Source organism: Falco punctatus, assembly GCF_963210335.1.
Source record: "Falco punctatus genome assembly, chromosome: 5".
NCBI classification, from domain to species: Eukaryota; Metazoa; Chordata; class Aves; order Falconiformes; family Falconidae; genus Falco; species Falco punctatus.
This window is the reverse complement of record NC_137584.1, coordinates 56,920,134-57,402,333: the sequence shown is the minus strand read 5'-3', so window position 1 is coordinate 57,402,333 and position 482,200 is coordinate 56,920,134. Positions and strand designations below refer to the sequence as shown.

Genomic DNA, 482,200 nt, shown 5'->3' with positions numbered 1-482,200 from the left:
AATGGAAGATTAACACACCATCATCATGGACTACTGGTAATAAGGGACCATTTGCGGGGATTATTCTATTGGAGATTAAATCCTCAGGAGGATCTTGACTTGGAAAAATTCCCTTTGCTTCCTCCAAGTTTCAGTATTGAAGATGAAGACAAGCTGCTGAAAAATGCATGTATACTGTACTAAAAGGATGCGGTATCTGAGCTTGTTCTTCCCATACAGAGACCACAAACCTCTCCTTACCACACCTCCATTTCTGAGTTACTGTGTTATTCACAGAGAGCTTACCGGGACCTCCACATTACCTATGCCCTGCAGGAGTCTGCAGGCAGCATTTGGTTTGGCCACCGCACCTCCTACCACCACCAACGGGCTGAAGGTGAAGCCAGGCAGGGAAACCTGCAAAAGCCAAAGCGGCCATAAGCCCTCATGCAGCCATGGTGCCAGCAGCTCCAGCTGCTCTGAAAGACGTGCACAAACAGGGACTCACATCTCCCCACGTGGAAAAGCCTCTGCTCATTCCCCCACGGGGGTGGCCAGGGAGCAGCTGTAGGGGAATGTGCCTGAAAAGTGACATCAGCTAATTCAGAAGAATGGATGAATGGCAAAACAGAGAATTCTGAAAACTATTTCTAAGAATATTTTTCTACCATGCTGATGAATACTCACTTGTTTTACTCACTGGTTTTCAGGAAGCCAATAAAGTGTTTCAAGTTTCCAAATAAGCCTGTGAAGGTTTGTTGGTTTTTTTTTAAGCTCAGACCATTCTCCAGATAAATGCAGCCATTAGTTGCGCTGGTTGAAGGGACTTTTTAAAACGATCTTGTAAATATGAAACCAAGCATTATGTCTACAGGAAGACACGCCCCATTTATTGAGCTTATATACACAAGGGAAATATATTTGATGCTTGAGCTGGCAGAACTGTAATTCCAGAGAGGAAGATGCTTTAGGGAAACTGGGAACAATGAAGCCCTGGAAGGCGGGTGTGAGAGAGGTTTATATTGAATGGTTATGCTGTCTTTGAATCAAACTCAAGGTACTGCAGGAAGTTCAATTCACTTACATATTTTTTCCAGTGTAAGGTGGGAACTCCACCTGTCATTAAAAATAAAGTCAGGCTAAACTGTAGGGAATCCTCCCTGACACAGGTGCATTGAGCTGTGAAATAATCTCCCAAGGGAACAAGTGGACACTTGGGATGTTTAGGCTCTGAATAAATATAGGACTATAGGACATATCAAGAACAATTATGATAAAGAAAGGGAGATAGGTCATCTATTCCTATAGGTGATGGGCTGTAGTGTCACCCTTCATTATAGGAATCTACTGGCTCAATAACTAAGTCAGGTGAACAGTGTTATACTGAAACTGCTCCAGAGGTGAACCCTAGCATGAAAAGAAGCTGTGAAGACTTCAGGAGCTGGGATCTTCCTCTCCTAGTCAGCACCAGTTCTAGTAGCGCAGGGGTCCTCAAACTACGGCCCACGGGCCGGATACGGCCCCCCAGGGTCCTCAGTCTGGCCCCTGGTATTTACAGACCCCCCCGCCGGGGGTTGGGGGGGGAAACCAAGCAGCCGCAGATGGCTGCCTGCCACTGCATCCGCACGCCGGCCCCTGGTTAAACAGTTTGAGGACCCCTGTAGTAGCGTCACTCAGGTTTTGGACAACTCACTCACTCAAGAAGCACCTCACCCTCTGCTGACAACCATGCATTTTCATTGGCCTTTGGGATGTAAACTGATGGTCTCAGCAGCTTGAACAAGTTGTCCCATCATGAGCAAAAAAATCCAACCCCTACAATAGTACCCCTGGATTTATCTCCACAGAGACAGGGTTTCAATTGGCCAAAGACCTAAATGAAACAAAACATGAGTTACAATGTGATGGGTAGATCTTTGTGTAAAAGCTTGTTTTACTGCTATAGGTGGATGGGATCAATTGCCCAGTAAAGCCAAAATGATCACCTCTTAAACATTGAAATCATTCCTTCCAAAGGAACCTAGCTTTGTTAGCCTAATATTTGCATAACTTATGCTCCAGCACCTGCAACAATTTCTTCTAATGTCACCTGAAAATAGAAAGCACTAATTGCACAGCATATTTCAATAACCCTCTAAAGATGGGGTTTTTTTAGCATTCTGGCTTCCATGGGCAGCCTCTGCTCAAACTCCCCCTAGTATGAGTCAGTGTGGTTAGACGACTTTTTAATCCTGCAGACAAAAGCATAGCAAGATTCTGCTGAAATTTAAAATAAGGAGCTGTGTTAAAAAGTAAGGATGATTACCCACAGATATTTATACTATTTCACCATCCGCTGAAGCCCATAGATAAAGATAAAATCTGCCCTTCTAAAGATATTATCTTGCTCAGCTCCAAGTTTTTGGACCTGGTACAAAAATGATTGGGTTGAAAATCCTAACACCCTCACAAAGCAGGCGCTCACCCCAGTGAATTGTGATAGCTCCTGGCTTTAAAATCTTGGAACATTTTAATGCCCTGTGATTGTACTGTGAACTTTCCTTTACATTTCCAGGAACTACGTTTTGGGTTCTTTGACATTTCCTTACAGCTCGGCAGAGAGATCTTAGACGTGCTCTTCATATGAAATTTAAATGGCTTAGCAGGTGTGAACAAAAGGCTGTTAGTAAAAAGCTCCTGAGCCCAGAGGGTTGTTTGCCAGTGTTTGACTCGAGTGAATGGTCTATTGAAGAACCAGGATCCCCTAGTGCTTTTAAAAGAACCGAAGCATACGTACACACATCAGATTTTGAAAAACAGTAAGTTTTTGGCTGACTTTTTATGGACTAAACAACAATAACCTGTGGGGATTTTCTACATTTTATTGAGCAGTTCTGTACCTGTTGGAGTCAGAAAGGTCCCTCCATTGATTTTAACAGGGGTTGGAGTAGGCTTTTAATAAGGAAGAGTTATGGCTTTCGGTTGGTTGTGGCTTCCCATATAAACACCGTGCTGATAATGGCATTTTAAGTTACAGTCTTGCAAAGAATATTGACATGCATCTTTCCCAAACTTCTTCAAGAAAGAGTAATAGGTTTACATACAGCAGTAAACTATAGGAAATGTATTTCCAGAACTCTCTCTCCAGCTGCTGGTAAAGTGGGATTAACACCATGGCCTTAATAAATACATTTAAAGTTTTGGTACTGTGTATGAATTGGACACTCAAAGCCCTGAAAGGTTCAAGTGCTGCATAGGCAGGCAGCTCTACTGTTTTGTTCAACCACAGAGAAAAGGACATGTTCTGAGATTTCTAAGTTCTGCACTAGTATAGACTCAAAAGCTCAAGCTAAAAATTCCTCCATCTGTTGACAGGTATTAATTAATGGCACCTATCTTTATAAATATATTAAGATGATTGATCCTTAAATGTTTATAAAATATTTTGAAAGTAGTAAAGCCAGTTGCAAATGTTTAATACAGTAGGAGCTCTGGGCCTTTCCAATACAAAGAGGAACCCGTCAAAATGGGTGCTTATACAAAATGAGCCATCCTGGTGATCCTCAGCTGGTGTTAAGGCTTTTCATTTAACAGCACGGAACATGAATTCAGTATTCCCATGAGAATATTAATATCTCTGTACGTGGCGTCACACTGTAAAGTCAATCCAGGCAGTTGACCAACCTGGAGCATTCCAATAGCTAAGCGAATACTAAGCAGTTTCGGTCTCTATCTTCCATCATTTTGCCAAAGCAGACTGAAAGCAGAGAATTTACAATTTATCCAGGGCTGCATGGATTATCTATGGCAAAGCCCTGGCTTGGGTCCAAATCTCCAAAGCCCAACTTGACTACTCCTAGCATAGAACTATCTACTCTCTCTGAAAAAAAAAAAGTAAAAGAAAAAAGTCAAACCTAACCATCTCTGCAGATTTCATTAAATACCTAGTTTCTGTGGGTTGTTGGTTTCTTTGAGGAGGTAAAAGAAAGGAAGGCAGGGACCCAAAAAAAAAAAAAAAAAAGAAATCCCACAGTTTTAGGGAGAAGTACAGGTCCATTAAAGATTTACTTTGGGAGTCAAAATTACTTGAGGTATCTTCAAATTACAAAAAGTGTTTTGAAATATGGTTGGCATATCTTCAGTGCATTTTTGACAGTTGAAGACATGTTGCAGATTTTTTTTGAATTAATTTTAAATATCACTTTCTCCCTTTGTGATTTCTTGAGTGGGGTGTGCTGTAATTTATTTTTAAAGAGGCAATGTAGGTTTCTAGATGCTGTTAAAGGAATCCAAAATAATTTTTTTTGCTCCATGCCACTGTTCAAAGAAAAGGACACTGAATTAATTTAAATATATTTTGGAAAGATTGATTCCCCCAATGGAATTTACACATCTACTTTCACTAATTATTCCTGAAGTTTCACCTATCAACTCACAATTTTCTACATAAGAGAAGCAAAACAGTTTGACTTTCCCTGACAGCAAAGAGCTTTAACAGAACTAGAATTAAAACTGGCATCTTGCACTCCTTAACTCTCTAATGTCTACGTTACCAGAAGAACGAGCACTAATAATCGCTTTTTATGTGAGCATTAGAACCCAGAGTTTAGTCTAAGCAGCTGGGAAAAGAAATCAACAAAACATTTATTTTAATAATGGTTACCTTGAATTTTTTTGTCATCCTTAATATTTATTTTAAATGACAGATATGTTGTCTGACTTTCAAATTAATGATAAAGCAGTGGCACTGAATATGTTTTCCTATTCTTATTGCAACTGAAATATCAGCTGTCATTTTAAAATACATACAGAACCAAGCATTCCTCTCTTTTTTTTTTTTTTGTTGCTTTTTTTAAAACCGTTAATAGGAGCCTTTCTAAAAAGGTACACAGAAAGATAGTCTGCCAAGCACACAATCCAATTGGCCTGATTTTCAGAAACAGCTTCAGAAAGTTTGAGAACAAACTTAATTGCAGTTACTTCTACTCAGTGTATGAAGTTGAATCTAAATGCAAACTGTTTCTGCAGGAAAATTGAGTTTCTTCAAAGAATAAAGACTCCATATGAAATGCAGTTAACACTTGCCAACATATCAGTTAAATTGATTCTAATTTCCTACCTTTTTCAAGGCATTGATATTACCTTGCTGCAAGGCATTTTGGTTATCATTATTATTTTCCTATATGAAAGCTTAGATGCATTTGCTGCTTAAGGGATCTGCGTTTATGGGCTTGTTCCAGGCGTCCCTTGCTTTTTCTTAAGGAGAAGCAGTATAAAGATTTCAGTAATTGGACCTCTTTCTTGGAGGGTTGTGGGTATTTTTTGGAAATACACAGGAGAATTGAACTTAGATGAAGGGATTTGAAAAAGTCTGAGCAAGCTGTGGGAAAGCTAAGATCTGAAATAAAGGGTCATTTTATTTGCAGAGGCAGCCAGACTCCTGGGCTGGCACCCGCCAGAGTTTCAGCCCATGGGAGAAGACGGTGCCCAGGGAGTTCCCAGCCTTCCCTCATGATCCCTCATCCCTAGGGATGGTGGGGTTGGAGGCCAGTACACATCTGCATTTCATCACAGGCAAAGATACAACTAGTGCACTATTTATGTTGTTGGTTTTTTTTTTTATTTGTTTGTTTGTTTTTACTTACTAGCCATAAAGTTATTTGGTTCCAGGAAAGGGTCCCAGTGCAATTTAAATAGAGATTGGTTTTGTTGATTAATGCAGAATCTGGTACACTTGGCCATAAAAAATTCTGTGAGCAGCATAAGCAATGTACATTTGCTTCATATGAAGCAAAGATAAGCATCCCACTCTTTTCCTCTTCCAGTCCTATTTCTCCTTTTCCAAGAGCAGAGTGTTGCCTTTTGCACCATGCCTGGTATCGTGAACATAAACAGGGTGGTCACCAAAATCCCTCTAATGCCCTTGAGGGCAGCACACGTCCCATCCTCTACCTCACACAAGAGACAAATGCAGTACTTTCAGTAGCTGCTGGCCAACATCTATTTTGAGTCCTCCACACCCTTCACCATCTTTGTGGTAGACTGCAACAAACAGTGAGATCACTAAGAGCATGCAGCACACTTCCCACTCTGACAAGCTATGCCTTTAGAGACTTGCTTTGGAAAAGTGCTGGAAAACAACTGTTTTTCTTTATCAAATTGGTCAATAGGCCTGTCTTCCCAGCTGTGGAGGAGGAAAGAGCACAGGAGCTCTTCTCCAGAACAACCTGTAAAAACACTGCAAAAGAAGAACCCATAGGTAGCATTTATTTTATTTTTTCTAGTGTGTATTTTAGCACTTTCCTGTTAAAATGCTCAATCCAGAAGCTTCACCATGTGTTTTCTTACCTATTTTGTCTGCTTTTTCAAAGCTAAATAAATCTCCTTACTTCTCATGTAGAGTGGTAACACTGAGCATCCTTTTCTTCTTGTAGGCAGCCTGGCAGTATGGAACATGTGCTATGATCCAGCCAAGGCTCTTTAAACTTGTCCTTCTCTGCAAACTTAATTTAAATTATCTAAGATATCAGAGTCTGTAAGAAACATCCTTGGGTTCTCACTTCGGAGTTTAAGTCCTTCTGCCAGCCTTTCATCTTTTTTTCAGTTTGTTGCATCTACATTTATTTGACATACAAGAGCATTTGTGTCCCTTGGGCATCTCCTTCAATGTGTTCCTAGCACATGTTCTCCTGGGTGAAGCATACAGTGCCGCAGTTAGACCCTTCTCCTTCCTTCTCCTCGCCATACTGCGAGAGACCCCAAGCCAGAGGGTGTTGAGAGCCTGTGGGGGCACTACAGCATCCTGGACCTTCTGGTGCTGAGCACATTGTGAGATCTAACAATCAGCCAGCATGAATAGACAGATACATTTTGAAAAATGAAAGTTTACAGCTCCCTTCACATCTATCTGAGGAATGTATTTATAAGTGTTCTTGCAGAATTATGTCAACAAATTAATTCAAACAGACTTGCCATGGCTAGAGGATGAAATCTGCAGTCTGCAAAGCCATCACTTGCACCAAAGTCAATTTCACAAACATATTTTGCTTATTTCTTCTTCTGCATTCTGCTCTCTGCTCACCTACAAAACCCAGGAACACAGTATGCTTGCCAAAGAAGATTTAATACAACATATAAGAGAAAGGACTTTAAAAAGGGGGAAAAAACCACATCCAATCCAAATACTCAAAGTCTTCATAGAAAAGAGAACAAAATCAAATCAAAGCAAGTAGAGAAGCAGCAAAAAACAGCACAAAGATTGAACAAAGATGCTGGAGAAAATTTGCTGATTCTTGTTTTAACATGCAGCTGAGGATGCTGTACAGCATCCTAAAACTAGCAGATAACGAGAGCCCCTTGCTCATCCAAGCCTGCCCTAGGACAGGCATTCATCAAGATGCTGCTTCCTGGACTTGTTCTTTCTTCTTGCTTGGGCAGTAGCAAAAATAAGAACTGGCTCAAGAGATGCTTGTAACTTGGGGTGCTTAACCTCAATTTGCTTGGTTCTGGTCTTCCCAGAACATTGTATTTCTGAATACTGTCCCTGGGCCATGTGTTTTAACCCAGCTTCATGCCAAAGAGTCAAGAGCATGCCTCCCCACTTCCATGTGGACATCAGCTATGGTAATGTTATTGGAAGTTGGGTGTGGGAAAACTGATTTTTGCCATTCTTCCTTTACTAGTGCATGTTTAAGTCTCATTTCAAATTCACATCATGGTAGCACATTTCAGGACCTGCCACGACAGAAAGTCACGGGTGTACATACTATACACCCAGATATTCCTGTTTCCCTTCCCTTAACACCTAGGACCTTCTACTAAGTTAACCAACCCCTCCCATACATTGTTGTGTTAATCTTTCACAAATCAAACACGCCTAAACACATCACTAACCAAATCTCTTCCTGTGCTGTTTCACATTGCTTTTAAGGCCCACAGACCTTGAAAGAATTGGAAGGGAGCAGGTTTTTCACCTCCCCCCCCCCCCCCCCCCCCCCCCCCGAGAAGCACTGGAAGGAACAAAAGAGCAGTTGCAGTTGTTTCACTTTGTAACTAAGTCACTGTCATCCTGCTTAACGCACTCAGCAGACTTTGAGTGACAAACAGCAACAAGCTTGCTTTCAGAGATGCCAGCTGATCCTGGCTCAGGCGAGATCAGAGGGCGGGATGTGCTGGTCCAGCCATTTAGTGTAAATTTGAAACTACTCCTTGAGGTCCGTTCTGCTGAAAAGTTGAAATGTGTTATGGAAATAATACCACATCCCATCCCTGCCTGCTTAGCTTCAGCCTGTGCTAAGATGTAGAAGATGAAAGAGTAGAGGGAAAAAATGTGGGTGAAAACAAGAATTAAAAAATCCCAATGAAAACAACAAAACTGCACAATCTGTACTGTGTTTTGGAAAGGGAAAGACCACTGGAAGAAGAGGAAAAATAATCAGGTAAGAGTAGAGCGTCTAATCTGAACAACACAGTCCTGAAAAAAGATGAGTATCTGTCTTCCTTAAATGTTTGTGTGGCCTGTGCCAAGTCCAGAATAGACACCTCACCAGCAAACTCTAAGTAATGAGCAAGATCAGGACATCACGATACCGTGATGAGACTTTTCATGACCAAGTAAGTGTGTTACTTAAAGTCTTACAAGTGAAGATGTGGAAAATGCAGGCTTGAATGTGTGTATTGTCAAAGTAATTGTCATGTTTTGTTCTCTGATTTTCCCAAGCCCATCTGCTAATTCAATTTTTGTTTTGCCATGCTGGATTGTAAACACAGATAAAAGCTTGCAGGGCATGTGCTTTTCTCCCACCCAATTTTTGCAGTTTTCCCCAAACACTAAATGGTGTAGGACTCTGAAGCTATTTCATTTGTCAAGTTGACTTACATTTTCAAGACACTCAGAAATCTTTTCAGTCTTCAAAATCTTCCTTTACAGTGGCTCCCCTTGGCCATAGCCAGGCAGCTGCCTCTCACACTGTCCCATAATGCTTCTCATTTCACCCCCACAATGTCTAACGTTGCTTTTCTCAGTATAAATTTTCTTCTTCTAAGAAAGGAAAACCAAAACCAAACCATAATTTCAAAAACCAAGCATCAGAAAAAAATCTGCAAAGGAGCATTTGGCTCTCGATTAACAGTGGAGTGGGGGCTGAGATGCCTGTGAAATCACACCTGTCACTTACTGTCACATTTACTTTACTTCTCATTTGTTGCTTGTCCTCAAAACTAAGATAAGGACTATCTGAACAATCATGTTCAGCACTGCAGCAGTGTTGTTCTCATTTTCTTGATCAGCAATGATAAATATGGTACCACCAAAGTTGCACTTCTTGGGCTTTGAGGCAGCTAACTGCTGGAGTCCAAAAATCAAGTGGAGTTTAGAGGTCATAAAATGAGGTAAGTGAGCTGATCCTAAGTCTCTTGCCTGTACTAAGCCTGGTTTTGAGGGATTTTATAATTTTTTAAATCTTTCATGAGACCTACTCATACTTTTATCTCTCCTTTATTGAAGGAGCTGCTCACATAAACTGCCCAGTTCTTTGACACTGGCCCTTGCTCAGTTTCTTTCATCCTCAGTGGCCTAAACCATCTATTCAACAACCTTGCTTGACCACAGGCACGACATATACTTAATATTTGAAACTGTTTCACTGACTGGGGCTTTTAGGATTTTTATTTCCTTCCATATATTTCATAACTGCATGCTTTTTTGGGAAGTTCCCATCTTGCCTAGATTTTTTGTACTGTCCATCCTGCCTATTCTTACATCCAAAGCCTGTTCTTTCTATGTTGTTGCCCAAATAACCAGCAAACAAGATTCCTATCTTCATGCTGGTCCCAGTCAGTTCACTGAGTGTTTCATTCTCTTTCTTTTGCACAAAGTTTATAAATCCCCCTGTGCAAAAGCAAGAGGCGTATTCCTCAGGCCTCTGCCCTTTGCAGTTCCCCTACCTTAATGCACTATAGCATCCATCGTACCTGTACCTGCTACCTTTAACCCACATACCAACAGTTTACTTGTATTTAAGGCCAGAGAGTGCTGCAGGCTGTGACTGACTGCTGGAAGGACTATCACCTTAGAAAGGGTCTGTGTTAAGCAGGGCTATTATTTGAAGTAAACAAGTGCCTGAAAGGAAGACACACTGAAGCAGAAACAAAGCCCGCACTTCTTCCCAGTTTTTTTAAAAGGCATTTTTAAAAGCCTTTGCCACAGACAGAACCACACTGCTATTTTCCCACAGCTGTAATTACAGCTCATTGTCACACTAGCTGAACCAGCTTGTCATGCTGGAGAGGAAATATTAGAAAAACCTATACTGTGCCTAGTGCTTTTATGCTCCATTTTTATCCCCATCCCTGAAGCTGTCTGACCTGTGAGAACTACTGCTCAAACACTGTTGTATTTCTTAATACAAGGTAAGCTGGAAACCTTGATCGTTTCAGAAGATGAAACTAGGCAGCAACCTATTTGTACAGGTTAAACTGCATCAACTGAAGCTTCAATGATACGATTTTGTGCAACAGAAAAGGTTGCAGCAGTGCCACAGCTTCCTAAGTCTATGATTTCTACCTCACACAAAATGAAGGCACACGCTCCTTCAGCAGGTGGTTTCAACCATTTTCAGTAAATAGAGGCAATTTTGTGTTGCTAATCTGTATCATCAGCAAGTTTCATAACTTCATCCTGAAGCTGGAGGAAAAGACTACAGCAGCGGGTTCTGTGCTGAAGGGAGTTTGGACTGTGAGTCCAAATGGGCTATTTGTGCCCACTCATGGACACAGCAAGTGGATCAGAAAGAATAACAACACACGAGCAGCGAGACTTATTGTCCTTGGCTGCAAATGGACTGGGATTTCACCTGCTGGGACTTCAGCAAAAGAAATATCTTTCAAGCCTTTTCTGAAACTTACCAGTTTGGCTTTATGGCCACTACAGAAAACAACTCGCTCTGTTTACTTTGAGAGAGAAACTCTATGGACACTAAAATCTTTGGTTTCGTGTTTGCTATAGGAGTGCAAAAAGACAGCAACTTTCTTCAAAGTGTTGGGACTTGGAAAAATACCGTGCCCTTTCAGTTATCAGTCTACAAAAGATTAGATACACAAAAGAGAGACAAAAGTTTTCCACCATGAAATGGAAAGAGCTCGCACTGGTTTGCACCTGGCAGGAAAATATTATCACATAGCATCACAATCTGGAGATACCGTGTTTTGCCAGATGCCATTTTTGTGCTCATTACCAAAAAGCTCCAGGGTATTCCAAAGCTTGCAGAAAGATCATGTTTTGGTTCCAAGTCCAGGAAAGAGGTGGTTTTTTTTTTTTGTTTGTTTGTTTCTTTTTTTTTAACATAGACTTAATTTTTTTCTGCTTGCTTAGTGGACATCTGAAAAATCTCTGAGCATATGGGGATTTCACATTTATCTTGATGTAATTTGTGAAGTCAGGACTATTTTCTGATCCAGATGGAAGCTAGATGGGGTTACAAAAGACTGTTGAAATCAAGCTTTTGTATCTCAACAAGGCACAAAAACATCTGTTCGTTGTTGGCCAAGGCACAGTTAATAAACATTATTATTAGGTAAGCATCCTATTGTGCCTGTCATCATACATGTCAATCTCTGCATAAATTAGGACTCTAAACCCAACAGCAGGGAAAGCATTAATTTCTGAGAAGCGTGGGCCAAAACAATGCTTATGCCTGTCAACCACCACCACATCTCACAGCATTCTTTTACTCAGTCTTAAAGAAAAAGCATCCAGCAAGCTTAAAATAATTTAGAAACACTTCTATATTATCAGCATCTCAAATTTTGCTCAAACACAGCCTCTAGTTAAAAAATAAACAAAGACAAGGTTTTGCTGCCTAAAGTTGAGGGGACATTTATGGGACTAAACCTCTGCATATTCTGAAAGTCTCATCCTCAGTATACACAATCTGTTCCTAGTAGGTTATTCAACCCCAGAAGGGAAAGACATAAGTGAAAATTCACAGATATCCTTGACTATCCTGGATCTGCAGAGGTTACAAGACCTTTGACTGTTTAACAAAGCAAGAGCACTAGCAATAAACCACCACAAAGGTTCCTTTGTGAGATTAGGATCACTTAACTCAATTCAGACTTCTAGGTGACACAGGAAAGTGCAGCAGAAAATGAGTTACTTTTCTTTTCAGTACAGAAGCAGGGCACTATAAAAGCAGCTTTTACATTTATTTCAAGATCTCAGGGTTTCATCTGACACAGCAGCAGAATGAAGCTTAAAAGAGGCCCTTTATGCAGTCATTTGTCAGTCCAGGTGGCCTGGCCACGCAATGATTCTGCAACATTTTTTCTCGGGCTGCTCCTTCCTTGTCCTTTAACATTTCAATTTGCATCGGAGTCTCAAACACATAGCACTTGCCTACCATTGCTTCCCCACTTTGCTTTTTTAGACCTTTGATTTTGGAAATTGTTAACTCCTTTGCAAGAGCACGCTCCTGCAGTAGCTTTTGCTTTCACTAAGGAATGTTGTGTTTCTTAATGTAGTACATTGTGCAAGGCTAGGATATACCATAAACTACATAATTCTATTATCTGAGCAACTTCTTGAGTGAAATAAATACCAGTAACTGCTTGCATATACTGAGGATACTAAGCTTCGAGCTTCACTCATGTCTGTGACTTACCCAGGAAGGCAAAGCCTCTTTCAAAGCTGTTGTTTCCTGACAGCAGAATTAGCCCAAGAAGCAGGAAACATAAATTCTAGAATCTCATCGACCAGCTAGGGTCTGATCTCTCAGGACCCAGATAAAAGTTCAAAAACTGGGTCTCTTCACACCTCCATCTGCTGGAGCTGGATCACTATGAACAGGGAAGGCAGATTCAAGGACTAAATAAATAAAAAAAAAAAAAAAAAAAGAGCATGCAACCTCTCTCCATACAGGGTGCTGAGGTTTAGTAGCTCTTGTTTTAGCAAACTTCAGTCTCCATGATATTGCTTTAGACACTTCCAAAGATTTAAGGTGATTCCAAGGATATCAGGGTCTGATACAGTCATTCAGTGTTGGATCCTAAGCTCTGGTTATTTAGAGAAAATTTAGATAGTTCGAACACATCTGTAAGGTACCTCTTTGATTACTGTTCTATAGAAAATGAACTAAAGCCATCAAAGCGACACTTGGAACTCCTTCCACTAGTGGCTATGGAGACTAGGACACGAGTCATCACTTCTCAGTTTTAGAGCACAGAGCTCTAAAAAACTTTTGGAAATTTTTACACTCCTTTAGTTCCTTTCATTATGTGACATTAGACCAGTTTCAACTTAATTCATTCCAAATTTGAATCATCTCACACTCCTCCGTGGATGAACTCTTTCACACTTCTTTGTATTCTGACTTGATGCCCATTTGCTCTCTCTGTATTTACTGCTTCTGTTGGTCCAGTTTATGTTTATGCTGCTGAGGAAGGCAGAACCTGTGTACCTTGCAGGCTGTAGCCACTTGACTGAGTCTGTGCTAATATTTCAGCACGGGTGGTAGCCAGCAGAAAGATTTTAAGGAGTCTGGAAACAACTATGGACTGCTCCAGGGCTGGAGCTGGAGCTGACACATTGCAATACTGGTGCCGGTGGTTTTTCGCTTCCTCAGGGAGTAAAATATTTCCCTCTTTGAGTGACCAAGGTTGGGAATACTTCTCTCCCTCCACTGCACACTCTCTTTATGAGAAATACCTCTGGGGCAGGTTTTCATAGTCCCTCCACTTCTCTTTCTTTGTGCACAAGTGTAAGGAAAGGACACTAGGGCAGCATCTATTAAGGGGAACAGAGCTAGTGCTCCCAGAAAACAAAGCTGGCATTTGCTGCCACGGGGTGACATAAGGGAGGGGAAAGAGCTGCCACAATGAAAGCCAACTGTATCTTCCTGACTTTATACTAAAAAGCTGGTTCTGTTATTGTCTTTTGCCTAAGAGATCCCCAAGGTATACCATTACTGGAGAATGATATTTCTGATCTGCTTCTTACACATCACATTCCCTCTGCATACTTTTCCCTGGCCTTGCAAGAACTTCCCACAAGCTTTTTCAGTCATGAGCTATTGCAAAAACTCATTAGGTCAGCACAGTCAGCCACTTGAACAACAGGCAGAGTAGTTCCCATTTGCAGAATAACCACTGGCAGCTACAATACCTTCTAGCTGCAGGGGATGCTCAGGCACAGTGTGCTGCAATGCCAGGATTCATACCGGCATTTGCACCAGTCATACTTACTGCATAGGGGAAACAGGACATAAAGATCTTACCAAGGATTATGAAATACTGATGGGGATGAACCCCACTGCCACCAGCACAGCAGCCCTCCCTGAAAATAACTATTAATTCAGCCTAATGGTAATGATACATTTTTGATCAGGAAAAAGCCCCCACAAACCCCACATTAAAATCACTCTGGTCAGAATGGAATGTGGCTTTCAAATTCTACAACTCTAAGAGCTACTCATCTGTCAAAAATTGTATCTAGATTTCTAGAGTAATCTTCCAAACACCCCTTATGGACAACAGAGTAAGGCTCTTCCAGAGTCCAATCCATTTCGTCCCAGACACAGGTCTAACAGGCAGGACGCATCAGTCTGTGGAGATGGTGCGTTGTTTCCATAAAACATGGTGACCAGATAGTGAGCTGTAGATGATGCACGCCAAAGGTAGCTGAATGCCATGACCTCACAGAGAAATCTGGGAATGTTGCAGTGCTGTTGCATGCAGCTTACAATCCCTTTTCCAACGTGGCAAAAGGAAAAAAGAGCAATTTTGAGTATTAAGAATCCAGACCCAGTGAACATTTTTAAACTTGATTTGTTTACCTTGCTGCTCATAGGTAGAAACTAACAATGGGTGACAAAAGAAAAACACTTTTTTAAAATCTGGAAGAGGTGGAGCTATGCAATATGGATGGAGGCACTCAAAAAAGTCTGAGAAGCAGAATTTCTTTAAATGTTTCTGTCATTTATAGTGATGGATGGGTAATTCCATGTGTCTGACGGAAGAAACCAGAGCATGCAGATGACATGGAACCTTCACAAACAATATCCTTTTGAGATTTTCCTTACCCAAATATATCAGTCTTCCAGACAAGAATGACTCCCTAACAAGGACAGTAAGTGAGAGGGTATCAAAATAGGAAATAATATAAAATAATCTTTAAATAAAAGTTTAATTCACTCTTACTTTACAGAATGTTTAAAAGCACCTTATCATTTTACTGTCAGTTCTAAAAAAGACCAAGTGACCAGAATATGATTTTAGCTGGTAAAATCTAGGAAACCTTCTGAACAAATGGATACAAGCTAAGTGAAAGCACAGTAGTATTTTGTAGACCACAACTATAGTCAGAATCTGGCATTGGTTTATTCAAATTTTGCTTTCTTGGAAGCAAAGCTTACATGTCCGTAAACATAAAAGTAAACATTGCTTAATTGTACAATTTGCTAAACAAATACTTTTTTACCCTGAAGGGCATACGCAGAGCCATCTATATGTCTTACAGTTCTCCTGTTGACCTGTGCTTCAATATTTTTGAAAACAATTGGTTCCTTTACCTTTTTAATGGTGCTTAAGAATTTCTTCCAATATTGTGCAAGTCATAGGCAAGGCCATTTTGATGTGTGCCCTTCCTTACATATTTTTTTGATCAGTACATAACTAATGCAACTGTGAAAAACTATACATTTTCAGGAAAATGTTTTGATTTTGGTCTTGTAGTTAAAGACCTTCTATAACCGAGTTGTTTACATGGATTTGAATCACAAGCATGTACACAACAAAACCACTATACCAATGTTTCTTGGTCTATGCATAAAAAGTATGTCTTCTACTTACACTAAAACATACAAAAAATAAACTACAAAAATTGTTTACACTTGATTTCAGCAAAAAAAGCTTTCTTCAAGAAAAATGATTCTTCTTTTTTCAGCCATCAAAAAAGGAATGCAAGTAAACAATAAATACATGTGCTTTCTCCATATAGACATATTTACACTTGAGTCTTTGGCTTATGTTTAAGTTTCTTTATAAAGATCTTTATGTGATCCAGCCATCATTGCACATTAAAACAAAATAAGCCAGTTTGTTTTACTATATATAGTATATATATGCAACACTTGAAACGTATAAAGAATGAACCTTACTATCAATTTGCACTGTTATTGTACTTCAACAATGTATCAAAAGAAAAAAAAAGAAAAATTAATACCATATAGGAAATATTGATACATGCAACAGATGGTCGCTTTACTGTAATTGAGAGACGGCTGCATATACAAACACTGAAAAGTCCTAATTTGCGCAAATCTCTTCTGACTCTGGTTTTCATTAAATAGTATTTCTGTGGCACTAAATGTTGATACTGTATACAAGCATAGAAACAGATTGAGTTATTTTATTAAGATACACAACTTCATAAGAAAAATACTTTGCATTTAAAATTTAAAATCCCTCCCACCCCCCTTTTCCCCTAAAATCTTTCTTCACAGGATCAAGAACTGTTGTCAAAACAGCTTATTGAGATTCATGTATTTGGTGAACTTTGTCACATCCATTCCGACTAAGAGGATTCCAGGTACTCCAGTGCAACATCATAGCAGAAGCGATATTGCTCCTGTAAAGGCAAAAGGGGGTTGGGGGCAGGAAGAGAAGTTAAACTACGATTCTAAAGTCTTAGCAGCAATATTTACAAACAAGAATAGTAGTTGCTAACTACTACGCAATTTTAACCTCAAGCCTGACATGCTTTGGGTTTTGTTTCTGGGTTTTTTTTTTTTTCCTACTACACAAGTAAAATATATTACCAGCTCTGATTTAAAAACTCATCCTAACCAATGAACTGGAAAAAAACTCTGACCATGAAATGCAATGATTTGATTCTCTGATTTTTTTCAGCTTCTGAACAAACTGGTTTATCAAACATGAAAAGTTCTGTCAGTCAGAGCATTCTTGCAGTGAAAGCACCTTGACTCTGATATAACATTTATATTTAAGTTAGCCGATACTGAGCAGTTAACTCGTGCCTGCTGCTTGGACAGCCAGCGAATGCCTCAGGAATACCGAGCTGTGACACAAAGCTGCTCTGGGCTCACAGCCCATTTGTACAGTCATGTCGATGCAATGTCCAAGAGATCAGATGCACATTTAAAAGAGACGTTAAAGCTCAAACTTCATCGTGGTTAGTATTTCTCCGTAACAAGGCTGCTGTTCAGAGCTGATACTGGGGGAGAAGGAGGAGGAAGGAGGAGAGGGCAAGAAGAGGAAACAACAAAACTAATTCAATCTCTATTGTCCTTGTGACCTAACAAAACAAATTTGCTTTTGTGATTTATTTTTGTTCACAAAGGAAGCCAGCGTGATCCATTAGCAGGAAGTGGTGGGGATATCTTAAAGGCTTTATTGCGCTGCTCATTTTTGTTATCTGATCATGTTGCTGAATGTAGGGCACATGACAGTGTTATATATTGGTTTTCCTGGTTTGTGCTCTAACTAACGACTCAACAGCTGCTGCTGTTCAAGAGTTCTGAATAAAAACCCACACAACAGAAACACAGAACTATGGAAATTCAGTAACTGCAGATTAAAGCTACAATGGAATTCAGGGGCATTTTGAAATGAAATGTAAGTTTACAGCCCATTTATCAGAAACACACACAATCTACCTTGGCCTCCCTTTACAGTGACACAAGTAATTTTCCATGTGATCTGACCTGTTTTCTTCACAGCAGTGAACTGAAATCCAGGCAGCAATTCAATATGCTGTGTCTCAGACGTCTATGGCACAGCAGACTGCAAAGTACTTGCGGCAAAACCAGCAATACATAGCCCTATGTCACTGCTGCTACAGGATGCTCTATCTATTAATATTTTAACCATCTTCCTAATTTATGTGGTCGCAAGGGATGGAAGCGAGGCACAATAATTAGGCAAATCATGCCACAGAAGCTCCTTGATCCTAAGCAAACACTGACACCTGGAAAAAAGGGCAATATGGGAAGAGGCAGCTACAGCCATTTTGCTCAATATGCAAGTTCACAAGGTCGGAAGCAATTTTCACTGTGCATACACTGCAAAACGTTTTTAATTTCAATTGGCATCCCTGATTTTTATGCTGTAGGCAGCCATCTGGCTGAAAAGTGACACTGGCTGCTGGCAGTGTGAGAGTCAAGTGGCAGAAACTCCCTAACAGTGTCTAACCTGCTTTCACATTCACCTACAGAAAGGAAAAAAAAATCCACTTGGGAGAATTTTTTTAAGGACTTCCCACAATATTCAGCTTTCATGACAGATCACTCAAATGGATATGCGCTCATACTGTACACATAAAGACTGACCAGAAGAGTGAAGGTTATTTTAAGTTCTGGCAATGTACATGCAAATATTTGGTCTTGTAGTTTTGCTAACTCAGGCTCATATAGTTCATATTAGTTTATTTTTTATATTGCTTTATTATTTAGGTTAACTGTTGGACTCAATGATCTTAATGTTTTTTTCCAACCCAAATGGTTCTATGATACTATGTGTTAATTTGCAACATACTAGATCCAAGTCTTTGATTTTTAAAGTTCTGAGGTATCATTTTGATTACTACAATTCTGAATAACAAACATTATCATTATTCAGTACAGCTTCCAAAGCAGCAGTTGTTATTAAGAAGCAAAATGTTCACATCTCCAGCTACTAATCTGGACTTCATAGCTTATTCCTACCAAGATCTGCCTTGCTCTGTAAAATTTCAGGATGGTTTGTGTGAACACAACCTGCTGCAACTTCTCTTCAAATAGATCAGGTTATTTTTGGAGTTTAAAGTGCATTCTGTTCACTCAGAACGTTTTCTGTGAAAAGCCACAGTACTACTACAAGAAAAGTAGCATAAAATGCTTAGCCTGGCCTCTCACAATGCTGATGTGTGTGACTCAAAAGTGTCCCTTTCCTCTTGTGGCACAACATCAGTTTGCTCTGTTTTGTGGGCTCAGGACTGAGAATGCAACTCACACAAGAGAGCCTCTGGCTCCCTGGTTGTTTGCAGTAGCCCCAAAGGGCTCATGCTTACCGGAGTTTCTACCATGTTGGGTTTACTGTTCCGCAAAGTCTTGACGGCGTGGAAAACATCCACCACGTTCTGCCTTTTCACCATCTCAACCACAATGCCGATGGCACAGAACATCCCGCTACGGCCACCGCCATTTCTGTGTGCAAGAAAAAGAGCTGGTTAAATGTCACTATGGTGTATGAGAGCATCCAAAATGTGTTTCTGTTCTTTCACTCTGTGAGCACGACTGATTCCCGAGTCCCACAGAGAGACCAGGCTTTAGCAATCTCCTTGCAGCTCCAGTGGGTTTGGTCTGAGATGTTTGCTGTTCCTGACCTTCCTCTCAATTACTTCTTTTGAATTCTGCCCTTACAGCCCACCACGCCACCCAGCTATGCTATAGCTTAATTTACATAGGCATTAGAAATAAAACCCTAAGTTCAATGGCAATTACAACATTAGAAATAAAAAAATAAGTTGAAATGCAAGTAAAACAATTTCCACTTAGTTCTGGAAAGAGACTGGAGTTATTCTACAGTATGAGGATTATCTAAGCCAGAGTAATGCCAAGGCATCACTGATTTGATATCTTGTTGACCTTTGGGGACACTTCTGAAGTATTTTAATCTTCATTTCAAAGAAATTAAGGCAGGCATTTCTTCTTATTAAGTGTAAATTAGGCAGAAGGTTCCATGGATAATGAGGAGGGGTGGGCAGAAAGGGGCCAAAAGTTAATCCTGAACATTTAAACAGAAGCTTTTTTAAAAAGTAAGGAGAAATTATAATTAAATATCTAAGTTTTAAATTTTATATTTAAATAAGGTAGGATAGAGGTTGGTCATTCTCTGCTTACGGAGACAAAGATGCTGCCTTTGCAAAACTCACAAACCAGCTCCAATTTAAATATCAGGCTCAGATAAGCAGCCAGCGGTCATTTATCAACAAGTTTTAGGATCATGTACTGTATCACAGAACTTTTATCTGATTTCCTATATCCATAGTTTTCAATCTAAAACATTCAAAATATAGTAGACCTTCTGGAAAAAAATGCAACACATGACATGCAAGAGATACATAGGAAATAATTATTTGGCAGCCAGCATAAAAGACTTCCTTACTGAAACCATACAGAAGAAATTGATCTGTACATATTTTCTACCTGAAAAACATGCTATTATGTACAGAGGGAGACAATACGCTGTATCACTGTAGTATCATGCCCAAAATGCTCGTTCCCATGGTACCTTGACGCAACAGAGACAAATCAGAAAGTTGACCAAAAGCCAACCCACAGTAGAAGTGGTACATTTTGTTTGTTTGGTTTTTATAAAAGAAGCAAGGACATGTGCAAAAGAATGTAGCTGTAAGAATGCTGCTTCAACTTAGAACAAGAGTTTATAAGCATTTATTTGAAATAACAACAATTTGACTTTCTCCCAGTTACTCACAGGCAATGGATGATGGTCCGGCCCTCCCCCTCTTCACATTCCTCTTGCCATTTTTCAACTTGGAGAATCAACTTCAAAAATGATCTCTTGGAAGCTGGCACATCTCTGTGAGAAGCCCAACCCAAATACTGGAACTGCTGCACCATCAGATAGCCCTCTTGTGGCTGAGGGAAACCAAAGAGCTTTAGGTAAATATGGCATCTTTACATCTTGGTTCAGAAAACCAAAATATAAAACTGACACAAACCCTAAGTGTTTATGTTATGGACAGATTCCAACATGTATATACATTCCACTGTAGGCTCACCATTAATTTGTATCACTTGAGCTCAAGGAAGGTGTCAAAAAAGGAAAAAAAGGGAGCTACATTGAAGACAACATCAGTTTATCAATCACTAAGGTAACCTATCCTGACTTCTAAATGGACAGATCCCCCAGATTCTATGTGTCAAGGGTTTTTATTCTTAACATCAACCATCAATTAAAAATATCACTGTTAAATTCTTAGACCTACAGAATGGAAGAGACATAGCTTTGGCTCCCATGCATAAACTGACCCCGTTATAAATAAACAAGTAATATTGGTGGACAAATATGACTATTTTCCTTGAAGTCTTCCCTTTTTGCCAGACTGATAATCATGAGAGCCTTGCTGCCAGTCTCTGAGTCTTCCATGTGCTAGATGCTACACAGGGAGAGCTTTGAATAGAATTAGACTGTCACAAGAAAGGCCTCAATATTTGGAAGAATGCTTCAGTTTCTTGGAATTGAAGTATTCAAAAAGGAGTAGGAATGTGGATTTTAGAAAAGGAAGAACAGAGCAGAGAGATATTCAGAAGCAAGACATAAAGGTGAAAAGGCATGGGAGGCAAAGAGAAGTAGAGAAGTAGAAAACCAAAACATTGTAAGAAAGGAGAAATGGAAAAAGTGAAAATAAGAAATTAGACACAACACTCCCCACACAACCCCCCCAAAAAAAGAGAGGAAGTCTTAAAATACAACAAAAAAAGCACACTATGGTTCAGTGTGCCTACATCTTAGCTTCCTGTAGTTACCAAACAAGGTATGAAGAGTTGAAAATGTTTTTCTTATCTCTGAATATAAGCAAAATAAGTTTGGATAAAATATTCGTCGTATGCAAACTGATCTTTCCACTTTGAAAAATGAAAATGTGACGACCAAAGGAAAAGAAAAAAAAAATAAATCTTCGTATGCTCAGTAATCCATTTTCCCCACAACTGTTCTTCAGCATTAATGAAAGTTAAACATACACTCCAAGTAGTACTTGGTGGCATGGAAGTACAGTATTGGATGAAAGATACAAAGTTGTAAGTAAAACAGGGGCTGCTGCTTAACTGTACATACAATGGTGGCACAAACATCTGTAACTCTTTAGACGCAGGCAACATAAATGATTTATAGGGGTGAGCTAAAGGAGGAAACACTGCATGGCAAACAGGGTTTGAGAAGATGCTGTGACCGTGTAAGACACTACAGAACAGCAAAATGACAAGATGGTGTAAAGTGTGAAAGAGCAGACAAGAGCTCAAGACTGCCACTGCTACTGAAGTTGAGAAAAAGATGATAAATGTAGGTTGAGGCACAGTGGTGCAGAGCCCTTCAGAGGCAGAGGAGCTTTTGGAGTTTTTTTTCATACCCCGCTTTGCAGGGTGCCATAATCCTCCTTTTACGTTGCGGTTCTTGCACCTTAAGCTAAGAAGGTGCTGGCTGCATAACCAGCCCCAGTGCTCCTGTTCCTGATTCACCACAGAAAATGTCTTACAGAAGCTATGAATTAAATACCTGTCACTATATGTTCCTTACAAGGATATTTCTTTCACTGTACACAGAGCAAACAGTGTACTTGTCATACATTTTCTACTCATCCGAGAGAACACCACAGAACAACAGCCATTCACCTTACTGCTCTCTGCTTAGTGTGTAGCTATAGAAAAGTACTAGAAATTAGTATTAGATACTGATGCCCGACTGCTTCTTTTCTAGGTAATATCTTAAGAACATTAGTTATTTTACCATTATTCCAAATTAAAACCCACAAGAGCCTAGAGAGCATTAGAAATGACATATTCTTCCATTATATATTGTTATGATAATGCTCACTCTTGTTAGATTGCATATCCTGAAAATTCGGTTTATGACATCGCAGTCCATTGAACACGACATGCATTCCACTTGGATGGGACCGTACCGCAGTATCCCTTCCTCAGGCCAGTATTGCGGGCAGCCCTGCACCAAAGCAAAACAGGTATAATTAAATGGTATGTTACAACTGGAGCCTTATTCCACTGCAGATCTCTCACCTAAACTTTACTGAGCAACTAGTGTTAATTAGTTGCTGTAAAGCAGAGAATAACTGTAAAGTCACGGCACTGCTCTACATTTTGATCATGTAGTGGATCCAGAGTGATTAAAGCATGCGATGGTATGTGGAAAACTCCAGCCCCAAACTAACCTGTGCCAAGTCGACTTCATTTAACATCACAAGAGAAGTACAGCCGTAGTCGTATACTAATCTCCAGAAATCTTTCACAGTGTTTGGTAAAGGATGTTGTGTGACAATAAAAGCTGCTGGCTGCCTGTAGCTCTGTAAACACAAACGATTTTATTAGCACTGGTAGAGGAAGTACTTAATAACTTGCACTCAAACACTGCAACAGAAAAAACCTTATAAATAAAACAAAGCTGTGACATCAATTGCACAAGATTTCACCAACGCTGTTGAAGTTAAAAATACATTATCATCTCCGGTAAGAACAAAGAGGTTACTCTGCTCACATCTACCTTCTGCTTTGTCACAGGCCAAGCCCTGTTTCAGTTCAGACATGCACGGGGCACTGAAGATGCTCTTCAGGACTCCATTGACCTGAGGCTCAAGCAACTCCGCTCCAGGCACAATGTCCCGGAGACCGAGCAGGAAGCCTTCTCCCTATGTTGCAGAGAGGGGAGCAGAGGTCTCAGGTCACCCCATCCACAGCAGGTTACACGTGAGCTCTGTAACTGAAGCTGGGACTATGTTCAATCCCAAATTCTTTTTCAGTGCCACGGCCACAAGGTCACCCATGGAACTGACCTTCAGGATTACTGGGGCCCATTTCTAGCTGAAAGGAGAAGTTAAACAGGAAAATAGTATTTCCTGTCATGGCAGGAGATTCCATTTTCTGTGTGCTGTGTTAGACACAACTGCACATAGGGATTTCCAGCCTTTAGGTTAGCTGAGATGCAACTAATAGCAGCGGGGCTAATTCCCTGCAGCACATATGTTATGAGCACCAAGCAGAAAAGAAGATATCAGAAGGTTGTTTTCAGCCAATTTGCAACTATGCACCGAAGAGTTCTGCGGTGAAGGAATACAGGTATGAACAGGCAAGGAAGCACCAACGGGTTCATCTGAGAAACATAGTAAGATGGTGAATATCCCTGTAGGTGGATGGGACTGTAAGTCACCAGTTTGAAGATGAAGTGCTAGGACTGCTGTATGCAATGCAGAGATCCCTGTGTTTAGCACCCATGCTGGTACCAAAAGCACTTTGGCTGTTTTTTATTGAATTAAGTAAATTATCCTAGGAGAAAGACCTGGTAGCACAGCTAAACCACTTTTGGTATGGAAACTTGCTTGTTTGAAGATTGATATGAGGGATCTTCATGTGCGATATATTGACATACCCTTGAAGAGCATAGTGCGAGGCCCAGGAGGAAAAAATACAATTCTTTTCACCCTTCTACTTGCTGTAAATTGTGAAGATAAAAAAAATGAATGTCTTGAGCATCAGTACTTGTTTGACAACAGATTAAGGTGGCTGACGAATTTTTAACCTATGTTTGCTATCCTTTTTTAATGTGGGAAGCAGCATATTGGGGTAGTAGTGGCTTGTGTCCTGCTTCCTAGATCTGCCCAGGAAGCGAAGAGTAACAACCAATATCGGTTCTTCCCTTGTATTTTTAAGAAATAAATCATGTACTAGTTTTGTACATGTTTCCTGACCCTCTTCCCCATGATTTCTGGTCTTTTCTGAGATGAGAGAATGTACTGAGTCTGAGATGATGAGGTTTTCAAAAAGAAGAGGCAGGAGACCCACTGTCACACTGGGAAGCAGACACCTTGTGGGAACACAGGGACAAGTACATTGTGGAAAGGGGAAAGTTTCCATTTCTGTTTTGTTATTGAAAGTCCCTTTCCTTGCCCAGCAGTGGGGTCCCCCTCTCTGAATAAATCGGTCTTAAAAATAAAACCAAAAAAAAAAACCCAGAAGAGAAAGGACAAGAAAAAGCTTTTATCCTCCAGTTTTAACGCTGTACTATCAGCCTTGGTACATGACTTCATTGTAGTATATTACTCTTTTTCTGCTGCTTTTTTCCTTTTATTACTACCGTTTCTGCCTTTCCTTACTTGCCTCTGACTGCTCATCCATTAATACATTGCTTGGTTCCTGTCGCTGCCTGCCACACGCTGCTACGCACTCAGAGCCCTCCTGCCACCCAGCCGTTCAGCCTGCGTCGTCTTCCTTCCTCCCCAAACCACGCTCCTCTGTGCAGCTGTGTTGGTTGGTCCACAGCACATCAAATTTATCCAGGTGCTTAATGTGATTTTAACTGCAATTCTAAACAATTTTAGTTGCTACCAAAATTCTGCTCACTGCTCTAATTTATCCATTCAGCCCCAGTGACTCCATAATAGATTGGTCTCACACAATGCTAGCCCTCTATTTTTCTGGCACAATAGCTAATTGTGAGATTAGGGACCGCATTTTGCTAGCAGTTCAAATGTTTCCTGCACTAGCTCAGGCAGAGCTCTGGGATGAATACATCATTCAGTCCTGATGATTTGTGCTGCTATTTGCCATTTTATTCCAGCATCTCTTCTTGACACTGCAGTTTCTGACAGTGCTTCATTTTTGAGGAAAGGAGATGGTCCTGAAAATCAGGCTATTTATTTAATTTAATTTAAATATTTACTGTAAAGGTGGCTTTAGGGGCCTAACTTTGGAAATGCTAATGGCAGGCACAGGCAGGTATATGACAGCACATATGATTAACTGCTTTATCAATCAGACACCTATAAGCAGGTTCACCTGTATTTTTCCCATTAATTCACCTTTTCCCCTGACAGTTTATCCGTCACTCAAACTTCAACTTTAAAGAGCTGCAACTCAAAATATGAACAAAAAAACCCCCAACTCTACCCCCAAATATGCCAAAGAAACATTTTTTTCCTTCATTCTTCCCCTGTCTCTCCTGCTTTGATATATGTAGGCTTTTTCATAAAATAGCAATAGTAACCTCATGCTCAAGTATGTAACATTCACTTCTCAGCAACGAGCAGACTTTTGAGATTCTGCTGAGATTTGGAGGACTGGAGACTAGAGCTTTACATAATGCTGTTGAAAAGGGGAGATTTCCAGTGGGTCCCACAAGGATGCAGAAGACTAAAGATAACAAACCTTCTGAACAAGCAACACAAGCTGGTGGGGTTTCTTACCCATTCGCTCCACCCTTCCTTGTTAGGACGGTTTTACTGGGCACTACACTAAGAAGGAATTACCCTTTCCTAAATCAGCAAGGGCTCTCTCTCATGTTACACAGTTTTTCATAGCACACTATGCAGACAAAGAAGATAGTCTCTTACGTCCATAAGAGCAGCATTGATGTAGTTGCTGCTCTCCCCATCAATAGTAATTAGGAAAGGCAGACATCTGTCAGGTGGCAGCATATCCATGAAGCGGTTCTTGTCATGGTTCCTTGGCAAGCAGGCTATGCTGCAGTCCTCTGCTTGCAGGCGAGGGGTCACAGAATTCAGGGTCTAAGGGAGAGAGGATGCTTGCTTTAGCACACTGAACTAACAAACAATGGACTCTAGATTCCCCACGTTTTCATTTAAAATATCGCAATATGGAAAAACATGAGACATTAGCGAGAAGACATTAGCAAATAAGAGCTCCTATCTATTTGATGGATGTGCTGAGTCTTTTCAAGGCGGGTTAAGCTGCAGGTGTAAAAGGAGCTCCATGTACCACTGAACAGATTCCACATGACACTATCCTCTCCAAAAGGAATAAAACAAAGAGGATACTTTGGACCTCTAAAGAGCTGTGCAAATGAAAACAAAACTCTCTGCAGTTCCCAGTTAGTGCTCTTTATTCCAAATATTTACTGCTATTTTATTCAAAGGATGATACTCCATACTTAAAACAACTTTGCAAAGGATGTAAACATGGATGCTTTATTTTGTGGACTAAAAGGGACCAAATGTTATAAATATGATATGAAAACCCTTTCTCTTCAATTAAATTAAATGTATCTAGAGGCAAAAACACTGTTGTCACATGAAGAGTTAGTAGGAACTGTGAATACCTGAAACTCATCTTTGAGATGTGAAGAGTTTGTCTGAGAGTCTATTCTAATCATATCAAAATAAGCAGCTTTGAATTCGCAGACAGGAATGGCAGTTTCTCCACACAGGCAAGCTTCTAGAATGGCATCATGAATAAAGATGTACTGCTCCTACCAAATTAGGCAAAGAAACAGAAATTATAGCCATTTAAAACCAGTTGATTTTTCCTTCTTTTAGGATAAACAGATCTCCTGCACACTGTAAGAGTCATTCAAGGTAGTGTCCATCAACCCATTAAGTAACACTTTAGTACAAACACAATCTTGTCCTAATTGGTATGCAGTTAACAAGGATGTTTAGTTCAGAACTAATTTAAATTCAGTAAAACTTAACAGAACAGGCATAGCAATTTATTTAATGGGAGGTTTTCAGTTGTGGTGCTCGAAGGTTTCTGTGTGTATGCCAGTGACTTGTTGGCTTTACTCATTTTGTTCTTTTAAAAATAGCTTTCAGTCTTACAATACTAGCAGAAAGTGTAAATTGCTTCAAGCACTATTAGTGTGATTAGCAATTATTTGGCACACTGCGTTTTCCTTACGCGTGTGCAAGCTAGTACACCAATTGTCTGATAGCTGGCTCCAGGCCAGTAATAAATTCAAGTGCGTCCCAACAGGAACAACATTTTTTCCTATTTTTTTTTTCCTTTGACTTGCCTTGAGATATCGTGAGCCCTAGACAATTGCATTACTATTTCAGTCAGGCCTCCTGTCAATTTTTACACAACGCCTATTATATTTACTCCAAGAGTAATAGATGTAAATTGTGTCTACACAGCAACTTGTGAGAACTGTGCCAGCCTCACCTAGCTATTGTGGATACCAATGAGGTTATTAACAGCACAAAATTTAACATGTGCCTGTAACAAGAGCACATGCCCAGGGACCATGGTCATATTCTGGCTTTACAGCCTGTGCCGCCTTACCCTCATAGCTATGGAGCTATTGCCACAGCTATGGAGCTATCGCCATCACTGTTGTCTAGATAAGCATCACAAGAACTTGCTGCAATTACAGCTTTATTTAGCTGCGTGAGTATGAACTCCTGAGAGATGATGAGAGGTAAGAGGCAAAAGTGCGACAAAGAGAAAGGAACTGCAGCAGGGGTGTTAATTCACATGCAAGAGCAAATTAAACTGGGATGGTTGAAGCAGTTGCACTGAAACGCTCTACCACAGGCACTTCCCAAAGGCCCCGTAGTTGATCAGGAACATTTATTTGTTCAATGGCCACAGGCTGCAGCATGGAATAAAACCTGCACCAAATTGCATTGATATGCCTGGCTGCCAGCTGCAGAGATTTCCACATGGTCACAGGTGAAATAACTTCTCAGGCAGATGTCCACATGGAGGACAGGAGAGAGGTCTGGCAAACCACTTCAGGTAACCTGTCTTAATATATATCAATAAACTATGTTTCTGTGGAAGCTCAATGACTCTCAGGTGGCAGAATGGGAGCTGTTCTAGCTTCATCACTAAGACAATAGTTTTACTGTGGAGTTGCTGAAGGCATGACAAAAGACAAAAAGGATAGAAAAAGGAAAAGGCTTGGTGATGAGGTTAATAAAGCAAATAAAAGCAGAGTTGAAAAGGGAGAGTGAAATGGACATAAAGTTCCACAGGTAAGTCAAATTATGGACAAAGTGATTTGAGACAATCTAAAACTAGTGGCAACTTGTTGAAATTCCAACTTCGGGTCCTTGGAATTGCTGATACCAGAGCTGGAGAGAGACATGCCAGACAGGCCTACTGTAAAAGTATTTTTTTTGCTCCTACCTAAAAAGGAGCACTTTTTAGGTGCTCCCTAAAAAATCACCTTCGCTTTCCTTTTGGTACAAAATTAGGTGAGCACTTGTTTGTGTGAAGAATGAAAGAGCTGGCAGGTTTGTTGCACCATCCTGGTTCTGGGCACTGTCTGCATTGAGCTATGCTCCCCAGTGGACATAACCCCTCAACAGGGCTTTTCGGAGTAACAGTGAAATTCTGACCTCGCACGTTTCAGAAAGCATCAGGTGCTTTGAAGGTAAACTTCCATACCTCTGTCTGTACCATGTTGATGCGACGGGACCGTAAGGCTTTGACACAGTTGTAGATATCCACAACACCTTCTCTTTCTGCCATATCTAACATGATATCAATCACAATATAACAACCTGTCCGTCCAGCACCAGCACTACAAAAAATTAGTGAATACTGTTAGGAATAGACTCAGACTTTCAAAACTCATTACTGACAGCATTTTTATAAAGTCACTCAGTTCTTTCATCACAACCATCATCTAATTTTTATCTTCTTTCCTCTTCGTAATGTCCTTTAAACCTTTCAATGTGCCCCAAACAACTTTTCCCCATCAGATCTGACCTACTAACAGCAAAAAACCCCAATAAATTTCTTTTCTCCTTTTATCACCCAGATCAATACTTCAAGTAAAACAGAAAAACTGAAATCTGGAGGAAGATTAAGCTTACGCACTTCAAAATAAGACAGATCTTGGGGTTTGTTTTTTTTTTTAATAAGATTAAAGATGTTTTTTAAGTGATATATTACAGTAAGAAACTGAAGCGTATGTTACCAGCCAAGCTTTAAGCTGGTTCAGGCAGCACATTCAACAGTATCCAGAAGAATCTTTCTTGATTTATTTAATTTTTAAATAAAGCTAGGGACAGGTTTTGCACAGTGAATTCTTAAAATCTGTAAAGGCCGAATATCTACAGAATACAATTAAACATTTGATGATGCTGAAAGGAAATTTTATTTTTTAAGGGACTGTGTCCCAACAACGCAAACCTTGCAAAACTTGCAGAGGAAAACCAACATTCTGTATTTACTTGCTTACTTTGATTTAAATTAATAATCTGAACAGATTTTCATAATTAATAATCTGAACAGACATTATATGCAACACCAAGCTGTCAAAGCAGCTGTAACTACACTTATTCTCGAATGCTGTCACAAAATTGTTGTAGGCTACCTAAAATGATAACTTGAAGTATCATATGATTTAGCTGGTGCTGCTCTTGCACGGAAAAGAAAATCTCTGCCTATTCTATTTAGGAAAAGTGCACTAGAATCTGGTTATTTCCAAACACTGCTGTAGACAGGCAAATTCTACCGCAGTGTGAATTAGGCAATTCAAAAAGGGAACAACAAAACCAAAACACTTCAAAGTGATGGATGTTTCACAAGAGACTACTGTAAATAATCACCTACATAGTTGTGGAAAAAAACAATCTACCTCTTTTGTACACACCTGCAATGGACAACAATAGGCCCTGCACTAGGAGGGTTGGATAATTTGACTCTCCGTATAAAGGAAAGCAGGCCTGTGGCATTGTAAGGAACTCCATGATCTGGCCAGCCAGTGAAATGAAACTGTTTAACTTCACGGATTTCGTTGTAGCCCCTCTGTAAAAGGAAAAAATAAATAACTTATGAAATTCAAAGTATTTCATAGACTAGATATTCTCTGAGTCAAATCATTATCACACTGATAGGATCTACATGCTGGTTTCATCATTTCACCAATTATTTAAAGCAATGAATGTACGAAGCTTAAAGATGTCATTCTGTTTTTTTTTCCCTTTTGAATTTTGTAAGTTTTACTTTTATCATTAAGTATGCTAGTTTTGCCTCTAATTTTTTTTCATAGTCTGAGATGCAATTTGCATCAACTTTCAGAAGTTTTGCCAATTAAGGCAATGGCCTGCTACATTTACAGGCAAGTATAATGATTTACTAGAAGACCACAACTGTATCGCATATATTGCATTCACAGACTTTATTCTTTAAGTGAGATTGACTCAGCGGCATTCAGGACGGAGTGAACAGAGATGAATGCCAGCCATGATTCATAATCCAGTGCTTGAGTCAGCTCAGAAGTGTGGCTACAGAGAAGAGGTGACCGAGAGGGGAGGGTAGCAGTCAATAACATTTCTGGGGAAATTCGAAATCCCACAGTGAGACACATGCTTGGGTAGTGCTGATGCAATGCATCACTCCCATGGTGAGGTAAGGCTGCCTACACACTGTGGACCTGCTAACCAGAAAGAGGCATTTGGTATTGTACAGCAACACGTGCAAGCACAGCCTCCTCCATACCCCTTGGTACCAGGGAATAGTGTTTTGCTGAGCCCTTTCAAAATGTACTCACCCTTCCGAGAGTGAAGGTCCTGACGACATACTCTGCAAGGGGTTCCATCTCTACACAAGTCACTTTGAAGTCCCCATAAACTTCTGTGTCATCGGGCCAGTACTTGTAACACTTGACCTAAATACAAAACGGAAATGCATTTTACACCAAAGGAAAATAAAAGCTTGAGGATACACTATTGCACGTACTGCATTACACCACATTTATTTCCAGAATGACCAGGCACTCGTGTGCCTTGTCATGGCTAATGGCTGTGCTGTCAAGTTAAGCGCTAGCTAAAAGGAGTTTTCACTGCTTTACACAGCTGTACTTAGAAGTCAAATTCATTTCTAAATGAGCATTTATATTTTTTTTAGTGCTGAGCTAGGAATACATTTCCACTTATGTTAAACTGGGATGCATTTCATATCAGCAATCAAACTGTTGCAAGTAATCCCAGACACTTTATATTTCTCCCTGAGGGATGTGTTACTGCTAAACTGTAAATAATTTGCTGATTTCTAGCCACCGATATAGAAGCATATTTGCTCACTAGTCCACTTACTCTGCTCATTTGAGTGACAATATAAAAATCTATTTTGCTGAAATATGAATTTTGGATTCAGACAATGTGTCACTACTCATGAAAGCGACACAGCACCAGTCTATTTCAGAAGTTAGCTTTGGTTTTATACAATACTGCGACTGCAACAATGTCTAGACTGTCCCCCTTCCCCTGCTCTCAGGATGCAGGGTTGTCCTTCAGCAAGACTCTTCTACATTCTGCTGATAGTGTGTCTTGGCAACAGGTTTTTTAGGTTTGTAGCTTTAAAATAAAATCAAACCAAAAACTTACTCTCCCAACTTCCACTAAATTTGTGACCATGACAACACAAGCTGATTGCTCCTGCCATATCATTCTCCAAAAGTCATACACAGTTTCATGAACTGGACCTGTAAGAAAAGATTCCAGGTAATGCTCTGCAAAAGAATAACAGTCAAAGCAAACACAAAAAATAAAATCCAGTGCTTTACAGAGCTGATACACACTTGCTTAAAGATGAAAGCTTCATGAAACCACATCATCATTCCATTATGCAAGTTTCCAGACTATTGTTATTGCTAACCAATGCCGAATCTTCTTAGTTTAACGGAATTGCCACTTGAAATAAATTAATAGCACGTGTTTCATGTAGCGAAATGCCAGATTGCTTGAAAACTACAAGGACACAGCAATGTGTGACTACATCTGTAGTCACATTTCTAGGTTTGTTTTACATTTGTTAAATATAATGCGTTGAGCTTGAGTTTCTTCAGATGTTCACCGAGGAGATGCCCACACTGGGGTGAAGCATCAGTCAGGAGGGCCGGTGGTACAGATCTGGCACACTTACCATCTAGCTCCCATCAAATTGCACAAGCATGAATAGGTGCTGAGCCATAAACTTCCCACTGAAGGACATTTAAACTAAACTACTTTTCTGTGAAGCAGACAAGAAGCACTTGTTTAAGCTTTGCCTCCTGCTCTTCTGCAGAGATAAGACACATTCCATTGAGTAACAGAGGCTTTTACCCTGTTACATTCATCTCAGAAACAGCTCCCTGACCATGGTCCAGCAGCAGCATAAATATTACTGTATATAACACACATCTGAAGACTCAACCATATTCCTTATGCTTGATCGAAGGCTGCATACAAAAGCAGCAATACATTTTTGTGTCCTTTACGCACTATTATGTGCAATGATTTACATAGTAAAACAGAAATAAAATACAAATGTGGACTTAACTGCCACAGAGAGACCTGTTTAGACAGCTCTTACACAAAAATAAAAAAAATGTGGACAGAAATTCGAGCATCCTGCTTTAAAACAAGCCTTTAGTTTGTCTTTCCTGTGTGCAGCTACAATCAACCAAGGGCACAAATAACTGGATGTTTCCAGCCAGCTGTCTGATTATACTCACAGATCAAATAATGACACATCTAAATCTAGTTATTTTTACTTTAATTCATGGCCTTTGATATTTCAGTGCAATCTTAGACTAATCTATTTGTTTTTCCTCAGTGAGGAGTTTTATCAGAAATACACAATGAATAATTTCCATAGAAATTCAATTTTTTCCTCTAACTCCCCTTTTTATTAGCAAGATGTTAGATGATAAAGATTTTCCTCACTTCTTCCTACAAAGAGGCTTTGTCCTTCTCTGGCCTTACTTTACCCAGATTTTCTCAGATAGCATTTAATTTATCATTACTATCTTCACTGTCTGCATCCCGGACTAAACCCTAACAATACTCTAACATATTGTAATATGGAAAGAAAAATGCCTCAAGGCAGCTTGAAACTGTTCTCTTCTCTGTCCACACGCCACTTTTCTCTATTCATCTTCATAACTGGAAATCATGGTAGTAGCTTCTGTCTTTTTCAGCTGAATTTATCACTGAAAGAATTGCTCAATAGCTAATCAACATGACAAATTAGTGCTATTTTTGAATTTATTCACATTCCACCTGAACATGCTATGTTAATTTACCATAACACAAGATGACAACTCACAATATTGGATATGCTTTATTTTCATCTACTTCCATTTTACCAAAACACTGCTGGACACTACCGAGAATACTTCACGCTGGCAGATTCTTACCTTGGGTTGCGATGTAGTGACTTGGTCTCTGATATCCCTAAAACAGCAATGTAAGTTGGTTTGAGTACCATATTACTAACAGAAAGGGGAAAATACAAGCATAACGGTACTACAGAATTCTTATCTCTAGACAAAATGTTTAGAACAAACCAATATTTAAGAGCAGCATGAAGCTCAAAACCTAAAAAACCAGTTAATACTGAAAAGGTTTGAATGATAACAGATAAAATGGAAATAAGAACATCTGACTTGAACAGACATTGCAGTGTACCGGGAAGGAGTATTCTAGAGGGGTCCCTTGGGCCTAAAAATTAGTTCTCTATTGATATTCTCTCCCCAGCCAAATACATTATTTGAGATTTTGTAAAACTTGTCTTTGCCACCAAATTATCTCAATAGTTCATCTGTGTTCCCAGCTTATTTGATATGGAAAAGTACACACCTTTTGTTTTCTTCTAAACAGAGCAATTGCAAGGCACAAAGAGGTATGTACTCGAGCCATAACTAACGGGAACAGAGCTGGACACTGCGGTGTGCGTACAGAATCGAGGTCCTACCGCAGTGGATTCTTCTGAAAATATTTTGCGCTACTGCACAAAGTGCACATCAGTTATACTGGACATGATGCACAGAAGTATATACACATACATATATAGATAGATTACTCTACACAACTAAACCTTTCCAGTTAGTTGGGTCTCTAGTAGTGCTACCGGTACTGTACAGCATTAATCGTCTGCATGCAAACTACAAGACACAAAGCTGCTGCCCTTGAGGAAATAATTCAGAATATATTTTGACCAGTGCCAGCAACATTAGCTACAAAGAGGAAGGAAACTTGAGTATTGCTGGTGGGAAGACAATACAGAATTCAACAATGTGCAAATAGTAAAGAAATAACTCCAATTATTTTCTAGGTTACAGTTTTATTAGGCCACTTGATTCAAGTATCATATTACAGGGGAGCACAAGTCCTTGGATTCCTGGTATTCACAGGGTGCTATTAAAGTGAAGGATTTCGATGTACCCAAGGAGTTTACATCCTTTTCCACAGCCTGCTTCATTATCCTGTCTAGAGTGAGAGCACCTTCCTCTGGGGCTTATGAAAAAAACTTCTGAGTATCTCACTCTTGGCTTTACAAGAGACCAAAATTGTATCAGATGGCTCAAAAATTTCTCCTGGAGTCCTTAATATCAAGTCCCAGCTTCAAATTATGAAAGTGGAACCTGTGCTACACTGTTTTAAACTCAGTAATGCTTTCCAGAAGAAGGTAAAAGTGTCACTTTAAAATTGCAAAGTGCCAGTTTTAACTTGTAGCTTTCCTGTCTGGTTATAATGAGATTAAATTCACTCCTAAGTAAGAGAAACAACATCCTCAAGGAACTGGAATTATTACAAATCTGGGAGAGTTTTCTTTTTTAAGCCCCCAGGCAAAGTATCACAGGCCTAACACTTCACAGAGATGGCCATGTTAAAATATCAAAATAAAAAGACAGCAATATACCTGGAGCTAAATCCTTATATCCTGGAAAGTTGAGAGGGTCTTAAATAATTTAACAACTAACAGTGGACAGGAAAAATTAGTAAGGTGTAATTATAAGGAAAGGTAACCAAAGCCATGTATTTTAGAAATGCTTGTACTGGCTATTCCAGTATCTTTTCGAATTACTTTGAATACAACAATTTATTTATTTCTACGGTGTTAATTAGGTAAAAGTTGTATTTTGTTAATCAAAACACCTGGCAGAATTTGATATAAACAGGAAATCTGAACAAGTTTTTTTAAGTTTATAATTTAATTTCTATTTTAATCAAAGTCTGGAGTTTCAAACTTTAGAGGCTTTCTGCAGTAATGAGGAAATTTCTACTAAATTAAAATATTTTTATCTATCTATATACGTGTATATACTTTGTAATACCTAAATTAGCACCTGAAGAGAAACGTCAGCTGAATATTGTTTGTCTAAATCATTGTTAAAAACAAACACCACCCCCCTGGCCAAAGGCCATCATCCTTCCCTTTTTGCCAAACATATATTAAGACTACTTCACAGGTACATTTTCAGACAACTACAGTACAGCACACTATCCAGCTTCTCACATATAAATGAGAAGGGGAAAAGAAAAGCTAGTGGCCAAAATCATCATAAAAAAAAAAAGCAACCAGCAAATTCTCTTTAACAGACAAGTTCACCTGAGGTATGTAACAATACCTAATAATATTCAGAGCTATGTTAAAAGGCTAAATTATTTTTTCAAAACAGATACAAAAATATTCACACAAAAGGAAATTTTTAAAGGAACAGATGAGATAAATTAGATGAGGCATGCATAGTTATCAACTGATAAAAATAGAAGAGGAAATTAATTAATTACAATATCTATATTACATATTTACAATAGGATGCTGTTATTCACATATAGTGGTACTTACATCCCTGTACAGCCAAATCTACAGCCCAAACCAAAGTCAGATGTGAAAGAAAGCACAACAATGTCAGTGAGTACTAGGACGTAGAACAAGGAAAGTGTACATTTTGTTCTTAATAAAAGAAAGCTTTCAATAACTTTGTAGGCATAACATGCAATAGTTTCACATAGAGAAGCTGGTAAATTGAGAGGGAGAAAGCTGTGCAATCCACTCACATCTATGTAGTTGGCATTAATGTAATCTGAAGATGGGTCATCTTCAACAGGTTGCAAAATCACCCTGGAGTGGTCATCTGTAAAAACCAAGTGGTTACGGTGCCTTTTTGAAGTGTGATTTTAAGTAAGATTTTATGGTAAGTCATCTAGAAAAGCAAAATCAGCTGGCACAAGCACCTCACCATTTACAACCCTTAAATAGTAAGCGTTTACACAGAATTACAAAGAACCAGTTTGTCTGAGGTCTCCAATTACTTCAAAAACATTCACTAAACTTAAGTTACCTGAAAGGTATCACACTGTTACACATGGTTAAAAAGACACAAAGAAACCAGGTTACTTGCTCAAAGTCCCTTTTAACATCAGCTCCACTGATGGTAATCTAGAAAAACAAAAATCCTGATTACTGTTTCCTTATTTCTGACCCAGCCTGCATAAGTTCATACTGAGACAATAAGAAAACCAAGGAAGTCACAACACAGGGGTTAACAATGCACTTGGGATTTGATGAAGAGGTAACTCTACACGCTCAGGGACTTCTCCGGTAGCTTCATTCCTGCGTGTTCAATTGCATTTGTAAAACAGTAACAAATTGCGAATTACAGAATTAACATCCAAATGAGTGCTAGCTTGTCGCTGTTAACATGCTTACCACAGCTTGCACAACAGAGATGCAAATGTGAAATTCAGTCTGAGTTATAAAAGGAAGAAAGTTGAACTGTGAAGGACAAAAACATGCTGGAAAAGGCACTGTCCTCCTCGTCCGCTTGGGGTATTAAGCAGCTACGCCACTGGAGACTTGTAAAGAAAGAGAGAACACGGCACAAGTAACACATGACTACAGCTATATCGCTCAAACCAAGCACACCGATACTCACATGCTATAATGTTTCCATAGCGGTTCTTTGTTCTGTTTTGATCCTTCTTAGCGACATCCCAAGAAGCTGACTGCCCCTCAAAGAAACTCTATAAATAAAAATGTTCCGAAAGAAAACATTCTGACCATTAATTTATCTCCAAAAATAACAGTTTAAAAGAACTGCCCTACCATAAAGTCAGCTCAGCTTTGCTCGTCCACTCTGGTCACCCAGGCGGGACCATGGTGCAGAAACGTATCTAGAGAAGAAGGGAGGCCCTCTCCCTCTGACTGCTACAGGTCAAATGGGCATGTCACTGAGGGACTCCAGAGGGATTTCAAATCCTGGAAACGCTGGAAGGCTAAACTTGCTTAGACATACTTGCTATGGAGGAACAACAGTAAGCTGTGAAAGCACAGGGAGACCGACCACCTTTCTTACAAGGCACCATAATATACAGCCTGCTTACTACAGCATTACATTGCTTTCCTCATATTGCTTAGTAAAATGGCTTTTCTTCCTACAGAACCCTCAGGAAGCCTACTCTGCCAATGTTTATTGTTAATGTTAGTTTTCCTCATATCCCTCCCTCTGGCCACTAGCAAAATTATTCTACGTTTTTAAACCCTTCTTAAGAGTTTGAAGTCTCAGAAGTGATAGAAGCAGCTTTTATTCCTCCTCGGCTTTTTCTTCATTGCCCGTAGATACTGTACAGCTGTTGCATGTCTATGCTATTCTTTCCTTCCAGATGCTCTCTTATCCTGATCTGGGTAAGTTACCTCCAGAAAGTACACAGTAGCCATGGAAACAAAACTTTAACGTACATTCAGAAGCCCAAGCCCGGGCAAAGATGTCGTATATGGTAATAGAAGCAGCAGCAAGCAGGAAAGCACCTGATGTGGCACCAGGGACCACCCTCCCCCCAGCACTGGTTGACACTTGGGCTCAGCCCTGAAGTTAGGCAGAGCATAACAAAGCGTATTTAAGTAAAAGAGAGGAAAAGAGAATATTCTTTTAAAAACCACACATTTATTTATTCCAGTGATTATGTTACAGTAGAGACAGCTGCAGAAAGGAGAGAAGGTTGAAAACTGAGTCAGAAGAAATTACTTACTCAGAGAAAACTCATTTTAAACCTAGCTGTATTGCAAGTGACCTTGCCATTACCATTCCCATCTTTACTGTGTGTCCTGCCTGATACTCTAATCCCAAAGAATCACAACAGATTCAGAGATCAGAAGCAAAATGAATCTGTACTCATCTTCTACATCCCGTGCAGGGAATTTTTTGCTTCATTTTAACATTAAAGTTGTAAGTAGACATGCTCAGGCAGGTCTAATTAGAACTTCCAAGATGTTACTGCCCTCAGCATGTTTTCACTACTTCTTAGCTGGAGTTTAGTCCCAGTATTGTCCTACTGGGATGCTATAATAAATCATGAGAGTGCTTCCAGTCAGTGCTTTGCGCAAAACCAGCCAGGTTAAATCTTTAACCTAATCCAGGATATCTGCACTGAAGGTGGCTCAGAAAGCTCACATAACTAATTACAGCATTTCAACTAAAAAGCAGCAATAAAAGGGTGGCAACTTCTTACAATATGTTGAAAAAATTCAGCAGGGCACATGTTCTTATACCCTTGGGAACATACGTAGTTCTTTCTCCAGGCATTTGTAAAGGCTCAGACCATTAGACTACTTCACTATTTCACTTTTGGGTTACATGCATAGGAATCTTATGCCTGCTTATTTTTCTCTGTTTTTCACTTAAACCCATGACATTTAGTTGCATTCTTTTGCAATGCAATGCAAACAAAAGGATGCCCCTTTCAAAGGGATTTTTCCTAGCAAAAATCCACCACTGAAGATCTCACCTCATACTCCTCTTTAAATCCATAGCTGTCAGAGGTCTTCATTAGGTTAATATGCTGCAGGAGATCAGCCACCCTGATGGCAGGGTGCAGCTGCCCAGTCTGGTATGGGGATTCTGTGCCTTCGCAGAGGTAACGAGGGACATCCAGGAGCCGGCTGGACTCTGCTGTTGCACTGTGGTTTTCATCTGCATTCACAAGAAATCAATGCGTTAGGTACCTGCAGAGCAATAACACCTGCTGCTACACATATCACCATCTATTTTCAATGTCTTCCTTCAAAAACATGTCTAATTTCTGAGAATACAGAGCACTTACTCTCAAGCACATAAATACTGTGAAGTACATAAAGGAATTTAACTGCAAACACATACAAAAGTTTGCAATCCTTCATCCCGCAATAAAGATGTCTGAAGGGCATTTTATTTGAAGCTACAAAACTTTATGACGTTAATGTACATGGGAACTCCAGCCTCTATCACCTAAAGTAACTCTTTTAATAGCTAATATGTATCAACAGCAATACTACACCTTAAACAATAAATTAGAATAACTCTGTAGTGGTATCAGCACATCATTTGTCTGAAGCCAACAAACAGTAAATTGAGATCCCAGTAAAAAAGAGAAGCAATTGCGTTACTGCTTCAGAACACCACCTCCATTTAGGAAGACGAATCAGCACTTCAGAGTGGTCATTTTAACCCAGGTATTTTAGTAGAGAAATGAAAATGTTGAGTGTGCTGATTTCAGCTGCAGTTTTTGCTCTGTATAAACAAAGAAGTATCTACTAATGCCCTATGCTACACCAATCCTGTTATCAAAACCAAATGTCAAAACTGCATGAAGTGATTACATTTTGTCAATCCTTTCTGTGAAACAGTGTTTGTTTGTGTTGGGTTTTTGTTTTTTTTTTTTTTTTTTTTTTTTTTTTTTTTTTTTTTTGGTGGGGGTGTTGTTTGTTTGTTTAAATTAGCAATCAGCAGTTCAAATGAATTTAAAGAGATAAAAAAAAATTCTAATTGAAGCCTTTTTGGAAAGTACCTACTGAAATTAGAATTGGATAGCTGACCCCTCCTACGCTTCTTTGAAATCAGCCTACCATCTTCCTTGCAAAGGATTCAGATTAGGAAGTAAAACACTCTAGGAAAAAAATGAACACCTCAAGGTTGTGTTTTCTACAGTTCGCCAAATGCAAACCCCATTAATGCTTTCTGAAATGAGATCTCCTAGTAAAGACTAGGAGTAAAGACTCTTTAAGCTGTCACACAAGTTGCTAATTTCAGTACATGCATGCCTCACTAAACTGCTTAATAATGTGAGTGGCATGCAGCAGTCACTTTTTATTGTAGTGTAACCCATATTAAAACATACACATTCTAAACTACTTCAGGATTTGCAGTTCTCCCCATTCCTCGCAGAATACTTACCAGTAATAGGCACTTTAACCCATTGAAGCAGCAAAAAACAATGAGTGAACAGAACATAAGAAATTTATTTCAGGACTATATTAGAAAATGACTAAAAGAAAATGTCATTAAAAATTGTTAAAGCTTCACAATAGGTAACAATGAAAACCATTTTAAAAATATAAGGGCCACATTATTATGCCATCACTGAAATGACAGGGAGTTGAGAAAAACAAAATTGTCATACTAACTTAGTGCTAATGTACACAGAATGGAAAGTAGCATTAATAACCTATACAGGAAGAAAAAGGAACCTGGTACAGCTACAAATAAGAGCTTCATATAAATAACATGTTCTACAATGTAGTGCCCATAAAATTTTGTTCATCTCTAAATAAAACAGAGGAAAACTGTTTGGTGATGCTGGGCCAAGTGAGAGCTATGTGGAGATAGAGTAGGCTGAATGGTCTAGTTCCAATGGAACAAGATTGCAGGTGGGTACCCAACCCCTTCTCTGTGGTGTGTCCAAAAGCTCATCTACTTCTCTCCACTATTTCAGTCCATGCCATGAAAAATATTACTTCTTCCAACTAGCATTGTTTTGCTTATTCCAGGAGACTGTCATGCCCAAAACACCATTACCAGTAGATGGAAATGCAGACAGGAACTATTAAAATGTTCTTCAATTAATTCCTTGCCCTTGCTGTGCACAGCTGCCTGTATCTGCGTCTGCCACAATGTAGTGGCAACACACTGACCTTTGGAATATGCTTATAGCCTGAACGAGCTATTAGGAACAGCTTGACAAGTATCACCAGATAGTATCTCTGTAGCTTGTAAGTGCCTGAAATGAAGCTAAAAGAGACAAGATCTTAGAAGAACTTCAGGAAAAGATCCATTTTTTATAAATCCATTGATTTACTTTCAGTAAGTATTCAGAATTACTGAGTCTAACCCTTTGCTCTTTCAGAGTCATCTATTCCACCACCCCTCAAACTTCTTAAACCACCTGGTTAGGCTTCCTTGGACCCAAAGTGGAAGGCTCCAGCATTTAACTGCTCTGAGGGTTATAAACTTTCTAAGACACTACTGTAGTCAAGAGAATGGCATTTGCAACATTATCAAAAGGAAATGGGCAGAAAATGACTTGATAAATCTCTTACATGCTGAGTATACCCAGCCTGACAAAGACCAAAGACTACTCACAAATAGCAATTTGCTGTCGGTCTCAGAGGACGCTTTACATGAAGATCTGCAAAGACTCCTCCTGGGTATATTTTTATCAATATTTTTACCCACAGCTCGCACAGTGGGATAGAAAATGCCCTGACAGTACAGGCAGAGGGCACTGAGTGGTAAAGCCCCACACACACTTCACAAGTACAGGATCAGATTTCAGGGAGACAATGCAAAACTCAACAAGGTGAATTAAACAGTGAATGCAACATACTGTATGTAGGAAAGGGAAGTCAAATACATAACTACAAAATGGAGTAATGGACTGAGTAATGATAACTGGGATTTTAGCGGGTAACTCAATACAAATCAGCAATATGAGCGCAATAAAAAGGACAAAATACAGTTCAGGTAGCAGGAACGCTACAAGTAGGGCATGGAGGTACCTATTCCATTCATCTCAGCATTGAAACGACTTCTAAGAACTGTATGTGATTTGGGGCACCACTATTTAAAAATTCAACCTATGAGTTGGGAAGTGTTTAGAGGTAAGAATGATAAGTTTAGAAAATGTCAGCTACAAGACGCGAGTGAAAGAACTCAAACTCAACTAGAAGAGAGACAACTGAGGACACATAAGTCTTTCGAAGGTTAAAAGACTGTTTTAAAAGGACAAGAGTGACTCAGTTCTCCATATTTTCTATGAGTGTCTCAAAAGCAAATGTCTCAATCCATAGCAAAGAAGATTTAGTCTAGATTAGTCTAGTTAGGAAAAACTAGGAGTGAGCAGTGCTAATACTCAGTCGTAACACCCACTTAGTAGTAATTACTATTCAGAAAAGTGAGCTTTGGGTCCCCATTAACACTAATATGGATCTGAATTTTATTTTTACTTAGGAGAAGTAAGGCACTGGAACATACCACTGCAAGAACAGAATTCTCTTCACTACAAATTTTTAAAACACAATAGACAATCAACTGCCAGAAGAGTCCGCATTATACATATAATGTCTCATCTCAAAAAAAGAGGAGGGATTAAATTGCCTCAGGTCCCTTTAAGCTTTGCTTCTAGGAATCTAATTTTCAGCTTTAGTTTATATTTATGTCCACTTCTTGATACTTGTCTTTTATCCTAAACCAACCTCAGCAACTGACTGAAACTCAGTACTGCACATTGCGTTTCTCAAACCAAGAACTCGGGCACAAATGATACTTTTATCTTTGTATTTATTTTTTTTTTTAAAAAAACACCCAATACATGCATTTAGTGTCAGGTGCAACAGAAATAAGCAGCTTGGCCACTCCCAACATCGGTTCTTTTTAAAGTAGGCACAAGCTGAGAAACTTACTAGTTAAGGTCAATTGAAATATGTTATTAATATAGGTATATGGGAATATTTGTACAGAATTTACAAAGTTGTTTCTTCTTGGATATTATGGAATTTTTTCACTTTTCTATTTTTCTTTTAATTCTTGTTACTTCATTAGAAAATTGAGCTTTCTGTGTCAAATAATGCTAATATGGATCTGAATTTTATTTTTACCTATCTCTTAACAGAGGTCTAGTTTCACATGTCAGTTCATTGGAACTCAGTTTGAACGCTCTAGGGAGAAAAGTTTTAGTATTTTCCATTTACCTATTTCCTTATTTACTCTTCAGTTAGCATTGACTAGGAAAAACTTCCTAATGAGAACATAAAATAATTTTTATTCTAAAAGCAGTGTCAGTTTAATTCTGAATTGATAAACTGAGTGTAGAGTTATTTCCTGACAACAGCATAGCTATCTCTTACATAAAAAAAAAAAGCTGTTTCAACGTTCAACCATGCAAGGAGATGAAACTCATGCAGGAATGGATAATGAAGGACTAGGGTCCTCACCTAACACAGCTGTCGGCACAAGTGGATCATTGGGCACTGTAGGAAAACAAAGCTCATGAAGAAATACATTACCCTCAATTTGTGTATTTTTATGAATAAAACCAATATACTTCACAGTATAACCAAATGATAACTAAAACCCATTAATTTTGTTACAACAGAAAACAGAATGAATACACAGTTCCAGAAAGCATCCTGAATAAAAGAGGAATGAAAGGCAATGATTTTGGACTTCAGAAATGTAATGATAAAGGCAAAGAGATTCTTACTGAAATGAAATAAAGAAGCCATTACATGCAATTTAGTTTATGAAAGGGCTCCTCTTTCACTATAGTTCGGTTGCTTCACAGTAAAGATTCACTTTCATAGAACCAACTCTTTATTTTTAAACCCATTCTCTCATGTACTTGAATAGCTCATCTCAAAAGAGAATGGTATTTCTTTAAAGTCTTCAGGTAATTAAAAAAATATACATATTTACAGTTAATAGCTTTTTTTATGTGCAGTGCCAAAGATATTACTCTTAATGAGTAGAGCAAAATTACAGATATACAGATGCAAATGTTCAAATGAAATTAATAGAATTTTATAATTCGTTATCACTAGAACTGTGCAGAGACAAATGTAGTTTTGGGCAGGAAATGGCAGAATCCAAAATTTGTTTTTGTTCCAACCTGGAACATAAATTTAAAATATCAACAGCTCTGTGACAAAACTGAGCTCCCGTTCTCAAGCAATCTGTCTAGAAGTTTGTTGCATAGCAGGAAACTCCGTAAGCTTGGAAGGTTCTTTGCTTCAGCACAGATGATGGTCAGGACTGAATCCTCCAACCCAAAAAATCAGATACTGGAAAACAGTGATGCCATACTTCTTTGCCAACCAACTAGGACAGCTGTGGTGGCTGGGGCTCATGGGCTCTTGCCATCATGTCAGGCTACTTGGAAAACTGTCCAAGTGCCTGGCAGCCAGGGCTCACTAATAGCCCTGTAGGTTCCTGATGGGTACTTTCCCTGGGATTCACCATAACTTAGTCCAAAACAAGCTGTCTTTGCAAACCTGCCTCCACAAATTTCAACACCAATAAGACATCAGACTTCGGAGAACTTTCAAATGACTCCAGCCAAAACTGTGGAGAAAAACTCACCGGCTGATATTAAACTCCTACTTATAATTGGTTACGAGACACTTAAAATGTTAGCACACCACAGTTTGGTAAGCTTCAATAAACTGAGCAATAAATCCTCCTCCAAAATCCATTTCCCTTATAACAATCAGGAAAGAACTTAAGAGCCTTAAGGGGTTTATTTTGCTCAAGCATGGTAAGCAGTATTGGGAGGCAAGAGAAGGGAGATGTAGTGCCATTCCCAAAAGATGGCAATTCAGAAGCGGCTCAAGCTGCCCAGATCTGTTCGAAGCCAAGCCACAAGGCCATGTGGCTCTGAGAAGGTCAGGTTCCCGCCAGCTCCATGGCAGAACTGTGTCCCTTTGTTAAATCAAAACACACTAGTTTTGAGATATTTAGAGTCTGCCAGTGGAGTATCTTGTCTTTGTGCAAGGCACAGTGCAGATGCTAGCAGGCAAGCATACTGGACAGTGCTAGTTATAATTCAGACACTTAACAGTCAGCAATCCAAACTGCCAAACTTTGTAAAAACCAGACAGTTGGAAAATCTACAAAAAAGGGATACAAATATAGAGCAAATTTGCAGATACATTAACAAGCTTGTTCCTAAACTTCACAAACAGCAATGAAAATTGTCAATGTTTCCTTCTGTTATAACATTCTTACTGCCAAAAGAAAGAAATTAATTTGGGCTTCATATTATTATTCATTGCAGACATGGTGTTATGTTGTAATATTTCACATGTTGGTATTAAAAATCCTCATGATGGAAAACTCAATTTCAGATTTTAATTGAGATACTCTAGAGGTGTAATATTTTCCCTAGAACATGTATCAATGCATACTGAAGTACATGTAAACATTTAAATAATTGGCCACATACCAATAAGGATAACATAAGAACATCTCTACTCAACCTGTGGGTTTACCGGTGTTTCTAGAAAACCTGGAGCTTACAATAATTTTCCTTAAAGAGTATAATTGTTTTCCATGTTTCCAAATTCACCTACACTCCAGAAAATCGCCACTGTCATACTTACATCTGGGGCTGAAGTTATGAGAGTCCATAAATGTGATTGAAAGGGGATCCTCTGCATGCAGGGTGCTCTGGTCAGCGTAACTCCGATCCATTGCATTCACCATGTGTGTCATCTCCTGGCGGGTGGTCCCCATGGCATCCTTGCGCTTCTTTGCAAGTTTGCTGCCCAGCCAAAAAAAACCAAACACCCAAACCACCTTAATATTTGATGAACATTGATGTCTACAGTAATCATTATCTACAATCCTGAGTGACTGAAAAATTTGGCTGATTTTCCTGTGTACAACTTTTCCAGAGTGAAATTGATAAAACTCCGCACCTGCTATGAAAAAGTCACAATTGTGTGTTTTCTGTACACACACAAATGCTGTAATAGAAGTGCTAGCTTCTGTACCCTGGTGATATTTTTTTTCCTGCAGTGTAATTACACTAATATAAACAAATTACAGAATATAATTACATTTTAACTGAAATGATAAATAACAAGCATCTGCGCATGCAGTTTTATCAACCATCTCCATTTAAATCGTGTTTTGATTTCATAAATGGATAATTCATTCCCCTTGCTTGCCTTGTTAGGAAGAAATTATTTAACCTTCTGAATTACTTTGTTAGGCAAAACCTCTATGAAATAACAAAAGAAACATAATTATTTAATATGGATTCATATTACCTTTTATGTTAAAAGTTGTTCTTCCCATTCAGTACACAAGACACAACATGATACCATACTTTGTTCCCGACACTAAACTTTGGTTCTTTAAAAAATGAACACACACCTCCTCACTACTCCATCCTTGCATGCAGTTGGGAACATCTTAAATTTTGACATTAACAGTCTTGCACTCTGAATGTATCGCAGTTAAACAGCAACCTAATCTGTATGACTAAATCCCCCAAATTAACAGCCAATGCCCTTAAAGTGCACGCTTCAGAAATATATCTTTATGCTTTCCTTTTGACAAAGAACTTGAAGTGATTTTCACTGTCTCCAAAAGTCAGACGGAAGCAGATAATATATTTTAATTATCAGTTAAAGTCTACTCCTCTTAAAGCATATATGTCAAGTAATAAGAAGTATGCAGAGCAGCATGAAGTGCACCTTGGTTCTGCAGGAACCTCTGACATATATTAGACTGTTCTGAAATCTCCTTGTTTTCATCTAAGTTGTGACTGCAATATAGTAGGTAGCCAACCTGCTTTTTTGGATAAATCTGACACCAAGTGGGAGAGGCACAATCATCACTGAAAATACTGGGTTCTTGAAAATGTATGTTTAAACCATAGCTTAGCTTCACAAGCTTTTTTCTGCATAAAATATCATCAAATGCCCTGTTAACTCTTTAGACAGTTTTTATCTTACATTTTTCTGACTAAACAGACTGCTTGTTCTTCCTCTGTTCTCCGATCAACTTTTGATATTCTGTACTGCATTCTTCTAATAGTATATAAGAGGAGTATTAGTGTAAATTACCCATCCATTTACTTGTTAAGTCTTGGGAACATCTACCAGAAAAGACCTACACCACTCTGTAGGGCAGGAACACTTCATGTTTTTTCATATTTAAGAAAATGTTAGAGGACTGTTTCTTAAGTTAATAGTCTTGGCTCACAGTAAGGGACCACAAAGTTGGATATAGAGGGACAAAGCACTTTTGAGAATAACGAGGTTCTTTCACCAGACTCATCTCCTTATGTTGTTGTCCTGTCTACTGTCCACTCCACCCCCCACTTCCCCCCCCTCCCCATTTACAAATTGATTAGTTGGAAAATTACTACTCAATAACGCCCTCACTACAAAAATCCCAAAGGTGGTCTCTATAACTATCATTTTTTTTTTTATCAAACCCTTGTGGTATGCATGAGGGTTCTGTGTGTATCAGCTGTTCAGTAAGAACTGAAAAAAACCCAACAGTGACAGTGGGATACCCTCACTAAAATGCTTTATTTTATAAACTTACTCCAAAGATTACTTAAGAAAAGCTGGTTTAAACGATACTCTGGTCAAACAAATGAAGACCATCAGAACTTCCAGAAGTGAAACTGCTTGAGCTTTATAACTCGTTCCCAATACTATCAAAGCTTTCACAAAACCGGCATTGCTAGTTCAAACTGGTTTTTTAAGTTTCAAAGCCTTTCAGTCACTATATTTCAAAGTATTTCAGTCTCTATACACTAAAGATCACCTTTTTCTAGCCACCTCAGAAATGGAACAAAAGACTATTACATCTCATCTCTTGACTATATTAAGCCTTACTTTGAAGCATCAATTTGTAATCGAATTTGCTAGCTATGCTAAATAGATCAACAGCTATTAAGACTTTCAAGTGATTAGCTTATTACAGTAGCTAGTTTCTTATGCTCTGCTTCAACTCCTAAAAGGGCCCATTGTGCTGTAGCACCGCAACCCAAAGCTGCTGCGAAATGGGAGGACAGCTTTATTGTTCAACAGCGCCAGGCTCCCTCGGGGTTTGACTTCTTTTTCCTTTCCTCACTCAGCCAAAGGCACATACAATCTATGCTTCATGATAGTTAAGCAAATGGTTAGGTTAAAGTACTCGAGGCTGACAGAAAGCTTAAATGATTCTCATTATCTGCTAAAGGATCCAGTTGGGTGAACCTGTGCAGGTGGGTGTTTCAGTGGGAGCTGGAGGGGAAAAGTGCTCCATCATAGGATGAAACCGTGCGGTTAATTATCTTGAGCTGAAGCAACTGTTATTTAACAAGGAAATTATAATTTATCACAATAAGCTGGAGAATGGCAGATAGCTAAGCCAGCTTAGCTTTTTTTTAAAATATTTTATTTTAAGTTTGTTTAAAGAAGTCAACTAATCTGCTTAAAAATGTGGAAAAGCATCATCAGACACCACCAGTTCATCAAGGCACTTGAGTACACTCTTATATCCCCTCTGAAGTCAAGGGCTTTATGCATTTATTTAAAATTAGAACGTGTGTAACTCCTTTGCTCAAGCACAGCCAAAACTGCTGCAGACCTCACAAAAACTCACTTGGTCAAGATGTATAAAAAAAAGTCAGTTTTGCTCGTGCAAACCAATGTCATAAAGTAAGATCCACACTTTAAAATGTATATGCAAAGCACCTCACAAACAACAAATGCAGACCACTTCACAAAAAATATTTCTCTGAATAAAAAAAAAAGGTTGGTAGTGCAGAGGCAGATGGGTTGCTCTGTCACTTGTAGGGCACAGACCTATTTTTTAAAGGTTTGGCATCTGTCTACGATCCGCGTAGGAGAAGTAGTGCATAGGATCACTCCTGAGCTGATATGTTAGGAAAGAACAATTTGTGATTTACGAGCACAGTTCCCTAGCCAGGAAATGGGAAAAGAGTTTTTTTCTGTAGTGTGATGTGTCACTGTGAACCATAACGCAAATAAATTATGATTACAATAAAGTAAAATGATAGTTATGGGAAGAACTGTAGCAAAAAGCAAAAGTCTCAATATACAGTTAGAAATACAATATCCCTTTAAAAAAAAACCAGGGTAAGAATAACATGAACAACGATACAAGCAATTTTTCAAGCCTGAGGATAAAGAAAAGTATCAATAAAAGTTCAGGAAAATTACAGAGACTGTTTTTTCTTTTTTAAAAAGGGATACTGCATCTTTAAAACATGTAAAATAGTAAGTCACCCATATTCTACTTACAGATAGTAGGAGTAAGAATAGTAGCTCCTCCTGGCAAGCAAATCACAGACAGTGGAAAAAGAGAAGCAATGGTGAATGAAAAGCGTGACTCTGTCACATTCAATAAAGCAGATAAATGTGCATTTAAAAAAAAAAAAAATTGAAAAAATTATGTTTCTTTGGTTAGCATTTCAACTTGCTCATGCACAAACTAGCCTTACTTTGCCATGCAATTAAAAAAAAATACACTAGCATATAAAAATGATTTGTTTTTTAGAAAGATCACTTGAGAAAATTACATGCTGAGATTTCATTTATTGCAAAAAATTTTGAAAATTAAATGGATTGTGTATTTTCAACATGCACTTCAGCATAATATAGTGATTACCACCTAGATGTCATGACAAATGAACAGCTGTGTACAAATCTTGTGCAGTAAATAGCCTTTTTACTTTTCAGTTACAAAAACTAAAGATTCCATTAATAAATACGTTTAATCAGGAAACAAATTTTAGGTCATTCATTTTAACATCTTTATCGGTACACAGGTGTATACATATATGTTTGTATGTGTACTATGTGTAGCTATATGAGTACACACATTTTAAAGAATGCACATTTACAACAGATATGTGTGTACTGACATATATGCCACACATTTCCTGAATGCAAACATATGCTTTCTATTTTAAAATCTTACAATTGGAAATGCTGATGTAGTCATGCTAAGCATTAAAAACATGGAACGTAAACAAATGGAAGGAAATGAAGGACATTTGGCAATAGTCCAACAATGACTTTGAAAATAAAAATGGCATTGCTTGTTAAAGATGCAGTATCCCTTTTCTTAGCTGGTTTGATTACTCCAGTAAAACTCTGTAAGAGCTGTTAAGAGCTTCATTTGGGAAAACTTCAAACCAATTTGTACAAAATGATCAGGCAAAGCCTAAAACATCTCAAGCTCATGAACAAAACTGCTTAGCACTCCATTTTTCAATAAAATCTAATGTTGCATTTAATCAGTTTGAGATAGTGATGGCTGTGCATACGTTTTAATAAACCAATGAAAATGCGGAAACCATTGTTTTATCGACTTTTCCATGTAATAAGCTGTGGTCAATTCAGATACCAAAAGGGATACTACATAATGGATCACTAAATATGTACACTACAGAAGATGATTCAAACGGATCGGTTTTCAGTCCCACCACAACTAAGTGAAGTGTGCTTATGTATGTGTGAATGTGTCAGGGTTTTTACAGCTGTTCCTGGCTTTGTGACATGAATTGCCCTGATTCACTAGATGGACTGAATTAACTCGGGTATACAAAGGTTTTCTACGCTTTTTGTAAGAGACCTTGACTAAACCTGATATTAAAAAAACCAAACCTGCCCACTTCCCCTAAGTGGGGGGAGGTGAGGAAGGGAGAATGGCACACCTATAACATACGCAATAGACAACCAATTAAACTATCATGATGAAAAATTGCCAAACATTAAAGATTCATTAAACAGGTTAATTTCTGACCTATTTTGAATATAAAATAGTACAGGAGTTTAGAAATGTTATCTGCTTTAGAATGGCGATCAAGTATCATTCCTAAGAGGGTACTGCCTTCACAGGTTCAGGAGGGAAGGGGGAAAAAGAGGAAATTTTAAAATATCATTTCATGGATGTCATTAACTTACTTACATCAAACAATTCAATAGTGAAAGTACGAGTCTAAAAGGACTCTGAATGCAAGAGGTAAAAAGGATAGGAAAAATGAACACATTGAATTTAAAGCTTTTTTTGTTGTTGTTGCCTGCAAAACTAGTCAATCCCATCTGGAAGTGACCGACATTATGTAGTGGTAGACAGTCTCTCTCTCACACACACATACGTGCACACACACAGAGTCTTCTATTAAAAATAAGGGGACCGCTGCAACACGCACTGAGAAGATGGTACTTCCCAGCACATATCTTGCAATAAAGCTATAAAATAGAGATTTCTTCCTAAAAGCTGAAAACCATTTTTTTTGTTGTTTTTTCAAAAATTGTGTAAATAAAGAAAATTGTCTGACTGTATGTCTTTTTTGCATATGATGAGTTGGACCTTTTGCATATGTGTTAATTCTCAATCACAGAGGTAAACAACAGAGAAAAGTAAAAGCACTTTTGGGAAAAATCACATATGTAGCTAACTAACACAGAACACTATAAGCATACCTAATGTTTCTAATGCAGACGTTTCTCCTCCAAGTTATATATCTCCAGGAATAATTGTAAAGAGGCAATAAATTAAAAAAATCTAATGCAAACCAGTAATTATAACATATAGAATGATCTTAGGCACAATTCTAATTTTTTTTTTTATTCTTTAAAAATACTAGCGAGCTGCGTTTCAGAGGAACATTTGCAACATTTACAAATACACTTTTCATTAAGACTTCTGCAAAAGGCAAGGGAACGCAATGCACACACCACTGGAAGACAAAGATCTCATTCTACCCAAAAGAAAGCAGCTTGTGCTCTGTGAAGGGGACCCGTCAGGGAGGGGAGGGCACAGAAAGAGAGGAATTGGTTTCAGTGCTATAACTACGGATTTATGGAGCCATATGATGAACTTTCATGCCAGGTTAAAAGAGTTGCAATCACTGAGAAGTCGAGACTTAAAAACTGAGCAATAGGGTAGCACAATTTACTATAGGTAGGAGCATTGGCATGCGGAGTTAGCATTGTACAACGCCAGAAGATGGCGATATTGCTTACTGTCTAAGAAAGCACTGAAAAAATTAAAATTCATTCAAATTAATACACTTCCAAACAATTTCATGCACTAAGGACTCGCTAGATAATTTTACAGTGATGTGGTATGACTTTTAAGGAAAAACTCCAGGTTTACAAGAGCATAAATAGAGGTATAAAATTACATTATTTTGCAAGTTGGATAACATACAGATACAAATGACTTATTAGAGCTGCATATAGAAAATCAAATTCATTAAATTGATTACAACATGAAAAGTGCCATAAGTTATTATTTCTTGCTTTGCTTTAAAAAAAAAAAAAAACAACAAAAAAACAACTCCATGAATTTCAACTCCACCCACTTTAATATTCTGTATATTCTTCCAACTACAACTTAAAACTACTTGGAAATAAGTCAGTATGAGAAAATGTATCGCTACTGCAGCCCAAACACAAAGAAATCCTCTCTTTAAATCCATCATAAGAATCACAGCAAAACCAACATGAAACACTCATACAAAAACTGATGTAAGCTACCGGATCTGAAACTTTTATTTTTAAAGACCTGTAAAAAAATACCCATTTAGTTATTGTTTGATATGGAGGGGAAAAAAAAAAAAAGAGGGATCAGCACAGATCATTTTCTTACCTTTTTTTGACGATCAATACAACAACAAGGAGAAGTAGGATGAATACCAGAATTCCAGCACTTATTCCTGCTATTTTCACCACTCGATCCGTTTGTTTAGCTGGATCTGGAATCACCTCAGGTTCTTCTGTTGCTGCTGCTAAATGAATCAAAAAAGAAATTGCTTAAATGTGTAAGCACTAGAGACAAGAATATCATAATTGGTGATAATTTCCAGATAATTTCCAAACACATGGGTGTTTTAATACAGTAGCCAGGATACAGATACATATATCATGTGTTTATACATGTACACATATGTATATAGACACACTATAAATTTCAATCTGTGCCATACATTTTGAACACCAAGTATATGACTACATATGTGTGTATACAGGTGCATATACATATATATAAAACTTCATGAACGCAGGTGTATATGCACCTGCATTTCCAAACAAGTTACTGTATTACAAAGCAGAAGACAAAGCAGATACTATCAACTAAATCACCATTACTTCCTTTAATGTTATTTTTTCACATACTAAATACCGAGTATTTAACACTGACTAGTGAAATTAACTCACAAACAGTAAATTAAACTCTCTTTTCCAAGCCACAGCCGGCACTCTAAACTTTAGTCCTTCTCTCCTTCACTCAGTTTCGGTCCACCCTTGTATATTAATTCACCTCACAGCATCTGGCCTGAGATTTGCATTCTACTGGGAATTTTGATTCTCCAAATAAGGTTATCCACAACGCCAAGCCTAAAGTCAGCAGTAGTTTTATTTCTGTTTATAGGCCCTGAAAAAAAAAATAATTAAAAATTGCTGTTCTACACAGAGATGGAACCACTCCGCAACACAGCTGAGTGGGCTGAGGCCACAGGTTACAGCAGAGAGGAAAACAGAATATTTATGGAATATTTATGGAAACGCACAGCCGTTCAGTCTGCACCTCTCTGCATCACAGCCTGGTGTACAAAGGATCAGGAACATGGGGGTTTCCAGGCCTGGCAAAAACATCAGAAAATATAAATAGGTTTCAGCCGGGGGTAAAATCACATGAGTTGTTTACTTGTAAGACAGGAAACGGCTCTTCAGTTCTCTAGTTCTTACTTTCTAAGGCTGTGGCTTAGCATTTTGCCTTTCCCCTGCTCACAAGCATGGATGGGTACATGTGCTTGCTTTCCCTCTGACCCTTCTCCCCTCACTTTCCACCAGCATGCAGCACATGCCACTTAACCTCTCCCCCCTCACAGCGGCTGCATGTGGAGTAGCTACAAGATGTTGGTATCATCCTGCCTATGTCGTTACACAGAAAATGTCCTTTACTCCGAAACTAGGATGCTTCTGAACAGACCACCAAAAAAATGCAGAACAAAAACTGAGGTGAAGCCACACCATAGAAACACACTACTGATCCCCTGAAAACCTGTTCCATAGGCCTTTCAGAAAGCCAGTGTAGTCAGTACCAGCGGTAACTGGTATCTAATACATTCTGGTTTTAACTGTGTTACTCAGACTGTGTCTATTCAGGTTCCATGTGCAGGAACCCATATCATCTTTTGAGGAAAGGATCATGCTACTGTTTAAAAATCACTCTTTATTACTTGTTTCTGTATCTCCCATCTCAGCAGTGTCTGAACCACTTACTAACAATTTACCCACAGAACAACCTTCTGAGTCAGGAACGTGCTCTCTTCCAGACACCCATGCAAGAGCTAGGCAGACAGTGAGAGATCTGGCAGTGCTTTAATCATAAAACTTAATCATCATCATAAGACTTCATCATCATAATCATCCCTCTCCACTAAGGCTTGAACTATCTGCTGAGAAATAGTAAATGCTTCCTCCTTTGTGTAAATATGTGCCTGCACACACACTTGCATACATAACATGCATGGATTCAATACTATATATATTATTATTATTTTTAATTATTATTATGTGTGTTGTTAAAGTGTCTAGGGGTAAGCGTCAGGATCAGGTAAGTGGTGTGTGCATGTGTAGCTGCATACACACCACACATTCACACATAAGCCACAATTAATGTAAAGATACACATATGACACTAACAAAGGAAACGAGGGGGATGACTTTTGAGATGGAACTGGAAGAAGAAGGTGTTTGAGATTCTCAATGCTTAAAAAATGAATCAACTCCCAGTCTACTATTAGCTGGGCTGGATGTGACAAATACGAATGAACATTTGATGAGCAGTAAAGCCAAAAGGCCAATCAGTCAAGTCAAAAGACCAGTCAAAGCTAAAATATAAATGGCTTTATATGCCAATGGGAAAAAAACCTCACGTTTGCTACATGGGGTACTGAGAAACAGCAAGGACAAGGAAGGGTGGAGAGGGGAACATGCAGGAGTGGGATAGTCACTGTGTGGAATCACCATGAGTACAACGTGAGCACAGTTGGGTAGCTCTGACCTAGCAAAGGTAAGAACTGCTCAAGCTGCAAAATAACTAAGGCTCAAGCAAGAGATTTAGTTGAGTGGATGGAGATTTAAGGCCAGGTCTTTGAGAGACTTCAAAATACAAATCACAAGGATTGGATGTGACCTGAAGATGCGCTTCAAAAGTTGAAAACTCAAAAATACATCCAAAAGTACAGCCTTTGAGCCTTGATCAGGATGGTGGTATTTTCACAGGAGCATTAGTGAGAGATGGGAGCAGAAAGGAAAGAATGAGAGACCTGTCTCTCACTTCCCGGGAGAAAAATAGGACCCTACTACTTGATAGAGCAAGCTGCAATACAAGTGCTTCTCAGAGTCGTGTTTAAAATTATTGCTTGGCTACTCACAATCTTATCTCATTCAGAAAAGTTACTTTAGAGAAACAACTATACACTTCTCAGATAATCCGAAGGAAAGGTTACTGAGGGAGTTATTCACCTAACTTAGGCACTGGTGCTTTATTATGTATTCTGTGAGAAATTATTGAGTTTGCATTACCAGTAACTGTTCCAAATGCAGCGCTCTGACCAAGTTTTTAGAACAACAGTGAAAAGACAGGAGGATATAACCTGCTTGTCCATTTTTGCTCGGTTCCTTACAAGAGACAGTAACTCATTCTATGAACTTTAATGTTGCTTATGAGATAAAGCTGGTGCCCACTAGAAACATACCATAGAGTCCTAAATTAGTGGAGAAAAATTATATTGAGTAGTCATAGACTAAGCAAGTGTATAACCAGTAGTTGAGCCTCCTATATCTGAAATGCTAAACTCTATGGGCAAAACACTACCACTCTCCCTACTAGCAACAGAAAAATTGTTGTTGACTTAAATGAAGCCAGGATTATTGTATGTATGTTTCCAGCAACCAATAATATATGCATTCTCTAGACTAAATGTTACATATGGGGACTATACAACAGCAATTACAGGTATAAATCACACTGTAATCTATTATTTATGTATATGTGCACCGTATGCAATAAAGTATATTATCTTGAGGAAGCCATTGAATGTAGCACAGAACCATTTAACAAAACTTATGAATTTGAAAGTATCTGATATTACTTGTGTTTTAATTTTGATAGTTCAAAGTGTATTGTAGTATGCAGGTGTGAGCTTACACATACACGATGAAAGAACAAAAACACAGAAACCTTGAACCTATGGGTTAAACTTACGTGCGTAAACCAGCGTCTCCTGGTTGCTGATTGCACAAGGACTGCAGTAGCAAGCAAAATTCTGCTTACTCTGAGAATATGCTTTTTCTATCCTCTAGACTACAAGATTGTCAGGATATTTCTTTCTCTGAATTGGTTCTTCTATAGGCTGAACTGCTGGTTTTGCCAAAGCAAGCAACTCAACTAACCAAGGCTTCAGCAATGGCAAACCTTTCCGAACCAGCCTAGTGGCCTTCTATGATGGAGTGACTACATCAGTGGACAAAGGAAGAGCTTCTGATGTAATCTGCCTTGACTCCTCTAAGTGTTTGACATGGTCCCCCTCAAGATCCTTTTCTCTAAATTGGAGAGCTACAGTAATTAAAAAAGTAAAAGGTAATTTACTGATTTGAAGAACCACCTTGTGTGGTAACAGAATGATGATCCTATGAAAATGGACTCTGTTGGCTGTTCATTCCTCTGGCCAGTTCTTACTCTAATAGATGTTCAATTAAGTGTTAATTTTTACAATATCCATGCATATTACTATGTTTTTCACAATTTGTTCCTGTAGTCTAAGAGATAATTCTACAGTTTTCAACCAGTGCAAACCAATTTTGCATAAGATTTGCAAGAAGAGTTTCTCATCTGAAACTGAGAGTTAACTACATTTTTTACCCCCATAAAAATAGCTGCATACACAGAAGATTTATGAGCTAGATTTGTAGGAGAACACTGGATTTAGCAACTTATCCACTCCCCTTTCTTCTGAACTAATGAGCAGTAACAGCAATCATATTCCACAGTCCCATTCACAAAGTTCATAAAACAACTCAATCCAGTGATTCTGGCTCTGCACATTGCCAGTAACAGGTACCATATATAAACTTGTTTTCCTTGTTTTCATAGAAACTAAAGGACAATATTCAACCAGTTGACTTCCATGATCAATAGCATGAAGTTCAGCTGTGAACAGCTCTAAATTAGACTAGGATTGCTAACACTCTCAGGGACAGTAAAAATCTAAACAGCTAGTGAGGTAGATTCCATCTTACTCTCACAGTTTCCTGATGTACTTAATTCCTCTTTTTTATTATTGTTTTTAATCAAATACACCTAAAAATCCAACACCCACTTCTAATTTGAGTGTATGCATAGTATTCATACTTAATTCTTAACATAGACTGTGGCATAAGGAATCCAGCAGTGGCACATACTGCTTTCCTGTCTTCTTCCTTCTGTGGTTCAGAATTTACACACAGCCTTGCAAAATTGTCAGAGAATTTATGAGATTCAGCACAAAATTTATTCACCTATACTTTCCTAAGGAGATGGTGTTGGAATCAAGATAATCACATTCTACTTGCTCATCCAAACAAAATTCTTCAAGCAGAAGATTCTGATAGGATTTCACAGGGCTGCTTGTATGGTACCACTTAGAGAACAGCCAGCCTTCTAAAACACAGCTTTTAGATCAGAAGTCCTGAACACGGTATTATACGTAACCTTCTCACCACACCATTTGACTCTCTTAACATTCACAGCATTTTATGCTGGGTTTCCTTTGTGTGAGCAAGGGAAGAAGCTGTTTTATGCATGATTAAAGCTGCTATTTTATTATACTGCATTTTCTTTGAACGTTAATTTCTGTTTATGGCAAATCTTTGAATTCTCACAAACTGATGTTATTGCTGCATAGCTTGATATTCAAAATAGCTCTGCTCAAGATAATCTGTTCTGCACCTTTGTTATGTGGCATTCAAAAACTTTTAATTAAAACCTGGAATGATGTCTGAATGAGCTAAGCAAAGTAACATCAGGATAACATCAAATGAAACTGGAGTTCCAGGCAGCTCTGGAGATATGGCAGTCTACCACCTGAGAAAAGGGCTCTTTGAGAAACTAAGCAAGATTCTCTGATGAATATTTTCTTTTAGACTGGTCTGCCCTGTGTTTTAATCATCTACCCAGAAAGACCATTCCATCTCCATCAGTTTTGTTACTGCTTTGCTAGAATGATAATCATTGTGCAATTAAGGAAATTTTTAGAATTCTGAAAGTTAATTAATAAATTCTAGTTCAGAGAGAGAAGATCCGTAACCCCTTTTAGCTTAATTATGTTAAAAACCCCCAAATTCTCTGCTGATTCTATTTGATGAAAACACTTGAATGTGCTTTTGCAGGGATGGGGGAGAGGAGATGTGCAACTTGTTCCAGCAAGCAATGCACATGATTCATGAGGTCTTAGAGATGTCCGCATGTGAGTCACGTTGGTATGCTGCTGGCCTCTCTAAGATTTTCTTTTTGAGCTTGAAAGCTGGAGATACATTTACAGGGAAAGGAATCCCCACAATTCTCCCTTCTCTACATCTTCCAGAAGAGCTTCTTCTCTCTTGGAGTACAGCTTCTGGGAGATGAAGGCATGCCAGAAATTCACTAGAGTTTGGGTAATCTAAGCTGTTGCTTCCAAGACTCTAAATTACAGCTTTTTAGGGTAGCATTATTAAAAAGAAAACTTCTATTTGATTATGAACCGAAAACGTGATAGCCTGAGCTGTGCTTTGAAGTGTCAGGTGCATCCCTGTCGCCATGGTAACCAGGGTCCGCAGCTGCCCCAAGGAACAGCATTTAACAGGCTCTGCTGGTGAAAAGCAGACTGCCCAGCACTGCCAGCCTCTTCTGCACACCCGTCCTAAAAGAGGAGGGTAGCGAGATGATGCGTAGGTAAAATCTGCTGCCTCACTTTGTGTTGCAACATACTGCACCCATCTTTGTCCTCATGTGTGTCCCTTGCTGGGGGAAATGGGGAGGCATCACAGATACTACCAGCTATGCCTAACGGGGGGGGGGTGGGGTGGGTGGGGTGGGTGGGGTCCTCCATGCCCCAGAGCTTTGTGTTATTACAAGTTAAGCCCTTGTACGAAAAAAATTAGTTCTCTACATAAAAGGTCGTTGCCACAGAAATGGATAGAGACCTGTTTCATGGGCCCCTACAGCTCCTTCTGAAAGAGCATCCCTCTCAAAGGATGGCTTATGTACCAAAATGAAATAAATATAGCTTCAGGCTAACCTCTAGTCAGATTTGGGATGGTATGAGATGCTATGGAAGTTAGGCACAGGAAGTCCCACAGGTGGCTCTGCATACAGATATGGTACCAGGTAAACAGCTTATACTGTGAACACCTGCTCACAGATCCTGCTTCCAGATAGCGCAGAAAAATATCCTGAGCTTATGCTACTGGATGTTTTTTAAATTATGAAAATGCAGCTTATAAATATTCATATGCATTTTAATTAATTAAGCCAACTAGCACAGCATATCTTGCCATATAATAATGAGAATGCTACCTGGAAATTCCAGTATATTATATACATTTATATAAAATCATCAGTTCCTGAGTGGTATTGTTAAGCCTTCAGAAGTGTACCTAAATCATATATAATAAAAAAAATCAACCCCATCTTTACTACTCTCCGGAACTTTCAGATCAGTCCATTGAGTGGTACTACTTTGGTAGGAAACTACAAGGAAAACAGAATCAGGTGAACCAAGTGTCTGCTGCTACTAGGGACCGAAACTGAAATTAATGAGGACTTTTGCAATGTTCCACTGAGAAGCAATTTAAATTCACAACGACTACTCTGCAAGCAGTAACATCCATGAATTTATAACCAATTATAAAAGAGTTGACCTTAAAAGATTCAGAAGTATCAAGTGAAGAAATTGCTGAATCCGTTTACCTCACTAGCTGTGAGACCTTGGACATGTGCAGATGAAGAAAGCCAAAGCAGGAACAATGCTGAGGAGACAATGTTCCAGCAGCACTCTGCCCTGCTGTCCACAGGTCACACTGAAAGAGCAGACTAGGGCCTTCAGTGCATTTCTCCTGCCACTAAGATGTTCTACTTGTGTGTGTACTTTGTAGGCACTTCACTGTCTTTCAAAGTATGGCAAGGATAGGATTCAGCTATAGGGAATGTGCATCTTATAATCTACAGCTGTTGTACGGCTTTTGATTTGCAAGTTACCATCATCATGCAAGAAAGAGCTGTTTAGGTAGAGATAACTAAGCTAGCTTTAAGTGTGCTAGCTCAGTGATGCAACTGTGCCCCCAGGACACAAAAAGCTCTGGGTGAATGTGGATGGCAACAGTGACGAAGTATTTTACACAGGGGTGTAAGCTGAAGTTAAAACTGTCAGCTTCCAGTTTAGCTGTTTTAACCAGAACAGGACACAAGCTAAAAATGTGGGCTAAGGCTTCTGAAAAGGCACCTCTCCAAGCAAAGAGCAAACTGCAAGGCCAGAGGAACAAGTCCCTTCCCCATGTTGCAGCAGCACTGCCCAAGGGAGAGGAGACTCCTCCTGGCTGTGGCCCATGACAAGGTCCAGGTAGCAGAGCTGTGCTTGCCTCGGGAACCATCAACTCCAAAAAGCACAGAACAAATGATGTTGTTTGGTTTATGCACTGGAAATATATTCCACAGATAATTAGTGTCTATACATTAGTCTGTCTGAGACTTGAAAATCCATGACAACTTTTCTTCTCCCCTCTCCCTCTGGCCTCCCTTATCTTCAAAACAAATGAGAAATATTTGACAGGAATTGGAATACTGTATTTCAAGGGTTTGGCACTGTGTTTTTAAAATCTTACAAGTTCCTTCTCAGGTCACCATTTCAAAATTGTCACCAACAGTGCAAAGGTTAGAGACTTACCCTGAAAAAATCCTAATCTGTGTGAGAACTCAGGTTTTAGAAAGCTACAGGATCTCTCAAAATATAAATAGTGGACAACACTATATACTTGTTTCAAAACACCACATCTCATCCCATAACAGGTGAACATTTGAAATGTTGGAAAAATTGAGAGAAATACCTAATGCAATCTACTTTTATTTTGAAATCTGGTTAATTTTCTATGTCTTGGAAAAAAAATCAGTTTTCACAGTAAGACTTTCTTGGAACCACTTGATGCACTTCTTTCAGTAGCCAATATGGAAGAAAAGATCTAAAGACTCAAACCAATTTTTTTCATTGCATGTGCACTAACAGACCCTGAAAGGGTATGTAAAAAAAAAAAAAAAAAAAAAAAGTTGCAGAAATACATAACATGCATGCTGTAAAGTATGAACTGAAACAACAATATCTAAGCCACTTTCTCCCTGATCTTCTGGAAACGGCTATTGGTTGAGAATGGTCCCCTAACCCTCTGAGCCACCTGATCACAACCATTTAGCAACGACCTGTTGGATGGACTGTTACCATTTCTCAAAGTCACTGAGATTACTTCCTAAGTACAATGGGTCTGTTGTCAGACCCGTTGTAGTATATTTTCCTGAGAACATATAAAGCCAGCCAGCCTTTTGGTAATGAGATCATTGATGAAGTTTTTTTAGGGAGAGGAAAAAAAGTGTTACTTTTTGGCCACATTACAAATTAATCAAATTTCAAGTTTTAGTCTGAACAAACAGCCTGCTTTTGAAAACATGCATTTTAAAAAATAAATTCTCACTTCATGTTAGTTATAAAATTTCAGCTATGCAAAACACTGCATTAAGAAATTCTCTGGTTTTGACAATGACTCCTATATGGCTTGTTAGCTCAGAATTAAACCTGAAAAGAAAATTACTATCAAAGCAGTGTTTGGTAAGAAATATACAAAATACTTCATCTTTATGTGCCTTTCCACCAGGTAACAGTTAAGAAGTTTAGCAGACAAAGTACATTATAATGAGCGTTCTCATATATATATAAACAACATGGTTTATGGGCAAAAATATTACTCTCAAATGTCTGAAGTTCCATTTTGCTATATTTATTGAAAATAATATTCTGTGAATAACTTCTGCTAATTTAAGCAACTATAAAATCATAAGTGAGAATTTACTGGTAGCGTAGGAGTTGCAGAGTTATTGCAGACCTGTGCAATTACACTGAAGGAAGCAACTCTCCTCCACCACAAAACTGCAAACGCAACCCAAACTACACTCACACTAGCTCAAAACACAGAAACTCCCAAGATGAAAAATTATCTTAGATGAAATGCAGTGCTAATAACACTGAGGATGGAATCAAAAGACAAAGGCAATGAGGAGGAACTGAAATAGTTTTTCCTTCGTCCTTACACAGTGCTAAAACTAGTCTTTAATAGCACCCATCACTTATTATTTGCCCTTCAGAATGGCAAAAGTTGAGAAAATACACAGAATCCCCTACAAGAAAACAAATGGTTAATTCTTCCTTTGGAGTTAGGTCCCAGTTTTTCCAAACCCATGTAGATAATGCAAAACCTAGTCTTTAACAGCACCCATCAGCTGTTATTAGTACCCCAGATTCTTACTGTCATGACTGCCAGTCTTCAATATTTTGTTTACTGTAAAATTTGGTCCTTTTTCAAATAAAGTGAAAGAGTAAATATATATATATATATATATATATATCTCCCAAAAGAAGAAAGATGCTTTCTCATGAATTCTACTCTTCCATCTAGAGAATTTTTTTGCAACTTCTTCAGGTATATCATACTTTCCTGACATGATTCTGTGCCTCCAGGAGTCCGCTGGACTAGCTGGGCACCAACACAGAATACACTAGTGTGCAACACCCATGGCAGAAAACTTTCCTTCTCTTTAAAATCTTCCCATCTGAAGAGCATCCACTCTCAGAAAGCTACATAGGTCAACACTCTCAAGGTTCTCCTGAACTCCTTAGCTCTAATAGGTATCCAAACAACTGGAGATCTGGGAGCATGAAGGAAAGGCAAATATCCTCTTCCAAACCAGCTGGGTATCACCCAGCCACACACCGCAGTGGGCTGCAAGTACTGTCTCAGTCATTACCCTAATTTTGCAGTCGCTCCTAAATCTACTTATCCAAATACATCTGAAAGGTCTTATGGCAGCGCTTTAAGCTAGGCCACCCGATTTTGCACTGAAACATCAAAGCGGCGGTGCTTATCCATGCTAGTCTACCAGCTGCGAGATGAAGGCAACAGCCTTTAGCTGACTGAAAGCTTTGACATCTTCTGCTACACCAACCATTTGCAACACAAATACATTACCTAAGCCTTAAACCCTGTGTAAGTCACGAGCCTGTTTATAGGCTTGTTTACCACATCTGACATCTAGAAACACAGCTGTAATGGCACTGTAACAACATGCAGCTAATGCAATGACAATGGTAGGAAAAAAACACATTGATGTTCGCAGCTCTGGGTTGATTGCCATTGACTACCGAGTTCAAATCAGGACATGTAATGACATTAAAAGCCTTTCATATTGTGTCATTGCCTCTCTTTCTACATATTCCTATATTACTAGTATTTCAAAGAAACTTTAAGGCAGGAGGCAGAGGTGGCAGCCCTGCAGACTACAGGACGAAACATGCCTGCAAGAAAGACTGTTAATGTGTATTGCCACTTTCTGAACATTTGTCTTCGCTTTTTCACATTTTTCTCTTTTCATACAGAAGTCTTGTTGCTTTCAAACCTTAAACTCTAATCAGTTTCTCTCTTCTCAAAGAAATAAAGGACTTGCTGTTATTTCCATTATTCAAGTAAATACACAAAACTGTGATGGGGGAACGAGATGTAATAAAAATCCTCCATGATTAAAGTTAGATGAACTTTTTATATCTGTTATTACAGTGGTTCATAAAAAGTAAAGATGAATCTGTTTTTACTTGCAAAAAGCTTTACTCTGACAGAAGGAAGCCAGGCTGTAGGAAAAGTAGTATGCAGAACTAAAAAGTATCAGTTTAAAAGTGGATTTGTGGCCCCCCTTGGCTGCATGTTTTGTGGGTAGTGAAGCATCTACTTGGTTTTATCCAGAGGATGAAATCAGTTGCTCTGTATTGGATATGCCTTGGGCTGTTGCTTTCCCAGCTAGCTTCTCCAGGAAAATACAACTGTACCAAAGGAAAAAAAGAATACAGCTAACAAAGGTTCAAATTCACATGGAAGTCAAAATAAATGAAGCCAACTATAACATGCAAATGTTGTATTATGATTTATGTAATGGGTTGCTGGCAAAGAAGATTACTGTACTGGTATTTATGCTTTAAATCTGGTTTTAAGGTTTTGAGTCAGTTGTGATCTGATTAAAATGTGACTGATTTGGAAGAGAAAATCACCTTAAACTGAAGGAGTGCCAAGAACTCTTGCAGATGAGGTGGCAAAAATATCTACACAAGCTTTGCCTAACAACAAGCAAAAACAAATTTGCATTTTAAAATAAGAAAAAAATTGAACTAAACATGGACTGACATGAAAACAAAGTGCTCTAGTGTTCAGAGACACAGGCTAAGACACATCTGTATGTTATCTCATTTAAATTGCCCCTTTGGCAAAATGTGAATTGCAATTTGAAACACACAGGCTACTCCACAGCGCAAGCTCCCATTTATAAGCAGGTATTCCTGACTGTCCACAGTGAAAATGGCCTTTCTTCTCTTCAAATAAAGCCATTTTTCACCTCCTTGGTGACTAACTTGATATGACTTTAATGAATGACTCACTTCAGCTTCGTATTCCTTAAAACTCAGGCAGTTTTATCCATCAGCTTTCTTAGAGACAGCTAGCCAAAATTTTCAAACTTGGGTAGATGAAGTCACCCTGACATATTCAGGCAGCACCAATACGGATGAATTTCAGATGGCATGAGCACCTCTCATAAATCAAAAGTACTGTTACAGTGCTTGAAAAGAAACATTAGCCCATCAATGCAATGACAATATCTCCAGATAAGATGTCCTCTTGCCTGATTCTGTGTAATAACAAGGCTAGAAATTATTGCGTGAAAACATAAAGCAATCCTGTATCGTCATGTCTACTACTTACAGAAAATCCCCAAAGTAAAGTTAAATACAAAACTATTTGCATACCCCCAGCATTTAAGAAACAAAGTGGAGAATAATAAAGTATTTCTGAACCAAAATTAAAAAACCTTGGTATTACATTAAACTTCATAAGAAAACTAGAAAGGTGTTTTTTGATCACTAAAACACTTCAGAAGGTAAATATTTTTCACTTTTTTAGCAGGTAAAAATGCTGAAAAGGAAAAGCAAGAAACAGAATGTAATTTGATCTAAAATCACACATAACACTAACTTGTTTTACCATGCAATAAACATAAATATTAGAAAATCTGAAGTATTAAGGGTCAACTGTCTCTGTTATCTCAACGATCACTTAGGGGTAAATACACCTACCACTACCGCACTGAGAAAGGAGAGGGGACCTAGTCGTCTTGCAATTTTGTAGACCATAGGGTGTTTACTGGTAAAAATAAATGTTTGATTCTGTGCTCTCAATCTTGCACCGGGGCTGATATAATTCCACTCAGCTACATATGACATTCTCTGGAAAATAACTCTACCTTCTTTCACCTACAAAGACAAGTGCAACACCCTGTACTTGGCATGGTAATACCATAACACAGTACAGCCTGGGTGCAGAAAGCAGCTTTGCAGAAAACAAGGAAGGAGAGAATTGATGTTGTTGCCATCTTCAGCTGCCTCATGGATGGATGGATGTAGAGAAGGCACAGCCAGACTCTGCTTGGAAAGATACACAGGAATAGGACTAGGGGCAACAGACACAACTTGCAACGAGGGAAATCACAAAGCAGATAGCATAGGGGTGCAAAAGAAAAAAAATAAAATCACAATGAAAAATCACAATGAGGGTGGTCAAATGCCGGGACAGGTGCCCAAAGAGGAATCTCTGTCCTTGGAGACATTAAAAACTCTGCTTCACAAGGCCCTGAACAACCTAATTTAACTTGCAATTTAGATCCAACTAAGCTGCACCTGCTCTGAGTAAGAGTGTGACCAGGTAATCTCCAGAGGTCCCTTTCAACCTGAATTATTCCAAGATGCCTACTTCATACATGAAGACACCAACTAAGACTCTGTTGATCTCATCACTCTAAGTAGTTATTATTGCCTTGTTCTCATAAGTAAATAAATTCATGAAGCAGTATTTTCTGAAATGCAAGGAATGCAGTTTTAACTCTGTATTTCTTCCAGTTTCAGTATTTCACTGAGATTCACGTTTGAGGCTTTTTTTCTAAGGCTATTGCAATTTCAAAAACGCCCCCCTGAGATTCAACTGGAGCTGGCTCCCAAGCACTTTTTAAAGTTGATTTAGCTTTAAGCACGTGGCCCTGAGTATTTAAGAAAAAAGCTCATGCTCTGCTTCGCTGAAAGAATCTCAGCGACCACTGATTGCCTATAAAAACGAAGACTGCTTTTCAGGTCCTGCCTCTCAACCCAGTGGAGAAGAGACATTAGATGAGCCAGTCCTTGCTTACCAGAAAGCATCTCGATCAGCTGACGTTTCATTAACTGAGAGAAGGGATAAAGAGCACCCTTTCAAGCTGCTATTAATATGGCTAAATACTGGGTAAACAAACGTACTGCCTATAGCATGTGATTGCTTTCTTCCCTGAAACACTCCCCTCATTTGCTTGTGGCCTTCTCCCCAGCCCCCCACCAGGGCTGGAGAAACCCTGCTGTAAGAAAGAGTGCGGAGATAAAAGAGGGATGATTCAGGGTTTAGCAGCAGAAAGACAGCTTGTCGTTAAAAGAGCTGCCCTAGGTCTGACAGGAGAATCAAAATACAGAGACGTGGCAAGGAAAATGAGAAATGAAAAGCAAAAGGGTCTGGAAAACAGACATGCAGAGAACAGGAAAAACACAATGAAAAAAAGACTTGGAGTATTAGGAAAACAGAAATTGAAAAAAACAACCAGCAAAAAAGAAAATAGAAAAAAGGGAGCATAAAATACATAAAAAAAAGAAGAAATCATTATGGTTGATATAGAAAGTGTTTAAAATTATCACTGAAAATAAATGACTTTTTATGAAATCAATAATTTTTGCTTGTAAATGTCAATTTACATTGGACTTGAATTCTGCTCCCTTGCTGCATGAATCTGAGTGATACATGCCAACAAAAAGTGGAGCAAACCCAAATGTGGATCTTTGTGAGCAAAAGAGATGGCTTCATTCCTTCCTTCTTTCCAAAGGCAGAATCCCAGACCTCTTACAAACATTACTTTGCGCACTCTAGAAAGGCCATTCCCTGTGCTGGTCAGCAATGGAACTCCTACATGTGCTGCCACCACACAAAAGTACCACATAACTCTGCATAAACTGCCTGCCTTTTTGTGAGATGGGCAGAACGAGAACGTAAATAGCATTACAAATCATGACTGAAATGCACTGTCAAATCTGCACGGAGTGATTTACAGATCAACCTCCTTGTGATATATATTATCTTGGGTCAGTGATACTAAGTCTTCAACTCCAGTTGTAGCAAATACGTTCCTTTCGATTTCTTACTGTGCAGGTAAAAACAAACCAACCAACGTCACTGAAGTGAGGGAAGTGGTGTCACCTACTTGACAGAAAAATACCAGTGCAGACCTCATCATTCAACTGCCTTCCCCCCCTCCAAATCAATCAATTCCTGTTTCAAACTATTGTGCTGTTTCTATACTCTTAATGCTTCTTATAAGATTTTTAAGCCTGAAATTTTTCCTAAGCATAAAGAATTACTACTTAAAGTAATCTTCACTGACCATATAAATGACTTGAAATCAGATTAAGCCTAAATATAAGCAAAGCAAGGACCAAATTTCAGAGTCCATTTCTTCCTTTTAATTTTTTTTGTTATTAGTACTGTTAACACAGGTGTTTTTTAGAAAGCGTGAACAGATTTTTAAACTAAAAATGTTTTCGTTTGCTTCAAATCTTCTGTACCTTCAGCTACTGTTGAGACCTGCAAAATCAAAGAACTCCATATGCGTCTGAGAGCGGACCTGCAGGTGAAATCAGCAGGGCTAGCCCGGATGGACAAACGGAGTAGTAGTTCAACCACTCTTAATACAAACTACTGAAAGAAAAACCTTATTTCAAGTCTCTTTGTCTTCTGCTTCATGAACTGTAGTGAATAAAGATGACAATTTAAGGACTTTCAGTTTACATAAAAGCAATACCTACTGGAAATTTTTCCAACAATTTGTTAGATGTATTGGCTCTAAGCTCCCAGCAGAACGATACACACACATAAAAAAACTTATTTTCATTCATTTACAGCAAAATGTATTTATGCCTACTAACAAAACCCCACTTTATTAAATATTCATAGATATTGCAGGTATTTATTAAATCAGTTCCATCACCAAAAGATTTTTTTATATAATATCAATTTTCTATCTGTTTATTGAGTGCTTATAAAGCCCTTTTCAGGAAACAGCAGGATACATGAAATTTTTTACTGCATAGCAATACACTAACTAAATTTCATTCTTACTCAGCTCATTGACTTAATGTTTACTTAGTGACTGTAAATTCAAAAGAAGTTTCATTGCATTGAACCATCTTACACCGATCTTGACTTTTTGGTAAAAAGTGCCATTAATGTTTAGGAAACTTTAATTACAATTGCTGATTGAAAACCCAGTGACAGCAACAGCCCAATTAAAACTATTTTTTTAAGCCGCCACATATTCCTCATCCTGTAGCCCTAGAAGAATTAGCTTTTTATCTGATTCTCTTCCCTGTTTTGCTGGTGGGCAGTGAGTGAGTGGCTGGGTGGGTGCTTGGTTGCTGGCCAGGGTCAATGTCCCCACCCTCCAAAAAGTATACAGAAAGGGGAAAAAAAAAGCAACAATGAGAACTACCTGAAATCTTAAAAAACAAAACAAAAGAAAAAACAACTTACGCCATTGGCCATTTTTATTCAGGTTGGTCAACTAAAACCAAGTAAGTTATTTCTTCTTCTCCAATTAAGAAAACATATTTATGCTGCTCTATTCAGTTAATTACTACACTGTAATTTGCATGCCATCTCTCCTTCTAGCTAAGCCTTTACAAGTCTTTTCAGGTACTAACTTGAAACAGAACACTCCTATCTTACAGCTGAAAAAAGCTGAAACAGAAAATAAACAAGCCTAAGGGTAACAAGGACCTCACAGTTGAGCTATAAATGTTTGCAGATAAAGGCAATGTTTGGCATAACTTACTTTCTGCAGTGTCTTCTTCCCCCTCCTCACTCTGCTGGTTTTACAGTAAAGTAAGATAAGGTCATACCAGGTCTAGAAATCTTAAAACCTACACTTACTGGCACTTCCCCCACACATTTCTTTTCCCTGTACCTGTCCTTCCTCCCTACTTCTCCCTGCCTTGATTTTTTTACACAGTATTTCAGGCAGCTTAAGATTAAATGATTTGAATGACAGAGTTGAAAGGTAAAGCACTCCAGTTTACCACTACTTTTTTTTCTCTATAGCAACAAAGGATGAATGAAAAGGGAATAAATGACACAGTAGTCCTTTCATACCCCCTTCTTCTTCCAAGAGCATTCTTTTTTATTCCCCTCACTTTCAATTCAATCCATTCACAAAGGATTAGCATAACACATCTTTTTATGCTTGTAAGGGTTACAGCTGTAATCGCTTCACCTCATCACTTCACTTAGAAATCCTGTCTCCAGAGGAGTAATTTGATTACTCACGATAATCCAACTTTTGCCTAACCAAATAGAAATTCATTATAATGCTGTGCTGGTGCATCAGTTTACTATGAGTGGATGGGAAAACAAAACCCAGCAACATGAATAGTTGCTGTGAAAGGAGGAAAGCAATTGTCACTTAACAAAAGGCTACCAACAAAAGATAGGCCGACTAGCAGAATTTCTTGGTCCCACGGGCAGGGTAGCCTCCAAACTAGTAATGACCCCTAGCTTTTAAAAGTCTTGGGTTTCAAATGGGCATGGAAAGTCTATACATTGATGAGAGCCTCCGATTGCTTCTGCCTGATTAATCTTTGGCAGGTATGGGGCAAGTGTGTGTAAAACCCTGAGACAGAGCTTTTGCACAGGCTGAGGAATCAACTCTCTATTCTGTTGGTGGAAGATACCTGTATATGCACACACGCTCGTCCTTAGAATGGCTTTGTCTTGCTCTCTGCTTCTGAAATTCAAAACCACACATGAAGCAATCGGAGTGCATACTGCTTTGGAGTAAAACTAGCAGCATCCTTAGCAATTCACAGTGGATAAGGGTAAAAGAAAAAAAAAAAGAGGACAACTGACATCTCCAAATGACTTCCAGTTGTCCATATGCCCACAAGCATAAATCTAAGAACAGCTCATGCTGATTGTGGCACAGAAGGACAGCACTTGGGGCAGAAGCACAGATGCCAGATCATGCCTTCTATTTAGAAGTAGAGCATTTTGTTTTATTTTATATTTTTTCTGTGGAGTGATTTAAGATGCCCAGATATAATGGGATAAGTTCTCAAACGCAACATTTGTTATGCTAAAGGTTTAGGAGCATTAGGATCCAGCTGACAAATCTTTAGCTGTTAGACTGGCTTAGGTCTGTTTTCAGCTTTCAGAGTCCATAACTATCTTCTTGATTTTTATTTTTACAGATTCCTAAGGATTTCAGCACAACATATGGGCAGCATTAAAGGCATTAAGGATTTATAAATTTGTATCATCGTTATAAAAACACACAAAGTCTGAAATATATTTGGGGTTAAAAGCAAAAAATACACTGTTTGTGGTCAAATTAAATATTGATGCATTCATGTCTGCATTAAGAAGAAAAAAAGAAAACATCCTGTTTACAGTAGCCGTATAAGAAAACATTCCAGACTTACTCATAAAGAAAGTAGTTCACTGCATTTACTTTAATCTGATTTCTTTTTAATCTGGAATTTCTTTTTACTTAAAGTCTCTGCTCTTTTACATTCTTCTAGGCACTTAACCTTTATTGTGATGTGTGTGTACTTTACAGTGACTGGAAATCAATAATAATTCTGATACCTAGTCCTTTTTGTCTTGAAAAACTTAGAATATCCCTAAGACAGCATCTTCCTTCAACACTACTCATGGGAATTTACTAATAATCACATTTTTAGAGGATAGTAGAGAAATTGAGTATGTGGAATAAAAGTCAGTCTTTAAAATGAGAAAAAGTCCTCAGAACATAGAAAAAAACATTTGGTTATTCTTTCTTTGTAAGTTACTGCTTAACAAACATATACACAACTGCAATAACTATGCTCACTCTATACAGATGAAATATCTGCATTTCTTCCCTTTACTCCATAGTTAAAAACCAGAGGAGAGCAATCCTCCAACCAAAATCTCACACTGATCCCAATTGAGATGCCTGGTTCCTAGACAGAAATCTATAGCTACACAGAGAAATAGGGCAAGATTTGTGAATTGAACACTTGTTCATTTGCCATTGTTTGCTTGCTGAAAGTTAAAATACTAATTTTTGTATGACTGTGCTGCTAAAGAAATGAGCTATGCTGTTTGCAGAAAAGCAGCTCTGATACACTATGCAGACAGCACAGGCACAACTAGCAAAGGCAATGCTGTACATCACAGAGGAACCAAGACCTTTCTCTTTAATAAAGAGCTCCCACCAGAAAAGTTGAAATTCCTCATATTAAACTGGACAGTAATAATAACAAAATGGAAGAGACAGTGGAAAGGCCTCAGCACGAACATGAAAGCACGCGTTCATATTTCATATGCCCTACCCCAAACTGGAAACAAGTTCTCAAAGTTTTTTTAACCAAGGTAAAAATTGCGAGACTGTAAATTTCACAAGCTAGCCATTATGCTTACAGATGAAGAACTTTCCAGTGTTCACGATGATGGTATCTTTTTTTCACTTTGCTGTAAAACCTCTAGTTAGACATTCAATCAGGAGACAAAGATCACATAGTTCTCAAAATTAATGTTATACAAACACCAGCAGGATAGGAAAATGACTGACAGTATTTGTTCTCATAAAAAATAAGAAGCTTCTGGTTTAGGGATGTTTCGTATATGTTTCTGTCTCATACACTTATACCATCGTACAAATTGGTTCCAACTACCTTAACCATGTTCAAACAGGGAGTAGCTATGTTTTGAGAAGGGAGAGAAAAAGATAAAAGACTTACAGTCAGCTTATCCTCCATGAATATATTTCCCCTTTAGCCTAACAAGTGTTAAGATGATTTGTTGCAAATCTTGCATTTCTTCTTATATCATGGCCACGTATGGCAATGACAAAATTTAGCCTGATTAAACACTTCTGTGTTGGGTAGGGCTGAAGGAGCCTCCATACACCACTGAATGGAGTATGCCATACAGCTGATGTGTTTTGCTTTGAAGAGAGGTTGAGCAAAGACCTCAAATGTGGAAGGAGTAATATTTTAAGAAATTTTATCACTTGATAAAAAGCAGCTGTCACTTGGTTTTATAGTTTTGACATACTAGCGAAGTGTCTTGATCAGCATATGGACACATTCTAATTTCCCCAGATCTCAGAACGAGCAATTGTAGCAATCAGGGCTCTATTGCTCTGGCAGCATGACCCCACCTCAGCAGTGACGGGGCCATATCCTGCGGTCGGGTCCCTGACAGGGGCCCAACTACCTACAACGTGCTGCATATCTGCCCAGTCTGTCCCCTCTACGGGCTGGCTGGCAGCAGGCGAGGCAGCACACACTTGCTGTAGGCTCAGGCAGCAACAGTACCCAGGTGGCTGCTCCTCTTCTCCTCCAAGTTCTAGGCATTAGTTCATATGAAAGTCCATCAGGTTCTTGTCCAACAGCTGGATCGGCAGTCAGCCGTTATATCCAGAAGTCCCACATCCTCAGACTGCACTCGAAACACAATGCAGCTGTGCTGTCTCCGAAGAACAAAGGTTCTGCTGAGCTTTTCTGATCACAAACAGAAGATGACTCAGGAGGCCTGCCATGAACAACTAAACAGGCTTTCTTTCAGCTGAGCTTCTGAAAGTCAACCCACTGTCCTCCAAGCACTGCAGCACTCCATACCTCCCATCTATTACGCCACACTATGATCTACCCAAGCACTGCAGATCTCCTCCTCCAGCAAACCAAATTGTTTCACCTAATTGTTTGCATTCATCCAAAACGATTCCTTGAATGAGTTACTAAAAATAAAGTATAAAAGATGTCTGCTTCCTAAAATGATCTGGAAAAGTACTTTCAGCTGGTTCTGTTCCAAGGGTATAAAATGAGTAAATTTCACCACCACTGCTCAGAAAGGGACGCCCAGGAAGTTATGGCTTCTGTTGCTCAATTCTCATGCACAAATCTATTTCACTTTCCGAGTCTGAGAAAACTCTTCAGTTCAGTATGAATTCAATCTATATGAGTAAAGCTACTTGATTTGGCTAAGTAGCATCATGCTTCAGAGCTTACGCCGAGTAAGCAATATCCTTTTAGACAAAGGCAACCAGATTACCAGCTTTCATGTTTGGACAAGCATATAATGAGATTCAGTTTGCCATCTCTCAGTCCCTAAACTGCCAGCTACTTACAGACAATGAGGGCTTCTAAATTCTGTTCAAAAGCAAAAATAAGAACTTGGTAGATTTACAAATAGGTAGTGACTGCTGCAAATAGCCACCAGCCTTTCCCATCTTAGTGCATGATCTAGGCTGAATCACGCAAGCGGTTGGTAACAGCAATGGCATGCTCCGCAGTACAAGTTACCGATCACAAATCCATTCTAACCCTGATGGTTAATATCTGATGGCTATTTGTGGGGACTTGTGACATATATTCCTCAATAAACACAGTAATCAGAAAAAAAATCAACCCTCCTATCTGATATCTATAGCAACATTTTCTGTAAATGTGTGAGTAGAAAATTAAATGCATTATTACATACAGCAATCATCATCTTTGATCACATCTGAGATACAGAGGACAGAAGCTTCTTCTAGAGGTTTCACAGAGCAGACGAAGCACCCAGTGACCAAATTTCACAGTCCAGTATCTTTAAAAACCTTTACAACCAGAGCAAGGAATGGTAACCCTTTTCCATTAGGTGTACAAAAGGAAGTACTACAAAAGATGAACACATGGATGTAAATTCCTGTATAAACATTATGGCTCAGTGATTTCAAACAGAATGGGAACTAGCTGACAACCTTTCTAAATTTTGGAATAATATCAGATACTAAGCCCTTCAGGATTACATCTTTATGAACTAGCAGAAGTGAAAAACACTAAAGAACTATGAAAAAGTCTGTTTACATCTGCAGAAAATAATGTCAGCATGTTGAATTACCAGTCCTTATAAAATCTGTTACAAAATTCTAGGGAATGCAGCCCTGTCATTTCAAAACAGGAACGACAGTCTCAATTCAGCAAAATCTGAGAAATTAGAAACAGATCAGGGATTAATTTGAGATTTGCTTCACTACATATTTTCTATTGTAATGGGTCAACAAAACAAGCAGGCAATTCAGACAATCTGGATGGTGTTAGTACACATAAAAATTAAGGTTCACATTAAAAAACGCCTCTACTTGTGCAAATCAACTGCCTTCCATATGTTGAGGCAATTTGAATGCCAATTACAGTAATTGTAGAATCCTACCCTCTCTCTCATACGGAAAAAGACTCATCCTTTCACTGTTGTTAAAAACACGGATATAATAGCAAAAACTCCTGCAACAGTTCCAGCAAATAGTCAACAATTTGTTTCTCCTGTCACTATCTAATGGTCCCAACAATAAGATGTAAAAAAGATGTACAAAAAAATGTATCTTCATATCATTAAATAGTTTGGGTTGGAAGGGACCTTTAAAGGTCAGCTAGTCCAACCCCCCTGCAATGAGCACGGACACCTTCAATGAGATCAGGTTGCTCAAAGCCTTGTCCAACACATTCTAATTTCCCCAGATCTCAGAACGAGCAATTGTAACAATCAAGGCTCTATTGCTCTGGCAGCATGACCCCACCTCAGCAGTGACAGGGGCCATATCCTGCGGTCCTTGAATAAACCTTGAATGTTCCCAGGGATGGGGCATCTACCACCTCTCTGGGCAACCTGTGCCAGTGTTTACAAAATATATAATTTACATCTTCCATAAGTAGCCCTTTAAAATGGCAAAGTCAGAAATAAAATTGCACCAAGGATGGAAAGAGAGTGATTATGACAGCTGTTTTCCACTAGTATATCAGGACTTGGTTTTACTGTCCCAGAAAGATGCCCATTTTCACGATACTGTGAGGCACGCTTATAATCTGTTTTGCTACCATATTCACTTATACCAGGGGTCCTCAAACTGTTTAACCAGGGGCCGGCACGCGGATGCAGTGGCAGGCAGCCATCTGCGGCTGCTTGGACTCCCCCCCAACCCCCGGCGGGAGAGGGGCAGGGGGTCTGTAAATACCAGGGGGAGGATTGAGGACCCTCGGGGGCCGTATCCGGCCCACAGGCTGTAGTTTGAGGACCCCTCACTTAAACCATATAGCACCATTCTGATTTTATATGCATGTTATGATGGCATAAGCACCTATTCTTTGCCGGAGCAGAAAATCTTATATAACTGAGGATTTGCCTTAAACTCGCCCATTAACCACCTCATTATGCTACCTCCGAGCTTTTCTCTGCATTTCAACTGCCCATAGAAAACCTGCTTTTGGCAGTTTGTCGTCCAACATAAGAACTAGGTCTGGCATAACTGGGCATCCTGTAATCCTGCTTCATTGCTGACAATGTGACAGCAATGTAGGATTGCAGCATTCAAGGTAACATCCTGTAGTTTTATGGCAGCAAGGGCATGAATGTAGTGTGTTGGAAATGGTTTGGATGCTTGATATGGAGACCATAAACAGTCCAAGTTTTGTAGCCTTACAAAGAGTGGCAACAACTAATGCACAATAGATGTTTACTTTTATTTGAATCCAGATGTCTCTTATTTCAGACATGCTGCTTTAATGTCCTAAATACTATATTGGCTTTTGCTGTTCCCTGCATGACTTCGCTATTAACTGTGGCATTTTGGAAAAAGTATGTTGCTGAAGTAGCATTGCTGTTCTCACAAATTTCAGTAGTGTATTGTCAGTGCAGACTACTGCCTCAGGGTATTTTCCACCACTGCAAGGTTAGGGCAGGACCTCTTTTTCCTCTATGCTAATGGTCTGGCCAAACCACTTGGCAGAGGGGCTGAAACAGTCAATAATATGTAGTCTGCTTACATATATATGAATAACCAATACTCAGTCATCAGCAAAGAGCAAGTAACACAAGTCAGCAGATATGGGACCTCTGATTTAATGTTCAGGTTAAACATTCTGGCATCTATATGGTATTGAATGTGGTTACCTTTCCTGTTGACTCAACAAAGTAAATGTTAATCAGAAGCGGCAAAGGATGCAATCTGTTCCATGACCTCTTTGACAGCAAAGCGTTCTCGGAGTCCATCCTGATCGAGAACCTTCACCATGTGAAGCACGGAGAATATTCCCAGTCCTTTTCAGACTGCTGAATTTGCACTAAAGCCTCCACACACTTCCAAAGGCAATAGCGTTGAAAACTACACACAGGGTTGTAATTCTGTCCCCTATGCTTTGAATTTACCTGGCTACAAAAATCTCTTTAACAGTGCCTGTAACTACCTCCTGCTCTGACAGACAGATGTGTGATAACCACATGATTTTTAGAAAAGTCATCCCTCCTGCAATGTCTGTCTGCATACCCTTCTGGCCAGGATCTTTCCAGAAATAGAGTGGTTCACACTAACCTTCCCATCAGAGCAGAAAGCAGTTCATGCTCCTAAACTTCAGAGCCCTCGTCTCCTTACACAGCTGACAAAGCATCAATCTCTGTATTCGAGTGATTTGGCAGCAGTGCCAATCAACCATACTGACTTGCTCTGCAACACATTTGACAGTGTTTGGAAAGTGCTACTATGCTTGGCAATGCTGCTCCTTGTTTCTAGATGACTAGCTGTAGAACTTCACTTAGCACGCTGTCAGAGATGACAAGCAAATGGTTTAATAAACCCTTGTAATGTTCAAGACAATGAGGTGGAACTTCTTTTCATTTAGTTAAAAGCATTTGATTACATACAGAGAAACACAGTGATGCTGATTTTAGGGCCATAAATGGTTTTCATAAAAATCAATAAGCACATTCCTGATTTAGATGTTGCTGAAGTCCTTCTGTGTTCCTTGGGCATCATTCTTTTCTGAGATAAAGTCCTGCTTGTCCTTCCTGTCCAGGTAAACCGTAAGCAGCTTTATTGCTCAAAAGCATGCCAAGATGCTGAACCTTCACTTAGAGCAGGTAACTTACCAACGTTCATTCTCTAATATTTAACTGGAATCCTCTACCTAAATTCTTACTTTTAAAATTCTTATTCTGTAGGAAATCTTCAAGGTTCTTAAGATTTCAATCTGTTTATAGCATCTGCACAAAATAATTTGTTAATTATCTAGGCCAAAAGACATATCGAACCATTTCAAAATCAAGAAAAGCTAATATTTATTATATCTTTGCCCTCAAAATTTCGTCATTCCAATGGTTGATTTTTTTAAAAATACTGAAACATACCTATCATTACCATTTCCTCTTTAAAACTTATAAATTTTAAAATAGCTAACTTTCAGAACCAAACTGAATTTAATAAGAATATTTGCATGTAATAAACTTATTCATTAAGCCATGTATTTAAAAATAAAGTTCTTTAGTAAAGCAATTAGATTTACTCATTTTGTTTACTAGATTTACTCATCCATGAAACTTTTCTTTTCAAAAGCAGTCAACTACTCTTTCAAAACATAGTAATAAACCTGAATTCCTGAAGACTTAGGAAAGGGGCTAGAAACTGGAAAATACTTCTGATCAAAATTATCTTCAGATACAGTTAAAAAAAATGATTCAGCTCAGGCCATGTCTTAAACATAAAAAATACTAGGTAATTCAGAGTTTTTTACTGTTACTCTGAGATACCCATTATTTCTTAGACATGCCAAGCAACAAGGAGAAAAGGGTACTTCTCTTTGGTGCCTTATAATACAGAATGGGAAACACGTCCTCTGAAAATTGTTGTCCCATGCATATCAATCAGGTAGCTTCACCTAATAAATTATGTTGTTACCTTGAATTCCTTTTTACTCAAATCAAATTTCTGTAATTGAATTCCATGACTTTGTTACTCTCTGCACATATACAGAAATACCCACATTACAGGTTTTGTGTCTGGAAATATGGAGGTGTTCCTCAGCAAACTGCTTTTTTTACAACCATCATCAAATATTCCATCAAAAGATCATTCAATTTTTTACTTACAACCAAAGGTATCACTTATCAGAACTAGCAGATGTGGTTCCTCAGTGAGCTACTGCAATTTCACATACAAAAGAGGAAAATATGTGCCATGCTAATATCCTGTTGCCATCTTTGGAAAGCTCAGCAAGTCAGTTAACATCTCCTCTCTGTGAGATAAAAGACGTTATGCAAAAGACCACTGAAGTTTAAACATATTAATAGCTTTTTCCTGTGAATGAGTGAAAAGATAGATGTGACTTAGGCAACTTTTGCATTCTTTTCTGAATTTATATTGCCACTTAGGCCTCCAGTGCCTATTATGATGGTATGGCTAAAAGACCTTGTAGGAGCATTGATCCAAACATAAAAACAACATAAGAGAAAGTTTGTTTCATATACATTTAACATCTGACATCTTCCCTTCATCTGTGCATTAATCAGTAACAGACATATTTGAGCATCCTGCTACAGGAGGTGATTTGACTTTCACAAATTTCCCTAAAGCAGAAACATCATCAGGAACAATTTCAAGGAAATAATTATGGTCTAGACAGATTTAAGACTTCTAAAGACCTAATCCAAAGCACATTAATGTCAGTGGAAGGACTTCCATTGACATCAAAGGCCTTTGGATCAATCCCCAACTGCTGTGGGAATGAATTCAGAGCAATAATGATGGTGGACTAAATGCACACTTGCAGTTGAAATGTTACCACCCAGACCTTTTTATTCCTCAAATCAGATTAAAAAGTCATTTTCTGCTATTTCACAATTACTTCCAGATGCGCATCATCTCAAATGGCATTTTCATCCATCTGTATGAACCAAACGTGCACAGAGACACAGAGGTTCTACACTGCCTGAACTAATCATACAAATGAAAACCACAAGGGAAAATAATTTTGGAGGTGATGAAGTTCATGTTTTAAACGCAGAATGAGAAACCTTGGACTTCATTTATTCCTTCCAACTACTCTGGGACAGAGCTGCCAGGCCCACCACTTCTTTATTTACTGCCACAGTAGATTACTTCTAATTAAATTTTCAGTATTTTTCTCTGGTCTCCTAAACAAAACAAAAGAATACATGTAAATCAGCGTTAGCCCCAAACTTGGCAGCCTAAAAACTGTCAGAAATGTCAGCTTCATATACTCTCTGCTTAATAACAGCTCTGCTGTCCCTTCTGTCCTCTTAAATGTCTATTTACATGCTAAATAATTTGAAGCATCACTCTTCTCTGACCATGTTAATCTAGTTTCATTCCCTCAGCAGTTGATAACATTTTAGACTGTAAAATGAAATGCCAATGTTGTGTGCAAGTAGAAAGCCATTCAGAATTTTACACAGTCAAAGTTGACTCCAAGATGTGACTGATCAGTCACCAACATCTTGTGTTACTCTGAAGTACAAGCTATAGGAACTGTGCATCTTTTACACACTCCTGTGTCAATACTTTTCTTGGGCAGGTTACGTTATCATGTATTCACCGTTACATGAGAATGTTATGGATTGGTTGAACTTTGCCTTCCCAAATCACTTTTCAGGAAGTTTGAGAACTTTCTTTAGGAAATTATATGTAACACGGTTTTGTCAAAAAACCCACGTTTTCTAGCATAATGCCTTCTTCCCATTCCTAATGGATATCTGACCTATTACCTCAGCCCCTGTACTCTTCTCTGCACTTCAGAAAATGACTTTTTTCTCCTTCTTCAGTTACTATGTGTGGGAAGCCAGATTATTATTGACTGGGCAAAGCTACTACCTAGACTCGAAAAATAATGAGGTAGAGAAAGTTAACTGTTTGTTGTTGGTTGTTTTGTTTTGTTTTTTTTTTTTTTTTTTAAATTGATACTGATCACTGGTTACTAAGAGGATCTGAATGGGAAGGGAATTCAGGTTGACAGAGGAATGCAATATTTATTGGTTAAAAGTATCCAAGGAATAACTGTGACAAGCAGTTATTTTTAACCTGTTTTCCTCAAGAATCAAAGCTTATGTGAACAGACTGTGTATATGTGTGCAACTTTCATACCCTCTCGCCACATTAAATAACTTGGGATGCTCTTGGCCAATTCAGTCCAATCTGCAGAAGGGCAAAAGTCACAATGCCGTTAAACTATTACAAGCTTTGTGCAACTAGGTGTCCAGATAAAGAAGGAATCCTATTATTACACTAAAGCAGGGCCATCAAAGAATCACTGACATTCATCCTTCAGCTGCAAGTATGCAGGAACTGTTCAGGAGACTACTTTTTAATATGGTGCTGTTCCAATATTCGCTTCCATGAAGAATTTACTCTGTGTATTTTAATATACTAGACATTAGTAAGCATCTCAGCTTACTCTAAAAACATTTTTTCAAAACACACCAAAAGCAGCAACATACTTTAGTCATGATTTGGCACGATCTCTTAGATGAGTTCACACTTCAGTGCATTTTGTTACCAAAAGTGCATGAGAAGATTGCACCTGGAATACACAGACTGGAAAGTATGAGTGCTTCAATTTAAATTTGCTGACTTTCATTACCTTGACACCAATAAACAAACTATTCCATCAGTTCTCAAAAGTAGAAGGCAACCCATGGGAATGATATGTTCAAAACCCCTTAAGCATTAAAATACATTTAAATTATGTTAATAGGGAACTGTCCAAGCAAACAAAAAATTAGTCAGGGAAATAATGCATCTAAGAAAGTTAAGTTATCAAGGTTATGCTTTCAAGGACATGAACTTCTCAAGCACCAAACCATGACATTATTACCATATCTTTTTCCATCTTTACATCTTAGCGGTGTGAATATACGTAGTAGATAACACCAGACCCTTGAATAAGACAAAAATGAGAGAATACCTTTGCTGGTAATACTGAACTTCACTACCAGGGAAATTTCTTCTTGCTTTTACATGCACCTTTAATGTTGTTCCCTCACCCCCTTCCCTGCCAGGTCTTTATGGTTTTTAATGCCTTTTCAACGTGTTCATGACAAGATTCAGTTTGGCCAGCTGTAGGCTTCTTCAGGTCACAGAAGATGACACAGAACTACACACTACTTTTATAACTGAATACATAGTTTAGACAATTTGCTGGATTTTAAAAGGTTATGTTGGCTTTACTGGGATGCATTAGGTAAGGTAAGACAGTCCTCTCTTCCCTTATGAATATATTACAAATGTAACCAGATGTCTCCTAGGTCAAAGCAAACGTACACGCTATGAAAAAACGCCAGCATAACCAGATGAACACATACATAAACCAATATATGCAGTATACTTTTCTTCAAGCACAACAAATTGTGGTATTATTTTTACAATGAAAACATGGGAGAAAATTTCAGTATCAGGTTTTAAAAAATTATTCAGAATACCAGTATAACTCGTTTAAGAGACATGAATGTATCTCTATGACTTTGAAGCGATGATGTCCTATTAAATGCATTCCTTCAGAGCAACAGAAAGCATTTGCTCCTAATGTTGCCTCCCTCCACATTTCCCACCTATCAATTAAAATAAAGTTAGAGAAAATATTTCAGGTTTTAGTTCCAAATTCAAGGAGTATAGCACTGATACATCAGGCAATGCAGTTACTTCAGGAAAGCCCATCTTTAGCCAGAGTGTTAAAGGCAAGATTTATGGCACGGTGGTAAGAAACCGGCTACTCATTTCCCCCTTCCTTCAGACTACAGCCACTGGAGTGAACTTGACCGTTATAGCAGAGGAAGGCATACAAACAATCACCCACGGGACTATTGCTCTTGTGAACATTACTTCGAGATCAATGGACTGAGTATAGTTAAGTAAAAAATTATTTCCTCATAAGCCAGGTGAATTCCTTCCCTGTTTGGTTATTACTATGCAGAAAATTTATGATGAGAGACCACTGCTTTCCACTTCCTCATTCCTGTAATATTTTAAGTAATTTCTGAGCCTTTCAAGACTCTCCCTTGACTCAAATCCTAGCAATACAGGCTTGTGGTACATAAATATTTGTTTATGCAAATATATTTTAATTCAAACATTTAATCTTGCCAGGTAAACATCAGGAAGATAATGCTGATGTACTTTTCACAGAAGACTTAGCTCACGGTTTTAAGTTCCCTTTTTTTATTAGCTTACCTCACTTGACGAAAATGTTAACACATCTTGAGAAGTACATTTTATTTTCTGGTTTCTCAAGAAAACGTTTGGTTGCTACTACCTCATTAGAGGCATCAGCTTTTAATTGGAACAAGTTTTAAATTGAAAGAAGCAATTAAAAAAATGGTGCTGATGTGCCACTGCAGTCTTTAAATGCCTGCTTGCTCATATCTAAAGTTGTTTTTACACTGAATATCAACATGCAATTAGAAAGAGACAATGTAAGTAGTGCTGGGCCTCTGCAGAGTACCCTTTCAGCGTTTGTAAGCTCCCTTCTTGTTTATGCTGCCAGAGACTATCAAACAACTCTCGTGTTGACACAATCAAGCAACCAAAATGAATGGCTACAACTACAGTCAAAGCAAGAGATAACAACAAGCAGAACAACTAAGTCCTAATTTCAAGATGAAACAGCATATTTGAGTGAGTGGTATGTGATTAACCTGCTGTATGTAGGGTCAATATGATTTATTCTCACAGCTATGCAGTCAGCCTTAGCCCTGGGCCTTGCTTGCTATCAAAGACACGCGCCTTCCTCAAATCATCCCTCCCCTATGTCTAGCTAACATTCAGAGCTCTGAGGAAAATTAACTGTCATGTCCTTCATTTAAATTATTTCCACTTCTGCTTGGAAATAATTGTTAGGATAACAGACGGTTTAACCAAGTGTGCTTTCTAGTCTCGAGTCCATCTATCCGCCACCTGCAACGCTCCAGCAGCCTAAAAACAGAGCTTGAAAATGACAGGGGAACAAAAAAAGCTTTACTTATTTTGTCCAAATTCTAAGTATTGCTAGAACAGTACTCTCTTAGCCAAATATCAAAGAATAAAAGGCAGTAGCCCATTACATTGTAAGACAATCAAATGGTTCAAAATAGAGGGATTGTACTGGCTTTGGTTCAGAAATAGAAATGCCACATTTCATCAGAAAAGCTACTTTGCATGAAGGGATGAACCTCTTACCTTTTGTAGCTATTCGGACACACTGAGTTTTGGTTTCCTGTTGAGAGCAAAGTAAAGAAACCAGTCAGACCAGATTGCTTTTTCTTGTCCTCCCCGCTCCATAAATTCATCTAGATCTGCTGATCAGCTGGGGCAACCCAACAAGGTGGCTCGGGGCTCTGGGTTTAGCAGGGGTGGAGGCTGTGTGATTTTGCCTTTAAAAAAGCTGGATGAAACCTAGATATTGGTCTGCACTACCCAGGATAACAATGAGGAGAAAAAGTGCAGGACAGCCCAAATGCAGAAAAATTTCAGATTATTCAAATCAAATGGGAAGCATGCCATTAGAATGCAGACAGAGGGTGTACTGGAAGAAAAGGGGAGGACTGCTGCTCCTATTTATGTCATGGCACAGAAATCCTGAGCTAGTTGAGTTCCAACAGCGCTGTGCAGCAAAGAAGGTACATTTGCTCAGCGCTGTCTCCAAACTTATGTCTTGCTGCATCCTGACAGTCTTGAACAGTCACCTGAAGCACATCAGCAATGCGCTCCCTCATGCTTCTGAGCGTGGAATGAGCACCAAAGCAGCTCAGGTATCCCTTCACACGCGACACACACAGATAAACCTACATAATCTGCCCAGGAAAGACAGTGATTTGACAGTGATGTGCTTCAGAAGGAGTCGCACAAGCAAAGCCAATTTACATGTATTTTACTCCCCCCATCCCCCAAGCTCCTTCAGAAGTTCGGTCAGCAATTGAAAGAAATGAACAGAAAAATGACTTGGTTAGGCACAGTTTGGACATCTTGAACAGACGAGGGTCAGTCATAAATAGTTTTTCTGACCTTTTTGTACAATGTGCAGTCATTTTAAAGGCAAGCATATTGAAACAGCATAAGGTTGCATGAGAGGATGCAGCTGCTGTTGTATTAATTAGATCACTCTAAACAATATTAGAATGTAATTAGAAAATATAATAACGACAGTTTCATTTTTAAAATATGCTCCCTCTAGTCCTGCACCCACCAGCACACCATCCCCAAATACATCCCCTGGGATCTCTCTCCTCCTGAAGATTCCCGAGCAACCTGTAAAATATGTCGATGCTATTTTGTAAACACAGCTTGTAAAGAATGAGCAAAGCTGTGAGTTGAGGCTTCCCATAAGTGTTCCATGAGGACAATTTTTCAAATTAAATGAAAGCTTCACAAAGTTTATCGATATAATCTTACCTAATTAGCATTCCCCCCAGTTACCGGTTTTACTTCTCCACTTTCATATTCAAAATGTCTGTGAGGATCACAAAGTAACCCTCAACCCAACCCTACAGTGTATTTCAGAGCATACTTAACTTTCCCTTGACTATTTTGGTGATCCCACTAGTTTATAGTAAAACACCTGTTTAAATATTCTGCAGCTCAGAGGTTCTCTTACAACCACGAGATCTCTGTTCCAGCAGAATGCAGTGTAGTCCTCCCAAAACTTCCCCCAAAATCCCTCTAGGAACAGAAATTTGATCCAAAGTTTTAAATCATACCAGAAAAAAACACTGTAGGATTAAACTCTCTCACAAACTGAAATCAAGGTAAAGTAAAAAATAATGTGTTCTACCCTCAACTACTTATCTGTCAAAATGTAAAAGCTAAATTAAAGATGTATTTTTCTATTTAATATTTTTATTTTACTTTTCCCTCCCACTTATTTCTTTGGGTATGAAACAAATTTCCTTACAATTTAGTCTGCTGGAAGCCAACAAAAGCAAAAGGAATTATTTGTAGCAGGTGACGGAAATATGAATGAGTGCCTAGCAGTTACATTTATTTTGCTTTGTTTGCTTCATAGCAGTCTTTAGATAAGAACTAAAAAGAGGGAATGGGCCCTTCATCAGAAAAAGCATCCAGTTCTCAAGCAGCTCCAATGCAGTTTCATTAGCTCCTGCTTTGTCCCCATTCAGACTTGATGCATATGCAATTTTCAAAACCATAGGTAGAAGGTGAGATTTTCTTCAAAAGGCTCTAAGGCAAGGCTACCTGTTAGCTAGGATTTGTTTAGTCACTGCAGAGACCCAAATGTAAGGAAGGGTAAACAGCTTCTGCTCCTTTCTGATGGCTCTGGTTCATCTCAGCATCTATCAGACTGTCCTTTCTGGTTCCTTTCTGACCTGACTGAACATTTTGTATGGACACTCCTACAGACATAATCCTGCAATTTCCTTCCATTTTTTAAACTAGAAATCAAAATTTTAGATGTTTAAACATCTGAACCGTCTGTGTCTACCACGTTTTCCCTCCTCACTGAACATTACCCCATCCCTCATTTTTCATTTGGAAGAGGAAGATCCACTCAAGAGCAACAGCACAGGACTTGCAGAGCCACAGTTCTTCCCACCTGGAACCTTCCTCCCTGGTGCTTTTCCCTCTTCCATATGCATACAGAGCCAGCAGCAGTAGTCAGTGATGGAGTTAAAAATGAAACACCAAGGAGGTAATAAAGGTGACCGAGACCCATACTTCTACTACTGCACAGCAGTGGAGCAAGCCTGAGGTCCACCTTTACACAAGGGCTCTGGTAAACACAGCATGGGCCTGGGGTTACTTTTGCTCAAGCAAACTTTTGTTTTTTATTCAACGTTCAGTGTGAGAGTCTCAAAAAGTTTGTGATGTTTTATTAGCCTGCTGAGCAGCCCGCATTCTGTTTATCCTACGGTAATTTAATATTCTGAAGTGTACAAGTACTGAGAACTGGGGAAAGGACTGTGGATGTTATTTAGTGAGGAGGCAGAGTCACAGCACTGAAATTACTTTGCTCAGACAATTACTACGAGATGTATTGAACTCTCATCTAGTAGCAGTTACTATGATACAAGGGCGGTGTGAAATGTGAATGGCATACTGCCATGCTGTCACAGCATGGAAGGCATTACAGCCGTGCCATTGCCAACATCCACTACGTCCAACCCCGACAGTCCTAATTGTCACCATGGCCACGTCTTTGACTCCTTCCAGGAAAAAGGTGTGGTTGGCACCTACCTTCTCGACGCTGCTCATGGCCTGGAAATAGATGTTGTAGCCTTTCCGAGGAGCCAGTGGCGGGTTCCAGAAACCCTGGTATGTCCTGTTGTCACCCACAGTAAAGGGGGCTGGCTCCGGCAGGTTTCCTGGGGGCAGCTCAGCAGCAAAGTAATACGGCGACCCTCCGCTAAGAGCGGTCTGATAGGTGACAGGGATTTGGTAGCACTCCATGGCACCTGTTTCTCGCTTTGTTCGGTGTGGATGCAGCTCCTCAACAACAATCTGGTAAGCACTAGAGACAAATGAAAACCAGCATAACTTTGAAGTCACCTGCTAGGGTCAAATCTCTAGTCTCATAAAAATATGAACCCAATTGCAATTCTTAACAAGAAGACAAAGAAAAGAAAAAAAGGAAAACACAGCAAATGCATCGATGCAGTGAAGAAACAAAGGCTTGAAATACAGCAAAGCTATCTAATTCAGCCATTGGAAAGAAGCAGCACCCATTTTTTTCAGGAAAAACAAACAATACAAACCTATACACAATCTACCTATTATTATTTTTCCCCCCAGGCTTTTTTCTTTTGACAAAACACAGGAATGGATCTGACTTTAAACTACAATAAATTAAACTCTTGGCTAATCGGAAGCATCTGAAGTTAGCATTTTCCTTGAAATGGTATTAGAGAAAGCTGAGCTTCAAGGCCCAACGTAATGACTGCCTCCAGGCTGTGCTTGAAGCACCAATTTGCAGTTGTCATATCATTAGAGACAGAATGTGCTGACAGGCTTCTCCACCTCTTGACCTTGCTGTGGCTTCTATCTTGGCTCAGAGCTATGCAGATCTAAAGTACAAGTGACATGCTGTAATACAAGCACAGATGGACAGAAATCTGTCCATTCCACTAAAATAGACTGCCTCATTCCTCTACAGTTGTCAATGACAGAACATTACAAATTGCTGAAGCAGATGGCATTCGGCCTATTAAAACCCCATCCCAACCTCCCAATACCTCTCTTGAAATGGTCCATGGCTTGGTCACTTTTCAAAATCACCTGCTCAAAATAGAACAGGTAATTATAATTCTTCTTTCTCCTTTAGGGGAACTACCTAACTGCAGGATGTTACCAACTCATTATCAGCTTCCTCTGCTCTGCAGAAGTACAGAACTTACACACTGAGAGCAGGAGGCAACTCTTTGGTTTATAAGAAAAAGAGAGTTTTTTAAGTTTTAAGAACTGTATGTATGCATATGCATGTATACACACACATGTTTACATGTACACGATTTTTCATTTATATGCAGATACGTTTCATGACCTTATGAAAGGTTAGCAAAAAAATATGCCCATGCATATAAGCAAGACCTGAAGTTATTCAACTAGACTGGCAGAATTGCCTGTCTTGATTCCCTTTTAAAGCTTTCTGAACAGAAAAAGTAAAATTGAATGGAGCTCTTGAAAATCCATTGCATTGCTGCAGGGACTCCAAAAGGCAAAGACAAAGACAATCCTCCTTCTTTCAGAACTTATGGGGCAGCTTTAAAACATTTTCTCTGCAACTACTACCCAGAAAACACAGTAACTGTATTGGCAGAGATGAAGTATGATACTGGGGAAAAGAAGAAAGGAGAGATGAAAAGATACAAAATTGGTTTCACGTTTTTCTTGAGCTGAACAAAAAAGTTAGCATCCCCTTTTCCTAGCACCTAAATACTTGAGGAAAGCCTCTTCCCTTTCAAAGTGTCCAAGAGGAATATACAAAGTCACCTCATTTTTGAAACTCCAGGTAAAAAGAAGAATGTAAACAACAAAAATGATGAGTTAGTTCCAGGGATCTCTGTTTCTCGTAAACCATCTGTGAACTGAGCTAGGTTATAAATCACCTTCTGTGGCAAACTCTGTTTATTAATCATGTCCAGTTAACGTGACCTGCACCAACAAATCACTTCCACAAGACCCCTGTGCACCCAGAATTTTTCTTTATGCTTCACAATTAATGTACTAGCAAAAAACCCTAAAAGCATCGATATTTTACAAACTTGAAAGGATATAAAAATATTTAAAATAATTTTTGTTTATACTGTCCCAAGGGATGAAATTACTATGGGCACTCATTCCCCACCCGCGGCGTGGCCCTGGCCCCAGGCAGGGTTAATGCCACCACTCCTGAGCTGGGCAGCCAACCACAGAGACTGGGTCTCTGCTCCCTCCATCCTGCAGTCTTCTCTCACGAGCTGCCAAAGGACTGTGACCGACACAAGTTCTGCTCTCCAAAGTGCCAGGAAAGCAGGAAGCTTGTCATCCATGACACCCTGCCATCTAAGGAGAAGAAAGCCAGCAGGGAGAGCAGAAGGATAACGCAACGCCTGCAACCATCCTCTAGAACAGCCCGATTTGTCACCCAGCTCACAAGCTGAGTCCACCACAGTTATCAGATTAACTCCCCTGCACCCCATGTTATAGAAGAAGAGGTAAATGAGGTATCTATTTTTTAAGGCACGTATCTTTTTTAAGGGTCAAGTCTCTCTGAAGACAAAATCAACCAAAAATCAAAGGTGAATAGCATGAGAGTTAAATATTAGGAAAGTCTCTTCTCATAGTATTCTTTAAAAACACAGTAATTTTTGAATGTAATATAAAAGGTAAGGCAAAATTTTAAGCATATCACAATAAAATGTGACAGTTCTGAAAAATTTTCAAATACACTAATTTGCATAAAATGTGCTTTCAAAATTAATGCTTTTTGGGCCCCTACATCTGAAAAGCTACAAAATGTGGCAATAAGAAACAGATACACACATTGTAGCCATCTGCATTTATACAATTATTTTTAGCTAAAGAAAAAATAACAAATAACAGAAAATCTTTAGTCTCCAACGAGGTTCTATTTCTTATAGATATATATTTATTTATATATAATTTTTCACAGAGTATTTTTTAAAATAAAAGATGTGCCTCCTACCCACTTTGGAAAGGGGATCTGGCAGTATTTTTTGTGCAACGTTATAGGCTAACAAGACACGGAGGAATACAGTCATTTACCTCTGGGCCCTTTGTGATACCATCTGTTTAAACCCATTTACTGAATAACATAGAGGCTCCACAGCAGCACTGTTACTCTGTGTACACATAATAGCATTCGGAAAGGACACCCAGCTGTAAGATGTGAACAAAGCAGCAAAAGTTAAATTTGCAACTTGTTAAGCAGGATGTTCACTGGCTGCAAATGTGGTTTGGTATCAGGCCACAAGTGACAAATTAAAGACTATGTACTCTGCTTATCCTGCATTTTTACGTATTACCAATCCTAGTTTCAATTATCTTATGTTTTCTGCATGTTTTTTATGTAATGGTGGGAATTCAATTACTGAGAGAGCCTTCTTGTAACCAGAGCTGACGGAATTCCTGCAATAGCAATTTTTTTCCAGTCTTCGCATACAACAAAGTAGTAATAAAAGAGAGAAATAAATAGAGAGGAGTGAAAAACCTAGATGACAATATCCCTTCTCCCTGACAACTAAAATAAATTCTAAGCTATTCTGAAGTGTAATACAAATTTCAGAACCTGCTACGTAAGTCATCAGGATCATAAAGGCCAAACAGTTGTCTAAGACAGCCAGGTAAGCAGACAAAGTGTTGAAGATATAGCAGGTGAAGAGCTCCTCAGCTAATATTTTGCATGAAGAAATTACTTTTCAGGTCTGAAAATATTTTTTATGTTTTGTTTTGTTTTTTGTTTGGTTGGTTTTTACCTAAGAAACCATCACAGTACCTCCCTATTGACCAAGACAATCACAAACAGCCAAAGGAGGCACGTGCCAACAGATCTGCCTTTTCACCTCTCCCTAAAAATTCAGGCTCCCAGAGAGGTATGGCAGTCATGAACATGTTCATACTTCAGTGCTATTCTGACTAGGCTGCAATACCAGCTAGAGATTTCCTTCTATACATCTCGTGGAGACACAGAGTCCTCTGACAGGTGCCAGCCAGACTGACAGCCCAAGTCACAAACCCAGCTCTTGGAATTCTGACTGACAACGAAGTTTTAGCTGCTCCCTGCCATGTTTCACTTAATTATCCTTGTTGCAAACCAAAACCAACCTGATTTTGCATATGGCAGTATAAGAAAAACAATTTAGCAGTCAAATAAAATAAATTTTATCATTAAAAAGTTGTCTATGCTAATTCTGACATATGCTCTCTCTAATCCTCATCTGCAGTAGGATTTCGAAAACAAAAGATTGTTTTGCTGGTGCTCAGTTAGGATCCTTCAGAAAAACTACAGTAACAAATCACATCTCCCAGTGAATCACTAAAGCACCATTGATTCTACTGACTGGGATCTCAGCCATGAGGTTGATGGTGACACGGTATGCGCTTCACAGTGAGCCCGAGCCATCCAGCCCTGTCTTCCTCTGCATTTCTAGTTTGCAATTTGGTTTAAAACTCCAGGAGGCCATAAAGAATGCTAGAGATTACACAATAACACTTGACAGGGAAGATATGATTAGAATCATGTTTAAATTGTGATGACTATGGCATCCAGTGTCTTAAAGAAATGATTGACAGCCACATGTAGATTATACTTGAGTTAAGGAACATCTGTTTCCTGGGGGTGTGTGCTGATGGAGAGGCTGATCATAGTAAAATTCTGTTTGTAAAAGCAAAAGAGTATCAGACTAAGTTGTCTTCTTTGTTTGTGTTTTGTTTGTTTTTAAATCATGGCTCTACTGCTATTAATTAAAATTATTTTTTTGACCATCGACAGCTCCAGGTATTAGAGAACTGGGTGCAAACAAACTTTTTCAAAAAGACAATTGTATTCTTCAGTGTCAGGCTAAGGGACAGCATTTGAACATCTGTTCTACTCAATCACAGCTGCAGGCATGGTGATGCATTTTTTCCCACCTACATTGTAACATTCATTACGGCAGCAAGCCAGCTTGCAGCGGAAACACAACTGCAGCGTGGAAGGAGTGAAGCTTCACTAAAACACATCATAATGTTTAGCAGAATGCATTCAGTCAATTCAGAATTTCAGTGCGCTACATTTATCTCTCCTATTAAGAAGCTGCTGAAAAATACCTGACTGCAATACACATAACTTTGGGAAAGGGAACAGGACCCTGTCTTCTGCATTCCCCTGGAGAATGCTCCTCATTCCCATTAAAGAATAAAACACCTGGTTTGTTTTAAGAATAAAACCCAGCTTTCCGGTTATGGTGAAGGACTTATTTCCTTGGCCTCTAGATGTTAGAAATTTAATGAAATCTCTTAGGTTTTAGAAATCAATTAAAGTGGAGAGGGAAGGTGGGAGACAGGAAGACAGACATACACTTTTTTGAGAACATACTGAAACAATAGTTACTAATACTCTATCAAACTGTCCCTATCAAACTGTCTGTTAACATTTAGTACATACATCCTTTTTGCCACCTTCATAGGCCACAGTGGCAAGCTCACACCATAGAACTGAGGATTCTGTAAGGAAAACTGAGAGAATAAACGTGAGGGGTGCGGTGCAGATCTACTCCACAGCAAGTTACTCACTTGCCAGTAAAGTGTAGAGGAACAAGAGCTCCCTGAGCTAGCTACCAGTAATCCTCTAGCCACATCCCATCACACTACCAGTTCACGGAAGAGAACCCCAAGGAGAGAACCCCAGCATGTGAGACTGACCCCCGTCAGGGTCAGTGGCAGGACCCTGCTGCTGTCTACATGGATGTAGCTGCCCTGTGACAGCTGCTGTAAAGCAGATGTGCACCACTGTCAGCAGATCCCAGTGGTGTCTGGCAGGCGTGCTCTGGGCCAGCCTACGCGTCAGCCCCCTTGGGGGACCGAGCACAAACTGAAAGGATTTGGCATGGATTAGATGAGAGATGGGTATCACATTTCTACAACATGGAGCTTTGAGCATGGCCAGCAGCAGGATGCCTGGAAGGCTTTAAAAGCACCTGCAAAGGTGTATAGTGAGGTTAAGCACCTGAATAACTTGGGAGCATTTTCAGATCACAGGTCTGGCTTCTACTGTATTAATTCAACAACCCCCCTATTTTAGGAATCCATGTCTTGTATACTAAATGTAGTCCTGCACATTTTACCACTCTTCACACCCCCAAAAATCCAAAATTTTCTCCAGGGCCATCATTCAGAAACTAATGATATATGGGGGTACAATTTTATTTGTGAATATAAACCATTAATATCTCCTATAAAGGGGACGAATCTGGATTCTATGATGGAAGATAAATAAATAATTAGATCATATCAATCATAAGGGTAACTATGTGATAAGCATGTATAAATGCTTATAGGTACGTGACTCATCCCCACAACATCCATGTCAAACATACATTCCTCTTAATGGAAACAGACTTAAATAATAGTTATTTTTTCCTCTACTTTTTGGGCTCAGGTATATTACTTGACATCAGCTGAGCCACTGTAACTGACCTAATGTAGCACAGAATGAAATGCATTAGCCCGTATTTCTCTAAAATATCACAAGGCTAAGTGCATGAAAAGGTTCTGATGCTCAGCTGCTAATTAACCACCAACTAGTCAACCCTGTCCCTGAATATTGCTGATGCAGCCACATCATTAAAACACAAATGGAAGGAAATAATATCACAGAATTTTTGCACTAACAAGTGAAGAGCAGGATGTGGACTAATCTTTGCAAACAGAATTAAATTATCTCTCGATGGAGAGCAAAAAGGGAAAGACCCCTTGAAGTTAACATAAATGAAACATTTTAATATGATTATGGGACATGCCAAATAAAATTTAATAGCTTGCTACATGATTTCTAGGAAGAAGCACTCTGAGAGGAAAAAGGTCAAATAGTTTGTATTCATCACTATTATTCTCCCATTTCCTCTGAGCTTCCAATTTTCCAATCATACATATATGCTATAGAATAGCTGATCTGAAGCACTGGAGAGGAAGAGTTATTTTCAAATCCACTTTCTGACAAACACCTCTCAAACTCTTATTTCAAAGACACTATGAGAAAGTAAAATGAAATCATAACGGACAGGAGGTGGTCCTTGGGACCCTAAATCAAACAGGACAGACAGCTGGATGATTCAGGTCATGACTACCATTAAAAAACCACAAAACAAAACCACAATAAAATAAACCAAAGATTATTTTCCTTTTAATTACAGCTAAGAGAAACAGTAGCAATGTCAAATGAATATCGCTTGCAAATTAACAGCTCTATGAGCTGCGAGATGGCATATAATCAACTCTAAAACATCTTCTTGATTTTTTGTTAATTTTGGTTTTCGGGTTTTTGTTGTTTTGTTTTTTACCTGATAGGTGCACCTTTGGCCTGTGCCGGTCTCAAGAGTACAGTTATTGTAGTAGCAGTTTCATTGAGAGATGCATCAACTCCTTCGTAGTCCGGTAAAGTGGGAGCTGATTAATGTTTAGTGGGAAGGAAAAGAATGAGAAACAAATCAGTGAAAACATTCTGAATATTCATGAGATTGTGGCTGCTTGCAGTATAGTACAAACCCACAATCTTCATCAGCTACATGAGTCTGTCTTAATGATTTTCCAGTCAGGCACAATCTTTTACCAGAGCATCAATGGAACTTCAATAGAAATTGGTAACTCCACCCCTAACTGCTCCCCCTCAAATCATGATACCTATCAAGTTAAACAGGTTTATTCAAGAAGGACAGAAATAGAGGGAGGAGGTGACTGCCAAGAAACCCTAAGACTACAAAAACCCATTTTGGCTTTGCTTTTTTGACCTTACAACTATATTCACCATCTTGAAGACCCAACCTCCACTACCTCTATTCTTCCTCCTCTAACAATTTAAGAACCTTCCACATTTCCTTTTAAACATAATGAGAGACCTCGCCAATACTAATGAGAGTGCAGGAAAATTGGGTTTGGATAGACATACATCTGTGGGCTAGAACTGGATGGGAGAGTCTATTCCCATGTCCATTCCTCCTTCCATTTCTAAAAATGGATGGCCAAGCTGCTCATTAATCAGTTTCTGCATAACAGTAGTTTTCAGCCCAGGGTATTAAGAAAATACAAAATCTAAGTCAAAACTATATGAAGTTCAGGAACTGATTCACTACTGGACTGGCTGTCAGGCCTTCATGGCAGCAATGTTTGTTGTGGGTTGGATGCCTGGTGGTGGCGATTGCTTCAACCACTCCACTTCACTCTGCTGCCACAAACCTGTCACAGTCCTCACTGGCAATACTGTTGCTGACTTCAACTCTAGTGCAAGGAAAGAAAAAGGATTTTCTGTGATTCAGAAAATAATAATTCCTGTTAATTACTAATCTTTAAGCTTGAAAACTATCTGTGTGGGATTTTTTTATATGTGGCTGTACCTTTATAAAATCATTAATGACGCCTGTATATTTCAAAATGAACTTTCACAATAAAGATGCTTCCTAGCAGGATGTCAATCATTTAAGTGGCAATAATTTTACAAGAATATATCAATAGAAGGACACTGTGTAAGATTCATCCCAGATCCTAGATGAATGCAAAAATTGCTCTTATTTCTGGAAATATTATTTTATAGAAATAATGTTAATTTATAAATTACTGTTTACACCATATTCCACAGGATTACAGCAACCACTTGTAAGCTTGGTTAAAAGGAATAATTTCACTCCATTAAAATAAAGCTAGCATTTCCTGAAACATAGGCATTGCTTCGTAAAAAGTATCAGTTATGCTGAGCAAAACTAGACAACAAGTCAGCATAAAGCAAGATGAAAAAAACCCACAAAACACCAGGTGGAATTTCAGACACAAGAGGTGTCACAGCCTGCCTTTAAGCTGTCCTAGTATTAACTGTGTTTTGCCAACTAAGAAACCCATACTGTGTATAGAAAGTGTGGTAGACTGGATTCTGGGTGAAATTCCCAAAATTTCTGGGTGGAAAAAGAGGACATAGCTAAAGAAGCTTGAACACACTGTAGTCCTAAATAATCCAGACACGCTGAGGTACTTATTTCTCAAAATATTGAAATGTCCGGGGGGTAGACATACTAGCAAGATATGACATAGTTACACCTTTTTTTTCCTCCTGCAAAGAAGTTAGAAGACAAGAATGCAAGTACTACATCACCTTTATCCCTGAAAATTTATGAACTGGAATTTCTGGTGAAAGGACCTTAAATCAACCTGAGTAAAATATTAGACTTAAAAACAACCTCATATTTAGGCAAACAGAATGGGACATGTCGGTTGGGGGTTTTTGGTGGTTTGGTTGGTTTTTTTTGAAGGGGCTGGGGCATGAGCAGTGCTAGTGCTTATGTGCTGGAATGGAATTCAACCAATTGTTCCAGTTAACTATGACTACAGCGTTTCATTTGCTACATAATTCAAGGAGTTTTGCCTTGAATTCATGCATATTTTGATTTATGTGCACATTTTTGAGAATGGGGTGAGGAGAATGTGTGAGTAGGTCTCCATAGAAATGGTAGGTGCATTCCAAATATACTTTTAACTTCCCTTTACAGGACAATTTAAGTTTCATTATGGCAGATAATAAGGAAAATAGCTTGCTTTGTGCTTTTTAAATTTCTAAATGACTGATTTCTTTGATCTCCGCCAAGCTCTGAAGTCGCCATGTCATAAAATCAGCAGCCTCTCTAGATATAGCATCAACTTATCTTCTGCTATCAACTGTATAAGCTACTATCTTATCTTTCAACAATAATACTGAAATTTAAGAAAATAAAAATACTAAAGCATTCCATTTGATGTTACTTTCTTCTAGAGTTTGCAGTGCATTTTTAAGACAAATACTGTCAATCTTGGTGCATTGCAGTAAGTGAAGAAAGGCACAAGAAAGCAGACCTATATGAATCTGGCAAAAGAAATTCACACTTGCTTTCAACCACTCCAATTCTGTTATAGCTGTGTGCTGCTAAGTGATGTCACCTTGAGTAAGTCAGTTAATTTTCTGCATCTGCCTTTACTAATCTGCAAAACAAATACAGTATTTAGTGACCTATAGAGTGCTGTAAGGCTTAATTAGTTAAGGTTTATACAGCACTTCAAAACCTTTTGATGAAAGTACAAGATTACACAAAACCAAACAGTTAACAACTACAGGTATGCAATTTCCACGTCATGCAAGGATTTACCCCTGAGTTTATGCTACTGTTTGGCAAATACACTCAAAAGCATTTTCAGTAATAGTTTCACAACATGATAGGATTTTTTTTTTTTTTTGGGGGGGTGGGGGGTGTTGTCTTTCCCATTTCATGATTTTTCAAGTTTTAAAAAAAAAAAATTGAAAAAACATTCCTGCCCTTTTAATGTTTTGCAGTTTTTGTTTTGTTGGCTTTACCTGAGATGTTGGTTGTTACATTGATTGTGGTTGCTGGTCCAAACCCTTTAACAGTGCTTGCACGTATAAAGAACTGGTAAGTAGTACCAGGATGCAAGTGTGAGAAGACGTGGTGCGTGCTGTTCCACAGCTTCGACACGGTTTGTGGAGGTCCTGCGACTGGAACTGCAGGATCAAACGACCGTATACTGCTATAGCTGACCTGTGAAAACAATTATTTTTGTAACAATTGTTACAGGTTTTGGCACTAGGGTTTTAGATTAGCTTGACTGGAAAGGAAACAAAAGACACATGCTCATCTAGCTACCCAGTTATCTTGGTGATACCATAAGGACTTGATGTGTATTATGGTATATATATATTATTATATATAATATATATATTATTAAAAGGCTATTCAGGTGCTCTTCACCTCTCTTTCTTTGTGATTTTTAGTTCACATATGGAAAACGTCACTATTCAATTTAAAGGTAGGGCTCCCCCACCATCCTCCCCATCTCCACCAAAACAATTTATTTTTAATTTTCTGTAATACATTACCCTCTCCTCTTCTAAAGATCATATTCAAATGCTGTCCAAACTGAATTAATATATTTAAAGCCAGCAACGATAACTTAATGTACTGAGTTTGACTGGGATGGAGTTAATTTTCTTCATAGCAGCTTGTATAGTGCTGTGTTTTATTAGATTTGTGATTAAAACACAAAAGCTCACACATTTGCCCTTTCGATTCTCCCCCCATCCCACTGCAGGGGAGTGAGCAAGTCGCTGGGTGGGGCTCAGCTGCCCACCAGGGTTAACCCACACTATTTAAAGAACTTTTTTAGTGTTAACTAGATAAAAAATACTGGTTTCAGGGGTTTGCTTAGTTGGTTTGTCTTTGTCCTATAATTCACTATAGCACACAAAATTATACCCTCTGTTCCTTTAAAAAAGGAGTGCTGGAGAGGATGGCATTTGTTCCTAAATCAGCCTTTGTTTCCTGCCAACCTCCTGGGGAGGTCCCCAGAAAGCTCTTATATTAAATACATTTTAAACAGAATATGTATGGAGGTTTCCTTGAAGGGTGATATTTAAAGATCTGACAAAGCTAAAAAACACTGCTCCAAATTTAAATAACCGCCTTACTTTTCATGTAACCTCTACTTCCAACAAGGAAGATTTCATAGATCATGGCTGTCATGGCCTTGGAAGGGTGTATAGTAATGATGCAAGATTTTTAAAACTAGCACCTCCCATGTGGACTGCAGTGTTGTTATGCTCCTGCGGTATTGTTATACTCGCATGCCAAAGCCACTTGACAGGGCCAACCAGCCAACAACATACACATCACAATTATGATTTTTGATATCTAATCAATACACAAAACCTCGTGTGCTGTAAATGAAAGCAGCATATAATTGAATAGCTGCCTACAGAGGCTAAATATTCACCATCAACCACACCGCTTGCCATACTTCCCTTGCCCTACCCTATGCTTGTTACCTGCTTAATAATTACCTCATACTGAGTGATGATGCCATTTGGATCCACAGGTTCCTTCCAGTTGAGGAAGATCTTATCTTCAAAAGGAGTGCCTTTCACTGACTTGGCAGGTATAGGGCCTGGCACTACAAACAAAATAAAACTTTTAAAAATATGAAATTCAAGAGACAGAAAAATTAAAGAAATGACAGAACAACCCATTAAAACCAAAAGGGAGCACCGGTCTACTTTTATTAATATTCATTTCCATGCAAAAGGCAGTGGTACAGAGTATGAAAAAGCACTTCAAAGTGTATTTTGTCATTCACAGTGCAAAGAGAGCATGAAGTTGAAACGTTACCCTCACATACGGTTTTCAAAACTTCATGCGAAGTCAAATTGTCTCATAATATAGCCAGGGGAAACAGTTCAAGCTAGACTCTGACTTCAGGGAACATCTCTGAACTCTGTAATAAGCCTATCTTAGGACAAGGACTACATGGTTTTAAAATCCTTTTAAAACGAAAAATCAAAGGCAAGGAAGAGCCTCTGTTATACAGCATCTTCCAAACGAGATACATGCTTACAAAATAGTTTTCAGTCACCCCTTCTCGTGATTTGTTGTTTCAAAATAAATCCTCATTTAAAAAGGGGGCTGGGCACAGAGCGAACACACCAGCTCAGCTGCCACTTCTTTCCGCCACTGACGTCTTGTTGCTGCAGAGGGATCAAAACTGCTCACTTCAAATCTTTCCAATAAGAGACATTTTCAGACTTTGAACTGAACCACACTGAGATGAACCTACTTTCTTATTTGAAATGGAACCAATATCCCTGGTGTAATAACAAGTCTGAAGCGCCACCTCAGGCCTCTTTACCTGAACGATTCACAGTACCTGGTAATCCCATCAACAGCAGGCAGGAGCGCTTAGTTATCTCCCATTTCAGCTTACAAGATATTTTTGCCTACATATACAGTTCCTTTTTAATCACAGCAGTTCACCTAGATGTGAACACGTACATGCTGAAAGAAGAGGATGAGGATAAGAGAGTGCCTGAAGAAACCCTAAACCCAAAGAAATACCCTCCTCCTTCAAAAAGCCAAAGTTGCCTAAATCTGCAGTCTCTCAAGCTGAAATGTTACTTCTACTTAATGTATTGACATTTATTTCTCTCCCTTCTTAATCAGCCCGTTTTCTTCAATGCAACTTTCTGTGAATCTCATGCATGACATTTCTTGGGTATTCATTACCAAAGCAGACTAAAGTTTTACAAAAAGTAAAAACAAATTAAAATCTGCTGGATCAAAGGAAGTGCCAGGCACTGTGCTAGCAGCACCAAGAAGTGAGTGGTTTGTCCCAACAGTGGGATATATTTCCATCTACATGGAAGCTATAAATGACGGTCTGACCCTTGGTACAAACAACATAATTTGGCACAATAAATTCATGGAGTCAAAAAAGCAAGTAAACAGACAGAGTTTCACAGAAACTGCTCATCCACCCTCAGGGGTCAGTATGGGAACTGGTGCTGTTTAACATCTTTGTCGGTGACACAGACAGTGCGATTGAGTGCACCCTCAGCAAGTTTGCCAACAACACCAAGCTGCGTGGTGTGGTCAACACTGGAGGGAAGGGATGCCACCAAGAGGGACCTTGACAGGCTTGAGAGGTGGGCCCACGTGAATCTCCTGAAGTTCAACAAAGCCAAGTGTAACGTCCTGCATGCGGGTCAGGGCAATCCCAAGCACAAATACAGGATGGGCAGAGAATGTACTGAGAGCAGCCTGAGGAGAAGGACTTGGGGGTGTTGGTGGACGAGAAGCTCAACATGACCCAGCAACGTGTGCTTGCAAGCCCATAAAGCCAACTGTACCCTGGGCTGCATCACAAGAAGCGTGACCAGCAGGCTGAGGGAGGTGATTTTTGCCCTGTACTCCACTCTCATGAGATCCCACCCGGAGTACTATATCCAGGTATGGGGGGCTCAACACAAGAATGACATGGACCTGTTGGAGTGAGTCTAGAGGAGGACCATAAAGATGACCATTGGGCTGGAGCACCTTTCCTATGAAGAGAGAGTTGGCGTTGTTCAGCCTGGAGAAGAGAAGGCTCCAGGGAGACCTTATAGCAGCCTTCTAGTACCTAAAGGGGACATAAAGAAGCAGCAGAGGAACTTTTTACAAGGGCATGTAGTGATAGGACAAGGGGGAATGGTTTTAAACTGAAAGAGGGTAGATTTAGATTAGATATTAGGAAGAAATTCTTTCCTGTGAGGGCAGTGAGGCACTGGCATAGGCTGCCCAGAGCATCTGTGGATGCCCCATCCCTGGCAGTGTTCCAGGCCAGGCTGGATGGGGCTTTGAGCAACCTGCTCTAGTGGAAGGTGTCCCTGCCCGTGGCAGGTGGGTTGGAACTAAATGATCTTTAAGGTCCCTTCCAATGCCAACCATTCTATGATCTGTCAAACATAGACTTAGGAGAAGTTAACTAAAATCACAGACTGTTGCTTTGCTAAAGTGTCCCAGAGTGGGCAACGGATTAAGGCTGACAAATCATGACAGCCCGTGTGATGTTCAAGGCACTGAGAGACTTGCCGTAGGTAACACTTTGTTTTTCATGGGAATGCTCTGCTGTTTTTCTTCTTTGCATCTCAAATGAGGTATGAATATACCCCTATGCATACATTTTCCCTGTAAAACACATACATCTTTGTGTGTATGCAAGTGAATGTACATGTGTTTGCAGAGAACAGAGGAATGCACCAAGGCAGGTACACAGAATATGACACCTGACATTAAAGCATATTAAAACATGCAAGGTAAGAAGAAAACAGACACAATTACTCAAAAACCTGTGAAATACTTTTTATGTGGTGCTTTTAAAAAACGTGTTTCATATTCAATTGCAGCTGGGTGCAGGGCTCTACTTTTGAGGGTTGCATAAAACCTCCTACATTTTCTGTTAAAATACCCAAGTGGGAGAAGCCTCTAGGCTCATCACATTGCATGACTGTGTTTTCTTCTGCAATATAAAATTTGTTGCTTGTGGCAGCAGCAGCTGTGTTAAACTGACTAAACTACATGATCCCAGTTAGTTTCATGCTTCTCTTCCCACTGGCATGGGAAGGGCACAAGAGCAGAAGCTCGCAAAGCTATGAGGGGCTTGCTGGGAATCCCAGTAAAAATAAGGTCAGAAAGTAAAGGAGAGCATCTATAAAAAGACAACAGTAATTCCCACAAATCTCACCCACTCCCAGAAATTCACCAAAAATGAAGCCTGGGCTCAGCTTAAAGTATTTGAGAGCTGAACTGGAATAACAACAAAGAAACAAATAAAAGTTCAAATGCCTAGAAAAAGGAAAATAAATTAATTGTAGTTTGAAGGATATGTTTTGAAATTATTTTTTCCCATTTGACAGTTCAACCGCAGTAAAAATGTCTTCTAATTCCATAGTTTTAGCAACAGGGCAAAGGGAAACAAGGAAAGAGAAAAGCAGGAGCAAAGGAATTAAAGAACAGATTATCTGTGAGCAGGCCCACGGATTCATCAGTCAAGTTATTCAAAATAATGCCTAAACATCCTCATTTCTGTTTTTATGTCTTTTTTCCAGGTCACTATTAGTTACAAACAGAAACTTTAAAAGAGATGAAATTAGTAAAAAAAAAAAAAAACCAAACAAAACCCCAACGACAAAAGAACAAACAGCAAACTAAACTGTTGATAACACTACTTTGAAGACTCAAACTGCATCTCTCCATGTAGACAGCCGTTGCTGTCTATTCCCTACAACTCCCAGCAGGACTCTAAGGACTTAAGAAATACCTTAAATGTCCTCTTTCCAAAGCAGTGTTCAGAGTCTTCCCTTTTACACAATATTTAGCAAGGACACAGGTGGAAAACAGCCAGGTAAGCATCATCCTTGTGTTCAATAATGGCTTTTGGAAACCTCATGAACAGCCCCAAAGGCTTTCTTCAGGGTTATGTGCACATCTCCAGAAGCTTCATTGCTCACCACAGTGACTCTCTGCTGTCTTCTCAACTCCCATTGTTCCTATGTGAGCTCTCAGTCTCCCCACTGGATTGATGGACAGTCTACACTCAATCAAAACACTCAAGACTATTACAAGCGTATATCAAGGTAAAATATGTTATTTAAGATTCTCTATCAATGGCCAAGTATTTGAATAATTCAAAAAGCGTAAGTAGCTGCTAGAGGGGTTGGACTCAGACCTTTTGGCCTCTGCATCCTCTCCTTAGAAAGATTCTGGTCCCACTGATTTTCCTTCCATCTGCTGGCCTTGTGAAGTGTGACCCCACCATCCCTCAGTGATGATAACAGTAAACAGTCTTTCTTACACATGCACTATTCTACGCTAAAGTTCCAACAAGTCAAGATTTACACTTATCTGCAGAAGTGAAATCATTTAGGTGGGTTTTACTGTATGGGTTTCAGAAGAGATTTTGAACTTCAAGGGGGAAAAAAAAGAAATTTTCCTATAAAAAAGTATACAAACATAAACCACACAAGTATTTAAAAGTAACATAAAACAAATTTGAAGGGAATTTCAGCAAGGTTTTAGTGTGGAAACATCACAAACTCTTCTTTCATGATTTACACGCATCTTCAGAGCCCTTTTAATGAAGCTATATATTCATATAGTGAATAGCTGATAACCTTTTCTTCCACATACGTGTGGAATAGTGGACTTCTATAAATGCTGTGCCTAACAAAAGTACAAACCGTCAATCTGACATCAGACCAATTCATTTTAGAGCAATATTTGCATTAAATTATACCACAGTCACAAATAAATTGTTATTCACAAATAGTGTCACTTAAACCTTGTTCTGCGCTAACTTAATGGGAATTTTATATTACAATACATTACTACTGGAAGAACAATGTATTAACTGACACCAACCACTATAAAAATGAATTTATATTGCTTCAGTTTTCCTGCTACAAAATAATGAAAGTGCATGTAAACAGAGTATTTTTTTTTTATTATGTGAAAGCCGTGCACAGTATCCTTATCCTATATAGGTAAAGGCTATGTGCAGATATAGGCAGTTCTACTGGGAAGAATTCCTTTGTGGTACTCAAAAAGTAAAATGTATCAGCAGCAAACTTACAGCCTTTGTCCAAAGGCAGATGCTCATTTTCAGGAGATGGTGACAGTCAATCTCTTCTACTGTTTAAACGTTACAATCAATTAAAATGGCCCACCTTGCCATTGGCTTTTCCTGAGGGATCTACCTTTTTCACTTTATGCTTTGTTACAACCCAAGACTAAGGCTTAAATAGAAGGAAATTTCATATAATAAAAAGGAAAGAAAATATCAGAAGTGCTATTACTAGTCTTTACCGTAAAGGGTATTTATACCAAAGGTGGTGACAAAACCAATTTCTTTGGCAATTGCTCAAGTTGGACCATTTGCAGCCAGGAACAAAATGTTATTGAGTGGTACTGTGAAGAAAACCGATTGCATGCTAACAGTCTCTTTTGACACAGGTGTTCCCCAGGGTGGGTGCTGCGGGAGGTGGCAGGGCTGCTGCCAGGCTGGGTCCTGCGCCCCAGGCAAAAGCCCTGCACAGGTCTGCGTGTCCCCCTGGCCACTGCTGCACTGCACAGGCGCTGACCTGCTCGTGCCTGTGAAGGTCCCCGTACCTTCCAGCCTGTATAAAATTACTAACATAACAAACAAATGCGTACAATCAAGCTATTAAGCAAGCTGACAGAGGCTAATAAGTCTCAGCAGCGGCAGCAATCACTGTAGATATTGGTGCAAATATAAAGTGGGGTTAAATCCACGAGTTCTGGATTTGCTGAATTTGGGGGCTCAGGTGTCTAACACTGGTATTTTGTTTAAAGCCTTTTTTACACCAAATGCTGACTTTAGTACTCCTCATTTGTGGGATTTCAAAATGTTTCTCCATGTCAGGATGAAATAACCTCACGTACTCACATACATTTACACCGTTCTAAAAATATGCAAATCAATATTCTAAGAGTTTTCCGTTACTGCATGTCTTGGGAATAGTGGAAACTCATGGGGGCCCACATGTAAAACCTCATTCCACGGCAAACTGCTGAAATAGCCACTAATTCTGGGCTATTTGCAGGGATCATTATGTCCAAACACACCGTTTCAACAAAGAATGTCATATGCAATATCACTTTTCAGCTCTAAAGCTTCTAATATAGAGACTGAAAGGGAATCAAAGTAGGAAGTTGTTTCAGCCAGGGTGAATAATTCTGCATTTCAGGGTCAATTTTTCCTGCTTATCTTGCTGCATGAACTTTTCTCCCTATTAACATAAAATCTATCTTGTATTTCTAATCTCTGCAATACCTTAAAACATCTTACTTCATTTGCCATTTGTTCAGTGTAAGCTTAAAATAAATCTCTGCTAATAATTTCAATTTTTTTCTTACTTTCTCACAAACTAACTTTTCTGATGTCTTTAACAAAAAGTGCTCACATGCCTTTCTGCAACCACTTTTTCTCTCACTCAATGATATGCTGATAGCAAATCTTACCTAGCATCTAAAAAAAAGAATTGGGATTATTTTCACAAGCTGAATGACAAATAGGTTTTCCAAGGCTCCTTTTATCAATGACAGTAGGTCAGCTATAATAATTTTCAGTTCACTGCCACTAAAGACATAAAAATTCCTCCCTTATTTGACTATATTAACACTAAATTTTGCTGCTGCTCATGACACATAGGTCACTAGTCTCACATTCTAGAGTAAGGACTGAGGTCAACCTCTTTAGCAGCAGCATTTATGGGCAACTTCACATTGAAACTTTTATCTTAATCATGGGTTTCTCTTTATTAACTGTAACCATTTTCCTGACAGGATTAGTACACCTGGTTCACTTGACATCTACGCATGTGTCACTCAGCTACAGCAGTTACATATTTTTTGAGACAGTTTGACATTTCAGGCAATCTTTGCAGCCCTCCTTTGCTGCATTGGACATAGTGCCTGCTCATCTTGCTGCATGCTCCCAGGTGGGCTATTTTTGTTACTTTAAAAATGCTACTAGAAGAGTTTTATGTGTATGATTTTCAGAGCTCCTTGAAGCATTGTTTGTTTCCTTTGATGAAGCATATTTTCTACCTTTTCTTCCACCTCCCAGTACTCTCCTAGAGTGCCAGAACAACTTGAAAAAGCACAAAGGAAAAAATGGTTCTCATTGCAAATAACAAGGGAGGGGTGTGTATGTGTAAAGGCAACTAACAGAACATACTACTATCCATCACAGAAAAACACTAAATGTCAATTATTTCCATAAAATCCTCTCTTGTGAAGTTGGTGGAAGATATTTCCTCTTCACACATTTAGTCAGTACACAAAGTATTTAACTTTTGATTTTTTATATTTTTTTTTTTGGTGCTCTAATAACTTTTCCCCTTCCTCGGCTGTTCTGCAGAGTGGTAAGCCTAAGCCTGCTGAAGTTTTCCCAGGAGCATAAGTAATGATGGTTGGACAGTTGGTGCCTCAACCCTGTCTTGTAGCTCTAGATATCTCTACACGGAGCTGAATGAGCCACTCTCTGAAGATCAAGGGATCTCATTTGTGTCCAGTGAGCATGTCCTTTGGCTCAGACCAAAGCTTTGGTATACTTTTAGCCCCAAAATGGGTACTTATCCTATTCCAAGTAATCTCTTTAATTATTTGTTTGCCTGCAGTTAGCTGACACACTCACTTACTAGTTACAAAACCACTGAACACTTTGAGCTTCGTGATTTGCTTTCTCTGGGCACTCAGAAGAGCTTTCTTCCAAACCTTAATAACAGTGTGGTCTCTCCCCAAAGTGCATAATGGAGTTTCATCTATAAAACACAAAGTCCCTTGTTTTCATCTTCTTTTTGCTCACCTTGTTTAAGAGTATATTGCTCAAGGGCTTTATTTTTATGTGGAATACAGCTTTATCCAAATTATTAATTCCATCTACCCAAGTTAAATAGAAATACTTAAACCACCAAGTATTCAGATCTAGCTCTGGTCAAAAAAGAGGCTATTTTCCGACTGTTTAATATTCCTGGGCTTTGCTTTCTTGCAGGTACTGAATTACAAGCTATTAAAACCTTCATTTGTTAGTTATGGCTCCAAAGGACTGAAGCATAGCTTCTTGAATCTTACCCCGTTCCTCTACTAATTGTTTCTTCAGTTAATTCTGCTCCTGGTACCATACATGGCTCAGTTAGCTCTTTGGCAGGTCTGGCCATTTCTGGAAGACCCCAATCCATTTGCGCAGCCTTACGTAAGTGTGAGCCTTTGTGAAAGGCAACCAGAAGTCCTCACCGTCTCAAACTAGAGCCTCACAGAAGTCTGAGTTCCTCTGCATTTAGGGAAACCCAGAAGTTCAAAAATGTGTAAAGCTCCTGGCAGAAGGTTGGAGGTCAGACTATAGAAGTAGAGCGGTGAAGAGAAAGATTAAAACAAAACAGCAACAAAAGGGAAGAAAGGGACAGAGTGCTGGAAGCATGGGGAAGATGGATAAAGTGAGGAAGATGAGGGCACAATTGCAGAGAGGAAGAGAAACAAAAAAATGTGGGGTAGACACCTCTAACTCCAACAGTCTATGAAGTTTTTACTTGATTAGCGGATCCTTGTAAGAAAGGATGGTATTGGAAAGAATACTGCACTACAGAAAAGCTATCAAAAAGTCAGTATCTGCTGTCATCTGGAGTTTTCAAAGTTTCTACTTATGAAAAGTGCAGTTTCCGTTAACCATGTGAATAGTGGCTATTTCTAATTAATGTTGTTTTCAAAAATGTAGGAAAATACTGCAATCTGTCTATTTTCCATCTCCTAAATGAATCACTGATAACACTCCCACAACACAATATGCTTATTCCACAAAACCTGCAAAAATCATGAAGATAATGAGGCTACATCTGACCACACGTGCAATGCGGAGCACAGGATCACGTATCTTAGTGCAGCTCTCATCCTGAGTTCCTGCTTTAGGTTGCGAACCATGTACACTAAAACAGTTTCATCAGATACTTGGTCACTCGGACATGAGACTAAACTAGCATCATACACATAAGCAGTCAACTACAGAATGCAGTTTACTACTGCTATGACAGCTCAAGGAAAGCCATAGGTGTGAATGCACCTTGGTCCTCCAAGATGGCTGAAAGCCCTCAGTATTGCACATTGCCTGCATGCCCTGTATTTTGGAATACATGACAAAACGGACCTAAGCTTTAAAGTAAATCAGTAGCGTATAATTAAAAACCCATCAGTATCACTGAATGGATCTCACAAGAGGCTATTTTCAGGGCACAAGCACTGCTACCAGTAATGTGTCTAAATATAGGTACTTTTAAAAAAGTATTAATGCCTCCTTAAAAACAACATCTGCTTGAAATAGTTTGCTTAGCAACTCTTGTTCACTGGATGAGGCTTCTTCTACACTATTGTACCTCTGACACTAAAGCTGAGTCTAAACAAGTTCACTGAGAGTACACTGGTGTGCCAGCCTGAGACCAAAACCTATGTTGTGTGCATCATTTTCCAAGAATAATCCTCAACAAAACCAGAAGACAAAATTTATCCACTTGACTTGGCTCCTGACAAGCACTGCTATAGTGACCAGACACCATCCCTGCATCCCCACATCTAACTAGATAACAGCTATCAGAAACCATAACATTTCTTGAAAACTCAGTTAAAAAGGAAAAGAAATGCATTCTCCACGTACATAACAATATTACTAATATTTTTTTAACCTCAGGGAAAAAAAAGCAATCACAAATATTTCTAATATAAACACAGATACAGAAATAATTAATCATGGATTATATTAATATTTTTTTTAAAAAGTAATGCTAAAATTTGAAGTGCATGAAATATTGTAATTCTGTATTTGTTAATAAATCTTCACACGATGCATCTATGTTTCTATAGTTTCCTACAGCTCCTTGTATTCTAACTATTTAATAAACTGTTCTCCTTTATTGCAACAGTAAGCATATTCCTTTTCTACTTCTTGTACAATTGAAAATACATGAAAAAAAAAACCTGCCACTAGATTCTGATCTTCACTGCTATCCATTGATAAAGCTATACTCCCCATTCCTTTATTTCACAGGTAAACAAACCATTTTACCTTTTTCTGTATCTACAGTCTTACATTAATCCAAGTAGTATTCTTTTTATTTTTGGTTACCTATGGCTGTATCTATTTTCACTTTGTTGTTGTCAATATTTTCATGAAATCTAAATATAAGGAAAGGAGACTAAAATGTCTCTTTACTACCACATTTTAAATACTATTAGGGAAAAATACCTATTTTAATCTCTTTCATACCAAGATTCATAACCTAACCACTGAATGTCACCTTAACACATCTACATCTATTATTTATTTCTTCCCAAGTTAAGTTCAACTGTCTTGTCAATGAAACTTCATCAAAAGCATTTTAAAGAAGGATCATAGAATATCGTGAGTTGGAAAGGACCCATAAGGATGATCAAGTCCAATGCCCAACTTGTCAAAATAATTCTTCAGTCTGACGGGTGGCTTTCACATAATTAACAGATACTATCTACTATAACTTGCAACATAAGTTATTGGGCAAATGTACTTGCCAAAGAGGTTTTAAACCTTGAATAGAGTCTTTAAACACTGAACTTGGTATTTACATATAATTAACAGTACTGAATTAATTTTCAAATACTACACCTGATACTGTGAAGAAGCCTTCACCTAACATCACCATGTATTTCTCATCACCTGCATTAGCACATTTTTGGGATGACTGAGAAGCCACCCTCCTTTTTCTGGCAAGGGAGAGATTCAGTTTGATTTGTGCTACACGGACAGTTTTGGCTGTATGTGCAGGGTGACAGCTATAATGCTACTATAGCTACCATTTTGGGGTAATTAATACATGAATAGAAAAGAACTTCCATCCTTTGGGACATACACATATTGTACCACACAAAGTCACTTCCTTCCACCTGTCTACACTGCACTTGGATGTAATTTCCGTAACAGCATTTATGCATACCGTCTTCATCTGTCTGGATAATGGTCTCCTCACTCTCCTTCCTCCCTTCTGGGTTGGTTAGGATCATTTTGAGGCTGACATTTGTGTAGGGAGGCAAGTGATCCACGACATGCTGGGGTGCCTTGGGATCCATGTCCAAGCAGTCCGCCTTGCTCTCATTGTGTCCGCAGAAGTAGTGGTAGCATATAGTGACATTGAAAGTATGGCAACGAGTGATGTTGTAACCCAGAGACTCCCAATCCACAGCAATGTGTCTGGCCTGGATCTCAGCAATCTTCAGTGTTTTCGGTGTTCTCATAGGTTCTAGAAAACAGAGTATAATAAAGAAAAACATCATTAACATTCTTCATTTTTGCACTGAACCATAGGTGGTAGAGAATACCTCCAGGAACGTGAAAATAAAGGAGGCACCCAACAAAGACAGACTTATTACTAGAAGTATCATCATTTGTGTAGGTACCCTACAGAGAAAAAAACCATCAGTCTCTGGTTTTTTATTTCATTCTTCTCTCTGGTTTCTCTCTTTGCAGGTTTCAATCAGTGATTAAGACTTCGCAACAGTGAGAAAAAGAATTGTTAATTAACAGTTCAGTGATTCAAAGCAATTGAGAATACAGCCAGCAGATGCAAGAAGAGTGACCAAAAGGCCACCCAGCTGTCACCGCTGGCTTCCCTTCTTAATTCCCTCCCCCCCCCTTTTCTTTTACCTGCATAAATTAGATAATACATCATAGTGGTAAAGAGTCAACATTCACTACACTATGATTTATCATGCCACCAAGCAATGCTGTAAACTAATTACCTTACAAAGCTAGCATTTACAAAAATGATGCAGATATTAATGTTTATTATTTTAGTAATGAAGCTATTCATTCAAGCAAACCCCCTTTGAAATAGTACAAAAAGAGCTTTTGGATATTCCCATTGTATCCTGCTTCTTTTGGATCCCCAAAACTTTGCCTGGACATTGCTCTGCGTGGGTAATCTGTGACCTGCTACCCAAGCTCAGCTGCTCTCCACATATGCATATCCACCAGCACAGTACGTGATGCTCCCCAAGCTGTCATCAATCTTTCATTGTCTCTCTAGTGCATTCATTCCTCATGCAAGACTAACTTTTATTGTTGAACTTAATTAAAATGATTACACAATGAAAATCATGACCATGACTATATATACTAGAGTTTCACTGGAAATATACCAAGGGGATCTTTATACCCTGCTAATACATCCTTCTTCACCAGAGAAAATAAAGTCTGCTGTAGGTACAGCTTCAGCTTTGTGTCCTTGCGGATGTAAGTTCAAAGCAATTGAGATTATGCAAGGAAGTGAAATATAGGATTTCTCTTTCTGAGCATAACAGTTCTTTGTAACTTGCATTTATGAAATGATGAGTCCCAACCAGGCTAACACTCAGCCAAAAGCACAGATGGTATATTGAAATAAGGAAATGTGAATCAGTGTAATCTATTCAGCACGCAGTTTGCCAGACAAACTGCAAACAGTTTCAAACATCAAAACAACCAAATTCTAAATATAACATAAAGGTATTCCTAGTAACATGATGAGTGTTAAGGATTAAACATTGTGCCTATTTGTTGCCATGACCTATACTTCCCTTTCTGGATTTTGAACAACCACGTTCCCTTTGCCCTAAAGTACTGATTTATCATATATAGGGCAAAAAATAAAAATGAATAAGTAGACTTCCTGGGCAGTAGCTTTCTGAACATATTGTATACTGTGACAATAGAGATCTGAAGCTGAAACGTAGCATTGAAAAGGTTCTTGAGACTTAAGAGACTTGAAGAGAAGGAGGAAAAAAAGGGGTTTTATAGCGTAAACAATGGCTGGTGCTTTAGCAAGTACAGACAGGTGTGAGGCAGTCAAAAAAAAAAAAAGTAGCAACACAGCAGATTTACTGAAGGAGCTGGTAAGAGTCTTCAAAGAATCAGTATTTCCTTGGCGCTGTGTGTGTGTGTGTGTCGCAAAGGAAGAGGCCTGCTAAAAGAGAAAAAAATATATATAATATCAGCCTTTTTCTCACATGGGTGACAGTGAAAACACGTACTCTGATTTAGAGTTTGAGGCCTAAAAGAGTAAACATATCTTTCACCAAGGAAGTTTTGTATTATAGGCTTAATTTTAGTTCTAAAATGGAACGCTGCTTCTCATTTTAATAATTTTGTCTTTATTCTACTAATCCAGGTTGTGCCTTCAACCACCCACATCAGAGATGGAACTCAAACCTGAATTTAAATTTTATTGGAGTCTCTAAAACAAACACAACATAAAAACATAAACACAGACACGTTGTCTGGCCATGGAGGTTGAAACAATTAATGTCTGAAGCTGACTAATCAGTAACAGAAAATGCACTGCATTTTCATCTTGCTTCTTTCATGACAAGACTTAAACTGCATTCACACTATGCTGTATGGCACTTTCAAAAGAGAAGAAAAAAAAAGTGTTGTTAATCTTAAAGAAAAATGATTTTACAATTCTATGCAAATTTTACAAATGTGTCACAGTATCAGAGGAGATACTGAAAAGCATCCTTTATTCACCTGTCAAAAAGAAAAGAATGAAAGACAGAGTGTGATCTCGCTTTCTCACAACTATTCCCTTCTTTGGCAGAAATTAAACAACTTCTGCAATATTGAGATGGTAATTAAAGTCTGCAGAGTCTCTCAACAGCTTTGGCAAATGCTGCCAACTGTCCCCACTGCTCCTAAAATGATGCTTTAAAAACACAATTTTACTCTCGCTTCTGGGCGACATTCATCTCAGCGATCTCTAGAGGTAAAGACCAATTGTTTTAAACTACCACACCACAAAGCCTCCATCTGTAACACCTCAGTAGAAAACAATCTTCAAATAATTATTTTTCTCAGATACAACACTATTGAATTTTTGATTAGGCTTCCCAAAATTCTCATCATCTTATTAAGAATAACTTCGTTCTCAATGGGGGCAAAAAGAAGTGTTCATCTGCCATTTTTCCCTTTCCCCATCACACTTCAGGGTTTGCATTTCATTAAAACATTTCCTTAATCCTACTGGGATTTAAATTCAGTTTATGCATTCTCTTCTGATCTTTGGATACTTTTTCAGTACTGCTAACCCCAGTTCATCGATTCGCATGTTGTCTTCCCACCTTTTCTCTTTCAGTTACAGCTAGAACTTTTATCCAAAATACATGGACATTAAAGCCCATGACTTCTCAACTCTTAGTTGAATTACTCATGCCAAATTGACATCCTATGTCAGAGGGAAGAAATAAGGCACTTTCAAAATATCTACTCATTCCTTAACACATGAGCTGGAGTTTCAATAATAATTGCAGAAAGCACTTAATATTTTCCAAATATTAATCTACCAATTACCAATGTGAGACAGGTAAGTGGTGTTAAACTACTTCTGTGAGGAGAAAAAGACACAAAAAGTTTAACAGCTTGTTCAGAGCTACAGGGTGATTTACTGCCAGGGCCACAAGAACACCAAGTGGTAAGCAGCGACCAGGTCACTGGTGCTCTGGCCACCAGACAGCATCAGCTAGCAGCAGCAGTTCAGAGAGTTCTTTTATACTATTTGCCAACGCCTCCACCAAAATGCTAACTCTACTTTTCAGCTTCAGTTCTTTTTTGAAAGACTTTTTTGCAGATTTTCTTAGAAAATGTTTGAAAAAAGCATAACAGTGCCCAGACGCTAAGTGAATATCTGAGCATAAGGACAAGTTGTTTGAAAAACAATAGTGTGGCTTATTCATTTAAAAAGATTTCTTGGTTGAGAGCTTCAAGTTTGAGTGAAACAGTGTGATTTTTGCATTAAATCTTGTATTTAAAGCTAAAATTTTGGGGAGGAGGTATTCATAATTTATTTTTTCAAGCCTTTTTCTTGAGTGGAAAATATATTTAAGACTGCAGGAGTTTCCTTCTGGTGATAGCAGAAAGTACCCAGGGCTTCTGCTGTTGCACAAAATTCAATATCCTGTGACAGTATCAAGCTCTTAAATGTGAACATCCTGACTGGCAGAGTCACATCATTCAACAGAAATACCAGTCATATGGAGGATTTGGGGGTGGTGGCAGCAAGGTTGACCTTTAGCTACTCCTGAGCCCGTCTGCTGATGGTAGGCTCCCTTCTCCCAGACCCTTTCTGCCCATGGGCTGTTGCTACAACATCCACTCCATTCCCACTTCTGCTTATGGCCACCGGCTTTTCTCTCTGCCTTTTGCTCTCAATGCTTGGCAATACCAAGCTCTGTTATCTTCCTTCTCCTCACCCTCCCTTTATCTCTTGGCAAACGAATAATTCCAAGCACTTGCTGACACAAATCCATCATCTGATCTGACTGCTTTTTACTCTTCACTGAACCAATTAAAACCAGAGGCACAGGGAGAATAACAAAAGAACAGAAAAAATCAGAATAATGAGAGGTGTCTACACTTACGCAGATTATGAAGGCCTCATTCTTTATCTAGAAACTGCATTAAGTAAAAGAATTACATGCACATTCACTCGCAACAGTTTATGGATCAAGAAGATTTAACCTAACTTTATGGGATAAAATAAAGAACAGCTTTAGTAATTCTCCAAAGGTTAATAATCCAGGGATAGATGGCAAAAGAGACAGAACCTGTTGACCCCATACCACCTCCCAACTGCAGGATGATTTAATAAGACACTCCAGATAACAGATAAAATGAAGCTCAATTTCTTTATTGCTTGATAAGCAACATGTGATATGACAGCTGAATATAGAGCCTCTTTGTAGAGATTATCTTCACTTACACAGAGATGGCAGTGAAAACAAGTCTTCCCATTTGCAGAAGCAGCAAGGTGAGAGAATGCATTTCCTCAGAACCTATTCTTAATGATAATAACTATGTCAGAAACAAACAGCTGTCCTGAAACTGTGACAAAATATCCCATAGGAGGCAGCTAGTAAGGCATAACAAGTCCTTTGCTTTTGCTGCCTGTATTGGGTCTGGCTGAGCCCCACTGCTGCCCTCACAGTGCTGCACTTGCATTGGCATCTGGAAAGGTGGTAATAACACCCCGGGGGGTTGGCTCCTGCTGAGCAGAGCTCACAGCATCACAGCAGTCTGTAAAACCTTCCTCCTCACCAGCAGCCTGGGGGTGGCAAGGTCTTGGGAAGGGACAGAGCCAGGACAGCTGACCCAAAGCAACCAAAGGGATATTCGATACCATGATGCCTGCTCAGATATTAAACCTAAGAGAAGGGAGGAGGAAGTGGGGCATTAATTATTTATGACAATTGTTTTCTAGAGCAACCGCTATGCATACTGAAGCCCGGCCTCCTGGGAAGCAGCTGAACATCGCCTGCTGATGAGGAGTAGAGAACATCTTTTATTTTCCTTCTACTTCTGCATGCATGGCTTTTACTATCACTTCATTAAACTGCCTTTACCTTGACCCACAAGTTTGGGGTTTTTACATTTTATTTTCTGCGCCCTAATGCCCCCCACCCCTTCTGCTGAGGAGCGGAGCAATACAGAGGCTTGGTGGGGACCTGGCATCCAGCCAAGGTCAACCCATCACACTGCTTTTCCTTAGATATCCTAAATGTTGATTGCAGGACAGAGTTTCATTTCCATTTTCATTTCCAGGTAAAACCTGATAGGGGAGGGAGAATTGCATCTTCTGATCAGCAGACAGAACACACATTGATTCGCACAAAATGGAAAACAATCAGAGAAACTTTAAAGCACAAACATTACCGATAAAGGGAGTGCTTCTTGAACACCACCATATACTGTCTACTGTTTCTATATACAATTCTTTAATTGGAGTAGACTTTTGGACCCTTCCCCACCACACCCTTGAACTCTTAGTATGGCATTACACTGAAGAGATTACTTCAGATTTCTGCTTTAACCACGCTGACTGAAATTCATATCAAGTTTAAGAGTGACCCAGGTTGCTTCCATTGGTGACAGAAGGTGAAAACTAACTGGACTTGGAGGGTGAGATAAGGCATAAATTTGCATAAGGTTTTGGGAACTGCAGAGAGATGCTGGGTTTATATTACATAAACCCTCTGACATACAAAAGCAAATGTATATTGAAGAAGTAGAGTAAATTTGGTTTAAGATAGTAATGCTGTAATTTAAAGCAGTGTTTCTCTCAGAGGCTCCTTTAATTATCTTACCCTAAAACAAAAGACAGAGGACGGGGGGGGGGGGCGGAAAAAAGTCCTCATTTTTCTGCTAATATTCTCAGTCTGAACAGCCACTGGAATTCCCCAGACTTTACTTCTATGAGAACATGAACCTCTCTGTCATGTGGCTTTTCCTGACCTTTCCAGAATAGGTCTCTCTTTGGCGTGTGGGAAATAAGAGGATTATTCTAAGATGTCAGTGTGGCTCCTGCTGTTTCCTCAGTTCATACAAGGTCCTACAAAAACAAAGTGTTCCCAAAACTTTAAAAAAAAAAAAAAAAGTTACAGTCCTGCTGCTGTAAAGAACTCTTCTAAAAAGACCCCTCATAAGCACATGGAAGAATGGAAATAGTGAAGAACACCAAAGAAAGTACAACCAAAATCAGAATAACTGTCAATGTGCAGTAAGAAAAAAATAAACAAAGGTTCCTCACTTGCTCGTTTCAGTTGCATTACTCCCAATTATTACTTCCTTTATTAGTGAATGATGAATCACATAGAAAGGTTTTATATAGATACCAAGTTCCCTCACCATAAACTTGGCTAAGATTGCTGTATATATAAGTGTATCTCTCACTGAAAAGGACTGGGCTAGAGTTACACATTTCAAAAGAAAACCCAAGTCTGAGCAAGAACTATGCACATTATGATCACTTCTGCACTTCTGCAGATGCTTTGTTGCCTGTCAAAGGAACACCCTATAATTAAGTTATGTTATGAACAAAGGTAACAACGATCCCTAGATGAGGCAAGCTGTCCTAGAATATCCATGATGAAACTCCTGTGTGTCAAGGCTTATTAGTCTACAAATCCAAAATAATTTAGTTCACACTTTCTCCCAGTAAGTCCATTATTTAACAAGATGATGATAATACAGGACTACCCAATTTATTCAGACATCCCAAGAACGATGTGCATTTCAGTCCAATTTCTTTGAACCAATCTGCCTTTATGACAGAACAATTCTTGTAAATCCTACTCAAGTTTCCTGTCTGTAACTATTTAGAAATGGTCAAAAATCTGCCAGAGTTAAAGGCCAGCTTAGAGTTAAAGGCAAAAATCAGTTAACAGCACTGGCCTCAATCCTTTAACGACTACTTAATGACAATTCATAACTATTTATCTTCAGTCAGAGACTCTTTCCTCCTACTTATGCACATTGCAAGACAAATCTACACAACATCATATTACCAACTGGATCTGGATCAATAGACACTTTCTGTATGTCACTGGAATAAGTTATTACTCCAGATATTCCAGCGTTGAAGTATCTGCATTCCCTCATACTCAGAACATACAAAAACCAGGACACCTGTCATGTATGTAAAAAGGGGTTGGAAAGTCTGAGGTACTCTTTTTTGGGGGGGTTGGTTTTTTGTTTGTTTTTCCAAATCTTGTTCCATGTCAGCAGTTTAGAGGCCTGACTTCAGGCAGCCAAATTTGAAACCTCAGGCTTCAATCTTTTTAAACATAGAAGCATTAAAAATTAGTGAATATCAAAGAAAGAGAAATCAAATTAAATTGACAGAAGTCGCAAAATTTGAAGTCATATCAGCAGTCTGACAGAAAATGAAAAATTACCAGGTACGTATTCCCATAATAAAAATTGAAGGGATTACTGGGAATCTCCTTTTCCAGATGCAACACATACAGAATACAAAACAAATTTGAATACAAAACAAATTTGGATCCAAACACAAAAAGAACCCAGATTGTGTATGTCCATCTATTTGCAATGTGAAATATGAACCCAGAATAAATGAAACAATGGCATTTATACTGTACTAGCACTACAGATTCATTTTGTTGCAAATGAAGGTTGTAATGCAATTGCATGAAAATCTATGAGCCTTTTCTCTTTTCATTTCATCTAGCAACTGACTTAAGCCAGCTTACAAATTTCTTACTGACCACATACCTCAGGGAGCTGAAGAAAACATCTGAATTATGACATAGATAATCAGCTGTACTCTACTAGTTTCAGTAGCAATGTACTTTAGAACATATCTTTTTGGATGCAAAATATAGCTGTCCCTGCTTCAGAGATATAATGAGGAGATGAATATACCTGCACTACTCACAATTATTTGCCCATTCCCTCTTGATAGTATGTTTATTCTTTTGCCTCCATGCATGATTAACAGTTTGTGTATCCTTAGCATGTAATCAATAGCTGTGAAGTCTTGTATTAGCTTTAGAGATTAGACATCTCTTGATAATAAATTCTACTGATTTCTCCATCTTAGGTTAGCTGCAGAAATACATTCCCCACCCCCCCACCCCCCCAGTTTAAATTAAAAGGAGATATATTGTCTAGAAGGAGAGAGGAAAAGCTGGCATGACCTCTTCACCCTCATTCCTCTACATGAACAAAACCTATCTGGTGGTGTAAAACATGAATCAGCATGCCAACAAGCATCACACTGCGCGAGTAAACACAGGGAAAGCCTGACATTACAAAATTCCTAGGAAATCTGTCCAGGACTGCAATGGTGAGGTTTAATTGTGTAGTCAATTACAAAATTAATAGCGATGGGGGGGGGGGGGGGGGGAATGAAGCTTTGATTAAAGTATTAGTGGCATGGATCTCTTAAGAACGGAAGATCCATAATCAAAACCAGTAACAATTCTATTATAAAGAATATATTAAAAGAGAAACTATAATATGAATTTATACATACATATACACTTTTTATCCACCTTAACAGGGAACCTAACCATTCAATACTACGAAGAGAGCATTTATGAACATTTATTTGAATATAAGTCATCGGTTTGTTGAGATGATACATTTTTCATTTCTCTCCAATGCACATTCACAAACATCTTTTTATGGTGTTGTTTACAAACAGTATATTTGGGAGCTTAGGATATTATGAGTATTATGCAGAATGCCTAAGTTGGAGTAGAGTGAATAAGCAAAACAAGGATTTTCTATGGATATTGTTAAAGCTTCAGTTTCTTTTTCCTGTATATAAAAATGTTAGTCCTCCAAGTCAGAAAGTATAAATACCACCATATGACATAAAGTGACCAAATGTGGAACACCGTCTATAATAAATAAATAGTAAGCACAGAAGACAGACTCAAACTGTGAATAAAGTTAGGGCCACATTCATCTCTGATGACCAGGAAATGAAAATTGCAAGCAGTAATTATGATACTCACTAAAAACTTTTACATATTCATATGTCCGTGTTTAGGTACACACACATACACACAGATACTTGTGCCCATACAGGCATTTCCCCACATGGAGATAAAATACACATCAAAACGCATCCTCTCTCTTTGCGCAGCTACTGAAATGTTCTCGATGATCTGACTTCCCTCTGTTCCTATTTCAGCCCATCTGGTTTCTGTATCCCCTGGGGCCCTGGCTGAAACCACCTATCCTCCAGTCCTCTCCCCGCAACCAGCAAAGCCTTGCATTTCAACTGGGGTCACACCCCACAGACTTGCCCTTCCAGTGCTGTGTTTGTGTGGTAAAGCCAAGTAATAACTGCATGTTACACTGGCTCTGGCTCTGCCCCTTCCACAAACTCAATATATACCACTATATATCATACAATGTATATATTGTATAGTGATATATAATGTATATGATAAACCTTGGCTGAAACACAAATTCATTAAGTGGCTTAAAACCAGAAATGACACTGGATCATACAATGCATCTGTTGTATGCCTCTTGTCTTGTCAGTGAAAAAATCCTGGTGTTTTATCCCTTTTGTTTTCTTTTTTACTCCAAATGAACAAATCCGTAGCTTCTATTGTACAGAAAAGTCTTCCTTAAGCACTTGGATATTTAATTAGTAAATTGGCTTAATTTTCTTTATTGGTTAATAAAAAGTTAAGAACACAAGCTGAAAATATAAACAAGCTTGTTTTCATCAAAAATACAGACAAAAATAACACAGGTGGGCAAAGAAGAATTCGTCTGACATTAAAATCTTGAAGAAAATCGGAAATCATTTTCAAAGCTACTTAACACTCTGAAAATGCTGGTACAGTACCAACAGGCAAATAATTTTTAATTTGGATATCGGTTTACCATAAATTTTTACCACCTTTGAATTTTGATGAAATTCTGTTACTTGTGTCACTCAGCCACCTGCGAAAACCTGACTAAATATGACTAAAAAAACTTCTCAATCTATAGGTCAATGACCAATGCCACGTAACTATCAAAATGCACTACGTGTCCCAGTATAAAGAATCCTTTGTCCTTATGCTTCTAGCACATCTTAAGCTGGCATTTCTTTACAGATATTTTAACAAAACAAAAAACTTTCTGCGCATTTTTAAGCAGTCCAATTTCCATCCAACTGTCCCTTGACCTAACTATGAGTAAAAAAAAGTATTCTTGGGTAAAGAGGCAAAGCACTGTTTATGATTTACTAATGGAACAGTTGTGAAATTGTCATTAGAAACTACAGTCCAAGGTTAACTCCCAGAGACAAGTTTTTTGCTCAGAAGTTCTTTAAAATGCTTGCTTTCAGAAAGGAAAGGCATGATAAGGAATATTTGCTCTTTAGGTCAACTCGCCCAGTCTGGGTTGAAAGCACATGCTAGCAATTCTCTTCCCACCACCATCTGACTATGAAGGTTTGCAAGGCCATTTTGGGAATGGGGACCTCATCCTGCAAACCTTTTGTTCCTGGACTTGCCTTTGCTCAAAAGGAGCAATGCTGTGCAGAAGTGAGCTCACGAGCACCTTTCCTCTACCATGAAGCAGAGTCCTTGCGACAAAAAAGGCCTTGCTTGCAAATGGAGGCACTAGGAAGCTGGGAAAGTGCTTTCTAAAATAGACCATGAAATCTAAAGAATACATTTCCATTTAACATTTAGCTACATAACATACTCTAAAGAAATTGCCCTGCTGCTTCACTTTGAGCCAGCTAGTATTTTGCAAAGCTATTGTTTCCTGTCTAAGCAGAAACTTGGAAAACATAAAATAACTCACCCTACAGTAAAAGAAGGTAATTTATTCTAGAAGCAATTTTCTCTTTGCAAACTTCCTCTGAACGTTTCTGGTTTATTCCATGATTCCAAGACACAAAAATGTGCCTGAAAAATGATCCCATAGTATTTTCAGTCAACAGCAAAGCTGGATGAGTGATAACAGAAAAAGGTGGCAAACCCAGCAGCTTACTGGGAGCAGCAAAAGAAAAAAATAAATTTAGATGTTGTTGATAATAACTTATACTTGTTTTAAAATAAGGTGGGTTTATAAGAAGTGATTAATAATGAGCAATTGATCTTGCCTTACACAGAACAGATGGTGGTGTTAAATGCAAACCCAACAAACCTGCTTTTCACTCATGCAAATGTAAAGGATTAGCTCTTCACTTGCAGGAGTCACCACTCTTTACTATGTGTTCTCTTATAGAGATTGATCTAGTTCAAGCTGCCAATCATATTCAATAATTTTACCACATTCTGACTTACAAAAAGATATTGTTCTAGCACAGTTCGCTTGGCTTCACTGTTACTGCAAAGCAACTGCCAACGTGCCTCTACAACCAGCACTACCGTAACAGTTGCCCAAGAGTGTCAATCACGCTCGCTGAGTAAGTGGAGCATTAAATTATTTTTTTTATGCCTATGTTGTACATGCTGAATCACTGTCATCATACAATCACAACAGAATACAAAAAGGAAAGGCAGCCAATTAGTCAAGTCAAGGCCACACTGGCAAACACAGTTTTAATTTGCAAGTGCAGGCTAATTGCTGGATACCAGCATTAAGTCACTTAAACCAGATTTACTGCCGAGTGTAATAAATGCTTAAAAATACAAAGAACAAACAACCCTTCCTCCTAACTTACTACCAAAGGACTGGTAAAAGTCTATTTTTTTGTTTCCATCCCCCATCTAACTGTTAACCTTTTGGAGAGTGGCATAATGAGCACACATGTAATCTATTACCATCCCTTCTTGTCATCACAACCAACCCACTAGCTCATAACCTTTACTGACAACCATGATAACATGATAATTTGCAGGATTATGAATCTGCTGTACAATGCCTAGAAATATAAAATTCCTCAGAGTTGGTTTGAAGACTTTTATGACTGGTAATGAAGCTATTTTTTACTTAAATTCCAAATATACCTGATTCTTGACAGCTTTTGCATTTCCTTTTGTGGTCATTCCATTCATATTCATTCACAGCAGCTAGTGATGCCAGCCTTAATCTCCCACTGGCCATGTTCTCGATAACCATCTTTTCCCTTTCTCCTTGATTCGAACCTTTAAATTGTAGCAGCTCTTGCCTTCCCAAGTTCCCCTGCTACTTTAATATTTAGGCAAAATTCTAGTAATTTTATCCATTTGAGCTGTAACAAGGACATGTGCTAACAGGCAAAACCCAAGCAAAACAACCAAGTACATGTTTGCCTTTCCCAGCAGCCCTTCACTTGCTGTTTTTGACTTGGGTATCTGGAAGGCAGGTTGAATCACAGCATCACAGAACAATTCAGCTTGGAAGAAACCTCCGGAGCTCATATAACCCAACCTCTTGCTCAAAGCTATTATATTAGGTTGCTCAGGAACTTGTCCAGCCTATTTCTGGGTATCTCCAAAGAAGGGAATTCTACATCCTCTCAGGACCGCGGGCATGGAAGATATATAGGAGATATACATGCAACTTCAAGGCTTGAGCTGATATCTAGTTATTTGGTGTTTGCAACAAGAAGGAAAATCAGAGAATGCCACAACTCCCTAAAAAAATTTTTTTGAATTTTGCTTCACAGCATCTGGCACTGACCTCTGTTAGCTGCAAGCACTTCACCTAAATTTCATCTTGCTTCACTTTGTTTGACATACAGCTTTGCAGTTTGCAGAGTATCAGAAGCATTGCTTCCTATAAAAATATATTATTATTAACTGCAGTATTTAAGTTAAATCTGCAAAAAAAATAATGTTGAAAAGAGGAATTCAGCTCTCCTCTTTGCAAATCACCTGATGCTAGAGAACAGAACCAACCAATCTACTGTAGTCTATTCTGCTTATTTCCCACCATCATTTAGAGACAGTTGGCAAGGGGCAGCTGTCTAAACAAAATGGGTTGGGGTTTTCCTGTTTAATGACCCTTAAGTTACTATACATATCTACTAGAAATTTGTCACTGTTTTGTTTTGTTTAGAGGGACTGGGTTGGATTTTACTTCTACTGGACATTAAATAGAATCCAAGAACAGAACTGAATCATCGCAAGTGTGCAGTGATGGATCTACGTTCATTGCCTTTGCTTCTTAATGAAATTGAAAGAAAGATGGGAAAGGCCAACAGTTTAAATTTGAACGTACATTGCACAGAAGCCAATGTTTTGACATCTAGACAAAATCATGCATATCCAGGTCTTGTAAGAAACTGGCTAACATCCTTACACTTCTGTCATCTGTACTGCCATTGTAATCACCTGTACGATTAATGAAATTAATGCTTTCGGTCTCTGTTCTAACTGCTATAGTACCATGGTAGTGCAGTGCTATTTTCAGCATTACAACAAAATGAGTATCTGTATTAACTAGCTTTGAGCAAAGGCTTTATGCAGTGATTGAAAAGGCTGATAGAATATATGATTTTCACAGCTAAGCATTTAAATCAAGCCAGTTACTGAGAGGGTGAATTGGTTTATTTAATAATGAGGTCTATCATCAGATATTTCTGCCAGGGCTGCAGGACTAGCTTATCTAAGTGACACACAGTCTGCAGAAAAGGGGGAACATAATCTGAAAAGAAAGAGCACAGGCTGTTTTTCAAGCATAAAACTCCTGAGTGGTTTCAGAGAACGAGTTACCACAGCTATAGAAATTTCTAAGCAAACAATGTAATCCATGCTCTACTTGCAGTTTGGCTTCCGAGGAATGTGTCCCTCAAGAAACCCGCCCAGTAGGCATTCATCCCAAAGGGACAACAGACTGCTTGTCTTCTTTTGGACACAAATGCTACTGCCTAATTAAAACAGGCCGTACAAAATGAAGTTCCCTTCAGTTGCTAAGGAGTTTGGTGCATTTTTTTTAAGCTTCTCGCGATTTATATTCAGATTTTTTTTTCTAGACACAAAAATCCTCAAGGAAGTTTATTCGATATGTCTGGTTGGTTTCTTTGTTGTTGCTGGCTCTGAATCCTCATTCTTGCCTAGCTATCTTGATCAGGTCATGACTGAGTAGCATGCTAGGAAAATTGCTATCTTAGAAAGGATCCAAAATATGCTGAGTTAGTTTTAATTATTTTTATCATTATAACAGATCCTACATAAATGCAAATTTACCTAAATATAAACTATCAGAAGAAGAAGTTGTCCATAGACTTGTAAGAAATTAAATCAAATAGCCCACAAATGAAACTATTTTGTCTTTAACAGAACTGGTTGGAAACAGAGTTCTGCGCAGCTTGCTGTTTATACAGTGGATTAAGAGCTCGATTATAACAATCAGCATTTGGCATTTGAGAATGACATGTAATAAAGCCAAAAGAAACCAGATTATATTGACAACAAAATGATACTGACTCCTTGCAAAGATAGTAAAGTTGTAAAATTTGTGTTACCCTCATCTTCATTAGAGTATGAAAATCCAACACCTTTCATTTCCTTAATTTTCCTTGAAAAAAGACAAGAGGGTGAGAAATCATGTTAATGATACTGTTATGAAGTAAAAACAAATGATAGAGCTGCAGCTACGATTACAATTATGACTATGCTTTGGTACTGCACAGCTGATAATATCCTAGCGTTACGTGGCTTGTGCTGCTGCTTGAGTTCGATTTCCCTCAGATAAGGTATTTGGATTCCATAATATGCCTCTTTGGTGAAACCAATAACTGAATCCAGTGGTAATTCCTCAGGGAGTTATAATTTATGGCAACTGTCTGTTCCCACCACTTTTCTCAGTAATTTGTTCCAGTGATTAATAGCTTCACTCCTAAAGATAAATAATTGTGCCTTCCTTCTAATTTAAATGAGCCTGACCTCAGCATGCAGCCGTTTGAGGTTCTTACGTTTTTCTTCCTGTAGAGGGAAGAGGCCTTTTGTACCGGGTTTTATTTTTCCCCTACATACGTACTGTATATTCACCTCCCACCTTCCCTCTGATAGACTTAAATGACTGAGATCTTTAAGTCATCTTTTGTAAGACTGCATCTTAAGCCACGACTCTTTCTGTGGCATTTTTTCTCCAGTTCTCCCAAATCTTCATCAGTGTATTGAAAGCACGGACACCAGATGTGCGTACAGTATATCATATTGGTCATACTCACAAAATCACGTCTTTCCTCCTAGCTATGACCCTGGTTTTTGTCATAGGGCTACACACAAAGAACTATTGCTGATTGCTGGCCTTTGTTCCCTGAAATTTTTTTGTGCTTCTGTACTACTTCTTCCAAATACATGCATTTATTTACATTTGTGTGTAGACAATAAGCCATATTATCCATATGATCTCTAAACTATCAGAGCAAAAATCAAACCCCAAGTTTAAATCTCAAAGCACGTACAAAACTCTAACAACTGTAACATCATAAACTTACATATAAGCTCTCGCCTTTACAGATTCTCACTTCATAGCTCAAAATACAATTTTGATTGCATTTTACAATCAAAAGATGCAAAATATTAAAGGTAAACACAACAGGCTGAAGTGAAGGGCAGTAAACCTCATCTGCAAACATCTTTACTAACTGACTTTGCTCGTTGCCCTAAATGAAGACTATGTACACATGTGTTTGTCTGAATTAAAGTGACAATTATGTCATATTATCAACTGCAGAAATAAAACAAAACCAGAAAAGAATGCCAATGCAGCGGGAAAGGGGGTTACACTATCTCCCTATATAAACCATACACACATGTTTTGCTTGACTACAAACAATAATCATACAATTTTTTCTTAAAGACTAGTGTCTTACTGAAAGTCACTGAATCTTCCCCAAGGACAACTCGAATTGGAGTCAGAGGCCAAACATAAAGACACCTCTCTGAAACTTAAACCTCTTGCCCATTTGAAATGCTCCTGCAGCTTCTGCTCAGGAAAACACACCACTGGGATTGCACAGGCAGTTTTGCTTGGTTTTCTTGAGTGTTTTCAAAACCAACTCACTCAAGTATCTGAACAGGTACCAATACACTTAAATCAAAAACAGCTTTTGCCACTCTAGATCAGATTTTTTCCCTTCCAAAATACTATCTTGTGGCACCATCAACATAACAGTATTTAAAAGACAAAAATGCATTGGAAATTTAAGTGTTACTTCTGTGGGTTTATACAAAAGTGGATTCCTAGTTGCTTGCTTTTCCACCATCCTTCTGAGATACTCCTGCCAGGCATGGATTTAGGTATTAAGAATGACCCCCATGTCTTTTCAGACTTAGGCTGAGTCTGAAAGCGTAACACATTTGCTGACACTAGTACCCTATAAGACCCAGCCAAATTTGTTCATAGATTAGTTCTACGGAAAAATTGAAGCAGTAAATAATTAGAGCAAGGAAAGCATTTATACATCATCTGGAAAAAAACAAGAAAGACTTAATTCAGAAAACCATTTTACCAGAGTCTTTGCCCGTCACAGAAGAAGGAACTGTTCAGGGTCTTTCTGGACACATCTAATAGCTCACTGGGGTCTCCAGCAGACTCCATGTACCTGGTCTCTCTTCACTTTCTCCTTAAACACTCTTCTTTCCCCTGCTCCACCTGGCTCCCTTTATCCCTACACTCCCAAAATGCTCCATCAAAGTCTCGGGTGTGTTGAATTCTCCTACCACAGCTGAAAAAATATTTTCCTGCTCTTGTTTTGCTCCAAATACAGATACAGCAATTCCAGATACTTGCATCCCCCACCAAGGCAAAAATCTAAGGTATCTTGCATTTTATTACTTGCAAACAAGAGATACAGAACTGAGGCATTCATTGGGAACACAAAAATGTCACAAAATGTGCTTATAGACTTCACAACAATAAAAAAAAAAAACCAAACCATTTTAAAAATCAGGATTAATATACTTCAGACTCTCTACCTGCTCTCCACCACTGCTAGGACCTCTCCTACCTTCTCTGTGCTGCCCAGGCTTCGACCTGAATGGGGCATCACTAAAGAGCTCATGTCTTGTACAGACAAAAACAGATGGGGTGCAGCACCACCCAAAATTCCAACTAGGATGCCAGCCTCCCATTCCCTTCTGCCAACCTCCCTTCCACATCAAAATGAGACATGCTAACCGAGAGGAAACATCTTGGGTCCAGCCAGCCTTAGGTCCATGCTGTGTGATGGAGTGGACTGCCTCCTCATCCATTTTCCTTCAGTCTTGCAATTGAATACTATAAATCAATAGACAAGCTGTGATTTTTTTTTTGTTTTGGTCAAGACATTAGGTGTTGAATTAACTAAGCCTTCAATAAAACAGAAATCCAGCAGCGGAAATTTCACAGTCTGAATTGAATTAACACAGTGAAAAGGTTCCCCAAATTTTCACTCTCTTTTACTTTACACTAGAAGCTGAAGTCCAGGTACATCAAGACAAAATCCATAATAATGGCACACTATAAACTTTCCAAATACCTGAAGGAAAATTCTGTGAGTTGTGGTTATGGCTAATACATAACACAGTATACAAGTACTTTAAATTATTCGTTGTACTTTATTTCCCCCCTACCTTTGAACTTCATTTGTTGATATACTGATAACAGCTAACCTTTAAAAGTAAGCTTTTACAATTCCTCTGTAGATAATCAGTGTATTGAACACTCATTATCAAATTTATCAATTAACACATTTCAGAATCAACTTCTTGCCATATGAAGGTGAGGTATATATTTCCATCTGTATCGTTCAGCTGTTAACAGATGTATCTCAAGTCACAGTTATCAAATGTCCTGGAAAGCCTTCTCCAACACACTTTTGCATTTGTCACTGCAATATCAGCCCCCAGTTCTGTACACAAATATTGTACAGTTAGCTTCCTTCTCAGGTGTGATGTACACTAAATAAGGAAAACATGAGAATTACGTCTTTCCACCACCTGCCCCCCGACAAACACACAGAACAAAACAATACTTTGCAAAAAGAATGTTTTGGTAAGAAAATGGTAAAGATATTTTCAGAAATGCAAGCAGGTTCTAAATTTCCTAATAGCAATAACGCACAACATAGCAACCCATATTACATAACAGTTATAGAAAATTCATTAATTCCCTGGGATATTGTCAGAATTAATAAATCACTGTTAAAGCTCTGGTATTGTTTTTCTAAAACCGGTTATGTTTTGCTAGCCAATTCTGTCTCTGAAAACCAGCCCAATAAACTCAGAAGTGAAAGGCTGAATGTTATTTTCTATTGCAAGAGACCTCCACCTAAACTAATTTTAAAACAAAATAATTACTGGAATTATGAAAGAGGTAAAAGTACAATCCATATAAGGCAAAATCTGCAGTTCAGGATATACAGTACTGAAAAGCAGTAAAGTGCTTCCTGACCCTGCAAGTGGGTTCAACAGATGGACTCAATGCTAAAACAGTAGGAAACAATTAGCACACAGCAAGCCAAGTTGCTTAAACCAAGCTTTAACTGGTTAATTCTGTCTACCCACTGCATAATGAACCAGCTGCCATCAACAGTTTATCATCACTTATGATAGTAAATGAATAAATTAAAAAAGCAATCCAAATATTTAATTTCATACTTTCTTAATAGAAAACAGGAAAAAAGAGGAAAATGTTTTATACATTTCTTATTTTTACTAAACTTTGGGACGCACATGGCGTATTTTATTTTAAATTATTTTTTTCACATTTTCCTTTTATTTCATGTCCTGTATTTTTAGGATTCTTTCCCTTCCCTCAGCCATATAGGATCAAGTCCACAGCATTATTTTATTCTTGCATATATGACACTTCAGTAAAAAAACAGCAAACTATCAACAACCCTGTTTGCCTCCTATGCACAACTAGTAAGTCAAGCAGCATTTGTCAAAACTGTTCCAAGAAGATCTAATTCTGTATGCTCAGGACAGCCTTTCATTTTTGAAGTATGTCATGTTATAAAACCACTTCAGTATAGAAAGTCTTTTTGCTGAAATGGTGTATTTCCACACTCTAAATTGAAAAAGAAAAAATTGTTTGAAGGTTATAAAAGAAAGAAATTAAGATATAATCAGTGCTCACGTTCAGAGATTTCAAAACTGTCAAAAATACATAATCAGAGATGGGGAGGATGAAAACTCTCCTGCAGCAAGAGGGACTCAAAATGATTGAGCGAGCAAGAGAAACAAAACCACAAAGTGCAAAAAATAAACCTCTTACATCCCTTTCGCATAGCATTTGTTATTTGATATTTACTTCCCAGCAACTCCATGTGAATTATTATTAAACAAAAGCCTTCACATTTGATACACCATGAAGCTGCTACAATTACTCTCTGATAATTTTGACAGCTACTGTTGACCTTTTGCCATTTGCTGGAATTTTGCATAACAAGAATAATTCATGTGACATTTTTACTACAGGAAAACTTAACGAAAGAGATAAACATTTTATTGATTAGGAAGGTTTCTTTACGCTCCAGGTCTTGAGATTCGAGCACCCGTTGAGAAGGACATGACTGTGGCCATGCAACACATACCATGCCCAGCATAGGCAGCAGAGCCCATATCTTGAGCGCTGCACACCACCCAGGCCCTCCCAATTCTTGTAAGCATCACAGCAGGCTTTATATACTGCACAAATGTATGCAACCTGTGCTACAGAATTCAGCTGGGAGTGCCTACAGACATTAAAGTTTCCCACTTTATTTCAGTTTATATCAGAGAAAAGTTCCCAGACTTGTTTCCTTCCCCCCTTCAACACTATTTCTGCTCCTTCTCCCCTAACATGCATCTTCTGGCACCTTGAAGAGAACAACTGGTGTCCCTGACAAATGCAGTGGGTATCCATGACCAGCATCAATACAAGAAGAAAAGCTTTGTATATATGACTTTCAACATGGACATATCAAGCATGATCTTGTAAGCTCATGTTTAAGCTACATTGTTTAACGAAGCACAATCTTTGATGCCAAACAAAAATAAATTAGGCTGCAAACCTAACTGCCCTAATCAAAATAATGCAATGCTGAACTAATAATATTGAAATAAATCTTAGGTTATGATAGTTCTAGGTAGGTGAAAATTAGGGCTTAGCCTTTGCTCTTGATTTCATACCTTAACCCCTTCATCTGTGAAAATGTTAAAATTCTATTAACTTCCTATTTATCTGCCAATGAACAGTATTTCATTTTCCATGGATTCTTTTAGTTCTTTTTTTTTAATGCAAATGTTGGATGTAAGGCATAAAACAAAGAACCTTCAAAAAAATACAATTTATTGTTTCTGTAATTCTGTATATGCAACTTAACGTCTTTGGCAGCACTTGTTATGTAAAGCTTACAGTGAATTAACACTTTTTGGTTCTATTAAAAAAAAAATCAGTTACAAAATGAGCATAAACTTACAACCTGCTTATTCCTTTTTGCTCTTCTGGCCACAAGTCATCACAATCTGTACCGGAACCCAATCCAAATTACATGCAATATACTCTTCTACATATGGGGGAGGAGGGGGGGGAAGAAGTAATTTTGAAAAAAATCAAAGGAGTTCTTCCTACCAGCTGTCTCTTTCTCCCTGAACGCCTGCCTATCTGGACTTTGGTTCTCTCAAACGTCAAAGTGAATTTTAAACCCATTGTAATGTTTGGTGGCTTTTTCCAGAAATCAGATTATATAACACCTGCTCATATCTTTCCCTCGACTTTCTTAGGCTTGGTATCAGATCAAGGAGCTCAGTTTAGCTTTCCTACATCGCATGGTAAAGGTGAGCCATTAACCTCCTTGTAGGTTCATAACCACAAGTCACTTTGCAGAGTACCTCTAGTGTTTAGAGACACCTCGTTTCACGATAAAGGGCAGTTAACACCTGTAAAGTAATTATATCCACCAAATGTTGTTGGCCTGAAATATGAATATATAATTGTTCCTGCCATCTGTTAATTATACTAGTTGAATCACTTATTTAATCATATACATTTACTTGACATCTACAAACTTTTAAATAGCTTATACAAAAGCTATCCTGGCGCTCAGGCAGAACTAAGTCACTGTTTGTGTGTCCCACAAGGAAATAACACAGTTATACACGAGGCCAGATTTTGCAGCAGCTCGATGAGATGAGCAGGCAGTTAGTGCCAGGCATCTCCCCAGCCTGCCCGTGCCGGCGAACAGCTGCAGGGACCAGCGGGGGGTTACCAGTGGAAGCGGGGGCATCGTTTGTCAGCAACAAGAATGGCTGGAGTGAAGACCCAGGTGAGAAGGGAAGAAGCTGCCAGGTTGGGATGTGGAGGGAGTGACAGTACAACCTGGCTTACTAAGAAAGCTGCCCAAGTGTTCTTTAGGTTAATGATTGCTGCTTCTGAACACCGAGAGATAAGGCACCCATGCAAAATGTTAAGTGGCATGTCCATAATGTATGAACCACATCATCGCTTTGGCACTGAGCGCTCTCTGTCCTCTCTAGTCCTTCTAAAGCACCTACCAGTGTTGTCCAGGTGAGGCTGCTTTAAAACATCACAGAACTGCAGACAAAACTGAATTTTTGCTGTTCTCCAAGGATAAGAGGAGGTACAACTTGCATCGCCCTTGCTGTAGCGGTGGAGGGAGCCTTTGGAGGCGATCTCCGATGAGAACACCTCCCTCGGACCTCAGAGCAAGTTCCTTCAGACTTCCTACAGCTTACTGACTTGACACAAGCATCTTCCTGCCCAAATAAGCTCCATTCTGCTTCCCCCTGGCTCCCAGTGGTACTAAAAGCATGAGCAAGGTAGGAGGAAGGAAAAGCAGAGCCTGACCCGTCTCCCTGTGCTCTGAGTAAGGGAGGGAGAAAGGACACATAAGCCAAGGTTCCCCCCATTAACACAACTCGTGCTCTCAGCCTTGGATAGTAACTGAAGCAAAGGAGGGAATGAAGGTAGTAATTCCACAACCGCACCAGGTTTCCAAGATGTTTTAGACAGCTTCCTACCCTGCCTGCATCTGCAGCCGTCTTGTCACTAGCAAACTGTCCGGCTACATGAATCTAGCAAAAAAGAAAACAAAACAACTTGCTGGAACATGTAGCATGATTTTCCTAGAAATTACTTTAATATCAGGGACAGAAAAAAAATGGTGCTGTGCACGCATATTTTGGAGATCAGCAGCCTACATTACTCTGAAACTTTTGATGCAAATTTTAATGTCTCCAAGATTACCTCTTAAGAGTTTCTGCTGCAAATACAGAGCCATTACAATGCAAACCAAAGCACTGCTGCTTACACAGCAGTGCAAGAAAAGGTGTCCCCAAGTAAAAAACAAACAAACAAACAAAACTTAAGGCAGGCTTTTATCATTTAGACATTTTAAAAACTATTTTAACAGGTAGTATTTTCATGCATATGCACATATCCTCACTTCTTTCCATCTTGGAGAAAACCCCCTGATCTTTAATTAAGGAAAATACAACTTTTTTAAAAAAACACCTTTGTATCAGTATATCATTAAAACTAAAAGCAGGTAAGAAACATGCATAAAAATTCATGCAAGCGTGAGGATAGCTGTCATCTCACCAAAATCAATTTATAACCTGGTAAAACAAAGTGAGCCTCATCTTATCTCTTCGTCTTCACAGCTGGTTATATTCCACACTGCTCAAAACTGCTGACCTTTCCTAAAGCTGCCTAAAAATTTCCTCTGCTGCTTGAACATTAATCCAGAACTCACAGCTGGACACTGCTGGTGATCAGGTTCAAATAACTGGGACAATGTTTCCATCCTGGTGTGGTGGTGGTGGTGGTGGGATAGCAGCTGCACAGACTCAGGGAATATAACCTGGTTGGCCTCAGAAACCCGGGAAACACTGGGAGAGGTACAACTCATGGCGATCGCTACCCTACAAGAGAGCAGCTCTGCCTAACTGGGAAATCGTGGTATCTTTGGTGTGACAAATGCAAATACAGCTTGCAGAAAATCAGCAGCACCCTTAGGCTGGACACAAGTTGAGATGTTCTTGTAACGTAAAAGTAGTTTTCTTCTAACAATTCAATTCATAACTACAAGAAACAAGTTCAGAGAAATCTCCTTACTCTAATTTGTGGCTACTTTGCATATCTCCTGATTGATTAATAATATCTGTTGAATCCTCTAGACAGAAAATGCAGCGAGTTATTTTATTGTTCATAATACCCAGAAATGGGCTACAAAAAACAGAATCTTGCTTAGATGAGGACCACAAGTGCATTTTTTGCTTGGAAAGACAAAAGGCATGTGGTATCTACTTCATTTCTAGTGAGGACCCTGTATTGCTCAAGCTTCCTCACTTCCTCTGGGAAGTAGCAGCAATACGCCATCGCACTTCCCAGGCAGAACAGCAACGCATGGGGCTGGAGCCAAGGGTCAGTTGAAACACACATCCATCCTCCTTCTTCCAGGAGGAGGAAAGGGACTAGAAAAGGCAGGATAGGGGATGTTGTCTTTGAAAAAAGTCAACGAAAAGCTACCAGTGGTCACATCAGGGTGTTAGGGGGTCTGAGGGCTCAGAGTGGTGGGGAACTCCTGGGGAGGACTGGGCGAGGCCTCACAGCTTAGGCCCCCAAGCACACAAGACGCCATCTTTCTGTGCACACCGTAGAGACCTCAGATACCTTCGAAAACTTCTTTAGAGAGGCAAATGATGTCTCTATAGAAATTAGAAGAAAAATAAGTACATTTTATTTGAATCAGTTATGATTAACTCAAATGTTGCAATTACTAAAGAGGTCAGCAAGTAACTTAAAAAAATGCGTTGAAGGGATGCCTGGGTGTAAAACAAACCCTAGACCATAATTGTCTCTCCCCATTGCTTGGAGGTTCCCTATGTAAAGGCAACCTGCTAAAACATCAGCTTTCTCTAGAGAACTGAGAAATAAATCGAAGTCACACACTGTGACTTTTTCAGCAAGGATTAAAAAAAATTAAGAGGATTTCATCAGGAGGCATAGATATATCATCAAGAGCTACGGGCTCAAGATCTAACATTCTAGCTATGCCTGTATTGATCTTAGCATTTATTTTTATACTATTTTTCCCTTTTTCTCAAGCAAGTGTCACTTTAAAAGCATGCAAACGGTATTTAGAAAGGACAAGCACTGCCAGGCACTCTGCCAAGGGCTATGAATGCTCAGAGGCAGCTGAGAAAGAGAAAAAGGCAATGGTCTGAACACCGATTCAGAAGGAGAAAAAAGAAAACTGGCTCAAAACTGGAGATTCAGGGAAGGCAGGCAAAAATTAGTGTGGCACGGATAGAACCACAGGATCCATTTAAATACACTTACAGTACACACAAGTAGCTCAAGTGAAAGTAGACAAGTTTTCATAACGAATCACCATAAGTATTTTTCATATTGTTAAAGACAATAAAACTGTAAATGAATTCAAGAAAAGTTATTGAGCTTAGAATTGAACTACTTTCTCTGCTTAGACATCTTGGTAATTAATAACTGAATTTGATGCTAAACTGCTTATTGCCTATTATTTCCTTCCATATGCCAAAGCAGATAACTATGCATTACTCTCACATTTGCAAGTCATGCAGGCACATAACTAACCATATCAATAGTGTATTAAACACACTAGCAATATTACTAATTTTCCACTCAAGAACTCCTTTTTTCCCAGCATACGCCTCCCTCACAGCTTGTGTGGGCTGAGCCATGACTTTTGCCTGGCCTGGCGAGCCGCACGTGGTCCAAGGGCTGTTCTGCAGACAAAGCTGCTCATTTTCAGCACGGGCCTCCATGCCCTAAAGTTTGCTTGCTTTTTTTTCAGGTGCACCACTGACTCTAATAAATTATATCAGTTTCCCCCATAAAGCTACCTCCCTTATATCATTTGCCATCACTAATACAGCAGTGCTACTATTCCTAAATATTTTGCAGAGTAAAGTTCCCATTGACTCCAGTCGTAGCTGAGAAAAACAAGCAGTCTGTAGGCTGCTCCCCAGGACCGCAGTGCAGGGGCCCAGATTAAATTCTATCAATGGCCACTTGTGAAATATCTGGTTTAATAGGACGTACCTAGAAACACTCAGAAATTTCCAGAGAATCAAGGTTTTTGAGAGCAGAGCTCAATTTCTTTCATCAAAAAGGGAGTCTTTCTCTTCTTGAAGTTTTTTGCCTTGTTTACCAGTGAGTCTCAACTTTCTGCAAATCCAGTAAGGGTTTTTTTGCCAAGAGACCCCTTATTAAATAACTGATTCTTTATGAGACACCCCAGAGCACAACCATCCTCTTCACTGAATGAGCTAAAGATTACTGCTAATGAGACAATTGCACATTATCTCAGTGCATACCTTGAAGAGGAACCAATCAGAGATTGCACTGGCAATCAACACCTGGCATTTCCTAACTAACAAAGGCTTGACTCTGACATCTGTGTGCAACTTCTTTTCCTTCACAGAACAATTTGTGCTATTATGCAGATATCCACCAGAATTATCAATAGCTTTTGAGCTTTCCAGTCCCCAGCAGAGACAACTGTAGCATTGAGGCAATGGGGTAACAGGGAAGGATTGACAACCTAGAGCAGATACATGGAACATCACTTTGAAGGGATGAAATATTTTGTTGTCAGTTTTGCAGTTTTATGCTGGCATTTTAAAAAGTAATGACATGCAGTGATCCTGGACTACACTTCAGGCTCAATTCTCAGCTTTCTCTAAATCTGATCCTTTCTTATCTACCCTCTAGGCTGTCCATGACCCACATCTAATTTTCCCCTGACTTCACTCCTCTTACCAGTATTACTTCTCCCACATAGGTTCCTTTGTTTTGATTCCAGGCTTCTCCTCACAGTACTTACTTCCCAGTCTGCCCAACTCACGAAATCACAGGATGGCTGAGGTCAGAAGGCACCTCTGGAGATCATCTAGTCCAACCTCTCTGGCTGAAGTGGGGTCAGCTGGAGCAGGTTGTTCAGGGCTCTGTCCAGTCACGTGTGCAATATCTGCATGTTCAATCACTCTCACAGTAAAGCTTCTTCTTATGTATTTCCTTTATTGTAGTTTGTGCCTACTGTCTCTTGCACTTTCAATGCACACCACTGAAAAGAGCCTGGCTCCATCATCTTTATTCCCCCCATCAGTATTGGTGGTAGACATGGGTAAGATCCCCCTGAACCTTCACTTCTCCAGACTAAATACTGCCTGCTCTCTCAGATACTCCAGTCTTTGTGGCACTAGCCATCCCATGACCTTCCTCTTTTTACTCTCATCTTTGCTGTCTGCCCCAATTCTATAACCGTTTTTTCTTTCCTAGCAGATCCCACTCCCCTTGGCTCTTGTCCAGCTGTTTCCAGCCCCTACCCCTGGCTGCTTTCCAGATCCTATTCAACCTACACTGTTGAACTGACCTTCAGTCTCTGTTCTCTCCCTCATACACTTTCTGCCAAGTTTTTTTCCCATTTTGCAGGTTCATCTCTTTTTCCTTTTTTCACTCCCTTCCCATGATGCCAGGAAATTACCAGACTATGAAGAGCACAGAGGGGCACACGTGTCCTGCTCTGCTCTGGTGTCTACATGGAAACTGCTTTTAACAGTCCAGAACGACAGCAATAAAGATCTGCTCAGCCTCTTACAGTACTGGTCAGCAATGTGCTAAAGTAGACAGAATCTACAGGGAATTAGACTTTGAGCTCTTAACAAGTCTTTGCTGAGATGTGATATTTCAAAGGCTTACAACTCCTACAGGATTCTCACAGGAATAGAAAAAAGCCAATCCCTTGACACAAATTCCTCGTGAAGAGTCAAGTCCTTGCTTGAAAGCTTAGGGACATCACACTGTTTCTGTATTTTTAATGCAGACAAAATATATAACCCTTAGCTGTTGCTTTCAGAAATTTCTGAGATTTTTGTGTTGAGTTTTTTCCCATGCTAAGGACACTTAAAACTCTAATGCCGGGTACTGAAAATTTCAAGTGAATGTTACATGCATCTGAGAACAGGGCAAGCAATACACATTTCTGTAACTAATAGGAAACGGCAGCAAGCTTGGTAAACACAGCCAACCCCACAGTCTGCACAATTCTACTCTCAGTCTTGTTAAATAAATGGTTTCCATTTATAAAATTGAGTTTTATCAAGTTCAGTCAAGACCTGTAACTTCTCACGCACAGATACTACCACACAGAATTCTAAATCAAGTTTCATGATCTATAGTAAAAACCAGGAATTCTAGGAAGTCTGTATATTTTTTCAAGATCTGTTACACCTCTTTTGCCCACACCTATCTTCCCTTTTGTCTTGATGTTTTCTGATGTTAGACGAGTTAGTTGAGTACTTTAATCATGTTCACACTGAAAGAAGAAAAAAACCCCACCATCAAAGACAACCAGTGAAACATTTCTTCATATCTTTTTATGTGTAAGGGTTTACTGAGTGTCATCAGATAATGCCACATCCAGACAATTGTCTTGCCAATCCTGAATATAGAGCTTGACACCAGCTGCCCTGAAAGAGGTTGGAACAATTCAGTAGTACTTTCTCAATGCAGTTTAGTTTTTAACTTAAATTTACGTACCAAGTTTCTTGAGTATATTTAAGAGAATAGGAACTTTTTCATCCACCTGCTTTTTATCACCACTGAGGATCCATTTCTAACTAACTGACATCACAGCCTAAACGCTGCTTTTTGTGAGTATGATTTGATCAGTGGAAAAATACTTTCCAATATCACCATTAAAAAAAAGCTGCAGAATGGATTATTCCACAAGTTACTGTCTTAATTTATCATCAGAATAAACTGCAAGAAGCAAGGGAAAGGAAGAAATTTAGAGGTGTGAGAATATACACCTAAGAATTAACAAAGTGTTTATTAATATTTGCCCTCATATAATCTTACAGATTCATAAATCAGTGTTATTCATGGGACTGCAGGTGGAAGTGCTATTTTAGAAGAGCTGTTGCACTAACTTTCACTTTTCAGCTTCCTTCAAGCTTGCATAAATAAATCCATTTATACTTTTCACTAAAATGGACCTTAGCAGAATCCTACTCACCCAAGCTACATTTTGGGGAAGCAGTCCTAAAATTAATGAAGCAGCAGGGGTAATGCATCATAAAATATACTGTTCTCACTGAACAAATACAGCATAGCTTTAAGTTCCAAAGAAAGTTTGTAGAGTATTTTGGAAGAGCCAGAAAATCTTGCAATAATAGGAACTTTCATGTCAGTCATTCACCATTAAATCTTTGCTCAGAGGTAAGGACATTTGCTGCTCCGCACGGATAAATTAGGAAATACAGTGAAGAGTAAAACCTCCTCCTCTGGAGAAACTCCATGCTACTTTAAAGTAGAAATCTACAATGGATATGCTATGCAAAAGAACAAGCAATCATAGCACCCTTTGTATAATTAAAAGCAGATCTAATTCTGGCATTCTTTCAAGCACTGGAAGACGAGCAAGTGTCTGTAATTATGGCAGTTTTCCAAATTCGAGCTGTGCCTGACAGGAATAACTCCTTGGCTTGGTAACTAAACTAAACATGGACTAGTAATGGTGGGGTTTTGAAAGGAAACCTGACCTAATGGAGATCAATAGGAAACTTTGGTAGATTAGGTATGCGTTGTGCTCTGTCCTTGTCAGGATGGACAGTCATTTAGATACACGTAATCAATTAGGCAGCACTGTTGAAATACACTGGTTTTCTCCTGAAAACTTCTTTCAACTCTGACCTCTGTAATAGATAACAGCATTCCTATCTCATTGAAGATACAGTTGAAGAGCTTCCAGTTACTAAGGGATAAAAAAAAAAATAAAAAAAAAGAAAAGAAAAAAGGAACTTGACAGGAAGGTGCCACAGCACAATTTTGTGATAAAAATGCCTATATAGTGTATACATAAGCAATATGCATGTAACTGAATTCTGTACAAAGACGACAATTTCCTTCCTCTTCTCTTACAAACAAAGTCTAGTTAACCATTTAAACACAAAGAATTTATCTCTACCACTTCCTCATTACGTCAAATTAGTGGTAACTAATGCTGTGATTCAGAAGTTGTAAGTGCTGTTATTAGCTACTTTTTTTTTTATTCTGATCTTTTCCCCAAAGTAGATAATTACGCTGTGTAGTTCATACACAAAACATTTAAATAAATCACTCATTTATGCATATGCATCCTTTCTCTAAGGATAAAATTAGGGCTTTTATTCATTCAAAAATGATAAAGCACTTATGTTGTTATAATTTACTATGGTAATTTAAGACAATGCAAAAAACCCCAATAGAATCCCACAACAGAATTTGTGCACAGTTAAAGGACAATGTTACAGATGTTTAAAATCCTTAAAGTGTATTTTTTGAAGGTATATTTCCCCACAGAACTTGAAAAACTAAGGAAAAATAAACCATGACTACATGATTTTGGATAGGGGTAAGGAAGGACAGAGAGGGATGCTGGCTAATACTTAAGTTCACCCACTGGTTAAACTCTATACATGTGGTTTTCCTGAAAGTTAATGTTTGGCACCAGACTGCTTGAAGTTTTAAACATGGATTTATTTTCAGTGTTATTGCATGACTAATGAAGAAGAAACAGGTCTATAACCAGATGCAGAGTCAACATGACAAGAGTGCAGAGAGAAATAACTGAAAAACCCTTTGCTGACATTTACAGTGCACCTATAATGAGTCTGGGCTTGATAGATATGTACAAGTAATATTTGTAATTATTCTGACCAGAGCAGACTTTTTACTTCATTACCTCAACATTCTTGAGTAAAAAGGTAGATTTACTTAGAACGGCAATTTCATTTTTACCTTGGAGTCCCACCAATCAGCCAAAAACCTGCCTTATTGCCAAAATAACAAAGACGTAGGAAACAGTGATATTAAACAAAGGTCCGTAAGAAAGATGTTAAGTTTTGATCCCCTCCCTTGGCCTGCTGTTTAAGAGGCAAGTGTAGCATGTGACATTTGAAGTGCCTGCGGAGCTTTCCCTGTTGACAGAAAACATCAACAAAATTATAGAGCTCTACTACATTTTGAGTAAGCAAAATGCTCCCTTCAAAGATCTTGTTACAAAATGATACAAATACAGTTCTTTTTAATGGAAATGTGACCTACAGAAAAAGGGAACAGCATTTCCTTTATTAACTTTCTTCTCACTTTCTACTCACCAGGGAGGAAGAACTCTTCCAATATAGAACTGACTCACCATAAGGCCAACTATAACATCTAGACAGCTGCTAGGCTTCCAAAAAAGCTAACGCCATATAGTCCAAACAGATTTCCATAGCTGTTCATATCAGCACGTCCACCACAGCAACCCCTAGTAGCTACCAAGGGATACTACAATGAGTCCCTTTTGTTCAAATATCCACCATATCAGGATTTTTGCTTTCCTTGGGAAAAGTATGTCTCACCTCTTCAGGGGATAAACATGAGTGCACTGGGGAAAAGCAGAAATCAGACTCATCCTTCTCTTAATTTTCAAAGAATATGCACCATGTTGTACGCATGCTTGTATGGCAGGTAGCAGGGTAGACAACCTGTGATCAGGATTCTTGAATGCTGTGGCTGTGCAAATAATACATAACTGCTTGCAACTGCCGTCTAGCATTGGCTAATGCAACTTAGTTTTAAATTTAAGTTCACTCTCTCAAAAGCTCTTTGTATTCCCCAAACAGGTGCTTGTGATTTTACTTGAAGGCCACCATTATTTTAGATTCCCTTTCGGTCTAGAAGGAAAATTCTGAGGCATCTTATGTGCAGCCTGCGTCACACCCAATTTATTTTGCCAACAGCTGTGTAATTTGTTCTTCAAATTCTACAGATCTAATATCAGAAGGTACAAGCCACAGTGCTCAGAAAATAAGGGCATAAAAAGAGAGTGACACCAGAAATGTCCAAGAACTAACGCATCATCTTCCTATTTATGTATGGCATGGAAAGCAACTGGTAGCCAGCAGTCAAAAGGAAAGTAGGAGTGGGGAAAAAAAAAGTAATAAAAAAATCAATGAAAGCACACTACGACTGTGGACAGCTGGAAAGGTCAATGTTGGCCACTTGATTTATTTAAACTTTGGAGAATGTTTTGTTTTAAAAACTTGTGCCATTGCAGGGTGCATAGCTATAATCATATCCTATAACCTCTCCGCTTATCTTTCAGCATGCTATGGTTCTGTCTAATCAGGATAAACAATTCACTCTAATGAAACTTAAATGTATTAGTGACAGCTGAACATGTTTTGCATTATATAGCTAGGAAAATTACATATCTCTCTCATATAGAAATTAACTTCAGTAACCCCATGAACAATAATTATAATCAACTAACATGAAAACACAACATGACAAAATGTACCCTGCAATTTATCTCCTCAACAAAATTATGCTGTACAGAAGGGAAGGTATTCCATCACGTAACTCAGCACCGGTGCACCAAGTTAAAGAAGTTCCTTCAGTTACTGCAGATTCCTTCAATCATTAGCCACTTAAAATGAAACAGACGCCATACACATAGCCTCTTTTAGGCATTAACATGAATGTAAACCGATTGATCTCTATCCTATGATTTTGTATCTTTCTATGTTCTGTAATGTAAAAGAGAAACAAGATAGCTATTATTTGTAGCTCAAATAAAATGGTATAGGTTTCAAATGTGAAGAAAAAAATATCCAACTGCACCTTCAAATACATTAATGGGATTAGGATTAAAACAATAAGAAATATACACAAACTTCCAAGAGGCAAAAGTTTAAAAGGGCACCATAAAATGAGTCTACATTTCTTTAACATTTCTTGCTTTCATCTTGACATGACAAAAAAAGAAGAATATCACTAGTTAACATATGCAAGTGTATTGATGAGTGTAAACCAAGTTAAACATTGAAAGAAACATTGTCTGAGCACCAAGATGAAAAAGAAGGGAAAGATTTAATTTAAGTGAAAACCTCAAAACCATGTCCATAGTAGATAAAAACTGGAGTCAAGAAACAGAAGTAGCGTGGCTCTGTAAGAAATAATTGATAATAATTGTCAAGAAATGTCATCTTCCACCTTTCCCACAACTACAGGTAAGGAAACAGTTGTATTAATTTCATTAATTCCAACAAAAACATAATTGTTACCCTTCATCATAAGTAGCTTCGGTTATAGTCAGGTCTGTATTTAATAGAGCTTTAGATGTTTTAAGAAACAAATTTAGACAATATAAAACTAAAAATGTATTTCAAAATAATGGATATGTTACTTGAGAAAACTGGAAACAAGGCCATGAATTTTACAGTGTCCAAACATATTGGACAGAATATTTGATGATAAAAATAATTTCTAGTTAAACAAAAAAGCACTTATCTCTACTTCTGTATTTCTTCAAGATATTAAAATTTGCTATGAAAAGAACTGGATGCTTACTATGTATCTTTCATTCTCATGGTCTATCTTCTCCCTGTTTCTCTCTGCCCATTGTTTTATAGTGTCTCCTAAGAGTTGATAGAAGTATCTTTTTTTAAGAATCAAAATAAGGGACTACAGATAAAATTTTATACTTGAACACCACCCTCCTTTAAGTAACTTAAAATTTCTGTAGGAAGAGAGTCATCGTCTAACCCATAGGAGGAGCAATAGTTTGCAAATGCTTCTTTCAATATTGAAAGGGTGGTGAGACACTGGCACAGGTTGCCCAGAGTTGTGGTTACCCCATCCGTGGCTGTGTTCAAGGCCAGGCTGGAAGGGGCTTTGAGAAACCTGACGTAGTGAAAGATGTCCCTGCCCTGGGCAGGGGGGTTGGAATAGATGATCTTTTTAGGTCTCTTTCAACCCAAATCATTCTGTGACTCTATATTCACAGAATAGGATGACCCAAACAGACAGTGCTATTTGACTGACATTCACTCAATAAGGATCACTCTATATAGCAAACCATACACTAAAAATAATGCTTGCAGCTCAGTTATTAGATTGTAGATGTTGAAGAAGAGCAAAAAAACCGTTTTGTAGCAGACTTATCTCTCCCTTGCTTAGTGCACATTGACTGGAGTGGGAAACCCATTCATGAGCACTAGGAAGCCCATCAGAACAGAAAAGGAAGTACCAGTATTCCAGTTCCTCAAGGACACAAACCCAAGTTCTGGACAACTAGCTAAAAAAGTTAGACACCACTGGAAAACAAACAAAAAGTCTACCGAAAAATCAATCCCCCAAAACCACCATCAAGAACAAGCATTTGCCTTCTATAATTGTCCTTGTAGCTTTAAATTTATGAAGTGAAAGATCAGGATAAATTAGTCGCATTTTCTTAGAAAATATATATTAAAAAAAACAACCTGACTCCTTAGTAAAGACAGTGTAACACAGATATTGTCAGGGCAAAGAACAAATATTTTATGAGTCCAATTAAGCCGTATACTTTATATGCAATAAGGTTAGGCAGAAAAAGTCATTTTTATAAAGAATTGTATGTACTGGTTTGATCAGTTATTCCTTTCTTGAAACACCTGATTTACCAGGAAAGATACTTGTCCACCATATGCTGTAGAATGCTAGAATATATACAACCTCTAGGATGTTTTAATGAAGATTAGCTTGAGTGGATCATGGTACACTGACAAGTTTAAAAAAAAAAAAAAAAAAAAAAAAAGATGCATTCATAGATGGAATTTGACTTGATTTTAAAATCTGGTGTTATCATGACTTTAGATGTGCCTTGTAAAGAAGGTGCATAAACTTAGGCTACCAGTAAGAAATTCCAACAATGTTCAGCAACTTCTTAAACACCTACCTGACTTGGAAGCCAAGTGTGAGTTCACATTTGTCTTACAGGATAATGAAATATTTACATGGACATTATTTGTACACTTGGGTCTGGACTTCAATTCTGTCTAAAATGAAAAGTACCAATTGCTCTTGTTCTTTCTGATGTCTTTATTCCAGCTGGCTAATCTCAGACTTTCTCATCAGGGGAAAGACGTGGGGGAGTGCAGAAAAAATAAAAGTAGAAGTAGCTGCTGATGAGAATGAAATCACAAACCCTTCAGCCAAAATCAACAACAGCCTGCAAGCTTGATATCCTCCAGTTAACACACCAATAGGAGGGCGCAAGAGTAGCTCTGTGCAGAAGCTCAAGAAGCAGCACAAATTCATTCATTTTTAGTTTTAAAATTCAAATTGAACTGCCTGCAGAGAAGCTGATAAGCTCTCTAGTAGAGTATAAAGTGTACACAGACCTTAAGATCTAGCACAGGTGGATTATGTGTAATGAAGTAAAAGGAATAAATATCATCTAGGGTGAACGAATCCATCACAACTCTTACCCATGCAAGCAAAACAAAGCACAAAATGCAGCCAGAGTTATGAATATAAATATCTCAAAGAGTATACAAACATTACATTTACAAGAATTTGCCTTAGAGTTCTGAATAAAATGGAGTTCTACGGTACACATATTTTTAGGAGAACATAAAGCAGAAGGTAAGGAGTCTTCTTCAACTGTTGGGTTAACAAAGAGTGACAAGCAGCAGTAAGGAAATTTTTTAAAAGAGGTAAGTTGAGGAGCATAAAATGTCACAGTTGTCAGCATTTTTTTAAGGAAAAAAACCCAAAAACCCAAACATGAGAAAGAGGTGGTCACTCTGTCTTTTTCTACAAGCAGTCTGTTAGCCAATCAGCCATAACAGTCAGTACTCATATAACTTCTGCACAGCATTTATCTTTAGACCAAGATAAATCACTCTTAATTTATTTCAAAACACTGGATTTCTTCAGAATCAGTGCTTACATTCCCACTTTATAGATGAATTAGTTGAAAAATGAATTAAAAATGTGTTTGATTTTGGGGTTTTGTTTGATGTAGGGTTTGGGGTTTTTGTTGTTTGTTTAGTTTTTGTTTGTTTCTTTTTAATTACAGCTAATAGGCTAAGCTACAGCAATCAACCAAGAAGAAACATTAATATTCATTCTATACAGTTGCCAAGTTGTACACATGACAATCTGACAATGTCCTAAACTTCTTTGCTCCATGAAAATATGAATGTTGAACCAGAGCTTAGATCTGAAAAAGACCCAGTATCCCAGGCACGTGTATCATACTGTATATGTATATAAACGAAATTTTTAAAAACTGGAAGAACAACTGTTTCAGTATTTGTATTTCCATGTTTGGTTGGGTTTGGGGTTTTTTTCCAGTAACAGATTACAGTTTGACAATAGGAAAATATGTAATGTCCATGGTAAATCCTGCAAAAGTTCTGGGGGAATTCTGATTTATCAAGTAATGTGAAGAACGTATTAGTCAAACTCAAGAGTGTCTCACATGATATTTTTCAAGATCAAAATAGTTTTAATAATGGATTTCTTACTTTAAATCAACAAATGTCATAATAAACACCATTTTTTTTAATTTGCTGTAGCATGGCAAGACGACTAAATGTTAACAAATCCAGGTTTTTCTAATATTAAAACAGTGCTATATTTTGCATATTTTTTGCTATTGTATTTCATCTGATCAACACTGGAGTGAAATGCACTACAGCAAATTGCTAACACACCAAAGTGCAATGGAATCAAGGAATGAATAGTCACATTCATCACTTCTTCCACAAAACCGGAGAGAATTTCTAAAAAGCGCCCTGCAATTACGCCATGTAGAGGTGCTGCTTTGTCTGCTGAACACCAATTATACTGTGAGAGCTTTGGGAACTGGCAATAAAACCAGAGTAATTATAACTCTAAGAAAGTGGTCCAGTCTAATGCGTCAGAAGGATTGGATTGGTGTTTTAATGAAGGTGTACTTCCCTTTGCATCTCTCCTCCTCTTCTCATCCTGCCCCTCTACCAATGGCAGCTTGTCCTCTCCAGTCCTTTAACCAGCACCAGTCCATCCTCACTGCACACACTTGAAGCTGCCCCCTCTAACCCAGCATCAGTGCACTTACCAAGGCCCAGGAGTTATAAAACAGGAGAGGAAGAGGCAGGCGAGGCTTATCCCAAACAGTGAAGCTGCTGTTGCTGCTGTTGAGGGTGGAGGGGAACCAGGAAGGCTCCTGGGACTAGAGAAGCCTGCCCTGATGATCCCAGTTTGGTTGCAGACGCCCCATCTTGTTGCTTGTTGGTCTGCACCTCACTCTTAGGACAACTCCTCCAAACTAACAAAAAACTCCATCCCACTCTGGCCTGCTTGAATAAATGCTTATTTATTGCAACTTGTATACATTCAAGATTGTCATGCACTTTCATGTAACACCTCTGTCTCTGGCAGGACCACAGCCATGATGGAGGTGACAGTGTTATTCAAATTTTGGGTGCTTTCTCCTGTTGGCTTTGGTCCAGTTCCTCCTGAAGAAATTTACATCTCTTTAATCCTTATCTAAAAACCTTTCCTGACCACAATGACTAAATAATAATAATAATTAATAATAATAATAAATCAACCATTAAGATAAGGTGGCTAATCCAACAATGGCCCATGTTTCCTTGTATTTTGACCTCCATTTCTGTCAGTCCCTTGTTTTAATCTCAGCTTCTAAATTATTTACAGCAAAGATTGCCTTTCCCCCTTCCCACCCCTTACACTGAGTACAGCAGAGATGAGCCCTATGCTATTTCAGAGGAAAAGTGGTGATTTTCTGCAACATGGATGAGACTATTTTTAAATATCTTAACACTGGAAGCAAATGAGTTAAAAAAGAAGAAAAAATATGTATAATTAGTTGGAATAAACATTAGTGAATGTTGTTCACTGTGATAATTCACAGCATATTAGCAAATACTCTAAAGTATTTTGATACTCTTAAGCCATTTCAAAAATAGGAATACATTTCAGGAAAAAATTATATGGTAAGTGAGTCTGAGTCTAAATTAGCATCGGCTGTAATTCTGTTGCATTAAATTTGTTATTTTGGGCTCACTACATATGGGCAAATTCTCAGAAAACTAGTGCTTCTTTACTGCTGCATTTGCAAATGTGTACTGGAGCAATGACAAGTTGTAAAATTAATACTTTAATATTCTTTCTTCAGCAGTGAAACTAGTTTCATATCTTATTTACAAAATCTACCTGCAGTGGTGCAATTGCAAATGCAAATGAACATTTTTCAGTACAAATGAACAGTTTAAGAAACATCTACCAGAGGGGCAAAATGGAAACATTCTCCCTGTTTTGTTATAATTAGCAAATCACTTACTTTAGCTCAGTACCACTGTTACCTTTTGAGATACAGTTTTTGTGTTCCTTCAATCTAAGCTGAAATTTAACTGTTGCATACAAATGAGCAAATACTCCAGAAGTTCACCAAAAGAACAGATTTGGGTTTCAGATTCTCAGCTCTGAATCAATTCTGTTTCAGCATATATTCACAATTTTCATTCGCCTCATAAACTGCCCTTTTCCCTCCCAAATTCGACATAATTAAGTGGAAAGGTATTGGCAATGGAAAGGTATTGGCACTACTTAAAAACACCTGTTCTAAGAATGGCCCAATAGTGAATAGATTTTAAAAAAAAAGTAATAAACACCAAGATAATTCTTGCATCAGAAAGATGTTGGTGAGTGTGACAGAAAAGACTTTCATGATTAGAAGTTGTGGATTGAAGATTTAGATGGAAGGTTAAGATCATGAATGTTTTGGGGGGCCTCAAGTTATCTTATTAGTTTCCATATAAAACATTAATAACAGCTCATCTTTATTTGAAAACTCAGATAATATCCATGCCACAATAAAACACGTGATGCTGCTTGGCTACATCCTATTTTTATGCCAGCAGCACAAGTATTTATGTAGGGCCAGAGGTGAGGCAGCACTGAGCTCAGAGCAGGCAGGGACCCTCCGAGCTTGCTCAGATACCCAGGCAGGTTTTCCAGCTTTTGCAGAGCGCTCTGCTCCTTTAGCAATACTCATACCAGTATGTAAGGCGGCTAGTTCAAAACCTGCACAGATTTACACAAGTTTCAACATTACGTATGTCTGCCAGGCAGATATATCCTGAATAAGAACCTGGAGAGAAAGCCCTGAAAGGATGGCAACCACACTTAAGTATGTATATCGCTTAATCACATTTAAGTAAAATATTCATTTTGGTGTGTTATAGTTTCCTTTAATATGAAGGTTAAGAATTTCTCTCTACTTAACAGTCAATACTTCTAAGCATTGCCAAACCTTCAGGCTTTCTTAAGTTACCCTGAAATATGATGTGGTCTGTAGGGGCACATACTATGTTTATGCCTCGTAACCAGCCTTAACCTTTCTCTTCTCTCCCAGTGAGTTCAGTGTGCTAATACACTTTTTTTTTTTGCACAGGATTTTGGCTTAACTAACAGCTCTAGTCATGGTAAATACAGCTCTGTAGCTCAATCAGCAAGTGCATCCATCCCCTTTGGCGAAGCAAATTACTTGCAGCTGCCTGTATTCTGCAGAGGGGTTGTGCCGACAACCTGGCAGCATTCCTCCCTGATTTCTGAGAATAGAGATCCAGCATGTCCTTTCCTTGCAGGACAACTCTGGACTCCTGCCTCCACATTTTACATGAGGCCATGATTTCCGAAATACTACTCAGACATAAGCTCTGCTTGGCACCAGTTGCCTGCGTATGTGCTATCATTACAAGAAAGTTGTTCTCCCTGAAGTGACCTCAGTCTTTGTTTCTGCTTTCCCTTAAGAGTCTAGGTCAAAAGATACTGATAAAATAACTTGAAACGTAAACCTGAGAACTAGGTGGCACAAAAACATGGGAGTCACCAGCTCCGGTTTTGATGGTGAGACAACACATAGGTATTTCAGAGACTAATGAAATCAGAGATCTGTGTTGGGCAACAGCAAAAGGCCATGGGAGGTTTGGCCAAAGTTGGTCTGCATGACTGTCTGACCTGCCATGCACATCTAGCTGAGGTTAGTTATGTGCAGCCATATAGAAAACTGTTACTTACAATGTAAGAAGGAAAAAAGAAAGAATGCTAGACAACATAAAGCAATTTAGTGGCTCCCCATATGTTATAAACTCAACAGAAGGACAAAGGTTGCAGTGGAAAGGGTGTATTTTGCAAGGAATAATGAAGGAAAAAAATGGAGAGACTATCCTGTCTCAGATCTTTTTGTAGTTCTAGTAATCATTACGAAAACAAACCATCAACAATTCTGTACCAAGACCCTTCCTCCCTGTGGACTTGTTTGCAACTATACAGTCCAAAGCATGACCGTAAACCATATTCCAAAATAACAAAAAGTGCAGGAGAGAAGATGGACGCAAGTTACAGATCTCCGATTAAGACAGAGAAAATTCTCAGCAGTCAGCCAACAAAATAGGTTAAAGAGCCTAAATATTCATTAAATTCCACACTTCTTACCCTATTTTCATTCTTTTCGCTCTTTAAGCAGACAAATTGGGACACTCAGTGCAAAACATAATGTTAAAATCCTTTGTATAATGTCTTTTTTTGTGCCCAGTGGTTTCTGAATTTACCCAAATGTCACACTCAGTAACAACTGTATATATTAAAAAAGGTTGTTTAGGCTTTATGTACAGAAAACTATAATTCTATCCTTTATGGATCATCCAACCTCTGTAACACAGAATTTCATACTGCTTTCAAACTCGACTGGACCAAAAATTACCAAGCCTGCTGAACCTTAAGCCTGATCTACAGGACTGTTAAACTAAAACGTGTAATCCAAGCCAGGCATGACTCCAGCGCAGGAAGCTTAGCCTTCCCTTGGGTCTTATTTCCTCCCCTCTTGCCACAACAGAAGCAGCTTGCTCATTCTCCCGACTCTCACTTCACAGACTCATTAGCCCATTAACCAGCTGGATCTGATAAGCCGGCTCCAAAACCACAAAAAAGCCAAGGGCACTCTGAAGCAGGGAGGTATGTTTCACCACGTCCCTGGCAGTAGCCCTGCAGCACAGCTTTTTCCAGTATCCAGCGGAAAGGAGAAGGGGCCCTGTGTAATGGAGGCTGGGCAGGCAGGGCAGACCAAAGTGGGGTTTCCCTCCCAGCTCCACACTATGTACAGTCCCCCAAAAGTCTGATGTTGATGCTTGAAGTTAATCTGGGCTACTTAAACCAAATTAGGAATAGCAGACACAGAAAACATTTTAAAGCAACGATGAGCCGTGCAATTTGGGGCAGAGGTGAAAGAAGCAGCAAGCATGGTCTAGATGTTCCCTTCTGAAAAGCCTGGCATAATATCATTTTTTCCCCTCGTCTTTTGTACTTTCACAACTGTATTTTATGCCTTTGAGGTCTGAAAGAAAGTAGTGAAATACCATGAAAATAAAATGAAACTAATACCATGAAAATATTGGCAAACCCAGAGAAGACCACCCACCTCCTCCTTTTCCCATGAAAACCCCTGTACAGATGTTCTGTTCTCTGGTAGTAACAGCACAGGAGGAAGTGCAAGAGAAAAATCTCATGGGCTTCTCCTGACCCCCTGGGGCAGGCTGTGTGTGCTCTCTCCTATCTCTCAAATACTGCGCACTGTCTTCACTTCAAGAAGTAACATTTGTTAGAACATTTTCAGAAAGTAACGTTACAAAATATAGATCTCATGAAAAATGCTACTGTTTAGTCACCATTTAGGTAACTTAGTCACCATTTCATGTGCAAAGTAAAACCATGATAAAACTTGCCAGTTTGGCATTTAAGGATGGCCAAGGACCAGAACAAAAGGTCTGCAGCATGAAAAAGAGATTAGGAAACTGATACATACTATTAGTATCTACCTTTTCTTCTTTCATTTTAAGTGTGTCCATGATTTCTTATTTATGCAGATTGTCATTCAGACAACCCTGATAGGATCCTAAATGAAGGTTTACCCTTTCATAATCCATTTCTTGGTCCATAAAATAAACCCTTCAACATGGCTAGCAATATCTTTAGTCTCTTTGGCCTTAACCTTGCACGCAAACACGGTTCAGCTGAATTGCTGTAATTCCGTTGGGAATACTGAAATGAATAGTTACGGACATTTTTATTTGCAGGGCTGGGATGTAACGATAATGCCACCTGAATTTTTAGAATAATCAGAGCTAACACTAAAGAAAGTCTGACAAACGTGAAAAAATATTTCAAAAGCAGTTCAGACACTTGGGGCTTTGGTGTCACGAAGGTGCTTTTTCAGCTACCCTACAGCTTTTGTATTAAATTCTATACTTTTGTTTTATATGACAGAGACCACATCAAAGTTGCCTGCACCGTGAAAAACAGGATCAGTTAGTGAAGGCTGAGAAATTCAATAACAAACAACACAAAAGAGAAGTCGTATCCCTGTAGTCTGTACCACATTCAGACAGGGACTTTGGAATGACTTTTTTGCAATATTCTTCTGAAGGTTGTGAAAAACACAGCCCACTCAAGCTAACCATTCATAATTAAGAAACATGAAGGGAAGTAGCCCGCAGAACATAACAGCTAGCCTAGTTTCCGTAACATAGCAAATACTCAGACCGCACTGTTGGTAGCCTTAGAAGTAGCCTGTAAGAGTCAAAGATATTACTAAGAAGCTATAAAATCCTATTCAAAATACTGCTAAAAGCATTACAACACTCAACAGTCGAGTAAAAGGTCTTCGGAGTTTCAGAGAGTTTTTGTTTGAGTTTTGGGTGGTTTTTTTGTTTGGATTTTTCATGTGGGTTTTTTGGGGGTGGCGTTTTTTGATTTTTTTTGTTTTTAGACAGAAACTGTTTATGTATTCCACCTTAATGTCACAGTTTTTCAAAATCTCCTCAAAAGATTCAGCAGAGAAGGGGTTACACATTTTTGCACCTCTAAGATTCTGACTCAGCCAGAGGGGGAGCAAGAAGCAAGGAATTACAGGGTAATGTCCCTTAATAAAGTTACAGATGGAAAGATAACAGAAGCATGTTGGAAATGAACAATCACAGAAACATTTGTAATTAAATTTGTTCAGGGATTTTAAGGGTTTGGAATAGCTGACAGCCCAATAAGGGAAGATCTACCATTAGAACCAGACTACAAAAAAATGTTTTAATTTTTACAAGGGCAAATGGAATAGAGTGAAAGCAGGCCATACTCACATTCCAATAAAATCCAAAGATTTAATAAGGATGAGGAACATGGTATAATTTTGAAAGACCATTTCTTTCCAGGATCAGGTTGTGTGTATTGTAAATCACCCAACAGGATATAATTAAGCAATAACACATGCCAGGCATTGGTTTCTGAACAGTCAGAAAACAGTGTAGCTTTCGGTAGAAAAAACAAACCAAAACAAAAACCCCCATGGATTTACTTGTTATTTATTGCAGTTGTACAGCTCTCCTACAACTACTCTCAGCATGCACAATATACATTCACTCTGCTGCACGAAGCTATGTCCAGTCATATCCTTTAAGTCCTTAACTATTTCTTGTGCATAAATCAAGGCCAGTTCACCAGTTCTGAAGATGATCCAAAAGGCAGAACCTTCTCTGTTGAGATCCCTGAAATCCTTTTGTTAAGTTAAGCATTATGGGTGATGTAAGTAAACTTTAGCATTCACTAAACACAGACTGACAAATTTTTAAGGTTGAAAAGTCCTCTGTCCCATCCTGTAACCATTTTGTGACTCTCCTAACAGCAGATGGCCAGCCGACCACACCGCGCACAGGAAAAAACACCAGAGTGTTTTCTCCGTGGGTCCAGCTGAAAGAATGAAAACAACAGTAAGGCATTTTCTTCTTCAAATACGCTCAGTGCTACACTTTGTAGTTTCATTTGTTACAAGTGAGCAGCAATTGTTCATTATAACTCAACCAATTTAAATTCTACTGCAAAGTTATTACTCTGTATGTTGCAATTTAGGTTTAAGCTTCTGTAGCTCTGGCACATTTCTGAAGAAAAGTAACTTCTAAGCAGATCAAGATCAAGCGGCAGCAATATTGCAATAGCAACAGTTGAACAAAATAAGATTTTACTTGTCTCAGAATAAGGGACCTCTGAACAAAACAAAACAACAACAAAAAATAGGTTTGCATACTGCCGAGTACAGTTTCACTGGGCATTTTGGTGAATAATCACTTTCCAGGAACGTACTAACGGTTCATTGTTCAGCTCAACTCAGAAGTTTTCACCCACCTGAAAAAGGCACCACGAGATATCCACCTATGTAATAAGCACTGCTGTTGGAATACCAGTTTTTTAAAAAATTACTTGTGCTGTGTATAACTAGTTGTAAAAACTAGTTGTGAAAACTGCAGGTAAACACCCATAACCATTTTCTCAGTCTCCTTCCTTCAGCTCCTCCCTCCCCAACAACTCCCTCTGCCCACCCGCAAGGCTGTTTTCCTTCCAGGAAGGGTTTTGTAGCAATAACTGAGATTCTGTAACTCAGGTTGTTCCTAAAACAGAAAACTAATTGGGAATATTGAACATCTCCCACTTTTCTTTCCCATGGGAGTTTGTAAATGTCTGCTCTTGTTCTGTCCCTCCACACTCAGGGTGAAATGCTACATGGACCTTCAGCCTGATACAAGTCTACAGGGATCTTGCCTGCACACATGGCCACCCACCACAGTTCCTGCATTTCAGAAATAACTCCCCACTCTGCGAGGTGCTGATATAACTGTGTTTATGTTGTGCTGCAAACCCAGTCAAGGAACTCGTCTGACTTTTAAAAATCAGTAATCAAAGACCTGTACTCTGTACCTTAAAGAGTATTGACACCAAACACTTTGCTATGAAACTCCACCACCAGGCCACCTTCTGCATATTTGTCCTTCAATTCCCTTTTGCTCAGACGTGTGTGATTACTGAACAAAAGGATAATTTTGAAGCCAGCTTATGCACAGGACATTCAAATCCCTCAACAATCCAGCACAGTATCTATAGCACCTGGGAGATGTTCACTTTTATGTATCTCTCTCTCCAAAAGCAGCAACCTGCATAAGGTTGCGTTTCATTACAGTTCAGACAAGAGCATCAAAGTATTCTTTGCTCTATTGCTCCTGGAGCAGGTCATGGCCTCCTTAAAACAGACCAGCCACCACAACCAGAACAACCACCTGCAGCTGAAGAACCGATTATTTGCTCCCTGGAAAGAACTTTCTAATGACTTACAGCTCCTCACGGACTTTACCTATTCTATAGTAGAAATACAGGGCTTTATTTTGGTCTCAGAGCCAAGCATACAGCTATGACAATGGAGAAAGGACTTCAGTTCTCTTGGGCAGGTATTTGCACAAATATCAAAAGCGTCTGAGGGCAACGCTAGTTTCACCTTCTGCATGGCTGTCCCATTCCTACTGCTCCAGCCTTCACCCCCGTAGCACCCCCACCCTGACAGAAATTACCTACACTTGTAGACTGACTTCAAGGCTTAAAAAATGTTTCAGAACCATGATCTAATGGTAATAATGGCTTGCAATTATAAAAGATTTCTCAAAAAAATTGCATACTAGCATGCCTCACGGACTAGATATACAAGAATTACTGTGACACTCAATTATGTTACAGCCAGCATAACTGATATTACACAACACAGGTGAAAAATCTCAAGAAATAAACAATATTTTTAGAATGTTGCCAGCCAAGAAGGTATTTAAATCACTGGCTGGCCCCTAAAGCCTGTTCCTGAGAAATGTTTCCTCCTGTAAAACACTATGTGATCAAAATTTTGCAGACTCATCAATAAATGCTTGGAACACTGTGTCAGAGAACAATCATTTAAGATACACCTGCAATGTATGGTAAAGGAGGTCACTTTCTTCTGCTGATTCCTTGGGCAGTTTGCACCAGTATACAGTGTGTATCAATTGGTTTGAAGTCCGACCTCCTTTGGCAGGGGCAAAATCCCAATATAGTGATGAATGCTGAAAAATAGGCTGTGTTGACAACTTTAAATATTAATTCCACGGCCATGCTATAATTGGCTCCAGTACCTGCTCCTAACACAATGCAGTTTCACCAAACTTCATTTGTATGCCAAGAAACCCACTAAACAGGCAGCTTCCCCCTGTCCCCCAGATGGAGGATGAGACGAGCCCTGGCAGACCTCAAGGCAGTTCAGCTTGGATGAGCATGCGCGGTCCTGAGCAACTGACCTGCCTTTGATCCTGGCTTACGCACAGACCAAGCTGCTCTCTTCCTCCTCCCTGCTGAAAGTCAGAGATTTCTGGAGTTACTTACCAGGGAAGAGGACATCTAACAGACCATTCAGATAATATCTCCATCTAAGGAATCTGTTGGAAACAGATAAACTAAAAACTTCAGAACAATCAGTTCAGGGAATAGCATAAGCATATTTAGAAATTACAGAGCCACTTTAAAAAAATCGTGGCTGGGAGCCAGGAACTCACCACAAGTTTTTCTTTGCTCAGCTCAACATCGACAGCCTTCCAAATAGTAAGATACATACTCAGTATACTGTGCTACTTACTAATAAACCTCTCAATTCCACAAGCGAACCTCAGAACCAAAATCACAAAGCTAAAGCACCCCCCCCCCCCCCCCCGCCACCTCCCCAATGTGGGTTTATAGTAACTGCTGCTTTGCAAACAATATAGGTGCCTGCTAGCCATAAAGCAGTTTTAATATTGGCATTCTGGTTTTAACTGAGGTAAAAATGGCAGCTTGCTGCTCCTGCTACATCAAATACATTGTTCATACGTATATAAAGCATGCAGTGTGCCTGATTGCTCATGGCAGGATTAGGAAAAGAAAGCGGATTTAATGTCTGGCTGATGTGTGTTTTGCAGCAAGTGAAATTAATTTCCTTCCTTTTTTCTTCAAATGCAAGTAGTGTAGCCACTAACCTTTGAGTACCTTTTTTTTCCCTCTCAAAAAAAAGTGAAAGTTTTTACACATGTATCCTTTGGTCAAAAGCAATCAAACCGATGAGGGCTTTTTTAAAAAAGAGGAAAGAGAGGAGAACTCTGAATCCTCTGTCCGGCCAGACACGGCTGCAATCCCCAAAGTACATATTGTAGATTGTGATCTCTGGATGAAAGATAACATCCACTTGCCAACTTCTATTATAAATCTGTGTTTTTATGTTTGAAGCTTGCTCTAAGCTCAATTTCTGCTAATTTTAGCCTTTATGTATCTCCCCTGAATAAGGAAAGAGGCAGAAGAGGCAGGAAATATATACTTAAGATTCTGAAACGAAACCAGCAGCTTTCTACACTGTACTGTCTCTGACCTTGCAAGTTCCCCATGTATTTCTTATTCCTCAGTGTAAGCATGTAACGTGGGGCTCTGAAACACAACACATTCAATTTTGAAAAGAAGAAGCACCAGCATAATCAAAACAGCACTTTGCCAGGGCTTAATAACAACAGTTTACAAAAGGTTTATGTTCCAGTCTTCCAGTCCTCCTCACTTTAGAACTAAACAAGAAGAAAGAAAAAAAAAAAAAAAAAAGAAAAATTCTGAGGGAGCCTCAGTATTCTGTATGGCATCCCTGTCTTCCTACACAAGGAAAAGAAGATTAGTCACTGTCACAAAATTCTCTTTCAAATACTGGTTGTGTTTCCACCTGTGAGTCATTCACATTAACTTTTCAGGACAGAAGGTAGTTTTCCATTATCTCTCTTTATTTACACAGAGCATCTCTTGTGGGCAGAGCAAATTAGGTTCTCTTCTCTTATGACCCTTTATTCACAGCAATTCCCTGGCTGGATAGCAAAAGAGATACACAAAGACAAAAAGAACAGGGAGGGAGAAAGACTTCACAAATAGAGCAAGTCAGGCATTGCCTAGGAATGAGGCTGCTTACTGAACAAATCATAGAATCATAGAACCATTTAGGTTGGAAAAGAGCTTTAAGACCATCAAGTCCAACCGTTAAGCCAGGACTGCCAAGTCCACCACTGAACCACATCCTTAAACACCACATCTATGCATTTTTTAGACATGTCCAGGGATGGTGACTCCAACACCTCCCTGGGCAGCCTGTTGCAATGTTTGCCCACCCTTTCAGTGGACAAATTTTTCCCAATATCCAATCTAAACCTCCCCTGGTGTACTTAAAGCATTCACTCTTGTCCTGTCACTTCTTATCCGAGAGAAGGGACCCACCCTCACCTGTCTGTACCTTCCTTTCAGGTCATTGTAGAGAGCAATAAGGTCTCCCCCGAGCTAAACAACTCTGGTTCCCTCAGCTGTTCCTCTTAACACTTGTGCTCCAGACCTTCCAACAGCTTCGTTGCCCTTCTCTGGGACACACTCCAGCACCTCAATGTCTGTCTTGCAGTGAGGGACCCAAAACTGAACACAGTATCTGAGGAGCAGCTTCACCAGTGCTGGGTACAGGAGGACGATCCCTTCCCTAGGCCTGCTGGCCACACTGGTTCTGACACAGTCCAGGATGCTGCATGTTGGCCTTCTTAGCCACCTGGGCACACTGCTGGCTTATATTCAGCCAGATGTCGACCAGCACTCCCAGGTCCATTTTCCACTCAGCAGCTTTCCAGCCACCCTTCCCCACGCCTGTAGCGCTGCGTGGGGTTGTTGTGACCCAAGTGCAGGGCCTGGCACTTCTCCTTGTTGAACCTCATACAACTGGCCTCAATCCATCGATCCAGCCTGTCCAGATCCCTCTGCAGAGCCTTCCTGCCCTCAAGCAGATCAGCATCCCCACCCAACTTGGTGTCATCTGCAAACTTACTGAGGGTGCACTTGATTCCCTCATCCAGGCCATTAATAAAGATATTGAACAGAACTGGCCCCAGTACTGAGCGCTGGGGAACACCACTTGTGACCAGCCACCAGCTGGATGTAACTCCATTCACCACCACTCTTTGGGCTCAGCTGACCAGCCAGCTTTTTACCCAGTGAAGAGTACACCTGTCTAAACCATAAGCAGTAAGTTTCTCCAGGAGAATGCTGTGGGAGACAGTGTCAAAGGCTTTACTAAGGTCCAGGTAGACAAAATCCACAGCTTTTCCTTTATCCACTAGTCTGTTCAGGAATAGGTGCTGCCAAACAATTATCACACCGATCTCTTCCACACACCACTGTTATCCCCATGAACATAGCTGTGCAGTATTTATCCATCTCTTTAGAACTTAGTTCCAACATGCATCCTGTGAGGCCATCAGCCTGAGAGCAGCATCGTACAACGCACAGGCTACCCCACAAAACCCTGACTGTGGACACAGCATGAAGAAATGATCAGCAGCTACTTGAGAGAAATCACAACTGTAGCTACCTCTTCCCAAATTTATCTTTGTGTCATTTAGTGCCAGATTTTACTGTCCTGAATTTTTATCAAATGCTTGAGGCTAAGAGGAAAGGTTTTTGAATTAGATTATCCAAAAATTCCCTGGACTCTTGCAGGGAGGAGACTGGGGACAGGGAAAACTCTACAGACTGCTTTGCACATGGTACTGTGCTAGGACTCCTGCTCACTCCGATATGCAAAGCAGGCTAAACTTCAGGTATTGTTTGCTTTTTTCTACTTTCGGATTTTGATTGCTAGCCCAGTGTAGGAGGAAGCACCTGTGTATATATAATCCTGTTTCCCTCTTTTTGACTTTGCTGTTTATGTCTGGAGTGCACTTTGCAGTATCCCACAGTGCTCCAAAGGTAGATGGAAGAAATGTTTTCGCATGTCTTCGCAACCACAGTTCTGGTCTACCACTACACTTACAGGTAATACCTATTGCACACAACTGTCCTTGCTGTTTCTGGGAACTGGACTTAAGAGCCTGCCTGCCTTTCTTTCTCAAGAACCACCAAAACTTGGGGTTTTCTCTAGCACTGTCCACAAGTTTTGGTTTGCTCACAGTGTCATATTTTATTTGACACATTTGCTACTTTATCTGGGGTTAACTGCAAATTGCCTAATAGTTTACCAGTGTAAGCTGGCCGTGGTCTGTGGTTTCTAGTCAAAGCCTATTTCCCTCTGGTGATATTCTTCTCCACTATGTAAAAAGAAAAAAAGTAGGCAGCTAAGTACAGCCAAATTCTCTACGCTTTGCCTTCCTCCTGTGCTCTCTTTCGGAGCTGCAGCGTATCTTGTATGAGTGCTGGGTACTCCATGTTCCTGAAATACACTTTTTCTCCGTAATTCCCCATCTCCATGACTGTTTCCTACTGCAACCCTTGACTGCAGTTATAAAGCAAAATGCTTGAAACCTGCTAGCTGTCTCCATTTCCATTAGCCTTTGTCTGGGCTGGACTTGTAAGATCTGAATTTTTCTATTATTTATGCTGACTGAGTTCACTCATGATTTCCCATTCTATGCAGAAATTGCTTGGAATCAAGAAATTTGGGAGAAATAGGCATCACTTAATGCTGAAGTTTAACTGAAGCCCTGCTTAACATAAGAAGTTGTATAACGTGACTAATTCTAGCTAGTTACCTTAGAAGTCAGACATGATTACAAATCTTTAATATTTCTGCTGACTCAAATGCTGACTAGCACTCAAATGCACGAGTGAAGTAGTTAATCACGTATTAAAAGTCACGAATGAATGCACAATTAATGCTGAAATTCCACTATCAGCTCATGTTAAAATATAATTTAAAAGTTAGAATCGGTACTACACATAGCTCTAAAAACCACATGTGAATTTAAATGCAGTGTTTTTAAAAATGCAAAATAATCACCTTAATACCACACTTCCAACAATCTTTCTCCCCCTTCTTTATCAAAGATATGGGTTTTTTCACCTTTTCTCCCTTCTGAATCAGTCAACAAAGGCAGAAAGCTAGAATTTCTGAAATACCCTTCATTACCATAGCAATAGATTGAGAGATCAAACACAAGACTTTCCATTGCCAGTTAAATTTATACAGTAGAAGAGACCAGGGTAAATAAAAAAACCCCCAAACCTAACCACCCCCATAATTATGATAATAAATAATAAATACATAAAATACTATTACTACTACTACTACACATATAATCCAGAAGCCCCCTTATTCGGATCCAGCATTTTAGAATAACAGAATAAAAACCAAAGACTGAGACGATCTAATCAACTTGTGATTATCCTTTTCTGCATGTGTGAGCAGTAGGTCTTATGATAAAAGCCTGGTTTTGAAGGCTGACAATTGATATGATAGATTTTGGAAATCCCCAGTTTGTACACAAATGCAAGCAAAAAATATTTTTCCCATTTTTCACTCACCCTACTTCTCCATGTATGCCTACTAGATAATTATGCTTTCTGATTACAGTCAGAAGCAATTTAAAACACTACTATATTTTATCTTTTGTTTTAAACGGTACAGTGTCCTCATTGCTTACTGGGGTTTGTTATAATCATTTAGCCTAGTACCAGCCATTAAGAAAGTGAATCCATTACCGAATTACGAGACACATGGTTTGTTTGTTAATTATTGTTTCTTTTTCTAACTTCTTCCCTTTATGTTTGTTTTTGTGTTCACTGTAATGTTGTTCTTAAGCACTAAAGTGTTTGGCTAAGCATGAAGCAATACAGGCTCATAAGCCTGGCATTAAAATTTGCATTAATTCATGTCTTCCCATATAATGAGCAGATTTTCCCAAATTTTCATAACATAACAAATAATTTTAAAAGTAATATACTAGAAAAAACTTTTAAAAGGGCCTTTAGAACCTCTCAAGAAGTAGTCAATACAGTGTTAATTACATACTGTTTAAAAATACTGATTTCTTTTCAATATGATACAGTGAAACATTTTGAAGAAATTGTTGACTAGACAAAAGCACATTTGAGATTTATGACGCAAATTTCCCTCCTGATGACAGTCACTTTGAAAATGGGCCTTGACTATTCTTGGTTCACATGACGTTTTTTAGCAACTGTTAAAATACTGGCCGTTAAAATATGATTTTTTTTCTAGCAAGCAGCAGTCCTTCACAACAATTTGAAGTTCAAAGGCTTCAAATAAAATGATTCAACCAAAAGGGCTATAAAATCGTAGTCATTGTCCAGATGGTCTTAAGATCTCTGCAGAGAAAAGCTGCAAATGTTAAGACCAAAATTCCTTCTGGTCAGAGTCCCTTATCTCACTTGGCAAGCTATCCATGCTGGAGTAATAAAACATCCTCAGATACATGTCAGATGAAGCTATCAATTAATTATCAGCCAGAAAGTGATACTAGATCTACACGGTAGCACCAAATTTTTACTACCAGTTAAACATTGGTTTCATGGTCAGAGACCACTAATGGAACATGACCACTGAATTAGCCTGCGTACAACCTCTGCAATTGTAATAAGGTTTATAAACACAGAGCTATGAGGAAAATTCGCTACTTAGCTAATATTTTCAAGGCCTAGGCTGAATGCTCCAGTCAGCATGCACTCTTCCCCCTGGTACATGACCTCTGATGCTGAAAACCCTTTTAGGCTTCAGAATCCCCCAAAATCTCCCCTCCTGCTGCTCCAGGGTCTTCCTTTTACTACCACAAGCCTGGAAATCCAGGTTCACATAGGTACAAGTGGTCCCCTGAAGCACATGGCAACATCAGAAGCAAACACAGTGTGATTCTGCAGGCAAGCTCAAGAGTTCAATACCAAATTTCAACTTCTCAGCCACAAAACAGTGGTGTTGGAAAGGGACAAACTAACTGGGAGAGCTGTTCTGCACCAGCACAGCTCCCCTGGGAGAACAAATCTCGCAAGGCTCATGGCCAAATTACCCAGGCACAAGTGAAATGTCAAATTTGGCAGGGAAGTCAGCAGACTTGTAAAGCATTTCTCAGTATTTTTGTGAAACACGATGGGTGATTTCCTTCTTTTCTTTCAAAAGAAAAGTAGTTCTTCACGTAAATATCTTCTTTGGATATAGATAGGGCTTTTGATAGCAAGTGGCAGGTAAAATCTTAAATCAGAAACAGAGACACACTTGGTCCTCAATCAGAGGAGAAGGCTTCCCCTGGGAGAAACGCACTCATTCTCCTCCGCTGTGTTTTCAGGTCTCCTGAAAATTACCAGTGGCAGTGAACTATTCCCTAGCTGTGAAATGCAGTGGAAGGAAACAAGGTACTGTGATGTCAAATGAAACTATTCTCTGTGCAACCCTAAGGAATGCTCACATACAGAGCTGTGAGGTACTTTCAGTTCCAAAGCCAAAAAAAATTAGAAAAAGAAAGAAAAAGGGGGGGGAGGAAAAACTTCTTTCAGTAAACGTGTAGTATAACTTTTTCTCTGTATGTCTCATAATATAATTCTTGCCAGGTAGTTTTTATCCTTTTAAAAATTTAGCTTAGCTCAATTTCAAAACTAAACATCGTGTCAAAATCACAGAAGTGAAGCCATTTCATTTTGAAACCACTGAAATGAAATATTTAGGCTCCCAATATTCCTCCTCAGCTGAAACTACTGCATGAGTTGCATCAAAACAAGAAAATAGCTTTGATCAATACAGCACCATGTCTTTTGGTTAATACACTATTTGCATAAACAATTTCAGCAAGCATTACTATGAGTGCAATCGAGACCACAGAAATAAGCCAGTTGCCTATTGGGTAATTTGCTGTGGGATGCAAACTATGCCATTGCTTAAATGCAGGGACCAGAGATGGAGCAGTCGAAGAGACAATGACATTCGAACTGGTCCCCACCCCTCACCTTCCCCCCATCCGCTTTGATGCAGCACTGTCATCAGTGTCTGCTTTAACTGGCTGAAACAACAGGATGGAGAGTTTTTATGTGGAAAATATTTGGGATGTATCTGCTTTTTCTTCCCAAAGAAGGACAGAGCCAGAACCATCATATACTGTTGGAAAATCCCTACTACTGAAGACTTCCCAGAGCAGCCATGAAGATCAAGGCTAGGACAGGATTGTCAGCTAAAAGGGTTGTGAAGGCACAAAGTCACGAAGGCTGCAGTTCCCTGGAAGCAGAACCCAACCTAAAACTGCACTGCCACATTCCCGCCCTGCAGCCAGTTTCACATTCCTTCCCTTGGGTCAAGCATTAATCCCAAGCGACCAGGTGAATCCAGCTGAAGCCCCGGGAGGGGAGGCTGCAGCTGCATGGCTAGCCTTTAGCTGTGTTGCCTGGGATGAGTTTCTGCAGCCCGCCAGTTAACACCTTAATGGAAACAAATGCCAGGATGGAATGATGTCACCATTTGCCAGGAGGAGCAGTTGCCCGATTTTGGGTGGAGGGCAACCTTGCTCAGAAGCAACCAAATGAGCTCTCGCTCCCTGCAGATAAATAAGCCAAGCCTGCGCACCTGCCCTGGCACCGGCAAGTAAGCAGCACGCTGCTCAGGTGCCCAAGTCCTGGAAACAAAGCAAAGATATTTTGAAGCAATTGGTTTCTGGCATGAAATTTCTGCAGAATAACAAATGACAATTGGCTTCATAATTAACAGTTTCAGGGGCCTTCTATAATACGAATCAGAAGGAAACAAAATCTGAATAATGCATTAGTGAGAGTTCATGTTCTAGTAGCCCTATGTGGATTGTCACCGTGCATTCCAGTAGCTCGTTATGATTTATCTTCATCAGCCACGGGCTGAAATTACCAGACTCCAATTACTTTGCTTCCCATGTTCAAGAGAAAAAAAAATATGTCAGGCTTACCACAGGAGATGGTTTAAAGTGCCCGAGGTAAAGAAAGTAATCTACTGTTCTCTGACATTCGCTGCCTGAAAGTCATTCACATTAACAACCATTCAAACTTGTTTAGTGCAAACCAATTGCTTCTATTTTCCTCTTGTCAGTAACATTAGCTTCAATTCAAATTTAACTCTTCAAAATTTTCAAAATGTAAAATGAAATTCAGTGAGGCTTGAGGGGGACATGTAAGGGTCTTGACAGAACAAACTGCTACTGAATTTATCTTCTTTAATCTGTTAATTTTGAAATTTCTGTTCACAAGGGGAAAAACCTGACGATACGCACTTCTTTCACTATCTCTGGGAAGGTAAGAGATTTATGCTGATGTTTACCAGAATTGCATTTTAATACTACTCCTAAAACAACAAGGACTACAGAAGCAGAAAAATAGATGCGCTCAATTTAAACTAACAAATTAAGCGATTATTTACGAGCACGACTTGAGGTTTAGTTACACAGCAAAATACATTTAATAACTTAATATCCCATCACCATGAATGCTTAGACTTGTATAACAGGCCATTAACTTCTAAATACTCCAGGCTGATAAGGTTAATGCCTACAGTGAGAAGGGGAAGCAGGTTAGATAGTTAAACAACAGTCTGCTGTCACAGACTGCTGGGGTGGATACCGAGGGGGCTGGCTTTCAGAAATACTCTTTCTTCATATGCCACCCATTAGAAAAATGCTTTTATAGTTTCTCTTATAGCTAAATAAAATAAACAACCCCCATACACACCAGACACCCACGCAGCCTTTTTGTTATGTATTTAAGAATAAAACACAGAGTAAGTTGTATTACTAATGTGAATTTAGAACATGCTCCAAAAGACAACTTTTCATACAGGTTGGAGAGGGAGAAACTGCAAAAACAGAAGGGGGAAATTAATTCTTATTTGCTTTTGTGTTTGTGAAATCAGACAGGAAAGAAAACATACAAGCTTGTGCTGGCTGTGATAAATTCAACTACATTTCAAGCAAATTAGTACTATTATAGGCCTTTATGGCACAGCATAATTCAACCCAAGAAAAAAAACAAATCATCTCCTACATGCTACAGAAATGAAAGTAGTAAAGTTCAGCATTACGCAGCTAATTGTTTCTAAGCACTGTGCATTTATTATTTTTAAACTAGCGGTGAAAAAATTACAGACAATCATTAACTTTGAACAGTTTCAGGGGCAGTGGCTGGTTTACAGACTAAATCAGATGGTTTGATATGAGCTGGATGTCTACAGCTTAGACATCAGATCCTGTTTCACAAATATGTCATTTCTTTACCCAGCCAAATAATTTTCTGGTTTTTGCAGTGCATGTCAAGACACCAGCTCTCTTGGGAAGACTCTGCAGTTACCTTAAGGCAGGAGGCTTAGCATCACTGCAAACACATCAAAAACCCAACACAGTAGTTAATGGTTATGAAAGAATCTGACCTTATGCCTTATATTAACATTAATATAACTTACTTCTGCTGGTGGATTCAGCATGAAGCTGGGAACAAGAAGCCTGACCTGTAATTCCAGTTTTAGTGTTTGTTTAGTGTTTACAGGCAAGTTGGCCTGTACTGCTCTCTCACAGGTAATTTTAAAATAGTTACATTTCACAATACAGACAGAATATACTTCTGCAGATATATGTCCAAGGTAAGGACAGACAGATAATCAAAAACTTGGTATTGCCTTGAAAGTATTAGCACTCCAGCAGTTAGTTAATTAATGCCTGTCAGCCAGCAATTCTCTCCCCAAAAACCTCCGCCAGTACAATGAGGAGATCTCATTTTCTTCAGTGAAAAAGTCAAGCAGCTCCAATTAAATTGCCTACAAGGGGGATTCCAGTTAATATGCATGACTGGCTTTGCATGGCAGTAGGCAAAGAGGCCTCGTGTGATCTTTTCCACTTTCCCTGTCAAAGGGAAGACTGGCAAAGCCAAGGTGGTACCATACCATCCATGAGAGATGCAATGGTAAGAAGATGAGGGACAATGATGCCTCAGGCCATCCAGATATAAGGCAAAACTTGCAATCAACATACAGCAACAAAATAAGGTAAAATTATTAGAAGCAAGTTAAGTCATGTAAAATGTTGTCTGGTTTTAAGGAACAAACTCACCAGTACTCAGAAAAATATTCTGAGATAAAACAGTGTACAGGAACACAATGGGATTTTCAGAAGTCTTTAAAACACATAATTCTAATTATGTCCATCCAATTGATGTACCTCCACACTTCTAAAAAAATCACACTCTGGAGGCCCCTGGACTGACTTAGGCTGCCTCAAGCACTCATGTGGCAAATCCCACATTACTTCTTTCATTACAGAACTCAGGGACCATTTTATGTGGTGTACATCATACTGCTGTCATAAGGCTTTGCAAGCACTCTAGCTCTTTGGGATTGGAAAGGAGAAAAAATGAAAATATTTTTAATTAAAAAGCTCAAAATATTTGAGTATTTAAATTCTCAAACATCAGGTACATTGGTACAATAATATCATACAGTACTTTATTATGCATTTTCCACTTTTTCTAGGCATCAAATATTATTAGTACTTGTTGTTAGGTCCTGGTAATAACTTGGAAGTTGATTTTTCAGCTATTTTGTTTTTATGACACTTGAGAATACTATTTTTTTTCATTTTTGACAAAAGGAAATGTGACTCAAAGGTGTTATTTAACTTTTGCTATTTTCACTTTTCAGTAGAATAAGCAAACTTTGTCTTTCAAAAGGTAGGCTTCTTATGCAGGAAATGACTGCACTCATTTATTACCTATATCACATTTACAGTAATTCAATCTGTTCTCTTTCAATTATCTGCATTATTAGTTTCTTGAGATAACTGAACTTTGGTGTTGTTCTATGCCCTTGTTTCAGCACTTATCTTCTGTGGAAATAGCACTGCAGCAATGGGAACTTTAGGAAAAACAAACTAGTTATCTTTAAGATTTTCTTTCAACAGCCTGAACTGAGTTATTTAGAAAGGCAAAAAATGGCTTTTTGGAACTTAACAACTTAACACAAAGATTTTCAAATTATAAATAGCAGAGCCAATGGTTTTTCAGAAGCATACTAAGGTAAAATTTCTTCATTATGTATATATGGAGACAACACAGAAGTAAAATTCATACCATTACAGAGTATCTTCTTCCTAACAGGAAACATAGGATAGTACATCTCGAGTAATCCTGGTGGTTCAGTCTACATTTTGAGAATATATGCAATTTTCTGACCCAAGGTTTGCATGCTGAAAGCTGAACTGCTGAACAGTCTTAAATATTAATAATAAACCTAAATCATCAGCTGAACCTTCTACCCAAGGAATGCAATATTCTCCACATACTAAGTTTTCTACCTAGTCCAAATATAATGAGATTGTGTTTCTAAATAAAATTTGAAAACTAACAGGTAATACCTGATGGCACTGTTATGCACTGAGGTCATCCCAATTTGCCAGAGCTTTGGTTACACCAAGAATTCTGTGGCCACTGCAGGGCATAAAGTGTCCAATACGTTTATGTCAGATTTTAAACCAAGCATGTGTTTTTATCCTATTGATGCTTAAAGCAAGTAATAAAAATAAGAAAAGAATCATGTTACAAAAAGCTCAGGAAGTTGTGCCTTGGGAAGCTGCTTCTTTTTATTTTCAACAAGTGCCGAACACATCCATTAAAAATCAGGCACAACTTAAGATACTCCGACTGAATAATAAAATGAACAGTAAATCCCCGTTCAGTATTTCATGTTGAATATGGTTATTTCTTTGTTTCTTTTTCATTGGAAGTTTATTAACGAGAAATGCTAGGGTTGGCCTCCCATCTTCTTCCAATAAATTGGTTTTTTCTGCCTTGTCAGCAGAGGACAAAAGACATACATGCACAAGAAAAACACAACCATAAAATTATATGTAATGCCAAGGTTTGGGACAGGTGTTACAGAGAAGAGTGGGTACGAGAGGAATAAACGCAGACACTGATGCTGGTAGTACAGAACTACAGCCTTCCTTTGATTCACAGTAGTCCACATCCATAGACGTATTTCAATTTCCAGGTTCTTAACTGGAAATTGAAATTCTGATACAAGAAAAAGGTGGAAAGTGAATACCCGAAGCTCAGCCAGCTGATGAGAAATACATGTGAAGTGGTAAAGCACGTCCAATTCATTGCCATCAGCACTAGGAAAAAATGGCTGAAAGAAAGAAAAGTCCAAAAGCCTTCCATCCTCTGCCTTGTTTTGTATTTTCAAATGAAAAACAAAATAACAAAAGCACAGCCTCCCCAGAGTAACCACCAACACACTCATCGCAAAACGCCTCAACTTTTATCTTCCAGGCAAAAGGGACAAAGGACTGGGTGTTTGGGATAAGACCTTCCCAAAGACTTCCATAACTCACTTCTGGGAGATAAATTTATGAAGTTAATAAATCTACTCTTTAAAAGAAATAGGGAAGTATATGAAAACAAGCAACACTGAGTAAGAGGAAAAGGCTGTGTGGTAACACAAATGCTTGAGAGGAATACAGGGTGAAACAAAGTGCAGATGACTTTATCTTACATCCCTTCAGTTTGGACGAGATAAAGTTGAGTAATATCCCAAGTGTGGGATATTTGCAATACTGTAATTAAAATTACAGCAACAAGGAAACAAAATCTATACAGAATTATTTCTACTTAATAATAAAATATATAAAGATAAATTACTTTAGTGCCAATTATATTAGCATACTTGGTAACAAACATTTTTAAATGAAATGTGCTTTTCGACATAAACACTAACTGCAAGAGTGCAAAAAAATACGGCCTTATGGGCTGTCGTAAGAAATAGCTTGAAGTTAGCACTTTACTTAATTATACAAAAGTGTAATATGAAATCGATTTCTTGTGTGCTGTATTAGTGCCTTGCTTATTACAAAATACTTTTGTATTGCCTTTGTCAACATAAATTAGACTTGCACAATTTTTTCTAAGAACACTGTTAAATTAAATTTACAGTAATGCAAAATTGGTATTGTGTTTATGTGCTTTGAAAGTATAATAGTAAACTGATAAAGTAAGCTTCTAAAGGCCATTAAACCATTGCATTTCCTTTTTATTTTATAATGATAGTTTAAAAAGCAAAACACTTCTTAAAAGAGGTCTTCAATAATCTGCACCAAGAGCAACCAAGCTATCAATTTGAAATAAAAAAAAATAAAAAAAGAGCAAATTTGCATCCTGTCTATAAAAACTTTAAAAAGTGCAGCAACTCTTTATTCATTAAAAATCAAACAGCAGAGAGAATGCTACCAGCAATTAATTTTCAGCACAGCTTGCATTATCATTTCAAGGTCAGGTTTTCACCGGCCATGCCTCAGTGGGAGCTTGGTTTTGAGATCACTAAACACCACTCACAAGGGAAACATCATTAAACATGTACTTGGAAAACTGAAATTACTCGCAATAGCAACAACTGAAAAACTCTGCTAGCCCGCCTTGACCCATTTACCCTCCAGACAGAAGCAGGTGCCTTTCAGTAAGCATTCAGGAGCTACCAGCTATACCACCGATGGAATACTTGAGTCTACCCTTAATAGCAGTTTGACCTTCTGACCATAGATCCAAAGACTGGTTCAGTCCCAACGATGCCAGATGGGAACAGAAAACCAGTGACAGATACTACTGGGAAAGATTAAAAGCAGAACACCTAAAAAGCAAATTATGCACGAAGGGGGCTGAGGGGAGGAGAAAGGGCAGACACGCTTGGCCCCAGCAGAGATGAGCAGCAATCTTGACACACGGGATTACTACAACACACCTATAATGCAAGGAAAGCCAGTCTCTTTGGTATCTGACTGGGATATCCAAACAGTCAGGCCACAAGCATAATCTTCTATCTTGAGCAATTCTTGTAAGTTTTCTCCAAAATCCTTTCCATAAACTTTAAAAAGATCTTAAAAAAAAAAAAAAAAAGGTAGGTTCCTTCCATCCCCATCTTTAATTGGAAAAACAAATTTTGAATTCTGTTTCTTGGATGCTTATATGAATTTTTTATAACTACTAGACATTTATTTATAATCTATATGACCTTTTTTTGTTGCTGTTCTTTTCTTTTTACTCCTAATGTAATTCTCTGACACAACTGCTAAGAATAAGTAGCTGTTTCTCTCACCTATCCTTACAATGCAGGGGTTTCGAAATAGCAAGGTGAATTCAGGTTGCTGCAAACATCGAGGTAGCTGGTGTAATTTATGTACCCCTCTCCCATGAGTGACTGAGACCAAGACATGACTATGATGCAGAGACGACGATTTGGAAAAACGCACTGAAAATAAGTGGCTGCTTCTTTGCAAATAATACCTGGCAGGGACATACAGTTTTGTCTATTTTTTTCAAATTCATAAAATACTGCAGGTATGGATTTTCCCCCTCATATCTATTGTAACACACTGAAGAAAATAATTCTAACCATCTGAGTAGTTAATATTATAAAAATGTTTCAGTAAGCTGAAACCAAGTGGTTGGGCTTTTTTACAAAGCTATCAGAATTTTTTCTTGAAATTGGTATATATTTCAACACATCTATGTGTTTGTGTACATATAGTTTTAAATCTCAAAGCAGAAGTTTATTTCTTTCAAATCTTTTTGCAGAGAACATTGCTAGCAACATCTATGAACGGTGATGGACGTTGCTGTAAGCAACCGGGGATCACAAGATTTCAATTCAACACCAAAGTCCAAACAAAGCTAGATCTTTTCCTGTCCTTGAACACAGCACAGAATATTGTTTTGGGGGTTTGGTTTTATTTCGTTTGTTTGGTTTGGTTTTTTTGTGGTTTTTTTAAAGCAGCTGAGAAAGAATGACTGATTTTGAAATATGTATTTCACCATGACTCCTTCAGGAACTGTTCACGTTGGTTCTTCTCTCTGCACCTTGGACAATTTCCATGCAAAAAGCAGATGAGAAAACATACCATCCCTCATTGCCACGTGCTGTTTCCTGACACGAACCTACCAGCAGGATGAGCTGCCCCTCACCTGCTCCTGTCACTCACTCACGGCAGTGCATGCCAGACTTTCAACAGCAAAAGAGCAGCAAGGATTTGCAAGGGACAGGTTTGTTCTCGTGTCCTGCAGTGCCTTGATCTCTTTCTCCCGCTTTCCAATACAGTAGATCTTAGCTGCTAAATCTGGGTCTTGCCTTCTTCACCTCCTCTGATCCCTTCAGCCTATATGAGTCTGTACCTTATGTATCTTCCCATGAAGAACCTGGAAAGCCAGAACTGCCTCTTCATGTTAGTGGCCTCGTGGAGGAAGAAACGGAGTTCACCTTGCCAGGCAACCTGAGCTGAACTACCTGGTCTAGAAGCAGCTGGGAAAGGAGAGTTTCAGTAGCTATTTGATGGTAAAGTCTATCAACTAGTTCATTCCTAAGAAAATCTAACAGAGCAGTGAGCATTTCAAGACCTCTCTCTCCCTCCTCTCCGCCCCCCCCCCCCCCCCCCCCCTTTTTATTATTTTTATTTTTAAATACGAAAAGCTGTCCTCTTGTATAAGGACTTCAGTTGATGCTGACATAGTAGAGGATGGGGAGGAAGGGTTTTTGGTAAGCAAACGCTGGCCTCACCACTTCTGAGATTTGCTCTGTCAGTGTGTAACTGTCAAGGGAGCAGAAGGATCCTTCAGACAAAGCAAAAGGCCTGTGGGCCAGCAGCTACAGAGGATGCAGTCTGTTAACTCTTAGCACACACACAGCAATACCACAAACACAAACCCAGAGGTTACTGACTGCTACAAAGAAAGTGATTTACAGCTGCTCCAAGAACAGCACAAAACAGCAACAAAAGAACTAGGGATTAATGAGGTGGGCCCTGATGATTCAAGTTCAAAAGGTAAGAGGACACAGGGAAACAGACTTGGTTGTGTCTGGCTTTACAATCAAGATCTAAATAAGATAGGGAAAGACATGCTGATGACAAAAAAATTTCTGTTGCCTTCTCAGAATTGGAAAGCTATTGCTTATAATGCAATTTAGCTTATGAAACAATGGTGAAGCTTGCTACACAGAAACCTGCCACACATGCTTTAACCTAGCTACTAAACATCAGCCAGAGTAAATGCTCTAAAATGTGAAACCTCAAGCAACCTAAGTGCCTGCATGTTTTATGTATTTTAAGGCAAATAATTCTCTTTTAAATGTCAAAATGTATTTTTTATTAATTTTCTTTTTCTCTAACTGCCAGCAGAAACTTTTCAGGTGAAAGAATTTGAAGGATGTTCTTTTCTGCTGTTTATAGCAAATTATATGCACAAAAGGTATATTACAGTAAGAGAGCAAAACAAAATATTCAAAAGTTAAAAATGCCCCCTTTGAGGTATCAGTAGCAAGCTTAATTCAATTTCCTCATGCATATGCATTATGATTATTATGTTTAAACACATGATTTTCCTTAAGGCAACATGAGAAAATCTATGCATAAAATGTAATATCAATTAATGCAGGTGGCACAGGCTGAAAAAAAGCAATAAATACAGCTATGTATGTAGTTTTCCTGTATTCCTTATACACAGCTTTTAAATAATCAAACTAGATCACAAAAGGCATATCAGAGAACACGCACTGCTGATAACTGTAGGAAAAATTAAGTGCAGCAGCATCAGCATCTTACCGCATGAGCCCTCACACACATTTTGTACATAGGCGCACATAGTCCACTACGCATTTATCAGAGAATATCCTGAAAGGTTTGCCTGGTCTGCGAGCTACTGATGTTTGTCATAACATTAGCTTCACAACCCACCATTTGATACAGCCCATGCTAGGGTAGTTTATCCATATCCTGTACTGATGCAGTCACACCACAGAAAAAGTGTCCTCAGTTTGTTCTGTAAATCTAAAAAAAAATCCAGTTATCCTAACAAATTGAGGTTGTAATTGCAGCTAAGAAAAGCTTACACTACTGCTTTAAAATGAAAAGAACAGAGACACAGGCATACTAGATATTAGGTTATTAGAAAACTTAATCTGGTTATGCATAAGATACTGATTTATTTAAGTTTCCTTTTATCTGAATCAGATCAAGTATTTTAAATTTTTAAATTCTTCAAAAATTGAAGTAGTGGGTTGTTCCACCACACCACAGGTTAAGAAAAAGCAGCAAGTTCCAGGATGGCGATGACTATTACTGAAGGATGTTTTTTATTTTCCTCTTTTATATAGAGGATAATTTTTTCTGACATATACAGAAATGTAGCAATTGCAACAGTAGTATCTATTAGTTCATGATTAAGGCAAGTTTACTATAAAATGTATTTCATCAATATGCAGAATATCATAATGACAGCGAATATTGCCATTGAAGGACAGGACTTGACCAATACAAAACATGCAGAGCCTCTCTACCAGCTACTGCAAACATAGGTTCATATTAAGAAGCAAAGAAAAAAAAAAAAAAAAAAAAAGGCATGAAATTCTGCCATAAACGCCAGCGCACGCACACACACACAGGCTTTCACTCTCTCTTTCCCCCACCCCTCCCCTCCTGGGAAGACAGTGGAAAAAGAATGACTGCCTCTCTCCAAGCTATGATGGGAATTAGCACACAGCTAACAGGCTACTCAGTTCAGACTGGACAACAGACTCCAAAAGAAGAAGCCAGTTTGAAGAAGGGCTTGAGGTTTCACAGTTTTCTAACCGACAGTAACTTACACACTACCGGGAACAAAGCCTCTCTCTTCTCGCATATTCTAGGCACCTCTGCAGCCAGCTTCAAAGGAAACTGGATAACTATCTCCCCATTTCAGTCAGTATACAGAGCTCATTCACTATATATCAGCTGAGCTCCACCAGAGAAACAACTTGACAAGTCAGAAGCTGAAGCAATATGTGTCAAAGAGATTGAATTCCACTTTCATATTAGTACAGAAGAAGACAGTGCATGATTATTGCTTGGAGCATGTGGTTGTTTAGGGGATAATGCTAGCACCTTAACACTGAGAAGTAATGGAAATTGTCTGTCTTGTTCTCATTCTTTCCGAGACAGTCACTTGTGATATGTCTTGTTACCCTGCCAGGTCATCTCTCTCTTCAGGCTCCTTAAATATCACCTGTCCAAGTTGACAATACATCTCTCCAATGATGACATTATGCTTTGTCCCTTGCTAAATAGCTAGACACTCACTTTACCAAGGATGAAAAGTTACACTTTACTTGCAGAAATTAAAACATTACAGGCTGGCCACTGTGTTAGAGCTCTGCTTCCCAACACTGCCCATCTGCAAGGAAGCTGAGCGCCCCAGCATCAAGGCATCTTACTCTGTAGCAACCCAGGCTTGTGCCTTCCTTTGTGTTCTTGTTCCTCATTAAGAGGACTAACCCCTAACATGGCTAAATTCAAAGAGATGGATTCAATTATTAAAATTTCAAACTAACTGAAAAATGATACACAACTTCCACGTTATTTTAAATGCCATCACATCCACTGAGAAAAACTTCTACTACAGAAGTTGCACGGCTTCGAGTACCCCATTTTCTCTCACTATCAATTATCTTATGCATAAAACGAATCAACAAACCCCGTTCCAAAAAATAGACTTTCAGCACCAGAGACAAAATAGTTTCATCACAAGCTGGCAGTGCTATGCAGTACTTAACCTCCCCTACAAGCCCACAGCAGCTGGAGTAAGGCACAGGATGAAATGCAGAAAGAAGGGTGGTGAGAGTAATAGTAGGATATTTAAAACCAGATTTTTTTGCAACCCAGGGTTGAAAAACCATATTGTAAAGGCCACAAGTTTTTTGTAGTTGTTGTTCTTTACTACAATTGCTGTGTATTTGCTTCCGAGCCTGAATTACCATATAGACAGGTGGAAGGAAGTATTCCCACCACACCTGAGAGCCTTACATGGAACTACTGGTGTGGGATGGCTGCTCTTCAGAGGCTGGAAAAAAACACACATAGGCACATATGTGCCCACTGAGAAAATACGTAAAACATCTAAGAGATTAGTTTTAGGAGAACAAAGTGTACAACAGAAGCACCTGACACTTACTAATTTAAGTCTGTCCACAAGGCAGACTTCCAGAGTGTGCTGAAAGAGCACGGCTTCCACAGAACCTGCTCCCCGTGGGGTGCAGCAGCCCAGCTGAAGCCTCACCCCTTGGAACGCACAGCACAGCCGTTTCCTAGAGATCTTTAAATCACCTAGAGTCATCGCAGAAATCACTGTACAGACTCAGAATTCCCACCTTAAACTTGCAAATCCTTTCTTAAACACAGAGACAGTAAGCTGATTTGTGAAGGCAATACTGAGGAGTGGTAGCACTTTTGTTTCCACCACGGGAGCCAGATCAAATTAACACAGGGGAAAAAAGCCTAAGTTAGTGAACTGACTTTATTTAAAGCATATGGCAACTAGTAAATTCAGGACTAAATAATTCACAGTAAGACATAAAGATCATGGTTATATATGTTTACGGATTTCTATACAATATTACTGTTGTATTTTTTTTCTCATTGTATAAACTACGGGCATATGCTCTGAATACGACCATCAGTAAACTGACAATGAAAAACGTCTACCATCTTAATCTGTCTTTCAAATATGCATTCACCACCTTTTCCAATTATCACTAGTCAAGATAAGTCATATCTATGAACCTTTTTACTTCTTTTCTGTATAGGTTCTTATACTGTATTCATCACTGTATAATCTATGAACCTTCTACAAACACATTACTCAACGTGAGTAATTTCTACAACCTATTATTCATTCCTTCACCGAATGTTTAGACAGAACATTTCAGACATGTATTTCTGCTTCTAACAATTGCATTTCATGGCTGAAGGAAAGGACTAGCTGGGGTTGTGGGTATGGTTGTATTTCAGAAAAAGAAAAAGCTAAGCAACAGGAAAAGAAAACTTGGTAATGGCAACCTAAGAAGTCTTAGAGGTGAAGTGGTGCACACACACAGCATATGCTCAGATAGCATATTCCTTAATTATGGCTGTTCAGAGGCTAAGATACAAGTGCTAAGACAACCAAAAGAAAATGAAGTTCAAGAATAAATTGATCTCCACTGACTTCTATACAGAATGATGGCTGCATTCTTCCCTCTCCCCATCCCACCCCCTACTGTATCAAGTGAACACCAAGAGTAGGCTCTGCGTGGACAGACGCAAGGCAATGTTGGTCACCCTTAAGACCTGAATGTAGAGCCCTTGTACTTGTTTATTTTCACGGGGGGTAGGAGTGGGGGGAGTGTATCTGTCCACAAGACCACAAAATCATATCAGTAACAAAATTTGTCACTGAACAAATAAAAATTTCTTCTCTAACATATGATCTTTATTATACTAAACACTGATTACAAACTATATATCTGTGGAAAGCATTTAGACAGATAAAACCAAGATCTCATTGCAGCCAGCACAGTAAGAGAAGCGTTTGCTCTGAAAAAAAACCCAAACCAACTCACAAAACACCCAACAAAAGAAAAAACATGTGGTAAATGAACATGAGAGAAATTGCTGGGGAAACATGCATATTAACCCTGCTTTTCCAATGGCACTGAGACACTAAGTGAACTGATTTGCCAAAGGTGACAAACCAGCCACAAACAAAAAGCAGGTTTCTTGAATTGCAGTTCAGCACTGTCTCCGAAGGTCATTACTTCAAGGAAATACGGTGTCACTGAACTAGTTTACTTATTTGTAATCATCTAAGCTGCTACAAGTTGTAAACTGTGAATGCAGCACATTGCATTCCCAGTGGGAGCCCATGCTCTGACATTTCAGCCTAATTGGTAGAGTTCATTTTGCAGACAAAAGAAGGTACTCGTACATTGCCAAATATATTTTCACCAGTCTCTCACATTGAGCATAATTCTCTAAAATAAAGGTAATAAACTGAAAAATGTGTGCTGTTAGTATCTGAAATGTTTAATTATCTGAATGATAATTAAACATGTTGCCATTTCCAAGAGTAATGAAATAGCTTTCAGCAATTAATGACCTGGAAAAAAATGTATAAAATAAAATAAATTTAAAAGGTAATATGAAATGGAAAATACTAGTATACAAATGAAATGATAGGCTGTTTATGCAGTGTGGTTGGAGATGTGAAACAAGGAAAATAAGTTTCAATCACATGAGAAACCATCGCCTAAATCACATCCGCATCTCTAGAACTGGTATTAATTCTGATCATGTCACACCTTAACAACATTATTTTGTTTCCAGATTTTAAGTTTTTGCCAGAACTCTTTTATTTTGGTTTCCTAATCCTCTTGAGAACAACCTCTTGTACAACATTATACCTTTAATTCTATAGAACAGGATGCTACACAGATTTGGGGAGGAGTTGGAGAGATGGGGATAAAGGGCTTGAGTCAGGAGGAAATTGATTTGGTAAGCAACTTCAAATATGCACCTTCAAAACCTTTAAAACATTCTCCAAAACTAAGGAAAGGGTAAGAAATTTTGCTCTGGTTTACACAGCCAGGGACTACGGGAGCTCTTTTTAGTTCCAGTGCCCTAAAAAAAACAAACCAACAGACAGCCCCAACAGTCAGTGATGCCTACGTTGTGTCAGCCCATGCCTAGGGCCTGAGCCCCTCCTTATCCCACTGTACAAAAGCTACTTTGTTTTTATTATACTGCAGCTGGCCTACCTGACACATAAATTAGTATTGCTCAATTCAAACCACTGTAACAGAGCAACCCAATTCTTTTTTGGAGTGTTTTTTCCCCTACCACTTTCATAATCTTTTGCAATTTGCCAGCTTTATCACAGTTACATTTTCCTTATAAATCACATGGAACTGTTCCTGATAGGACCCAACTACAATGTTTATTCAATTAATTCATAAAAACAGTTTTAAATGTATCAGCCAGTTCTTCTCCATTTGAGTTGATTTTATTCTGGTTTCTTAATCAAAATGCTTTGTGTCAAATTAAATGCATTAAAGAAGAACAATATCGCCTTTATTAACCAAATCTGTAATCTAATTTAAAAAAAAATCAAGTTATTCTGACAAGATCAGTAGTCTATAAACCTGTTGACTGTCTCTAATTATATTACTTTCTTAATTCTTCATTAATCAACCCCTGTATTGGCTGTTCCATTATTCTGTTTAGAATTAAAGTCAAGATGACAAGCTTTTAATTAATAGGCTGATCCTGATCCTTCATGTCAGTATTTTCAATATTTGTTTTCAAGTAATCCAGAACTTTCTGAGACGCTCCAGATTTTTATTTTTTTTTTTTAAACAGCAAACAAAACCAGGTAACTTTAAGAGTCTTGACAAGCCATTTTAGGATTCTGGACCTACTAATCACCTGAGGTATAACTTGACATTAGCTGCTGCTTAATATGCTCTGCAGCCTATTGTTATAACAGAAGCTATTTCATTATCATACCATACAAAAACATCACATGGTCCATTTTCCCCTCTCAGCACCAGCAGGAGGATTTACTGAGAAATAAAATGAAGAAAATTAAATTCACTCAGTTCTGCCTCACACAGTCTAAGTTCAAAGTAGGAGGAAAAAATTATGCTGCTCACTTTTAAAATTAAACAAAGTTGAAAAAAAAATAAAAAAGCAAACAATCAGTTTGCCAAGAAGAACCAGGACTTTTGGGAAGTGTGTCCTAACCTTGGGAGGATGTTCATCTGAACTTTATCCAGATCTCACACTAGTATGAATGACATGCTGTTTCTCTGTTATGGTTTTGGAGGGGAAAGCCATATGGGGGAGAGAGAAAGAATAACGAATGGATTTGGGAAATCTCATCAACATCCCTGCCTGCAGCACAGGCTGCTGGTACTGCTTTCCACTTCCACCCTTTCAGATTACCAGTCCTGCTACTCGCAGCCTTTCCTACCTACTCCGCACTATTCTGCCAATAGTGAAAAATTGGTGTGCTTCCAAAAGCATACACTTAAGTGCTGCAATGACCAGAGCAACTTTCAAAACCTTACTAAAAATTTCCGTTGAATTTTTAATAGAATGACAAAGGAAAGTACAATAAAAGACAGCCCTATAAAACTTTGTTTTATTTAGGTACTTGCCAATTCTCAAACACTATAAAAGTAGCATTGCACTTCTAAACAGTTGAGAGACCTTAATTATGAAAGCAAACTCAATTAAAGTATCAAGCACACTAATGAATCGTATTAGAAAATATGTATTTCAGTTGAAATTAAAAATAGAAGTTGCAGTTCAAAAAAGAGCTCCAGTCTTCTGAAAGAGTAAGATCATCTCAACCTGCAGTCACATTCTTTGGAAGCAAACAGACCAAAAATCTGTGAACATCAGCCTGCAGACTCTGCAGAAGCTATAACCAGGCTCTGAATTATCTGGCCTGGGTGCACCCATAGCATTTTCAAGTGCTGCAATATGAATTATTGCCCATGTCCATTCTTTTACAGCTGGAATGGGTGCCGTGGATTAATGTACTGCAATACGTTTTCTTGCCACAGACAGTGCTTCTCTCGCAAGTGTGATCTATTGACTAGTTACATGCACTTTGGATAAATCATGACGGTCTCAGTGCTGTGGCATGCTCTGCTGTGGGAAAAACTGCCGAACAAGCCGAGGTGAGACAGATGGAAGAATCACTTGCAAGACAGAAGCCCTGGCTGGGGCTGGCAACTGCTCCTTTTCCTCCCCCAGCCTCCATCACACAGCCAAAGTGGTATCCTCACCTAATCTCCTCCACTAGAAAGAGAGCTACTAACTTCAACTGAAGGACCTCACTCAACTCAGTGGACTTTGCACTGAAGCCCTGATCCACCAGCATGTTAGGAGTCAATGACCATAACCATATCTTGCTGTAGGTAACTTGTCCTGCCCTGCCTGTTGGTAGAGACTTCAGAAAGCAAGCAAAGGAAGAGGTCACTGCACACAGCAGAGGCTTTGAAAAGTGGGTGGACACATTAGAGGAACCCACTGACCCAGGTCTGCTGCCCTAACTCTAAGTGAAGAGCATCGGTGTGATTTACTGCCGCATACAACACCACACAATAAAGAACTAGCCATAAACAAAGCTTATCCCAAAAATAAAGCATGAAAGAATTCAGAAAACCCGTGTCTCATTGTACAACATGGCACTCACAACGTTGCAGGAAGAAAGTTTCCAGTTAGTGCAGAGGGAGCTTGCAGCTGCAAATACCAAAAAAATGATACTAAGCAAGGCTGAATATAGCAAACAAAAAAAGTTGAAAACTAATTTAGAGGAGGTCAATGTCTGAACTTGCAGTTACTGCCAATTCAACTGACTCATCAGCATTGTGCTCCTTTGAAAAAGAGGATACCACGCTTAATTTTACACAATCTGACAAGAACTTGGCTAGGCAGTCTGCCTGGTCTCCTGCTAGGTAAGTCAGCTGCGCTACAGTTCTTTCTTATGGATATAAGCATCATTAGGATTCTATATGTGGTATGAGTATCTGAATAGTGCAAAGCAGCACAATAAACAGAGCATGGTCACATGTGCCAACCAATGGCCCAAATCAGACCGCTCTTCTACAGGATGCTCTCTCAATAACAATTCCGCTATTCAGTCCTAAAGGGAGCACAATGAAGTTCCTTAGTCCAGACTTTCTCCATTGTTTAAATAAGTTTGTTTGGCATTATATCCCCATACCATAGTCAACTAGTAAACCTATATGGAACAAGAGACTGGTGCATTTGGTGTCTGCTTAAAGTTTTCAATCACTACCTGGCCAAAAGCTCAGAAACGATCATGAGTGCCAAACGCACCTGTAAAAACAGCAGCAACTTATAAGTATTGGTGTAATGTGGATTCTTCTGCAATGGCAAATGTAAAAGAATTTAAATTTTAAAAGTATCACATTAATTTAGTTTGAATTGTTCGGGTTCGTTTTTTTTTCTAAAAAAAAGCAGTTGACTTGTAAACAAAAAATATGAGTAACAAAACCATGTAATTTAAGTACTCAAAAAGTATTTAAGCTATATGTATTGTAAGTCTCTAATGATATCTATTTTGAGAGAAAAATGTGAAGATTCTGTTTGAAACATTAAGGTAACTGCTTTCTTGTCAAGTAAATATAAATAAAGGTATATATTTTTTCTCTGTCCACTTTAAAAAAAAAAATAATGAAAGTTACACATGTAGCTGTACTTTTATTAGCTTTCAAAGATTTAAATAATAATTTCAGATGCACTACTGCAAGAGACACAAAGACCACAGCTCATCCATTCAGTGCCATATTTTCCAGAACCCTCTTGCGATGTTCACTGTACCAAATTTTATAAGCCCATTTCCACACATACCAACATCCTAAATTCTCACATACAGCATACAGCAAAGCCTATAAATCCAGCTCCCCACTTTGACCCTCCACCTCCACTCTGCAAGTGTAAAAGGCAAAGAACACCGAGTGAAGAAGTATCACTGTACGCATTCCACATCAGCACACGCAAATTCTATACTGTACCGTTCCTTTCATTCCACTCATTTAAAAAATTAATTACAGTTTTTATGTAACCAGAGCAACATTTTAATTCTCCCGATGGCCATGCAAGGTCACTTTCTCAATGGCTATATCACTGGGGTCTCTCTCTTTAAAATCCCAAGAAAATTAACAAAAACCTTAACCTTGTTTTTGTTTTCAATGTTTCCCCATGTTTTGCTTTCCCCCCGCCCCCCCAGAGGTGAATTCAGCAGTATCCTGTATTCTGTGTATATTGTTTCTAAATGTCATAAACGGGCAAACTGAAACAAACATTCTGCATTTGTAAAAGGCAGGCAAAAAGCAGGCCAGCTCCCAAGTCTTCAACTGCAGGCAATCAACACCAGTGCTGCACCGCTGAACCAGCATCTCCAATATCATGGCTTGAGCCTGTTACTAATAGCTAGGTCTCTGTGACAGATAATGATTTTGAACAATGAAATATAGTAACAGTAACAATAATAACAATATCATAATCACCAATGTATATTGTTCCATCCTCAACTCTGATAAAGCTGTAAAGCTTCCCCTCCCCCTTACTTATTTTATTATCAAAATCAAATAATACAGGCAACAGTTTCCTAAAATTCAGTCCTTTGAAAAAAAACTGAAACCACACAGGACTTCTCCTCCAACTGCTCTACAATTCTTCATGTTTTACTGAAAATCACATCCTTGCACTTAACTTCAGTAAAGTAGGAACAAGCAATTCCACTGTGTACATATATTAAACTCTGGACAGGCTGAACTATTGACCTCCTTTCCCACTAAAATATCAGTTAATCATAAAACTGAGCTGTGAGCTGTTACTCAGAAACGGCAGCCTATGTAAGAGAGTAACTTCTAACTTACAGTTGATAAAGCAGGCTAAGTGGACAATTTTAGATTGCCACATATTTTATACACCCCCTCAAAGGAAAGACAATCACAACACAGAGGATATGCTCAGAAGAACAACATACCCCTAAGACACAGAAAACCTCCTTAAGGATTACTTCTGATTAAGGTGTTACCCTCTGCCTTTTGTTTTGGTTTTACAAATGCCTGAGATGTGAATAATTTGAGCAATGACACCAGACAAGAGGCATAGTCGTACTGAAATAAAGCCCAGGTGCCTCGTGAGAACTGATGGGGAGGAAGATGCCTTCAGCATCAGCAGCTTGAAATTATTTCTGCCTAACCACATGCAGCCAGGAACACAATGCTGCAGTTGGCACTGACTTCAGCTGTGCTTAGGAATGGAAACACAAAGCAAACGCCTGGATATTAAGGAGGATAACGTCAGAAAATAATGTTTTGCTTCACATCTTTTAGCCTTACTTCAGTTGTTTAAAAACACTCAGTGATTTCACATATCTGACTGCTCAGCACTATCGTTAATTGCAGACTGATAAAACAACATGCAAGTTTTCTAGCAAAATGCCATCACCAGCTTCAGCACAGGACAGGCTACCTATGAAATGCCAGGTAGACAATCAGTCCTGTCAGAGGACTTTTAATTAGTGGAAGAATTATTTCCTCATTAGAAAAAAAATTTTGTTTAGAATTAGCAGAAACATTTATTAAATGAGTCACCAGGCACTGGTTTTGCTATGAGAAAGTCAGAAAATGATTTAAATACCTAATAATAAAAGTGCATGTCTTATACTGAGGATAAGTACAATCATCACAAAAATTGTTTAGAAGTAGGATACATCTCCAGCAAAGGACAGGTCAACTGATCAATAACATGTTATTAAGAAATGTCATGAAATTATAAATACTGAAGGAATTATGGAAAAAAAAATTTTCAATCTTCCTTTGAAAACAACGCTAGTACTTGCTTAGATATCAAACAAACAGAAAGCAGAACAGTAACCTATTCTTATTGATGTGTCACCGAGTTTGCTATTGCTGCTACTTGGAACATAAACATTAAAAACTCATCAGATCGACGTTTGCTAATGTGTGCTTTTTAATCCATACAGAGAGCAGTCAAACTTCATGCTGAAAATTCATTTGTTTCCCGCCACTCCATTTGATGCTGAGCAGATAATCAATTATAACTTGTTTCAGAATTTGAACTAATACATTCAAAACTTATGGAAAGACAAAATTGACAAAGAACATTGACAGAAAAGAGAGTATCTGTCTGGAAAATAAGTGATCTTGTCAGAAACAAGAATTAGGAATAATTTAAGAATCTCCAGAAGGAAGATACTGTCGCAGAGATGTCTTCTAATATAGCACTGTAAATCACCTGCCAGTCACTCGTATAATGCCAGCAGCAGCGGAGAGTGCAGGGTGAGCTATTCCATTACTACCTTTACCTTATCAATCTTCTCTTCGGAGGAGACTAATTTTTATGTTTACAGTTTGCCTTTTACAAGCAAAATATTTGAAAAAAATAATATTCATATTGACTTGGGCTTGCAGTTAGCTTACAGAAACCTTGGGAGAACACTGTGGAAAAGAAAGGTCTGTCCCCATCTTCCAGACAGGTGAGGTGGCAGCAGAGTGACCCGCTGCTCAACCTGGTACTGTCCCTGAGCCCAGCATCAGGGATGAGTAAATCCTTTAGTCTCTAAAAACCCTTGCTGATTCACGTTTTTCTAATTGAAACTGTTTAATAGCAACATTTATTTGCCTTCACTTCCATGAAATAAAAAGAACCAGTGTTATTACAAGGCAAACAGCTTGGAACTTTATTATTATTATTAAAGTAATATTGTCATGGAAGTTCAGAATTTTCTTTTCAAGTATTTTTATGATCTGGTTTATTTCATAGTGGATTAAATTGAGTGGAAAATTTGTCTCAAGCCAGACTAGATTTTGAAGCCTTATATGTGAGTGTTAAGTTAAAAACAAATTAAAAATAAAATCACACCCACAATAACATTTCCCTTAACTGGTTTCTAAAAATAAGTCACATAAACATGACTTCCTTTCTTTTCCTTTCCCATTAAAAAGCTTTAGTCTGTCACAACTGGGTAAATGAAAGCATGTTTTTTCAAGAGCTGGGAAAAAGAACCTGAACATTTGGGATTTGTTAGTCTCCGCTCAGTCTCTTCAAAAGAGAAGCTGTTTTCAAATTCCTACTTTTTCAGAACAATGTCTAAACCAATTCACTACAATGAATCAATGTTTTAACCTTACTTAGATCTCAACAACTGTCATCTTAACCGAGACGGACACACAGATCTTTTTATTTCACAGGAAAGACAGACTAAATTATAAATAAGATCACAAATTCAAATTAGTCCTGCTCCAGCTGTGTGCCTCAGCTTCTGACAGTACTATGGCCCAGTTTCAGAAAAGACTATCTAATTTTCTGGGATTCATACCTATTGACCTAATCCGCCTGAAGTTCTGACTTCTGATCCAGACCCTGGCCCTCTTCCTTAACCAAACAAAATGAGTGGTCATCCCTGCTTAGATGAGCACTTGAATAGCTGTCCCACTGAGGTCTGTCACCAATTTGTGAAAAAAAAATTAATTTATATATGCACACATATACATGACACATGGAAATCTGCAACTGCAGTTCTTTCTTTTTATTTTTATTCAGTTTTGAATAGATGGTTATCAGCACTCTGTGCTAAATCTAATATAGTACAAACTTTAAAATACTGTCAGGCTCTAAAAGTCCTGAGATTAGGGGAAAAAAACCACACAATTTAATTTCCGCTTATTTGCCTCCCAGTCTGATGTTCAAATCTATAATTTTTCTCCTCTGCAACTATGAGACATAGGTATTGTCTTTCTTCTTATGAAAGCTGAGATTAAAATAACTTTAAATAGTTTTAGAAGGAACAGCATATAACACAAGTTGGCAATGCTTAAATCTTCTTGGTGCTGGCCAGGCAAGGGAACTCTGAAAAACCAGAAGCAGACTGCAGGATTCAGCAGCACATGATTTTGGTGTTGGTAATTGAAAAATGGAAAAAACCCACTCTATATTAATATTTGCAATTGTATGTTAGGAGTTAGAGATTTAAGTAGTTTTATTTTACTTCTTGGAGATTCTGGCAGGCCATGCATGTCTACTTGGAAAAAGAAATATTTTGCAGAAGTACACCACAATTTTGTAAAATTCTATTTCTTAAACAGATTTTTTTTTCCTCCTCATGCAAGCTTCTTTATGTGCAAGTTTGTTTAAAAATCTAAGTGAAAAAACAGGTGGTTTGTTCTTTCCACAAATAATGAGATCTCCTTCCTTGTGTGAGGAGAAGTAAAATGTTAGCTTTCCGACTTCCCATCTCCTAACATACCCTCCCAGGGTTAGTAAAGAGCCACCTAGACAGTGACCAGGCAAAGAAGTGGACACAGCAAATCCTTATTGGCTCAGAAATGTAGGGATCCTGTGGCTGCCAAGGGAAACCTTCAGTTCTGCTAAATTTAATTACAGCCAACAAGCCCGCCAACCAACTAAATAATTAAATAGTTTTGTTTCTTCATTTTTCCAAAGTAGCACTTACCAGCACATTTGGTCCTGGTGATGAGTGGTGGTCCTGGCTGTCCAGTTCCACCTTCACCTGGTCTGGTGAGCAGGACCCGAATCTCATATTCGGTGTCGGGGTCCAAGTGCCAGAGCTTGTAAGTCGGTGCATTCACAGCATGTGTTTCGGTCCAGGTCCCAGATGTCATTCGGTACTCCACTTCTTTCAGGATGATGGGTCCGTCCCCAATGATTGAGTTGGCATTCAGCTGGATGAGCAAGTACGTGGGCCCGACACCCAGCAGCTGTGGGGGTGCTATTGGCCGAGGTGGCTCTGTAAGGAAGACACACACACAAAAAAGCCAGTGATAAAACAAAAGCTGCAAAACCCATTAAGTAGAGGGCTCTTTCTATAGAAAGTTGTCTGGTTTTGGTCAGCAAAGATTTCAAAACTCAAAAGCAAAATCAAACTGGCATCAGTGAAGAAGAACTGAGGAGAATTTCAGCTGATGGAAGCAAGTGGTGCACCACTGGCATCTGCCCAATGCTATTTTTTCAATTTAAAAATCTCAGCGAGGGATCACAAAATCCTACCTCATTTATACATTGCTACTTCTTAACTTTTTTTCTGAAAAAAAATCTGGGTTCATGCTCATTTATATCATTTACTCTGGCAATAACTTGAGATTTTCATAAACATAACTGATTTTCTTTTATTGACAGTTGCAATAATTGATACACTTGTCCTCCACAGAAGATTTTTAGAAATGGGTATCACTGCAGTGAATTTGAAACCTACCCGAAGCAATTAGGGTAAAAGATACAAGTGCTTATTATGGGCATTCAGAATACTCAGAACTGAGCAAAATTGCCAGGAGAATGACCAAATAAAGATGTATAGCACCGACATACAACATTTTATTCTTCAGTAACTTAATACTGATTTAGAAACTCAAACAATAGGATGTAAGTTGCCTTCTGTCTTTCTCTTCTGGCTGCCTAAATATTTCAACACAGCTGCAAAGTGAAAAGGTAACGATGGACCAAATAGGAAGGTGAGGTCCCCCTTACCCTGAGAAATGTTTATGTAGAGAAGCAGCACATTGCATTGGCGTGATTTATTTTAAGAAACAAATCACAAGCAACATGTACTTTTCCAGTAAAATGAACCCACTGATAAACACGGAAGGTTCATTTTCATTCCAGATGGCTCATATTTCAACTAATTTGTTTCAGTTAATTAGGCAACAATGCTAAATTCAATGCACACAGGGGTTTCACACAGCAACGATGCAGAACTAACAACGCAGCAACTCTTGAGCAGGTAGAGGGGATCTCATGGCCAGTACATTAAAAATAGCATTTAACCACAGACCGTAAGATTTCCAGGGGGTGGTGGCGGTGGTGTCTTCTTATCATGGCTCCCCTCACACCTCCACACAAGGGAAGTTAAGACACAGAAGCACTGCATATATTCTGCCTCCTGGGAATGACCCCACCAGTGTCACAGACAGTGCCTGTGAAGGGGGAGTCGTGATGGAGGGGCTCGCAGGGGCCTCCAGACCACCTTTGACATCTCACCTTCCCTGCATGGTGGTTTGGCTAACGACTCCCTGGTTCTCTACATCCAGTAGTAAAGTTCAGCCTCCAGATACCAGAGCTGGCTCCCAACAGTATAATTATCAGCTCTGTAACCAACCAATTTTCCCACATTTTGGTGCAACAGGATTTCTTGCAGATTTTTTTCTGAATTAGCTGCATCTCAAGCCACTCAGTTTGGAGACCAGGGGATCTGTAAACGTGCTATAGTGGCTGCAAGCAGAGGCGATTTTCTCCTCCCAGAGTGAAAAGGTGAACACTCTGAGGTGTTCCCGTTTCTGCTTGGGGATATACAAAACTCTAGAAAGTATCTCAATTAATTATTAACATGTTTTACCTCGTTTTGGCAAGAAAAGTGCATATGAACTAATTTAGATCCCTACCTGCATCAAAGCTCAGAAATGCAGCTGGTTTTAACGAGGGCAGTTTATTTGCTGTGGAATTAACACATTAAATGTCAAACTAATGAATTCTAAGGCCAGTGTATATCACGGCAGAAAACATAAATGTTGATGAGCATGATTCACTACCAACTCCGAGTTATAAACCTCTAAAGCATAAGGCTATGTTTAGAAGTCTACACTTTGATTAAGAGCACGATTATCACAAATAAAACCTCACATTAATGAGACTAATATACCATTGCATATTAAATTTTTATGTTAAGAGGTAAAGCATATTCTTATATTAGCATATGCATTTTGTTTTTAAGCTCTTGAGGACAAGGAGACTTATTTATAAAGTCTCTTCCAGTTACAATAAATTATGCATGAATTTTAATCAGTCAGCAAATGAACAAGTAATTGTTCTGCAGCATTATTAATATTCTTCATAATACAATATACTATCAGAACCAGAGGTGAGGTGCAACCAGAAATCCCAAAAGTACACTAAGTATCAACTGAAGCATGCAATCCCAATACACCAGGATAAACTTTTCTGATGTTACCCAATTAACTTTCTATTAATTATTCTCATTTGTTATTCTATAACCGCATACATCAAATATTCCCCAATTATAATTTGAAATCACATCATTTCCTTTTATATATACAGCAACCTGAAACTTCTACTGTTTAAAAATTGCCATTGATAAGTAGAAGACAAAATAAAGTCATTGTTAACGTTTTGGGTGCCATTCCTGTAGCAAATATAACACGTACCGACAGTAGCCCTCTTTCAGTGAGTTTTTAAATACCATTTAAATCCATCAAGGAAGTGATATTGCCAGCTTTTCACTCTAGCAACCTGGGTCCACCTTGTGGTAAATAATACGTTTTCAGAGTGTCCCGAGAAGACAGTCTACCAAAAATGAAAGACCTCTTATATGGGGAGTAGGGGTGTGGGTGTGGGGGGAAGGAAGATGAAAAAAGGAGATGCATGAAAGGGAACCCCAAAGAAAATGACTCCTACTTCAGTGTGGTTTAGAAACAATATAAAAACTCAGCTTCAGCCAAGCCGAGTGACAGCTCCGGAGCCAGGGGCTCAGGGTTCCCCAGCCCGGCAGCCCCCTCCTGCCTGGCCCTGCCACCCCACTGCCTGTGGGCGGCTGCCACTCAAAAGGCATTTTGTGGCTTTCAGTCAGCCAGACCGCCAACCAGGTGAGGCAGCACGGTGACGTCCCTCCATCCCTCACTGTCCTCCTCACTGCAACTGAGCTGGGGAACTGCACCTTCCATTTCTGCCAAAAAACTACCTACCCCTCTCAACTGTTACAAGCAGATGTGGCTAAGGCACACAGTATTCCCAGCAAGCAATTTTCATTGAGCACGGTTCTCCTGGCCATGAACCCCTCTATGAATAGCCAGCCATAAAGGTTCTAAACAACATTTTATGAAAAAATATTTCAACCCATGGATGGTTTATTAGCTCATTAGTAGAATCACTATTTCAATAAGTATTTAAAACACACTAAACAGTTTGAATGAAGGCCTTGCATGGTGAGTTTCATTTCTTCCTTTGCTAAGCACAAAATTTAGAATTCCTTTTCCAGTGTAACTAGTTTAATTACTGACTCATGTTCTGACTATATATTTTAGCCACTGCTTAAAGGTGTTAAATCTGATGAAGTCCCTTCCAGTATGCATGGTCACTAGGATATCTGAAAGACTATATAAAAAGACCACTTGTACATCTGCAAGACATTAAAGAAATGAAACTATTTTCATGCATAGCATTTTGCAGTATTTGGTCATTTCTGGTTTTGACATAAAATGCCCACAGCTAAGTCAATAAAAAATTAAGACTGACATTTCATCAGTACAAAGTTCCCATTCTGCTGAGCTACTAGTAGTACATTACTCACATCAGTATGTATATGACATTATATATTAAATGTACTGTGATATTTAGGCACCAATGACTAGAATAAGCATGCAGCATCAATCCCAGCTGTAAGTCTTCCTACAGTTAAGTAGTTGTGTCATATTCTTAATATTAACTTTGTATGCAAATACTTACATATTCATAGACAGAAAAAAACAACCAGAAAAGGCCACTAGTATTATTACTACAATAACTATTAGCATAAAACTTCTTATATCCCCAAGTAACATATGCATACTATGTTGCTTAATACTATTTACCAAGCCTGAGTGACAATATGCCTGTTATGCTGCCCTCCAAGACTAAACACCTTGCTAAGTCTAAAATAAAGGAGGGGAGTTTCATTAGTACCTTAGTGGCTATCATACACTGTTAAAGATCAGTTCAAAACAGGGAAGGGAAAAAAAGTAATGAAAAAAATCGAAAGAAACCAGAATCCTACAAGTTGTTCCAGTCTGGAGGAAAAGCTGACACTGGATGCATGTTTGATAAAATCTTATTTATTTACATGAAGTCATGTTTTACTGAGCATAACATGCACCAGTCACAGGAGACTGCTGCCTTGCTCACAGCAGAAGGAGCTGGGGAGACAGGGAGGAGAGGACTGGTCACCTGAGCCCAAACATGGAAGACAGGTGCAAACCCTCATTCTTGCTACTCTCCATCCCACCCCTGCCTCGTACGGAGCCTCCACACGTTAACACTCTGCACTAATAGCCTGTAAGCTCAATGTGCTTCCCTCTGCTGAGGGCATGTTCAACCTTCTCTGTCAAATACCTTACACAAAGCTATACAGTTGGTATCAACAGTCTAACCCAATACATACAACAGGGGTAATCATAAAAAACTTAATTTTTACAAGTATAACAAAGCATTCATTCAGTAAAAGCCCAACATCAGTCTCACACCTCCAGAAATTAACACCAGTATGTCTTAACTACTCCATACACTGTCATGAAAGCAGGTAAATCAAAAGAATACACATTTCCTTTAAAGTTTTTCGCAATGCAGAGAAACAAACAAATAAATGCACATAAATAGAGTTAATACTGGATGTTGCAGGGAGCACAGCGGAGAAGCCTCCACAAATGACTCAAGACTGACTCAGCTCCTACCTAGATCAAACTCATTTTCTCTTCTGGGGAAATTTCTTGGAAAGCTGTTTAAGTATGTCTGCAGATTTCCTCAAGTACTCTGGGTTTCCAGTTGAGGTTCAGTGCCTGAGTTACACCGGCTATGCATTGTTAGAGTGCAGCCCTGGCCAAACAAAGCCCCCTGGGAGCAGGGGCTCTAGGGAGTACAGCCTGAGACACCCAAGGCATATAGGCCAAGCGGAGAACCCTGCTTGCCAGGAGCTGGACCTGTGCAGAAGCGTGCTGCTGCCTCTACGCTGGGCTCCGGAATGTACACGGAGATGTGGCAAAGCTGCAGCAGAAGACCCACAGCACGGAGCCAGAAAAGTGTGGGCAAAAGCAGGCTGCCCAGCCCATGCAACAGCTATACTGCTTCAGTACTCTTCCTGTACTGGAAGATTACATATGACTTTAGGGATTCACACATTTTAAAAAATATTGAAAAAATAAAGAACCAGGAACATCTGTTTAAAAGTTGGGAAAAATGTATGAGATTTAGCAGAAGGAATTATGGCAGTCAAGTACTAGCAGAGAAACAAAATTCTTGGTCTTAAAAGCTGGTTAATCCAGTGGAAAAAAAAAAAGAATTCACAGGAAACAGAGCCTGAAAGCTTAAATTCAAATATGGTATTAAGCCACAAATTTAACAGTGAGAATAGCAACTGAAGAACAATAACTGGTAATGCTGTAAGAAATTCTGCAATCTCTGAGTGTTTTCAGTCAAGGCTGGATGTCGTCTTATAAATTATATGTTAGGGGGGAAAAATAGAAGATGATAACAATACATAAGGCTCTGAAGAGGTACAACTGAAAGCAATTATGCAGTCATGAAGGTGGTCACAAAATGAGCTATGAAAAGTTTGAGGATAAAAACAAACCATGGAGACTTTCAGCACAAATACTGGGTTTCTTTTATTTCTGGAAATATCATTCTACATGTGGCATATCCTTAATGGGAACTAGAAATATTTTCATTCAGCTCTCCAAAACAGTTAGGAAGTACTGCTCTGCTAGGGGGAAAAAAAATACATCAGAATTTAAGATAAAAAGGTTTATTTTGGACTTGTGCCTGCCTGAAAGGACACCTGGCTGTCTTCTGTGCTGACAGCAGCCTGACAAGACCTGTCGCCCTCAGCGCCAACAGAAGCTGTATTAACATAAACAGGGGGCTTTGCCAACTAAGGGGAGAAGCATTACCGACAGCAGTACTTGCCTGATGAGAAATTCTACTCAGTTAAAAAAGCAGGTTAATGCAGAGGATTGAATGATCCCAAGCTGAAAGCACAGGTATCATGAATCTCAGAGTCACAGAAACCCTCTGCAGTTTATTTTTAAATTTCCAACAAGATCTCAAGTTTTCACTTCCTCTGTATGACAGACTACACTCACAGCTCAGTCTGTCACCCTATACATGGCATCTCTAGCGAGTAGTTAGGTCCTTAATGGTTTTGTTGTATAACACACAGAAGACAAATAAAAAATTCCAACAGCCTATTCATCAACATGACTGCCCAGCACACTGAGGACAGTTCATTAATGGGACTTGAGTACTCTACTGGGCTTCTGAAAAGGAAGAAGAACAAAGAAAAGAGAGAAAAAAAATAGAAAAAAACCAGTCACTCATTTTTCTGCATTACTAAAAACACATCTCTAGATGTACATTGTTCTGAGACCTTCTAACCTCTAGCCAAAATTTCATGCGGGAAGTTCAATAAACAAAAGTGACATCAGGACAACCTTAACTAACCAATTCAAAGATGCAGACACACACATAAGCTTAAATAGAGAAATGCTGCTGTTAGGGGCTTAGTGCATGGGATTCTTGCTTGCTCACTGTATAGTGCTACTTGATTTTCTTAGCTGAACAGCCCAGCTTATTCTTGTGGAAAAGGAGGAGAGTAAATGTAAGCCTGTTCTTGACCAGACATACTATGCATCAGCTACAGAGATTACTCCTGCCCAAAACACATGATGCATCTGAAAATCACAATAAAGGAACAGATGCATAAGCAAGTCTCCAATTGCTGTAGGGTTGCCCATGGAAAAGAAGGGTTGGAGTGACAGGCAGCTGCCACAACAACCTTTTCTGTTCCCAGCCAGCTCCTAACCTCTTTTTTCCCCCCAAGGATTACACTTTGATCTACCACCTTCTTACACCCAGTTGGGAAGATTGTACTGGTTACATACCACCAGCTGGGCACAAACCACCACAACCCACACGCTTGGTCCTGTGTCTCACCTTAAAAGATACCCAGGCACAGTGGCAGTCGGAAACTGGCTTCAGCAGTATGAGCTCGATTGTAAGCAGCACGTATTGTGAAGGCTGCATGCTTAAACCAGCTGTAACACTCAAAAGAACACACAGAAACCTCAGAGGAGTTTTAGAATCACCACCTCTACTCCAAGACCAGGTACTGGTTGTAGATTCATACGATAAAAACCCCACCAGCTGCAAGCCCTTTGAAGTTGCCACAAGCCTTGACCATTCTTCAAATTTAATAAATATTTCCCCAAGTCATTGCTTGGCTTCTCTATTTGTTCATAAACTCATTTACCATTTTTGCAAGAAATGATTTTGTTTTCCCCAATGGTCAAAAACTTCTTTCTGTTCATTAAGTTTCAACCCATTTGAACAGCTGCTTTATTTTTCTACGTTGTTAGGGTGCTGTGTTTTTTTCTAAATAGAAAAGTTTCTATTGCTTCCACCACCCTTGTCTTCTGCAGATAACCTGGAGGAAGCATTTATTGTGGGTTCCTGCTGCTCATGTAAGTTATCATCTCCCCCCTAAACGTATACTGAGAAGGCAGCAAAAACCTTGTCAGCGAATAACTGGCCTTTATATATTACACCATGTAATGACTTCATGTAGGAAATCATGCAGAAATTGGTAGGTTTTTATAGTTAAGCGTTCCAAATAGCCATAAGCCTCCCTTTATATTTTTTTAAAAAAAAACAATCAAAAGCTAATTCAGACTTATCTCTGCTGCTGTCCTGTGACTGTAAGCGATGGTGGCAGCATGGAGAAACTTGAACAGCTTTGTGAACTAGTATTCTAACACAAAGCTTTTTCTCCACCTCTTTATCTTTTTAATGATGCTTACGCAGACTTAATACCTGTGACTCCAGAAACATTCTCTCTGTAACATTAAAATACAATTTATCACAAATGTTTGGTATCTGGCACTAGTTGCTAGTCCCAAGGTTGAGATACAATACCTACAAAATGTTACATTTTAATTAAGAGAGTTAGTTGTCTGGAACAAAAGAACTCATTCCAAGCAATAGCTTAGTGACCGGGTCATATCAAGTGATTTATCCAACTCACTTTGGAGAGTCTGCAAGACTATTTTCATTGTCTTTTATTACTTGGAATTGAAGAACTGAAAGAATCTATTTTAAACAAACATTCAAAATAAATAACTGTAACACAGTCAGTGAGATTCAGGTTATTACCTAGAGAATCAGTTACGGGAGAAAAAAACCAGCAACAAACAGAAATGGCAAATTGAACAGCGAGCTCATGACACTGGCTTAGGTAGGATACCGACATATTTCACTGTAATATCATCTCTAATTTTGGGTCTGCAAACAGGCATGCTCTGTCGCAAGCTCACCTTAAACTACTGATTTATCTCTAAGCATCTGCCTAATATATCAAATTTGTGTGGTTTGTACAACAAAATCTGCAAGCTCATGCAGCTAAAATGTATTTAATTTAAGTGACGTGGCAGTTACTGACCATCTGAAGTGCTGAAATAAGAATTATTTCAACAGTGAAAACTGCTAACTTCTGCATAGTGATTTTATATCCTATGCATCACTGTGGCATTTTATTCACCTTGATTTGAAACACCACTGCATTCACTTTATTAACTTCCTTTAAATTAAAGGACCAGTGTGCAGCTTTAGCATTGTCAGCACAAACTGTAAACAAGGTTAAGCTCATGCCCAGCTTACATGTAAAGAAAAAAAAAAGGTCTTTCTAAAAATTGGAGCATGTCATCACGCTACACAATTCATAAACAGAACACATGCCTAATTATTGAATGATGGTAGGCCATGCTGCTTTGGGAATCAATTAGACAAGTATGACATATTTTCTCAAAAAGATTGCATTGTGCTACAGACATTTCTGCAGTACACTCCTACAGGAAAAATGAATTCATGTAAGAAAAAGAGGTGCCTGTAATCAGAAAACATTCAAATCTTAAAAAAAAAAAAAAAACAAAAAAAACAAAACCAAAAACCACACACAAAAAACCAACAAAACACACACAGAGAAAAACCCTGCTCAATATAAATGAGTCAGGTATAGAAATGTCTCAGGCAAGGACCTGATAAAAATGATTTCATTATCTACATGTTTCAGTAATTCCCTTGAGATCTCAATGCTGAGATTATTGTTGGAAAGAAATTATTTTATCTGCTTCATTGTCAGGAACCAGCAGGTTAAGAACAAAATTGAGAAGTAATTTTTGAAGAAGGCATTCAGAAAGAACTACTCTCAAAGCAATGGGATGTTTGACAATACTGCATTCCACATGCACATCCACATGCTGTCAATGATGAAAAGGAATAAAACTAGAGATTAGAGAAAGAGTGCCTGAAAAATGACAAAATAATATTTAGGAGCTCCAGGTTTTTCTTTTACATGGTTATGTAATGAGAATGTAATTTTGGTTTTCTTTCTGCTTCTTAAGTACTTGGATTTATTTTGGTGGGTTTGTTGTTTTTGTGGTTTTTTGGTTTTGTTTTGTTGGGTTTTTTTTTTTATTATTCAGGTTTAAATGGGCCAAATAAACTAATATTGCAAAGATCTTTGCATTGTTGTTATATCTGTTGATGCTATAGTCACGCTCACGTTCAGTTTACCGCCTAAACAAAGCACAGCAACTTTGTTAGACAAATGTTACAGTGACATATTTATAATCAAACTCAAATACTTCAAACATCCTGCAATAAAACTAGAATAATTCAGTAGAATTCAGTGACAAAAAGGAGGGGGGGAACAATCAAAAAAAAAACCCCACAGATTTACACCTTACTAGCTCTACATCTCTATAAAACTTGAAAGCTAAAAACACTTCACCTAGAAGGCACTCCTGGAGTTCAGTGAAAGCCATCTACCCTACCTGCACAAGGCTACACACAGCCCATCTCTCTCTCAGGGTAAGGTGGTGGAGCTTTTGTCAAGTGGTGACATGACTGTGCCACCTGCAAGATCTGCACTGTCCTGTACTGACTGACCCTCCTGCCGGGGTGTTTGTCTGTCGGGGAAGACTCCTTCACTTTGGAAGTCACATTATATCCAGCTGGCGCTAATTTGAATTTTTATCATCGGCTTTCCTGCATGCCTTTTAAATGACAGAGAAATACGTTTCATGTGCTGTTGGAAGAGTATCATGGCCAGGCAAAATTCAAAACTGTATCACGGTCTTTAAGTGTAATGAGCTGTACACATTGCTGTAATCGTGAGGGTACTGAAATACCAAGTAACTGCAGCTAAGAGGAATAGCTGGCACGGCCTTGGTTTCCAAGCATTTAGTTTTATTTATTGGTAATTACAGAAATTTCAAGCTTGTAAGAGGCGAGTCATGGACATAGCTTCCCAGCCTTCCCCATCCTCTGTAACACACCTGCTCACCTGGCACTGGAGATACCATTATCATTCCCAGAACTGCTCACTGCCACGTAGTACTCGTGCAGGTTTTTCAGTATGACAGCCAAGCTGCTGCAGGCTGATGCACACCTACAGAGCCACATGCCAAATCACCTGCTTAAGGCTGCTCCTACCCCATCACCTTGCACCATTCTCCCTCAACTGCCCAGCAGTACCCTGGGACCCATCTAGACAGCCCCAATTCTTCCTCCTGTGTCTCTGCTTCTATTTCTGATCATTTCATCCATCAATTGAAGGAAGTTACAGACTTTTAAGGACTGATTTTACTGTAAGCGTTAACCCAAAACATGGACTTGATGCACGGAGGCGGCAGAAGGAAAGAAAGCAAGCAGCTCACACACCAAATTATTGTAGCAAGACCTTTACAAATGCACAGAGGACAGAGATGAACTTAAAAACTTCCCGTTCAGATCAGCAGGTCATCCAGGAATGCCTGTAGAACAAGATAAATAATGTCTCCCTTCTTCAAAGTTCTTCCTCAGGTATTCCATTTCATTGAAGTTGAAAGCTTTCTGTCAGCACTTCAATCGTATCATCAAAGGAAAAACGGATACAATTTAGTATATGGGTTACACATTAATGATTATCTAGAGATTTTGTGTGCATTCAGACTATTCAAGTCTACGGGGAAAATGACAGAATCCATCACTTCTGAGCAAACTTACTTTTGAGCAACTGTCTCCTTGCTCAAATCCCTGTATTTAAATCCCTGTATTTCTATTCATAACCTTTTCCAAGACACATTTACATGTTCCCATCGGCAATGTCTTCACATTTTTTTATTACAGCACGCCCAAATATTTCTTGCCAAAAATGCCAGAAGGCAGCCCACTGGAATGACAGAGAAGGGGGCTAATTTTAGGAGGCAATGAGACACTTCCCTCAATCTATGCAATGAACCAACAGAAACCAAAATGGAAACCCACTGTCAATTTTTACACCAGTTTTACATCACAGATGTGAATTACACATCATCTAACGCCCACCTGAAAGGGCAAGCCTGCTCCTCCACTTCTCACTGTCAGTGTTGCTTGCAGGGCCAGTCATCTATCACACCTGCAAGGCTGTTTAGGTTTAAGACTGATCTTGGGGGTGCATGCATAGAGGTTTCCTGCTTTCCTGGGTGCCTGAAGCAGCTCTCAGTGGCTTCACGCACGAACTGGTGTCAGCCCAGAAGCAGGAGCACAAGTCCAGGTGCTTGAGGGAGAGGTAAAGGGAAAACAAGGACTGAGACTGCCTTTTCAGTAGGCGCTGGCCACTAAACTCACTTAGCTTTTTACCACAAAAGCCACTTTCAGAAAGGGGCAGGGAGGACAGAAGCAGCCAAAAGTAACCAACATCCTTGCCACAGCATCTAGAGAGATGGTAAGAAGTATCTAAGAAATGAAGTGAATAGGTAACAAAGCATCTTGCTTCCAAATGGATTTTTGACTGTGATGAAAAGCCTGGAAGATCTTTCCAGAAAAACAAACCAGAACAAAAATCCTCAGCACTTCTTCTGCATGCTAATAAGAATTATGGTATTGTTACTATATGTTGTCATGATATACATTTCTTTAAAGGAATGAACATAATATAATGATTTAGTTAGAGTTTTGATAATGCAGTGTTGTGAAGTAGAAAAGGAAGAGTGAAGATGGTGATGAAATTCTTATGTAGTCCACAGAGAGGACTACATATTTATTTATATCATGAATGAATCAAGCTTCCCTTCTGAGAGGCCAGGGTTAAGGACCTTTTTCTCAGCTGGTACAACAAAAAAGGGGAATGAGAATATTGGCCTTTGAAAGAAAAAGCAGCACACTAGATCAATGAAAAATAGGGTAGCTTTTTGACCTAAAAAGTATTTGGACTGGTTTCACTAGCATGTTTTTATAATGTACTTTTCAGTGGAGATGTTCTGTTAAAGAGTTTGAAAATATGTATAATGTAAAGTATGATAGTATTGCTATGAAGAGGTGTCCTTATAATTGACACCCAGTGCACTGAATCCCAAGTTCGCTACAGGACATAAAAGCATAGACAGCTTAAAAATGAGCATGTGCATTAGGTGATTTGGATTATAAAACTATGTTTTGAAGAACAGTTCATAGATGCTTTTTATGAGTTGATAACATCCTGTTATCTTCACTTTGTTACCACAAAGATTGGAAGTACCAATATGACAAAACTCCACCATTTACTCTGGAATAGTAGCTCCCTGAGTACAGTAACAGAGTACAAGTGTTGCAGCTTATTTCTACTGACACAAACATTTGCTTTTCTGTAGTAACATTTAGGTGATTAGCATGACTGCTTACACTGGGAAAAATCTGAATCGGAAGTCACTGATTGTCTTTCTCATTTCACAAGAAATAGACCCATTCAATCATAACTTAAGAGGAAAATCAATAAAAGCCAGCTTAAGCGTCTGTAGATCTACACAGCACAACTAATCCACAGTGCTTGATGTTCACTAATTAGCAATTAAAAGTTAACTGTACCTTAAGATACGGGTTGCATACCATAGCTATACCACTCAAGTGAGAGGCAGAAGCTCTTGCACTTGAGTTTATAGAAGTGTTCCCTCAGAACCAATGGACAACATGATGGCAGACAACTGGGGAAGCTTGGCTTTGAAATCCAGTCTGCACGTCCACCGGGTGGGAGGATGTGGCAACACTGTTGTTAAACACTGTGCTCATCAGCTAAAGAGTACCCTCCTGAACACCCTCCCGATCTGCCTGTTAATGTCGAGGCATCTGCCTATTTATGGCTGGGTTTCAGTAAAAGGCAACACTGGTGGCTGAAAACATGGAACACCCCTGATACGAGAAACAACTGAGCAGGGTAGGGATCTTCATGTTGGAAAAGAGATGATCTAGGGGTAATATTGTGACAGAGCTCTACAAAAATGACACACCAGAGACACGTTAGGATTCAATTAATCTTTGCCTTTTCCAATAGAGCAAATACACATCATTAAGTGAAGCTAGCAGAAGGCAGACTAAAAATTAAAGGAGGAAGGAAGCACTCTTCATGCTGAAAAAAGTAGCAGACTCATTACTAAATTGTGCTGTGGGCAAATGAAGGTTACTCCTTACTAATCAGACACCCACCAGGCTCAGCACCATTGCTGAGAGGAATCAGATACTGAGAAGGTATCAGGGGAGGTCATGTATGCTTATTAAGCTTTTTCTCCTCCTGAGAAGTCCTCCTCTGGCCACTGCTTAAGAATCCTGATTTAGTCAAATCCTTGGTTTGAACAGTTGTCACTGTCCCTTGTTGTGCTCCTGTATTCTGTTATTCTCTATTTAAATTCAGGAATTTTGATAGTTAATGGCTAAACCAAAGACAGGGATATCAAATATGGGGCAAGATAAATGATAATTTTTATACACTGCCCTAATTCAGGCAACTGAGCTGATTCCCATCTCATCAAAGTTTTAATACCTGAAATAAAATATGCTTCTATAATAGTAAAATTAAAATAATAATTCCATTATTCTTTGCTACCTTACTTTAATCACTAAGTTCTCTTATTATTTTTTTGATGAACAAACCTGAGAACATACAGCTTCCTATTCTACTACTGCATGTTTTAATTCTTGATTATGACGCTAATCAACATCTCTTCATGCTGAGCTAGGACATTGAAAGTTCAGTAACTAGGCTTGTGTATTCACATAGGAAAGGCAAACAAAATCAACAACACTACAGAAAAAATGAGAGAAAAAAATTACTAGAGCAGAAATTGGACAGTACAGCTTTCCTCTCCCAATACAAGATTGCTGCTAATAATAAAGTTTATAATAATATACACCATTATGGAGATTGCTACCTTCAAAGATTACACAAGTAAACTATATTCATTATTAAATTCAGATTGCCTGTGTATATGGGCATTTTGTCTGAGACCGTTTGCTGGATCTGCAAGTTGAACCAAGCTGCTAAGAACACATTACAATAGTATTTGGAGACAAAAATAAATCAGATGTCACTATATTACCAATTAAACAAAGGGGATCGCTACCTTAAAGAAGCCTTTACATTTAACATAAGTATTGGTAACAAAAACATGTAACCATGGAGAACAAATGTTGCATAATTTTATCAGCAAACTCTGTTGGCCGCAGTACACAAAGCTAGTAGCACTTTTTCAGGAACTTTAAATGCTGCTTTTCATGAATGTCATGACAAGGAATGTCATGACTCTTCCTGCCAGATCCCAAAGTCCTGCCTTAAACTTTTGATGTGAGTATTCTTTGAAAGTTTTTTTTTTTTGTTTGTTTGGTTGGTTTTAAATAACTGCAAACACCAGGAAACCTCTCTCCTGGGACTCGCTACTCTTCTGATAAATGTGGTTTCAAGAAAAGAAAGCAGTTCTGCCAATTCAGTCAGAGGACTGGTGAAGTTGCCCCAGTGAACTGTATTTAAGCTTCTACCTCTGGATCCAAATAATTATCTTGCCTGCTTTCAAGAAAGTCTCTGCCTGGTATTCACCCTCCCCACCCTGTAACGGGAAAGGCAAGCTGGGTTTACAGAAACATTCAGAATAGGTGTACACAACTTTTTTCCAAACATAACAAGCCACAACACAGCATTTTGACATTTAAAAAGTCCCCTAAACCTTCCCCTTTTTATTTAAAATAGTTTTTCCTTCCAAAATCCACATGAGTTTTACTTTGGCCACCGAACTGAGAACTGTCAGCGATCCGCTAGATGTGTAGCTCTAAGCTCTCACCACTGACATGCTGGCACAGGCTGTTTTCCTGACTTCTGAGGCATGTTCCCAGGGTGCAAATCCTTCTTTTTAGTACCCACATCCAGCTGGTGAAAATTCAGAGGCTACACAACTCTGAGCACAAAGCCAATTCCAGCTTTTTCTCCAGCCCTCAAATAATCCCTTTCTCAGGGCCACACAAGTGCAGGAAACCTATTTTATAGTTAACTTTGGTTACAGTCAAGAATATAGGGTACCACAAACCAATCTCTCACACACACATATTTCATACCTTCCTAAGTGTGGAGGCTTAGGAACTGAAAACAGAATAACTCCACATAAAAAAATAAAATAAATCTTCCTTCTCTCTAGGAATGAAATGGCTATATAGGCTGAGGTTGGTTGTTTTCTGGGAGTGGGAAAGCAAAGCACTCATTAAAAGTTGAGAGGGTTAAGATAAAAAAAAAATAATAATTAATCCAAATTCAACAAATAGCTGCAATAAAAAACATTTATGATAGCATTGCCAAAATGACATGTTTTGAGTTTTCAGCCTAGCTGCATGGGGGCACTAGATAATAACACGGGGCATTCCGAGTGTAGTTCAGGATCATGTCTATAGAGAAGTGGCTTGTTCAGTCTCTCAGCAGAAGGGCATTCCATACCCATTCCTCTTGTCTGACTGAACTGGAACAAAGATTTGAGCAAAGACTTCCCATTTCCCAGGACAGCACCTTAACCTACAGGTTCAGGGATTCTCAGGAGAGTCTCCACATCCCTCCTATTGAAGCTGAACCTTTTCCTGCAACACATTCATTAAGTCATGTGTCCACCTAGAAGGTCGGGAAGAAAGCGTAGGGTTTAGTCATGGCTCCAATTAGCACAGCTATGTTTTTATCTGCAGTGGTAGTATTTTGTGAATAGATGCATCCAGCTTATCTCGTTTCCCTTAAGATACTAAAGATTTAAGAAATAAAATGGCAAATAGTCGAAGCTGATAAACACAAAGCAGTGCATGTGAGGGGGGTAAATCCCTTATGGACTCTAAATCAGTACAATCAGACAGGAATAATATCTCTGTGGGGAATTTCATAACCATATCACCTCAATTCAGACAAAAACCCAGACAGATAAGGTATCAGTGGTTATTAGGAAAAGAACACAAAAGAAAACACAGTATCTTGTGCTACTGTGGATGTTCTCTCATCTAAACTAGAAGACATAAATCTGCTCTTTCTATCTCCTGCGGGATGGGCTAGAAGACAAGACACAGAAAAGGCCAAAGGGAAGTTATTAAAGACCTAGGACAACTTCCATTTGTGGAGTTACTAAATAACTTTGGATTACTTAACATGAAATAATAATGATTGAAGGAATACACGCTAGATGTTTATGAAATGACAAGTGGCATAAAAAAGATTAATATAGAACTACTTTTGCTATATCTTCCACTGGAAAAAAGATGGTGAATAATAATTTAAAAAAAAAAAAAAAAAAAAAGTGGCCTGTAGCTTCAGAGGGAAGTACTTTAACTTGAGTTAAGCACGGGAATTCATAGCTGCAGGATGATGGGCAAAAACACAAGTTCAAAAATCGTTTGACAAATTCATACCAGGTTCATCAAGGATATTACACACAAATACGTTGGTATAGTCTTTGGCTTGATAAATCTTGAGCTGCAGATTGCTAGATGCTATGATGATGTATAAAGGTTGTGTATCACTGTGCGCCTCTCCCATTCTTACATCCTCCCCTAAGCTTACATACTAAAGTAAGTAGATTTTTGGCCCAGTAGCAGTGTTTTCTGAGGTTATTATCGTGTTCTCCAGAAGGAAAAAATAACAACCAAAAACAAACCAGCAGTGGTCAAGTTACCGATTGAATGTTGGACAAAGAGACAAACACTGGCTTCAATTAATGCTAGGTGAGTGCCCTCTGCATAAAACTATAAATGCTCCAACTCACCTCTTATTTCAGGGTGTGAATGGTGCATGGTTTTACAGCCACATTTCCCTTCCATTTCATTACAGATGATCAAGTTTCTTTTTTTGCAATGCTTGAATGGAAAGCTACTTCACCAAATTAAAGCAGTATAAGCTAACCAATTGAAAAAAAGATACTAATTTTCTGTTGATATACACTCCTGAAAGTTAACATAATACAGATGTAATAAGAAGGGTATAATTATATTGTACCTGCACTAAGTCATCCCATGTACATAGTATAAAAATCTTTCTCCCATCCTATCACCCCTTTAATGTGTGTGGAAAAATAAACAGGGAAAATAAACAAAGTCAGCAAGTAAAATAGCTTGTTTGAACTCTTTAACTCTTCCTCTCACTGCAGACCAATCCATGAGTATTACTGGGGCTTACAATTCTTAAACATCTTAAAAGAAGATAAAATTACCACTTGCCTACACAGCCTCTCCTGCCAAGCCAAAATGTTTTGCCCTGCTGTCTCCCTTTGTTTCACAGTCAGTATAAACAGTACCCCCACTGGTAAAGTATTCTAACCCTGTGGTGTTTATACTTTCCTTGGTCTGAATTACTTATCATTTCTTTCTCAACAACACATAAAAGAAAAAAATGGGTAATGGAAGGGGGCCAGTAACATTGCTGCAGCTCAAGGTACTCTTTGAAAACACTAAAGTAACCTAGATATTATCCCTTGATATGTTGTCTAATTTACTCAATTTATTTAATAAAGTGTTTCTGCTCATGTCCTATGCCATTTACACCATATATTAACTGAATATTAAAAAAACCCAAACACCACCACCTGTAATTCCACCTATGAGTCTTTAGTGGCACTTTTGTCATCCAGGTTCATAATCCTTTGCTTTTCAGTATACTACTTTTGCTCTCTGGTTGCCTCCCTCCTTTTAAAAGTCTTTTGAGCAACTTTAATTACTTCTAATGTCGCAAGTCACTTTTTCTTCAGCAGAAGAAAATTTTTAATTTAGACTCAACAGATCATTTAACAAGACTGCATTTCATCCCCACTTTTTTTTTTTTTTTCTTTTTAAGGGTTTATTGTGGGTGAATATTTCAAATACACTTCATAGCAAAAGCTATGCACATCACTGCACTATCTTATTATTCATTGGTTACTACTGGCACAACAACTACACATGTTTGCTTTTCTACACTTTAATTATACCCACACAAATCAAACTAGCTTACTTCATTAGTATACTGTGGAAAAGTCACTCCAAGTGTATTGTATTTATGTATTCAAATGTCCTGATTAGCATTCTGAACTGGAATTGAATCAGACATTCAGTTTGAAAGAGATATTTTACTTACCTAACTTTTTTTTTTTTTTTTTTTAATTTACTTTTAGGGGTTTGGTAGATTGTCTCCTCTTCCATACCAAGTCCAACTGTTCTTCTTAACAATCTGAAGATGAGGTTTACTGCAGGTTTTTCTGTTCAGGGCTATAACATTAACCAGATACCAGAATGATGTGCCTTATCTCCTCTACTATGACAAGATAATGTGGGCTTGAGGGAACATACTAGTATCTCCTGTCAACCCCCTTCTGTCATATCAACTCCTCTAAGGGCATGTTCATACAAGGAAGCTGCTACAGAAAAAAAAAACCCAAAAAAACCAAACCCACAACCAAAACCACCAAGACAGCGGTGTTTATCTCAGGAACCATTCCACACCACAGTTCCCTGTAGGCACGAAGATTTTTGCAGTGTAGTGTAATACACTTGCAAAGCAGATTGAGGATGCAGTTTCACATTATAGCTAAGCCAACCTAACACGACCATGCCACCGCTGGGAGCAAACTATCACCTCTTCCCTGGTCTTTCCATCTTTTCCAGACCAGTGGTTCCACTGTTAGAAAACCACCCAGACATGAAATACCCAGTTCTTCCTACCATGTCTGGGGGGTTTTGTTAGTTTAGGGCCTCGGTCAGCTCACTGCAGAGAAAGACAAATACAGTTGTGCTGGCAAAGAAGCAGGAATAGTGTCACTGGGAGTGGGAGAGGGAAAAGAGAAGTAGGACCGTGCCTTTTGGTGTATCTGCATCAAACAACAATGCACGCATAGAGCCGTTGTCCATGCCTACATAAATATTTCATGAAAGGTCCAACAAATAAACAATCAGTGTATGAATCTGTTCACGAGGCACAGAATCAGGCAAAAACAGAATAGGCAAAAAAATCCTTCACAGATTAGAAAACTTCATTAATTACAGCAGTATGGAGATGCACCTTTCAGAATTCACGTTGAAACCAGACCAAAGAGTGACTGATATGCTTCAGCTCTTTAATGAGCACAAGTGCCTCTGGAAGGCCTCCTCCGTACCCCAACGCTGTGAGTCAAAACAGGATTCTTGCTATCAAAGGATCACTTCAATGTTTCCTCCTCAATTGCTTAAAATTCCAGAATCCTGACAAGTTTTTAATCCCCCACAGGAATCCCATGAGCTTTGCTAAGGAGGTGATAAATCCCAGCAAATTTCAGTAAGGAAACCTCAGGTACCAAACGCCTGAAAGTCAGCAGAGCTGGAAGTGCAAGGACACCGAACCGACATCCGCAGGAAACAGACTGTAGGTACCTGGTCCATTAATTTTTGTTAATTGCCTGAGAGCTCAACTTAGTTTCATTTGCTTCCACTTGGCATCTGCTTAGTCAGTTGGCCAGAAGGTTGTCTTTTTGCTGAAATATAGTTCGTTTTAATTATCAGAAGTCCTAATGGTGCAAATGTCTTAGGGGACAGTCTCCTTAATAAAGGTGACAGTTTGCACATACCATGTACTGTTTGGAACACAATTCCCAGCCCCCCTGCATCTCACCTTTTTGATGTAAGCACTAGCAGCTGTACAAACATTCAGCTTCAAAGCAAGAGCATTCTCCTCCTTTCATTACATATTTTTAACAAACTCTTTGTTCCAGCCTGGAAGCACTGACATACCATTAAATTACTCTTTTGGGGTTCATTTTGTTTATACATAAAGGGCAACAAAATGTGGTCAAAACAAAACATGAATTAAACCCTTCTTATCTGTCTGCAACTCCAAAAAGTTGCTTGATAAACTTTTGAAAGCCATTTGGCTTGGCCTGAATAAAAAAAACAGCCTGCGCTCTCTCAATCAATTCTTTAACCTTTTATATTATTCAAAGAACAGGCTAAAGCTGCTCCTGGAACAACTAGAAGTAAAACAGGAGGATCACTTTGTTTCTAATCGTGAAAATGTCACTGATAACAAGGGTAATTTAGGGGGAAGAGAAGTGTCACTGGGGCACAATTCTTTCTGTTGCAAAGTCCACATACTTGGAGGTCAAGTATTGGAGGTGTTCCCAGGAAAAATAAAACTCATGAAATATTTCTTTAAGCAGCCATGTTGAATGAAAAATGCAAGAGGAAGGTCAAACAGATTCCTAAAACGGCATTAAGAAATAGCTGAAATTAAAGAACTTAAGCAGTGAAAAGAAAAAATGAGAAGGTGGAGGCAGGTTCTCACATAAATCAAAGACAAATCTCAGGGAAGAAGAGCAGTCTCTAACCCTGAACTCAAAATATATTGTGAACATGTCTACAGCCAGCCAGAAAGTTGGCACAGTTCTATCTTTTTCTTGAAGTGCCCAATTATATGGCTTTTACAAAACCTTTTAGGAAACAAGTTACTCTTTCTAGTAAAATAGACTTTTTAACCATCTTTCAATTACCTCATTGTCATTTATTGGCGCATTCAACCTTACAGCTTTTTTGCTGCTCCACTGATGAAAGTGACAACCTGCAGGTAGCGCACAAAAGATGGCAGTTAAATCACATTGCAGAAAGTCTAACAGAGGGTCTACTGGTACAAAATTAAAAAATCAGAGAGAGAAGGCAATGTCAAGAGAGATGATTGCAGCATGCCATACCCATGAGAACTAGCAGAGAAGGGTATTAATGGCAACCTGTGAATGTGTGTCACATCACTTCGTTAACTTGCTGAAGGACAGCCAACACAAGAGTCAAGAGGCATGAGAAAACTGGTGAGACAAGTTGCTCCCCTGCAGAACCAGACAGAGGAGAGGCACATAGTCTGGACGATGCATTAACATGATGCCAACTAAAAAATTTGTAGCAAAGCTGATTTGGTTTCTTGGATGGGAGCATAGGCCAAATGCCTTGGTTTGAGAGGATGACAAGTGGGACTTTGCAGGCAGCAGGCAGTGAGCTAGCAGAGTCATCACAGGAGTAAGGTTTGAGTCCCTTGCTTCAAATAACAGTCTAAAGCTGCTCCTGGAACAACGGGAAGAAAAGTATCTCTGCAGAAATACCAATAGTGAGTTTGCAGCAATTTTTTTTCCCCACAGTTGTCTACTTTACCAGCTTCTTGGAACATATGCCATGTTTCACCTAAGTAAAAGCAAAATGGAGAAAAACATCACAGGCAACGACTCTGGCTTGTCCACTATAAAAATGTCGAGCTCCATTGATTTCACCCAAACTCCTTTAACTTGTTAAAGAACTGAGCAGTTGTTGCTTCAGTCACCACTATACTTGGAAAAACTGTACTGGCTTTGTTCACTCTTTTGTCTTCAGACACCACAGAAATCAGAAGTTGGTTTGAGAGCATGGGAGGGTGACCTGCAGAAATGCTGCTTTTCTTCTTATATTCTGAATTCACACCTTTCCCCTTGCCTTGGGACAGGGGTGGACTAGACTAGAAAGGGGCAAAAAGACACAGAAATGCTACAGGATGTTCCTGTCTGGCTTGCAAGGGGAAAACCTCTATACTGTAAGATGACCCAAGCCTTCAGCTACAGAAATACAAGAGATCTCTTCCTCAGTCCACTAAGGTGACCAAGTGCTACGCTGCATATGTCCAAAGGAAGAACTGTGCCACAACCCCACATATTAAAATAAATCCACCCTCCAAATGAACCTTGGAAGTATATGTTTGCCATCATGAAGCAGTGCTTTGTATACTCCCAGACAGCTGCTCCTTTCTATTCCCAATAAAGAGAAGGGGAAAATACTCCCATGGCTGGTGATGCAACCCACAGATCACAAGCTTGATCATACTGAGTGTATCTTGTTTTCTCTAGGACATACAAGTCACCCAGTCCAAGAGAAGTGGAAATTCAAAGAATATATCATTAGTCAAGATAATTCTAACTACTGTCACCACATTTCAAAGTTAGAGCGAAGTTCAAAGCAAGCACAAACAATCATGAGACTACAATCTCAACTTTTAAGCCAAAGCAAAGTATCTGGTTTACTCATATCTCCCTTCAAAAGCAGTAGCCTTTACATCTCTAGTTGTTTGAAGAAACCTCAAAACCAAAAAAAACCCTAACAATCAACTTATGTTACCACAAGGTTGTCAATGTAAGAATAAACCTGAGATTTCCACAAAAACTGTGAACTACAACTTCAGGGTAAAAAAAAAGTGTGTATATATATATACACACACATATATATGTGTGTGTATATATATGTGTGTATATATATGTATGTGTGTATATATATATATATATAAAAATTAGATAGTGAAATAGATCTGGAAATCAATACAATACACTAATCTTGATTTCCCCAGGAAATGAGTAAGCTGGTCTACAGACAGCTTTACCAAAAACATGTATGGCATTGACACTTTGTAGTATTCTTCCGTGTCCACAAACAGGTACAGTTCCATATGGCTTATGGAATCTACTACAAAATAGACACAAGGAGCAAAAAGTTAATATAAATACTGAAAAAACTGAATAAAACATTGCACTAGGCTACAGAAACTAACTTATAAGATGCTTGGCAATTACAAAAAAAAGCTTAAATTCAATGATGGTATAATTAATTTATTTGGGGAAAATAGCTAAACAAAACCTCTAAATTGAGCAAAGTATTTTTACTGTTATTTCTTTATTCAAATTCAGTAATTTACACAAAGTTAGGACTATAATTCTTAATAATACAAGAAGTCCTCATTGGATGTCAACCCTATTTTAAAAGCCTTGACCCAACAACATGCAAGATCTGAGCCTTTCAGATCACATTGTTTAAGAACATATTTTGTACTTAAATCCTCCTTTCCTGAAGGATAAAGGTAATGCATGTAAAGTGAGTGTTGAAAGATTTTCCCTACTATCCCTACTAATCTTTTTTATTAGGCGGTAAGGTTTCTAATATAGGCAAATTCTATGCAGTTTTTGATTCCTAAGAAGGTACTCTCACTTTTTGCTAACACGGTTCACTGAGGTTTGCATCTGTTTGGTCCACAAGCTCATGAGTGGAAATTTTCTCTTTCATTTACTAATAAACAATCTGGAAAGTGAAAAACTGCACTTATTACCACATACAGATATCGACTGGGATGGTAAACTCAAAATGTTTGGCAATACAATATACACTACAAGTTATAGAAGTTAAATGGCTAAGAAAAAGGGACAGAGAATAACTACATGAAAAGTTACAGAAGAGGTGCTGGGCACAAAGCAGTTTAAAAAACCCAAACTAACCAACCAACCAAAAATAACACACACACTTCAAAATCACACTACATTTAGGGAAGAGCTGAAAACTCAAATTTCAGTCCCCGCACAACAGTGTCATCCTTCCTCTCCAAGAAGGCAGGGCACAAACTCTTGCCACTAGCAGCATTCCCATACCTGGGGAACAGGGGAAACACATTCATTTTCCTTATAACACTCCTTAAATCTTCTCCAAGACGTGCCTGTTCGCAGTTCTATCAGTCTCAATGACAAGCTCTCTAGCAAACCAGCACATTCAAATTCAACACTGCATCTCAGCAGGAAGAAAACTTCCTTTCTCTACGTAACTAAGCTTCCCTCTTCTTCAGGAGGGGCAGATAAGGTTCTCACCATTTTCTGTAAAATTCTGCAAATAGACTATCTTCTAGCAGTTAACACTGCAGGATAATCCTGTGATATGATTTATTAAACAGACAAATATTTAAAACTCTTTAGGAAAGAAAAAACACTTCTATCCAAACTATTCTGAGTAAACTTTTTGTAATCTCTTTAAAATTATCCTCAAATAATTCCCCAACCAAGATGATTGAAGGTCACTAGTATATCGCAAAGCATATTTTTATGAGATAAATTCCAATAATTGCAACAACTATTCCAGCTACAATTTAGACATAGAATCTAATTATCCATTTCATTTTCCTTTACACCTCATGGGCTAGATCATTTATCATGTTTCATGATAATGATCAGAAGGCACATGGAAAGTGATTTCTGGAGGTAACAAATTACCTACCATATTAGCATAGCTTACAAGATCCTGTCAACAAGTACTATGCATAAATATGAGGTAATTAAATTTACAATGTGCAGGAGCATTTGATATGCTACTTGCTTTTCTAGCAGCTGCCAAAAAATCTGGGTTACTAAATTCAACATACCAGTTTAGTTGCTTAAGTACAGTAATTTAGCTCTTCATAACGCATCAGGAATCATTATGCCACTAGAACACCAACAGGTAGACAGCACGCAGTGGGCTCAAGATCTGGAGATGAATCTCTCATCACCTGGTATTATTGCTTCTTGCCACCGAACCATCCATCATGTCTCTGAGACAGCTTGGAATGATAGTGCCGGACCCTCACATTACTGCTCCTTGAACTCTGCCTCATCCATCTTTTGCATCATTCCCCATTTGCAGCTAAGCATCATCTCTCTGCTGGAAAACTGAGTGCGAACCTGTAATGCCTTTAACCTGCGGTGCCACTCTAATAGTAATTGATCTCTTTTTATTGCAGAGACAGTGCTCAGTAAGACTATGTACAGCTGCTGAAGCCGGCAGATGGTCAGGACAGTACTACAGTGCAGGCATCTTATGCTTTTAGGAATATGATCCATTTCCAAGGAAATATTGCTATTTTTCCATAGCTAGGTATTTCACAACTCATAATTATTAAAATATAAAATTGGTACAGGAATATATATGCAGTTTGTGTTTCTGCAGTTCATCTACAATTTAATAGCAAGATTCACTCAAATGCAGCTGAAAATTAATGTCAGTGGTGGCTTCACTTTGTATTTTTGTTAAGTGATTCAGTATCAGAACACTATTAGATTTTTAAATACATACTAAAGCACACAGGTGCACCTGCATTCAAAAAGGAACTTAGATTAACTCTCCATTGATCATGGCAAGACTTCACTAGCATGATGACTTGTGTACCATAAACCACCCAAGACTAAGCGTTTTAATTCAGCTTCATCTGAATGCTGCTATAAAAGTTTAATAAATCAAAATGATCAAAATGCCCCCAGTGGCAGGCTGGGATTCAGTTTCCAATTCAAATTCCCTTTAATATATGGCTTCGCTGACATCCTGCATTTTCTGCCATCTATGTTGAATTCCAAATGCACTCCTTTTCATCATTACCATGCATCTACTCATCGGCACACTTTTTAAAAACCCTGCACAATACACAGAGATGTCAAACCTAGAGGGGTTTTCCCCTCCCCCAAACTGGAAAATGATGGCAGGTAAGGGAACTTTGTCTACCCTTAAGTAAATATTTGCTTAACCTCCCTGCTAACGTCAATGGCATTTAAACTGAGACAGACCATCCTGAGCTGCAGTATTCAAATGAAACATTTGATTTAAATAAATGTAGAGACAGACCAGATAATGGAAGGGAAATTATCCAAGTGAAATACAGCACTGATGTGGTGGGGCAGTCTGGAGACACCTCTAATTAAGGTGAGAAAAATCACGTTACTGCAAATGATCTTCATATCATTGTACTTGGATAGAACGGAGATATAAGAAACAAAGAAACCCTCTCATTTCTTCCCTGAAGTGACACCTGCCAAGTGTTTTTTCTTCGCCTCTTTCTTTTCTTTGCACTTCCTCCCATCAAATCTAAAGGCAAACAGGGATCCCACTGTTGAGAGTGATTACATTTTAATTTCCCAAATGTTTTATTTGCTGGTTGGATTCACCTGTGTACTTTCCTAATAAAGCAGCACATAAGAAAATGACAGCGGTACAGGACAACACCTAAATGGTGAGACCATACTCACGCAATAAATCATTAATACCACATGTGGTATCACCAGCAACACAATTTTGAACAGGGCTGAGTTGAAGCCTCATCGTATCTTGGCTTTGCTGGATTAGGCAGAGCAGGTGATACCCAGCTTATGCTGCCTGTAGAGGGGCTGATAATACCTGCTCTGCCACAGAGGCAGAAGACCCATTACCTAAAGCCGGCGCTAAGCCTGCCGCACACAGTTAACTCCTCTGCAACCACGAGCTGCCTGGCCAAGTTCATCCCAGGTCACTACTTCCCATTATAGGCTTCCACTGACTTTGATTAACCCTACAGCTGTATTTATTTTACTGCCAAACCATGGTGAGGTCTCCACAAGACCTGACAAGGACAAGTAGCAGCCCATTGCCTGGCAAGCAGGCACAGAGCCCTTTTCCTGCCCTCCTCCCACTCTGGGCTCCCGGCCCAGCTCTGGCGAGCTGACTGTGCTCCCCAGTAAGGCACAGGTGTCCCAGCCAGGCTGAGAGGGAGTAGCTCGATGCCCATTTTGCTTGTTGAACCAGGCCACGGAAGTGACGTGAGCCCTAGAGCCAAGAGAAGGAGGAGAGGAATTGTGCACGGCTAGGGACACGGGAGAGGAGCAAAGGCTCCCTGCCAACAGCTGCCCTTTCACCGTCACTTCACCCGAAAAATGACCAGTGATCCCTTGAAGCCCTGCCCAGCCTCAGCCCTCCCTGGTCCTGCACAGCTACCTCTTGGGCCAGCATAGGCATTCCTCCTCCACGTGGCAAGAGGGACCAGGATTACAAACCTAACTTCATAAGTTCTTTTTCTGGGTTAATCTTGGTGGAGGGAAGAAAAAAAAAATAAGTTTTATGAACTGGTGGGATTTCTCTAATACTGTGTCATCAAGTGGTGTGGGAGAACAGGAGCAGACCTGCAGAGCGAAGGAGTCAGTGATAAGGACCCAGCAACCCCTCTATGGTGCTTCAGTTAGTTTTGCCCGAGATGAGCATTAGTCATGACTGAAAGCCTACCGGCAGCTGGAAAGCATTACGTGCGCCTGCCTTTTGGTTTACTTCCCTCTGAAAGGTAGTTCCCTTGGTCTGACAAGAGCTGAGGGTCAGGAAGTTGGAACAATCTGAAGATTTGCTTTGAAAGCACATTCCTGTCTGAATGTTCATTAATGTACTCGGTCAAAGACAACCATCAGAAAACCAGTCAGGCCTACTACATGTTCATTCTTGGACATAAAACAGCGTCACACCTAATGGCACACAAAATAGTGTTGCACCTAATAATTAGGAAATAGATAAGAAACACTTTTTGTAGTTCGAAAAGTGGTCAAATGCCTAGAAACGTATCAGCTTAAGGTATACAAAAGCAATACTCAAAAAATGAATAAAAATATCCCAGTAAACATTGGTCTGGCTAATTACCAGCATCCCCAGTCTTCCTCCTCATCTTTTTTTCCCTTTGTCCTGCTGGTTTCCACCCAGATCCTATGGAAAGAGAGTTCCCATCATGGTGTCCACTGACAAGTGCATGGAGGAGAGAGAAGGTAAGAGGACTTCCACAGGGTTTGCTATCCCACGTGCTCTCATACAGGTGGGATGAAGCCTTGGAAGAAACACAAAAGGAACTGCTGGTTGCTTGCACTCACAAACCAAAGTGCCACACAGCATCAGCATCCACCACAGATGTCAGGAGACAGTATACATCAGGCAATGAAAAATGTAAATAATGTCCCTTGCACCAAATCAGTTAATTAGTTAACTGTGAGTCTGGTTTGGTTTCTGCACGGTTATTTTTTTATTAGGCAATTTTTAAGTTATGATCCATATGCAAAGAAATTCAGCAGTTATGCAAAACTCTACAAAGGTCATAAATCTATGCTTTAACGCAAGAGGTTATACATTATCCACTCCTACCTGTGAGTGATAACAGGATTGAGTTTGACTGGTTAGGAGAGGATCTAATTAAAATAATGATTGAAAAAAGGCACCTCATATCAGCTCAATCACCTCGCATGGTCACTTTTTGATGTAACCATTAATTTTGTATTTTGTTAGTATCTGCTAAACTCTTTTCACAGGCTCTGTGGTTTCATCTGTAGAGCAAACAACATACTTTCAAGAAGAAACGAGTTAAGACAAGCAGTAATCTCTGCCTCTGTACTTCGCCCCTCTGCTCAACACTCACCCATCTCCCTGAATGAGAAACTGAGGCATAATGCTGACGTCTAAGCTCAGAAGGTATTGCCCCTTCCTTGAAAGATGTCTGAAGCACAGACCCCTGCAAAGGTACACTCCTGTGCCAACAAGGGACACCTCTACATATGCTCTTCTCTGATACCCTGCCCCAAACACCAGCTACTGAGCTCAGCCACGGGCAGGACACTGGGCTACAGGACTCTGGCTTTTGCTCTGATCCAGATCAGTCACCTTATAGTTCAGGCAATACAGTAAAACGATGCGTACCAGCAGTGAAAAGGCTAGCTTTTGCCTAATGAGAATATTGATTTAGACTACATCAAGCAGTACAAAACTCATGTCTTATGAGAGAAAAGCAAAACGTGTGCTTTACCTTAGGTGTTTCAGATCTTCCTGGAGAACAAATCACAGCACTACAATAAAGCAACAATTCATACTAAAGACTTCAAGAGGATTATGAGGACATAGAAACACTCTCCACCCAAACTAAGCCAACACTGCAATGAATCTGTTGGCTAAGCAGAGTCCACCACACCAAACAGGAGACTAATCTTTGTCAAGAATACAAGGTTTTACTTTTAGTGACAGTACCACACAAACTTTGAAAAGTCATATACATATGAAAGGACTTTGAAATGAAAGCACCTTGCTCCTCCCTTGTAAAAAAGTAAACAATCAAACTGACTGCCACAAAGCATTGTAGCATATCATGTTTAACATGTCCATTAGTGATCTGGATGATGGGACACAGTACACCCTCAACAAATTTGACGTCAAACTGGGAGGAGTGGCTGATAAGCCAGAGGGTCACACTGTCATCCAGAGGGATCTCGACAGGCTGGAGAAATGGGTTGAGAAGAGTTAAAGTTCAGCAAGGGTAAGTGCAAAGTCCTACACCAGGGGAGGAACAACCCCATGCACCAGCATATGCAGGGGGCCACCCGGCTGGAAAGCAGTTGACAGAAGACGACCCGGGGGTTCTGGTAGACACCATGTTGAACATGAGCCAGCAACATGCCGCTTGTGGCAGAAAAAAAAAAAAGGCTAATGGTATCCTGGGGTGCCTTAGAGAAACTATTGCCAGCAAGTTGAGGGAGGTGATCCTCCCAGCACTGGTGAGGTTACAGATGAAGTGCTGGTTCCAGTGCTGAACTCCCCACTACAAGAGAGACATGGACATACTGAAGGGAGTCCAGTGAAGGGATGTCCGAAGATGTTGAAGGGCTGGAGCACCTCTCCTGTGAGGAAAGGCTGAGAGAGCTGGTACTGGTCAGCTTGTAGAAGAAAAGACTCAGGGGGTGCCAATATGTATAAACATCTGAAGGAAGGGTGCAAAGAAGATGGAGCTACACTCTTTTCAGTAGTGCCCAGTGCCAGTGGCAATGGGCATAAACTGGAACATGGGAGGGTTGTCTGAACACCAAAAAAATGCTTTTCCACTGTAAGGGTGACCAAGCACTGGCACAGAATGCCCCAGGGAGGTTGTTGAGTCTCCATCCTTGGAGATATTCAGAAGTCACACAGTCCCAAGAAACTGTCCCTAGGTGGTTCTGCTTAAGCAAGGGGGCTGGACCAGATGACCTCCAGAGATCCCTTCCACCGCAACCATTCCCCAATTCCATCATTTCAAGTATAACCCCAAATCTAAGTCTCTGGCTTCTTTCAAAAATCTAGTAGAAAAGTATTTCCTTGTGTTTCTCCAGGAAAAGCAACTTTCCCGTGCTTTCTAAAGAAAATAAGCAATGCACCTATTAATTACATAAACCAGAGACAAAGTTGCCTTAGTAAATGGGGCAAGCAGAGTTACTTGCACTGAAGAGTTGCCTGAGAAGAAAGCGAGGCTGCTGCTCTTTCTGGTATGGTAGATTTTATGAAGAGCTTGGGACTACTATCTGGCTCAATTTACTATCTGTGAACGTATAGACTTACCGAAGTTTTTTCCTACATTCTTGTTTCATTCTTCTTATGTAAAGGAGGCAGGACTTGACTTCAGGGTGACAGTCCCCTCCTTACCAGCTTAAGAAACAGAGGACTGAAAATAGGAAGATTCCTGTGTTAAACCTGTTTAAGGAGGATAAGATCTTAATACAGTAGAGAAATGAAAACCAGACAATGCCACAAAAAGATTAAGTTAATTGGATCCTGGACTCTCTGAAGGATGCTTACACTTTAAAACACAAGTTATATTTCAGGTGTGTATCAGCAAAGTTTAGAAAACCTCCACAAAGTCATTTCGTTATTTTTTAAACTGCAGCAAAGTCATTAAGACATTGACATCTGCTTTTCCTACAGGGGTACAATCGTGAGAGCATTAGGCTTCCATTAATGGGAAAACTTGGAATATAAAATAGTTCTGAAGGTGGGCTGGGGGTCCAAAATAAGTAACAGTATTAAAATTTGTACTCCAGGAATGCATCTTCTGAACCAAGCACAGCAACCACATGCATCTTCTAAGTCACAATTGAAATGTTTGCTTACTCCTATAGAAGTCTGGTGATGATTCAAAGGGGCACTTAGCCAAGATAATGATGTAAATCCCACAGATTTCAACAACTTGGACTGTGGAATCTCTCTCTCTCTAGTTTCCCCTTTGCTCTGAAATTTAGTCAATTCAGAGACATGCACACCCAAAGATGCAGCTTAAGACTCTTCAAAGATACAGTCCAAAGCCCTGTTACCTATCACCTGTCTCTGGAGACTGAATTTCTGAACACGTTACAAAGTATCACTAATAACCTGATCTGTCTAGCATTTATGATGGCAGGTGATATGATCAGAAGTGCAAAAAAAATATCTACTATTCATCAGAGAACTTAATACTGGATAACAGATGTGGGTCATTTTACAAAACTGGTACAGAAAGAGCCAGCGTATTTGCAAGAAGAGAGTATATATTCAGACTACTGAATTTTATTTACTTTTATCTTCCACCTAGTGCTATCCTTGGCATATTTTTAAGTCTGCTATTATACTGAACAAATAAACCAGGTATCAAAACTGAGGACACGTATCTGGAGCAAGTCTGGAGAGTTCAAGTTTTTCCCGAACAAAATAAGTACTAGTGAAATTTGGAAAGTGAACTTTGGTCCACAACTTTCTCAAATGGAAGTACTTCAGAGACTTCTTGTAAGATAAAAAAAATAATGCTCCTGTGAGAAATACTTGCCACCGGGGCAAGCTCCATCTTCACAGTGTTCTGGCATCACCAGGGACCAGCCAAATTGCTGGTTTTCCTATATAAAAACCCTAAAAGGATTTCTAACACGAAAGGCAGAAATGTCACTGACAGACTTACATAGTAAGAACTGCTCCTGATGGCAAACTAAGTCCAGGAAGGGAAACCAAGAAGAATATAATGACACACACACACAGGCCTGGCCCCTGCCACGTCAAAGCAAATACAAGAAACAAAATAGCCCCTTTCACGTTAATAAACTCATAGAAACAGGTCAGTTTACCAGAACTTGTGATTTCTGGAACAACAGTCAGAAGACAGTAGAGAAAAACTGCTTTTCTTTTCCTTTCTGTTTCTAACTTGCATTCATCAGGGACATGAATATAATTCCATACTGGAATGATAAAACAAGGTGTAGGCCTCCCCTTGCTTTGACACCACCACAAAAGAGCTGTTTGGGTTGGATGAAGAAACGTTAAAAAAAGCCACATCCACCTAGTAAAAACATTAAAAACAATTTATAATTTACAACTCAAATAAAACTTAGGAACTTACCAGTGGAACCAGACACATGGTAGAGCTATTCACAGATATTTTTCCCCCCTTATTTTTCTTCCCTGTCTTTAACACTAATCCACATTTTCTTCCAAGTATGTAAGATCCACTACATAAAACACACCACATTTCCTGCTGATATTGTAGTATTTAATGGCATAATATTAGGTTTTGTACAATTAGTCTGCTAACAACATGTAGCTACTTTAAAGGAAAAGAAACTCAGGAAAGCAGACAAACACTTGACATAAAGCATAATCCATTATCATATCATTTGAGAGACTGGTCTGCTGCCTTTTTTTTTTTTTTTTACAATCGAAGCATCAAAGTGCTGTTTTCTGAAAATAAAACAAAATAGAAAATTATGACTCGTGGATCTTCCAGGTACACTGCAGCCAAAGTAAATATTGATTTTATTCATGGTCCCTGCAGGACTGCCAGAGTGTAAGAGGTTCCAATCAGAGACAAACTGAATTTGGATTATTTTACAAAGTTCTGATAACAAACAACATAACAATGCAACATCAGCTTCATCTCCTCCTGACAGCCACTTTTAACATGCCAAGTCAATCCAGAAGTTGATCACAATTGCTGTGATGAAAACTACCTCGCTTCCTGATGCGCAAGATTACTTTTCTGATAAATATTGCCAACTTTAGACAAATATTCTAGTCGGTGTTTAAGAGCTCTGAACAATGACAGAGTAAAAGAACTGATTACAGGGCTAAGTTCTTAACTGATTGAGGATTACTGCATTTGGTACTGTAACTTGGAATGTGTACACAACTGTATATATCAAGTAAACACATGAGCCGGGGAACAGGTGTTGTCTTTGGGCACTTAATTTCTACAATTCCATGTTAGGTAGCAAAAGGACTTTTTAGAAGTTTTAGAAGACTTTAAGGACTTTGAGATCGTGATACACTTGTTTTCAAAAGGAAGTAAGAAACCAGTAAAAAGAACTGTCGGTGTCTTCTTGTTCGCTCTTACCCATCACAGCTACTGTTCCTCCCAGCATCTCCCTCAAGTTCCAGTGCAGACAACTCTGAAGACTTCAAGAAGTTACCTTCCCAGAAATCCCCAATTTAACAGCCACCAAGGGAAAATATAAATAGATGATTAATTAGATGGACATATTCAGGAGGATAAGTCAGTAATGGCAGCACCAAGCTTCTTGTAAAGGGAATGGGAACGTCCTTCTACACTACCCAAGAATGACAGCAATGCCATAGAAACCATGTAAAAACAATCACTACAATGCAGCCACTGAGTTGGAAGCTGAGAACCAGCTCTAAGCAAATATGAGACATTACAACATCGACTGGAACTACTTTTGGTAAAATGTCATAAGTGACTTGCAAATCCTACCCTAGTCTGATTTTTCTACAAAAAAAAAATTATCACAGTGATTGAGTTATCCCCTCTCAGGGTCTTTAAATGTACGCCATCCCTCCCAGGTAACTACATTTGTAATAAAGTTCAGAACTCCACTAAAAGTAATTCTTTTGTTACAGCTCAGAATGAAATAATGATGATTCAACATAATGTACATTATACAGCTGGAAATTTTCATTACCAAGAATAATTTATGGACTGCCAATCAGAAAAGTATCAGATGCCTCTACACCTATATTATGGTATCATGGGTCTGTAGATGTGGAAGATGTAAGGATCTCTGCCACATACCTAAACACCCAGGTTTTGAATTACTGGGCAACAACTGTTCCTCATCCCTCGCTCTCTAATAACCAGTGCTGTCAATAAGGTTTGGCTTCTACAAACTGAAGACCTTATCATTACTCAAAATGATCTGGAAGCAATACTAAAGCCATGACAAAGTAAATTGTGTTTCATCATTTTTTTTCCCTTCCTCTGGCTGTGAGAACACACAGATCAATACACTTCAGCATGAGAATTCTGCAGCAAAATTTTCATTTGTTACAAACAGTAACAAAAGGGCCCCAAGCATGCCCTGTCACTTCCAGTTTAGAAGAAAATGCACTAATAAACTCTTCCCCCGGGTCATCTTTGACAACGGGCAATACTATGCCAGCTCTTATTAAAGGCAATTCGTATCAGTGGCCCAAAAATTTCCTTTAAAATTATCATCTTTTGTATCCATATAGCAGGATGTCAGCTTTAAAGTGCCACTGAGATATAGGACCTGTCATTATGGTTAATTTTCAGTACAGTTTTAACACCGGGGTAGCTGATCCCTAAGGGTATGGGTATGCTTTTTTGGCTAACAAGATTTATTTAGTGGTTATCCAGACAAACAAGAAAATATATTACTGTATATTGCTTTTCAAATATAACAGCAAGCGATAAATCCTATTATAAAACATAAATCTGTTTTCTACCATGATGTCAAATAGATGAAAATGTTTTTAGAAGACTAACCTTTTTATTTTTTTTTTTATTTTTTTATATATATTTATATATATCTACACACAAACCTACCTGTTCTTTTTTTTTTTAAGAATTAAAATTCTTGGGCTTCCAATCCAAAAAGCTCACAAAAAGTAAAATTAACATAACCTTAAAATATAAAACCTATATAGCAGTTGCATAGACTATATAACTAGCAGTAGCTAGTTATCAAGTTTACGTTTCAAGCCATAAAGATGGTATTCTCTATCAAATGACCCAAGCTTCTCAGCAGGACAATACATTGCATTTAAAAACAGAGTACTATGAAGTTTGATACTGTTATCTCAGTTTTTGAGAGGAATCGTGTTTTAAACACCATTTTACTGCTCTATTATACTAGAAAAAAACCAGCACACCTCATTTGTTGGATAAATACATTGATTTGCCCTGCTTTTCTAACAACAAAACAAAGTCTGTTTTCATGCTGTAACAGGACTAATTTAATTATATTAGGATGAGTCTTGCACTTTGCTAGACAAAATGTACATGTGAAAGAGTAAAAGAAAAAAAAAAGCTGTTAACATACAGTCTAAATCCTCGTATGGTCAGCAAAGAACATTTTTATTGGTGTTACGTGGAAGACATAAAACCTAGTTGACCCCAATCAACTGGTCTCCCACGGAAAAGACCTCTGCCAGCAAATGCCAGATACCACATACCTCTGAGAATTTCCTATGCTACTTTTATTTCTACAAGCTGGGGACAAACTTGCTGTCCCTGTCCTGGCTCCAAAAGCAGTGGCTGACTTCTAGATGCCAACTGACCAAACAGCCCATTGTTGGACCAATGAGTCAAGCAAGATCCCACTGTGTGCCTGACTCCTGCACTTACTGGCCAAAAAAGCCCCTGCGACGGGCAGCAGCACCACAGACAGATTTTGTACAACTAATTTTCCCAATTTAAAAGCATTAATCCTTATCACAACTAAAAGTGAAACGGGCAATTTTGCAAGTGACACAATTAAGCAAGGAGAGGCTTAATAGCTTATCTGAGGCCAAACAGCAAGCGACTTTTGGAGGTGAAAAATGAACACTAATATTCAACCATATCCTTTGCCAGTCAAGATCACATGCTTCCCGAACACAAAACACACAAATTAAAAAAATCACCAACCCGACATTGCCACACACAAGCTATGGTTGCACCTCAACAGACTTCTGAATAAGTTACAACAAAAACAACAACAAAAAAAAAAAGTGGAAAGAAGCAAGTTTTTCTTTTTCTTCCTCCTACTTCAAAGGTTGAAATCACCACAGAACATCTCCGTAATACTCTCAGTCCTTGGGCAGGTGAAAATTTGCAACTATTTTTTATGTACCTGTCTCCCAGGTAACAGAACAACATATTATTTGCTGTACAGCCAGTCTGCTTGAGGCAACAGATTTTAAAAGGGGTTGTTAACTAAGTACAGTAGAATCTCTCTTATCTGTAAAACCATTTATGACAAGTTAAACAGTTTACACCTTAAGTTCAACAAACAGCATCCACAGAAAATCATACAGGCATGTTACACACATTGCAGGATCAGAGCTTTTACTCATATGCATTCTATGGAAAGCAATCGTAAGAAGATTGGCAAACCAGTCTTTCATTTTACAACAACTTCAGAAGCTTCACAGAGCTATCTTTGTATGAACATTTCAGATCAGGCACCTGTAGGCTAAATAAAAGGCTTAAGTAGAAAGCACTAGTATTAGGAGCATTTCGCTGGATAAAATGAAAGCAATTCAAACTTTACCTCGAACAATGAGTTGAGCAAAATTTGACACTCCAGAACCTCTCTCTGATTGAGTTACACAGCGGTATAAATCCTGGTCGGTTTTTGTCACCTCTTGCAACTTAAAAGTAGCAGCAAATCTTCTGTGGTTGATGTTTTTAGTCTGAGCAACTGGTATATCTTCCCCATTTCTTCTCTGAAAATAAGAGTAACCAAGGCAGAGTTATCTCATGATAATCATACAGAGAATACACTAAAAAAGAACAAACCCAAATGCATTCAGCCCATGCTGAATTTTCATGGTAGAAGAGCTGAGTGCTGAGGTCCCATCAAAAGACAAGCAGTACTCCAAAGCATTTCAGACTCAAGTTTGGGGGTGAAAAGCACCACCAGGCTCACATCAGCACCACAGCATACTCAATTACCCCTGCTTCATAGCTGGAACCATCCTAGGAGAGCCCAGCAGTATCAGTTGTACTCCTATAAAGAGTCGTTCAAATTTAAGTAGAATTATAACAGATACACCAGGTGTATTGTAAGAAATATTTAAACAAGCCTGGCATTGAGGGATTCCACAGGTTTTCAGCAGCTCTTTTTTAGCAAACAGACAATGTTTCCTTTTTAATGCAAGCTCTTATCTGTCCAAATTCAATACCTTCTAAAATTGTACCTTTTATTATACTAAGCATTACCTATCTACCTAAAGCTAGTTGAAATAAAAAGGGAAGGGAAGGAAGCTGCTAAAAGAGGAATAATATATACCTCATTTAAAGGAAGGAGCTTAAAGAGTTCCGAAAAAAAAATCATAGCTATCACAAATCACTGAAAAATTTAATCTGTCTGGAGCTGCAGGGCAGGGTAAGAGGTCAGTAAGGTAGGAACAGTTTGAGCTGTTTTGTGATCCTTTTTCATTATTACCATTCACATTAAATGCTCAATTTTGATTTTAATCAAAAACCAGACCTTACACCAAAATTTAGTATTTTTTTTAAAAAAATGCAGAAACATGCACCAGGTGAACAACCTGTGTCACTGTGCTCTCCCATGGACCAGCTGCATGTTATTCCCTGACCAGGATACAGTTTCTGAGCACTCAGCTTTGCTCAGTCCCTAGAAAGACATGATAATTTCTTTGTAACTACATCACCTGCTCTGCTTGACACATAGCAAAATGCGACCTCCACAGACATTTTTAGCTCTAATCAATCCCTGGAATGAGAAACTTCATTGAGGTCTATATGCTACGAGCTTTCTCTCTAACACAAGAGGCACTACTGCTGAGCCACAGAATTTAATAACCTGAAAGCCTGTGGCAAAATACAAAGGGGAGAAAAAGGAGATGATTTAATGCTGTATGTGTGTATTAGCCGGCCTCCTGTCACAGACAGGAGTACTTCATAATACTCAGACACTTCATTTTACATCTACCCTTCATGATCTTAGCATGGGTTAGTCAGTCTCTAAACAGTTTTGCAGTAGATTAGCCAGGGGGGCAGCACAGCTTCAAACTCACTGAAACAAATATTCATTTTAACTATTAACTTCATATATATATATATATAATAAAGTATAATTTAACTATTAATATGTTTAAACAGATGAATTTTGGTTTCTGCCATCCTTCTTGCAGCAGTCAAAGCACCATCCAATACCTCACTGCAAGCCTTGGGTGAAAACATTCATTTACACAAACCTGGCAGATTTCAGTCACTGGTATTCCACTACAAAGACCATGCCATCACCTTTATCAGCGTCAGGCTTACTGGTGTGACTCTTCCTTATTTCATGAGGACACCAGCCATTTTTCTCCCTCCACCCACCCTCTTTGCTATTACAGCCGAAACATCAGGGAGCTGCGGCCCAGAGGTGAGCTCTGCCTGCAGGGCCAGGCCAGAAAATCCGAAAGCAGGATTGTCAAAGCTACTTTCCCCCCCCTGCCCCGGTTCAGTCTTGACCAAAAGACTTGAACTCTCTGGAACGATATCTTAATATAAAAATTGTATCTAGTGCCTTGAAGTAACCAAAATAAGCAGACTTCATGGCACTTTCTTCCTCTTGCGCTTGTCTGTGCCCTCGCACAGCACGTGCGCTCACCGCCACTCCCAGCCAGCCAGGGAAAGCCAGGCTCCCCCACTAAACACAAACTCGCCATCTAAGCGTTAAAATGACCAAACAGCATATAACAAATGGAAGGCATATTTTTAAAAATAATATGACAGCAGACTTGACAAGTAACCTATGTAACCTATGCAGTCATTCCTGCTCTGTTGTGAAGGGAAAAATAAATATTAGGGGGTTTTCTAAAATGAAGGACTCCCCCCCCCTTCAGTAAGTCCAGCGCTTTAAATTTGAATGCCAAGTGCTCAGTCTGCAGCAGAGAAGCACATCCAAGCTTGCTGTGTGAAATAATTTACCCTCCGAAGCTCGGAACTTGCTTACTTAAGCTCGTCTGCATGCTTCACCGTGAGAAACAAAGTGAACGGGGCTACTACTTAAAATGAAATATTAATGTACTTTCAGAGCAATTAATCAAAATGAAATTTAACAAGCTTTACAGTTCTACTCCAACAACAAAGCCTAAGATTTTCTTTTCTATTTACATCAGTGATTTCCTACCACTTTATCTTATAAGGCTTAGAGTAGTTGCTCAAATTTCTCTGTATTAGGATTTGTTTCTTGGGAGTCCAACTGCACAATTACATCTTCAAAGTCTATCTTCACGTACAGCTTATCCATTAAAATATTTTCCCATCATTAAAATGATGACAAGTTCAAACAGAAGAGAGTTCTCACTTAAAAATGAATGTTAAAGAAAATAATCTGCATTCATTTTCATGCATATCCTTTACACTGGTAAGCCATTAGCCAGTCAGAGTTCAGATGCACTGCCATGATCTCTTAATTAAATTCTTCTTTTTAATGTCAGGGCATTACTACTAATTTTAAAAGAGAGGAAAGAAAGGCAGCAGTGCTCTCTGCTTATTAGATGGTTCCTGGTACATACTGTTTCAATTTATGTCCTGCTCACACTGAACAGAGCTTGAAAATGCTGCTCAATTAGGTTTTAAAAATTCAATTTAAAATTAATGTGAGGTTATACTAATAGGTAGTGGCTGTACCCTGTGTGATCCTTGGTTCCTCCAAGTCCCTTGCTGTCTGATTTGATAACCCTGAATTGCTCATTTAGGAGAGGTCACCATCAGGCAGTTCTCCTTTTGTGAAAATAACTCTGGGCTTCACCAAGAACTACCCTCTATAAACACTTGATTAAAAGAAATACAAGCATGTGGAAAACCCTCCTTAGTTCTGGTATTTCAGGCATTTAAAATTATTATCTTAAATAAGACCCTATGACTTCAAGGTTATTTTTAATTTGATAGGAACATGATTTTATTAAAAAAAAAATCAGGCGATGAAATTACTTCATCTATATTTTAAACAAAGTCAACAATAAAGCCTATGCAGCTTAAAAAACAATCATAGGCAAATTAACAATTAGCCTTAAACTTCTCTTTTCTGCCTCATGAAAGAAATCAAGCATTCAATAAATATGAAATGAAATTTAATGATCTTCCAGAACCTGAATAGAACCAGAAACATTTATACCCCAGCATCTTATTTAACTGGTAGAATTTAGGTGCATTTCTTATTATGTAATACAAATTTAAAATTTATCTGCATTTCTTTCTCAGCTTTTCAGGTTAAAAAGTGGTGGTGTTTGCTTTTTTGTTTAAACAGCAATAAGATGCCATAACTTTCTGCAGTGATATACCCTCTAAATTTTCCTGAACTACTTTTTTTTTCATACCTGTGATTTTTATCAGCCTGGACAGTTCAACCTTACACATCCCCATCCCTTTCTTAGTATAAACACCTTAAAGTAAGTCCACTCCACTGCTAATAATTACAGTCAACTCTAGTTGCCTTCTCTAGCTCTCAGCTGGATGCCAGGATGCCTCCAGAGATCAAAAGATGTCAACACTTTGGCTGCATTGACACACACATTACTCTGGCAGCAGCACCCACTTCTGCTGGCCCCCACTTGCCCCCTCCTCACCTTCATTCTTGTATTCATGCAGAAAACTGACCTGGAATTTAAAAAAACAAACACCTTCCTGGAAAACTTGTTTCTTCCCCATGTACTTTCACCACCAAACGGATTAGCTCGTGATCAGATTCACTGCACAGCCACAGGAAGCAGAGGAGAGGGCAGGATCCATATGGGGAGCAGAGTGCTAGCAGAGACTGTATAAGCAACTCGGTCCCCAAAGGTGCAATCAAAACCTCACTGGCCAGCAGAAGGGCTGGAAGGATGTCCCCAGCAGCCCAGGGAATTAAACCTCTGCTGCCCTAAGGAAAAAGGCATTTGTAAATCAAATGCTCCAAAACATTCCTGGTTTTACTCATCATGTAAAGGGAGAAATGTCATTTTTTGCAAGAGGGAAAAGGGTTGAATGTGAATAGTTTGAATGCCAGCAATAACAGGCAATCTCTGCCAAAAGATGTTTTAAAAAAATAAAAAAAAATGAGAATAACAAATAACTGTACTTTTAAAATTTTACTTACATAGAAGTCTGGCACTTTTCAGCACACATAGCATATGCTTTTACAGCATTTAGGACACAATTCCAAATGGAGAAAAATCTACCTTTCTAAAAAAAATCTTTATTATTAATTTTATTTTTATTCTTTTACACAAGCGTCTCAATATATTATTGTGACTTGAAAACTTATTAGATGTACTAGAAACATAATAAAACATGACATTATTTTTCATAAGACACTATAAGTGAAATTTCAATTTTTTCCCCACCCACAAAAAAGCAAATGACTGAGCAAGTGGGGTGTTTTTTCTAGTAAATTTTATTTACTAATACATGATTTAAGCCTAAGTAATATTTTTTTTCAAACACAGCATGACTTAGATCTATACCTTAAATAGTATGCCTACATAGTCCTATCTTGTTCTTAGTACACAAGAAGGTGAAGTAGCAATTTCTTTTGTTTGATTGATTTTTAAAAGAAAGCATGTAGTTAATTTTTTTTTTTTTAATAAGAAATTAATACAACTTGCTTGAACTTGCTGGTTTCCCTACATACATGGCAAAGCAGACTGAGATTCTGCTTTCCAATGAATTACACATTCATTTTATTAGCAGGAAAAGTAACACAGCTTTTCCCACGCAAACATATATCGAAGATCTTGAATAAATGTGACAAGCCAAGTTTTATCCTGCATGCAACCCTGCAGTACAGTAAAATTCATTATTACTTTAAATGTCTTGGTTACATTACTTGTCCGCATTGAGGTAGCTCAGTTTCTCTCACACTGCACTGAGACTCCTACTGAAGAAAGCAAGGGTTCTCATGAAATGATCTAATTGAGAGCCAGCTAGCCCTTCAGAGGTGGCCATTCTAATTTATTTTATTATAATAAAATCCACCGGAGGTAAAGTAGCAATACTACAGTGTCCCTGGCCATTCCTCTACACAAATAAAAATGACGCACTCTTTCTCTGGATGTTTCAAGGCCTCTTATTTTGAACTTAAGCATGTAACACTTTTCATAAACCCATTGTTCTTGAATGCAGTGTTGTCAATTAAAAAAAAACAAACCAAAAAAACCCCAATCACAATTCACAAAAATACAAATTGGGGAACACAGTGATTAAAGATCTCTATCACCTTGAGCAGTGCACATTGAACTCCAGCATTCATTCTGCAGCTCAAAACAAAAAAATCTGATTTGTTCAGAGAAGACAATGAAGGAAAAATGTTGCAGAAAAAAGCAATTACTGAAGAACAACACCACACAAGACAGTTCCTCAGACACTTCTCAGCAGACAACTTTACCCTTTTCTAAAAGCAGCCAAGTACACCAGCTGCTCTTATTCTTCTGTAATTCATCAAGTCTCACATGCAGACCTGAACACAGTCATTAATAGACAAGACTCACAGGAGTCAACAGTCAAGGAATTTATAGCAATATATGTTTTTATAAACATCACTTTAACTTCAGATGTCTCATTTATGTCTTATTTCTTAAACCCATATTAAGGGTTTAAGCCACTGGCTGGCTGAGGAAATACTACCAGGACTGCACCGAGTGACCAAGCTTCCACCACAGCTGGTCCAGCTGTAAACTACAAAACAGCAGCAGGAGCAGGCGGTGCCCAGTGTCACAGTGGTCAGTGAGCTGCCCCCAGCACCACCGAGGGCACAGGCAGTGGCACAGGCCACAGCACCTGATGATGCTCCAGCTGCCTCAGGAGCAGCAGCATCCCCAAGGAAGACCTACAAGGATGACAATCCCAAAGGCTGCCATATGAACTATATGACTAGTATCTATGCAGGCTGGAGGATGTAGTTAACTAGGGCAGAATTAAATTAAAACCAGAAGGATTACAGTGCTTCATGTTGCCGAAACCTAAGATGACTGGGGATCTAGGGAGAACTGCCATATTTATGGAAGAAACTGATAAATTGAGGAGTGACAGAGGGAGAACAGAGTTAAATGACACAGATAGCATCAAAGGTGAATACAGAGTAAAAAAAAAAAAGCAGGGAAAAACCTTTGTGAAACAAACAAGTTAGAAGGAGAATCTCAAATATGAAGTTATGAATACTGTATTTTTCTTTGGTGAATATTCTTTATTACCGTGTCAGAGTCAGCAGTGTGTGATACAGAATAAGCTACAAGTCAAGTCATTTACAAGGAGCTTGATATATCACTTGAAGGCAGTTTTTCATATATCTTTGAAAAAATGTTTGGAAAATTAGAACATCTATCATAGAACATAAATATAATGAGGTGAAAGTGCAGGTAAAATAGACAAGTAATTGCAAAGGAGGAGCCTTGTCCTATATTATACCCTATTCTGTTGCTCACTTTCAAAAACATCTTTTCTGTAAGTAAAAACAACCAATGATGAGATAAATGAGTGAAGTGAAGTTTCTGTAAAAGCCTCAAGTGCGAAGAACTTACATGCTGTATGGCTATTAGTGTTAATCATGATAAAGTAAAATGTGGGCTTAAGCAGCATTTTACTGGCTGGGGAAAGAGGGTTTGGTATAAACAGCCCAATTTGTTGTACAAATTAGTACTTGTTTTGGGCAGATGATCCTGATGATCCAAAAAGCCTGCTGTCTCCCCAGAGGCTTGTCCAAGGTTCACCCGTCACTCCTGCCACCAAAGAACAACAACCCCAGAGCAATCGGTCCTCTCCCCTCACACAGCCTCCACACATCATACCTTCAACTCCTCCTTAGGGCAAGCAGGACTGAGTGACTTATTTCAGTTCAATACCAAAAAGCAGCAAACCCGACAGTTGACTAAAACCAAAAAAGGGGACCAAAATTCTCCATCACAGTTCCATGGCTGAAACTCTGCACGTGCCAACAAGGCACCTTCTCTGAAATTTCTCTAGGCCCCACAAAAGAAAAAGCAAAATAACAAAGCTTTTCTAACATCCAGAGTATACTCAGCTCCCTTTAACTTTCAGGGATCATAAAATCTGTGCAAACCAACAAAAAACATTCTTCAAATACATTGACAATGGTGAACAGGCAGGTGCACTAGAACAGCAAATATTTTATCATCAAACTAAAGAAACGGTATCTTTAGCAGTTAATTAACTGTATCAAAATGTAACAGGATCTCAAAAGGCAAGGTTACATTAAGAAAACGGTGAAAAAAATCAAAGTAGAAAAAACATGCATACTACCTAAACCAACGTTAAACTGGGCGTGACTCTCCTATTACAGATACATTTGTTTGTGAGACCATGAGCGAGCCTCTCAGCACTTCACTGCAGCTAAATGGTTTACCCCAAAGGCCCACAGCCCATACTCAAACCCTCCTGCTGAATATTGATCCCTGCCTTCACCTTCTAGGTACAGCGGGAAGAAAGGAGTTGTACGGCACAACTTCTTTCCTCTGAGAGAAAACACTCCCCTTCCAAAAGCAAAACAAAACAGTCAGTGTTGCGTCCCTCAGCCCCCTGCCAGAGGCACCGATCTCATATACACTCTCCAGTCAAAATTCCTGAAATACTGCACAGATCCTGCACAACGTTCTGCCCAAATGCATGATCACAGGACACCATCTGCATGCACCCAGTCCAAAGACTTGTTAAAGAGCATGCAGGCACAGTATCTAGCAAGAGAAAAGAATGCTAAATATCAGATTACATTCCGTGGCAACCAGCACCAAAACCCAAGATGCTGCTAAACAGGGCATTAAGGGTTATGGCGGTTTCCTCAAGAAGCAGAGCAGGAAACGGCCAGTTGTTGAGCCTGAACAGAGAACTGCGCAGACACTTGTTCATCCTCTGGTAACAGTTGGTACCACTGGGAGGTCAGCCCAACTCCATTGTTTTTACAGCAATTTGCATTTTATTTTCCATAATGCTGTTTAATTTCACTTTTTCAATTATTACTCTCAGGCAATTGCTTTAATTATCTGTTATTCCACAAGGAACGACATTTTCCTCTGGCGGAGAGAGGGGCTGCATCAGACCGCATTAACGCTGACAAGCCTCTCCACGGGCGAGAGCGGGGCTGCCTTGCCAGCCTTGGCAGCCCAAGTGGAGCGGCGGTTAGCCAGCACCCACAGCTATTGCTGACAGATTGGCCTGCTCGCCACCACTCTGATGGCAATCTGCACAGGATTACCAGGCATGTATTGAAATTTTAAATGCATGCGGTACCCCCTTTGAATTTCAGATTCGCCCAAGCAAATGGTATCACTGCAGACCGCAGCAGCAAAACACATCCGACTGAAAAGCCAGGACAAGCCGCTTTCCATAATCCAATGCTATGTTAATGCAAAGCTCAGCCATGATGGATGGATTCATTAGTGCTGCAGTTATCGCCATCTGAACCAGGTGCCAAGACATATGGTTTAACAGATGTTGTAGCAAAAAGCTCTATTCTCTGCACTGTGCAAGTGTCCAGTTAAACTGGACATTGATAAGACACTGAAAATCGTATTGGGCTGCTGGGAGCCACAATTGTTCCCAGCTCAGGAAGCTGTTAAACACAGCCTGATTATGCAAAAAACCCGATTACTGTGATATCCCAATTAGATCCACAGAACAAATGCTGGACAATACGTACACTGCTTTCTGAAGTCTTTGTGTACCCAAATGTTATTTATTCTATTCAGTCAATTCTATTTCTCCACTGTCTTAGCAAAGAAATGAAGCTTAAAATGGTAGAAGCTTTCTCCACATTTGGAAAAATCCAAATCAAATGAGAAAACAGATGCCCCCACTCCACCCTTGCATTTTCATGTGTAGAAAGCCCCGTGTGCACTATTCTTTCAAATATTTAATACTTAACACATATCCACCCCAAGCACAGGATTAACATGCATAAGTGACTTGTTCGCAAGGTTATTTACTGACATAACTCCACTGGAATGCATGGCATTTCACAGAGGAAAAACCAGAGTAAAAAAGAGGTCCTATTTATACTAATTCAGCAAATCAACGTGCACAAAGCAGCAAGGTGCATCAAACATTAATAAATCAAAGAATCCTTACTCTTGAAGTGTCTTTTCAAAGAGACAATTCATAGACTTTAGAGAAAAGAAAATCAGCAAAGTAGGCAACAACTATCAATTATGATGTCTATATATGCTATATTCAATCTTCTAAAATTACACACACACACACAAACATGTTCACCTCCTACAGGGAAGAATTTTTCAGCAAGAACTTCTGCTAACTCCTGAAACCTATAAGACAGAGCATATCAAAGCTTAACAGGCAGAAAAGCTACCTTACCACCTTGGGTTTAGAGATTCCTATCACACAACCCAACTGCTGCAGTGTGTACAGTGGCACCAAACTACAGCTGTTGGTATGTGGCATATTGCAGTGGAAATTTTAAGAGGAGGGGAGGAAATACCGAGAAAAAAACTCCACAGCATTACATTCAGAAGGGGATGGGAGGGGAAAAAAAAAACAACCCAAAAAACCCAACAAAACTAAAAACCAAAAAAACCACCACACCAAGACTGCACGTATTTTGGAAACACCATTAATGCTCACCTTAAAAAACTAAGGATTTTGAAACTGTTTTAGAATTTGCTAATAACTGCAGGTCATAAAGAGAATTCTTCAGCTCACAACCATAGTAGATTCAATGGCAGGTTAGGTTGAAAAGGTGAAGAACAAAAAAATGTGATAGCTGCATTTCTATCCTGCTCCCACAGTCACAAAAGGTGTGTTTCAGATCATCTTGTTCAACCAGTTAAATCTCTTTATCTACGCAAATATTTGTTTTGTATTAATGCAGCTGTAATTTTTAAAGACTTGTGTTATCTTTACTGTTTATCTTTCAGTGCCAGAGCTCTGACTGTTCCAGACCTTGGTCCAGTGGGGCTGCAATATGCAGGGTTGGGAGGGAGGGGTATGAAAGGGGACAAGAGATCACATATAATCTAAAGGCAAACAAGAGCAAAATCTGCAGCCGTGAAAGTCAGGAGAAGTTCAATTCAATGTTAATTCCTATTTGTCTGAAATGTTTACAGACATACATTTATAGAAAATTGAGTGGATGAAAAGACTGTCATTACAGCAGTAAACACACAGAAAACTATTGAAATGCTGTGGCTATTTTTATCCATTTTTATTTTCAGACAGGCAAAAGTATGTGGTGTACTTAATTATATATACATTAATAAAAACATAAGCATGGAAATGCGCATGCACATAAATCATCTAGTATATGATCAGGGCTTTTTCCCCAATATCTAAAAAATCAAATAAAATTGAAGTTTACACAGGACACCACAACGAGACATGCTACCAAGAGCCACTTTTACTTCAGATCGTTATAATCTTTCCCTCTTCCCTGCTTTTAACCATACATCCTCATCTTCTTCTACCTGCTGGGACTATGTACATAGGTAATTCAGACATGAATCAAGCTAAAAAAACCACAATAAATAAAAAACAAATCAAAACAAACCCCCACCAAACAGTCCTCCTCATCCCCAACAACAAAAATCCAATTTGGACCAAAATCTTTTTCAGCCAGATCACTTTCCTGAACTGACTTACTGGCAAGCTGCAAAAGCTCCAGCATCATTGCAGAGGCATGAGGAGGCCGAAACCAGTTCACGGTAGCTCACACCAAGCCTGGCTGAAGCAGCTGTGGGACTGCACGACTGAGCACAGAATGCAGTGGTGGCTGGTTTTTTGTTGGTTTTTTTTTCCTCCTGCTGCTGAATATACTGTAGCCCTTCCCTAAAACTGAGGTCTGAGGGAGCCAGAGAGCGCTGGTAGAGCCTGTAAGAAAATCTGTGCCTGCAAATCTCTATTACTTCAGTGTAAGCAAATGAGATCTTACATTATCTCAGACACAAAAAGCCCTAGTATCTCCAATTGGACCTCAGATCTTTCCTTATTAAAGAACGGGTTTTAATAGCAAATTGTTTGCTACTTTTTTATTCTTGTTTTCCAAGGAAGTATCTTTTCTTTTTCAATAAGGATATAACCAAAAGCTATTTTCTCTAACACAGTGTACTTGGAAAGTGTCTTCTCCCCCACTCCTACATTTTTCATTTTTGCACTTTTTTTTTTTCCAATGGCCTTTCTTGTTATGACAAAAATACATTCCTGGAATGTTTCAGCTCAGGGCTCTCAAAAACAATTACTTAGGCATTTGATTTGATCTGCCAGTTCTTCCTTTCTGGGTATCTGGGCTTTATGAATCTCCAGTTTGGTCAAAGGTTAAAGTGAACCTTTTTCAAGTCACACTCTGGAGCCTCACGAGGCACATACATGCCCACCCCATGTTTTAGGGCAACGTATTAAATTCACTATTAGCTGCACATAACTTGCTGTGTTATCTAAGGAAGAGAATTCAGAGAGGGATAGTTGCTGATTCATGCTTATGTTAGGCAAGTAGGATGGAGGGGTGGAATGATGAGGGAGAAAGAAAAAAATGAGTCACCTTTAAATTGGTGAAAATTTGGCACTGTTTAAGGGAGAACAAGAAATGGAACAGAAGTTAAAGTATACAATTTTAGTAGCAAGGTATCTTCAAGAATATCAAGGCACTTCATAAGCACAAGCAAGCAGAGTTATAACCTTAAAGGTACCTTATCTTTCTCACTGTGAGAAACTACCACATCTGTGATAAACAGACCACCTATGAAAGTATATGGAGGGACAAAACATACGTTTTCTGAGTTGCTCTGGCTGCTAACCAGGCTTCTCAGGGGAGTGAAAGTTAGAAAGGATAATCTGTCAAAGTTATCTGATGCCAAGGAGTGAGTGATAGGGAAGATTTCCAGCTGGCTGTCTCCATCGGGCCCTTCTGACCCCATGATCAGCTGCAGGCGGTGCTTCACAGGTTTGCCAGTATGCCTCTATTGCTGTAGTCCTGCCTTTGATAAAGCAAAGCCCAGCTCACCTTCATGTTATGTTCTTAGTGCGCTCTATTTGGCAAGTTTCTGAAATCAAACTCCTCTTCCTCAATGAACGCATTACATGTTTGCTCATTTTAAACAAGTTACTACTCAAAGACATGTAGTACAAATCAGTCCTACTGCTATGATACCTTTTCACTAAATGCAATGCAGTTGCTGCTGGATTTCTGTTCCTTTTTTAATATTGTGGCATATTTGTCCAGTAATACCATTTTGAATACTGGGGTTTTTGTAATCTCATTCTATCTATTAAAAAAATCTCTTTAAATTTTATCTCATGCCTATATGCAACTGTTACTCAAGGTTTGTCAGCTCCACTCTCTATTAAAAGAAAAATCAAATGGATTGAACTGTTTATAGTTCATTTCAGAGTACAATGCTTGCCAAAAAAATAGATTATTTTGAAGTTCTGATTATAGTTCAAAGTACAATGTTTCCCAAAAAGTATTTACTTTACAGTTCTGAAAATTTACTGAAATAAACGCTTTACAAAAACAAAAGTTTTAAAGGGCATATTTAGAAACCATTCTAGAGGACTGTTGGTGCTTAAGTTTTTGTATGAACTAAAGCATATGCATAAAGGTACACATACAACTACAGTGATTATTTTAATCCTTATTAAATGGCAAAAATTTAATTTTTTTTTATGGAGCAATGTGAAACTTTGCCATCCTTCTACTTAACTGGTGGTCTTAACCACATCACAAAACAAAGTGGTTGTTTTGGGGGGATGGTGGTGTTAATGTCTTCTTTCTTCATGGTGTTTTGTTTTTTGTGTTTTGTGTTGGGGTTTTTTTGTTGTTGTTTTTTTTTATGAGAAGGGTTATTTTCTGGTTTTAGTCTTTGCTTAGATTCTAACATACATGCTACTCACAATTACACACAGATAAAAGTTGAAGTCCCTCCTATTACGGAAACAGAGAAAAAGGACATGCAACAGTCCTTTTATGTTGTCCCATTAATTATGCTGCTGAGTAAAACTGCTATGCACACAGAAGTACAGCTACAACCCTCCAGCCACCTGCTTGAACATTAGTTGTAATTTATATGACAAAAATAATCCTCAAAATTTATGACAGCTGTGTTATATCTGCGTTTTACTAGATCCCAAATGCCAATTATCTCCACTTAATGTTAATAAATTTTGATACAGAAGAGCTGGTTTACAAGGAGAGAAGGCCCACAGTACCTTAAAGACCAACGCTCCTCCACTGTCCACACCGGTTGTTCTAATTTTTAATCCAAGTTTTTTAAAATTACAAAATTGATTACAAGTTTCTCCATTTAACAGAGATAAAACTGTATTTAAACTAAATATTTTGCATGCAGTAGGAAAAAAGGCTAAGGAAATTAAATATTTCACCTCCAGAAAGCAGCTTGTCCTCTAGCCAAATAGACTTGCATGAGTTAGCCTTACCTGGAGCCATAACTTGTTATTCACTGCATCTCTCCCCGTAGCGATGCATTGAAACGTAGCATTCTGCCCTGCATTGACCTCTACATCCCCCAGCCTCAAGAAATGTGGAGATTTATCTGCAGAGGGGGAAAACAAAAATTATAAGTAACGCTTATTGCTAAAAAAGGTGCCAGTAACATTATTGTCTCCCTGAAGATGCATATTTTAACTGCCTTTGGCTGAAAAATAGGAACAGAAGAGAGAAAATTATTTGTTTCATCTCTCTTTGAGACGAAAGAGTGCTTTCAGTCCTTTCCCTTCTACTCTGGTGATTCTTCTAACTTTATGTTATACATGAGTTATAATGAAGTCTTTTAAAAATCAAAGCCAAGAGAAGGAGATCAAACACCAGAATGTCAGAAGCACTTTACAAAAATTATTCCAAACACTTTCTATTGTGTGAAACCCAGCATACTGAGAAAAAACCCAATTAACAGGATACTGTTCAGACAGATAGGGGTATACTATTCAGATTATTTGCAATGTAATTCAAAGTCTATTGTTTTACTGTATTATATCATCTGTGCTGTTGAATATAGCATTTCAGGAGCTGACAAATCTATTTCCTGCACTGACAAAGCCCCTAGGAAAGCTCAGTGGCACAACCACCTGAAGGATTTATTAGACATGCTGACAGACACATGAGGAATAGGTACCTTACACAGCTCTCGTCCATTTCTTTCTTAAGAGCTGCTAATGAAAACAGTAGCTGAACTGTTACTTCTTTGTGCTTACTAAAACCCCCAAACAAACAAAAAAGCCAACCATGCAGGAAAAAACAGCAAATTTGAACAAACGTGTTTTCTAAACAAAAAAGATCTTATCTGAACACTGTATCATGCTGATAATCTGCCACCATGGCTGTACCAATTGTCTTTTGTTTTGACACTTAAAAAAAAAAAAAACAAAACACAAAAAAACAAACCACAAAGGTGAAGGGGACACAACAATGCAACCAGCAATAGAAGAAAAGAAAATGAAAGCCAGATACTGAATCTGAGCAGAGCCTTGCTGAATAGAGACATCAGACAGCTGGGCTGGTTGAAATTTGAAGAGGTAACTCACTCAAATATCCTGTAAGCTTGCTAGCCCCTGAGAGCTATGGTCTTAATGGGTTCGGGGTAGAAGAAAACAAAATGTAAGGTTGCCATTGCAACTTTATGAGTTGGCATAGTTTTGCAAATTTGCAGGAGGTAGTTGTTAAAACTTGATGATTTCAGAAAGCAATTAAATTATCAGCCATAGCATACATTACAATGAAATCACATTTTAGAACGGGGAAGTCTGGGTGTCTAGAGGAAGATCAGAAGAATTTAATAGAGTCAAATTACCAAAAAACAATGTGGTAACAAATGACAGAAATGCACAGTAATAATTTCTTCCTCACAACTTTTTATTTGTAGAATATTCTCTTTATCGCAACTTGTGTTTGCATGTATGTAATTCTTCACCAGGATTAAGCAGGGAAAGGCAAACAAATGCCTGAAGTCTGTCCACAAGAAACAAAACAGCAAACAACAAAACCCAATCCTTCAGTAATTTAATAGCCAGATGCCTTTTTTTTTTTCTTTTATCTGTTGTATCTGTTTGAGGGAAGGAGGGGGAAAAAAACAAAAGAGAGAAAGAAGAACAAAGCCATGAAATCTGATAAACTTACTACATGCATCTGTCAATTCAGTTTTCTTTAATCAGTGAGTATACACATTAACACCCATTTTGATCATGTACACTGACTACAGTATGACTAAAAAGATACTGAAGAATTTCTGCTTTTGTACTCCTGTATACTTCATTTCTGGCAGCAAAGATTTTACCCAGGTAAATCACTATTGCAACACTACATTTTCCCCTGGAAACTGCAACAAAAATACTATTGAAAGAACAAAGAACATCAGTGATAAAGTGATGAAAACTCAGCAGTCTACAATGATATCAAATATGTCCTGAAAAGACAGAGAAAAATGCAGCTCTTAATCATTACTTACCACAAGGGTAACTCAGAACCTGGATGTCATCAATGGCAATGTAGCCATTTCTCCCATCTGAGACTTCAGCTTCAAATATTACCTGTCAAAATGAAAGAAAAAATGTTTGCAACACTCATTTCTACAGAATTCCCACAGTGGCAAGCGTGTAGATATAAGACACATTGCCTTTTTCATTTAGTTGAAGTTCCTACAAGGTTTGACGACTGAATGGAATATTTATTATTCAATGTATTGCAGTTCCATACCATTCATATACATGACTTTCTTTGGATTTGCTGCTTATGGCACACCAGAAAAGCATGTTTATTACCTCAATTAACAGCATACTGCTTTCACTCTGCTAAATGTATAAACATGATTCAATTCTGGAAAAAATGCCATTACTTTCACACAGATTCAACATCACAGCACACAACTGATCAGCCAATTTTAACAAAATTTATATTCTTGTCAGGGGTCACAGCATAGTCCAAAGTCTCCTGTAACCTTCTGCAGCGTAATTGCACAGGAAAAAACGCAGCAGCACAGAAATAGTGCAGCACTCCCCAGTGGCAACGAAAAGAACAGCTGTAGCACGAGATTTATGTAGTAGTCGTGAACTTCAGTCTTCATTCTGGAAAGGCAATGGGGAAATTGCTGTCTGAAGGAAAAGTAGAGAGTGCCTTCACATCCACCTTCTTGTCCCACCCCAAATGGGCAGTAACCACAAAGAGTTGATCTTGGAGTGCTCCAGAGCACAGAGCTGTCTTTTGGTACTGATGCTGCAAAATAATGCCAGCTGACCAGAACACGTTTATTGTCGAGATCCATGCTTCATTGTATGCACGAAAAGAGGCAGAATATAATGACAGTAAAAGGAAAACAGAAGAAAAAAGGATAAGAGATGAAGCATGAATGTCTAAACTAAAAGGAATATATGAAAGAGGAAAGCATATGGGTAAAGACTGAGTCAAGTAATATGATACAAACTTGCAGTCGTGACTGCCCAAAATAACTGTCTGTTGGGGTCTTCTGTGCAAGACAGGCTTAGAGCAAGTCAGCTGCTCTATACATAAACCTTTTCAAGCACTTTCATTTCCCATTCCTGGGGACAATGTAAGGGAGCAGCAAAGGCAGTGGATTAACAACCCAATGTTCCTGCAGGTGAGTGGGAGAACGCTGTCTCCATCAAGCACTTTCTCAGGTCTTCTTACTAGGGGATCTGCATGGCACCTTGCTAGGAAGTAATGACAACTGCATTCTTCTGTCTCAAGGGAGTACTGGGAGCAAGCAGCTCCCACCTCTGTCCAGAGCTCCTTTGGGACCTGAGAATTCATAAAAAGTACCCTCTTTGGCAAGACACCTGGCATTCACACAGCTTGGCTCTGAATGCTGCACCAGGAACGCATCTGTGTGCATATGCTCCACTCGCTACATTTCCTTACCCTTACATCCCACCCAGACACAAAGCACATTTTATCTTCCCACCAAAGGAGACAGGGATCCCAGGTTGTCTGTTTATACTCAGAACTAGTTCCACAACCTCAAAGAGTGAAAAAGTAAGGAAAACTTTCAAGGAAAGGTGGATATGGGGATGTTCATGATGTGGTTCACAGGGTCACACAACTTGTGCTCTAAGTACAGAAAGAGGAAGCCTGTGGAGCAAAATATATACTTGGGCAGCACCAGGCTACAATCCCTCTTCTGACCTCTCCAAAAGTTCTGCAATTCTTTCCCCATCCCACCCCTCCCCCCCCTTTTAATTTTATGTGCACCTCAATATATTTAAGTTGCAGAAACCATTTAATTCTCTACTTCCTCATCCTGCCTTGGCCAACAACAGCTTGAAAGAAAAGAATTTAGTGTCTGGGGGTCCTACCTACACTCCCTTGACTAATGACATCTCTGAACAGAGCACTATTTGACAATGTCCACCAGCTCCTCAAGCATCTTCAGAGAGCCGGCTGTCATTCCCAGTAAGGAACATCACCATGAATATCTTCAATTCTTGAATAATTTGGATTAATTTTTAAATGCTTGTCTGGTGTGGAAGACTAACAACTCAGTAAAAACTAAATATTATATTTAAAGTCTTTCTGACAGACCAATTTTTGTACAGCGCAATACAGTTCTACCACATACACAAACTCTGAAAACACTTTGCTTCTCAAAGTCCAGATAAGAAGTCTGAGCATCAGTGTTAAGAACTGGACTCTGAATTGTGCTGTTATTAATTCATTTGTAAATAAATTATATTCAATTTCCACTGAAGCTTGACCTCATGTAAGTGTGTTCTTCCCTTGGATGCTGATATCTTCTTGCACCAGGGGCAGAGGGGAGAAAGTTACCTTTCTTGGGACAGATCTGGGAATGAATTTGCTTGGGTTTTTTATACCTCTTCCAGATTAATTTAATTAATTCCCACCCTCCAAGAGTAGGAAGTTATCAGAAGTTATCAAAAAAGAGAAGTTCACAGGAGAGAGTGAGATTAAGGCATGGAGATCCATGAGTAGGAAAAAAACAACACAGCACAACAAAACAAAAAAAAATATGAAGAAATACAGAAATGTAAGAAGCCTACAAAGTGTTATAACGAGCAACGTTGATCAGGTAAATAAAGGAAAAATAAAGCAATTAAAAAACCAGATATATTAGAGAGTTGAGATTTCATATATGTAATGCTAAAATATTTTTATTTACATTCATAACTGGTATAAATACAGCTATGAAGCATTCATAACTATAGAGACTTTAAAGCAAAAGGTGCAGCTCAGTTAAAAAAAATTCTTATCAGGCTTTAATTTGATAACATCTGTTCACATTTAAAAGGGGAAATGGAAGAAGAGAATTGTGTATAGATGCAAACAGCAATTTAAAATGCTGACAAGTCAGACCAGAACCTGAGGTAGTTCTTTTCCTCACATATGCACACACTGCTTCCGAGAAAAAACAGACTATTGGGCTATTCCTTTCACCAGAGAAGGTTTATCCCAACAAGACACCGGTGCTCTGGGAGTGAATCCTGCACTTGGCCTGCACTGCTGTTCAGTTTACAGTCCTAGAAAGAATGGCTTAAATATTTTCATTTTAGCTGGAAAATAATTCAGATTATCACTCTAGCCAGGAAATATTAGTTGTCTGTGCAACTGTAAATGTCCTTCCCGTTATTACAATTTAATTGCATGCTCATCTAGTGCACTTCTGAGAGATGCCTGCCTCCCTTAATGGAGAGACTGTTTTGGGGGATGAATTGGGCTTGCACAGAACAGGGCTGTGGAGACGGCTATCCTGTCTCGTTTGTACCAGCATCACCACAATGAATGAGAATGGAAAATGCTGAATAGCTCAGGTAACTCAAATGCTACTGAGGAGAATTAGATTTGATCCCTGAATTTTCTACACAGTTCAAAGGTGATACTCCAAAATTTAGTTACTTCTCCAAATTAATGCCATGTCCTTGTTCATGAAGCACCTCCATTCAGATGCAAATGAAGTATCAGGGTCAGAACTCTTTGAACTGGACATGCTCCTACGTAATTAGCCAACCCTAATGCATCATTTGTCCATTTCCCCCCTAAAATCATGCAAGCTTTTAGTGAATGCAGTACCATTCGGGAAAAATCCATGGGTTTCCTACTGGCAGCATTAAGAGCCATTTCCATTTGTCTGTTTTGTACCTGGCTTCCTTCAACGACCCAAGTAAGTAACAAATTAATCCCAATCATCTTGCTATATTAGTCACAACTTTGTAGACCTCTACTGTATGTCCCCAAGTAATATTGCCTCACATTTGAAGAGGCCCAGATTATTCAATCAATCTTGTATAGAAACCATTCCCTATTCTTTCATTATCCTTCTCTAAAGCTCTTTCTAACCATGCTATATTCTTTGAAGATAACAAGAGCAGAGCTGGCACAGAGTAACCAAGCTGTGGGTGAGACATAATTTATACAACAGCATAATACCATTATCTAATTTATACCAAATTTCCTTAACCACTCTTAACACTTCATTTACTTTTTTTGACCATCACTGGGCTCTAAGCTGATATTTTTATGAACCACGATCATGCTGCAGAGTGCCAATGGCAAGCTCAGAGTCCATCGTTCTGCGTGTGAAATCAGGATTTTATGCACTGTGCATTGTTTTGTATCTTATTATCGACACTAAAACGTGCCTGCTACTTTACTGCAAATCATTCACAGTTGGTGATACTGTAATGGTCCTTCTACAGGTCCTCAAAACCACATAATGTCCTTGCTATTCCAAAGCAGTTTGCACCTACAAACTTCTGTCTTCACACTGTTCTCTGGCCCCCACTCTGGTACCTTATGAACATGTTGAAAGGCAAAAATCTCTGCAGAACGCCTTGGTGGCTACTTCTGGACATGTCGAGAATTTATTCCTACTTTCATTTTTCATCTTAAATGATTATTTATCTATGGAAGTATCTTTCTTCTCACACAATAGCAGCTTAGCTTCACTACAAGCTTTTGTTGAAGGACATGGTCAAAAGCCTTTTGGAAACCTAATTAGCCTGTATCAAAGCAAATCACTCATTTATATGCTTGCTGACCCCTCTAAAGGGCTCCAAGGTTGAGAATTAAGTGTATGACATGCAACATACAGAAAAAGGGGGGTGGGGGTGGAAAGGAAGTATCTGATTGTTTTGTGTCAAGCACTGCAAAACAGCACATACTTCGTTTTAACATCTGAGCTCCAAGATGCAGATTATGCCGATCACTCTTCACCTAATATTGTTGCAGAAATAAATGTTTGTGAACAACTTAAATAGTCAACAGTATTTGACTGCAACGGAAAAAGTAGGAATTATTACAGCAGAGACCACTAAAGGATTTAGTTGCTGAAGTTTAATGCTTAAGAAATACTCAAATCTTCACACTTCTACACAGACCTAAAATTGCATCCTGTAATCACCATGAAGACTGAGCTGCACTTTCAGGAATACACAAAATATACATCTTCACCGAATTCTTAATTCTTGTCAGGATCCAAAAGTGTATCCTCATTACTAGCTCAACTGAGTCACTGATCAAAGCAAGCATTTCCAAAGAATACTTACTTAGTCAATTAAGAACAAAATGTGGCCAGGAAAGAGGGAGACCAATTGTGTAGCCCAAAGCCTACCCTTAGACCATAAGTCTCCCTACATTTTGTAAAAGCTGGGTTTTTGTAAACTATAAACCACTGTCACCAAGCATGGTATTTTCAGTACAGCTTGAGACCTTTCCTTGTCCTTCCCCTGCTTGCCTAGTTCTGACTACTCGTGGTACTGAAGAAGGTGAGAATCTTCCGTAGTTCTGACAGTAGTCACGTCAGACCATCACATATATAAAGCAAACATTAAAAGGTTTAGTTACAACAGAAATGTAGTGTTTCACTTCCTTTTTTTTCCCTGTTAGGCTCTAATACACATAATTAGAGAGATATTAAAAGACATTTGAGATGGAAATAGGAAAAAAAATAAATAGTTATATCTTGTAATTTCTCTAGATCATTCAACTTGCAACACATCTCTGTTCAGCTATAGGAGGGGGTCCACTGGTTTAATTATCTGAAATCAAATCTGTAAATACATCAGTTCCAAGGTTTGGTGGAAAGGTGTATTAGAGAGCTATAAGCAAACAGAAGGTATCATGTCTGTGAAACTGCAGTGCAAAAACTCCCTACAAACTCAACAACAAGAACACCAAAACTTCAACTAGAGTCCAGAATTACTGGAAACTTTGTGCTCTTCCCTCACTGTTCCAGTATGCATAACCCTGATGCTGTGCATCTTGATCTATTTTTGGCACCTCCCACAATTTCTATTCAACTTGTGAATAAAACAAAAGAAGAATACATTACTTAGAAAAAATAAATTATTAAAAATGTTTTCTTTTTATATTCTTACGAAAGACTTTAACACTTCACATCTGCTGAGGTTAAATAGTAGAACTCTGCCGCTTCTTTTGGTTCTTTCTCATATACACCTCCTTCACTGATTCATTTTAATTTTTGTGAAAGCACAGTAGGATGACTCCAAGTATACTTGAACCTAATATTTGGTGGTGGTGCAGCTCTCCCCCTTCTCTGGGCTGTCCTATGACCTCAGGAGCTGCTGGCTATGCCTTGGTGCCAGCTTCAGTGAGTCCAACAGCCAAGCACCCCTTGGCTGATGAGCAGCTCTTGCTCAGTTAAGGTGGATAACAGCACTGCCTGTACTGGGAACTGTCAGCTCGACACCCTGAGGGATGAGTTGGGCAGTTGAGCACCCCTCGACTGTACCAGTAACTCCTACTCAACTGAGGCAGAGAATGGCACTGCCTACGCTGGAACTCCTGTTAATTGGTCAAAGCAGAAAAGAAGAATGGAAATAATCAGTTATTCCCTGACAACCCTGGAATGTTCTCACCAGATCACAGCCTGAGTGACAACAAAGTGGAAAAATACATTGTTCCTGGAATTTTGTAGAAAATTATCAGGTCAGCTTGCAGTTGGGATGGAAATTTGCTGATGACTGAAGCCAATGATCTTACAGCCTTATAAAGAGCAGTCCTAAAAGTGAGACTTTTTTGAGTTCTGGGCAGCAGTGGGCTGTGGCCAGCATCACTCTGTGAGCGAGACGCCGCTCAGAGCTCAAACACCAGTAAATCAGTGGTACTGGGGGACTGCCAGTGAAAGCCGACAGCAGGGCCTGGGCTGCTACCCCTGCTCCTCAAGGCTCAACCCGTCGCCCACTGGGGAAAGCAAAGGCATAACACGTGAGTATTTCACTGAACTCGAGGGCAAACTTTCAGTAGGTATTACCTTTGCTGTAATATATATTGCAAACTTGAAATAGTTGGGTTAATTATGTAATTTTTTGATATGAAACCAATTAATTTCCTGCTAAAATCTTAAGAAATGTTAATAAACTTTCTTCCCGCCCTCCTCCCACCTTTAGATCTAATCCACTGTCCAAGTCTGAGACAAGGAATTGATCCAGCCACTCCTAAATGCTGTGAGAGTTTAGAAAGCAAGGGGGTCTACTCTGAACCTTGTGACTCAGCGGGAGGATCTCCTTTACCTTTTATAACTTTGATCTTTATGAACGTTTCTATCTACCTTTAGTTTAATTTGATTTTAACTTGATATATCTCTGTGCATTTACTCCATGTAATAAGTAACAGAGTCTTGCCATCAAATCTTGTGTAGTTGTACTTCCACACATTCATATTAAAGCTATTTCCCTTAAACTCTTCAGTGATCATTCTTTAAACTCTTTAACCTACCACACCTTTTGTGACATACTTACACTAGAATTGTTTAAGGCTAAACAGCACGTAGAGGCAAGTTCGTTTTGTAGTAAAATAACTTTCTGCAAATGAAAAGCCATGAACAGCAAGACCAGCTATACATAAGATAAAACACTAATGAATCATTCACTGACAAGTTTCTATCTATCTAATTCTATCCAATGTTTTTGCAGTGAAGGCATTTTATAATACTAAAGCAAAGTTTTTACTTAGCAAGAAACTAAAAATTAATATAAACATGGAAATAGCATCATGTTACAAAAGAAATACTTAATTGAAGCTAGCTGAAAGGGACAGCTAAATCAATTTTTACCTAACAAAAATGTTGTTGACATAATAAAAAGCATTTCCCTTGTGAAAGTTATAGATAATTTTTCTGAACTAATTCAGAAATCATGAAAACATAATTACTTCCATTCAAATAGTTAAGTAATGCTGTGAGGCAGCCTTTGCTGCCGACAGGACCCAGGAGAATTTCCAACACAGCAACTCAAACACTTGGGTGAAAATTTTGGGATCTCAATTCTGCCAAGGCAGCTAACACCTCATTATAGTTCTTTTTTCCTCAATAACACACCTCCTGGGATTGAAAACCAAAGGAGTTAAGGCTATCTTGTCATTAGTATCCCTACCAGCAGAGCTGGTCAGCTCACAGATTCCTCAACCATCGCAGTCACCCGCAGGAAAGCCTGACAGACAGACCTTTTCTCATCCTCAAATTCCTATTTAAGGTCTACCCAACATACTCCCAAGATTCACCTCAGTTCGCACTCTCTGGTGAGGAACCACCCAGAAAACATGTTTATCAAGGGTCCCAAATGGTAACGGTTCAGCGAATTCATTATTTCTAAGCGAGCTAGCTCCACTACTCAATTCCCAGGGGAGGGGGATGGGGGAACTGGAATGGGGCGCAGGGAAAAACCCAACCACCCCAACCCTGAAACTGTCTCTTCACACGTAAGCAAGAACTGTAGGTGAGCTTTAGTTGAGCTACACCATTTAAACACAAGAGGAGTTAGTAACAATATTATACTTCAATGACATACATGTTGCAGGAAAAAAACAGAATTAAAATGAAGCATAAAAAACCTTTGAAAAGGCCTGTATGACACAGTTATCTGATGAGGAGGAAGCTAGAGACTAGACACAGTGACCCTGGAGACCCCTATGTTAGTTAGGAACACCAGGAAAATCCTTGCATCCTTCCACTTATCTGTGATCACTTCTCTCCAATTGCTTACGCCAAATGTTTCTAAGCTAATGCCTAGAAAACATCTTGATGAAACACCACACAGAAAAGTTACAGCTGCTCTGGCTTTGGAGCAGTGGTAGTTCATCAAAAACCTACCCTGCTCTTGATTAACTAAGCTGAAGAAAAAAAAAAACTTACATAGTTTGTGAACACAAGATCTTCAATAAACCAAAACAGTTGTTTAAGCGTGAAAGCTCTTAAATGATTGAGATTTAAAAATAATAAGACTGCATGCAAAGGCAAGACTTTTAACTATGGGAAACATAAACCTTGATAGCATTGTAGATCATGATGTTTAAATGCTAAAACTGGGACAGTAGCCGTAAGAGACAAGTTAAGAATCAATATGAAATACTTAATGCTTCACTTATTTTTGTGATAGACTCAGAATGTACTTTCCAGTAGACAGATGCAGTCCTTTTGAACACGGGTAGTTACTAGAAAACACAGCAGTACAAGTCTGGCATGATGCCACGTACTTTTCTAAACCTAGAGGAGAGGTCAGTCCTTTATCACTTCCAGTGACCCTTGCAAATTCTCTACCATGTGAGAAATTTTATCTATTTTTTTTTAATATGCTGCATCTCAAACCAAATATATTCCCAGCCAAATTACTGATACATTTGAAGACACATAGTAATGATAACCATTATCCTTTAAAGTAATATCTGCATTAATAATATATAGATAAATAAAATTCTCAGTTTTCTAACCACAGGATCTTTTCTATATTCAATCCAAAGACAAAAAAAAAAAAAAACCACCCAAAAAACCCCAAACACCAAAACAACACACAAAAAACCCAAACCCAACAACACAAAAAATAAAAATCCACAAAAAAACCCAAAACCAAAAATGAAAACAACTTAATAGGACTAGACTACAAAGAACTGCAAAAAACAAGCCAAGCAGGGCAGACTAAAAACAGCAGACAAAATTCATTGGGGCATGTTGCATGCTACATATTGCTTTCTAAAGCAACTGTTTCCAGTCCGTATCAGAGAAAAATATCTAAAATTTTGTATTTTCATAACAGCAGCCAAAACAATCTGAAGCACCTATGCAGAGACTCCAATCCATATCCTTGCATTTCCTTGCTCTAGAAAAAGATGGTGCTTAAAATATTTTTAGTTTCAGCAATCACCAATCAGGGTACTGACAGGCACCTTGCTTCCTTTCCTCTCCTTTTTCTCTTCTGCTCCTCCATAATAAAACTCACGTGAGCTATAACTGAAGCTTTCACACTCTGCCACTTCTTCCAAAAGGGTTCACATTCAGCCTGCTTGCTCCCAGAAAGGAATTAAAGTATAAAAATACACAGTGAGAAGATACAAGAATGATTGTTCATTCAAATTCTAAGGGGTCTATTCACATCAGAATGCAGAAGAATACGAGCTTTTTTTCAGAAAATAAAATAGTACCTAGGATATTTCAGAGACATATCTTGACAAAAATACTTTAAAAAGATATTTTTTAAAAGCCCTGAGCATAAGCTTTTCCTGATATGAGAACAGAGAACAGCTGCAAGCAGAATTCAGTGGCCAAAGACATCCAGTAGTTCTAAATTACAACAGTTGCTAGCATCAGGAAAGAAGTAAATTGGAAAAAAAAATAAAAAATAAAAAAATGGCAAAACCACACAGTATCTCCTAATTCTGTGTCACCACGAACAGTACGGAATAACGTCAACACATCTTCAACTCAGGAAAGTTAGGACAAACTATGTTCTAATGCAAGTGAAGGGCACTAAGATATTTAATAAATGCATATCAAATAATGCCAAGGAAAAAAAAAATTAAAAAGTCAACTCAAAGTAACAGACAGGTTATGTCAAACTGTACTGTGGAGACATTCATCAGCACCTGCCTACACCAATACTGAAACTAGCACTGTTTGTGTAGAAAATTATTCTGACATGTTCTTTCCAAACTGTACTTCAAGATGCAACAGCAGTAGTTCTATCCACAAATTCTGTATACCACCCTATTTCATCTTCTCTATTTTTGCATTAATCACAACACATTGGTGCTGGGCAAACGCAAATGACAACAGCCATCTGTCCAAACAGCTCATGTCTAAAGACTGAGGAGGTATGATATCAAAACATTTCCTTGCTCTCAGCCTTGTACGATATCCACTAAGCTGAACTGAATCTGGCAGAGCTCAAGCTGGCAAGAGATGTCAAGGGCAACAAGAAAGACTTCTGTAAGTATATAGCAAAAGGAAGACTAGGGAAAATGTTGGTTTGCTACTAAATGGGAGAAGGGACAAGGGCCCTGCTAAAACTGAAATACTGATTGCCTTCATAACCTCAGTCTTTGCTAGCAAGATCAACCTTCAGAAATCCAAGGACCCAGAGACCAAGAGGAAAGTCTGGAGCACGGAAGACATGCTTGAGGACCAGCGTATACTGGGGGCCACCCAGATGGGAAGCAGTTGACAGAAAAAGACCTGGGGGTCCTGGTAGACACCATGTTGAACATGAGCGAGCAAAGTGTCCTTGTGGCAAAGAAAGCTAATGGTATCCTGGGCTGCATAAGATAAAGTGTTGCTAGTGGGCTGAGGGAGGTGATCCTTTCCCTCTACTCAGCACTGCTGAGGCCACACATGGAGGGCTGGGTCCACTGCTGAGCTCCCCAGTACAAGAGACATGAACATACTGGATAGAGTCCAGTGAAGGGACCACAAAGATGATGAAGCGACTGGAACACCTCTCCTGTGAGGAAAGGCTGAGAGAGCTGGGACCAGTCAGCCTGGAGAAGAGGAGGCTCAGGGAGATTCCATCAGTATGTATAAATACCTGAAGGGAGGGTGCAAAGAGGACAGAGCCAGGCTCTTTTCAGTGGTGCCCAGTGCCAGTATCAGAGGCAATGAACACAAACTGAAACATGGCACGTTCCCTCCAAACATCAGGAAACACTCTTTACTATGAAGGTGACCAAGCACCGGCACAGGTTGCCCAGGGAGGTTATGGAGTCTCCATCCTTGAAGATATTCAAAAGCCATGTGGACACGGTCCTGGGCAGCTAGATCTAGGTGGTCCTGCTTCAGCAGGAGAGCTGGACCAAATAACCTCCAGAAGTACCTTCAACCATGACCATTCTGTGGTTTTGTGAAACTGTTGACCCCCAAAATCATTTGATTTCACTGATATTAAATAAAAGGCTGATATTCCTTCCAGACATTCGCTGCAGCTTGGATTGCATATAACCCCTTTCTCTTTAGAAAGTGTAAATAGAAAATTTTCATGTATGCATTTTACAATTATTAATACTTCCTAGATCTATTCTGCCAGAATGCCAGCCCCTGACTAATACCTGCTCATTTAGGATAATTCCTGCTGATGAATAATTTGTGGGGTGATAGAAGCACTATTTGTATAAGCCAACTGGACTACCAAACTCAGAAATGTTTGCTATTCCATTACACTAAAACCTAGTAAAAACATGGTATAATGTATCAAGAAAGAAAAGTTTTGAGCTATGAGAGATTCACCAGCAACCATTTTTAGCCACAACAGGTGTTGTCCATAACCACTCAGACTTAACAGCTGAAGTCCATGGAGAAGAGCCTCTTTCAAGGGACACTGCGATATACCTCTGACAATCTTCCCTACCCTAGATGCTCATCGAGTGAGCTCCCAGAGACTTGGTTGCCAAACGCTGACATCTGAATAGCCATTATAAGGCAGGGGTTTTAAAACAAAAAGCCCAAAACCTATTGTGTTGATTCCCATTTGTTTCCATGTGAGAATGCAGACCTACTGTACCTACAGTACCTCCTAAATCACCTTGTATGCTCTTTTTGATAACTTCTTGCTTGTTATTTGCACATCAAAGCTATTCTGCATTTTGGCTTAATGAACCAAAAGTTTAACAGAGCAGTTGTTACTACCTTTTCTGAGACAACCATTTATCAGTAATGACTACAGACCCAAGAAACCCAAATATATTTATGAAGGATAATCACAGGACTGTAGCTTACAGGTGGAACAATTGCATGGAGAAGTCAGCACATACAAGCTCTCTAGAAGCACATTACAGCAAAGCAATCAAGTATAAAATGGCTTTTGTCACAGTGAGGCAACAGAATGCAAGCTAAATTCTGTTACCCATGCCAACACTAATTAATTGCTACATAGTAGTTTTGCACAAATCAGTTCGACAAGCAACACCTTTAGCACAAGTAGCATAATTGCCACATAGGGTTGGGATAGAACAACGTAATAACTGGTTTGACTCCTTTTTTTCTGTTCCCACCACAAATGAAAGAAATAAATTGCTCATGGATAGCAAAGTGACAATGAAGCCTATCACATTCACATCTGTGAGTGAAAAAGCAAAAGAACAAGTGGTTCTGAAAAGCATAATGCATTGAAAATACGAGAAACAGAAGAAAGACCTTTAACTTCTGCTAATATCCCTTTAAAAAAAAAAATCAGAATACATCTCCATAGATACACAATGGTATCCACAACTTTTTTTCTGTTTAAATATAAGATGGCTTTGTAGACTACACACACAAAAAAACCCAAACCCCCCCAAAAAACCCACATCAAAAAATCCCACAACACCCAAAATAAAAAAATACACCTCCAAAACCAAAGAACCAAAAAAGCCACCAACCAACCCAACAGGAAAAAAAAAACCAAACCACAATCACCAAAGCAAAATCACTAATTAAATCTTACAAAGTATATTAACTGACATTCTTGTATGTGTCATGTCTAGGGTATATACTTGGGACCAAATCTTGGGAATTCTGCATTCAGCAAGACTACAAAGAGAAAGACCTTGAAAAGGCCTCCAGGTATATACCAGATATGCTAGACCTCCAGATACTCAGATTGAATTTCAATAAGTCTCTCTGAAAATTATCTTCCTACTTCTGTAAACATCAGACCAGTAACATTGAAACCATTTAAACTGTCAGTATTATTTGGTTATAAGTAATATCCCATGCCTTGCTTAATGAAACCAGACAAGTCAGATTAATCTCCTAATTTCCCAGTTAAAGCAGAAACTTGCATTTGAAATTGTGACAGTGAAATATTTCCTTTTCGAAGTGCTACATCAGAAAAGAGTAGTAAAGATGATGAAGGACCAAAAGTAATGGCTGTGGAATCTCTCCGTAATATCAAGAAGATAAACATCAGTAAGGAGTGATACAGATTTAGTTTACCCCAGCAGTGGCAAAGGCCAGTATGTTATATTAACTGAGAAGGGATTTTCCAGATATACTTTTCTGGGATATTTCAGAGCTTTCAGGCATTACATAATCAATAATATTTTACTAATATTATATAACATATTATATATGAATAATAATAAAATTAATAGTAAAATAATTAAATACAGAATCTTCATAGTTTCTTCCATTTATTTGGAGCAGAAAGCTACAGTTGTTCATCTTATATTCTCAGTTTGCAGGAAGAAGTACAAAAGACCTAGATACTATTAAGGAACTGAACAAACGCAACTGGATCAGAGCAGAGATGACAAGTTACTGACAAATCAAGTCAGGCACATCACAGGAAGATAAAAATCAACAAGACAGAGACTTGGGGGCAAGGATTGTCCTCTGTCCCCCTTAAAACCCTTACCTTGAATATACCTACTAAAATCTTATTAGTCCTTTTCCCCGCTACTTTCCCTCTATTGATCAATCTGCAAAGACATTGATAAATCGACTGGTCTTTGAGCAAATAAACTAAAAAGAAAAGTCAAACAAAGGAATGATGATACCTAAATTCAAGAGAAAATGGTCTCTCCATTCTGAAACAAATACATTTTCATTTTTTAAGTGCTGAAGACTTATACAGAGCAGACATTCTTTTTTTCTTCTATGGGTATACCACATAAGCTATTTCAGCCATTTTGGCTACCAAAGAGATTAATGCTTATAATTTCTGGTACTGTGCATAAATTTATCATTTTTCTCCATAGAAAGAGGAAAGCAAAAATACTCATCACCAGCATGAATACTGTCTCTGGAAATACATAAATAAGCATTCATACACACATTCTTTGAACTTTTTCAGGATAAAGCACAACATTTTTTTAAAATTGTTCAGAAAAGTAGCTATGAAGCACCGAGCAATTACTATCCTAAAACAGCTTAGGTTTTATAACTAGTCAAACAAACCTTCTACCTTATCTTCTTTTAATTTGAGACATACATTTTTAATGTTCCTATAAAATCATTTTCTAACAGATGAATTATTAAATGGCAGGAAAAGATTGCACAGATGAATACTAACCCTTCACCTCATAAAATTACATTTTTTATCTACAATAAGCAGATAAGAGGGAAGGACGTCCTTACAAGTAACCTTCTAAAGATAAACTTCAATCCCAAAACAAACACATTTTACGAGCTCTGCTCTCAAAGTTCATCGTTGACTATTGCAAACCATTGTTAAGTTATTAAAGAATGTGCTACTGACAATTACAGGAAAGTAAAAACCTATTTAAGCTACTCTTCTTTCCAACAGGAGGGCAGAGGCACTGTCCCACCAGAGGACCCACTTATATCCATATCACAGCATGCTGCATTATGTTAACATGGCACCTGTCACACGGTATTTTATGAAAGATGACAATGATGATTCTTAAGTGGGAGTAAATAAGAGATTGGGCTTGAAACGGTGATTCCCTCCTCAGCAGATTCAGGCTTCTCCAGTCACAGGCAACTACCATTCCATTAATTTCACAAAGCTTAGCAGATTATCTGTTACACTCACCACAGGCCACAAGAAATTCCCAACATTAAACCACAACATTAACAAGCACAGACAAATCCCAGGCAAGCGCCAGGAGTACATTGCTCCACCACTATAGACACTGAAGGTACCGCCAATGTCTCTGTGATAAATTCTCTACTGTTTCCTACTGGAAAATCCATGTAAATTTAAAGTAACAATGACCATCACAGAATACACATTTACTTTATGCTCACACTTAAACAGATAAAAATTGTGAAAATAAGTATTTTTGCTTAAGACAAGCTACAAAAACAATGCTTAATCTGTCTCTGTGTGAAAAACCACAGGCCTTCATCTGCTTACAAAATTTCTTCTGGACACCAAGTCTCACAAAACCTTTAAATAAAATCACAAGCCAAAACCGTAATGCAAAGTTCAACAAGATATAGATATATGCAACATCTATATATTAGAGAAGAACAAGGCACCTGATTATAGCATCTAAAACATTTCTGCATTTAGTAATTGATATATAGATGTATGCATGCATGTGCTTACATGTGCCTATACGTACTCTGAATGTAGACAAGGTATTGATCACACACAATAAACAGGGCATTGTGTCCTAGCAAACATTAACAATGTCTATCCAAAGAACACTGATAAACTGTCGGACTACTGATACCATTTTTTAGGTAGCAACAGTTTCAGATATTGTCTTATACATTCAGCAGCATGGCAACTGCAGCAAGTAATGTGGATTGCATAAAAGCCTTCCGTAAAGAGGTGTCAAAATCAAGCTTTCTCTAATTGCTCAACTGATCCACATGGAATTCTCAGATTCCTCTCTCCTCTCCCTCAGTTACAGCAGACCCAGTCCTTTTCCACCTAACTCCCAGCTCTCCTCGCCTCACATCCTGGCAGCTTTGGATTAATGACTATGCATTGTATGGTTTTATACCTGTGTTTGACCTACAGCACTGAGTAAGCTCTTCCACTCCACAAAAGTAACACTCACTTAACTCAAAGGCACATTGTACAATAGTCTACCATAATAAACATGGGGATTCTATCATGTAGTCACAGGACAAGGGTGAATGTTTTTAAACTGAAAGGGTGTAGATTTAGATTGTATATTAAGAAGAAAATCTTTCCTGTGAGGGTGGTGCCACACTGGAACAGGTTACCCAGAGCATCTGTGGTTGCCCGATCCCCGGAAGTATTCCAGGCCAGGCTGGATGGGGCTTTCAGCAATGTGAGGGAAGGTGTCCCTGCCCATGGCAGGGGTTGGATCTAGATGATCTTTAAGGTCCCTTCCAACCCAAACTATTCTATGATTGTATGATCCTAAAGTAACTTTCCATGCATGCTTTATATCAATACAACCTTTAATACATCCTCAATTATTTATTTATTTTTAATTTTAAATTTTAGATTTTAAAATTTTATTTTTAAAAATTAATAAAAATCAGATTTCCCAACAGCCTTCCTAGGAAATAGGAGATTTTCAGGGGGAAAAATAATGTACAACTTTTGCCTTATGCAAACTTTATTTCTCCTCTTTTTTCCTTTCCTAATCACAATATTCCCATCTATCAGACATTTCTTGTGTTTTCCTGACTCTCTCCTCATCTGCCTTTACCTGCTAACTCACCCATCTTGTCCTCCTTGCTCTTTCCCAAAAGAATACACTCAGTTTGCCCAATTGAAAACAAGGCTCACTCCAACTATAGCTCCATCTTCCATAATTCTCTCAGTTTCTTTTTTCAATGAAGTTGTCTCCAAATGCGTAATTTCACAACTCCATTTCCTTGGTTCATCTTTCCCAGCAAAAACACCATCAATAAAATCTATCTTCCAATAAAAAAAATCAACTTTCAACCTCATCTGACAAGTTGTCTTACTGTCCTCTCTTCAAAAATTGACAGCACTTGGCTCCCACAGCGTTATTTTCTTTTAGGTCTTCTCTTCGGATATCACCTGAGGTTTCTCTTGCTCCTGTAGCACTGGGGCTTCACAGAAGCTTTATTAAGCCTTTGTCAGTCTTATTCATTCCTTTCTCACCCCCCCACACCCCCCAGTTTCCTTCCTACCTTTGACAGGGCGTACATGTTATTCCGCCTCTGTCAAGAGAAGGCAATGGAAAATCTAGAACTTAAGTTCTATTTCCATCTGGATATAAACTTATGTAACAGCATAAGCTCCTGAAGTATTTAAGTGGGAACAAATGTCTAGCTTAGAAGCATAAACTATGAGATAGAGTGCAGCAGTAGCAAAGCTGAAGATTGAGTACCATCCGTGAGATACATACAATCTGGACAGCTGCAGCACAACTTCCTTCTTTTAACATTCCTTCCATTTCCTACCTCTGATGAACCACCTTGATAAGGTGATAAATCCCAGAAAGAACTACAGAAAGTATTAGCTCATTGTCAGCACACACTGACTGAAAAGCCATTTGCTACCTTCTCTGAGGAAAACGTGGCAAACTAGTCGAAGTGCAGAGCTCTATCAAAGAGATGTGCTCCATCAGTTGGACCACATTGCTGAGAACAGCCAATGAAACAGGCACAGCAACTGTTAGAGTACTGACACCCTCAGGCACTAAAGTAGTTATATACTGGAATGTATTTCTACTAATTTTGAAACAGAAAACTAAAATAGTGGGGAAATTTCTTGTGCAGTAAACGAGCTTGTTCCATCTCAAGCAGCTAAGCGAAAGGCCAGTGCATGAATAAAATAAATGGGACAATGAGACCAGAAACACGAGCACTGAGGCAACAAAGTAAGGTGCAGTTAGCACTAATCCCAAACTGCAACTAATTAGTGTCACATGTGGTGTGATGGGCATCACCATCACATCTGGTGACATCCACTGCTGTCATGAAAACGTGCATCACTAAATAGGGTGGAAAAAGATACACACAGAACATCCCCAGATCACACTAGAGATAGTCCAAGGTTTTACTTCGCTTCCAAAACATCCATTAATACAACATTCAGTACCTAAAGAATTTTTGGGAAAAGATAGCCACAGATTGCACCAGTTCTTTTTTGTTCACGTTCTTCAGATTCCTTTCTAATGATCTGTCTCAAAACAGTTTGGAAATCAAAATGCTGTACTTATTTTGCTGCTGCTTCTCTAACACTTTCTCAAATGATGGTACTTTTCTAAGTTATTCTGCCCATTTCTATTTCATCCACAAATGTAACCTGAATTCACCCCACTATACACTGCATGTAAGAAAAGCAAGTTCTACTCTCACTTGATATGATCAGACCACGAGGATAAAACTTAACATAGCAGAATAATCTGAAAAAAACAGTTTGATAAATAAGACTTCCAGGACTTCTCTTTGCTTCCAAGTACTTCACCCCTGCATTTCAGACACTCTCTTCCTGTGGTTGCAGACCAGATGTGCCAACCTCCTTATCCAAACCTCAGCCTGAGGTTTGAGACTTTCCGGTTACCTCCCCCATCTCTTTGGATTCCAGAGCCTCCAAACAGATCTTATCTCCTCAAGTTGTTTATACAGCACTAACAATTATATTGGCTCAGGAGTTTGTCTACACCCTCCTGTCACAAACGAGGGCTTGAGACGTGTCAATTGCAGAAGGTTGATAAAGTCTCCATTATTGGAAACCTGATACCAGAACACACGCACACTTGCATGGGAAACATGCAGTCTCCTGCATTGCACTTTTTCCTCAACTAATGTGACCTGAAATGCCAACCATTAAATTTTGTATTTAATCACTCAGGTAAATTATATTTTGGTTAAGGAAACATAACAAATAATACAAAGAGTAACCAAATACTTCTAAATTATTAAAATAAGAAGCACTTGGGAGATTTAATAAAACTGGTGTGATTAGATTTTCTGTCTCATGGTGGTGTAATGCTCAAGAGAGATTCAAGTCAGTCAAGCATCAGCTAAAGCAGCAAGACTTTATTACTTCTGAAAAGCAATCTGGAACTGTAAACCTGAACAGCAGATTTAGCTCATTGCCCAGGTTTACTTTAGACCTCAACTCCTGACATTTGAGCACAGAAGGCTCTACCCAGATTTAATTATTTTAAAACAAACACCACACAAAACCTATCCTTTTTAATTTATTTCATTATGTGCTTTTGCACACTTTGCTTAGAGAACCATAAATATGATTCAATAACTTTTATGGCTGGCTCCTTTACACACGGTAAAGGGAAAATGTTTCATAGACTAACACACCAAAATACTACAAAACGTTCAAAGATCACCTTTACTTTATCAGCATTTGCTGATTCCTATAACGCAGTGATATTCCAGAAGATGGCTTCTCCTCTGTAATTTGAATAGGAAATCAGCAGTGTACCTCTGTAAAGCTGACTTCCATTTCCATCATGGCAAACTGTGATAGGACAGAGCTATCCAAAGCATTTCTGTTCCGCTCCCTTACAATGATTACTGTTTAATAATGGCAAGCATGACAAACTGAGTAATAGTCATTTTGTCCTTTGGCATATCCAGCCATCCTTGCTTTTAAGTTTAGTCAATCCTGTGCACAAAACAAAGTCAAACATCACGGTCCTGACAAAAGTAAGTGATGAATAAGGACAATACAAACTAAAGGAGAAAAACCTGAGTGATCCATCTCTGTGCTGTAAACAGGTCTTTGGATGTGAAAAAATTCAAGGTATTTGTAGAACAATAAATTTTGTGGATGTCAGAATATCTAGGCAGCTCAGGTGCTATTCATCTTGTACCTGAAAGATATGTAGAACAATCCCTTACAGTCATGACTCTTTTTCCTCCTTCCTCTTCATCTTTTACTACCTTACTGTAAGCTGCTGAATGTCTCAATATTTAAAGCCAGGATGCATTTCTGAAAAGAACAAACAAACAAAAAACCCCACCACACTTTTGTTGTAAGCTCAGTAATTTATTACATATGTGTCCAGGTATTAAGACACGTGTCCAGGTGAACACAGGTGTTTCCTTTCCCCCCCCTTACTGTCTTACTGCCACTGTCCCTGGCAAGACAGAAGATTCCAAGACAATGCAAGAGAGCTTCAAGGAAGATTTCTGTGTTTGTTCTAAAAATTTCATCCATACACTATATAAAGGTCCAGAGGAAAAAGAAAGTACACCATTTTAATCAAAATTAACTTTCTGAATACAAGGAAACATGAACAGGCAGTATATAATAATCAAGTACAATTCATTTATAGTAGGACGTTTTAGAAATGTCCGATTTCAACCCACAAAAAACTTTCTATCTTATATCCAAAGAAAACTTTTCATGAGTTCCAGAAGGTAAGACTGAGGTACTCAGTTGAAAGTCATTAAGAAGTTCTACGGCTTTAAAGGACAATTCTACAGACTGCAAAAAACAGAGATTTACCAGCATCTCTCACTATGCCTCAAATACCATTCTGCTGCTATTACAAGTTAAAGAAATACAAAAATAGATAAGCTGGACATATGTTAAAAGGCTATTTTTGATCCACACAAAAGAAGCTAACTGAATATATACTTACCAGGTACCAAAACCAGACAACTGGTGATGTAGAAGTACTTAACTGAATGGAAATACGTAAGAAATACAAAAAAAGCTGATTTATAATTACCAATCTTCTTAAAAGAGGGAAAACCCTTCATTTAGTATGCCATTTTTAATGATACAAAAAAAAAAAAAGGTAATTTTTTTAGAAAAGGGAACATTCCTGACACAGACACAGTGTGCTTATTTCCATGCAGCTTTTCTTCAGCAAACCACTGTGCCTCTGTGATTAAGTTACTCAGCATCTCATGCATTTACCAGTTTAGAGAGCTGTAACATAAACCATTACACTAACCAGCATGCAAAACCAGCTCGTTCATTCTGAAGATAATTTTTGAGGTGCTTCTTCCAGTGCATACTCAAACACATGCTCTTAAACATCCATACATCAAAACCAGTAAATATTTACTATGTCATCTCAGCTGTTCAATTTTTATTTAGTTTCAAACCTTTTTCCTACTCAGTGAACAGAGGACGTGGTAATCAAAGATAACTCAGACAAAAAATTCAGTGTTTGTGTTTTGGGGGGTTTTAGAGGGTTGGGGTTAGCATGAGTTGGTTTTTATTTTTTCCATATTTCCAGCAGTGCTTTTACTGAAAAAAAGATAATGAGCAGATTGGATAGAAATTGTCTCTGCAGCAACAGTTCTTAAAAATTGATGCAATGTGAAATCAAGCTCACAGCAGTTAGCTGAAATTAAGTTTTTTAGTGAACATGCCCCAAGGAAAGCAGAAAATAAAGAAGAAATGAAATATTACACCTATACAGATTTTGATGTCATCTCTAAAAACTAACCAATGAAGAGTTTATTTCAGTACTTAACATGTGAGTAAGACTATTACTCATGTCAGGTAACAGGGGCTAGACAAGTAAATACTATGCTTTATACAACATCTAAAAGTTGAGGAAAACACCATTTTAATAGCCCTGTTTATAACAAGGGCTACCAACACAGATCGATATGAAGAATTTTACACCTGAACTAAACTACATGAAGTAACAACTTCAATACTAATAGACAGATTTACAAGATCTTTTAAAATTTAAATAATATCCAACACTCAAAAATGAACAATTCTTATACTGAATTTGCACAGTCCATAATTTGTTGTCTCTTTCTACTTAGCTGCCTTTTTGACCACTATGACTAAAGCAGGAAAAGAAACAAAACACCTAGACCATTAATAAATACTTTTGGCAATAAAAAAAAGATCAAGTCACTTGACAATTTGTTATCATTGACAAGCCAAAGGGTAACATCCCTTTTCATAGGTTAGTGGCCAAATCAATTGTAGTCACTTCATAAGAAACATTCCATAAGAAAAGCAACAGTTATATTCAAGATGAAGTCTTCATATGTAATTTTGCCCAGTTCAACAAGTCAAAGTGCACAAAGAGAGACGTACATATTTTTTTTAAGAAATATTACTTCCCAAAATGTTCTTTATCTTTTTTTTTTCTCTCTAAAATTTCCCTGACCATCTCCTCTCTCTCTTCTCCTTTCTGCAAAAGATAAAGTATCTTTTGCTATCCTCTGAAAACATCTTCAAGGGTAGTAGTTTGATTCCTTCCATTTAAAGTGTCCCACTTCATTCATAAAAAGCCATGAGACTTCTATCCAAGGCTACTGATATATATTTTAAATAGATGCATGAAAGCTTCTTACATAGACAATATCATAATTTGTGAGATAGTACAATAAAAATAAAGCCAGAAGCTGAAAATGTCCCACAGCTGGCAGCAAAAGTCTGGAACAGAAACTGAAATTACTTAAAGCCAAAATAAATCAATACTTTTAAGTCACGCACTTATCTGAAAATACCTGGTTTAATGTCACTTTAATTCACTGAGACTGGAGTATGTGTATAAAAGTTAAGCATCTTCGCTAAAAAAACCCACCTTTCTCCTTGGGAGGTGAGGAAGTTTTGTAATTTATAATTTGTGGTTGTCCCTCACAGCAAAGCATATGCTTTGTCTGATCTAACCAGTAAAACCAATTTACCTTAAAGTCACTTTTCAAAGACACATGTTGCCAAATACTCCACTGAAATAAAAAGCCTTCAGTGTTTACTGGGCAAATTTCTAAATGACTGAACAACCAATTCACTAAGTGACTTCAGCAAATCCAGCAATTACATACATCTCCAAGACCAAAGCACTTAACCCACTTCTAAAAGACAAAATAAAACATACGCAAAACAAAAAGCAATGTGCATGCAGTATGACTGAATGTTGGGCAAGCATTTCTTAGCCATTTCCTTATGTTGTTAATTAAAGGATTTTGCTAAGCATAACAAACTTGTACAACTGCAGCAAAATCTCACAGGATTTGAAACAATTTTTTCCCTCCTTCTACACCACCTGTTGTGCATCACCTGTTGACATGACACAAGGATGACCATATTCTCCACTTTTTTCTCACTGTTGCACAGTCAGATATTCACACCTCTGTTTACAGTCAAATCTTAAAACCTTTTTTGCACTTATCCTGGACATATCTGCAACTATCACTGCTTTGCTTTGTAGTCCTACCTTCTAGAACTACACAGCCTTGTACAAACAGGACCTTTCAATTATCTTTTTTTTTTTTTTGTTCTGATTTTGCATCTATTATCCATGCTCACATTCACCAAACATGATAACGCTTCTTAAGACAGGTCTGAAATTCAGACTTGCTCAGCAGGACAGGAAGCAGGTTGCCTGGCTAAGGCTTGAAAATGCAGCCTCGTACACTGCTGCTGATAGATGGGGCAGGATTTGTTAAAGGAGCAGGTCTGCCACTTTGCCCACAGACACGAAGAACGTATGTGATCTGTACTTGGAAGCATGACATTTGTTGTATTCTGGACCATAAAGTCTTCCTTGATCCTTTAAATAACCCTCATGCACTCTGCTTTTGAATTACAAGTTACATAAAGAATGCTTCATCTCCTCAAGTATTGCACCTGCAAGCCAGAAAAAAGTGAGATTATTCAATATACTTATTTCAGTCTGTGTTTCAAAGATAAGTATTGCACTACAGGCAAGGAAATATACTTTCCCACCCTAGATGTAGCATATTTTGCCATTTGAAATAAATGTACCGAACTTAGCTGTGACACTAACTTAATGCTGAATTTTTCAAATCTCTCCTACATACAGGTTAAAAAAAATAAAACCGGGATAAAGAGGAAGTGATCAGATAGCGTTACTATAGCAGCAAAGAATCTAACAAGTGCCAAATTTCTCCCTTCAAAATGAAAACTGATCTGCCAGAGTCATTGGGTTAGAGTACTATGAGTCAAATCATACAGTCTAATTGTACTTCACAATAATCACTAAAAAGGCATTTTAAAATTAAAAAAAAAAAAAAAAAAAACAACTAGAAAAGAAGAAACGTGGAAGGCAATCACACTGATATGAAGCCTTTCAAAAGTAGAGTCCAAGCAAAAATCTTTATAGAAATTCATACTTGATGCACCAAATCACCTATCTTTCCAGAAGTACATAATTATTCTTGAAAATAAAGAGTATTTTTTATCATAAAAGAATTCACAATGCCTGTATCTAGGAGAGCAATTATTTTACTTGGTAACATTTATCCGTAAGTGATATAGTTTTTACAGTGCTATAAATATACATATGCATATTAACGACTATATTATCAGTTAAATCACTGAAGTTTGTTCAAATATTGGTTTTGCTCTTGCTTTTAAATCCCAGATCACATTCTTTAAAGAACAGTTCATAATCTGTGTGGAATACCACCTATACAGAATTTTTCCTCCTTACCTCCAAAGGTCTAATGTGTGCGCTTCAGAATATACTGCAAGCAAACACGACAGTATTTATTTTCCTGGCATTGCTTTGTTTGTTTCAGTGTTTACTTAGCAATATCAGGCTGCTCACATTTCTGTAATGCTTCTTTTGATTCAATGTCATTTGCATTACACATTTTCCCTTTGTGAATAAGCTGCTTGCTGCTATAACAACATGCCTGCTATGAATCAATAAAATATACATCTATTTTATATAAATCAAAGAGCCATCACATGTCAACAACTGCGAAGAGCACTGTCTCGCATTTCCGTTTTCAGCCCACCCACAAAGACCACACACAGCTTGCACTCTTGCCACCTCATACCCTGCTCAAACATATCTGTTGTAAACTACTACTTTTTAGGAGTCAGCTAGTGCTTTTGCACCTCTTTTTCAATTGCTACATTCCATACATAAAGAGGTCTTTTGCCTTCATTATTCTCCTCCCCTGCCTATTTTTTAAATCCATCACGCAAGTGAGGAACTCCTTGATTTCTTCTTCCTTGAAAGCTGCCCTGAAAGCTTTGAGTCATTCCCCTGCAGGTAAGAGCAGCTGCTTTTGTTCATGTGTTAAGAGTTGGCCCTTGCTTTTACAGGACAAGCTGTGTTTGTGAAATATGTCCCAGTGACGCACCGCATCTGTACAGTCAGGATGGTGTGCAAAGTGCAAACTGGGAAATTGATATAGTTAAATATATAAATGCTGGCATAAACGTAACAAGTCTAGAACCAAACCATTCTGATTCTAACACAGTCCTGTAAAGAAATGAATGGGATTATTCCCAAATGTAAACATTTCATAAAAATTTCCTCCACTGCTACCAACCATGCACTCTATATAAGCATCCCATTTTCATTTCACCCAAAACTAAGCAGACAAAATTTTCTGCAGCAAATAGCTGCCTTTGGGTGACTTCAGTAGCAGGGCATGAGACTCCATACATGAAATGCTGGGACAATACAAGGAATTGTCTAATCCACCAACAAACTGCCCATTAACGGGTAGAAGAGTGACAGTATTCCTTATAAAAGCTTCCAAAGCCAAACCATAGTTGCTTTTGACTATCTTATTTAAGATCTTAAAGTATCTTATTTTGACCTTACTTATTTAAGAATGTTCTACTAGAACACAGTACTTGCAAGTTTATCATTTTGTATGTCACTGCCTCCTCCCACAAAAATAAAAGTGCAGGTAGACAGAGGTGCTGTAAGTAGACTTGTTTCTATAATTCATAGAATAATTTATGTCAGAAGGGACCTCTGGAGATTATCTAGTCCAACCACATGCTCAAAGCAAGCCAACTTCAAAGTTTAGGACACAAGCAACATGATCATGCAATCAAGTTTTGAGACATTTTCCACCACCACTCCAGGCTACTTGCTCCACCACTTAACTGCTCATTTCTCCCTACACCCAGTCAGAAACTCATAACAGCTGCCTCTTATCACCTTACCATGAACCTCTCAGAAGAATACAGTTTCATCTTCTCTTTAACATCCTTCAGGCAGTAGGTTCAAGGTCAGCACTGGGAACTTTAGATACTTACATCTATTTGACTTGCAGCTTGCTTTTCCACATACTTTTGGAAAGTATGCTATATATCTATATGCTTATCCACTCACAGGTATACTTCATGAAAGCCCATCACAGAAAGAGGAAAAGATGGTCAGAATCCAATTCTACCCACAAGAAAAAGGAAGCCTTCTGTCCACAGATTTCTGATTATTAGAAGAAGAGTTCCAAGTTAGATTAATTTTTTAATAACATGTGCCTTTTCAAGCAGCAGTTCAGTCGTTTCCATCTTCTACCTAATGAGATGCATGTTTCCTTAGCCAGAAAACACTGTCAACAAGATGACAGTGAGAAGAGTTGATGATATCCATACATTTTTTTTCCTTCTTGGCATGATTATTTAAGGGCTACTAAATGATAGGAACCTCCATTTTATTGCTTGCCCTCTCAGGGTCAAAGATAGCTAAAACAGAAGACCAAAACCTATAGTCTGTAAGAAGACTTCTTCAATGTACTAAAGAAAAGTTAGGAAGAAACGATAACACTTAGCAACATAGATAGCATCTGATATCTGAAGAACCCCTTAGATTAGAAGTTATTCTGAAGCCTTTGAAAGTTGAATAGATTGAGAGTAGACAGCCTTGCCTTTCCTCTACACAGCTTAAAACCAAAAAACTATGCTAAAGTACCCCCATTTGTATCACTGCAATACCTATGGCATTGGTGTCTCTTACCTCTGTAAGAATATAATTTTATAAAAGAAAGTATCCTATTATGTTCTTTCTGAAGCAGAAGCAGAAAAAATTCTTGTATTTTGACCCAAAGTATCATTTTCGTTGTCAAAATCTGTATTCCAATATTAAATATGGATTTTAACATCGCTCTTAACACTTTGACCAACATTACATTTATTCATAAAACTGTGAGTTAACCAACTGTTGTTAAAGTTACAAAATATTAAGGGGGGGTGGGGGGGTGGGGCAGGACACCTACCTTGAATTAAATTCTTCTGTATTACACAATACTACACCAAAATATATTTATAGGAGCATTTACCTGATGTACAATAAACAGTAAGAAAATACTCTTTTTTCAATTACCATGAAATATACATTTCATGAATGTATGTCATGAAATATATATTTCATGAAACCATATATTCACATTATTTCCTGCTCTTTAAGGATCTTTTCCTATCCTGAAAGTTCAGGGAGTTTTCTCATTGTACAGTTACCTTTAAAAAAAAAAAAAAAAAAAAGAACCAAAACAAAAACAATAAACCCCCCCTCCAAAAAAAAAAAAAGTACCAAAACAAAAACAATAAAAAACCCAGAGTTTACATAGCTGTATGGCAGGCACTATTTCAGGATAGCCAAAATCTGATACTATTAGGACTATTCCTATAATGCTTTCTGCTTCATTCTTTATGTATTGTTCCTCTCAGCGATTTCTAATGTTCCGTTTTTCTTTATGATTACCTTTTTGAGCAATTAAATTCCCCATAACTATCCACAATGATTGCAATATCTTTCTTCCTTGCAACACTTTCTTTTCCATCATCCATGATCATCAGGAGATACAAATGATTAGTTGGAATTCCCCCTCAAACTCATTATTTATTCTATAATACTTTTCTTATTAAATTTATATGGTTCACTCTTGCCCTGGAAGAGACTCTTTCATATCTCTTTGTAGACAATTATAGTTTTGACTATCCAAAAAATCTGGAAAAGATTACCACTCACTTAACCATCCATTTTCTAATTCATTTGTGAAGATACTGAATTATACACCTTCCAGAAGAGATCTTTTAAAAGCTCCAGTAACAGTTTTTCTTTCACCTTCACAATCCATGACCACAAATTTTACTCCTATCCGTGATTTCCTATTTTAGAAGCAACTGACCTGTAAGTTACCTTTTTGACATATTTCAACATGCAAATCTAAGCCTTGGCAAAGAAACTTTAGTCAGAACTTTTCATACTGAATCCCCAAAAATATCAACTGAATCATCCTTACACATTTCCTCGCAAGATTCTTTTCTAGGAACTCAAGGATCTATGAAGAACCACTGATTTCCATAAAGTGGATGAAGACTTTGGCATACTCCATTTTTGTACACTTAACACACGTACCGGCTTTGGTGACGATGAAGTTTATTTTCTTCATAGTAGCTCATATAGTGCTGCATTTTGCATTTGTAACCAAACCAGTGTTGATTACACAAGAATGTTTTAGCTGTTGATGAGCAGTGCTCGCGCAGTATCAAGGCTTTCTCTGTTTTTTATGCTGTCACACCAGCGAGTAGGTGAGGTTTGGAGGGGCTATGACCAGGAGAGCTGACCCCCGATGACCAAAGGGATATCCCATGTCACATGACATCATCCTCAGTAACAAAAGCTGGGGGAAAGAAGGGGGAAGGTCCGGGATGCGGGGAAGTAGCTTTATTTTTGTTTCACTAATCAATGTTTTGCACCTGGTGTGTTACTGTTTTACATTCTCACTCCCCTTTTTTATTACTCTCATTAGAACGTGACTTTCACCGTTTAAAAGATGTCCTCTCCTTGTAATAGTCACCTTCACTCTGGTCTTATATCTCATCAGCTTTTGGTTTTAGTGGTGTTGGGATGTTCTTGGTCCTCTTACATTTATTCTTCCTGACCCACCTTATACAGGAAGGTCATTCCATGTTACACACAACTGCTTCAGCCTTTCAGCTGCTCCTTTCAATCTCTTCTTTTGTTTTGCTGTAGAAACGTCTCAGTCTTCTGAGACTTCTCCTGTGGAGTGCAACAGGATCACTCCTATGGAAAAGCTATAGAGATAATTTGTATTTTCCTCTGCCAGACAGAGGTTTCTTTTTGGTAGGTTTCCTAACTAGTTACCTAAAACAATAACTGAAGTGAAACCTTATTCTCCACATTGCACCTTAATATTTACTCCACCAACCAGTATTACTGGCATAGGTATAACCTATGAAGAGTTACCATCCTGGCCAGGTCAGGAGCACAGTCCCAGGATAATAATTCTGATCAGGTTTACAATGTCTTTCATTTTTTTGAGGGATTTTCTCTGAAAAAAATCACAGTTTTCATGCTTTTATGGGCTTGACTCAGTTTTTTAAGGGCCTGATTCTGCCCTGTGAAGAAACTGGTACAGAACCCCTGCACCCAGTTACACGCCTTTGGTGAGTTATTTGCTTCAAAGCAAAAGATTCTTCCAGTATCCCCATAGACAAAATATTACTGGAATATTTCTTTAAAACTTTAATTTTTTTCCTCTTCTGCATATCTTACCTTTTATTAAAACTTTACTACAGGAAATAAACAATACAAATGAACCTACAGATTCAGCAGAATAGAAGATTCTGAGCTTGTCAGAAGACTCAGGAAAAAAACACTCTCATGTAGTCACACTAATTAAAAAAAAATCTCCAATTAAGTGTACTTTGCCTTCATTTTCACAAAAAAAAAAAAAAATCCGCCAATTAAGTGTACTTAATCTTCATTTTAACAAAACCCTTGGCAACCAAACACTGTAAGACTTGGTTGCTATGACAAAGATTATTATAATTAATATGGTTGGAAGCAAAATAAAAACTGCTGTGCACTGGAGAAGGTATCATAACAGGCCACAATGATAAAAGGTCATTAGATACCATAGCTAATAATAATTAACTTCTCTGAAAGGTCACAACAAAAGCTGCTTTTCAGTTGTATTCTCTAACATTCCTTGAATCACCAGTGATGCTTACACTAAACTCGACTTGATGTCTCATCTACCACAAGCAAGACAAAACAGCTGTCCAGTGCAAAACTCTGGTTTTCAATCCTTCAAGTATTCCTCACAGAACAGGAATGCAATTTCTCTACATTTAATAAATTGGCTTTATCATTGGGGATTGTCTCTTTACATTCTAATATGAAAAACGTACTTAAAGCTATCTTTTGAAAACTTACAGAATAAGCTGTTAATTATAGCTTATTCCATATCGATTTTCACATCTTTAGTACATAGTAAGTGCTACTTCCAAATGCTTTAAAAGGTTTTCAGTTTTTCAATAGTTTAATTTCTATTTAAATTAAATTTTTATATTTATTTATAATTTGAATTTTAAAATTTAAATTATGTTTATAATTTAAAAATATATAAAAATAATCAACTTAAATAACTATTTTTTTTTTTTTAAAATCCCCATATTTAGATAGTAGTGGTTACTATTAGGGTAGTTACTAGAGGGTAATGAGGATTTGAGCTTCAAAGTGGAAAGTGAAGACTATGTTTTTCCAGACCAATATACACAATTTGGTATCAATTTGATGCAGCAGATGTAAACGAAATTTTTTTAGAGTAACCAGTCAAACTGCTTTGTGAAACCCATTTAAACAATGAGCCAGATTTTGAAAGCGAGCACTCTACAATAAACAGTGGCTGACACTGATTGATTAAAGGGATCTCTGTGACACAGCACACATGACAGGTGACTTCCTTCTTTTAAGTTAACACAGAATGCTCAGGGTTTAAAACATAAATTCATGAAATCACATTTCATTTTCTTTCAGAACCCCAAGAACAGATCCCTACTTCTTCCAGAAACACTGTATAGAACTATGAAAAAAACTCAGATGCTATTCATAGGGTTGTTTTCAGATTCCTCATACATTTGGTTTTTAACAAGCATCTGTATTGCAACAATTCGTAATTTTCAGCTTTTGATCATGTTAAGAAACATTTGGGGTTCACAGATACCTCATGGTAAGTGTTTTAAATGGGCTAATAATTTATAACACACAAACTTCAAAGGCAGAAAAGATTACTTACCTGAAATTTGGACAGCTTTGGCAACATTTTAACAAGCAGCTGACACAATTAGCACTTTCCCATCAGCAAGGGCAGGTTTCCCTCTTAATCTCACTGCCCCTACCTGCACGGTCCATGTCTGGCCTTCTCCCAGCATCAAACCTCATCAGATCTTTCCAGGAGCCAAGGGAGCTCCGCTCTACTGACTTTTATTGCAGAGTTAGGTTTTTCTGCCAGGCTAATGGGTTAAACCAGTTGGTTGGTCCAATGAGTCCTAAAACACGCAGAGTGCGCGCAGTGGCCTTGCACAGACACAAACACAAACACGGGGAGACACCCTCATGGGGCTCCAGGGCTGACAAGAATGCCCTCATCTCCAGCCCTGCTTTCTTTCAACGCTTACGCAAATACAGGTCTACCCATGTAGGAAAAAAGTACATTAAATAAATTAGAATTGTAACAAGCTCATCTTTTCAGGGCAATAACAAAACCGAAATCATACTTCATATTTTCCTGTGACCAGGTAGTATCTCCTCTACTAAACAGTGGGAAGCTGGGGCCAAGGGGACTCTGACTGATCTGCACTAGGGACAGTGGAGAGGGGAACACGTTCATAAACTTGTGTGAAACTGCAGGCAAGCTTGACTGCCTCATCTTACAACCATTTTCCACTTCTTCAGTTAAAGTGAAGTTATTTTATTGTCTCCAGTTCAAACTGTAGTTCCTGGAATTTCCAAATATCAGTCTTCTGACAGTTTTAATCTGTCTGTACTGCCCTCCTGTAGATCCTACGCACAAGGTTTCCTATTCTTTAGATGTAGAAAGTGGGTGAATGAGTTCTTCCAACAGAATAAGTAGTTACTCCTCTGAAGATGTGCTGAAATTCAGGTAAGAAGCTGAGCAGATAAATCATTGAATGTTTCCTACCATTTTTACCTAGTATCATATACTGAACCCATTACTAACCCTAACTTCAAATGAAAAAAGTTACCATGGGGAGAGAATAATAAGGCAATATAAACCCGAAATACTTCAGAAAAAGCAAATGAATCCCTAGTAAAAATCGAAAAAGAAGAACTGCATGGAAGTGACAGGGTTTCCACACCTCACCTCTGACAGCTAACCCTATGCAACTTGCTGAAAATTAACTACTGTTACTGTACCTCGCTCTAACTTTAAAAAAGACAGACATACTTCTAAACAACCAATGGCTTCAGATATACCTTGAAAACAGAAAGTATTTCCCTAGTTTTTACTGGGGCAAATGTTTAATAAAAATAAAAATTATTATTAAAAAAATAAAAAAATGAAAAATTCCAAAATTGTAGAGGATTTCATTGAGTTGCTGCAAGGTACAGAAAAATGACCCTTTGGGCTGAGTCATTAAGGAGCAGGTATATTGCAAGGAAGGAAGGTTTTCTCTTATCTTACAAAAATAATCAGTGGTTTAAGATTCTGTAACACCCTCAAATTTGTTTAAAAATCACTGTTCTACATAGTAAGCTAAGTGTTTTAAGATCTTTATAACATCAGCAGAACTAAGTACTTCTCTATTCAAATGGACAAAAAAAAAAAATCACTTCAAATGCTGATTGACATTCTGCCTTGCAAATACCTATGTTCTGCTCTAAATAGATGACAAGAAGTTGCTATGATGGTTTTCTCAGAACTGTTAAACATTTTCCAACTCCACAAAGGCATGAGAACATTAAAACTCTTTTGTTGGAAGCAGAATGTTTGAAAGCTCATTGGCAGAGCAGCTACATCCACTTTTCAAGAACACATGATAATTCTCTCTCTGGTTTCCCCAAATAGAGGAGGAGGGAAGAAATGCAGAAAGAAGGAGCAGTGCACACAGTATGTTTTTACTTCCATCTGCCATCTGTTAACAGTTTCAGCTACTTGAATAAATATGTATTTATACTCACCAGGAAAGATTACAGTCTTGTCTACATGCAGTTACTCAGTACAGCTGCTCATGAACAAATCCAAGGTAAGAGCATTCTTACAGAACCAGTAGTTAAGAGTCCACAGAAATACGGTATTTTGAAATGAGAACATCTAAATAAAGAACTATTCAACAGCAGGTGCTTACGAATAACTAAACATGAACCAGTCCAGAGGATTCATCACAATAGAGTCTACTTATATGCTCACCGCTATCTACACAATGCAGAATCTGCTAGCACGGTCTTGTCCTTCAGAGATCAGAAGGAGAAGAAGAAATTACATGTCTAACAAGTGTAGCTAGGCAGACAGATGCAGAACCTTTTTACTGTTATGTTTCATATTAATTTAGGAAGTGGGATTAAACCACATCTCTATCAAAAGACTGTTTTCTCCTGAGAAATGTAATTGCTTTTTCACTGTAGTTCAGCTGCCTTTTTGGCAGAACAACTAAAAATTTCACAGCTTCAATGAGCTCAGTTTAGCACCACTATCATCTTGGATTCTTCCTGCCTTGGCCTCTTGAATAAGTGAAAATACTCTGAAGTAAGATGACATGATAGTATACTACCTATAACTACACACTGGGAGTAACGACCTTTTATCTCTGGTTGAAGTGATTTTAAGATGAAAGATGACAATTGCAGCCTTGTGAGATTCTTTTCAGTTTTCTCCTGAAATTGCCGTTCAACAAGAACAACAAAAGCCACAACAGAGAGCACTGCTGGGGTAGACTCATCCCAAGTAAAAGTCAGTCAATATGGCCCTGACTCACAAAGTCAGCTTCTCCTGAAAGCAGCCCAGAAACGGCCTATCTGGACGGGAAGGCTAACTATTTTTAACATCTGCATGTTCAAAAGGCACACAGGAATATCAGACTACATAGCAGTTTAAAGCATATACCTGCTAAGTGTGAATTACGTTTGTCTCAAATGTTCATAAGTGAGGAAAATACATTAGTAGACTAATACAAACAAATATCATTTAACTTTAATTCTTGTATGAGAAATAATCACTGAAGACAACAAAAAAAAAGCCTCACACTGCTAACTGACATTACGTATGGCAGTATTAGCTTCGTTCCACGGACTCCAGTTCCATACAGCAGCTGAACATATAAAACACGCCCATCATGTTATTTTCAAGTAAAGTATCTCATGAATTCTCATTGTTTATTGTATGCACGCTAAGTTAACATGATGTCTATTACCAAAAAAAATTGTGCAGGTTTGCCTTAGCATTATGAATAATCCCTTTATTCACCAGCTGTGCATTACGCTCATTACATCCGTACCCGAGTTCTTTGACAGACTGAGACTGTCCATGTAGCATGGACAGTATCTCCACCTCCACTGTGATGCTAAGCAAACTGAAACTGCTGACTGCTTTACAAATTTGCACGCAAGAGGCTGAACACAGCGCACTGGACTTTGTGGACTTCATGAGCCTACAGTTCCACTGTACAACTACAACTGTCTGTCAGCAGTCACTGTACTGCATTCTGGCCGTGTTTTTATTGCTGACTTGGGCTTATATACACCTAAGTGGTCAGGTTTGAAGGTGCCAGTAGATCACTTTTAACACACCACACACAAATGATCTTTAACTTCATAGTACACTGCTTACTTAATAGACCTCATCCTCTTTTCTGTGTAACGCTGACAACACAGAGCTGCTGCAGTGACACATGTAGATACTGCATCTCTGTTACCAAAACTCTTAATGGGCTGATTTCTGTGATGGATACATGCCTGCAAGACATGACAAAGATTAATGGTGCACAAAAGACCTAAATCAGTTATCAAGAACCTGTTCTGAAAAGCTGTTTACAATTTCACTTCAGGAAATACATGTCCTGGGATGCTGCAGCTAACCAGAAGAGACAGACCAATTCATGTTCAAACTAAGTCATTGTTACTTGTTTTCAGGACCACTGTTTTCCTTGGTCTGCACCAGCCATGGCATATTGGCTCAATATCAATCATCCTTAGAAAGCACAATTTACAACCAACACAATACCAACAGCTCATTTACAGGAAAGGAAACAAGTCTGAAAGAACAAATTACTTCTTTGAGAAAAAAAGGAAAGATTAATTTGTAAATTTAAAATAATAAGCACTGTGACACGGATGATGAATTTACATATTGAGTAGATGATGATGGGGTAGAAGAAAGTTGCCAGAAGCGTGAATCTTCTGTAATGTGGCAGAAGAGGTGTCTCATGTTGCCTACAAAGCTACTACCAAGCACTGTGGAAGAGAAGAGGCATAAAAGCAAACTCACAATTGCAGAATGGAGGGGAGGGGCTATTTGTCATTTTAATTAGCTTGGGAAAGAAAACTTGAAAGAGAAACTAAAACACCATCTTTTAAAGTTGCCTTTAATTACTGTTACCTGCCATGGCAATAAGAGTAAGTAAATAGGAAATACTATTCCCACTGCTATGTGGAAACTTGCATTCAGTGGCAGCCACTTGATAAGTCTTCCTAAAACTAAGAGAATCAAAGCTTAAGTACATGAGCTAGCATAAGAAACAACAGTAAATGAAAACATATTAAAGCCCACTAATAACCACATCTGCATTTACTAACAAAATCCGAAGATCCTAGCTTTATTTTAAATAGGGTGTGTGAAAATTCTCCCTGGGTAATGTCAGAAGAATATCAACCCTTTCCTGAAAAATTTTATACCAGAACAGCTTCTAGGCTACAGATTCATTTAGCACCATTTCTTCATTACTTATTTGAAGATATGGTACACAATAGATTATACAAAACTTTCTTTCCTGAATACTCCAGCATAGTTCTGCAGGCAATCTGTACCAATTTTGCAACCAAGTTTTACTCCTATTCTCTACACAGCCAACTTTATTTTGTAACTATATTAGAGCAAAGATAAAACAGCTCCTACAGCTCTAAATTGTAAACTTTAATTATATCTTAACTATCATCACTGTGGAACTAAAGGAGGAAATACCTGTAAAAGCCTCAACATTAAATAACAGATAAAAATTACTTATCAACTTGAATCATAATATTTATATGAAACTAAAGAATTTAGAAAAGCAATTAAGATCTGCTATAATGCTCCTTTGTACCCCATGAAAATTTACTACGTTTACAATTACAGTACTCGAACTAATAAAAGTGAAGCAGTCACATGAAGGCACATTTAACTTAAACAAAAACTGTTTCATTTTCTTTAATACACTACTCTGATTTTAAACTATATGAGTGATATCAATGGAAAATCTGAAGTCCAGTTTCTATGCTTTGTAAGTTTTCTTGGATCGTTTTTCAGATGTTCAGCTTTAGCCTCATCTAACACTGTCAGAGAAGTGCTAGAAAAAAAAAAACCCACACCAAAACCACTACTATTTTAGCTTACAGCTTTTCCACAGACAAGTTCCATTTGCAGCTGCACACCTCTCCTACATGATCTTTGGAGGCATTAAGTATTTGGCCCTATTCTCTCTGGGGAATAAATTTATTCTACCAAACAACACTCAAATGATTAAATTTCCCAATTTATGTAACTTAAAACTAAACTGGTTTTCCATTTTATGAAAAAAATGTACTTGATGTTTTGTTACTATTAAAAAAAACATTAAAATTCCTTCTTTTGCCAAACGACCACACTGAACCTGTTGACTACAGCTAAGGAAGCAGATCCTGCTCTTATTTTGACATATATTTTCTGAAATCAAGTATCTAATAGTTAATAATTTTTGCCAAAAAAAAATTCTCCATAGAAATATTTGTCCATTCACCTCTTCTCACCATCAGTGTTCCAGAGGCAACTTAACTCGCCATTCATTAAATAATGGCTCCAGAAATATTTGTTGCCTATTACTGATGTCCAAGATCCAGGAAGTCGTATCTGAAGTGACAACTTCCCATCATCCTCCCAGCCTTTGCCTTCTTGGTGCTGACTGCTCCAGCAGCTTGTGCTCTGCTGATGCTCACATTTGGAGCCTTCTCTCTGATTTATCCCTTTCAGGTCCACCTGCACATTTCCAAGAAAAAGGCCCTACAACACTTTGCATTTATTATGGGTTCAGAAAACTTCCTTTCCCGAACATGAAGACAGGAGACCTGCCTAAAGACTCCAGGTGCAAGCTTTTCTCCCAGCCACCACTAAAAAAACCCTCCCAGATCTTAAATGGAAATTTGTTTCCCCACTAATCAATAAATAGGGCTGGCTTGCAGGGTGCATCAAGTTAAAAGTCCCAGGTAGTTTTGCTGCAGCCCTGGTTAAGAAAGTGCAGGTCACAGCATCAAAGGCAGCACTGCACTGTGCAGACCTATGGGCTAAAAAGTGATGGAGCCTCCTGGTCCCCCAACTGCCTCCTCACATCCCCCCTTCCCCCTCTTCTGTAGGGAAGAAGGAAGGGAATGCAGGGAAGCATCACACTCCTCAGTGACCCTAGGCAACTCACCAGCTTCATGTGCAAAGACTTGATTTTTGCTGTGTAGTTTGGTTAGGCTTTGTTTGGGGGCTTGCAGTTTTTTAGTTCTTCATATCTTTTTTGTATTTTTTTTTTCCCCAGTGACATAACAAGAACCTGCTCCGGGAGAAAGCAGCCAAGGAGCACCAAGGGGAAGAGGCAGCATTTGCGAAATGACACAATTAACATATTTTTCTTGTGTTGTGCTGCTTTGCCCCCATCCTGGCCAAACCTGAAGTATTTTTTCCTCACATCTGTCAGAAAAGATTGTTGTGAAAGTACAGTTGTTTGGTATGCAGTAGCCAAATACTGTCTGTTAAATGAAGCTACCAAGGTGGTTTCTGCAGAGTTTGCATCAGAGGTGTTCTGTAGCAGGAAAACTACTCTGCAATCTCAGCCGGTACACAGCACTTGCAGAACCAGTTTTAACACTACAGCAGGCTTACCGCAGCAAAATTACTATGGATTTAAAACTGGACAAGCTAGTTTTACCAATTTAATTAAGGATCTAATTAAAACGGAGAAGAAAACTATCTTTGTTATGACTTTACTTTTTGAGTAAAATTATAACCCTCCATGCGGTTACTAAGAATATCTGTACCTGGATTACACTGTCGTTTTCAGATTCAGAAAGAGAAACTAAGCTTATTGCCTGTACTACTGATCTTGCCACCCCTTTTTGAGAACGAGCAACACACACATATGCTCAGAATAAAACACAAACAGTATTTCAGCAGAATTCTCCGTTACAGATCTGACCACAGTCAACAAGATCTTGAAGCACATAATTTTTTCAGTACTATCTTACCACACATAATACCCTCGACAAGAGAAAAAAATAGGGTTAAAGAAAGGAAAAAAGAGAAAGTAAATTTATTGAAAATGAAAGCTTTACTGTTACAATTTTAAAAATAAAAGAACAAATTCTTTCTAATTTGGAGGGCAGTTCTTCAGTCAAATACATTGAACCTAACTGATGGTTCTGTAAAGCTGCAGCCAAAAAAAGCGTGTGTGTCTGGTTTAACTGTTTTGTTGTGACAAAATACCCACTTAAACATTTTTCCATTTCAACCACTATGCAGTACTTATCTAACATGTAAATAAATAATATATTGAAACGCATGCCATGTTCTATTTCACCAGGCATTCTGAATGAAGGCAAACATAAAACTGAAACTACTTGCAGTTTTTTGAAAAATATTGGTTATACTGCACATTATACTTCAGACAAATTAGTAATAAATCAACAGTTCAGCAACGTAATTCAGACTGATTTCAATGCTACTGAAAGAAGTACATTTGATGTTCCATCTCTTAATGGAAAACCAGACAGGTGCTGCTAAACTCTATACCCTTTCATTGTTCTAAAATATCTGCTGTTAAGATCTCATAATTAAATCCAAGACCAAACATGACACTTCAAGGTTCATTTTTATCCTTATGAAAACAGAAGCAAAAAACCTAGGCACAGGCAGACACATGCTCACAGACACACAAACACCATCCCATGTACACCTACTGTCAGGTTTGGTGTTATCCACTTTTGGTTAAAATAGAAATGTGCCAACCAAGCAAATTCCACATTTGTTCAGATTCCTATGCTCAGCTGCACAAAAAACAACTCATTTCTTGTCAAGATCTATGACAGCAAATATTCTTTGTAACTTGCAAATGCATTGCAAGCTGCTTGATATTTTTACCTGTATAAAAAAAAAAAAAAAACAAACCACACAACCAAAACCAAACCAAAAAACATCACCATATTTTGATAACTTACCACAGTCTGCAGTACATTACAAAATAGATTAATAATTCACTTCACATAGGAGAGAAATTTTTTCAGCATGGTAGGCTCACACTTCTATCATTAAAAGCAGTATAAAACCGAACAACAGATTGATATCACATTCTTAAAATTTACATTAAAAAACACTGGAAACATGTTAACAGGAACTTGTCATCCCCTTGGCTAACCATTATGGAAAAAGGGACGTAGGTGGTTTATTTTGTTGGTAGTATTATTATTAATTATTATTTTATTTATTTTTAAGAAACATGATGTTATTCGGGTTCACGTGTTCTTCACAAGTACAAGTGCAGTGTAAAGGGCAGCACATATTCATTCTGCCAAAGGAGAAGACCAAATATCACCCTGGAAGTGTGCACTTACACAGCAGGGTAGGGATTTGTGCTAGTGCAGAGCTAAGACTGACGCTGACTTCCCTAGACCCTTTCCAAGGGCAGCAGCTGGGAGAACTGGAAAAGGGGTGGCAGCAGGGGGACAACCAGCGTTGCAGTCCTCTTGCCTGCAGCCATGGGTGCAGCAGGAGATGGAAGCAAGGACCACAGTGCCGAGCCCTCCCTGCCCTTCTGAAGGCAAGTCTGAAATTAAGGGAAGACTTCAGTGCTCCTTGGCTTCCTTTTCAGACTCACCACACAGTGGCTGTGCTGTAAAGAACCAGAATTAGAGAAATGCCAAAGTTCAACTCAAAAGTTCAACATGGCAATTCAAGCACATCACTAGCTGAAATTGATTCTTTTTTTTTAAACCACAAAACCTCTGAAAGAGTGAACAATTGGCAACGCAGACACACAAGGGTGCACTTGTATTTGATACAAAAGGTAACACAGGTCAAAAGGAAGAAAAAAAAAGGGGGGGGGGGGGAGGCGTCGTGTAAAGGGACTGGTTACAACTGTTTGTTAATTCATTTTGTGAAAGCTGGAAAGTTTACAGTCATCACCTAAACATGGTAGAGAAGATGGGGGTGAAAAACAAGGGTTCACTCACATGAGAGAAGGTGTGTACATGAGCATGTGTGCCTTTATATTCACAAAAAGAAAGAAAAAGGTCAGAGGAAAGAAAGATTATCTGTCTCCATTCCACAAAGTTAGTGTGGGTTTTTTTTGCATTTCCAGGTAAAATCCTACTCTGAAGTTAACCATTCAACTCCCAAATTTGAAGCTAATCAGGTCCAACCAAGTCAACTATCAATCAGGCCTACCAAATTTACATGACATTAGCACAATGCATGCCCAAAGGGCAGCCACATACATGCTCCAGATAAAAGGTATTTTGCTGCTGTTTGGCAGCTGGATGATACAGTATACTCACTAGTTCCTTTCCCCTTCTCTTCTGTTGCTGGCAGAGCAATCTAGAAATGCTCTAGCAGGCAGCTCCTTCAGGTATCTGCTTCTGAATCTGGCACAACCACTGCTTCTTTCTTCCCCCTTTCCCATAAGCCAGTGACAGGATGATACCCCCCACAGAAACCAACATCTGCACTGAGTTATAAAGCTTGTTCTGTCTTACAGCTCAAGACCACCACCACTTGAGTGTTCCCCCAAAATCCCTAATATTTGATTCCTCTTCCAGTACTTCAACAATGCACTGGGAATGCTGGCATTACAGGATTATTTTTTGTTGTTGTTGTTAAAGGCTTATCATAAAATCATTCAAATTGAACAAGTATCTTTTCCTTGCTTGTAAATTACTTCATTCCATAAACAGCAGAAAACCTCTATTACTTCCAGGTGACAGATGCATGTCTCTTATATTTGAGGAGCTAAAAACTTGCTAAAAACTTGCAGCATTTAATCACCGAATACAGCACAATAATAATAATAATAAAAATCACAGTTTAAAGAAGAGAATTGACAAGTTATTTTCTTCCAAAAGACAACACCTACTGAAGAGTGCACAGCCTGTGAGATGCATTCATTGCCTGGCAAGCATAGCAAAGACTACATTGTGCCGTAATTGTCAATCTTGTTACTCAAGCCAAAAAGTTGACTCAAGACTAAAAATCAACATTATGAAATTTTACAGGTGATTCACACAAAGGACCAAACTGGCACACACAACCACCCCCAGCAAATGCAATGTTCATACTGTAACAAGACAGTAAAATGACACTGCCACAACCCCATGAATTCCTCTGCTCTGCATTAGCAGGGATGCCCACATGATCTGTCCCCTCCACTGTGGTGGAAAACATGTCTTCGCTCTGCCTTGCAGTGAACAAGTGCTAATGCACTGTCTTGGCTGGGTTTCCATTTGCTGTTGCTTGTTTCTGATGCTGACAGAGATGCAGTGATCCTGGTATGTGCAGCAACAAAACCTCAGAGACCAACTTTAAACCCTAAAACCAAAAAGGTTTCCAGCCACAGAACCCATTCCAGCAAATCAATGGTATGAGACAAGGTCTCGTGGACCACATGCAAAAAAGACTCAAGACCCTGGGCTCCTACCCCGACAAAAATACAAAAAAACCCAACCAAACAAAAAACCAACGGGGGAAACAAACAAACAAAACCAAAACAAACAGAACCACCCCACCAACCACCACACACCAGGAAAAAAAACCAGCTTGGCTCACAGGATTGCACAGGGTTTCTTCTAGACAGCCAAAGTACTTTGCTGAAGTAATCCACTCCAACAAGTTCTATACCAATTCTTTAAATCTTCTGGGAGTTGCACATAAAGACATTTAAAGAAAATAGCGAAGGAGCTCCACAACTGACTCTGAGAGCTCTCAAAGAAGAAAAAAATATGTCTGCAAAGACTACAATGCAACAGTCCCTGGCTTTGAGCCCAGAGCACTATCTGCCTGATTGCACCATCACCCTGCATCCCGCAGGGCAATTACTAGTTTGCAAACTTCCCATTACTACCTTACAGCCAGATTATTCTGCTTTAGATGAATTTTCAGAATATCCAGAATAGGGGTAAAATTTACTTCACTCTAACAGAAGCAGGCAAGGAGGGTGAGGGCGTCTGTAAAATGCTTTGTAATATCTTTTGGTCAAAGGGGAAAATTCAACAATACTGGTCTGTTTGCTTGCTCATTTATTTGTTTTAATACACATACCTTGCATAATTATCAGAATGGGATACTCATGCAAAATTATTGATACACTTCTCCCCCATCTTTGAATTTTGACAATTTTTTCCTTCAGAGCAACCATCTCAGCTGTTTTTTCAATGTCACCTCAAACAAAGTCTAAACTAAAGAAAAGAAGTACATACAGGGTAGAAAGAATTATAAAGGCATTCATTTATTTCCCTATGAGGAGGTCGTATCACCAGTCAACATGGGATTCCTATTACATATTACTCTGGATGAAGAAAACCTTTTGACTTTACTCCAAGCCTCAGGCTTGTTCACCATTTAGCATTAGAAAAAGAAAATATTCAAAAAATCCATCAAAACAACCAACATATTGCAGTATAGTGTGCACAGACTAAAAAAAAAAATTCTTCTAGAGCATTTCATCTTGCCCTAATAATAAAAGGCAGAAAAGGACAAAGAGAAAGTTAAAGTGGCTGCATAATTCTCAGTATTACTTTTTATCCAACATAGGCATTTTTGGTGGGGGACGGAGTGTCAGGAAAAAATCCAGACATCATACAATGCTTCACAGCAGAAATTACTTAACAATACACCTTACCAGTGATGAATTGACGAGTTCAGTCTTTTAAGTCCCTGACTCTTCAAGGCCACAAATTTGGAGGTTAATTGGTTTCCAATTTTTGAATTGCGGAGATTTTAGTTAAATTCTTGATAATGATGTAATACTGCACTACTAAACTTTTCCTTTTATTTACTTTCACTTAGGGGTAATCTGGAAACCCCTAGCAGAGCACAATTCATTACTCGATCTTTTCAAAACCTGTATAATGAAATAAAGTATTATCAACTTCTGTTTTCCTTTAAGCATCTTCTTCAAGCATGTATCACTGATCTCTGCCATAACCCTCTTTCATTCATTTCACTTTTCATGTGAATAAAAACATATTTTAAGACAAGCTGAGTGGAAGAGTGTATCATTGCCAACTCCTTGATAACATGATATTCACAGTTTTTCTCAGAAAGGGATGGGATCTTGCAGAAGCTGACAAAAATATGACAAAATCTGAGGTTCTTACATAACAATTATGCTTTCCAACTATATACAAAAATCCTAAAAAAAAAGAAGTCTTGACAAAAGGAACCATCCAGAACTTCTTTATTTACACACTGTGATTTAAGTCAATCTTCTATTTCTGAAAAAGGGAATTGAATTAAGCACACCAAGGTGGCTGATTAGCAATAGTGTGTTTTATACTTCACTGCCTGACAGTGCCTGCTGTATGATGGGGAGGGGAATGCTACAGGCTTTTCACAATCTTGGTAATCAAGGTTAATATAAAATTTGCATACCACCTTGTTGATGAGTAGAATGTTTCCTAGAAAAGCACTGAGGTTAGTCACACATATTTCATCAGAAATTAAGCACTGGCTAAAAATTTTGCATATTTATTTCAGAGTAACTATAAGTTTACAGTCAGTCACTTTTCCACCTGAGACTCTCAGGTAATTAAAGATAATTTATAACATGGACTCATACAGCACATTAACTCCCAACCTTTCACTGCCTCTGGAAATGCCACAGACCTACTAAAGTTTTGTCATCTCACCCTGAAGATAACGACTACCTTGCAGAGAATAAAGTCAAAATGCTCATTAGCTTCATTGACACTACGTTACTCAGAAGAAAGAAAACTGAACACTTGCAGGTCCTTACAATACTCCAGTGCATCAAGTATGACATTTCTACCTTAGTTTTAAGTTCAGATCATACATTTAACAAAGGAAATCCAGAAAACAGCAGAACAAAATAAAGTTGCTCACAGACTGTAATATAACAGAAAGCAAAGCAGTGGAAAAGACAGTGTTGAAAACTTAAAGGAAAAGGAAAGGAGCAAACTTAGAAAGGCATGTTATTTCTGAAGAGCTATATTACAGCTAAAAGTTGCCTTTTAGACATACAAGCCATTTAGCTTCAAAATCCTGCGATATCATTTTCTTCAGCACAGTACTAAGGATAGATCAATATAAGTGATTGCTCAGACTCCATAGGTCCCTTAGCCTGTGAAATCCAAGGTGACCAAAGTCATTTATTCTATGCCCCTGGAATGCTGGGATGGTGTTCTCAGTGTTCTCTGCTTGCAACGGAGGAATACGGCTTGGGTCACTGACTTAGACAAGGTTGACAGCTTTTACCTGATTAACAATAATCTCTGCTATTTCTAATTGTAACAAATTTTTGATACTAATGTATCATATTTTCCCTTTTTTAATGTAGCAGACCCCAAAACAAATTATCTCCAAAACAGGCTAAGAAAAATCGAATCCACCAATCTAGGAAAAATACTATATACATCTCCATATGACAATGTAAAAGTTCTTAAGAAAAAAAGAAAGGCAAGAAAAAAAAACAAGGGGGGGGGGGGGGGACGGACACAACAGACAGGGGAGAAGACAACAGCTTGTATCACCAACATTTCTTTGCTCTCCCACCACCATCATTCCCCTATCCCTCAGGAACTTCCTGTGCTCATAAATGAACTAACTGGATGGGAAAAAAACCACATTGTGGCCAACCTGCAGGACATACCTTACTGAAACAATGTCACAGCCCAGAACTAACAGGCAAAACCAGCACTGTTTCTAAGAAACAAGAGCGAGCTTCCATGAAATCTCCAATACTTATGGTGGGACTGGAAACCTGGAAGCTGGCACCTCAGCCATGAGGGGGCCTGTCTGAGCAATGCTTACTTTGACTCTGTGCACTATGATTTTCCAGTTTGAAGACTGGAACGAGACAGTATTTGTAGCAGTCCCTTGAGAGCTGCAAGTGCTTTGTGATCTACAAAACTAAATTATTAAAATGTTGCTGCTAATCACTCTGTTGGAACTTAAAATTTTTCTTTGTCCTTAGCGAATTGACAAACATCTCAGAAGAAATTAGACAGAAATGTGACAGATATGCTTGCACATTTCCATGTTTATCCTAACAGTTAAAAAAAAAAAAAAAAAAAGATGGAGATGGTGTTTTGTTTGTACTAACAAGTCTTAGAGAAGCAATAAGAAAGTTCATTATAAAAAAAGCATTTATCTGACTAAGTCTTCAGAAGATTTTCTTTCATTATACATTTTATTGATTAAGTGCTGTCTAGCAAGCAACAGTCAGGAGAACACTTTGGGGTTTACAAAGCATTTCTGACAAGAAAGCAACATCATTCCTATTTGGAGATATTTCCAAAGGGTTCCAATTTTCAAGCATTAGTGATACCGGTAAGCAACAAGACAGTCAAAAGTGCTTTTAACTGGTGAAAACTATGAGGGAAAGATGGAGAAAGACAGAAAGAAATGGATGTATAAGCCCTTTCATCGTGTACTAATGATCTAGGTACAAAATAGGTTATAAATTGTCACCTTAAGTTCTTAAAAGCCACAAAGTATTCTCAAAGGAGTTATTCCCAAAAGGAGTGGTAAAGAATGATGCACCTATACAAGGAGCATTTTGGTGACTTATACTACCTACCAAACACAAACTGTTCCAAGTTTAAGGGGGAAGAAAAAAAAAGCTGTCTCAGTTGAATAAATACTAACTTAGCTTTCTTCAATTATAAAGCTAGCCAATCTTTTCCTAAGACATTTTACTGCCTTCTGGTTTTAAAGAGGTTCTTTGCATTTTCGTGGTGCTACATAGTGTTTCAAGGTTACAGGCCATATACAGTCAAGGACATTTGTCTTGTAAATAGGAAGTGAGATGTTGGGAGGATGGGTTTTTCTTCTTAAGTTGGCCTGTAACTCAGTTCTATCAAGTTCACACAGGTTGTACATACTTTCTGTGTTTTCCGCTAGCATTTAACTTGTTCCATTCCTTTCTTAGCTATTACCAACTGACTAAACCAAACCTAATCCCCTGCTTTCCCAACTTTTCTGCATGCAGGTTGTTTACAGCCTCATGTCTGCAAGTTTAGAAGTGATCTGATATCCAAAAAGGCAACAAATCCTCTTATTTCTCAAGAAATATTTAGTACTTTATCCGACATATGTACACACCATTATTGATTCTTCAATCAGCCTACCATACTCCTGTAGTACTTTATTACATTTTTCAGATCTTTCATAAAGGAAAACAACCTTCCAAAATCTTTGAGCAATTCAAACTTTTATGAAACCTGTAAATTATCAATAATAAAATAAACAACAGATTAATTACCCAAATGAGGATTCACAATTCAGCAAGAAAATTATTTGGCTTCCTAGAGTCTTCTGTTAGTTTTTTAACTTGTTATACATCATTAGCCTTTCTGAACTGATAAAAACTTCTGTGTGGTGCAGTTCAGCGTTGTTACTTTGATATACTTTAAAGTGTAACCATTACTCCTATCAAGCCTGTATACTAGTCAGCCTATTTTTTTAAACTACAGAGCACCGTTACTGCATAATGACATTTCAGAGAGCCATAAAGAAACCAAATAATTAATTTTTTACAAGTTTGAGATTTATAGTTCCAAGTCAGAGTTTCTTATCAGTTTCTGCTCAAAGGCTACAAAAAAAAGAGTGGTGTAACAAAAAAACAAAACTGGAAAGCCCATGGTCCACATTGCAAAGTGGACCGCACGCTTGATTAAGCAAGGATGTGACCCTGTGGGAGCAAAAAAAAAATTGCTGGAGGGAAACACAAAAAATAGGATATAAGGGACTTTTGTGACACAGTGTTCAAAAACAAACAAACAAAAAACTTCACACAAGCCCAAACCCCAAATTCAAAAAGGATGACATAGGTAGCAAGGGAAGTGACAGAGCCAGAAAGGAAGAGACAGCCTTCAGCAGTTGGATAACTCCTACTGTGCAAAGCAGGAAAGAACAGGGAAATGAACAGAAGCATTAGACAAAACAATGCATCTAGACAGGAATAAGCATCCTGTAACTCATCAAAATAGATGAGTTATAATAGTAACCAACACAGACAACAGAGAGACAAAACTCCCAGCCAGTTACAAAGTTTAAACACAAGTCCCAAATATTTTTTCCTTTGAAGCAAACTTAAAGCAGGTCAAACCTGGCAATATTTCCAACACAGTGATAAAAAAAAAAAGATTCCAGAATTAACAAGGATCAAAATCAAATCATAACCTTGATCACAAGGGATTCTCTAATGAAACCCTATTCCTTAACAGTTCATCCACATGTTAAAACAAGCAGAATAGAAGATGCAGATGCCTTGCTGGCAGGAGAGAAAAGACAGATTGTATCATTGCAGGGCTGCCAAAACTCCCCAAGTGCAAAATATGACAATTGAAGAATTACATCCCTATGCTTGGAGAAACCCACAGGAATGGTCCTAACATTGAACTGACATTAGAATTTCAAGTCATATATACTGTAGACACTAGAAGTTTAAATCATTCCCCGCCCCCCCCCCCCCCAAAAAAAAAAAAACCCAACAAAAAACCCAAACAAACACCAAACAAAAAAAAAAAAAAAAAAAAAGAAGAAGAAGAAGAAAAAAAAAAAACACCACCACAAAAAATCCATGGACTACCAGGAATATAGAAAGGCACCACGCTGGTTCTGAAGTTCAAAGATTTTGAACGACAAATAGGCTTAAGGCTGGAAGCATATTCTGGGGAAGGTATGACCATGAGTTTGTCCTGTTTGTGAACTCTTCCACAAGCTTCCACTGTCATCTGCCATGAGAGACAGGATACAAAGCTAAACAAAAATTCAGCTTGATCCAGCAAAGCTACTGTAATAAACTGTACTATGTTTTGTCATAAAATAAATATTTTTTAAAAAGAGAGAGAGGAAATTAAAAAAAAAAAATCATTCAACAGAACACAGTTAAAGAAAGGCAAGTAAATGGATTAAAAAAATAGTAATCCTGGAAGGGAAATGTTATGTCCATCCAAAAACACATAAACTCTTTATATACTTATTATTGTATATATAAATATATATTACACTAACATGCAAAAACACTGTGCTAGTTTTGAACAGGAAGCAATAAAGCTTCAACAGAGCACAGCAGAACACAGAAATGCTGTTCAGAAGCTAATTAGCCTAGGTGCAGCACTTCATTAGTACTATTAACATGGCCATCCTGCTAACTTCCAAGTCACCATATGAGACTCCCTTATAATTTAACCCATGCTATGCAGCCCCCACTAATCTCCACTCTCTTCCCTCACTTAAAAGTGAAGGAAATGGCAATGAAGTTGACCTGATTAACAAAGTATATGCAAACAGTTGTGTTCCACAGTGATCTTTAGCCGTGAGTTTGCTTGTACAGGCCAGGATTAGTACAAGTTTAGTAAAGAACCATTTCCATCTTGTTATAAAAACCAGTGCTAGCTAGCCTCATTGACCAACAGGTAGATCAAAGAGCCAAAATCATGAGCTAGAGGTCTATAGCAAAAAATTCCTATGAGAAAAATGAAAAAAAAGTATTTCCATGCCAAAAAAACCCTCAACTCAAAACATTAGACATTAAAAAAAAAAAAAGGAATAATTAAGAGCAATATTGACTTTAAGACCTCAAAGGACAATCTAAACCCACAAAAATACTAGCCCTCTCTGTGCAAACAAGCAGGTGTGCATGAAGAGCATGCAGATTTCCCATCCTGTTTATAAAAGCAATTGTGCACATTATACTCAAAACGGCAAGTTCCATTAGCAGTTCTCCAGTCCTACTCCAGATTTATTTTTAATTTAAAAATAAACTGTGTTACACATGATTTCAATATTCTGCTGGATGACCAAGCAAGGGAAAGAATGAATTTAAGTGCAGTCTATAGAGAGATAACGTGAAGGCTATAACATATGTGAAAAATGGCCATGTTGCTAAGATAAGGCCCCAACCACCAATTTCGTTGTCAAGCCCAGCCATCTGTCAGCAGAAACCTGATTTACTGCATATAATACTACTATATTTGATTACTACTGTACTGCTATAAAAGGCTCCTGTTTTTTTAAGCACACCAAAAGCTACTTTCTAGCAACATAAAAGGGTTAATAAAACACCTCCTCAGAAGCCAAGCTTTATGAAACCAAGTTTCAGAATTTTAAATCAAATTTTACCCAGTTTCAGTGTCACTGATAGATTCAATTCCTTTATAAATAAAAATATTAAAAACAGGGAAACAAAAACTGAAGAAAATGATGAAATTATAGTAAATGACATCAGTTTCACTATATAAGTAAAGCTGCTTGCACTGATATTTGTTTTTTTTATGAACATTATTTTGATGGTGGACAATTGCAAAGAACTTTAGAAAAGGCACTTTACAAAACCTTCCTACAATATCACTATTCGGGAAAACCATTAATAAAGAGGCCACTTTGCTTTATTTGATAATTAGTCTGGACATCCAAACTCTTTGCAAGAACCCTAATGAACTGAAGCATCCTTAGACAGGGGCCTGTAAGCACTAGATACAACAATGACAACACCTCATGGTGTAACAACGCAGATGACTGCATCTAATCCAACTCTTCCCACTCCTATACACCAGGACAAAAATGCCTGCGTGTGAGATTCATCCTTCACATCAAATACCCACTGAGCAAAACAGCTGCAGGTACCTTCTCAGGTTAATCAAACAAATCAAATAACAGCATCTAGTAATAACAAGACAATTTCTCTCTCTAAACAACAGCTCTACACTGCAGGTGGTTTTGTCCCATAGCAAGCAAACAGGAGAAAAACACGTCCTGAGCAGCTGCTCATTAGGTGAGCACCATTCTGCCTACACAGCAAATGAAGCAAATGTCATGTGGAAAAAAACCCACAGTTTACGGTCATGTAATTATACATGGTAACACAGGCATATCCAAAAGAGGAGGGAACACAGGTACAAATTACAGTTGCACAGGCAATTTATTTCTGGGAGGGTTTTTATCATTTTTTTTTATGTTCCTGGACTTTAACCTTACCATTTCTTTTAATTAGTCTTGTTTTCATCTTAATTTTTTCCTATTATACAGTAACAGGTAACTTTAAACAATCACTCCTATATAAAATATCCAATCCCAAATAATTACTTATTCTGAACAGAACACTTTAGTTAAGGACATTGGGAAAATACTCTCAGAATCGACCAAAATGAACACAAACTGTATAGGACCTCGCCGTAAATGTTATAAAGCGGTGAGAACTTATTGCAAGCTTACCTGATACTCATTAGGCCAGAAAGTGCTGACAGCCAACTCTGCTCGAAGCCAGTCTTTGCCAGTGGAGCCAGTGACGTTCCAGATGGGATTTGCCAGCGGCCCCTTGTTCACCCTAACCAGGATGTTCAATGTGCCTGGGTTTGCTCCACTCTTGCTGTACAGAAGGTAGCTGAAATCGATGCAGTGAGTATCATTTTCTTTCATCGTTGGAAGCTGGAGTCGAGTCTTTTCTCCGGGGTCATGGTCTGAAGAAATCACTATCATGTATGATCCTAAACAAGGAGGGAGTGGGAAAGGAAAAAAGACACACAACAGTAGTAAAGAAAAAAATAAATCCTAAGAAACTGATTGTTCACTGTGAAAAAAGATGGAATGCATAGGCTTTCATATCCCAAAACCTCAAAATCCAAGAAAATCCAGCAAGCTATAAAATATCTAGGAACAACACTGAAGCAGTATCTACAGAAGACATTACATAACTCTGAGGACCTACATAGATGTTTCCACCTACAAACTTTTCTCTCTCCTGCTTTAGGATAAGATAATTGGAAATACGATCACAGATGGACTGAATAAGAATAATGAGGAGCAAAGCATCATCATTATCCCGAGATCACTGAGGCTAAAATTCTCTCAACTTGCTCCACAGGTTTCCTGAAAATGAAAGATACGGAATAATGAAGTCGACATTCTTCAATGCAGCTTTACCACACCTTCTTCTACCCAGAACACGAGACAGACTTGAATTTTAGATACATTAGCAATAGAAATAGCTCGCTTAGGACACCAAACCACATTTGTCCTGAAAAGTTGGGTTTGCTGCTCTGTTTGCCAATGGATTTGAGTGGATAACAAAAGTTTCTATAGCTGGAAGACAGCCCACCTTGTAAATTTATTTTACAAGTATACAGAAGAAAGAACAAGCTGAGCCTGTCCAGCTACAAAGGTAGAAAGCAGAAATCAGATATTTAAACAGGTTACACAGGACATAGTGATAAAACAGTTTGTCCTGCTGTTCTGCAGAATGGACTGTAAAGACAGGGCTACCAGCTATCCCAGCCCTAGAGCAGCCCCATTTCTTCAAGAGCAACAACTCCGCACTAGGTACTACCTAACGAATGAACCCCACAGAACAAAGCTTCCAAGACACAGCATGCCAAGCAAAACTTTACAAACAAGTGAGAAAACCCAACTCTGTATATAATCTGAATCCTTGCTGCAGAAAAGTTTCCTAACCTCAACTTACCGACCCTCTGCTTAACAATTTGAGCAGCTTTGTGTTGACAAATTTCCGTTCTACTTTCAGGCCTAAAGAGCACCACAATAAAGAAACATTCCTCCTGAAGAAGATTCAGATGAGATCCATCAAAAAAACAGTTCAAATATTAACTTAAATTTTACAAAAATCATAGGTCTGTGAGAACTTGCCCAAATGAGTACTCTCACAGAAGTCCTGCGAGTATGTACACGAATGAGCATTCATTGGTGCAAAAACTCTTAGGTTGCACCCAATATATTTGTATAAATTATTACCATTCTGTATATTGAGCTTTGTCATTTGATTTTTAGGCAACAAGGAACTACTGTGTTCCACTATGTTCTAAACAGTTGTATTAACCATTCTGAAAATTGCTGACAAGCTGTTGCTCAGGAAAAGATGAAAATTTATGTATGTGGATTAAGTTATCTGTGTGACATGCTAATTTAGTAGTCTGTAAAGCAATTCTGTGCTAAAAAATTTATAACGCAAGAAAAGGCAATGTTACAGAAAGGAAGTACAGTGCTGAGATCTTCATTTTTGATACCAATCTTAAAAAAAGGGGGTGGTGCTTAAAGAAAATTCTACTACAATGTAACATAACTAGTTTGTACTTAAAATTACATGCAGAATCCATTATTTGATTGATATTTTTATTAGAAAATTTGGCATAGGATCATCTCTTTATCATTAATACCCATTTATGAAGACACAAAGGAATCATTATACTATTTAGGTTTGCTGCTATTAGAATTCTTTAATGATTACGGTCTAGAATCAATTGACAATTTCACGATAGCTGCTCAGAAAAGCATTTGTAAACCATGTCCACTGGCGTGCAGTTTTTATGCCCCTCAACTCTACAATAAACTTGGTAGTATGCTTGTGGTGAGCTCTATCTTAATACATATGCTCTTCTAAGCACCTGATTATTCATAACTGACACACTACAGGACAGTATTTTCAAATTTTTCTTAATAAATACTACGCATATGGCAGGGGAAAGCTGCATGTCAGCAAATCAGGATTTTTTCCTAAATAAGTTAGAAAACTGAAAAGGATGAGGGAAAAATTATGAAGAGTCCTTTCCATGCTGTTAGCACTGATTCTCCACAGCTGTCTACATTGCCTCTTAGCCTTTGTTAAATTTATCTTACAAACATTTTTAAGCAATACACAGAAAGAAACTGATCTTTCCCTATACAAAATAAAGTTACTTTTAACATTCCTAAAGCTAAGATCAGGAAGCTGATAAACCTCACAACTTTTTCTGAAAGGAATCTGGGGTGGGGGAAGAAAGGAACTAAATGTAAAAACTGACCTTTGCAGAACTTTTGAAATGTTTTTTCTTTCAACTTATCTTAAGATAAAACCATTGGGAAGAAAATAAAACCACAATAAATTATAACAAATGAACTAGAATTATTTCAAGATCTTGTTCCTATAGTAAGGTAATCTGCTGTAGTCTTTGGAAGCTCCAACATACATTTTTCTCTGCATCAACACATTTTATAGTACTCCACTTTTTCAGGCTCATTTTTCATCATTTAAAAATACTTAGCGGTAAATTTGCATATATCTACATGTGTTAGTCCTACAGCATTTCATTAAATGCTCCAGACAACATTCATAAACCATTTATCACAAAGCCAAAGCATCTGTTCAGCATCTCACAAACTATTTCCCTCACTCCCCTTTTTTTCTAAGCTTAAAAGGCTATATCTGATGAATGTACACAACTCCACTCCTTCCTCAGTTGTCTACCTACTCCAACAAAATCAAAAGCCAAAGCCAAAGTAAAGCGTACATCAAATTTATGTAGCTGAAAGTGACAAAAAAATATTTTCTCATAGCTTGCTCATAAAAGTAATTCTTTATTTGTAAAGAAATACTATAGGATTGAAAGAGTTAGGGAGTTTCCCCCAATTTATACATGCCTGTAATATCTTAAGCCAAAAATTTAAAACCTTAAGCAGAACTTAAACTCTAAATACTCTCCGGTGTTTTTTTGAAGCCAGTATTTCCTTTGACATTGAAAACTATTTTGTAGTACCATGCATGTAGCACAAGTTTCTGTGCAATCTTAAAAAAAAAAAAAAAAAAAAAAAAAAAAAAGGTCTCAAAGACAAATAATAGACATTTTAGAAAGGATAGTGTTAGAAACGAAAGCTTTATAAAGGTTGAAGGTAGCATAGCATTGATAAGACTAAGCTATAAAGTTTTCAAATTTGAAATGTATTGACTAATGCCAGTTTACTTCTATAAAGTAGCACCTAGTAGAAGAAGGATCACAGTGGGGATGCACCCCTATGAAAATAAGTACTCACAGTATTAGCACCAGATATTCCTTTCATATACCAAAATACACATATTTCATAAATGTTATTAGATATGAAGTAAAAGAAATAAACCAGTGCCAGAAGATTTGCCTTTGTTTTTTAAATAATTCATTAGCTACAGAAAACAGAAACTGTGTTGATTTGAGGTAGAAAGTAATTTATAACACTATCCAAATAAACGTCAAAATATATGGGTATTAAAAACAAGACTTTCACAGGTAATGTACACTCCAAGCGTATGCAGATATGGCCACACAGAGATCCCAGGTCCCAGGTGGTCAGGCAAACATCTGACCTGTTGTCACGTACAGCTAATGCAACGCCCAGCTGACCGTGTAAACAGGCAGAGAACATGTATGTACAAATTATGAAAAACAGGCATAACTGCGGCGGGGTGGGGAGTGGGAAGAGGATCACACAGAGGAAATAAATCTGTAATACTGTATTATTACCAAGTCAAAGTTTTCCATTAATAGCTGTATTTAATAAAGACATTACAAAGCAGACAAGAGGCCACTTGGCAGAGCTAACCAACAACTTTGATCGTTATTATTTGTAATATGGGCAAGGTACAAAATCAAGAGGTGGTGTGCAAACCTCATCAAACTTCAAGCAACAGGGAACAATCAGCCAAGTATTTAATGTTAAAACAAAGGGAAATAATGAGACGACAGTCAGTCTCAAGCTAGACAGTAAGATATTGTTGGACTTTGCAGAAATGCAAAATATAAATGAGGGAAATGCTCACAATCTTATTAATCCCCAAGATTAACTAGCTATTTGATATTTTCAAACATTTGCTCTAAATGTTAGAGCTAAGTATTCACAGTGGTGCTCCAGGCTGGAGCAGGGGAACAGACTGAGGAGGAAAGGGCAGCAGAGAACAAGTGCCATGGATTGCCCACAGCCCCCAGTACCCATTCCCTTGTGCTGTGGGCTGGAGCCAGGTGGAAATGAAGTTAATTTTCCCCCAAGTTGAGTCTGTTTTGCCTGTGACAGTAACTGGTGATACAGCAAAGAATTGATCTCCCTGTCTCTGCCTTGATCCCTGAGATTTTCCACCTTATTTTCTCCCCTTGTGCTGTTGAGGAAGGGAGCAAAAGAGCAGCAGGGTGGGGGTTTGGCCAAGGTCAACCCACCACAAAAAGTGATTGCCAAAAAGGTAAAGAGTAGCAGTTAGATAGTGTTAGATACTGCATATATATGTTTTATTAAATCAGTGAAGACTGGCTCTGTGATTTTTTTTTTCCATTGTTGCTGGCCTAACAGATCAAGAACAAACAGATGTATTACACTATGCACACCTATGTTGTTTGCAGACAAGAAAAATAAAAAACAAAGCCACTGACCTGTGCTCTGTTTCCACTAGGAATTTACAAGAAGTCAATGCAAGTGAGTTGCCTTGTTAAAACCGAAAAGGGGTGGAAGGGGAGGTCTACTTATATCTTGGGCAATGAAGAAAAAGAAACTTAACATGAAAAAGCAAAAGTACATATGTTTCTTTTTCTTCTTACAAGGCAGAAAGGATGAATTTGCTGTAAGAAATTCAGGATGAAATGTATCCAAACCCATTGTTTATACCTGGACAAAGAGCCAGAGCTCTTAGCTATTCTTTTCAGTCTATTTTTTCACCATGCCTAAGCACAGTCTTTAGTTACTCTGGTAGTAGGGCAGCTCGAAACGCTTCACAACTCATCAGTCATGTTTTTCTTGAAACATGCAGTTTGACACTGATGTTGCTTCTCTCTCCTTTCAATAATTCCCAAAAGAGTCTTCCTTATCCTTGTGAGTTTACAATCTTTAAAATCTATAAAGCACGTTCTCTTCCCCCCAACATGTTTTAATTTTTCCTACTTATAGTTTATCTATAATCCATCTTTAATGGATTAATCTTCAATCCAAATCAAATTCCACCTTCTCATTTTTGCTTTTCTTCTCTGAAGTGCCTGCTATTTATTTGCCAGTTAAGAGATCCTAGCATTACTCCTGATGTAAAAGGTCAATCCAATTCTCTCCTGCACAGAATAGAAACATCAGAGTATGAAACAGCTAAACAGCACTGCTTCCTACGCCCTTATCCAGCTCATGTCAAGCATTTAACTTTAGGATCTGATTTTCAGGGAGATTTTGATGCCTATTCAGCGCTTATTCATGAACTCGCTAAAAGTAAACACAAGACAGACTTTTCCTTAGCCTTATTATTAAATATATCTGTATAACCCTCCCAGCTTTCACTATGTGTTGTTTATTTTGATAAGCATTGCATTTGATGTCCTAGCTCAGTGGCAAGGACAGATCATTTCAGAATAAATTAAATCCTTAACTAATTAGTTGTGAAAAGCCTTAGTTTTTATCCCCTACTGAAAACCACGCTTTCTTATCATCTAGCAGTTAATTGCAGGTAAGAAATCATGCTAAGATTTTTTAAAAATTAATAATCCTTAAATAAAATATGCCTGCTGTAATATATCAATGTGGCAGATCAGTTTCCCAATAAAATTATTTTCTCTCACTTCCTTGCTCCCTGAAAAACAGGTTTCTATTTGAAGTGTGAAACTTGTAATTTTCAGCAGGCTGGTCTTCAGCTCCTGCAAATCTTCTTTTCTCCGAAGTAGTACTTACTGTCAAACCATCTCCTTTTTGAGTGCACACTGTGGTAACTTCTCTGCCTGTAAGTATGCTCCTTCAGTTACTAGGGCACAATCATGTCACCTTCAGGTGGAGGGGGCAGGAGGAAGAATTCAGCAAGTTCTTAATTTTATATGCAACTAGATTTATGGCTACAGAAGTGGCTTCAACTTCGTGGTTTGCTGATGGGGGAAAAAACTCCAGTACACGACCCGCTGTAGAAGGGAGTAATACGAAAATGCTTAAATAGATTCATAGAAAAAGATCATGGAAAAAGAAGTCTTCCCCATAAAGTCAAAAGAAGGGGTTGTGTTTACTTCATGACAACTGTCAATGACATGAGGTGGAGAGTCAAGGTATTTAAGTGCATTATCCTAAAGCTTTGGGCTATATGATCTTTTTATTTAATTTTTTCACAACTATGTAATGTTATAGTCCCCAATCAGGTTTCAGGCAACCTTTATGGAGACAGTGGGCAATAAACTGGCACCAAAACACAGAAATAGGCTTGAAACTGGAAGTAGACCGCAAGCAGAAAAAGTTCAGAAACATCTATATTAACTCACAGAAAATTTACTTTCTCCACACACTAGTATCTAGGCTTATTTTGTTCTTCAGAGAACACTGATCATTTCACAGAGGGCACTTTGCATGTATTTCTGTAATTTGCAAGAAGGCAAAAAGTAAAGGCTTATGATAAAACCTCAAAAGCTATTATTTTTTTCTTCTTGCAGGAAGGATATTATTTAAAAAAAAATAAAAAGAGAAAGAAAAAAACCCAATGAGTAAGTTAAATATACTCAAAGTAAAACTCCATCTGTTTGGGTTAAAACAAACAGACAAAAAACAACAAAAAAAAAACAACCAACCAAAAAAACCCACACACCAACACTTAGCCATTATACCCTCCTCCTCTTCCTTTCTCCTTCCATTACCCAACACTTAGTGAACATCTGCCACCCTAGGACAGATTAAAAACAGTATCAAAGAAATTATGAAGAAAAACTAGAGACAACATTAAGCTTTCCAATTTTAGTGCCCTGCCCCATCAGTTCAGTTTCATGCCTTAAGGAATATATCTAGAACTTAAACACAAAGACACTATAATCCCACTTAAAATGCATTACTCGATACATGTCCAAAACATGCAATATCATTCTTGTCTGGTTTCTTTGACAGTCAGCTGCCTTCATTTAAAAAACTTCCAAAATAACATTACTGGTATTAACAACAAAACAGTTCTCCAAAAACTCTCTAAATGGCTACAATTCCACACACGTCACTTGCTTGCAGTATTATTCCCTACACAAGACTCAAATTGTTGAAGGCTTGTTTCAGTTCCTTTAGAAATTGTCAAAATGAAAGAAGGAAAAAATAAGGATCACCGATTTCAACTTCCCTGCATATTTCATTGCCAGTGCAACACAACTCAAATGCAAGACAGACAAGTCTGAATTTACTACAAAGATTTAAAAAACCAACACAACATGAAGACACGTGAATCTTTTCTTGAGAACGGAAGGCTTTTTTTTTCTACTTCCCTTAGAGAATGAGAATTATTAAAATAACCAACCCCAAACAGGCCATTTAAGCTACATCACGTAAATAAAGGCGAGTACTTACTCATTCAGTCAGAAACTCAGCCTAATGGACTGCAATAGCTCATTAGTTTTATACAGACACTGCAATCATCTGACAAGAAAAGGTGTCCTGCCTTCCAGCTTGTACTTGATGATGCCAAAAGCACTACTCTCCAGCAAGGTCAAGTAACTGGGATTCCCCCAGTTTTCACATCCATGGAAGTCAAGCAACAGGGAGACAGCTTGACAAGGCAGCACAGGATAAGACCAATGTAGGCAAGGTAAATAAATAAAAGCAGCACCAGGTCAGCCACAGAATTAGTATCACAGGTGCCACAACAGTTCACTTTTTTCACATAATTCACAATTATGATACTACTGGCATGATACTACTATCACTCATGACTTGTCTATTCTGTAACAACAAAATGTTTACCGATTAACAGGGTAAAAAGGGAAAGAAAAAAACCAAAACCCCACGCTTCAAAGGTATGCTACTATTTGGAACAAAATTTATTAATAAAGTTTTGACTGAAAATCATTCCTCAGGCTATAAGCAGCTACAAAAGTTCTGCTCCCCTTATCAACATTTTACATATGAATAAACATGAAAAATACACACTTTTGAAGTGTTTGAATTTCTGGTTTTCTTATACATAATGGCAGCTTCCTGTGGATTTGTTTGTACTGATGCAGATAAAGAAAACGATGAGAGAGAAGTTTCTGAGTAGGATAATTTAAGTCTTTTCACCCTGTTTTTTTCTTTTGATAGATCTTTAGCAAATACATAGGCTTTAAGCACTCCAAAATCTGAGACAGAAAAACATCAGCAACCAAAATTTGTAATGCAAGTTTGCAGCATCTATACAAAAGAGCATTTCTCTTACAGTGCGCTCCTTTGAACAGTCTCTTCCAAAAAAGTATTCAGAAAATGACATTTGATATGGTGCATCAGGCAAGTTTACAAAAGGACAATGTTACTGAACAGTAAGCTGCATTTAAGTAACCAAAAGGCACATAGAATCATTTCATATTTTTGGGAGAATTAATCAAGGCACTCGATCATGCATTTGTAACATCAGCGTCTGTGAATGGATGGCTAAGATGAAAGTAACAGCAGCTTCAAGCCATCTGAAATGTTGTTGTAAACTCGTAAATATTGCACAAGTGGTGGCATAGCAACTATACGACACTTAAATCACCCAAGGGGCTGTTTCTTGCTGCCCAAAAAGCAGCATATATTGGTCAGCTATCTGTCTGGAAGAAAATGTGTATTTTAAGCAAAACTTCCAAAAAAAACTACTAACTCTACAACAGTACCAACTCAATAGAAAGTTAGCCAACTGGGATATCAAATAACCGGGTCTGCACAGCCTAAAGCCAGTAAGATGTTCCAATGTGCAGCTGCTCCCAGAGTGGCAGCTGACACTGCCAAACCTCATGGCATTCTGCACCTCCTGGGGAAAATTCAGTCCCATGAAGACACAGACACCTACAAACACTTGCAACAACTTCACTGTATGAAATACAGGTGCAGAAAAGAGTTGAAAGCCAGTTTGCTCCACCATGGCTGTAAACTGTTCTGATATTACTTGACTGGATAAGATGAGCCATAATGCACAGACAGACATCATCTCCCTGCATGTTAGTTTTGTTCCACCTATTTTTGTGGCAAACTTTCCAGGATGAAAGACCAATGTTAGCTGTTCTGTGTCCACCTATAGGACTACAATCACACCATATCATCACCACTACTAAACGTAAACTGAACACCCAAACAGACCCTCAGCCCAAGGGGTATTTAGATCTTTCAAATGCTGATTAAAGGGACACACTTTTCTTTACTGAGATGGTTACAAGCAAAGATCAAATTATCCACTTCCTCTGAAGAATATTATTTATTTGGAAATAAATTGAAATTTCAAAATAATATATGTATTCTAAAGGTAGACAGTCTTATAGAAAATATAAGTGCTGAGCATTTGCGTAAGCCTTCGGTGTAATGTGTGTTTGCTGTGGTGCACAAAAGCAAGTTCATGGAGTTCACATTCACAAATGTCAGCCGGGGTGACCTGGAAGCTCACTGCCACTGAAACACAAAAGGCTTTTCCTCCCAGCACACAGATACACCCCATGTCCTCCTCCATCTGTGCTCACTGGACCCTTGCATCAGGCAAATCAACATCTGATCCAGAAAAAATTATCAAGAGTTTCTTGTCCCCTCTTGAGAGAAGTAAGGGGACAGCAAAGTTTGATTTCTTCCCAGGTGAGGAAAATAACTGACTCCTGGAATGGGCCAACAAGCACCACAGCAAGGTCGAGATACCAGAGGAAACTGCAGCATTCATATTCAGAGTGTCTTTAACATACTAATCATTCTTCCAAAAGAAAAAGTATTTAGAGCATGTTAAGACAGAAATTAAAGTAGTCATTCCTTGGATGAGGGTGTGACAGCAGACAATAAGAATTAACAATCTGATGAGAATACCACTTCCACAGATCGCCAACAGTTAAATAAGGGCTCAAAAGCTGTAACATTACCATATATGATAGCAGATTACAATTGTTATTATAGACCTTTTAAAAGAGGACATTTTATGCCCTGTATTTCTTGAAAGCCGTGTTAGAATTTACTGAAAGCATGGGAGGTTTATAAAATAACTTTCATTAGGTTTTGCGGTGGGGGTTTTTTTTGGTAAGTGGAAGAATATGCATTCCTTTACTTTGGATCACTTTTTCTTGGCAACAAATAATAATTTTTCCTGCTATTAAAACAATTTTCCTCAGACCTTTGCTTTATGCAACAGCAACCTGAAGAATCATCTTTTACTTTCAGGTTTTATTCCTTTTACAGGTGTAGGACTTACACTTAAGGAGCTGTATATCCCTTGATTAAATGCACGACATGAAGAACCAGCAACTGCTAAGAGTTACCGCTGATAAGAGTTTTGAGAAACAATATAGAACAATATTTAAGTTGTGGAAATAATACTTACTTATATATTCAGAAGATATGTCTAACAGCAAATTACTACCTCTTCTTCAGAATATCACCCACCCATCGCCCCCTCTGAAGTACGTATCTTACTTAGCCTTGATTCATGCTCCAGTTGAGAATAACCAGCAGTCATGTCTTTATCAATACCACTGCAGTACTATTTAGTGAACTTAAGTACTTGCCTAAGAAAAAAAAGCTGGAAACCTTTAAGTTTATTATTTGAAGTCTTCAGTCTCTCTTCATACCACCAACTACATACAGATATGCATATAACTGAAATAAAATCTCAAGCAATTTAACAAGTGTGGTACAATAAAACTGAATGCCCCAGAAAGGTACAAATTTTAGAGATGGAAAGGAAAAGGTTAAAAAAAGGAACATCTACAGACAGCTACTTTTGGAATTTCTTTTCATTTTCCAGTTACTGACTGTGATGTTGATATTGCAAGTGCAAGCAACCCTATAATGCATCTCTATGATAACCGTAATAAATACTCAACACCACGTAACGAGAACAGGAAAAATCCACAGATCCTACATATCCAAAAAATGCATTGAGGAATCCTATCCAAGAATAAGAGGATTCATAATCCATCACATTAAATACCATGGAGACAAGATTAAAAATCCTAAATATCTGCTGTACACCAGAAAAAATTCATACAGGCAATAAAACTAACTGAAATAGACAAGAAACCCACCCAAAACACAGTTGAAGCATTTGTCTTGATCCTCTAAGCAGGCTTAGAAAATACATACAAAAACTTAAGTTCAGAAATTAGAATTCCTTTCTCTCTTAGATGCTGGAGCTCACAGTTAAAACAGACACATGGGTTTTATGGTGTGTGACAACTCTCGTCATGCTTCACCTCTTGCTAACAGCCCTCCGTTCCACACGTCAACTACTCTTCTCTCCCAAATGCTTAAACTGATTAGCATTAAAACATCCAGAGCAATGATTATAACCTGTGCTTAGTCTGATGTTTGCTGCATCTCCATCATGCATGATGGAGGCTAGGACATCTAAGAGGTCATCATATTTTCCAGCAGAATTAGTTGTTTTAAATAAATGAATAGATAAATAAATAAGCTCTCCATATAAAATCCTTGCCTTTCAAATTATATTAGCAGCTCAATTGGGTTTACACTCTAGTACACACCATCTTTCTTCTACAGGGAAATACTTTTGAGATGGATGGAAACAACCCTATCTATTATAAAAATCACTCATGCTAACATACTAGCATTTTTTTATGGTGTTTTGAAAGAAATAATTGGGCTCAGTGTTCAGCAATAGGAACAGCAGCAAGGAGAAAGACTGCATATAAACTAGGACTGCTGTTTTACAGAAAACTTGGAAGTTCACAGCTATTAACGCGGTTTGGTAGTTTTCCTTGTTGTTTGGGGGATTTTTGTTTTGGTCTCAGAACACATCTCGGTTTATGAAGATCAGCATCTTTCCTCTTGATAGCACACTTTCCAATTAATAAGATTTGAAACAGCTTTTTGCTTCCAAATAGCTAGTTCATACATGCTAATGCTATTTAAATCCTCCTGTTTTGAATACTGAAGTACACAATGCCAACAAAAACACTAAGCATATTCATCCAACCCCTTAAAACATTATCCTACCTGCATGAGGTTACTAGCTAATGCTAGACACCAACTAATGTGATTAACATAAACCTCTAAAAAATACAAAACTAAGAAATCTACCAAAGATATACCATATGATGGACGAGAACCTAGTCTCCGTTTCAAAGAACTTGTGAACTTTTAACACTGATATTCATTAACCAGACACTAATATTCATTAGTCAAACACTGTACTTAATCGTAAGAACTAGGAATTGAACCCATGTTCCAAATTTCTTTTGCAATTGAGTTATTTCACATTTTGGTTTCTCCAATGACAGTACAGATACCATAGTACAAAGTCATCGAAAGAGCTATTTAATTTTTTGAACTACAATTAATCTTTTAAAAGAAGTTTTTGCACTTGTGCTTCCTAAGGGAATGTATAATTTATCCTCAACTAGAAGTATAATTCCGGTCTCTAAAACTTTTCTTCCAGCATTAGAATTTGCTGAAACTGTAAAGAAAATCTGATAGCTCTTAATTCTGTCTTCAAATATCTTAAATGTCCAAGTAAGATATATAGAGTCAAGTGTCAAGAAGCATCTCAGAAAACAAAGAGAGATTAATTTTATAGCATCATCTTCTAACACTAAACTGTTTTTTTAAAAAAAACATCTCTTCCTACGAAGGCAATATCAAACAAATTTAGAAAACAAGCACAAGTATTAATCACAACAAAGTAGGTTGTGGGTTGTTTCTGGGGTTTTGTTGTTTTTTTGGGTTTTTTTATTAAAAAAAGCTTTTAAAATAAAGATAAAATATTTATTTCTTCTTATGCTTTACCTATCAATGCTCCTAAGACTGATTAAGAGCTAACCAGAATCTTCCCTATTCAGAATGGAAATCCACAACAAATAGGGAAAGAAAAAGAAATGTAGACTCTTTCCAACAAAGAGATAAAAATAGGAAATAAAGTATGAGTATTGTTAGCTGACAGGTTCTTCTCTCACAGACAGAAGACACACAACTTTTCCTGGCATTTATGCACATACAGACATTGCAGAGGGGAAAACTGTGACAGTAGACAGGAGAGCACTTAGATTCTGGTAAGAGACAGTTATTAAGCATCAATTCCAGGATCCAATTAACATTTTAGCTAATCACCAACACGAATCTCTCTTACTGCAATTTAAGATTATTATTGCTTAACCTATTACCAGCCAACATGAAGACTAGGTTACCACCTTCTTTACACTAACCTTTTACCTTTTGAAAGCTTCCATTTCCTTTTTCTCTCCTGTAGAAAATACAATCATAATTTCTTTAGGCTTTCCAGAAAGGATATGTTGCTATCCAGCCCTCTGTAATTTCTGCTGCTTTCCTCTGAGCTTTCCCAGAATAGGAATTCTCCTTCCATGCTCCAAACTGAATACAGGTACCTATTCTTCTAACTGCACTAAGGAAAAAAAACAACAAACCAGTAAGACTACTTTATGTAAATTTAATACAGAATATCCGACACAAAGCAGTCACAACAGCTGCCTTTTCTACAACAGTGTAACAATGCGGATTCACATTTGATCAGTTATTCACTGCAACCACAAAAACCATCCACTGCAAATCTACTACTTCACCTTACACTCAAGCTGCAGATCATTCCACTCAAGTTTAGTTGCAAGCCTGCATGCAGTTTCACAAAATAATTTTTTTTTTCAGTTCTTCTTTATTAGTAGTACCCCAATACACCACAGTCATTTTGAACGCAGATTACCCTCAAACAGGTTCACAGGCGCAGTAACCTGGATATTTTCAGCAAGTTCAAATGACACTTGTTGTTCCATCAACCGTGGCGCTGACAAAAATATTAAGAACGGCTGGATACTATGTGGTTTTGAAACAGCTTTTCACCTACCATAAAGCAGTTTCAGTTTCATCAAGGTGTTTCTTCCCTAAGCTTAACAGAGCAAGCATTGCAGATTGACATGTTGTATGTACTGCTTCCCTCTTTTCTCCTCATATATTTAGAGAAATACATCTGCACTTCATTAAATATTATGGAACTTCCTTCTCCATACTCCCCAGCATGTGTACACTGGCTCACTACCACATAAAATATACTGTCACATTGAGAGGTGGTTAAGGAGCTGATGATCATCAGCTTTGCTGGACAGAAGACACTGTTTCAGTGCCTAGCTCTCAGCTGTCCAGTCAGGTCAGCAGCAGAAGCAGCTACGCCCTGTCCCCCAGGGCCCAGCCAGGACACCCACAGGTAACTCCATCCAGGCTATCCAGTTTCTGCACACCTGGCTTGCTCGCCCCCAAGCCCTGTGTGTAACCTCCACAACTCCAAGACACAACTGTCCCCACATCCCTCTTTGTGCTTCAAAATGCTAAGGGTAGGGGATGGAAGGAAGGGGGGCTGCAATTCAGTAGCTTTTGTAGCATGATGCAAAGGCTACAGCTGCACAACTCAGGCTAGCCTTTTAGAAGGAGAAGACATGATGAAATGCTGGAAGGCAACATGGGGCATGAACTGCAAGAGAGCACAACTCCCGTGCTGCCAGCCAAGCAGTGCCCAGAACTGCACCTCGAGGACTTGGGGGTCAGGTAACACCAGGCCAGCGCAGAGGGCTGCACAACCAGGAACCACGAGGGAAGGAGGTCAGCTGACAGCATAAACACACCACATCATCTTTAGGTGCATCTTACTCAACTACAGACTACAGTATGAATGCAAGTGAAGACACCCACAGATATGGAAAGTGTTTGCCCCTATTAAAGCAAAGTTTACTGTGACACAGCTATCTCTATTTTGAATGTTAATTCATCAAGCAAAAATTAGAGACCAACAATAGAAGCTCGTTATACATTCTCATCATCTACTTCATATAGTAATCAGCTGTTTGGGTTTGGGACTTATGATTTGGTTGGTTTCAGGAAAACTACTAGTAGCCAAGTGCATTAAGTACAGGCTGAGAAAGGCAAGGTGGAAAAGGATTCCAGTGACTATAAATGCAAAAAGCCATTCTGACTCTATAAATCTGCAATCTCAATTTCCCCCATTCCCTTCTGCAATGTTCCGATTATTACATGAAACATAAATAAATAAATGCCCAGCAATTCAGGGACCTACAGGAACAATTAGGCTGCACAGCCTGGGTTGGGATAAGTCCTTTGTCTGAACAAAAAGCAAAACAAGTAAACACTTAAAATACCTTTAAAAGCTAAAAATACTTTTTGAAGTCTACATAGCTAATAGAGACCATTTATTTCTTTCAATGTCAGGTACTAATCACCATTTCAGTGTAAATCTACTAAGAAACTCATCAGAATAAAAATAATACATTGAGAAATGCAAGTTATATTTTGAAAGCAATTTTTTTTTTCTTTAATATAATCAAGCATTTTTGTAATATGCAACATAACAGTGAGGCAAGGCTTGCAGCAACTGTATGGCTCAGTTGTTTAGCAAAACACGAATTAAGGCAGTGCAGGTGGCTACGGAAGTATTCAATAATGTTTAATTTTAATGAACCAATTTGAACAATGTAGGATAAAATCAGCATATAAAATGATGCATATTGCTGGAATTATCAAGAGAAATGCCTCTCTCCTGCAAGGTTTCATTTTTCTCCACAAAAGGCACCTTTAGAGATTGTGGGTATACAGGGATATATGGGAGGGTGAAGCCAACAGAAACAAATAAAAGCATATACTGAATTCACATAATATCTACACCTATGTAATGCCAGACACCAGTAGTCTCTCTCAAACAATTACTCCAAACTGTCCTTAATTTTACGCTTCTCTTTTGCCAGAACTTATTCTGTTCTGTGTTTCATAGCAACTAATGAACTGCCAGTTTATTTTTGTAATTTATATTCAGAGAATATATTAATTTTTGGCAAATTAGCATTTGCTTGAAAGTGCTAGCACTTTCACATTACATGATATCCAATGAATCAACAGTTTCCGTGAAAAGAAAGAATTATAATGTTATCGAAACCATGCTACTTGAGTTTAACATCACAGATAGGTATAACTTTTGAGAAGGAAAACTACCAACAGACCATAATTTTTAATATCTGCCACAATGTCTTTAATTCAAAGGTCAGCAAGCACATTTGCTACCCTGAGTGATCAGTGCCTTACTGTCTTTATAAGGTACAATTACTTGGACAGCTATTTATCATCTCTAACAATTAAAAAAATTGCTTCAGTCTTCAAAGAAGCAAAGGTTATAAAGTTTCACCTCCAGTCAAAGCCTTAAAAATTTGATTACTTACTCCAGACTGATAGGGACATCACATTGGTATGATAAGAGGATTCTATACTGACAAATCATAACACTATTGTAAGTGCTGTGCTGCCAGAGAGATTCACTTTAAGTGGCATACTGGAAATTTTCCATTTGATTTAATAGTGAGTCATATAACAAGGCTCTTACTCTTACCCTTTCATTTCAAACTAAATACACACTAACGTGTGGTACCCAATGTAATGAGAAGCACTGGAGTAATCCTACATCACCTCCAAACATGTAATTGCCCCATCAGATTCAACAGAAACCATCTTCACCTTCCATGAATCATTTTGGGTGCTGTATAATTAAGCTGAGGAAGGAACAAGACCAGTAACATACATACCTACACACAATTACATAGGCAGACACTTCAATATTGCTCTGAATTATTTCAGAGTTAGCCAATTTAATAGACAAATTTAATGCTACACTATTCTCTCTTAGGTTTATTCATTTCTACTCAGGACCACTTATCACTACGAGTTAAGTAGGCAAAAAATTCTTCTTTACATTTAAACCCTATTCTGCTACCTAGTTCACATTCCTATGGCAGAAACCTTATGGCCCAGAACAAAATAAATGCAAGGGGGGGACAAAATTGAAGAGCAAATTCTGTAGACATTAACATATAAATATGGCTTTCATCACCCTGAAACTCTTCATAAAAATCACACCAAATATCCTGGTGGAAAAAAAGTATCACAAACCCAGATGGAACAGCAGAGATGAAAATTAATATAAATATGTGAAAGGGAAGAACAGCTAGACTAAAAAACACTACACTTTGTTAAAAGGGCAACCATCAGGCTACAAAGAGGTTAACAACAGAGTTCTAAAGGCTCTAAAGAGCTGTTCTAACAACAGCTCTAGAATATATCAGTAGAAAAAAAAAAAGCAGTAATGTTCTGCAAGACTGCTTGCAATACAACATTGGGAGACATTTCAAAGTAACGGAGAACAGCAACATTACAACCAAAGAAGGGGTATCGAAGTAGAGGAGAGAAACACAGTTGTAAAACATGAGATGTCAGGAATTAAAGACTTCAGATGTAAGACTCCAGCAGCTGAAATGACAGAGAAGCAGGAAAAGAGGGGTTGCAGAGAGAGCCAGCTATAGTACAAACAGCGCTAAACAGTGTACAACTTCAAAGTCCAGCTAGACACTATGGGTGGCTGAGAGATGATGCTACATGATCCTGAAGTTCTCGCTTCAGTGCAAAACCATTTAGTTAAAGTTCACTAAACCTGGGGAGGATCTCTTCCCCAGAACAACATGCCCTTGGAACACTCTAAGAGTTCCAGGATACATTTTTCTTATACATAGATCTTGCTCATGTTTAGAAAGCAAAACCTTCCGCTTTTAGACTACCAATTCAAGAACAGGATTGTTGTTGTAGCAAATCTCTGATAATATAATCCTTCAATAAATAGCATCAATTTATCGACTTCAATACACTTACAGCCACTATCTGCTCACAAAAAACCACTCTCTATTACTTTAATTTCAGAACAGAAGTCATTAAGTGAATAAGCAATAAGAATGAAGTACTTAAGGGGTTTTGTTCCACGTAAGTAGGCACACAAGCAACACGCAGAAGTCTAGACTGGGAACAACTCTTCCAGTCTGTGTCTGTGGATAGCTAGATAATTAGGCCTTCAGACTACGAAAATCTTCAAGTATTTCACAAGCAGTAAAAACAGCCTTAAAAAAAACAAAGCGCCCCACTTGGAGCTCTCCTCAACCTTCCCCGAGGAAGGACTGAATGGATGAGAATGTACACACTGACATAGATGCAGGTTTTCTGAAGCTCTCTGTCCCTCTCCAAGTCCTTGTGAAAAGGCTGCAGAAGCAATTGTTGAAAGGCTGCCAGGCTTGCTTTGCAGCACCTCATTTGGAGATTAACATGACATTTGGAGATTTTCTTTTTTATTTTTTCTCTCCTCACTAAACTGTTTCTATTTCTCTTAAGAATCTCTGATCTGCTTGTTCAGATACAGATAAGTAAAGCCTGTAACATTCCTGTGGATTTATTTCAGGGGTACATAATTTATTTTGGGGGTACATGTGCAAGTGAAAAAATTCATCATTTATTCCACTTCTAGCTCCATTTTAGGAAGAAAAAAACCCCAAACAATTTCTTGGTTTTCATATTAACTGATGCTGTTATATACTTCTATAAAGGGCTTAGCTATAGAGAATATATAAAAGGAGGGTATGGATATCTTAACAGAGTAGCAGGGGAGAAATAAAGTGTTTAACATTGTTGAACTAAAATCACAAAGATTCCCAGTTTGCCTCTCCAGTGTCTTATGTCTCCTTTTAAGATTTGATAATCATACAAAATAAAACTGTAAATCCAAAACTTAGAGAGGTAAAGAAGTGTCCAGTAAGTAGAATAGGCTACAACAGAGGGCAGAGAACAGGAATTAACTGCATGGCTGAAGAGAAACTTTCACCACATCCAGAAATAATTCTGAGTATTGGAGTTTTAATAATTCTGAGGGTTTAGAAAGAAAGTTCAGTCTTGTAAATGCCAAGGGAAAATAACAACAGAAAAAAGACCCTTTTCTCACATTTGATACAGTTATGATGTGCAGTATTAAATGAATTTTATGAAGCAAACTGGCACCCTCCTGTATGATGACTATTTTCCATAAAAATGTGTAATTTTAAATTCTTGATTAAGACACTATAATAAATCAGATCTTGAGGAACTGCCTTTTTTTTCTGGGTCTGGTGGGGAAGGGGTGTGAGGGGAATGAGGGGTGTTATTTGTTGTAAATTCTTCAAATTGAACATGCCTTATACCCAACACACATTCACAAGAAATCCCCATATCCAGCTTTGGATGGGGGGTGGCAGTAATGGAAACTAATTGTTCATTCCTCCAACATCAACCAATCCTACTGAAACACTACCAAGCCTTTAAAATACGCTATCATTCACCTTCCACCAAGAAAAAGTAAATGTCAACAACAGTGAGACCTGTGAGCATTAATGGTGAAATACACAGGAACTGCAGTTGGAGAAATGGACAGCACGGCCCAGCAAACACAACCCTGGTCCCCTTAATTCTGTTTGTCACCAGACCTTTGACTATTAATGCGACCTTTCCCACTTACTCCTAGATTCCCTTTTTGTGAGACAGATAAAAGCTCTTCCACCACTGACAAAGTTTCAGTTTTCTCTTACACCTTCTTCCTGCTCTCCAGCAAATACATCGTGCTACCATTTTTTGCTAAGCAATGCTGTGCCATGCTGCTGAAGTGATTCAACCTGCCACACCTCTTTTCTGGGTCTTACAAATTGCACCAGGTCTCTTACAAAAAGATTTTGTCCATGTACGCTGCTTCCCTAGTACAGCCTGCTCAATACACAGTGCTTTTCTTGTGAAGGCAGATGCAATATGGCACTGAATGGGGCCCTACATTCAACAAATAAATCAAATTATTAGCATCCCTTGAAAAATGTATTCCACACAAGGCTAGACAAATATTAGCCCATATCCATCCTAGCCATAAAACGCATAAAAGACTATTCACATTAAACTTCAAATTGTTTTGCCAAAAATGGACTCCCTGCTGAAATTCAGCTCCTTCTGAAAAATATTGAAGAATTTGTCCTCTCAAGACTATGTAAGAAATTGCACCTCAGTGGAAAGTGGGGGCAGAACAAGACATTGATCAAGTCTATAAAAACCTTTGGATCTAATAGAAGAACTGATTACAGCTTAATTTTATTACTGGATAAAGTCTTTTTGCAAAAATAGTGAAACTAAGAACCTGTGAAATTACCATTTGTAAAAAAAAAATATAAAAAATAAATCTTGTCGAGCATGAACACCCTCCAAACTGCTACAAATGATAAGGAAGGAAAACTCTCCAGTTTTTCAAGTGCTCACTGAACGCAAAAAGCTGTGTATTTTAATTTACTTTTCCATACAATTTAGTACTTCCAGTTGACCAATCAATATGTTTTAATAAGTTAAGAAACGAGACAAATCCTTCATAACACACATGCACGTGTCTAAAAGCAATGAGCTGCTTGAGCTCATGTTACTAAGCAGATTTACTAGAGAATCATCTCCAGTGAGTTACCATTCAGCTTGCTAGTTCTACGCTTAAGATGTTTGCTAACAGCTTCCCACATTTTAACGAGGTATCCTCTCCAGTCCACGCAACTCAGCTTAAAAATATTTATTTATAAAATTAATTACATGAGAACCTGAGTGGATATGCTATTTCTGTACATATAAACTTGTTCCTTAACCTAAAGAAACTACAGTCTAAATATAGAGAGAAGTGTAGTAACAGGAAAAATGTACCAAAACAAAGAGATAAAAGCATTATTTAGGAAGACCATATAACTTACAAGGGAAAGATACTATTTTTTGTTTCCTCAGTGCAAAAGAATAGGTAGTATATCCACAGAAGACCACCATTTTTGAAAGCCTACGAAGGGAAATGCCTGAGATATATAAATGAGCTGACTACACTGTGCACTGCTTCCTACAAACTGGCTACCAGGCTCCTCTCCCTTGTTGGTAACTCTACTGCTAGCGATGCCAAGATTAAAGATGCGTATCTCCAGCATTCCTAATTTCAAGACCTGTCTGTTTCTGGAGAACACTCACAGGCAGAAAAACAGCATCCAGAGTTATTTCCCATAAATCCTTTATAAGACTATCAAATATTTCATTTAGTAGAACGGGATGCAAAACCATGATTGTCCATTTACAGCTAGACAGCTTGTCAACACTTCTGTTTGTTACTTTTTTATAGAATATTTTTTGTCTGAATCAAAATTCACAGCTTAAAGGAATGAAAAACAAAGCTGAGAGTTGCTTTCCTGCTTTCCAGTGCAAAAAGAGAAAGACAGAAAGAGAATGCTTTTAAATGCACTTTAGAAATTAATTATGTTTTGTTTCAATTACATCCTGTTACTGTAAAAATATATTTTTAATCAGTTCTAGACAGAAAACAGTACTCTTGACTATATAAAGATGCTAATCAGTGATTCACATTTTTCTGATTACTCAACATGATTCCTTCTAATTTGAAGAAGACACCACAGAACTACATAACTCACCCACTCTGGAAATAAATGACAGGTTGTTTCATAAAATGAATGCAGCCTCACAGTTCCCTTCTGAGCTTCTTCTACTTGAAGAAATCCTAATCCAACATGCGAAAGCTGTTACGCAAATTAACAATCAATAAATCCAAAAAGGCTCCACACCTTTCAGAAGGTGTGTTCAAACAAAACCAGTCCTGCAATAATCCAGGTTTCCTCTAAAGAGCAGAATCCGAGTCAGTTCTCCTTACTTAACTGCAACAGCCAACCTTTTCAGCAACATCTGTGACTACAAGCTAGTTGCCAGCACACCTCTTCCAGCTGCCACTAAACCCTTCAGCATGAAACTGAGAATACTCCGGTCCTCTTATTACCTACCACAGAAACACTCATAGTTTTACAATAATATCCATCCCTCTTGTTCGGAAAAGAGCAAAACTTGCAGGAAGGTGCTTAAAGGGGCAGCTTCACAAGCTACTTAAAAGCTATTTTTCATACCCTTTGATAACATTTGCGGGCCAGGCTCCACACCAGGTCCATCTCCTGGTAAAATCAAAAGTTGAATGCTAACCCATCATGCCAATGCCTGTGTTTCTCAAAGGTAATACAGAACCAGCCACTTTCTCTCCAGGTCATGTCAGGATAGAGCTGGAGAAAGCAGTAGGCAGGAGCTTCTGAAATCACCTACATCTTTTCATAAAAAGAACATATTAATTGTGACACTGGCCATTTGGGATGTTTAAGGAATAGCACAAGAAAAGGACTGATCTTTTCCCATGTTCATTCTTCCAGAAAGCAGATCAGGAACTTCACTAGCCACGCTTTATAACTGAATTCTTGTGCTAAGAGTCCTATCATTCATTAATTTATCCAGCACTTGTTTTAATCTACCTGTACTTTCATCTGTCAAAAAAAAAAAAGTCATTATGTTGAAACAGATGTATCAACCTTCATTACGATGTGCCGCTTGTTTCCATTGTCTCATCCTACTACCGGTATTCTAAGAAAAAATATTCTGTATTCAGATATACTGTTTGCTTCATGATTGTATGTATTGTCTAATATACATGCTCTCTCACTCGCTTGTTCAAGCTGTTCTACACTACTTGCTGTTTTTCAAAATGCATCGCGTTTCCGGGAAGGGCAGGAACAGAGCCATCACTCTCTATCCCTTTTTCATTCTAAATTCTGCCTCTTTTCAGATGTGTTATATCCTTTCAAATACTACTCAATCCAGTCCTGATCATGTGAACAGATGAAAGCACCACTGAATTATACAACCACTTTGGTAAAGAAAATTCCATCAACCCAGGCCTACCACGTGATCACACTCTCCTTAAGCATATAATAAATCTCCTGAACATTCACAATAACAGAGCAAATTAGCAAAAACAAACGCTGGGCAAGAAGGTTTACAAACTACTGCAAAGCTAAGGCTCTTTCAAAGAGCAGTATTTTAACAGATCTGTATTAGCAGTATGCATACCAATGTGTATCTGCGAAGGTAATTCTACTACAACTGAGTTGGACTGGAAGATCATGCCATCTGAGTAAGCAAGCATTGACCACGGACATACTGACATGCACAGAAGAACTACCTAAAATTGCCTAGACAAGGGAGTACCAGCAACCATCAGGTTCCACCCCCCCCACCCCGCCACCCCCCCGTCTAGCAAAAGAAGTTCTAACACAATCAGTCTCCACTGCATCTACCCTGCACTGGGCAAGGTCCACGTGCAGCACAAGACTGCAGTTTTCTTGTAGCTTACAAATGCTTTCCATTTTTCCACCTAATAATTTCCACAGTAACACACTATTTGACTGTTTGCTTGCACTTTTTACAGTGAATGAAGTCTTATTCCATAGTTTGGATAAATCAGTGCATTGTGCTTCACACACTTTAATACTTTGTTTGCTATCATCCAGCCACTCAATGAAAGTCTTCGGCAGCTCTCTGGAATAAGCTACAAGTTTAAATATCCTAAATAACTTCATTTTACACAGTAACTTTTAAGTCCCAGAATACACACCATTTCGCAAAACACTTCTGACATGGGACAGTAAAGATCACAGGGTGTACTTCAGAAATATTACTGACAGCTTCTCCCACTGTGAAGACTGGATATTTTTTCTACTTCCTACTCCAGCCCTTTCCAAAGGCCAGCACCAGACTTGTCACGCTGCAGTGTCAGCAGTGGTCAGGACACTGGCTGATACTTGCACAATTTCACACTGGAGTTTCTTTCAGATGTCTGGAACATTACTGGCTGCTGCCAGTGATTCCTTGCAATCGACAGTATCTGCTATGAGGACTTCCTACAAACACACCCATAGATGTTCTCAGACAAAATAGTTCCTCTGCTATGTATATACCATTCAAATAACACATTCAGCTTCCCTGTAATAAGGTGACCAGGAACGTTCTTTTTAATCCTTCAATATCTCTTTCCCCCACAGCCACCTCCAAGCTCTTAGCTTCTAATGTCTCACAAAAAGTTGGGATTTTAATTAAATACTAAGCTTTTAGCAAGTTCCTACTAAAAATCTCTTGGACAGCCATATTGCTGCATTGCATTTAATGTTCCAGGCTTTGTACTCTTTCCTGCTTTCCTCATTGACACAAAATTTACGCTCCTAATATATTTGATTAAAAAAAAAAAAAATGAGACCTTGAGCATTACCGGTAACCTCATTCCTCAATTATGGCTAACAAAGCCTGAATTCGCACCTCAAGCCTTCTGTTAGGCTGTCAGCTTTCTTTCCAGCTTAGTTCCCCACTTCTCAAATTATCAGAAAACCTGATGTCACCATTTTATGCACACATACCTACGACACGACAAACACCACCCTTACCAATAGCAAATCTCTTAATCTTATTGTAAATATGCCCTTGTTAGAAAGACAGGAAAGTAAATAGCCTTCGCATTATATTAAGTAATGCTTATGAATCTGGACTCAGGATTATTAAGCAAATGCTTGTCCTTGCCATGGCAGGAATGACTGTAAAACCAATAGTTCAGCAACACTAGTAAAGACCTTGACAAATCACAGAAGATGATCCAGCCTCCTTCGACAGTACATGAATTTTATGCAAGGCTTGAATAATTTAAGTCCCACTGATTTTCGAAGCAACTTACACAACTCAGTCCTTGCATGCATGCGAAAAACGGAAGGGTTAAAGAACTGAAGACATACCACCACGGGGTAATGCAAGCTGGAAGATGAATTAACACCACCTGTGTTGCTTGTTTCTTAGTCAAGAAAAACTTGCCAGACAGTGAGCAAGGCAGTGCTCCAAGTGTCACAAAAGCACTTAATTAAGCTGAGACAATTTTTGAGATGGGCAGAATGACACCTTTCCTTAAATATCCAGTGCTTTGTCAGAGCTCCTCCTGGAGGAAATTTAGAGGGCTGTACCTAGGTGTGATTTTGGAACAATTTACTTTCCTTGGGTGGTCTTCAACACCTTCACACACTTTTCAAATAACTGAAGTACCATCTTGCTTCAGCCCACTTGATTATATAAAAATGGCAAATTCTGGATTACAGCAACTACCTTCTTTTGTCTCATCTCTTTACACAAATGATGCAGGAGGCTTTCTATATTGCACCAGAGGGAAGGGGAGGTAGAATTCTGCTTCCCTCAACTAAAAAATAAACCCTAAAATGAAAACAGCTTCAAGGCAGACTACGCCTGCCACATTATGACCACTCCAAGGTGGGTTCTATATAGTAAATGTGTATGTCATTATTACTTCTATTATGAATTCATCAAACCTAGTAATATTTATACCACATCTTAAAACAATGCTATGGCACAGTAAGCTCTTAAGAGACAAGGAACAGTTGAATCCTTCTATGAAAAAAAACTCATACTTAAATTTTTTTCTTCACTCTTGGAAGAGCTGCAACTCTAACTCTATTATATTTAATTTCTCATATCATCTGTTACATAGACTTTCTGAAAAAAATGGCTTCAAGAGGTGGCAGGAACAAATTAGATTTATTCTCCCTTTCGGGACCATTACGGCAAATAACTACACTAGGCATTCTGGTTATTATTTCTGTATGTTTCCAAAGGTTTTCCTACAAATAGTCCCAAGAGAGTAAACAGCATTATTAGCTTGATTTTAAAAAGTTAGAAAAATCCATGCTTTAAGTCTAAACTAATAAATAGTACTAGGATTTAACCTTTATATATATTTTGCATGTTTTAGTAAAAAAACTACGTATGATTTTGATACCAAAGCAGTTTTTCTGTATTTTATTACTCTGTTCACTGTAATTCTAAAGAAATTAAAATATATGGACTTCATGTAATCATTGATGAAGTATTTCAAATAGTGATTTTTAAAAATTTTGAAAATTTAAAAAAATATTGAACACAGCCATGTAACAAAAATGCAATCTATTTAGGATTGGCAGCATTGTTATTATGTAGTTATGGGTCTAAAATGTTAGTTGCCATAACAACTTGGAACAGTCCTACATCCATTATAAATCTCTTGCTCCCTCTTCATATGTATGCTTATTTTTAACCCTGACTTCCTCCTGATGCACTTTTTGCTAGGCAACCTCATTAGCTAAACTCCTACTGTGTCAGGTTGGCAGATACAATTGCAGACATTCCTACAGCTAAACAAACATATTATCTTCACACAAGCTGCCAGATGTGCCATATATCTTATAAATGTGGGTTTGCACACCTCCTTTAATTATGTTCTCTTCTCTAGGATAGCAAAAAAATCTCCAGTTTCTCCATCCCTTAACAAAGTGCTTAAAGAGTTGAAATTACCGTATTGTGCCAGTTAACAGCACAATGCACTGGAATTTATGCCTGCACTTAATACAATATGGCAAATCATAAACCTCAAACTTTAAAAACACTAAAATAAATTATACTTACCTTCTGCTATTTTACAAACTTGTACTATCTCAGATTAGATTAAATCTTTGAAAATTTTACAGCTATATTTAATTTTAAAAAAGGCAAAAATTGAAGAAAATTTCAACAAATCTACTATTTCCTCCTTTCTCTCTGTCTCATAAAACTCCAATATTGACATGCATGGTACTTATTTGTAGAATTTTCAGTATAATGAAAAGCTGTTACAGTAATAAAACAGTCTGTGTTGCCCCAGGAAACTGTATATAAATTAACACTGCCAACATGAGAAATCCATCATAAAAATCATGCTGAACTTGTGATTATTAAAAAAAAAAAAAAAAGTCTAAGATAAAGACGTTTTTCTTGAGTTATGCTTACTGTGAGCAATAGTGCCTGTATCTGATAGAAGTAACACAGGAATCATAATAGTTTCACAATATTAAGAAGGGAATGGCTTTTCCAATGATCTTCTAGTTTTCTTCCCAAGAGAAGTCTAGACGAAACCAAATCTGCTTACATACATACAGATGAAAACAATAAAAAAAGCTGGACAGTAATTTCAGAGCTGGAAAGTTCCTTTGTCTTGCTGCTCATAAGCAGAAATTCTTATTTTAAAAGCACTCCACGGTTACAGAAAATAAGAAAACCAAATTCAAAGATTTCACAGTATAAGAGAAGGTCGAGGTTGGAAGGGACTTCAGGAGGTCATCTGGTCCAGATCTCCCATGCATGCAGGGCTAGAGAGAGCTACTTGCCCAGGGCCATGTGTTCAGACAGCTTCTGAGTATTATCCAAGAATGGAGACCTCGCAACCTCCCTAGGCAACCTGTACCTGACTGCTCAGTCACCGTCACAGTAAAAAAGTGTTTCCTGATGTTCCCATAGAACCTCCTGCATTGCAGTTTGTGCCCACTGCCTCCTGTCAAGCGGGCACCACCACAAAGAGCCTGGCTTAGTCGTTACACTCTCCCTGCAGGTACTTACATCTATCAATAAGATTCCCCAATTTTCTAGGTCACTGATGCGCAAGACTACACATTTAGCCAGATTTAGAGAAAAGTAACATAGCACTACTGTTCGGCATGGAGCCTGCCAAATGAAAGAAAGCCCAGAACTGAAAATGAAGCATCATGTAAAAACTGTATATTTAAGAAGGCCATCAAGAGAAAACCCTTGCGTAGAGAAACACTTTTAAAAGCAAAAATATCTTCTGCTAAAAACACACAATTGTTTTCATTGCTGATCTAGCTTTTTATTTCATTCAGATGTAGAAGATCAGCTGTGATCTTCTGAAGCTCAAAGCATCAGGAGTCTTAGCATTCATTGCACCAATTTTACCAGAACAAAATCAGAGACATTCAGTCTCTGTTCTCCCTCACGATAGGGCCACAAATTGCAAATCAAATACATTTGACCTAAATTTTGCCTTATAACATAGCAACATTAATGCTCTTTGCGCTCTGGTTTGTAAAACAACAAAAGCAATACTGTAACATTGTATGTTAAGTCAGTCTTCTGTAAGTAAAAAGCAAACAAACACTGGGTCATTTTATGTACTCCTTATTTATACTGTATTCCAACATGCCCACCTACTCTATGGAAACTTTCGCCTTCAGGACTTCTTTTCAGAAGAAATAATTTAGTGAATAACTGCTTGATTTATATCTCAAAGGTCAATTAAGAGTTGTGCAAATGGCTGGCATCTCATCAAATTGAGAGATGATTAAAACTTGAGTCATTAATTTTTTTTTTTATAAGCAGTGCAAATATGTATGAAAGATGCTTGCTTGTTCTTTTGCCTCAGGCTTCCTTAGTGCATCACTTAGTCTCGTTTAGCACATAGGAAGGAACTTGGGGGAGGGAAAGACATGAAGGCAATAGCAGAATCCTTAAAGATCTTCTGCATATGTATTAATGTAAGCAAACAAGCTGACTGTAAAGCACTAAAGGCATGTTGCCAATGTTTTGGATGTCCTTTCATTGTATGACTCTGTACCTATATATGTAAGGTTAGGTTAAAGCTTTTCAGATGAGTGGAAGAGGAACAGAGAAGAGTCAGAGCAAAAAGGGGAAAGAATGGCTAGGGACTGACAACGTACAAAATCAATGTTTTTCATTGTTTAGGTGATGAAATAGAGCTAGAGATAGTCACCATTTTAATTAACATGGAAGGTCAAAGAAACGTCATTATATGTAGTTTTTCTTCCTGTTAGAAATTTCAATCAACTACAGAGGCGTTATATAAGCATGCAAATTACCGTAGGTTTTTAAAAATATTAAAATTTACATGCTTATTTAATGCAAAAAATGTTCACTATCCTATCAACTCCAAACATGGGAAGGATTATATACATATTTCAAGTTAAGATCTCTGATCAAAGTCTGCTTTTTCAAGATCTATAGAATTTAAGATCTTACAGAAAACTAATATGCTGATGACATTACAGAACGAAAACTTTGTTGTGGTAAATTATGAATTAAAAGCAACTTTTGTCCAATATTTAGCATAAAATATTCCCTAATATTCTTGGAAATGATCCGAGTGCAGACTGGTATAGGACCTGAATTTAGTAATGAAACATACAAAAGTTGAGCACTTCTAAAATAAAAAAAATACAAAGTATATTTAAAAACTTTAAAAAAATTATAAAATTTATGAAACATGACAAATAATTTAAACATTCAGTCCATCAGCTTCATACCTTATAATCTTGCCAATAAAATTACCTAACTACTTCCACATTAACTCTGGATTTTCTTTTCCTACTTACGTACTGGGTTTCCATTTCAAGTTTTTGGTAGCAGGGGGGCTTACAGGGGTGGCTTCCATGAGGAGGTGCCAGAAGCTTCCCCCACGTCCAGTGGAGCCAATGCCAGCCGGCTCCAAGAGGGACCCGCTGCTGGCCAAGGCTGAGCCCATCAGTGATGGTGCTAGCACCTCGGGGATAATGTGTTTAAGAAGGGGGGGACAAACTGTGCGACTGCAGCCAGAGAGGAGTGAGACTCTGTGAGAGCAGCAGCTCTGCAGACACCCAGGGCAGTGACAAAGGAGAGGGGATGAGGTGCTCCAGGCGCCAGAGCAGAGATGCCCCTGCGGCCTGTGGTGAAGCCCATGGTGAGGCAGGCCGTGCCCCTCAGCCCGTGGAGGGTAACGCCGGAGCAGATCTGCACCTGCAGCCCGTGGAGGACCCCGCGCTGGGGCAGGGGGATGTCCGAAGGAGGCTGTGACCCGTGGGAAGCCTGTGCTGGAGCAGGCAGGACCTGTGGATGCCCGGAGAGAGGTTCACGCGCTACGGAGTGGGTTTGCTGGCAGGACTTGTGACCCCATGGGGGACCTACGCTGGAGCAGTCTGTTCCTGAAGGACTGAGCTCCATGGAAGGGGAACCCACGCTGGAGCGGTTTGTGTAGAACTGTAGCCCACGGGAAAGACTCATGTTGGAGGATTCCATGGAGAGCTGCCTCCTGTGGGAGGGAGGGAACCCACACTGGAGCAGGGGAGCGTGTAAGGAGTCCTCCCCGTGAGGAGAAAGGAGCGGCAGAGACTACGTGTGATGAATTGACCACAACCCCCTTTCCCCATCCCCCTGTGCCGCTTGGCAGGAAGAGGTAGAGAATTCTGGAATGAAGTTGAGCCCAGGAAGAAGGGAGGGGTGGAGGGAAGGTGTTTTTTTCTGATTTGAATGGTAAAATTAAATTAAATTAAAATCCCCAAGTCAAGTCTGTTTTGTCTGTGACAGTAATTGCTGCGTGATCTCCCTGTCCTTATCACCACCCCTGAACTTTTTGTTGTATTTTCTCTCCCTTGTGCAGCTGAGGAGGGGAGTGGTAGAGCAGTTCTGGTGGGCACCTGGCATTCAGCCAGGGTCAACCCACCACAACACGTAAATCACCAAAGAGGTTTTAGTCCCACATTTACAGTCTGTTTGGAGGAAAGAATGAAAGCACTTAACTTTCAGCTGATACTTAGTTTTCTGTTCTTCTAAGTCAATTTTCTTCATTGTAACTCCCACATACCCCCAAAAGATTTCAGTACATTTCTAACAAGTCATGCTGAGTCTCAAATCGAAGGAAGACAAGCAGACCATGCAGATGTAACATCCTCTATACCCCCAACAAAGTTTATTATATCACTGATTTTGGGATAGGTGTTTTCATATTTGTTCATCTTCAACAGGACTAACACAGTGACTAAAAAAAAAAGGAAATTACATTCTAAAGGCTATATGATATCTTCTGCAAACATGCTGCAGTACCCTGAGCAGTCATCTATAGGATTGTGGGTAGCTAAATTATAAAAACCCTGATGCAAATCTTTAAACAAATTATCATTTTCTAGGCTACTCTGAAAGTATCACAGGTTTTAGTTCCACAAGATTCTGGCTTGCATAGTTTTATTTTATTTCCCCCCAAAAAAAAGAAAGGGGGGGAGGTGTCACTCATTGTTTTTACAACTAATTCTTTATTGGTTTTTTTCTTTTTTACTTAACTTTCTAAGTGAAGACTCAATGCAGCACACCTGAATAAAACAAGGTAACCTACTCCGCACTTCAAAAACATTAAGATTGGTAATGAACAAACTTCATTCATCTGTTAAATTCAGTACCTATTCATTATGGCAACCATGCATTACGCTACATCCCTCTCCAGTTCAGTAAAATACTGTTGAATCAATACTTTTATATTCCCCGTTTACATTCTTAAACATGAGATTTGATTCCTTGTAGAGATCAAATTTTTATTAAAAAAAAAAAAAAACAAGCAAAACTTCAACTTTACCTTTTCAAATGTTGCTGTAGTGATGTTAGAATCCTGCATGAGTGATATCACAGTTTACTTGGGGAACAATCATAAATGCTGCCATAATTACAACTTCAGTTAAGGATCAAAGAGATGGAGCAGATGGGATGCAAGAGACAAATATTTAAATGCAAATATCTTTGTTAACAGGAAACTTAACAGGACCTATCAAAGCACATGGAAGAAAAGTGTTCATCTATTTAAGTCAGATCTATTTGAAAGTTTCTCCCAGCAGGAGAGTCAACTAAAGTCTGCAAGCAATCCAGTAACAGTCAGCACATGACTCAAAGAGTTACGAAGATTTTTCCCAGTTGCCTTTTCACAAGTCAATAGGAAACACTTAGCAAAGATCTGTACCAGTACTGTTTCCCTCTTCTTAATGCTATCACTGTTTGTTGCTCACATTAAGCAGAAAACACTGAATGCTGCATTGCAGCAACATGTTGCTCTCCATCCAAAGCTACTATTTCTGACTCATTCATGGAAAATTACAACCCTTGCTAACCCCTGACTGCAATTGTCACCTGCTTTCTTGTAACCAGTAAGCTGACACTGGGAACCCTACCTGAGAGATCTCGTAAAATCCCTGACTTAAAGGCCTGCTCACCAAAACACACACCTGCCACAGCTGTCATGAAGGCAAAGAAAATACTCTGCTTGCTCCTCTATCTTAAAAACGTTGAAATTGAAAAATATTACTACGTCTAAAACAGACTCTCTATTGTACGTGAAGCTCCAGAACCAAAAAGCTAGCAGTACTGCTTGAACAACTTTGTATAGGTTTAATAAGCAGTTTCATATGATGTTTCTTTATTAAAATCCTACCAGAGCATGCCTTTATTTATATAGATGTTATTCAAATAATATATAGCAACATACAAATATTGCAGGTCCCTTAAGGACACATGCATGTCTCCCTCCAGCAGCACTGCAACCACCCACATCTGGGGATCACACCTGTAATGGCCAGCTATGCTGGATCATGGAGAAAGAGCAGCTGAAACGCTATACAGTTTCAAACTATATATGGTTTCAAGAGTGACCACAGCTGTAGCACTAGGTCCAGACCCCACTCTCAGGAACTGCTTGCTGGTACGTGACTGAGCAGGTAGTGCCGTTCTCTGAGACCTTCAACCTGAATAAGGCTTGGAGCAAAAGGAACCAGTCTCAGTGAAGTGGCGAAGGAATATGGAGGGGGTGGTTGGTTTTAGGAGATGGGAGGGACAGGCTGGCAGAGTGGAGGAGTGCTGGGCTGGTGAGGGGTGAATCCTGGCCCAGGGAGATGGTGCTGAACTCTTGGCCATACCACAATTTCCCAACTCGCAAATCTGAAAATTTTGGACATCCCCAGTGCAGACTTTAACAGGCTGCCAGACCCTGAATATATAAAAATAGATACAAGAAAAAAAAATAAATCTTTCCACCAAGCAACTTCCTGGAAACTGAATAAACTAAATTCTCACCAAGACAGCCAAGGACAGGCCTAGCTGCCTTCAGGGTTTTGCATTCCAGCTCATTACTCATCCTGCACCTTCATAGCACACAGTGAGGCAATCACTTCCCTGCTTCAGACTGAACAGGTAGCTGTTTTCAGATTGCACATGTGTAAACTAGTAAATACGTAAACAAGCTACAAAAACAAGATCCGAAGTAGGCCAATTACAGTCACTGAAAACTAAAAAGTGACAAAACAAGCAACAAAAGAAAATCTAAAATAACCAGAATTGTTTTAATGTTAGCTTCCCTCTATAGGAGCAGAAATGTTTTAAATAGCGCTGAGGATAATTTATATCACTTCTGCTTACCACCACTAGATACTACAATCTCTTTGTTGGCTGGCTTAAATAGCTATCCCAAATTAAACTTTTTCCTCATGCAGCCACTTTCTGGCCATCCTCACAAAAGCTGAAATTTCTTTCAGACCGACCGGAGACCAACACACTTCCATTTCACCAAGAAGCACTTACTAAATCCTTAACCTTGCTCACTGCTCTGTTCTCTGTTCTTTCCCATTTGTCAGCATCTGGTTTTGAAAAGGACAGTATCACAAGGGCAAACACTCACTGCAGACACAACTGCATCTGCCCACGAACAATTTATACTCCAACTGTACTTATATCTGTAAGACTGCCTGTGACCCCCAAAATCTTTTGAGCCATTGCCTGTCAAGCCATAGTCCCACAAATGCATTTAGTCACAAAGGGCTGACTGAGCACAGGTACCAAAATAAAGAATACCCCGTGAATAAAACACTACCTTCATTTACAAAAAATAATATCTACTTATACTACCACCTTTAAGCCTCATTCATCAGATGATATTGTTCTGCTGACAGTATCATATCAACTGCCTCCCAAGCAGATTATTTTAATGGCACCAAAAGTTTTGCTTCATTTCTAGTCTTAAAAAAACAACCAAAACACAAAAGCCTAGCTAATACAATGACAACATCACATTAACAAGCTCACAATCAGATTTAAAGAGAAAAGTACAAAAAATTGGAATAATAAACGGTCTTTTAAAAAAAATCTAGATCATCTTAAAAAATTAGTACCAATTGTTTGGAAAAGTCTTGTATCAAGGGTTTGATTCAAGGGGTCCTGCATGCAAATGATTTAACGTATTTATCTTTCAGCAGTTTCCATCTGATATCCCAGTTACCCATGGGAGAAGTATGTTATTACCCAACTAAGGAGTACCACACCCTGCTTGTTCCTGAGCAGAACTCCCAACTTGCTCAGATCTGTACTGATTTGTGGCAGGCAGAAACCCACATCGTTTTCCTTCTATTTTGTCCAACTCGCTAGTCTATTTTTCCCCGTTTAGTTTTCATCATCTCAATTACCTAATCATTGGTTTATATTCATTCTTAATCAGCATCCTCACATACCTGCTTTCATGCAATCACAGAGTTCAGGTCAGAAGGGATCTTTGGAGGTCATTCTCGTCCAACTCACTGCTCAAATCGGGCTAAATTACACAGCAGGCCTATCAGGTCTTTTGACACCTCCAAGGATAAAGGTGCCACAACCTCTCTAAGCACCTGCTCCAGTATTTGACCACTCTGATAGTAAAAAGTATCTTCTAGTATCTAACCAGAATTACCCATATTCCAATTTACATCCATTGACCCTCATCCCATCACCATGAGAAAAGAGCGTGGCTCCACCTTTTCTGTATCTTCCAATCAGGCAGTTCTAGACAGCAAACAACATGTCCCCTGGGCCTTCTCTTCTCCAGGCTGAAAAGGCCCAGTGCTCTCAGTCTCTCCTTAGATGTCCTGCACTTCAGTCCCTGAGCAGCTTAGTAGCAGTTTGCTGGACTCATTCCAGTATGTCCATGCCTCTTCTGCTGGCAAGCCCAGAACCAGACAGCACTCCAGATGTGTCTCACCAGTGTTGAGCAGGGGAGAATGGATCACCTGCCCAAAGGGCTGTTAGGCACCTTTGTTGCAAAGATGCATTGCTGGCTCATAGTCCACCAAGACTCCCAGGTTCTGCAAAACTGATTTCCAGCTAGCTGGCTCCAGCACATACTGGTGTATGAAGATGCTACTCCTCCCCATGGCCAGAACCTCCCATCTCCCTTTGTTAAACTTCATGAAGTTCCTGCCCATCTCTGGATGGCCCATCAGCCCATCTCTGCAACCTGTTCCTGCTGCAACTGCCCACGACCCTCCAAGCACAGCCCTGCCCTCCAGCATGCTGAAGACATTAAACTGACCACCAGCAAGACTTTGCACCCCTGATCACAACTTGGAGTCTGAGAATCCAGCCAATTTTCCATTAATCATCTGCTTGCAGAGCCCCTATCTCACAATTCAGTGATAAGTAAACTATGAGAGACTGTGTCAAAGGCCTAGCTAAAGCCAAGGTATACAACACAGACTACCTTTTCCTTCTCCATCTCACATCACAGAAAGCAGTAAGGCTGATGAGGTATGAACTGCCCTTTTCAAACCCATGTTGGCTGCTCCCACCAACCCCTTCCTCGTCTTTCATGTGTTTGGCAACTATATCATTTCTCCAATCATCTGCTCCATTATCTTCATAGTGGAAAGCTGCAGACCAGTTCCCTGTATCCTTTTTCTCATCCACCTTGTGTGGTGTGGTACTGCCTTCTTCCAGTCCTGAGAAGCCTCTCCCAAGTGCCATGACCTTTTGAACATAACAAAGAGCAGCCTCACAATGACATCAGCAAGCTCTTGGATGCATCCCAGCTGGTCCCACAAACTTGTGCATATCTAAGTGGGTAAGCGATCCCTAACTCTGTCCTCCTCTCCTACAAGTGTGGCCTCACTTCCACAGACACTGCCAGGTTTGGGAATAAGCCTTACCTGCAAAAATTGTGACAAAAAAAGGCATCAAGTGTATCCACTTTTCCTTGGTTACTAGGTCCCCAATCTCACTAGGCAACCAACCCACACTCTCCCTAGCCTCCCTCTTGCTGCCAGTGTATTTATGGAGGAAACATTTCCTGTAGCCCTCCACCTCCCTTGCTAGCTTCAATTCCAGATGAGCTGTGCTTTCCTGACTCTGTCCCTACACAAACAGGCAATGCCTTTGTATTCTCCCAAGCAGCCTGTCCCTGCTTCCATTTTAGTGCACTCTGTTTTTGTGCTTGGGCTCAGCCAGGGTCACCATGTTCACACATCATGACTTTCTCCCATACCTGCTCAACTCTTCACACAATGCAGCAGTCCATCCTTGTGCTCCAAGAGGCTGCTCTTGATCAACCAGCTCTCCTGGGCCCCTTTGCCCTTCAGGGCACCTCCCAGTGGGATGCTGCCAAGCAGGTCCCTGAACAGGTCAAAATCTGTTCTTCCAAAGTCCAAGGTTGTAATTCTGCTGTTCATCTTGGTGACTCCTCTCAGGATCTTAACCTCAAGTCTCATGGGCATATCAGCTGAGGCTGCCCTCAACCATACTCCAACAGTTCTTGTTTGTGGAGGCAGCACTTCTCATATCCTGTGAGCTTTCACCAGCTGCATAAAGAGGACTTCATCTATCTCATGCTCTTGACAGGCTGTAGCAGTCACTTACTGCAATAGCACCTGTGCTGACTTATTCTCTGATCCTTACCCACAAACTGTCTACTGTTTTGTAGCTTTGATTCTTTTAGCCTCCTTAATCAAAATCTTTATATAAATTCTACATGAATATTGCATGAATATAATTTTATATAAATATAAATTATATATGTAAATTGAACTGTGTATATTATGAGTAATATGCTTTTTATACAAAGTGTAAGTAAATTTACATGGTAATTTTAAGGATGGGGGTTTTTTTGATACTAGATCAGCTGATCAGATTGCAACATTTATTTATTCTTAAAGGAAACAATTTGGGTGTGGGTTTTTTTTGTCTAAAAAGTTCCTTGTACACTTTTGTCCATGATTGCTTTAAGCTATGGTACACTAACCTTTTTATTGAGTAGGCTGCATTTGCTTGATGTAGCAGTCCTCTCTGTGCAATCACCTGCTCCTAGGTAATAATCACTTTTTAATTGGTGATAACCTCATCTTCCCGATATACAAAATGAAGTCCAGTGGAGAAAGTTTTGCAACAATGCGCTATCAATACACTCAAAAGGTCTGGCCTACATACCTGACTGAAACCTCCAAAGAAGCTACTTACATGGTTCTCTATGTTTGGAGAGGGCACTTACACACAAATGCATATATCCATTGTCTGACTCACAAGACAGACAGACTCATCTCTTGGTTTCAAGACAAGATCCAATACAAGGGCATTGGCAGGACCATGCAATGAAAAGCTTGGGGCTGACTGGGTGGAAATTAGATGGTATTTATCACAGAACCCAAAACATAAGCTGCTGTTCACAGCTTACAGGTGTCATGACCTAAACTTCCCTGCCTGCTTCTCCTCTTATTTCATGCCACTCCTCCTTCCAGCTCTTTCATTCCTGTGTGCTTCTGGCTCTGACACTTGACAGACCTTTCCATGACTCAACCCAATTTGCTAAGCCAGCCAAATCCAGAAAAACAACAATATTTTCTCTGGGATAATGAGTTGTATCAGCTCTCAGTAAGCTCTAGTGAGTAAAGCTAGCTAGGTAAGCTAGCTGAAGCATGAAAGCAAGGGAGGAGAGGGAGTAAAGAAGAGCAGAATAATCCCTTTACTCAACAGTAAGGTATTAGGCTGGCTCACTGTGACCTGTGAAACTGCAGCCTATTTGGGAACTTATATTGGCTTAATATCTACCTGCAACCACAGCCTAATTAGAAGGCAGAGCTGTTACTACCAGTCTGGAGGAAAGTGGTAGGAGCCCACCTACAAAACCTGGAGCCAAAGTAACCTGTTCCCAAGTCACTGAGACCAACAGGCACAAAGAGCACTCTACTGCCTACACAAGGGACACATGCTGGCACTACAGATGTCACTCAGCTGCACATTTTCTTTATTTCTTTTAAGGAAGTCCACAAGTTTGAAGATCTCAAAGCTATCCATAAGCTTGGCACAAACATACACGCAGTGGGAAAAGCCAATAGAAGGTAAAGGCTATGTTGGCAGATGTCATTAACTTTTCCTCTTTGGTATAGCTGATAACAGTTTCTTCTGTGTGAATGCTATGTGCTTGCTGATCCCTCATTCATGGGAATTATTTAAGAGAAACCAAATGCACATCAGAAATGCTTAGTTCATACTGTTTGTTGACTTTCTCTATAGTAGTAAGGTATGTCTGATCTGTGTTTATCTATAGCTAGGTTTTCTTCCTCAAGGGAGTTAAAAATGGTTTGATCCAAAATGGAGTAAAAAGCTGTTATATCCTGACAGCTGCTCTTTAGGAAGACAAAAGAGAAGGAAGAAATTTATATTTGGGTTTTTAAGATGGTGTTTTGTGAATTTTTGAATGGCAAAATACTGAAGCATTGAGAAAGCACTCACTAATCCCCTGTTAATCACCATTTTGGTGCATACATGGTTCTAACGTTACATTAGATGCGTGAACACAAGCAGGTCTTCCCAGCGCTGTGAAATACACATGTCCCTAAACCAGTAACAGCTGCCCCAGTGCAGCATACAACCAAGCTAACTCAAACCCAGGGAGAGAGTGGGGCCATCTTTCCTACCTCAGGAACACAAGGTTAGCTGGAATATCTCCAGATAGTCCGGCACTGTACATTGTAAGTGTACGTTTAAGTTCTGCACTTCTATCCATTTTTTCTGAAGCTGTGATTATACTGTAGAATAGACTGTGAGCTTTAAAAGCTATTTCCTCTGAAACAAAATAAGAGCTAAATGCATCTTCGCTTCATGAAACAAAGAACAAAATCAAGAGTGCACAAAAAAAAAAAAAAGGAAGTGGGAAAAAGGAAAGGAAACCTGCCCTTGGGCTTTTATTAGTCAAGAGTATTTTGTAATTACACCTTGCCAAAGTAGAGTCCTGATACCAGGCAGGTGTTGGTTTTTTTTTCCAAGTCCAGTAGGACAAGTGTAAAACATTCAGTGAAAAAGCAGACTGGTGTTTCCATAGCTGTCTGGTAGGACATCTGCCTTCTCTATACTTTTCCACTGACGCAGACACTGCTACAAGCAATTTATTCCCCAGCTTACCTGGAACTTCTGTTCTTTCTGTTCTTGGTAACTTGACCTGGATTCAGTATCACTGCATCTATTCTGCTATTGTGGATGGCAAGGAGAATGAGCCTCAGTTTCCAAGCCAGCTGGTGACAGCTGGCTTTGCCCATGTAGACCAGGTTCAACACCTGGAGAAGACAGGCTCATACCTGGCACACACCTGCACCTCATCATACCTGCCCCAGCTCTCCTCTGGAGCCCTGTTAACAACTGCTGTCCACATTACATTTTCCCTTCGGTTTACACTACCAGAAATAGTAAAAGGGACATTCTGCATCCACCTGAGAAATGTATTTACAGCGTAATGTCTCAGGCACAGCACATGCATTGTAAACTGCAGGACATGAGGGGACACAGCATAAGCAAAGCTGCAATAGCATTAGAAGATGGCCCAATTTGAGAAGCAGTAAATTTGAGGCAACATGGTCACTACCTAAATATCCCAAGTTCTCAGCACCTAGACCCAGGTTTCTTCTCAGAAGAAACTCAATGGCTCACTCCAGCAACAAACCCTGAAGAAACCAGCATGTCTGCTACGTTGACAATGAAAAGGGCTCAAGCTCTTGTAGGGAAATGGGAGTAAACCAAACTAACACTGTGAGTATGCAAACTGAAAAGAGGGGATGCAAAGAGGTACATATCCTTTCCCAAATCACACACAAGCTGCCCTGTAAAACATGCATCGCCTCCCTTTGTATAGCTGCAAGTGTTGGCCCACTGTACAGCACATAATCCCACTTGTACCTCCCCCAGGAAAGCAGAAGACCACGTAACTTGTGATAGCTAAGCTATCTGAGCCTGTGACATGGCTGACAGCTCTGGTGAATGACCTCTTGAAGGAGACAAAAAGTCCTTTAAGAGAAAGGGTACAATGGGAAAAAAACCACAAAGTTACTTTTGTCTTGTCCAAAATATATACTATATAAAATGCAAATCAAAGTTTAAAATGTATGATCTAATTCAAGTTATCTTGCTTGCTAGTTTTAACTACAGTTCAAATCCCTTTAAAATCCACCCACTTGTGGACAGAAGCAACACATTTTGGAATAAAATAATGCAATACATTTTTAAAGGACTATTTTTTTCAAGCGGGTCATGTTCATCATGGGTTTAATTTCTGAATAATAATCTAAAATCTACACTAAAACATGTTTAAAGGAGACTACACTTTCAAGTTCAGGAGGAGATGAGAAGAAATGAAGACAGCTTCGGATGACACTGTATCCGTGGCAGCAACATTACCCATGCTAATGATTAAGCAAGATTCATAAACAAACACAAAACATCACCTATGAGGCAAAGTAACACAACTGAACCTGTTCCCACACCTGACAAACCTCCTCCTCTAATACATCCACCTAAGCAATTGCCTCTTCACAGCCTGCATACTTGTAAATGAGGTTTGTGTGACCCTCAACACTTGTCTTTTCAAAGAATCTCTATAAAGAAAGGTGGGGAAGGAAACAAAATAATCCCAGCAAGGATGGGAACAGGGGGGAGATATGAAACAAGCCTTACTGATCATAATTAGCTCAGTAACAGCAATTTGAACTAGTATCTCTACAAGTAGATGATAGAAATGGCCAAATTAAAAAAATCTTACTGTTTCCTCAACACAGTTGTTTCATTAGTTCACCACAACTTAAGAAATATGTTTGAATCTATTCAGTTGATTCAAAACCTGTTCTGAAAATAATATGTTTTATTATTACCACAGCTTTAATCACTATGAACAAACGTCAATGACTGCTGCATCAGCACAGACTTGCAGCAAAAGCACAATAAGGGAACATAAATTACATACAGAGCAGCAAAAGGGTGAGAGCTCAGAAATCCATATTTAAGCAGACAGGAAAATTTCAGGCACTCTACGTGAAAAAAATATGGATGAAAGCATCACTTGCCTTGGTTTTCTTGCCATTATGTGGCTTACTGAATTTCACCTCATCTTACTTCCAAGGTTTTTTGTTTGTTTTTACAGGCATTGCTTCTGTTGTTGGGGTTGTCATTGCTCAGGTTATAGAGGTGTAGGTAATTCAGATATTGGTTTCCAGTTGTATAATAGGTCCTGTATTAAAAGTGGGACTGGGAATACCCTTACTGTGCAGTGAATTCAAGGCATCTCACTGATTCGCTTCCACTAATAAGAGGCTTTGCTTCCAATGTGACAAAAGTGAGAATATAGTATGGGGAAGGGGAGATAGTCTCTCAGATCATGAGCTACTCATGCACAAAGAGTTACCACAGCACTCTGACTGCAGAAATACATAGTATTTCTGAAGCTTATTGCTTCAGAAATAATAATCTGCATTAACAACCACTGTACATTCCTCATTCTATTATGGGGCTTTTTTCCATCTTGTCTGAACACCGTTCTTTTCATATGCCATGATGTTCTTCCTTCACTCACTCCCCCAAATAATTCTAAGGCCCTGTTTTTAATTTCCCTCTTCTAAGTAGTAATTTTTTTTTACTTTTCCCCCCCTACTTCTAAGATGGCCTCTTCTCAGCTCCTGCATGACAGCCTGTAGTTATATTGTTGCTTGAACCTGGCATTCATCCATTGGACTGCTAAAAATTGCACACAGGTGAGAGGGAGTGGAAACCAGAGCGATAAGGTTTCCAGTAAGGGCAACCAACAAAAATGTCAAAGCTAAAGAATAGGAGCAGCCAGAAATATGAGGAAGGGAGCCACCTACACTTGTAGCAAATTGAAGCAATCATGTAAACATAAAATAAGTTCACGTACACTTGTCTGCTTTTTATCTTTTCTGTGAAAGGGTCCAGCCAAAGGATGCCAAACAGAGGGTACAAAGTCACCAGATGGGCTGACCCCATGCCACGCTCTATGGGCAGAAGCACATGAGCAGTGTCCATGCTCTGAGCCGGATGAAGCCACATGAGCAGCAGAAGTACATAAGCTCAGGTCTGGCCCTCCACTACACTCTAAGATAGCCAGAAAATTTGAAGACAAGGCCAACTGCTGTTATCTCGGGGGTGGGACACACAGATACACACAGACACATGTGCACAGGCTGAGACTGAAAACAATGGTAGGACAATGACACAGCATGCAGACACAGTACTCTAAAGCAGGGCTAGCTTGCTCCTGTCCATACAGGGAAGCTGGGAGAAATCAAACAAGCCCTACTCCTCAGCTGTGCTTCAGGCTTCCAGACTTGCACACTCTGAAGACTAAATAAATCAATCTGGAACACCTTCCACGCTAACAAGGTGTTATTTAAACCCTGTTTTCCCTGCAACTCTGAAAGACTAGCATAGTACCATCTTGCTTTTTGTACATTCTTCACAATGCTACCTAAACAGCAGCTTCAGGTAATGCCTCTTGCTGACATTCAGAGTTCCTCGAGGAGCAGCTGACTTCATATAAGCAACGAAACACTTCCACTTACAGCCCGGGCTCCTGACTAACTGTGGTAAGGGTTGACAAGAATTAGACATTTCCTCGCCCCGCAACAGTGCTACACTGTGCCAATACCATTTGAACATCTCACAATGCAGATACCGGAGGCTAGAAAGCTGCACCATGCAAAAGGCGGCTGCATCATGAGCAAGAATACTATTATGAATGCTCTGATGGTACCAGCATGGCAAAGGTGGATTTGCTCAAAACACACCTACTACTTTGGAACTTTATCTATAGCAAATGGATTTCTCACCTTGCTTTGATTTACTACTCCTGATTAAGAGTAATAAACTAATAGGCTTCAAATAATAAACTAGGAAAGAAAAAAAAAAAAGAAACAGAGGGAACAGTTTCTCAGTAGGCAGCATTTTATACAGCTTCCACTGGAGTTTGGATATGCTATACTCAAAACAATAATCTGACAGATTTTCTAAAACATAATTGATATCAATAAAATACACTCATTTGACATGTACAAGCCATTAAAAAGATAAGCTATTCAAGAAGAAATGAGCAGCTTTTTGGAAATCTATATTGCATATAAGAGATATGGCTGAACAAAATAGTATTAGAATTTTCAAGGGCGGGGGGACGGGGACAAACCAAACCACAACCAGCCAAATATCAGTCTGCGTAAGCAAGTATAGCAGCTAGCCTTGAAGGTGAAGTATATTTTGTGCAAATACAGCAAGTAATCTTTTAAGTGTTCAGTCTTTCACCACCCAAATGAAACAGAATAAATCCATCCATGCCAATGAATGAAAACCCAACACATCAGTATTATATGAGAAAGTCATCTCTATTTATACAAAAAACTTGCTTTTACTAACCCTGTGCCTAAATTTCTTGATTTAAAAAAATAGCTTATCTGAATGTACAAAAGCACTGCTGCACTGTGCATTATCTAAAAAGCTTTTCCCTGCACCCCCTCCTCGCTTCACTTTATACCAAGTGAAGTGTGCTTGGGAACAACAGGGAATCCTTGAAATTAGTCAATAGATTCATCAGTACACTGTACTGAGCCAGCCAACTAGGATTAGGATGTTTACAGCTGTTCTTTTAGGTAGACAATAATTGCACTGCACTAACAAGGTAGGCTTCTTTCTGTTAAAGATGCTACAAATACCAGAGACAAGAAACCAGCCACAAGGCTTACTGAACAAGAAAAGCAGTAAAATATGTTTTTCTGATCAGGGAAGTACTTCAAATAAATTCAGCCCTGTAATATATTGACAAGTTTAACAGGAAACAAATATCAGTCACCTTCTGGGGCCAAGGAGTATATGAAAACTGAAGTATCTAAAGAGGAGAAAAAAAATTTGCTCAGTCACCTTAAATAAAACTCATCTAGACCATCACATAAGAAATTCTCTGGTTGTCTCACTTCCTTTCACATTCCTTTAGTGGCCCCAAACACATATCCAAGCTTTCACAATTTGTTTCGTAATGTAATAACCCAGATAAGCTTTCAATGATCAAACTTTAAAATACTACCTTCCTGAATTGCATTTGCCAATCCATGAACTAGTCAACAAATTCCCCTTGTGCAGTTTCTCTGATCTAGTACCTTTATACTAGCAATGCAAGTCATACAGCCATGCAAGCAAAACCTTGAAAAGTGCGTTTTCCGCTGTTCACTAGACTGGTAAACATTATTAGTCTATTAAAATAAAGAGACCCAGAAAGCATTCTGTTTAAATTTCACCCTTCTGCAGTGCAAAACAATAAGCTGGTGCATCATGTGTGGAGTAGCATGTCTGTAGAAGAGCTCAGTAAGTCCAGACATGGTGAGGGTTCTCCTGCTGTTCGACAAGATCTCATCCTTCCAACACCTCAAGAAACACCCATCTTTCACCAGACACTGCTTCCCCGGTAACTTCTGTCTGACTGTACCCATATGCATTCATAGAATTTAAATTTATTCATGGGATGGTGGCTTCATTTCTCCAGGAGAAAAATTCAAGTGTAAGTGAAGTAAAAAGCCCAAAGCCTCATCTATATGACACCTACATTACAGCTTTCCTTCCTGAGCCACACTCACAGGAAATCTGTATTAAAACACAAATTTCATGACCACCTGGCTCTCCTCTCTCATTCATACGCTTCATAAACACTTATATTGGACCTGTGCTGAAATTCATTTTGGGTCATGCAGGTGACACAAAAGTTATTTCTTTTCTGTACAAGTTAAAATTTATATAGTGCACAACTGACCTTTCAGACGCAACAAATACTCAGCACTATTTGTACAGGAAAATTAAAGCTGCACACCAACCTAAGGGTGTAATTTTCATATTACTTTCAAATGCCCCAGATGTTTATACCACCCCCGTACCCACCCATGCCATTAGCTCCCATGGTCCTCATCAGTTGCACCAGTGTAACAACTCTTAGTACTGCAGGATGAGCAGGATTAACAAAGTGACCCATGCTGCATACGTTTGTTTTCCCAGTGTCATTAATTTCAATCCACACCAGTTCGCAAGCACAGGCACATCAGAGCAACTGGGAAGAGGCAGCAAGATAACAATATGCCCCTGGGAAAGACAGGACACAGGAAAGAGCAGTCAGAGACAGTCTGTCTAAAACCCATATAGAAGAAACTTCCATCAAAGTGTGGCCTAAGATTACTTGTCAACACACTTCTCTCACGTCCATTACCTATCACCATGTATGTTCTCCACTCTGAAATAACCGTATAGTCTTCCATTAGCAACCCAAAAACGTCAGCCTAAACCAGAATACGTAACACTTTTCTTTTCAGGACTGTTTCTTTTCCTTTTTTTCGGAGTCGTGAGCTTAGTTTTATCCTTTAAAGTGGGGCAACAGGTAAGGTCATATATGTAATTTCTGCAAAGTAAAAAAAAAAAATAATAATTTCTGCAATACTCCTCATCGTAAAAAAAAATTAAAGTTTGTGTTTGCAAAACACACTCTAATACTAAGGAACATCTTTACAGATTTAATCTGTTCTCCTTCAGTCATGCTAGATGACAAGTGCAAGTAAGGACTTACCCCAGTACTGTTAATTTATTTTCCTCAGATTTCTAGAAAACCAATTAAAAAAAAATAGCACACATCCACTCTGGGCACGTTATCCATCTGAGAGATCAGAAACAAGATGTCCATCTCAGCATGTCACTATTGTCCACTGTAATTTAGACATTCTTCAAAATGCATTTGTATCCAGGAGGGTAATAGCCCTTGTATTAAAAACGCCCTTCATTAAGTGGCTCCCCATCACACAGCCCATTACAGGCTCTCACGCCCCAGCCCTGCATAGCCTCAGAATAATGCTGCTTTTAACAGGCAAATCAAACACAGTAAATAAACTATCTTCTCTATCAAAGGGTAAAAACACCAGTAAATGTATTACTAATATGGATAAAATCACCCCTTTGCATGTTCTCAGAGATATAAGAAAGCACTATTATTTGCTTTGTGTTCTGCAAAACAAAGTTATCCACACACAATGAATAGTCCCCTAAAATAACTGAGAAAATCCATAGCCAGAATTGGACTTCATCTTAATAGCATTCTCTAATTTCTATTTTGTATTGTATAATGTATAAAAATCATACACTGGAAAACATAATGCAAGTTTAAAGAGTTTGCCTCAAGATATATATGCCTGTCTTCAGAGGTACAAAGACCCTCAGGTAAATATTTTGACTTTAAGTTTTGTCACCATGTCTACAAAAATAACACTTGATTACCAACTGTGCCCCACACAAAATGCAAATCCCACAGCTGCAGAATCATTTCTACATAAGGAACAACTCAATAGTCTTGGACCATTCGACCTAGAATGGTGTCAGAAGAAAGGTGCAGTTTTACTTTCGGTGTACAAAATAAATTTGAATAGGTTGGGGAAGGTGACAAGGAATCTGCTTTGCTCACTTCCTGTACAGAAGACCAACATGTACCAAACAGAAGTCATGCACAAATTCAGAACAAGAATAGCTGCATCTTCCCATGACTTGTAACAAACATTGGCACGGTTATAGGACACAGCAGATACGAGAAGTCTTCAGGGAGCCCACACACAATAAAGACAAAGCTGACAGGGCAAGAACATGAATTCATTGAGAACATCACAAATAAAGGCTTCTTCTAGTTGAGGAGATTCCTAAAGGCCAAACAGCCTGAAACTGGAAGAGTGCTGAGGGCATGATCACCACTCATTTGTCCTACCTCTGCATTTTTCCCTGGACAACTGCTAATGGCTATTCTCAAAACAACTGGACCTTTAGCTTGATCTAGTACAGTCACTTTTATATGCTCTTAGAAACCTAATGTTGGACACCAGGTGTTTTCCAAGGTTTTAATAAGTAATCCAAAGGTTTTATCATGTAAGCTGCAGTTCAAACAATTTACAAGTTGGTATTTAAAGCTGTACACAAGCACCTGCTCTAAGTGTTCACTTTATTTCAAAATTAATCATTATGTACTGCATTTATTTTTCCCATAACAGAACATAAGTGGCTTTTGCCTCTGCTCATAATTTGAGAAATACAATTTATGTCAGTATAAAAAAATTCTGAAGTCGCATTAATTACTCAGAGGTAATTACACTTGCCTTACCAATAGTATTTACTATCGCTATACCTGCAAAATGCTTTCCATTAGGACAAGTTTTCACATTTTCATAGCACTTCAAAGCATGTGCCATTAGGTCTAAAATTTCCCATGATTTGTCCCTGTCCAAAGCACAATGTTAAGTTAAACTCCTCCCTTGAATCAAGAGTAAAACGTGAAGTCAGTTGTCATTTTTCTCCTATTTTTAGCTGCCAAACAAACCAAACAAAACCCCCACTTTCCAAAGCTACTGAAGTCTAAAAATTCACATTTGAAAACTGAATATTATCCTTCATGACTAAAATGGTTCTGGGTGAATCTGGTAAAGTTAGAGTCCTGAAAGCCACACACTAAGCATAAGGGAATTATCTTTTCAGCATACAGGTAAAACAGTGTTCCTTCTGTGACAAAGCTGTACTGGAATACACATTTCCCTTACTAAGGTCAAGGCAGGACACCATATTGTATTCCAAAGAAATTTAAGAGGCAAGGGCTGCAAACACTACAAAGGGTGTCCACAGAGAAGACATCAACATGTGCATTAGATGCACTGAGACTTATGCCTAGCTGAAGGATTATACACCTGAGAAGAAGAGATGGAGAGAAAACAGTCCCTGCCCCAGCACTTCAGTTTCTGTGCCTCTGCGTTTTTCTGGGTACCTTTTCTCTCCTATTGTTGTTTGACAGAGCAGGACAAAGTGGGCTGACTCTGGTCCCTAGGAGATCCCCGGCTTCTACAAGTTAGGAAAGCCAGCATTTTCCAGAGTGGAAACAGCAGTAGTTTAATTTTACTAATACCTTCATTACCACATCTTATTCTACTTGGATAACTTCTCCACGAGCAGTGGACCGCTTTCTAACCTACAGTTTCAACAGCAATAAGGCAGGGTCAGCAGTATTAAAAAACTGCACAACAGATGACAGCACACAGTTATTTCCCTTCTGCTTTTGTATGAACCTTTTGCTGCTCCACTTCCTGCAGAACCACCAGAGGAATTCAGCACTTATTTTAGAACTGTTACATTCTTAGACTTGAGCACTTTTGTGTTTGAAATAGCACAACTCTAAGTATTTAGATACAGTACAGATGTTCAGAATCTGAAGACTGAACTTCTTAAGGGCAGCTCATCAGATGAGACTGCTCACTTTTAGTCTGGATCTCAATTACCAAACATTAAGCTTTTGAACAGTGATCCACGTAGTCTAGAATTCTAACCAGAGGTATTAAAAATAATAATAGTAATCAGAGCTGCACCTGTATTTGTTTTGGACTATCTCTGAAACATCCCTTTATTCTGCTAGATTTTATTCAGCAGCCACAATTTCACACAGATGTGAAAAGAGAATGTCTTCTAGAAGAGTCCACGTGTTACACTCAGAGGAGAAGGATCTGTAGCAGAACTGAACAGAAACCAGGTGCCAAAGTCAGAAAGCATTGTATCATTTAACTCTGAAATCTGCCTAAGGATGACAGGTATGGTATCTGGGAGAAGGAAGAAGCAGCTATCTTGTCATTTAGATCCATTCAAACTACAGTTCCTCAGATTGCTGTTCTCCCTATACAAGGTGTGCCTGAGGTCTGAGAACACCCAAATTTTGTACAAAATGGTGCTTCCATCACAATTAAAATATCTCCAATAATTTTAACAAACCACATAGGCTCTGAGAAATGCAAACTGAAAAGTAGCTCATTTCAGCCTTTCTAGGAGAGATACTGGTTTGGATTTATTAATACAAGACCATCATGAATGCTGAGACTTCAGGGCTTAAATTTACTCTTCCATATGCGAACTTGAAGCACCAAGCAGTCCATTAAATAAAGTGTAGATCTTAATTAACCTACTTTAAGACACAGGGCATAGTAACAGCTGCTCATATCAGTGACTCCAAAGTAGGGGGAACTCAGCTAGTTAGCAGTTAAGTAGAATTACATACGCTAACCACCACTATTAATGCACAGTAATGTATAAAAGGCAGGGGAAGGAACAGCAAAGAGGTTAGGTTACTTCTGTGTGGCAACATTTCCCCCTCCTTCTCCACACACACACCTCACTTCACAAAACCTTTTACATACAAATAAAATAGCCATGACCTTTTTTCCTCCTCTGCATGATTAATTACTTAGTGTATTATTAATTGGAAAATGTAGCTGAATTTCAAATGCTTTCATTTTCTCAGCATATCATGCTGTCTGGGAAGCGACGATTAAGCTGTTCATCAAAGGTGAGCAGGCAAGGTCATGTAGGCTGCACCTCTTCAGTTATTCATTACCTGTCCTAAATAGTAATTAACAACAGCAATATTTCCATAAATCAAAGTTTTTCTGATTACCTTCAGATGATGCGCGGTTGGGGTGTGGGAAAGGAAGGAATTAGCATATGGGGTTTTGCATGTATCCTTTTTTTCACTGTTTCTTTTAATGCAAACCTGAATAATTCAATCGATATAGTAGCTGTCATTTAAGATGCAGAATTTCACTGCGAGTCAACAGGAATTCCATGCAGAATAAAAAAGAGGTTATGGCTCCCTTTCTCCCTTCCTTATGCCCCACAACTTCAAAGGCAAATTTGATCTAAGAAGGTGTCTCCATTACCAGCCTGTTATATTTCTGATTTTTTTTTTTTCTTTTTATTACCTCTGTTATAAAGGTTAAAGTGGAGATCACAGAGTATGGCCTTGAGGCCATATTCAGTGAGGCTTACAGTTTCTTAATAAACTTATCCCTTTAGTATCTGTGGAGTTTCTCACCTTGAGGCATCTCGGGTGGCAAATAGTGAGGCTCCTGAGCACTGACATGTACCCAGTCGAAGTCATCGTACAAGTCTTGGTGGTAGTCGCAGGGTCCAGGACCATCATCAAACGTGCATCCCCCTAGGAAAGAAACTTGTAATTAGTTTATTTAAAAAGCAGAGGTATTCCTCCTGAGCATACCATACCTACAAAGCCCAAGCAACCTGTGGCATAGTTCACAGGCTTGCCTGTGCAAAGTTAAAACTCACAAGGAGCTCACCCATCATTGTTCCCCTCTTTTTTAAAATGTCTGTGCTTCACACAACCAATTTCCCCCAAGAGCACCTTCTATCAGAGCAGGAGATCACAGGATGAGTCACTCAGCCCAAGTGAAACCTGGCCCAGTGCCTCTGTGACAAAAAGCAACACACTATCTAAACCAAGAAGGAAACAGAAAATAGTGGACTAGGCTCAAAAATAAAAGCTGTAAATCAACAAGTCTGATGCACTGAATGCATAAGTTGTCCTAAAACCAACAACGAGCATAAATAATGTGCCCAAAACAAAATAATTAAAATTACTTAGAAATAATTGCTGCAGAATTGGATAATCTTGCTTTGTTAAGTCTAGCATAACAGTACACAAATTCAGGGTGCTTTTTCTGAGTGACAAAAACAATGGATACAAAAACCTTGCAAGAAAAGTTGTGAGAAGTGACAGGGAGAAAGAAGAATGGGAGGAATGTAAGGGGGGGGGGGGACGACGACGCACGGACAGACACACAAAATTGCTATGTAACACAGTAACATCTGCCCTGTCTCATTCAGTAAGTTTTTATTGCATTCTTAACTCAAGGCAATTAAGAAGGCTGGGGAAGAAAGAGAAGAAAACCTGATGATCATGGAAAGAGATCAAGGTTTCAGAAAGAAGAAACAAAGGAATCAAAAGATCCTGGTCAAAGAAAAAGTAAAGCATAAATGCAAGAAAACACAGATGTCACGCATACAACTGCAGTATCAGTTATCTCCATTTATGGCACACAGTCCATGAGTTTCCTTCTGCTCAAAAATAAAAGGCAAGACCAGGAAAGAATGAAAAGAGCGAGAACACAGTGCATTCATCTTTATTTATGCAGTATATTTAAATCCAGAATAGAAGTTACATAAGAACTCAAGTATTAGATTATAAACAACCCTTGGAAATCAAGGAAGATATTTCTCACATCCTCCCAGTCCTAAGTAGTTAGGGCCTATCAGTCCAATTAACAACTGTCATTACAACAAAAATTCCTCGTTACGAAGACATCTCTAGACAGGAGCATTTTTGTTGACATTATTGTCTGACTTTGTGAAAACAAAATATGGGACAAATACTGCAAGTCCGAAGAACAAATGAAAAACCCTCAGGGTGATAAATTCTAGTGTCACCATGAGTCAACAGCACCGCATCAACAGCAAACACCCTCCCAAGCCTGCCAGGCTCTCAGCAGCCCACACTACACCCTGGAGGAGAATGGGCTGGAGGTGGGGAACAGGAGACTGAAGACCATACAAGACATACGTAGCCTGTAACTAGGGCAGACCAGAGGATAAGGAAAGGAGGAACAGGCATGTACGTAAACAAATTGAGGATAAATATTATTTTTTTTTTACCTACCCAGAATGGAATATTCAAATGTTACACAACAGGCAGAGAGTTTGTAAAAACAGTGTTCATATTTGGGGAAGAAGTCCCTTTTACAAAATTTCATCAGCAAATCTAGACTGTGTCCCAAACAGACTGTTTCATCTTCAGTTACAGACAACTCAAATAATTCTCACAGTTCTGCATTAAGTATTTGTCATTTTAAATAAATGACAAAAACAAGTTTTAGCTAATTCTACTTCACTAAAAACCGTTGCCAGATACTCATTCCCAAGCACTTCCAGAACCACTTCTTAACCAGTGCTTTGGCTGCCAAGAACAACAGCCAAAGAGAACTCCACACTGTAGCAAAATCTCTGCTGAGTCCTTGTTCCATAAAACCTTGAAGCATCGTATTCAGCTCCATGTTCGCAAAACCTTCTCAAATGATACCCCGGTGACAACATAAGCACAGCATCACCAACAGCACCAAAGTCCCAACATTTCATACTCAGCACTGAGTTGGTTACTACATCACTGCTGAAGCCTGCAAGGCACAAAAAAAAGAAATATTTGTGCATCAAAGAAATATTTATGCCTTTAAAAGTCCCAACTCCAATGCCCTATTGCCACTGGGAGATTCTTCTAATTAACATATATTGTGATAAAGCCAGAAGGGCTTAAAACGTAAAACTTGGGGTTTGATTTAACTTACAATACCCTGCTATGATCACTCTACAGCAAAAATGTACATTTCCTTTGACATTTAATTGATAAATGAATAGCAGTTTCCCTTAAAGGGAAGCTATCACTGTCTGTTGTCCCAGCACCAAAATGACATATGGCTTTGAAGCACACGCCTGCAGGGCACCCATTACCCTTTTTAATGGTTTAAGTGCCCTCAGTATATAAATTTAAACTACCAATGAATCTTGCGGACTCATTTGGAAGATGAATGTCCTTAATTGCTCATCTTTGCTCCCACTATTAATTTTAGTTATCAGGGTTCTGATTAGCACTAACAACATGCCTGTTAATACAGAACAAGAAATCCAAACCTCCTTGTGCATAGTGCATCACTGCTGCATCCACAGAACAAGCAAGTGCCCATTTATTGCATGCACATTGAACAAAGATTATCAGGACAGATTATCAACCCTAAACAAAATCAACCCTGTAACAACTGCTTAAATCATGGAGCACACCACCTCTTAGCAATGTATCGTGACATTTAAAGGCAAGTAAAGTAAAAGCCAATGCTGTAGTGATTCATCCGGTTTAAGAAAATGAGACAGACTAAGCATTTTAAACTGCCTGCAGACTACTCTTTATGACTTAAAACATGAGCAAATCTGGATCTCTCCTCTGTTTTAACAGTCAACTGCCTGCATGCTATTTCAGTAACTCTGGGTACTAAGAGACAAAACTAGTGTGACATGCTGTGTGGAAAACACAAGAAGAGATGGTGGGTGGGTGAAATCTGCAGTAATGTATTTTATTCCCAGTCATTTTTTCAAAACTATATGTATTTTAAATCAGTCTTTAACCACTCAAACATCTGAAAGAAGTACACTGTAGGTCAGGACTAGGACTGGTTAGCACCCTCACTCAGCTACTGGGCCACTCCCCACAATAACGTAACCGCGCTGTTCAAGGAAGAACATGGATTGGCTTGATGAATGTTTAGTACCTTCCAACGAGGTTCAGCAGCTCATCTCAAATACATGTTCACATTTGTTGCCCAACATTTTGAGAACAGTTTGCTAATATCCAACAAACAATAAGTTAGGAATCTCCAACTCAGCCATTTGTAACTACAAACCAAAACCCAATAAAAAGGTACTTCAGTAACAACCACTGCCCTGTTAGGTATCACCATCACACTCCTTCGTACAGCTGATACATAACCTGAAATTTATCTTCAACACTACCCTGCCACTGGAGTTTGTACATAACTACCAACACATGCCAAGCCACAAAAAGCAATTTCTGCCCATGTGGTCAATCTCCCAGCTGGAACCACACCACACTGACACTGATAATCTGGACAAGAGGATCAAGTGCACCCTCAGTAAGTTTGCAGACAACACCAAGTTGAGGGGGAGTGTTGATGTGCTGGAGGGCAAGAAGGCTCTGCAGAGGGATTTGGACCCATGGGCCGAGGCCAGTTGTATGAAGTTAAACAAGAAGCACCGGGTCACATTTGCATTTGGGTCACAGCAACCCCATGCAACACTACAGACTTGGAGAAGAGTAGCTGGGAAGCTTCCCAGTGGAAAAGGACCTGGGGATGCTAGTTCATGGCCAGCTGAACACGAGCCAGCAGTGTGGCCAGGAAGGCCAACAGCACCCTAGCTTGCATCAGAAACTGTGGCCAGCATGACTAGGAAAAGGATTGTTCTGCTCTACTGAGCACTGGTGATGGCACACCTTGAATCCTGTGTTCAGTTTTGGGCCCCTCACTGCCAGACAGACATTGAGGTGCTGGAGCGTGTCCACAGATGGGGAACGGAGCTGGTGAAGCATCTGGAACACATGTGTTAAGAGAAGCAGCTAAGGGAACTAGGGTTGTTTAGCCTGGAGAAGACTCCAGGGGGATCTTACTGCTCTTTACCACAACGTGAAAGGAGGTTGTAGACAGGCAGGGGTTGGTCTCTTCTCCCATGTAACAAGCAATAGGAGAAGAAAAAATGGCCTCAATTTATACCAGGGAAGGTTTAGATTGGATGTTAGGAAAAAATTGTCTACTGAAAAGGTGCTCAAGCATTGGAACAGGCTGCCCATCTGATGTGGTGAAATCACCATCCCTGAACATGTTTAAAATATATGTGTAGATGTGGTGCTTAGGGACATGGTTTAGTGGTGGCCTTGGCAGTACTGGGTTAATGGCTGGACTTGACAGTCTCAAAGGTCTTTTCCAAATTAAATGACTCTATGATGCTATGACATCCAAAGCAATACACCAGACTGGTCCAACCTCAACAGCCTGATGTGAGCTTGGGGACTGGCATGCAAGGCAGCCAGCATTTCATCCCTTCAAAATAATGCTGCCATCAAACATGGCCCAGAAGGGCCAGATGGGAATAAGCAGCACACTCTGCTGAAAGGCAACACCAACCAGAGCCATGACTTGCCACACCTGCAGCAGCCATCAAGTAAGCCTCAACAATCAACTTAAGAAAAATCAGGTGATCCATCAGAAACAAACACCCTATAGACAGCTGAAATTGTAAACTAGGAAAACAGAAGTAATTTTAAGTCTGTATGGTCATTTTGTCAAACTGGTAACTGTATTTTGGGTCAATCAAATTTGTTCAGCTGTTGAAGTAGTATTTGGGAAACACATTCTACACAAACCATGGACTGTTTCCACTATCTTTTCCCATACTCTTCACTACATTATTAACATCAGCTTAAACACCCCGAGAACTCTCATGCATTCTTCTTCCACATCCTTCTAAATGATAAGTGATAAATCATACTAGCCTCAAAAATTTCCTGACGTGCATTTTCATTCATAAAAGAAACAATCTTAAGTGTTCATTATAAAAACAAACATATGAATATCCCACACCAAACTTTCAGAAATTAAAGCTCCACTAAATAACAAGGTCATTAAGATTAACCTAAATTTAATAAAGATAACATAGTCAATGTTTACACATCACCTGTTGTGGTGGGTTGACCCTGCTGGATGCCAGATGTCCAACAAAGCCACTCCATCACTCCCCTCCTTGGCTGCACAGGGGAGAGAAAATGTAACTATACACCTATGGGTCAAGACAAGGACAGCAAGATCACTTACTGATTAGTCATGGGCAAAACAGACTCTGACTTGGGGAAAATCAGTTTGATTTATTACCAGTAAAACTACAGTAGGATAATGACAAAAAAACCTAAACATTAAAACACCTTCCTTCCACCCCTCCCTTCTTCCTGGGCTCAACTTCATTCCAGAATTCTCTACCTCCTCCTGCCAAGCGGCACAGGCGGATGGGGAAAGGGGGTTGTGGTCAATTCATCACACGTAGTCTCTGCCGCTCCTTTCTCCTCACGGGGAGGACTCCTTACACGCTCCCCTGCTCCAGTGTGGGTTCCCTCCCTCCCACAGGAGGCAGCTCTCCATGGAATCCTCCAACATGAGTCTTTCCCGTGGGCTACAGTTCTACACAAACCGCTCCAGCGTGGGTTCCCCTTCCACGGAGCTCAGTCCTTCAGGAACAGACTGCTCCAGCGTAGGTCCCCCGTGGGGTCACAAGTCCTGCCAGCAAACCCACTCCGTAGCGCGTGAACCTCTCTCCGGGCATCCACAGGTCCTGCCTGCTCCAGCACAGGCTTCCCACGGGTCACAGCCTCCTTCGGACATCCCCCTGCCCCAGCGCGGGGTCCTCCACGGGCTGCAGGTGGGTACCTGCTCCAGCGTTACCCTCCACGGGCTGAGGGGCACGGCCTGCCTCACCATGGGCTTCACCACAGGCCGCAGGGGCATCTCTGCTCTGGCGCCTGGAGCACCTCATCCCCTCTCCTTTGTCACTGCCCTGGGTGTCTGCAGAGCTGTTGCTCTCACAGAGTCTCACTCCTCTCTGGCTGCAGTCGCACAGTTTTTCCCCCCCTTCTTAAACACATTATCCCCGAGGTGCTAGCACCATCACTGATGGGCTCAGCCTTGGCCAGCAGCGGGTCCCTCTTGGAGCCGGCTGGCATTGGCTCCACTGGACGTGGGGGAAGCTTCTGGCACCTCCTCATGGAAGCCACCCCTGTAAGCCCCCCTGCTACCAAAAACTTGAAATGGAAACTCAGTACATCCATAAGAAGTTATTTGGAAGATGCTTGAATTTAAAGACAAACTGTATGTTTTGAAATGTTATCATGATATTTCCTTAGCACCAACACTCAGTTACTGACACTGCTCTGATTCTGGCATTACCCTACATCCTTTCATACCAACCCAGGAAAAAGAGCTGAATGGATTTTTCCCCACCAGGTTAAATTATAAAAAAGATTAAGCCTAAGAAAAGCATGTGTCAAACTCCCACTGATAAATTGACATCCACTACAACTTTGGGGTGGCCTCCCAGCTCATCAGCTCAGGACAGAAAGGAAAACTGATTCAGAGTTTGAACTAATTATCTTTAATCATTACAATTATTATAACCAGTGCTCTCACTATACTTCCTAGAGATCATGCCACTTTTACCGTTTAGAATGGAAACTGTCAATTGCACACAAATATTACATGAAATTTAAGATAACCATAACATTTATTATGAATGGCATTATAGGGATGTGATACTGGAGATCTACTGACTTACTGATAAAAGACACTTTCCACATATCACCTAAAAATTCTGTATGTCAATTTTATTAGACCTCAGTAACTCCAGTGCCCTTTAAAACACACTCAGAAAAATGACAGTAAAAAAACAATTTAAAATGTTCAGAAAACTACTAAATTGCAAAAAATTAAATACCTATTGATAAAACTAGCTGATGAAGAATAACACACATTTACTGGCCATGCTTTATACCATCTTTACAAAAAGACAACATCAGGGGTAGGAGAAGGGAACAGCCGGCATTCACTTTTCTAAATCCAACAAAGAATCTATTTCTTTCTCTTACATCACACTTTCTACATAATTAAAAATAAAGAAAAAAAATAGTATAACAAATTATATGCAACAACAGGAACAAGGCACGCACTTTTAAGTCTCCTATAGTTACTATATCTATCCTACAGAACTCCCAAGTACATTCTTACCAAAATCTGGCACTAAGTTTCAGAAACCAATAAGGGAAAGCAGCGAAAGATCTGCATCTTCTGGGTTTGGAGCAGAGGTAGAGAGAAGGGAAACTGCAGTACCTGATTAGGTTTCTGAAACAAATTTATTTTACAAGTGTTCTCATTACCTATTTCTATAACCTGTCAGCATTGCAAAGGATATTTTTCAGCCACAGAGCGGCATGTATAGAAGGACAGTTGAAAGAACACAACTTTACAGTTCATTTCTGAGATCTGTTCTTGCACCTGACTACTTCTGGAGTTATAAAAAATGCAAAACACACTAGTAACATTCTAAATTTCATGCTCCTCCCTTTTAAGGAGCTGGTTATAAGCCCAGAAATTCATCCACTAAGAACAAGCAGACGACAATTACAGGAGGAAAAAAAAAAAAAAGAAGTCTAGCATGAGAGTTGTACTACAGGCACACAACAAACTTCTGTCATCACAACTTTCCCCTTACACAGGGCTCCATTACCAATGGTTTCTCTGGGGCTCATATTTATGAAGGTGTCACACCAGAAATGAAATACAATTTTCTCATCCAGCTCAAATGACTAGTCGGAACAATCTGCTCCTTTTATTCAACAGCATGCTTTTATTTTGCTGCACCACCTGCTGTAAAAGCATAATGACTAGCTCTAAATCTATCAAAGTAGATAGCTCCATGGTAGGAACCCAGTACAAAATTATGTTTGTCTGGGATGTCAGGTAAAAGTCCTGTGAAAATTTAATTTTTCTCCTCATGTTGATTGGTGAATTCAAAGCTTGAAGAGTATAAAGGTGCTACAGCAGGTCTCTTGTCAGTCATATATCCAGGAACAGGTTCTGCTTTTAAAATCACCCACCTACTGCATTAATTTATCTGTTTCTATCACAGCATGCCTTGAAGCACAGGATGTTTTTATCTTCCACAGGCACTACGTTATTCCTGTTACGAGCACTTTAACACACATTGATTGCACAGCATTCAGATACCTATTAAGAATATACTATGAACTGCTATCAATGCAGTTTGAGAATAAATTTTAATGACTTATGTTAAAATGCTTATGTTCAGTATTGCCTACTGAAATTTAACTCTGAAATAACCTTAATTAACCTATGGAATCTAGAAAGGCAAAAAGTCAGAGGCACTGTTTAATTTTAAAAACATAACCATGAAAACAGCAGCACTTAGGAAAATGACAGATTGTCCTTCACTACAGGGAGAAAGCATACTAAGAATATTTATCTTTTTTTGCAGTGGTATCTTATTTTGTAGTACTAGAATTCATTACACGAAACACAACTGATTATAGTTAAGAGCAATAAAAGCCAAGCAAATTCAATTACCTCCAAACACCTATTAAAAAATTTCTAGCCTTGTTCCCTCTATCAGTATGTTTTAATCATCCTCTTAGCTTATTAACTTACATGGAACTCCAAGCCTCATCCAAAAGCACCAATGGAGTGAAAACACCAACAATTTAATAGGAAATATGCCTGATTACTCCTAAATTAGCATTATTTTCATTGTAGGGCTTTTGTTGGTACTGTTAGAACAGTCAATCTAAACATACCTATAAATATAAACTTTTCTGAAAAGGAAGTGGACAAAACTGCTCCTAAATCATTACATGCTATAAATCACCGTGGCATTAAAAACCAATCCCACCCCTCGATAGCCATACAGTAGTACCATAACCAAGAAACTGAACAGGTCATAATCAAGTCCAATCTATACTGTTTGGGGTTTTTTTTCCATTTTGTATCCGTGTTCCATATTTCTTATTAATAAAACATAGTAGCTTGTTTTAGAATGGGAAGATGGAAACTTGAAAAATACTAGGTACAAGTTACCAAGAATGCAGGAAGCCTCATGTGGACATGCTTTCCTGCAATCTTCAGGGAAAGACCTTGCTTTTAATCTCAGCATTTAACCTAATGCCAGATTTTGCGAGAGCACAAATATGCACAATTAAATGTGGTCTACCTGGCCATGCCATTTATTAGATTTCTTCTACTAAATTAGGTTCATTCCCTCTATACCAGGCCTGGAAAAGGCTTCTTCATCTCTGATTTCATAAAGCTTTGTATTGGTGGGCAACAGGAGACCTTTCTGTGCTTTACCAGCAGTGAACAGGATGGAAGAAGGAAAGAGATGAAAGGAGGAGATCATTCTCTATTACACTGTCTTCCAGTTTCCAAACTCAGCAAAATCTAAACAAAAGTATCCTTACATTTCCTCCCGTTCTCCAGGGAAAGGGAGGGTTTCTCTTTACTGGAGAGGTGACAACAAGTAGCTGTGAAGAGTCACGGTCGCTGAATGCTTTTTTCACAGATTCTTCATCCTTCCTTGGCATGGGCAAAGCATAGAGAGTAAACTGCCCCCTGTATATGCAGATTACTTTTTATAACTGAAGCTACCAAGGCAAATTCCATTTCAGTTCACAAGATGTTTCTGAAATCATTAAGAGATTCAGCAGTTTTGTGAAATTATGGACAGACTTTCATCAATACACCAGCGGCAACATCCACAAAACACCAAAAGCTATTTCATATTTCAGCTCATAGGCTGCAAGCTTTAGTATTCTTCTGGTGCACTGAGCAGACTTCTGACCAATTGCACTGGTGACAAGGCGTTACACCGTTTGAATACCAATGGGGGGGGGGGGGGGGGGGTGCGGAGATGGTGGTGACAGGTAGAATCATGTACCTGAGATTAATAAATATTTTCATAACTAAAACACTAGCAAGCAAATTCTATGATTTCAAGGACACAATTGAGAGCTCCAGAATTAAATTAATCACTTTGATTATTTATGGATATGTGGTCCTACAACATAGCTTCTGAAAATACCTTTTTCCAAGACACTGATAGTGCTTATTTATAGAAATTCTTATGTAGATACCACAATCACTGGCATTTCTCCTAAATGTTCTCACAATATGCTGTTAAAAGTTAATGGATAAGAATGCGATTAAACTCAGTAGGAGTGCTGAATGAAGACAGCCCTACAACCATTACATTAAATCACTAAATTTTCTATAGCTTCAGAATGCTAGGTTATTTTGTAACCTACTCTCCAAAAGAAAAAAGAAAAAAAAAAAAAGAAAAAAAAAAAAACCACACCACAAGGAAAAAAGCTGAAACAAGGACTTGGAAGAAAAAAGTTTACGGCTAAACTTTTATCTCTACTAATCACATCAGCCATTCAACCACAAAAAAAGGCCTAACAACTACACTAGCCACCCTACTACAACTTTGACAGTTTAACCATAAAACAAGATGACTGGGAAAAACAGGTTATTGTCATGGTTTAACACCAGCCAGCAACTGAAGTACCACACAGCCACTCGCTCACTACCCAGCCCCACCCCCCGTGGATGGGGAGCAGAACAGGAAAGAAGGTCCAACTCATGGGTTGAGATAAGAACAGTTTAATAATTGAAATATAACGACAATAACAATAATAATAACAATTGTAACTAAGAAGAGACAGGAGAGAAAAAAAAAAAAAGAAAAAACCCAAGAGGTGCACAATACAATTGCTTACCACCTGCTGACCGATGCCCAGCCAGTCCCTGAAGCACTGATCAGTAGCTCCCAGCCAGCTTCCCCCAGTTTATATACAGTTGGCACGTCGTTCCATGGTATGGAATATCCCTTTGGCTAGTTGGGGTCAGCTGCCCTGGTTCTGCTCCCTCCCGACTTCTTGTGCACTTGCTCACTGGCAGGGCATGGGAAACCGAAATGTCCTTGACTTAGGGTAAGTACTACTTTGCAACAACTACAACATCAGTGTAGTATCAACATTATTCCCATACTAAATCCAGAACACAGCATTGTACCTGCTACTAGGAAGAAAATGAACTCTATTCCCACCAAAACCAGGACAGGTATTCAAAGTCTGTTGTAAAAACCATCTCTCAATATCAGGTATCAATTTTGTTCAGCAGATGAAAGTGAGAGTTTCCAGCTGGACAGTAGGAGCAGCCATTAAAAAATTAAAAGGAGTCTAATTTGAGGACAATAAATTATTGCAAGTTACCACCTCAAAAGCTGGACAAACAAATAAGGAAATGAGGGAAGAGTGCGTAAGTTACAGACTAAACTATAAAAGGAGCTCAAGGAACAGGGGGCCAAAGAGGAATATGGCCAACATGAAAGCTGAGGATTTCCTAGGGGGAGGTGAGCTTAAGACTGTGCATAAAGTTTTAAATGGTCATGCAAAAAGGAAGATCAAATTAAATGCAAGGAAATGGGAAAAGCTGTGATGTTGAAAAATGACAGAAGCTGTTACAAAAGGTCATTTTTGAAGCCACAGAAAGAGATAAGTCCAAGAAGGTGGAGAGATGATTGAAGAGTTCAGTCATGGTATAAATCCAGAGTCACCGGAGGATGACAAGAACTTCTCAGAAGAGTTCTTTCAAGAATTGACATCAAGGTATATGAATTAAGCTGCTGGTGAATACACAACTCTGGCACATGAATGAGAGCGGTAACATGCAGTATCGAGAACAAAAATATATCTTCACACATACAGGCACTGATGAACTACAAGCCAAATCCTTTTGTATCAGAATTGCAGCTACTGCTCTAGTTTCTTATTTTATACTAAGAAAAGAGTCACAAGCATTTTAATATCTGTCATATCATTTCATGCAATCTAGAAAAACTCATGAAAGGAAGGCCAGAAAGAAGAACAATGTAAATGTATTTTGAAAACTCAAGTGAAGGTTTCTGTACCCATAGGAGACAACCAAGCTCCCCAACTTAGAGAAAGACCTGCCGAGATACAGACCAACAAATAACAGATTTCAGATGTACTGGCCCACAATCTACAGAATCAGAGAACAGCTGAGTTTGGAAGGGACCTCTGGAGGTCATCTGCTCCAGCCCCTCTGTTCAAGCAGGGCTATCTACAGATGGTTGCCCAGAACCATGTCCAGACAGTTTCAAGTATCTCCAAGGACGGAGACTCCACAACCTCCCTGGGCAACCTGCACCAATGCTCAGCCATTTGCACAGTATAAAACAAAAAAAAAAAAAAAAACAAAACAAAAACAAACAAACAAAAAAAAAACACCACACCAAAAACAAGTGTTCCCTGATGTTCAGAGAGGGACCCTCATTGTGTGGGAGACAGTGTCAAAAGTCTTACTGATATCTAGGCAGATGATACTTGCTGCTGTCCTTTATGTGCCTGGAAACGGTTTCAAGGATGAGCTACTACCTTCCCAAGACCAAAGTTAGACTGACTAGCCTGTCCTCCCTTAGGTTCTCAGTCTTGCCCAACCTCATATTCAGATATCATCTCAAACTTTTTCATAGCATTTCAGTGTGAAATACTTCATATTTTCTCTGTTATCAAAATGAAGCTCACCTTCTATTCAATCACACAGGCAAGTATAACATTGCCCTCTGCAATATCATGCTTAAACACGGACTATAAAGTATCAGAGGAAAAGCTGAGATAAAAACCAGAACAATATGAAAAGTTTTCATATAAAATAAAAGGAGAACTGCAAACACACAGAAAGAGAGATCTGTCTTTCTGATATGTCTTACCTTTCCTCTTTAGTCTTACAAATCTAAGCCTTTAGTTAAAGGTGCTCTATGGAATCAAATGAACGTCAAACAGATGATTCATTTCACATGCTATTCTTTGTATTGGTTTCTACTTCATTCTTCAGCACAGTAAGATTTATCAAAATATTTCATAGAATATCAGGAAAATATTTTAGATAGATTTCATTAGGAAAGAGCCATCTGACAGCAGAGCTATTTAACACACTCAGAGCGCACACACATAAAAAGAAGTTGCTAACAACTCCCTTCACATCTTAGAGGTAAATCACTGCTTACAGTTGAAATGATTTAACGTATAAATTGTGCATATAAACATATAATGTGTCTCTTCTCTCATCCACAATTAAGTCCTCAACAAGACCTCTGATGAACAAACAACAAAACAAGTCATCACATCATTTTGGGCAATGCTTACTGATATGGCATCAAACAGCTTTATTTGTGCCATAAAAATACCCTCTCCAGACTAAGTGCAATAGCCATGTAAAGCTGTAGCAAGAAATCACTATTTTAGGGTAGAAATATTTACAATCAGAATTCTATTTCTACTACAATTTAACAAACAGAGGAAATGTTATTTCCCCGAGTCCTCAGGGAACTGAGCTCAAGGACTCGAAACTTATTTTTATCTGCAAATCTGCACTTTAGTTTCAATAGAAGTAACTACTGCAAGAATACTTAGGTGTATTATAGTATTTTTCAAGCAGATTCAAGTTGTATTTAATCCCTCCACTTCTTAAATAAAGAAATACTCTCACTGAGATGGCTTTGTGAAATGATGCAATAGATAAGCCTGAAGGTCAGATGAATCCTACTTCAGACTGTGCAATGAAGTTGTAGCATTTTGGAGCCAACCACCTGGTCTGTGTCCTGAAGGCATGCTGCCCAAAGCACACTATGGAGAACAGAGAAACACAATTCCTACAATCTTTACAGTTTCAGCACACAAGCAAAAATGCATCCCTTGATGTTATACATTTCACAGAAATCAAGTACAGGCAAAACTATAGCTGAAAACAGTTCCAACTGATAGGGTGCCAATAAACCTTTGCAGATATTTACCATTTAGACTTAAGATTTTAAGACAGAATTAGATATTTTCATGAAAACATCAGCTTGATGCTAAACAGCAGTTAGAAGGTAATTCAAAAGTTAGAGTTATAAGGAAAGAAAATTAGAAAATAGTCAACATTTCTTTGCAACATTATAAGCCACATCCAGACACTATGTGCTGTTCTGGTTTTCCACCTCCTAATGGTTATAGCATAAATTAAAAAGGCTTAGAGAACATCCAATAAAGATGATCATAGGATGCTTAAAGTAATAAATATAACTGAACAGACTAGGAATTTTCAGCCAGAGATGACATAGGAAATAGGACAGCTGCATCCTTAGCAACATGAAGAGAAGAATAGATATTAATCACTTTTTTGTCTGTGAAAACATTATGGGCCTTCAAATGAGGCAATGGGGTATCATGATCAAATTAAACACCACAGCGTTTGGTTGTGGGACTCCTTGCCACAGGATGCTATGGCTGCTACAGATATTTGGGGATGGGGTCTGGACAGAATCACTGGTATCTGCTGAGAAATACTAACTGCGCACCTTTGGCTCATGTGGCTACTTGCTGCTAAGACAGTATTTTGGCGAAGCATACCTACAGACTCGCCAATGACTAGAAGACAGAATAAAATCAGGGCATTGGGAGAAAAGATACTGAGCTCTTATCAGTCTTTGGACCGTCACACTGTATCAAATAAGAAGTAAACACGTAAGATGTACAACAAAATAAAGCCATAACTATTTGATGTAATTATGAGGCTAAGCTATCTCAGAGACTAAAAACTGGACACTAAGAATTAAGTAGGGAAAGGGATGGATATTATATTGAATGGAAGAGAACAAGATACACTAAAAGGAGGACTACAACACAAATCAATAGTGAAAGAGCCTCAAGACATCACATCCTGAATATGCACTGTTATAAGGAGCCAAATATGGGAAGGTTTGGGCTGGTAACTCCCCATTGCTCTACTCTCTCCTACCACATGCAATCACCAGTGGGCTCCATTAGTCCAAGTATTGACCAGGGAAGCGCGTGTGGGTCTCTGCGAGGAAATGCAGAGCTCTGAGAATAAGTTAACGATGCAGATGTACTCCTGATGTGATAAAAGTTATGCATGCAGTGGTTTTCTCAGCAATTGTCAACCACATATGTATAAACCCTCCAGTAATTTTTTTTCCTTACACAGCACTTGAAAACTTAGTAACTGAGGCTGCAATCAAACTAGACTCTGGAAGGGATGCATTTTATGATTCACTCTTCGGAGGACTAAAGTGTGTTCGGTACTCCCCATTCCCGGGGTGGGAGGCAGGGAAGTCTTAAACATTGCTCTTATACTAGCTTCTCTTTTTCAAGGCATTTACACATGCAACTAGAACTTGTGCAAATATTACATGCACATGTTTCCACAACACCTTTTCAGCCAACCTTTGCTAGTGTAGACACAAACACGTGTATATGACAAAGTACTCATTTTTTGGTATGCCATTACCTGAAAAGGGGCAGTGCGCTAGTGAAAGGAAAGAGATGGCAGCAGGATAAGCTTCTAAAGAATATCAGCTAAATTAAAATTCATAGTATATCTCATCTGACAATGAAAACATCTAAAGTTTTGTATTTGGAGGTTGTTTCGGTTTTTAAAACCAGGAGAATAAATTGAATTTTTTTTTTCAGTGGGCAATGTGAGACACACAAAATCAATCCCAACCCCTCCACAAAAGAAGCATCCTTCTCTGGCCATTTTGGATTTTTTTTTCTGTATGATAGCAAAAAAAAGCTAAGAATTGGCTCTATGCTACCAAGTTAACATTTTGAAATTAAAATACAAAATACAATGCAGAGCAATACAGTCAGAAGAAAATACTTCATAAATACCAAGAGCCCCCCCCAAAAAAACAAATATGTTTAATACAATATAAAAATCAATATTTAATAACACACACATAATCTGGATGCAATGAATAAAGCAACAAGCGTAATAAAATTTTGCTGATTTTGAACTGAAACACTGTAGTACCAGAGGGGTATACGTAATTTGTAATAAAATAACAGCCTCAAGCTGTGACCAAAAGCTCTGCCCTGCCCCCTCCCTACTTTTTGCCATATCATAGTCCACCCCATAAAAGTCTGAGACAGTGGAAAAAAAGAAATGTTTTGTTCATATCACCCACACCAGTAGGCAATCACAATTTCATAAGGAACAAGAAGTAACAGGTATATACTATTGAGAATTGCTGGTTTAAGTTCAAGCACAAATTCATGTCACCAACTGGCACAGTGAGGTTCTGTCCTCTTTTGATCCCTGTAATTGTTAATATTTGCATACACTTAAAAAGGCACAAAGATGGGACTCCAGGTCATCTCATCTGCATCACTTCTCTGGGTATCCTTACCTACAAACACATTTGCAGATATTTTCTCTGCAGGGTTTACTCCATCACACCAGTGATCTAAAGTGGTGTCAATTCTGGTGAAACTGAGCGTCAGCCTACCTTTCTGATGTCTGGCTATCATGAACAGCTCAACCCAGTTACAATAACCCTTTTACTTTTTCACTCCAATCTTGATCTCAGGTCAGCACCTCTTTTCAAGTATTACAGACACCATCATCCATCATTCACATTCGCATTCAAGCCTCTTCTTGTGTCCTTCACTACAACTCTGCCCGATTTTTGAAGGGTAACTAAAAACCTTCTGAGATACACTTTCTCCGCAAGTCTTTCCCAGCTTTCATCTCCCCTTAACCCAATCATTTTGGTGTCTCCTTTCTGCCCTTGACAAATCAGTCTTCTCCCACTGTTATCTATTCACAGTACTGCTGAAAAGACTCTCTTACAGCCCATCGCTTTGGCTGCCTTCCACTTTTACTTCCTCTCTCTCCATTTTCACAGAACAAACTTATTTTTGTAACCATTCACTGTTTATGCCCACTTATGCAAAGCCAGCCAATTCAACTCAACAGAACTCATGGCAGCAACTGGCAGAAACATATTCCTTTGCTGCTGTTGGATTTTGTTTCCTCTGGTTTAGCTGGTTAAAACAACCCAGAGCGTTAAGGGGGGAGGGGATTGAGGGGTCAAACAAGTACCAAAAAAAGATCATGAGTTCATTGCTAGAATAAAGAAGTAAGGCAGATGTATGCAGAGGAAGATGATAAAACATGGAGTACTGAGCATGGGCAAGCAAACCATTTGATTGGCTGGGTTTCTGCTTTTGGCTGCCCATAGGTCTCCAATGAAAAAAAAAAAAAATTAGAAAAAAAATCACACACCACCCCACTCATCTAAGTTGCCAACACCACCTACTTAGAATAAGAATGGCCAGTCTGGCAAAGGCACAAGTGTTGCAGGTAGCCAGCAAACTACAACTGTTCTTTAAAGAGAGAATTTATTTATAGATGCCGTGATACCATCTCTGAGGTTGAGCACGGAGAAGTGCTAGTCTATCTCAAAACTCAGAGCCAAGTTGAAAGGCCAATAGCATTATTCTGTAGTCTTGTGCTGCTTGCATCTCCTACCAGCTACAGAGCAAAGGGAACCAGAAAAGACCAACTTTGCCAGCACATGTTTTTCACTAGGCAAAGACAAGGGAGAGACATTGTCAGCACCTTCTCATACAAGACAAATCCTTGTAATGTTTACATTCATTTAATGCTCACATATCAGATTTCAGGGAAGGCACAATTCAACAGTAATCGGTCTGTCCTTGGATAGCAAGTGAGGTCTTCTGTCTAGCAGTGACTGTGGCACCCGAGGACCATGACACCTTTGTCTTCTTCCTTGTATAGTCCAGTTATATGGAAAACACTCTTCATCTTCCAGTACAAATTAGTTCCTCCTAGAGTTAAGCTGGCAGACACAGCATTACATATGCAAGCTCTGAGAGACAGTCTTCATTTTTGTGATCCAGGGAGGAATCTATGCTGCATAGGAGCAGGGGGAAGTCGGGCTGTATCAACACCATTTTGATCTCATTAGCTCAACTTCTTGCTTGTCCACAGCCCTCACTACACTGAGCAATCACCTTCTGGCAACAGAAATAATCACCTTCAAATCAGGATAAGGATCAGTTATATTTTGTAAAACTAAATCACTGCTCAGAATTTGCTGCAAGGTACCCTTAACAACCCATCTCATGGAGTAGCCAACAAGACAGAACTAGTTTTTAGTACTGGCTTTGTTCTGAATGTCTCAATTTGTATTATATACATGTATGTCACGGTTTAACCCCAGTCAGTAACTAAGTACCACACAGCCACTAACTCACTCACCTCTCACCCAGAGGCATGGGGAGGAGAATCAGAAAGGAATGTAAAACTCAAGGGTTGAGATAAGAGCAATTCAATTAGTAAAGAAAAAGCTGCACACACAAGCAAAGTAAAACAAGGAACAAGGAATTTGTCCACTGCTTCCCATGGGCAAGCAGGTTTTTAGCCATCTTCAGGAAAGCAGGCCTGCATCACATTCAATGGTTACTCAGGAAGACATGTGTTGTAACACCTATGATGCTGATGACAACTGCCTGGGTACCTAATCTCAATCCTTTTCTAATCCTGAGGGAACCAGGAATTGCAAACTGGCAATTACAGCAGACTCTTACTGCAGCTGGCATATTTTCCATCTCTGGTAATGCTTTTGCGACTTGATAGCAGAGCGTTTCCAAAAAAGAGCTCTACCAAAACAATCCACATCTGTTCTCTCTCAGCATCACTCTCAGCAGGTCTCTGACTTACCATGGCCATCTGATAAAACTGGATGCAACACCCTTCACGCAAGCCAAAAAAATCACAATAATAGTCTACACAGCAGCAATATTGGACCTACCCAGGGATCACTCATACGCTCTGGACATCTGCTCTTGAGTGCTGCTACTCCACAGCCTCAATGTTACATATCACTCTGGGCCTACCTACCTTACATGTAGTTTGCTGTCATGCAACTCCACACTACTATGGAGTGTCATTTCAGACTACAGATGGCATCTCTACCCCAGCTGCCACTGCTGAGTCATACTGCTCTGCCATTTGTTCACTTTGAATACGCATTTGCTAAAATAGTCACAGAGACTGAAAGCTCATCTGACTTATTGTACCCATATCTGTTTTGGTATCAAACCTCAATTTTTTCTCACTGCCAGCTTTGTTGCATTGCTGTTTCTCAGAGGCATCTCACTAGAAGAGGATAACATACCACTCAGAAACCAAGTTTTTCTCTGCCTCACTAATTCAGGGTGCTTCCAAATTGCCTGTGTGCCAGCTAGAGCGGCCCTTGGTGCAAGGAGGCAGTGCAGAAGCCAGCTGGATTCCCAGCACATCTACATGCAGATAAGGTGAGTGGCAGCCTCACAGAAGGCAGGCTTCAACCCAAGGCAGTCACAAGCTAATGCAAGAAATTTCATTTTCAAAGCTGCTGTGGCTTGGTTTTTGTACATACATCAACAGCAGTAGTAATAAAATCTGAAACTTCATTAACAGACATATTTTGCTACCTCCCTCCTAATCTATCTACTTCAAACCACTCAATACTACGATATTCAATCCATAAACTAGAAAATATCAAAGAAGAAAAATGTTAGAAATAAAAAAAAAATACTAGTTAACAGGAAACACAAAATTAAGACAACTGACTTCCAGAAAACATTTTAATCCCTTCAGCATTCAGTTAGAGAAAGGCTCATACTCCACTGCCATACTTTGTAAAGAAAATACTAGGCAAGGTAAGTGTTCTCAAATCTTATTCAAGACAAGTAACTACCTTTCACTTTCAGTTACGCAATTAATAATACTAAAAATAACAAAAGAGAGTCTTCACTGACTCTGAATTAAACAGCAAATAACAACCACTAAAAACTCAGATTTCATCCAGTCCTCAGAACTCCTTTGCCACAGTAGGAATAGCACTACTAGGATACAGTGGGTTTTAGAAAAAGCAGCTTTCAGCAGGTTGATAAGGCAAGACAATTCCCCCCACCTCATCCCATCATCTTTATATCTGTATATTGTACAGAGGAAATAGAAAAGAATATACTAACGCTGTACCACCAAAAATAATCATATTTTTTAGAAATTTTGAAATACAATTAGAAACAGATAAGATAGACGACAACAAGTAGTGGAACTAAGGACGTTTTACCTTATACCAAATAGGTTTTAGTATCAATGCTACTCTGATGAAGGTTCAAAATCTTGTGTTTTGTTGCCCTCAGGATCAAGCGGACATCTTCAACCTTTGATACATTAATTTGCTGCTTTTAGGTCTAGCAAACAAGAAATTCACAACTCCAATTTCAGAAAATAAGCAGAGGAGGATCTAATTTGAGTAGGTTTTAAATTAAACAGCCCTAAATGAATTAAGACTATGTTTATTCAATCAACATTTTCAGGTCACCTTTAAACCTCCTGCTACCAATTCTTATGCTAGACTAATTGCTTCAGTTTCATTTTTCTTTCCTCTGAAGAGGAAATTCATAATTGTTGCTGTAGACCTTGAAAAACAGAAGGAGGATGAACTCATTTTTGCTTCTTTTAAAGCCTCAAAACAGTATTCAGTTTGTACTCTTTCCAGGGGAAAGAAAAAAAAAAACCACCAAGAAAACCAAACCTTAAGTTTCTAATGTTTCTATTAAATCCACACAAGTTGCAATTTAAAATCTTATTGTCAATTTATACTTTTAAGCACTTTTAAATATTACATCAGACAAGATTAATATGATAAAAGTAATGGGAAGACAAAACTCTATTAAAAAACCTGTCATTTAAGAACTGCAAATGACATCATCATCTTCAAAGCCCACACAGTAAGTAGTGACAGATAAATTATTCCAGCTGGCCACTGACTATGTAAGCCCCCAAAACTGCCACCCCACTGACATCCAAAACTCATTAGTGAATTATCACACAGCATAGTCTGAGGTAACTGCCAGAATACCTATAGTTTAGACCTCTTACCAGCTGGCATTTCACACTGTTATTTAATCATTAAAATTAAATGCTTTTACATTTCTACAAGATGCAAACATCAGTGCTCTAATCTGTAAGCAACTAGCTGACAAAGTAGTCGGAATTCTGGACAAATATACTACTTGGCCTATGGGAAGAACCACTGAATATTGTTGCTGATGTAAAGAATTGAAGAAGTTAAAAGATCAGTTCAAGAAGCGTAAGAAGCCAGGGAGCAGCACTGGAGTGACACAGTTCTGCCCTAGGACAGAACCCTCTCACGCTCTCTTCTCATCACCTGTGCCTGAAATATGTACAAGAAACATGAAGTAAACTTTAGCTGTTACTGAGGATTAAATACAGTAGGAATATGTAAGTGCAGACTGATGCTAAATTTACAAGAACTTTATAACACAGATTTTTTGGGTTTTTTGAGTCGTGAAGTTATGCATACAAGGGCTATTTACACACATGTTAATGCTCAGTTTTTCAACTCAGGCTGTTAAAAATAGAAGGGAATGGGTAGGAGGGGAGGTGCCCCTCTTTCTCAACAGCATCTTACTTTAAATGGGTAGGATGAAAGGAAAAAAGGATAATTAAGTATTAAATGTGAAAAAAGGATAACAGTGAATAAGCATTACATATTATACTATTATTTTTCTCCAAGAAAAAAAAAAAGACTTGATATTGAGTTATTTTTATAGAAACCATCAATACAAATCAAAGAATACTTGGAAAAAATCAATAAAGAATATTTCTAGTTAGAATTGCTGTTGCTAATTACTTCATGACAAATTATCATGGTAAAACATCAAACTTCCAATTCAGGGAGCAAGTCTGAAGTCATTCAGTGCCTAAAGATACCAACCACAAAAGTAATAAATAGCTTTAGTCAAGTTTAGGCCAACTCATTTATACTAAGAAGTCTTCAAGTACTGTTCTGCAGAAAGAAATCCTTTGTATATCCTCCTAATATAAACAGGGTATCAAATAGCTGTAAAATTTATGCTTTTGTTAATCAAATATATAATATTAGAATTAATAGAAATATTTACAAATACACTTAACACACACTCAACAGAACAGAATACACTCAAGGGCACTGGCAATAAGGCACATTTTGTAGCCCTGACAAATGCCACTGCTCAATGTTTCGCTCCCCTTACTCTGTAACATAAAGGGCTGGTGATCAGACAAGAGCAGCTACTGCTTTGGTGCGATATGGCACTACTCTTATTTGGGCTTTTACAGTAAAGGCTTGGAAATTTTCACCTTCCCCATTTGAAGCACACTGTTCTAATTCTTTCTACTTCATTTTATTTTCTTGAAAACCAAGTACAGTAAAAAACAGAACAGTTCCAGCTTTTATTAAGCACTACCTGTACCACAGTTTTCCAACTACAATAACATAGCACTGTGCTTAAAAAAAAAAAGTTATTCTTTCAGATTCAGTTGTCTTCAGAATCTCTCTTGAGAAATTGGTAGGCACTATCTGCTTCTGAGGAAGCTCTAAGATAGGGTGGGTTAACAATTCCTAAACAACCAAAGTTTTGACTCACAGTTTGTCTCTGAGCCTATGATACATCATGAGGTTTGCTGCCTTTAACTACTGCAACAGCTCCTTGCTGGGCCACTGCTGTTACTAATCAGGTTTTCTGGAGCATCAGAACATTAAATTTCCAGTGATGATTGTCACTGCCACACTTTCAGCTATGCATCAGTCATTTATTACAGCTTCACAATTTGCTAGCTGAGAAAAGAGCAGCAGATAGTCAGCTTTAAATTGACAGAAAAACAGGACCAAATATTTTTTTATATTTTTATGGAACCACATAATTATTTTTATATATTCTAGATGATCAGGATGCTTGGATATCATGTCACAAGTATAAAACCTTCCTGGAAGAAAGTGAGAACATGAAGCTTCACTACATACAGTAGTATCAATATAACCACCTCCTCCTTCACCACCCACTCTTCTGGTCAGTAAGTCAAAGCAACTGACTGGTCATTAAAGGACTCAAACCAAACTTACTCTGCACTTAGCACTTCCTTCTTCCTTACTAAGCAGAGAAAGGAAAGCATAAATTTGGAAGGGAAGTGAGCACCAGGGAGTAGCCATTACTTTCTAACAGTGTTTCACAATCTCTCTATAATACATGAGCTGACAGGGGGGCCAAAGAGCTTTGATAACATATCCATCCCTCTTATCGTTTTCTCCAATTTGACTTTTTCCTCTACTCCTAGCACTTGTAATTGTCTTTCATCTTTTTTGTCTGTATGCTAAGAACTGTAATTTTCCTTCTATAATTTATTCTTTAAATAGCAGCAAATGAAATGCAAAACAACAAAACAGATAATACCTGGAGTTTATTTTGTCCTACAAGCAAAATGTGGGCACCCAGAACAGCAATTTCTCATCCTAGAGCATATTATCAGCTGGCATTAGCTTTTGATTAAAAGGTTAGTATCAAGTCAGCCTAGAAGTGAAGATACATTGACCTACTGCTAACAAATAGCAATGAGCAAGAAAGTTCTCATATGACAAACAAATGAGATCTACACAATATTTCTAAGACTTTTTGTGAACTATAGAAGTGCTTACTGATATTTATCACTCTTCTCCAGAAGGTATTTTTGTGCTTTGTCCTGTGATGAAAGCAAATTTGGTCTCTCAGCAGCTCCGTGTTAGTACTTGTCCAATTGCAAAACTCTGAAGTTTTTAAAGTAAAGTGGGAGGTTTATGGTGTTGCTTGGGTGGGGGGTGGAATGCTCTAAAAACCTGCTGGGGGCGGGGGGAGGGGGGAATATTTCTAAATATCAAAAATAAAAGCAACCAAGAATGAAAGCATCCAGTATAAGTACTGTAGTGATGACTTGTTACATTTATTCTCTTTGACAGCCCATGTTTAAGGAACAGGAGCAGCTTCCCCACTTTGGTTTCTGAGGCTAGAACTTGGCTAATGGAGTAAAGAACACTGAGCCTAATTATGTCCTTTATTAATTAGAATGATAAAGGTTTGTCACCGTTACCTGAAAGCCATCTACTCACATTAATGTGCAAATCCCACTAATTACTGAATTCTACAGTCTTTTCAAAGAAACAAAGCCAAGTCCAGAAAGAACAGTAAAATCTTTCTCTAACGAGCACAAACATAAAAGATTCCCTTTTCTAATGTGAAAAACCGTCTTCCCATTATCAAGTGTTCCAGTTATTGCATCCTAAGTAACACACACAAAATTAATCCCTGCTTCTCCAAAAGTAGGTGGGCTGTCCATTAACTATTCAAGGGATGAAACTGCTGCTGTCGCTTCAGCCTCGTCCCTGCAGGCTCTCCTCCAGCTTCTGCTATTCGGTGCAACCGCAGAACATGAGGTTACAGAAAGCAGTGATGTGTCAGGCTCGCCAAACACCGTCAGCACATCCACAGCACATCCACACCGGGCAGAGGGCCTCTCTCTGCCCCAGCTCCACAGCAGATGCAGGTTTGCCCCACCAGCGTTCCGAACCGCTGGAAAGCTTTGTAGCTGCGTTAACGTGGTGGCCAGCCTGAAGTGACAAGCTCTGCTGGGCAAGGAGTCCTCGCAGCCCAGGCTCCTCCGGCTGACCTCCGCAACCGCTGCCCGGCCAGCTCTCACACCCCACTCGCCGTGGCCAGTGTTATCAGTCACCTGCATGGCCAACGCTGCAGCGGAGAGCTGTAGGCACTTCTGAAAAACGGCCATAAGGAGCTAAATACTAGAAATTAAAGTGGGGGTGGGTGGGCGGTCGAGCGTTCAGTTCTGATGCGGTATGTTAAACACTCCTAAGTAAGACAGCATTTTAAGTGCTTCAGATGAAACCGTAAAACCAGTACACAACAATAGTTTTCTATCAGAGCCTAGCCCAAAACGTTTATAGTCACAGTGACTTCTTGCGCTTTGTTTTCCATGGAGAAGGAACCGAGGAAAAGCCTCAAAAGCCATGATGCTTCCTTGCCATGAGGACTCAATGGGAAGTATCCTTCCCTGTCAGCAGAAGACCCAAGCTTAGAGCATTCTGCTCGAAGTTGTAAAACATTCTGATGCAGGCTGCAACTTCAGGTGGAAAAAAAAAAAGTTTAACCAGAGCAAATGGACAACATGACAGAAAAACGACCAGGTTTACATTAGCAATAAATGACAATGGAGAGAAGTGAACCCTGACCTCCCAATACAGAGTACTATACTATCAGTTAAATACCAGATTTATGAACAAACCTTTTGTCAGTAGTTTTGCAGGTCTGACCTAAATTTATATGCAATTCAACGCAACTCAAGCTAAATTTAGTAGCAGATAAATGCATCAAATAGACATCTTCTACATTTGTTTCCTGAATTACCAGTCTCAAATTTGTGCTCACACCCACAAATCATTTTGACCTTTAAGGCGGCAAGCTTGACAACAGCATACTTTACTGAAACAAAAGAAATAAATGCAAAGTGATTTCAAACCTAAAATTGTATATGAACAGCTCTAAGTAGAACAAGAAACTCCTAATGCCTTTGAAGAGCAGTAAGCAGTGTATTAACCCTGTAGTCTGTGGGCATTTTACTGAGCTATTTCAACAGAAAACAGGTCAGACAAACCAGCACTGTTGAAGAAAAGAGAGGGTGATCTACACTACTGCTCCAACCAGTTTTAAAACTGGTTGGAAAATTCTCAATGCATACAGCCCCAAAGGCAAAATAAGCCATCTCAGATGCCCTGGGAAGAAATTAAAAAGTGATATTCAGCTGCTGCTTCTGGCACCAGCCAGAGATCCCCAAACCCAGCCCTGCTGGTACATGTAATGAGAATAGAGAAGAGATTCTCATGACAACAACAAAAAACGGACAAAACTTAAAAAACATCAGAAGATTCACCATATAACATTAAATACAGAGAAATAAAACTACACTGAGCACCTTAAAATGACAATTAAATTTCAAAGTGTTCTGTGCCTCAAAATGGGGGGAAGGGGGAAGAAGATATGATTTACAGCTCTTTACATGGAATAATTCAATTTTGTCCTGTTGACAACAGAAAACTTTGAAGCATATAATTTTTGGACTTCACCATGGCTTTAAAAAATTGCCTTTCCATGCTTCTTGTATTTTTTAAATAACATGTCTAGAACTGCAGTACCTAAGAAGCAGTTATTGAAGTCTGCACAGCTGACAGTCAGTCCCTTGTCCAACATACTGTCACTACAAGTCTCACAGATTTTTTTCAAAGCAAATACCACTTTTATAGCAGCTAATCAAATTTCAGGAAGCTGAAGTATTTTGAAAGCCACGACACTCCTTGAAGGACACGGGGGGGGGCAGGGGGGCGGGAGGGGAACAATGCAGAAGAGATTTGCAGAAAAGATTTGTAGTTTATTTAAACTTTTGCTCTATGTCAAAACACGCTTCAAATATTTAATTAGTACATTAGACCCTAATCAAGGTCCACGACATCTTTTTGTCACAGTTATGTCACTAAACCTTTCCATATATAGTTACATTTCCTTCCACTAGGTTGTTGTGATCTTAGATGAAGAAGCCCTTCCTTGTCATTTCCATCTCAGAGTAAACCAGACTTTCCTCATGTAAGCAAAGGAATCTGATGAGAAACATTCAGATTAAACCATTAAAAAGATTATAAAAAAGTAGCCTACAGGGGTTAAGTAACACTCTGAGATGATAATCACCTTAGCATGGCAAGTCTCTATAACTGTGCACACTTTGTCATCTGGTATATTGCTGTTGGTATAAGAGACTACCTTATCTCACACAAACTACTTCTAAAACCAGCTGGAGAAGATTGAGTTAAATGGTCATACAACAGTATCCCCTATAACACAAGTGTAAAATCTGGGGAGCTTCACTGCAACAGAAGCCATCAGCCATGCAAAGAGGATCACAAATGAAAATGCCCACCTTGAATCACAAAAGGTTTATACTACAACTCTGCCAAACTGCTTTATCCTGGCATTGTTCTTTGTATTCACATCAAAAGTTAATCTCCTTCCACGATATTCTTACTGAATAAACCTGCTTACTTTACATATACATGAATGTTTTTCAACTTTTATCCATGTTTCACAATATGTGATTATTATTTTTTACTTACATGAAGTCCAGAAGTTCGACTTACTAGGTATTTTCTCCAACAGATTAATGCAAAAAATTAAGTAGCTTTTACAACAGTTTAAACTCCTCAGTGCAGGTCTGCTTGTTTCATGTACACAAAACCTTGATTCTGGAACTACAAGAAGCCAATGAACCAATAGCAGATTACTTACTGCAACACCGATGTTTTTCTTTCACATTTGTTCAGACTATGTAGCTATATGCATAATCTTTTTAGTCTGTAATGTTACATGCATATTTTTTTCAACTGGCCTATCAAAGCCACTGAAAGTGGTTATCATATTTATTTAGGATACAGAGATGTAACTTCTTGATAATATTAAGAGATATTACTGTCTCCAGTGCTATTGGTAGGTAGTCCTGTTCTAAAAGGAAAACCTCAGAACATGCAAAAACACCTAAATATCACCTTAATGTGTTCCTTTAAAAAAAAAAAAAAAAAAAAAAAAAAAAAAAAAGGAGCTGCTGATAGATACATCAAGTTAACTCTGGCTGGGCCATGCTAGCTAGGTATAGTAATTTTAGAGACTAGACTCAACAGTGCACACAGAAGAGCCAAACATTGGAAACATTTCATTTCTAAAACCAACAGAGTCTTTGAAGCCTGCTTATGAAACACTAGCATGCTTATTCTAAATTCAAAAGCTTGCCTAAAAAGTGAAACATAAACACCTAACTTCAGTAACAAAAACTTGGTAAATTACAAGGGCCATTTTCTCCTTCCTAGTAGCAGCAGCAGAAGACAGCAGGGGTTGAAGGAGGCAGGTTGCCTGGAGGGGAAAACATGCACTCCTATCTACCATTAATGTTTTTTGCAATGCCTGCACTCTTATCAGTATCTCTTGATATTGGCTGTCTCCAAGGCCTCAAAATAATTGACTGGAAGCTATGTTGAAAGAGTCATGTTGTGTCAGCTCTGTGATAAACTGGCCAAAGGGAGAAAGAGGGGTTACGCACACAGCACAGCCTGGGTTGCAACCTCTGACTCATTAAGAAGCTATTCAGCACTTCTAGAGCAATCCACATGAGAGGGACAGAAAATGGATGTCTTTTGAAAGCTAGGATTATACAGCCTTACTGCACTATTGTCGATCCAGCCTTGCACCATAGCTAGCCTCTTTTAAGTCTGTTTACCTGGAATTGTTGGGGGGTGGGTGTGGGGGGGTGTGCGTGTGTGTCTCAGTAACTCTTCCGCAACAATTCTTAACATTCTTAGCAATGAGGAAAAAAAAAAAAAAAAAGACATAAGTGTTCAGCAACTTAATACGCAAGGCCCTACACAAAACCCACACCTCTTTAGCTACCTGTGTGGCCACTGGCTCAGCAGCAAGGACCCAGGTGAAAACAAGGCTTTACCAGCTCCCAGTATTTTCACCAGCAAGTTTATTATATTCACAGTGTTTTATCACTCAATGATTTCAACTTAAAACAGATTTTTTTCTTTGATCCAGTTTGCACTGCTATTTTCCAGCCAGACACCTGACCCAGAAGACTAATGAGCCGAATAGGCTCATTGCAGGCAGTACACACGCAACAGCCTCTCACTGCCCAAACCTTGGGATGAGCCAAGAGCATTCAGAAGAGACAACAGCTTTAGTATGCAAAGTCAAAAGCAGCACAGGTTGCTTAAGTAACACACCGTTTTTTGTTGTTATTGCTGTTTACAAGCCACACTACTAAGCCTCATACTGAATTTCAAGTTCTTCAATGAGCTTCCACTTTTCTCGTTCCAGTTCCTGGAAGATGAGTTTTCAAGCCTGGTCTCTGGCATATAACCTAAGCATTTAGAAGGAGAAAAGCACTCAGAACAATAGCCCTGATCATGTGTTATTGCTACCACGTCTCATGTGCATCTTTTGATTGATTTCAATAAAATAGCTTAAAACAACTATTCTGCAGCTTGAACCTCGATATAAACGCAACACATTTTTGTCAAGTTGCGTATCTTATTCGAGTTTAGAGTAAGGGGTTTACATTAATGCAGCTTAAGAACAATTAAGGCCAAAGCCTTAAACATTGTATATAAACATATAGATGAGTGCCTTTATATGTATCTAATTGACAGAGATACCAATACATACATTCACACATTTCCAACTCATACCTTACCATTAATAATAGAATTTTAAGACCTATGGGACAGGACCAAAAAAGGCTGTATTCATTCAACAAAATCACCATCTCCAATTAGCATAAGAAAAAAACCCCAGTTAATAGTAACAACTTCACAATAGCATTGAGTTCAATGACAAAATGTTTACAACTGCTATGTCTATGTATCATTGAGGTGTGACAAATTCAGAAGACAGATTCCCAGGATATCTCTGTTCTAAACAGCTGAGGCAGTTCAGTGAAAAAGAAGAGAGTTCAAGATCCAACACACACATTCAATCATTGATTGACTAGTGCATTTGCAAGGCACTCATTTTAGTAATTAGGGTGGGAAGTCCATTAATACACTATCCATTAAATAATGATCTGTACGCCTAATGGCTAATTGGGAAGGAAAAAAAAAAAAAGATTTATTGTGGAAGGGATTCAAATTCAAGTGAGCAAAGGAAAAATACTGAACATGTTACAGCTAAGGTAAGTTTTGTCACATAGAGTTTTACAAATAATCATTTTGGCTTACTTATTTTTTCTCAAATGCATGCTTACTGAAAAAAACATATTTCAAACCCAGAAGTTGAACTAACACCAGATAAAGCTATTTTGCAAAGGCCAAAATTGTCTTTAAATATTTAGGACAAGTTTTATAAAACATTGTAAGATCACAAGATTCCTTTGTGGGTATTTTAAATACTCAGCCAGCATTTCAAATGCTCTCACCAGAAGTGCTCAAAAGCACTCTGTACAGATGTTCAGTATTCATTACGCATTTTTACGTCTTTATGCATGCTATATTATAGATGAGAACTGGCACGAACAAACTGAGTAAAGACAAAGCCAATAAACATTAACACTGTTTCCTGCTCTACGGGTGATTATACATCAATACCCCCGTACTGGTATGATTCAGGACATAAAGGATAGTAAGGATTTGCAGCACTCGCAGCTGCATGCAGCGCTACTCCCTCAGACCCCTGCGCCTCCAGCCCCAGGGTCTGACCGTGCCCTTACCTCTTTTGGGCCCAAGGGAGGGCACAGGTTCAGGGCAAGTAATGCTCACTGCCCCCCTCTCTGGAGAAAACACTGATGTTTGCCACGTCGTGAGGGGCCCGAGGATTACGCCGAGACAGAAAGCCAAGTAAAGGGCGGGGGGGGGGGGGGAGGGGGGAGAAAAGCAGGAAACCAGGAGGGTTCCTGAAGACCCACTCACAAAGCCCCCACGTTACCCATAGCATGAGTCTTCAAAGCCCGTTCCTGTTGCCTCCTCACCCAGCAGGGATGGCAGCACCTCAGCAGTGTATTTGGTATTGGCGCTGTGGAATACTCCAACTCAAAAGACACTGTTGTGACTGTGTACCACCACTTCATGCACTCATATAACCCTGGTAACAGCAACTCCACCTGGAAGCCAACTGACCACATCATCTCTTTCTGTGGTCGAATAATCCATTTTCAGCATTAAAATTTTACTCTGAAGAATAACACAGGGTAACAAAAGTGCATTTAAGCCAGCCTATTGTGTCTAAGAAAATGAACTAATTTAGTAAAAGTTCCTTCAAAGCCTAGCTCACATACCCTTAAAAGCATGCAAACCTTCCCAACAATTTCTATCCATAACCAGGTTCTAACAAAGCTGTCTCTTTGCAGCAGACTAGCAAAGAGAACCCCAAAGGATTCCATCCAGTACCAGTCTTAAAAAAATAAAAATAAAAATGCTGCTTTGCTTACTGAACATGACTTCACAATTCTCAACTACAGTCGTTTTAACTAGGAAGGGAAAGAAAATTAAGTACCATGACAGTCCCCTGCTACTAAAAGCAAAGAGGAACAAGAAGCACACCGAGAAAAACATCATCCTTAACTCACTAGTAAAAGATACAAGACCGATTTATCTTTGACATGACGGACTACCTTTTCCGGTTAAACAGCCGAGTCCACATGACTGTGAAACACAGAGTCCTATCTTTAAGACTCAGGATGAAATTAAGATAGATATTACAAACTCCAGATCAGACTTGGCCAGCTCTATGTATCTGTTTTCCATATTGCAGTGAATACATCACAGAACAGCTAACAAAGCAAGCTAGTTAAAGTCTGTTGTATTCCCATTAAGCGTAATAGCGAGTAACAAATTTCTCAAGGGCCTGTGCAAGCCTTTCCTGAGATGAAATATGAATTAAGGGCTCATCTTCATGTACATTTCTTCAGCTTTCATCTGTATAGGATTTACATTCATTAAACACCTACATACTCAAACTTGAGAATACAGTCTTTTAAGTCAGAAGGGTCAAGTCATAAGCACGCACATGCAAGAGCTATGCTCCTCCCAATACAAGCAAGGGTAAGATTCCTTGAAATATTTTTTTTTCTTCTTATATATAAAGCTCATATTAAATGACAAGCATAACTGTTTAATATGTAACACGACATGCTTTGTTCTATAAATGACAAAGAGAAGTATTAGAATGTGCTACTCTGACAACAATGTAGCAATAGACAAGAAAAGCATAAGTTTGAGAAAGTAGTACAGGATAGAAAAAAAAGATAGAAGTCTGGAGGCAATGGGAGGAAATGCAGAAAACCCACATGAAGTACTAAAAAGACTACCTTTATCACAAGGGACAGAGTCAAGCCATGAACTGCCAGTATGTGCAAAGGGAGGGAGAAAGGGGGAGACGACAGAACACAGAGGCTTTTGGCCTGCATAAAATCAGGACTGTTATTTAGTCCAAGTTTATTTTCAAATGCTCAACTGCAAAAAAACCACATCAAAATTAATATAAATATTATAATTCAAAAGTTAAGCTCAGATAAGGCATCCTTATTTTTGTATGGGGAAAAAAACCCCAATACTCACAACAGTATTCATTTATACTGGTATCAGTTTAAACTCATACCAGCAGGATACACATGAACGTTTTAGAGATCACTAGCCACTCAAAGTTATTTCACAAGCTCATCATAGCTTCAAGCCTATTAGAAAACACTGCAAGCATACAGTATATACCGCAAAGGCAGCGCAGGTATTTTTCACTGTTCTAGCAAACTCAAATATTAAGCTAGCAGGCATCAGAATTATTTTTCCATCCTGATTTTTTAATATATCTGAACATACTTTTTTTTAATCCAAAAATCAACTGCAAGGAGCAGGAACTGGCAAAGTGCAGCAGGCAAGTGTTCTTGAGAGAACATTAAGTACAAGAAAAGAAAAAAAATTCTATATTAAGAAACTGAAATAGCATGTTTCTTCATTTACACAATCATCTTTGTTTTGAAAGTGCCCTCTACTTGTATTCGTACAGTAAGTGATTAAACTTAAGGGAGGATGTAGCCCTGAAACAAAGACAAACAGTACTTGAAATCTAAGCCTCTTGGCTCTTCAGAAAACTTTTACTGTGTGATGAGCCACTCCTTCCCCCATAGCAGGTATTCACCTCCACCACTGTCTTGTACATAGTAATCATCTAGGGTGGTGTTTTGCTTAACATTTCCTTCTCAATGAGCCTGAGGGCTACTGAGGGCTGGCACCAATACACATTGGCCACTTGCAAATTTTTTAAGAAACCATTGCGGGGGAGACAACCCTATGCTAAGGCTGCAGGCGCTGGAGCTGTGGCAACAAAAACTTGTGCAGAAATGCTGGCACATTTGTGGAGCCACCAGAGTCTGGCCAGGTGACTAGACCAGACTTGATCTGAGAGGGGGAATCCACACGCAACTCCTGACCACCCAGAACAAAAACCCCACAAAGCTTCAACAGCCTCTGCTGCTGCTGCAGTACAAATTTGCAATCTGAACTTCCTAAAGTCCCTCTAGATCCCTCTGTGCTGGAAAGGCAGCTGTGGGTGCTCAGCATCCCCCAACCCTGGCCTCCCCTCGGCCATCCCTCCAGCATCCATAGCCTGTACCCTCTCCTTCACAAAGAAGTGCCACTCTGCACAAAGTGACAGAGAAAGCAAAGCATGCACAGGCCTGAATTTTAACCTACGATGATTAATCCTACAAAAACCAAATTCTAAGTTACTGAACGTGTGGAGAATACTTCACATAGCTGCATCGAGAAGAAAGGCTTGTAAGCAAGTAATGCTGCACTATGCTGGCCACATGCAAGCAAGCTGTCAAACTCCAGCACCGAGAAGGCTTTAGTACAGGCAACAAATAGCAGAAGGCTGCTATGTCTCTGATAGAAAATAAATTGGAAGCCCATCTACCTAAATGCAGTTAAGTTCAGTTTAAACTAAATTACAAGGTTTGAAGTTAGCCACATTTTGTGACCCTGAAGTTACTCCCCATCAACTTTAATACCTGTAAATTGTAACTTGTAAATAACCAGATGCAAAACTAGACTAAGTCGTCCATTTAGATCTTTATAGAGAGGCCTTGTTTTACTTAAGAGTAAATTCTACGTTCAGATGGTAACAGACACACAAAACTGGGGGAAGATTTTCCAAGTGACCTCAAATAACTAGGTTTACAAATCTCATCTTCCACAATCACTACCACAAAGTTTTACTTTAGATATACTTACTCCATAAGAGGAAGTCTGTGCAATGTAAATGCTTTCTAGTTTTCTAGAGTTCTGTAAAAGTTGTCTTAGGCCTGATGGAATGGATCAAACTACAAAGAGCATCAACAGGACAGGCAGAGGAAGAGCAGTGGCTTCACAACCTTCACCTTCCCTGAACACTAATCTTGCACTCAGCTGATTCACCCTGTTAAAAGGCTGCTCTATGCAGAAAATGATACAAACTATTGTAAATGAAGGGGTTGACTACACACTCACTTTTAATTATATTGTGCTAACCCAGAGTTTGTGAGAGCACACAGTCCTAAGCACAGACCCACTCCACTCCCACAATCTGTGTACTGTACTGCAAACTATGACCTAACCCGAATGGGTCCGCCTCCATATACTACAGATTGCTGCTCCATGAGCATCCACCCTCCTGGTCCTTTCTTTAGGTTTTGTATTTCAAAAAAGACGTTAGAAAGAAAAAGCATGAAAAAAATTGGTAGGGGTGGCTATGTGGGGGGTGGGGTGGGTGAAGACATTTAACTACATCTTCATAATTTCATACAATTATCTTTCCAGTGTGATTAAACAAACTTTTACAGAAGCTTCTGGCACATCATAAAGGACTAAGCTGAACAGACAGTAACTCAGAACACACATGAAGACATCCAAAGTGAAATAGATAAAGATCAAGGAATAATAAGAAAACCCGTAGTGCCATTACTTTGTCACAACAAAAAAAGACACCGTTCCGGCAGTGCCTGAAGAGAGCCCCATTAGAGTAGGGGTCATCCTGGTGCCAGAATGGATACCACTTGGAGCAGTAACATCTAGGGGAGCACGGCCCCTTTGAACAAGGCACTAACACACAGACAGGAGAACATGGAAAAAGCCCTCACCTAGCAAGCAACTTCCCTCAGTCATGGAAGCTGCTCCTCACTACCACAGAAAGGATGCAGGATCTCAAACAGGAGACAGAAGTTTTCCATCCTTACTATTAATGTGAACAATTCTGCAAACCAGTTTCCAGGAAAAAGTCTCACAAACTTCTGTGACAACCACCTACCTCCCATTTGCCTTACTCCCACTTATCTCCCAGCTATGCTATTCGAAACTGGGGACAGGCAGGCAGTATAATTAAAATGCACCTTCTGACAGCAGCACATGTAGAGTTTTCATCACCAGTTTAGAGAGAGCCATGTAATTTTAAGCTCAGTGTTTCTCAGAAATATTTTGACTAAATGCAAGTCGCTGGGGGTGTGGCGGGGGAGGGAACCCAAAATGTGCCCAACTATACACTCTACAACACTTGCCACCTTCACATCAACATTCCCAGGCGTTAGTTAAAAGCAGTAAGACATTAGATTTTGATGTATCTCCAGGAATAGAATGTAATTTCCCAAATCCTACCATTTTCCAATATTTATTACAAGATGTAGAATTACTTTCTTTCCTTAATTTAAGGATTCCATCTCATAAACACTGTTTGACTAGCAACATACATGTTATACATATAATAGTGCATACACTCGACTAGCTTCCAGTAACAAAAAATAAAAGGCCTGGCTTGATCAAAGGTTGTTTAACCCAGTGCAGTCCTTTCCCACCTCCAGGCACACACACATGCTCAGCTGTCATCCTGCTTCTACGTAATACCCGTTGTATACTGCTTCAATAGTCCAAAAGCAGCCTATCCAGTTCCTGCCAAGGAATCCAGCAGAACCTGGGGGGGAAAGAGCTAGCCCACTGGCACTCACCATAGGAAAATGACGAAGCTCTTGCTGCAGACCATTTCCCCCCAGTTTCTGTCAATTAATCAACTTCCAAGGCCTTCCCCGTTTCCTTTGACTTATCTAAAAATAAGCAAACATATTGACTCACAAATATGACTATCTTCCCCCAGGAAACCAAAATCAGCACACTAGCGTTAATGATAAGAAGCACTGTGAAGGGGCACTGAGAAAACTACCATATGTCAACAAGCACACAGTCCCTTTTTCCATCATTAATTCAAATTTTAAACAAGGCTGAAGTGGATGAGTGCTCAACAACTCGCTGAAATTACACTCACTTAAAATCTGTCACTATACAGAATTAGTAGAAACGCAAATATTGCTTCCATCTTGCATGCATACACATATTGGCTTAAGATGGGGGTAAATCAACATCAGCCAATTTTAACTGGAAAGGTTTACTGACTTGCTTTCCCCTGGTTCTAAACAGCATTCTGAAATTCTGCCAGAAAATACCTAGAGGCAAACTTTCAGCATGTTTGCTATTAATTCAATTTAAATTGTCATGAAATGTCACCTAAAAGGACCTTTCTCTTCTACAACAAAAAAATCCTGGAGGATTAGGAACAGTTTTGTTCCTATGTTCCCCACAGAGAGGAAGAGGAAGAGGAAGAATCACCAGTAAAGTAGTCTCACTTCTTATTTTAACAACCACTAATGTAAGTCAAGACGGCACTGACATGCTTCGACAATTTTAGGCTTTTCAAAACAGAAGGAAGCTTTTGTTTAAGAGAATTTTGAATGAAGTAGCTATATACAAATAATTAAAAATTTTCTTATTTGTTGAGCTCAATTACATACCAGCTTGCACTGCTGCAGCTCCTTCCACCTCCCTCACTGTCTCTTCTCTGTTAATAAGAGAAACCAACAGATGGAAAATAAGTTTTAAAAATAGTTTTCCTACGTAGTCTCAAGAAAAGCGAAAGCATTCGGTTTTGCAAGATAGAAGATGATATAAAAAGAATATGAAAAATGCAAACAGCATTCAAAATGTGAACATGTGCAATGTTGTGTTTTTAAGCCACTTATACAGAAATCTGCCTCCAACCAAAAATAGCAAGAGCATCACTAAACTACAGCCATTCAAACCAAGATTACTATACTCTACCCACCCATCAAGCTGCTCCTACCCAAGATACTTAGAAAATAGAATGCACAATTCTGAACACAAATCTCAAATAAATCTGTACAGATGTTTCTACAGGTTTGAAGTGTCCTTAGTTCAAACATTAGACACGTGTCTAAATTAAGTTCAAGAAGGCCTTTTAGTACCAAATGAGTACCTGCAAGATTGTTGCTCACTGTTTGTTGCACCCAAAGCTAACACACATAAATTAAATTACAAACTTCCCTTTGTCAAACCCTGAGCCTATTTTAGAATTTCCAAAAATAGGTATACCTACTTTCAAGACACTATGACATCACTATTAAAGCTCCTAAGGAAATTCTGACATCCTGCCAGTGACTACTAAGGTTGACTGGAAGCCCAGTGCACTATCTGCAAAGACAACAGGCACATAGAAGGGGAGCAGGAAGAGGAGGTGGGGGAGAAATGCTTCCTTTTCTGTGTTAGAAAGGTAGGCAATACTACAGCTGAGTGCTTACAAGGCCAGATTGTTCTTTCATAATTTCTGTTGATAAAGTCAATACTATATACCTGGCTATATTACTTCTCCTCCCTCCCAGCCCAAACTTCCTTATAATCCCCATGACATTCACTCTAAAGCTGTGATCTCTGTAAACCTCATCGCTTTTCTTTTTCCTGCTGATTCATCCTTTTTGTTCTCTATTCCAGACAACCTGCCCTATGAATCATCCTCTTTTTATTTCTGTCTCAAAAAATCTTGCTGTTCCAGTTGTCCACATTTCTGGGGTCTGCCCAAAATTTAACACCCTTATTCCCTACCCTCAAGACACAAAAAAAGTTCATGCTTTATCTCACACACTCCCCCTGCCACCCATCAGTTGTTTTTAATTTATGAAATTCAGTGTATCAATACTTTAAAACCTAATTAGAATGAGGGATTGGGATATACAGGTGTCCTGTGGCACAATCATTCACTCCAACCCACTCCCTCCTCAGCAGTGTTTAAGCAACACATCATCCACAAACCAACAGGGGAAGAAGAGTTCAAGTCACATGAAAAGCTCCCTCCCAACTGCTTTCAGTGCATGCAAAGATGAAAAAACACATTATCACCACCATCATTTAAATTGAAATATTTATAAATATGAATAAGAACGAAAATCTTTACCCCACAAGTGGTCCATCACATATGTTTTTAAACAGGCCTGATGTTGCAATGAAAGGCTATGTTACATTTGTGTCGTCGTCGCCCCCCCCCCCCCCCCCCCAAAAAAAAAAAAAAAAAAAAAAAAAAGACAGTGACAATGATGAAAGATTAGCATCAACATACCTGGTCTGGTGTTCTATTTTTTCTGAGGCTTTAAACTGACTACAGGGAAGGGGGTGTTGGGTGGCAGGAGCATTTTATTTAGAAAATATGAGTTGGTTCTAAAACAAAAAAAAAAACATTTTTTAAAAGTATCACATTTTAAAACCTGGGCAATTCAAATGGCTCAGGCCATTTGGACCTTGGAGATTTTGTCAGTCTTCTACGCAAGACTGCAGCCAGCAAGTGTTTTCCACATTTTTCCAAGAATTCTTTTAACATTTCCCAGTCTCTTGGAGAATAGTAACAATGTGCTGCTGCAGGTGCCCAGACAGGAGAACAGCAAGTAGCAGTGACAGCCCAGTAAAAATGAGAGCTACTGCATTGCTTTATATAAAAGTTAAATGGAGTAGTCCTGGATTAACACACCACCATCTCTGTTATCCTCTCAAATATGATAATCCCAGAAGTTTACAAGCAATTTTTTGAATGAATCATGGCTGATGACTCAAAATTCCTAAAATACTTTGTCAGGGGAGGACAGAAAGCAGAGCATTCAGTCTATTTGATACACAATCATAGCAAAGCTTCAGGTTTTCCTTTGAGATGCACCTTTAGGTGTGAATGAGAACACAAGATATATACCACAGAAGATCAGCACTTGCTTCAATTCTCAACTAAAGTTTAAAGATATGAGAAATTTACCACCAAGTGATCTTAAATCTCTTCAAAGTGCCTTAAATAATCCGTCACACAGTTACATCCCAACCTATTGGGGAATTTCTGCCAAGGTAGGTAATCTTGGTGCCTTTCTAGGGAGAGGACATTTGTAAATTAAAACCTTCTAAACCTTTTCTGTTGTCCATATGCTGATGAAAAGATGCTGTACAATACTGGTAAAAGCATGTCCACATCTGCCAGCTGCAGATGACCTCTAACTTTCTGGGACCACCGTGGCCTCCAAACACAGCTTTGCTAACTTGAGCAAAGCTGCACAGGGATACAGTAATTTTTGTGAAATAAATCAAGCATTATGCAACAAACATTTATCACTCTTAAGTTACTTCCTCTACAGGCAAATATATTTAACTAGAAAGTTGGTTTTGTGACTATAATTTTGTTCTCGTGTTAGCCGGGGTGGGAGGGAAGACTCCCCAGGCAGAGAAGGTAAATATATCAAAACAGCAACAAAATGGAAACATTTGCTCCAAACTAGCTTGTACACATACTTAAGAGCATGCAATAGCTACTAAAAAGGAAATACATTGTCTTCGACTATGGCCTAATATAGGGCTTCAATGAGTGTTTCCAGTGCATCACGCTATCGCAGCCAGTTGTGATCTGGTCCCGCCCCTCAATCTATTTAAAGATAAAAAGACATCAAACAAAAGTAACACTGGAATTACCATTCAGTATCTCTAAACTCATGTAAGACTGTATGATTTGCAAAGTGGTATGTATTTGTGTTTTGAAAAATACAGCCAGGGTATTTGCTACCCAAAAGCTGACAGTTTCACTGTAGTGCCACAAAGAGCACTGCACAATAAAATGCAGAACAGATCAACTTAAGGACAGTCCTTCAGCCTTGAAAATTTGCTTTAATTTTTTTCTGTTTGTCAAAGCAGACACCTGTCTTTTACTGAATTAAGGAAGAAAAAAAAGACAACAGTTACACAATATTTAAATCAAGAGATTCTATTAATTTCAGATAAGCTTGAAAGATGCATTTAAACAATAAACGATTAGGCAAGGATTAATTCTGATCTCTCCAGCCTAAGCATATCACCTCTCAATGACCTCATTAACTCAGACACACAAAAGCTTCCACAACACTCTTCAGCCTTGTCAAAAATGGGCAGCAGAGAAAACCTCCTCATTCTAAAACAACATTAAGAGTGCTGTAGAGTTACTGCAGAGGACCTACTCCAGTCCACAAAAGTATTTGTTGTCTGCAATGAGATAAGTAGTCAAGTCATATCCCAAGTTATGCCCCATGGGCTGAAAATCAAAAAACACATTTCAAAAAAAGGATAAATATATCTGATATGGAATCAAGCAGAAATCCAATCAAGTAAACATTATAGTTACTTGAAAAAATGTAATAAACATTTAAGTCACGGTCATACAACTTTAGTTGTCTACAGAAAGAAAGTTTTCATATTCCATCATAAAACAGGACTACCATTTACCTTTAGTAGCGCTTTTTGATAAGAAGATACTACATGCCTCAGTCCATAAATTTTTCTGAATAGTTGTGTTACATACCAAAAAGCAATATTTTTTGCCTTCCTATTGCTTCCTATGTGCCATAAACCTCAAGATTCAGCTTCAGATTTTTTAAGTGCTGTTAAGAATCATTCCATGGAAGGGGGGGGAAAAGTTTTTCGAACTTGGGTCTGCTATCCCTCTATTTCATGACAAGCAGGAAGGCTTATCTGGAGAGCATTAAGATATAAGGAAAGGCAGTTTCTAGTGAATTAAATAATTTGTTCAGTTCCAGAGAAATGTAATAGAGACTACAGTTTTTACTACTGCTTTCTAAAGAATTGCTTTTTAGTGGAAAAACACTAATATAGAAACACTTCTCAGGCAAATAAAAAGAGAAATAAGGACACTATTTGGGGCCAAAAATATAAACTAATCAGACTATTCTATTCTTCACAGAGAATACAACTATACTAACAGGTTCCTTTTTCACCATATATCCATTATCTGTCTGTAAGCCTCTAGTCCATACACCTTCAAGCGAGAAGGATAATGCCACTGCGTATTTTCTTGCAGGTTTGAACACTGGAGAATTCTAAACTCAAAAATATTTGTTTTTTCCTAAATTTTTTTTTTCAGTCTAGAAGGGATTCAAAGCCAGACTTATCAATTAAAACTTTTTCTCATTCATAATAATCTTCATTTGAAGCAGCTACACACAGTATAAAATAAAATTCAATAGCTGAAATAGGGGCACAACATTTTTTAACCTAATATATATCCAGTGGTGGAAAAAATACTCTCTGAATTTTTCCTGTAGTTTGAGAACTGCAGGTTCAGCAATATGAACAGAGTGTTTGCAATACTGAGATCAAGCCCAGGGGGTGGAGGAGTACACTCCCTCCCTGAAACATATTGTAACATGTATTATAGTAAAAAAAAGTAAAAAAATAAAAAGAAATGCACATATATTTATTTATATAAATACACATGCTTTTGTTAAACCAATAGAGGAGCTGACTTGGAATATTTAACCTAAATCCAACCACCTCTTTTTCATTAAATCTCTGTACTTAAATGTCAGCTGCAGTGCTAAAGCCTTCTCCAAAAGTAAGAATTAAGTAAATTCTTAAAAACATCCATAACATATTATTACTTTATATATAATTCCCTGAAAACAAAAGGTATTTCAGGGAAGAAAAACTGCATTCTTACTCTCTTTCCTATTCATCCATCCTCATCCTATTTAACCTTTAGTGCTTCCTGAAGGAGCAATTGAGTCAGTATAGGGGAGTGGTAAATTTTAAAAACTACTTCCATTACCCCTAAGTGCTCTAACCTGTCTCACCTTCCAGGAGCAAGGCATTCACAGAATACAGCCAAGGAAAGCAGGCAGCTGGCACCTGCTACAGTGAGGGGCTGCAGTTTGACCTTAAGGCTGCTTCTTGGATCCTTTGGCTCCTTTGCCTGTTTGGGAGCACTCAAAACTAGATGAAATTTTCTTAGTAAGTGGTGCCGAGAGGCTGCATCCACTCAGGTGTGCCCGTTTTCCACGGCTACATATTTTAAGCTTTAATACAGACCACCACCCAAACACAGCCCTCCCCACGCACCTCCTCTCCCAGGAAAGAGGATGCATACAAGGAAACCTGTGAAATAAGGCTTACAATTAGATTGGAGTGTTGTTTGGGTTGGGTTTGGGATTTTTTGGGTGAAAAACAAAAAATCCAACATATTGAGAGACTTAATATTCTCTCAAGTGGATGAAGAAGGGTGCAGATTCCTGCAAGTAAACAGGAGAAACTAAATCCTCTGAAGACAGGCAGGACCTACAACTGCACAACAGAAAGCAGCCTGTATCAGCAAAGGCAAATAAAACTCATGTACCAAACCTAACTGCTTCCTGGGAAAAAGAACATTAAAATATTAAGGGGAAATATATCTGCAAAGCAACTGCTTTTGCTACATTTTCTATTCGCCAATACTATGTGTTCTATAAAATACATCTGAGAAGCCATTTTTAACCAAACCATCCAAAACTCAGAATTACGAACCCATTAGTAGACCAGATACTACTCATTTAGGGTCAAAAGATGAACAGCTAAGCTTATAAAGCAAGCATACCTGTTATCCTTTCATAAGGAAGCAGAAGTGATTCAAAGGACTTAAATGAACAGAACCTGAACCTTGATCCAGTTGTACATGTCTTTTCTCCCAGTATAACCCTTTTTAGCCTCTCTTCCTGTTGCCATGCCTTCATTTTTCCACTGATTTCATTTAAGCTTTCTTTTTCAAACAGTGCAAGCCAAGTTTAGTATCATTTATTTCTTGTAACTTTTGCTTATAATTGCACCTATCCTTTCTGATATATCACAAGCAAAATAAATTAAGGGGGAGCCAGAAACAGATGAAAAGTGAACAAGTTAAAATCCTAGAACATGTGGGGCCAGTCAAGAACAGACCTCTTAATTAGACTCTCACCATCCTCCAACAGTGTCCCAGTACATATGGTAGGAAGAAATGAAAGGGAGATTTTTTTCCCTATTGCTCCAAAGCAATACAATCACTGTCAGCCAAGAAAAGAGAATGCCTGGTTTTGATTCCTTCACTCTTCCAAATAAGCTTGGTAAAAGTGTTGAAAAATAATTCAACAAAATATTTTTCTTTTACAAGCTACTCAATAAACAAAAATATAAAGAAGAAAGGACTGCACTTGGGAAAGAACTATAGTACCCATACACTTCATACATTTGTATAAACACATTGTAAACCCTGCCAATTTAAGAGACACTTCTTCTACCACCCACAACTACTTCCTTTTATCTTATCAGAAAAATAGCTCTTCACCGCTGTAGGCTAATTACACCATCTGTTTAGCCCCAGTACAGTAACACTGAGACATGGCACATTAATTCCTTAACTTTCCCACATGGAACTGCCTTGTGTTGCCCTCGTACTGGCAAGACACAGGCTGGGCAGAGGGGGGGGGGGGGGGTGGTGGTGGAAACGAGCCTCACATTATTTGTATTCCCTCTTCCTCCACCACAGCTCTGCTGCCAGGCTTCACAGGGATTTAAGCAATCTGACAACTTCTCTCTACCTCACCTCTGTACAATAGTGCCAGTTGTCAGGATCAGCAATGAAAAACATCAATCATGGGCACGCACACAAAGGAGGAGGCAGTCTATGCAACTTAGCACCGCTCGTATCAAGCACGCTGTGTCTCTCCACAGCGGTCAGAGATCGCTGAATCTCGAGTTAAAGCCTTCCTTGAGAAACAGGAGATATACAGCCTTGCGTTCAAAAGCAGGGTTTCTCCAGCTTTTGGAAAACAGAACACCCCCTTGCACTCCTTCCACTTCTCTAAAGCAAACACACCCTGGCCCATCTACTAGACTAGACAGCACACAAACTGCCATCTGTCCCCCAGGTGGGAGACACTACCCAGTAGGTACCACATGTGCTGGGAGAGGTCTTCACAAGATCCCCGAACCCTCTTCTTCCTCTCCCCCCCCCCCACCCCACCCCCAAATAAGGCAGAACATTTAAGAACATTGCCACTTCAAATTCCTTGTTTGCTTTTCCCAACTAAAAATAAAATGGTCACTTTGGGGCACGAAGTACTTCAGGAGCAGGCAGACAGCGCAGGACTTTGTCCAAGCCCTGCACTATCTTGCTCAATGTCAACAGCCTGGGTTCAAGAGTTTGCACCTTTCCACTGAAGACCATCATTCCCCGCTCCCTCCCAGATCCATCAAACGATAAGGTTATTTAACTTCTATCTCTCAGATAAAATTGCATAGAAAGCCATTCACCCAGCTAATATCAACAAGTGAACTGAAGACTGAACACATGAAGAAGGGAAGCAGAAGACATGAGAGGGCAGCCATCTCTGCATGGCAGCAGTTACATGCAGCAGCCTCTTCAGTTAGCAAAGCTTCAGCAAGAAGGGAACACTTATCTGGATCCTCACAGCTTTTAAGGATTTTCTTCTACAGCTTTAAAAGTTAGAAAACTTGTATCTAACTTTAAACACATCTGGGATGTTTTGTATTTCCCTCCCCTCTTCCCCTTTAGAAGCATTCTCATTTGTAACGCTGTGATACAAAACCCCTATTACAAAGGCACATTCCAGTTTAGAAATTGTTTTCATTAGAAAAAAGTACTTGCTACTCATAACCATTACACCAAAAGTGAAAGAAAAAATCCTTACACATTTATCACTTCGCATTGCTCAGCCAGATAGTTTTATTAACGCTTATTTATAGATTCCTGTTTCTGCTATATGTCATAGGCTTAGGTTTAATCTTATTTTTTGGGGTTTTTTTATTGTTGTTGTTTTTTGTTGTTTTTGTTTTTGGGTTTTTTTTTTTTTAAACAAGGCATGGTGGAGGCTGGAAAGGGGAGAGCCAGAAATAAGAGAATACTTCATCTTACAGACACTGCTCAAAAGGACATTTCTGTTCATCTGTAGAACAGCAAAAGCACAGGTCACAGGGAACAAACTGGGACACAGAGGAAAGGAAGAAAGCAGAGGTGAGTTGAGCCCAATTACTGTCAATATCTCTGCCCTCAGCTCCCCATCAAAAATCAACACCAGGAGGTGTGGATGGGATATGGACAAAAATAAAACTATTACATGCTTTCTTTACTAAAATGTTACACTTATCTTTGCTCGTCATTTAAAATTTAGGAACAAACTACACAGGTATTCTTAGCATTCATACAGAAGTTAGAAACATCACTACATTTCTCCTGACCTTTTTAGCAAAAAAAAAAAAAGACTCAAAGGGGAAGCAAGGAAGAAAAAAAAAAAAAAAAAAGCATTAAGTTACTTCAATTAGGTAACTGCAAATGAAGAAATGCTAAATGCTTGGCCAACACCATCCAGATTTCATCCCACTATTCAGTAGTGCCTTACACAAACCTTGCCTATGCAGAACAAACCTTAATACAGCCACAGCTCAGTGAAACTACCAGAGGAGCAGGCTGGCTCCGATTCAGGGACGCCTAGGCAGTAAGGTCAGGGATACACTGCGCAAGACACTTCATGTAGCACTGCACTTGTTTCTATTCTCTGAGGCGCTTTCCTATCATTGACATAAAAGTGTATAGCCCAGCATTCAGTGCTATGACAGCCGTAACTGCCCTTCCAGCTCATGGAAAAGTACCAAACATCAACACTAGCCCACAGAGAGGAGGATCTCACACAATGACTGCTGTCATTTAACATGTTCCCTTCCACTCATGGTCAACAGCAAGGCCAGGGTAAGTCATTAGGTAACTTTATTAACCAGGCAATCCATTAACTTAAGTTGTAGGACAGAAAGTACATAATCTGTATTTATCAATTCTATAGAGGTGTTCAGCAGACTCTTTTCCTTTCAAAAGCCATTTTGACACCACAAGCCTGAAAGTGTTGCGAGATTATCTCCAATAAATATACGAAAAATAAATGCTGCAAAAACAAGTGTGTTCCATAACGTAAGAGAATGTTTACTAACTATCCTATTATTTCTCTTACTTCCATTTATAACACAAATCTTTATAGTTAACATAAAAAAAATATTTATATTTTACTAGTAAAATAACAGTTGTGTTTGCTTAAGAGGCAGATCCCTGCAGCAGTGCACCCTTCCCATATGTACCCATTTGCTCACAAAAACAGTCCACACACAAATCCTCTAGCCAGTATATACTTGGTATAAACCAGGTATCCCAACACCAGTAATTCTTAAAAAAAAAAAAAAAAAAAAAAAAAAAAAAAAAAAAAAAAGAAAAAAGAGAGAACACAATTCTTCCCCTCTCCCCTTCAAGAACATTGTCATTCAGAAGTAAGTGAACCAAGGCAGTTTTGTTGTTGCATAAACTGTAGCTCATTAAAGCACAAACGAAACTCGCTTTAGTTTTACATGAAGAAAGGGATTTATGGCTTGATGAGAAACAAATTGCCAAAAACCCCAGTGCAAACTTGCAATCTAATTAAACGCCTTCTGTTACACATAGCATGAAAACTACCGCCACTGGTTTTTATGCCTATAAAACCACTCTTCCTTCTAACTGTTATTTACCTCCTGTTGACCAAGTGTAGAAAAATGCTGGCATGCACCCTCCAGGATTTCCACAAGCTCCTACAGACAGTATAGCTCTGTGTACTGACACTCTTGTGCTACCTTGCAAAGAAACATATCTATATCCCCAAATAGAGAGGTTTTGTTTCTGGGTGGCACACATCTCTGGCATTAAAAAAGCATTGTCAATAACTTAACTGCCTTGTTATGTCAAGTGTAATACATACCATCAAAGGTTAACAACATAGACCATTTCCTCTCACCCCAAAAGCTAACTAGAGAAGTCAAGCTTCGGAAAGATTATTCTCTTGAAACATTTGGCAGTCATACAGTCTGATTAAGTAAGTATACATGGAATGCTAAGCATCTCTTTAGTATTTCATTATCTCCCCAACACAGCGCCATACAACACGTAATCCTGCACTTCTTGATTTTGAAAGCAAGTATCCATTAATATTTGAATTTAAAACAGAACTCAACATTTTTGACAAAATATTTGAACTGTACTTAAACACTGTAAAGTATCAAAGTCTCTCAGTGAACCAGAAAATAGAAGAGAAATATACTCAGCAGTCAAAGCAGTACAAGTCTTGATGCTTTTCAAGATTCTGTACATAAAGTAAAATCCTACCACTTCAACAGCAAATTTTCACTCAACATTATCTGCTAGCACATCACTGAGTCTTTCAGGAAGACTCCTTTCAGAAAAGGTACAATAATTAGGGTTCAAGGCAAAACACAGGAAAGCACTTGCCAAATTTCTACAGTCCTTAGAAGAATTCAAACACCTATTATAGAAATGCATATTGAATTATGTTTTCCTACCTGGAAAATAACACTCAGCCTTGCTAGTAGCCAGACGTTTTGGTAACAAGTCAACTAAGACAAGATAGGAGACACTGACTTAGCGTAGGCATCATAAAATTGATTGAGGACCACTAGAGAAGGGAAGGATGTAACAAACAGCAATGAAAAAACATCCCATTTGCTGTTGTTCTCTGAGATTATGTTAAGTTTCTATGCACAAGAGTTCTCTAAGCTTTTCCTATGGGCAGCAGTGCCATAACTCTTAAGTATTAAAGACCTTCTGGTGAAAACAAACCTAACCATTTTTTACAACAAACAAATGTATGCATCCTGACAAAAAAGATTTGGTAACCTGACAAGAGTCAATCTAATCTAGTAACACTTCCTGGCTTGGAAAGGCCACCAAAAAAGGTTGGTTTTAACTACTCTGAAAGTTTAAACTGTCAGTAGCGGGGAAAACACCAAACAAAACACAAAAAAACCAAACAAAAACTAAAAAAAAAAACAAACCAACACAAAAACCAAACCCAAAAGAAACAAAATAAAAAACCAACAGCTAAGCACAGCATCAGTTCTTCCAAGAAACAAACAGTCAAAATCATCTTCCAGTCATCTGGTGGAAAAGTAACAGGACAAGTGTGACAAAGACATGTGAATTTACACTTTAAAAGCAAATCCTCACATGAAATACTGTCCAGATACAAGGCTGTTTTAAATTACCTTCTGAGAAGTCTGAATTTACATCACAGATGTAGCTACATCAAGACTTTGTAACACCGAATTTTTTGTACACATTACAGGTTGCTCAGAAGACTTTTCTTTTTTTGAAGCCACACACCATCCCCTTCTGCTATCACCACTACACTTATTTCTTCACACCTCACGTTTTCTTACATATGAGGAAGTAGAGCTGTAGTTACTTTATCCAAGCACACTGGTGAGATAAAGGAGAGATTACAAGCACCTAGAAACATGTGTTAATGATCACTTGCATTTTTTTCCCCCCCGCTGTGTTTTACAAATCAATCTTGTACTATAAAAAACATTCCATATCTAAGTATTTTGGGTACAAGAGGACAGCCACAAGGCTTTCTGCTGACACCTATAACTATCACATAAATTCACACTATTTTTCTCCCTGTTTTCAATGCATCCCAAAGAACTTTAAAGATATTTTATCCAGGTTACTTTCTAACAGACCTCCTTCCCAAACCATTTCCTTAGGAGACCACAAAGGCAATGCCATTTTGTATTTGATTATGGAAGCATCCAACTGTTTTTAAACCCATGTCTTCAAATAACCTCCATTTCACAGCTGCAATAATTGGGGGCACTGCTACTACCCCCAATGCAGGATCAGGCACAGCAAGTACAGTCCCAGGCCTTCCCCTTATCTACCACTGCCGCTGCTTAGTAGCTCCTGTTCAACTTCATGCTACACTGCAACGAAGAAAACAGTTCCCAGTGCTTCTGTTCCTGCTTCCTCGACTATCCATTAAATCCTGTTTCAACATCTTGGACTCAATGATCTTAAAAGTCTTTTCCAACCTGAAAAACTCTCATGATTCTGTAACTTAAGCACTAGGTTCTTTCCACATGTATCACAACATACACAGAGTCGATAGTTGCTACAGTCATTGGCATGCTTTAAGTTCATGCCCTACCTTATCCTGTGGCAACTTGTTCAAATACCTATGTCTTTAGCTACACAGGGAAGTTGGAAATGAAGTGCTACTAAGGAGGGAGATAAAAAAAAAGAAACCTAACAACTTAATTTACTAATCATTTCTTTTTACCTGAGAAAGTTATATAGAATTCAAGCTGTACTGATCCACAATCAAAGTTAGCACAAATATGCAGAACGCAGTGCTTGGCAGATGCTGCCCTTTCCCACTACAGCACCTCTCGGCCTCTCAGACAGGTGAGTAGAAAGAAAACCCTACATATTTTTTATTCAAGCCTATCTAGTGACAAAAACATGGTTGGCTTGCACTTCCCTGATGCCTAAATACTGAAAGCAAACCCAGTCAGGGCAATCTGAACACTCAATCAGCACTTACCTTTAAACAAATGGGACACAACCTAACCCACTTGTACTCAGTAATTGCTAGAAGAACAGTCAAACATCAAATGCAGTATCAAGGCACAATTCCCTCATCCCACTTTTTTTTTTTTTTTGTGTAAGCATGTAAACATTTAGAATTGGCCTTTTCCTCTTCCAAAAGGGCATCACAATGAGGAACACTGCGTCTAGTACTACATTCACAGTTTGAGGTCTAATCATCTCTAATGACTTTATTTTGGCCTAAGCATTACTACAGCTGTGACACCAGAATATTTTACAATTTGAGAAACTGTGATTCTAAGAGCCTAAATTTATCCACAAAGCCTCAAACTGACATTTTGACCCAGTAAAATCTTCTGTATATCATCTCAAAAAAAAGAAGAAAATCAATGATCTTAGTTGTTGTTTTTAAATATTTAGGACTAGACTCTGATCTTCACGATTTTGGTTCATTGGTGGCAACCCAGGATACCAGTGCAGCTCCTAAAAAAAAGGATATTACTTTTTAATAGCTCCATTAAACATGTTTCAAGATACAAAATAATTTTGCAAGGCCTGGGGGAATGAAAAAAAGAGGAAAATTGTGTTATGTGAGAGTCAATTATGCTATCTGTGAGGCAACACTAGTGCCTCTTCACTCTCTAAATATCTATACAGAAGGCTTTCATAACTGCATTCTGCCTTGAATTTTTTGACAGCACGTGATTATTAATCGATTCCTCCTCCTAGACTCAAAAGGAAAAAACTAGAGGAAAAAAACCAGGTTTTAATAGTTCATGGTATGTGGTATCAGAAAAATTTAATATAGATTTCAACAATAATATGATAAAAGTTTATTGTAAGGTTGGACATCGCCTTATCCGCTAGTACCCAAATGTGTTTGTTTACACAAGAAACCTTTTAAACTGTAATTCAGTATTTCCAGTCATGAGAGTGACAGTGAGATTCATTCATACTTTCCTTAAAAACTAAAACAACATGGGAACTCCATGTGTGATTGTGCTAATATGGCTTCTGGGAAGAGGTTACTCACAAAACCAAGAGGATGATTCAGCCTCTCTTTGTGTATTTGTTCTTCCATTCTTCAGCAATTAAACAAATTTGGATTAACCATTTCAGCATTTTGCATTACCTCATTTTCCATGTCATATGTCAATGACTTTTGGACTCCTGAACCAGAACCACATAAGCAGCTTTGACCTCAAAGTGAAAAGCCAAATAACCCATTACCTGTATGTTTTCATGAAAATTTTCTGTAAGCAAATCTCACAATAGTTCACCATAGTTTTGTTTAGTTGCTTTTGTCTATTGAAATTAAGTCTCAGATTTACACAAAGTAGCTTTGCTACACCCTGGTCTCATATCTATGATTACTGAAAAAGTAGTTTCTGAAGACTGACAACATCTGAAGCAAGAACGGCAAGTACCTTCTTATCTATATTCATTACAAGAATTAAACGTCCCAAATCTCTTACAACAGTTATTACAGAGCAACTGTATAGGCAAGAAGAAGTAGTCTCATTAACAATTAGTCAATTTTACTTAGCAATCCCACAAAAGCAAATAATTGGCTGTCAAGCTAAGCATACCGGTTCTCCTTTGAAACTATGTGACAGAAGTGAAATAACTGCAGTCTACAAAAAAGGGAGATTCTGCCTCCAAAGGTGTTTTACCAAACTTTGTCTTAATCCTCAAACAGTTCCTCTACTTATCTGATTATATTTCAGTTTGGTGACTTCAGGGAAATTTAGACTGTATTTTGTATGCTTGAAGACCATGACTAAAGCCATTAAAATACCTACAACTACCACTTCTGATTCCCAATTTGCAATACTCACTCATCCTGAGCACAAAATACTCTAATGGAAATAGCACAGGTTAAACTTAATTACTATAGATCTGAATAGTTAAAATTTCCCATTTTATCAGGAAAATGCCAATATTTTCGTTTTTAATTTCTGACTGAAATCATGGCCTAAATCCTTCTTAATACAAGATGTGATAAAAATACATCGGTATTTACAGCTACCCTATACACTCTTACATCTTGGCATTTAAACCACTGATAATGGCATCTCTCCCTCTAGGAGGTCTGCAACCAATACGTCAAACATATCCTATTGCAGCAAGTCTTTATAACCAAGCAAATACAGAACTCTCAATTAGATGATCTGCCAGCATATCTTCTTAGGCATTAGCTGCCAAATCTAAATAAAAGGAAATCAGTGACAAGCATTCAAGCCTGTCAAGACCTATACACAAGTTGCATTTGTCTACACAAGACCTACACTTTGGTTCTGGCAAAGCCAACAAGCATAAAAAAAAGTATTATCCTGAAATGGTAGCCCTGTCCTCAGACATCCATCCTTCCACTGGCATCAGAGAAGTGATACGAATGATCAGGACAGAAGTCAAAATCCTCCCCTCCTGGCAGCAATACACAGTATGAGGAAACAACAAGTTTTTATTACACAATAAGAACAGAAAACATCCTTCGGGCTCCTTCTCCACCAGTACCACCATGTTCCCAGTAAATTTCCTGATCCCATAAAACCTCCTATGTTGGGTTTGTTGTTGTTATAGAGAGGAAAGAGCCACTTACAAACACAAAGCTTTCCTTTTGTAGGCCTACAAGTTCTTTCATGTTCTTTATTAAGGGAAAAACACAAGTCACGTACATGCAAGTACAGAACAGTAAAGTCATCTGAGAGATAATCACTGGGAGTAGACAGCTCCAAGAGATAGTGAGGAAGGTGGCCCGATTTCAGCATACCTGACTACATGCTCTACACCTGGATTGTGGACTGCCAAGCCTATCTTCATCACTGGCCCTTGGCTGAGTTAATAAATCACTTAAGTCTCATTTCCTAATCTATATCACAAGAAGAACAAAGCTGAGTGTTCCCTACGCCAGATTTTCTTAAAGAAACAACTTACCTTTTTTTTTTTTTTAATCTATATTTCACAAGATTAGTGCACAAGCAGCCAGGTAAGACCAGAGGATTTGAGAGTTGGAAGGTGGAACTAACATCTGGAGATTGTATTCATCCAACTGTGATAAGCAGCAGCCAGACTAGTCTCCCAGACTCCTCCTTAATCTACCATGAGTGTAAGTGGACTTCAGCCTAGCTGAGGATTCCACCAGAAGCAAACATTAATTCCTTTCAGCAAATATTACATCTGTGTTGAAGGGCACAACACTTCCTAATGCTAAAGAACTTTAACCTTTTCCCAAAAGCCAGCCTTTAGTCACGGCTATTTTACAAATGGAATCAGACAATTTCCTTGTTCTGATAATCCAAGCATCAAAAGGCTTAACTGCACCGGTAACAGAATGTGTAAAGTTTCCTAACTCTTGCTCAACAATTGGCTCAACAGCAGTGATGCTGTATTAAAGATCCCACAAATTTTAAAAATGCGTTTTTAAAGCATCCATAGGAAGAACAAGCCCATTACTGGTATACTGAAAGATTATTTTTCAAGATCCAAAGATTTTAGCTTGAGCACAGAATGGGAATCTGATTCACTAACCAACAAGCTAACAAAAGTCTAAGAAATACAAAGAGAAAACTCAGTATTTAAGAGTACAATCAACAACATTTCTTAGTTTATGCTTTCTCCATTTTATAACAAGCACGTGAACCACATGCACAGCATATACAAGCACCTTTTTGACCTATGACTAATCTTTTGTAGTTACAGGGAGATAAATATATCTACACACTCAGGCAATTGCCACAGGTATTTCAATTCTATTGGAAAACATTCTGCTAATTTTAAAGGGTTGATTTATACCATGTAGAAAACTGGTTCTAGGCTTCTTTACAATTTTCTAAGCACTATCTCTAGTGGGACTAGCCACATAGAGCACAAAAGAAGCAAGGGGAAAGAGACACAGCTTGGCGAGAAAAAAAAAGAAAAAAATAAATCAGCAAGCTAACTGCTACGTTAGCCCTTAGTTATTAGCAGAATAGCCATTAGGTCAGCTTAATAGTTGGCTATTCTTCAGTTATTCCTTGACTAACATAATTAAATAAAATTCAGAGCAAGCAAGTAAAAACCTCAACCCAGTTTGAAGCTGACTTCAGTACAGAACTTGAACCTGAATACACATTTCTTTCCAGGTATCTTCCATCTTCATTCCTTCCAGGTAAAGAATGTCCACTGCTTCATCACAGGCAGAATGCTCTCTGCAAATCTACATCCAATGATTAATTTTACATATTAACATAATGGACAGGAGACATATTTGGGGGTGTGATGGAATGAGGGCAGGACAGGGGGAAAGGTCTTTTTTCCTAAATGGAGGTACCAATGCAACATTATTTTCCTAGCTTACCATCTATATATCTGAGGATGATAAAAGATGTATGGTCTACAGTGATAAACATAACTATTGAGGCATTCCAATTCATATACGGCTTGTGTTCACATTTTTTTGTTTTGTTTTAAAGATTATTTTTTTCATCTGTTCAAAGATGCAATTTAAAATCAGTAATTTAAAGCTAAACCTTAACCTATAGGTAACAAATTGCTGCAGCCTGTTCCCATATATTTACACGAATATGATTGACTGATGCATCCAGGGTAGAAAAGGACATGACAAATTAAAAGAACTAGTATTCAAATACAGAACACCAAGGTACTTCCCAAGACAACATTTTTGAAGGTTGCATAAACTTTTTTGCGAGTCTTCCAATATCACTCTAAAAATCTGTATCTAAAAGGTACATCAGAGGTATATCAGACTTCAGCCCTTCAATAATGCATGTAATAAAAAAATCGTTTAGAGGAGGTGACTGAATAAGGTCACAGTAGGTTTGGGGGTTTGTTGGTTTGTTTTACTAGAATCAAACTATGACAACAGTTACTTTTTGGGTTTTGTTTGTTTATTACTGATGAGCCCTCTCTTTTTTGTTTTACCTTGGAAATACAGCATGACAGAACAGTTACATTTCTGACTTAATCACCTGTTGCACCTCTCAAGTAATGCAACAAGCAATCTTTGTATATCATGTTTCAATATACATCACTTAAGACCATAAAATTAGTGCACCATAATAATAAAAAACAGTATTTGGTCAATCAATTTTTCTACCCATTATTATTCTAATTTCACTTGTTTTTTAAAAGGCTGTTAGAAGCCATAATTGGAAGGCTCTCCTATCAGGTACAAAAGTAATTGTTATCTGGACTATCTAATAAGAGCCTTTCAGTTGCAGGATACATACAGCTTATTGAAGTACACCTCTGTATTTCCATATACTCAAGACTGACAAAAGCAATCATCTTCTGTAAGTTGCAATCAAATGTCTGCTGCTCTATAGCATGTTTTGCTGTACTGTGCCGTACAACATTCTTGTTTACCGAAGTCACTCTTGTTTTCCATTAATTTGTAGACAAGAAACTATCTCCTGTGCATTACATTGTCAACTACCTATGATTCTTGGTCCAAGCTCAAAAAATTTTAGGCTTACCATATTTTAAAAATTAAGTACATCACTTACCCTTTTCAAAAAGATTAGCAACACTACCACAAATCTTTTTATATTTCAATGGTCTGAGACTTAACTGATCACAGAAGAGATACACTGTTTTCAGCCATTTCATTACATTGCTTCCTCTATCAGGTGACAAAGCAGAAACATTGCTGACAATCCTTGAAGACTGTCTCTGGAACAAGGTATAGTCTCTCTGGGATTAAGTTTACATAGCCAAGGCTTAAACCTACAGAGTCACCCTAGTGGCAATAATTTTGTAGATATGTTAAAAATATTTTCTCAAAAATAGTGAGCTACTTTTTCCACTGAAATAGTAGTTGAAGTGACAAATATGTGGACATCCTGTCACCAAATGTACTAAGAATAACTAAGACTGCTCTGCACCTTTCTTTTTCAGAGATGCTGAGTTATCACTCTTCTGATGTGATGCTGTCTGGTATCAAAATTGCTGCTGCTTATTGTTTTCACACAGCTGAACTCCTACAGTCAAAGAGATCTGTAACTATATTTCACCTGTAAACGTAACTCTGAACTATGAATCCTTTGGCACTAACAAGGCCTTCTCCCTACGGCTGTAGGCTCTACAAGAAAACAGTGCTCTACAACTAAACTTCAGTTTCTAGGAGACGGAACACAGCAGATCTACTCTGCCTCCACAACTGATTCCAAGTATGATTTTGCCCATTAAATTTATGGTCTCATTAAAATCTGTGCAACATGTTTTCAGCAGCCTTGAAAGCAGCACTGATGACTACGAGTGGACTAGCACAGCATTGGCAAATGCTGCCATGAAGTCTTCTCCCAGGGGTTAAAAGCCTTTCAGTGCTCCCCTCCTCTAAGTCACCCACTGCTCCTAGGCTTTGAAACACACAGATTTGTGAATTCACTAGCTACATACTTTCTCCAGGTTTATGAGAAACAAAACTTTCTCACATTCAGTGGTAAAACAGGCTCATCTCACTAATAATGAGAACAAACTATGGCAATTTAGTTTACAGGAAGCAAAAGGCATCCCCTACCACAAAACCCTTTTAAATAACCCTGAAACTCTATGTTATTCATCTCATGCCAAAAAATGAAGTCACTGCATACACAGATAACCCAGGTTCTTGCTTTAGTCCTCCCTCCATGCTACGAAAACACTTCTGAGGATATTCTAAATTGGAATAAACAAAAACTTGATAAATGTTTTGCTCCTTGCACTTCATGAAGTATGTCTTCAGAGAAAAAGTACCTAGGTATCATTTCACACCCAAAATATATTAAAGTCTCCAAACTCCATGGCATGTGAATATGGTGAATATTGCTGAACTAGGCCATCTTCGGTTTAACACTTTTTCTCCACTATCTAACCCAGAAGGACTGGTAATAATGTCTTGAAGGAACCACTTGCCCAGCTTAAAGGGTGCATTACCCTTCATAGCATAGTTTGACCTCTTCATTTGTCTCTGAACTCATTCTGTATATGCAGCTGCTCTTCATGGCAACTACCGCCTTTGATTAACTGCTACGAAAGCCTCTATCAATAGGATACCTTTTCATCTCGTATCTTCTGACAAACTTTCAAAATCTTTTTACAGTGGACTGTACCCTCAAGGTCTGAGTTTAAACTGCACCCTCCTTGTTAACTATGTTATAATTGCTCTCAGCCAAAACCTGTTTTTCTCCTAGCACCAGAGCTCCACTAAACAATGCTGACAAGGCATTTCAGGACTGAAACATCCTGGCAGGTTCACTACGACAGTGTAATGCTTTAGAAGGTCTTATTGCACAGGCCTGATTAGTTCAAAACACTGCACAAATATATCTCCCTACAGGCACATCAGAGGTCACAAAAATGGTCCTTCAAAGTCCAAGCTTGCCCTTATTAGCATGCAGCTCTGTGTCTCAATACCACACAATTGTTCTATTTATACCCTAGGACCTCTTGCGTGTACTGGATTAAACTCCAGATACAACCCTTGAAAATGCCAGTCACTGCAAGCATCAAGAAAAAAAACCAAAAAAACCCCCACAAATTCTTTGTTTTGATCTCAGCTGCCAGCACTGAAACCAACTAATGTCTATGGTACATTTCCCGTACACACACATCCACACCAGAAGGCCTTGGAAATTTTCCAGTCATGTCTCAAATACATACTCTTCTTTTTTGTTAGTGGCTGCTGATAATAGCCCTCAGCTCAAAATTTGTTTTACTGGTAAAACTTCTCTATGGGCAGTTTTACCTTCATGGTCTTTGCTTCTACCCTTAAAGTTTCATCTGGCCTAAGAGCACCCAGAAGACCATCTCTGACCCACAGAATTCTTCCCAGTGGCTTAAAAGCATGTCTCTTATTTTTATCAATTTCACTGAATTCCTTAAAGTAATTAGAGTCAGTTAGTATCCAGCTTTTTTCCTTTTTTTTTAAAAAAAACAACTTAATTTTAATTTCTCTACTTGCAATTTTGCATACCTCCCTGTAAAGAAAGCTTGCTTTCTTATCAAGATTTGTGGATGTCCCTTATCAATTGCCAAATTAAATTCCAATTTAAATTAAACTAACTTCTCACAATATTATTCAAAGCCTTGCCACTAGGCATTGTCCCTCCCAGTTACATATTCAGCTAGTCCTGAGAAGCGTGCCAACAACTACAAGGTTTCTTTCTGTTGTCTCCTAACCTAACATTACTCCGTGTACAGTTTTCTAAAGGACAGTTGATGGTCCTTGTGAAATCATCAGCAAGATTCATATTTAGAAGCTGCTGAAAAAGAAGTTTGGAAAATACAGCTAAGGAAAAAAAGCTGCTAGATTATTTTCCTACTTTGTAAAACAAGATTACTAAGGCAAACACAAAATCCTCCCCCCCCCAAAAAAAAAAAAAGTTAGGGGACTTTTTCCCAGCTGAATAGTGACTGCAGCTCAAGATAACCATGAAGTATTCCTAATACCTCCCTGAACTCTCTTTACTCCTTTTCACAAAGCAGATTCTACATGAGCAAGACTCCTGAAAACATCTACTAAAGATGCATAGAAAGTTCACAAAGAGGCCTGTCAGACTTGCTGTACTATACTAAGTATAGAAGTATTAATTGGTAAGTTTTCAGGACAGTAACTCTTCCCTACAGTGTGGAAAACAAACATAAATAACAGTCAAGAAAATAAGCTATATACAATGTTTACAATACCTGGTACTTTTCAACTTCTGTTCCTTCCTATCTCAGGCTTCCCAGGCAGCAATATAAATGCAGTTGTGCTTTAAATTGTTTTAAAATAGTTGCAGGCTTACTAACTGGAATATAAAATTAATTATCGAAGTGCAACATAGGAAAAGTTGTACAAGAATGCATGAAACGTTTGTGAACAGATCTATGGAAAAGTTACTCTTGAAACACTAATCTTTAAAAAAAAAATTAAGTACTGAAAACAAATCTAAATTCCTTCCTCTCATAAGGAAGTTTCTCACTGCATTTACATGTCAGAAAATACACAAATTCAAGTGCAGCAAAGCATTCCACAGCTGCTGGTACAAAGGACACGCAGTGAGTGTTAAGCATTAAACCAACACAAAGAGCAAATCGATTTTCCAGAAGAGCCTTTTAGAGCATTTTGGAACTTCAGCATTGAGGGAAAGAGGCAGGAAAGGGTAACTATGAAAACTGAACTGCTTTGCTCTTCTGCAGATAAGTGACTCAACACTAGAGATACAGATGACAGAGAAAACATAAGACATCACAATTATTTAATAATAACAGGTTATGCTAATTATGACTTTGAATAGGAAACTACTTCCAGAGTCCCAGGAGTCAAACAGACATACTGCTCAAAGTAACATTTCTATGGAAGTTAGTACTGAAATTATTGTTTGTACATACTGTTTTCTTGAAGTGATTGTAAATGACTGATATCATTTGATATGCACAACTTTTTTAAAAATTAGCGCATGTGGTCCCAATATCTAATAACTAGGATAATTAAGAAGTACTTGGGCAGCCGGAGGGGATGCCTTTGCAATTCACCCACCAAGAGTTGGAGGAGGTCGGCCGCAGCCCCCCCAGGCTTGGGAGGCACAGGCGCATACCTGAGGCTTCGGGCGCCTCACCACACCGAGGGCAGCGAGCCTGGTGCCACCCGTGTCACCTCCCTCATGCCCATCCCCAGACCAGCTGCAGAACTCAGAAACTCGAATTTAGCAGCAGGACAGTGCGATGCTCTCCTTTACCAGGCACATTTGCACAGGGAGCCCCTGCCACCAGCCAGGCACACCTTTGACTGACTGACGGGAGTTGTCAGCCTGAGCTGCTAAAAATCACACCCAAGATGACGCTTGCCAGGCACGCTGGGGGCTTGGGAAAGACAGGGTGCACGAACTTCTACTCGTACAGCACAAAGTAGTTGCACAGGCTTGTAAACTGGTCAAATAAAATTTATGCTTTCATGACAATGTGGAGATAGGAGTGGGAGGGGAGGAGGTATTTCACTGCGGTGTTTCCACATTCAAACTCCCAACTGTTTGAGCTCCATCAGCCTTTTAATAAAACTAATAGGCTTTCCTTTTTTTTTTTTTTTTTTTTTTTTAGTATTTCTTTGCACCTCAGACACATGAATTCCTATAAACGTTTGGGAAAAGAGGATGGCTGGTAAAATGAAAGTCAAGATATTGTAATTTTGCAGGCGATAGATAAGGAATTTAGGGAAGTTCACGGAGCCTTCAGCAGATCAGTCACTACCTGCCCACACCACGCTCCGGCTGCTCTATCGCCTCTCTCCTCCCTAAGTCTAGGCTAGTAAAAATCTCAAAACAAACAAAAAAATGCCTTTCATGCATACACCACTTAAACAGCGGTTCTCAGGCGCAGAGGTAAGCGAAAGGACACGGGCTGAACTGAACGGGCACGGTCCGTGCGGGGCTCAGGCCCCGTCGCAGCGCCGGGCGCGGGGCCTGGGGAACCGGCGGCGCCGCGCGTGTCCTCTACCGCCACCTGCCGGCCGAGGCCGGGCCTGCGGCACCCCGAGCGGCTCAGAAGGCGGGTGGCTGCGGGGCGGCGGGTGAAGGGAGGGGGCGTTCAGGGTGGTCTGGAGAGAAACTCAAGAGCAGCGAGCACAAAGCCAAACGGAAGGAAAAAAAAAAACCCACAAGAAAACCCCAAAACCCACACCAATATTTGAGGGAGTTCGAACGTTGAGTTTTTAAAGTTTCTTTTGCTCCCCCCACCAAAAGGGTAAAAAAGCCTCGGCGGAGGCCGGAGGAGACACTGCCAGGCTGAGGGAAGCAGAGACTCAGAGCCCGGGATCTGACCGCCTCAGGCCGGCCAAGTCCCAACACCGCGGCGAGGCGGCAAAGCGTAAGACCACAACAGTCTCCCCCAGACTGCATTAGTTTTTATTGAAATGGAAAACAATAAAGCATCTTCATCGGTGTCCCCCCAAAAATAATGGTATGAAGTACCTACAAAATTCCTGCCTAAGAGCCTCAGCTCTGCAAGCTGGCGAGAGCTCACCTGGACATTAACCCATCTGCTGACTCATCTTGCCACCTGCCTTCCTGAAGGACCCAAAAGTGCCCCCTCACACAGCATCTTCATGGGTTGCACTACCAGGAGGAGATACCGTACGCTGACAACCTCTACACCTTCCATCAACTTCATGGCTACACGAGATCATCCAGCAGACTGTGTAAACCTCACCGTAGCAGGAAACATCTCCCCCGTCCTTCAGATAGGTCCCAGCTTGGTGGGGTAAGAACCTGGAAACACCACAAGTCCCTTCAGGCCCATACTCAAATGGCTAGAGAAGAAATAAGTACTCTTGTGCAAGGTGGGGAGAAACAAAGCATTCACCTCAAGTCTTTTCTTAAGGCTTCTTCTCCAATGCTTTTTAAACATTTTACTTCCTTACACTTGGTTACTGGTTATTGACAAAAAGGATGTGCTTCTGCAAATAAGCCGGGCACAGCTTTAAAGAAAATTGCAGCATGTATGAAGCTTGAAATTCCAAGACAAATTAAAGCTCACAGTCAAAAAATTAATCTATGAAATTGTATGTGCTACGTACAAAAATCAAGAACAAAGTTTTTCTGATACATTTCTTGTGGTTGTACCTAATTGTACTTTAGACTACCACCCAAGACCTTATGTCAACAGAAAGAAGATAGAATTCACATGTGCAACACCTGTGAAATCACACTATTTAAACATCTGGCAAAACATTTGTTTTGTGGTTACATTTCAAGTTAATGTTGCATTTATAATTAGTGCACATATAATTACACAAAAGAGGTTTTTTAAAAAAAATTACCCACTACTCACAAAAAAAAAAACCCATTTATAAACATGGTTTACAAGCATCTGAAATTGCCTAATGTTTTCTAGTAACTCCAACATAGGCTGCTTATAGAAACAGATCGTATAGCAACATTGCATGCAAAATAAAATGTGACCGACTTTGTTTGTTAGAACAATTTACATGCACTTGCGTGACACCACACTATGAGCAACTCAACTCTACATTCCTGTCCAAACGAATCTAATCTCTTCCTTACAACAAGTGCTCCAGAGCCTTCAATTTGATTTTACTCAAAAGTATTTCCGGGCTATCTTTGGAATGCTTGTGGGGAGGGGGGTGAGGGACCAGAAGGGAGTGGAAGAAACACCAGCAAGTAATAAGTGAATACGGATTGAAGTTAAACCTTACTTTGGGTGTTGACCAAAAAAAATTATGCCACTCCTTATAAATCACTGCTTAGTTAACATTGACCTTCACTAAAATGTTTACAAAGTTAATGCTATCCTGTACATTCAACCACTATGAAAGATGGCACTTTTGCCGTTGTATGTGCTTGCACACTGGATCATAAATCACTGGCTCATAACCTGCTGTATGTCCGGCTTTCCCATTTCCCATAAAAAATTGTTACTTATAATGGGCAGGTAGAGGTTTTCCACTAAGCTTTGATTTAAAAAAAATAAAATAAAACTGAAAATAAAATAATCTCTTAACTCAGATGCAAAATGTAACTTCTTTCCTGCTCACTCTTTTACCTCAATGTAACCTACTGGTCCACAGTTTGCCCTGTGTCTCAGATAGTAAGCTTTTTAGAGAAGTGAAATTAGACTCATTTGTTGTATAGAAAAGAGAGCCATTCACATTCACAGCTCTACAGAAACAACAAACAGCATGCATACAAATTCCCTCACAAATTGCTTTAAACAAAGGTTTAAACAAATTACAAGTCTCAATCTGTGCCAAAACTTAGTATTAATGTAGTTTAGGTTCACTCTTTGCTGTCATCACCACTAATAGTTAAGTCCTCAGATTTTGTACTGCTGCTCAGAAGTTATGGAACTTGGTAACTTGAAAATTTTACTCCATTATCTGCAAGAACAGACGTCAAATGGATGGGTCAAAAGATACATAAATCAAGAGGAACATAAAAAGTATGTTCTCAAAGGGTTTCTTCCACAGATAAAGTGTAGCAGTCAGTGAAGAGGAAGATTACTTCTTCAGTGGTCTCAGTTAGAGGTTTTCCCACTGCAGACCCAAAAGAGAGAATGGCCTGCCTACCATTAAGCACAGCACCAGCACATTAATCAAAATTAGGTATCTTAAAGTGACTACTTTTCAAAAAAGATAAATAGCCTTTGCTTCTAAATTCCAAAGTTTGTAACCAAGGCTTGTAAGCACCTGCAATTTTATGTTTTCTATTGCCTCCAACAAACACTTTGCATTTGTAATGTGTGAGATTACAAAATGCATTTGTGTAAAGTGTGATCAATTTTATTTATTTCTGCCATGCATTCTACTACTCATTTGCAGACATTTTCTAAGAGAAGATACTAAATCCCATAACCCTTATTTAAAAACAGGGAAGATGTAACATCAAATTTCATAGCTTTATAAAGCTATTATATTGATGGCCACGGGAACATTACAAATAATTCAAGTAAATCCTACTGGTCTCATCCTCCTTCTAGGACCTGAACAAAGGGAACTACATAACTTAATGACCAACAAAAATTAATTAAACAGGAAGGGTGAAAAAATGCAGGTATCTCTTCTGAGATCTCCCAGGAGCATTAAAGCAACACCTTACTTAGTAGTAGCAGACAATAATGTAAAACTTAACTCTTACAAGATCTAGAGCCAATTTTGACGTTTCAACAAGATTCAAGATTATGACAGTCTAAAATTTTACCTCTAGAAGTAATTTTGTAGCAAAATATTAGTTAATACGGTCATACTCGAAATGCTTGCTGTTCTATCTACCCAGACTGACCTCACCTACCTTACAGCCCTTTTGCAACTGTTGCCCGAGAGCCCATTTTCTTAGGAGTCCGACTGGTAGAACAATTAATGTTCTGATGAACACTGAGTTAACTAACTCAGAGTTAAGTCTTCAGGCATTATAAGGACTATAAGGACTAAACATCAACCAAGCATTGTGTCTTGAAACAGTTATGGGCAAAACCATATTTAACAGCACATGAATATACTATTGCTGCTGTGGAACAGACTGTCACAAACTCAACACCTCTCAGACACATCACAGTGCTCCCTGTCCCTCCTGTAAAGACAGCCAAAAACCAGACTGTACTGACAAGCATAGCAACCTCTCCAAGCTACGTTTATCTCCTACCAGAGAACCCCTTTATTTTCCACAACTGCAAACTGAAGATGAATGACTCAACCATAAAAATAAGTCAACACCACAGATTCTAGTTCACCTGCACAATACAGAATGATAACATGAAATCTTTCTACTGTTTGTTCTAGATACAGCCAACACTAGTTAAACAAAACAAAAAAAGTGAGAAGAGTTTCAAACCTGCATCTTCAATTCCACCTTCCCTATTTGCAATGAGATCATTGGGAAGTTTCTACAAAAGGATTCTTTTCTAAATGCCCTTGAAGCACAAAATATGATTCTGAGCTTAGACATAAGAACATACAATGCTAAAATTTAGGTGATTAAGTCAGGGGGAGAAAAGAGATTTAAAAAAATAGCAGCAGTTGGTCAAAATCAGATACTTGTATATTTACAACCCCAAGGTCAGTACTGAATATGACAAGTTATTTCCTGACTAATCTTCTACAAAGTAAACTTTAAAGGCCACAGCGGCCAGTGGCAAATGGCTTTTTTTATTTAAAAAATAAATAAACAACAACAGAAAACCCCGCAGCTCTAGTAAATGCAAATGTGGTAACATATTAATGGGTAATACTGCTGCTGGTAACACAAAAAGGCTGTATAGAGCATTCCCTAACCACGTATTCCCGTTAATAGGACTATCAAGATTACTTTAATTAGTATCACTTGTCTGCTCCAACCCACTTCAAAGAGCCAGAATGTCATGGATAAAATCCTACAGTTAGAGACAGTCACAGTTTCTGCACTGTGTAACTAATAAGCTCTGGGGTTTTAATCGCATGACACTACCCCTCCTTGATCACTCCAATAAAAATATAGATCTGTTCAAAGTGTTACAGGAGTTACAGCTTGGTTTGTATCTATATCAAGTGGTACATGAAACCCATAAAATACAACTCTGATTAGAAGAAGCAGACTATACCACCACACAACACTGTCAGGACCAACAATTCAGAAAACAGAGCCTTGAAATGACAATAAAAAGAATAAATCTGCAGACAAACATTGGTCATTTACACCTTTAATGCCACCTAACAGTACTACACATGTAATTATAGTGGAAGGATATAATTAGGATGATTTATCTAGAATAGGTAGCATTATTAATCTTTTATGAAAAAGAAGGTACTAACCTACAATGGCAAACTACAGATCTGCTTTTACAAGAATGCTCTCACTTCAAATTTCTGAACAGAAATCACCGTGGAAACCTTCAGATTGGACTAATGCCATCCAGAGGGATCTCACAGTTACCTTAACTAAAAAAAAAAAAAAAAAAAAAAAAAAAAAAACCACACAACACACACTAAAATTTTTACTTTCACTATTTCATTACCCTGCCCTTTTCAAGTCTTTCAGCATGAAATTAGTAACATCAGTAAGAGAATGCCCCCCCTATTTCCCTAACACTAAAAGAGGACTACTTCAGGGGAAAAAAACTAAAATTGCAATAGGAAAAATGCATCCAACATGCTGACATAGTAACTATAGCATGCTCATGTTTATAAAAAGGTTTCCAGATACTATCCAAGGAAAGTTACAAACAGTCTGACTACTAAATGATTTATAATAGGGGAAGCATACATTTTGAGTCCAGAAAGGGATGTGGATTTGATTACCAATTCTGACCTTTTACCACTTCAAATCACAGAAGAAAAATAGCATTACAACTACAAGCACGCAAAACCTTACGGTAACATTATAACCTTTGTAAGCAGTTGAAAACAGATTTATTAGTAAGTGTCAAAGAGGCCACAGGAGACATAACACAGGAACTAGGGGATCTTTTCATAGAGGGGGCTTACAGAGGATATGGCGTTTGAGTTGGTCAAGCCAGCATACGGCTTAATATGGGAGCAAACAGTTTATTGATGTGCATGTAGGACTGGTGGCAACACGCACTGCACAGTGTTTCAGGACGAAATAAATAGCATACTTTCCCCAGAAGTGGATGGAGGATTCTGGAGGATTTCCAACCTTTCAGCTGCAGCTGTAACTGTGGGGAGCCCACGGACAAGGAGTAGGCAATTCGCCCTTGCCAACCAACACACACGGCATAAACTGAAGCCCTAAAAAGCTACCCAGCCATGTTTGATGAGGAAAAAATTGAAAGTTGTCAGTAAACAGGCAGCCAGATGGAGGGAAACCCTAGGGGCACTATTTAACATTGATCACCCTTACCTAGCGGCCACCTCAGCTTTGGCCTCTACCCTTCATGCCAGTACTCATGCTCACCTCAGTCACAAAGCCAGGGTTCCAGAGCTCGCCGAGATCGGGGCTTGACCCCGTGCTCCCAGGATTACCGCTGGCCCCAGTGCCTTCCTGCAGCTCAGCACTTCTCCTGGCCCTTCCTTCCACCTGCGTGGCACCTTGGGGAATAGTTTCCTGCTGGATTATCAGGCTGGACTGGCAAACCAGGAACAGGCAGGTTCATGCCAAGGAAAGGAGAAGAAAGGCACCAGGGAAGCGTCACTTCAGGTCAGCTGGCGAGGAACCAACTCCTAACTTTACCTCACTGAAACCAGGAAAAGAAAAACTGCTTGCCATCTTAACCCAAATGTGTTACTAAAATTTTTTTAAGTTTTTTAGACAACAGTCAAAACCTACTCAAGCATGAGAAGTAAAAAATACCCTTACTTCCACACTCCGTTCATAGAAATGAAGTAGACTTGGAGATGCAATTACCATAACCACCTACTCTTCAGAGCACTAAACTTTTATGTAAAGTTCAGCCCAAACTCTATCCCATGACAGCCTAAAGCTACCATGAGTAATACTGTCTTCCACAGCTTAAGTCAGAAGCTTCAGTCAGTCTCTTCCCACTTTTTTCCAGAGCCTTCAACAGGGAAGTTGGTTACCATCCTCAGAGCAGGTCGAGCAGGAAGGTCACAGAAATACTGAAGGAGACAGGCAAAAGCACAAACTCCTGGTCCCAGGGCAGCCCCACACCTCCTGGAGTTTCTGTTTCAGAGGAACTCCAAGACCCTCAAGCACTTGCCTCCAGGAGCTGGAAAACTTCAGCCTGGCTGGAGCAACTGTCCAACTACCCCCCCAAAGAAGCACTGTAAAACATCAGCTCCAAATTCTACGTTAGGCCAGACAAATCTGTAATCACACGATGGAGTCCATCTTGCAGTTGATTATCCCAGAAAAACTGAGAAATACAGCCCCTGAGTAAAATTATTTCAACCTGCCAGCATGAGAAGTAACACTTCCAATTTACTCATTGTTTCTCTCCCAGTTTCCCTTCTGTTTGCATTAGTAAAAGCAACTGGAATGAGTGTGCAAGAATTAGAAAACAAAGGGAGGCTCTTAATAATAATCAACTATGCAAAAAATAAAAAATTATATAGTGATAAATACATGCACTTTACTGATGACTTCTAAAATGGCCCTTGTCTCACCTAAGAAGAGGAGAGTGAGTCATGTTTAATTCACAAATTTGCTTCAGAGAGGCAGGCATAGCTTCACTGAAAACAGGTATAACAATCTTGCAGCATTGTTTCGGCAATGCTTGAAAGATTTCTTGCTTAATTAAGGCGTTCCTAGAAACACAAAGAGGGAAATAAAAGTACTAATTTCTCTGAATGTAAGCAGATTTTTGAGGTTTTCATCTAACAGTGCCAAATGCTCTATAAAATTGCCTCTCTCTACATTAGAAGCTTGCATCAACCTAGCCTGAAAACAATATTCACACTTCTCATTCTTTCCCCTCCTCATTCAAGTTGGAAGTATACAATATCCATAACACATGGCTCCGCAGTGAACTGTGACTTCAACCTACTTACTTGACAACGAAGAAAGCCCCAAGGCCCGCATTTGTAAGAATAAAGCAGATCATACTAATCTGGCTCTAGGAATTTAAAGACTGGTATCATATTGCAAGTGGCTACCCACTTGAACATAATTTCTCCTCAGGTTTTTTTTTTTCTACTTGAACTACCAGCAGTGTTAATCAACTCATTCAAGCAGCACATATTACCACTAGAGAATCCAAGGAAAGCTCTAGATCCTACACAGGACATTCTCCAATAAAAAAACCACAGAGAATTTAAATTTAATTGGTTTTGATATCCTCTAAACAAACCAGCTTCCACTAGCAAGTTGGAAGCCTGCACACTATATTTGAAATTATTTTACAAATGCAGTCCTGAAGGCTTAAGAATTTTTGTTTCACTCAGAATAGTAAGCCAAAACGGGTTTAGATTTTCTTGGGAATGGGAAGAGGTTTAACTGGAAACCACAAACTTTACGTTAATTGCTTTGGGTAGTCCTGAAGTATTCTCTGAATAGGGTTGCTTAACTTTCCTAAGCACAGCCGGTTTAAAAAGAATAAGTAATAAACACCCTTAACAGCTGAAGCATTTTCCCAGAAATCCCAGAGAACTGTAAAAGTTTCAAGTATGTTCAACAAGATTTAACACTGCCAGTATTTTAAAGTGGGATTCAGAGATCTAAGCCAACATTTTATTTTTTTTTTTAAATCCTCCTCTTACAGTACTATGTCATGTATCTGAAAAACAGAAGGGGGGTGGGGGGGAAGCAGTAATCAACCACCTTACTAAACACAATCTCCTTGCTTTGGTGCTTCCATTGTTTGTTGGCTTCTCTTTCTTTCGTTTCCATTAATACTGTGGCTTTCCTATTTAAAAACAATTTCAATAATAATTATTCCTGGATTTTGTAATGGCAAGGAGTCATCAGGAGTGATGTACTGTACAAAAACCAAAAAAAAAAACCCCGTAAAACATATCTGAGTCAACTGTACTATCATTTCAATGAGAGATGTTAGCAACAAGGGTGGGGCAGGGGGTGGGGGTGGTGTCTACATCTAAAAGAGCTAAAGCTCCTTATCTCTCAAGGCAAAACTTTAAAGCAAGCATTTTGTGATTATCTGCATATTAGCTTTCAGAGTATATTTTTACGACAACAGGTTGCTAGTCCTGTGCAGTTTTCTGGAGTATGCATCAAATTCCTTATCAGGCTGAAAATGCAGCACACAAATGAGGACAGAGAGCAACAAAGCAAGGCAACACACAATACATACAGGGGATACAAAAGTAAGAGCAAAACCCTGCAGTCACAGTGGTATCAAGACTAGCATTATGTAACCCTGAACCAAATGAGTTTTATAAGTGACATAATAGTCCTTCAAATATGGTAAATACAATATTAATTGCAGTCTTAATGACATTAAGAGTGATCTTTACATATAGCGAGTGTCTCATGACAGAAGGCATCTTGTCCATAGAAATTGCTGAAGAATTCTGTGCCAGCTAAACAAAAGAGAAGTCTTAATCTGCTTTTCTAATATTCTAATTAAGCACCAAGCAATACAATAACCACTCAAAATTACTTACTCTGATACTAAAACTACACACTGAATCTACACCAAATTGTCCGTACACTACAAAGTTTTGTACTGATCTTATACAAAAGAACGACTGAAGCTTTGGTTACTCTAGGAACAGCTCAGAATTCTGGTACAAGGATAGGATTTTGGGATCATAAAATGGTTAAAAGTTGAATGCTTCTGTTAAAAAAAAAAAAGCACCATGCAATAATTTGCAGTCTTAGCTATGATTCCGTTTAGAATCAGCTTCTATCTGAACTAGTGAATTAAGTTGCAACGCAGCTGGAACAAGATGTCAGTACCCTAACACATACTCAATGCATGCTTAAAGTTAACACCATGAGAGGGGCTTCCTTTAAAAAAAATTAAAAAACTCTACCCCACACTTTTAGAACAGAAACTGCTTCTGTTTCTAACTTTAAACAAAAAATTACTCAATTTATCATAAATCAAAACCAATATAAACAGGTAAACTACTTTTCCCAGATATCAAATATTCTGAATATACTAGCTCAAAAGGTTTTGGCATTATAAATAAAGCTTGTTTCCCAAATATTAGTATACATCACATCAAATGCATCACATACAAAGGTGCTATTCTGTGGGTTTTTCAGTTTTGAGGGTTTGGGAAAGGGGGCATGTTTTCCTTGGTAAGCAGCAGCCTGTTTCTTGACTTTTAACCGTAAGAAGGTTGCCTATAATAAGTTCAGAGCACACAGCTTCAAGGAGACTTAAACTAATCCCTTTCAGAATCTACCAACACAGTGCACTCTCCAGCTCCCACTGGATTTGGTTAAAGCAGCTGAAGGAGTTAATTCCCTCCTTTGCTGAGCAAAGGCCCACAGAAATTGGGAACAGGAGCCTGAGAGGCCACAGCCCAGCACATCACCTGTAACCATCACCCCTCCTGGGCTGTCAACTGCAGCCACCAAGGAGTGGAAGCACTTCCCTCTGTGATCCGCATTTTGGTTTCAAGCTCTGACGGGGGTTACTGGAGCAGACAGTCAAGGATAACAGCTCCTTAAATCGCCCCAGAACAAATCCCCAGACACCTCGGGAAGCCTCACTACCTGAATTACCTCTGAGGCTAGAGTCAACCAAGTCTCAATCACAGCATGCACAAACACGTAATGCACCCTTGCTGACAGACCTTAATGCCATATCTTTAGTTAAGTGACTTGTTTTGCTGGGGATACCCCTTCATACATATTTCCTTACTGATATCCTGAAAAGCAGCTTTGTCCTGAAAGCTACCCAGCTCAACATGAATAAGTGAAATATATCAACTGAGTTCATTCTTCTTCCGAATTAACCTTAACTTTAAACATTAAAATGTACCTCCCTGATACACCGAAGGTGGTGGCTCAACAGGGCCTTCAGGGGCTTCCCAACAGAGAAGTGATAAAACTGAGGCTCAACATAAAAAACGTGATTTGAGATTTATGTCCAGCAGAGGCAAGGAAGGGCTAGATCATAAACACTCTTTCATCAAGACTAAAATAACGTATATATACCTTAGGGTGACACATTGGAACAATGAAAATTACTCTGAATTAACTCTAATATCATTTATTTCACTTTGAAAAATTTGTGTAGCTTCTTTTTTCAGAATTAGTCTTCTTTAATCCAATTTACCCTAATCCATTCCTAAGGTGAATTATACTAAACTGATTTTTAATATGTCGTTTTAATACTGAATGAAAGCAACCCACACAAAAGTTTAACACTATTTAACTGTTTTAAAATTTTAATTTGAATGTGACCTTATTGTCATATATAGACAAGTTACCTTCACCCATACTTTGAAAAAAGACCCGACAACATGGGACAATGTATCTACAGACACTGCTAAGCCAGGCAGAAAACTTCACAAAGGCAGCTTCTCATTTGGCCACCTCCTTACAAAGCCAATGGTTAAACAGCCATGAGGGGTTTCACCTCAATTTACGGTTGTATTCAACTGTAAGACTCCTTTTTTGTGGAACAGTGAAAGTCATATGGAAGAACTTGCAGACATCCCCTTCCTAGCTACGCTTATTAAAGAATAGAAATAAGCAGTTCAACTCCAAACCCTAGCTGACTTCATGCTTGACTTGCGGAGTAACGTAAGTTTGTGAATCAGTCTGAATTAAGAACCATAAGTCTTGCCCAATTCACAGCATAAAAGAAAAAGAAAGGAAACAAGTGTCAATATTTCTGCGAAGCCATTCCCTATCTGCAACAAAACTTTTCAATATTCTTTGATACTGGGCTAGCTGGAAACGCATCACTTCACACACACAAAAAATCTGGTCTGACTGTTCATAGAAGGAGCAAAGGTTATGAAGTTTATGAAAAAGTCTCTCTGGAGCAAAGACCAACCCGCCATTCTACCAAGCTGGAGCATTTTCAGCCTGCATCGACCTGTTCCCACACCCCATGAAGCTGCAGGCTACAGTTCTACCAGAATCAAAGAAGCATTGCTTGTAAGGAACCTCTGGAGGCCATCTAGGCCAAATACCCTCTTCAAAGCAGAGCTACCACCAACACCACAACATCAGCCGTGGCTTTGTCCAGCTGAGACTTGGAAGCCTGCATGGACAGGTATTCCCCAGGGCAGCCTGTTCTGCTCCAGCACCATACTCCACATGAGCACTGTTTCATAGCACCAGTCTGTGTCTCCCAAGCTGCAATTTGGAACTACTACCCCTTGCTGTATTGTTTGCTGCTATCAAACAAAAGATCAATTCTGTCATCTTCATAACTGCCCTTCAAGTTCTTGCAAGCTCCTCTCAAGATTATCGCCTTACTCTTCATCTTGAGACCAAACAAATCCAGGTCCCACCCAGGCCCCAACTATCCTGGCTTCTCAGCCTCATCAGCTTCTCAACACACTCCAGTTTCCCCACATTCTTCATGACCTGGGAGAGACCAAGAGGCCCAATACCCAACAAAATACTTCAGAAATATCTCACTAACACCGAGTAGCAGGGGACAACAGCTTCCCCCAATCTGTTGGCTAGACTCCTCCCAGTGCAGCCCGGTATGCCATTTGCTTTGTAAAACCACACACACACAAGCAACCAAAAACCAACAGAACTGGCTCATACACAGCCAGGTATCGATCCCATATCCCTTTCTGGCAGGGCTACTATCCAGCCTGCACCCAGGCAGGGGTATTCCTTCTGCTGAGACTGGCCCATGTACTTGGTCCAGATACATGTTCTTGGTCCAGATGCCCTTCACGACTCCATTAAAAATTAAATTATCAACCCCAAACTATTCTGGCTCATGGTAACATACCATGTGTCACGACTACCATAGCAGAATAACAAGACGCCATAGCTCACTTTGCAAATCATGCAATTTCAACAACAGACAGTCCCTATCAGAAACAGTTAGGAGCACTGGTCATACTCTGTTAAGAAACTGGTATTGAAAATGAAGTGGTAGAGTAGGTATTGTTACTATAGCATGAATTACCATCACACTTTTCTTCTGAGTGCCTAGTAAGATGCATACCTTTGAGAACTGACATCTGCATGACTTCTAGCAAAAACAAAGCTAGACACCTGACAGTATTGCAATTAAAAGTTCAGGGGCTAGAGGAGGATTTCAAAATTTTTCCACATCTTCAGATTTGCACAGTGTGCAATCAAATATATCTCATCTGGAACTGTACTTTGAGATCACTAGTTTGATATACTAATACTTCCCTGACTTTTTCAGTGAAAACACGCTCTAGGGAGAACTTGGAGAAACAGGGACAACTAATCTTTAGAGTCTGGATTTTTAACAAGTGTCTTTCAAGTGATCAGCATTCCTAACCTGATTCATCCATAATATGAACCGTAATATTAATATTTTGAGTAAGAGCTGGCTCAAAGTCAATTTCTGCAAGCATTTAAAGAAAAGTATCAAAGGAACACATTCATCCTAATAAGCTAGAATAAAGTTTAAGGAAAACCAAGCATAAGCACACACCTACCTTTTTCCTAAAAAAAGGTTGTGCCTTAACATTGAAGTGTTTAAATACAGAAATATATTATACAGTTTTCTAACAGATAAACATAGACTGTGAATTTGCAGTTCCCTCCTCCCCAAGGGAAGCCTAACTTCTGAAACTCTATGCTTTCAGGAGCTGTTGAAACGACAGAGGTAGAAAAAACTGTTTGATATGTCAATAATGACATTGATCCTCCATTGCTTAAGCAGAAACCTTATTTGCTTATTACTTACTATGTAACAAAGAGGATTAAATACGAGAAGAGTGAACTTGCCATGATTTGTTCTGCAACATTAATAAAACGTTCAATAGTAGTTTTGTTGCTAAGTCTGCTGAAGTAAAATGTTCAAATGGCCTTGGAAGAATCTATTTGACAACAGAGCATTAGTCTCCAAAAGAAAGTCAAGGCTATTTACTATGCAAGTGCTATAAGATCATCCCCTTGGTATGGAGAATGCATGTTTATCTTCTTTCCAAATCAGATTTTCGTTATTCTGCGTGACATTAATCTCCATGGGGTGGACACCTCTGTGAAGATGCAATGGTTCATCTCCTGGTTCTGGTCAATTCTTGTTTTAATCTCATTTCCAGATCAGAGCCTTCACACATCGCAAGGTATTAATCTCTATAGGGGCAGACATCTCAGCTGGCCTTAGTGCACAGCTCCCCCCCTTCTGGTCAATTCTTATTTTAATTCCAATTTCCTGTGATTTATATTCCTCTTTCAAGCTTAAAATATTCTACTTTGCTCTTCTCAACAAGTCTCCTGCTTCTCTTCAGAAATTTTCCACAGGAAAACTCAGAACCATGGTAGATGTTTTTGGTGTTACTGACAGGTGCAGATGTTATTGGTATTATCGTTAATAAGTGTCTTACCATCAACATTACTTGCAAACATACTGATAATGCTTGCCTTATTAAGGACTAGTTTTCTCAGTGGGGTTTAACTATGCAGCCTTGCTTCATATAAAATTTCACTTGCCTGTTTCAGGATGGGATAAGCCACACCTAGGTAACATACTAGTTAAAACAATAGAATTTAAAGTATAATGCCTTATCATAGACTTTCTGATTGACAGTCAGGTCTCTGGGCACACAGTCTTCCTGCAAAATAAGGGGTGTAGTAAACAGGCTTCACAGGAACATCATGAGGCTAAAGTAGTTCAGGTCTCTCAAATATTAGTCAGGGAACAGGGGCAACAGAATCTTGGAACAAGACAGAACCAGAGATCTTCAGCCTGTATGATATCTGGCCTCAAAACGTTTGACACCCTATCTTTGTTCTTCCCACTGAATATAGACTGCTGTATGAATACAGTATCCAATTTCACTATCTAAACAAGCTTTCAGTTTTCCCTGCTAGGTTTGCTTCTCATCAACAGATAAACATATAAACATCCTCTTCATCTCCCATTTGTTACCACTTGAAAAATCTACTACCAAATCAGAGAATCATAGAAGAGAATCATAGAATAGAATCATAGAATCTTTTAGGTTGGAAAAGGTCTTTGAGATCAAGTCCAACCACTTACCCAGGACTGGCATGTCCATCACAAAACTACGTCCCTAAGCACCACATCTATGCATTTTTTTTTTTAACACTTCCAGGGATGGTGATTCCACCACCTCCCTGGGCAGCCTGTTCCAATGCTTGACCACCCTTTCGATGAAGAAATTTTTCCTAACATCCAATCTAAATCTCCCTTGGTAAAACTCGAGGCCATTTCCTCTTGTCCTGTCCCTCTGCCCAGATCCCTCTGCATAGGCTTCCTGCCCTCCAGCAGCTGAACACTCCCCCCCAGCTTGGTATCACCTGGAAACTTACTGAAGGTGCACTCAATCCCCTCATCCTCATCACTGCCGAAAATATTAAACAGAACTGTCCCCAATACTGAGCCCTGGGAAACACCACTTAACACCGATGGTTAAATCCACAACACATAGAGGCCATGTTTTTAAAAAGGGCAGCAGACAATTTCAAAAATATCACTACTGTTTCAGAATATGTTACTTTTCATTTTTTTGTCCCACTGTATTTTTATATACTCTTGCAGGAAGCCTTTCTAATGTCCTATCATTTTTTTTTTTTTTAAATAAGCTGTACTTGTGTTAGGAAAAGAGCAGGTAAAAAAATTAATGCCCTGGTTGCCTCCATTTACCAAGCACTAGTTTGTTTCTCAGCACAGTTCTTATACAAATGAGCTACACCACCACATTCAGAGATCAAACCAGAAGCTCCACACCTGAAGTGCTCCAAGGGGAAGCTTGGCTTGGAGTTAGTAGACTATGTACAGTGAGATTCCAAGGAATGCAACACAGCAGTGACAGCTGGCCTATAGGAAAGAAACATCTAATCTGAGGTAAGCAATCTTTAAGCAAGAGCTTCACTTTTCATAACACTTCAGTTCATTGACCAGCATTTATTGCACCAAATTGCTTGCCAATGTAGATACAGCCACAGTCCTCCTAAGACACAGCAAAGCAGAATTGTATGACAGTTACTAGTGTCACAGATAAAACTGCCAAGATCCTTCTGAAGTTCTCACCATAGCAGGTCATAAAACTTCAGCAGCAAAAAGGCAGTGCAGCTAAATGTGCAGAGAAATCCACCCAAACATAACCTTATTTTACCTTTGGAAAAATTTTTTTAAAATGTTTCTATTCACAGCCATTCAAATTAAAAGCTTAAATTAAAAAAGGAAGCCTTCCTACTTATCCAGGTGAGTGGATTTTCCAAGTCTTCTATTCAAAACTTTTTGGAAAGCAAACTGAATTAACACTTCAGAACATTTATCCAAGCTTTGATTTCATTTAATTTTACCATGCATTTTCATTTATATACACAGTCCTTATGGCTGGCTGGCTGCTATGCTACTATCTTCTGCAATCCATTAGCCTGTTTTCAAACACTGATTACAGTCTCCCTTTAAGAAAATCTTCTTTGCCCATGTGCTTCATCTCCTGCTATTATAACATTCCATCATGCCAGAATCTGTAAACTGTGTCTGAGAACAAGCTACTCTGTCTTAGGTAAACTGATGAGTCATGTATGAAAGAAATCAAAAATACTCCAGGGAACCTAGAAGTGTTTATATATTTTGCCATGTATAAACACATTCCTCAAACAGCCATTGGGTCCATTTATGAGCTATACATCAATTACTGAACATTTACATAGGAGATAAAATCATTGGTAGTTTATCTTATATACTGCTAAAGGCAAAGCCTCTTTATTATAACTTATTTAGAAATTTTCAATATGTGCAGCTCCGATGTTCTTAATGTTGTTACACTTTTTTCCCCTTCCCAAAATGACAGAAATTCTGAGGTCAAATCTCCGTCTTTTTTCCTTTTTAAATTGGGCTCTGAACCTCAGAAGTGTAAGGAAATAGCAACTTCTCTGGGGCTAAACATAGCCAAAGTAATCTTTCACATAAGAAGGCCCCATTTTGCTTAAATACCAAGGCCACATGCAGCCTTCTCTTTCTTAATCCTTACACAAAGAAATGTAAATTTAATCAGATGCTTGATTACTATAGTTGGAATACAGTAAACAAGCAGGTGAGAGAACTTAAAAGAAAGGCAGGAAGGATACTGTGACAAATGACAGTCAGCTGTGATGCAGAATTTCTCAGAAAAGGATTAGGAAGTAAACAGAAACCAGTTTCACCTGGATTCCTCCTCAACGAAGCCTTTTTAATACAGTAAACTGGAAGATACAGATATCATGATCTGGGAGTTCAAAAAACCCCGCACCAATAAAACAAAGGCTGAGCAGAAGCAAGGGCAAAACTAGAGAATTATCATGAAAGTTACCAAAACCCCCTGACTTGCAGCTGAGAGCAAAAAAAATGAGATCTTAAGCAAGAAGGTATTCATCCACCAGGCGAGTACACTGGTTTGGTTTTGTGTCCCGTTTCATCTGGCAATACAGTCAACATACAGCATGAGTAGAGTGGTTTGGAATTTTACTTATTACTGCCCACACACCTACAACTGTCAGAGTAACATAATGATGATAAAACATGAATTATTCTTAAAGTACCAAAAGCTGAAGAGCAGCAACAAGCATGCGTTTCACTTCTTTTGATTGTCAGTCCACATTTTGCGTCTCACAGAATAATGCCATCCTCCTCACTGACGGCATGCTGCTGAAGAAAAACTCATCGACTTCAAGACTTTGTCAATAGATTTCCAGACCCTTCCGCCACTTTTTAATATGACACTTCCTTCTTCAAACCTTTGGTTTGGCTGTGTAGCTGCAAGGCTGCCACCATCTCACGACTCAAATCTCAACTGCAAGACAGTAACTTCTGCAATGTGGAAGAATATGGAAAAGGATTTAAGATCTTTATGGTTTAAGGGCATTTTTTTAATGATAAAATTTTGATCCCAGGACCTATTTTTTTCCTTTGACAGAAGTTCTTTAAAAACAATAATAATTATATATTATCGTATAATAGAAATATTAATATATGGTGCCATATTACGTATGTTATTCTGTATTATATAATGAATAATAATTATTATTATTACATGGATTTTGTGGCCAAAACATGAAAAAAAGTAGTGCATTTATGCCTCTCCTACATTTCATAAATCAAAGTAAGATTATATAATTCCCCCTCCCCCCTTTTAAAAGTAGCATTCAGGGCAAAAACTGCCTTCATTACAGTTTTGTTGCCAGTACAGCTCCTGCCCTGCCCAGGGAACAGTATTTAGCAAAAATGTAACACAGTATCCATTTGGTCATCAACATTGGCCCCCAAAGTGAAACACAGTGCTACTTTGTTTCAAAGACAAATAAACATTTGCCAATTTCATTCACCTGTGCCTGTGTCCTTTAGGGACTGCCTAATACATAAACTTACTAAGTAATTTGAACATTTTCTTCGGCATTTGGCCTAATGGTTTTTTTTTCAGGTTTCGGCTCACAATGCAAACACTTCACACCCAAGTGCTCTGTGTGTGTGTATGCGTGTGTTTGGTTTTTAATCATGCATTCACTTCCATTAAACAGATTTTTTTCCTCATTCTCTTAACTCCAATGTCATAGAGTAAGACTAACCTATAAATTACTTAAGGTTGCTTTCAGGTGACAAGTAAAAAATAGGTGTTTTAAGAGAGGGATGGCCAAATTATTTCCCTGAAACACAAACTATCTAATACTTGTTTTCATTCCCATTTCCATGATCAAGTAAACAGAGAGAGGTGTTTATAGTTTGCATCTAGATACTATCAATATCCAAGCAAAGCCATCCAACAGATTATTTCAGTATTCCTAGGGTCTGCAAATGTCACTATTAATCACAAATGCTACTCTTCCAGGTTCACAGCCTCATCACGTAGCTCATAAAGCTCAGACCGAAGATTTTCAAATGCATGGTTTCTGTCAAATTGAAAGTAATGTACAGTCTCCCCCCTTCTGAATGGTCATAAAGAACATCTGTGCAGTCTGTCTAAACGAGAGCATAATCTTCCCCAGTGCCGGTCACTTAACACAGCTCCTTGTTCAACAGTTGACAGAAACACCAATGAATCACCAGAAGAACTGAACATCTGGAGTATAAACTCAAAGAAATACAAAGCAGCAAGCCATGGGGAACAACCACCACCCCCAAAAAAAGCCGTTTAGTCTATCTACTGCAATGTGTTTAAAACAACCTATAAACTGAACCTGGTAGTTTGCTGCTGTGCAGACACAGGATACACAAAGTATGAAGAACTCACTCATCCCTGGAAAGGACTGCAGACCTGGAAGCACTTCATGCCTTCCATATGACTCAGAAGGAGCTGTTAACCTACCCTGCAGTATTTAACTAAATCAGTACACAGGGATTTCAAAAGGAAAGGGAAGGGGGGAAAAAAAAAAGTACTGAGAATAACACACCACCTAATAACGCAACACCTTCCCACTTAGGCAAGATGAATCAAAGTGTTAAACCCACTTTATCAAAGAAAAAGGCTAAACAGTTGGGCTATTAACAGCATTCAGACTCAGTAACTACTAACAGAATTGTTTTAAAAATATTAAAAGTTGATATTTAAAAGAAAAGTTATTTGACTGACAACTTCTCATTGCCGTATTTCAGCCACCTTAGCTGGGGGGGGGGAGTCATCTTTACATTCTATAGCATTACACCCATCTATTTAGTCTGTGTTTACCAGGGAAATTATATTCCCTTTAATTACCAAGCTTTGTTTCAACAGATTCAGAAATCCAAACCATTACACACTACAGGTTTTGCTCTCACCTGGAAATAGTTAACACATTATAGCTTTATGCATGTATGCAACAAGGAGGTGAAGGGTTTTCTTGGGGGTGGGGGTTGTTAATAGTTTGTCATAGTATCTGAAGGAAAAGGTAGTAAGGAATAGGAAAGCACACGCCACAGATATACAAATGCAAGAAGCCTAAATAGACCTTTTGCACTAAAAAAAGATCACACACACAAAGTATTCATATGCTGAAGAGCTGGAAAGCCTGTGGAAGTAGTTTGCAATTTCTAGTATTTTCACAAGTTGGGTCAAGATGGATTACTAGTAAAAACTGCAAAAAGAGTATTTGTTTGTCTTTTCCGAATTTAATAAGGAAAGTCAATTTTATTGCATTTCTGTTGAGAAAAAGAGGAAAGCCTCTTTCACTGGAAATTTTCTAGCCTGAAAAAACTGAACACTGAACACATCAAACAATGCTGCCACGTGAAGACAGATAAAGTCTGTAGTTCAGTGAAAGAACATACAAATACATATTAAAGCTTCCTGAAAAGTCTAATGATATTTATACTCATTAACCATTCTTGAGAAAGGAATCTCATATAACTTACCTCATACACCTTCAATTATGGCATGAAACCCCTAACATTGACTTAAAACTCGCCCAAGAAAAAAGAAGAGTCAAAGAGATGGGGCGGGGGGGACACGACACGGGACGGGACGACTTGACAGCAAGATGTAGGATAAGAAGAATAGTGGGCAAATGACAATCCATGTTTTTTTTCAGGGACAAGGGAAGGGATTATGGGATGGTTCTGTGGTTCTGAGTTTGGTTTGGGTTTTTTTGTTTATTTCATATTATTTTTAAACGAACACTTATCTCCTCTGTAAAACCTATGACAGAAAGCACTGAAAAGCTAATACCCCCATGTTTTAGTGTATTGTCTCCTTAAAACATATACAATGCTCAGATTTCAGCAGACTAATTTTAGAGATAACCGAAGAAATTTCTTCTGCAAATATAAAAAAGCATTTCTTCAAAGGAATCAGAGATTGAACAAAATATAAAACTATCATCAGTATTTTGGGTTAATAGATTTTAACAAATTGTCCCTTTAAAGCATTTTAAGTACAGTGGTGACAGTCAGCACTCAGAACTTATCTCTGCTGCATGAAGTCATGAACTCAGCTTTCTTTCTTCAGCACTCTCATGGCTGATAAGTGCTTTCAAATTTACAGAGAACAGGCAAACAGAGCAAGACGAGGAGCACCAAGACAAATTATGTTCCCCATTTTGATCTTATTTCAGCTTAATACCACACAGAGATGATACAGATATAGTGAAGTGATAAAATATCAAATCAGAACGTTCTTCTAATTAATAGCTATTGGGCAAGGCTCTACTAGGTCTTATAATTTCAAATTTTAACTGTATCAAAGATAACAAAAGCAGCCTAAAGTTTCAGAACTTCAATGTATTTTTTTCTTTAATTACTTAAATCCTTAAATGATTTTAAAAGCAACAGGTATCCTAAATCACAGTATAGGATTCACAAACATGACCTGTATTTGGAAGTAACCAAAAAAAATAAATAAATTGTGGTTCAATTAAGTAGCTATCCAGTCAAAATTTTCATTCTGAGCTCCTCTGAATTCATTCAAACTACAGCCACGATTATTCTTCATAACATTTTTCTCTTTTGGTTAACATTCATCAGTCATTTTTACTGTTAGAGAAGAAGTGTTTACAAAAGAAAGTATACAACTCCAACTCAGAATAGAGTAACCAGTGTGTAATAATTAGAATGAACATACCATAATTTAATTGCAGCAGAACTTGGTTTTAAAACATACAACAGTGTCTCATAAGTCAGTAGAATTAAGTTCATGACATGGTAATTGAGAAATGGCTTATGTTGCTACTTAATAAATATAATCACATGTTTTTAGTAAGTGGTAGCAGAAATAAATGACTTGCCGACAAATTGAAGGGTCCAATCTTTCATACACTGGCTAATGCAAATAGCCTCATATTACCCACAGTACTGAGCAACAAATTTAATCTTTACACAGCACCAATCCTCAAGCAATTAAGTCTCTCAAATCTTTTACTGAAGCATATACTTTATGTATTACTGTAAATATCAGCCAATTCCATATACATACAATCTTCTTAAAAAGAACAAATGCCTGACAAGCCCATGCACACAGTGCTTTCTAGCTTAAAACAAGTTTTTACATGTTAAAGTTAATTCATGCTTTTGGAAAATACTCGTGGGGGGAGGGGGTTCTCCGTACTTATTAGACCAGCGAATCTCTTTCAGACCTCATTCACACTCAAAGGTTCCTTTTGTTTGCATGCCTACCATTAAGTAATTTGTGGGGGAAGAAAAACACCCACACAAACTTACTAGTAAATATAGCTATGCCAGCAAGAAATCCTAATGCAATCCCAGGTTTTAAACATACAGGGAAAAAAGTTTACAATTATGGCTTATTCTGCTTGAGAAAGCAGTTCAACGTTATCAGCACAAGGTTGCCCCATTGCTGCAACATTTGCTGTGACTTTTGGGAGGCCCTCCTTCCTTTCGGCAGTGGCCAGCACCTCTCCCTCCTCTATAAGGAGCCTCAAATGTTTTTAACCAGACTAGTGTATCATTTATACGTTGTGTTATTGCTCTATAGCAAGTCCTGCTGCTATATGCTTATGCTATGTTCTTACCCCAGAATACAGCTACATGTTACAGATGTTTCAACAAATACATGTACTCAAATCCCTGATCATCTACTCAGTGCTTTAAGGACACATGGCCCTGTTGAGGCTCAATTCAGCAGCCTGAATTCTACAACCACTTTATCAACAGCAGAAATTACCTTGATTAACAATTTCACAGAACTTTTCATCTGCAGTCCTTCAAATAAACCAAGTTGCAGCACTGTGCCATTAGTTCATTGTTTTCATACTAGGTAATCTATTAGCTGCTGATGAATATTTTTAGACTGTTTCAAATAAAACAGCGCAAAGGCTGTCAAGGCAAAGATTTGGCCATGACAGAAATCACAAAATAGATTTGGTTAGGTCAACAAATAAATGGTTCCTAACTAAAATAAGAGTTGAGGTTTGTTAATAAAAACTCCAACTTTTATAGAAATTAAATTTCAGTAACAAAATGCAAACCTAAAAACTTTTGTTGTTTCAAATTCACTGGTCAATATTTAGGTTTTGCCTTTCAATGCAAATTGAAAATGCAGCTTATTTCCAGAGAAATACATCAGATACTAAGACAACTAAAAGGAGCTCCTTAAATGCATAAATATTCTTTATACTGGATAATTTTAAGCTTATTTCCGCAACTTTAATGGTTATAAGCAGGTCAATATTCAGAAAGAAAAAAAGATATCGAGTAGTTTCACATGCCACAAACGTCAGCTTTTGAAATCTGAGGGGTGTATGTGCATGTACGTACAAAAAACTCTAGAATAAAAAGCTGTTCTTTTGTCGTATTCAGTGTTTTGGGGGCTGGGGCAGCATGCAACTTTTTTGCTTGTTTCTTTGTTTAAACACACCACTGAGTTGACACAAATACTAATAACTTCTCGCTCAGGAAAAGATTTCAGTATGTTTCTGTTAGCTCTGATATTTATGAAACTTCTGGAAAATGCAAACATGACTTTCAATTATAGAGCTTCCTAGTGAAGGAACAGACTGTAAGTGACTCTAAACTACATGGCAAGCATGCACTATAGGTGACTACAAAGTGGGTAGTTTGCATAGTTTTAGACTGCATACTTTAAATTAATCACCTGTAGTCAAGGCTTACCAGGAAGCAGCGCAAGGCCTTTCTGACCTACAAAATTATGTGCAGCAAGACTTTATGCTCAGCCAGATGCTACAACATTGTCACTGGTGCCATTTACCACTCCTCAACCGGCTCATTCTGGCCTTTGGAAACCATGACCATTTTTCCTCTTCTAGCCACATCCACATCTCATGGACAATCCTTCTTAAACAGCCCACAGGATGGGGAAGGACAGATCACACAGACTAAAAAGTGAAACTGCAGAACCTGGCTTTAAACCAGTTCCTGCTGCACCTTAAAACCAGGTGTCACAACATCCTCTAATTCTAGCCAAGCGTCACCTCCTCCGAGCCCTCTACTGCCTGCCATCACACCTGCTCTCTATTACGTGCCATTAGAAGGCCACTTCTTGCTTATAAATTTATATAATAAATGCCTGAGCTATCTATTATAATGAAATAACATGTTTAAGGCCAGTTTACTCAAAGATGTGTGTCAGCAAGAGACACTAGCACTGTGTCATCAGTTTGCATGCAGTCAGCCGGAACAAAGCCTCAGCCACCTTCACCCAGCCTAACCCCTCCAGCTCCAGAGGGAACACTGGGCCTCTCTTCCCACCCCGCTCCGTGCCCTCCTGCTCTTTACACTTCCTCGGGTGAACAAAGTGCTGCATGGAGAGCAGAGTGTAGAGCCAACGTGACTCAAAACAGCACAGGTTCACCCGACATGAGCTGCACTGCAATTACAGCTTGCTGTCAAACCGAGCCATCCCACCACCAGCCCTCATCCTCTCATACATCAAATTCATGTGGCCACACATATGCAAGTCAGCTAAACTCATTGATCACAAGGAAACTTATCTTTCCTCCAAGACGACTGACAAAGCTAAACCAACTCACCCACAGGCCACACGGTGGCCAGATCTAGCACAGGCAAAGACCCAAGAGCCATTCAAGTAATGAAAATGCCCCCTTCTGCAGCAGCAGTAAGTTAAGTTAGCTTAATGGCATTGGCAGATTGTAATTGAAGCTCCAAATCTGAGTGCACACTTCTGGGAGCAGCAATCCAAAGGCATCTTTCCATGACAGTAATAACCTATGACAGACGGGATACCATCAGTACATGAAAACACGAGGAAGGTCCCGACTGACTCAGTTATCAGGACTAAAGCAATAGTTTTGGAAGCTTCCTATTACATAACCAACAGGATTTGTGTTGCAAAAGGTAGAGCTGGGATTTCACCAAAACAAAGCAAAGCTGACAGTGATGTATCCAACTCCTGAGAGGTAAGATGACCTAAAGGTCTTCCAGCTAGAGGTCATACAAAGACATCATAAAGACTTCAGAGCAAGCAACAACTATATAGCAGCATTGCAGAACTCTGCATGTTAATCCAGATACTGCCCATCTTTACATTTAAGGGGATAAACTCTTTTTAACTCACTTGTATTAACACCATTTCAGAAAGAGAGGACAAACCACAGTGGTAAGTATTAAACAGGTTAACTCTCCTAGACTTCCAACACAAGGTCACAGGTCCCTCAAGAGCCTTGCTTAAAAGTTCTCCCCACCCCAAAAGGGCTGGTTACAGACTCTCCTTTTCAAGAGTCCTGCTGTTCACTGACACAGACACCCCACAGACCATCATTTAACTGCAAGATCTCAGCTGGCCAGTAATGAAATACATAGATCCAACAAAGCATCCGCTCACAACCAGGAGTGGGACAAATGGTCAAAAAAAGCAAAGCAAATGTCAGGATCACACTATGGATAGGGAACACTACAGAAATCATCATTAAGCACTGCATAAATACATCAGGCAGCTGTCTCTTGGATACTCTGCGTAGTGTAGAACTGGAAAAGAGAAGGCTGATAAATGATGAGAAGAAGATATGGAATGGTACCTTTTTAGCAAGTGGCTACAACTGGACTTTCCCAACTAGAAAAGGAACAGTTGAGAGAGGGTGGAAAAGTCCTGCATGACATGAAGAAGGTAAGTTGAGAGAAATTATTAACAATCTCTTAATGTAAGAGCTAGGAGACATAAAATCCAACCAGCAATTTCAAAGAACAAAGTGCCATATCTTTTTCCATACAACATATAGATTCCTTGTCACAAAGTAAAGCAAATGCTAAAAACAATACAAGCTGAAGATGTTATTAGGCACAATCATGGTCACAAAAATCCAGTTGCAACATTAAATACCAACATATTGCCTCTGTGGACAGACAGTACCCAGAGGAAGTCACTCACCTTGCCAAAATCCCTCTTCCCTGAGTGTCCCTTGTCAGATACTGAGCTAGGTAGACCTATGCCCTGATCTTGTGCAGACTGCTTACCTACCCCAAACCCCCACTTTTTCTTTGTTTGTTTTGGAGTTTTATTTATTTATTTTTAGTTATCTTAAGTAGATCTTAAGTAAGGGCAAGACATCTACCTGGTTTAAGATGCCCTGTTTACATCACTACCAAGCTGATCAAGCAGTACCATGATTTCTCAGACAAAAGGGACCAAACAAGCTTTCTGTCATCACTGTGTTCTGGGTGCTTTCAATTCCATCTCAACCAGTCAAGTGCCACTTTGAAAATTTATATATGATTTATAACTGTAATAGTGCATCTGAAAATACAAATAGACAAGTGATCAGTGAACCAACAGTGCCAAGGAAGGAGATGAATGTTTAGAGGAAAGGAAAATGTTTGAGAAGGAGGGGGTGAAAGTGAGAAAAGAACTTTACTTTTAATTCCACTCATCTTCCATACAATTTGTCAATACATTTTAACAGCTTGGTGGAAAAAATAGCTACTGAGAAGTCTCTTATCCATACACGCCTACCTGCACAAGTGTCTCTTGTATACCACATACAAATTGTAGCACATCCACGGATGAAATATGACTGAAGCACTTTTGCTGTTCTGACAGCAAAGGGCTAATTTGATTTTAATTACTTAAAAGTATTTTTAAACATTTTCAAAAAACCCTTTATTTCTTCTACTACAAATGAAAAAAACTTAGATATGCTTATTATGATTTTCATATATTTTAAGTAAGTTAACTTACAAAATCCTTATAAACCAAATAATACCTTCTACTTTAAAATATCAAATTTCTGAGTTAGATTCTCTCCAAAAGACAGACTATAACTGCTTTAGGGGGGGTGGGGGGTGTTAAACCAGAAATATTTACTCTTGCCTGTTCATTTGTGACACCGTAATCGCTTTGCATGAGAAAGCCTGAGGAATAACTACTCTAATAGCAGACTTCCACTTGTAAAACATACAGTCCTCATTTTTATGGTTAACTATCCCTACAGTGTGAAATACCACACTTAAATAACTTCAGGTAAGCTGATGCATTACTAGAATTTTTAGCCTCATACTTTTCATTTAGTATTAAAAAAACCCACACACTTACACAGACACCATCAGAGGCAATGCAATGCATATTTCCATCAGCTAGCTGATGAGCCAGCAGCGGTCCTAAAAAACAAGATTTTGAAATATTTCCTTTGCTTTTTTTCTCCAAAAAAATCTGAAAACACGCAAATTGCTAAATATAATATTCAAAAAATACAAGTTTAAAGTGATCAAGTTGTGAAAACAAGCTGAACTTGTTCTTTATCGAACTGTAGGAGTTGTAGATGAAAGAAGGTGCTATATAAGGAATAGCTAGACTTCAACAGAGAACACACTGCCAAAACATTTTGGCCTAGATTCTGACAGGCACGCACCCAAGTTGAAGGGTCATGGAAAGCAGCGGTGTAAAGAAACAATCTACAGAGACCAGAAAAGATTACACTGTGGATTATGGCTGGGTTGAGGAGGCAGAGAGAAGCTGCTCAGGGTTTTTTTCATTTGAGATCTGTGGGGAAAGACAAAATACACAGTGTTTCAATTATGTGCAAAGGGGGTCGAACGGATATACAAGCACAATTTTCAAGACAGCAACAAATTACAAGATGTATCTGGTTCCTTTTCCTAACTTGCTGCTGCTCCTCCTCTTGCCTTCTCATTTGCTTTCATAGAATGTTATGAGATAGATAACCCTGACACACACGCTCCTGAAGAAGGCCAACTTTCAAGAAATTCATACTCTGTAATTTGATTAGATCCTTACTAAACATACAAAAAATTTTATGAAGAATTTTGGATATGGCCAGTGTTCACACTCAGGAGTAGGACAAAGCATAGTGAAAAGGAAATTAAAATCAAATTACAATGAGAGAGATTTGTGAAAGGTCCAGACTGAATTAATAGCCTCATTAATGGCAAAGAAAAATTAACAGATTTAAATTTTTACAATTCAGACAATAAGAATACTAATAAAGATGAAGCCGAAAATTAGCTAGGTTCAGTTTAACATGGAAAAGTACAGGTCATTGTATTAAGGTGAGGAGGGAAAGCAGTCCAAGGAGGATGCTTGAAGAACAGGTACCCCTGTTAAACAAGAGGTGACCACTATGAAGAAAACAGATGCTCCTGTGTGCACCGAACAGAAATATCTCATTGTAGGCTGCAGAAAGGCCCTTACTGGAACAGACATACGAACCCCAACTTTTGTGTCCTGCATCTACTGACACCAGGATAAAGATGTCTCATTAACAGAGACACACACGCCTGCTTCAGGGACTGGTTTAAAATAAGGAAAAAAAAGTTTCTGATGGTTATCAAAACCTGAGCCTTCAAACCAAGATAAACCCTAAGTGTTCAGCTCTACATGTGGATATTGAATGTATTTAGTAAGAGCCCGAGCACCATACCTTGAACCAAGTACACCGAAAGCACTAGCTACTAAAAAATTTGTTTCTCCAAACCTTCAAGGAAGTCTGAGCTAGTCTCCAATTAATGAACCTCTGACTAGTACAACACATCAGTATTTTTGATGCTTGGTAATAGAAACTAAACTCTCTAGCTGCTAACGTGCTAATACAAAAAAAAAAAAAAAAATCATGTTTCCTAGATGCAATTGTTCAACTCCTTGACAAGCTTAATCTACTCTGGTCAGAAGGATATTGAACGTTCTTCTCCACTTACCTAACGTACCCCACCCCACGGTACCAACCTGGCTTCTTGTACTTGCAATTCCAAAAAGGGCTGCGTGCCATATTTTCAACATAAAATACCATGGCCCATATAAGTTATCAGGACTTCCTACTTGTCTTAGAACAGTGAATAAGTGCATAAAAAATCTTTTATGTAAGAGTTACTTTTGGTGTCCACATTAGCCTGACAAATTACAGTAAAGCAAAAATCATTTGTCTGATTTCAGTATGATTGTGAATGAAAAGATGTTACAGTTGGGCTTACTTTTTTAGCTATTCACACAACATAACAGCTGCATATACGGTACACTTCCCTTCCCCTGGTAAAAGACTGGTAGGTGCTTACATAATCTTACAATTCTGATACGCAGACATTAAATTACACACACCGAAGTCAGCCACATAGGAGGAATGTAATCTGTTCAGACCAGCACAGTTTCTCTTACTGCTTCAGCACATTTCTTAATCGACGACACATCTGAAATGTCTCAATGAAAAACTAATTTCAGACGGACTGGGGAGGGGGGGGAAATAAAAGCCGCCTAACTACACATCGGTTCTTACAAAATCGTGCTTCCAGGTCTCACGAATGTAGATACTTTCATTAATGGCAGTTTTCTAATCAGTTTCCTATGAGAAAAGCTTCGAACATTTATCCAACTGATGCACCCGGTGCAATTGCAAGTACTACTTAAAAAAAAAAAAAAAAAAAAGCCCAAAGTCTACTTCAGGTAGTCCTTCACGTAATACTTCGCACCGCAAACACGACCACGTTCCCGACACCGCTTCACGCCCAGCGAAGGCAGGACGCTCCGCAAACCGCAGCGGAGGGAAGGTCCGGGGTCCGGCACGGCGAGGCGCTGCCCCGGCCCCACCGCCGACACCGCCCGCCCCGGCCCCGCCGCGGGCTCTGCCCCGCGCCCCCCGGCCAACAACTCACCGCCGCACCGGCCGCAGCTCCCACCGCCCGGCCCCGCCGGCTTTTATCAGCGAAACCCCGCGGCGTGGGGCGGGGGGGGGAGGCAGGGGCGAGAAATTCACGGATTTCAAACAAAACAGACGCCGGCCCCATATGCTGCTTCCCCTCCCCTTTCTCGCCCACCGCGCGTTTACCGGAGGGGGGGGGGGGGGGGGGGGATCCCGGTAGCCGGCGCCGTGCCGGCCGTGCATGCCGCCCCGCGCCGGGGGCGAGGGGAGCTCAGCGCCGCGCCCCGCTCGGACGGGGAAGCGGCCGGGGCGCCCCGAGGCTGCGCCCCCCGGCCGGGCACGGAAACGCCGGGAAAAGTTTGAGCGGGGGAAGGGGCGGCAGCAGCGCGGCACCGCCGCCGGCACCGCCGCCACCTGGGAAGCGGCCGGGGCAGAGAAGGAGTTAAGAGGAGGAGGAAGGGGAGCTCGTGAGGCGCCCGGAGCCCGCGCCCTGCCCGCCCCTGCGAGCCCCACGCCGGCAGCCCGCGGGCACAGGCGGGTCCCCCCCGCCGCCCCGCGCCCCACGGGGCGGCCCCTCCGCCGCTCCTCGGGGCCCGGAGCCGGGGCCCGGCGCGGTGCCGCCGCCACCCCAGCGACCCCGCCTCCCGTCCCCGGCGGGCACCCCGCGCGCGCCGCGACCCCGCCGCGCCGCCCGCCCTCACCTGGGCGCCGAGCGACCACTCACCTGCGGAGAGCTGGGCCCGGGCCGCCCCGAGCAGAGCGGGCGAGCGGCCGGCCAGCAGGGCGAGCGCCGCCAGCAGCGGCAGCGAGGCGGCGGCGCCGGCCCCCCTGCCCATGCCGACTTGCGGAGAAGTTTCCGAAAGAGGCCGGGGCTGCCCCGGCCCGCGGCGGCGGGCGGAGCTCGCCTCGCCCGCCCCTCCCGCCCCGGCGCCTCGCCGGGAGACCCCCGCGCCGAGGGGCGCCCGCTGGCCCCGGGGCCGCCCGCTGGGGCAGCCGTCTGCGGCGCGAGGAGCGCGGCGGCACCGGCTCCCTCCGCACTCCGGAGTTACTTTGCTGCTGGGCGAGCGGGGAGGGGGGGAGGAGCCGAGCGCGCGCGGCCAACCCCCGCTCCCCGGCACTTGGCAGGGGGAATGTGGGACTCCGGCCCGCAGCCCGGCGCGGGCTCAGCGGCGCCCGGCAGCGCCTCCTGCTGCAGGCGCGGGGGCCAGCACCGCCTCGGATCGGCGCGGCGCGGCTCGGCTCGGCTCGGCGCCGCTCTCCCTGGCGCGGCTTTCCCCGGCACGGCACGGCTCGGCGCGGCGCTTCTCTTCTCCGCTCCCTCCGGCACAGCGCAGCCTGGCGCGGCGCGGAGCGGCTCGGCACGCACGGCCCTGGGGCCGCTACCGGCGGCGCTGCGAGCCCCCCGCCCGGGGGAACCTGCCGCTCCTGGAGGAGGCGGAGGGGGCGAAGAGGGGCGAACGGGAGCCGGCACCGGCTGCGCTGGCGGGGCGGGGAGGTCGGGGCAGGGCGCGGGGTCGGCGGCGGCGGGTCCCGGGCGGTGTTTGCGGGGAAAAGCCCGGCCGCCCCGGGTGGGATTTGCCGGCTGCTCCCGGTGTCACAGACGCGTTACAGGTCGGGCGGCCAGCGTTGCCTTATCATCGTGCATCAGGCAGCCTGGCTGCATCGTCGAGTCGGGGTCTGTGTTTTTCCTCTGCTCCCCTCTCTTTGGCAACACTTGCCTGGCTCGCAATGCCTGTAAGGTCTCAGTGATCGGAACTGAAATTGCAATAAACAGTATTGCCGTTACCGCTGTCATTTCCACACGTAACACATTTTCAGAGCGGTCTGTACGCGGCTGTGTGGCTCCGGCACCGTGGGCGGTGCAGCAGGACCTCGCCGGACCCAGACCCCAGGTATGCGATATAATAAAGTCCCCGTTCTCCACCTCTGAAAGCACTGCAGGTCCGCGTGCTTCCAGGGCTTAGGGCCCTAAAAAGCATTTGGAGTAACAGATAAGGCACTAGATAAGCATAATCTCCTCCACAGTTTTTAACCTGTTTTTTAGTAGTGTTTTTGGTTTGGGGTTTTTTTGCATGGCAACTTGTAATTAGAGATGTTGTATAATGATTACAACAGAACCTGAAACCACTGGAAGCTCACAGGTTTCATTGCAAATTCGAAATTCGACCCAGGTTCACCAAAGGTTTGCTGTGATTCAAAATCCTTTCCAGGTAGTGTCTGGTAAGTGATAGGTTTGCCTCCAAACCGCACCAACCCTCATGCTTTCATAGGGAAAAAAAAAAAAAAAAAAAAAAAAAAAGAAAGAAAAGGATTAAACACAACAGTTTGCTTTGTCATACAAACTGACATGTACTTCACCACCCCAAAAAAACCCAAAACAAACAAACCCAAAAAAACCCAAACAACAAACACTACAGGAGCTCTATACCTGGAAACCCCTGTACTTCATTTGGGTGGAATGGTTGAAAACCAACTTGCATGCGTACCGTGAACTATAAAGCGATGTGCTTCAGTGAACACTGGCTCTTTGTTTGAACGTGGAGAAGGATGGGAGCTGTGCTAGGCGGATCTCGTGACACCTGGTGTTTCAGGAAGGATGGGCCACGTACTGGGTCCAAGTAAACAAGGGAAATCCTTCCGAGCAAGGTGAACTAAAGCTGTGTGCTGGCCCAGCTTCTGATGTGTTGGGCTATATCATAATTTCTGTCGTTATGTGGAAAGTTTTAATGAAAAAGCCATACCAAGTCATCTTGGTGTTGGGGTGGGGGAGTACACGGGTATCTGATGCTGTCCTTCGTGCTGGGAGCTATAGAACTAACACTGTAAAAACGACTTCAAGCCAGATAGCTTGTGAATGGTTTGGGAGGGCAAGGGGGAGGAGGACTAATGCCTGCTTCCCCTTAACCTCCCCGGCAGTCTCACAGGTACTCCAGTGGCCGCCACTACAGATTGCCACGTGCAGAGTGTGAGAGGTTGTCAGGTGGTGGCAGATGTGCAGCATCAGGTCGCTGCTCCATTGCACTGCTGCGAGGTGATGGGTCCCGCTGATGCACAGGCAACCCAGACAGTTTCTGTATCTTCCACTGAGAGTCTCCTGGGATTTCATCCTTTCCCATTATTCACATTCCTATTAAAAAAAAAGCAACAAAGAGGATTTTGATTGCTGTTCTTTTCTGGACTGGAAACTTCAAGCTTGAGAGGTATAGGCGAGATGCGCACATGACCCCACTTTTCCTTCAGGTATGTGTCTGTTGGACTCTTAAGTGTAGTTCACTCTATATGTTCTTCTACCATACTTGGCAGCCTGACAAATACTTAAACTTACACATCAGGTTTGAGATCATTTTTATGATACGTGACATGAATGGATTTGTTTTTGTTCCAGCTTTTACATTTTCAGAGCTCTGAATGTTTTACAGTCTTTTGCATTTTCAATTAAGAGCAAAACATATTTATATTACCTCTCGTACATCTTTTAAAAACTGTCTGAGCTAACAATATGTATGCTAAATGCAAGCCATATTTAACAGCAACAAGATGGAGAGACCCCACGGTAATGTCATCTTTCCCTGCAGTCCAAGGCGTATTTGGAACTTAAGGTAGTGTCTTTATCCTGATAATTAAAACCTCAAAGTGTCAAATAAATCTCTGTCAAATTCAAGAAAATTTGGTTCTGAAACTCTGCTAGGTGTCTCTACCCTCTTTGCATTCCCTTTTAAAACTTTCCCATTATACTTTTGGATGTTGCCAAGCCCATCATAACATATTTTTAAACACAGGCTATCATTTAATTTTGTTCATAATGACTGACAGATGTCTAGCATAATATAGCATCTCACAGTAAAATATCTTAAATTAGCAATATTTCAGTGCTGTATGATATAATTCATATCTAACATGGTATTTTCCCGTGGGTTTAAATAGTATGTAAAATATGTTATAGTGAAATACATATTCCTAACCAGCAAAAATATTTCCCTCTTTTTTTTCAGGAACTTTTAACCATTCTGCTAGAGCACAAAGGGATTTTGAGAGATTTAAATGATATTTTTCTAGCCAAAAGATCAGATAGTCAAGGATTCTTATTGTGCTGCTTCTCCCATCCAACTTTCCACTGCTCTGTACTTTTGCTTCCTTTGTAAAAATCTGCTCACTTATTTTATGAGCCTTAGCAAGATCCAAGGCCTTGAAGATCTGGCACTTCAAGGTTGGAGATCCTAGACAAAATTGAGCATTGTATTGACTCAGGTTTTCTTGGTGTTATCCAATAATGCCCACGGCAGCGTCTGCATTGTGTTTTGACTTCTGAAAAAAATACCTCAGTAAAATGCCATGAAAATTCAATTAAACATATTGTTTTACTGTCTAGTGCTCACAGAGGCTTTTTTAGACCATACTAATTCCAGAGAGAACCAGCAGCCAATGCTCTTGTTGTAACAAACCATCCGCACATGGACTGGAAAGAAGGAGACAATGATGAGAGTCTTACTGATGCCTTTGAACAGTCCCACCTCATACAGCTGCTTGTCTGATGCAAATGCGGGGCAGGTAGAGGGTCTAGAAAGGACAGGGATTCACTGCTGCATATCGTGAGGTGGACTAGGGTTATGGCTTCCAAAAAGGAGCACCCCACATTCACCCAGCTACTTGTGGTATATGGTGGGAAGAAGGCACGCAACAGGGAAACTGTCCTGTGACTGTTGGTCCCCAGGGGCACCTTCGCAGCTCTTGCTCGCATTCTCCAGCCCCCTTGTCATCAGAGCTGGTGGCAGGTGTGTGATTACAGAGAGCTGTGTGGCGTTTCCCATCCTGAGCCTCCTGTTCTCACTTGACCACCGTTCTCGACAATGTCCACCCTTCAGGCTAGAATTTTCCATTCTTTACCCAGAGACGGGGTATTACTTTGGTCTGTTTGTCATTTCTGCAGTTTTGATAAAAGAGCCATTGATTTTTTAAAAAAGAGCTCATTCCCTATTATTGACCAAATCCTGTCTTATTTTTCCTTTGAGCAGACAAAAGAGTTAACAACTGAAATCTAGCATGCGAATAGCCTTCAAGAAGGACTGAGGCATGGTCTTATTCTGAAATAAATTGTTTTACCGAATTCCATCCCTTCAAAATTACATTGTAGTGTGCATTCCTTATGTCAGGGTCCAGCCCAGAAAAAAAAAAAAGGTCTCTCAGTTTGTCTAAACATCAAAGAAAATGTTCTGTAAAAGTCTCTATTTTAATAGAGTCTGGTTCTGTATGACACTATTTGGCTAAAGCAAGGGACATCGAGAGCTGATCTGTAGGAGGCAGCTTATAGGTGAAGCACAGCATATCAGTGATTATGAATGCATCATGAATGAACGAAGCATGGGAGGAAACATGATTTTGTGCCATTGCGGAAGATGCCAACAAGACCTAAGAAGTTTCTAAGGACTTGCAGAGGTACATTGCATTTCTGTACTGATTAGCCAATTCTTTTTAGATTGTTGTACCTGTACCTGCTGCTTGCAATGGTTTGAAAGCATGTAGAGCTTTAAAGTCCACAACACTAAAGCTGATCTTGAACTCAATTGAAGGTGTTTCTTCAGATTTTGGAACAGCTCTGAAAGGCTGTTCCAAAGATTCATCCAAAGGCTGTTCTTTGAAGATTTATAAGAAAATGGGAGAAAAATGGACACATGACCTCCGGGCATGCATTGCCACTGAAGTACAGCAGACCAAGAGATCCGGCAGTAGAGAACAGTTGAGTTGGATGAGGTATTTCCAGTGTTAATCTGGTGCAGTGAAAACTAGAGACTGATAGAAAAATTAATATAAAAGGATAACATATAGATCAGCCATCTAAAGAGATCATTTTAGCAGGGGCTTTTGGGGCTAAATAGTTGGCTAATCAGTAGATAAATCACAATGTTTTGCTTCTGTTCCCATATTAGGTAAATCTGCATATATTTGTGGCTTAATTGGGTAAATGCACATTCAAGATTCAGTGAGTAGAATGTTCGTAAAATGCTAATGGATTAAAGAAAGAAACTGAAAGTAAAACCAATGTGATGCAAAAACACATTGTAGTTTTCATCCAGCTTTTACCCAGTCTTAGCATGTTGTGATTGGCACTAGCAACATGGTGATATTTTTTACATAAAAAGAAATGCCGAGCTGGGTAATTTCCTCTTGAGAACCTTTAAAGAGCATGCAGTTTGTGAACATTGTCAAGTCGTAGGCCTGGAAACACTTAAATATCTCTTTCCTAGAATTTTTTTTACAAGGTTTAAGTGATTTGGAGGTCACAGAGGAGACATCTAATACAAAACAGACATCAGAAATGCATTTGTAAATGTCAAACCCCTGGCCCCATTACCGACAAAAAATTCAACAAGTTCATTTGACTGGTGTGATTCATCTAGGGAGAGTAATGACATGCAAGTTGTCCATAGCCTCAAGACCTTTCACGGTGCTGTTACATCCAGTTGTGCTGCATCCAGTGATCAGTTTATTAAGGGGCCTTGGAGGCAAATTAATTATTTAGAAGTAGAATAAATTGAGAATTCAGTCTTCCCTCCCTTAATGGAAGTAACGTTCTTGAGATTACCATTAAGTCCTCAATACCAGGCATTGCTGAACTCTTATCTGAAAGAAGACCTGTTTGAGAAAACCTTGAAGTGAAATAAATAAAGCTTATAAATCAAAAACTACTTTTAAGTAACGTAGAGCTCTGTAGTGTTTATCAGGTCTGCTGGGATTGGTAGTGACTTTGTTTGGTTTATCCAGGCATAAATGTCCAATATAGATTACTGCAAAACCTGTTACTGAAATTAAAGAAAGCTAGGCTTGGCTTGCAGGAGAGCAATTACTCTCCCTGTAATAATTGTTGGTATTACAGTGGTGTATTCAAAACTTTTATGAGACCCGAATTCTTACATGTTTCCACCTCTTCTTGTTAATTGGAAATTGATACATATGCGGGTAGCTGAGGAGTCTGCCTGAATATAAAATGATCTAAAGAAAACAACCCTAAGCATAAACAAGCACAAGTTAAGTGACAATATAAAAAACATTACCCATTCCTCCGGCACATTTATCCATTAAAAAGGAATATATTCAGGTTCTTGCTGTTAACCAAGAGATGGCTATGATTTGAATAAGAAAAAGAAGCTCAAGAAGCCCAGTACATGATTCAGCCTTACCTTCACAAATTTTAATGATAGCCCGGAATGAAAATTGGAATCTGCAATCAATCCGTCTATACTCAAGGGAATGAGAATGTGATTAAAGACATTTCAAGTCCAGCACTATACTCATATTTATTTTTGCAATTTCACTGGCTACTAACTGAAAGCAAAACTGGGGGCCTGTTATGTGCACTTCATACCTGTGGCTACACTGCTGATCAGTGACAGCCCACCTGAAAAGGAAAGGTCACATCTGGCAGAGATTTTCTGGCATGACCTGCAACAGGGCAGGGAAAGACACTAAACAAAATAAAGCGCTCTCTTCTTCAGCCTACCATAATTTCTTGGCTGGGGTAGGGATATATGACCTCTCAAAGAAAGAGGAATAGATATTGAATTATTTCTTGATCTCATATAAAACTGAGGAACTGTTAATGCTCTGAAGATACTTTTGCAGAAACAATTGCTAAAAATTCATGGGTGCCATCTTGTCCTAGGCACATTTTGTCCCCGAGGGAAATTAATCAAGCCACATTAATACACACTCAGCAGACTCACAAGTCATAACTGACGTCTGGTATAGTGATTGCTCATGTCATTCCACAAAAGCTTTCTCTATTAGAACAGTCTTTCATAAGCTGCTACTAAACTTCTCTTCCAAAGTGTAAAGTCTCATCAGATAAATCTTACGAACTCATAAAGACTTTGTCTCTGGGGTCCAACAGCTATTTTCTGGTTACTCTTAGAATATTACTGCCTCAGTTCTGTGTACTTTAACTCCAAGATTTCAGTGTGACTTTCTGATATCTTCCATAAAGCCCTATGTTTCCACTTTTACATTCCTTCATCTCAGAGCTGAAGTATTCTTTTCAATTCCCAGTTTTTAAAATAAGTTACTAAAATGGAAAAGGCTACTTACTCCAAGAATAGATGTGTATATATCTTATCCAAAGTAGGTTAACTTCTGCCCGGAGAGTTTACCGGCAGCTGAATTACCATACTCTGTCTTTGCTGGATGGCAAGTGACTCACTCTGAATTACTGTATGTCAGGATGTTGGAGCCATGTGTAAAGTTATTCTGTTCTTTTTTTCCCCTTTTTTTAGTTCTAAATTTAAAACTTGCATTTCTTATATGTTCTTTAAGTTGTGCTGGGTTTGGCAGGATTTGAAGTTAATTTTCTTCATAGTAGCTGGTATGGGGCTATGTTTTGGATTTGTGCTGAAAACAGTGCTGATAACACAGGGATGTTTTAGCTGTTGCTGGGCAGCGCTTACGCAGGGCCAAGGGCTTTTCTGCTCCTCACCCCACCCCGCCAGCGAGGAGGCTGGGGGTGCACAAGAGGTGGGGAGGGGACACAGCCGGGACAGCTGACCCCAACCGGCCAAAGGGATATTCCGTACCCTATGATGTCATGCTCAGCATATAAATCTGGGGGAAGAAGAAGGAAGTGGGACACACTTAGAGTTACAGCCTTTTGTCTTCCCAAGTAACCGTTACACATGACGGAGCCCTGCCTTCCTGGGGATGGCTGAACACCCGCCTGCCCATGGGAAGTGGTGAATCAATTCCTTCTTTTGCTTTGCTTGCGTGCACGGCTTTGGCTTTACCTATTAAACTGTCTTTATCTCAGCCCACGAGTTTCCTCACTTCTACTCCTTCGATTCTGTCCCCCATCCCAACGCAGGGGGAGCGAGTGAGAGGCTGGGCGGTGCTCGCTGCCGGCTGAGGTTAAACCATGACAGTTGTGTAATACCTCGAATATTTTGTCTTTCTCTAGGATAAGTTTATAGGAGCAAATCATAAAAGTTAGAGAAAAGAGCACTGCAAAAGACAATGCTATCTGAGACAGGATACTGTAATACATTTAATAATAATTTTAATTAGAGTCTGGAGAGTGTTGGAAAGTAAAAACTTTGTAGAGCAGAATTAGTGGGGTTTACCTGGAAGCTTGTTATAGAATTTGTTGTTTCCTGAAAAGAAGGTTCACACAGACATTTATGTGAGAAAAATGTTTTACCTGGCCTGATTGTTCTTTTTCATTTTAAAAATATATCTCCACTGGCTTCTGAAATTCTTTTCATTTTAATGCAGGTCCAAGAAAAATGTCTTTACATTTTATGTAGAATAATCTGGCAGCTTTTGTAATGAACTTGGCTGCTTTTTTTCTGTCTGTACTGGGCTGATTCTTTATTATCATGGCTATCGCTTACTCAGCTGAGCCATATTACTGTCCATTTTATCTCAATGATGACAGACTAGGGGACAGAAGAACAGTTCAAAAATACTTATGGCAAATGCAATGCCAACCTTCATCAGCTGTGAAAAATAAATTGTACCACACCACCATCCTCTTATGTGCTGTGTATAAGCCCACATCCTTTGTTTTGCCTAACTCCTTCCAGATGCCACTTCCCTCAAACAAATCACAGTCCTCAGCTTCTCAGCAATATTTGCTTGCAGATTGAAATATATTTATGGATCTTCCTTTAACCTCCCAGAAGGTAGTTTCTCCAGGTTAAACAACTGGATTGGTACATTTTATTGTTGCACTCTGCATTACCCCATGCTGCTCTTGAACTGCCATCTCTTCTGGATAGGGGGATTTCAGACACAAACAGGAACCCTACATCTTTGTAGTACTGATAGCAGTAGTAGTATTGATACAGTTTGCAAAGTGGTGTTCCTGTCTAAAGGGCTGGCCATTTTTCACCTTGAGCTTGTGTTTGGGTAGCTTATTATCATCCTAAATCAAAACCACCCCGGAGACCTGAGGGAATCTGTGGGAGCTCAGCCTGTTTTTCTCCACATTCTAGTCTATTCCTCTCCCCTCTTGGCTGCTCATCCTCCAGAGAAGAAGGGCAGGGTTCTCTTCTAGGCTCAGACCCTCAACGAGATGTTTAAGAATTAATCTGATCCCAAAAAACTGTATCATCATAACTTCTACTGGACCTGATCTCGAGTCTTTCTAAGTCAGCAAGATAGATTAATAGAATCTTTTAGGTTGGAAAAGAACTTTGAGATCATCAAGTCCAACCATTAACCCAGGACTCCCAAGTCCATCACTAAACCATGTCCCTAAGCGCCACATCTATGCATTTTTTTAACACCTCCAGGGATGATGATTTCACCATCTCCCTGGGCAGCCTGTTCCAACACTTGACCACCCTTTCAATGAAGAAAGTTTTCCTAACATCCAATCTAAATCTCCCTTGGTAAAACTTGAGGCCATTTCCTCTTGTCCTGTCACTTGTTAATTTGGGAGGAGACCTACCTCCATCTGCCTACAATCTCCTTTCATGTAGTTGTAGAGAGCAATAAAGTCTTCCCTGAGCCAACTCCTCTCCAGGATAAACAACCCCAGTTCCCTCAGCTGTTCCTCTTAACACTTGTGCTCCAGACCCTTCACCAGCTTTGTTGTCCTTCTCTCAACACATTCCAGCACCTCAATGTCTGTCTTGCAGTGAGAGGCCCAAAACTGAACACAGTATCTGAGGGGTAGCTTCACCAGTGCTGGGTACAGGGGGACGATCCCTTCCCTAGTCCTGCTGGCCACACTGGTTCTGACACAAGCCAGGATGCTGTTGGCCTTCTTGTCCACCTGGGCACACTGCTGGCTCATATTCAGCCGGCTGTTGACCAGCACCCCCAGGTCCTTTTCTACCAGGCAGCTTTCCAGCCACTCTTCCCCAAGCCTGTAGCGCTGCGTGGGGTTGTTGTGACCCAAGTGCAGGATCCAGCACTTCTCCTTGTTGAACCTCGCACAATGGGCCTCAGCCCATCAGTCCAGCCTGCCCAGATCCCTCTGCATGATCTCCAGGAAAGATTTTTGTCTCCAGGAAATCCCAAAATACATTTTAGGTCCTGTTCATAATAATTTGGCAGGTTTGTCTAATTTTTGGTGTCCAAATGAGAGGCAGTGGCTACCTTTTTACTCCTCTTACAGTGCCCACCTGAGTGCCAGCACTTAATGACTGCTGACTACATGGCACCACTATAATGACAGCACTGGCAATAACAGCACTAAAACAACAATATCATTAAATCATTTTCCCAGAGGAGATGATAGACAATGATGAAGTAAAAGAAGAAAACTGTAAATATAAATAATGTTAGTCTTGCAGAAAATTGCTAGTTTATTCAGCAGGAAGAAAAAGACAACAATTATCAGAAACCCTGCAGTTCCTACAGATAAAGGGTTAAGATTCCCACAAAGTCCATCTAACTACAAGTTTTATTTGGACAAAATATAGTTCAGAGAGAATCTGTCCTTGCACAGCTGAAATGCCCTTTCTCCTGTTTCCTTTCCCACTGGAGTAATTAGCTATGGTAGCAGTTCAAAAGTGGTTGCCTGGCATTTATGATTAGAATTGTTAATTCTAAATTGCTAAATATTTCATTTAATAAGGAGTATAGTCTGCTTAAATTCTCACTGCTGCATACATTTTTACACTTGAGGTTACAAGTTACAATCTACAAATTATTGTACCTGAGAGATTAAAGAGTATGTGTTCCCCTGATTTTTCAGTGTGCGCACATGATGCATTTATAAGCACTTCAGGTCTAGTTATTTGGTTGTTTTCTTTATATAATCAATGAGAGCCCTGTCCAGCAACACTGGCTTTCCACGTGGTACTGTGAATAGTTCCACTGAAATCAGAGGCTCATTCATCATGCCTGATGATAACGGCTTGCTAGATTGGGTTAGATCTCATATTTACCCTCCCCCACCCACCCACATTCTGAGGGTGTTTTCAAACCATTTGGAAGAGAAAAATGTATACCAAAACACTCAAACTGATAAAAATACAAAGTACCCATAAAAATTGATGAGATGTCAAGATTTTGCTTTTAAGGCTACTAGAAGGGATCGTTTGTTGGCTTTCTGTATAACATGGTCAGTAAGTCTCATCCAACAATACCATCTGTAAAGTGACCACACTTGTGCTGAACTAAATCAAAGGTCTGAAAATTCATTCAGTCTTTATTTTTGAAGAGTCTAAGTCTTTACTCAACACTTTGCCTCGCAATGGATTTCAATGACTAATCAACTTAATTTTGAAAATGTGTCAAGCTTTAAGTTCCGAAAATTGTTCTTGACAATAACTCCCTAAATTAATTTTTACTTTTGGCTATACTGATTATTATTTTATCTATATACTATAAATCTCAGAGGGGGTTGTCAGTAATAAAATTATTAAAAATATATTGTAAGCAAGCATTTAAGTTAAAATTATTTTTTCTGTGATTCTTTAATCATTCAGCTCTCAGGGATTTGAGTCATCCCTGATTTACAAGGAAATCTGCATTTCTAACACCGGGAGAAGATAGGTTATTCTGTTGGCTTATGCTAACAAAGAGTACTCCAGCAAGTCTTTGGGATCACAAAGTTGAAGCCTACCAATCCAGTCATAAATTATAAGCCGTCTCATTAATTTATTTCAGGTTAGCACATGAAGGCGTTTTCATAACCATGGTTGCTACAAGGCAGGTAGAGTGCCTAGCAGCATGCATGGATTCCAGAGAGGTTTGTGATCTTCTCATCCTGCTGTGTTCAAAGTTTTAAGGATTGTCTTGAAGCAAATGTTTGATGGATAGCATACAATGCTCTTCCATCCAGCACTGTGAGTCATACATAGCACTGTGTATTGTACCAGTTTATTCAACTTCCACAGACCAGCATATCCCACACAGAGACCGAAGTGTGTTTTTTTCCTTTCTCTAAGGACAAATTTTTGGATTCTACTTTATATTCTTTATCCACAGCTTGTGAAGTGGAATAGAGTTCCAAATGTGGAGACGGTGACTTGACTCTGCTTTTTTTTTTTTTTTTTTTTTTTTTTTTTTTTATCACAGGGAGAAATAAGCCTTGATTAATGATGAGTTTCTGTTCACAGTGTTCTTTCTTTTAAAAGGCAAAACCTGTTCTCTGTGTGTGTGTAAGATGACAGATTGACAGCCCTGGGAGACTGAAAGCCCTCTGTTTATCCCCAGTACAGATACAGCGCAACTACTAAAAATGCAACTTTCCATGAGCTACCCTGCCAATGTATTTCAGCCTCGATGTACGTGGCCAGGGAAATATTCAGGACACTAGAGGTTATTTTAGTTATACAGGCTACACAGTCCTTTGTCTTTGCCAATGCTACCCACCATTGTGATGGCAGTTTCTGTGATCTGGACATCTGAGAACATCGGCTTCCATTGAGCAGTCATCACATGGTAGTGACTTTCATTTAAGACTGAACTGGTCTGAATTTGAACTGTGTTTCATAGATAAATGCCTTAATGTCTTGTTTCAAATCATCTGAGCCTTCCAGCTATCTGAATGCTCCTCGCTTGGAAGAAAAAGAAAAAGAGGTTATATTTTGCATTTGTTTGACTGGGGAAAGGGATCTTAGCTGATGATATATGGGGCTGATCATATTCATTCCAGTGCTTTGGTGCCTCTTTGAAACTGATGGGGATACGCCATGAGGTTTTTATGACTCTTCTTGCGTGACTATAAAATTCAGTGAGTTCAGACAGCATAGCTAGGGGAGCATCCTGAGCATGTGACAGTGAATAACATAGTGAATGGGCGGTTATTTGCACACTGATTACTGGAAGAGATTTTCACAGATGCAGACTAGGAGGATTATAGGTTGTAAAATGCTTTAGTACCATTTTGGGAAGTGGTACACTGGAGATGTAAATGAGGAGATATTGTTAATGATTGGTTTCTTGGCACATTCCTGTTTCAAGGAAGCCAAAATTAAACCAGCATTCTGTGGTGGCGATAGGAAAAGGAGCACATTGGCTGGGCATACGGCTGTCTCAAGACAGCAGGTGTTGGTGAGGGAGAGGATGAGATTGGGGCAGGAATACTTTTATGATCAAAGAGAAAAAAAAAGTCAACGTGGAAAAAACACGCAGAGGAAAGGTGACCAAAGAAAATCCTCAGGGTCTTTCTTCATGTCCTGGGCCCAGTGTTTAGTACTCAGAAAGTGAATTTAACATTATGTGACTGTAATGAATTTTGGTCAGGGATCTGCTCAGGCAGCCCAAGTGAAATACGCTTTTTTTACTTTTTTTTTCCCCTCATGAAAATAAGGTTCTGTAGAGGCCTGGTGCAAGGAATTCAGCAGCTGCAGAAATTACTGAGGGGACATTTGGTCTTTGTGATCATGCAGTGAAGTGCTACCTTGCACTGCTACGGTGGCAGTATATGATTAATATTGCAATTAATAGCTCATGTTTCTCCCCTGTGCACCCAGATACTGAGCTGTCTGAAACCTGATTCAAGCGATCTTGCTGCAGCTGCAGTGTTCTTGGTACAACTCCCCTGTGCTTTTATAACACTGTAACTAATATTTCAATGCTCTTCTGTTCCCAAAGTCCCCAAATCTTATGTCAACCTTTTTTTCTCTTTTTTTCCCATGTTCTACAAATAACGTTTGCTGCAAGGATGTGAATATTCTCTGTTTCAATGAAGGTCTACCTAATGCTGAGCTGTTATTTCTGTATTTCCACACTGAATTCTAGAGCATGATGACCATTCCCTCTGTCCCCCAAGACAAGGAGGGAACTCATACCATGAAAGATTGAAACAGTTTGGGCTGTCGAAGGACCTTTACAAAATCTTTTCATCCAGCTCTAGAATCTGTGCAAGCCCAGACATTTCACATATATGCCTGACAGAGAATTTTGACACTGCTTTCATGTACTCCAGGATTTTGAGAATATTAAGGAGCTTTCTGGGAGCACATTTAGTTACTCACAAAAAGCGCAAATTCAGGATAGCTGGGGGTTTATTTTTTGGTTTTGCTGAGGATTTAACTCATCAGATACAGCTTTTCTTAATGGTTCCCTGAGAACTATGCAAGACACAGACTATGAGTTTGTTCTCCTACCAATTTTTTTTCCTACGTGAATGGCCAGTATAAATATCTTCATGCCTCATCTATTAACATCACATCCTACCACGAAAATCTCTTTTCTCAGTAACCGAGAAAAATATTTGCTCTGTTTGCCATTTCATGTGCTATCATGTGATAACAGTACTGTTATGTGGAAAAACTCTGTTGATTTTCATTCTTATAATTACAGTGCTTAGTTGTCTGCTGAAATGTTCTTTGGTCCCCAAGGCCATTTTTATATAAAGTCAAAGTCAGTAACAAGTATTTTTATGTCTTTTTAAAATTGCTATTAGCATATGAAGCTTTTTGCTATTTGTAAACTTCTCTATCAGTTCAGTTACAATTTGCAACATAAATTTAGTTCAACTAGCATCATCTGAAGTGTATGTACCTCATATTGTCAGCTATACATCCCCCATACCATATGGTATGATACTCCCAAAGAGAAGCTAAACCTTTTCTGCACAGTAATTGTTTTCATTTCTATTAAAAGAGAAAGGCACAAATAATAGGTACAGTAAAGGCATGCAATTTTTGGCATGTCACTAAATCCTTGATGTCTATTAAAACCCCACCTAAACTTGCAATTCCCTTGACAGAGCACGTAGGAAGGCCTTTCTCCATCTGCTGTTTTTGCTGATGAGATGCCAAATGTCTTTACAGATACTCTCATAGAAAAGGAAGGAAATGCAGTTACAGGATTCATGCTCTTAAAAGCAGTATTTGAGAAAAAAAAAAAAAAAGGTGAAGTGATTTTATATATACTAGATCACCTTAGAGAATGATTACAAATTATGTTCATTTACAATAGAAAAGAGTGATAACTGATTTTTATGTATTGGTGTGTATAAAAGATGATGCTTGAAACGTCCATCATTCTCTACTAATTCAGCTGTCCTCTTGCCTTTAAACTTACAGTTTAGCACAGAATAAGAAGACAGCTTTAATCAAGTTTCAACTAATCTAGTAGAACTAACTGAGACCGATTACTTTCGTGAGTGGACTTTTTTGGATTATTTAGGAGTACTTTAAATGCTGTGAAAATGTTAAATCTTAAAATCTTAGTAAATATTTGCCTCAGCCTCATCTAGAACAGCTTTATACAGTGGCATTGTATTGTTAGATGTACACACACAGATGTGCTTTCAAAACAACAGCAAATTGTTAACAAAGACACACTACTTGTTTTGCTTGTTTGTAATGCACTGGTATGGAATTAAAGCATTTCCTTAGAGACTGAAATGATAATTATACCTTTTTTTTTGGTAACATGTTTAAACTGAAATATCCAGAGCCAGTCAGGTGACATCATTTGACATTTTTGTCAATTATTTTTTTAACACAGAAATAAACCTGACAAACAAGATTCAAGCAGTTTTACATGGGGATTTCTTTCATATTCACAACCGATTGCTTGAATAGCAAGCAGTACAATCTCAAGAACATCAAGCTGCTGAAAGAGTGTCTATGAAAATAAAACTGTCTTTGTGAACCATAGGTGATACATTTTCTGTATTCTCAAACATAGGTGTAAATTGAAACAGAGTAAAACTAGCAAGAGCAAACAGGAAAAGAATTAAAACACTATGTCTTTGTTGTTTCATTTCCTTTACTACAGAGTGCAATCAATACTTTACAACAGGGTTAATATGGTCTCTTCAAACATGCTATTATTCTTTCAAAATAGCACAATAACTTTATTAGTTATGCTGTCTGCAGTCTTTCCAATGTGACAGGATTGTGTGGGTGTTCGTAATTTTCTTGGTGCCCTCTGTTGGAGTATTTTCCATGAGTGCTAACAATAGCTAGCACCACACAGCTGCACGAAATTGGAGTGGTGGAAGTTCTAATTCTAATTAGTATAATTAACACAAACAAAAAAACGTCCCACACTGAGAGACTTACTGTTTCTGCTTAGTAGTTACTGAATATTCAGTTTCCACATCTGACGGCTCTTTACTATTCAAGTGAGGCTGTAGTCGTTGATTTATTATTTTTTTCCAGCTTCAGTGACATTCAGGTGCACTGAAAGGTATTTTAAAACATAGCCTAGAGACTGATCTGGTAACTAGTTGTATTCCTTCTTGTACCTTCCTTTTGGAAAGCATCTGTTTTGTAAATAAATACACGTGACTAAGCACTGGAGCCGTTCAGGGTAGCAGCACCTCCTGCTTTTGGTTTCCGATGAATTCTGTATTCACAAGGCATGAATTCCTTCACAACAGAATCAAGGTTGAGCAAGTTTAGTCATAGTGACCAGCTACACCACTGTATCGAATGCCTTGATCAAATGGTGAACGGCCAGCCTTTGTGGGAGGGGAGGAAGAATGCAATCAACTTATTGTCTGAGGATATTTGAATACCCTAGTGACTCACTTCAGAATTGGATTGCATCCCAAGGTCCTATGGACTGTCAGCCTTGGTAACTGTTTTCAACATGCTAATCCTGGGCAAATATATATATATTATTTTTATTTTTATTTTTAAGCTTGCTCACATCTTTGTATTCAAACCACCTGTGCATCACTATTTCTGCTTATAATCCAGGGTGCTAGTATCCTGGCAGAACAGTATTTCATTTGTCTTTGATCATACATATCACCTTAGTAAAAGGGCAGAAATGTGATGTACTTGCTTACAATGACAAGTACCTTAAGCTACAAGTAGCTGCATTTGTGTAGCAAAGTGCTACTCAGCACTGCTTTGCTATGCAAAGGAATACTCAGTAGCATTTAGTACTACTGAATAAAAGTGTTACCTATATGGTGGGTCCCAATGGACAAAATATGGGAGAAGTCATAATCTGAGAGGGGATTAGTTAACACAGGGAGGGTAGATGTGTCAACTGGTGCTTATAAAAATGGAAGAACTGAAGAAAATATTATCTTCTGTAATTAGGTTGGTGTTGGGCAATCCTGACTGCCTCACCTGGCAAAGTTAGAAGTGGTCATATCTGCACAAAGTGATAATTTTTCTATCCCTTTTCCTGTCAAGATTGAGTCAATCATTATGTGACAGACCACCCATGTGTAAAAAGATATATGTCTGGCAGGAGCTGATATGGAACCTGCAGATGGGTTTATTGGTTTTGAAAATGAAGTAATTTTCCATTAATACTTCCCATAGAGGATAAGGCCCTGACACCTTTCAGATGGGCTGTAATTAGTCCATTATTTGAGGTCTCAGATACTGCAGCTGATAACTGTGCAAGTCAGAGTCTTTTTCTAAATTGCCCCTTCATCTTTCAGCCTGGTTTTCTGTCTGGATATAGCACTGTATGAATCACTCATGCTAATTAATAGTCAACATATTAGATGCATGAGTTGTTTATAATTTCTTCTCTCTACATTGCCCTCCCCTCAGGTATCCATTATGAATAGTAAACTGTTTTGTAGAAGCACCCACTGGTCCTGGCTACTGTGCAAATCTGTATGAAAACACGAACCCACAAAGCATAGAAACTGAAGAAAGATAGCATTAATGACCTTATTACTCCAGTCTGAATCTCTGTAACAGCAGCTAATTCTCAATACAGAAACTTTGATTCTGCCACTTATCTCTTCCTTTAGAGGTTTCTCATTATTTGTATGTGGTGCAAAGAACATGTATTTCCTCAACTATTTTGAAATGAAAAACGTGTAACATTTGTATTAGTCCTTTTTATGTAAAAGGATCTAACTTTGGCACTTACATAATTACTAGGATTGATATGTCACAAATGTACATTGCTTAATTGTAATATTCTGAAATATTCATTTGGGGTCCAGTAGTTCATCTCTGCCTCTTTCCAAGTGTTTCTTACATGATCACTTACCCTTAAGTAATTAGCAAGCATCAGCTGATCTGAACTAGAATAAGTAGTCCTTGGTACAGATCTCTCAAAAAATGAGGTATTCCTTAAGAACTACAGAGAAAAGAGACGGTTAGATATACAGAAAGAAAGAATTAAATGTACAAAAGAATTAAAAGTGCACAGGCATCAGTGAATTGATAAGTATATGCTCTAATGCACTCATTTTCTTACTAGGAATTGTAAGGAACTTGGGAGTAAGAGACTGAGTTGTTTGCAAGAGTCTTCTAAAGGATGTTCTATCTGAATAGATAGGACGCCATAAAAAAATGAGAGCTGGAAGAAACAAAAAAGGCTTACCAGATTTTCCAGAGGGATGGAAGAAAATGAAATGGCAGCAAACAGCAGAAGTTGGAAAGGCTGCAGGAAGATGAGGGCAGAGTGTCAGCCTGCGGGTTTTCGCTTTTTTTCTGCTGTGGAGCTGGATGGCCAGTAAGGACTGAGGGCCTGGGTGCAAAGAAGAGACAAATGAGATAATTTCCAAGGGGAAAGGCCTGGAGAATTTCATGTGGGATAACCAGGAAGTCAAAAGATTGAAAAGACCTGTTGTGACAGAGTACTTAAGAGCAGAACAGGACACAGGGACAGCAGGAATGCCCTATAGCTGATGCGTATGCTGTAGTGGTGGGGGAGCACTGGGTAGAGAATTGCCCTTCCAAAGAACCGTGCAAAGAGTTTGTTAAGATGTCATTTTGTCTATGGTTAATCAAGGGAATTGCAAGCCAAGTTCAGACTGATTAGTCCTGTCAGAAACCTGTCTCTGTGTCAAGTGTTTGCACTGACAGAAACATCCTGACTGCATAGGCTTTTATGTTCAAGTTCCCTCCATCCCTCCAACTGGTGATATCCTTGTTCTAGAGGAAGTAAAAGTATTAGGTGAGAAGTGTTAAAATGCATTTAATTACACTGCATTTACACCTACAGTTAGCCTGATAGAGGTCATACAGTTAAAAAAATCTGACAGATAAACACAAAACATTCTTGTGTTTTTTGAGTTTTACTCTCCGTAAGTGGCTGCTTGCATGGACCTCTGTCAGGACATACCTAACTGGAGCAGAAAGATAACACCACTTCTCGCTACCCACTGCCAAACACTAACAGAAAATAACTGCATTCTCTACTTCACTGCGGCCCAAAGGCATCCAGGTAAGTCTTATCTCATAGTCACCTGAAGCAGACCCAGTTTGCAGGGAAGCAGGTGAGGCATGTCCCCTTGATCCATGGCACCAGTTCTGTAGGGTGCCAGGAGGTGTCTTAAAATAATTCAACCATTTGAAAGTGAATGTATATCTGTGTCTTACACGGTAGTTGTGGTGGTGGAATACTTTCTGGTTTGTTCCTCTTTCAGTCTTGCAATAGCCAGTATTAAATAACATTAGTCAGTAGCAGTAAAGATCAAAAAATAAAATTGTAGTCAGTATACCATATGTTGATTTGCAGCTAGGATGCAAACCCTGCCTTCAACAACATCTGTGTGAAACAGCTCTGCCATCCAGCTGCCATTACAGTTTTCTCTTTGGAAAAAGAAAAATATGTTTCTACATCTTAGTTCACCTGAGGTATGCACTCCAGAGGGGCCAGTTCTAGCATTGTTTTTTCTGAAAACTTATGCCAATCATCAGTAAGACCTCAGATGTATCAGTAAAGTTCGCTGTATAAAGTGACACTGTACTAAGTATTTGGTGTGTGCTTTCCATGAAACAAACGAAATTTTTGACCCCATAGGTTTAGATGACATAGACGTATGCTCCTGGCATTCCTGTCCTCGCTCAGTTTTTACTGTCATATAAAACTGATCAGAGAATTCTGTGGTTTCATGGAAGGGATAATACACTTAAGTTAAATAAATTAAATGACAAAGATTGTGAAAAGTCACGAACTTTCCAGAATTCAAGTTTTTATGATAAGGATTACCGTATAAGGAGTAGTTTTAGAATTACCGTAGAAGTGGATGTCACGGTTCTTCAATTGAGCTGGTCACAGCATTTCAACATTACTTTTTTTCTGTTGAAATGTATTGTTTCACAAGTGTGCCACCTCAACACATTTTGAGAGAGGATCTCCCACCATCATTAGCACAAGCACCCACTGATGGGTGACTCCAATGTCAGTTCTCTTTTCTGATGACTCAGAGCAAAGATTTCCTGCATTTAAATTTCACACATTACAGTATTTAGTAAATCACAACTTACTAAACATACAAACATCATACCATTCATATGAAAATGTTTCAGAAACTTTTTAACTTATAGAACTGAAATCATATTTTTAAGACACAGTCATTACATTAAACTAATTTCATTATGTAAGTATTAGGGAAGTTAGGGGTACATCTGGATTTTCTCCTTCCAAAACGCAGGAAAAGGTGCAGTAATAGAGCTATTGCCTCTGTCCTCTTCCAGAATCAAACATAACCAGCTTTTCTGCCTGTTGCCTGTGATCCTTACTGCAAGCATTTACGCCATGCATATTTGTATGTCTTTCTTTGAATGCTGGTTTTTAGGATCATTTGAAACAAACCAACCAACCAACCAAAAACTGTCCTCAAACCCAAGAGTTATTTGTTTTTTAGCTAAACTCATCTTGTGCCACAGTTACCCATCAGATATCCATTTGTTTTAAATTGAGCTATGTAGGGGATATTATTAATTTAGTAACTACAGGTCGAACAAAACTGTATTATTGTGGCTTATGGGATGCATTAGTAGTATTGCAGCCTGATCATGAGTTACAGCCATGTGGTGTTTCATGCTGCATGCTCAGTGCAGGAGAAAATAATCCCTCCTTCGAAGATGAGATGGTCTAGGACGAAGGACACCAATCACGTACAAACAGGTCTGGAGGTAAAAGGAAATGTCTTAGTGACTGAACACCAGTTGCCCAGTTGGTTTTGAGGAGACCTTCAGATCAAAGAAATTTTGGAACTGCTTATGTACTTTGAGTTCTGGTTTTCACATTCTCTGGAGGGGAAAAATAGCTTAGAAGCAGATTTATCTGCACCTACAAGTTCTTGATTGCATTTACATTCCTTTGAAGAACAGAAGTATTTACAAAATACTTCATTTCCTAATATGAAAGGGAGCTCTTTGCTTGTGCTGCTGTTCCTTATTTTGCACTCCCAGTCGCTTTAGCTTTCGATTTACGTGGAATTTTTTTAAAAAAATACTTTTCCGTATAGAAAAATGTTCAGATTGCCAAGGAATGGTCTGCAAATTGTAGAGAAAAGCAGGATGGCATATCAGTTTATTGCTGTTCCTGCTGGTATTTGTGATGAGATGCCAATAACAGGTTGGGTAAGGTCTGTGGTGCCCCTGCCCCCTCTTTCTGGCACTGCTGAAGCTGTAAGGGAACCCCCCAGCATGTCTGTGCAGCACACAGGAACATGCTGTTCCCACCCCTCCACAGACTCAGTGCACCCCCAAATGTATACACACAGATGGCCCCAAGCTCAGCTGGTGTAAATCAGTGCTGCCCATCCGGCAGACTGTATGTACTTGCTGTAAATAGATGCTGGGCGTTACATCTCTGTCAGTGTAAAACCACATTCCTGCAATATTGGGGCTGAGAACTTAAATCTATGAAACTCATGCAAGTAAAATTAAAGTCGCAGTCACTTGCTCCCCTTGACATACAAAATATGGTACTTCATTACATGTTTATTTTTAGTGCATGTACAACGCAACATGAGGGACTTAATGTTGCCATGGGAACCATAACTTTGAATTCCTGACTTTTTATGCATTCTTTTTTTGTCCTACTATGTTTTATCAAAAAAAAAAAAATGTACAGGAAGATCATGGACAAAAAAACATTGGACAAAACTCTAGTCAGTGCTACACTGGTATGATGAGCATCAGGAGGAGAATAACTAATCTAAAATATTATCACTTTTAATTAGTAAACAAAATTATACTTGACAAAACATGATGAACTGGAATACAACTAAATGGATCTGGCAACAGGATCCTATGCTGCTGCATATATATGTCTCAGATTTATATATCTGCCCCAAATTTTATTGAACTAGCACCTGAGCGTGACCATTTTTCTGCCAGTCTGTTGCAATGGCAAAACAAATAGCTATCAAAAGGAACAGAAAAAAATGATCTATACTCCTGTGTGGAGATTGAGCCCTAACTGCTGAACATGGTAAAAGGTTAATTTTATATATGTTGATTTTTAAAAAAATTCTTTTTTCTCTTTCAAAACGTATTTATCCTGAGGCAGTCTATTCTGTCTTTATTGCACAGTCTACACTGTAGCATGTAAAGAAAGAGTGTTATGACCGCTGTACCATTTTGTAACTCTACAAAAATAAAGACACAGCAGTAGATACATTAATAGACACTTTTAAACTTGCTGTTGGTCATTAAGGAGGAGATTCTTCTTTCAGCTGCATATTCAGACTGTCTGGAAATTGGAGGTTTCACTACCATCCTGTGGACTCCAGGGAAAAAGTACCTGAGACCTATAACGTCTCTAATCTCTCCAAAGGAAGGGGCTTATACCGATGGAGAGAGTTCATTGCTGGGTCTTTGATTTCCATCCAGCCATAATCCCTGACTGCCATAACTCCATCTGTGTGATTTTTATGCCTTATAGAGTTGACAGCGACATGAAGAAAGTCTGACGTGGTATCTCAGAAGATGTTATTTACAAACACTGGACAAACATGCAGTGACCTTGCTGTGCTTTGTCTGGTTTCTGAGAGTTTGTGAAACACAGTGAATAACTATTTACAGTGAATAAGCTATTTTACAAACTATCAGAAACATACTAGTTGATCCCTCTATACTGCATGACTATAACTGACAGATCACAGAAAACTAGTGCTTTATTACTTCTGTGCTTTGCTGGATGGTGGTGTCACCAAATCCTTGAAGATAAACACAACCTTTAATACAAAACAATACAAAAACTTAAATGTGCTTAAAGGTTACTGGAAAATATGCATGGTCTGCTTACAAAGCTGAGAAATGCATTATAACATTTTTGTGGACAACAGTTTATTAGTATAGAAATAGTATTCGGGAGAATATGCAGATATTGCGTGTCTGTACCAAACACTCTGAAGAGTTTAGGTCACATGCAATAGCTACTGGGTTCTACATTTCTTTAGTGGCATCATGGATCTATTTTGGCAAGTATACTGTAGGTTGAGTACATAAAAAATACACAAATAATATCCAGTACTGTGCTTATCTCTTCATGTTTTCTCTAGGAACAGATCTCTATGTGAACGAAAGGGACAGTGCCAGTTTTGTCTGGTATAATGCTGAAGTAATCTATTGTAAGCATTCAAGATACCCATGAACCATGGTCACGTTTGCTGTCTAAGACCCTTTCTTTCCCATGCAGGCTGTGCAGCAGTGTCTAACCACGGTTAGCCTTGTGGTCACATTTCTCCTTGAAGAACATCCATCTTAAGACTGTACTTAAACAAGCCTGGGCAAGATTTTAAATTCCCTCTTCCAGGCAACCACTTGTGATTGATCTATTCTGTTACTTTCTCTTGGACGGCATAACATTTAAGGTTTTGTTGTAAGCTACCTTTACCAAGAAACAGAGCAAGAATAATTTCCAGGTATTTTTTAGTAAGTCTGTTGATAAATCTGTCTTTGGGGAAACAGTAAGAGTTCCAGTTTCCCAGTTCAGTACATGCTGTTTATGGTTTTATAAACTTTTCTGCAGCAGTATCCAAGGAATCTAGGATTACTAATCATCATGGGTGTTCTCCAAGAGTGGGAAATCCTGGATAACATGGCTGCTGCTGGAGGGCATATTCTTCTCAGGCTGTAGTCTTGAATGCTGGTCTGCTACTCTGTTGGTGGTGCCACCAGTTTCCTTTATCCTTTCACTCATCAAAATAATGTGAAAAAATCACATGGCCCCTTTTAAAATCTGATTACAAGCACCTGACCACTCAGGCTAGTTTCTGTTGATTAAAAATATGGCTGTGTATTTGGGATTATTAGAGAGCTCAGGGCATTTTAAAGGGATACAACTGTTTTTCTATGCACTGTGATCCTTTTCCCTTGCATTCATAACTCGAGGTCCATCGTCTGCTACACTGTGAAGCCTAAGAGAAAGTCGAACAAAATGCTCCTTTGTGCTCTCTGCCTTCAGCCCTGGCTCTGCCCTCTGTTCCAGGCTCGTGTTTGTACACAAAAGCATACACATAATTCACAGTGGCAGAAGCAAATCTGGATGAGCTAGGTCCCTTGTGGATGTGGAGCCAGAGGGCATGATCAAGCATGCAGTTGTTGACTGATGGCTCGTTCGCACAATGTGAATCTGAACTAATTCTTTCTACCAGATAGTTTAGCTTATTGTTAAAAGAAAATTGCTTCAGTGTTATTTGGGTAATGTGCCTGCTAGAGGATGTGTGCATAAAAGTTTTTGCATCTGAGAGCACTGAGATGCATAATATTAGTGTGATCATGATGTCGTCTTATTAGTAAGACAACTTGTCCTTTTTTGTCAGTGAATTGCAAAGATCTGTCAAGGCCCAGTTTAATCTACTCCCTGTAATAGGATTTGTCTGTAGCTTGAGGAAACAGAAGCTTGTAATGCATAGGGTTATTAAGAGTGGGTTGTAAGCTATTTGAGATTCTTTAATAAAATATAATATCAGTATATTCAATGAATATGGAAAGAGGGATCTAAATATTTCTCTTTACAACCTTCAAATATCTTGGGAGAGGAGGATGATACCAATTAAACCAAGGGGAAAAAAACAATAGCTCTTTGAATTCTAGCCTTCCTCAAAGTTAAATATTGATGTAAGCTACAGTTCAATTCAAGAATCTCATTGCCCCTGCTGTAACCATTAAACTAAATCCCTGCCCCATTCCAAGACAAGGTTAATGTATTTAGGGAACCTTGTGAACAACAGCTTTGGCTGCTTTCATGTACACCCATGCGTAGCCCTTTTGCAAACAAGGCAGTTTTAAACAAGGAAAGATAGAGCTGCCAGGAGGTACAAAGTATTCTGCCCTGTGAATTGCCTCACTTCCTATGTAACAAGCTTTGAGACAGTTCAAGGTATTTGCAGTCCCAAACCTCACTCACCTCCTCCCTTGGTGCCTTGACAGGAAACACAAAAATCGAAAACTTTAATTGCTTCTTTTTAGAGGGAGTTTTGGTGTCCGGAGCAAGCAATCAACACAAAGTGATTAGATTTGTTTGTTTGTTTGTTGTTTTTTTGGTTTTTTTTTTGTGGATAAAGCCATTAGGAACAGGGCTCTGTTTTATACACTCCTGAGCATTAAGGTACACTGTAGTAGGAGACAGCCTGCTTTAACGCAATGTTTCCTCCTCTACAAACACACATACCTATCTATGTACAGCCATATCCCTGTTGCTGGAGGTTCCTGGAACTGGAGTAATTTAAAATAAACTAAGGCTGGCATCTTTTAGTCAATAACATATTTGCAGCCCCTATAGCGCATCAAATTCACCATTTACCTTGCTGATTAACATGACCTTCGCCATGCTCTGTCTAGACAGGTTAAATACCTAGATTGTCAGTCACTGCCAAATTGTCACTAAATCTATTGAACTGAGATCACAAATAAGCAACTTGGGACACTTTAACTCACTTGAGGTACTCCATAAGTATTCCCTGATTGTGGTCCTCCAAAAGTACTGTAGGGAAAAATGTATGTTTTGAAACTGAATGCCCTGGTTCCCCTAATGAGTTGCCTCTGAATACAAAATCTAGATTCAGATCTCTGAACACCTGATTCATAGCCTGTGCTGACATGTCAGATACGAATAGTCCTCAGTCTGTGTAAGGAGAGAAGGGGGAGGTGAAAGAAGTAGATTTCACCATTTGTTGGGGTTGGGGCTGTTTGAGGGAGGCGGGGGGAGGTGGGGGGGTGGTACCTGCAGAGTTTTGCAGGAATGGCAAATGTATGAAAATATGTATGGTAAGATTTTTTGATTTTAATTGAAAGAGAATTATTTGGAGTTTGTCATTACGAAACGGAAATTCTCTTTGGACGATGATAAAAGAATGAGATGAAACAAAAGGGGATTTTTCCCTAAGGAATTATCCTCAGTTTAATGACTAAGAATTTGTTATTAATTAACCTGAGTTAATCTGGAAAACAAGGAAGTTGAGCTCCCTCTGTGAAGTTATTTGCTAAAGGAAATAGGCCTGGATATTATCTCAGATAGAAGGGAGAAGGAGTATAGCTCATTCTCCCATGAATTCCATTTGAGACAAAATCATACAGTGAAAGCACCAGAGAGAAATCTAGGCCAGTCTTGGCTCAAATATATTCCACTGAGGCTTTCCCCAGGTCAGGAGGAGTTTACTGTGCCTTCAAGGAGTCTAGGACTCCCAAAACGGTTTGTAAACTGTCTTGTGGAGAGACAGCAGATGGTGATTCTTGTGGCCTCACCCATCCTCTGTCAAGAAGCTCATTCGTGTTGGGAATTGTTGCGGTGGTGAGACTGCTCTTGCGGCTTAAATTGGACCTTACCAACGAGCAACATGTCTCTATCTGTATTCCTTCCCTGAAGCATCTCAGGTTACTTCTCTGAAACCTTAATTCCAAAGCAGATATTACCTCTTTTTTTATTAGAGAACATGGAGCATAAAACATCTTTTTTATTGCTACTCTGTTTTGAGTCCCAAAGGTTTTGCCTATGATGAGCAACGTGACATCCAAAACATTTCATAACTTCCTGAAGAAATCTGAAGCCTATAATTTTCAGTGACTTCTAACACAGCAGAGAATTGAAGAGATTGAGAGCCCCACTCGCAGAGGGACTCGAGGAGCACAGTGTGAGCGGTGCTTGGGGGGTGCCTGCAGTAACGGTTACATGGCTGTAACCTGGGGAAAGCAGCAGCTCTAAGATGCCTTGGCTCGCTGTACAGTCACAAAACTTAACTGGAAGGAAATCTCAAAGACAGAAATAGGACTTACTCTTTCCTTCTTTCACAGAGATGAGCATTTTTCCCAGCTAGAAATCCTGCACAATGGTAAGGACCTGGGAACCAAGCCCTTCACTATGTCAGAGAAAGCAGAGATGTGCTGTTTCCCTCTTCACTACATCTGCGAGCTGATGGTACTGTGATGAGAGTAATCACTGGGGACAGCACGCAACGTACAGATCAGTTGTCTGCCTGGACAGGTTCCTGAAGCAGGAACCTGAAGGTTGTTTCAGTTTCTCAGATAAATGTGTTAACCACGGGCTATAGAGCGATCCAAACCTCCCGAGCAAGGAGGTCTATGGGTCCTGTCAGGTGGGCTGCAGTTCATGCTCTCTGACCAAACACATTTCCACATCTATGCACAAAAGAAAATCTTCAAGCAAGAGAGCAGGAGAGACCAACTTTGGAAACCACTATAGCCTAGTGAAAAATACGCTTAATGACAAATTAAGAGACCAACAATCAAGCAAGAATGAAAGTTCTCTGTGCATTTTAAGTATGTTGACTTACTGGGCATTAAGAGAGTTAGTAGTGGGAAATAGCTTCTCCCCTTACTGCCAGGGGTGTGGCATATATCCTGGTATTGCCAAGTGCAGTTGGAGCTGCCAGTTTCCCATGGAGATCAAGATTGTACCCAGGCCTGTGCCTTCCTTGCAGGTAAATGTTCTAATGGCACTAATGATGTAATTAGAGGGATCACTTCTGTCTCTCCTTTGCCTTTTGCTTGCATTAGACACAATTCCAGAAAACCAACGTGATCAGGCTTTGTAAAAGCCATAATTTGGGACAGGGAATGCCTGACTTTCAAATTCTACTGATTTTTGTGGACAACAAAGAGTTTTGCCACAGACTTTAAGTGGATAGGATGAGAGAGTGTTAGTGATCTTCATGCTTAAAAGTTGAACTAAGTGGTACCCTCCAGCATCCTTAGTTGAACTAAAGTGACACCCTCGGGTCTTGGTAATTACACTACAAGAGAAAAGAGGGTCTAAAACATGGACATAAAACCAGATTAAAAAAGCAGTGTTTTTTCAAAAGCAGAATACTCTTAATTAATTAATTTCCCACTTAAAATCTGAAGTGTATCTCACCTCATAAACACTCAACTTGTAGAAAAAATCTAAGTAATGAGTTCCAGTGGCATGAGGGAAAATGGACTGACATGAAAAAGCATGAACAAGGTGGCAATGAAATTCTGCAAGCGAGGCTATGTCTGGTTATATATTATTTTAATAAGACACACAAGGGAGAACCTGCTTCCAATATAACGGTGGAAAGTCATTGCTAATGTTACCGTGTCTTACTAGAGCTAAAGGCTGCTAAAGATTTTGGAATTTTGCAGCCAAATCTTGTGCTCACCAAACCCTAATATAACCTCAACAGTATGATTGCAGAGTGGCTCAGAGTGCAACCCTACATGCTCCAAACACAGTTTATAAGCAATGAGGCTGTGAAATCAAGATTCCTAACTTCAGAAGGTTAAACCTTCTGTTGACTTCACCTTTCCAAAGATTTCAGGATGAAATAAGAGCCTGTGGTCCATGCAGCTGCAAGAGAAGCAATGCTCCATGTTTATTTTTAAATCTGATATGCAACAGTAGATAAAGTAGCCAATCTTCATGCACACATACACACATGATAGGCACTCTGTTAGTGAGCTATCACAGACCATACATCAGATGCAGTGGTAACAATTCTAATAATATTGAACAAAACTGAGCAAAATTAACCCACAGGAGAAAAAAAAAAAAAAAAAAAATCTTACATTGCAATCTACTATTCTGTTGACTAATCTATCAAAGGAAGGAGCACTTGCGCTATTTGAAACTACACTGGCCATTTTTCTTTCCATATAGGATCAATATATATATAAATAGCTAGGTTGCAGTTAGAAAATGGGTTTTAGATAACAGAGCTGAAGCTTGAAAGTTAGGCTGTTGGTACAGCAAGTGCCAAGATTCCTTTAACCCACAGATACACAAAAAGTTGCACAGATCTGCAGAAAACAGTAAGAGGTAAGAAAATCTCTATAAAAGTGAAATTTCTCTCTACTGTTGGATTCCTTTGGCAACAGAGCTTCACTTTGTGAGTGGTGCTTGTGGCGGATAAGGAGCTATTTCCTGCAGGATTTCTTCTTGAAAGTCTGAACTTTCCCTGTGGGAAATTTCTGTACAGGCAGTAAATTCTTTGCAGGCCATTGTACGCTAGCTTGCCAAATTCTTCCCTCTTCCTAACTGAGATAAAAACGTATCTGTGGTATTTTGAGAAAAGCAGTTGTAGCCTTTTTTCTCCCTCTACAGTGAGTATTAGGAATTTTTCACCTTTATTTTGATCTTCCCCAGACTGTTGCAGTTAGGAGGTAGATTGTGTCTAGAGCAAAACTCTATTGTCTAGTAGACTGCACTGGCCACCTGTTACCTTCCTAAATTCTAGAAAAAATACCTCTTCAAGTTTAAATGCAGCATAATAACCTGCACTGTTCTTGGAAGACCAAGCGTAATAGCAGTGAACAAAAGCAAGGTCTGCTTCCTATCAGTGGTTATAATCTCTATTGTATCTCATACACATCATGGTAAAGAAACAGAGACCACATCAGTGGTATGTGCTGTCAAGGACAGGAAGTTTCCATAACTTCTGTGGTGTTGGTCGAAGAGAGCCAGCATTGAAGATCGAGTACTATGTCTCTGGTATAGTCTAAGAAAAACTTTAAAAATGAAAAAAAAAACCACCCCACATTTGTCTCAGAATCCAGATGCACAGACTATCAGTTCTGAGGTGGACTGTGGGTTCACAGGCAGCCTGCTTTACAGCCATTCTCACCTTCATCCTGTAGAATTCAAAGAATGATGACAAGATTAGATGATATGATGTGATGGTCTGTTATCTTTTTAGTATATCTTATCTGTGTGTACAAAACAGGCACTCTAAGGTGAAGCCTACTGTCTGAACCTTGAAATGAGGGGGTGGGGGGGGTGGGAAAGGGAAAAAGAACATGTGACTGTGTTCTCCAGAGAAAATCTAATCTTTTACAAAAATAAAACAGACATTATTAATGCATTGAGAAGACTGACAAAAATAGTTCTTTGGACTTGGCCGTAGACAAACATAAAATGACTGTAAAATCCATACCTTAAATCCACATACCCTGCGGTGAAAACTGCACACTCAGATACAAAGGTCAGTCTCTTTAATTCAGACTTGGAACCTCTTACGCTTCCTCTGAAAACTGGGCTGTAGCTAAGGAGAAATGAGGGTAGACCTAAGAAGCCCATGACGCCTCTGGTAGCATCAGAGTCCATGGTGCAGGATCCAGGTTTAGCATCACATACCAGGGCAGCAGCCTCCTCACTAGGAAGCCTTCCCTCTGAGCTTGCCTTCCAGAGCAGTGCTTGCCCAGCACCAGTCAGAGATCAACAGCTGTGCATAGAAACCCAAATGTTTGGTGCATGTGCAGATATTTCCAGACATAGTACAGAAAATTCCCATTATTTTGCATTAATTAAAACCCTTGCTTAACAGCCACTTGTTTGCAATTCTGTAAATTTCTTTGCCTTTCATTAGTGCAAAATAATAAGAAATAAGCATGTGCACTTTTGACACATTTCATCTTAGGAAGTCAAAGCTCTTCACAAGTATTAATTAATCTAACACCCCATTTATTTATCAGAAGCCTTTAAATGTTCTCAAGTCATAAATGGTGCTGTACTGTCAGTGCAGCTTGTGTCAGTGATCTCAGCCAGCATGCCTGAGATTAATCATTCTGTTCCAAACAGGCCACGGCAAATAATTTGTTCTAATATATATGTTTGACAAAGATGACATAAATTAATATCATTAATTATTTTAAGTGGTTTTAGACCTCCAAAGTGAAAGAAGCTTCCCTGTATATTGTTGTTGGTTTTATTTCTTTTTAGTAATGAAATTGCATTAAAGAAATTGAGGGTACAAATTCTTTTTCGTAATATAAAATACCTTGTATTTTAACATGTAAGGAAGAAGTTACTATAGAACTAAACGCATCATACTTTTTCCCAGATTAGTCTCAAAGCAGCGAGGTTACAGCCTAATCCAATAGTCACTGCTTTTTATGATCTCCTTTTATACTGGAATCAACCAGATCAGGATGGGATCTGATGCAGTATATCCTCTTGTCAGCAAACCAGTTGTTAACATACACTTAAACCGTGTTGTTTAAGAGTGTGTCTAAAAAGAGATTGCCTTGAGAGTATGCTTAAGGTTCAAATGTGCTCAAGTACTTTGGTGAACCTTAGTACTTTAAAGAATTTAAAACATTTTAGCATAAGTCCAGAAATTAGAAGGATTTGGGCAAGTCATTAATTGCATTTGAGAAATGGCTCTCTCATGTAACGAGCACAGGCCAATAAAAAATAAAACACTGAATCTTTTTTTAGAAATGTGGTACCAAAGGTAGTAAAATCATGTGTGATGGACAAATAAAATTCTTTAATCTAGATCATAAAACAAGCCGTTCAGTCTCCTGTTACATGAAGGTATCTACCTATGGAAAGTGAATAGGTCTCAAATGAGAAAGCTCAAATTGAAAATCTTGCTTCAGAAACATTCCTGTGCAGACTGCTTCCCAGTTCTGAAGGCACCCAATATAGTGTGAGTTCCTGTCTTTCTGTTAGACCTGGAAATAGCACAGAGTCCTGTACTTCTGCTCTGGAGCAGCCGTGCTCTAGGCAGAGTGAGCCAGGCTCCAGGACCTGCTGCCTTGAGGTACCCCATTGAATAGGCACGTCTGGCAGGCTGGGAGTCCCTCACAAAATGAGGAATCACTGATTCAGGAAGGAGGAAATTCCCCTGGACCCTCTCCCACAGTTGTGTGCCTTACCTCTCAACTATAGAGCAATGTGCCCCCAGCCCCACAGGGACTGTGTCCCTTAGTGTAGTGCCCCGCTTCCACCAGCAGTGCAGGGGACACACAGCCATCCCAGCTGCGCCATCCAGCCTCGCTACCCTGACCAGAGCACTTCCTTTAGTGGTGGGAGATGCAGGTCTGAAACCTCTAACTGAGGAGGTGTCACACCAAATATGTCTATTTCCTGAGAGAATGAGTTATTTAAGAAACCTACAAGTAAGGGCTCCTTCTTGTGGAGGTTTTGAGACTGTGAGTCCTGGTTAGATCCTGAACATTTAGGTCAAGGGAGGTGGTGTTCCCCCTCTGCTCCGCTCTCATGAGACCCCACCTGGAGTACTGCATTCAGCTCTGGAGCCCCCAACATAAAAAGGACATGGATCTGTTGGAACAAGTCCAGAGGAGGGCCATGAAAATGATAAGAGGGCTGGAGCACCTCTCCTATGAAGACAGGCTGAGAGTCTTGGTATTGTTCAGCCTAGAGAAGAGAAGGCTCCGGGGAGACCTTATAGGAGCTTCTAGTACCTAAAGGGGGCCTACAAGAAGCAGGAGAGGGACTTTTTACAAGGGCCTGTAGTGATAGGACAAGGGGGAATGGCTTCAAACTGGAAAAGGGTAGATTTAGATTAGATATAAGGCAGAAATTATTTACTGTGAGGGTGGTGAGGCACTGGAACAAGTTTCCCAGAGAAGTTATGGATGCCCCATCCCTAGAAGTGTTCCAGGCCAGGCTGGATGGGGCTTTGAGCAACTTGGTCTAGTGGAAGGTGTCCCTGCCCATGGCAGGGGGGTTGGAACTAGCTGATCTTTGAGGTCCTTTCCAACCCAAACCATTCTATAATTCTATGGTTAGAGAGGTGGGTATTTCAGATACTCCTTAGGACTTAGTGGGGTTTGGTGTATAGACAATTCCAGGTTCAGTGTATGACATCTCTTGATAATCATCTGGAGTGTATAATGATCCTGTGTAGGCTATAGAGAGTACAGTTCTGGGTAGGTGTCTTACTTGCTGATGCCTAAATAAGTTTTTAGATCTATTTGTAAGTGCCTTAAGTAACCATCTTAACACGGCAAGTCAAATTCAACTTTGTATCACAAAAACTGAAGAGAAAAAGATCAGCGTAGAATAAGTGGAAGAAAAAGCAGGAAACTACCTACTGGAGAGCTGGTGAGTATAAAGACTATTCTTTGCTGAAGGAACTTAAACCATTTTATAAAAGTGCTCTGATGTGTCTTTGAAACTCCATTTCACATAGAAATAACAATCTTGATTCTCAGCTGGTATAAACTGTCAGGGATACATTGAGGCCAATTTCCTCCAGCTTCTGATCTGGCCCAGAGATATTGTATACTGCTATCTATACTAGTATCATCTAGTATCATCTGTGCTGCCATCAGGATGAAACATATATGTCTGCATATAGCTTTGTATCTGACAAAGACACAGAACTGAATTAACATAGAAGAGAAAACTAACTAGTACAGGATAAAATGAATACTGATGGCTGAAAAATTCTGTATACATGATAATGCACTGGTTATTCCTTAGTTTCTGTTTTTACTTATATAACAGGTATTTTCTTCAAACTGGCTGGCTGGTAGTTAAATTAGCTTAATTTATAGCCTTTTCCCAACGCAACACAAGAGCCTATATTCCCTCCTACTGAAGACAGGTGTTGTACTAACACACCTAATGTACTACTACTGTTTCATGCAGAGAGGATAAAATACGTGGTGCGGTCAGGGAAATGGCAGTTAAGTATGAGCATTGCACTGGTTTTTGGCAACATAAAATACTATGCCTTTCTTCCTTCTGAAAGTGCAGAAATTCACAACCAGTCAGTCAGAATGCAAAGGCTAAAGTGGACAAGTGACTGAGGTTTGTTTTCCAACCTTTTGTCAACAGTCTTACAGAGCTTTGCAGCTCTCAAAGGTTTTGTATGGCGTCTTCCTCTGGTGGAAAGCATGCACTTATTTGCATGTATGTGTGTGCACACGTGCATGCCTGTTCTCCTAAGGGAGTTTTACAAGATTTTCTACACATGAATGTAAGTTCAGTGATGCCAGCCTGCAGGAATGCAGGTCTGGAGATGTGAGGGGCGATGGTATCGGCCACATGACTACTGCCTGCGGTGAGAGATTCCAGTAATTTTCCCTGCTGTTATGGGAAACGTCATATGTAATTCCAGTTTTGACAGGTTTTTCTGTAATTGGTATTCGACTATTGGACGCACCTTTTGCTGGAACAAGGCACTGCCCCTCAGGCTGCGATCTGACAGTCTGCGGCAGTGCTGCTGCCTCTGCTTTCTGTGCGAACGCGAACGCCGGAGCCTGCACAGCTCTGCATGGGAACGGTGGGGGGAACTGACCTGGTTTAAAAATAAATCCCACCCCAGCATCAAAGGCCTATTTTTTTAGCTGGATCCAGCACAGATTCCTGGATCCTTGGGCTGTAGAAATACTCATGCCAGCGTGGTGGTGGGAAAGTCATGGGGTTGGGAGCAAGCGCCTGGGGAGGAAGGGGTGGCAGCTTCTTGAGATGACTCAGCGGATGCAAACTTTCTAACTGCCCTGCTCTGGTGTAGGTGTGTGTACTTGCACCACCACTGCTCTAATTCGGGTTTGTGCTCAATGGAGCGGATTTAAATGACTGCATAAGGCACCAAGACAAAAGGATAATTTAACTATTTCTTGTGATCATAAGCTGCAAAACATACCATTGCCACTGGAATGCTGGAGCTGCTGCAGCACTGCTAAGCCCAGGCAAGGTCTCGATGTGCTAAATGCAAGGTAAAGCCTTGTCATTGGCACTGACTTACCAGCCAATTTGCCTTCTGCATACACAGCACCATATTTTTAACACCCTTGCCACCTTTCAGCACGTGGAGTATGTTCTGGCATGCTGTATCACCACTGCATTAGCAGGCAGGCAGTTTGAAATAATATTTGAAAGACCTGTAAACCTACAAACTCTGAAATTTGAAATCAATTTGCCTTGAACAGGTTTGGCCTGAAGATGAGTAGAAATCTGAGCTGTACCAGTCAACCATAGTTCAGCTTTCATTCCACAGGTAATTGCAGCCACGTTCATTCTGGCATTAAGCAACTACCGTTCCTGCAGCTGTGATACAAGGGTGAGATGTGTATAGGTAGCTCGTTAGTGTGATCTCTCTTTTTAAAAGGAAAGTTATAACTAGGAAAGGATTTTCACTTTGTACACAGTGTCGAAAGTCTGGCTCTTAAAATCACCTCTTCTGAAAAATTCTGACATCAGAATATGATTAACTGTGCTATTTCTGTCATATCTTATTTCAGGAAGTCCACAGTAGTGTCATGGAAGCAGGAGAGTATTATTTTACATAGCATGCAGATTTAATTTTGAGATGTATGCTGACAGCCTATGTTACCCCTTCTGTCATAACCAAACAAAGTAATTAAGTTTGGAAAACCTCAGATTCTCTTTCAACTTGATCTTTAGAGCTGCAGAAATACTTTTACAGTCAGAAATCCAGCTTCTTTGCTTGTGCTGAGATAGTAGAGAGCTACTCGCCTTCCAGCTGTCCTAGTCTACCAATGGCTACACGGTGGACATTTTATCTGTTTGTTAATATAAGGTTAGACCCTGAAGTCTGTACATGCTTTTTATTCCAGTACGTTTCTCACTAAAGTCAAAAGATTTTTTCTGAATAGGACTGATGAAACATGTCAAGAATTAGATCTGTATTTGTTTAGTGCCAAATGTGTGTTCAGTACTGTCAAGTATGTAATTGTCTCCATCTCAAACATTTAAAATGTTTTGTATAGTCCAGTGTCTATAGACTAACTCCAATAACTCCACATTTTTTGATGAAAGACTCTTTCAGATTTTTTGTAGCAGCATGGCAAGAACCATTTCAGGATGGGATTTCAAAACCTTGATGAACAGTGATCTCTCTCTCTCTCTCTCTCTCTTCCGCGCCCCCCCCCCCCCCTCCTCACTTGGTACTACAATGAAACCCTTGGTGGGATTTCTTTTTTCTAATTGTGAAATTAAATTATTGCAAAAACAAGGAAACAAAAGCTGAAATACAGAACCTACTGAATAGCAAAAACCTTCCTATGGAAAAGGAACTCAAAACTTAAATTATAAACCTGTCAGTTCATCTCATATGAAGTTCACTTAACAAAGCGTATGTGACACTGTGCTACTAAGGTTTTAAATAAAGTAATATGCTAGAAAAAAAAAGATCCCTGAAGCAATGAAAAAAATTACCTCCTTACCACGTTTTAGATTGTGGGGATGTTCTCCAGCACAGCTCTGAGGCAGCCCCGGCGCAGGTTTCCTTGGCTCCTGAGACAAAGGTTGTTGTTCCCAGGACTGCAGAGTTTGGCAGAATCTGCCATCCCGTCTGGTCCCTCTTCCCTTTCCATTCATGATCCCCATCTCAGTGCTTCGTGTCCCCAAGCCCGTCCTTTCAGGGGGCAGAGCTGCGAGGCCAGAAGGGCAGAGGCAATGAAGAGCTGAGTACGTCAGCTCAGGATGCAGAAAAGATAGAGTGAGATCCACTTTGGCCCTGCTATGAGCAGGAGACTGGACAACACCTCTTCCAACACAGGTTGCTTATGACTTTTTGGTTTTATGCAAGAAACTGCTTTGCAGTGTGATTCATTTGAAAAGCATGAACAATTTTCCATGTAGCACCTACTTATAGTTATTGTATATTATCAGCATTCATAAGAAATTTCAGAGCATTTCTACTGCTCAGTTCTTCAGCCCTAGATTAATGGCAAATATTTCTCTTTGGCTTTTCTTCTGAAAATCGTACTGGTTTGACATAAAAATCAGCTCCTGAAGTCTGAATGAAATGGAGTATGCATGTCTTTAAGCAAGACCACAGTGCTCCTAAGCCACCTGGCTTTTGAGGCATTTTTTTATGTTATGCCATTAGGAGAACATATGTTACCAACAAAGATATATTGGAGTACTGCAATTTTTGAATCAATAGTTCCAAGCAACTACCAAGACTAACGTTAAAAAAGGTGATTTCCCTATACCAGAGATGCATCAAGTACCTAATAACAAATATATAGTGGTAACAAGTATATGGGAAATAATGAACTTGTTAGCAAAGTAATAGCATATTTAGTGAATCAAATCCAGTCCAGAAACAAAAGTAATTGTTTCAGTTTATCCTTCAAATTGTAGTTTAACAACAAAGACAAAAACGGCCAACCAAGGGAAGCAACCTATCAGTCAAATTGTGATACCTTTACTTTCAAAAGCCACTTTATTTCACAAATAGTTCTATTAATTTGATATAACAGATAGAAGAGTATCACAATTAAGTCATGCAGCCTTGAGGTTGTGAGTGAAGGCCTGAGGCAAGGTTAGCTGTAGTATCACTTTTTTTTTTTTTCAATTTATAAGTTGGAAATAAATGCTCTCTGCTCTCAACAGAAACACTGAAGAGAGCAGGATGTTGGGTTTCATTGTGCATCCTGTTTTTAAGTCAGCTCAGTATTACTTCTAAAAACTTGCAGAGCCTTCTGCAGGCTTTGTGTGAACAGAAAATAGTCACAGACAGCCATTCTTTTGCTTGCTGAAAATTAAAACTTCTACAATACAGTCTAGACAGGAAATTGCCTTGTCCTTCAGCAGAAAATTAAGTAATTCATTACATCAGTCATCTAAGACACTCCATCCTTTGAAAATTTGTTTTCTGTTGCTCTGATAAAGGTAAGATCTATAGGTCTTCTCTTCGAAGTAGGTGAGTCATCTTATGCTGGACATTTCACACATGTTTTCTTGGGACAGCGATTCTTCTCTGTGGCTAAGCCAACTGAAGAAAAACGTTAAGCTACCTGATGCTTATCTGTAGGGTGCTCAGGATACAGGACAGAATAAGCCTCCTATAAAGAACTTTTGGTACTTCTGTTCCTTTTCAGCTCTCAGTTAATGGCTTTTGTTCGTGTCTGAAATGTTTGCATTCCCCCAAGAGAATGCTCTCAGTCTAACCTGAATCTCCCGGAGGTATTTTCTTTTCATTGCTGTCTATCGATTTTCATTTAAGTGTGTAGATCATAGCATATACTTAAACTCTGTAGATCAGCTCAGAAAAATTATTGCTTACATGATGCAATTTTCTTCTGATGTATTAATGTTTGCATGCTAATTACAATTATCTGACTTTTTAGCATTTGCAGTCAGCATGTGAGACAGGTGAACCTAAAAATGTGCCCCATGGATTCCAGCCAATGGAAAAAAATAAGCCAGAGACTAAAGAGATGCAGCAATTTATACCAAATTACGACCAGGAAGAATTCAGAGGGACAGAAAGCATGTACAGAACAATAAATGAGCTGAGAGTAAGTTTATGACATGGCAAAAAGGAAAGCAATTAATAAATCAGTCTTTAAAAAGTGGTGAAGACAATAAAAGAAACAGTTTAAAATATTTTTTTTTAAACAATGAGTCACAAAATAGTTTTGTCCTTTTTTCCCTCTAAATATATAGTTTTATTATCTTGATTTGGACAGAAAGTGATTCTAAAAAACGCTGAAATAGGTAAGAAAGTATCCTTCAAAAAACCTGAATCCCTGTCCAAGCAAGCAAAAGAGAAGTCAAAAGTGGCAAATTAAGTATAACGACACAAATCAAAGGCCAACAATAAATGTTTTAGGGACTATTTGCTAAATGCATAAAAACTAACAGCAAACTCTTCCTCAAAGCCACGGGGAGTAGGGAGGCTCCCCTGGAGTCATTAAGGTCAATTGGCATATCAATGAAAGGATAAATTACCGCAGAAAAGACAAAGGGGTTTTTTGCAAGTTTCCTCCTCCTGGAAGATCGAAGAGATTCACACTCCAGAAGTCGTCTTTACAAGGACGTATCAGAGGAGCTGTTTTAAACTGAAATGTCTGTGGAGGAGGTTATAGAACAAATTTACAAAATGAACAGTAGCAAACTGCCAGGACCATATGGTATTTCCCCAGGAGATCTACAGGAGATTGAGGATGAAATAGCTGAACTACTGTCTTCCTGAAAACTGCCTCTATACTAAAGATGTAGAAGGTGGCAACTATTGACAATAACTTTTTACAAACTCAACTAGAGATTCTGGGATTATAGACCAGTTCTTTTGATTTAGGTAAGTAACACACCGTGTGGAAAAATAATCCTAATTTACATGCAGGGTGATAACTTGGTACTAGCTGCTACCGCTCAGAAAAGAAAGGTCTTGGACATGTAACATAATTCTGTAAAAACATCAGCTTCATGTTCAGTAAAAGTTAGAAGCAGCTACAAAATAAGACAATTTTTAGGTTTTGCACTTGTTCTTCAGCATATGTGTTCCTTTGCAAAACACATGCCAAGAGTTGTTTGGTTTGCGTTGGGGTTTTTTTCCATTTATTCTGATAAACATATTACTTCTATTTCCAAGCCACTTGCTTTGATATGTCCTTGGGCCACCACAGCAAGAGCAATGCTACCAATATGAGAGAAGGAAATTTTTACTGCAGGACTAGAGAACAAAACAGCATGTCAAGCTATGTCCACTTCCAAATACTGTGTTACATTTCTGGTCTTCCCTCCTATCTCTCATCCCCAGAAGGGATAGGGCAGGACTAGAAAAGATTTAAAGAAGGACAAAAACAGTGGTCAAAAAGATGAAACAACTTCCATAAGAGGAACAACTAAATTGTTTAGGACTGTTCAGCCAGAGAGAGACAATTTTTTACAGCTTTTACATGGCCTGGAGAAGGTGAACAGCCAACGAAGTTTTTCCTACAATAGCTAGTGAGAGCTCAGATGATATTTTTGAAGGGTAAGTTGAAAATGAATGAAATTAGATATACTGTGGAACTCTTTCCCATAGGATATTTTGATAGTACAATTGTACAGCTGTTTGGAAAGCTAATTAACATAGGAAAAATCTACCAGATACTATGCATATAAAGATAATACCTCTTATTCAGGAATTTGATGAACTGCTAGTCACTGGAGATTGAAAAATAATTGTGGGGAAGTATTGGAGTATTCTGGCTTTGGTTTTCCACTGTTGTCGTTGCCAAGATATCTGTTATTGTCCACTGTCAAAGAGGTGTTACATTTCTGGATGGACTTCTGATCTTATACAGTAAGCTATACTTATACTCCCTCATTTCCATATAGGAATACCCCATGCAAGCTTATAAGGGATCTCAAGGTTCATTTCTGAAGTCCTTTATGCCCTGGTGTGTGGACAGAGTCTCAGCCAGAATCTTCTGTTTCTCTTAGGCATGACTGTGACTAGATTTTAGGTATGAAGGGAATGGCATGGCTGCTACTAATATTTGGCCTCTCAAGAAGGCAACTACTTCATCAGATCTTGAGGAAATGGGAAAAAAAAAAAGTGTTGGCCTGAAATAATACATTAATTCTTTTATTAATTGCACACAAAATCGTATCTCTGAGGAAATGTGTGAAATTCTGTGGAATTATTTTGAAGAGAAGATAGAGCAAAAATAAAATATTCCAAAATCTCCATAAGGAAAATCTGTGCCCAGGTATCATTTGAGTGAGGGTGAAAAATAAGAAGAAATCAAAAATTTTAAATCTTTCCTGTAGTTGGATTTCTTTTCAACATGGAACAAAATTAGTTCTCTTTTAAGGCACAGTATCTGTATACATTACACAGTTCCACTCTTAACAGGAAAGGGATTTATGAGTGCCAGACCAGGGCTGGAATTTTAATTTAGAAAGTGATCTTCATGTGCCTTAAGCATGGCCATCTTCCACACAGAGTTCCTGATGAAGGTAGTAGGTATAAAATGCTCCCTCACAAGTTGGCACTTTGCTGGTAAGCATTTAACGTTCATGACAAGCCTTGCTTTTTTAAGGGTAAAAATGAATGCAAACTACTACCTTCTGGATGTTGCTTGAACACTTACAGGAATTAATTACATGTTTTTTAGTTCCTAAAATCAACATTCAAACAATCAAACAAAAAAACCTAGCATGAATGCAAACTTTTCTAGCAGCCCCCAGTTGCTGTGGATCAAATCACTAGAGTCTGATCTCACTTTTTTCCTTGGTGACAATCCATATTAAAAAAAAGTTACATGGACCAGTAGGTAGTGATCCATACATGCAGTTTCAAAGTATTCTATTATAGGAAGAATGAATAGATTATTTGGGCAGGAAATAGAAAAAAATTCTTTCTCCAACTCTGGGCAAATCACCTATCTGTTAATCTCTTTTTCTCTTTACTTTTTTGCCACCTTTATATTTATGCCAGTAGATCTATATTGCCAGCAGCGTAACCCCTTCTCTGCACTTCAAAAATTCCTGATACCTATCAGGATGCAGTAGCTCTAAATTAATACAATGATCAATATTGGTCTGGCTGGGTCTCAGTGATTCAGAGAGATTTCACCCAGCTATGAGACGCTAGCCAGATACAACCTTGTATCCCATTATAACATCAAAATTAGAAGTTTTGAATCTCTCAGTGTGGTTTGGTCACAACTGATGGCAATAAGCATCAGTGTGGTAAACGGAGAGAAAATTTTCATCATGGTTTCTGAGTCTCAGAGGGGATAAGCGGGTAAGCCTTTGCTTCTGAGGCCAGGCTGGGTCCTTCCAGGCAGTTGGGAGATTTTCTGGATTCAATAAATTTTCTGAAGAATCTCCTCAATTAAATTTATTTTTTCTCTCTAACCACAGCCCCCATTCAGCATACTTGCTAAAGAGAAGGCAAACAATAGCAACAAAACTCTCTTTTGCTGGGAAAAAAGCACTCTGAAGCAAAAGGTGAAGATAGGAAAGAGGAATTCGGTTTACATTTTTCTCTTCCAACTAAGGCCTGTGCAGCCCAAGAGGGCTTAGTTTCACAGTGATGTTGGTTTGACTCATTTAATGGCAACCATTTTTTCAAGTTGCTTTTAAAAGATGACAAATTCTTTGAAAGGTGGACAGCTCTGGCAACAAGCTAATAGGGAACAGTCTGCTACAGCCCAAAGTATATGAGCCCTCACTTGCCAATCTAACAGTCGTTCCCTGTTGGTATGATTGGATTATTTCATTGGATTATTTCCCAGATGGGCATTAATGTGTTTGTAGGGCACATTCAGTTAAAGGGTCAATGTTTATTAAAGCTGCAGATATTGCATTTGCTCTGAGCATGTCATTAAAACAGCAGATTGCTCCCTGTTTTGCCTTTCATATAGTAGGCTGTATCATAAAACAGCTCTGGATGATTTTGTCACCTGTTTTTGTTCAAGAGCTTAAAAGTAGAATATATTATAGGTTTCTTATATGGAATGAAATAGTATTTTTCCATAAAGCTAAGGTTTTCAAAGATTATGGTTTGTACTGTGGGCAGGGAAATTCCATATTCCCTCAAAGTCCTCTGCCTTGGTTTATGGATTTGTTGTACCTTTCTCCCTCCAGAGCTCCCTGCTTCTGCTATTTAATTGGGCGGGGGGGAAGGGGGTGGAGGTGGTGGGAACCTTCAGTGAAATAAATGTGACTTAGGTCTATAATTTCTAAATAGTAATTAAATAATTATCTAAATAGTAATGAAATAATAATTTCTGAATTTTACTCTACACAGCCATTCTTGCATAAAAACAAGATTCTGATCATATTGTGATTCAATCATACTTTTCAATGTGATCAATGTTAGCAATACTTATTGTCTTACAATTGCCCCTTCCTAAAATATCAATGGTGTCCAGTTTCAGGATGACACAAAACTATTTTTTCTTACCTGTCCTGTCTTATCCAATTCCATCCTGCACTTTACATATTCTAAGATTGTTTCAGTTCAATGGTGAATGAAGTACTGGTTCTTATATATGATATATTATGTATTATATATTAGAAATTAACCATTGAGATCAGGCAACCTTTTATCAGTAGCTTTAATAACATTAAGCAGTAAAATACAGTACAGCCAGGCATTAAAATGCTATGTTCAGTTGTAATACACCATTTCTACCATACAAAGTCAGTATGCAAAGGCTTTGCTTCCCTTCTATCTTTAGAACAAAGTCTCAGAGCCACATCCCCAGGTTCAGCCAAGAAGAAACCCATAGACCTGAAAAATGAAGGCAGAAAGACTTTTTGGTTTTCAATGTAACCTTTTAACCATATGTCTTTAAGAGGCTAGATCTCTTCTAAGAACATCTTTCAATTGTACTGGCTTAACACTATTCCAGAAGCTTAGCATGTCCAATCACCCTAAAAGAATCCTAATCAGGCCTTAGGATAAAATGCTGCATTGACAGAAAAGCCGGACAGCAAGTAAGATGTCACATTTCAGTGGATGGACTCGCCAAATAACTGCATTTCCAACTGCTGGAGTTAAAATAGAAGTGTCATTGAAAATCAAGATTAGTCTTTTGTTCCCAGGTAGGCAATCAAGTTAGGCCTGCAAGTAAGTCTTAGCTTGGAGCCTTGAATTCAAGGGTTTGGATCTGCAAGATGAGCCTGGGTGGACAACATCCAGGGATGGCGCTTTGCATTAGACATTTATTTAAGAAGTGTCCTTCAGAGCTGTTCATTCATCATAGGAGTATAGGACCTCTTCAGGTCTTCTGATCTAGCCCTTCCCTCTTTGAGATCTATAGCCTTAACAGCTCTCAAAACTCCTGTAATTTGTGTTGTCTCATTCTGTTTGGTGCTGCTCCAGTGCTCTGAAAATAGCTGTGCTGTACTCCTGACTCCACTGATGTGTTACACACTGGCCTGGAGATCTCTGTATGGCAAGATTCACAATTAGACTTCCATGATGTTGATTTTTGTTTGTTTGTTTGTTTGGGTGACTAACAGAGTTTGAAAGCATAAAACCCCATGATGCTTAACTGATTTGAATTGTCTCACATGTCTGTCTCCTGTTTCATTCACATAGTCACTGTGAAATGTATCAAGCTCAGATTGGGTTTACCTGCAATAACTAAAGCAGATATATTTTATTTGGTAGCAACTTCTCTCATTTTGCATGACTTCCATTCCTAGAGGATTAACTTTAGGCCTACAATAACAAGGCGTATGACTGATATGATCAGAAAGAAGATGGGAGCATTCACTTCTTTTTTGTTTTAATTCAAATGCACCACCTGTGTTAAGCAGCCTATGACTTTAGTTAGCTGTTTGCAGATCATCATGTAAAAGCAGCACATTGAACTGGCACCATTGAACTAGGAGAGAAGGCTGCCCACTGACTTTTCCCTTGCCCTGGCTGCTACACCAGCTTAAGAGCAGCTGTGGAGGTTTGGGGAAATTGTTTCTTTTGTGAAAGCTGCTGAAAACACACGTGACGTGCAAGTGAGAGAGGCAGGGATGAACAGCACAAGCAGAGAATGAGGGGATATCCAGCAAGAACAGGGAGCAGACATCTCACTGGGTCTTAACTGTGGTGGAAACTTTTTTTGCTGGGGAACAAGGAGAGACAGTGGAATTTGTTGCAACCAAGTAAGGCTCTTATTTTCAGGACTGAGGATGAGACTGAAGGAATGGGTCTACCCACTGATGACATCTGAGACAGAGGAGAAATTTGCTTATAAATCTGTTTGTGATCTACTTCACTGTTTGTTTAAGTTCCTGCTCTCCAATAAGACAGCTTTTGGAAACTGGTGCTCCAGGAGTTCTGGGAACACTCACACAAAGCTTGACCTAGCTTTGATTTGGATTGCTTTATGTTGACCCACCTTTAAAATTTGACCCATTTCAGATTCCCATCACACCATTCCTAATAAAACTTTCTCCTGAAGTGTAATTAGCAAGTCTGTACCAATGAGATTAGTGTTGTCTAATAAAACTGATAACTTAATGCCTGCATTGGGTTCCCATCTGATGCCTCAGCTGGCAAGACATTCCTCTCTCTAGCCATCACTCCTAGGATTAGTTAACAACTGATTAAATCTCAGGAAAGCCCTTGTATCCTATGGATTGGGTGATAGCCATGCTCCCTGCAAGCAGGTGTGGGAGCAGATATTTTCTGCTGATGGAGGGTTATGCCTTCGCAACTGTGCAGATTGTCATGAGTAGTAGCACCAGAGATGCGAGCCACAGATGGCAACAAGGGGTTGCAGCTGTCTGCATGAGGCTTAGTATCCCTGAAGCAGCTGCACTGGGAATTTGGTAGATGTAGCATGGCTTATGTGTGCTGAGTGCTCTCCTTTAATCCTTCTGCCTTCACCTTCTCTTTGCTCATTACATTATTATTACAACTGATGATCATTGCTAAAGCACTGACAATACAGCAACCTGTTGTTGTAGCCCTGTGTCCTGTGTTCTCTGGGTTCCTGGCCTAATGTAGACTACACTCTGCACTCATTGCTAATTATTACTTTTCTTTTTTGTTTTGCTTTTGCTTTGCTTTCCACTTTGAGTAGGAACAATTTTATGGTGTCAAGAGCCTTGTGGGTAAACAGCATTTTAAATGGTAGCCCATGACACAAGAACCTGATGCAAGGCTTAATTATTGAACTCAGTCCCTTTCAAATCTATTGCTGAAGCCAGAAGACAAAGGTAAAAGAACCTTGATGGAATACTTAAATTTCAGCTATTATTTAAATTATGTTCAGTTTTGCACAGAGTGAAATTAAGATTAACCTTATACCTTTCAATTTCTTTTCCATTGCATTCTTAGTGTTTCTTTTTTCTTCTTCTGCTTTGTTTCTCCAGTCAATTCCAAATTTGTTCCTCAGGTTCCTTAGCCCACCCTTTTTCCTATTGCATTTATTTATTTAATTAGATATTAATAAATCCTTTATCTTTTATCATTATGCCATTATTAGTGCTTTAGCACAGAAAGTGTGCAGTAAAACCTCTTGAGGTTGGAGCAAATCTTTTCTCTGAAGCATCCATGCAGAATTTGGATTAGTACACAGGTTATATCCAAAGGCAGCCTGATCTCCTGCTGGTGTATTCCATACTCTCTGGAGGGAACTGGATCTTGCTCCCACACATTCCTGATTTTGGGGGAACTGACAGGCTAATTAGGTCCCTATTACCATATGAAGGAGCTCACAGGGATACTTTAAATTGTAGCCTAGTAGAAATTGCCATTTTACGCGTTGGGTTACCTGAGGAGCAAGAGAGGTAAGGTACAGTGTTACCTTTTCCCAACTGCTGTTTGACCAGATTTGGTAACAGACACCTAAGTGGATCCTAAACTATTCCCAAACTGGGAGTTCTGCAGGGACAGTAGCTTTGACCCTGGCCTGAGGGTCAGGTCACCACCTCTGTGGTGATCATTGTAAGAGGACTTTCTCCATTTTAAGGTCTTTTTGCACTGGCTTTGGGGCTGCAAGGCAATAACTGCCTAGGAGCAGTGCATATCTTTGAAACAGTGCTGTGGGAGAGGTTAGAAATAGGAATAGATAAGGATACGCAGAGAAATAGAATTTGTTTATAATATTATATATTTAGCATTTTTTTCAAATTCCTTTGGGAAACAGAAAACATTAAGCATAGTGATAATTCCAGAGAAATGAGAAGGATTTTATTTTAAATGTTTTGAATTCATGAGAGGTTTGGGCAAGTGAAAGCAATGAAAACTGTTCATGCACAGAATATATCGACTTACATCAACTAGAGGAGCTTGAATTACTGCTTGTGCAAAACTGGAAAATGTTTACAGGCAATGTTATTCTTACATCAGATGATTTCCCCTGCTTTGCCTTCCCTTTCTCTCCTTCTGAGCTTTTTCTTTTCTATGATCTTTCTTTTCCTTTTTACTTGCTGGCAACTTCTCAATTTTACTAGTTCCCAGTTTTCCTCTTCCACTCCCTCACCACACTTTCTCTCCTCCTCTCCCCTTTTGCCTTTTTGCTGCATTTACTCTATAATTCCTCTCCAATGTGCCTTTTTTCTTTCATATCACTTGCTTCTTCCCTCTACATATACTTATTTAGCTACTTCATTTACCTGAATCTCTTTATATTTGTACCTTGAAAGACAAAAAAGTTATATGGGAAAGGCAGGTTTCAGTTAAATATTTAAGCTGCGTAATGGGCATGTGTTATACATGTTCATGTTATCCTGGCACAAACCAACAGAGCAGATAAAATGAAGGATGAAAGAGAAAAAAGCCCAAGTGTTGACTATCAGGATCACCAGGAAGGTGTGCTATGTTATTAAGCTACAGTAGTAACCTAGAACTTCCTTGGGATTCCCTTTTGGGTTAATCTATGCTCTGAGTATTGGCTTTGTAACTGTAAAATGAAGATTCTGGAATCTCCCTTCCTCAAAGAGACAGTGTGAAGACAAATATAATAGCAGATTGAGGGGTGACCACATAAAAATGTAATGACACCATGGAAGAATGAAAAACAGTTAACTTCAAAGTGGCAATGGCTTGACAAATACTTTACCAGTGGAAAAAAATACTTCAGTAGTTTTCAGTTTTCAAACCGTGTATTTCAAATTAATTGCTAGCTACTACAGAACACAATAAATTTTCCAACACATGAGCTCTTGGGACAACTGAATCTCATCATACCATCAAAATATTTTTTGAGATACATTTCCTTTTCTACTCAATTTTGGAAGATAAATATTTTCTAAGACCAATATATCATCCAGATAATTAATTATAATGCAGAAGAACTGGATAAATGATTTCTAGAAATCAGCTATCAGTTTCTTAAACACTGCAGTTCTGAAAAAAAATACTGAAAATTGAAAATTGATTTAATGAAATGTCTGCAGGGCATCTTATTTGTTCCATTTTTGTACAACCACATATGCAGACTAACTAGCTAATGCAAAATGAATTTTGTATATGTATTTCAGAATTCACTTCACAAAATAAAAATTAAGTGAATAATCAAGGACAAAGAGTTAATGAAACAGTGTCAGCCTCAAGAACTTCTTCCAATAGCTTTTCTGATATGTCTCTAACATTTTAGTAGTATCAACAAGGAAAACATTTATCTCACTGCTGGAAAAAAAGGAAAGGATGTGATAATGTGGAAAAACCCCTCTAGTTACAAACTAAAGTGACAGCCAAGCTTTGGTGTAAAAGTAAATTAGGCATTGTTAATGGACTATAGATGTTAAAGCCTTGGTCAGATGTTAAAGCCTGAAGTCAATGATTATACTCCCACCGAGTCAGTGAGAGCAAGGTTTTCACACTAACTTCAGAATTAAGCTTTTGAAAGCCTTCATAAATAAACACTTGAAGTTCCTCAGTTTACCTGCAAGAAATACTTTAGTTAAGCCTGCATTTTAATTTTAGAGTAACCTGACTTAAATCTGCATACCGACTGTCAAAACTAGAAATTTAGGGTTTGGTGTTGATGCTACAATCCCTATAGAATGGAAGAAGCACTTTGGGCAATGCCTGTGATATTCTTGCTGAAAGGAAGCAGGTTCCTTTACTCATACTTTTGCTGGCACAATAAATGAAGCAAGACTGTTTGAATATGTTTTATTTCAGCACGTAATTTGTTCCTTAGCATCTTCTTCATGTTCACTACTGTTGGTTGTTTGCTTTCAGAATTAATTTTGATAAAATACTATCATATTACAATGAATAATCCATGAATGGCCAGCATAATAAATATTTAGCCAGTCTTTTACTTTTCTACCTTCAGTGATTCTAACAATTGGTAGTATGAATCTAGTGACAAAAGTTCCCAATAGTCATTATACTGGTAAATACAGTGCCTCCTGGTTTGTAATTGATAGTAATGCCACCTTTCTAGGTTTTCTGAACATATTCTATAGATGGTATCTTTTAATGTCTAATATAGACACTTCAAATATTTTATATATGTTATTAATAGAATATGCTGTTGTCTGTTTTAGGAAATGAAATCCAGTGAGTCAGCCTGATATCATGAATATTTATTTTTGTCTTTATCATGTGCTGAGCACCACATTCAGGTTTGAACTGTAGGGTGTGTAAGTGTATCTCTGCCTGTCTGAGTTGGAAGGTTCAATTAATCTTGACCCCAGAAGATAGTTTCTCATGAAGATGTCTGGCCATGGCTTTAAAAGGAAGCTCATACAGCTTTTGTGTCCCACAACAATGACATACTTCAAAATTGCTGAGTGCTGGCCACAAAAAAGGAATCTTGAACTATGTTTTCTCTCTTAATCAAGTGGCCTCTGCTAAGTGACTTCTCAAGGCCTTGCACTTGGATGACTTTCAGTTTCGTGGATTTACAGTTGTATTGTTAATCATAGTCCTTGCTGTTCCCTGATGTTAACTGTGATTATGTAAATGATTAAACAAGGACATTAATACTGTATGTCTTATTAAGCATGAATCATCTTCCTTTGTAGGAAAGATCTTACATAAGTGAGAGAGCATGATTGTGGGGTGGAATGACCATCCTTGGCTTGAAAGAAATAGGCATTGGCTTCTTGAAAAGGTTGAGAGAAGAAAGTCCAGCTGAAGCCAGTTCTCAGTGACACTGATGAGCCAGGGAATCCCTAAAACTGTCATGCAATAAAGTCTATATCCTGATTCCAGGCTTTCCTCAACAGCAAATGCACTGGGGCAGACCCAAGAATTTCTGAAGAGTTTGAAAGAAAATACATTAAATAAAAGTAGGAGATGGGAAAAAATGGTGAATTGTTTGTGGAAAGTTTTTAAGTATCTGAGAGCTTTTGCACAACTCTTTGGACAACCTCCCTCTGTCCTCAGATGTTTATATAGGTTAAATAGAACAAATACTGTTCTTGCATGTTTGTTTATCTGTGAAACTTCTCCACACAAAAAATAATGATACCCTTTCATTGACATCATCCAAGTAATAATATCCTTCTGACTGTGTCGTAGGGTAATAACAAGCTTTCATGTACTTCAATGAGTAATGTATTTTTGACATTTTACATAAAAATAAAGACTCTTTAAAAAAGTACATGCCTCCTGTTTGTTCCAGTACAAACCTTAATATCAATAAATTAAACTGTTGTGGATTTGAGTGCAGAATTTGACCCATGGTACCAAAGAAGTAATATAAATTCTAAGATAATAGTTATTTCCTCAGTTTTCTTAATAGTTTTGTTATTACACAATTAATCTGTTGTAATACATTTTTCATCACTATTCCACATGACAAACATACATTAGGAAACAAAGAAAGGAACAGGGTGATATACAAGGCTTAGCAGAACTCCTCTCTTAATTGCATGTTATTTATCATTCAGCAAATTAGCCTTGAGAGGTCACTGTTGCTCATGCAGGACAGAAGCATTAATGCTAAGGTACTACCTAGAAAAATTGTTTAGTCAAGCAGTTACCTCTAGGCTTTTTACTCTATAAACTAGTCTTATGTTGACATGCAAAGAATTTTTCATATGACACAGTAGGAATTTGTGTGTAATTGTTCATTACAAAAACGTAAACTTTCTTCTTTCAAATCATTACTTTACCTAATATAACATCGATTTAGTACAATAAGATGATATGTATTCATTAGAGTACTCTGATTAGATTGCTTCTTGTCAATGTTTTATCACTAATGTGAAATACATTGCAAAGTTGATCTTTTTATTAAGCCAATATCTTTTAAAGCTAAAGATCTAGCAAGTCATACAGGAAGTTAACTGTGTGTCTGCTTATTGAACTTGATTTACTTCATCGAGCTTTTAATATCATCAGATAAAATACACAGATCAAAGAAATTTCCTGCCTAAGAGGGAAAGTGAACTGCATATTAACTTTTTCATGTTACCAGTGAGACTTCTTGTAACCCAACCAATAGAATAACTGCATTGCAGAGGCATGAATCTTAGGAATTAAGACTTGCAGAAATGCTGCAGTCATTGGCTATAGCTTCTTTCAGAACAAATTCCCTTTTCCATGGCTGTGAGCTGTTAGAATGCCTGTTCCACTCAAACTATATTCCCAATTGAACTCATGATAAAAGCAGGCTTTCAAAGCTGTTGTAAACTGAGTTCTCTTTTGGCCTACTCATTTAAAAAACAACTAGTAGAACTCGACTTACATAAATAATGAAATACACTGATTTGTTCTGTTCACATGTTGAATTACATTCTGCCAATAATGTGAGATTACATTTCATCCCTTTGCAATGATAGCTCTCTCAAACTCTACCATATCCTGTAAGCTAGATTTGATACCTTTGAGGCTGAACAGCACCTAACCCCGTGAGAAATTCTGGTTAAGTTGGTGGAATCACTTGCAGTAACCATTTTAGGATGTGCATGTCATATATGAACAAAACCATATAGGATTAGTTTCAAATTACTTTCATGCTAAACCATCTCTAACTCTTTTTCTCTCAACATTTTAAATAAGGATAATTTTGTACTTTTTGGCTATAAAGGTTATTTTCCAATTTGCTTAGAGTCACATATTTTTACAGTTGAAACCCTAATCCTGCAAATATTTAAGCATATGCTTAATGTCACCTAGTGACAAAATCTGTTATATACTTACTAAAGGGGTAAAATGTTTATAAGATTTGGGCCTTATTTGGCTTTTAGGAAATATTTTTACACTCCTCCAAATACCTCAAGCAGCCCTTTTATTGAGCAAACTATGCCTGCAAGACTACAAAGAAAACCCAAAATAAAAACAGAGATATCTGCACATATCTCTAAGAAGGATAGTTTTTTCCATTTCAGTTTTAAATGGAAGAGAGAAGGAAGAAGAAAAGTCATAGCAGCACCTGTTATACTGCCTGTGAAACCCATCAACAAGGCAAAATGTGGTATGAACATGGCCATCAGCAGAGTTAACAAGAGAAATGAGCCTCTTACACCCAGAGCAAACAGTGGAGATGTGTAATTAGAATGGTTGCCTCTAGAAATACAAGTATACACAATTTCTGTGGCTGCAAAAAAGGGCAAAGGGTAAGAAAGAAGAGCCTTGGTTAAGAGACACAAATTCACTAGGGTTTCAAGAAATGATGGCAGGTTGTCAGTAATAACTTCCTTTGTCTCTTCACCCCAGGTCAAGAATGCAGTCAGTGCAAAGGTTGTTTTCAAGACACAAGCAAAAAAGTGAGTCCAATTCATCATACACCTAAATTCCCCTGGGTTTTTCATGTTACCTTCAAGTGTGGGAAGAAATATTTGCGAAGTGTAACTGAAAATGATCACCCCTACAGAGACTAAGAAGTCCTCAAACTCAATGGAGAGTCTGAATTTTGCCCAGGACCACTGATGCATTTGCGTGAGACAGTAAGTCATCACTACAAGGATGATAATGAAATGGACCAAGGAGCAAAGCTGGCTGAGTTTGGAAACAATTTTGAGAGTCTTGATAAATACACAAGGCAGCAGTATAACAAATGCAATTACAGACCAAGTTTTCTCAGTCACTGGTACATATGGAAAACTATGTGACAGCAAGTTCCCACTAACAACCAGGTACAAAACACATGTCATGATCAGTTCCATCACTTGGGTCATGTTGACAATGATGCCACCTAATCTGGGAGATAGTTTTTTGCAGCAGGCATTCGCAATATCTTCATATGTGTGTCTCACTCTTATAAGCTGTCCATCTTCATTTTCTTCATACAGGCAAGCAATTAGAATTTTGCCTGTGTAACAGCATAATGCTGCAGCCAAGATAATAAGAAATAGGCCACTGTATCCACTGTGGAGAAGAGCATACGGCAATCCTAGGACAAATATTCCCTGAAGAGAAAAAAGAGAAAGAAAAGATAGCACAAAATCCCCGAGGCAAAATGTTTACTAGAAGCCATGCTCCCAAACCTACCCTCCAGTGAATATTGCTTTCACCTAACTGCATGGTGGAAGTACTGCTACATTCAGCTAAGTAAGGAACAATCATAAGAAATGTGTTTATTTATGATAAATGAAATTATTGGCAAAAAATTACGGCTCCTATCGACACACTTGTAATGATAAGCTAGGAAAAAGAGAACGTGACTGAATGATATAGTCAGGTTCCTAGTTAATATTTAACGCTGATGTGATTAGAAGCACATTTTAGAAGGTTCATAGGCAGTTATTCAGTCAACATGCATATTAATGAAACAGGTTCAATATCAGTAAAATTAATCAACTGTAGTATCATCTGTACAAGCTTCATTCAAATTAAAAATAACACTGTAGACAGATCCAGTAATGATGATTTTCTTCAGTCTAACAATTGTTAACAGACCTCTGGAAAGAAATGGCATTTGAGTGACATCAGACTTTGCTTGTGTTTCCTCTGTGGCTTCTGTACGTCTCATGCAGCCTTTGCTCTTATTAAGCCCACTGATAAACTGATTGTTCCTTCAGCTGAGATTCTAAAGTGTGAAAACTTATTTAGGTGTTTAAAAATACATGTAAAACATATAAACATACCTTTTTCTAAACCGTTTCTGAAGGGAGAAGAATTATACTTCATTTATCCAGTAAAAAAAAAAAAAAAAAAAGACATTTTACTTTCACAGAATACTGTGTGTATTTCTTTGTCTTTTTCCTCTTTCTTCTCTATATTTAAGGGCAAACAACACTTTCATGTGGTTTAATTTCCATCAGCACAAACCCAACAAAACTCTTGAACAATGGTTATTCATAAAAAGATCCAATTTAGGAAAGATGCTTCTCTGACATTTCTCCTTTTATGCTACAAAGCTGAAATTAAGCAATGCAAATTAGTCAGGCTGGTCAGGCATTTTTGTTCTTGATGACTGAAGAACAGTAGGGAGAAAACAGAACACAGTTAACTAGTTCCACAGAAATTTTTACTTGAATATTTTTTACATGTGCTCATGTTTGCTATTCTGGCCTGGCAGAAGGACTTGATTTGGATCAAACCCATCTCAACTCTATTTCTGACCAAACCTGAGCAACCCCATCTGCTCTGCAAAACTCATGAATCCTGAGAAAAACAGGCCTCCTTGCAGAAGGGGCGACCCACTCTTCTTCTCTCATGTCCTGAGTGGGTACTGCCACTGACTGCTTTCAGGCGCCAAAGCAGAAGAGGTGAGTTTAATGGCCTAAATCCTAATTTCAGACTTTTCCATCCACAATTGTGGACATGAGGTCATGCAGAAGACAAGTGTTTCAGGCATGTTTCTGTCTTTGGTGTTTTGTATCAACTCCCCCAGGTTTTATACCCGGCAGACAGTTTCTGTGAGGGCAGTCTAGGAGCCCAGCTCTGCTGGAGGTCATCAAGAAGGCAGCTGCCTATCTCAGCTTTGTAGGGTTTATACCTAGCACCCCACTTTTAAGTGATACAAGTACTGCCAGGCCTGATTCATAAGGAAGGTTCTGAAGAGACGCAACTTTTCAAACTCTAAATAATTATCAGTGTATAAAAAGTATGCTCCTTTTCTTCCAGCCACAAAATAGCAGTCTTTTTTGGGCATATTGTGGGATGAGCATCAGCCAGAAAAGAAAGGTTTTAAGTCCTTAAATTAGAGTAATATTTTTTCTCTAAGTGAATGAGAAAAGCAAAGTGCCCCTCATATGAACAAGCTGCACTACCTGTTTCACCAGGCTTCACTGTAGATGCAGATATATTCAGCTTTCAGCTGAACGAGAGCTGAAATAATCATATTAAATACATGCTTTAGTACATTTTGATTAAAAAGGTCCTCAGTTATTGTTACTGATATAATAATAAAGCTACTGGCTGGGTACCACTTTTTGGTTGTTGTTAATGACTTAATTTACAGTAATGGTTTCATATAAGTCACAGGTACCATTACATTTAGGAGCTGGGACGTTCAGCTGCACAGCCTGTGGTACTTCAGTCACCCAAGTCTCCCCACCCCAATGGCTTAGCTCCTTCTAATACAGATCTCATGACCCAATTAGCTTGCAGTGTCATTAGCATTTCTTTTGTATATGAGCTTCACAGAAGTGTTCAAAACTCTATAATTTCTACCATCTAACTGTCTACTTTCTTAAAAACACTAGACATCTGGCTGTATCCAGACTGCAGGTAGCACACATGTAAGAGTAGCTTTTGATATCATGCCATTTTTAATTGTGGCTTTCACCAACTGGCAAGTTAGGTAGTTGCCTAAAGAACAAAATGTGATGATTTATTTCCTATGAAAACAATCCTTGGAGAACATTTACATAACAGACTGAGTTCAAGAGCATCATAAATAAACCAAATCTATGAAAAAATCAGGAAGATAAAAGCCACAGAGTAATCTTCGATATTAACATAAGAACAATGATGCTTTCTTAGTTCCTTGCAGTTTGTAGCAAGCTCATCTCATTTGTTCTGTACTCACAGCATTATTATTTTGTCCCTTAACCTGCATTTGGGAATTCTAACGATGTCTGCTGACCCAAAGGGTCACTATATAATTAAACTGAAGGTGTCAGCACAAGCGTTACCCACACAATGGCTTCTCCCCTGCTGAATTTGGTCTATTAACGTTTATATGACTAGCCTCAACCTAAACCAAAGCATAAGTCTTTCAGAGATGTTATCACATTAGACAGCCATTTACAGTCCTCCCCACAGGTGTCTGCTTTTCCATGCTTAATTGTTAGTTTAATCAGAGCATAACATAATTCTAACCTCTAACAACTCCTTGCTGTTGTTCATATCAAATAATTTTGCTTGGTACCTAACACAGACCGCAGAATGATAGAGGTGGGGTTTCTTGGGTTAATTTTCTTTTTTTTCATCTTCTGAATTCAGACCTTATTAAACA

At 39.0% G+C, this 482,200-nt stretch overlaps 2 protein-coding genes across 5 annotated transcripts; both read right to left on the bottom strand.

Moving 5' to 3' along the window:
- Positions 1 to 12,143: 12,143 nt before the first annotated feature.
- Positions 12,144 to 426,929, bottom strand: PTPRK (protein tyrosine phosphatase receptor type K). 4 transcript variants are annotated; one of them, XM_080390374.1, is made up of 31 exons: positions 426,607 to 426,929; positions 337,378 to 337,500; positions 287,577 to 287,848; positions 237,285 to 237,366; positions 235,261 to 235,376; positions 221,423 to 221,597; positions 184,927 to 185,220; positions 109,310 to 109,612; positions 98,306 to 98,415; positions 96,806 to 97,007; positions 93,777 to 93,882; positions 86,476 to 86,749; positions 83,467 to 83,503; positions 52,654 to 52,789; positions 45,624 to 45,784; positions 43,461 to 43,496; positions 39,002 to 39,186; positions 37,153 to 37,240; positions 36,275 to 36,351; positions 33,628 to 33,664; positions 31,835 to 31,932; positions 31,000 to 31,116; positions 30,100 to 30,254; positions 28,887 to 29,022; positions 26,815 to 26,964; positions 26,090 to 26,263; positions 22,919 to 23,050; positions 22,567 to 22,692; positions 20,446 to 20,609; positions 19,019 to 19,154; positions 12,144 to 16,579 (listed from the first exon to the last, which is right to left on the bottom strand). In XM_080390374.1, the coding sequence occupies exons 1-31, from the start codon at positions 426,716 to 426,718 to the stop codon at positions 16,526 to 16,528; spliced, it is 4,368 nt and encodes a 1,455-aa protein (XP_080246500.1). In that variant the 5' UTR covers positions 426,719 to 426,929; the 3' UTR covers positions 12,144 to 16,525. The 4 variants fall into 4 exon arrangements, with proteins under 4 accessions (XP_080246500.1, XP_080246499.1, XP_080246502.1 ...); XM_080390373.1 differs by having other exon boundaries at positions 52,654 to 52,792; positions 426,607 to 426,927; XM_080390376.1 differs by lacking the exon at positions 43,461 to 43,496 and having other exon boundaries at positions 426,607 to 426,927.
- A 16,475-nt stretch (positions 426,930 to 443,404) lies between these two features.
- Positions 443,405 to 479,252, bottom strand: LOC308064570 (vesicular inhibitory amino acid transporter-like; the record flags this gene model as incomplete). The annotated part of the gene is made up of 1 exon (XM_080389205.1): positions 443,405 to 479,252. A coding segment is annotated over one exon (1,200 nt), but the record flags the coding sequence as incomplete, so codon positions are not given.
- Between the last annotated feature and the right edge of the window lie 2,948 nt (positions 479,253 to 482,200).

Coding starts and splice junctions, on each gene's coding strand:
- PTPRK (XM_080390373.1), bottom strand. CDS start 426,718: ATGGGCAGGGGGGCCGGCGCCGCCGCCTCGCTGCCGCTGCTGGCGGCG. Junction 109,613..184,926: donor CACCAGGACCAAATGTGCTG/GTAAGTGCTACT, acceptor TCTGTTTTCTAG/AACCTATGAGAACACCGAAA. Junction 31,933..33,627: donor TCACTACATCGCAACCCAAG/GTAAGAATCTGC, acceptor CTTTTCTTACAG/GTCCAGTTCATGAAACTGTG.